This window comes from Dendrobates tinctorius, unplaced genomic scaffold, assembly GCF_039654945.1.
Source record: "Dendrobates tinctorius isolate UK_male_01 unplaced genomic scaffold, ASM3965494v1 ptg000229l, whole genome shotgun sequence".
Classification (NCBI taxonomy): Eukaryota; Metazoa; Chordata; class Amphibia; order Anura; family Dendrobatidae; genus Dendrobates; species Dendrobates tinctorius.
The window spans coordinates 219,625-796,340 of NW_027361896.1; the positions used below are offsets into that span (position 1 = coordinate 219,625).

At 46.7% G+C, this 576,716-nt stretch overlaps 3 protein-coding genes and 1 long non-coding RNA gene across 10 annotated transcripts; 3 read left to right on the forward strand and 1 right to left on the reverse strand.

Annotated features, from left to right (window-relative positions):
- Positions 1-153,472: 153,472 nt before the first annotated feature.
- On the reverse strand, positions 153,473-402,090 carry ATPSCKMT (ATP synthase c subunit lysine N-methyltransferase). 3 transcript variants are annotated; one of them, XM_073555713.1, is made up of 5 exons: positions 401,954-402,084; positions 357,776-358,071; positions 330,711-330,848; positions 246,829-246,879; positions 153,473-154,414 (listed from the first exon to the last, which is right to left on the reverse strand). In XM_073555713.1, exons 2-5 carry the CDS (start codon positions 358,031-358,033, stop codon positions 154,205-154,207), a joined length of 657 nt encoding a protein of 218 aa, XP_073411814.1. In that variant the 5' UTR covers positions 358,034-358,071; positions 401,954-402,084; the 3' UTR covers positions 153,473-154,204. The 3 variants fall into 3 exon arrangements, with proteins under 3 accessions (XP_073411814.1, XP_073411815.1, XP_073411813.1); XM_073555714.1 differs by lacking the exon at positions 246,829-246,879; XM_073555712.1 differs by lacking the exons at positions 153,473-154,414; positions 246,829-246,879 and adding an exon at positions 265,980-268,107 and having other exon boundaries at positions 401,954-402,090.
- Positions 402,091-402,095: 5 nt separating this feature from the next.
- LOC141059636 (uncharacterized) lies at positions 402,096-408,730 on the forward strand. The gene is made up of 2 exons (XR_012222573.1): positions 402,096-402,206; positions 407,591-408,730. It is a non-coding gene; the product is annotated as an uncharacterized lncRNA (long non-coding RNA).
- Positions 408,731-416,116: 7,386 nt separating this feature from the next.
- On the forward strand, positions 416,117-441,082 carry LOC141059637 (uncharacterized). Its single transcript, XM_073555715.1, has 3 exons — positions 416,117-418,336; positions 439,860-439,944; positions 440,164-441,082. The coding sequence occupies exon 1, from the start codon at positions 416,930-416,932 to the stop codon at positions 418,028-418,030; it is 1,101 nt and encodes a 366-aa protein (XP_073411816.1). The 5' UTR covers positions 416,117-416,929; the 3' UTR covers positions 418,031-418,336; positions 439,860-439,944; positions 440,164-441,082.
- A 66,934-nt stretch (positions 441,083-508,016) lies between these two features.
- Positions 508,017-514,601, forward strand: LOC141059638 (uncharacterized). Of its 5 annotated transcripts, XM_073555720.1 has the most exons (6): positions 508,017-508,988; positions 511,764-512,241; positions 512,314-512,395; positions 512,474-513,048; positions 513,137-513,299; positions 513,420-514,601. In XM_073555720.1, exons 4-6 carry the CDS (start codon positions 512,934-512,936, stop codon positions 514,402-514,404), a joined length of 1,263 nt encoding a protein of 420 aa, XP_073411821.1. In that variant the 5' UTR covers positions 508,017-508,988; positions 511,764-512,241; positions 512,314-512,395; positions 512,474-512,933; the 3' UTR covers positions 514,405-514,601. The 5 variants fall into 5 exon arrangements, with proteins under 5 accessions (XP_073411821.1, XP_073411820.1, XP_073411818.1 ...); XM_073555719.1 differs by having other exon boundaries at positions 511,764-512,395; XM_073555717.1 differs by having other exon boundaries at positions 512,314-513,048.
- The last annotated feature ends 62,115 nt before the right edge of the window (positions 514,602-576,716 follow it).

Sequence of the window (576,716 nt, forward strand, 5' to 3'; positions counted from 1 at the left end):
TGAGATGGCTGAATAACTCCCAGTTGTTTCATCTCCTCCAGTTCGTTCTTTATCATGCCTTGAACAGCCTCTGGAACCCGGTAGGCAGCCTGCTGGATGGGGCGTTGTCTGGGGGTTTCCACATGGTGGCTGGTGAGAGTAGTCTTCCCCGGCTTTGAGGAGAAAGCAGTAGCCCTCGGCCTTAGTACGGCGACAATATCGTCCTTTTGTATATCCGATAAATGGGACCCCAGGGGCACTTGCTCCAGTGATCCCTCCCGCTTGGGCAACCTGGAGGAGATCTGGGAGATACTCGTCATCGGCGGTATCACTAGGGGGGTGGCAGACAGCTAGAACAGGTAGTCTTTCAGCATGTTAATGTGGACGGTTTTCTGTCGTCGACCACTAGAGCCAGGGCAATAACATAGTTAGTGTCATTAATTTTCTTGACAACCTGATAAGGGCCTTCCCACACTGCTTGAAGCTTGTTGGCAGGGGAAGCAGTAATCATGAGCACTTGCTGTCTTTCCATAAATTCCCGGTTCCTGGCATTACAGTCATACCAGGTTTTTTTCTGGACATGGCCATTCGCTGATGTTCTTTAGCGAAGGTAGCTAGCTGGGCGAGACGGTCTCTGAGCTCTAGAACATAGGGAACGATGGGCATTCCGGTATCTGAGATGTCTCCCTCCAAATGTTCTTTCAGAAGAGTGAGAGGCCCACGGACCTTCTGGCTAAACAGCAGTTCAAAGGGAGAGAACCCTGTGGACTCTTGGGGAACCTCCCGATAGGCGAAGAAGAGATGTGGCAGGTACTTTTCCCAGTCTTTTTCAACGTCAACAAAAGCCCTCAGCATATTTTTTAGGGTTCCATTAAAGCGTTCACATAGTCCGTTGGTCTGCGGGTGGTATGGGGTGGTGCGAATGGCTTGAACACCACAGGTATGCCATAGGGACTGGACCAGATCTGACATGAACTGAGTGCGTTGATCCGACAATATTTCACTAGGAAACCCTACCCGGGTAAAGATGGTAACAAGGGCCTCGGCTATCTTTACTGCTGTAATACTGGACAGGGCCACAGCTTCAGGATACCTAGTGGCATAGTCCACCACGGTCAGGATATATTTTTTCCCTGACCTGCTGGGGTGGGCCAGAGGACCTATGATGTCGACGGCTACACGTTGAAATGGTTCCTCAATTATGGGCAGGGATTGCAGGGGTACCTTATGTCGAGCTCCTGGATGCCGCATTCGCTGGCACACATCGCAGGTGCGGCAATAATGGGCTACCGACTGCGAGACGCCCGGCCAGTAAAAACTTTGGGTGAGTCTCTTTTCAGTCCTTTTTCTCCCTTGATGCCCAGCCAAGGGGATGTCATGGGCCAGTTGAAGTAGCTGTGCCCTGTACTTCTGAGGGACAATGAGTTGCCCGCTCGTTGCGTCAGGGTTGCCCTGGTCACTGCCCTTTGTTACACGATAATACAGTCCATTTTCTCAAGTGAAGCCATCCCCATTATCTCCCATGTGCCCAGTTTCTGCCTTTCGCCTAAGGGCTGCTAAGGTAGTGTCACCCTCTATTTCTCTCCTAAACTCCTCTCTGTCCCAAGACTCTCCCAATGTAGTAGCAGCGAAAGTATTGCTTACCGACTGTGATGCGGTTCGTGGTGGTTGCTCCCCGGTGGGGTCCGGATGATGTAGTGCTTGAAGGGCCTGTAGTCGGGTGACTGCTCCCATAATTTGGCACTGTAACTCCCCAATGTCGTTACCAAGGAGGATATCTGCAGGAAGTCCTTCAATAACTCCAATCCAACACAGTTTTTCACCACAACCATAATCAAAACGCACAGAAGCTCGCTGTATATATTTGCGGGCACCCCCCGCCAGGACAATGGGAATTCCCAGACCCTGGTAAATTGCCTCGGGTCGAACCACACGGGGGTCAGCGATAGTCAAGAATGCCCCCGTGTCTCTAAATCCTGACACTTTGTATCCATCAATAAAGACATCCTGCAGGTGGCGTTGCCGTTGCTCTGAGTAGCTAAAGGACAGAGGCCGGAGTCCGTACACTCCAGGAGAAGTATCTATGGTGCCGTGGTCAGTGGTCCACTCTGGTGGGGGTGGTGGTAGCTCTTCCTCAGGTGTGGTGGAATGTACAAGATGCACTGGACGAGGTGGGGCTGCGTGGGGCTCCCTCCGAATCCTGGAGGGACAGCCAGACTGCAAATGTCCAGGTTGCACACACCCATAACACCTCCTCTCTGTGATACCCCCAGGTCATGGTCGGAACTGTTGGGGCCTAGGATTGTGAGGCGTGATTGTCATCAGCTTGCGACTAGGTGGAAGGGAAGATAATTGGAGGGGGACGGGGCGCGGGAGCAGGCCGTGGTTCATTGTCCAGAAGCCGCCTCCATTGCGGCCGGATAGTAAGGGCTTCATCGGCCAGGGCTGCAGCTCTATCCACGGTACACGGCGTGCGCTCCCGGACCCATTCCCGTACCTCTGCAGGGCACTTGGCAAGAAATTGTTCTATAAGGAACGCCTGTATAACATCTTCCACAGTAAAGGCGTTTTCTGCTTCCAGCCATCTCCGACATGCCTCGGACATCTTATGTGCATACATCCTAAACGATCCCCCCGTGGTGCATGGGAGGTCTCGGAACTTGGCCCTATATGAGTCAGGGGTGATAGCATGGTAATCCAGGATAGTCCGCTTTACAATGTTATAATCCCGGTTCCACAGTGCATCAATAGTTCGGTAAGCCTCCGCCATGCTTCCGTTCAGGAGCCCCACTAACAAACGCATCCAGCTAAAGTGGGGCACCTCCATCACAGCACACTGCTGCTCAAAGTCTTTGAAGAACCCCTCCACATCTCCAGAAGCCTCATCAAATGGCTTAAACTCTGTCCGGGTGATCTGTACAGGCTCCAGGATTGTTGGGGTTACACTCCACATTGCGTTACTACCTTTTTCAAGCTCCATTGCTTCCTGTCTCCGCTGTGCCCGGTGGGCAGCCTCCTCCTTGTACTCCTGAGAGATGCCGGGCCCAGAACCGCCATCTCTTCTCCATACCACACCAACCACTGGCTTTTCGGGATGGGGATCCCTGTCTCCAGTCCTCGTCCTTCAGACATCTGGGAGGAGGTGGCCGGTCTAGCGCCCACCAGTAGATCGATTAAGGCATCTTTAGTCAGTCCCTGGTAGTTCAGGCCCAGGTCTCTGGCTCTCTCCTGTAAACTGCATACAGTCCAATTTCTGTACTCACTCTGTGGGTGGTTCTCCATTGGGTGACGCTCTGTTGATCCCACCACTGCCACCAGTTGTCACAGGGTCCTTCTCTGGTATCACACAACAGAGCAAGCGAAGAGTGAACAATCCCAAGACCTTTATTCAGGCAAAAATACAAAAAGGTCCATATTCAGTCCACCACACAAAGGATAAGATAGTCCAGAATAAGAATGCAGTCCAGTATCAGGATAAAATATCCAGGGAAACGAGATTCCAAAACTCTAGCACCAAAGGATAAAATGGGTCCTTCTCTCTCTGAAGTGCTGTCTGTACACGATCCTCTCCAAGCAGGAACTGTCTTGTCCAGTTGCTGTTCTTCCCCCCACCCCCTTCCTTGTCCAGGGGTAGTCAAACAAGTTGGGGCTGGTTTCCAGGCCTCCCAGAGGAGAACAAAGGGCCTTAGGGATTAATGCACTACAGGGGGTCATCAAGAGCCAGATACAGTGAGGCTGTAGACTTACAATGTAATAAGAAAAACACTATGAAAATGACTGAAATAGAAAAATAGGAATATACAAAAAATGATATCCACGTAGCCTATCACACCATCACACCTTTCTAGGAGTTTCTTTGCTGATTCTCCTATTGTGACCAAACCTGCTACCATCCTAGGTGAGGGGGTAGTTCTTTCTGCCATCTCATCCGATTTGAGACGTGCCCTGGAAGAATTTCAGGAGGACAAACCTGAGCGTTGTCCTATGGGAAAATTGTATGTTCCTGACCAGTGGAGGAAGAAAGTGATGTCTGAAGTTCATTGCTCCGTGTTGGCTGGTCATCCAGGTATTTTTGGTACCAGAGATTTGGTGAGTCGGTCTTTTTGGTGGCCCGCCTTATCTCGTGATGTCAGGAATTTTGTGCAGTCTTGTGGGACTTGTTCCCGGTCTAAACCCTGTTCTCGTTCTAGTGGGTTGTTGATGCCCTTGCCGGTGCCCAAGAGGCCATGGACCCATATCTCAATGGATTTTATATCTGATCTTCCTGTCTCTCAGAGAATGACTGTTATCTGGGTGATTTGTGAAAGATTTTCTAAGATGGTCCATCTTGTACCACTCCCAAAGCTGCCATCTTCCTCAGAGTTGGTGCCCTTGTTTTTACAACAGGTGGTTTGGTTGCATGGGATTCCTGAGAACATTGTGTCGGACAGAGGAGTCCAGTTTGTTTCCAGATTTTTGAAAGCTTTTTGTTCCAAGCTGGGAATTCAGTTATCCTTCTCCTCTGCGTTTCACCCACAGACCAATGGGCAGACTGAGAGAACAAACCAGACTTTGGAGTCCTATTTGAGATGTTTTATATCTGCTGATCAGGATGATTGGGTCTCATTTTTGCCCTTGGCCGAATTCGCCCTAACTAATAGAGCTAGTTCTGCCACATTGATGTCGCCCTTTTTCTGTAACTTTAGGTTTCATCCTCGATTTTCTTCAGAGCAAGTGGAATCTTCAGCCTGCCCAGGTGTTGACACTGTGGTAGAGAGAATGCAGCAGATTTGGGATCAAGTGGTGGATAAGTTGTCCCTCTCTCAAGAAAAAGCCCAGCAGTTTTCCAACCGGCATAGGACCATTGGTCTCCGGTTTAAAGTGGGTGATATGGTTTGGTTGTCGTAAAAAAAAATATCTCTATGAAGGTTGCGTCTCCAAAGTTCAAGCCAAGATTTATTGGACCTTATAGGATTTTGGAGATTCTTAACCCGGTTTCTTTTCGATTGGCTCTTCCAGTTACGTTTAAGATCCATAACGTGTTTCATAAGTCTCTGTTGAAGAGGTTTGTTGAGCCAGTGGTTCCTATGGCGGCACCTCCTGATCCTGTGTTGGTTGAAGGTAATGTGGAATATGAGGTAGAGAAAATACTGGATTCTCGTCTGGCTAGACGGAGACTCCAGTATTTGGTCAAGTGGAAGGGTTATGGCCAGGAGGACAATTCTTGGGTCTCTGCCTCTGACATTCATGCCAATAGATTGGTTCGTGCTTTTCACCGGGCCCATCTTGATCGGCCTGGTTGCATGGAAGAGGGTTCGGTGACCCCCTCCTCAAGGGGGGGTACTGTTGTGAACTCATTTTCTGGTTTACGTCTGGCTTCTGGTGAGGGTGGTGGAGCTGGCTGTGTTGACAGAGGAGTCATGAGTTCTCCATTCGGGCTCCCTCTAGTGGTGACAGTAGGTAATGAAGCTGATCTAAATGGCAGAGACCTGCCACCTGAGGAGGAGGACTGTGAGTGGACATCAGGAGTCTCTGACTGAATTTGTTGATTTACATGCTTTTGCATATTTCCCATAAGGGATGGGGGCATTGCTCTAGATCACTGCGTTGAGAAACATGTGATGGTGTCTCCGCAGTGTTGGATGTTGATCTCCATGAGGTCACTCATCCTTATGTTCATATCTGACTGAATTTAAGACAGCCGACTCCCTAATTTTGTGCTGGTGATTTTTTCCTGCCCTGAGGTTCTGGTTTCCAGTTCTGTTCCTGCCTTCTCAAGCTAAGTGTGCTTTGCTATTTTTTCACATGAGATTTGGTCTGGGTTACTCAGTTTTTGTGGTCAGCCAGCCCCTGCTGGGGCTGTGCTGAATTTCCATTCTTATGTCTCTGTTTATGCCAGTTTGCTTTTCTCCCTGATCAGATTGGTCTCTTTTAGCTCTGTCTTCAGAATATACCAGAGTGCTGATATAGGGAATTGAAGTCTAGCGACTTCAGGGTTTTTGTTATCAGAAAGTGTTGGACTTTTTTTGGCAGGGTTTTGTGCGTGATTGCAGACAGCATCTTTCCTTTCCTGTCCTTTCTAGTTGGTGTGGGCCCCATCATTTGCTCAGCCTATTTTTCTATCTGTGTTTGTGTTTTCATCTTGTCTCACCAACAAAACATGTTTGGGGGGTGTCTATTGCTTTGTGGTCTGCTCTGGGTCAGTTTAGATTTCCCCTTTTCTTGCTTTAGGCTTATTTAGTTCTCCAGCTGTGACGAGGCATCTAGGATCATCGTAGGTATGCTTCACGGCTACTGCTAGTTGTGTGGATAGGATCAGGGGTCTGCAATTTGCTTAGTTACCAACCTCTCTGGTTTTCTGTGGCTTAGCTTGTTTTGTTTTTCCTCCTCGGTGACTCAATCATAACATTTGGGCTCCATATTCTCCTGTTACCCTTAAAATAAAAAAATTAGATCTGAAATAAATTTTTGTGAAATAAGTTAAATGTTAATTTTTTCTACATTGCAAAAATTCCTGTGAAGCACCTGAAGGGATAATAAACTTCTTGAATGTGGTTTTGAGCACCTTGAAGGGGTGCAGTAATTAGAATGGTCTCACTTTTGGGTATTTTCTATCATATAGACCCTTCAAAGTGACTTCAAATGTGATGTCGTCCCTAAAAAAATGTGTTGTAAAAATGAGTGTAAGGGTTCTGGGGAGAGAACCGAAAATGGACCCTCTGGGTCGTGGCTCCAGAGACCCGAGGGCGAGCGGACCAGGTGAAGACCACCCCCTATGCAGGGAGTATTAGGGGCAGGCCCAAGGGAGATAGAACCACAATGGCCAGAGCCAAAGGGGCGACTTAGGGCAACACAGGACAGATAAGGAGAAAGGCTGAGGTGAGGACAGAGTGTAGATATGAGCCAGTAGGTACCAAGAACAGAGGACTACGGGAGGCAGGACGGACCGGGAGGACCTGGGGCTGGCAGGGGCTTGATGCTGAAAGAGATTAAGGACACAATGAGAATGATGTACACAGGGCTGACAGACAAGGCAGGGATGCCGGGCAGAGATGTCGGGTTGACAGGCAAGGCTGAGGCACAGGGCAGACTGACAATGGCAGAGACACAGGGCTGACAGACACAGCAGAGACAAGGGGGCCCGAGGACGAGAAATGACGCTAAGAAAAGGATGCCAGCGCCATGGCGTAAGACAAACAGGCATCTTACCTGTAGAGTCACCAAGCAGAAATACCCGGTGGGCGCGGCCATGATGGGGTGGGACCACCGGGTCACAACCTCCCAGGAAGCCCAGCGGTGGGGGAAGCGTGAGCGCACATGCGCGAACCGCCGATGTTCCGCGACCCTGAGAAGACAGACAGGGAGCAGCGTGGGACCATGTCGGGGACGTGCCAGGGGGCGGAGACGGATGAGTAAGGGCCTGTGGCCTTAACAGTACCCCCTCCCTTACTCCCCCTTTTTAAGGCTAGAAAGGTACCTCCTCATGATACGAGGAGAATTGATGTTCTCCCGGGGCTCCCACGATCTCTCCTCAGGACCGAATCCTTTCCAATCAATCAGGAAAAAGGTCCTCCCCCTAACTGTCTTCCTAGCCAAAATATCTTTTACATCAAAGATATCATCAGAAGTGCTTGGTTGGGGACCGTGGGAAGGAGATGAGTGAAAGCGATTAAACACCGCGGGTTTGAGGAGAGACATGGAAAGCATTGGGGATCCGCAGCAAGGCAGGCAATTTCAATTTATAGGCCACGTCATTGATGCGACTTAAGATCTCAAAGGGACCAATGTAGTGTGGACCTAGCTTATGAGAGGGGATCTTAAGTCTGATATAACATGAGGATAGCCAGACCTTATCGCCCGGAAGATATGGAGGGGCATCTAGACGTTTCTTGTTGGCGTACCTCTTCATCCTGCTGCTAGCTTTCTCAAGAGTCTCTTTAGTCTCCTCCCAAATATTGGAGAATTCCAAGGACAGGGAATCCGCTGCCGGTACACCCGAAGCGGGGGAAACGGGAAGAGGGATGCTGCCCAAAAACCACAAAAAGGGAGACTTAGAAGAGGACTCACTGGGGTGATTGTTGTAGGTGAACTCTGCCCAAGGGAGAAGAGAGGCCCAATCAATCATTTTGGTGAGCATTGGAGAAATGCCGAAGGTAGGAAGTTAGAACCTGATTGATTCGCTCCACTTGACCGTTGGACTGCGGATGATAGGCAGAGCAGAAATCCAGGGATACCTTTATTAGTCCTAAGAGGGCTCTCCAAAAACTGGAGGTGATTGGACTCCACGGTCTGACACGATATGCTGCGGGAAGCCGTGAAGTCGGAAAACATGGTGCAAGAAAATCTTCGCCAACTCAGGAGCAGAAGGCAGACCTGGCAATGGAATGAAGTGGGCCATCTTGGATAACCGATTCAGGACCACCAAGATAATGGTACAGTTTGAGGAAAGAGGTAAATCCATGACAAAGTCCATAGCAATATGGCTCCAAGGAACTGATGGCACAGGCAGCGGATGCAGGAGTCCAGAAGGTAGCTGCCTGGGGACCTTGCTTCTGGCACAGGAAGAGCAAGAGGCAGTGAATTCCAAGATGTCTTGGTGAAGCGATGGCCACCAATAATGGCGGGAGGTAAGTGAGAGTCTTCTTGGCTCCGGCATGTCCAGCAATCTTGGAGCAATATTATTATTATTTATTGTTATAGCGCCATTTATTCCATGGCGCTTTACATGTAAGGAGGGGAATACATAATAAAAACAAGTACAATAATGTTAAACAATACAAGTCATAACTGGTACAGGAGGAGAGAGGACCCTGCCCGCGAAGGCTCACAATCTACAAAGGATGGGTGAGAATACAGTAGGCGAGGCTAGAGCTGGTCATGCAGCGGTTTGGTCGATCGGTGGTTACTGCAGGTTATAGGCTTGTCGGAAGAGGTGGGTCTTCAGGCTCTTTTTGAAGGTTTCGATGGTAGGAGAGAGTCTGATATGTTGTGGTAGAGAGTTCCAGAGTAGGGGTGATGCGCGAGAGAAATCTTGTATGCGATTGTGGGAAGAGGAGATAAGAGGGGAGTAGAGAAGGAGATCTTGTGAGGATCAGAGGTTGCGTGCAGGAAAGTACCGGGAGACGAGGTCACAGATGTATGGAGGAGACAGGTTGTGGATTGCTTTGTATGTCATGGTTAGGGTTTTGTACTGGAGTCTCTGGGCAATGGGGAGCCAGTGAAGGGATTGACAGAGGGGAGAAGCTGGGGAATAGCGGGGGGACAGGTGGATTAGTCGGGCAACAGAGTTTAGAATAGATTGGAGGGGTGCGAGAGTGTTCGAGGGTAGGCCACAGAGCAGGAGGTTGCAGTAGTCAAGGCGAGAGATGATGAGGGCATGGACTAGGGTTTTTGCAGATTTTTGGTTGAGGAATGAGCGGATTCGTGAAATACTTTTGAGTTGAAATGGGCAGGAAGTGGAAAGGGCTTGGATATGTGGTTTGAAGGAGAGATCAGCGTCAAGGATTACCCCGAGGCAGCGAGCTTGTGGGACTGGGGAGAGTGGGCAGTCATTTACTGTAATGGATAGGTTCGTTGGGGGGGTCACGTGAGATGGGGGAAAGATGATGAATTCTGTTTTGTCCATGTTAAGTTTCAGAAATCTAGCGGAGGATGAAATAGTGGACAGACATTGAGGGATTCTGGTTAGTAGGGAGGTGATATCTGGTCCAGAGATGTAGATCTGTGTGTCATCAGCATAGAGATGATACTGAAAGCGATGAGATTCTATGAGCTGTCCCAGGCCAAAGGTGTAAATGGAGAAGAGCAGGGGTCCTAGGACTGAACCTTGTGGGACTCCGACAGATAGGGGGCGAGGTGAGGAGGTGGTGTGTGAGTGGGAGACGCTGAATGTCCGGTCTGTTAGGTATGATGAGATCCAGGATAGGGCCAAGTCTGTGATGCCAAGGGATGAGAGGGTCTGTAATAATAGGGAATGGTCCACTGTGTCAAAGGCAGCCGACAGGTCCAGGAGGAGGAGGACAGAGTAGTGTCGCTTGCTCTTGGCAGTTAAAAGGTAATTGGTGACCTTAGTAAGGGCAGTTTCAGCGGAGTGGTGTGACCGGAAGCCAGATTGTAAGTGGTCGAAGGGGGAGCAAGAAGAGAGATGGGAGGACAGTTCAAGGTAGACATGTTGTTTCAGTAGCTTGGAGGCATAGGGGAGAAGTGATATAGGGCGATAGCTAGATACAGAGGATGGGTCAAGAGAGGGCTTTTTGAGGATAGGTGTGATGGAGGCATGTTTAAAGCTTGGGAAAACACCAGTTGTTAGTGATAGGTTGAAGAGATGGGTTAGGGTTGGGATGAAGACTATGGTGAGGTTTGGGATGAAGTGGGAAGGGATAGGGTCAAGTGCACAGGTGGTGAGATGTGATCTTGAGAGTAGAGTGGAGAGTCGATCTTCTGTAATGGTGGAGAAGTTGGTTTTGGAGGTGGAGGGCTGGGAAGTCGGGAGGAGGGGCTCTGGGGGTTGTTGACCAAAACTATCTCTGATGTTATCAATCTTCTGCTTGAAAAATGAGGCAAAGTCTTCAGCTGAGATGAGTGGGGAGGGAGGAGGTGCTGGGGGACGGAGGAGAGAATTGAAGGTGTTGAATAACTGTTTAGGGTTGTGATACAGGGAGGATATGAGAGATGAGAAGTAGGTTTGTTTAGCTGTGGCGAGTGTGGTCTTGAAAGTAGTGAGGGACTGTTTGAATGCGATGAAGTGCTCGTTGGAGTGGGATCTTTTCCATCTGCGCTCAGCAGCCCTGGAAGCTCGCCTCAGTTCTTTGGTCAGGCTGGTGTGCCAGGGCTGTCTGTTGATTTTGCGGGCTTTGGTATGTGTAAGTGGGGCAGCAGATTCCAAAGCTACAGCTATTGTGGTGTTATATAGAGCAGCAGCGTCATCCGCATTGTGTAAGGAACTTATATCTGTGAGAGGGAGGAGGGATTCAGAGAATGAGTGTAGGTCAAGGTGTTTAAGATTTCTGCGAGGGTGTGAAAGTTTGTGGGGTGGGGATTGTAGACATGGAGTGGAGAGGGAAGAGAATGTGAGAAGATTGTGGTCAGAGAGAGGAAGAGGTGAGTTAGAGAGGTTAGATAGGGAGCAGAGGCGGGTGAAGATGAGGTCCAGTGTGTGGCCATCTTTGTGGGTGGCTGTAGAAGACCATTGCGTGAGGCCGAAGGAGGAAGTGAGAGATAGAAGTTTAGTGGAAGCTGAGAGGGAAGTGTCAATGGGGATGTTGAAGTCGCCCATGATGATAGTAGGGATGTCCGCGGAAAGGAAATGAAGTAGCCAGGTGGTGAAGTGGTCAAAGATGGTGGTGGATGGCCCTGGGGGGTGGTAGATGACAGCCAGTTGGAGGTTGGAGGGGGAGTAGATGCGCACAGAGTGCACCTCAAAGGAAGGGCGGGTTACAGAGGGTGGCAGTGGGATTGGGGTGAAGGAGCAGGTATCTGACAGGAGAAAACCAACTCCTCCGCCATGTTTGCTGCTGGGGCGGGGGTGTGTGAGAAAGGTGGAAGCCACCATATGAAAGTGCAGCAGGAGAGTGTGTCAGAAGGGGTGAGCCAGGTTTCGGTGATGGCGAGGAAGGAAAGTTTGGTAGTAAAAGATCATGGATGCAGGAAAGCTTGTTGCAGACAGAGCGAGCGTTCCACAGAGCTCCTGTTAGTGGGACTGGGGAAGCGGGGGCTGGGTGAATGGGTATAAGGTTGGAGTGGTTACGGAAGGTTGTGATAGAGCGTGGATGGGAGGTAGAAATGACTGTGGGAATGTGGTGAGGAGGACCAGGATTTGGAGAGATATCACCAGCAGTGAGGAGCAGAGAAAGTGTTAGCAGGTGGGAGCAGGAGAGGGCATGAGGGGGCTGTCGGTGTTTGGAGACAGAGGATTGTATGTTAAGGAACAGTTTTGAGGAGGAGGTGAGGTGGATGGGGAGGACTGAAGAGATAAACAGTTCCTTACTAGGAGTAGGGATTAGGGGAATTAGCAGAAAGTGAAGGATTATAGGGGTGAAAGTGAAAACAAACAGAAACATTGTTTACAGTGACTGTGTACAGTTACCTTCAGTTCCCTTCTGGTTCAATTCTGGTTTTAATTCTATCATTTATCTTCACACTTCTAGGACACACTTATAGGAATCACACTGCACACTGAAGTCTATGCAGAGTTGAGCTATGCAATATATGTACAACTAAGTGCATTCAGGTCCCCAGTATCCCCAATGCAAGACTCTCATCCTGTCACAGTCCAACACAAAGGTTTTGCCAGGTGGTGGGGTGACTAAGCTTAGAGGAGCCACAGTGATGATCTTAGCTGGGTCGATGATATGTGCTGGGCTCTCTGCTACGTCCACTGGCTAGAACGACCTTGATAGGGCATCAGCCTTGATGTTCTTATTACCAGGTCGAAAGTGGAGTTCAAAGTCAAAGCGTGCAAAGAACAAGGACCACCTGGCTTGCCGAGGGTTGAGCCTTTGGGCAGACTGAACGTGGGCCAAATTCTTGTGGTCAGTAAATATGATGAAAGGAACACCACTCCTCTAAAGCTAGTTTTATAGCTAGTAGTTCTTTGTCCCCAATGGAATAATTGCATTCGGAAGAGGAGAACGCTTTAGAGAAGAATCTGTAGGTGACCATCCGACCAGAGGTGGATTTTTTCAAAAGGACTGCTCCTTCTCTAACAGATGATGCGTCAACCTCGAGGATAAATGGCCTATTGGCGTCTGGACGGTGGAGCACAGGAGCTGTAGCAAATTCTTGTTTCAGAGTCAGAAACGCGTTCTCAGCCTCCGAAGACCAGTGATTGGGGTTGACCCCGTTGCGAACAAGGGCAGAAATTGGTTTGTTCAAGGAGGAGAATTTAGGGATAAATTGCCTATAATAGTTGGCAAAGCCAAGAAAGCGCTGAATTGCTTTTACCCCAAGGGTACATGGCCAGTTGAGGACAGCGGAAACTTTTTCGGGATCCATCTTCAGGCCGGATCTTGAGACAATATAACCAAGGAAAGGCAAATAGGACTGCTCAAAGACGAACTTCTCCAACTTAGCAAAAAGTTGATTCTCCCTTAGACGTTATAAAACTTGACGACCATCTTGTCGGTGGGCGGATAGATCCGGGGAAAAGACGAGGATGTCGTCTAGGTAGACCACGACACAGGAGTAGAGGAGATCCTGAAAAATATAATTCACAAATTCCTGGAATACCGCAGGAGCGTTGCAGAGGCCAAATGGCATAACTAAATACTCACAGTGACCGTCACGTGTGTTGAATGCGGTCTTCCACTCATCCCCAGGGTGAATTCCGACCAGATTATAGGCTCCTCGGAGGTCAATATTTCAACAATGTGTCCAAATATACAAAAAATGGCACTTCGAGATAAGATACAAAACACTATGGTGGCAACAAATTAATGAGCTCACCATTAAAGAAGCGAACCAAAAAATTGGATTAAAAATTATCATTTATTACAAAATCATGTTATAATACCAACAAGACCACATATCCATTATAGTAAAAAATACCCCAATATAGGAGACTACAGCATAACTTGAACACAATATTCTACAGGCAATAGATACAGATACCCCAAGGGCACGTCTCCCTATCAGCATAAAGATCATATATTCATATATCATGTAATAAATGTAATTAGTGCCCTGAAGGCATCCATCCAAGATTTATTGATCCATTTTGCTTACAAGCTAGACTGCCCTAAAAGGATCCGCATTCAATGTAGAACAACACATTTTATCCTCCCTTTATTTTGGGCTTAATTGAATGTAGCATAAAACATCATACCTTTTATCATGTAAAAAATCCCCAGTGAAAAGAAGGCCTATTTATATCTCATAATATGCGGCCCATACATAGCATATAAATTACATCCACAATGGAAAACCTAAAACTAGTGAATTTGTCTCATTAATCACTGCGCTTCCTCATACATAACATAAATGATGCGCCCATTATAACTATAACCCCTACAAAGAGAAGCCCAAAAGAGGATATATTGATTATACCTGATGGTGTGTTTTTACGATCCTGTCGCTGTCCCCTGTGCCCCGACGCACGTTTCACCCTGCTGCTTCTTCTGGGGGCGCCCCCCTCTCCTCTTTTGGGCTTCTCTTTGTAGGGGTTATAGTTATCATGGGCGCATCATTTATGCTATGTACAAGGAAGCGCAGTGATTAATGAGACAAATTCACCAGTTTTAGGTTTTCCATGGTGGATGTAATTTATATGCTATGTATGGGCCGCATATTATGGGATACAAATAGGCCTTCTTTTCACTGGGGGTTTTTTACATGATAAAAGGTATGACGTTTTATGCTACATTCAATGAAGCCCAAAATAAAGGGAGGATAAAATGTGTTGCTCTACATTGAATGCGGATCCTTTTAGGGCAGTCTAGCTTGTAAGCAAAATGGATCAATAAATCTTGGATGGATGCCTTCAGGGCACTAATTACATTTATTACATGATATATGAATATATGATCTTTATGCTGATAGGGAGACGTGCCCTTGGGGTATCTGTATCTATTGCCTGTGGAATATTGTGTTCAAGTTATGCTGTAGTCTCCTATATTGGGGTATTTTTTACTATAATGGATATGTGGTCTTGTTGTTATTATAACATGATTTTGTAACAAATGATAATTTTTAATCCAATTTTTTGGTTCGCTTCTTTAATGGTGAGCTCATTAATTTGTTGCCACCATAGTGTTTTGTATCTTATCTCGAAGTGCCATTTTTTGTATATTTGGACACATTGTTGAAATATTGTATCTTTGTTGTTTTACAACAGATTGTCCACGTTATGGATTTGAGAGCCAGGGAGAGTGCCTGGCGTTCTAAGGCCACAGACATTTTTTCTAGGAATACCGCTATTGTTTCGCAGGATACCTCTCTTGAAACTAAAGATTTAATGCATAAGTATAGGAATGCTATGCAGAAAAAAACAAAACTATGGTGGAATAGATCCTCACTTGAAAATTATTTGGATAAAAAAATAATTCCAAGAGGTCTGAGAGTACAACTTTATCCGACATATGAATTGGGAGAACAGGATCTGGTTAAAAAATGGATGTCAGCAGCATCTAGATGCTCATTTGAATTTATACAGATCCTGATTGAAAATAATACCATGTCTTTATCTTCTATTGACAAAGAATTGGAAAGTCTATCCAAATTGCTAAGTAAGGATATATGCGGTGAGCAATTCTCTAAATGGTTAAAAGATCTGGAATCAGATATTGCGAAGTTAGAAGATAAAGTAAGTCAGGAAAAACGTAAAAAATATCAAAGAGACGTTGAGGACTATGATTCGGATAAAATTTATCGTTGGCAATTAAATGGACAGAAGAATAAAAATCGGAATAGGACACAATCGGATGTATCTAATACATCCGAATTGGAAAGCACTGCTTCCGCTAGTGACGTGGACAATTCTCGGGATTCCTTTTTTAGAAATAATGATAATAAAAAAAAGAGGAAATTTCCTGAGATGTTTCAGAAAGCACAAAGAGGCTCGTATTCGAGAAATCGATATCAGGTAATTAATCTCTCAAATCATGTATTGACATCAGCCCAACAATCAATTTACAGCGTGGCTTGACCTTTTTCCCCTCTAATAATTTAGACACGTTCACATCGATAAAAGATGTTCACCTCTTCTCAAGGAATTTGATTCTCAAAAAACTCCATGCAGTGAGGGATAAAGGGCATTTAACCTCTACACAAGTTTAGGAGGAAGCACTGGATGCTTTAATTTCATTGGAGGAGGAAAATAACAGGACACCAGGGGGTAAGTATGGTCCCTAAAGATATGTTTATCAAATGTAAAACTTTTCCTTCTCTTGGCCTTTGTCCGGCGATTGACATTTTTACTAAATTAGTCTTGCATGATATTATGGAACTATCTCGTCAACATGGTGGTTCCTCTAATATCTCTAAAAAAGAAAAGATGGCTCTTCAAGAATTAAAATCTTGGGATGATGTTGTTTTCAAGCCGGCGGATAAGGGGGAACCTCGTTATTTGGCCGGTTTACCAATATGAAAGGCAAGCCAATAAATTGTTGAATTATGAAAAATGTTATCGTAAATTACAGTTTAATCCACTATCATCTTTTCAAACTCTTCTAGTGGATTTTATGGACAAAGCTTTTTTGCAAGGATTGATTTAAAAAAAATTGTTGGATCGGATCAAAAGTCATCAACCGAAGCTTCCTACATTCTACTTGATTCCAAAAATTCATAAAAACTCATTGGATCCACCGGGTCGCCCTATCGTCTCAGGTAACGATGGTCCTTGTGAGCTCATAAGTGACATAGTGGATTACTTTTTAAAACCTTTGGTTAAAGATTTATCTTTATATATTAGGGACACGTCGGCACTCCAGAGATTGGACCAGCTGCATTTTGATGAACACACTCTTATTGTAACTGCAGACGTGGAGTCTCTATTCTATCCATCATCAAGATGGTTTGAAGGAGGTTTGGTTCTTTTTAAATTCTAGTACTTTGGATGGCTCTTTGGTTGAGTTGATTTTGACTCTTTTGGAATTTCTTCTAACGCATAATGTTTTCATTTTTAACAATAAAATATTCCTCCAGTTACAAGGTACAGAGATGGGGCCTCTTGTGCCCCCTCGTATGCCAACCTGTTTCTGGGGGCCTGGGAGAGGGGTGTCTTCCATGATGACCTCATCCAGGAAATGGACCATGTCCATAACTGGATGAGGTATATCGACGACATCCTTTTTTTCTGGGATGGACCTATACAGGGTCTCCATAACTTGATGGGTCATCTCAATGCTAATAATCAAAATATAAAACTCACTTTCAAACATGGTAGAGAAATGGATTTCTTGGATATTAAGATGGTCATTGGAGCTGATGGTTTTTTGACTACTGATACGTTCCGAAAGGCAACAGCTACTACAGTAATTCTTTGTTGTCTGCTGATTCCTTTCACCCCATTTCTACCATCCGGGGTATTCCTGTGGGACAGTTCTTACGGGCAAAAAGAATTTGTTCTAATAAAGAGAACTTTGAGGAACAAGCAGTGTATCTTTCAAGAAGATTCATGGAAAGGGGTTATAGCAAAAAGATGATAAAGAGGGGCTATTTTAGAGCTTCTAAAGCCCCTCGTGATAAATTGCTTTATGGTCCTTCATGTCCAAAGAAGTTATTGAATCAGGATCAAGTTCGATTTATTTCTACGTACAGTAACAAGTGGAACGAACTTAAAGCTATCATATATAAGCATTGGAATGTTTTGCTGGTTGATCCAACTTTGAATCAAGTCTTACCTAATCAACCTTCTTTTGTAGCCAGAAGAACATCAAATTTGAAAGACATGCAGGTTCATAGTCATTTTGAACCTATTAAGAAGGGGTCTGGCCTTGGAACGCCTGTTTTTTTCCCATGTGGTCTCTGCAAAGGGTGTCTGAATCACATCAAATCTACTACTTTTTCAAATTTTGATGGGTCACGACAATTTGTAATACGAAAACATCTTAGCTGTAATTCTCAAGGTGTTATCTACCACGCTAAATGCCCCTGTGGAAAAATATACATCGGATTGACTACCCGAGAACTAAAGGTAAGAACCCGCGAGCATGTCCGTGATATAGAAAAGGCTAAAAATAGCGAGGATACCACTTCTTTGAAACCTCTACCCAGACATTTTAAAATGTTTCATAATTGTAACGCAAGAGGCCTAATGATCAAGGCCATTGATCAAATTTGTCTGGGTTCCAGAGGGGGTGATCTGGGTAGAGTTCTGGCTCAGGTTGAGGATAGGTGGATTTTTCGGTTGGGGACCCTTAGTCCCAAGGGTTTAAATGAAACATTGGGCTTTTCAGCTTTTTATAGTTATGCATATCTTGAGAGGTATTTTTTATGGGTTAGGATATAATTCTGATATTTTGTTTAGTAATGTATGTTTTATTTTTATTTTTATTTAGTGTCTATCATTCAGTCAGTCTTTGGGTTTTAGGATGCCCCCACAATTTCCCGTCTTGGATTCGGAGGTCACATAGTTTTTATGTCTTCACGCAGAAGGACGTCTCTTCAATCAAATATATAGAGGATTCAACAGGAAGAGTTGAAATGAAGATTTTGACATAAAAAAATATATCTTTATATTTTTTTGTTTTTATTTTTAATATTATGATTTATATTAATGTAGTATACACTTTGTTTGCACTTGTCACTTCTATATAAAAGATGTGCTCTCTATATAGTAATATCTTGGATGGCTTGATATTTTATAAACATATAGTGCACTTTAATTGCACTGGTCACTTTAATGTCATGGTTTTTAATGGCACAATTTAAGGGCTATGTATGATCCAATTAAGAGTCACGCATTGAAATCTATTTTTGTATAGGTTCAAGTAATCACATTTGAATATATTTTTATTTTGATAGGTAGCGCGCATGTGCATTTCTGCCAATGCTTCCTGGTGCTCCCCTCAGGCGGTCAAAGAGCTCGGGGATAAGTGGCAATGGGTATTTTTTCTTTACCGTAATGTTGTTCAGGCCTCTGTAGTCGATACATGGATGAAGGGAGCCATCCTTCTTCTTTACAAAGAAAAAGCCAGCGCCAGCAGGAGAAGATTTTCGAATGAAGCCTCTGTCCCAGATTTTCCTGAACATACTATGACATGGCTTGAGTCTCCGCAGGCGAGAGTGGATAGATCCTTCCTCTCGGAGGAATGGCTTCAGGGACGAGGTCGATAGGGCAGTCGTAAGGTCAGTGCGGAGAAAGGTCTTTCTTGTCAAAGTCATCCGAGAAGGAACTGTAGACGGAGGGCAACCCGGAGGGAATAGAGAGGGATTGGGGGCCACCTACAGGACACCCCGGCAGCAGACACCGTGCACGGCAGGACTCCCCCAGTGCAAAATAATACCATTATGCCAGTCCAAGGTGGGCTCATGAGTCCGCAACCAAGGAAGGCTGACAAGGACCGGATAAGAGATGCCAGCTAAAGCATAAAATGCAATTCTCTCCTTGTACAGGGACCCACCTGGAGCTCCACCTCCTGCATGACCTGAGTAACGGTCTCCAGCAAGGGTTTGCCATCCACGGATGAGAGGATCTGGGGATTTTCCAAGGTTCTCACAGGGACTAAAAATTTAACGACCTCCTGGAGCCTAATAAAATTTCCCGCTGCACCTGAATCTACATAGGCTGCCACTGAAAAATGTTTACCACCAACATGCAGCAAGATGGACAGAGTGAGGGGTAGAGAGGTATCACATGCACCTAGGGAGGCCTCTCTTACCTGACCTAGGCGGAAGAGTTTTCTGGACGTTCCGGATAGACTCGGAGCAGATGGGAGGTACTCCCGCAGTGGTGTGTCTCTCCATACGACGTTGCTCGAATAGTTTAAGCCGATCCACTTGCATGGGCTCAGGCGCAGAGGCTGAAGTGGACGTCCCGGCTGGGTGGTCTTCAAGTGGACGGGGAAGAACGAGGAAGCCTTCTCTCATGGGCACGCTCCTGGAAACGAAGGTCAATATGAGTAGCCAGAGAAATTAGATCTTCCAAGGCAGTGGGGTTGTCGCGACCTGCTAACTCATCCTTTATTCGCCCCAAAAGACCTCGCCAGAAGGCTCCCACCAGTGCCTCATTATTCCAGCCCATATCAAAGGACAGGGTATGAAATTGGATGGCGTACTGGCCTACTGTTAGGGACCCCTGGTGGAGGTTAAACAGAGACTCATTGGTAGAGGCTAGATGACCCGACTCATCAAATACTCAACGAAATGTCTCCAGGAAGGTTGACAGCTGGGAGACCACAGGGTCATCACGCTCCCAGAGGGGGTTAACCCATGCCAAAGCATCCCCCTCCAGGTGGGAAACCATGAAGGCCACCTTGGCCCGATCGGTAAGGTATTGCAAAGGCAGGAGCTCAAAGTGGAGGCGGCACTGGTTCAGGAAACCCCGACACAGTCACCATTGTACAGAGGTGGTTTTGCCAAACGGGGAGGAGGGTGAGGAGCCAAAGCTGCGGCGGGAGTGGAGGCAGCCAACTGCAAGGAGAGCAATCGGTCATCCACCAAGGCCATATAACTAGGAATATGGGCCTGGGTGTCTCGCTGCTGAGCCAGCTCCTGTTGCAGGCCGGCCAGCTGAGAGGCATTCCCCGGATCAGAGGTCTGGAGCGCGGAGAGTTGAGAGTCCATAGATTTCATGAAAGACATGATATGCGTTTGATTCTCCCGCAAGTAGACAAGCTCCTTCTGGGCAGCTGAGGCTCCAGCGGGGTCCATGGCCTGTTTGTACTGTAAGGGTTCTGGGGAGAGACCCAAAAGTGGACCCTCTGGGTCATGGCTCCAGAGCCCCCAAAGGCGAGAGGACAAGGTGAGGACCACCCCCTATACAGGGAGTTTTATGGGCAGGCCCAAGAGAGATGGAACCACAATGGCCGGAGCCAAAGGGGCAACTTAGGGCAACACAGGAGAGATAAGGAGAAAGGCTGAGGTGAGGACGGAGTGTAGATATGAGCCAGTAGGTACCAAGAACAGAGGACTACGGGAGGCAGGACGGACCGGGAGGACCTGGGACTGGCAGGGGCTTGATACTGAAAGAAAGGAAGGATACAAAGAGAATGATGAACACAGGACTGGCAGGTACGGCAGGGTCACAGGGCTGACAGACAAGGCAGAGATGCTGGGCAGACAGACACGGCAGAGATGTCAGGTAGACAGGCAAGGCTAAGACAGAGGGCAGACTGGCAATGGCAGAGACACAAGACTGACAGACACGGCAGAGATGCTGGGCAGACAGGCAAGGCTGAGGCACAGGGCAGACTGGCAATGGTAGGGCTGACAGACGTGGCAGAGACAAGGGGGCCTGAGGACGAGGAATAATATAGAAAACTTGGCACTCAACTTCTAGAATATTTTTTGGCTTTTTAATGCAGCCAGAAAATAATAGACGTTTCGGCCTCACCGGCCTTCATCAGTAACAGACTGCAGTATAGTAGTTAATCACATTCAGTGTGATAATAGAAGTGACACCATAGTCACTTTAAATGTGCCTGGTCATGCACTAGGCGCTGGGCATGGAGCCTGAATGAAATAGTACCTGGGTGGGTGGGGGTGCCGGCGTGCAGACATCAGTGACACAGTATCCATTGTTGGTCAGTTGACCTCCCAGGAAGCCCAGCGGCGGGGGAAGCGCAGGCGCGCATGTGCGAACCGCCGACGCGCCGCGACCATGACAAGACAGACGGGGAGTGGTGTGGGACCATGTCAGGGACGCGCCAGGGCAGAGACAGACAGGTAAGGGCCAGCGGCCGTAACAGTGAGAAATCGCTGTTTAACTTTTAACCCTTATAACTTTCTTTGGTTCCAATATTGTGCTGATGTAAAGTAAACATGTAGGAAATGTTACTTATTAAGTATTTTTTGTGACATATCTCTGTGATTTAAGGGCATGCAAATTCAAAGTTGGAAAATTATGAAATTTTCAAAACTTTTGCCAAATTTCCATTTTTTCACAAATAAGTGCAAGTAATATCAAATAACTCTTACCATTATCATGAAGTACAACATGTCACGAGAAAACAGTATCAGAATCACCTGGATCCATGGAAGCGTTCCAGAGTTATTACTTCATAAAGGCTGGGTTCATACTGCGTTAAGGCAGTCCGTTAAATGGATTGCATTACACCACGGCATAATGCGGTGTAACGCAATCCGTTAATGCTGCCACTAACCCCATTATCGGGCACATAGCCAATGTATGCCATAATCGGCATGCACTAGCGATGTGCCGTCATTCAGTGATGGACCCTCGGACGCGGGCTTCAGTGTCCAAGGGTCCGTCACCGCTAGCGCAGATGAAGCATATGCGCTAGCGGTATAGCATAACGCGATCTCGTTATGCTATAGCATTAACCCAGCCTGTCAACGCTATGCGTTGAACGGGCTGCTTTAACGCATTACGAACCTAGCCAAAGGGACAGTGGTCAGAATTGTAAAAATTGGTCTGGTCATTAACATGCAAACCACCCTTTGGGGTAAAGGGGTTAAATATTGTGCCTGTGTAAAAGGGAGAGATTCGTTGGATGCAGAGAAGGGGTTAACAGGATTTACTGAACAGGTAATTAAACAAGGAATACTCCACGCAGGGAGGCAAGACTAGCAACGTCAATGATGGGAATGGCATACAAACACAATGCTCGAGAGAAAGATATAAAAAACCCAAGGTAGCTTATTACTTGCAGTTCTTGCAGGGGAAAGGCTGGAAAATCTCCCGACGGTGTCGCAAATCGTGGACGAAGTCTCTGGCTCTGTTATTGAGTTATGAGAAGCACTGTCTCCCATGGTGCTGATGGATCTGGTCCTGCTTGGCTTAAGTGCGCTGGAATGTAGAAACAGTCCCTTGTGTAGATTCCTCAGGGATGGCGCCAAACAAGAACCATGGGCATGCTTACAGACCCTGGCAACGGGTGTTCCTATGGAGTAGTCTCTAGGAATAGAGCAACTCGGGTTATCTGCAACTGCAGGTGGGGAAAAGCTGTCCAAGAAGGCCAGGTCAGGAGTCAGCTCAGTCGTGACACAGTCAACTGTAGAGTAAGTACATTGGGGGATGAATGGCATGGGGTTAGCAGTGGGAGCAGCGGAGGAGTCAACCTTCTCTTATCGCTTTCCTGCCAAGTCTCCCCCGTTCCCGTGCCCAGTCCTTTTTATACTCCCCGCACCCCCTACTGTCCAGCATGAAGGTCCTTACCTCCCAGAAGAACCCTCCCCCAGCAACAGTGGTGAAAGTCATGATAGTTCCAGCCTCAAAGGGCACCGGGAACCGCTGACATCTTCTTACACTCCCCCTCTCTTTTCACTCGCCATTCCATGGGCAAGGCATCCTGAGCATCATTAGAGAGCTGTTTGGCTGTTCCAGCGGTTTGCCGCCAGATAAACTGATCCTGATTGTAGCGATTAGGGGGTTGTCCAGCCGTTGTGCATTCAAAGCTACGTAGATTGCAAGGAATAGTGGAGTATTCTAGTGGAGGCAAAGTTGGATCTGCACCTGCCGTGACATTTTCTCCCGGGGTCCCAGGGCCCTGACCAACAGACGTATTTTCAGGTGACTGCTAGAGAATTTCTTCCTCTTCATCTTCCATGACCACGGGAGGCACCTCTTCGAGAACCTCTGGGGTTTCTTCCCATTGCATGGGGCCCTCGGAAAGGCATGGCCGGAGCATATTTCTGTGGACCACTCTAGTGGAACCATTCGTTTCTCCTTCTGGATAGATCTTGTACACGGGCCCTTCCTTCTGTACCGACCTAACTTTTCACTCTATATGGCCTACTCTCCCACCGATTTCCCAGTTAGTCACCATGTGGACGTTTCTCCCACACCAACACTCGATTACCAACCTGAAGATATGTCCCTCAAAGAGGAAACCTCTCAGCGTGCTCCAGCTCCAAGAGTCGTGTCTGAACCAGATGATATAAGGTCTGTAAATGGTGGCGATGTTCTCGGACCCAGGTAGACACCCCCATCCGTGGGTAATCCTCTCCTGGATCCAGCTCCAATTCTGTGACTTCTTTCCCCATTCGGCCGAACAGCAAGGAGTAAGGTGTGTAACCAGTGGTTCGATGTACTCAATTGTTGTAGATCCACATGAGTTGAGAGACATACTCTCACCACCCAGCCTTCCTATCGCATTCCAAGGTCCTTAACATCTGAATTAGAGTACAGTTAAACCGCTCACAGGCACAGTTTCCCTGAGGATGGTACGGTGTGGGGTGTGATCTGTCGAACTGATAGATCCGCAGTAACTCATACATTACTCTTCCCAATATACAAGCTCTTGATCCGAGTGGATCTGCTGCGGGCATCCATGTACTTGAATGAAATGTTTACAGATGGCGTATGCAACAGACTCAGCCGTCTGGTCCCAGGTGGGCGTCACCACCGCAAACTTCATGAAATAGTCTACCATCAATAGACAATGGTCGTATCCTTGGTGGACCGGCCTGATGGTCAAATAGTCGATGGTCTACAGTTCCATGTGGGCTGAGGTCACTATCGTCTGAGTAGGAGCTCTTTGTTCTGGGGATTTGGCCAACTCACAGGCCCGACAAAGTCTACAAGCCTCCTCGACCACTGCTCTTAGCTGTGGGTGGTAAACAAACAACTGTAGCCACTGGAAAGTTTTTCCAGCCTCTAGTTTAATGGGCGGTGCAGCCGGGGCCCGGCCCGTTGTGGACATTCCCTAGCCATATGTCCTATTTCTTCACAGTTATAACAAGTGAAGGACCTCTGTCGATGGAACCTTCGGGCCTCGCTACGGACATTCGCTTCGCCTTGGCTTTCAGCGTCGCACTGGCAGGCATCAACTTTCTCTTTCACCTGGATCAGTTCCCCTTGAGTATTTAACAGTTCTTTTCTCATCTCTTCTACCCATTGGGGTTGAGCAACTGACTGCACTGCCGCTTCATGGGTCGCTTCCAGGATATGGAGCACTTTTTCAAATGTATCATGGTCTCGGGGGTACGCAGCATCACGGATTCTCAAACCTCCCCATCCAAAGCCTTAATGGCCACCTCGGCCTCGAGTGCGGGGGGTCATAGGGTACATCCTCATGATACCCCTCATACGTTCCTTCCAACTCCACAACATAATATTGGACCCCGTAAATTTTGGCAAGTTACTCAGCATGGCCCCCAGCGACATACTGGTTTGGGGCCCAGCTGCCTGTTCTACCACCTCCGAGCTATTAGACTGCATCCTGCTGACAAAGCCAAAAGCATAAAAGGGAGAGATTCGTTGGATGCAGTGAAGAGCCGGAGGCAGAGAAGTGGTTAACAGGATTTACTGAACAGGTAATTAAACAAGGAATATTCCACCCAGGGAGGCAAGACTAGCAGCGTCAATGACGGGAATGGCACACAAACACAATGCTCGAGAGAAAGATATAAAAAAAAACTATGGTAACTTATCGTTTGCAGTTCTTGCAGGGGAAAAGCTGGAAAATCTCCCGACGATGTCGCAAATCGTGGACAAAGTATCTGGCACTGTTACGGAGGTACGAGAAGCAATGTCTCCCGATGGTGCTGATGGATCTGATCTTGCTTGGCTTGAGTGCACTGGAACGGAGAAACAGTCCTTTGTGTAGATTCCTCAGGGATGGCGCCGAACAAGAACCCTGGGCAGGCTCACAGACCACGGCAACGGGCAGTCCTATGGAGTAGTCTCTAGGAACGGAGCAAGTCAGATTATCTGCAGCTGCAGGTGGGAAAGAGCTGTCCAAGAAGGCATTGTCAGGAGTCAGCTCAGTCGTGACACAGTCACGACTCAGTACACCGGGGGAATAATGGTGTGGGGTTAGCAGGAGCAGCGGAGAGGCAGTCAACCTCCTCCTGTCGCTTTCCCGCCAAGTCTCCCCCGTTCCTGCGCACAGTCCTTTTTATACAGCCCCTAGTTGTTAAATAAAGAACTTGTAACTATTCATACTGTCATGAACTTGAAACTAGCCTTAGTGACTGGAGACCACAATCTCAATTTATCACAGTTATCAGTATTTGAATATTTATGTCTCTACATCCAATTAGATCCTATATCCATATTGTAACAAAATACTTCCCCAATACCTGATTTTTCAGCTACTGCTTCTAGTACAACATCTATGGTTTCTTTATTGGGTCTCCCCTCAGTACTCACCATGTCACCATGTCAACCATACTCATTTTTTTAAGCCCTTACCTTCAAATTTGTTAAAAGACCAAGGGAAGAAATACTTAACCTTATTAAAACTGCGCTTCAGGCCCCCATACACATTATAGTACATAAACGAAATTAATAAAAAGTATGGTACAGTTATGTATCCCAAAGAACTATCAGAACCTATAAATGTGACACAGTTATTCATGTTAAAAATAATTAATATTATTATTAAAGCATAAACACAAACAATAATAAAAATGTTTAAGGGAAAGGAAAATCACAAAAGATAAAATACAAGAAGGGGATGAGGACATGTAGTATAAATGCAAAATTATAGAATGGAAAGTACAAAATGAGTTTATACTAAATGAATTGCTACAAAAATTTTGTAATGAAGATATTATAGCATATCCTATTTCTGACAAATAAAGTAACATGCTATAATCAGCAGATGAATACATCAGTATAATTAAGTAACCATGATATTATATCATTAAAAGCAAGTGGTGTATGAACAATTCCTATTATAGCATATCTTGTACCTAAGACGTAAAGTAACATGTGCTATAGTCAGTAGATAAATTCATCAGCAAAATTAAGTAGCCATGATACTATATAAGGAAAACAAAATAATATAAGTTAAGTGGCATGTGCAATAAAAGTTGATAAAGGTCTCAAATAGTCATATAAGTGTGCATGGCAAATTAATGTAGAAAAGAATAGGACAAGCAGAGCAAATGGTATCCAAGATGTCAGTAAGTAATTGTAAGTACAAAAGTGACCACATCAATGTGCCCAATGTGCGTTTTGCCTGCAGCTTTGAAAAGGGAACAAAGACGAAGTAATTTATGGAGTAGTTAAGCCATGATGGACCAAAGATTCATAAAAAGAAATGATATGTACCAGCATGCATAAAGGGAGGGGAGCTGACTTCACATCCGCTTGGGGCAGCGCGGTTTAACGGAGTGGGTCAGCCAAGAAGGTGACTGTCCGAGTGTATTCCACACTGGAAAGAATTGGTTATAATTCCCTTCATGGAGCTACTGTCAATGTGGCTTCTGCGTGGGATGGCCTAATATTGAATCTATAACATTATCCCCACTTCTTGTATTTCTCAGTCACCACCCCCTTCCATGGATTGGTAGGCTGCGAGTGGTTGTTCCATCAGCATTTTTGCACCTGTGCTACTGCCATCTTAACTTTATTTGTCTGTTGCAGCCTGAGAGTGCCTTTGTCTGGAGGCCTGGGCAGGTAAACATCACTGCCTTCTTTCTGCTGTTTTTCAAATTTTTGGAGGATTTTTATTCATCTTTTCGTTGCTTTGTTGTTTAGTGATAGGAAGGAGCTGATTGTCAGAGTGTATTCCACACTGGAAAAGATTTGTTCTAATTCCATTCATGGGGCTACTGTCAATGTGGCTCCTGCGTGGGATGGCCTAATATCAAATCTATAACTTTATTACCTACTTCTTGACTTTCTCAGTCACTTATGACAGCATGACAAGAGAGGGGACCCTCCTTCAAGGACAGGTTTCCTGTCATTTATGGGGAACCTTGTTTGGATGGTGGCAAGAAGAATATGAGGCAGATTATTCCCAGACCAGGGAGGGTTGGTTCCTGGCAGGGCACATCTCTCCTGCAGCCAGGGACCTGGAAACACCACAGTGGATCATCATCCAGGGGGGCCACTTCTGATGAGTGGGTGTGAGCGATGGCACAAAAACCCTGTGGTTTCCCAGTGGCCTCGCGTCCCGGTTTGCATGCCGGTGACACTTGAATCGCAGTGCACTTGCAGGGGCGAGACCAGAAGCTGCAGGGAATGCACAGGCCAGCTGATCCCTATTCCAGTATAAGCGTTGACCGCCACCCTGGCTGGGCTCCTGTGCTGTGCCCCACCATAGAAACACAGCAGCTGCAAGAGCCATGAGCAGACATACCGACCGTTCAACTGGGGGCCCCTGCATGGCAGCCAATGCATACCTTCCAACCGTTGTGGGCAGGAGCTTATTTTTCCCACATTGCACTGAGCCACATGCCCCCCCATGCACCGGCCCCATCCTCGCCCTCCCAGAGAGACCCACCGGCCACCGCAGCACCTCACTGATAAATCCCAGCAAAGTCGCTGGGCTGTTTTGTGCCCACAGGACCTGAGATGAGGTCATAGGAGGGGAGGAGTCAGGGGTCACATGATCAGGGGCCTCGGTGTATGCAGGACTCTGCTGTGCAGATATCGTGCTGGATGGGGGAAGTTTATGTGGGGTCAGGAGGTGTTTATAGGGTGGATGTAGCAGAACTGCGGGTGTTCGAGATGTGCGAAGCGGAGCCGCATGTGTACAAGGTGGACGGAGCAGAGCTGTGTGAGTACGAGGTGTGCGGAGCGGAGCTGCGCGTGTATGAGGTGTATGGAGGAGAGCCGCACGTGTACGAGGTGTATGGAGCAGAGCCACACATGTACGAGGTGTACGGAGCAGAGCCACGTGTGTGTGAAATGAACGGAGCGGAACCGCGTGTGTACGAGGTGTACGCAGCTGAGCCGGGTGTGTACGAGGTGTGTGGAGCCACCTGTGTACGACGTGTATGGAGCGGAGCCACGTGTGTACAGAGCGGAGCTGCGTGTGTATGAGGTGTAGAGAGCGAAGCCGTGTGTGTATGAGGCATACAAAGTGGAACCGTGTGTGTATTAGGTGGCCGGAGCCATGCATGTACAAGGTGTATGGTGGTGAGCATTCATACCTCCTAACCGTCCTGAATCCAGTGTGACAGTCCCGAATTTGAGAGAGAGTCTGCCCCACTGCCCTGGCCGGGAGCTTACTTTGCCCACAAACACAGGAGTACACAGGGGAGCCCCAAGGAGCACTTTAAAATTCGCACATAACGTTCCACCAGAAGTGATGTGCTGGAAGCTGACTGGAAATTAGGTAATTTTGCGAGGAGATTGTGACGGAACCATGGAGGAACTTCAGAGAATGCTTTAGATCCATCACCATGTCCTCCTCTGACAGTGCAGATAGCTGGATTGCCTTGGACTCGGGGATGTCGGATCATGATATGTCCTGCAGCGGGAGGCTCAGGTGGGCACTACAATGGGAGCCGGGCTGCTATAGTATCTTTATAGAATCTTTCTTTCTCTCTCTGCTTCTTTCTCTCTTTCTGTTTTCTTTCTCTCTGTGTTCTTTCTTTCTCTCTCTAATCTTTCTTTTTTACTTTCTCTCTCTCTGTTCTTTCTCTCTCTTCTTTCGCTCTGTTCTTTCTTTTCCCTCTTCCTTTCTCTCTCTCTGTTCTTTCGCTCTGCTCTTTCTTTCTCTCTCCCTCTGTTCTTTCTTTTCCTTCTTTCTTTTTTTCTCTCTGTTCTTTTTTCTGTCCCCTCTTTCTTTCTCTCTGTTCTTTCTTTCTGTCTATGTTTCCTTCTTTCCTTCTTTCTCTCTATCTCTCTTCTTTCTTTCTTTCTTTCTTTCTTTGTTTCACTGTTCTTTCTTTCTTTCCCCTCTTTCTTTCTTTCTCTCTCTCTTTCTTTCTCTCTTTCTTTCTTTCTCTCTCTGTTTCTTTCTTTCTCTCTATCTCTCTGTTCTACCTTTCTTTCTCTCTGTTCTTTCTTTCCACTCTTTCTTTTTCCCTCCCACTCTGTTCTTTCTTTCTCCTCTTTCTTTTTTTCTCTCTCTCTGTTCTTTTTTTCTGTCAACTTTCTTTCTCTCTCTGTGTGTTTCTTTCTTTCTCTCTATAGCTCTGTTCTTTTTTTCTTTCCCCTTTCTTTCTTTCCCCTCTTTCTTTCTCTTTCTTTCTCTCTCTGTTCTTTCTTTCTTCCCCTCTTTCTTTCTTTCTCTCTCTGTTCTTTCTTTCCCCTCTTTATTTCTCTCTACCTCTCTGTTCTTTCTTTCTTTCTCTGTTTCTTTCTTTCACTCTGTTCTTTCTCCTCATTCTTTCTCTCTCTTTCTCTCTCTGTTCTTTTTCTTTCTCTCTCTCCATTTTCTTTTTTCTCTCTCTGTTCTTTCTTTTCGTCAGTACCAGTCAGTTTGCTCACATTACCAGCCACTGTGCCCATAATGCCAGCCACTGTGCCCTCAGTACCAGTCAGTGTGATCAGCAGTGCTAAATGGGTGTGGTTGGGGGCGTGGACATGGGTGTGACTAGTTGTGGAATGGGTGTGGTCGGGGTGAGGGGGCGCCAGAACTTCCTGTCTCTGACACAGAGAGCAGTGCCACTGGATGATGTCATCATTCAGTGGCCAGCTAGCTGCTGTGCCAGAGTGAGAAAGCGTGGGTGCCGGTGATGCTGCAGACAGGTGAGAGATGCTGTATGTTTGTGTATATATGTATTTGTGTGTATGTATATGTGTGTAGGTGGAGAAGGCAATGATGGGGTGAGGGGGAGAAGGTCATGATGGGGTGATGGGGAGAAGGCCATGATGGGGTGATGGGTAGAAGGCCATGATGGGGAGAAGGCCATGATGGGGATGATGGGGAGAAGGCCATGATGGGGTGATGGGGAGAAGGCCATGATGGGGTGGTAGGGGAGAAGGCAATGATGGAGGTCTTGGAAAGGGCAATAATGGGGGTGGTGGAGGAGGAGGAAATGGTGGTGGAATGCGCAATGATAGGAGTGGTGGGGGAGAAAGCAAAGATAGTGGTGGGGAGAAGAAAATGATGGAGGTGGTGAAGAGGGCAATGATGGGGTGGGGGAGAGGACAATAATGGGATGCGGGGGGGATGACAATGAGGGGTGTGGGGGATTGGAATGGGAGGAAGGGGGACTTATAAATGGCCTTAGGAACAGGGGGAGGTGGTGGAAGACATTATCGCTTATTATGTCTAACATAGTCCCTTAGTATATAGTGTACTCACTTATTATGTCTAACACAGTCCCTTAGCATATAGTGTACTCACTATGTCTAACACAGTCCCTTAGTATAGAGTGTACTCACTTACTATGTCTAACACAGTCCCTTAGTATATAGTATACGTACTTATTATGTATAACACAGTCCCTTAGCATACAGTGTTCTCACTAATTCTGTATAACACCATTCTTAGTTACATAGTTTCCTCTTCTATTATGTATAACACCGTCTCTTATTACGTACCATCCTCTCTAGTTCTATATGGTGCAGTCCCTTATTATATAACTTCCTCTGCTGTTCCTCTTCCTCTGCTGCTTATTATATAACTTCCTCTGTCCACAGTGCCCTCTTTTATTACATAGTCCCCTTTCTTTTTAGATATAAAATGACTGCTGATCGAGGAGCCGGTGACCAGACTACCAGTCCATCAGCTCCTCCATTAGAAAGGAAGCTTTCCCACGCTCCATCAGCGATAATATATACATTATACAGGTAATGTTGTGGGACACATGCCTGTGTAATGCCGGGACGGCACACCGGGACAAATATTCCCGCATGTTCGTGGCCACGGGGTGATCCTCGACTCTCCCCTTTCTCTTTCAAATTATATATCAAAGCCTTGCCTCTTCCTGTCCAGTACAACTCAAAAACATTTCCTGGATCTGTACATTACAAGAAACTTAAAAAATGTTTGTACACGCCCTCATGATCTCCCGCTTCGAGTATTGCAACCTTATACTCTGTTCCCTCCTATCTAGCACTGTTGCACCACTCAGATCTATCCAAAACTCTGCTGCCAGAGTAATCCACCTTTCCCTCCATTATTCCACAGCCTCTCCTCTCTGCCAAGCCCTTCACTGTTTTCCTATTGCCCAGAGGCTACAGTTCAAAGCCGTAAATGTGACATAAAAAGCCTTCCCCAAACTGTCCCCTCCATACATCTGTGACATGGACTGGGTCATGACTTTTTCTACGCAAACACAGTGTGCCGTCAGCAAGATGTACTGTCCCTGCCCACAATCACTTATCCACGTGTCTGTGGTTAGGTGCACTTTCCCTGTACCTGCATTGTTGAGCGTTGTTGATATCACGGATAATGTTGTGGGACACATGCTTGCTTGTCTAATATCGTGACGGCAGACTGGGAGAAATAGCGCCGGGTAGGGACCGAGTACCTTGTTGCGGTCACCACCATAAGGTTGCGGAAAGTGTCTGTTTCCCAAGAGCCTAGAATGCAACATTTCCAGCGCAAGCAGAGCACAAATTTGTAAATTTAGTACTGTGGCCTGTGGGCCGTTGGCTGTGTCTTTCCACTTACGGTCCAATGACTAGGGTATGGACAACTGAAGGATGCGCTGGGACAAGGACGTGGACGTGCTTGATTATGGCGCTATTTGACTGGTCAACAACAGGTGCAGGCCAGGAGGAATCTTCACATGCACTGTGAACAGGCGATTACCTTGCACGTAGAACAGCAGAAGAAGCAGTGGTATCACAAGCAGACACTGTTCATGGAGCCTGGTGTTCAACCAACAAATTCTGGTGGTAATGCTGGTAGTTTTACTACCCCTGCAGATCCGGCCATGGCCGGTGGTGCAAATGTTCTTTTTGGGGTTATCGGCAGAGTCTTTAAAAAGCAAGAAGACTGGTAGGGAGACATTCATTGTCTCCCTCTACCACGCCACCTCCTCACCTCGACACCTGTCTTTCATTGCTCCCCAAGGCTCTGTTCTAGGACCCTTACTTTTCTCCATCGACACCTTCGGCCTGGGCCAGCTGATGTAATGGCACAGTTTGCAATATCATAACTACGCCGATGATCATTGTATGCTGTATCATTGATCTCATACCTCCCATAGCCACTGCTGTTAATCATCATGTACTTTCCCATTCCTGTCATCACCATGCCCCTTTTGAAAATCACTTCATCCAACCATTCGTCCGCCATATTTTTACTAAAAACCTGCACCTTCACAGCAGCAACTGCACCTAAAAAAAACACTATGTTGATATCTACCCCAGGGGCAAATGTTTGCCAGCTTATACAGTTTGTATATGGGTATTCCAAGTCTAGGAGACCCGCTCCTTTACATTGGGCATAGTTTTTAATCAGGCTTTCCTCCACGTCTCATCATCCGCCGCCACTAGATCACCAGCGTTAACGTGTTCCGTGCTGCTACAGCCAAGGTCGACTTCAGAACAAGGGTGGGTGTTTTTGCTGGGCGTAAACTACTTGTTGTGAAAACGGTTGAGGTGCACCCTACAGGGGAAATGTTTGCCAGCCCACACACTAAGTGTATGGGCATTCCAAGTGTAGGAGACCCGCTCCTAGAAATAGGACCTATTTTTTAATCAGGCCTTCCTCCAAGTCTCAACATCTACCGCCACTAGATCAAAAGGGTTTACGTGTTCCGTGCAGCTACAGCCAGTGTCGAATTTGTAACAAGGGTGGGTGTTTAGGCTGTGCGTCATATACTTGTTCTGCCAAAGGTTGAGGTGTACCCCACAGGGGAAATGTTTGCATTCCAAGTGTAGGAGACCCGCTCCTAGAAATAGGGCCTCTTTTTTAATCAGACCTTCCTCCAAGTTTCAACATCTACCGTCACCAGATCAAAAGGGTTTACATATTCCGTGCAGCTACAGCCAGTGTCGAATTTGTAATAAGGGTGGGTGGTTAGGCTGTGCGTCAAATACTTGTTCTGCCAAAGGTTGAGGTGTACCCCACAGGGGAAATGTTTGCCAGCCCATACACTAAGTGTATGGGCATTCCAAGTATAGGAGACCCACTCCTTTAAATTGGGCATAGTTTTAAATCAGGCCTTCCTCCACGTCTCATCATCCGCCACCACTAGATCACCAGCGTTGTGTTCCATGCTGCTACAGCCAAGGTCAACTTCAGAACAAGGGTGGGTGTTTTTGCTGGGCGTAAACTACTTGTTGTGAAAACGGTTGAGGTGCACCCTACAGGGGAAATGTTTGCCAGCCCATACACTAAGTGTATGGGCATTCCAAGTGTAGGAGACCCGCTCCTAGAAATAGGACCTATTTTTTAATCAGGCCTTCCTCCAAGTCTCATCATCTACCGCCACTAGATCAAAAGGGTTTATGTGTTCCGTGCAGCTACAGCCAGTGTCGAATTTGTAACAAGGGTGGGTGTTTAGGCTGTGCGTCATATACTTGTTCTGCCAAAGGTTGAGGTGTACCCCACAGGGGAAATGTTTGCATTCCAAGTGTAGGAGACCCGCTCCTAGAAATAGGGCCTCTTTTTTAATCAGGCCTTCCTCCAAGTTTCAACATCTACCGCCACTAGATCAAAAGTGTTTACATATTCCGTGCAGCTACAGCCAGTGTCGAATTTGTAATAAGGGTGGGTGGTTAGGCTGTGCGTCAAATACTTGTTCTGCCAAAGGTTGAGGTGTACCCCACAGGGGAAATGTTTGCCAGCCCATACACTAAGTGTATGGGCATTCCAATTGTAGGAGACCCACTCCTTTAAATTGGGCATAGTTTTAAATCAGGCCTTCTTCCACGTCTCATCATCCGCCACCACTAGATCACCAACGTTGTGTTCCATGCTGCTACAGCCAGGGTCGAATTCCGAACAAGGGTGGGTGCTTTTGCTGGGCATCATATACTTCTTCTGCCAAAGGTTGAGGTGTACCCCACAGGGGAGATGTTTGCCAGCCCATACACTAAGTGTATGGGCATTCCAAGTTTAGGAGACCCACTCCTTTAAATTGGGAATAGTTTTAAATCAGGCCTTCCTCCACGTCTCATCATCCACTGCCACTAGATCAAAAGGGTTTACGTGTTCTGTGCAGCTACAGCCAGTGTAGAATTTGTAACAAGGGTGGGTGTTTAGGCTGTGCGTCAAATACTTGTTCTGCCAAAGGTTGAGGTGTACCCCACAGGGGAAATGTTTGCCAGTCCATACACTAAGTGTATGGGTATTCCAAGTGTAGGAGACCCACTCCTTTAAATTGGGCATAGTTTTAAATCAGGCCTTCTTCCACGTCTCATCATCCGCCACCACTAGATCACCAATGTTGTGTTCCATGCTGCTACAGCCAGGGTCGAATTCCGAACAAGGGTGGGTGCTTTTGCTGGGCATCAAATACTTCTTCTGCCAAAGGTTGAGGTGTACCCCACAGGGGAGATGTTTGCCAGCCCATACACTAAGTGTATGGGCATTCCAAGTTTAGGAGACCCACTCCTTTAAATTGGGAATAGTTTTAAATCAGGCCTTCCTCCACGTCTCATCATCCACTGCCACTAGATCAAAAGGGTTTACGTGTTCTGTGCAGCTACAGCCAGTGTAGAATTTGTAACAAGGGTGGGTGTTTAGGCTGTGCGTCAAATACTTGTTCTGCCAAAGGTTGAGGTGTACCCCACAGGGGAAATGTTTGCCAGTCCATACACTAAGTGTATGGGTATTCCAAGTGTAGGAGACCCACTCCTTTAAATTGGGCATAGTTTTAAATCAGGCCTTCTTCCACGTCTCATCATTCGCGGCCACTAGATCTCCAGTGTTAACGTGTTCTGTGCTGCTACAGCCAGGGTCGAATTCCGAACAAGGGTGGGTGGTTATGCTGGGCGTCAAATACTTGTTCTGCCAAAGGTTGAGGTGTACCCCACAGGGGAAATGTGTGCCAGCCCATACACTAAGTATATGGGCATTCCAAGTGTAGGAGACATGTTCCTTTTTAATGGGACATTTTTTGTTAATAGGCCCCCCTCATGTTTCTTCCAAGGGGGATTGGGGTGCATATGAGTTGGCAGCAGGGCAGGCCCTGCAGCCTATGCATAAGAAAACAGACTGGGAGTACAAAATGAATAATTTGAAGTGGATTTTCCTGTGCTCATCCAGTATGTGGTTTCAAAGGCATATTGGAGTGCAGATAACTTGGCAGCAGGGCAGGCCTTGCAGACAATGTATAAGAAAATAGTTTGGGATTAGGAAATGAATAATGTGAGGTGGATTCTCTGGTGAACATCCAGTACGTGGCTTGAAAAGCTTATTGGGGTGCATGTAACTTTGGGGCAGGCTGTTAGGAGTGGTGGAACGCACTAAATAAAATTATAAATAAAGTGGGATCACCGCTCGGGGTCCACGTGCGGTAGATGGTAAGACCGCTGCTAGGTGGTGGCAGAAGGTATCTGGCGGTAGAGTGCACAGGGTTCAGACTTCACCCAGATGCACTTAACAAGCTCTGTTGCACTCACAGAGCTGCAAGCATGCACAAGCTCTGTTGCACACACAGAGCTGCAAGCATACACAAGCTCTGTTGCACACACAGAGCTGCAAGCATACACAAGCTCTGTTGCACACACAGAGCTGCAAGCATACACAAGCTCTGTTACACTCACAGAGCTGCAAGCATATACACATGTGCAATAACGCTGAGTCTGTTTAAATGTCACAGGAGCTCAGCGACACAGACGCGGTATCTAGTCACAGGAGTGGCCCTAGCTGACGGCACCAACTCCGTCTAGACCTACCATGGACGTCTGGAAAATAGGGTGTTGCACGTGTGAACGCACCTAGTGCTGCAACTGCAGCGCGGCGATAACTAAGCCGCTGAAGAAACGCCGCTGTCAAGCAGGCGCAAGCTGACGCTAGCTGCTGATCGCTGGAGCAAAGGCACGCTGGCGCTAGTACTGGCTCTAACTCAAACTCTCACACATTCGTAATAACCAAGGAATGGGGGTTTCAAATGAGTCATTCACCAGTCCATGCATCCATCAACAAACATACAGCAGCAAGTATGACTATACTAGCGCATGGCGGAACAGCCATGCGCGCTTTTTATAGCGTACGGGACCTGCCGGAAATCTCCAGAACTCCAATAGGAGCCAATAGGATTCAGAGCAGGACCTGAGCACCTGACTCCCGAACTCCAATAGGAGCTCGTCCTGTGAACATGCTCAGAAGCTGGCACAAAGGACTTAGCCTCTGGAGATAAATGTGAGGACCTGGGTTTCTTCATAGGTATGGCAGAACTCAGATTCCTAACATTACCCCCCTCCTAAGGCCCCCCCTCCCTGAGCTTTCCGACCCACAAGCCTGTGCCCCACAGTGGCATAGGTCTTAGACTCGTCCGAAGGCGAGGCTGGTGTCCTGGTAGGTGGCACGATAACCCGGGACACGTGGAAGGCATCGGTGGAGGCAAGATCACCAGGTCTCAGAAGGGACACCTGGGAGATGGCAGGAGCGGGAGTGACAGTGGGACGCCGCCGTGTGTCGACGGTCGTCACCACACTCTGCCTAGGAAGGCTATGCCGAGCACATGTGGTGTATGCCTGAATGTACCTCTTAACGTCCCGAGCCCTGTGTGGCCACCGATACGCACCAGCCAACAGCTTCGTGGTTTGCATATATCCACGATGGTTGTGCGCATTGGACGTGTGTGCCCACACGAGAATCTTAGGCCGGAGATGAGGAGGGACAAAGGTCTTGTCGTCCGGCACGGAATCTGAGCATTGCGGGGAGCTGTCTTCCTGGGAAGCAGCGTGTAAACGGTGACAACCGCAAACAGACTCCTGAGCCGAAGGTGTATTAAACGTGGCACGAGACACCTCCACGGGCTCTGGGGGTAGAACCTCTGGTTCAGGCAATTCCAGAGGCAGAAAAAATTCGGGAGCCGGAGTACCTCTCCGTTTAGAGTTGGCACGCTCCAAACCTCGCTCAGAAAAACGGAGGTCAATGCGTGAGGTGATCGATATTAACTCCTCCAGGCTAGTAGGGATCTCTCTTGTAGAGAAAGCATCCTTGACATGCTCCGCTAATCCCCTCCAAAATACAGGGATGAGGGCCCTATCAGACCACTCCAGCTCGGACACCAGTGTCCGAAAACGTACGGCATACTGGCTCACCGAGAGGGATCCCTGAATGAGTGCGAGTAGTTGTAGAGAGGTGTCGTGCGTGACCCGAGGACCGAGGAACACCTGCTTGATAGCCATAAGCATGTGAGCTGCGGTCCGAATATCGGGATCGCCACGCTCCCACAAAGGCGTAGCCCGATCCAGAGCTTTACCCGACAGTAGGGATATAATAAATGCCACCTTGGCCTGTTCCGAAGGGAATTGCTCAGCCAGCAGCTCCAGATGGATTGAGCACTGGCTGATAAAACCCCTGCAGAAGGTGCCATCGCCGGAAAATTTATCGGGCAACGGGAGGCGGGTAACTGTCGGCGCAAGGGTGGACACGGACAGACGCGCTACCGCATCGGTTAAAGCCTGGACAGCAACATCAGTGACTTGAGCAGCAGAGAGAGACTTCTCAAGAGCGGCCACCCGGTCGCCAAGCTGCTTAATGCACTGCAGGAGCTGCTGCTGCTCTGCCATCACTAGCCAGACCCTGGCGCTAGTATAATGTTAGGAGTGGTGGAACGCACTAAATAAAATTATAAATAAAGTGCGTTCACCGCTCGGGGTCCACCGTGCGGTAGATGGTAAGACCGCTGCTAGGTGGTGGCAGAAGGTACAGGTGGTAGAGTGCACAGGGTTCAGACTTCACCCAGATGCACTGAACAAGCTCTTTTGCACTCACAGAGCTGCAAGCATGCACAAGCTCTGTTGCACACACAGAGCTGCAAGCATACACAAGCTCTGTTGCACACACAGAGCTGCAAGCATACACAAGCTCTGTTGCACACACAGAGCTGCAAGCATATACACATGTGCAATAACGCTGAGTCTGTTTAAATGTCACAGGAGCTCAGCGACACAGACGCGGTATCTGGTCACAGGAGTGGCCCTAGCTGACGGCACCAACTCCGTCTAGACCTACCGTGGATGTCTGGAAAATAGGGCGTTGCACGTGTGAACGCACCTAGTGCTGCAACTGCAGCACGGCGATAACTAAGCCGCTGAAGAAACGCCGTTGTCAAGCAGATGCAAGCTGACGCTAGCTGCTGAGCGCTGGAGCAAAGGCACGCTGGCGCTAGTACGGGCTCTAACTCAAACTCTCACACATTCGTAATAACCAAGGAATGGGGGTTTCAAATGAGTCATTCACCAGTCCATGCATCCATCAACAAACATACAGCAGCAAGTATGACTATAATTGCGCATGGCGGAAAAGTCATGCGCGCTTTTTATAGCGTACGAGAACTGCCGGAAATCTCCAGAACTCCAATAGGAGCCAATAGGATTCAGAGCAGGACCTGAGCACCTGACTCCCGAACTCCAATAGGAGCTCGTCCTGTGAGCATGCTCAGAAGCTGGCACAAAGGACTTAGCCTCTGGAGATAAATGTGAGGACCTGGGTTTCTGCATAGCTATGGCAGAACTCAGATTCCTAACACAGGCCAGGAAAGATGTATATCTTTGTAACGTGTTAGCCAGTAGATAGAAAAATATTCAGGATTGAGAGTCCTCAGTAGTTGATACCTTTTAATGGCTAACTGAAAAGATGGTAACACATTGCAAGCTTTCGAGACTACTCAGGTCTCTTCATCAGGCTAGACTAATACAAAATCTGAAGTCACATATTTATGCACAATACAGCCTAGAAAAAATGCAATAGATAAGACAAGTGACGTGAAGCAGAACTATCAATATGGGAGAGGGAGAAACATAAATATAAACATTGGACCAGTTCATAGATAAGGAGTCCGGATGTTTTATGGTCCTCTGATTGGGGTCTAGTTCTGTGTTGTGATGCCCCCACAAGGTTTTAAAAGGAAATTCCTTAGTTGATGTAAAAAGACATAAATCCATGCGACACATTCATTCCAGCACTGAGAGTGTCCAAAGTTTGTCATAAATTTGTACTCCCAAACTCGTCTCTCTCTCTGAGAATTGAAGTTACCTTTCAATACCAGTAATTTCATATCCACGTTGCTGTGATCAGGGATACAGAAATGTTTTGCCACAGGTAGATCCATTCTTTTTTCTCTTATTGTGTGACGATGAGCATTCATCCTTGTTCTAAGCTTTTGCCCTGTCTCCCCCACATACAGACCCCCAGTTGGACATTTAGTACAAATAATTAAGTACACCACATTAGATGTAATGCAGGTGAAAGTAGCTGGGATCTTGTAGTCCTGATGTGAGTTGGGGATCTTTATCTTGTCCGTGGTCATTATAAATGGACAGGTTTTACATTTTTTCTGGTTGCAAGGAAAGGTTCCTATAGCTGTTGGAGTGGACAGGGAGCTTCTGACAATGATGCTTCTTAAATTTGGGGGCTGCCTAAAACACAGCAGTGGGGGGTCTGGAAAAATGGATTTTAATCGGGCATCTTTTTGTAGTAAAGGTTGTAATTTCCGTGCAGCTCCCCTGCACGGAAATTACAACCTTTGCTACAAAAAGATGCCCGATTAAAATCCATTTTTCCAGACCCCCCACTGCTGTGTTTTAGGCAGCCCCCAAATTTAAGAAGCAAATCAGGGTTACCATCCAAGAACAATTGAAAACCAAATTACAAGAGCCACCAGATTGTCAAGGAATCACCTGCTACATTACAAAGCTAAAGAAGAAAATAACCGAGTGCCTCTAGTAGTCACCTACAACCCAAATCTGGAGGTGCTAAGGGGAGCTGCACGGAAATTACAACCTTTACTACAAAAAGATGCCCGATTAAAATCCATTTTTCCAGACCCCCCACTGCTGTGTTTTAGACAGCCCCCAAATTTAAGAAGCATCATTGTCAGAAGCTCCCTGTCCTCTCCAACAGCTACAGGAACCTTTCCTTGCAACCAGAAAAAATGTAAAACCTGTCCATTTATAATGACCATGGACAAGATAAAGATCCCCAACTCACATCAGGACTACAAGATCCCAGGTACTTTCACCTGCATCACATCTAATGTGGTGTACTTAATTATTTGTACTAAATGTCCAACTGGGGGTCTGTATGTGGGGGAGACAGGGCAAAAGCTTAGAACAAGGATGAATGCTCATCGTCACACAATAAGAGAAAAAAGAATGGATCTACCTGTGGCAAAACATTTCTGTATCCCTGATCACAGCAACGTGGATATGAAATTACTGGTTTTGAAAGGTAACTTCAATTCTCAGAGAGAGAGACGAGTTTGGGAGTACAAATTTATGACAAACTTTGATACAGGAAAGATGTATATCTTTGTACCGTGTTAGCCAGTAGATAGAAAAATATTCAGGATTGAGAGTCCTCAGTAGTTGATACCTTTTAATGGCTAACTGAAAAGATGGTAACACATTGCAAGCTTTCGAGACTACTCAGGTCTCTTCATCAGGCTAGACTAATACAAAATCTGAAGTCACATATTTCTGCACAATACAGCCTAGAAAAAATGCAATAGATAAGACAAGTGACGTGAAGCAGAACTATCAATATGGGAGAGGGAGAAACATAAATATAAACATTGGACCAGTTCATAGATAAGGAGTCCGGATGTTTTATGGTCCTCTGATTGGGGTCTAGTTCTGTGTTGTGATGCCCCCACACGGTTTTAAAAGGAAATTCCTTAATTGATGTAAAAAGACATAAATCCATGCGACACATTCATTCCAGCACTGAGAGTGTCAAAGGTCGTCATAAATTTGTACTCCCAAACTCGTCTCTCTCTCTGAGAATTGAAGTTACCTTTCAATACCAGCAATTTCATATCCACGCTGCTGTGATCAGGGATACAGAAATGTTTTGCCACAGGTAGATCCATTCTTTTTTCTCTTATTGTGTGACGATGAGCATTCATCCTTGTTCTAAGCTTTTGCCCTGTCTCCCCCACATACAGACCCCCAGTTGGACATTTAGTACAAATAATTAAGTACACCACATTAGATGTAATGCAGCTGAAAGTACCTGCAATCTTGTAGTCCTGATGTGAGTTGGGGATCTTTATCTTGTCCGTGGTCATTACAAATGGACAGGTTTTACATTTTTTCTGGTTGCAAGGAAAGGTTCCTGCAGCTGTTGGAGAGGACAGGGAGCTTCTGACAATGATGCTTCTTAAATTTGGGGGCTGCCTAAAACACAGCAGTGGGGGGTCTGGAAAAATGGATTTCAATCGGGTATCTTTTTGTAGTAAAGGTTGTAATTTCCGTGCAGCTCCCCTTAGCACCTCCAGATTTGGGTTGTAGGTGACTACTAGAGGCACTCGGTTATTTTCTTCTTTAGCTTTGTAATTTAGCAGGTGATTCCTTGACAATCTGGTGGCTCTTGTAATTTGGTTTTCAATTGTTCTTGGATGGTAACCCTGATTCAAAAAGGTCTTTTTTTTGGTCGCCTCAAAAAGACCTTTTTGAATCAGGGTTACCATCCAAGAACAATTGAAAACCAAATTACAAGAGCCACCAGATTGTCAAGGAATCACCTGCTAAATTACAAAGCTAAAGAAGAAAATAACCGAGTGCCTCTAGTAGTCACCTACAACCCAAATCTGGAGGTGCTAAGGGGAGCTGCACGGAAATTACAACCTTTACTACAAAAAGATGCCCGATTGAAATCCATTTTTCCAGACCCCCCACTGCTGTGTTTTAGGCAGCCCCCAAATTTAAGAAGCATCATTGTCAGAAGCTCCCTGTCCTCTCCAACAGCTGCAGGAACCTTTCCTTGCAACCAGAAAAAATGTAAAACCTGTCCATTTGTAATGACCACGGACAAGATAAAGATCCCCAACTCACATCAGGACTACAAGATTGCAGGTACTTTCAGCTGCATTACATCTAATGTGGTGTACTTAATTATTTGTACTAAATGTCCAACTGGGGGTCTGTATGTGGGGGAGACAGGGCAAAAGCTTAGAACAAGGATGAATGCTCATCGTCACACAATAAGAGAAAAAAGAATGGATCTACCTGTGGCAAAACATTTCTGTATCCCTGATCACAGCAGCGTGGATATGAAATTGCTGGTATTGAAAGGTAACTTCAATTCTCAGAGAGAGAGACGAGTTTGGGAGTACAAATTTATGACGACCTTTGACACTCTCAGTGCTGGAATGAATGTGTCGCATGGATTTATGTCTTTTTACATCAATTAAGGAATTTCCTTTTAAAACCGTGTGGGGGCATCACAACACAGAACTAGACCCCAATCAGAGGACCATAAAACATCCGGACTCCTTATCTATGAACTGGTCCAATGTTTATATTTATGTTTCTCCCTCTCCCATATTGATAGTTCTGCTTCACGTCACTTGTCTTATCTATTGCATTTTTTCTAGGCTGTATTGTGCAGAAATATGTGACTTCAGATTTTGTATTAGTCTAGCCTGATGAAGAGACCTGAGTAGTCTCGAAAGCTTGCAATGTGTTACCATCTTTTCAGTTAGCCATTAAAAGGTATCAACTACTGAGGACTCTCAATCCTGAATATTTGACAAACTTTGGACACTCTCAGTGCTGGAATGAATGTGTCGCATGGATTTATGTCTTTTTACATCAACTAAGGAATTTCCTTTTAAAACCTTGTGGGGGCATCACAACACAGAACTAGACCCCAATCAGAGGACCATAAAACATCCGGACTCCTTATCTATGAACTGGTCCAATGTTTATATTTATGTTTCTCCCTCTCCCATATTGATAGTTCTGCTTCACGTCACTTGTCTTATCTATTGCATTTTTTCTAGGCTGTATTGTGCATAAATATGTGACTTCAGATTTTGTATTAGTCTAGCCTGATGAAGAGACCTGAGTAGTCTCGAAAGCTTGCAATGTGTTACCATCTTTTCAGTTAGCCATTAAAAGGTATCAACTACTGAGGACTCTCAATCCTGAATATTTTTCTTAACACAGGCCAAGCATTCAATGCAACATTTTTTCAGGAAGCCCTCCTGTACCTCTCGTGAAAGGGGTATTGTGGTGCATCGTAATTCTTGGCAGCCCATCCTCTCACTGCATAGGCAATAACAGTTTAGGAGACCCACTGAATAATAATGGCCCTTTAACCCCTTTCGGACATATGACGTACTATCCCGTCCATGTGCCCGTCCATGATCGCAGTGTACCGGGGGTTTAGAGAAGCATCGGCAGGGAGGGGGCTTCCTCCGTGCTTCCCTGAGCCTCCTTCCCCCTGCAGGTCCCCGGATCCAATATGCAGGGAGGTGGCTTCCTCAGTGCCTGCAGAGAGCAGGCACAAGGAAACCTGCTGCAGCTCCTGTCAGATCGCTGACACATGACAGTGATGTCCCCCTCTGGGACAATGTAATAAAGTAAAAAAAAAAGTGTGAAAATAATTTCTAAAAAATCGCTAAATAAATTTAAAAAAAAAGTATTCCCTAATAAATTCATTTTTTGGATATAAAAAACAATAAAAGTACACAAATTTAGTATCGCTGCTCCCATAACGACCTGCCCTATAAAACTGTCCCACTAGTTAACCCCTTTAGTAAACCCCTTAAAAAATATAAAAACAAAGCAAAAAACAATGATTTATCATCATACTGCCAAACAAAAAGTGCAATAACGCACGATCAAAAAGACGGATAGAAATAATCATGGTACTGCTGAAAACATCATCTTGTCTCGCAAAAAACGAGCTGCCATACAGCATCATCAGTGAAAAAATAAAAAAGCTATAGCTCGCAGAATAAAGTGTTGCAAAAATAATTATTTTTTATATAAAATTGTTTTCATTGCATAAAAAGCAATAACCGCAATGTCCAAAACCTAATAAGAAGGGCACTTCACACAATTATATGACACAAATCCCATGAAAAAATGACATGGAACAAAGAAGAGATCCCAATAATAAAAAATCATTTTATTCAAAAATTATATTAAAATGACAAAAGCATAATGCCATATAGGGCACGCCATGAACACTCAAAAAATCATCAGGAGGAGGAAATAATACATAACCCAGACTAGAACATGTGTGAACCAATCACATGACAATACATGTCAATTATCCAGATTTCTTTCTATAAAAGACCATAAGTAATGTCCAAAATAGATAATATTCAAAAAATTATTATTATCCCTACCCAATAAGTGAGAAAAGTCTCTCTGTTAACTCAAGGCATGAATACTGTAAGACCGTGTGTGAATGACACAGTCATCATGTGAGGCAATACCTAATCAAGAAAGCGCCACAGTGCACGGGAAAATGATATATAATTACCTCTGTAGGAGAGTGTAAACCAGAGTCCCCTCACCCCGACGCGCGGGGGGAAAAAGCAGGCGGCGAAACGCGCGTCGGGGTGAGGGGACGCTGGTTTACACTCTCCTACAGAGGTAATTATATATCATTTTCTCCGTGCACTGTGGCGCTTTCTTGATTAGGTATTGCCTCACATGGTGACTGTGTCATTCACACACGGTCTTACAGTATTCATGCCTTGAGTTCACTGAGAGACTTCTCTCACTTATTGGGGAGGGATAATAATAATTTTTTGAATATTATCTATTTTGGACATTACTTATGGTCTTTTATAGAATGAAATCTGGATAATTGACATGTATTGTCATGTGATTGGTTCACACATGTTCTAGTCTGGGTTATGTATTATTTCCTCCTCCTGATGATTTTTTCAGTGTTCATGGCGTCCCCTATATGGCATTATGCTTTTGTCATTTTAATATAATTTTTGAATAAAATGATTTTTTATTATTGGGATCTCTTCTTTGTTCCATGTCATTTTTTCATGGGATTTATTGCATAAAAAGCGCCAAAACATAAAAAAGACATAAATGAGGTATCACTGTAATTATACTGACCCGAAGAATAAAATAGCTTTATCAATTTTACCACACGCGGAACGGTGTAAACGCACCCCCCAAAAGAAATTCATGAAATGCTGGTTTTTGTTCATTCTGCGTCCCAAAAATCGGAATAAAAAGCGATCAAAAAATGTCACATGCCCAAAAATGGTACCAATAAAAACATCAACTCGTCCTGCAAAAAATAAGACCTCACATGACTCGGTGGGTCAAAATATGGAAAAAATTATAGCTCTCAAAATGTGGTGATGCAAAAACTATTTTTACAATAAAAAGCTGCCAAACATAAAAACCCGCGATAAATAGTAAATCAAACCCCCCTTTATCACCCCCTAAGTTAGGGAAAAATAATAACATTTTAAAAAATATATTTATTTCCATTTTCCCATTAGGCTTAGGGCCCTATAGGGTTAGAGCTAGGGTTAGGGTTAGGGCTAGGGTAAGGCTGTGTGCACACAATGCAGATTCTGCTGTGGATTTTTTCGCTCAGATTTGGCTAAATTGCGGATTTAGTGCGGATTGGCCTGCGGTTTTCCCCTGCGTTTTGACACCTGGTAATGGAGCAGGTGTCAAACGGCTGCGGAAAGAAGTGACATGCTGCAGATTTAAAAACAAAGCAAATCCGTGTGGACAAATCTGCAACATGTGCACTGCGTTTTTGTCACAATCCATGTTTGGATCTGTGGCAGATCTGGGCTCACATATAACCTTAATGTTAGTTTTTCCCCGGTGGCCACCGGTATTATTTCAACCTTAGTGGCTGCTAATGGGTTTTTGCCCCCCGGTGGCCGCTGGGGTTATTACAACCTTGGTTGCTGCTAATGGGTTGCCCCGCTGGCCGCTGGGGTTACTACATGTGTAAATTAGCCAGCAGGTGTTAACCCTCCCCTCCTTCCTATAAAAGGGTGTCAGGTGCTCTGGATAACTGTTGGTGATACTGGTCATTTCCTAACCAACCTTGGAGGAGAGAGGAGCTATTGGGAGCAGTGCTTTGCAGCTCATCCAGAGCTTTGGTGTTTCAGCTGTTCAGTTGGAAGCTGTATCCGGGTGCCGTACTCTGTTGCCTCAGGAGCATTCACAACAGAGAAAGCTAAGTTATTTGTTTTCCCCTGTTCATTATTTTCCTCATTGTTATATTAGTACAGTGGTGGGACCAGTGTCCGCACTAGCCAGTTCCCTAGTAAGGGATAGGTGCAGGGCTAGTGAGGGACTAGGTATCCTGGTCGGCGACAGGTGAAGAGCATGTATAGGGAACGTTAGGAGTGTTCAGGGACACATCCTCAGGAGAGTGCAGAAGGTGTCCACGTCCCCGTTCCCTATTGTAGGGCCCACCGTTGTAACTGTGTCCTCGGTGTTCCCTTGTTTGTCTTGTCGTTCTAGTTACCGACCTGCTGGTCGCGTCACACAGGACAAGTCACTATGTGAAAGTTTTTCATTGAATATAAAGGTACTGTACAACGCAGCAGAAACTGCTGTGCATCCGCAGGGCCGAATCTGATGCGGATCCGCAGCAGAATCCGCAATGTGTGCACACAACCTTAGGGTTAGGGCTAGGGTTAGGGCTGAGATTGGGGTAAGGGTTGTGTTGGGGTTATGGTTGAAGTTAGAATTGGGGGGTTTCCACTGTTTGGGCACATCACGGGCTCTCCAAACGCAACATGGCGCCTGATCTCAATTCCAGCCAATTCTGCTTTCAAAAAGTTAAATGGTGCTCCTTCCCTTCCAAGCTCTGCCATGCGCCCAAACAGTGGTTTACCCCACATATGGGGTATCAGTCTACTCAGGACAAATTGCACAACAAATTTTGGGGTCAAATTTCTCCTGTTACCCTTGGGAAAATAAAATATTGGGGGCAAAAATATAATTTTTGTTGAAAAAATATGATTTTTTATTTTTATGGCTCTTACGTTATAAACTTCTGTGAAGCACTTGGGGGTTTTTAGTGCTTACCACACATGTAGATAAGTTCCTTGGGGTGTCTAGTTTCCAAAATGGGGTCACTTGTGGGGGGTTTAGGCCATCAGGGGCTCTCCAAAGGCAACATGACACCCGCACACCATTCCATCAAAGTCTGCATTCCAAAACGTCACTACTTCCCTTCCGAGCCTCGACGTGTGCCCATACAGTAGTTTTCTCCCACATATGGGATATTAGCGTACTCAGGACAAATTGCACAACAACTTTTGGGGTCCAATTTCTCCTGTTACCCTTGGTAAAATGAAAAAATTGTGGACTAAAAGATCATGTTTGTGGAAAAGATATGATTTTTTATTTTCACGCTCGAGCATTATAAACTTCTGTGAAGCACTTGAGGGTTCAAAGTGCTCACCACACATCTAGATAAGTTCCTTGGGTTGTCTAATGATCAGAATTGTAAAAATTGGCCCGGTCATTAACGTGCAAACCACCCTTGGGGGTAAAGGAGTTAAGAAGATTAATGCCGCCTGATGCCCCTGCAAAAATGGGCTCTGTGACTTTAAGAGTCCCTCCTTCATAAATGAAACAACATGTGTCTGCTTATGTATCACACACCACATGGCCTGCTAGGGTTGTTAAATGTTACAATAACATTTCCCAGGGAATGAATTTGTATTAGTTGAAAGGAATGTTAAAATTGAAAACCGCTTCAAAAACGCTGCATCTGTACACAGCCCAAGTGGGGGAGGAACATTTTGGTCTGGGGTTAATTATTTTGCATTATATGCAAGTCATTAACCTGGAAAGGATGTACCTTAACATATTTCCCAGTAAAATCCGTTTTGGTTTAGTTTTGGTATGTTTTTTGGTGCACCGGTAAAAATGGCATGAAACTATGAAAAAATTGTTTAAGGCTGTGTGCCCACGATGCGATTTTTAAGCGTTTTTGCCTCAATTTTTGGCACGAAAACGCTGCGAAAACATTTAAAAATCGTGTACAGAACGCCCCCCATGCATTCCTATGGCATTCCGCACATGCTGTGCTAATGCTGCGCTTTTTTCCGTGGTGGAATCGCATTGCGGAAAAAATCGCAGTATGATCATTCTTTTGTGCGGAATCGCAAAGAATTGCCGCGATTCCGCACCCATAGGAATGCATGAGAATCGCTTACTTCCCGCATGTGGCTATGCCCACCATGCGGGAAGTTAAGCGTCTCATGTGCGGTTGGTACCCACGGTGTGGAGGAGAGGAGACTGTCCTCCAGGCCCTGGGTGCCATACCCCTGTAAAAAAAAAAGAATGAAAAATAAAAAAATCGGGGTATATTTACCTTCCGACGTCCCGCGCTGCATTCCCGGCCTAAGCGTTCCCAGTAATGCCTTGCGGCAAGGTCCTGTGATGATGTAGTCTCGCGTGACTCTAGCGGTCTTGCGAGATCGCTATAGTAACGCGAGACCAACGTCATCACAGGTCTCGCAAGGCATTACTGGGAACGCTGAGGCCCGGGATGGCAGCGCGGGACGTCGGAAGGTAAATATACCCCGATTTTTTTAATTTTTTTAATCATTTTTAACATTTTATCTTTTACTATTGAGGCCGCATAGGCGGCCTCAATAGTAAAAAGCTGGTCACACTTGTCAAACACTATGTTTGACGAGTGTGACCAACCTGTCAATCACTTTCCAAGCGATGCTTCAAATCGCTTGGAAAGTGCTTGAGAAAATCGCGGCAAAATTGCAAACAGAATCGCGGTGAAATCGCGCGGAAAAAAACGCACGATTTCTGGGAAGGAGTCCGGTTTTCAGTGTACATTTTAACACGCAACGTGGGCACATAGCCTTAAGCTGTGAACTAAAAGTCAGGAATGCTTTCAGGGGCGATCCCCATGATATCCCCGTGTCAATTGATCAGTGTTTCCATCATTTTCAGACGTTTGTAGACCTTTAAAGGGCCCCCGGGTGGGTCACGGCAAAAATGCTCGGGTCTCCCATAGACTTGCATTGGGCTTGTTGTTTTGTCCGAGTACCCAAGTATTCCAATTTGTTTGACCCAAGGAACGAGCAGCCGAGCATTTTATTGCTTGCCCATCACTACTCACCAACTGGTGATCAATAAAGTTTACATTTTTTCACCAAATTTGAATGTGGCCTAATTTTCGTTGTTTTCTTCTGTTAGTTTTGTGTCTCTTTACAGATTGTAGATTGGAATAATTTGTGGATGCCTCCTGTGCTGCTGTGTATGGAAGACATCAAATTTCAGCAATTTATTCAAATATGTGGTTTTTATTTTACGCATTTCAAAGTGTCAAGCACTTCATCAGGAAATGACCACATACTGTACGTGGAGGCATCCACAACTTATTCCTATCTTCATGCTTTTTGGATTTATGACTCGTGGATCCACAGCAGCTGTACAAAGGATTTAAAAATTGTCATGATCAAGGTTGGATTATGACAGATTTTGCTCAAGTAACCTTTTTTTTCCTTTAAGCTGTTTGCTTAAGGTTAATTTTGCCCCCCGGTGGCCATTAGGGTCATTGCACTGTAGTTGTTTCAATTCTAGTTTTGCCCCCGGTGGCCAATAGGGTCATTACACTATGGTGTCTTTAGTTCTAGTTTGGCCCCCGGTGGCAGCTAGCATTATTACACGTGAATCACTAGCAGGTGTGATTGCCCTGGCTCCTAACTATAAAGGAGTGTCAGGTGGTTGCAATCACTGTTGGTGATATTGGTCATTTCCAACCATCCTTGCAGCTCAGTCAGAGTCTTGTTGTGGAAGGAGCTAAAGAGAGGAGCTCCTTGCAGCTCTGACAAAGCCCTGGTGAAGTAGCAGCTATTCAGGAGGAAAGCTGTATTCTGGTGTTGTACTCGGTTGCTGGGAGCAATAGCAACAGAGCAAAGCTAAGTGGTGTTTTTCCGTTTGTGACTTTCCTTGTGTGTGTATTAGTGCAGTGGTGGGATTAGTTTCTGCACCATCCAATACACTAGAAAGGGATATGTGCAGGGCGAGCTAGGGATTTGAGGTATCCTGCTCGTCGCCAGGTACGGAACCTGCCTAGGAATCATCAGGAGTGTAGGGACACTGACTCAGGGGAGTGCAGGAGATCTCCATGTCCCCGTTCCCTATTGCAGGGCCCTCCATTGTAACGGTTTCCTGTGTTTCCCTTAACTCTGTTTAAATTTGCCCTGCTGAAGGCGGTGTATCCAGGGTCATGGGTGTGATAGAAATTCGCCTTGCTGGAGGCGGTGTATCCAGTCACACGTGACATTACAAAAATGCTTTTTAAATCATAAATCAGGCTAGTACAATCTGATTAAGAACTATAACTGTATGTTAGAAAAGACCCTATTTTGCACATATTTCTCCCTAGTATATTATATTTACAGATTGGTCATTGCATATTAGTCTGGTAAATATATGCACAGTTATGATGTCATATTATGACATATTTCATTTACAATATGTATATTCAAGGTAAGCATGTACATATACTCATTTTATCTTGCATTTGAACCTCCTAACACTGAGTACTTAAAGTGAACCTGTCAGCAGGATTTTGGTAAGTAAACTACAGGCACTGTCATGTTGCCACTGTTACCCTGATTAAAAAGATACCCGGGATGAAGAAATCTTTCTTGTCATTCTTGTGTAATCAGTGTTAGAAGTTTGCAACTAATTGTATGCTTGTGCTCTTGGGTGGGACTGTAAGCAGAGTCTTATTTTCCTGCTCTAAACCAGAGAGATAAAGGAAAGACCTGCCCACAGGCTGCCCCGAAGCACGAGCATGTTCCTCATCATAGAGATAGACTAATTGTGCTTCGGGGTGGCCTGTGGGCAGGTCTTTCCTTTTTTTCTCTGACTTAAAGCAGGAAGATAAGACTTTGCCTAAAGTCCGGACTCAGAGCATGAGCATATTTGTTGCAAATTTCTAACACTGATTACACATGAACGACATGAAGGATTTCTTTACTCCAGGTATCATTTTAATCAATTTGAGATTTCTTGGAACAATGCCGCTTTAAGAGGGTTGTTCCGCAGAGGCCTGTCCAATAGTTTGCAGGATGCACTGCCATTGCATCCTCACCTGGATACCCTGGAGGACGCAATGACTCAGGCTGTCCATATGGACTGGAGGCTCCATGCCAGAGGGGTGATACAGCAGGACACCCCTTTATACTCCAGCTCAGGGGACACCCCTTCAACTACAGAACTCATGGTGGTGGGAGCCATCTCAGTCAAAGAGAGAGAGAGGTGACGCTGCAGAGGAAAGCAACTGTGCTTTCACTGTTGAGCCTCAGGACACTGGAAAAAGAACTGTCCTTCTTGTACCACCTCATCTAAGAGTTGATATCACGGATAATGTTGTGGGACACATGCTTGCTTGTCTAATATCGTGACGGCAGACTGGGAGAAATAGCGCCGGGTAGGGACCGAGTACCTTGTTGCGGTCACCACCATAAGGTTGCGGAAAGTGTCTGTTTTCCAAGAGCCTAGAATGCAACATTTCCAGCGCAAGCAGAGCACAAATTTGTAAATTTAGTACTGTGGCCTGTGGGCCGTTGGCTGTGTCTTTCCACTTACGGTCCAATGACTAGGGTATGGACAACTGAAGGATGCGCTGGGACAAGGACGTGGACGTGCTTGATTATGGCGCTATTTGACTGGTCAACAACAGGTGCAGGCCAGGAGGAATCTTCACATGCACTGTGAACAGGCGATTACCTTGCACGTAGAACAGCAGAAGAAGCAGTGGTATCACAAGCAGACACTGTTCATGGAGCCTGGTGTTCAACCAACAAATTCTGGTGGTAATGCTGGTAGTTTTACTACCCCTGCAGATCCGGCCATGGCCGGTGGTGCAAATGTTCTTTTTGGGGTTATCGGCAGAGTCTTTATAAAACAAGAAGACTGGTAGGGGGACATTCATTGTCTCCCTCTACCACGCCACCTCCTCACCTCGACACCTGTCTTTCATTGCTCCCCAAGGCTCTGTTCTAGGACCCTTACTTTTCTCCATCGACACCTTCGGCCTGGGCCAGCTGATGTAATGGCACAGTTTGCAATATCATAACTACGCCGATGATCATTGTATGCTGTATCATTGATCTCATACCTCCCATAGCCACTGCTGTTAATCATCATGTACTTTCCCATTCCTGTCATCACCATGCCCCTTTTGAAAATCACTTCATCCAACCATTCGTCCGCCATATTTTTACTAAAAACCTGCACCTTCACAGCAGCAACTGCACCTAAAAAAAACACTATGTTGATATCTACCCCAGGGGCAAATGTTTGCCAGCTTATACAGTTTGTATATGGGTATTCCAAGTCTAGGAGACCCGCTCCTTTACATTGGGCATAGTTTTTAATCAGGCTTTCCTCCACGTCTCATCATCCGCCGCCACTAGATCACCAGCGTTAACGTGTTCCGTGCTGCTACAGCCAAGGTCGACTTCAGAACAAGGGTGGGTGTTTTTGCTGGGCATAAACTACTTGTTGTGAAAACGGTTGAGGTGCACCCTACAGGGGAAATGTTTGCCAGCCCACACACTAAGTGTATGGGCATTCCAAGTGTAGGAGACCCGCTCCTAGAAATAGGACCTATTTTTTAATCAGGCCTTCCTCCAAGTCTCAACATCTACCGCCACTAGATCAAAAGGGTTTAAGTGTTCCGTGCAGCTACAGCCAGTGTCGAATTTGTAACAAGGGTGGGTGTTTAGGCTGTGCGTCATATACTTGTTCTGCCAAAGGTTGAGGTGTACCCCACAGGGGAAATGTTTGCATTCCAAGTGTAGGAGACCCGCTCCTAGAAATAGGGCCTCTTTTTTAATCAGGCCTTCCTCCAAGTTTCAACATCTACCGTCACTAGATCAAAAGGGTTTACATATTCCGTGCAGCTACAGCCAGTGTCGAATTTGTAATAAGGGTGGGTGGTTAGGCTGTGCGTCAAATACTTGTTCTGCCAAAGGTTGAGGTGTACCCCACAGGGGAAATGTTTGCCAGCCCATACACTAAGTGTATGGGCATTCCAAGTATAGGAGACCCACTCCTTTAAATTGGGCATAGTTTTAAATCAGGCCTTCCTCCACGTCTCATCATCCGCCACCACTAGATCACCAGCGTTGTGTTCCATGCTGCTACAGCCAAGGTCAACTTCAGAACAAGGGTGGGTGTTTTTGCTGGGCGTAAACTACTTGTTGTGAAAACGGTTGAGGTGCACCCTACAGGGGAAATGTTTGCCAGCCCATACACTAAGTGTATGGGCATTCCAAGTGTAGGAGACCCGCTCCTAGAAATAGGACCTATTTTTTAATCAGGCCTTCCTCCAAGTCTCATCATCTACCACCACTAGATCAAAAGGGTTTATGTGTTCCGTGCAGCTACAGCCAGTGTCGAATTTGTAACAAGGGTGGGTGTTTAGGCTGTGCGTCATATACTTGTTCTGCCAAAGGTTGAGGTGTACCCCACAGGGGAAATGTTTGCAATCCAAGTGTAGGGGACCCGCTCCTAGAAATAGGGCCTCTTTTTTAATCAGGCCTTCCTCCATGTTTCAACATCTACCGCCACTAGATCAAAAGTGTTTACATATTCCGTGCAGCTACAGCCAGTGTCGAATTTGTAATAAGGGTGGGTGGTTAGGCTGTGCGTCAAATACTTGTTCTGCCAAAGGTTGAGGTGTACCCCACAGGGGAAATGTTTGCCAGCCCATACACTAAGTGTATGGGCATTCCAATTGTAGGAGACCCACTCCTTTAAATTGGGCATAGTTTTAAATCAGGCCTTCTTCCACGTCTCATCATCCGCCACCACTAGATCACCAACGTTGTGTTCCATGCTGCTACAGCCAGGGTCGAATTCCGAACAAGGGTGGGTGCTTTTGCTGGGCATCAAATACTTCTTCTGCCAAAGGTTGAGGTGTACCCCACAGGGGAGATGTTTGCCAGCTTAGGAGACCCACTCCTTTAAATTGGGAATAGTTTTAAATCAGGCCTTCCTCCACGTCTCATCATCCACTGCCACTAGATCAAAAGGGTTTACGTGTTCTGTGCAGCTACAGCCAGTGTAGAATTTGTAACAAGGGTAGGTGTTTAGGCTGTGCGTCAAATACTTGTTCTGCCAAAGGTTGAGGTGTACCCCACAGGGGAAATGTTTGCCAGTCCATACACTAAGTGTATGGGTATTCCAAGTGTAGGAGACCCACTCCTTTAAATTGGGCATAGTTTTAAATCAGGTTTAAATCAGTTTAGGAGACCCACTCCTTTAAATTGGGAATAGTTTTAAATCAGGCCTTCCTCCACGTCTCATCATCCACTGCCACTAGATCAAAAGGGTTTACGTGTTCTGTGCAGCTACAGCCAGTGTAGAATTTGTAACAAGGGTGGGTGTTTAGGCTGTGCGTCAAATACTTGTTCTGCCAAAGGTTGAGGTGTACCCCACAGGGGAAATGTTTGCCAGTCCATACACTAAGTGTATGGGTATTCCAAGTGTAGGAGACCCACTCCTTTAAATTGGGCATAGTTTTAAATCAGGCCTTCTTCCACGTCTCATCATCCGCCACCACTAGATCACCAACGTTGTGTTCCATGCTGCTACAGCCATGGTCGAATTCCGAACAAGGGTGGGTGCTTTTGCTGGGCATCAAATACTTCTTCTGCCAAAGGTTAAGGTGTACCCCACAGGGGAGATGTTTGCCAGCCCATACACTAAGTGTATGGGCATTCCAAGTTTAGGAGACCCACTCCTTTAAATTGGGAATAGTTTTAAATCAGGCCTTCCTCCACGTCTCATCATCCACTGCCACTAGATCAAAAGGGTTTACGTGTTCTGTGCAGCTACAGCCAGTGTAGAATTTGTAACAAGGGTGGGTGTTTAGGCTGTGCGTCAAATACTTGTTCTGCCAAAGGTTGAGGTGTACCCCACAGGGGAAATGTTTGCCAGTCCATACACTAAGTGTATGGGTATTCCAAGTGTAGGAGACCCACTCCTTTAAATTGGGCATAGTTTTAAATCAGGCCTTCTTCCACGTCTCATCATTCGCGGCCACTAGATCTCCAGTGTTAACGTGTTCTGTGCTGCTACAGCCAGGGTCGAATTCCGAACAAGGGTGGGTGGTTATGCTGGGCGTCAAATACTTGTTCTGCCAAAGGTTGAGGTGTACCCCACAGGGGAAATGTGTGCCAGCCCATACACTAAGTATATGGGCATTCCAAGTGTAGGAGACATGTTCCTTTTTAATGGGACATTTTTTGTTAATAGGCCCCCCTCATGTTTCTTCCAAGGGGGATTGGGGTGCATATGAGTTGGCAGCAGGGCAGGCCCTGCGGTCTATGCATAAGAAAACAGACTGGGAGTACAAAATGAATAATTTGAAGTGGATTTTCCTGTGCTCATCCAGTATGTGGTTTCAAAGGCATATTGGAGTGCAGATAACTTGGCAGCAGGGCAGGCCTTGCAGACAATGCATAAGAAAATAGTTTGGGATTAGGAAATGAATAATGTGAGGTGGATTCTCTGGTGAACATCCAGTACGTGGCTTGAAAAGCTTATTGGGGTGCATGTAACTTTGGGGCAGGCTGTTAGGAGTGGTGGAACGCACTAAATAAAATTATAAATAAAGTGGGTTCACCGCTCGGGGTCCACGTGCGGTAGATGGTAAGACCGCTGCTAGGTGGTGGCAGAAGGTATCTGGCGGTAGAGTGCACAGGGTTCAGACTTCACCCAGATGCACTTAACAAGCTCTGTTGCACTCACAGAGCTGCAAGCATGCACAAGCTCTGTTGCACACACAGAGCTGCAAGCATACATAAGCTCTGTTGCACACACAGAGCTGCAAGCATACACAAGCTCTGTTGCACACACAGAGCTGCAAGCATACACAAGCTCTGTTACACTCACAGAGCTGCAAGCATATACACATGTGCAATAACGCTGAGTCTGTTTAAATGTCACAGGAGCTCAGCGACACAGACGCGGTATCTAGTCACAGGAGTGGCCCTAGCTGACGGCACCAACTCCGTCTAGACCTACCATGGACGTCTGGAAAATAGGGTGTTGCACGTGTGAACGCACCTAGTGCTGCAACTGCAGCGCGGCGATAACTAAGCCGCTGAAGAAACGCCGCTGTCAAGCAGGCGCAAGCTGACGCTAGCTGCTGATCGCTGGAGCAAAGGCACGCTGGCGCTAGTACTGGCTCTAACTCAAACTCTCACACATTCGTAATAACCAAGGAATGGGGGTTTCAAATGAGTCATTCACCAGTCCATGCATCCATCAACAAACATACAGCAGCAAGTATGACTATACTAGCGCATGGCGGAACAGCCATGCGCGCTTTTTATAGCGTACGGGACCTGCCGGAAATCTCCAGAACTCCAATAGGAGCCAATAGGATTCAGAGCAGGACCTGAGCACCTGACTCCCGAACTCCAATAGGAGCTCGTCCTGTGAACATGCTCAGAAGCTGGCACAAAGGACTTAGCCTCTGGAGATAAATGTGAGGACCTGGGTTTCTTCATAGGTATGGCAGAACTCAGATTCCTAACATTACCCCCCTCCTAAGGCCCCCCCTCCCTGAGCCTTCCGACCCACAAGCATGTGCCCCACAGTGGCATAGGTCTTAGACTCGTCCGAAGGCGAGGCTGGTGTCCTGGTAGGTGGCACGATAACCCGGGACACGTGGAAGGCATCGGTGGAGGCAAGATCACCAGGTCTCAGAAGGGACACCTGGGAGATGGCAGGAGCGGGAGTGACAGTGGGACGCCGCCGTGTGTCGACGGTCGTCACCACACTCTGCCTAGGAAGGCTATGCCGAGCACATGTGGTGTATGCCTGAATGTACCTCTTAACGTCCCGAGCCCTGTGTGGCCACCGATACGCACCAGCCAACAGCTTCGTGGTTTGCATATATCCACGATGGTTGTGCGCATTGGACGCGTGTGCCCACGCGAGAATCTTAGGCCGGAGATGAGGAGGGACAAAGGTCTTGTCGTCCGGCACGGAATCTGAGCATTGCGGGGAGCTGTCTTCCTGGGAAGCAGCGTGTAAACGGTGACAACCGCAAACAGACTCCTGAGCCGAAGGTGTATTAAACGTGGCACGAGACACCTCCATGGGCTCTAGGGGTAGAACCTCTGGTTCAGGCAATTCCAGAGGCAGAAAAAATTCGGGAGCCGGAGTACCTCTCCGTTTAGAGTTGGCACGCTCCAAACCTCGCTCAGAAAAACGGAGGTCAATGCGTGAGGTGATCGATATTAACTCCTCCAGGCTAGTAGGGATCTCTCTTGTAGAGAAAGCATCCTTGACATGCTCCGCTAATCCCCTCCAAAATACAGGGATGAGGGCCCTATCAGACCACTCCAGCTCGGACACCAGTGTCCGAAAACGTACGGCATACTGGCTCACCGAGAGGGATCCCTGAATGAGTGCGAGTAGTTGTAGAGAGGTGTCGTGCGTGACCCGAGGACCGAGGAACACCTGCTTGATAGCCATAAGCATGTGAGCTGCGGTCCGAATATCGGGATCGCCACGCTCCCACAAAGGCGTAGCCCGATCCAGAGCTTTACCCGACAGTAGGGATATAATAAATGCCACCTTGGCCTGTTCCGAAGGGAATTGCTCAGCCAGCAGCTCCAGATGGATTGAGCACTGGCTGATAAAACCCCTGCAGAAGGTGCCATCGCCGGAAAATGTATCGGGCAACGGGAGGCGGGTAACTGTCGGCGCAAGGGTGGACACGGACAGACGCGCTACCGCATCGGTTAAAGCCTGGACAGCAACATCAGTGACTTGAGCAGCAGAGAGAGACTTCTCAAGAGCGGCCACCCGGTCGCCAAGCTGCTTAATGCACTGCAGGAGCTGCTGCTGCTCTGCCATCACTAGCCAGACCCTGGCGCTAGTATAATGTTAGGAGTGGTGGAACGCACTAAATAAAATTATAAATAAAGTTCGTTCACCGCTCGGGGTCCACCGTGCGGTAGATGGTAAGACCGCTGCTAGGTGGTGGCAGAAGGTACAGGTGGTAGAGTGCACAGGGTTCAGACTTCACCCAGATGCACTGAACAAGCTCTTTTGCACTCACAGAGCTGCAAGCATGCACAAGCTCTGTTGCACACACAGAGCTGCAAGCATACACAAGCTCTGTTGCACACACAGAGCTGCAAGCATACACAAGCTCTGTTGCACACACAGAGCTGCAAGCATATACACATGTGCAATAACGCTGAGTCTGTTTAAATGTCACAGGAGCTCAGCGACACAGACGCGGTATCTGGTCACAGGAGTGGCCCTAGCTGACGGCACCAACTCCGTCTAGACCTACCGTGGATGTCTGGAAAATAGGGCGTTGCACGTGTGAACGCACCTAGTGCTGCAACTGCAGCACGGCGATAACTAAGCCGCTGAAGAAACGCCGTTGTCAAGCAGATGCAAGCTGACGCTAGCTGCTGAGCGCTGGAGCAAAGGCACGCTGGCGCTAGTACGGGCTCTAACTCAAACTCTCACACATTCGTAATAACCAAGGAATGGGGGTTTCAAATGAGTCATTCACCAGTCCATGCATCCATCAACAAACATACAGCAGCAAGTATGACTATAATTGCGCATGGCGGAAAAGTCATGCGCGCTTTTTATAGCGTACGAGAACTGCCGGAAATCTCCAGAACTCCAATAGGAGCCAATAGGATTCAGAGCAGGACCTGAGCACCTGACTCCCGAACTCCAATAGGAGCTCGTCCTGTGAGCATGCTCAGAAGCTGGCACAAAGGACTTAGCCTCTGGAGATAAATGTGAGGACCTGGGTTTCTGCATAGGTATGGCAGAACTCAGATTCCTAACACAGGCCAGGAAAGATGTATATCTTTGTAACGTGTTAGCCAGTAGATAGAAAAATATTCAGGATTGAGAGTCCTCAGTAGTTGATACCTTTTAATGGCTAACTGAAAAGATGGTAACACATTGCAAGCTTTCGAGACTACTCAGGTCTCTTCATCAGGCTAGACTAATACAAAATCTGAAGTCACATATTTATGCACAATACAGCCTAGAAAAAATGCAATAGATAAGACAAGTGACGTGAAGCAGAGCTATCAATATGGGAGAGGGAGAAACATAAATATAAACATTGGACCAGTTCATAGATAAGGAGTCCGGATGTTTTATGGTCCTCTGATTGGGGTCTAGTTCTGTGTTGTGATGCCCCCACGAGGTTTTAAAAGGAAATTCCTTAGTTGATGTAAAAAGACATAAATCCATGCGACACATTCATTCCAGCACTGAGAGTGTCCAAAGTTTGTCATAAATTTGTACTCCCAAACTCGTCTCTCTCTCTGATAATTGAAGTTACCTTTCAATACCAGTAATTTCATATCCACGTTGCTGTGATCAGGGATACAGAAATGTTTTGCCACAGGTAGATCCATTCTTTTTTCTCTTATTGTGTGACGATGAGAATTCATCCTTGTTCTAAGCTTTTGCCCTGTCTCCCCCACATACAGACCCCCAGTTGGACATTTAGTACAAATAATTAAGTACACCACATTAGATGTAATGCAGGTGAAAGTAGCTGGGATCTTGTAGTCCTGATGTGAGTTGGGGATCTTTATCTTGTCCGTGGTCATTATAAATGGACAGGTTTTACATTTTTTCTGGTTGCAAGGAAAGGTTCCTGTAGCTGTTGGAGTGGACAGGGAGCTTCTGACATTGATGCTTCTTAAATTTGGGGGCTGCCTAAAACACAGCAGTGGGGGGTCTGGAAAAATGGATTTTAATCGGGCATCTTTTTGTAGTAAAGGTTGTAATTTCCGTGCAGCTCCCCTGCACGGAAATTACAACCTTTGCTACAAAAAGATGCCCGATTAAAATCCATTTTTCCAGACCCCCCACTGCTGTGTTTTAGGCAGCCCCCAAATTTAAGAAGCAAATCAGGGTTACCATCCAAGAACAATTGAAAACCAAATTACAAGAGCCACCAGATTGTCAAGGAATCACCTGCTACATTACAAAGCTAAAGAAGAAAATAACCGAGTGCCTCTAGTAGTCACCTACAACCCAAATCTGGAGGTGCTAAGGGGAGCTGCACGGAAATTACAACCTTTACTACAAAAAGATGCCCGATTAAAATCCATTTTTCCAGACCCCCCACTGCTGTGTTTTAGACAGCCCCCAAATTTAAGAAGCATCATTGTCAGAAGCTCCCTGTCCTCTCCAACAGCTACAGGAACCTTTCCTTGCAACCAGAAAAAATGTAAAACCTGTCCATTTATAATGACCATGGACAAGATAAAGATCCCCAACTCACATCAGGGCTACAAGATCCCAGGTACTTTCACCTGCATCACATCTAATGTGGTGTACTTAATTATTTGTACTAAATGTCCAACTGGGGGTCTGTATGTGGGGGAGACAGGGCAAAAGCTTAGAACAAGGATGAATGCTCATCGTCACACAATAAGAGAAAAAAGAATGGATCTACCTGTGGCAAAACATTTCTGTATCCCTGATCACAGCAACGTGGATATGAAATTACTGGTATTGAAAGGTAACTTCAATTCTCAGAGAGAGAGACGAGTTTGGGAGTACAAATTTATGACAAACTTTGGACACTCTCAGTGCTGGAATGAATGTGTCGCATGGATTTATGTCTTTTTACATCAACTAAGGAATTTCCTTTTAAAACCTTGTGGGGGCATCACAACACAGAACTAGACCCCAATCAGAGGACCATAAAACATCCGGACTCCTTATCTATGAACTGGTCCAATGTTTATATTTATGTTTCTCCCTCTCCCATATTGATAGTTCTGCTTCACGTCACTTGTCTTATCTATTGCATTTTTTCTAGGCTGTATTGTGCATAAATATGTGACTTCAGATTTTGTATTAGTCTAGCCTGATGAAGAGACCTGAGTAGTCTCGAAAGCTTGCAATGTGTTACCATCTTTTCAGTTAGCCATTAAAAGGTATCAACTACTGAGGACTCTCAATCCTGAATATTTTTCTTAACACAGGCCAAGCATTCAATGCAACATTTTTTCAGGAAGCCCTCCTGTACCTCTCGTGAAAGGGGTATTGTGGTGCATCGTAATTCTTGGCAGCCCATCCTCTCACTGCATAGGCAATAACAGTTTAGGAGACCCACTGAATAATAATGGCCCTTTAACCCCTTTCGGACATATGACGTACTATCCCGTCCATGTGCCCGTCCATGATCGCAGTGTACCGGGGGTTTAGAGAAGCATCGGCAGGGAGGGGGCTTCCTCCGTGCTTCCCTGAGCCTCCTTCCCCCTGCAGGTCCCCGGATCCAATATGCAGGGAGGTGGCTTCCTCAGTGCCTGCAGAGAGCAGGCACAAGGAAACCTGCTGCAGCGCCTGTCAGATCGCTGACACATGACAGTGATGTCCCCCTCTGGGACAATGTAATAAAGTAAAAAAAAAAGTGTGAAAATAATTTCTAAAAAATCGCTAAATAAATTTAAAAAAAAAGTATTCCCTAATAAATTCATTTTTTGGATATAAAAAACAATAAAAGTACACAAATTTAGTATCGCTGCTCCCGTAACGACCTGCCCTATAAAACTGTCCCACTAGTTAACCCCTTTAGCGAACCCCTTAAAAAATATAAAAACAAAGCAAAAAACAATGATTTATCATCATACCGCCAAACAAAAAGTGCAATAACGCACGATCAAAAAGACGGATAGAAATAATCATGGTACTGCTGAAAACATCATCTTGTCTCGCAAAAAACGAGCTGCCATACAGCATCATCAGTGAAAAAATAAAAAAGCTATAGCTCGCAGAATAAAGTGTTGCAAAAATAATTATTTTTTATATAAAATTGTTTTCATTGCATAAAAAGCAATAACCGCAATGTCCAAAACCTAATAAGAAGGGCACTTCACACAATTATATGACACAAATCCCATGAAAAAATGACATGGAACAAAGAAGAGATCCCAATAATAAAAAATCATTTTATTCAAAAATTATATTAAAATGACAAAAGCATAATGCCATATAGGGCACGCCATGAACACTCAAAAAATCATCAGGAGGAGGAAATAATACATAACCCAGACTAGAACATGTGTGAACCAATCACATGACAATACATGTCAATTATCCAGATTTCTTTCTATAAAAGACCATAAGTAATGTCCAAAATAGATAATATTCAAAAAATTATTATTATCCCTCCCCAATAAGTGAGAAAAGTCTCTCTGTTAACTCAAGGCATGAATACTGTAAGACCGTGTGTGAATGACACAGTCATCATGTGAGGCAATACCTAATCAAGAAAGCGCCACAGTGCACGGGAAAATGATATATAATTACCTCTGTAGGAGAGTGTAAACCAGAGTCCCCTCACCCCGACGCGCGGGGGGAAAAAGCAGGCGGCGAAACGCGCGTCGGGGTGAGGGGACGCTGGTTTACACTCTCCTACAGAGGTAATTATATATCATTTTCTCCGTGCACTGTGGCGCTTTCTTGATTAGGTATTGCCTCACATGGTGACTGTGTCATTCACACACGGTCTTACAGTATTCATGCCTTGAGTTCACTGAGAGACTTCTCTCACTTATTGGGGAGGGATAATAATAATTTTTTGAATATTATCTATTTTGGACATTACTTATGGTCTTTTATAGAATGAAATCTGGATAATTGACATGTATTGTCATGTGATTGGTTCACACATGTTCTAGTCTGGGTTATGTATTATTTCCTCCTCCTGATGATTTTTTGAGTGTTCATGGCGTCCCCTATATGGCATTATGCTTTTGTCATTTTAATATAATTTTTGAATAAAATGATTTTTTATTATTGGGATCTCTTCTTTGTTCCATGTCATTTTTTCATGGGATTTATTGCATAAAAAGCGCCAAAACATAAAAAAGACATAAATGAGGTATCACTGTAATTATACTGACCCGAAGAATAAAATAGCTTTATCAATTTTACCACACGCGGAACGGTGTAAACGCACCCCCCAAAAGAAATTCATGAAATGCTGGTTTTTGTTCATTCTGCGTCCCAAAAATCGGAATAAAAAGCGATCAAAAAATGTCACATGCCCAAAAATGGTACCAATAAAAACATCAACTCGTCCTGCAAAAAATAAGACCTCACATGACTCAGTGGGTCAAAATATGGAAAAAAATATAGCTCTCAAAATGTGGTGATGCAAAAACTATTTTTACAATAAAAAGCTGCCAAACATAAAAACCCGCGATAAATAGTAAATCAAACCCCCCTTTATCACCCCCTAAGTTAGGGAAAAATAATAACATTTTAAAAAATATATTTATTTCCATTTTCCCATTAGGCTTAGGGCCCTATAGGGTTAGAGCTAGGGTTAGGGTTAGGGCTAGGGTAAGGCTGTGTGCACACAATGCAGATTCTGCTGTGGATTTTTTCGCTCAGATTTGGCTAAATTGCGGATTTAGTGCGGATTGGCCTGCGGTTTTCCCCTGCGTTTTGACACCTGGTAATGGAGCAGGTGTCAAACGGCTGCGGAAAGAAGTGACATGCTGCAGATTTAAAAACAAAGCAAATCCGTGTGGAAAAATCTGCAACATGTGCACTGCGTTTTTGTCACAATCCATGTTTGGATCTGTGGCAGATCTGGGCTCACATATAACCTTAATGTTAGTTTTTCCCCGGTGGCCACCGGTATTATTTCAACCTTAGTGGCTGCTAATGGGTTTTTGCCCCCCGGTGGCCGCTGGGGTTATTACAACCTTGGTTGCTGCTAATGGGTTGCCCCGCTGGCCGCTGGGGTTACTACATGTGTAAATTAGCCAGCAGGTGTTAACCCTCCCCTCCTTCCTATAAAAGGGTGTCAGGTGCTCTGGATCACTGTTGGTGATACTGGTCATTTCCTAACCAACCTTGGAGGAGAGAGGAGCTATTGGGAGCAGTGCTTTGCAGCTCATCCAGAGCTTTGGTGTTTCAGCTGTTCAGTTGGAAGCTGTATCCGGGTGCCGTACTCTGTTGCCTCAGGAGCATTCACAACAGAGAAAGCTAAGTTATTTGTTTTCCCCTGTTCATTATTTTCCTCATTGTTATATTAGTACAGTGGTGGGACCAGTGTCCGCACTAGCCAGTTCCCTAGTAAGGGATAGGTGCAGGGCTAGTGAGGGACTAGGTATCCTGGTCGGCGACAGGTGAAGAGCATGTATAGGGAACGTTAAGAGTGTTCAGGGACACATCCTCAGGAGAGTGCAGAAGGTGTCCACGTCCCCGTTCCCTATTGTAGGGCCCACCGTTGTAACTGTGTCCTCGGTGTTCCCTTGTTTGTCTTGTCGTTCTAGTTACCGACCTGCTGGTCGCGTCACACAGGACAAGTCACTATGTGAAAGTTTTTCATTGAATATAAAGGTACTGTACAACGCAGCAGAAACTGCTGTGCATCCGCAGGGCCAAATCTGATGCGGATCCGCAGCAGAATCCGCAATGTGTGCACACATCCTTAGGGTTAGGGCTAGGGTTAGGGCTGAGATTGGGGTAAGGGTTGTGTTGGGGTTATGGTTGAAGTTAGAATTGGGGGGTTTCCACTGTTTGGGCACATCATGGGCTCTCCAAACGCAACATGGCGCCTGATCTCAATTCCAGCCAATTCTGCTTTCAAAAAGTTAAATGGTGCTCCTTCCCTTCCAAGCTCTGCCATGCGCCCAAACAGTGGTTTACCCCACATATGGGGTATCAGTCTACTCAGGACAAATTGCACAACAAATTTTGGGGTCAAATTTCTCCTGTTACCCTTGGGAAAATAAAATATTGGGGGCAAAAATATAATTTTTGTTGAAAAAATATGATTTTTTATTTTTATGGCTCTTACGTTATAAACTTCTGTGAAGCACTTGGGGGTTTTTAGTGCTTACCACACATGTAGATAAGTTCCTTGGGGTGTCTAGTTTCCAAAATGGGGTCACTTGTGGGGGGTTTAGGCCATCAGGGGCTCTCCAAAGGCAACATGACACCCGCACACCATTCCATCAAAGTCTGCATTCCAAAACGTCACTACTTCCCTTCCGAGCCTCGACGTGTGCCCATACAGTAGTTTTCTCCCACATATGGGATCATAGAATCATAGAATCATAGAATCATAGAATCGTAGAGTTGGAAGGGACCTCCTGGGCCATCTGGTCCAACCCCCTGCTCAAAGCAGGATTCGCTAAATCATCCCAGTCAGATGTCTGTCCAGCCTCTGTTTGAAGACTTCCATTGAAGGAGAACTCACCACTTCTCGTGGCAGCCTGTTCCACTCATTGATCACTCTAACTGTCAAAAAGTTTTTTCTAATATCTAATCTGTGTCTCCTCCCATTCAGTTTCATCCCATTGCTTCTAGTCTTTCCTTGTGCAAATGAGAATAAAGTTGATCCTTCTACAATGTGACAGCCCTTTAGATATTTGTAGACAGCTATTAAGTCTCCTCTCAGTCTTCTCTTTTGCAAACTAAACATTCCCAAATCCTGCAACCTTTCCTCATAAGACAGGGTTTGCAGACCGGTCACCATTCTGGTCGCTCTTTTCTGAACTTGCTCCAGTTTGTTGATGTCTTTTTTAAAATGTGGTGCCCAAAACTGGACACAATATTCCAGATGAGGTCTGACCAAAGAGGAGTAGAGGGAAATAATGACTTCACGTGATCTAGACTGTATGCTTCTGTTAATACATCCTAGAATTGCATTTGCCTTTTTTGCTGCTGCATCACACTGTTGACTCATATTCAGTCTGTGATCTATTAGTATACCCAAGTCTTTTTCACATGTGCTGTCACTTAGCCCTATTCCTCCCATTCTATATATGCTTTTTCCATTTTTATTGCCCAGATGTAGTACTTTGCATTTCTCCCTGTTAAAAACCATTCTGTTTGTTGCTGCCCACTTCTCCAGTTTATTTAAATCTTTTTGAATCCTCTCTCTCTCTTCTCTAGTATTAGCTATCCCTCCTAGCTTTGTGTCATCAGCAAATTTAATCAGTTTACCCTCAATTCCTTCATCTAAATCGTTGATAAAGATGTTGAACAATACAGGGCCCAGGACAGAGCCCTGTGGTACCCCACTTGAGACATTCTTCCAACTGGATGTGCAGCCATTTACGACCACTCTTTGGGTCCGATCACTAAGCCAGTTATGAATCCACCTAACAGTTGCCTTGTCCATTCCATACTTAATCATTTTTTCAATAAGGATTGTATGAGAGACTTTGTCAAATGCTTTGCTGAAGTCAAGATATACTATATCTACAGCATTTCCTTGATCCACCCAATCAGTGATACCGTCATAGAAGGAAATTAAGTTAGTCTGACATGACTTATTAGTTACAAACCCATGCTGACTCTGTTTAATCACTTCATTCTTATCCAGGTATTGACATACATGTTGTTTAATAATTTGTTCAAAGATCTTTCCTGGTATAGAAGTCAGACTCACCGGCCTATAGTTACCTGGGTCCACCTTCTTCCCCTTTTTGAAGATAGGAACAACATTTGCTCTTCTCCAGTCTTCTGGCACTTCTCCTGTTCTCCAAGAATTTTCAAAGATTATAGAGAGGGGTTCAAAAATTTCTTCTGCTATCTCCTTCAGTACTCTGGGGTGTAATTCATCTGGACCTGGAGACTTGAATTCATTTAGGCTAGCTAAGTGTTTCCTCACTATCTTTCTGTTTATAGATATCCTGGATTCTTCTATTCCCTTAATAGGACAGTGAATAACAGTTGATGTTACATTTCCTTTCTGAGAGAAAACAGATGCAAAATAGGAATTTAAAAGTTCAGCCTTCTCAACATCCTGTCTTACCATTTCATCATTTTCATCCTGTAAAAATCCTATAGCATCTTTGACTTTTCTTTTACTTTTGACATATCCCCAAAATCCTTTATTATTGCTTTTGACATCTCTTGCAAGCCTCAATTCATTTTCAGCTTTAGATAATCTGATTTGTGCCCTGCAAGTTCTGCAGACAGCATTATATTCTTCTTTAGATATGCCTCCCTCTTTCCATTTTATAAACATTTTTTTCTTCCTTTTTAGCATGTGCTTAAGTTCTGTGTTCATCCATCCTGGTTTCCTTAACTGCTTCCTATTCTTCCCTCTTTTCGGAATTGTTAACAACTGTGCTTTGAGAATTTCATTTTTCAAGATTTCCCATCCTTCCTGGACATTTTTGTCTTTAAGGATATCCAGCCATTGGATTCCTCCAATTCTCTTTCTGAATCCCTTAAAATCTGCCTTTCTGAAATCTAACCTTGACGTCTGAGTCTTCACAGGTCTTCCGCCTCTAGTTATCCAAAATTCTAAAATAGCATGGTCGCTACCTCCTAGGGTCCCAGCCACTTTTACCTCCTCAACCATTTCCTCCCTGTTTATAAGGATTAGATCCAAGGTAGCAGTTCCCCTTGTTTTCTCCCTTACCTTTTGGAAGATAAAGTTGTCAGCAAGAGAGGATAAGAATTTCCTTGACCTGTTAGTTTTGCCTGAGAGAGATTCCCAACATATTAGCGTACTCAGGACAAATTGCACAACAACTTTTGGGGTCCAATTTCTCCTGTTACCCTTGGTAAAATGAAAAAATTGTGGACTAAAAGATCATGTTTGTGGAAAAGATATGATTTTTTATTTTCACGCTCGAGCATTATAAACTTCTGTGAAGCACTTGAGGGTTCAAAGTGCTCACCACACATCTAGATAAGTTCCTTGGGTTGTCTAATGATCAGAATTGTAAAAATTGGCCCGGTCATTAACGTGCAAACCACCCTTGGGGGTAAAGGAGTTAAGAAGATTAATGCCGCCTGATGCCCCTGCAAAAATGGGCTCTGTGACTTTAAGAGTCCCTCCTTCATAAATGAAACAACATGTGTCTGCTTATGTATCACACACCACATGGCCTGCTAGGGTTGTTAAATGTTACAATAACATTTCCCAGGGAATGAATTTGTATTAGTTGAAAGGAATGTTAAAATTGAAAACCGCTTCAAAAACGCTGCATCTGTACACAGCCCAAGTGGGGGAGGAACATTTTGGTCTGGGGTTAATTATTTTGCATTATATGCAAGTCATTAACATGGAAAGGATGTACCTTAACATATTTCCCAGTAAAATCCGTTTTGGTTTAGTTTTGGTATGTTTTTTGGTGCACCGGTAAAAATGGCATGAAACTATGAAAAAATTGTTTAAGGCTGTGTGCCCACGATGCGATTTTTAAGCGTTTTTGCCTCAATTTTTGGCACGAAAACGCTGCGAAAACATTTAAAAATCGTGTACAGAACGCCCCCCATGCATTCCTATGGCATTCCGCACATGCTGTGCTAATGCTGCGCTTTTTTCCGTGGCGGAATCGCATCGCGGAAAAAATCGCAGCATGATCATTCTTTTGTGCGGAATCGCAAAGAATTGCCGCGATTCCGCACCCATAGGAATGCATGAGAATCGCTTACTTCCCGCATGTGGCTATGCCCACCATGCGGGAAGTTAAGCGTCTCATGTGCGGTTGGTACCCACGGTGTGGAGGAGAGGAGACTGTCCTCCAGGCCCTGGGTGCCATACCCCTGTAAAAAAAAAAAGAATGAAAAATAAAAAAATCGGGGTATATTTACCTTCCGACGTCCCGCGCTGCATTCCCGGCCTAAGCGTTCCCAGTAATGCCTTGCGGCAAGGTCGTGTGATGATGTAGTCTCGCGTGACTCTAGCGGTCTTGCGAGATCGCTATAGTAACGCGAGACCAACGTCATCACAGGTCTCGCAAGGCATTACTGGGAACGCTGAGGCCCGGGATGGCAGCGCGGGACGTCGGAAGGTAAATATACCCCGATTTTTTTAATTTTTTTAATCATTTTTAACATTTTATCTTTTACTATTGAGGCCGCATAGGCGGCCTCAATAGTAAAAAGCTGGTCACACTTGTCAAACACTATGTTTGACGAGTGTGACCAACCTGTCAATCACTTTCCAAGCGATGCTTCAAATCGCTTGGAAAGTGCTTGAGAAAATCGCGGCAAAATTGCAAACAGAATCGCGGTGAAATCGCGCGGAAAAAAACGCACGATTTCTGGGAAGGAGTCCGGTTTTCAGTGTACATTTTAACACGCAACGTGGGCACATAGCCTTAAGCTGTGAACTAAAAGTCAGGAATGCTTTCAGGGGCGATCCCCATGATATCCCCGTGTCAATTGATCAGTGTTTCCATCATTTTCAGACGTTTGTAGACCTTTAAAGGGCCCCCGGGTGGGTCACGGCAAAAATGCTCGGGTCTCCCATAGACTTGCATTGGGCTTGTTGTTTTGTCCGAGTACCCAAGTATTCCAATTTGTTTGACCCAAGGAACGAGCAGCCGAGCATTTTATTGCTTGCCCATCACTACTCACCAACTGGTGATCAATAAAGTTTACATTTTTTCACCAAATTTGAATGTGGCCTAATTTTCGTTGTTTTCTTCTGTTAGTTTTGTGTCTCTTTACAGATTGTAGATTGGAATAATTTGTGGATGCCTCCTGTGCTGCTGTGTATGGAAGACATCAAATTTCAGCAATTTATTCAAATATGTGGTTTTTATTTTACGCATTTCAAAGTGTCAAGCACTTCATCAGGAAATGACCACATACTGTACGTGGAGGCATCCACAACTTATTCCTATCTTCATGCTTTTTGGATTTATGACTCGTGGATCCACAGCAGCTGTACAAAGGATTTAAAAATTGTCATGATCAAGGTTGGATTATGACAGATTTTGCTCAAGTAACCTTTTTTTTTTCCTTTAAGCTGTTTGCTTAAGGTTAATTTTGCCCCCCGGTGGCCATTAGGGTCATTGCACTGTAGTTGTTTCAATTCTAGTTTTGCCCCCGGTGGCCAATAGGGTCATTACACTATGGTGTCTTTAGTTCTAGTTTGGCCCCCGGTGGCAGCTAGCATTATTACACGTGAATCACTAGCAGGTGTGATTGCCCTGGCTCCTAACTATAAAGGAGTGTCAGGTGGTTGCAATCACTGTTGGTGATATTGTTCATTTCCAACCATCTTTGCAGCTCAGTCAGAGTCTTGTTGTGGAAGGAGCTAAAGAGAGGAGCTCCTTGCAGCTCTGACAAAGCCCTGGTGAAGTAGCAGCTATTCAGGAGGAAAGCTGTATTCTGGTGTTGTACTCGGTTGCTGGGAGCAATAGCAACAGAGCAAAGCTAAGTGGTGTTTTTCCGTTTGTGACTTTCCTTGTGTGTGTATTAGTGCAGTGGTGGGATTAGTTTCTGCACCATCCAATACACTAGAAAGGGATATGTGCAGGGCGAGCTAGGGATTTGAGGTATCCTGCTCGTCGCCAGGTACGGAACCTGCCTAGGAATCATCAGGAGTGTAGGGACACTGACTCAGGGGAGTGCAGGAGATCTCCATGTCCCCGTTCCCTATTGCAGGGCCCTCCATTGTAACGGTTTCCTGTGTTTCCCTTAACTCTGTTTAAATTTGCCCTGCTGAAGGCGGTGTATCCAGGGTCATGGGTGTGATAGAAATTCGCCTTGCTGGAGGCGGTGTATCCAGTCACACGTGACATCACAAAAATGCTTTTTAAATCATAAATCAGGCTAGTACAATCTGATTAAGAACTATAACTGTATGTTAGAAAAGACCCTATTTTGCACATATTTCTCCCTAGTATATTATATTTACAGATTGGTCATTGCATATTAGTCTGGTAAATATATGCACAGTTATGATGTCATATTATGACATATTTCATTTACAATATGTATATTCAAGGTAAGCATGTACATATACTCATTTTATCTTGCATTTGAACCTCCTAACACTGAGTACTTAAAGTGAACCTGTCAGCAGGATTTTGGTAAGTAAACTACAGGCACTGTCATGTTGCCACTGTTACCCTGATTAAAAAGATACCCGGGATGAAGAAATCTTTCTTGTCATTCTTGTGTAATCAGTGTTAGAAGTTTGCAACTAATTGTATGCTTGTGCTCTTGGGTGGGACTGTAAGCAGAGTCTTATTTTCCTGCTCTAAACCAGAGAGATAAAGGAAAGACCTGCCCACAGGCTGCCCCGAAGCACGAGCATGTTCCTCATCATAGAGATAGACTAATTGTGCTTCGGGGTGGCCTGTGGGCAGGTCTTTCCTTTTTTTCTCTGACTTAAAGCAGGAAGATAAGACTTTGCCTAAAGTCCGGACTCAGAGCATGAGCATATTTGTTGCAAATTTCTAACACTGATTACACATGAACGACATGAAGGATTTCTTTACTCCAGGTATCATTTTAATCAATTTGAGATTTCTTGGAACAATGCCGCTTTAAGAGGGTTGTTCCGCAGAGGCCTGTCCAATAGTTTGCAGGATGCACTGCCATTGCATCCTCACCTGGATACCCTGGAGGACGCAATGACTCAGGCTGTCCATATGGACTGTAGGCTCCATGCCAGAGGGGTGATACAGCAGGACACCCCTTTATACTCCAGCTCAGGGGACACCCCTTCAACTACAGAACTCATGGTGGTGGGAGCCATCTCAGTCAAAGAGAGAGAGAGGTGACGCTGCAGAGGAAAGCAACTGTGCTTTCACTGTTGAGCCTCAGGACACTGGAAAAAGAACTGTCCTTCTTGTACCACCTCATCTAAGAGTTGATATCACGGATAATGTTGTGGGACACATGCTTGCTTGTCTAATATCGTGACGGCAGACTGGGAGAAATAGCGCCGGGTAGGGACCGAGTACCTTGTTGCGGTCACCACCATAAGGTTGCGGAAAGTGTCTGTTTTCCAAGAGCCTAGAATGCAACATTTCCAGCGCAAGCAGAGCACAAATTTGTAAATTTAGTACTGTGGCCTGTGGGCCGTTGGCTGTGTCTTTCCACTTACGGTCCAATGACTAGGGTATGGACAACTGAAGGATGCGCTGGGACAAGGACGTGGACGTGCTTGATTATGGCGCTATTTGACTGGTCAACAACAGGTGCAGGCCAGGAGGAATCTTCACATGCACTGTGAACAGGCGATTACCTTGCACGTAGAACAGCAGAAGAAGCAGTGGTATCACAAGCAGAGACTGTTCATGGAGCCTGGTGTTCAACCAACAAATTCTGGTGGTAATGCTGGTAGTTTTACTACCCCTGCAGATCCGGCCATGGCCGGTGGTGCAAATGTTCTTTTTGGGGTTATCGGCAGAGTCTTTAAAAAACAAGAAGACTGGTAGGGGGACATTCATTGTCTCCCTCTACCACGCCACCTCCTCACCTCGACACCTGTCTTTCATTGCTCCCCAAGGCTCTGTTCTAGGACCCTTACTTTTCTCCATCGACACCTTCGGCCTGGGCCAGCTGATGTAATGGCACAGTTTGCAATATCATAACTACGCCGATGATCATTGTATGCTGTATCATTGAAAGATAGTGAGGAAACACTTAGCTAACCTAAATGAATTCAAGTCTCCAGGTCCAGATGAATTACACCCCAGAGTACTGAAGGAGATAGCAGAAGAAATTTTTGAACCCCTCTCCATAATCTTTGAAAATTCTTGGAGAACAGGAGAAGTGCCAGAAGACTGGAGAAGAGCAAATGTTGTTCCTATCTTCAAAAAGGGGAAGAAGGTGGACCCAGGCAACTATAGGCCGGTGAGTCTGACTTCTATACCAGGAAAGATCTTTGAACAAATTATTAAACAACATGTATGTCAATACCTGGATAAGAATGAAGTGATTAAACAGATACCTTCTATGACGGTATCACTGATTGGGTGGATCAAGGAAATGCTGTAGATATAGTATATCTTGACTTCAGCAAAGCATTTGACAAAGTCTCTCATACAATCCTTATTGAAAAAATGACTAAGTATGGAATGGACAAGGCAACTGTTAGGTGGATTCATAACTGGCTTAGTGATCGGACCCAAAGAGTGATCGTAAATGGCTGCACATCCAGTTGGAAGAATGTCTCAAGTGGGGTACCACAGGGCTCTGTCCTGGGCCCTGTATTGTTCAACATCTTTATCAACGATTTAGATGAAGGAATTGAGGGTAAACTGATTAAATTTGCTGATGACACAAAGCTAGGAGGGATAGCTAATACTAGAGAAGAGAGAGAGAGGATTCAAAAAGATTTAAATAAACTGGAGAAGTGGGCAGCAACTAACAGAATGGTTTTTAACAGGGAGAAATGCAAAGTACTACATCTGGGCAATAAAAATGAAAAAAGCATATATAGAATGGGAGGAATAGGGCTAAGTGACAGCACATGTGAAAAAGACTTGGGTATACTAATAGATCACAGACTGAATATGAGTCAACAGTGTGATGCAGCAGCAAAAAAGGCAAATGCAATTCTAGGATGTATTAACAGAAGCATACAGTCTAGATCGCGTGAAGTCATTATTTCCCTCTACTCCTCTTTGGTCAGACCTCATCTGGAATATTGTGTCCAGTTTTGGGCACCACATTTTAAAAAAGACATCAACAAACTGGAGCAAGTTCAGAAAAGAGCGACCAGAATGGTGACCGGTCTGCAAACCCTGTCTTATGAGGAAAGGTTGCAGGATTTGGGAATGTTTAGTTTGCAAAAGAGAAGACTGAGAGGAGACTTAATAGCTGTCTACAAATATCTAAAGGGCTGTCACATTGTAGAAGGATCAACTTTATTCTCATTTGCACAAGGAAAGACTAGAAGCAATGGGATGAAACTGAATGGGAAGAGACACAGATTAGATATTAGAAAAAACTTTTTGACAGTTAGAGTGATCAATGAGTGGAACAGGCTGCCACGAGAAGTGGTGAGTTCTCCTTCAATGGAAGTCTTCAAACAGAGGCTGGACAGACATCTGACTGGGATGATTTAGCGAATCCTGCTTTGAGCAGGGGGTTGGACCAGATGGCCCAGGAGGTCCCTTCCAACTCTACGATTCTATGATTCTATGATTCTATGATTCTATGATCTCATACCTCCCATAGCCACTGCTGTTAATCATCATGTACTTTCCCATTCCTGTCATCACCATGCCCCTTTTGAAAATCACTTCATCCAACCATTCGTCCGCCATATTTTTACTAAAAACCTGCACCTTCACAGCAGCAACTGCACCTAAAAAAAACACTATGTTGATATCTACCCCAGGGGCAAATGTTTGCCAGCTTATACAGTTTGTATATGGGTATTCCAAGTCTAGGAGACCCGCTCCTTTACATTGGGCATAGTTTTTAATCAGGCTTTCCTCCACGTCTCATCATCCGCCGCCACTAGATCACCAGCGTTAACGTGTTCCGTGCTGCTACAGCCAAGGTCGACTTCAGAACAAGGGTGGGTGTTTTTGCTGGGCGTAAACTACTTGTTGTGAAAACGGTTGAGGTGCACCCTACAGGGGAAATGTTTGCCAGCCCACACACTAAGTGTATGGGCATTCCAAGTGTAGGAGACCCGCTCCTAGAAATAGGACCTATTTTTTAATCAGGCCTTCCTCCAAGTCTCAACATCTACCGCCACTAGATCAAAAGGGTTTAAGTGTTCCGTGCAGCTACAGCCAGTGTCGAATTTGTAACAAGGGTGGGTGTTTAGGCTGTGCGTCATATACTTGTTCTGCCAAAGGTTGAGGTGTACCCCACAGGGGAAATGTTTGCATTCCAAGTGTAGGAGACCCGCTCCTAGAAATAGGGCCTCTTTTTTAATCAGGCCTTCCTCCAAGTTTCAACATCTACCGTCACTAGATCAAAAGGGTTTACATATTCCGTGCAGCTACAGCCAGTGTCGAATTTGTAATAAGGGTGGGTGGTTAGGCTGTGCGTCAAATACTTGTTCTGCCAAAGGTTGAGGTGTACCCCACAGGGGAAATGTTTGCCAGCCCATACACTAAGTGTATGGGCATTCCAAGTATAGGAGACCCACTCCTTTAAATTGGGCATAGTTTTAAATCAGGCCTTCCTCCACGTCTCATCATCCGCCACCACTAGATCACCAGCGTTGTGTTCCATGCTGCTACAGCCAAGGTCAACTTCAGAACAAGGGTGGGTGTTTTTGCTGGGCGTAAACTACTTGTTGTGAAAACGGTTGAGGTGCACCCTACAGGGGAAATGTTTGCCAGCCCATACACTAAGTGTATGGGCATTCCAAGTGTAGGAGACCCGCTCCTAGAAATAGGACCTATTTTTTAATCAGGCCTTCCTCCAAGTCTCATCATCTACCGCCACTAGATCAAAAGGGTTTATGTGTTCCGTGCAGCTACAGCCAGTGTCGAATTTGTAACAAGGGTGGGTGTTTAGGCTGTGCGTCATATACTTGTTCTGCCAAAGGTTGAGGTGTACCCCACAGGGGAAATGTTTGCATTCCAAGTGTAGGAGACCCGCTCCTAGAAATAGGGCCTCTTTTTTAATCAGGCCTTCCTCCAAGTTTCAACATCTACCGCCACTAGATCAAAAGTGTTTACATATTCCGTGCAGCTACAGCCAGTGTCGAATTTGTAATAAGGGTGGGTGGTTAGGCTGTGCGTCAAATACTTGTTCTGCCAAAGGTTGAGGTGTACCCCACAGGGGAAATGTTTGCCAGCCCATACACTAAGTGTATGGGCATTCCAATTGTAGGAGACCCACTCCTTTAAATTGGGCATAGTTTTAAATCAGGCCTTCTTCCACGTCTCATCATCCGCCACCACTAGATCACCAACGTTGTGTTCCATGCTGCTACAGCCAGGGTCGAATTCCGAACAAGGGTGGGTGCTTTTGCTGGGCATCAAATACTTCTTCTGCCAAAGGTTGAGGTGTACCCCACAGGGGAGATGTTTGCCAGCTTAGGAGACCCACTCCTTTAAATTGGGAATAGTTTTAAATCAGGCCTTCCTCCACGTCTCATCATCCACTGCCACTAGATCAAAAGGGTTTACGTGTTCTGTGCAGCTACAGCCAGTGTAGAATTTGTAACAAGGGTGGGTGTTTAGGCTGTGCGTCAAATACTTGTTCTGCCAAAGGTTGAGGTGTACCCCACAGGGGAAATGTTTGCCAGTCCATACACTAAGTGTATGGGTATTCCAAGTGTAGGAGACCCACTCCTTTAAATTGGGCATAGTTTTAAATCAGGCCTTCTTCCACGTCTCATCATCCGCCACCACTAGATCACCAACGTTGTGTTCCATGCTGCTACAGCCAGGGTCGAATTCCGAACAAGGGTGGGTGCTTTTGCTGGGCATCAAATACTTCTTCTGCCAAAGGTTGAGGTGTACCCCACAGGGGAGATGTTTGCCAGCCCATACACTAAGTGTATGGGCATTCCAAGTTTAGGAGACCCACTCCTTTAAATTGGGAATAGTTTTAAATCAGGCCTTCCTCCACGTCTCATCATCCACTGCCACTAGATCAAAAGGGTTTACGTGTTCTGTGCAGCTACAGCCAGTGTAGAATTTGTAACAAGGGTGGGTGTTTAGGCTGTGCGTCAAATACTTGTTCTGCCAAAGGTTGAGGTGTACCCCACAGGGGAAATGTTTGCCAGTCCATACACTAAGTGTATGGGTATTCCAAGTGTAGGAGACCCACTCCTTTAAATTGGGCATAGTTTTAAATCAGGCCTTCTTCCACGTCTCATCATTCGCGGCCACTAGATCTCCAGTGTTAACGTGTTCTGTGCTGCTATAGCCAGGGTCGAATTCCGAACAAGGGTGGGTGGTTATGCTGGGCGTCAAATACTTGTTCTGCCAAAGGTTGAGGTGTACCCCACAGGGGAAATGTGTGCCAGCCCATACACTAAGTATATGGGCATTCCAAGTGTAGGAGACATGTTCCTTTTTAATGGGACATTTTTTGTTAATAGGCCCCCCTCATGTTTCTTCCAAGGGGGATTGGGGTGCATATGAGTTGGCAGCAGGGCAGGCCCTGCAGTCTATGCATAAGAAAACAGACTGGGAGTACAAAATGAATAATTTGAAGTGGATTTTCCTGTGCTCATCCAGTATGTGGTTTCAAAGGCATATTGGAGTGCAGATAACTTGGCAGCAGGGCAGGCCTTGCAGACAATGCATAAGAAAATAGTTTGGGATTAGGAAATGAATAATGTGAGGTGGATTCTCTGGTGAACATCCAGTACGTGGCTTGAAAAGCTTATTGGGGTGCATGTAACTTTGGGGCAGGCTGTTAGGAGTGGTGGAACGCACTAAATAAAATTATAAATAAAGTGGGTTCACCGCTCGGGGTCCACGTGCGGTAGATGGTAAGACCGCTGCTAGGTGGTGGCAGAAGGTATCTGGCGGTAGAGTGCACAGGGTTCAGACTTCACCCAGATGCACTTAACAAGCTCTGTTGCACTCACAGAGCTGCAAGCATGCACAAGCTCTGTTGCACACACAGAGCTGCAAGCATACACAAGCTCTGTTGCACACACAGAGCTGCAAGCATACACAAGCTCTGTTGCACACACAGAGCTGCAAGCATACACAAGCTCTGTTACACTCACAGAGCTGCAAGCATATACACATGTGCAATAACGCTGAGTCTGTTTAAATGTCACAGGAGCTCAGCGACACAGACGCGGTATCTAGTCACAGGAGTGGCCCTAGCTGACGGCACCAACTCCGTCTAGACCTACCATGGACGTCTGGAAAATAGGGTGTTGCACGTGTGAACGCACCTAGTGCTGCAACTGCAGCGCGGCGATAACTAAGCCGCTGAAGAAACGCCGCTGTCAAGCAGGCGCAAGCTGACGCTAGCTGCTGAGCGCTGGAGCAAAGGCACGCTGGCGCTAGTACGGGCTCTAACTCAAACTCTCACACATTCGTAATAACCAAGGAATGGGGGTTTCAAATGAGTCATTCACCAGTCCATGCATCCATCAACAAACATACAGCAGCAAGTATGACTATACTAGCGCATGGCGGAACAGCCATGCGCGCTTTTTATAGCGTACGGGACCTGCCGGAAATCTCCAGAACTCCAATAGGAGCCAATAGGATTCAGAGCAGGACCTGAGCACCTGACTCCCGAACTCCAATAGGAGCTCGTCCTGTGAACATGCTCAGAAGCTGGCACAAAGGACTTAGCCTCTGGAGATAAATGTGAGGACCTGGGTTTCTTCATAGGTATGGCAGAACTCAGATTCCTAACATTACCCCCCTCCTAAGGCCCCCCCTCCCTGAGCCTTCCGACCCACAAGCCTGTGCCCCACAGTGGCATAGGTCTTAGACTCGTCCGAAGGCGAGGCTGGTGTCCTGGTAGGTGGCACGATAACCCGGGACACGTGGAAGGCATCGGTGGAGGCAAGATCACCAGGTCTCAGAAGGGACACCTAGGAGATGGCAGGAGCGGGAGTGACAGTGGGACGCCGCCGTGTGTCGACGGTCGTCACCACACTCTGCCTAGGAAGGCTATGCCGAGCACATGTGGTGTATGCCTGAATGTACCTCTTAAAGTCCCGAGCCCCGTGTGGCCACCGATACGCACCAGCCAACAGCTTCGTGGTTTGCATATATCCACGATGGTTGTGCGCATTGGACGCATGTGCCCACGCGAGAATCTTAGGCCGGAGATGAGGAGGGACAAAGGTCTTGTCGTCCGGCACGGAATCTGAGCATTGCGGGGCGCTGTCTTCCTGGGAAGCAGCGTGTAAACGGTGACAACCGCAAACAGACTCCTGAGCCGAAGGTGTATTAAACGTGGCACGAGACACCTCCATGGGCTCTGGGGGTAGAACCTCTGGTTCAGGCAATTCCAGAGGCAGAAAAAATTCGGGAGCCGGAGTACCTCTCCGTTTAGAGTTGGCACACTCCAAACCTCGCTCAGAAAAACGGAGGTCAATGCGTGAGGTGATCGATATTAACTCCTCCAGGCTAGTAGGGATCTCTCTTGTAGAGAAAGCATCCTTGACATGCTCCGCTAATCCCCTCCAAAATACAGGGATGAGGGCCCTATCAGACCACTCCAGCTCGGACACCAGTGTCCGAAAACGTACGGCATACTGGCTCACCAAGAGGGATCCCTGAATGAGTGCGAGTAGTTGTAGAGAGGTGTCGTGCGTGACCCGAGGACCGAGGAACACCTGCTTGATAGCCATAAGCATGTGAGCTGCGGTCCGAATATCGGGATCGCCACGCTCCCACAAAGGCGTAGCCCGATCCAGAGCTTTACCCGACAGTAGGTATATAATAAATGCCACCTTGGCCTGTTCCGAAGGGAATTGCTCAGCCAGCAGCTCCAGATGGATTGAGCACTGGCTGATAAAACCCCTGCAGAAGGTGCCATCGCCGGAAAATTTATCGGGCAACGGGAGGCGGGTAACTGTCGGCGCAAGGGTGGACACGGACAGACGCGCTACCGCATCGGTTAAAGCCTGGACAGCAACATCAGTGACTTGAGCAGCAGAGAGAGACTTCTCAAGAGCGGCCACCCGGTCGCCAAGCTGCTTAATGCACTGCAGGAGCTGCTGCTGCTCTGCCATCACTAGCCAGACCCTGGCGCTAGTATAATGTTAGGAGTGGTGGAACGCACTAAATAAAATTATAAATAAAGTGCGTTCACCGCTCGGGGTCCACCGTGCGGTAGATGGTAAGACCGCTGCTAGGTGGTGGCAGAAGGTATCTGGTGGTAGAGTGCACAGGGTTCAGACTTCACCCAGATGCACTGAACAAGCTCTTTTGCACTCACAGAGCTGCAAGCATGCACAAGCTCTGTTGCACACACAGAGCTGCAAGCATACACAAGCTCTGTTGCACACACAGAGCTGCAAGCATACACAAGCTCTGTTGCACACACAGAGCTGCAAGCATATACACATGTGCAATAACGCTGAGTCTGTTTAAATGTCACAGGAGCTCAGCGACACAGACGCGGTATCTGGTCACAGGAGTGGCCCTAGCTGACGGCACCAACTCCGTCTAGACCTACCGTGGATGTCTGGAAAATAGGGCGTTGCACGTGTGAACGCACCTAGTGCTGCAACTGCAGCGCAGCGATAACTAAGCCGCTGAAGAAACGCCGTTGTCAAGCAGATGCAAGCTGACGCTAGCTGCTGAGCGCTGGAGCAAAGGCACGCTGGCGCTAGTACGGGCTCTAACTCAAACTCTCACACATTCGTAATAACCAAGGAATGGGGGTTTCAAATGAGTCATTCACCAGTCCATGCATCCATCAACAAACATACAGCAGCAAGTATGACTATAATTGCGCATGGCGGAAAAGTCATGCGCGCTTTTTATAGCGTACGGGACCTGCCGGAAATCTCCAGAACTCCAATAGGAGCCAATAGGATTCAGAGCAGGACCTGAGCACCTGACTCCCGAACTCCAATAGGAGCTCGTCCTGTGAGCATGCTCAGAAGCTGGCACAAAGGACTAAGGCTACTTTCACACATCAGGTTTTCGGCGTCAGGCGCGATCCGGCGTCGTGCCAGAACGCCGGATCCGGCAAATGTTTAGTAAAACCGGATGTGACGGATCCGGTTTTCTGCCGGATCCGTCTTTTTCTTGACAGACAAAACCGGATCCGTCTCATCCGGTTCATCCGTTTTTCTATCCGTTTTTCGACGGATTACGCCGGATCCGGTTTTTAAAATTGACCCTTGTGGCCTTCCGAACGGAATTGGCTACTGGAAAACTATATATAGCATGTTCCTACAGCCCTTCTTTGACAGGTTGTAGAGGAGAAAGTGCAGGTTGGAGAGAAGAGCAAGTTTACTGGCGAAGATGGATGTTGTCATTGGAAATATTTTGAAGAATTTGGCGGATTTTACAGCGGAGGCAAATCGTTTGAGGGTGATTGTTCTGGAGAAGGAGAGAGCGAGACAGCAGCGCATCAGGCATCGTAGACGACGTTTGTGGATCCACCCCATCACAGCCAAGAGAATGACGCGTGGGGTCTATTCTACACTATGCAAGGACCTTCGACGAAACCCGGATAAATTTTTTGGATATGTTAGGATGAAAATGGAGAATTTTGATTACTTGGTGGAGCGCATTGCACACCTCATAAGAAAAGCGGACACCTATTGCCGCTTCTCCGTTTCACCCGCAGAGCGTCTGATGGTGACTTTAAGGTAAGCCACATTTATTGGATATGATCGCATCAGAGCACACTTTCACTGCAATCTTGTTGGTGGTAATTTGTATCTCCAAGTGTTAGGTCAGTTTTGGTATGTAATGCTGTGATTTAAAACTAATTTATTGTTTGTTAATTCCCCACAGATTTCTTTCAACTGGAGAATCCCTTTCGTCACTGCATTTCCAGTACAGACTCGGGATTTCCACCATATCTGGAATTGTGAAGTACACATGCCGTGCACTGTGGGACTCCTTAGCTGAAGAGTTTTTACCAGAGCCCACAACAGAGAGGTGGATTGAAATTGCAGACAAGTTTCAACAGATATGTCAGTTTCCAAACTGCTTGGGCGCTGTGGACGGGAAACATATCCGCATTGTAAAGCCAGCTGGATCTGGATCGGAATATTTCAATTACAAGAAATATTTTTCAATTGTCCTCATGGCCATCGCTGACGCGGAATACAAATTTATTGCGATTGATATTGGGGCCTATGGCCGCTCCAATGACTCTCAAGTTTTCAAACTGTCTGCCATGGGGCGTAAACTGTATGGAAACACCTTCCAGTTCCCACCACCTAGACCGCTGCCGCAAACATATGGTCCACCTATGACATTTGTCTGTGTATCTAAAAGTTTTTAGCGATGTTGTCCAAAAGAAATTCAAAGAGATTACTAAAATCTCTTGCGGTCAAAAACACAATTTAACTAACAATTTAACTAAGGATGAAAAAACTGCTTTAAAATCTCTCAAAACGAATACTGATATTGTGATCCGTTCAGCTGACAAAGGGGGTGGGATTGTCATCCAGAACAGAGAAGATTATTGCAAAGAAGCATGTAATATATTGTCTGATGAAAAATATTATAGAAGAGTTTCTTTTGATACCTTAACAAAATCTAAAGTAATCTATGATAAATTAATTTTGGAGGGCAAGGATAACAATATTCTCGATAAAAATGAATTTAAATTTCTGAATATTATGAACCCACGAATTCCGTTTTTCTACCATTTACCGAAGATACATAAAAGTCTAGTCAACCCCCCAGGAAGACCTATTATTTCCGGTATTAATTCACTAACCAGTAATTTATCACACTTCATTGACAGAATAATGGTCTCAAATGTCCCTTTATTAAAAAGTTTTATTAAAGATTCCACACAATTAATCCAGTACCTACAACAAATTGAATGGAAACCCCACTATATATTTGTAACTATGGATGTATCTGCTTTATACTCAAATATCCCACACAATTTAGGTCTGGCCTGTTTTAACAAGATTTTACTGCAAGATAATAGATTAAGTAAGGAACAAAAGAAGTTTCTGTTAAAAGGCATGGATTTTATATTAAATAATAATTACTTCACCTTTAATGGAATTCTGTACCACCAGTGCCTTGGGACTGCAATGGGCTCAAAAGTAGCACCAACTTACGCTAATATTTTTATGGGGGTGTTTGAAGACTTTTATATTTTTAAATCCAAATGGCATAATAATTGCATTTTATATAAGAGATTTATAGACGATTTGTTTTTTATATGGGATAACACTGAGAATAACATTGGTGATTTTATTTGTGATATTAATAACAATATTTGGGGTCTCACTTTTTCCACTGTCTATGATGAGAACTCTATTAATTTTTTAGACATAAGTATTTATATTGAGAATAATAGTATTTTAACCAAAACGTTTTTTAAAAATGTTGATACAAATAGTTACATCCCGTTCAGTAGTGGTCATTTTAAAAATTGGTTAAGGAATATTCCCCAAAATCAATACAGAAGAATAAGGAAAAATTGTACTGATATAAAAGTATTCAAGGATCAAGCAGAAATATTACATAGTAGGTTTTCTGAGAAAAAATATCCGGATAATTTACTTAAAAATGCTTTTAATAAATGTATTAATTTATCCCAAGAAACCCTCATTAATGGAATCAAGACAGTTAAACCTGAAAACAATACATTTATGACTAATTTTATTACTCAATTTTGTTCTGACCATATTGAAATTAGGAGGATTTTAAGGAGCAACTGGCATATTTTACTAAATGACCCTATTTTACAGAAATTTCTTCCAGATAACCCTGGTGTCACGTTTAGAAGGGCACCCACTATTAAAAGTATAGTGGCCCCGAGTCGGTTAAAAAATGTTTCTAAAAATATTAATAATGGACCTCTTTGTATATCCAAATCTCCCTTCAAAGGCATTTATAAATGCGGCAAGAAAAACTGTCTGTGTTGTTCTTGTATTACACATAGAGATAAATGTTTTAAATCTACCAGCACTAATGAGGTTTTTCCTATCAAAGATTTCCTTAATTGCGCCACTGATTTTGTAATATATTTAATTGAATGTGAGTGCGGCAAGCAGTATGTGGGTAGAACAGTTCAACCATTACATCTAAGAATAAACTCTCACAGACATAATATTAAGAGGGGTTTTCTAAAACATGGTCTTTCTAAACATTGTACGATTGTACATAATAAAAATCCTAATGTGCTAAAAATTAGCCCTATCGAACATATCCCGGACAATGTGCCCGACAGGATAGGATTACTGAATAGAAAGGAGATTTTTTGGATCTATAGGCTGAACACTTTAAGACCAAATGGGTTAAACGAAATAACTGAGGTTTTTCTGTAAAGACTTTTCAAACTGTTATTTTTTATTCTGAATGATTATTTGGGGTTTATCTACATTTTATTAATGTCTGTTTCTATTCACTTTGTATCATGCTTGCGTTTTTGTCAGTGCGACTTTCTGTTAAATCCATCTGACTGATTTATTTCTGTTAGCGCGATCCTCTGCCGATGTTATTTGACTAATCTATCTTTTTGTCAGTGTGATTTCCTGCTGAAGGTTATAATTTGAATGTTTTTTTCAGCCCTATTGTTCTAAAAGAAACTTTTCTTCTCTGATGAATTTATACCGTCTTGCGGTCTGGACAGGTTTTCCTCCGGTCTCTCCCCCTCCTGGGTGCGATCCGTCTTCTCTGGGTGCTTCCCTCCCTCGTGAACTGTCCTCCTTTTCTGTGAGCCATTGAGTTTTCACAGATGTCTTGGCAAATCTTTCTTTATAAATCCCTATCATCTAGTACTTTTAAACATGTCCTATTTCTTTTACTTGCACCTCATATCACTGTTTTTTATCAATCCTTCACTTTTTTTATTCAAAAATTTTTTTTATCTCGAATAATTTTTATTATGACAACATTTTTACATAAAACATTTTTATTATATTGAATAAAAGAATCGTTTTAATATATATATATATATGTAAATTCATTATCCATTATTTTCTTCTTTTCTTCTTTTTCTCTTTCGTCTGCCTATTTGGGATGATGGTTTGAGCTGTGATTTACTGCTCCCTTCCCCCCCTTTTTTATAGTTCTAGCACAGGTCTATCCTTTTATATATTCATTTCAAATTTTCTCATTCTTTTTATGACCTGCAAATAAATATTTTAAGAGAATTTATTAAAGTGGAAACAATACAGTTTTAAACATTTTTTGTACATTTTTTTGTTACTGATGACCTTTGACATTCTTTCCCTGTAACATGTGACCTTTGGTGCCAATATTTGAAATTTGTATGTATAAAACTGGGAGCCACTCTGTCTGTTTGTACATGTCATCCCCTGAGGAAGAAGTTTGAGACTTCGAAACGCGTTGGGAAAATAAAAGTATACAAGTACACAATCTGGAAAGGAGTCGTTTTGTCTAGCAGCGCACGTTTAAATCCGAAAATTGTTTCTTTGATATCTGATGATCTATGGTCACGGCGGGGCCATTTGGATGTGCAGCAGCTTTGACCTCTATTCCTTTATGCCTCTAACTCTCCTGCTATTGGTGAGTATAATAGCTTGAACTGTATCTCTTTTACCTGGGTAAGACCCTATTGCGCTCTTTCTCTTTTAGTTTTAACCACTTACAATCCTCTGACGGTGCCTGGAAAACATCGTCGGTGTTTGAGAATATTTGAGCAGCAGAGGGTCCGTTACTCTGTACAAGGATGGAATACTTTCTCAACAGACTCTCGTCAAGGGAACGTCTTATACTCCAAACCATCGGAAACATTGGTTTCCCTGCATGTGATGAAGAAATCAGTAACCCTTTCAGTGAGGATGAAACAAAGACATTCCGAAAAACTTTTTATGGTTTTAAAGAAGCTATCAAGGAGGAACTCCATTACAGCTTGGATGCTCGTTTTTTATCTATTTATCTGGAAGAGAACATTTGTCCTCGTGGACTGAGGTTAGTTTTTGACTCACCCTTTATGAATGATCTGGATTTTACACAGGACTGGGATAAGAATTTAAACAATTGCATGCATAAAATGATTTTATTACTATACAAGAAAAGGTCAAAACTAGCAGAGCTAGCAGCAATTAAAGTAATGAACCTTTCAAAAGACCTTGTTCCTTTTCAGAAACATCCTGAATATAAGAAGATTAATTCTAATGTCATAACGCATGTCATGCAAGTTGAACACGAAACCATTTTAAAAAAATCAAAAAAGTTACAGAGAGATAGAGAGGACTATAGAAATAAGAATAAAAAAACTGAAAATATATCTAGTACAAATAACAATAACATCACGACTACTGAGATTCTGAATAAGACAGCTGCTGGGAAAATATCTGAGAGAACTAATGATAATTTGGAACAAATCTCTGTACCCCCTGAATTATTATTAAAAAAACCCTCTTTGCCGAATTTTAAAGGCCAAATAACTGAAAATAAAGATAATATTTTTTCAAAACCTCCAGTACTTATAAGCACTAAAACTACTGCACCATTAATCGAAGCCCTAAAACACTTGGAAAGTATTAAAAAACAAATGAAACACTTTAATGATAAAAATTTAATTGACACTATTAATCCGATTGTCAATCAAGATAAAATCATCACACCCACCCCGGTGGAAGTTTCTTCACCTGCACTTATTGAATTCCCTGATTGCACTCCTAATTCACTTCTTGACCTTTCTATATGTGAAGACACTAGTTTATCCAAGGAGAATGTGGTCCCTGAGGATAGTATTCCTATTACACTTAGTGATAACACGGTTTTAATTGATAATTCCAACACAAATAACACTGCTACGGTCCCTTTTTTACCACAAATATTGAAAAATTCACAGATAGAAAATTATTTTCCACCAAGAACTGGAAAAAGAAAAGGCTTTATAGAGGATGCCGAGGGGGCAGAAAAAAAGAAAGGGAAAAGACATCCAAATTAATGGACAAAAACAAAAATAATTCCTTTATTACTGGGAGTAATATTTTCAATTTATCTTCATATGTTCTCACTACTGATGAAACCAAAATCCTTTCAAAAGGATTAAATTTCTGCCCTACCTATAAAACAAACGATTTTGACCTCTTTTTAGATCTTCAGCTATTCATCAGGAAACTTACATTAAAAAGGCATTTTTTAATAAGAGAAATGAATAAAAACATAAATTATTGTACACAAACAAACGAAGGAACCAGTGATAAATCTGAATTTCATTTGGATGTTCCAATTAAATCTAAATTTTATCCAGTTGAAGATAGGGGTCAGTATCTAAAAGTTTTTAGCGATGTTGTCCAAAAGAAATTCAAAGAGATTACTAAAATCTCTTGCGGTCAAAAACACAATTTAACTAACAATTTAACTAAGGATGAAAAAACTGCTTTAAAATCTCTCAAAACGCATACTGATATTGTGATCCGTTCAGCTGACAAAGGGGGTGGGATTGTCATCCAGAACAGAGAAGATTATTGCAAAGAAGCATGTAATATATTGTCTGATGAAAAATATTATAGAAGAGTTTCTTTTGATACCTTAACAAAATCTAAAGTAATCTATGATAAATTAATTTTGGAGGGCAAGGATAACAATATTCTCGATAAAAATGAATTTAAATTTCTGAATATTATGAACCCACGAATTCCGTTTTTCTACCATTTACCGAAGATACATAAAAGTCTAGTCAACCCCCCAGGAAGACCTATTATTTCCGGTATTAATTCACTAACCAGTAATTTATCACACTTCATTGACAGAATAATGGTCTCAAATGTCCCTTTATTAAAAAGTTTTATTAAAGATTCCACACAATTAATCCAGTACCTACAACAAATTGAATGGAAACCCCACTATATATTTGTAACTATGGATGTATCTGCTTTATACTCAAATATCCCACACAATTTAGGTCTGGCCTGTTTTAACAAGATTTTACTGCAAGATAATAGATTAAGTAAGGAACAAAAGAAGTTTCTGTTAAAAGGCATGGATTTTATATTAAATAATAATTACTTCACCTTTAATGGAATTCTGTACCACCAGTGCCTTGGGACTGCAATGGGCTCAAAAGTAGCACCAACTTACGCTAATATTTTTATGGGGGTGTTTGAAGACTTTTATATTTTTAAATCCAAATGGCATAATAATTGCATTTTATATAAGAGATTTATAGACGATTTGTTTTTTATATGGGATAACACTGAGAATAACATTGGTGATTTTATTTGTGATATTAATAACAATATTTGGGGTCTCACTTTTTCCACTGTCTATGATGAGAACTCTATTAATTTTTTAGACATAAGTATTTATATTGAGAATAATAGTATTTTAACCAAAACGTTTTTTAAAAATGTTGATACAAATAGTTACATCCCGTTCAGTAGTGGTCATTTTAAAAATTGGTTAAGGAATATTCCCCAAAATCAATACAGAAGAATAAGGAAAAATTGTACTGATATAAAAGTATTCAAGGATCAAGCAGAAATATTACATAGTAGGTTTTCTGAGAAAAAATATCCGGATAATTTACTTAAAAATGCTTTTAATAAATGTATTAATTTATCCCAAGAAACCCTCATTAATGGAATCAAGACAGTTAAACCTGAAAACAATAAATTTATGACTAATTTTATTACTCAATTTTGTTCTGACCATATTGAAATTAGGAGGATTTTAAGGAGCAACTGGCATATTTTACTAAATGACCCTATTTTACAGAAATTTCTTCCAGATAACCCTGGTGTCACGTTTAGAAGGGCACCCACTATTAAAAGTATAGTGGCCCCGAGTCGGTTAAAAAATGTTTCTAAAAATATTAATAATGGACCTCTTTGTATATCCAAATCTCCCTTCAAAGGCATTTATAAATGCGGCAAGAAAAACTGTCTGTGTTGTTCTTGTATTACACATAGAGATAAATGTTTTAAATCTACCAGCACTAATGAGGTTTTTCCTATCAAAGATTTCCTTAATTGCGCCACTGATTTTGTAATATATTTAATTGAATGTGAGTGCGGCAAGCAGTATGTGGGTAGAACAGTTCAACCATTACATCTAAGAATAAACTCTCACAGACATAATATTAAGAGGGGTTTTCTAAAACATGGTCTTTCTAAACATTGTACGATTGTACATAATAAAAATCCTATCGAACATATCCCGGACAATGTGCCCGACAGGATAGGATTACTGAATAGAAAGGAGATTTTTTGGATCTATAGGCTGAACACTTTAAGACCAAATGGGTTAAACGAAATAACTGAGGTTTTTCTGTAAAGACTTTTCAAACTGTTATTTTTTATTCTGAATGATTATTTGGGGTTTATCTACATTTTATTAATGTCTGTTTCTATTCACTTTGTATCATGCTTGCGTTTTTGTCAGTGCGACTTTCTGTTAAATCCATCTGACTGATTTATTTCTGTTAGCAGGATCCTCTGCCGATGTTATTTGACTAATCTATCTTTTTGTCAGTGTGATTTCCTGCTGAAGGTTATAATTTGAATGTTTTTTTCAGCCCTATTGTTCTAAAAGAAACTTTTCTTCTCTGATGAATTTATACCGTCTTGCGGTCTGGACAGGTTTTCCTCCGGTCTCTCCCCCTCCTGGGTGCGATCCGTCTTCTCTGGGTGCTTCCCTCCCTCGTGAACTGTCCTCCTTTTCTGTGAGCCATTGAGTTTTCACAGATGTCTTGGCAAATCTTTCTTTATAAATCCCTATCATCTAGTACTTTTAAACATGTCCTATTTCTTTTACTTGCACCTCATATCACTGTTTTTTATCAATCCTTCACTTTTTTTATTCAAAAAAATTTTTTATCTCGAATAATTTTTATTATGACAACATTTTTACATAAAACATTTTTATTATATTGAATAAAAGAATCGTTTTAATATATATATATATGTAAATTCATTATCCATTATTTTCTTCTTTTCTTCTTTTTCTTTTTCTCTTTCGTCTGCCTATTTGGGATGATGGTTTGAGCTGTGATTTACTGCTCCCTTCCCCCCCTTTTTTATAGTTCTAGCACAGGTCTATCCTTTTATATATTCATTTCAAATTTTCTCATTCTTCTTTTTATGACCTGCAAATAAATATTTTAAGAGAATTTATTAAAGTGGAAACAATACAGTTTTAAACATTTTTTGTACATTTTTTTGTTACTGATGACCTTTGACATTCTTTCCCTGTAACATGTGACCTTTGGCGCCAATATTTGAAATTTGTATGTATAAAACTGGGAGCCACTCTGTCTGTTTGTACATGTCATCCCCTGAGGAAGAAGTTTGAGACTTCGAAACGCGTTGGGAAAATAAAAGTATACAAGTACACAATCTGGAAAGGAGTCGTTTTGTCTAGCAGCGCACGTTTAAATCCGAAAATTGTTTCTTTGATATCTGATGATCTATGGTCACGGCGGGGCCATTTGGATGTGCAGCAGCTTTGACCTCTATTCCTTTATGCCTCTAACTCTCCTGCTATTGGTGAGTATAATAGCTTGAACTGTATCTCTTTTACCTGGGTAAGACCCTATTGCGCTCTTTCTCTTTTAGTTTTAACCACTTACAATCCTCTGACGGTGCCTGGAAAACATCGTCGGTGTTTGAGAATATTTGAGCAGCAGAGGGTCCGTTACTCTGTACAAGGATGGAATACTTTCTCAACAGACTCTCGTCAAGGGAACGTCTTATACTCCAAACCATCGGAAACATTGGTTTCCCTGCATGTGATGAAGAAATCAGTAACCCTTTCAGTGAGGATGAAACAAAGACATTCCGAAAAACTTTTTATGGTTTTAAAGAAGCTATCAAGGAGGAACTCCATTACAGCTTGGATGCTCGTTTTTTATCTATTTATCTGGAAGAGAACATTTGTCCTCGTGGACTGAGGTTAGTTTTTGACTCACCCTTTATGAATGATCTGGATTTTACACAGGACTGGGATAAGAATTTAAACAATTGCATGCATAAAATGATTTTATTACTATACAAGAAAAGGTCAAAACTAGCAGAGCTAGCAGCAATTAAAGTAATGAACCTTTCAAAAGACCTTGTTCCTTTTCAGAAACATCCTGAATATAAGAAGATTAATTCTAATGTCATAACGCATGTCATGCAAGTTGAACACGAAACCATTTTAAAAAAATCAAAAAAGTTACAGAGAGATAGAGAGGACTATAGAAATAAGAATAAAAAAACTGAAAATATATCTAGTACAAATAACAATAACATCACGACTACTGAGATTCTGAATAAGACAGCTGCTGGGAAAATATCTGAGAGAACTAATGATAATTTGGAACAAATCTCTGTACCCCCTGAATTATTATTAAAAAAACCCTCTTTGCCGAATTTTAAAGGCCAAATAACTGAAAATAAAGATAATATTTTTTCAAAACCTCCAGTACTTATAAGCACTAAAACTACTGCACCATTAATCGAAGCCCTAAAACACTTGGAAAGTATTAAAAAACAAATGAAACACTTTAATGATAAAAATTTAATTGACACTATTAATCCGATTGTCAATCAAGATAAAATCATCACACCCACCCCGGTGGAAGTTTCTTCACCTGCACTTATTGAATTCCCTGATTGCACTCCTAATTCACTTCTTGACCTTTCTATATGTGAAGACACTAGTTTATCCAAGGAGAATGTGGTCCCTGAGGATAGTATTCCTATTACACTTAGTGATAACACGGTTTTAATTGATAATTCCAACACAAATAACACTGCTACGGTCCCTTTTTTACCACAAATATTGAAAAATTCACAGATAGAAAATTATTTTCCACCAAGAACTGGAAAAAGAAAAGGCTTTATAGAGGATGCCGAGGGGGCAGAAAAAAAGAAAGGGAAAAGACATCCAAATTAATGGACAAAAACAAAAATAATTCCTTTATTACTGGGAGTAATATTTTCAATTTATCTTCATATGTTCTCACTACTGATGAAACCAAAATCCTTTCAAAAGGATTAAATTTCTGCCCTACCTATAAAACAAACGATTTTGACCTCTTTTTAGATCTTCAGCTATTCATCAGGAAACTTACATTAAAAAGGCATTTTTTAATAAGAGAAATGAATAAAAACATAAATTATTGTACACAAACAAACGAAGGAACCAGTGATAAATCTGAATTTCATTTGGATGTTCCAATTAAATCTAAATTTTATCCAGTTGAAGATAGGGGTCAGTATCTAAAAGTTTTTAGCGATGTTGTCCAAAAGAAATTCAAAGAGATTACTAAAATCTCTTGCGGTCAAAAACACAATTTAACTAACAATTTAACTAAGGATGAAAAAACTGCTTTAAAATCTCTCAAAACGAATACTGATATTGTGATCCGTTCAGCTGACAAAGGGGGTGGGATTGTCATCCAGAACAGAGAAGATTATTGCAAAGAAGCATGTAATATATTGTCTGATGAAAAATATTATAGAAGAGTTTCTTTTGATACCTTAACAAAATCTAAAGTAATCTATGATAAATTAATTTTGGAGGGCAAGGATAACAATATTCTCGATAAAAATGAATTTAAATTTCTGAATATTATGAACCCACGAATTCCGTTTTTCTACCATTTACCGAAGATACATAAAAGTCTAGTCAACCCCCCAGGAAGACCTATTATTTCCGGTATTAATTCACTAACCAGTAATTTATCACACTTCATTGACAGAATAATGGTCTCAAATGTCCCTTTATTAAAAAGTTTTATTAAAGATTCCACACAATTAATCCAGTACCTACAACAAATTGAATGGAAACCCCACTATATATTTGTAACTATGGATGTATCTGCTTTATACTCAAATATCCCACACAATTTAGGTCTGGCCTGTTTTAACAAGATTTTACTGCAAGATAATAGATTAAGTAAGGAACAAAAGAAGTTTCTGTTAAAAGGCATGGATTTTATATTAAATAATAATTACTTCACCTTTAATGGAATTCTGTACCACCAGTGCCTTGGGACTGCAATGGGCTCAAAAGTAGCACCAACTTACGCTAATATTTTTATGGGGGTGTTTGAAGACTTTTATATTTTTAAATCCAAATGGCATAATAATTGCATTTTATATAAGAGATTTATAGACGATTTGTTTTTTATATGGGATAACACTGAGAATAACATTGGTGATTTTATTTGTGATATTAATAACAATATTTGGGGTCTCACTTTTTCCACTGTCTATGATGAGAACTCTATTAATTTTTTAGACATAAGTATTTATATTGAGAATAATAGTATTTTAACCAAAACGTTTTTTAAAAATGTTGATACAAATAGTTACATCCCGTTCAGTAGTGGTCATTTTAAAAATTGGTTAAGGAATATTCCCCAAAATCAATACAGAAGAATAAGGAAAAATTGTACTGATATAAAAGTATTCAAGGATCAAGCAGAAATATTACATAGTAGGTTTTCTGAGAAAAAATATCCGGATAATTTACTTAAAAATGCTTTTAATAAATGTATTAATTTATCCCAAGAAACCCTCATTAATGGAATCAAGACAGTTAAACCTGAAAACAATACATTTATGACTAATTTTATTACTCAATTTTGTTCTGACCATATTGAAATTAGGAGGATTTTAAGGAGCAACTGGCATATTTTACTAAATGACCCTATTTTACAGAAATTTCTTCCAGATAACCCTGGTGTCACGTTTAGAAGGGCACCCACTATTAAAAGTATAGTGGCCCCGAGTCGGTTAAAAAATGTTTCTAAAAATATTAATAATGGACCTCTTTGTATATCCAAATCTCCCTTCAAAGGCATTTATAAATGCGGCAAGAAAAACTGTCTGTGTTGTTCTTGTATTACACATAGAGATAAATGTTTTAAATCTACCAGCACTAATGAGGTTTTTCCTATCAAAGATTTCCTTAATTGCGCCACTGATTTTGTAATATATTTAATTGAATGTGAGTGCGGCAAGCAGTATGTGGGTAGAACAGTTCAACCATTACATCTAAGAATAAACTCTCACAGACATAATATTAAGAGGGGTTTTCTAAAACATGGTCTTTCTAAACATTGTACGATTGTACATAATAAAAATCCTATCGAACATATCCCGGACAATGTGCCCGACAGGATAGGATTACTGAATAGAAAGGAGATTTTTTGGATCTATAGGCTGAACACTTTAAGACCAAATGGGTTAAACGAAATAACTGAGGTTTTTCTGTAAAGACTTTTCAAACTGTTATTTTTTATTCTGAATGATTATTTGGGGTTTATCTACATTTTATTAATGTCTGTTTCTATTCACTTTGTATCATGCTTGCGTTTTTGTCAGTGCGACTTTCTGTTAAATCCATCTGACTGATTTATTTCTGTTAGCGCGATCCTCTGCCGATGTTATTTGACTAATCTATCTTTTTGTCAGTGTGATTTCCTGCTGAAGGTTATAATTTGAATGTTTTTTTCAGCCCTATTGTTCTAAAAGAAACTTTTCTTCTCTGATGAATTTATACCGTCTTGCGGTCTGGACAGGTTTTCCTCCGGTCTCTCCCCCTCCTGGGTGCGATCCGTCTTCTCTGGGTGCTTCCCTCCCTCGTGAACTGTCCTCCTTTTCTGTGAGCCATTGAGTTTTCACAGATGTCTTGGCAAATCTTTCTTTATAAATCCCTATCATCTAGTACTTTTAAACATGTCCTATTTCTTTTACTTGCACCTCATATCACTGTTTTTTATCAATCCTTCACTTTTTTTATTCAAAAAAATTTTTTATCTCGAATAATTTTTATTATGACAACATTTTTACATAAAACATTTTTATTATATTGAATAAAAGAATCGTTTTAATATATATATATATGTAAATTCATTATCCATTATTTTCTTCTTTTCTTCTTTTTCTTTTTCTCTTTCTTCTGCCTATTTGGGATGATGGTTTGAGCTGTGATTTACTGCTCCCTTCCCCCCCTTTTTTATAGTTCTAGCACAGGTCTATCCTTTTATATATTCATTTCAAATTTTCTCATTCTTCTTTTTATGACCTGCAAATAAATATTTTAAGAGAATTTATTAAAGTGGAAACAATACAGTTTTAAACATTTTTTGTACATTTTTTTGTTACTGATGACCTTTGACATTCTTTCCCTGTAACATGTGACCTTTGGCGCCAATATTTGAAATTTGTATGTATAAAACTGGGAGCCACTCTGTCTGTTTGTACATGTCATCCCCTGAGGAAGAAGTTTGAGACTTCGAAACGCGTTGGGAAAATAAAAGTATACAAGTACACAATCTGGAAAGGAGTCGTTTTGTCTAGCAGCGCACGTTTAAATCCGAAAATTGTTTCTTTGATATCTGATGATCTATGGTCACGGCGGGGCCATTTGGATGTGCAGCAGCTTTGACCTCTATTCCTTTATGCCTCTAACTCTCCTGCTATTGGTGAGTATAATAGCTTGAACTGTATCTCTTTTACCTGGGTAAGACCCTATTGCGCTCTTTCTCTTTTAGTTTTAACCACTTACAATCCTCTGACGGTGCCTGGAAAACATCGTCGGTGTTTGAGAATATTTGAGCAGCAGAGGGTCCGTTACTCTGTACAAGGATGGAATACTTTCTCAACAGACTCTCGTCAAGGGAACGTCTTATACTCCAAACCATCGGAAACATTGGTTTCCCTGCATGTGATGAAGAAATCAGTAACCCTTTCAGTGAGGATGAAACAAAGACATTCCGAAAAACTTTTTATGGTTTTAAAGAAGCTATCAAGGAGGAACTCCATTACAGCTTGGATGCTTGTTTTTTATCTATTTATCTGGAAGAGAACATTTGTCCTCGTGGACTGAGGTTAGTTTTTGACTCACCCTTTATGAATGATCTGGATTTTACACAGGACTGGGATAAGAATTTAAACAATTGCATGCATAAAATGATTTTATTACTATACAAGAAAAGGTCAAAACTAGCAGAGCTAGCAGCAATTAAAGTAATGAACCTTTCAAAAGACCTTGTTCCTTTTCAGAAACATCCTGAATATAAGAAGATTAATTCTAATGTCATAACGCATGTCATGCAAGTTGAACACGAAACCATTTTAAAAAAATCAAAAAAGTTACAGAGAGATAGAGAGGACTATAGAAATAAGAATAAAAAAACTGAAAATATATCTAGTACAAATAACAATAACATCACGACTACTGAGATTCTGAATAAGACAGCTGCTGGGAAAATATCTGAGAGAACTAATGATAATTTGGAACAAATCTCTGTACCCCCTGAATTATTATTAAAAAAACCCTCTTTGCCGAATTTTAAAGGCCAAATAACTGAAAATAAAGATAATATTTTTTCAAAACCTCCAGTACTTATAAGCACTAAAACTACTGCACCATTAATCGAAGCCCTAAAACACTTGGAAAGTATTAAAAAACAAATGAAACACTTTAATGATAAAAATTTAATTGACACTATTAATCCGATTGTCAATCAAGATAAAATCATCACACCCACCCCGGTGGAAGTTTCTTCACCTGCACTTATTGAATTCCCTGATTGCACTCCTAATTCACTTCTTGACCTTTCTATATGTGAAGACACTAGTTTATCCAAGGAGAATGTGGTCCCTGAGGATAGTATTCCTATTACACTTAGTGATAACACGGTTTTAATTGATAATTCCAACACAAATAACACTGCTACGGTCCCTTTTTTACCACAAATATTGAAAAATTCACAGATAGAAAATTATTTTCCACCAAGAACTGGAAAAAGAAAAGGCTTTATAGAGGATGCCGAGGGGGCAGAAAAAAAGAAAGGGAAAAGACATCCAAATTAATGGACAAAAACAAAAATAATTCCTTTATTACTGGGAGTAATATTTTCAATTTATCTTCATATGTTCTCACTACTGATGAAACCAAAATCCTTTCAAAAGGATTAAATTTCTGCCCTACCTATAAAACAAACGATTTTGACCTCTTTTTAGATCTTCAGCTATTCATCAGGAAACTTACATTAAAAAGGCATTTTTTAATAAGAGAAATGAATAAAAACATAAATTATTGTACACAAACAAACGAAGGAACCAGTGATAAATCTGAATTTCATTTGGATGTTCCAATTAAATCTAAATTTTATCCAGTTGAAGATAGGGGTCAGTATCTAAAAGTTTTTAGCGATGTTGTCCAAAAGAAATTCAAAGAGATTACTAAAATCTCTTGCGGTCAAAAACACAATTTAACTAACAATTTAACTAAGGATGAAAAAACTGCTTTAAAATCTCTCAAAACGCATACTGATATTGTGATCCGTTCAGCTGACAAAGGGGGTGGGATTGTCATCCAGAACAGAGAAGATTATTGCAAAGAAGCATGTAATATATTGTCTGATGAAAAATATTATAGAAGAGTTTCTTTTGATACCTTAACAAAATCTAAAGTAATCTATGATAAATTAATTTTGGAGGGCAAGGATAACAATATTCTCGATAAAAATGAATTTAAATTTCTGAATATTATGAACCCACGAATTCCGTTTTTCTACCATTTACCGAAGATACATAAAAGTCTAGTCAACCCCCCAGGAAGACCTATTATTTCCGGTATTAATTCACTAACCAGTAATTTATCACACTTCATTGACAGAATAATGGTCTCAAATGTCCCTTTATTGAAAAGTTTTATTAAAGATTCCACACAATTAATCCAGTACCTACAACAAATTGAATGGAAACCCCACTATATATTTGTAACTATGGATGTATCTGCTTTATACTCAAATATCCCACACAATTTAGGTCTGGCCTGTTTTAACAAGATTTTACTGCAAGATAATAGATTAAGTAAGGAACAAAAGAAGTTTCTGTTAAAAGGCATGGATTTTATATTAAATAATAATTACTTCACCTTTAATGGAATTCTGTACCACCAGTGCCTTGGGACTGCAATGGGCTCAAAAGTAGCACCAACTTACGCTAATATTTTTATGGGGGTGTTTGAAGACTTTTATATTTTTAAATCCAAATGGCATAATAATTGCATTTTATATAAGAGATTTATAGACGATTTGTTTTTTATATGGGATAACACTGAGAATAACATTGGTGATTTTATTTGTGATATTAATAACAATATTTGGGGTCTCACTTTTTCCACTGTCTATGATGAGAACTCTATTAATTTTTTAGACATAAGTATTTATATTGAGAATAATAGTATTTTAACCAAAACGTTTTTTAAAAATGTTGATACAAATAGTTACATCCCGTTCAGTAGTGGTCATTTTAAAAATTGGTTAAGGAATATTCCCCAAAATCAATACAGAAGAATAAGGAAAAATTGTACTGATATAAAAGTATTCAAGGATCAAGCAGAAATATTACATAGTAGGTTTTCTGAGAAAAAATATCCGGATAATTTACTTAAAAATGCTTTTAATAAATGTATTAATCTATCCCAAGAAACCCTCATTAATGGAATCAAGACAGTTAAACCTGAAAACAATAAATTTATGACTAATTTTATTACTCAATTTTGTTCTGACCATATTGAAATTAGGAGGATTTTAAGGAGCAACTGGCATATTTTACTAAATGACCCTATTTTACAGAAATTTCTTCCAGATAACCCTGGTGTCACGTTTAGAAGGGCACCCACTATTAAAAGTATAGTGGCCCCGAGTCGGTTAAAAAATGTTTCTAAAAATATTAATAATGGACCTCTTTGTATATCCAAATCTCCCTTCAAAGGCATTTATAAATGCGGCAAGAAAAACTGTCTGTGTTGTTCTTGTATTACACATAGAGATAAATGTTTTAAATCTACCAGCACTAATGAGGTTTTTCCTATCAAAGATTTCCTTAATTGCGCCACTGATTTTGTAATATATTTAATTGAATGTGAGTGCGGCAAGCAGTATGTGGGTAGAACAGTTCAACCATTACATCTAAGAATAAACTCTCACAGACATAATATTAAGAGGGGTTTTCTAAAACATGGTCTTTCTAAACATTGTACGATTGTACATAATAAAAATCCTATCGAACATATCCCGGACAATGTGCCCGACAGGATAGGATTACTGAATAGAAAGGAGATTTTTTGGATCTATAGGCTGAACACTTTAAGACCAAATGGGTTAAACGAAATAACTGAGGTTTTTCTGTAAAGACTTTTCAAACTGTTATTTTTTATTCTGAATGATTATTTGGGGTTTATCTACATTTTATTAATGTCTGTTTCTATTCACTTTGTATCATGCTTGCGTTTTTGTCAGTGCGACTTTCTGTTAAATCCATCTGACTGATTTATTTCTGTTAGCGCGATCCTCTGCCGATGTTATTTGACTAATCTATCTTTTTGTCAGTGTGATTTCCTGCTGAAGGTTATAATTTGAATGTTTTTTTCAGCCCTATTGTTCTAAAAGAAACTTTTCTTCTCTGATGAATTTATACCGTCTTGCGGTCTGGACAGGTTTTCCTCCGGTCTCTCCCCCTCCTGGGTGCGATCCGTCTTCTCTGGGTGCTTCCCTCCCTCGTGAACTGTCCTCCTTTTCTGTGAGCCATTGAGTTTTCACAGATGTCTTGGCAAATCTTTCTTTATAAATCCCTATCATCTAGTACTTTTAAACATGTCCTATTTCTTTTACTTGCACCTCATATCACTGTTTTTTATCAATCCTTCACTTTTTTTATTCAAAAAAATTTTTTATCTCGAATAATTTTTATTATGACAACATTTTTACATAAAACATTTTTATTATATTGAATAAAAGAATCGTTTTAATATATATATATATGTAAATTCATTATCCATTATTTTCTTCTTTTCTTCTTTTTCTTTTTCTCTTTCGTCTGCCTATTTGGGATGATGGTTTGAGCTGTGATTTACTGCTCCCTTCCCCCCCTTTTTTATAGTTCTAGCACAGGTCTATCCTTTTATATATTCATTTCAAATTTTCTCATTCTTCTTTTTATGACCTGCAAATAAATATTTTAAGAGAATTTATTAAAGTGGAAACAATACAGTTTTAAACATTTTTTTGTACATTTTTTTGTTACTGATGACCTTTGACATTCTTTCCCTGTAACATGTGACCTTTGGCGCCAATATTTGAAATTTGTATGTATAAAACTGGGAGCCACTCTGTCTGTTTGTACATGTCATCCCCTGAGGAAGAAGTTTGAGACTTCGAAACGCGTTGGGAAAATAAAAGTATACAAGTACACAATCTGGAAAGGAGTCGTTTTGTCTAGCAGCGCACGTTTAAATCCGAAAATTGTTTCTTTGATATCTGATGATCTATGGTCACGGCGGGGCCATTTGGATGTGCAGCAGCTTTGACCTCTATTCCTTTATGCCTCTAACTCTCCTGCTATTGGTGAGTATAATAGCTTGAACTGTATCTCTTTTACCTGGGTAAGACCCTATTGCGCTCTTTCTCTTTTAGTTTTAACCACTTACAATCCTCTGACGGTGCCTGGAAAACATCGTCGGTGTTTGAGAATATTTGAGCAGCAGAGGGTCCGTTACTCTGTACAAGGATGGAATACTTTCTCAACAGACTCTCGTCAAGGGAACGTCTTATACTCCAAACCATCGGAAACATTGGTTTCCCTGCATGTGATGAAGAAATCAGTAACCCTTTCAGTGAGGATGAAACAAAGACATTCCGAAAAACTTTTTATGGTTTTAAAGAAGCTATCAAGGAGGAACTCCATTACAGCTTGGATGCTCGTTTTTTATCTATTTATCTGGAAGAGAACATTTGTCCTCGTGGACTGAGGTTAGTTTTTGACTCACCCTTTATGAATGATCTGGATTTTACACAGGACTGGGATAAGAATTTAAACAATTGCATGCATAAAATGATTTTATTACTATACAAGAAAAGGTCAAAACTAGCAGAGCTAGCAGCAATTAAAGTAATGAACCTTTCAAAAGACCTTGTTCCTTTTCAGAAACATCCTGAATATAAGAAGATTAATTCTAATGTCATAACGCATGTCATGCAAGTTGAACACGAAACCATTTTAAAAAAATCAAAAAAGTTACAGAGAGATAGAGAGGACTATAGAAATAAGAATAAAAAAACTGAAAATATATCTAGTACAAATAACAATAACATCACGACTACTGAGATTCTGAATAAGACAGCTGCTGGGAAAATATCTGAGAGAACTAATGATAATTTGGAACAAATCTCTGTACCCCCTGAATTATTATTAAAAAAACCCTCTTTGCCGAATTTTAAAGGCCAAATAACTGAAAATAAAGATAATATTTTTTCAAAACCTCCAGTACTTATAAGCACTAAAACTACTGCACCATTAATCGAAGCCCTAAAACACTTGGAAAGTATTAAAAAACAAATGAAACACTTTAATGATAAAAATTTAATTGACACTATTAATCCGATTGTCAATCAAGATAAAATCATCACACCCACCCCGGTGGAAGTTTCTTCACCTGCACTTATTGAATTCCCTGATTGCACTCCTAATTCACTTCTTGACCTTTCTATATGTGAAGACACTAGTTTATCCAAGGAGAATGTGGTCCCTGAGGATAGTATTCCTATTACACTTAGTGATAACACGGTTTTAATTGATAATTCCAACACAAATAACACTGCTACGGTCCCTTTTTTACCACAAATATTGAAAAATTCACAGATAGAAAATTATTTTCCACCAAGAACTGGAAAAAGAAAAGGCTTTATAGAGGATGCCGAGGGGGCAGAAAAAAAGAAAGGGAAAAGACATCCAAATTAATGGACAAAAACAAAAATAATTCCTTTATTACTGGGAGTAATATTTTCAATTTATCTTCATATGTTCTCACTACTGATGAAACCAAAATCCTTTCAAAAGGATTAAATTTCTGCCCTACCTATAAAACAAACGATTTTGACCTCTTTTTAGATCTTCAGCTATTCATCAGGAAACTTACATTAAAAAGGCATTTTTTAATAAGAGAAATGAATAAAAACATAAATTATTGTACACAAACAAACGAAGGAACCAGTGATAAATCTGAATTTCATTTGGATGTTCCAATTAAATCTAAATTTTATCCAGTTGAAGATAGGGGTCAGTATCTAAAAGTTTTTAGCGATGTTGTCCAAAAGAAATTCAAAGAGATTACTAAAATCTCTTGCGGTCAAAAACACAATTTAACTAACAATTTAACTAAGGATGAAAAAACTGCTTTAAAATCTCTCAAAACGAATACTGATATTGTGATCCGTTCAGCTGACAAAGGGGGTGGGATTGTCATCCAGAACAGAGAAGATTATTGCAAAGAAGCATGTAATATATTGTCTGATGAAAAATATTATAGAAGAGTTTCTTTTGATACCTTAACAAAATCTAAAGTAATCTATGATAAATTAATTTTGGAGGGCAAGGATAACAATATTCTCGATAAAAATGAATTTAAATTTCTGAATATTATGAACCCACGAATTCCGTTTTTCTACCATTTACCGAAGATACATAAAAGTCTAGTCAACCCCCCAGGAAGACCTATTATTTCCGGTATTAATTCACTAACCAGTAATTTATCACACTTCATTGACAGAATAATGGTCTCAAATGTCCCTTTATTAAAAAGTTTTATTAAAGATTCCACACAATTAATCCAGTACCTACAACAAATTGAATGGAAACCCCACTATATATTTGTAACTATGGATGTATCTGCTTTATACTCAAATATCCCACACAATTTAGGTCTGGCCTGTTTTAACAAGATTTTACTGCAAGATAATAGATTAAGTAAGGAACAAAAGAAGTTTCTGTTAAAAGGCATGGATTTTATATTAAATAATAATTACTTCACCTTTAATGGAATTCTGTACCACCAGTGCCTTGGGACTGCAATGGGCTCAAAAGTAGCACCAACTTACGCTAATATTTTTATGGGGGTGTTTGAAGACTTTTATATTTTTAAATCCAAATGGCATAATAATTGCATTTTATATAAGAGATTTATAGACGATTTGTTTTTTATATGGGATAACACTGAGAATAACATTGGTGATTTTATTTGTGATATTAATAACAATATTTGGGGTCTCACTTTTTCCACTGTCTATGATGAGAACTCTATTAATTTTTTAGACATAAGTATTTATATTGAGAATAATAGTATTTTAACCAAAACGTTTTTTAAAAATGTTGATACAAATAGTTACATCCCGTTCAGTAGTGGTCATTTTAAAAATTGGTTAAGGAATATTCCCCAAAATCAATGCAGAAGAATAAGGAAAAATTGTACTGATATAAAAGTATTCAAGGATCAAGCAGAAATATTACATAGTAGGTTTTCTGAGAAAAAATATCCGGATAATTTACTTAAAAATGCTTTTAATAAATGTATTAATTTATCCCAAGAAACCCTCATTAATGGAATCAAGACAGTTAAACCTGAAAACAATAAATTTATGACTAATTTTATTACTCAATTTTGTTCTGACCATATTGAAATTAGGAGGATTTTAAGGAGCAACTGGCATATTTTACTAAATGACCCTATTTTACAGAAATTTCTTCCAGATAACCCTGGTGTCACGTTTAGAAGGGCACCCACTATTAAAAGTATAGTGGCCCCGAGTCGGTTAAAAAATGTTTCTAAAAATATTAATAATGGACCTCTTTGTATATCCAAATCTCCCTTCAAAGGCATTTATAAATGCGGCAAGAAAAACTGTCTGTGTTGTTCTTGTATTACACATAGAGATAAATGTTTTAAATCTACCAGCACTAATGAGGTTTTTCCTATCAAAGATTTCCTTAATTGCGCCACTGATTTTGTAATATATTTAATTGAATGTGAGTGCGGCAAGCAGTATGTGGGTAGAACAGTTCAACCATTACATCTAAGAATAAACTCTCACAGACATAATATTAAGAGGGGTTTTCTAAAACATGGTCTTTCTAAACATTGTACGATTGTACATAATAAAAATCCTATCGAACATATCCCGGACAATGTGCCCGACAGGATAGGATTACTGAATAGAAAGGAGATTTTTTGGATCTATAGGCTGAACACTTTAAGACCAAATGGGTTAAACGAAATAACTGAGGTTTTTCTGTAAAGACTTTTCAAACTGTTATTTTTTATTCTGAATGATTATTTGGGGTTTATCTACATTTTATTAATGTCTGTTTCTATTCACTTTGTATCATGCTTGCGTTTTTGTCAGTGCGACTTTCTGTTAAATCCATCTGACTGATTTATTTCTGTTAGCGCGATCCTCTGCCGATGTTATTTGACTAATCTATCTTTTTGTCAGTGTGATTTCCTGCTGAAGGTTATAATTTGAATGTTTTTTTCAGCCCTATTGTTCTAAAAGAAACTTTTCTTCTCTGATGAATTTATACCGTCTTGCGGTCTGGACAGGTTTTCCTCCGGTCTCTCCCCCTCCTGGGTGCGATCCGTCTTCTCTGGGTGCTTCCCTCCCTCGTGAACTGTCCTCCTTTTCTGTGAGCCATTGAGTTTTCACAGATGTCTTGGCAAATCTTTCTTTATAAATCCCTATCATCTAGTACTTTTAAACATGTCCTATTTCTTTTACTTGCACCTCATATCACTGTTTTTTATCAATCCTTCACTTTTTTTATTCAAAAAATTTTTTTATCTCGAATAATTTTTATTATGACAACATTTTTACATAAAACATTTTTATTATATTGAATAAAAGAATCGTTTTAATATATATATATATGTAAATTCATTATCCATTATTTTCTTCTTTTCTTCTTTTTCTCTTTCGTCTGCCTATTTGGGATGATGGTTTGAGCTGTGATTTACTGCTCCCTTCCCCCCCTTTTTTATAGTTCTAGCACAGGTCTATCCTTTTATATATTCATTTCAAATTTTCTCATTCTTCTTTTTATGACCTGCAAATAAATATTTTAAGAGAATTTATTAAAGTGGAAACAATACAGTTTTAAACATTTTTTGTACATTTTTTTGTTACTGATGACCTTTGACATTCTTTCCCTGTAACATGTGACCTTTGGCGCCAATATTTGAAATTTGTATGTATAAAACTGGGAGCCACTCTGTCTGTTTGTACATGTCATCCCCTGAGGAAGAAGTTTGAGACTTCGAAACGCGTTGGGAAAATAAAAGTATACAAGTACACAATCTGGAAAGGAGTCGTTTTGTCTAGCAGCGCACGTTTAAATCCGAAAATTGTTTCTTTGATATCTGATGATCTATGGTCACGGCGGGGCCATTTGGATGTGCAGCAGCTTTGACCTCTATTCCTTTATGCCTCTAACTCTCCTGCTATTGGTGAGTATAATAGCTTGAACTGTATCTCTTTTACCTGGGTAAGACCCTATTGCGCTCTTTCTCTTTTAGTTTTAACCACTTACAATCCTCTGACGGTGCCTGGAAAACATCGTCGGTGTTTGAGAATATTTGAGCAGCAGAGGGTCCGTTACTCTGTACAAGGATGGAATACTTTCTCAACAGACTCTCGTCAAGGGAACGTCTTATACTCCAAACCATCGGAAACATTGGTTTCCCTGCATGTGATGAAGAAATCAGTAACCCTTTCAGTGAGGATGAAACAAAGACATTCCGAAAAACTTTTTATGGTTTTAAAGAAGCTATCAAGGAGGAACTCCATTACAGCTTGGATGCTCGTTTTTTATCTATTTATCTGGAAGAGAACATTTGTCCTCGTGGACTGAGGTTAGTTTTTGACTCACCCTTTATGAATGATCTGGATTTTACACAGGACTGGGATAAGAATTTAAACAATTGCATGCATAAAATGATTTTATTACTATACAAGAAAAGGTCAAAACTAGCAGAGCTAGCAGCAATTAAAGTAATGAACCTTTCAAAAGACCTTGTTCCTTTTCAGAAACATCCTGAATATAAGAAGATTAATTCTAATGTCATAACGCATGTCATGCAAGTTGAACACGAAACCATTTTAAAAAAATCAAAAAAGTTACAGAGAGATAGAGAGGACTATAGAAATAAGAATAAAAAAACTGAAAATATATCTAGTACAAATAACAATAACATCACGACTACTGAGATTCTGAATAAGACAGCTGCTGGGAAAATATCTGAGAGAACTAATGATAATTTGGAACAAATCTCTGTACCCCCTGAATTATTATTAAAAAAACCCTCTTTGCCGAATTTTAAAGGCCAAATAACTGAAAATAAAGATAATATTTTTTCAAAACCTCCAGTACTTATAAGCACTAAAACTACTGCACCATTAATCGAAGCCCTAAAACACTTGGAAAGTATTAAAAAACAAATGAAACACTTTAATGATAAAAATTTAATTGACACTATTAATCCGATTGTCAATCAAGATAAAATCATCACACCCACCCCGGTGGAAGTTTCTTCACCTGCACTTATTGAATTCCCTGATTGCACTCCTAATTCACTTCTTGACCTTTCTATATGTGAAGACACTAGTTTATCCAAGGAGAATGTGGTCCCTGAGGATAGTATTCCTATTACACTTAGTGATAACACGGTTTTAATTGATAATTCCAACACAAATAACACTGCTACGGTCCCTTTTTTACCACAAATATTGAAAAATTCACAGATAGAAAATTATTTTCCACCAAGAACTGGAAAAAGAAAAGGCTTTATAGAGGATGCCGAGGGGGCAGAAAAAAAGAAAGGGAAAAGACATCCAAATTAATGGACAAAAACAAAAATAATTCCTTTATTACTGGGAGTAATATTTTCAATTTATCTTCATATGTTCTCACTACTGATGAAACCAAAATCCTTTCAAAAGGATTAAATTTCTGCCCTACCTATAAAACAAACGATTTTGACCTCTTTTTAGATCTTCAGCTATTCATCAGGAAACTTACATTAAAAAGGCATTTTTTAATAAGAGAAATGAATAAAAACATAAATTATTGTACACAAACAAACGAAGGAACCAGTGATAAATCTGAATTTCATTTGGATGTTCCAATTAAATCTAAATTTTATCCAGTTGAAGATAGGGGTCAGTATCTAAAAGTTTTTAGCGATGTTGTCCAAAAGAAATTCAAAGAGATTACTAAAATCTCTTGCGGTCAAAAACACAATTTAACTAACAATTTAACTAAGGATGAAAAAACTGCTTTAAAATCTCTCAAAACGAATACTGATATTGTGATCCGTTCAGCTGACAAAGGGGGTGGGATTGTCATCCAGAACAGAGAAGATTATTGCAAAGAAGCATGTAATATATTGTCTGATGAAAAATATTATAGAAGAGTTTCTTTTGATACCTTAACAAAATCTAAAGTAATCTATGATAAATTAATTTTGGAGGGCAAGGATAACAATATTCTCGATAAAAATGAATTTAAATTTCTGAATATTATGAACCCACGAATTCCGTTTTTCTACCATTTACCGAAGATACATAAAAGTCTAGTAAACCCCCCAGGAAGACCTATTATTTCCGGTATTAATTCACTAACCAGTAATTTATCACACTTCATTGACAGAATAATGGTCTCAAATGTCCCTTTATTAAAAAGTTTTATTAAAGATTCCACACAATTAATCCAGTACCTACAACAAATTGAATGGAAACCCCACTATATATTTGTAACTATGGATGTATCTGCTTTATACTCAAATATCCCACACAATTTAGGTCTGGCCTGTTTTAACAAGATTTTACTGCAAGATAATAGATTAAGTAAGGAACAAAAGAAGTTTCTGTTAAAAGGCATGGATTTTATATTAAATAATAATTACTTCACCTTTAATGGAATTCTGTACCACCAGTGCCTTGGGACTGCAATGGGCTCAAAAGTAGCACCAACTTACGCTAATATTTTTATGGGGGTGTTTGAAGACTTTTATATTTTTAAATCCAAATGGCATAATAATTGCATTTTATATAAGAGATTTATAGACGATTTGTTTTTTATATGGGATAACACTGAGAATAACATTGGTGATTTTATTTGTGATATTAATAACAATATTTGGGGTCTCACTTTTTCCACTGTCTATGATGAGAACTCTATTAATTTTTTAGACATAAGTATTTATATTGAGAATAATAGTATTTTAACCAAAACGTTTTTTAAAAATGTTGATACAAATAGTTACATCCCGTTCAGTAGTGGTCATTTTAAAAATTGGTTAAGGAATATTCCCCAAAATCAATACAGAAGAATAAGGAAAAATTGTACTGATATAAAAGTATTCAAGGATCAAGCAGAAATATTACATAGTAGGTTTTCTGAGAAAAAATATCCGGATAATTTACTTAAAAATGCTTTTAATAAATGTATTAATTTATCCCAAGAAACCCTCATTAATGGAATCAAGACAGTTAAACCTGAAAACAATAAATTTATGACTAATTTTATTACTCAATTTTGTTCTGACCATATTGAAATTAGGAGGATTTTAAGGAGCAACTGGCATATTTTACTAAATGACCCTATTTTACAGAAATTTCTTCCAGATAACCCTGGTGTCACGTTTAGAAGGGCACCCACTATTAAAAGTATAGTGGCCCCGAGTCGGTTAAAAAATGTTTCTAAAAATATTAATAATGGACCTCTTTGTATATCCAAATCTCCCTTCAAAGGCATTTATAAATGCGGCAAGAAAAACTGTCTGTGTTGTTCTTGTATTACACATAGAGATAAATGTTTTAAATCTACCAGCACTAATGAGGTTTTTCCTATCAAAGATTTCCTTAATTGCGCCACTGATTTTGTAATATATTTAATTGAATGTGAGTGCGGCAAGCAGTATGTGGGTAGAACAGTTCAACCATTACATCTAAGAATAAACTCTCACAGACATAATATTAAGAGGGGTTTTCTAAAACATGGTCTTTCTAAACATTGTACGATTGTACATAATAAAAATCCTATCGAACATATCCCGGACAATGTGCCCGACAGGATAGGATTACTGAATAGAAAGGAGATTTTTTGGATCTATAGGCTGAACACTTTAAGACCAAATGGGTTAAACGAAATAACTGAGGTTTTTCTGTAAAGACTTTTCAAACTGTTATTTTTTATTCTGAATGATTATTTGGGGTTTATCTACATTTTATTAATGTCTGTTTCTATTCACTTTGTATCATGCTTGCGTTTTTGTCAGTGCGACTTTCTGTTAAATCCATCTGACTGATTTATTTCTGTTAGCGCGATCCTCTGCCGATGTTATTTGACTAATCTATCTTTTTGTCAGTGTGATTTCCTGCTGAAGGTTATAATTTGAATGTTTTTTTCAGCCCTATTGTTCTAAAAGAAACTTTTCTTCTCTGATGAATTTATACCGTCTTGCGGTCTGGACAGGTTTTCCTCCGGTCTCTCCCCCTCCTGGGTGCGATCCGTCTTCTCTGGGTGCTTCCCTCCCTCGTGAACTGTCCTCCTTTTCTGTGAGCCATTGAGTTTTCACAGATGTCTTGGCAAATCTTTCTTTATAAATCCCTATCATCTAGTACTTTTAAACATGTCCTATTTCTTTTACTTGCACCTCATATCACTGTTTTTTATCAATCCTTCACTTTTTTTATTCAAAAAATTTTTTTATCTCGAATAATTTTTATTATGACAACATTTTTACATAAAACATTTTTATTATATTGAATAAAAGAATCGTTTTAATATATATATATATGTAAATTCATTATCCATTATTTTCTTCTTTTCTTCTTTTTCTCTTTCGTCTGCCTATTTGGGATGATGGTTTGAGCTGTGATTTACTGCTCCCTTCCCCCCCTTTTTTATAGTTCTAGCACAGGTCTATCCTTTTATATATTCATTTCAAATTTTCTCATTCTTCTTTTTATGACCTGCAAATAAATATTTTAAGAGAATTTATTAAAGTGGAAACAATACAGTTTTAAACATTTTTTGTACATTTTTTTGTTACTGATGACCTTTGACATTCTTTCCCTGTAACATGTGACCTTTGGCGCCAATATTTGAAATTTGTATGTATAAAACTGGGAGCCACTCTGTCTGTTTGTACATGTCATCCCCTGAGGAAGAAGTTTGAGACTTCGAAACGCGTTGGGAAAATAAAAGTATACAAGTACACAATCTGGAAAGGAGTCGTTTTGTCTAGCAGCGCACGTTTAAATCCGAAAATTGTTTCTTTGATATCTGATGATCTATGGTCACGGCGGGGCCATTTGGATGTGCAGCAGCTTTGACCTCTATTCCTTTATGCCTCTAACTCTCCTGCTATTGGTGAGTATAATAGCTTGAACTGTATCTCTTTTACCTGGGTAAGACCCTATTGCGCTCTTTCTCTTTTAGTTTTAACCACTTACAATCCTCTGACGGTGCCTGGAAAACATCGTCGGTGTTTGAGAATATTTGAGCAGCAGAGGGTCCGTTACTCTGTACAAGGATGGAATACTTTCTCAACAGACTCTCGTCAAGGGAACGTCTTATACTCCAAACCATCGGAAACATTGGTTTCCCTGCATGTGATGAAGAAATCAGTAACCCTTTCAGTGAGGATGAAACAAAGACATTCCGAAAAACTTTTTATGGTTTTAAAGAAGCTATCAAGGAGGAACTCCATTACAGCTTGGATGCTCGTTTTTTATCTATTTATCTGGAAGAGAACATTTGTCCTCGTGGACTGAGGTTAGTTTTTGACTCACCCTTTATGAATGATCTGGATTTTACACAGGACTGGGATAAGAATTTAAACAATTGCATGCATAAAATGATTTTATTACTATACAAGAAAAGGTCAAAACTAGCAGAGCTAGCAGCAATTAAAGTAATGAACCTTTCAAAAGACCTTGTTCCTTTTCAGAAACATCCTGAATATAAGATTAATTCTAATGTCATAACGCATGTCATGCAAGTTGAACACGAAACCATTTTAAAAAAATCAAAAAAGTTACAGAGAGATAGAGAGGACTATAGAAATAAGAATAAAAAAACTGAAAATATATCTAGTACAAATAACAATAACATCACGACTACTGAGATTCTGAATAAGACAGCTGCTGGGAAAATATCTGAGAGAACTAATGATAATTTGGAACAAATCTCTGTACCCCCTGAATTATTATTAAAAAAACCCTCTTTGCCGAATTTTAAAGGCCAAATAACTGAAAATAAAGATAATATTTTTTCAAAACCTCCAGTACTTATAAGCACTAAAACTACTGCACCATTAATCGAAGCCCTAAAACACTTGGAAAGTATTAAAAAACAAATGAAACACTTTAATGATAAAAATTTAATTGACACTATTAATCCGATTGTCAATCAAGATAAAATCATCACACCCACCCCGGTGGAAGTTTCTTCACCTGCACTTATTGAATTCCCTGATTGCACTCCTAATTCACTTCTTGACCTTTCTATATGTGAAGACACTAGTTTATCCAAGGAGAATGTGGTCCCTGAGGATAGTATTCCTATTACACTTAGTGATAACACGGTTTTAATTGATAATTCCAACACAAATAACACTGCTACGGTCCCTTTTTTACCACAAATATTGAAAAATTCACAGATAGAAAATTATTTTCCACCAAGAACTGGAAAAAGAAAAGGCTTTATAGAGGATGCCGAGGGGGCAGAAAAAAAGAAAGGGAAAAGACATCCAAATTAATGGACAAAAACAAAAATAATTCCTTTATTACTGGGAGTAATATTTTCAATTTATCTTCATATGTTCTCACTACTGATGAAACCAAAATCCTTTCAAAAGGATTAAATTTCTGCCCTACCTATAAAACAAACGATTTTGACCTCTTTTTAGATCTTCAGCTATTCATCAGGAAACTTACATTAAAAAGGCATTTTTTAATAAGAGAAATGAATAAAAACATAAATTATTGTACACAAACAAACGAAGGAACCAGTGATAAATCTGAATTTCATTTGGATGTTCCAATTAAATCTAAATTTTATCCAGTTGAAGATAGGGGTCAGTATCTAAAAGTTTTTAGCGATGTTGTCCAAAAGAAATTCAAAGAGATTACTAAAATCTCTTGCGGTCAAAAACACAATTTAACTAACAATTTAACTAAGGATGAAAAAACTGCTTTAAAATCTCTCAAAACGAATACTGATATTGTGATCCGTTCAGCTGACAAAGGGGGTGGGATTGTCATCCAGAACAGAGAAGATTATTGCAAAGAAGCATGTAATATATTGTCTGATGAAAAATATTATAGAAGAGTTTCTTTTGATACCTTAACAAAATCTAAAGTAATCTATGATAAATTAATTTTGGAGGGCAAGGATAACAATATTCTCGATAAAAATGAATTTAAATTTCTGAATATTATGAACCCACGAATTCCGTTTTTCTACCATTTACCGAAGATACATAAAAGTCTAGTAAACCCCCCAGGAAGACCTATTATTTCCGGTATTAATTCACTAACCAGTAATTTATCACACTTCATTGACAGAATAATGGTCTCAAATGTCCCTTTATTAAAAAGTTTTATTAAAGATTCCACACAATTAATCCAGTACCTACAACAAATTGAATGGAAACCCCACTATATATTTGTAACTATGGATGTATCTGCTTTATACTCAAATATCCCACACAATTTAGGTCTGGCCTGTTTTAACAAGATTTTACTGCAAGATAATAGATTAAGTAAGGAACAAAAGAAGTTTCTGTTAAAAGGCATGGATTTTATATTAAATAATAATTACTTCACCTTTAATGGAATTCTGTACCACCAGTGCCTTGGGACTGCAATGGGCTCAAAAGTAGCACCAACTTACGCTAATATTTTTATGGGGGTGTTTGAAGACTTTTATATTTTTAAATCCAAATGGCATAATAATTGCATTTTATATAAGAGATTTATAGACGATTTGTTTTTTATATGGGATAACACTGAGAATAACATTGGTGATTTTATTTGTGATATTAATAACAATATTTGGGGTCTCACTTTTTCCACTGTCTATGATGAGAACTCTATTAATTTTTTAGACATAAGTATTTATATTGAGAATAATAGTATTTTAACCAAAACGTTTTTTAAAAATGTTGATACAAATAGTTACATCCCGTTCAGTAGTGGTCATTTTAAAAATTGGTTAAGGAATATTCCCCAAAATCAATACAGAAGAATAAGGAAAAATTGTACTGATATAAAAGTATTCAAGGATCAAGCAGAAATATTACATAGTAGGTTTTCTGAGAAAAAATATCCGGATAATTTACTTAAAAATGCTTTTAATAAATGTATTAATTTATCCCAAGAAACCCTCATTAATGGAATCAAGACAGTTAAACCTGAAAACAATAAATTTATGACTAATTTTATTACTCAATTTTGTTCTGACCATATTGAAATTAGGAGGATTTTAAGGAGCAACTGGCATATTTTACTAAATGACCCTATTTTACAGAAATTTCTTCCAGATAACCCTGGTGTCACGTTTAGAAGGGCACCCACTATTAAAAGTATAGTGGCCCCGAGTCGGTTAAAAAATGTTTCTAAAAATATTAATAATGGACCTCTTTGTATATCCAAATCTCCCTTCAAAGGCATTTATAAATGCGGCAAGAAAAACTGTCTGTGTTGTTCTTGTATTACACATAGAGATAAATGTTTTAAATCTACCAGCACTAATGAGGTTTTTCCTATCAAAGATTTCCTTAATTGCGCCACTGATTTTGTAATATATTTAATTGAATGTGAGTGCGGCAAGCAGTATGTGGGTAGAACAGTTCAACCATTACATCTAAGAATAAACTCTCACAGACATAATATTAAGAGGGGTTTTCTAAAACATGGTCTTTCTAAACATTGTACGATTGTACATAATAAAAATCCTATCGAACATATCCCGGACAATGTGCCCGACAGGATAGGATTACTGAATAGAAAGGAGATTTTTTGGATCTATAGGCTGAACACTTTAAGACCAAATGGGTTAAACGAAATAACTGAGGTTTTTCTGTAAAGACTTTTCAAACTGTTATTTTTTATTCTGAATGATTATTTGGGGTTTATCTACATTTTATTAATGTCTGTTTCTATTCACTTTGTATCATGCTTGCGTTTTTGTCAGTGCGACTTTCTGTTAAATCCATCTGACTGATTTATTTCTGTTAGCGCGATCCTCTGCCGATGTTATTTGACTAATCTATCTTTTTGTCAGTGTGATTTCCTGCTGAAGGTTATAATTTGAATGTTTTTTTCAGCCCTATTGTTCTAAAAGAAACTTTTCTTCTCTGATGAATTTATACCGTCTTGCGGTCTGGACAGGTTTTCCTCCGGTCTCTCCCCCTCCTGGGTGCGATCCGTCTTCTCTTTATAAATCCCTATCATCTAGTACTTTTAAACATGTCCTATTTCTTTTACTTGCACCTCATATCACTGTTTTTTATCAATCCTTCACTTTTTTTATTCAAAAAATTTTTTTATCTCGAATAATTTTTATTATGACAACATTTTTACATAAAACATTTTTATTATATTGAATAAAAGAATCGTTTTAATATATATATATGTAAATTCATTATCCATTATTTTCTTCTTTTCTTCTTTTTCTCTTTCGTCTGCCTATTTGGGATGATGGTTTGAGCTGTGATTTACTGCTCCCTTCCCCCCCTTTTTTATAGTTCTAGCACAGGTCTATCCTTTTATATATTCATTTCAAATTTTCTCATTCTTCTTTTTATGACCTGCAAATAAATATTTTAAGAGAATTTATTAAAGTGGAAACAATACAGTTTTAAACATTTTTTGTACATTTTTTTGTTACTGATGACCTTTGACATTCTTTCCCTGTAACATGTGACCTTTGGCGCCAATATTTGAAATTTGTATGTATAAAACTGGGAGCCACTCTGTCTGTTTGTACATGTCATCCCCTGAGGAAGAAGTTTGAGACTTCGAAACGCGTTGGGAAAATAAAAGTATACAAGTACACAATCTGGAAAGGAGTCGTTTTGTCTAGCAGCGCACGTTTAAATCCGAAAATTGTTTCTTTGATATCTGATGATCTATGGTCACGGCGGGGCCATTTGGATGTGCAGCAGCTTTGACCTCTATTCCTTTATGCCTCTAACTCTCCTGCTATTGGTGAGTATAATAGCTTGAACTGTATCTCTTTTACCTGGGTAAGACCCTATTGCGCTCTTTCTCTTTTAGTTTTAACCACTTACAATCCTCTGACGGTGCCTGGAAAACATCGTCGGTGTTTGAGAATATTTGAGCAGCAGAGGGTCCGTTACTCTGTACAAGGATGGAATACTTTCTCAACAGACTCTCGTCAAGGGAACGTCTTATACTCCAAACCATCGGAAACATTGGTTTCCCTGCATGTGATGAAGAAATCAGTAACCCTTTCAGTGAGGATGAAACAAAGACATTCCGAAAAACTTTTTATGGTTTTAAAGAAGCTATCAAGGAGGAACTCCATTACAGCTTGGATGCTCGTTTTTTATCTATTTATCTGGAAGAGAACATTTGTCCTCGTGGACTGAGGTTAGTTTTTGACTCACCCTTTATGAATGATCTGGATTTTACACAGGACTGGGATAAGAATTTAAACAATTGCATGCATAAAATGATTTTATTACTATACAAGAAAAGGTCAAAACTAGCAGAGCTAGCAGCAATTAAAGTAATGAACCTTTCAAAAGACCTTGTTCCTTTTCAGAAACATCCTGAATATAAGAAGATTAATTCTAATGTCATAACGCATGTCATGCAAGTTGAACACGAAACCATTTTAAAAAAATCAAAAAAGTTACAGAGAGATAGAGAGGACTATAGAAATAAGAATAAAAAAACTGAAAATATATCTAGTACAAATAACAATAACATCACGACTACTGAGATTCTGAATAAGACAGCTGCTGGGAAAATATCTGAGAGAACTAATGATAATTTGGAACAAATCTCTGTACCCCCTGAATTATTATTAAAAAAACCCTCTTTGCCGAATTTTAAAGGCCAAATAACTGAAAATAAAGATAATATTTTTTCAAAACCTCCAGTACTTATAAGCACTAAAACTACTGCACCATTAATCGAAGCCCTAAAACACTTGGAAAGTATTAAAAAACAAATGAAACACTTTAATGATAAAAATTTAATTGACACTATTAATCCGATTGTCAATCAAGATAAAATCATCACACCCACCCCGGTGGAAGTTTCTTCACCTGCACTTATTGAATTCCCTGATTGCACTCCTAATTCACTTCTTGACCTTTCTATATGTGAAGACACTAGTTTATCCAAGGAGAATGTGGTCCCTGAGGATAGTATTCCTATTACACTTAGTGATAACACGGTTTTAATTGATAATTCCAACACAAATAACACTGCTACGGTCCCTTTTTTACCACAAATATTGAAAAATTCACAGATAGAAAATTATTTTCCACCAAGAACTGGAAAAAGAAAAGGCTTTATAGAGGATGCCGAGGGGGCAGAAAAAAAGAAAGGGAAAAGACATCCAAATTAATGGACAAAAACAAAAATAATTCCTTTATTACTGGGAGTAATATTTTCAATTTATCTTCATATGTTCTCACTACTGATGAAACCAAAATCCTTTCAAAAGGATTAAATTTCTGCCCTACCTATAAAACAAACGATTTTGACCTCTTTTTAGATCTTCAGCTATTCATCAGGAAACTTACATTAAAAAGGCATTTTTTAATAAGAGAAATGAATAAAAACATAAATTATTGTACACAAACAAACGAAGGAACCAGTGATAAATCTGAATTTCATTTGGATGTTCCAATTAAATCTAAATTTTATCCAGTTGAAGATAGGGGTCAGTATCTAAAAGTTTTTAGCGATGTTGTCCAAAAGAAATTCAAAGAGATTACTAAAATCTCTTGCGGTCAAAAACACAATTTAACTAACAATTTAACTAAGGATGAAAAAACTGCTTTAAAATCTCTCAAAACGAATACTGATATTGTGATCCGTTCAGCTGACAAAGGGGGTGGGATTGTCATCCAGAACAGAGAAGATTATTGCAAAGAAGCATGTAATATATTGTCTGATGAAAAATATTATAGAAGAGTTTCTTTTGATACCTTAACAAAATCTAAAGTAATCTATGATAAATTAATTTTGGAGGGCAAGGATAACAATATTCTCGATAAAAATGAATTTAAATTTCTGAATATTATGAACCCACGAATTCCGTTTTTCTACCATTTACCGAAGATACATAAAAGTCTAGTAAACCCCCCAGGAAGACCTATTATTTCCGGTATTAATTCACTAACCAGTAATTTATCACACTTCATTGACAGAATAATGGTCTCAAATGTCCCTTTATTAAAAAGTTTTATTAAAGATTCCACACAATTAATCCAGTACCTACAACAAATTGAATGGAAACCCCACTATATATTTGTAACTATGGATGTATCTGCTTTATACTCAAATATCCCACACAATTTAGGTCTGGCCTGTTTTAACAAGATTTTACTGCAAGATAATAGATTAAGTAAGGAACAAAAGAAGTTTCTGTTAAAAGGCATGGATTTTATATTAAATAATAATTACTTCACCTTTAATGGAATTCTGTACCACCAGTGCCTTGGGACTGCAATGGGCTCAAAAGTAGCACCAACTTACGCTAATATTTTTATGGGGGTGTTTGAAGACTTTTATATTTTTAAATCCAAATGGCATAATAATTGCATTTTATATAAGAGATTTATAGACGATTTGTTTTTTATATGGGATAACACTGAGAATAACATTGGTGATTTTATTTGTGATATTAATAACAATATTTGGGGTCTCACTTTTTCCACTGTCTATGATGAGAACTCTATTAATTTTTTAGACATAAGTATTTATATTGAGAATAATAGTATTTTAACCAAAACGTTTTTTAAAAATGTTGATACAAATAGTTACATCCCGTTCAGTAGTGGTCATTTTAAAAATTGGTTAAGGAATATTCCCCAAAATCAATACAGAAGAATAAGGAAAAATTGTACTGATATAAAAGTATTCAAGGATCAAGCAGAAATATTACATAGTAGGTTTTCTGAGAAAAAATATCCGGATAATTTACTTAAAAATGCTTTTAATAAATGTATTAATTTATCCCAAGAAACCCTCATTAATGGAATCAAGACAGTTAAACCTGAAAACAATAAATTTATGACTAATTTTATTACTCAATTTTGTTCTGACCATATTGAAATTAGGAGGATTTTAAGGAGCAACTGGCATATTTTACTAAATGACCCTATTTTACAGAAATTTCTTCCAGATAACCCTGGTGTCACGTTTAGAAGGGCACCCACTATTAAAAGTATAGTGGCCCCGAGTCGGTTAAAAAATGTTTCTAAAAATATTAATAATGGACCTCTTTGTATATCCAAATCTCCCTTCAAAGGCATTTATAAATGCGGCAAGAAAAACTGTCTGTGTTGTTCTTGTATTACACATAGAGATAAATGTTTTAAATCTACCAGCACTAATGAGGTTTTTCCTATCAAAGATTTCCTTAATTGCGCCACTGATTTTGTAATATATTTAATTGAATGTGAGTGCGGCAAGCAGTATGTGGGTAGAACAGTTCAACCATTACATCTAAGAATAAACTCTCATAGACATAATATTAAGAGGGGTTTTCTAAAACATGGTCTTTCTAAACATTGTACGATTGTACATAATAAAAATCCTATCGAACATATCCCGGACAATGTGCCCGACAGGATAGGATTACTGAATAGAAAGGAGATTTTTTGGATCTATAGGCTGAACACTTTAAGACCAAATGGGTTAAACGAAATAACTGAGGTTTTTCTGTAAAGACTTTTCAAACTGTTATTTTTTATTCTGAATGATTATTTGGGGTTTATCTACATTTTATTAATGTCTGTTTCTATTCACTTTGTATCATGCTTGCGTTTTTGTCAGTGCGACTTTCTGTTAAATCCATCTGACTGATTTATTTCTGTTAGCAGGATCCTCTGCCGATGTTATTTGACTAATCTATCTTTTTGTCAGTGTGATTTCCTGCTGAAGGTTATAATTTGAATGTTTTTTTCAGCCCTATTGTTCTAAAAGAAACTTTTCTTCTCTGATGAATTTATACCGTCTTGCGGTCTGGACAGGTTTTCCTCCGGTCTCTCCCCCTCCTGGGTGCGATCCGTCTTCTCTGGGTGCTTCCCTCCCTCGTGAACTGTCCTCCTTTTCTGTGAGCCATTGAGTTTTCACAGATGTCTTGGCAAATCTTTCTTTATAAATCCCTATCATCTAGTACTTTTAAACATGTCCTATTTCTTTTACTTGCACCTCATATCACTGTTTTTTATCAATCCTTCACTTTTTTTATTCAAAAAATTTTTTTATCTCGAATAATTTTTATTATGACAACATTTTTACATAAAACATTTTTATTATATTGAATAAAAGAATCGTTTTAATATATATATATATGTAAATTCATTATCCATTATTTTCTTCTTTTCTTCTTTTTCTTTTTCTCTTTCGTCTGCCTATTTGAGATGATGGTTTGAGCTGTGATTTACTGCTCCCTTCCCCCCCTTTTTTATAGTTCTAGCACAGGTCTATCCTTTTATATATTCATTTCAAATTTTCTCATTCTTCTTTTTATGACCTGCAAATAAATATTTTAAGAGAATTTATTAAAGTGGAAACAATACAGTTTTAAACATTTTTTGTACATTTTTTTGTTACTGATGACCTTTGACATTCTTTCCCTGTAACATGTGACCTTTGGCGCCAATATTTGAAATTTGTATGTATAAAACTGGGAGCCACTCTGTCTGTTTGTACATGTCATCCCCTGAGGAAGAAGTTTGAGACTTCGAAACGCGTTGGGAAAATAAAAGTATACAAGTACACAATCTGGAAAGGAGTCGTTTTGTCTAGCAGCGCACGTTTAAATCCGAAAATTGTTTCTTTGATATCTGATGATCTATGGTCACGGCGGGGCCATTTGGATGTGCAGCAGCTTTGACCTCTATTCCTTTATGCCTCTAACTCTCCTGCTATTGGTGAGTATAATAGCTTGAACTGTATCTCTTTTACCTGGGTAAGACCCTATTGCGCTCTTTCTCTTTTAGTTTTAACCATTTGTCTGTGTAGGGGATGAAGCCTTCCAGCTGTCAGAACACCTTTTGAAACCGTACTCTAGCAGAGGATTGACAAGACCAAAACGCATTTTTAATTACCGCCTCACAAGAGCAAGAAGAATGGTTGAATGTACCTTTGGTATTCTGACAGCCAAATGGCGGGTCCTATTGACTGCGATCAACCTCAAGACAGAAACTGTGGACGAGGTGATCAAAGCGTGCGTGGTACTCCACAATTTTGTTATATGCAAGGAACCCATTTCCATTGAGGACACCTCTGAAGAAACCACCTTGCAAGATTACCATGACATTACCACTAGAAGTTCTGTGACGGTTTCAGTAATGAGGGACAATTTTGCACTATACTTTATGTCACCTCAAGGCAGAGTACACTGGCAGGATGACAGAGTGTGAAAGATTTGTGCCCTAACCAAACTTGTGTACCTTCTGTACCAACAGTATATACCTTTGCCAACCAAAGTTGGCTATCTTGTCATGGTCTCTATTTTTAGCTTTAGGCCACAGGTGTGTACCTGGTTGTGTTTTATGCAAAGTATTTCACCTTTTAACAAAAGTTGTGTACATTGTTCGGAAATCACCAACAATAAACACAACTTTTTAGGTGAAATACTTTGCTTCAAACACAACCAGGAACACAACTGTGGCAAAAAGCTAAAATTTACCCACAGTTATATACCTAGTTTTGAATACCATTTCACCTTTTAAATACCCTGTATTTAACCTTTTTCGCCGCAGAAAGAAATGACAGACAACCAGTGTAAAATAATTTAACTTTTATTGAAAAATGTTTTTTTTAGTAAATTTTTTTAAAATTTTAATAAACATGTTTAATAAAAATTTGAAACTATAAAACTTAAACCATAAAACTGGTCATTTTTATTTAAATACACACATTATAATTCTGTGTAGTGTGTGGTGGAAATACTGCTGTAGGGGCTGCGGGACACTTCGACACTGGGAGTGTGGAGAGAGGACTGGGATCGTTGTGGGGAAGGAACAGTTAGAGGTGAAGGTGTGGAAAAAACTACTGAATGGGTGGACATGTGGGAAGCAGAAGAGGTGGTGGGTGGTGGAGTGGAGGGTTGGGCAGGGACTGTAGGAGCAGATGATGTTGATGGCAAGTTGTATGGGGAAGGAGTTTGGTACGGGGCAGGTTGCTGGAAGTGGGGAGATGTCTGGTACGGGGCAGGTTGCTGGAAGTGGGGAGATGTCTGGTACGGGGCAGGTTGCTGGAAGTGGGGAGATGTCTGGAACGGGGCAGGTTGCTGGAAGTGGGGAGATGTCTGGTACGGGGCAGGTTGCTGGAAGTGGGGAGATGTCTGGTACTGGGGAGGTTGCTGGTACTGGGGAGTTTGCAGGTACTGTGGAGGTTGCTGGTACTGGTGAGGTTGCTGGTGCTGGGGAGGTTGCTGGTGCTGGGGAGGTGGCTGGTGCTGGGGAGGTGGATGGTGCTGGGGAGGTGGATGGTGCTGGGGAGGTGGATGGTGCTGGGGAGGTGGATGGTATGTAATAGGAGGGGGAGGATGGAAAGTGGCTGGAGGGGGTGTAGATGTAATAGGAGGGGGAGGATGGAAAGTGGCTGGAGGGGGTGTAGATGTAATAGGAGGGGGAGGATGGAAAGTGGCTGGAGGGGGTGTAGATGTAATAGGAGGGGGAGGATGGAAAGTGTCTGGAGGGGGTGCAGGTGGAGGAACTACTGTGGTGGGAGGAGGAGGAGGTTGGGAGGTAACTTGCTGGAGAGCAGCGTGGCATGAATGCATTACATGCATCTGCTGGGCAGGAGAGAGCGTTTCCATGCGCTCCACAACAGACCTGAAAAAGGTGTGGTTTGGCGAAGATCTTGCTTCTGAATGCATGGTTTGCAGAAGTGTCTTCACCTCCAGAATGCTGGAGTTGATCTGCTGATAGCCTGCGGAGATTTGCTCTGACAAGACTTTTAGACAGTTCTGGAAAGATGCATTCAGATGCAAGAACTCTGGCGCATAAGTCTTTTCCTGACCCCTCTGCCGCTGCCGCCCAGTACCCGCAGGTGTACTAGAGGCGGCAGGGGCAGAAGGGTGGGGTAAAGGGAAAGCGATCTCCTCACCAGCAGCTTCATGTAATGTAGGCGGCCACGATGCTCCTGTGCTGGTGGATGGGACAGATGGGTCGAATGTGTGGGAAGGCTGGGAAGGTGCAGATGTACCGGGGCGGTCGAAGTGTCCCTCGGTGCCGGTCTCCTCAGGGATCGCCTCAGAAGGGTCCAATCGTGCCGGCTCCCGAGTGCTGCTCACCGTGCTGTGGAATAAAGAGAAAAAAAACAATTAAAATACTGACATGGTATGGCCCTGGCTGAAAAAAAAATTTACATCTAACATTTTTTTTCACATGTGGTGTGTAATATTTACCTTCTGGTGACCATTGTTTCCCGGAGGAACGACAGGGCTTCTGCGTACTTGTACTTGCTCCTGCGTCCTCCAGATCCACTCGGGGCCCGCATCTCTTTATTGAACTCCTTCTTGAAACGATCTCTCACAGACCGCCACCGATTCACAATTCTGTTCCCTGAAACGAGAAAGGAGTGGTTAGTATACAACATCAGTGTTTCCCAAACTCCAGTCCTCATGGTCCCCAGGGGTCATGTTTTCAGGATTTCCATAGTAAATAGAAATCCTGAACACATGATCCGTGGGGACCACGAGGACTGGAGTTCGGGAAACACTGGTTTAAATCAAGCAACCGGTACTGTATATACTTACGCTCTGTAATCTGGGCCCGAACATCGAGGTCCTCCCAGCGGCCCACAAGGAGCGAACAGATTTCCTCCCAGAGTCGTCGGGTAATGATCAGGTCAGCGTGGCGGTGGTCAGCCATATTCCAGAGCGGCTCCCTTTCTCTGACGAGATCGATGAGGCGGTCCACATCAATCCCTCCATCCTCAACGTCAGAGTCGGGAGCACGCTGTGAAGGCTGTTAAAGAAAAAGACAAAAATAACATAATTAGCCTCCACAAAAGAAATGAAATAAAAAGTGCAAAAAAACAAAGCAAAAATATTTATACTTACACGCTGGTGACCGCCGCGTTGCTGTCGCCGACGACCCTGGGAGGCACTGCGAGCACCTCTTGGCCAAGCACCAGATTGGGAAGACTAGAGAAGAAAACAAAAAAAGTTATGTTTTGGATGTAGGCATTTGTTTGCTGTGTGTGGTCTGCAGAACATTGTTTTCTATGTGTTGTGTGTAGTGTGATGTTGTGTTTCTGCGTTTGATGCAAAAAACTTACGAATTGTGAGCCCACTCCAGGTGTCTGTCCACCCCTTCCTTCTTCTTCTGGGAGCTCCTCTTCATCTTGTGATTCCTGTTTTGAAATAAAAGGCCATGAATAGACATATATTACAGAGAAGATGGATTTTGGAAATAAAAACTTACCGTCAAACGCTGACGATGCGAGGGAGGGCTCCCAGAAGATGATGTGCTGTCTTCCTGGTGGCCACACTCCATGCCTGTGGGTGGTGTTCCAGCTGCTGCCATTGCTGCTGCTGCTGCTGCATCTATTGGGCGGCTGTTGAATAAAGAGAAACAAAGGGCCAATGAATATCTTGATATTCAATAGCCCTAGTTTGGAGGAATGGGTGATTTGATAATTACCGTCTCTCATCTGCTGCTGGACTCCCCTCCCGTTGTTCAGCATGCTGCTCCAATTGGGGTGGTGCTGATGGTGCTGCTGCAGATGTCTCCTGCCTTCTCCTGCGCCTGGTTGCTGTCTTGGGTGGCATGTTGGGTGTGGCTGTGGGTCCCACTGTCTTGCTTTTATATATGTCTTGTGGGCAGAGCTACTGAGCATGCTCAGACCAAAAAACCGGATCCGGCCGCCGGATCAGACTTTCGCCGGATCCGGCGCATTGCGGCGCTCATAGGCTTTCATTGTGTGAAAAAGCCGGACACGCCGAATCTGGCGTGTCCGGCTTTTTCGCCGGAGACAAAAAACGTTACAGTAGACGTTTTTTCCAGACGCCGGATCGCGACACATTGCGACACATTGCCGGATCCGGCGAAAACCGGATGAAACTCATGGCCATCCGGCGCGATCCGGCGCAAATGCAAGTCAATGGGGGGGAAACCGGATCCGGCATTGCATTTCGCCGGATCCGGTTTCTGTCAAAAGCGCCGGATCGCGCCTGACGGCGAAAACCTGATGTGTGAAAGAGGCCTTAGCCTCTGGAGATAAATGTGAGGACCTGGGTTTCTGCATAGGTATGGCAGAACTCAGATTCCTAACACAGGCCAGGAAAGATGTATATCTTTGTAACGTGTTAGCCAGTAGATAGAAAAATATTCAGGATTGAGAGTCCTCAGTAGTTGATACCTTTTAATGGCTAACTGAAAAGATGGTAACACATTGCAAGCTTTCGAGACTACTCAGGTCTCTTCATCAGGCTAGACTAATACAAAATCTGAAGTCACATATTTATGCACAATACAGCCTAGAAAAAATGCAATAGATAAGATAAGTGACGTGAAGCAGAGCTATCAATATGGGAGAGGGAGAAACATAAATATAAACATTGGACCAGTTCATAGATAAGGAGTCCGGATGTTTTATGGTCCTCTGATTGGGGTCTAGTTCTGTGTTGTGATGCCCCCACGAGGTTTTAAAAGGAAATTCCTTAGTTGATGTAAAAAGACATAAATCCATGCGACACATTCATTCCAGCACTGAGAGTGTCCAAAGTTTGTCATAAATTTGTACTCCCAAACTCGTCTCTCTCTCTGAGAATTGAAGTTACCTTTCAATACCAGTAATTTCATATCCACGTTGCTGTGATCAGGGATACAGAAATGTTTTGCCACAGGTAGATCCATTCTTTTTTCTCTTATTGTGTGACGATGAGCATTCATCCTTGTTCTAAGCTTTTGCCCTGTCTCCCCCACATACAGACCCCCAGTTGGACATTTAGTACAAATAATTAAGTACACCACATTAGATGTAATGCAGGTGAAAGTAGCTGGGATCTTGTAGTCCTGATGTGAGTTGGGGATCTTTATCTTGTCCGTGGTCATTATAAATGGACAGGTTTTACATTTTTTCTGGTTGCAAGGAAAGGTTCCTGTAGCTGTTGGAGTGGACAGGGAGCTTCTGACAATGATGCTTCTTAAATTTGGGGGCTGCCTAAAACACAGCAGTGGGGGGCCTGGAAAAATGGATTTTAATCGGGCATCTTTTTGTAGTAAAGGTTGTAATTTCCGTGCAGCTCCCCTGCACGGAAATTACAACCTTTGCTACAAAAAGATGCCCGATTAAAATCCATTTTTCCAGACCCCCCACTGCTGTGTTTTAGGCAGCCCCCAAATTTAAGAAGCAAATCAGGGTTACCATCCAAGAACAATTGAAAACCAAATTACAAGAGCCACCAGATTGTCAAGGAATCACCTGCTACATTACAAAGCTAAAGAAGAAAATAACCGAGTGCCTCTAGTAGTCACCTACAACCCAAATCTGGAGGTGCTAAGGGGAGCTGCACGGAAATTACAACCTTTACTACAAAAAGATGCCCGATTAAAATCCATTTTTCCAGACCCCCCACTGCTGTGTTTTAGACAGCCCCCAAATTTAAGAAGCATCATTGTCAGAAGCTCCCTGTCCTCTCCAACAGCTACAGGAACCTTTCCTTGCAACCAGAAAAAATGTAAAACCTGTCCATTTATAATGACCATGGACAAGATAAAGATCCCCAACTCACATCAGGACTACAAGATCCCAGGTACTTTCACCTGCATCACATCTAATGTGGTGTACTTAATTATTTGTACTAAATGTCCAACTGGGGGTCTGTATGTGGGGGAGACAGGGCAAAAGCTTAGAACAAGGATGAATGCTCATCGTCACACAATAAGAGAAAAAAGAATGGATCTACCTGTGGCAAAACATTTCTGTATCCCTGATCACAGCAACGTGGATATGAAATTACTGGTATTGAAAGGTAACTTCAATTCTCAGAGAGAGAGACGAGTTTGGGAGTACAAATTTATGACAAACTTTGGACACTCTCAGTGCTGGAATGAATGTGTCGCATGGATTTATGTCTTTTTACATCAACTAAGGAATTTCCTTTTAAAACCTTGTGGGGGCATCACAACACAGAACTAGACCCCAATCAGAGGACCATAAAACATCCGGACTCCTTATCTATGAACTGGTCCAATGTTTATATTTATGTTTCTCCCTCTCCCATATTGATAGTTCTGCTTCACGTCACTTGTCTTATCTATTGCATTTTTTCTAGGCTGTATTGTGCATAAATATGTGACTTCAGATTTTGTATTAGTCTAGCCTGATGAAGAGACCTGAGTAGTCTCGAAAGCTTGCAATGTGTTACCATCTTTTCAGTTAGCCATTAAAAGGTATCAACTACTGAGGACTCTCAATCCTGAATATTTTTCTTAACACAGGCCAAGCATTCAATGCAACATTTTTTCAGGAAGCCCTCCTGTACCTCTCGTGAAAGGGGTATTGTGGTGCATCGTAATTCTTGGCAGCCCATCCTCTCACTGCATAGGCAATAACAGTTTAGGAGACCCACTGAATAATAATGGCCCTTTAACCCCTTTCGGACATATGACGTACTATCCCGTCCATGTGCCCGTCCATGATCGCAGTGTACCGGGGGTTTAGAGAAGCATCGGCAGGGAGGGGGCTTCCTCCGTGCTTCCCTGAGCCTCCTTCCCCCTGCAGGTCCCCGGATCCAATATGCAGGGAGGTGGCTTCCTCAGTGCCTGCAGAGAGCAGGCACAAGGAAACCTGCTGCAGCGCCTGTCAGATCGCTGACACATGACAGTGATGTCCCCCTCTGGGACAATGTAATAAAGTAAAAAAAAAAGTGTGAAAATAATTTCTAAAAAATCGCTAAATAAATTAAAAAAAAAAAGTATTCCCTAATAAATTCATTTTTTGGATATAAAAAACAATAAAAGTACACAAATTTAGTATCGCTGCTCCCGTAACGACCTGCCCTATAAAACTGTCCCACTAGTTAACCCCTTTAGCGAACCCCTTAAAAAATATAAAAACAAAGCAAAAAACAATGATTTATCATCATACCGCCAAACAAAAAGTGCAATAACGCACGATCAAAAAGACGGATAGAAATAATCATGGTACTGCTGAAAACATCATCTTGTCTCGCAAAAAACGAGCTGCCATACAGCATCATCAGTGAAAAAATAAAAAAGCTATAGCTCGCAGAATAAAGTGTTGCAAAAATAATTATTTTTTATATAAAATTGTTTTCATTGCATAAAAAGCAATAACCGCAATGTCCAAAACCTAATAAGAAGGGCACTTCACACAATTATATGACACAAATCCCATGAAAAAATGACATGGAACAAAGAAGAGATCCCAATAATAAAAAATCATTTTATTCAAAAATTATATTAAAATGACAAAAGCATAATGCCATATAGGGGACGCCATGAACACTCAAAAAATCGTCAGGAGGAGGAAATAATACATAACCCAGACTAGAACATGTGTGAACCAATCACATGACAATACATGTCAATTATCCAGATTTCTTTCTATAAAAGACCATAAGTAATGTCCAAAATAGATAATATTCAAAAAATTATTATTATCCCTCCCCAATAAGTGAGAAAAGTCTCTCTGTTAACTCAAGGCATGAATACTGTAAGACCGTGTGTGAATGACACAGTCATCATGTGAGGCAATACCTAATCAAGAAAGCGCCACAGTGCACGGGAAAATGATATATAATTACCTCTGTAGGAGAGGGTAAACCAGAGTCCCCTCACCCTGACGCGCGGGGGGAAAAAGCAGGCGGCGAAACGCGCGTCGGGGTGAGGGGACGCTGGTTTACACTCTCCTACAGAGGTAATTATATATCATTTTCTCCGTGCACTGTGGCGCTTTCTTGATTAGGTATTGCCTCACATGGTGACTGTGTCATTCACACACGGTCTTACAGTATTCATGCCTTGAGTTCACTGAGAGACTTCTCTCACTTATTGGGGAGGGATAATAATAATTTTTTGAATATTATCTATTTTGGACATTACTTATGGTCTTTTATAGAATGAAATCTGGATAATTGACATGTATTGTCATGTGATTGGTTCACACATGTTCTAGTCTGGGTTATGTATTATTTCCTCCTCCTGATGATTTTTTGAGTGTTCATGGCGTCCCCTATATGGCATTATGCTTTTGTCATTTTAATATAATTTTTGAATAAAATGATTTTTTATTATTGGGATCTCTTCTTTGTTCCATGTCATTTTTTCATGGGATTTATTGCATAAAAAGCGCCAAAACATAAAAAAGACATAAATGAGGTATCACTGTAATTATACTGACCCGAAGAATAAAATAGTTTTATCAATTTTACCACACGCGGAACGGTGTAAACGCACCCCCCAAAAGAAATTCATGAAATGCTGGTTTTTGTTCATTCTGCGTCCCAAAAATCGGAATAAAAAGCGATCAAAAAATGTCACATGCCCAAAAATGGTACCAATAAAAACATCAACTCGTCCTGCAAAAAATAAGACCTCACATGACTCGGTGGGTCAAAATATGGAAAAAATTATAGCTCTCAAAATGTGGTGATGCAAAAACTATTTTTACAATAAAAAGCTGCCAAACATAAAAACCCGCGATAAATAGTAAATCAAACCCCCCTTTATCACCCCCTAAGTTAGGGAAAAATAATAACATTTTAAAAAATATATTTATTTCCATTTTCCCATTAGGCTTAGGGCCCTATAGGGTTAGAGCTAGGGTTAGGGTTAGGGCTAGGGTAAGGCTGTGTGTACACAATGCAGATTCTGCTGTGGATTTTTTCGCTCAGATTTGGCTAAATTGCGGATTTAGTGCGGATTAGCCTGCGGTTTTCCCCTGCGTTTTGACACCTGGTAATGGAGCAGGTGTCAAACGGCTGCGGAAAGAAGTGACATGCTGCAGATTTAAAAACAAAGCAAATCCGTGTGGAAAAATCTGCAACATGTGCACTGCGTTTTTGTCACAATCCATGTTTGGATCTGTGGCAGATCTGGGCTCACATATAACCTTAATGTTAGTTTTTCCCCGGTGGCCACCGGTATTATTTCAACCTTAGTGGCTGCTAATGGGTTTTTGCCCCCCGGTGGCCGCTGGGGTTATTACAACCTTGGTTGCTGCTAATAGGTTGCCCCGCTGGCCGCTGGGGTTACTACATGTGTAAATTAGCCAGCAGGTGTTAACCCTCCCCTCCTTCCTATAAAAGGGTGTCAGGTGCTCTGGATCACTGTTGGTGATACTGGTCATTTCCTAACCAACCTTGGAGGAGAGAGGATCTATTGGGAGCAGTGCTTTGCAGCTCATCCAGAGCTTTGGTGTTTCAGCTGTTCAGTTGGAAGCTGTATCCGGGTGCCGTACTCTGTTGCCTCAGGAGCATTCACAACAGAGAAAGCTAAGTTATTTGTTTTCCCCTGTTCATTATTTTCCTCATTGTTATATTAGTACAGTGGTGGGACCAGTGTCCGCACTAGCCAGTTCCCTAGTAAGGGATAGGTGCAGGGCTAGTGAGGGACTAGGTATCCTGGTCGGCGACAGGTGAAGAGCATGTATAGGGAACGTTAGGAGTGTTCAGGGACACATCCTCAGGAGAGTGCAGAAGGTGTCCACGTCCCCGTTCCCTATTGTAGGGCCCACCGTTGTAACTGTGTCCTCGGTGTTCCCTTGTTTGTCTTGTCGTTCTAGTTACCGACCTGCTGGTCGCGTCACACAGGACAAGTCACTATGTGAAAGTTTTTCATTGAATATAAAGGTACTGTACAACGCAGCAGAAACTGCTGTGCATCCGCAGGGCCAAATCTGATGCGGATCCGCAGCAGAATCCGCAATGTGTGCACACATCCTTAGGGTTAGGGCTAGGGTTAGGGCTGAGATTGGGGTAAGGGTTGTGTTGGGGTTATGGTTGAAGTTAGAATTGGGGGGTTTCCACTGTTTGGGCACATCACGGGCTCTCCAAACGCAACATGGCGCCTGATCTCAATTCCAGCCAATTCTGCTTTCAAAAAGTTAAATGGTGCTCCTTCCCTTCCAAGCTCTGCCATGCGCCCAAACAGTGGTTTACCCCACATATGGGGTATCAGTCTACTCAGGACAAATTGCACAACAAATTTTGGGGTCAAATTTCTCCTGTTACCCTTGGGAAAATAAAATATTGGGGGCAAAAATATAATTTTTGTTGAAAAAATATGATTTTTTATTTTTATGGCTCTTACGTTATAAACTTCTGTGAAGCACTTGGGGGTTTTTAGTGCTTACCACACATGTAGATAAGTTCCTTGGGGTGTCTAGTTTCCAAAATGGGGTCACTTGTGGGGGGTTTAGGCCATCAGGGGCTCTCCAAAGGCAACATGACACCCGCACACCATTCCATCAAAGTCTGCATTCCAAAACGTCACTACTTCCCTTCCGAGCCTCGACGTGTGCCCATACAGTAGTTTTCTCCCACATATGGGATATTAGCGTACTCAGGACAAATTGCACAACAACTTTTGGGGTCCAATTTCTCCTGTTACCCTTGGTAAAATGAAAAAATTGGGGACTAAAAGATCATGTTTGTGGAAAAGATATGATTTTTTATTTTCACGCTCGAGCATTATAAACTTCTGTGAAGCACTTGAGGGTTCAAAGTGCTCACCACACATCTAGATAAGTTCCTTGGGTTGTCTAATGATCAGAATTGTAAAAATTGGCCCGGTCATTAACGTGCAAACCACCCTTGGGGGTAAAGGAGTTAAGAAGATTAATGCCGCCTGATGCCCCTGCAAAAATGGGCTCTGTGACTTTAAGAGTCCCTCCTTCATAAATGAAACAACATGTGTCTGCTTATGTATCACACACCACATGGCCTGCTAGGGTTGTTAAATGTTACAATAACATTTCCCAGGGAATGAATTTGTATTAGTTGAAAGGAATGTTAAAATTGAAAACCGCTTCAAAAACGCTGCATCTGTACACAGCCCAAGTGGGGGAGGAACATTTTGGTCTGGGGTTAATTATTTTGCATTATATGCAAGTCATTAACATGGAAAGGATGTACCTTAACATATTTCCCAGTAAAATCCGTTTTGGTTTAGTTTTGGTATGTTTTTTGGTGCACCGGTAAAAATGGCATGAAACTATGAAAAAATTGTTTAAGGCTGTGTGCCCACGATGCGATTTTTAAGCGTTTTTGCCTCAATTTTTGGCACGAAAACGCTGCGAAAACATTTAAAAATCGTGTACAGAACGCCCCCCATGCATTCCTATGGCATTCCGCACATGCTGTGCTAATGCTGCGCTTTTTTCCGTGGCGGAATCGCATCGCGGAAAAAATCGCAGCATGATCATTCTTTTGTGCGGAATCGCAAAGAATTGCCGCGATTCCGCACCCATAGGAATGCATGAGAATCGCTTACTTCCCGCATGTGGCTATGCCCACCATGCGGGAAGTTAAGCGTCTCATGTGCGGTTGGTACCCACGGTGTGGAGGAGAGGAGACTGTCCTCCAGGCCCTGGGTGCCATACCCCTGTAAAAAAAAAAAGAATGAAAAATAAAAAAATCGGGGTATATTTACCTTCCGACGTCCCGCGCTGCATTCCCGGCCTAAGCGTTCCCAGTAATGCCTTGCGGCAAGGTCCTGTGATGATGTAGTCTCGCGTGACTCTAGCGGTCTTGCGAGATCGCTATAGTAACGCGAGACCAACGTCATCACAGGTCTCGCAAGGCATTACTGGGAACGCTGAGGCCCGGGATGGCAGCGCGGGACGTCGGAAGGTAAATATACCCCGATTTTTTTATTTTTTTTATCATTTTTAACATTTTATCTTTTACTATTGAGGCCGCATAGGCGGCCTCAATAGTAAAAAGCTGGTCACACTTGTCAAACACTATGTTTGACGAGTGTGACCAACCTGTCAATCACTTTCCAAGCGATGCTTCAAATCGCTTGGAAAGTGCTTGAGAAAATCGCGGCAAAATTGCAAACAGAATCGCGGTGAAATCGCGCGGAAAAAAACGCACGATTTCTGGGAAGGAGTCCGGTTTTCAGTGTACATTTTAACACGCAACGTGGGCACATAGCCTTAAGCTGTGAACTAAAAGTCAGGAATGCTTTCAGGGGCGATCCCCATGATATCCCCGTGTCAATTGATCAGTGTTTCCATCATTTTCAGACGTTTGTAGACCTTTAAAGGGCCCCCGGGTGGGTCACGGCAAAAATGCTCGGGTCTCCCATAGACTTGCATTGGGCTTGTTGTTTTGTCCGAGTACCCAAGTATTCCTATTTGTTTGACCCAAGGAACGAGCAGCCGAGCATTTTATTGCTTGCCCATCACTACTCACCAACTGGTGATCAATAAAGTTTACATTTTTTCACCAAATTTGAATGTGGCCTAATTTTCGTTGTTTTCTTCTGTTAGTTTTGTGTCTCTTTACAGATTGTAGATTGGAATAATTTGTGGATGCCTCCTGTGCTGCTGTGTATGGAAGACATCAAATTTCAGCAATTTATTCAAATATGTGGTTTTTATTTTACGCATTTCAAAGTGTCAAGCACTTCATCAGGAAATGACCGCATACTGTACGTGGAGGCATCCACAACTTATTCCTATCTTCATGCTTTTTGGATTTATGACTCGTGGATCCACAGCAGCTGTACAAAGGATTTAAAAATTGTCATGATCAAGGTTGGATTATGACAGATTTTGCTCAAGTAACCTTTTTTTTTCCTTTAAGCTGTTTGCTTAAGGTTAATTTTGCCCCCCGGTGGCCATTAGGGTCATTGCACTGTAGTTGTTTCAATTCTAGTTTTGCCCCCGGTGGCCAATAGGGTCATTACACTATGGTGTCTTTAGTTCTAGTTTGGCCCCCGGTGGCAGCTAGCATTATTACACGTGAATCACTAGCAGGTGTGATTGCCCTGGCTCCTAACTATAAAGGAGTGTCAGGTGGTTGCAATCACTGTTGGTGATATTGGTCATTTCCAACCATCCTTGCAGCTCAGTCAGAGTCTTGTTGTGGAAGGAGCTAAAGAGAGGAGCTCCTTGCAGCTCTGACAAAGCCCTGGTGAAGTAGCAGCTATTCAGGAGGAAAGCTGTATTCTGGTGTTGTACTCGGTTGCTGGGAGCAATAGCAACAGAGCAAAGCTAAGTGGTGTTTTTCCGTTTGTGACTTTCCTTGTGTGTGTATTAGTGCAGTGGTGGGATTAGTTTCTGCACCATCCAATACACTAGAAAGGGATATGTGCAGGGCGAGCTAGGGATTTGAGGTATCCTGCTCGTCGCCAGGTACGGAACCTGCCTAGGAATCATCAGGAGTGTAGGGACACTGACTCAGGGGAGTGCAGGAGATCTCCATGTCCCCGTTCCCTATTGCAGGGCCCTCCATTGTAACGGTTTCCTGTGTTTCCCTTAACTCTGTTTAAATTTGCCCTGCTGAAGGCGGTGTATCCAGGGTCATGGGTGTGATAGAAATTCGCCTTGCTGGAGGCGGTGTATCCAGTCACACGTGACATCACAAAAATGCTTTTTAAATCATAAATCAGGCTAGTACAATCTGATTAAGAACTATAACTGTATGTTAGAAAAGACCCTATTTTGCACATATTTCTCCCTAGTATATTATATTTACAGATTGGTCATTGCATATTAGTCTGGTAAATATATGCACAGTTATGATGTCATATTATGACATATTTCATTTACAATATGTATATTCAAGGTAAGCATGTACATATACTCATTTTATCTTGCATTTGAACCTCCTAACACTGAGTACTTAAAGTGAACCTGTCAGCAGGATTTTGGTAAGTAAACTACAGGCACTGTCATGTTGCCACTGTTACCCTGATTAAAAAGATACCCGGGATGAAGAAATCTTTCTTGTCATTCTTGTGTAATCAGTGTTAGAAGTTTGCAACTAATTGTATGCTTGTGCTCTTGGGTGGGACTGTAAGCAGAGTCTTATTTTCCTGCTCTAAACCAGAGAGATAAAGGAAAGACCTGCCCACAGGCTGCCCCGAAGCACGAGCATATTCCTCATCATAGAGATAGACTAATTGTGCTTCGGGGTGGCCTGTGGGCAGGTCTTTCCTTTTTTTCTCTGACTTAAAGCAGGAAGATAAGACTATGCCTAAAGTCCGGACTCAGAGCATGAGCATATTTGTTGCAAATTTCTAACACTGATTACACATGAACGACATGAAGGATTTCTTTACTCCAGGTATCATTTTAATCAATTTGAGATTTCTTGGAACAATGCCGCTTTAAGAGGGTTGTTCCGCAGAGGCCTGTCCAATAGTTTGCAGGATGCACTGCCATTGCATCCTCACCTGGATACCCTGGAGGACGCAATGACTCAGGCTGTCCATATGGACTGTAGGCTCCATGCCAGAGGGGTGATACAGCAGGACACCCCTTTATACTCCAGCTCAGGGGACACCCCTTCAACTACAGAACTCATGGTGGTGGGAGCCATCTCAGTCAAAGAGAGAGAGAGGTGACGCTGCAGAGGAAAGCAACTGTGCTTTCACTGTTGAGCCTCAGGACACTGGAAAAAGAACTGTCCTTCTTGTACCACCTCATCTAAGATGTCGGGAAATGCCTAAGTCTGGGTAACAATCGAGGAGTTTGACCAGACTCCCAGGTACAAATTTCCTCATTTGCTAAAGTCCTTCTCCAGGTGGAGTTGGAGGTTTTTGGTAGCCCCTTTTTGACTACCGCTTTTGTTGACTGTGGATCTACCATTAGTTTAATTGACTCATGCTGTGACTCTTTATAAGATAGGGATAGTTAAGCTTAAGTCCCCAGTCAAGGTGGTGGCCATTGACTCCTCTCCTCTCACCCGAGAGGGAATCTGTTTTGTGTCTGAGGTTTTCTCAGTAAGAGTGGGCTCTGCTCATGTGGAAAACAAGCTGTTTTGTCTTGAATAATTTGCCTGCAAGTCTGGTTTTAGGTATGCCCTGGCTTCAACGCCATAACCCTGTTATTGATTGGGTAACTGGGGAAATTGTCCAATGGGGGTCCAATTGTACCAGTCTGTGTTGCAATTCTTTGCATTTTCCACCCCTTTAAAATCTATCTGTGCTGTCTGTCGGTCTGGAGGCTATTCTGGAGTACCTAAAAGACTTTGAATACGTGTTCTCCAAAAGCGAGGCTTAGGCGTTACCACCACATAGACCTTTTGATTGTGCCATTGACTTAGTTCCTGGCGCTAAACTGCCCAAGGCTTGTTTGTTTAATTTGTCGGGTCCTGAGCTCCAAGCCATGAAGGAGTATATTGCAGAGAGTCTCCGCAAAGGGCATATTCGCGCTTCTGTCTCACCTGTATCCGCTGGGATTTTCTTCGTTAAGAAAAAAGATGGTGGTTTGGGGCTGTGCCTCGACTTTTGGGAACTCAACAAGATTACCGTGAGAAACATGTATCCACTCCTCCTCATCCCAGATCTGTGTAACCAATTTTCTGGGGCCAAATGGTTTCCTAAGCTTGATATACGGGGGGCCTATAATCTGATAAGAATAAAAAAGAAAAAATGCCAGCTTACCCGGTTGGTTCAAAAGATAAGCTGCTATACTGTATAGACTCTCAGCAATGGATAAATGACAGGAGCTCTTGCCAACAATAAATGTGAAAAGGAGATGAATCCAGCGAGCCAAGTTTGAAGTACATAAAAAATCTTTTTCTTTATTTCAAACGTAGATTAAAAATATTTATCCATAGCAACATATTATAAATATAGGCAGAGATAGGAAAAATTACTGCTGTAAAGCGCACGGCAAGACGCGTTTCGGCTAAACCTTTATCATTGCCATAATACACATTGCTATTTTTCTGGGATATAAGAAGGAAAAGATTCTAAGGTAGGTGGTGCTATAGTTAATTAAGCGTTAATAGATCACACTTGTGGGCATCCACCTATAAGATTACTATTTAAAAACAAGTGTTAACCTTTTTTCTAAAAGCCTGGTGTGGACAGGGCGTTATATAGATGACTTAGTCATTATATGGAAAGGAACACAGGAGGAAGCCTCCAGTTTTATAAACAGCATTAATGTGAATGATTTCAATTTAGCCTTTACACATTTTTGGAATAAAAATTCAGTGAATTTTCTAGATGTCACATTAACAGCAGGTCTAGATGAAAATGAAAAGAAAAAAAATCTTTATTAGCCCCTACCGCAAAAGCACTGCCAAAAATACATTACTGACAGCTGATTCTTGCCATCCTCAACATGTGATAAAAAATATCCCCACAGGAGAGCTCATAAGGTATAAATGAAATTCGACTGATCCAAAAACATATAAAAATGCACAGGAATTAGTTAATATGAGACTAAAAAATAGAGGATATCCAAATTGGATGTTACAGAGAGCAACCAAAATAGTCAAGGATATTGATAGAAAGGATTTAATAATTAATAAAAAAGCAACAAAAAAAATCACAATTTCCAAATAATAAAAAAAAAATTTTCTCTACTCCATATAGTCTTCAGTATAACAACATAGTTTCCATCAAAAAGAAATATATTCCAGTGTTAAGCCAGGATCCAAAACTAAAACAAATTATTGCAGAAAACCAAATTATTTATGTAGCAAAAAAAGCACCTACTTTGCAGGATAAACTATCGCCCAGTTTGTATTTGAATTCCTCGCTGGAAACCAGTGACACCTGGCTGAATTTAAAGGGGTTTTTTAAATGTGGACTTCTGAGCTGGACCTCCCTCTGCTCCCTCTGCTGGTTACTTGGAATAGTGGAGCTGGCCAGGTTGATGGAAGTTTGCCATCTGACGACGATAATTGGGAATCTGGAATTACTGGCTGGGAGCATATACTTGAGTAGGCTTCCCTTGGTGGTTGCTGGTGATTTCCTCCTTGTGCATTTGGAGTTCTTTTGTCTCCTGCCTGATCTGCATGGTTCAGTTAAGTGATTCTTTTGCTAATCCTTTGCATCTAATCTGGTTGTGCTTTCTTTTGCTTTCTGCTTTGTTGCTAGGGTTCAGCGTACTCCCTGCTGGGGGCAGCGCTGGGCCCTGCTCATGTGTTAAAGCTTGTGTCAGTTTTTTCAGTCCCCTGTTATGTTAGTATCTTTTGCTTTGCTTCCAGTTCATACCAGAGTGCTGATCTAGCGGGGGTGAGGTCGTGTGGCCTCAGGTTTTTGCATATCAGATGTGTTGCTTTTTAGGGTTTTGTGCGTGATTGCAGACAGTATCTTTTCTGTCCTGTCCTGTCTAGACAACTTGGATCCCACCGTTTGCTCAGTCTTTTCTCTGCCTGTGTTTGTGTCTCATCTTGTCTCACCGGCAATATATGTTTGGGGGCTGTAGTATATATGTAGTATGCATGTTGCATGTAGTATATATGTATGTTGCATGCATGTAGTATATATGTGGTATATATGTAGTATGCATGTTGCATGCATGTAGTATGTATGTTGTATGTATGTTGCATGCATGTAGTATATATGTAGTATGCATGTTGCATGCATGTAGTATATATGTTGCATGCATGTGGTATATATGTAGTATGCATGTAGTATATATGTAGTATGTATGTTGCATGCATGTAGTATATATGTAGTATGTATGTTGCATGTAGTATATATGTTGTATATATGTATGTTGCATGCATGTGGTATATATGTAGTATGCATGTAGTATATATGTGGTATATATGTAGTTTGCATGTTGCATGCATGTGGTATATATGTAGTATGTATGTATGTTGCATGCATGTAGTATGCATGTTGCATGTAGTATATATGTATGTTGCATGCATGTAGTATGTATGTTGCATGTAGTATATATGTAGTATATATGTATGTTGCATGCATGTAGTATGTATGTAGCATGTATGTAGTATGTATGTAGCATGTAGTATGTATGTAGTATGTATTTTTTTTTTTTTTACATTCAACACATAGGCCGGATGATGGGACTACTACTGTCCCATCATTGGCTAATGTGTCAATCACCGTCATGGTAGCAGGCATCGCCCGATGGGACTTGTAGTCCCATCGGACGATCCTGCACAGACCCCCGCAGCCTGCTCAGACCCCCGGACAGTCGGTATAGACCACCGGCAGGCCGGCACAGCCCCCCAGCAGGCCGGTACAGACCCCCGCAGCCTGCACAGACCCCCGGACAGTCGGTACAGACCACCGGCAGGCCAGCACAGCCCCCCGGCAGGCCGGTACAGACCCCCGCAGCCTGCACAGACCCCCGGACAGTCGGTACAGACCACCGGCAGGCCGGTACAGACCCCCGGGCAGTCAGCACAGACCCCCGGACAGTCGGCACAGCCGATATGTGGTATATATGTAGTATGCATGTTGCATGCATGTAGTATATATGTGGTATATATGTAGTATGCATGTTGCATGCATGTAGTATATATGTGGTATATATGTAGTATGCATGTTGCATGCATGTAGTATATATGTAGTATGCATGTTGCATGCATGTGGTATATATGCAGTATGTATGTATGTTGCATGCATGTAGTATATATGTTGCATGTATGTAGCATGTATGTAGTATGTATGTAGCATGTAGTATGTATGTAGAATGTATTTTTTTTTCTTACATTCAACACATAGGCCGGATGATGGGACTACTACTGTCCCATCATTGGCTAATGTGTCAATCACCGTCATGGTAGCAGTCATCGCCCGATGGGACTTGTAGTCCCATCGAACGATGCCTGCACAGACCCCCGCAGCCTGCACAGACCCCCGGACAGTCGGCACAGCCCCCCGGCAGGCCAGTACAGACCCCCAGCAGTCCGCACAGACCCCCGGGCAGTCCGCACAGACCCCCGGACAGTTGGAACAGCCCCCCGGCAGGCCGACACAGCCCCCCGGCAGGCCGGTACAGACCCCCGGCAGTCCGCTCAGACCCCCGGACAGTCGGTACAGACCACCGGCAGGCCGGCACAGCCCCCGGCAGGCCGGTACAGACCCCCGCAGCCTGCACAGACCCCCGGACAGTCGGTACAGACCACCGGCAGGGCCGGTACAGACCCCCGGCAGTCCGCTCAGACCCCCGGACAGTCGGTATAGACCACCGGCAGGCTGGCACAGCCCCCCGGCAGGCCGGTACAGACCCCCGCAGCCTGCACAGACCCCCGCACAGTCGGTACAGACCACCGGCAGGCCAGCACAGCCCCCCGGCAGGCCGGTACAGACCCCCGCAGTCCGCTCAGACCCCCGGACAGTCGGTACAGACCACCGGCAGGCCGGCACAGCCCCCCGGCAGGCCGGTACAGACCCCCGCAGCCTGCACAGACCCCCGGACAGTCGGTACAGACCACCGGCAGGCCGGCACAGCCCCCCGGCAGGCCGGTACAGACCCCCGGGCAGTCGGCACAGACCCCCGGACAGTCGGCACAGCCCCCCGGTATATGTGGTATATATGTAGTATGCATGTTGCATGCATGTAGTATATATGTGGTATATATGTAGTATGCATGTTGCATGCATGTAGTATATATGTGGTATATATGTAGTATGCATGTTGCATGCATGGGGTATATATGCAGTATGTATGCATGTAGTATATATGTTGCATGTATGTAGCATGTATGTAGTATGTATTTTTTTTTTTGTACATTCAACACATTAGCCGGATGATGGGACTACTACTGTCCCATCATTGGCTAATGTGTCAATCACCGTCATGGTAGCAGGCATCGCCCAATGGGACTTGTAGTCCCATCGGACGATCCTGCACAGACCCCCGCAGTCTGCTCAGACCCCCGGACAGTTGGCACAGACCACCGGCAGGCCGGCACAGCCCCCGGCAGGCCGGTACAGACCCCTGGCAGACCGCACAGACCCCCGGGCAGTCGGTAAAGACCACCGGCAGGCCGGCACAGCCCCCCAGCAGTCCGCACAGACCCCCGGGCAGTCGGTACAGACCACCGGCAGGCCGGCACAGCCCCCCGCAGCCTGCACAGACACCCGGACAGTTGGTACAGACCACCGGCAGGCCGGCACGGACCACCGGCAGTCCGCACAGACCCCCGGGCAGTCGGCACAGACCCCCGGAAGGTCCGTACACCCCCCCGAGAGGCTGTACAAGGACAGAAGAGGGTTTTTATTATTCCGATACCGGAAGTCCCATAGACTTGAATGGGACTTCCGGTATCGGAATCGGCGATACCCGATACTTTTTTCGTATCGGGCCAATACCATCCGATCCGATATTTTAGGGTATCGGATGGTATCGCTCAACACTAGTCCTGTCCTGTCTAGACAGCTTGGGCCCCACCGTTTGCTCAGTCTTTTCTCTGCCTGTGTTTGTGTCTCATCTTGTCTCACTGACAATATATGTTTGGGGGCTGTCTATTCCTTTGGGGATCTGCTCCGGGAAAGTTTAGATTTCACCTTTCTGGTTTTAGGTTTAGTTAGTTCTCCGGCTGTGCCGAGGAGTCTAGGGCATTGTAGGAATGCTCCATGGCCACTGCTAGTTGTCTTGATAAGATCAGGGGTCTGCAATCTGCTTAGTTACCAACCTCTCTGGTTTTCTGGTGGCTTAGCCAATTCCTGCCATCTGCCTCGGTGACCCATTCATAACACCAAGCTCTGGCTCCCAGTAATAAACTTGCAGGTAAATTATTTGTCCTGGAACAATTCCATCGTAGGCCATGTGCACACGTTGCAGATTCTGCTGCGGATCCACAGCGTTTCAGGCTCTGCGGGTCGGCAGCAGATTTAGCTGCATTGTACAGTACCATTGTTTTCAATGGTAAACTGAAAAATGCTGTGCACATGCTGCGGATTTTTCCACGCGGATTTGCTGGGGGTTCAAATCCGCAGCATGTCAATTCTTTGTGCGGAATCCACAGCGGTTTCACACCTTCTCCATTGTTGAGGTGTGAAACTGCAGACTAATCCGCAGGTAAACCACAGGTCTTTTGACCTGAGAATGTACCTGCGGATTTTTCCAAATCTGCGAGGAAAAATCTGCAGCACCTAAAACTATGTGTGCACATAGCTTTAGACTCCTGCGGGAGTTTCAATAGTCTGTGTTGAGGGCTCATCCTGGTATTTCGGCCACCTGGGAGGCAGTTCCAAGGATTTTCTGGTGGCCCTCTTTGGTTGCAGATGTAAAAAGGTTTGTGTCTGCATGTGGAGTTTGTGCCCTTTCTAGTAATTTAGTAATTGCTGGCCGGCCATGGAATTGGTGCCTTTGCCAGTTCCAGATAGACCATTGACACATTTGTCCATGGACTTTATCACTAATCTCCCTCCTTCCAGGCGTAACTCCTTGGTGTGGGTGGTGGTGGATAGATTTTCCAAACAGGCTCATTTTGTACCTCTGCCCACTTTACCATCTGCTGAAACCTTGGCCAGGTTGTTTGTGCAGCATGTGGTTCAGCTGCATGGTGTGCCTATGAATGTGGTATCGGACAGAGGTGTGCTGTTTGTGGCCAAGTTTTGGAAGACTTATTGTAAAAAGTTGGGAATTACACTGTCTTTTTCCTCTGCTTACCATCCGGAGTCTAATGGGCAGACTGAACATACTAATCAGTCCCTGTAGCGAATTCTCAGATGTTTGGCTTCTTCCAGACAGGATGACTGGTGTGATGCATTGCCCGTGGCAGAATTTACTTTCAACGGTCATGTGAGTCAGTCCATGGGAATGTCTCCCTTCCTGGTCAACTATGGGTCTAACCCGAATTTTTGGGGAGTTTTCTCGCATGGACTCAGGTTGTCCGGGGGCGGAGGGTATGGTGCAACGCTTAAAGATCCTGTGGGGGAGGTTCATTTGCGGACAAGGGAAGGTGATCGGGTCCTGCGTTCCTAGTGGGCAAGAGGGTGTGGTTATCCACCCGCAATATTAAGCTCAAGGCCAAACTGGGTCCTACGTTCATTGGCTCGTATAAAATTGTGCAGGTCATCAATCCGGTGGCCTACAGATTACAGCTTTACGCCTCCTTCAAAATATCCAATGTTTTTCACAGGTCTCTTTTGAAACCATTGGTAGTGGTCGAGGAGGACTCCTCGTCCATCACCCCTCCTATGTTGGTGGAGGGCCATCTAGAGTATGAGGTGGGGCGCATCGTTGATTCTCATTGGGTCTGCCAAAATCTGCAGTATTTGTTGCACTGGGAGGGGTATGGTCCGGAGGATCGGTCTTGGGTCTCTGCCAGTTCAGTGCATGCCGATCGGTTGGTTCAAGCTCTTCATGCCAGGCACCCTGAGAAGCCTGGGGGACCAGTGCCCCCCCCAGTTAAGAGGGGGTACTGTCATGGTTGTGGACACGGTTCCCTTTCCTGTCCTCTCAGGGTTAGTTTTGCATGGCCTCCTTTTGGTTTGGGGAGGGCTATATTTACCCACCTCCATCTGGGAATCCTTGTCAGTGATGCATTCATTCTTGACTGAGTGTCTGATCCCTGGTGTGCTTGCATACTGTCTCTTCCCTTTGCCTTTTAGTGTATGACCCAGTCTGTTTTCTCATCTGTGCATTTACCTTGTGACTCTGTCCTTGTTATCCGTTTCTGGCTCTGACTTTTGGCTTGTTACTCTTACTTCCCGTCTGCCTGCCCCGTTTGTACTGCGCCATTATCTCCGACTCCTGACCTTTTGCTACATCCTGACCACTCTTTACGTCTCACACTTTGGTACTACATCAACCTCCCGGCTTGACGTCTGCACTTTCTGACTACTCTCCGGCATAACCGGCCACCGTCGCTACTCGGCTTCTGGCTCTGCCTCTGGTCACTCCCCCGGTGGTCACGTGTTTCAGGTCCTGCACGCTGGCAGGTAAGCTTGCCGCAGCTCTCCGTACACACTCTCGGTCTGCTTGGAACACGTGCGCAGACTCCTGCTACAAGTCTGCAGCAGGGTTCCTTATAAAGACAACATAGTACAAAAGTGGCAAAATATAATAAAAGATGACTCACTAGTTAGTAATGGACAAAAAAACTAACATGCAGGGATGAGGGAACTGTGAAAGTTCTGGTACCGAACCTCAACTTTATACCAGAGTTTGGGTACCGGAACTGTACCCAAACTTGAACCAGAAAATCATTGAAAACACTGGGTATTCGAACATTTGAGCTGGAAAATTCTCTCCCCCAGAACTCCGAAAATAGCAACGGACTTCCGGAAGAAGTCAGTGTTTGGCGATTATCACCAGACATTGACTATCTGGTACAAACCCAAACCTATAACTTGGGGTTTTCTCATCTCTACTCACAAGCCATTAAGTGTGGGGTCAGCATATGGGTGTGACGAGTACTATGGTCAGAAGTACAATTACTGTATAAAGTGCTATGAAATTGTTATAATTTATCATTGAAAATAGGAACCCAAGTCTCTGTAATGATAGTTTGTCACATAGTATCACTGCAGCAACGTAACAATATCTGAATTACTGAATTACTCTTCTGACATTATAGTTTGTTACAATGTGTCAGTGTACACTACTGTTCAAAAGTTTGGAGTCACCCAGACAATTTTGTGTTTTCCATATAAACTCATACTTTTATTAAACAAATGAGTTGCCAAATGAATTTAAAATCTAGTCCTCACATTGACAAGGTTTAAAAAATTTTTTTTATTTGAAATAATTTTCTCCTTCAAACTTTGCTTTCGTCAAAGAATGCTCCTTTTGCAGCAATAACAGCATTGCAGACGTTTGACATTCTAGCAGTTAATTTGCTGAGGTAATCTGGAGAAATTTCACCCCATGCTTCCAGAAGTCTCTCCCACAAGTTGGTGTGGCTTGATGAGCACTTTTTGTGTACCATACGGTCAAGCTGCTCCCACAACAGCTCCATGGGGTTGAGATCTGGTGACTGCGCTGACCACTCCATTACAGATAGAATACCAGGCTGCCTGCTTCTTCTCTAAATAGTTCTTGCATAATTTGGAGGTGTGCTTTGGGTCATTGCCCTGTTGTAGGTTGAAATTGGGTCCAATCAAGCGCTGTCTACTGGGTATGGCATGGCGTTGCAAAATGGAGTGATAGCCTTCCTTATTCAAAATCACTTTTACATTGTACAAATCTCCCACTTTACCAGCACCAAAGCAACCCCAGACCATCACATTACCTCCACCATGCTTGACAAATGGCGTCAGGCTCTCTTCCAGCATCTTTTCAGTTCTGCGTCTCACAAATGTTGTTCTGTGTGATCCAAACACCTCAAACTTGGATTCGTCTGTCCATAACACTTTTTACCAATATTCCTCTGTCCAATGTCTGTGTTCTTTTGCCCATATTAATCTTTTCCTTTTATCAGCCAGTCTCAGATAAGGCTTTTTCTTTGCCACTCTGCCCTGAAGGCCAGCATCCCGGAGTCGCCTCTTCACTGTAGACGTTGACACTGATGTTTTGCATGTTGCGTGTACTATTTAATGAAGCTGCTAGTTGAGGACCTGTGAGGCATCAATTTCTCAAACTACAGACTCTAATGTACTTGATATGTTGCTCAGTTGTGCAGCGAGACCTCCCACTTCTCTTTCTACTCTGGTTAGAGCCTGTTTGTGCTCTCCTCTGAAGGGAGTAGTACACATCGTTGTAGGAAATCTTCAGTTTCTTGGAAATTTCATGCCTTCATTTCTAAGAACAAGAATAGACTGTCAAGTTTCACATGAAAGTTCTTTTTTTTGGCCAATTTGAGAGTTTAATGGAACCAACAAATGTAATGCTCCAGATTCTCAACTAGCTCAAAGGAAGGTCAGGTTTATAGCTTCTCTAATCAGCCAAACTGTTTTCAACTGTGCTAACATACTTGCACAAGGGTTTTCAAGTGTATTCTAACCATCCACTAGCCTTCTTACACAGTTAGCAAACACAAAGTACCATAAGAACACTGGAGTGGTGGTTGTTGGAAATGGGCCTCTATACACCTATGAAGATATTGCATTAAAACCAGACGTTTGCAGCTAGAATAGTCATTAACCACATTAACAATATATAGACTGTACTTCTGAATAATTTAATGTTAGCTTCATTGGAAAAAAAAGTACTTTTCTTTAAAAAATAAGGAAATCTCGAAGTGACCCTAAACCTTTGAATGGTAGCGCAGGTACTAAACAAAACAGCCCAAATATCTGTTTTGAGATATTTGTTACAGTGTATCAGTATCGGAAATAAACACATCAGCTCCAAAAACTGTAATTTCTTTAGAGTTCATTACAATGTATCAGTGCAGGTAAGGAACAAAGCAATAGCCAAAATTTCCTCTCCTTAGTAAGAAAAACAACAGCAGTCCAAAAATGTGTCCTGTCCTGATAGATCGCTATAATGAGTCAGTGGAGGAATAGAACAAATCAACAGCTCAATTCTCTCTCCTATTATAAAAGTTTGTTACAGTACACAAGTGCAGGTAAGGAACAAAGCAACCCCAAATGTCTGCAGTCCTGATGGTTTGTTGCAATGTATCAGTGAATGTGGAGAACAAATCAGCAGCCCAAATCTTTCACTTGTTCTAATACTTTTTACAATGTATCAGCGTACATAATAAACAAAGGCCCAAATGTATTGTTTTGTTGCAATGTATCAGTGTAATAAATACTAAACCTTTGAAGTCTCCATAGCTACCAATTCTTCTGTTTACATGAGCTGCGCACACACTATATTCATAGACTGTATAACATACTTTCATGCTCTATCCTGCATGCACCTGCCATTATTTGGAATTATGCACAGGTAAAATGTGGTGCAGAGAGAACTTCATTGTGCCTTTTTGGCTTTATATACTCCTATGCTTCAATTTTAGGCTTTACCTATCACTAGCTTTTGTTACCTATAATCTGATAGCTCATGACAAAGCCGCTGTGTGAAACGATACGTATATACCAAAAATTCCTATTAATTATGGAATAAACTATTAATCCAACAACTCCAGAACATAGTACAACCAAAAAACTTTTTTTAAAGTTATTTCTAGCACAAAAAGTCCAAGAGTATTTTAGAGATAAAAATTAGATTTTTTATTACATCAATTAAGTAAAATACACAGTAAGACAGAGCAACTCTCTAAGCAGGCAAGTAACACAGGGGTTAAATCATATCATAATAGCTCAGAACACATTACAAAAATTAAATACCAGCAGGTAATAACACTTATATACCATCGACCCACACATAAAACACGCCATGTGACAAGAAAATTCTAACCATTAGTGGCATACAATTTATCAATACTAGCTGTTAAGCTGAATAGGCTCTTGCATATATTACGTATAGGTAACACAGTCCTAAAGTGCTTCTAGTGCATACCAGACATAAAGGCCTGCAAGTAAACTGTGACTAATACTTACATCTAGGGCGGCACGGTGGCTCAGTGGTTGGTGCTGCAGCCTTGCAGCGCTGGGGTCCTGGGTTCGAATCCCACCAAGGACAACATCTGCAAGGAGTTTGTGTCGGTTTCTTCCGGGTACTCCGGTTTTAAGACATACTAATAGGGAATTTAGATTGTGAGCCCCATCGGGGACAGTGATGATAATGTGTGCAAACTGTAAAGAAAAAAATAAAGTAAATAATAATGTCCCCCTGGCCTGCCGCATCAATGTGTGTTTCACTGCTTCTATGTCAGGAGGCGTGGCATAAATCAGCTCCGGTGTTTGTATTTATAAAGACCGGCGTCCAATGTAGATCGCCACTAACAACATGTAACGGCACATGCGCGAACTCAGGCCTGTCATCAAACAGGGCCCGTGCTAAGCAGCCAGAGTCGCTTCCAATGCCCTGACAAGGCCAGTTCCGGGCATGCGCACTAGACCTTAATGCAGAGTAGCACGAAAAGATGATATAGCGATAATTAAAAACAGCTGAGGATTTTACAAAAAATGGACACTAAGGGTATGTGCACACGCTGCGTTTCTGCAGTGGTTTTGGCCGCTGCAGACCCGCAGCAGTTTTAGCTGCGGTGTACAGTACCATTCAAATGAATGGTAACAAAAAAACGCTGTGTAGACGTTGCGGAAAAATCAGAGCGGATTTGCAGCGGTTTTGAAACCGCAGAAAGAATTGACATGTCACTTCTTTCTGCGGAATCCGCAGCGGTTTCCTATCTCCACCATTGTGGAGATGGTGAATCCGCAGGACCAAACCGCAGGCAAAACCGCAGAACCGGTTTATCTGCGGTTTTTGCAAAATCCGTGCGGATTAATCCGCAGCAGATTCCGCAGCGTCTGCACACACCCTAATACTATTAGCTAAAATAGTGGAAAAATAAAAAGAAAAAAATATTTTTATATATTATATAGAAACCGGAAACATTAGCTTCCCACAATACTACAAGTGCACAATTTTATATTTTATAATAAAGTCGAGACTATTAAATTTTAAATAATTTAACTGATATACAGTACATAAACATTATTAATTAACAATACAAAATTGTATATTATCAATTGTGCATGATAATTGTACTTGATACAATTGGTACATGATAAATGTACATGATAATTTCTCTGTGTAAAATTTTTAATAATTATTATTAAAAACAGTGACTCATCAGTGCATAAATTATATTTTTTTTAGTGAACACAAATATATGTGAAAAAATTCCATGCACTACACTTCATGCGTGACCTAAACTAACATCTATGCAATTAGGTCCATTCTTTATCATAAAGTTTGACATTTAGAAGACATCCAATCAAATTGGCCCTCCTTCCATCTTCTCAGTGAATATAGGCCCAAGGGATAATCTTCACCAGGATCATCAGTGCACATTTATCACTGCAGCAAAAATAGTACACTATAATATAAAAATTAAAATATTAGTAATAATATAAAAACATCAAAGTTAAAGATACCCAATATTTCTAAAAAAAAGACCCATGGCTTTCATTCAAACCCTCTGGAATCATAGAATTAAGCCTATAAATCCACCGGCTTTCCATTTGCGACAGTCTTTTAAAAAGATTCCCTCCCCTCATCCCCAACGATACCTGATCTGTAGCCATTATCCGGAGACCACTTGTTTCAGAGTTGTGAAATCTTATGAAATGTCGAGGAAGGGTCTTCAATTGCTCTTCCTCCTCGGCTTCTTTAGATCTCTCAATATCCTGGACATGTTCGCTTATTCTTATTCGCAATTCTCTCGTGGTCATTCCAATATACATTTTATTACAAGGGCATGTGGCCAAATAGATTATCCCTTTTGAGGAGCAAGTCAAACACTGTCTGAAAGAATATGTTCGAGTCTGGTCTGCATTTTGAAATTCCTTTCCTCTAATAGTATTGGCACAAGCCTTGCATTTTCTGCACGGAAAAAAACCTTGAGCATCACCCAAAAAACCTTTTTGTTCTTTTCTTGTAGTAAAATGACTGCGGACCAGCAGATCTGACAAATTCCTTGACCTCTTGGCTGTTATACAAGGCCTACTTGATAAAGTCTTGTTAAGAATTGGGTCAGCCAACAGTACATTCCAATGATTATGAATGACTAGATTAAGGCCCGATGCTATCGCATCGGGAGGATAGTGACACACCTCTTGCCATGTTAACCCTCAACACATACACCTCCTCAACACACACTCCTCTCACCTTTCACCATCTCCACTCACTCTTTCACTCCACATACGACCCTTTCTCTCACTCCGTCTCTCATACTCACGCCGTCATCGCCGCTGCTCCACAATCCCCGACATCTTCCGCCGGATCCATCCTGGATCCAGACGTCGTCCACGCCGGCGACATGTTCTTGCGGCGACGCCATCTTGAGTATCGTGAAATCCCGCGATACTCAAGATGGCGTCGCTGCAAGAACATGTCGCCGGCGTGGACGACGTCCCACATTTCAGTTTTTGAATTTCCACAAAAACTTAAAATAATCAATAAATTTCAAGAATATTTAGAATTGAGAGTCCTGAATGGTTGATACCTTTTAATGGCTAACTGAAAAGATGGTAACAAGTTGCAAGCTTTCGAGACTACGCAGGTCTCTTCATCAGGCTAGACTAATACAAAATCTGAAGGATAACATATTTATACAAAAGACAGCACAGAAATAATCTAATAGCTAAGACAAGTGATGTGAAGTGGAAGTCATTATGGGGGAGTGATAAGCATAAATATTGGAACAGTTCATAGATAAGCAGTGTGAAGGTTTTATTGCCCTCTGATTGCTCTGTCTGGTTCTGTGTTGTGATGACCCCAGAAGGTCTAAAGAGCAAATTCCTTAATTGATGTAAGAAGACATAAATCCATGCTACACATTCATTCCTGCACTGAATGTTTGGAGAGTTTTCATAAATTTGTACTCTAAGATTCTTCTTTCTCTCTGAGACTTGAAGTTACCTTTTAATACAAGTAATTTAATGTCCATCATGCTATGGCCAGGGATACAAAAATGTTTTGCCACATGTAGATCTATTGTTAAGCGTCAGATTCCGGACACTGCACAGCGGGAATCCAGAGCCAGACATCCAGCAGTCTCCCATTCTCCTCCGACCGCTCCGGGTGCTGCTCAGCAATCACGGCGAGCCAGGCGTGCTACTCAGACTTGCTCTGACATCCTGGATGTTGCTGCCACCTCTGGTGCAGCAATGGTAGTGCATCCTGTTCTGCAGGGAACCGCTCCAAAGGCCAAGTCCTCATGCCGTGCTACTGGGCATGCCCGCAAGGTGACCTCTCACTGGAGAGCAGGGGTCACATGCTCAGGTCCTGCGTCGGATTTGACTGGTCCTTTCCAGGGTACTGGAAGGTCCCGGAAGCGCATGGCTATAAAAAGCCCGCATGGCGGCTCGGCCATGCGCTACTGTAGCATATTATGCTGTGTGTGTATGGTGATGGATGCATGGACTGGTGACTGACTTATTATGAAACCCCTTCCCTTGGATAATACGATTGGTGACTGTGTGTTGGGTTAGTCAGCTCCAGGTTGTGGCAAGCTACATGCCATTGTGCGATCCACGCCTACACTAGCGTCCGTCGGTGCCCGGTTCTCGGCGGCAACGCTTGCGGCTTTAGCTGCCGCTGCGCTGCAATACCAGCAGCTATTGGTGTTCGCGACTGCGACGCCACACGCCGGCTCCTGTGACGATAACAGGGCTAGCGCCTTTGCATATATTTTTGCCAAGCGACTCTGTCTGAACAGAGCCGCTTCTAGCGTTCGGGTGATGTTAAACCGTGCGCACTACGGCACCTTCTGGTGCATCTGCCATTGTCCAGCAGCGGTCTAGTCACCTACCGCACGGTGGACCCCGGGCGGCGAACGCACCTCCTATTATTTATATTTGGTGCGTTCCGCCGTCCCTAACATCCATTCTTTTTTCTCTTATTGTGTGACGATGAGAATTCATCCTTGTTCTCAGTTTTTGCCCTGTCTCACCCACATACAGACCCCCAATTGGACATTTAGTACAAATAATGAAGTACACCACATTAGATGTGATGCAGCTGAAAGTACCTGGGATCTTGTAGTCCTGATGTGAGTTGGGGATCTTTATCTTGTCCGTGGTCATTATAAATGGACAGGTTTTACATTTTTTCTGGTTGCAAGGAAAGGTTCCTGCAGCTGTTGGAGAGGACAAGGAGCTTCTGACAATTATGCTTCTTAAATTTGGGGGCTGCCTAAAACACAGCAGTGGGGGGGTCTGGAATTATGGATTGTAATCGGGCATCTTTTTGTAGTAAAGGTTGTAATTTCCGTGCAGCTCATCTTAGCACCTCCAGATTTGGATTGTAGGTGACCACTAGAGGCACCCGGTTATTTTCTTGTTTAGCTTTGTAATGTAGCAGGTGATTCCTTGACATTCTGGTGGCTCCATCCACTGTTGCGCCTCCTCTGCGAAGCTCCGCCTTCATCGGCATGCGGCCTGTGTACCCTATCTTTAGCATTGGGTACGAAGGCTGTGCCTATGTATGCGGATGCCTTCGCACCAAAATGCAACACAAGTCTTGATGGAGGCGGAGCTTCAAGGAGGAGGCACGGCAGTGGGCGGAGCTTCACTGAGGAAGTCCGCAGCTCCTCCATTCGCTAGTGTGAAACTAGTCTATGGTATTTCAAAGTGATAGCCATACTGTCCCTGACAAAAGATAATTGGATATTGCAGTGCATCATAGGACCTGTGAGTTTCTGTCACATGTTGCAAACCATTGTTCCTTTTCTGAAGCACAATGTCAAGGCTGTGAAACTCATTACCCACAATCAAAATAGCTATCTCATCAAATGTGGGGGCATTGAAACGCCGCTGATGCTCACCTTGTGGTGTTTTGTCAGCTCTGATTTTACAACTCTGTAATAATCACTTGGCATGCATTCAAGTGCAGTTTTGAAAAGTTGAACATATGAATTAAGTGAAGGAACTGCTGTAAGTTAGTGACAATATCAAGGTAAGTGTTTGGAATTAAAGAGCATCTCTGCTGAGCTTCTGCTTCTACATTTCCCATGAAGTAGAGTTGAAGAAATTGAGGTTCTTGTCCTTGTAATGGAAGCAGTGAGCCAATTGAGTGGTAAATCTGTCCTTGAACCTTGAACGTGGGCATAAATCTAGTTGAAAAAAACCTCTTTTTGCACCGAATGATGTCATTTGGAAGCAGGAGTTGTACTTTCTGATGCTGTCCAAGAAATGGTTTGATATTGCTGTGGTGGCTGTCATCAGAGACTTCAGGGGATCTGGTGGTGAGAGGAGAGGAAGCAGTTTTACTTTGCCATTTGCACAGCATAAACCTGGCGGTTCATCTTTCCACTTTAGGGCATTGCAGTACATGCAGACCACATCCATTTTTCCTATGTTAACTATTGTATTATCTAGAAAGTTGATGTCTGAGTGGTAGCAAAAGGCAGAGTATTTCAAATTTCCAAATTTTTCCTGTGTCCCGGTGGAAGCAGTTGCAATTCTCATGTCTGTAAGTCTTGCATCTCTCTGCAGAGACGTTTCAGTGGCCCTTGAGGAAGCAGCTTTTGTTCTCATGTCTGCAGGTCTTGCTTCTCTCTGCTTAGATGTTTCTGTGGCCCACGAGGAAGCAGCTCTTGTTCTCTTGTCTGCAAGTCTTGCTTCTCTCTGCTGAGACATTTCATTGGCCGTTGATCTCGTCTGCAAATCTTGCTTCTCTCTGCTGAGACATTTCAGTGGCCCCTGAGGAAGCAGCTCTTGCCTCCATTTCTGTACTCCTTTCTGTAAGTCTTGGCTCACTTTCTTCTTTCTGTAAGTCTTGCTCATTGAGGCGTAATACAGCTTTTCTTTTAGAGAAAGATTTCAACTTTGTGGGAGTGTAATATCATTTAGTTATAAATTTTAAAGAAGGACTAATTTCGAGTGGCATTAGTTGTAGCTGGGTAAATAAGTTTAAAGCGAACCAGGCTTTGTGAGGTTGGTGCTGTTAAGGCCCCGTGACACAATCGCAATCTCGCTAGCGAGATCGCTGCTGAGTCACAAGTTTTGTGACACAACATCGATCTCTGTGTGTGACAGCGATCAGCGACTGGCCCCCCTGCCGGTATCGCTGATCGCTGTAGGAAACCGCTGGACTTTTCTTTTGTCGCTGGTCTCCCGCTGGCCAGCACGCATCGCTGCGTGTGACAGGTGGGAGACCAGCGATCTGCTGGTAACTAACGTACACATCGGGTATCCAAGGGACGTGCGTCCCTTAGATACCCGATGTGTACATTAGTTACCAGCGCGCTGATGCAGGGAGCTGGTAACTAACGTACACATCGGGTATCTAAGGAACGCACGTCACTTGGATACCCGATGTGTACGTTAGTTACCAGCTCCCTGCATCGGCGCGCTGGTAACTAACGAAAACAGCGATGCCGCGCGCTCGGCGTTGCTGTGCTGATCGCTGGTGAAGCTGACAGTTCACCAGCGATCACATAGCGATTCACCAGTGATCCTGACACATTGATATCGTTGTCAGGATCGCTGGTGAGTCGCTATGTGTGACTCCAGCCTTACACCGATTAAAATGATACTTGGGTTGGCGAAATCTGTCTTATGTTTTTCTTTTTTTATCTGTGTTTGGATTTTTAAATTAATGAGATGCTTCATGCCAGATAAAGAGAAGTTCCTGATTCTGGGCTCCCCCTGCAGTCTGTGTCAGAGGGTGGTCTGTGTCGGCACGGTAATAAATTGTGTTATTTCCAGCTTTACAGAAAGACGATACCACTGAGTAGCAAAGTGTGAAAATTGGTTATTGCTGCCATTACCCCTAAACTTTGTTCCATCTTGAGACGTGCTCAAAAAGGGGCAATTGTGGATCAAGCCACTCGGTGGGGCAGCACCTATTTAATGATTTAGTGATTGCTTGAGCTGAAACCCTGTCTTGTAGACATGAGCAACCCTTAGGTAACACTAAATTAAGGTCAATGGACACAGATGGCTGAATTTTAAAGTATTGATTCATGACTGATTTACAGTGACAAAAAAATTAGAAGCTGAGGATTTAACTCCTGGCATTTTCATAAAGGAGTGAAAGACCTTGCGGTTTTGCTGGTCTCTAAGAAAAGGTTTAATCGCAAATAGCATTGCTGCTTCAATGAAATGGAGACACTCCTATTAGAAAATAAAATTCCTCTGACAGCTGTTTATGTGGACCCAAGTCATCGTATATTGCTGGATGATCAATAGCTTACTAAAGGAAAAGAAGTTCTGTCTGAAGTAGCAGGTAGAATGAATGGGCTACAGGACTACCAAGAGTAGGAGGACTTGGCTTTTGCCAGTGCAACTGTTTCCATATCTTCAACCTCATCAGATGAGGTTAACTTTGAAAAGTATTGGGACGACCTGGTGCAGGCAAAGCGTTGACACAGCAAATGGCCCATATTTCAGCAAAATTTTTCACTTGCTCTCAAAGATGTAGAAGAGATCAACTGTTCATGAAAACTGACTGTGCATGAGGCAATTCCTTTACACCCTGAAATTGTGAGAGATGTTGCCCATGTGGCTACTGCTTTGCCACCAACGCAAGTTAGTGTAGAGAGGTTGTTCTCCAGCCTTAAAATAATTAGGTCAGATTTGAGGTCATCTATGGAGGAGGATCTGAGAGAGGAGATACCATTTCTTAGAACAAATTCATAGACTGCACAAATGTTATTCAGTACTTTATTTTTGTTGAAAATGTTTTTTTCCATTTACTGCACAGTGTATTGCATATTTACAGTTTATTAAGTTTGTTCTAAAGTTCTATTCCAATAATTATATTTTATGTTCTATCTAAACAGCTTGATTATTGTATCATAATAGTGATTAATAGCCTGTTACCATTTTACTACAGTGAATGTATCACTTAAACATGACATGTATGAGGGAGTCAGGAATTGGAGTCAGAGTCGAGGTTTGGATAACCTACTCCACACAGCCCTGCTAACCACAAAACTGGGCATTTAAAGGGGTTATCCCTCAAAAAAAGTTATCACCAATTCATGAATAGGCGATAACTTATTTATCGGTGGGAGTTTAATCCCACCAATCAGCAATATGATAATGATTCCCCCTTAGAATGGAGTGAAAATAGGCATGTTTAACTGCCTCTCTATTCATTTTCTATAGGATAAAGCTGAGCACAGAGCTCAAAAGTCCCATAGATAAAGCATGGAGTCTGGGTACTCAATTTTAACAAGGGTAGTAGGGCCCCATTCCACCATTCAATATGTTCCAACAATCTGACCTCCACTGATCTATAACTTATCACTTAGCCTGTTGCCGACATCTCAGCAACATGTAAAGATATTGCTGTATTTGTCTTTGAAAAAGCCTGAGCATACAAATAGTTTAAGGTGTGACATCTTACTGACAGTTTCACTTTAATACAATAACGTGTTTATTTGTTCAGTTCACCCATGGTTTTTAATTTGCGCTCCGATCCTGTAATACTGCTTTCATTCAATATCTTCATGTCATAAGCCCATACTGTGTCTATTCCATGTCCTGAAATGTGGTCTGGAATCCAATTTGGAAAAGGAAAACGGCAAGCAATAACTCTTGAAGTAAGAGAGAGCTCAATTTGAAGTTTTTTTTCTAGCAGTGGCATCTAAAAAATAAAAATATAATTAAAAAATAAATATATAGTAAGCTAAATGTTAATGCATTTACAGTGAATCTAATATTTTTTGTATCAAGACTGTAAATTTTCCAAATATATTTAAAAGGGCTGTGCAGTCTTAACCTACAAGTCTGCAGTCACTCTGTGAATCCTTACATTTCACTCACTGCGCACTGTGACGATTCTCCGGTAGTGGGAGCCGGCGTTCATGTGTCTGAATGTATGAAATATGCATACTCAAACCCAATATCCTACTAGATGGGCGCGGCCTCACTCTATACATGTATTTAGATGGAATATGGCTCCTGGCACCTCCGCATTATGGGAGAATTCAGAAGTCTGCAGTCACATAGAGTAACTGCAGACTTGTAGGTTAAGGTTTTACTACCCCTTTAAGATTTTGGTGTTCTGCTGAACAGTTCTAAAGAAACTTCCTCAAGCTCAATGTGGACAAATCTGAACTAATTATCTTTCCTCCATCTCACATACCTTCCCTACATGATCTATTTATCACAATAAATGAATTCACACTTTCCCCTGTCCCAGTGATCCGCTACCTTGGAGTAACCCTTGACTCTGCCCTGTACTTCAAACTGCACATCCAAGCTCTGGCCACCTCCTGTGGCCTCCAGCTCAAAACTATTTCCACAATCCGTCTTTTCCTCAACCCTCACTCTACCAAAATGCTTGTGCATGCCCTTATCTCCTGCCTCGACTACTGCAACATCCTCCTCTGTGGCCTACCTTCTAACACTCTCGCACCCCTCCAGCCCCTCAACTCTGCTGCCTGACTAATTAATCTCTCTCCTCTCTACACTCCTGATTCCCCTCTTTGCAAATCCCTTCACTGGCTCCCAATTTCCCAGCATATCCAGTTTAAACTACTAACACTGACCTACAAAGCCATCCATAACCTTTCTTCTCCGTATATTTCTGAACTAATCTCTCAATATCATCGCTCATGTAATCTCCAGTCCTCCCAAGATCTCCTTTTCTCCTCCATGCTTATTTGCTCCTCACCCAATCGCCTCCAAGATTTCTTCTGAATATCCCCCATTCTCTGGAATTCTGAGCCCCAACACGTCCAGTTAACCACTACATTTGGATCCTTCAGACAGAACCTGAAGACCCATCTCTTCAAAAAAGCTTACAACCTGTAATGATGACCCGGCCACCTCAACACCATCGGAACTATTGCAACCCCCGACCTACTGTCTCCTTCCCCATAATCCTGTGGAATGTAAGCCCGTAAGGGCAGGGTTCTCCTCCCTCTGTACCAGTCTGTCATTGTTAGTTTGTTTACTGTGATATTTGTATTTTGTTGTAATCCCATCTCATGTACAGCACCATGGAATTAATGGTGCTATATAAACAAATTAATAATAATAATTAGCCTTTTGCAAAATTGTGAAAACAATTGAAAGAGTAGGTTGGCCTTGTTTAAGTTTTCTTTCTTACATTTATGTCAACAAAAATGTACAGCACTAAAAACATTTTAAATTCTAGAACATTTCAATGACAAAAATTAGAAATCAGGTCAGTGGGATCAGACTAAAGACCGGGATCAGTAAAGACTTGCATACCCCATAAAAAAAAAACAAACATCTTCAGCAAATTTTTTTAGAACTATGCATTGTGCTATTCCTCCTAGAAATGTGTGAATAAATTGACAAACAAGTTTTGCCATTTGGAGGGGTGGCCCGTCAGTGCTAGATGAATAGGGATAAATCTCTTTGTCAGGGGGAAATTAACCCCTATTTGTCAATATACTCAAATATTCATGAGGAAGAAATTAGAAATGACAAAAGAAGAATTTTAAGTTACAATGCTTCAGCACGTATACATTTTTTTTTTTCAATTTCAAGACTTTTATTGAAGGAATTTTAACAAAGTACGGTAAACATATACCCTTTAACAATCAAAACTGTAGTCACAAACACAGAATGAGACCAGTCCGATCAAATTCTATACTATATGAAAGTGTGAGAGGCCTCTAAACCAAGTCCAAGCAGAACTTAAGGGGTTAAGGTCCTAAGAAAATAGTAGGACTGAGAAGAACAGAAGGGACATGTCAGGAAAGAATAAATGGACCTGAAAAAAGAAAGAATGAAAAGAGGAATAGGACAAAAGATGGACAAAGAACAAAAACTAAAAGCTGTCATATCAAACTTCGTAAAGATTAACCCCTTTACCATCCCAAGGTGGTTTGCATATTAATGATTAGGTCAATTTTTACAATTCTCTTGAACGCTTTAATGGATCCCACTGATTCTGAGATTGTTTTTGTGACATGTTGTACTTCATGATAGTGGTAAAATTTCATTGATATGACTTGCGCTTATTTGTGAAAAAAAATTGAAATCTGCTGAAAATTTGCAACATTTTGCAATTCTTATGTCCTTAAATCAGATAGATATGTTACACAAAGTCATTAACATAATTTCCCACATTTCTGATTCACATCAGCACGATTTTTAAGCAACATTTTATATTCGTAAGGAAGTTATAAGGGTTAAAATTTGACCAACAATTTCTCATTTTTTCAACAAAATTTACTCAACCATATTTTTTTAAGGGACCACATCACATTTGATTTGACTTTGAAGGGCATATATGACAAAAAATACCCAAAAGTGACATCATTCTAAAAACTGCACCCCTCAAGGTGCTTAAAACTAGAGTTGATCAAATATGTTCAGAAATAGTCGCTGAATCTGAATTTGCCATTCTTGTGCCATATTGGTACCCTATTTGTGCCAAATTTAAGTTTAATGATCGTTTCCGAACATATTCATTCATTAATTTATACTCCCATTGATGTTCAGCGAATATTGCAAATACAATATTCGCTGCTGATCGTAATTCGAAAGAAATTTTGAAAAATTTGCTCAACTCTACTCAAAACCACATTTAAGAAGTTTGTTACCCCCTTAACCCCCGGAGCTTTTTTCAGTTTTGCGTCTTCATTTTTCGCTCACTTCCTTCCCAGAGCCATAACTTTTTTATTTTTCCGTTAATATGGCCATGTGAGGGCTTATTTTTTGCGGGACAAATTGTACTTTTGTAAGACACCATTGGTTTTACCATGTCGTGTACTAGAAAATGGGAAAAAGATTACAAGTGTGTTGAAATTGCAAAAAAAAGTGCAATCCCACACTTGTTTTTTTAAAACACTAAATGCTAAACCTGACCTTCCATTATGATTTTCCAGGTCATAACGAGTTCATAGATAAAATAAGAACCTTGGCATGTTTGGTGTCTAAGCGTTGAACAAAAATTCCAAACCTTGCTAAAAAAAAAAAAAAGTGTCATTTCCCTATACTTGTAGCAAAACTCCATTTTTCGTGATCTCAGGTTGGGTGAGGGTTTATTTTTGTGTGCCAGGCTGAGGTTTTTAATAATACCATTTTGGTGCAGATACAATCTTTTGATCGCCCTTTATTGCATTTTAATGCAATGTTGCGGCGACCAAAAAAAACGTAATTCTGGCATTTTGACTTTTTTTCTCACTATGCCGTTCAGCGATCAGGTTAATCCTTTTTTTATTGATCAGGTGATTCTGAACGTGGCGATACCAAATATGTGCATGCTTGATTTTATTTTTATTGTTTTATTTTGAATGGGGCGAAGTGGGGGCGATTTGAACTTTTATATTTTTTACATTTTTAAACACTTTTTTTTTTTACTTTTGGCATGTTTCAATAGTCTCCATTGGAGACAAGAAGCTGCCATAGCCCAATCGGCTCTACTACACAGAAGCAATGGTCAGATCACCTCTATGTAGTAGAATTGCTGATTTACTATGAGCGCCGACCACTGGGTGGCGCTCACAGCAATTTGACACTGACAACCATAGAGGTCTCCAGGACGCGGGGTTACCAATGTATTTCCAGTGCGATTGACGGAAGTGCCATTTAAATACTGCTGTCAGCGTTTGACAGCGGCATATAACTAGTTAATAGCCGCGTGTGGATCGTGATTTCACCCGTGTCTATTGCGGGCACATGTCAGCTGTTCAAAACTGCTGACATGTCCAGGAAAGATATGGGCTCACCGCTGTAGCCCACATCAAAGGGAGGGAGGTCGACATTGGCACACTATTACGTCCAATGTCGGAAAGGGGTTAACACTAGAGTTGAGCGACTTTTGTTTTTTTAGGGTTGAGTTTCGTTTCGTGAAACCCGACTTTTCCAAAAGTCGGGTCGAGCAAGATCGGCCGATTATAGGGAAAAGTCGGGGTCTTCCCGAAACACGAAACCCAGTAAGTCAATGGGGAATAAAAGTCGGCAGTGAGAGGAGGACAGGAAACACACCTACAGTGCCCATTTGAATGCCAAAAGCATCAATTCTTCTTACTTAAGCTTGTCAACCTTAATTAACTTCATAATACAAGTTACGCATTGAAAAATGGGGGTTATTTGGCTAAAGTTGCGGGGGGGTAGGGCTGGCTCCAGGTTTTGATGTGCCCTGGGCGAAAGAGCGCCCCTTTAACACATACCACAACTCATCATGCTCCGATACGGCAGAGAAATAGCGGTATAGTACAATGAAAAATACTTCACTTTTTACATCTCATGACGAGGCCCATGTATTTCTCCATACAGAATCATTGGTCCCATATAATGTTTGAAACAGTATATGATGAGCTCCACATAATGCTACAGTATATGTTGGTCCCCATGGATGAAGCTCCACTGTGTTATGGGCCCAAATAATGCTCCAAACATAATGGGCCCCATTTCTAATGCTCTAGTGTATAATGGGCCCTGTAAATGCTGCTCCAGTGTCTGATGTCCACCTTTGGAATGTTTCAGTGTATGGTGGGCCCCATCTATCATTCTCCAGAGTATAGTGCTCCCCAAAAATTGCTGTCCCAACATTGAAAACAATCAAATAAGTCTCCTCGCTAGGGAATCCCTGTACTTGTCTGGACTCCTCGTCGTCCCCATCTTCCATCTCACTGCACAGTATTTCAACTTTGCAAGTGCTGTGATCCTGAGCAAGCGGGGGGGCCCACTTGTTGACGACGGCACTGGCACAGGGCCCCTGATAGTACGGTGGTGTGCCTGATGGCGGGTGGGCCGAACCTGCACTTTCATCTGCAACTTCCTCTTTGTCACCGTGTAAGATGGAACTGTATATGGGAAGGGTAACCTGAGTTTCATCAGGGTCAGATTCAGGCCGTGTAGCGTGCGAGGGGAATGTAGTGGTCTGGGTCAATGTACCAGCAGATTCATCGAGCAGTGGCTGGGCATCAGTGCACTTGTGTCGCCCCCAGGAGTACGGTCGCCACAGTGGCATTACCTTCCTCCTAGGGAGTGTGATGTCATGCTTGGGAGCAACGAACGATCTCTCTAGCAGGTTAACTGATTGGGCGGCGTTATTCCCACGAGTCATGACCCTCCAAACAGCGTTCATGAAGGCAAAGTGTTTGTTTTACGTGGGCAGTATGGTTGCAAAGCTGAACCTTAAAGGAATGTCCAGAAGGCACCACCAGGAGTGGAGTCTATGGTTAAATTCGACTCCACCTGGGAAACCTCAAACATGCCAGCTACAGAACAGATGCACACATTGCAAGCTTAATTCCGTTAACGAACGAGACTCCGTCATGCCCCGCGGTCCGAGTCCGGCTTACTAGAGGGACACGTGAGGCTCTGGCACATGAGATTGGCCAATAACTGGTGTGTCATGCCCTTACATGTCCGTGGCTGCATGTGCGCTACACTGAAAAGGCCAGCGTTTGTCGCTTACAGGTGCAGATAACCCGCTGAACAACGTTAGTGATGGGGATCACTGATTACAATTATTACCCGCGAACAATGATTTCCCAGCCAGTAAGTGCAGGTCAACCGCAGTTCCGGACATTCAGCTGATGCAAAAGGTGAAATAGGTCAAGTCCCAGGAAGAGGTGGACCAAAGCAAGCCATTTTTCTGTCACCCTATGTGTCATCAGGGGAAGGTGGGACAAAATCCTTTGGGTTGACAGACGGGTCCTTTTTTCTGTCAGGATTGATCCAGCTGCACTGAAGACTCTTTCCGATAGCACACTTGCAGCTGGGCAAGCGAGCTCCTGTAAGGCATATTGTGCCAATTCAGGCCAGGTGTCCAGTTTAGTGGCCCAATAGTCAAAGGGGAATGACCTGTGCGGGAGAACATCGATATGGGAGGAAAAGTAGTTTGTAACCATAGTTGACAACTGCTGTCTCCTGTCACTTTCCATCGATGCAGTATTACCAGTTGTGTGAGCGGTACTTGAAAAATCAGTCCACAACATTGTCATGAAACCCCTGTCTCCAACACCACTTCTGCTGTGTGCACCACAAACACCTCTGCCAAGCTGCCCCCGGCCCGTACGGCTCGTGTGAGAACCATCACCACTGCTGTGTGCTGGGAATGCCTCAAGCAACCGATTTACCAGAATTGCTTGTTTATTAGAAAAATATTAGGTCAAGGTTGTCCTGTGGCATGATGTTTTGTAATTTGCCTTTATAGCGTGGATCCAGGATGCTGGCCAACCAGTAGTCGTCATCGTTCATCATTTTGGCAATGCGGGGGTCCCTTTTTAGGATCTGCAAGGCATAATCTGACATGTGGGCCAATGTTCCCGGTGTCAATGATGCACTGCGAGTGCTGGTTGGAGGAGCACTTTCTGGCAAATCCACATCCCTCCAGTCACGCACAAACCCTGTACCAGACCTTGCCACGCCAACATTTTCACTTGCCCCACGAGATGCATCCTCCTCCCCTAAGTAATCATCCCCATCATCCTCCTCCTCCTCTTCTTCCTCCACCTCGTCCAGGAGAGGTCCCTGAACAGACAATGGCTGAATGTCATCAAGGATTCCCTCCTCCTCTTCCTCCTCATCAACATTGGCTGCAGAAGCCTGCTCCTTAAGGTGCGTCAAAGTTTGCATGAGCAGACGCATAAGTGGGATGCTCATGCTTAGGATGGCGTCGTCTGCGCTTACCAGCCGTGTGCATTCCTCAAAACACTGAAGGACTTTACAGAGGTCTTTCAGCTTCGACCACTGCACACCTGTCAACTCCATGTCTGCTCTCAAAGTGCCTGGCCGTGTATCCTCCCACAAATGCATTATGGCCTGCCTCTGCTCGCACAGCCGCTCCACCATGTGCAGGGTGGAGTTCCACCTTGTTGCAATGTCGATAATGAGGCGGTGGTTGGGAAGGTGGAGCAATCACTGCAGCTTCTGCATACGAACGGAGTGTACAGGCGACCGGCGGATGTGCGCGCACAGTCTTCGCACCTTCTGGAGCAGGGCTGTTAACTCCGGATAATTTTTGAGGAAACACTGCACCACCAGGTTCAAGGTGTGAGTCAAGCAAGGTATATGGCTGAGTTTTGAAAGGGCTATGGCTGCCACAAAATTACGGCCGTTATCACTAACTACATTGCCTGCCTCAAGATGTACACTGCCCAGCCATGACTCAGTTTGTCGCTTCAAGTACTCGGCCAGCACCTCGGCGGTGTGTCTGTCGCCCAAACACATCATCTGCAACACAGCCTGCTGACGCTTTCCACTAGCTGCTCGATAGGGGGACACCTCGTGTGCAACAGTGGCAGCTGCAGATGGAGTGCTCGTACGACTGCGCTCTGTGGACGAGATTTCGCTTCTGGAGGAGGAGGAGGAGGGTCGAACGCCTACAGCCAACTGTTTCCTATACCGTGGGCTAGGCAGCACTGTCCCACCACCGCTGTCCCCTGTGGACCCTGCATCCACCACATTATCCCAGTGCGCAGTGATGGACACATAACGGCCCTGGCCATGCCGACTGGACCATGCATCAGTTGTGAGGTGCACCTTTCCGCTCACTGACTGCTTGAGTGCATGGACAATGCGGTCTTTCACATGATGGTGGAGGGCTGGGATGGCTTTGCGAGAGAAGAAGTGGCGACTGGGTAGGTCATAGCGTGGTACTGCATAGGCCATGAGTTCGCGGAAAGCTGCGCTTTCCACCAGCCGAAAGGGCATCATCTCAAACGAGATTAGTTTGGCAATGTGGGTGTTCAAACCCAGTGTACGCGGATGAGAGACTGAGTACTTTCTTGACCTACTCATAGTGTCTGGGAGGGTGAGCTGGACTTGAGAGCTGCATATGGTGGAAGTAGCGGTGGACAGGGCGGACTGAGAGAGGGTTGATGATGGTGATGAAGTTGTTGTTCTTTCTGATGGCCTAGAATCAGTCTTTCGTTGATATAACAGTGGGATTCCCTGACTGCTGTGGCCTTGCAACGACACCTCAACATTTGCTGCTGTGCTAACCGGTGGGCTTACAGTGGGGGAAACAATGTAGCGTTGCTGACTACCTTCGTCGTGATCAGTTGCACATGTGGCACTTGAGGTTTGGTGTTGTGTCCACGCTTGCAAGTGCATGGTGTTTAAATGTCTAAGCATGCAACTGGAATTCAAATTTTTCAGATTTTTCCCTCGGCTAAAGGTCTTTGCGCACTTCTTACAGATAACCTTGGCCTGATCATGAGGATTTTTGTTCAAAAAAGTGCCACACTGCACTCTTCCTACTTTGGCAGACATTTTGCGGCCTAGCACGCTGTGATCTTTTGACCCTCTGGACAAGCTGTCCAGCAACTCTTTTGATTTTTGGAACCTGTCTTTGGAGTGCTCCGGGCCTGCCAGATAACAGCTGTTGCGATGTCGATGTCTGCTGTGGATGCTCCTCATCTGAGCTATTGGAAGCAGCACCCTCTTCCCCCAATGGATGCCAATCTGGGTCAACAACTGGGTCATCCATCACCTCCTCTTCAATGTCATGTGCACCTTCCTCTGTGTCACCGTGTATGGTGGTATAGTGTGCGGGAAGGGGCACCTGAGTCTCATCAGGGTCAGAATCTGGCTCTGTACACTGCGAGGACAATGTAGTGCTCTGAGTGAATGTACCAGCAGAATCATCCATCAGCGGCTGTGCATCAGTGCACTGCACTCCATGTCAGATTCATCTTGGCCTGGGTAATTCACCATTTCACTTGATAATCCAGGCATGGTATGTGAAAACAGCTCCATGGAGTAATCAGTAGTATGGCCTGCGTCATCCTTCAATCTTGGTTGGGGTGAAGGACACAAGGAAAGGTGTGGTTCATGAACATGAGCCTCCAATGACGACTCAGTGCTTTTACTTTTTACAACTGAAGAAGAGGAGGCGATAGAGCTGGAGGCTGAGTCAGCAATGTAAGACAAAACTTTTTCCTGATGCTCTGGCTTTAAAAGCGGTTTGCCAACTCCTAGAAAACTAAGCCTTCGAAGCCTTATGGAGCCAGACGATGACGCAGGCTCAACACCTCCTGCATTCGGTCCTATTTTGCTCTTGCCACTACCATCAGATCCACCACCAACACCATCATTACCAGCTGCCAACCCCCGCCCAATTCCACGGCCTCTTCCACCAGCCTTCCTCATTTTTGGTAGAAATGTAGACAAAATCCAACAAACTATATAGTAATGTAAAACAAGGTACAAGGTGTCTATAGGGCAGGGGAGATTTTGAATTTCTTCAGACACTTGTGGACACTGGACACTTTTGGATTGTGTGAGGCCCACTGAATATCTGAGCGCTATGTCACAGGCTCGATGGCACAGCTGTGACCAAAGTGACTAGAGGATAACGGAGATTTTGAATTTCTGCAGACACTTGTGGACACTGGACACTTTTGGATTGTGTGAGGCCCACTGAATATCTGAGCACTATGTCACAGGCTCGATGGCACAGCTGTGACCAAAGTGACTAGAGGATAAGGGAGATTTTGAATTTCTGCAGACACTTGTGGACACTGGACACTTTTGGATTGTGTGAGGCTCACTGAATATCTGAGCGCTATGTCACAGGCTCGATGGCACAGCTGTGACAAAAGTGACTAGAGGATAAGGGAGATTTTGAATTTCTGCAGACACTTGTGGACACTGAACACTTTTGGATTGTGTGAGGCCCACTGAATATCTGAGCGCTATGTCACAGGCTCGATGGCACAGCTGTGACCAAAGTGACTAGAGGATAAGGGAGATTTTGAATTTCTGCAGACACTTGTGGACACTGGACACTTTTGGATTGTGTGAGGCCCACTGAATATCTGAGCGCTATGTCACAGGCTCGATGGCACAGCTGTGACCAAAGTGACTAGAGGATAACGGAGATTTTGAATTTCTGCAGACACTTGTGGACACTGGACACTTTTGGATTGTGTGAGCCCACTGAATATCTGAGCGCTATGTCACAGGCTCGATGGCACAGCTGTGACCAAAGTGACTAGAGGATAATGGAGATTTTGAATTTCTGCAGACACTTGTGGACACTGGACACTTTTGGATTGTGTGAGCCCACTGAATATCTGAGCACTATGTCACAGGCTCGATGGCACAGCTGTGACCAAAGTGACTAGAGGATAACGGAGATTTTGAATTTCTGCAGACACTTGTGGACACTGGACACTTTTGGATTGTGTGAGCCCACTGAATATCTGAGCGCTATGTCACAGGCTCGATGGCACAGCTGTGACCAAAGTGACTAGAGGATAAGGGAGATTTTGAATTTCTGCAGACACTTGTGGACACTGGACACTTTTGGATTGTGTGAGGCCCACTGAATATCTGAGCGCTATGTCACAGGCTCGATGGCACAGCTGTGACAAAAGTGACTAGAGGATAAGGGAGATTTTGAATTTCTGCAGACACTTGTAGACACTGGACACTTTTGGATTGTGTGAGCCCACTGAATATCTGAGTGCTATGTCACAGGCTCGATGGCACAGCTGTGACCAAAGTGACTAGAGGATAAGGGAGATTTTGAATTTCTGCAGACACTTGTGGACACTGGACACTTTTGGATTGTGTGAGCCCACTGAATATCTGAGCGCTATGTCACAGGCTCGATGGCACAGCTGTGACCAAAGTGACTAGAGGATAAGGGAGATTTTGAATTTCTGTAGACACTTGTGGACACTGGACACTTTTGGATTGTGTGAGGCCCACTGAATATCTGAGCGCTATGTCACAGGCTCGATGGCACAGCTGTGACCAAAGTGACTAGAGGATAACGGAGATTTTGAATTTCTGCAGACACTTGTGGACACTGGACACTTTTGGATTGTGTGAGCCCACTGAATATCTGAGCGCTATGTCACAGGCTCGATGGCACAGCTGTGACCAAAGTGACTAGAGGATAACGGAGATTTTGAATTTCTGCAGACACTTGTGGACACTGGACACTTTTGGATTGTGTGAGGCCCACTGAATATCTGAGCGCTATGTCACAGGCTCGATGGCACAGCTGTGACCAAAGTGACTAGAGGATAACGGAGATTTTGAATTTCTGCAGACACTTGTGGACACTGGACACTTTTGGATTGTGTGAGCCAACTGAATATCTGAGCGCTATGTCACAGGCTCGATGGCACAGCTGTGACCAAAGTGACTAGAGGATAAGGGAGATTTTTAATTTCTGCAGACACTTGTGGACACTGGACACTTTTGGATTGTGTGAGCCCACTAAATATCTGAGCGCTATGTCACAGGCTCGATGGCACAGCTGTGACCAAAGTGACTAGAGGATAAGGGAGATTTTGAATTTCCGCAGACACTTGTGGACACTGGACACTTTTGGATTGTGTGAGGCCCACTGAATATCTGAGCGCTATGTCACAGGCTCGATGGCACAGCTGTGACCAAAGTGACTAGAGGATAACGGAGATTTTGAATTTCTGCAGACACTTGTGGCCACTGGACACTTTTGGATTGTGTGAGCCCACTGAATATCTGAGCGCTATGTCACAGGCTCGATGGCACAGCTGTGACCAAAGTGACTAGAGGATAAGGGAGATTTTGAATTTCTGCATACACTTGTGGACACTGGACACTTTTGGATTGTGTGAGGCCCACTGAATATCACAGCGCTATGTCACAGGCAGAAATTGGCTAGTGTATCACAAACTACAAGGTGTATGTAGAATTGGGCAGAATAGGAATCTCCCTGGAGTGCAGGTCTGTAAGAACGGAACATGTCCTCGACTTATTCTCACAGAGTGACACAGATAGCTTCACTGTGGCTGTGATAACAGCTGTTACACGGTACTGTGTGAGGAGCGTACACCGCTGTATGGTGTGAAAAAATGCACGCTCAGTACCTCAGCAGGACAAAAAAAAAAATTGGGATTGCTTTTAAAAAAGCAGTTTGCAGCTCAGTACCTCAGCAGGACAAAAAAAAAAAATTGGGATTGCTTTTAAAAAAGCAGTTTGCAGAGCAGTGGGTAAACAGCAATGCAGCTGTCAGGAAGCCTTAGAAGGCAGCCCAACAACCAACACCACTGATACACCACAATATAGCCTCCCTTTGCACTGCACACACAGTGACTGGTGTGTTGTACAGGCACAATCGCTAGCAGCAGAAGCAGTTTTTTTTTCTTCTTCCCTGCCTAACGCTCTCCCTACAGAATCAGCAGCAACCTCTCCCTATGCTAAGATCGGCAGAAGTAAGATGGCGGTCAGCGTGCATGCCCTTTTATACCCCCTGTGACGCCCACCAAAGCAAGCCAATCACTTGCATGCCCTTCTGAAAGATGGTGGTGACCCGTGCCTATGTCATCACTTTGCCCACAGTGTCCGTAGATCCTGATTGGCTGAAAAAGAGCGCAAAACATACTTTTGAAATGCGACTTTGGCACGTAAGTCGCCGACCTCGTGGCCGACCTCATCCTAGGGTCGGGTTTCGTTTCATGAAACCCGACTTTGCCAAAAGTCGGCGACTTTTGAAATTTTTCGACCCGTTTCGCTCAACTCTAGTTAACACTTCATGTGCTTCACAGGAATTTTTGGAATGTGGAACAAAAAAACCAAACATTTACATTTCTTTCACAAAAATTTTCCTTTAGACCTAATTTTTTTTACTTTTGCAAGGTTAACAGGAGAAAATAGACCTATATTTTGTTGTACAATTTCTCCTGAGCAATAACCCAAATCTGGGGATAATCCACTGTTTGGGCGCATGGCAAGGCTTGGAAGGGAATAAGCGCCATATGACTTTTTGAATGCAAAATTTGCTGGAACAATTAGAGAACACCATGTCATGTTGAGAGAGACCCTAATATATTTAATTTTGCATCTTCATAAGGGTAACATGATAAATTACACAATAAGTTGTATGCCGATATCCCATATGAGGAAGAAAATTACTGTTTGTGCGCATGGCAAGGCTTGGAAGGGAAGGAGCGTCATTTGACTTTTTGAATGTAATATTTGCTGGAAACAATAGATGACGCCATGTCCTGTTTGAAGAGCCCCTGAGGTGCTTAAAAAGTAGAAACCCCCCACAAGTGACATCATTTTGGAAACTAAACTCAAGAAATGCATTTAATATGTGTGGTGTGCACCTTCAACACCCAGGTGCTTTACAGAAGTTTATAACGGTGAGCAGTGATAATAAAACCATAAAAAAGTTCCTCAAAAATATTTTTTCGCTACAATTTTTTTTATTTTCACAAGGGTAACAGGAGAAATTGCACCATACAATTTGTTGTGCAATTTCTCTTCAGTACGCTGATAGCCCAAATGTGGGGGAAAACTACTCTTGAGATACAGTGCAAAACTCAGAAGGGAAGAAGTGCCATAATTGAGTTCACATTTTGCTGGAATTGCTTGAGGGTGCCATTTCACATTGGCAGAGCCCCTGAGGTGCCAGAATAACAAACACCCCATATGTGAACTCATTTTACAAACTACACCCCCCAATGAATTCATCTAGGAGAGCAGTGATCGTATTAAAACCACATGTGCCTCACAGAATTTTATACCATTGCATGGTGAAGAAAGAATACATTACATTTTTACCACTAAAATGTTGTTTTAGACCCAAGTTTTTAATATTTCTAAGGGCTGCTAGGAAAATTTTTTACAACAAACTGAGGTCCATTTTTTCCTGAGTGTGACAACACCCGACATGTAAATCAGTAAATACTTTTCAAGCACAGTGCAAAACTCAGAAGGGAAGGCATGCCATATCAACAAATTTATCTAGGGGTGCAGTGATCATATTTACACCACAGATGTGTCACAGAATTTTTTCCATTGTGCAGTGAAGAAAAAAAATTACATTTTTACCACCAAAATTATGTTTTACCTCCAGATTTTACATTTTCACAAAAATAAGTGGGTAAAATGGCACGATAATTTGTCACACAATTTCTACTGAATGTGGCAATATCCCATATGTGACTGTGCAGTGCTGCTTAGCCTTAAGGCGAGACTCAGGAGGGACAGACCACTATTTGCCTCCTGGAGCACAGATTTTCATGGAATAGTTTGCAGACTCCATATACTGAGCCCCCAAGTTCTAGAAAAGCAAAATCCCCACTCAAGTGACCCATTTTTGGAAATTATATCCCTTTGAGAATTTATCTACAGGTGTCGTGACTATTTTGACTCCATGGGTGTTTTCCAGAAACAAACAGCAGTGGATGTTGCTGAGTGAAAATTGCAAACTGCTGTTGTAGTGAACTACATTGTAGTGACCAGTACCTTTTGCCCAGCTCATGCTTCTGGAGAAAAGCACCCGTAAATTAGGCGGTCTCTCATCGCTACAGAAATGTCAAACATCTGGACGCTATATGTGGTTTAGACACACTGGGGATCAGAAGGGAGGGGGCATTTGGATTTTAAAACAAAGAATTTGCTGAATTTCTTTTGGAGGGTGAAGAGTCATTTCGCTTTTCCAGAGCCTTTCTGCTGCCTGTAACATGGAAGTCCCTATATTTGTGTTAACAGATGATGGACCTTAGTTGGGGGGACTTGCTTTTTGGTGAATTTACGTAATGTTTGGGATCACATTTAACCTGTGCTCTACGCTAGGTACTTAAATTGGGGTTTCGAACTAAATATCTGAATGACGTGATTCAAATGAAACCTCTGAAGGATTCATTCACTATAATGAGGCAGCAGAGTTACTCCAGGCTCAGTCTGGCCTCTGTTCAGCAGTGTCCTTTTCAGAAGTGCACAAAACTGTGGCCGACTGCACTTTTATGCAAGCTTAAAAAGACAGACATAGCTGAATCATAGGCCAGTCATTGATCACCATGCCTCCATCTGCCTCATTATAGGAAATCTTTTGCCGGGGATTCCGTATGAATAACGTATTTCAGAAATTTGCATGGAAACCTTAGTGTCAGTGCTCAGCGTAGAGCGCAGGATAGATGTCCACCGAGCCTTACTGCAATCTTTGGGAGGCAGAATGAACAAATCAACAGCAGGTGAAGAATTGGTTTTATTTTTTACGACATTCCTTGTGCGGTATAAGTGATTAGACCAGTTTATTCTTTGGGTTGGTGTGATTACAGCGATACCAGATTTAGATTTTTTTATGTTTGGCTGCTGTTACATACACTAAGGCTAGTTTCACACTAGCGCTTTTGAGCGCAGCGACGGCCTGCGCACGGCCGCCGCTAAGCCCCGCCCCCTGCCACGCCTCCACCGGTAGCTCCGCCTACCGGCGCATGACGCTGCATGCGCCCTGCGTCCCCTATCTTTATCACTGGGGGAGCAGGCCGTGCGCAGTATGCGTTTGGCGGCGCATGCGCCTTTTTGATGGTGCGCCGGCGCAACCAAACTGCAGCATACTGCGCACGGCATGCGCCACAAGTGATAAAGATAGGGGACGCAGGGCGCATGCAGCCTCATGCGCCGGTAGGCAGAGCTACCGGTGGAGGCGCGGCAGGGGGCGGGGCTTAGCGGCGGCCGTGCGCAGGCCGTCGCTGCGCTCAAAAGCGCTAGTGTGAAACTAGTCTTAAAGAAGCTTTTTTTCAAAAAGTAGTTTTTGCATCCCCATATTTAGACAGCTATCATTTTTACATATTTCTGCTGACAGAGTCTTGTTTGGGCTTGTTTTTTGAAGGACAAGTTGTTGTTTTTATTGGTACCATTTTCCAGCACATGACATTTTTCATCACTTTCTTTTCCAATTTTTGGGAGGCAGAATGAGCAAAAACGAGCAATTCAGGAATTTTTTTTGGTTAATGTCGTTTCACGTTTGGTAAAATTGATAAGGCAGCTTTATTCTTTGGGTCAGTACAATTATGACGATACCACATTTATATAGTTTTTTTCTGTTTTGGTGCTTTTGCAGAATAAAAACTATTTTGGAGAAAAAATAATTATTTTTGCATTGCTGTATTCTGAGAGCTATAACTTGTTTTATTTTTCTGCTGCTGGAGCAGAAAATATTGCCTCAAATTTTCTCATCTCTGTGGGTGTGTGGTAGTTCGTATTGGTGTAAATCTCCTCCAGTGTGAAGTCCTTCTGCTACCGGAGCTTTTCTTTTTGCGGGACAGGATGATGTTATCAGCTGTACCAAGTTTATTTATGTTCGTCTTTGTGATCGCGTTTTATTTCATTTTTTGTTCAGTCGTATGATGATAAAGCATTGTTTTTTGCCTTACTTTTTCTACGGTGTTAACTAAAAGGGTTAACTATTGGGACAAGTTTATAGGTCAGGTCATTCTAGACATAGCAATACCAAATATGTGTACTTTTATTTTTTAGATACATTTTTTCTTGAAAAAATTTTTTATTTATGGGTATAATATATATTTTTTTATATTTCTACAATTTTACAATTTTTTTTAAACTTTATTACTTTGTCCCACAATGGGACTTTCATTTTTTGCAGGCTCATCACTTGTGTAGCATAGGGATGCAGGAGCTGCACTGACAGGCAAACTTGCTTCAACATGCTCTGAGCATGTTCAAGCAACTTTGCTAGCTCTGGTGACCCAGATGTCATCATGACAACATCGGGTCACCATAGCATCGATCGGGACCCCATAATTATGTCACAGGGTTTCCGATCCAAGGGAAGGGGCCTTTTTGCTAAACCTGCACCTAAAATGCTGCGATCGAGTTCAATCGCAGAATTTAGCGGGTTAAAGTGCTGTTTCTCGCACAGAGTGCTGGGTGTCAGCTGTCAGAATCAACTGACACTCGGCACAGATCAGGCATCTAAAAGGGGAAGTTATATTTCAAGGATTGAGTCATCTGAGAGGGCAGCGATATGTTGAGGGCTTTGGATTTGTCTGCATTTATTTTAAAATTTGACCACTTCTCAAACCTGCCCAGCTCTGCCATCAAAAAATGGAGAAATATATGGAGATTAGAAAAATATAAAAAAAAGTTTGTCGGCAAATGCAAAGCATTTATATTCATGGTCTTTAACCCCTTCAACCTGAAGCCTGGCTTCATCTTCCTGACCAGGCCAATTTTTACAATTCTGACCACTGTCACTTTATGAGGTCATAACTCTCCAACTCTCCAATGGATCCCGCTGATTCTGAGAATGTTTTCTCATTACATATTGTACTTTATGATAGTGGTAAAATGTATTCTATATGACTTGTGTATATTTGTTTAAAAAAAACAGAAAGCTGGCAAAAATTTAGAAAATTTCGCAATTTTCAAACTTTTAATTTTTATACCCTTAAATCAGAGAGTCATCACACAAAATCTCTCTCTCTCTATATATATAATCGTCTTATGGTGTCTGTCTGTAACCGAAATCCCACTGCGCTGACTGGTTGCGGCCGCCAGGCCGCGACCAATCAGCGACAGACGCAGCTGTTTGTAACGGTAAGCTGCGCCTGCCGCTGATTGGTTGCAGCCAGGCCGCGACCAATCAGCGGCAGGCACAGTCGGGCGCAGCACTCAATCGGGCGTAGCGCATCTGTAAAAAATAGAATTAAAATAAAAAAATGTAATACTTGCCTTCCGACGGCATCTGATCTCCGTTCCACGTGTCCCCGGCCTTGCGTTTCCAGTAATGACTTACGCCTTAGACCAGAGATGACGTCACACTTGCGAGAGCGCAACGTCATCAGCGGTGTTTTGCGCAAAGCATTACTGAGACCGTGAGGCCAGGCGCGTGGACTGGAGATCACGGGCCGTCGGAAGGTGAGTATGTAACTCTGTCTGGCCTCTGTTCAGCTTTGTCCTTTTCAGAATTGCACAAAACTGTGGCCACCGAGGGATCCATTCACTAATGAGGCAGCAAATTTACTTTGGACTCCATCTGTTCAGCGGTGTCCTTTACAGATATGCACAAAACTTTGGCACTTTTATGCCATCCTAAAAAGATGGACACCGCCGGATCACAGGTCCTAATGGTGTCCACAGTGTCTCCATCTGCCTCATTATAGGGAATCTTCAGCCAGAGGTTCTGTCTGAATCACGTATTTCATAGATTTACACAGAAACCTCTGTGTAAGCGCTCAGCACAGAACGCAGGATAAATGTGCACCGAGCCTTACTGTGATCTTTGGGAGGCAGAATGAAAGAATCAACAGCATGTGAAGAATTGGTTTTATTTATTTTTTAAGACGTTCCTCATGCGGTATAAGTGATTAGGCGACATCATTCTTTGGGTCAGTGTGATTGCAGCGATACCAGATTTATATTGGGTTTTTATGTTTGACATCTGTCACACACTAAAAGACGCTTTTTACTACGAAAACTAGTCTTTGCATCACCATATTTTGAGAGCTATAATTTTTTCACAGACGACAGAGTCATGTTATGGCTTGCTTTTTTGTGAGACGAGCTGACATTTTATTGGTACTATTTCAGGCACATGACATTTTTTGATCGCTTTCTATTCCGATTTTCGAGGGACAGAATGAACAAAAACCAGCAATTCAGGAATTGCTTTTTGTTTTTTTTATACCGTTCTGTGTGTGGTAAAATTGGTATGACAGCTTTATTCTTCAGATTAGTACGATTACAGAGATACCTTAGTTATATTGTTTTTTTATGTATTGTCGCTTTTACAAAATAAAAACTATTTTATAGAAAAAATTATTTTTGCATTGCTTTATTCTGAACGCTATAACTTTTTATTTTTCTGCTAATGGCGCTGTATGGTGGCTTGTTTTTTTGCAGGACAAGATAACGTTTTCAGCGGTACTATTTTTATTTACATTCATCTTTTTCATTGCATTTTATTGCACTTTTTGTTCGGCGGTATGATGACAAAGCACTGTTTTTTGCCTCGTTTTTTATTTAATTATTTTATGTTGTTCCCTAAAGGAGCTAACTAGTGGGACAGTTTTAGAGTGGGTCGTTACGGGCACGACGCTAACAAAGATGTGTACTTTTATTGTTTTTTTATTTAAATAAATAAATGTATTTATTGGCAAAAAAAAAATTTCTTTATTTTGGAATTTAACCCCTTACCTACAATGGACGTAAATTTCCGTCCATGTGACCCTGGACCTAATTTCCATGGATGGAATATTACATCATAGCGATCAGCGGCACCCACGTGGTGGCGGCGCCCACGTGGTGAGCGCCGCTGATCGTGCCGGGTGTCAGCTGATTATCACAGCTGACACCCGGCACAATGGAGCGCCACCGACACGTTAACCCCTTGCACACCGAGATCAAACACGATCGCGGTGTACCGGGGGTTAAAGGGAAGCATCGGAAGGGAGGGGGCTCCCTCCGTGCTTCCCTGAGCCCCCCACAGCAGTGCAATGTGCAGCGCTGCTGCAAGGGGCTCTTTCCCTGCAGGCCCCCGAATACAAGATAGCGACGGGGACCTTCGGGGGCCTGCAGGGAGCTGGCTTCCTCAGTGCCTGCAAAGCGCAGGCATGAGGAAAGCCTGTGCAGTGCCTGTGACAGATCACTGATCTGTCACAGTGATCTGTGATGTGACAGATCAGCGATCTGTCACAGGACAGTGATGTCCCACCTGGGACAATGTTATAAAGTTAAAAAAAAGTGTAAAAATAATTTTAAAAAAATCGCTAAATAAATTAAAAAAAAAAAAATATTCCCAAATAAATTCATTTTTTGGAAATAAAAAAAACCAAAACAATAAAAGTACACATATTTGGTATCGCCGCGTCCGTAACGACCCTCCCTATAAAACTGTTCCATTACTTAACCCCTTTAGCGAACCCCTTAAAAAATAAAAAACGAAGCAAAAAATAATGATTTATCGTCATACCACCGAACAAAAAGTGCAATAACGAGCAATCAAAAAGATGCATATAAATATCCATGGTACCGCTGAAAACATCATCTTGTCCCGCAAAAAACGAGCCACCATACAGCAACATCAGCATAAAAAATAAAAAAGTTATAGCTCGCAGAATAAAGCAATGCAAAAATAATTATGTTTTATATAAAATTGTTTTCATTGCATAAAAGCGCCAAAGCATAAAAAACGACCTAAATGAGGTATCGCTGTAACCGTACTGACCCAAAGAATAAAAGCGCTTTATCAATTTTACCGCACGCGGAACGGTGTAAACGCACCCCCCAAAAGAAATTCATGAAACGCTGGTTTTTGTTCATTCTGCGTCCCAAAAATCGGAATAAAAAGCGATCAAAAGATGTCACGTGCCCGAACATGGCACCATTAAAAATGTCAACTCGTCCCGCAAAAAATAAGACCTCACATGACTCGGTGGGTCAAAATATGGAAAAATTATAGCTCTCAATATGTGGTGATGCAAAAACTATTTTTACAATAAAAAGCGTCTTTTAGCGGGCGACAACTGCCAAACATAAAAACCGCCATAAATAGTAAATGAACCCCCCGTTATCACCCCCTTAGTTAGGGAAAAATAATAAAATTAAAAGAAAATGTATTTATTTCCATTTTCCCATTAGGGTTAGGACTAGAGTTAGGGCTGAGATTAGGGGTAGGGGTGTGTTGGGGTTAGGGTTGGAGTTATGATTGGGGGGGTTCCACTGTTTGGGCACATCAGGTGCTCTCCAAATGCAACATGGCGTCTGATCTCAATTCCAGCCAATTCTGCGTTGAAAAAGTCAAATGGTGCTCCTTCCCTTTCAAGCTCTGCCATGCGCCCAAACAGTGGTTTACCCCCACATATGGGGCATTAGCCTACTCAGGACAAATTGCAAAACAACTTTTGTGGTCCAATTTCTCCTGTTACCCTTAGGAAAATAAAAAATTGGGGGCAAAAATATCATTTTTGTGGAAAAAAAAGATTTTCTTATTTTCACGCCCGGGCGTTATAGACTTCTGTGAAGCACTTGGGGGTTCAAAGTGCTCACCACACATCTAGATAAGTTCCGTGGGGGGTCTAGTTTCCAAAATGGGGTCACTTGTGGGGAGTTTCAATAGTTTAGGTACATTAGGGGCTCTCCAAACGCACATGACACCCGCAGACCATTCCATCAAAGTCTGCATTCCAAAACGTCACTACTTCCCTTCCGAGCCCCGACATATTCCCATACAGTAGTTTTCTCCCACATATGGGGTATCAGCGTACTCAGGACAAATTGGACAACAACTTTTGGGGTCCAATTTCTCCTGTTACCCTTGGGAAAATAAAAAAATGGGGACTAAAAGATCATGTTTGTTGAAAAAATACGAATTTTTTATTTTCACACCCGGTCGTTATAAACTTCTGTGAAGCACTGGGGGGGTTCAAAGTGCTCACCACACATCTAGATAAGTTCCTTAGGGGGTCTAGTTTCCAAAATGGGGTCACTTGTGGGGGGTTTCCACTGTTTAGGTACATCAGGGGCTCTCCAAAAGCAACATGACACCCGCAGACCATTCCATCAAAGTCTGCATTCCAAAACGTCACTACTTCCCTTCCGAGCCCTGACGTGTGCCCATACAGTAGTTTTCTCCCACATATGGGGTATCAGAGTACTCAGGAGAAATTGGACAACTTTTGGGGTCCAATTTCTCCTGGTACCCTTGGGAAAATAAAAAAATTGGAGACTAAAAGATCAAAAATTGGGGGCAAAAATATCATTTTTGTGGAAAAAATACGATTTTTTTATTTTCACGCCCGGGCGTTATAAACTTCTGTGAAGCACTGGGGAGTTCAAAGTGCTCACCACACAGCTAGATAAGTTCCTTGGGGGGTCTAGTTTCCAAAATGGTGTCATTTGTTGGGGGTTTCCACTGTTTTGGTACATCAAGGGTTTTCCAATCGCGACATGGTGTCCGAACTCAATTCCAACCAAAAAAGTCAAATGGCGCTGCTTCCCTTCTGAGCTCTGCCATGCGCCCAAATAGTCGTTTACACCCACATATGGAGTATTAGCGAATTCAGGACAAATTGTAGAATAACTTTTAGGGTCCTGTTACCCTTGGGAAAATAAAAATTGGGGGTGAAAAGATCATTTTTGTGGAAAAAATATGATTTTTTAATTGTACCGCTGTACATTATAAACTTCTGTGAAACCCTTATGGGTTCAAAGTTCTCACCACACACCTAGATAAGTTCCTTGGGGAGTCTAGTTTCCAAAATGGGGTCATTTGTGGGGGGTTTCCACTGTTTAGGTACATCAGGGGCTCTCCAAACGTTACAAGGCATCCGATCTGAATTCCAGCCAATTTTGCAGTGAAAAAGTCAAACGGCGCTCCTTCCCTTCTGAGCTCTGCCATGCGCCGAAACAGTGGTTCCCCCCCACATATCAGGTAACAGTGTACTCAGGACAAACTGCACAATAACTTTTGGAGTCCAATTTCTGTTACCCTTGGTAAAATAAAAAAAAGTGAACCTGATGTATTTTTTTTGTGAAAAAAAGTTAAATGTTCATTTTTTTTTAAATATTCAAAAAAATTCCTGTGATGCACCTGAAGGGTTAATAAACTTCTTGAATGTGGTTTTGAGCACCTTAAGGGGTGCAGTTTTTAGAATGGTGTCACTTTTGGGTATTTTCTATCATATAGACCCCTCAAAATGGCTTCAAATGTGATGTGGTCCGTAAAAATAAAATGGTGTTGCAAAAATGAGAAATCGCTGGTCAACTTTTAACCCTTATAACTTCCTAACAAAAAAAAATTTTGGTTCCAAAATTGTGCTGATGTAAAGTAAACATGTGGAAAATGTTATTTATTAAGTTTTTTTTTGTGTGCCATATCTCTGTGATTTAAGGGCATAAAAATTCAAAGTTGGAAAATTGCGAAATTTTAAAAATTTTCGCCAAATTTCCGTTTTTTTCACAAATAAACGCAAGTTATTTGAATGAAATTTTACCACTAACATGAAGTACAATATGTCACGAGAAAACAATGGATCACCGGGATCCATAGAAGCGTTTCAGAGTTATTACCTCATAAAGGGACAGTGGTCAGAATTGTAAAAATTGGCCCGGGAGTTAACCACCCTTGGTAGTGAAGGGGTTAAAAAAAATTATATTACACATTTTTAAAAATAAATTTTTTTACATTGTCCCAGGATGGTACATCACTACATAATGTCAGATCGCTGATCTGACACTTTGCACTGCATAGTATCAGGCCGGAAAGGAGGAATGCCGGCACCTGCTCTCAGCAGGCACTCAGAAGCCACCTCCCTGCAGGACCCTGAAGGACCCCGCAGCCATCTTGGTGCCGGGGGCTTCATGGAGACCATCAGATCCATGCGATCGTATCGCATTGACCTGATGGAAGCGTGCAGGGAGCCCCCTCCCTGCGCAATGCTTCTCTATGCCACTGTCACTACTGACAGCGGCATCAGAGGGGTTAAATGCCCACGATCAGTGCTAGGGCATGTGAACTTTTGATCAGGGTCATTTGGATGTTTTGAGTTGTCACTATGATTAAAAAGAGAAAACCCAGTAAATGAATAATAAATGGCTACACCCAACCACTAATGAGTGGAGAAAAAGCCTTGGTGATATTTTTATTTATTTATATAGCACCATTGATTCCATGGTGCTGTACATAAGAATCATTCATGTTCTCGGAAAAAAGGCCAAGAAAGCAAAAATTCTGCCAGGGTATGTAAACCTTTGAGCACAAATGTATATGAAAGTTCCAGTAGGGTAAAAAGGGGGATTTTAAGTTATTACGAACCTCTTCAGGCAATTTTTTGAATGGGGAAGAGGAAATATCAGATGCAGTAAGGTTCAGGTTTGGTTACTGAAGGTTGTAAAGCAAATAATAGAATTCAAAACACATTTGCAATTTTAGTTTCAGTTTGACGGGTCTATATGACTGAAAATACCCAAAAGTGACACCATTCTAAAAACTGCATCCCCCAAGCTGATCAAAACCACATCCAAGAAGTTTATTAACCCTTCAGGTGTTTCACAGCAGCAGAAGCAACATGGAAGGAAAAAATGAACATTTAAATTTTTAGTCACAAAAATGATCTTTTAGCAACAATTTTTTTATTTTCCCAAGGGTAAAAGGAGAAAGTGGACCCCAAAAGTTGTTGTCCAATTTGTCCTGAGTACGCTGAAACCCTATATTTGGAGGGAACCACTGTTTGGGTGCACGGCAGGACTTGGAAGGGAAGGAGCGCCATTTGACCTTTTGAATGGAAAATTAGCTCCAATCGTTAGCAGACACCATGTCGTGTTTGGAGAGCCCCTGTGTGCCTAGACTTTGAAGCTCCATCACAAATGACCACATATTGGAAACTAGACCCCCTAAGGAACTTATCTAGATGCATAGTGAGCACTTTGAACCCTCAGTTGCTTCACAAATTGATCTGTAAAAATGAAAAAGTACTTTTTTCACAAAAATTTTATTTTAGCCTCAATTTTTTCATTTTCACATGGGCAACAGGATAAAATGGATCCTAAAATTTGTTGGGAAATTTCTACTGAGTACACTGATACCTTATATGCAGTCATAAACCACTGTTTGGGCGCACGGCAGGGCTCGGAAGGGAAAGAGTGCCATTTGACTTTTTGAATGAAAAATTAGCTCCAATCGTTAGCGGACGCCATGTCGCGTATGGAGAGCCCCTGTGTGCCTAAACATTGGAGCGTCCCCACAAGTGACCCCAATTTGGAAACTAGACCCTCCAAGGAACTTATCTAGATGTGTAGTGTGCACTTTGAACCCCCAAGTGCTTCATAGAAGTTTATAACGCAGAGCCGTGAAAATAAAAAATCATTTTTTTCTCAAAAAATTATTTTTTTGCCAACAATTGTTTATTTTCACAAGGGTAACAGAAGAAATTGAACCCCAAAAGTTGTTGTCCAGTTTGTCCTGAGTATTATGGTAGCCCATATGTGGGGGGGAACCACTGTTTGGGCACACGTCGGGGCTCGGAAGGGAAGAAGTGACGTTTTGAAATGCCAACTTGATAGAATGGTCTGCGGGCGTCATGTTACGTTTACAGAGCCCCTGATGTGCCTAAACAGTATAACCCCCGCACAAGTGACCCCATTTTAGAAACTAGACCCCCCAAGGAGCTTATCTAGATGTGTGGTGAGCACTTTGAACCCCCAAGTGCTTCACAGAAGTTTATAACGCAGAGCCCCCAATTTTTTATTTTCCCAAGGGTAACAGGAGAAATTAGACCCCCAAAGTTGTTGTGCAATTTTTCCTGAGTAAGCTAATACCCAATATGTGAGGATAAACCCCTGTTTGGGCACACGTCGGGGCTCGGAAGGGTGGGAGCACCGTTTCACTTTTTGAACGCAAAATTGGCTGGAATCAATGGTGGTGCCATGTCGCGCTTGGAGACCCCCTGATGTGCCTAAATAGTGGAAGCCCCTCAATTCTAACTCAACCCTAACCCCAACACATCCCTAACCACAACCCTAACCCCAACACAGCCCTAATCCCAACCCTAACCACAAGCCTAACCCTAATTCCAACCCCAACACACCCCTAACCCTAATCTTAACCCTAATTCCATCCCTAACCCTAATACCAACTCTAACTCTAATTCTAACCCTAACCCTAATGGAGAAATAAAAATAAATATATTTTCTTTATTTTATTATATCTCCCTACCTATGGGGGTGATAAAGGGGGGGGTGTATTTACTTTTTTTATTTATCACAGTGATCAAAATGTACCTGGAAGGAATGAATGAATCTGCCGCCTGGCAAATTCGGAGGGCACACTGCTCATGCGCCCACCATTTTGGAAGATGGCGGCTCCCATGAAGAATCCGGGAGTGACACAGGAGGTTCCAGGTGGGGAGAGGAACGGAAGGTGGGGGGAGCGGAGAGGGAGCAGATGATGACGGCGGCGACAGATCGCCGCCGTCAGTCGGTGGCAGATCGCCCCCGTCAGTCAGTGGGGGGATCAGATCTCGGTCTTCTGCCATGAACGATGATATTGCAGCATCGACCATGGCTGGATTGTAATATTTCACCAAATTTCATTGGTGAAATATTACAACTGCTCTCATTGGCTGTTTCAGTTTCAACAGCCATTCAGAGCGATCGTAGCCACGGGGAACAAAGCCACCCTCCGGGGTAAAGTACAAAGTCCCCTGTACCTGCGGGTGGGGTGACCTTTCATTGACCCCGGTCACCCGACCCGCAGGGGGGCTATCAATTCATGACACAGCATATGATATGCGTCATTGGTCGGATTGGCACCGACTTTCATGACGCATACGCTGTGTCAATGGTCGGGAAGGGGTTAATGGATGAGATTTGGTTTTGTGCTATTTGAGCTCGGCCCTGCCAACATTCTCCCAGGCTTACTTCCATATTCATAAAATTTCCTACGTCCTTTCTGTAGAAAGCGGTCATAGCAGCTCTCCAATATGCATTTGACTTCCAATGCATATTGACTTCGGGACCTTCTGTAGAGCCTCTTTAAAAGCCTGGGATTTTTCCTTTTTAATTCTTGTGCCATGCTTAATGAGCACCCCTCTCAGGACACATTTTAACGTTTTCCACTTGATAGGCGGGGAAGTGTCGTTGGAAAAATGATCTATTATAAAGTTGTCTATGTTTAAATGGATGTCCACTTTGCAGGAGCAGGATGGGTCCGGGAGTGTTATGAAAGAGTCACCGTAGGAGGCAAAAACAGAAATACAAGCTAAGTCCCGAAAACCAGAGAAGTTGGCAACTATCAGATTGCAGACCCCTGAACCTATCAACACAACTAGCAGTAGCCGTGGAGGGGTTCCTACGATGCCCTAGACCCCTCGATCACAGCCGGAGAATTAAATAGGCCTAAAGAAAGAAAGGGGAAATCTAAACTGCCCCAGAGCAGACCCCAAAGCAATAGGCAGCCCCCAACAAATAATGACGGTGAAGCAAGATGAAAACACTAACACAGACAGAAAGACAGACTGAGCAAAGACGGGGCCCAAAACTACCTAGATGGGAAAGGACAGGAAGGCTGCTGTCTGCAATCTGCCAAAATCCTATCAAAGACATAAGCCAACAAGCTGATATGAAAAAGGCCCTGAAGCAGCTAGGCTTCAAAAACTAAATCAGCACTCAGGTATTTTCAGAAGACAGAGCTAAAGGAATTCAGCACACCCCAGCAGGGAATGGCAGAAATCCAGAAAAACAAAGCAAAACAAAGTCAAAGCACCAATGCAAAAAGCCGAGCAGCAAACTTAGCTTTAGAGGAGCAGGAATTCAGACTGGTCTCCAAGGATCCCACAGAGAAATCACCCGCAGGGCAGAAGGGGGTCGGCAGCCTTATATCCAGTCAGTAACTCCACTCAGCCAGTCATCATCATCAGCCTCAGGTGTTTGATAATCAGGCTCACTACCTTTCTTTACCAGAAGAGGGAGTTCCTCGGGCCTCAGTAGTGAAGGGGAAAATGAACTAACAACAGTACCTCCCCCTTGAGGAGGGGTCACCGAACCCTCAACTACGCCACCAGGGCAATCAGGGTGAGCCCGATGAAAGGCACGCACCAATCTTTTGGCATGAATATCAGAGGCAGAGACCCAGGAATTATCCTCCTGACCATAAGCCTTCCACTTAACCAAATACTGGAGTCTCCGTCTAGCCAGACGGGAATCCAGTACTTTCTCTACCTCATATTCCATGTTACCTTCATCCAATACAGGACCCCGGAACAACAGGTTCAACAAACCTCTTCAACAAAGATTTATGGAACACATTATGGATTTTAAATGTGACAGGAAGAGCCAAACGAAAAGAGACCGGATTAATAATCTCCACAATCTTGTAAGGTCCAATAAATCTAGGCTTAAACTTAGGAGAAGCCACCTTCATAGCAATATTTTTTGATGATAACCACACCATATCACCAACCTTAAACTGGGGACCAATGGTCCTATGTCGGTTGGAAAACCGCTGGGCCTTTTCCTGGGAGAGAGATAACTTATCCACCACTTGGTCCCAGATCTGGTGCATTCTCTCCACCACAGTGTCAACACCTGGGCAGGCAGAGGGCTCCACCTGCCCTGAAGAAAATCGAGGATGAAACCCAAAGTTACAAAAAAAAGGTGACATCAAAGTGGCAGAACTAGCTCTATTATTTAAAGCAAATTCGGCCAAGGGCAAAAATGAAACCCAATCATCCTGATCAGCAGAAATAAAACATCTCAAATATGACTCCAAGGTCTGGTTTGTTCTCTCTGTCTGCCCATTGGTCTGAGGGTGAAAAGAAGAGGAGAAGGACAACTGAATTCCCAGCCTGGAACAGAAAGTTCTCCAAAATCTAGATACAAACTGGACTCCTCTGTCAGATACAATGTTCTCAGGAATCACGTGCAAACGAACCACCTGTTGTAAAAACAGGGGCACCAACTCAGAGGAAGACGGCAACTTAGAAAGTGGTACAAGATGAACCATCTTAGAGAACCTATCACAAATCACCCAAATAACAGTCGTCCTTTGAGAGACAGGCATATCAGAGATGAAATCCATTGAAATATGGGTCCATGGCCTCTTGGGGACAGGCAAAGGCATCAACAACCCACTAGAGCGAGAACACGATTTAGACCGGGAGCATGTCCCACAGGACTGCACAAAATTCCTGACATCACGAGACAAGGAGGGCCACCAAAAAAACCGACTCACCAGATCTCTGGTATCAAAAATACCTGGATGACCAGCCAAAGCAGAGCAATGAACTTCAGACATCACTCTCTTCTTCCACTGGTCAGGAACATACAACTTTCTACTGGGACAACGCTCAGGTTTGTCCTCCTGGAACTCTTGCAGAGCAAGTCTCAAATCGGGCGAGATGGCAGAAAGAACTATCCCTTCGCCTAAGATGGTAGCAGGCTTGGTCACCACAGGAGAATCAGCAAAGAAGCTCCTAGAGAGGGCGTCTGCCTTGACATTCTTCGTTCCAGGAAGAAAAGAAACCAAAAAATCAAAACGTGTAAAAAACAAGGCCCACCTAGCCTGTCTAGGGTTCAAGCGCTTAGCCGACTCTAGGTAAATCAAATTCTTGTGGTCAGTGAGGACCACGACTTGATGCTTAGCTCCCTCCAACCAATGTCTCCACTCCTCAAATGCCCATTTCATGGCCAACAGTTCCCTATTCCCCACATCATAGTTACGTTCAGATGGAGAGAACTTTCGGGAAAAGAAAGCACAGGGATTCATTTTAGATGTTACAGGATCCTTTTGGGACAAAACAGCTCCTGCACCAATCTCAGAAGCATCCACCTCTACCTGGAATGGAAGTGAGACATCAGGTTGCCGCAAAACCGGGGCGGAGGTGAATCTTCGCTTCAGCTCCTGAAAGGAAGAAACAGCCTCCGGAGACTAATTTAAGACATCAGCACCCTTCTTAGTCAAATCAGTCAATGGCTTGGCAATACTAGAAAATTTTGCTATAAATTTCCGATAAAAATTAGCAAAACCCAAAAACTTCTGGAGGGCCTTCAAAGAAGTGGGCTGAACCCAATCGTAAATGGCCTGTACCTTGGCCGGGTCCATTTCAATAGTTGACGGGGACAAAATAAATCCCAAAAAAGAAATCCTCTGTACTCCAAAAAGGCATTTAGATCCTTTGACATACAGGGAATTCTCCCTCAAGATCCGGAACACAGTCTGAATATGTTCCACATGAGAATCCCAATCCTTGGAGAAGATCAAAATATCATCCAGATAGATAATCAAAAATTTATCGACAAAATCTCGGAAAATATCGTTCATGAAGCACTGGAAGACAGAAGGGGCATTAGTGAGCCCAAAAGGCATCACCAGGTACTCAAAATGTCCCTCCGGAGTATTAAACGCCGTCTTCCATTCATCCCCATGCTTAATGCGAATAAGATTATACGCCCCCCTGAGGTCAAGCTTGCTAAACCAGCAAGCACCTTTAACTCTGGAGAATAGATCAGAAATCAGGGGTAACGGATACTGATATTTAACAGTAATTTTGTTGAGGGCACGATAATCAATACAAGGTCTTAATGATCCATCCTTTTTGGCTACAAAAAAAAACCCGGCACCTAAGGGTGACGAGGATGGTCTAATATGACCCTTCTCCAACGCCTCCTTAATATAGGATCGCATAGCCTCGTGCTCGGGTACAGATAAATTGAAGAGCCGACCCTTGGGAAATTTACACCCCGGGCTCAGTTCAATTGCACAGTCATAACTCCTATGAGGAGGCAGAGACGCAGACTCATTCTCACTAAATACATCATAAAAGTCCGCCAAATAATCAGGAACATCATGCGACTGAGTAGAGGTGGAAAACACCGGAGCCTCACTAAAGGCACACCGACAACCCCAACTCACCACAGACACAGATTTCCAATCCAAAACTGGATTATGAATTTGTAACCAGGGAAACCCCAGAACAATAGTATCATGCAGATTGTGCAACACCAAAAATCTGCAATTTTCTTGATGGTCTGGGGCGACCCGCATTACCACCTGGGTCCAAAACTGAGGTTTATTTTTAGCCAAAGGAGTAGCATCAATCCCCCTCAAAGGGATAGGCGTCTGTAGAGGTGTCATCGGAAATCCACAACGTTTAGCAAAATCCAAGTCCATTAGGTTTAGGGCTGCTCCCGAATCCACAAAAGCCTTGGCGGAAAATGTGGACAGGGAGCAGATCAGAGTAATAGCCAGAAGAAACTTAGGTTGAACACCCCCAACAGAAAACGTGTGTGCAAAGCGTTTCTCTCGTTTAGGACAGACAGAAATAATATGCGAGGCATCTCCACAGAAAAAACACAACTTATTACGCCTTCTGAACTCCTGACGCTGCTCTCTGGAAAAAACTCTATCACATTGCATAGGTTCAGACATTTGTTCAACAGGTGGCAACACCTCTCGTGCAGCTTTGCGTTCGCGCAAACGCCGATCAACCTGAATGGCTAATGACATAGAATCGTCAAGACCAGAGGGAACAGGAAATCCCACCATAGTATCTTTTACGGCTTCTGACAACCCCTTCCGAAAGAGAGCAGCCAAGGCATTATCATTCCAGGTAGTAAGTACTGCCCACTTTCGGAATTTTTGACAGTACAATTCTGCAGAATCACGACCCTGGTTCAATGCCAGCAGGGTCTTTTCAGCATGATCAATGGCATTAGGTTCGTCATACAACAACCCCAAGGCCTGAAAAAATGCGTTCACATTAGTCAGAATAGGATCATCTGGTTTCAAAGAAAACGCCCAATCCTGGGGATCGCCACGCAGCAAAGAGATGACAATTTTAACCTGCTGCGTGGAGCTCCCTGACGAGTTAGGCTTCAAGGCAAAAAATAATTTACAATTATTTTTGAAATTCAAAAATTTAGACCGATCCCCAAAAAATACATCAGGTGTAGGAATCTTTGGTTCAGCAGCATGTGAATGAGCAAGGTAGGCGGAAATTCCCCACACTTCCGCAGCGAGCTGCTCCACACGATCAGACAATTGCTTTATCTCCATTGAGAGAAAAAAAAATTCCCCCTACGGCCTCAGAGATATAGAGGAAAAAATATACACACTTTTTTTTTTTTTTTACAATTCTTTCCTGCTATTGAGTACCCTAGGATCTGCGGTATGGCGGGTGATTCTGTTATGAATGAGTCACCGTAGGAGGCAAAAACAGAAATACAAGCTAAGTCCCGAAAACCAGAGAAGTTGGCAACTATCAGATTGCAGACCCCTGAACCTATCAACACAACTAGCAGTAGCCGTGGGGGGTTCCTACGATGCCCTAGACCCCTCGATCACAGCCGGAGAATTAAATAGGCCTAAAGAAGGAAAGGGGAAATCTAAACTGCCCCAGAGCAGACCCCAAAGCAATAGGCAGCCCCCAACAAATAATGACGGTGAAGCAAGATGAAAACACTAACACAGACAGAAAGACAGACTGAGCAAAGAAGGGGCCCAAAACTACCTAGATAGGAAAGGACAGGAAGGCTGCTGTCTGCAATCTGCCAAAACCCTATCAAAGACATAAGCCAACAAGCTGATATGAAAAAGGCCCTGAAGCAGCTAGGCTTCAAAAACTAAATCAGCACTCAGGTATTTTCAGAAGACAGAGCTAAAGGAATTCAGCACACCCCAGCAGGGAATGGCAGAAATCCAGAAAAACAAAACAAAACAAAGTCAAAGCACCAATGCAAAAAGCCGAGCAGCAAACTTAGCTTTAGAGGAGCAGGAATTCAGACTGGTCTCCAAGGATCCCACAGAGAAATCATAGAATCATAGAATCGTAGAGTTGGAAGGGACCTCCTGGGCCATCTGGTCCAACCCCCTGCTCAAAGCAGGATTCGCTAAATCATCCCAGTTAGATGTCTGTCCAGCCTCTGTTTGAAGACTTCCATTGAAGGAGAACTCACCACTTCTCGTGGCAGCCTGTTCCACTCATTGATCACTCTAACTGTCAAAAAGTTTTTTCTAATATCTAATCTGTGTCTCCTCCCATTCAGCTTCATCCCATTGCTTCTAGTCTTTCCTTGTGCAAATGAGAATAAAGTTGATCCTTCTACAATGTGACAGCCCTTTAGATATTTGTAGACAGCTATTAAGTCTCCTCTCAGTCTTCTCTTTTGCAAACTAAACATTCCCAAATCCTGCAACCTTTCCTCATAAGACAGGGTTTGCAGACCGTTCACCATTCTGGTCGCTCTTTTCTGAACTTGCTCCAGTTTGTTGATGTCTTTTTTAAAATGTGGTGCCCAAAACTGGACACAATATTCCAGATGAGGTCTGACCAAAGAGGAGTAGAGGGAAATAATTACTTCACGTGATCTAGACTGTATGCTTCTGTTAATACATCCTAGAATTGCATTTGCCTTTTTTACTGCTGCATCACACTGTTGACTCATATTCAGTCTGTGATCTATTAGTATACCCAAGTCTTTTTCACATGTGCTGTCACTTAGCCCTATTCCTCCCATTCTATATATGCTTTTTTCATTTTTATTGCCCAGATGTAGTACTTTGCATTTCTCCCTGTTAAAAACCATTCTGTTAGTTGCTGCCCACTTCTCCAGTTTATTTAAATCTTTTTGAATCCTCTCTCTCTCTTCTCTAGTATTAGCTATCCCTCCTAGCTTTGTGTCATCAGCAAATTTAATCAGTTTACCCTCAATTCCTTCATCTAAATCGTTGATAAAGATGTTGAACAATACAGGGCCCAGGACAGAGCCCTGTGGTACCCCACTTGAGACATTCTTCCAACTGGATGTGCAGCCATTTACGACCACTCTTTGGGTCCGATCACTAAGCCAGTTATGAATCCACCTAACAGTTGCCTTGTCCATTCCATACTTAGTCATTTTTTCAATAAGGAAAAAATATGACTGATATGTATGAGATACTTTGTCAAATGCTTTGCTGAAGTCAAGATATACTATATCTACAGCATTTCCTTGATCCACCCAATCAGTAATACCGTCATAGAAGGAAATTAAATTAGTCTGACATGACTTATTAGTTACAAACCCATGCTGACTCTGCTTAATCACTTCATTCTTATCCAGGTATTGACATACATGTTTAATAATTTGTTCAAAGATCTTTCCTGGTATAGAAGTCAGACTCACCGGCCTATAGTTGCCTGGGTCCACCTTCTTCCCCTTTTTGAAGATAGGAACAACATTTGCTCTTCTCCAGTCTTCTGGCACTTCTGTTCTCCAAGAATTTTCAAAGATTATGGAGAGGGGTTCCAAAATTTCTTCTGCTATCTCCTTCAGTACTCTGGGGTGTAATTCATCTGGACCTGGAGACTTGAATTCATTTAGGTTAGCTAAGTGTTTCCTCACTATCTTTCTGTTTAGATATCCTGGATTCTTCTATTCCCTTAATAGGACAGTGAATAACAGTTGATGTTACATTTCCTTTCTGAGAGAAAACAGATGCAAAATAGGAATTTAAAAGTTCAGCCTTCTCAACATCCTGTCTTACCATTTCATCATTTTCATCCTGTAAAAATCCTATAGCATCTTTGACTTTTCTTTTACTTTTGACATATCCCCAAAATCCTTTATTATTGCTTTTGACATCTCTTGCAAGCCTCAATTCATTTTCAGCTTTAGTTAATCTGATTTGTGCCCTGCAGGTTCTGCAGACAGCATTATATTCTTCTTTAGATATGCCTCCTTCTTTCCATTTTATAAACATTTTTTTCTTCCTTTTTTGCATGTGCTTAAGTTCTGTGTTCATCCATCCTGGTTTCCTTAAATGCTTCCTATTCTTCCCTCTTTTCGGAATTGCTAACAACTGTTTTTTGAGAATTTCATTTTTCAAGATTTCCCATCCTTCCTGGACATTTTTGTCTTTAAGGATATCCAGCCATTGGATCCCTCCAATTCTCTTTCTGAATCCCTTAAAATCTGCCTTTCTGAAATCTAACCTTGACGTCTGAGTCTTCACAGGTCTTCCGCCTCTAGTTATCCAAAATTCTAAAATAGCATGGTCGCTACCTCCTAGGGTCCCAGCCACTTTTACCTCCTCAACCATTTCCTCCCTGTTTATAAGGATTAGATCCAAGGTAGCAGTTCCCCTTGTTTTCTCCTTTACCTTTTGGAAGATAAAGTTGTCAGCAAGAGAGGATAAGAATTTCCTTGACCTGTTAGTTTTGCCTGAGAGAGATTCCCAACAAATGTCTGGATAGTTGAAATCTCCCATGACAACTATGTCATATATTTTGGAGAACTTGGCCATTTGATGCATAAAGAGTTCATCCATATCTTCAGCTTGCACAGGCGGCCTGTAGTAAATGCCTACAATGGTGTCCTTTCCATTGTTCTGTCCTTGTATTCTTACCCAAACAGTTTCCACAGAACTCCCAGTCTCTGAAGCTTCAATCTCTGTGCAGATATAAGCATTTCTAACATACAATGCGACACCCCCTCCTCGTTTATCAAGTCTGTTTCTTGCAAATAAGTTGTATCCTTCTAGTCTTGTATTCCAATCATGTGTATTGTCCCACCAAGTTTCAGTGATTCCAATGACATCATATTTCTTTTCCTGTGTTAGTAGTTTCAATTCTCCTTGTTTGTTGCCCATGCTTTGTGCATTAGTATAGAAACATTTTAGTTTGTGATTGGTTTCTCTTTCTCCAATATTTTTATTAATTAGATTCTTTTGTCTTTGTTCTTCCTTTCCACTTCTAATAGCAGAGTTCTCAATAGCATTTGTCAGGTGTATGGCTTTTTCTGGTCTTTTGCTTCCCTTCCCATGTTGTTCTAGTTTAAAGCTCTCCTTACAACTGTAGCAAGGCGACTTCCAAATACCTGCTTTCCAGTCTTCGTAAGGTGCACCCCATCTCTAGCAAGTAGTCCATCGTATAAGTAGTTAACTCCGTGATCCAGAAATCCAAATCGTTGCTGACGGCACCATCGACGTAGCCAGTTGTTCACCTGCAGAATCTTATTCACCCGCAGGGCAGAAGGGCGTCGGCAGCCTTATATCTAGTCAGTAACTCCACTCAGCCAGTCATCATCATCAGCCTCAGGTGTTTGATAATCAGGCTCACTACCTCTCTTTACCAGAAGAGGGAGTTCCTCGGGCCTCAGTAGTGAAGGGGAAAATGAACTCACAACACGGGAGTAATGATTCATTCAATCGTCAGGACCACATGATCTTAGTAGGACATGAGGAGATTTTTAGTGAGCAATATGATGGTCAATATGATGGTCAGATCAGAGATTGCTTCCTATGCTGGTAGAAACCAACCATGGTAGCGCACTGTGTTGCAACTGAATGTAATCTATACAACTGCACGAATCGTGTGGTGTTGAGTAAAAACTATAGTCTCTATCAGAAGGATTATGCATCCTCCAGTGTCAAATAACTGCAACTGACAGGCTTTTTTGGCATGTTTAATAGCTGCATAAGAGATGTGAGATTTGTCTTTGGAATTGGCCAGGGTTGGGTCTAAATTAATATTAAGATCACCACATAGGACCAGAGAAACTTTTACTAGTGGAATGAAATTAATAATTGTTAAGATTTGGCCCTCTATGGATAAGGAGAAAATTATAAACCTGGTATCTGAGTTGATAGAGCAATCAACTATTTGGTGGGTGAGGGATCTATGGATCACAATTGCAACCCCCTTTGAACATGAGGAGGGATTATTGGAAAAATGTCAGTTTCTGTAGTGTTTGTTTTTAATCGTAGGTGTATTGTTAGATTTTAAGCGTGCTTCTTGGAAGCAAATTATGTATATCTTATGTCTGTGGCAGTGATGCAGGATATGGGCTCGCATTTCCGAGATGTTTAGTCCCTTCACATTGAAGGAAGCGATGTTTAGGTTGCAAAACTTTAGGCTCCCAACCTATTGGGGGAAAAAAGAGTGGAAGTCATGGTAGAGGAATGGCTCCAACAATTAATATGCAATAAGGAATAACACCAACAACCAATACATAAAAATATAGATTAACATTGCACAAACCCAAACCAAAGAGAACATAGAACAAAAAGTTTCTGGAAGCAAGTCACATAATAAAGCTGTGTGGGCAGGTCGAACACCATCATAAATGCATGAATATTAAAATGCATCTAAGATCTGTAAGGATTGTATTCACTCAGGTGCAACAGGAAGATGACAGGAGGCATGTTCCTTTCAAAACCCTTATGGGTTTATTTGCTTCATAAACCCGGAAGCACCAGCAAAAAGGAAAAACAGCTTTTAGAGCAGGCAAAAACAAAGCCTAATTGTCCATAGCACAGACATCTAGCTCTATCAAGAGCTATGTGAGAGTTCCTGCTCTCCCAAGACACCAGCAGCTACTAACTCACATGGCCAGGTCACATGACCCTGACCTCAGAGGTCCTGGCAGGATTCTGCTCCCTCAGGCGTGTTGGCACACAGGCTAGGGTAATGTCCAGCCCATCTGGAGGCTCATTCACAGGAGGACTTCTCCCTCTCTGTACACAGACCATGGAGGTCTCCACACCTCCAGCCACAGACCATGTGCTAAACAACAGCCTCTATTACATAAGATGCACAGAGGAGGTATATGGGTAGCCAGACCCGCCCATCTCTCATAACTACCTGTAACCAGGTGCATTAAACTACATCTTAGTGCTCACGTGCACTAAAGCAAAATAATCTGGGTTGCATCGCAGGGAGCAGCCATCTCTGCGACACATACCTCCCATCGATTATACAGCCATTAGCCTCCTTACAAAACAGAAATCTGGGCACTTGCAGTATAAGATCTCTCAAATTAGGATCAGTCAGTCTCACTGAGAAGGGGTGAGACCCTCAGTGCCAAAGCAGCAGTTGGAGAAGTTGCAGGTGTCATTCTTCTCCCCAGGCCCACTGCACCAAGAGACAAGGTGGGCTAGGCAGGAAGGCATATAAGGCATAGGTCAAGTGCCTGCCAAAATGCTGGAAGGTCCTCCGAGGAACGTAGGGTATGGGTTCAAGATCCCCTCAGCACGTTCAGAAAGAAAGGGAAACCTCAGCAGAAATTAATTCCTTTGGATTTCGGTGAATGCAAAACAGGTTTAAGGGCAGCTCGTTGTGCTAGATAGAGTATGACGAGAGAGGTCCTGCAGGATGCGAATAGGTATGTTGTTATATTTAATTGAATGTTTTTTTTCTTGCCACCTGGATAGTTTGTTGTTTGAGCGAATAGATATTAATTCAGCTAATTCTATCCCCAGGGTGAGTCATCAGGGTCCACAAGGTTGTAGAGCTCTGTGAGATCTATCAAGATTAATTACATGTCCTGGAGGTCGGCCTGGAAGATTTTTTGAAGACAGACATAAAAACAGATTGAATGTTGTAAGGAGAGATGGATTCTGGAAGCCCTCGGACGCGTGTAGATTATTGCGTCTATTTCTATTTTCCAGGTCATCTACATATTGTTGGAGCAAAAAGTGCTAGTCAGAGTGCAATTGAACTGTTTCCTGTAGAGTTTGAATGGGAGAAGCATCACCAGCTTGAGATTGTGCTAGGGTATCGATTCTAGATGATACAGAGGACAGTTTAGAACAAAAGAAGGAAACTTCTTGTTTGCATTCTGAAACCACTTGGTTCGTAAGCGCTAATATGTAATTTCTCGTTAGTATAGACTGTAAAAGTGCACGGAGACCAGTCAGAGAAGCCAGTCTACTGTTTCAATCAGTGGTGTGAGACACGGGACTACAGTTGAGAAGTCAATGAGGCTGTTGAATTTGGAAAAAGTGGCTTTGTGGTTTGCAATGAATGATATTTCTGTCTCCTGTAGGTGAAATCAATGTAGTTGCGGATTTCGCTGTAGGCTGAGAAATAGGTGAGCCTGGGTTAGGCTGTGAGTGGTCACTGTGGTAAGATTCTGGAGAAGGTGGATCCATTAGAGGAATGGAAGAGACATCCCAAGAAGAATCTGAAGACCAGGTTGGGGAGATAATGCGATCTGGAGGTGCTGCTATGAGAGATTGGCATTGTGGATCGCCCCAAGTTGGTAAGACTGAACTAGGTCCATGTTTTTGCCCTGTCAGGGTCATATCTTGTGGTTAGCCTTCTCCAAATAAATGGGAGGCAGAGCCCTTTAAGGCAGTGTGAATGTGGTAATAGCGTATCTGATGGACCCGAGTTGTTAGGCAGGACTTGACTAGCAAATAAGGGCCCCATATGGTGCCTAATTGGGGTAGATGATGCCTCTGTACCTTGGAACATCATTGGGCAGTGACAGTTCCATACTTACACAGCAGTGGCCATTTTGTGATTTTCTTTCTGGAGAGACACGTGCAGCATCTCGTTCAGAGGTGTGGAACATCTCCTCCGAGAATGCAGGGAGCAGATCAGATCACCCCACCAGCTGTGAAGATACAGAGAAACTCCTGTGTGTCCAACTGTATGGCATAGGGGAGAGCGGACATCTTGTGGCATGCTCCAGCAGCAGCACAGGAGGGTCCCGAGGGCCAGGTGAGACATATGAGGTCAGGCAGGTTGCTTCTAGTCCGGCGTCTGTCGGCAGGTGCGGTGGATGGTGAACAGGTTCGCCCAGGAGGGCAGGAGGGGAAGCGCCATCACCTGGTCCCTCATGTCCCCGATGCACTTGGTCCCTGAAGGCTCAGAAAACCTTCAACATCACCAAAGGGGGGGGAGTTCATGATGACGAACGTGCCCATGTCTTTTTGCCTACTGGTGCCCATCTTGATAGGTTGGTAGACTGTTTTTTCAGCTATATAGCAGCGAAGCTGAGCAGTGTGCGCCTTCACACAGCCATGGCTAGCCATGTTCCCCAGCATCGTATAAATTTCATGTAAGGTAGTTTTTAAGAAAGCAGCCATCTGAGACATAGTGAAGTTTTGTTACTTTACTGTCAGGACTCAAACCCAGCAGCTGTTGTGCACCAGGTGGCAGCTCTTCAGCTCACTGGACAGTTACGTGCTAACCTAGACACTTGTACCTGTGTAGTTTCTGATTGGATCCACCCTGATTGAGCACCCTATTTAAAACTGGCATAGCACTCCCTGCCTTGTGAGATTATCGAGCTACCAGCCTCTAAGTCAAGCTGTCTTTCACCTGCTCCTTCATTCTAAGATTACATTGCTGCACCTGTGTACCGACTCCTAGGCTATCCCTGACTATGCTACATGCTTCTCTTTTAAACTACATTAATGCTCCTGTATACTGACTTCTTGGCCATCTCTAACTACACTACCTGCTGGTGCCGCCCCTAGTGGTTGCAATACCACTGCTCCAACCCAGGTCAGTCCATAACACTAAGGCTATGTGCACACGTTGCAGATTTAGATGCGGATCCGCAGCGTTTTTGGCCGCACGGACTTGCATCATATCCGCAGTGTAGTACACAGCCAATGTAAACCTATGTGAATTGGAGATTTGTTGTGCACATGCTGTGGAAAAATCCATGCAAAAGTGCAGCGTTTTTTTTTCGCAGCATGTCAATTCTTTTTGCAGATCTGCAGCGTTTCTGCACCCATTGACTTCCATTGAGTCAGGCACATCTGCAGCAAAACCGCAGATGTAAAAAAGATCTGCGGATTTGCTGCGGATGTGGGTGCTAGAAACGCTGCCGATCGGGATGAGGAAAGTGTGTGGCAGGAGTGGGGGCGGAGACTGTGCGTGTGTGTTCAGGCAGGGTCTGCGTCTGTGTGTGGGGTTCTGCGCGGCTGTGTGTGGGTCTGCGGGGCTGTGTGTGTGCACGTGTCTGCTGTGCAGCCATTGTCTGATGGGACTACTGCATTGGCGATGATGGGAAAGTAGTTCCATCAGACAATGCATGTCAAGTGTAAAAAAAACACACACAACATACATTATGTTACGGAGTGTGTTTCGGATGGCAAAAAACAAGGAGAGCAACACGGAGTGGACCCTCTGGGTCACGGCCCCAGAGCCCCTGCGGACGAGCTGGACCAGGTGGAGCCACCCCCTATACAGGGAGTGTTAGGGGCAGGCCCACAAGGGATGGAACCGTGACAGCCGGAGCCAAAGGGATGACTGGGTGAGCACCAGAGGAACTAGGGTGGAGAGTCAGCGGAGCAGCGGCACGGAAGGTCAGTTGTAGGAGCCAGAAGGACGCAGAGACTTGGAGGGTTCGAAGCAGGTAGTGGCTGGAGGCTGCAAGAGAGAGAGCGGGTAAGAGAGGGCACGGACAAGGAGTTCACAGGGGCGCAAGTACACCGGGAAGGAGGCAGGGAAACGGAACAGCCAGAGGGCCAAACCCAGAGAGAGAACAGCAAAAGAAACCTAACTGAGCGGGGCTAGGAGGTGAAGAGTAGCTGGGCCTGAGAGCGTAACAAAGCGCTGGCCAAAAGGGCAGCAGCCCGGGAACGATACACAGGCGTCTTACCTGGGGAGACGCCTGCCAGAAATAGGCGATGGGCGCCGCCATGTTGGGGGCGGAGCCACCGCGTCACATGACGCCGTCAGAGCTCCAGCCAGAGGAGCGTGGGAGTGACGTCGGGGAGGCCGGAGGTCAGCAGCGGGGACGCGCCGGGGAGCGGGTGCGCGCCGGGAGGTGCGCACAGGACCCTGCAGGTGAGTATCAGCGGCGGCCGTGACAGTACCCCTCCCTCTACTCCCTCCTCTCCTAAGGTTGTCGAGAAATCGTTTCATGATCCGAGGAGCATTAATGTTTTCTCGAGGTTCCCAGGACCTCTCCTCAGGGCCGAAACCCCTCCAATCGACCAAAAACAACGTTCGACCTCTAACAGTCTTAGTGGCGAGTATATCTTTAACCTCAAAGGTATTATCAGAAGTGCTGGGTTGGAAATTTTGCGAAGCGGTTGAGTGGTAGTGATTAAATACCGCAGGCTTGAGGAGGGATACATGAAAAACATTGGGAATTCTTAGCGAGGCAGGCAATTTTAATTTGTAGGCCACGTCATTGACGCGCCTTAGAATCTCAAAAGGACCGATGAAACGTGGAACCAATTTATAGGACGGAACCTTTAGTCTGATATGCCGTGAGGAAAGCCAGACCTTCTCCCCAGGGGAGTACGGAGGAGCATATAAACGTCTCTTATCGGCGTAATTCTTCATTTTGCGACTGGCTCTCTCAAGGGCCTCCCCGGTGTCCCTCCAAATATGGGAGAAATCTATCGACACAGCATCCGCCGCCGGTACACCCGAGGTGGGGGAAACGGGAAGGGGAATGCCGGGATGTAGACCAAAAACCACAAAAAAGTGGGACTTGGTAGAGGCTTCACTGGGGTGATTATTGTACGCGAATTCAGCCCAAGGAAGAAGAGAAACCCAGTCATCCTGGTGCGCGTTAGAAAAATGACTCGTGCTCCTCTCAGGCGATCGAAGAGTTCAGGAATTAATGGAAGCGGGTACTTGTTTTTTACCGTGATGCGGTTAAGGCCCCGGTAATCAATACACGGACGAAGAGTCCCGTCTTTCTTCTTCACAAAAAAGAAGCCTGCACCAGCAGGCGAGGACGATTTTCGAATGAAGCCTTTGGCTAGGTTCTCTTGAATGTACTCTGACATAGCCTGCGTCTCAGCTAAAGAGAGAGGAAAAATTCTGCCGCGGGGAGGAGTGGCACCAGGAATGAGCTCAATAGGGCAGTCATACGGTCGGTGAGGTGGAAGAACTTCAGCCTCCTTCTTGTCGAAGACATCCGCGTAGACCCGATATGCGGGCGGCAAACTAGCGGGACCAGGGAGGAGACGGGGAACACCTACGGGATGCACCGGCTGCAGACACCGAGACCGACAAGAGTCCCCCCAGCACAAAACATTGCCGTTACGCCAATCCAAAGTGGGTTCATGGAGTCGCAACCAGGGAAGACCGAGGAGAATAGGATGAGAGATACCGGCTAAAACAAAAAACGAGATTTTCTCCTTGTGCAAGGCGCCAATCTGAAGCTCGACCTCATGCGTAACTGACTTGACGGTCTCTTGCAAGGGATTACCGTCTACGGATGCAAGGACTTGGGGATTCTCGAGGGCCTTCACAGGAACCGAAAATTTGGAAACTACATCGAGTCTAATAAAAATAAAATTCCCAGCGGCGCCAGAGTCCACGTAGGCTGCCAAGGAGACCCGCTTGCCACCCACATGCAATAGGACAGATAGGGAAAGGGGTTGAGAGGAATCATGCACACCTAGGGAGTCCTCTATTACCTGACCTAGGCAGAGAAGTTTTCCGGATGATCCGGGCAGGCACGGAGCAAATGAGACCCGCTACCGCAATAGAAACCTAAGCCGTGAGAACTTCTCTCCTTGCGTCGTTGTTTGGAGAGTTGCAAGCGATCTACTTGCATAGGCTCGGGTCCAGACGCGGAGGGAAAAGCTCTAGACCGAGGGCTGGGTGGTCTGCGAGGAGATGGCAGCGGGCGCGCGAGTCTTCTTTCACGAGCTCGTTCCTGGAACCGCAGATCGATTCGGGTTGCCAACGAGATTAGATCCTCAAGAACCGTGGGAATGTCGCGGCCTGCCAACTCGTCCTTTATCCGACCCGAAAGCCCCCCTCCAAAAAGCTCCTACCAAAGCCTCATTGTTCCAACCCAAATCGGACGAGAGTCCAGAATTGGATGGCATACTGCCCCACGGTTAGGGACCCCTGACATAAACTGAACAGAGATTCGGTGGTGGAGGCGAGACGACCTGGCTCGTCGAATACATGACGAAAAGTGTCCAAAAAATTTGACAAATGAGTAACCAGGGGGTCATCACGCTCCCAGAGGGGGTTTACCCATGCCAAAGCGTCCCTCTCGAGGTGGGAGATTATGAAGGCCACTCTAGAGCGATCCGTGGGGTATGCTTGAGGCTGCAACTCGAAATGGAGGCGACACTGGTTCAGGAAACCTCGGCATAGTTTTGCGTCACCGTTATAACGGGGTGGTTTGGCCAACCGTGGAAGGGGGTGAGGACCAGTAACTGGAGGAGCAGCCGCGGCTGCCTGGAGCGCAAGTAAGCGGCCATCAACTGAAGCCATGTAGCTGAGGATGTGACTTTGTGCGTCCCGCTGGGCCGCATAACCAGGATCGGAGGTTTGGAGAGCGGAGAGACACGCGTCCATCGATTTCATGAAGGACATTATGCGCATTTGGTTCTCGCGTAAAAAAAGTAACTCCTTCTGAGTAGCCGTGACTCCAGCGGGGTCCTTGGCCTGTGTATCTGTTACGGAGTGTGTTTCAGATGGCAAAAAACAAGGAGGGCAACACGGAGTGGACCCTCTGAGTCACGGCCCCAGAGCCCCTGCGGACGAGCTGGACCAGGTGGAGCCACCCCCTATACAGGGAGTGTTAGGGGCAGGCCCACAAGGGATGGAACCGTGACAGCCGGAGGCAAAGGGACGACTGGGTGAGCACCAGAGGAACTAGGGTGGAGAGTCAGCGGAGCAGCGGCACGGAAGGTCAGTGGTAGGAGCCAGAAGGACGCAGAGACTTGGAGGGTTCGAAGCAGGTAGTGGCTGGAGGCTGCAAGAGAGCGAGCGGGTAAGAGAGGGCACGGACAAGGAGTTCACAGGGGCGCAAGTACACCGGGAAGGAGGCAGGGAAATGGAACAGCCAGAGGGGAGGCCGGAGGTCAGCAGCGGGGAGACGCCGGGGGGGTGCGCGCCGGGAGGTGCGCACAGGACCCTGCAGGTGAGTATCAGCAGCAGCCGTGACACATTACATATACACATAAATTACAGACAGTACATACAACATAACAGTGTACATACTCACCATATACATCTAATTCCCCGAAGCCCTCGATCTCCTAATAACAATAAAAATAATAAACCAACCTATACTTACCTTTCCGCCATAGTCCAGATAATAACGAGTGTCCCACGACGATCTCCCGTATAGAACACTGACATAGGGTGATGTCAGTGCTCTACAGGGGCTCCCGTGATGAACTGACAGGCGGAGGTAATCCTCCGCTGTGTATCCCTCAGCTACCGGGAAAGAGGTCCTGTAACCCTAACCCTAATTCTCACGCAGCATTGCTGTAAAGTGAGAGCTTGAACTCAGGTAACCTCAGTGATACACTGCAGGAGCCATTATATCCTGTCAGTGTGTCACTGGAGGCCCTGTAGAGAGGTCACATCTCCTGATTTTGTTTATTTTCCTTTTTTATTTAGGAGATCGAGGGCATCGCATGGATTAGGTGTACAATAAAATGGGAACACTGTGTAGTGTTTTATTTCATTAAATGACTTTCTGGCTTGGTGTGTGTGTTTATTTAACCCTTATCAACTACAGGATTAGTAATGGATAGATGTCTTATTGACACCTCTTCATTACTAACCGGTCTTTATGTCACCTTACAATACAGAGGTGACATAACCCCTTATTACCCCATAGCCACCACTACAGGGAAGAGAGAAGCTAAGTGGCGGAACTGGCGCATCTGTAAGATGTGCCATTTCTGGGGTGGCTGGGGGCAGATGTTTGAAGCCGGGGGGACAATAATCATGGTCCCTTCCTAGGCTATGAATATCTGTTCCCAGTCATCGGCTTTCCCTCTCTGGCGCAGAAAATTGTGTGTGAGCCCACGCTATTTTTTTCCGTTTTTTTTTTTTCAAAATTAACATATTGTTCATTAATAAGCATCGTCCTTGCTATTATATATCTATAGATACCGTATATACTCGCATATTAGCTGAGATTTTCAGCCCATTTTTATGGGCTGAAGGTTCCTCCCCCTCTCGGCTTATACGTGAGTCATATACCGGGGGTCGGCCGGGGAGAGGGAGCGGGTGTCATACTCATCCCCCCTGTTGCGGTCTCTGCAGCCCCCCTGCTTGTTCCATGCTCTCGGCGCCCCTGCTCTTCCTGCTTTCAGCGGTCACCTGGTACCGCTCATTAAAGTCATGAATATGCGCATAAACATGACTTTAATGAGCGGTACCACGTGACCGCTGAAAGCAGGAAGAGCATCGATGCTGAGAACATGGAACAAGCACGGGGGCTGCAGAGACCTGCGCCAGGAGGGAGTATGACTGGGGGAGTCATATTCACCAGTCCCTGTTCCACTGCTGCGCATTGCTCTGCTGTCGTGCGTCCTCTGACAGTGACATTCAGGTCAGAGGGCGCGATGACGAAGTTAGTACGCGCCCTCTGACTGAACAATCACTGCAGAGCCAGCAACGCTGATGAGCAGCGGCAGCGATGGAGGTGAGTATATAGTTTTTTTTGTTTTTTCTTTTTTATTGAGGCAGCGGCAGCAGGAGCAAAATGATTGGATTACCTTATGCTACCTGTGCAATATGAGAATGTATTGTGGCCACTCACTGTGCAGCATTATAAGGGGCCACCAATCACTGCAGCATTATAAGGGGCCACTCACTGTGCAGCATTTTAAGGGGCCACCATTCACTGTGCAGCATTATAAGGGGCCACTAACCACTGTGCAGCATTACAAGGGGCCACCATTCACTGTGCAGCATTATAAGGGGCCACCAATCACTGTGCAGCATTATAAGGGGCCACTAATCACTGTGTAGCATTACAAGGGGCCACCATTCACTGTGCAGCATTATAAGGGGCCACCATTCACTGTGCAGCATTATAAGGGGCCACCAATCACTGTGCAGCATTATATGGGGCCACCATTCACTGTGCAGCATTATAAGGGGCCACCATTCACTGTGCAGCATTATAAGGGGCCAGCACAAATATAAAGATATGGGCTAAAAAGCCCTAGCCAGCTCACCAACCAAACAGCCGGAGCACGAACCTCGTCTGGACTTCAGCGAAGCATTGATTGAAGAAAAAAAAAGGGATCGTTCCAGCTACTAAAAAACTTGCTTTATTGAAGAAAATTTAAAATAACAGCGTGTCAACTTTCTCCTCTCCAGCAAAAGGATGTGCTGGGGGGCACTAGAAACAGCTATGCGTTTCAATCCACTATGGATCTTTTTCACAGCTGTAGATTGATGGAGTAACACAAATCTTATACACATCTGGAACCAATAGCAGATACACTTACAGTCACATGATTAGACACTAAGATCCTTTGCACTTTTTTCAGAGAAAATGGAGATTTGCGTTTATGCTGACAATAAAATAATTATTTCACATTAATAACAAATACAAAAAAAAGCAAAAACCATAGAAATAACCAATTAGTAATGGTACATGATTTCAGTTCTCTTATTTAGACCATAAGGATATCTGGACCCCAAGCAAAAAATCCAAAAAGCCTCCCTTGTGAGAAGGCGTCTTTTTACATCTCCTCCACGTTTCAAATTTTTAATGCATTCAATTCCCACTACAGACATTGCATCCAAATTACCATTATGGTGCATTAAAAAATGTCTTGAAGCCATAGAAATATTGCGTGTGTTTAAATTATTATTCTCTACATCCCTAATATGCTCCAAAATCCGAGTTTTTAGTTTCCTTGTTGTGCATCCTATATAGAACAAATTGCATATTTCACAGTGTATTTTATAAACTACGTTTTCTGTATTGCAGTTAATAAATTGTTTTATGTTGTAAGTTTGAACATTATTGATGTCACTACATTTTTTAACCCTTTGTGTGTATCTGCACATTTTGCATTTATTCTGACCACATCTGTAAAAACCTGTAGTTTTTAACCAATTACCAGTGGATTGCACTGATGAGAAAAAACCTGGAGAAACGATGTCCCTAATTGTAGGAGCACGCCTAGCTATGAAATTGGTGCCAGTTTGTAATATTTTATGTTGAATCTATTTTTATTGAAAAAGAATTTAACATATAACATACAGGACAAAAAGTACAAGATGCAAGTTTATACGCGGATATACACCAAGCCCTACTGGATCACAGCAACAGTGGTTCGTGTTCAACAACAGTTTGCCCATAACCTGTATTGCAAATACCAAAGAGAGAGAGGAATCAGAAAGAGAAAGAAAACTCACAAGAGGCATAGATAGAAAGAGAAAGGGGAGAGAGGCAGAGGGAAAAAAAAAAAAGGGGGGGGGAACAGGGGGATGGGTTTCAGACCTCCGAGCCGGCCTCTAAGAAGCGTTTTCCATCAGTCGGAGTAGTCCAGGCGTCTCCCTGAACACGATCCAGGGCTGCCATGTTCGAATCAAATGGGAATTATCTCCCTCCAATTCAGCCATCAACTCCTCCATACGAAAGATGTCTATAAACTCTGATAACCACTCTGCTATAGTTGGCTTTGTCGTCGTACGCCAGTGGCGTGGGATCACCATCCTTGCTGCAGTAATACAAAACCGGAGAAGGCTCTTCTTTTGTTTGGATATGGAACCCGGGAGAATTGACAAAATGGCAATTTGTGGGGAGGGAAGGACACATTTTCCAGAGATCTCCTGGTAGGCCCGAAACACCCCTTCCCAGAAGGGTCGTACAGCATGGCATTGCCACCATATATGGTATAGCGTGCCCCTCTCCATTGTACAGCGCCAGCATATATCATCCACTGTCGGGAAGATGGACTTCAATCTAACGGGAGACAGATACCACCTAGTCAGTATCTTATAATTTTTCTCCTGAGCGCCCCCGGCCGGAGACATTTTATGTGTAAAAAGAAAGGCTTCGTCAAGGTCTTCCGTCGAAAATTTGCAACCCATCTCCTCCTCCCATGCGCGGATGTAACTTGGAACCCCTTCCGAGTCCCCTGAATGAAGTTCCTTATATAAAAAGGAAATCAGGTGTGAGGGAGGGTCCTGCATTTGTAAGAGAGCTTCCAGCCGCGTCATGGGAGGACGAGAGGTACGGTCGACCAAACGTCCCCGTATAAAAGATCCCAACTGGTTATATTCCAACCAGGAGAGCGACCTATTGGGGAACTTTTCCCGTAAGGCATCCCATGTCGGAAATTTTCCGTCTACTAGTATCTGTCCCAGTCGTAAGTCAGAACTACTATGCCAACCCAAAAATCGGTCTCTGTGACATCCTGGAGGAAAGTCCGGATTACCAAATATCGGTGACAGTGGGTTCAAATTGCTGATCAGTTTCGTTTTATATTTAACACGATTCCAGGTCTGTAGAACCTCTCGAGTCAAGAAGCCTGTAGGTCCCTTATAGTCATTTGCGACCTGTTCAGTACGTCTGATCCACGGGAGATGACGCAGTGGGACGCCGAAAGACGTCTGTTCCAATTGAACCATTGTTTAGAACGGTGGCCGAACTGCCAGGCAAACAGACGTGCAAGTAGGGAAGCTCTATGATAGAGTTCCAGGTCAGGGAGGCCCGCTCCACCTCTGGATTTCGGGGCGGTTAGAATAGAATATTTAAGACGAGGTTTAGATGTCTGCCAGGTAAATCGGATTAACGCAGATCTAATGGTCTGAAAGAATGTCCTCGGCGGCACAATCGGGACCGCCTGAAATAGGTACAAGAACCTAGGAAGAATGTCCATTTTAAATGAATTCATCCTGCCAAACCACGAGATGTTCTTCCGTCCGTATTCCCTCAACCGTTTCAGAGTCGATTCCAACAAAGGCACATAATTTAATTTATATAAGTCAGTCGTGTCAGTAGGGATTTGAATGCCTAAATATTGAATGGCCCCAGTCTTCTACCGGAAGGGGAAATTTCCCATAAGTCTTGTAAGTTCTGTCTGTCCTAGGGATATGTTAAGGGCCTCTGTTTTCTGAAAGTTAATCTTAAAATTACTGACCGCTCCGTATTTTTGGAACTCTTCCATCAATGATGGGAGAGTAATATGTGGCTGGGATATATACAGTAAGAGGTCGTCCGCATAAAGAGAGACCTTATAATGAATATTGTCTACCCATAGACCGTGTACACTAGGGTTCTTCCTGATCGCCACCGCCAAGTGCTCCATAACTATCGCGTATAAAAGGGGCGACAAAGGGCACCCTTGCCTGGTCCCGTTTTCAATGGTCATAGCGTCCGAAATTGCTCCATTTACCTTGACCCTAGCCGATGGGACAGAGTATAGGGCTGCAACCCTATGCAGGAAGCGGTTTCCCAGGCCCATATGTCGTAGGGCCGAGAACATGAAGCCCCACTGCACACGGTCAAAGGCTTTCTCCGCATCCATCGACAGTACGACCAACAGTTTACATTTTGATTTAGCATAGGCAGTCAGGTTGAGGGTCTTACTTATGCCATCTCTTGCCTCCCTTCCCCGCACAAACCCCACCTGATCTGAATGTATTACCGAGGGCAAGAGAGGAGCCAGTCGATTCGCCAGAATTTTGGCGTATAGTTTTACGTCAACATTGATGAGAGATATTGGGCGGTAATTTGTTACTAATTTAGGGTCCCTCCCCGGCTTCGGCAACACCGTAATAAAAGCCTCTAAAGACTGTGGGGTGAACGGGGACTCAGCTGTGATAGAGTTAAACACCCACGTCATAATAGGGCTAAGTTGTTCTTGAAACATCTTATAAAAATGAGGGGAAAACCCATCCGGTCCCGGGCTTTTACCAGCCGGAGTATTTTGGATGACTTCAACAATCTCCTCTGTCGTAAAGTCCGAGTCCAACGGGATAGTTAACTCTGTGGCCAGTGTGGGAAGGGCGGTGTCGTGAATATAAGATTCTATGCGTGGTTGAGGATCCAAGGGTGACTGAGGGGGACAATCTCCACCGATATTATATAATGCATGATAGTAACGCCTCATTATGTCCAAAATTTCTGTCGGGTTTGACGTCGTTCGACCCCCTTTTTGCTGGAGAGATGAGATGTATGTAGTCTGGTTACGTGGATGCAAGAACCTGGCCAGCAGACGTCCTCATTTGTTAGCTTGACCGTATAATATACTTTTAAAGCGGTTTCTGTGCTGTCGGTATTTTTCACTCAGTAGGGACTTCAGATCGTCTCTGTATTTAATCAGGTCAGTCAGCGTTTCCGTATCCTTGTCCGTCTTATGCTTCGTCTCTAACGTCAATATCCTTTCTGTCAAGTCTATAATCTCTTTACTTTTTATTCGTTTCAAGCGAGATCCATGCTTAATGAGAACCCCTCTAAGAACGCATTTAAGGGCCTCCCATTTAACAGGGGTGGCAGTAGTATCATGTGCATGGTCTTGTAGAAAGTCTGCTATGGCAGACTTGATGTCGGCCACGCAAGTATTATCTTTTAAAAGATTGTCGTTCAATCTCCACGTCCACTGCCGCAGCCCTGAGTCAGGAGGACTAATGTCCAGAAACACTGGAGCATGATCCGACCATAGAAAACTCCCGATAGAAGGTCTCGGGTTCCAGGCCAATGCACAGTGACTAAGGAGAAAGAAATCAATCCTACCATATGAGTTATGCGGTGTAGAAAAAACGCATAGTCTCTTTCATTGGGATTACAAAGTCTCCAGACGTCAGTGAGTCGTAAATCCTGGAGGTCCCTTTTCAATGAGGACAGCTGCCGATATGATAAGACTTCGCTGCCGTGGAGTCTAGAGTCGGGTTAAGAGTCATGTTAAAGTCACCTCCCAATATGACCACCCCCTCAGCAAACTCAGCCACGATCTTCAAGAAAGATCTAGCAGCTCGTATTTGGTCTCGGCCGGGGGCGTACCAACCCGCTATAGTATATGTGGTTGAGAAAATTTGAAGTTTCAAAAGCACGTATCTGCCCTCCGCATCAACCAAAGTGTCCAATATGGTATGGTGGAGAGATTTATGGAGCGCTATAGATACCCCACGGGATCGTGAATCGGGGTTAGCACTATGGAACCAGGTTGTGTAGTATCGGTCGTGAATATTAGGGATATGTCCAACTTTAAAATGTGTCTCTTGTAAGATTACTATATTTACTCTTTTCTTGTGCATACCATATAAAATATGTGACCGCTTCTGCGGGGTGTTAAAGCCTCTAGTATTCAAAGAGCCCAGTGTTATCTTTTGTGCAGTGGTCTTACCCGACATTGTAGTATCTGCAGCGTGAGGTCGAGGATGCAAGTTACGGCTACCAAGATGGATCGGCTTCGGAGTCTTACGCCCGCTGTTGACGAGGGAGGGAAAGCTAGTAAAGGGAGTGGGTATTAACAAAGAAAGGAGATGAAAAGTTAGAGAAAGAAAAAAGAAAAAAAAAAGAGAAAAAGGACGAAGATATAGGAAATTTTAACTATACGAGTGTAAGTAAGCACACTCCAGTAAAACCTGTTGGAGGTAAACTATAACAGCTGCGTGCCTCAATGGCAAAACAGCGCCTCCAGGGGTTAAGTGTACAGCAAAAAGAGGAGTTGGAGACACCATCTCCCCCGGTTCCCAACCCCATAATGATCTAACCATCGTATTCCCTTTATAACGAGGATTAAACAGATAGAGAATATACATACAGTTGTGGCCAAAAGTATTGACACCCCTGCAATTTTGTCAGATAATACTCAGTTTCTTCCTGAAAATGATTGCAAGCACAAATTTTTGGTATTATTATCTTCATTTAATTTGTCTTAAATGAAAAAACACAAAAGAGAATGAAGCAAAAAGCAAAACATTGATCATTTCACACAAAACTCCAAAAATGGGCCAGACAAATGTATTGGCATCCTCAGCCTAATACTTGGTTGCACAACCTTTAGCCAAAATAACTGCGACCAACAGCTTCCGGTAACATCAATGAGTTTCTTACAATGCTCTGCTGGAATTTTAGACCATTCTTCTTTGGCAAACTGCTCCAGGTCCCTGATATTAGAAGGGTGCCTTCTCCAAAATGCCATTTTTAGATCTCTCCACAGGTGTTCTATGGGATTCAGGTCTGGACTCATTGCTGGCCACCTTAGAAGTCTCCAGTGCTTTCTCTCAAACCATTTTCTAGTGCTTTTTGAAGTGTGTTTTGGGTCATTGTCCTGCTGGAAGACCCATGACCTCTGAGGGAGACCCAGCTTTCTCACACTGGGCCCTACATTATGCTGCAAAATTTGTTGGTAGTATTCAGACTTCATAATGCCATGCACACAGTCAAGCAGTCCAGTGCCAGAGGTAGCAAAGCAACCCCAAAACTTAAGGGAGCCTCCGCCATGTTTGACTGTAGGGACCGTGTTTTTTTCTTTGAATGCCTCTTTTTTTCTCCTGTAAACTCTATGTTGATGCCTTTGCCCAAAAAACTCTACTTTTGTCTCATCTGACCAGAGAACATTCTTCCAAAACGTTTTAGGCTTTTTCAGGTAAGTTTTGGCAAACTCCAGCCTGGCTTTTCTATGTCTCGGGGTTAGAAGTGGGGTCTTCCTGGGTCTCCTACCATACAGTCCCTTTTCATTCAGACGCCGACGGATAGTACGGGTTGACACTGTTGTACCCTCGGACTGCAGGGCAGCTTGAACTTGTTTGGATGTTAGTCGAGGTTCTTTATCCAACATCCGCACAATCTTGCATTGAAATCTCTTGGCAATTTTTCTTTTCTGTCCACATCTAGGGAGGTTAGCCACAGTGCCATGGGCTTTAAACTTCTTGATGACACTGCGCATGGTAGACACAGGAATATTCAGGTCTTTGGAGATGGACTTGTAGCCTTGAGATTGCTCATGCTTCCTCACAATTTGGTTTCTCAAGTCCTCAGACAGTTATTTGGTCTTCTTTCTTTTCTCCATGCTCAATGTGGTACACACAAGGACACAGGACAGAGGATGAGCCAACTTTAATCCATGTCAACTGGCTGCAAGTGTGATTTAGTTATTGCCAACACCTGTTAGGTGCCACAGGTAAGTTACAGGTGCTGTTAATTACACAAATTAGAGAAGCATCACATGATTTTTCGAACAGTGCCAATACTTTTGTCCACCCTGTTTTTTATGTTAGGTGTGGAATTATATCCAATTTGGCTTTAGGACAATTTTTTTTGTGTTTTTTCATTGAAGACAAATTAAATGAAGATAATAATAACAAAGAATTTGTGTTTGCAATCATTTTCAGGAAGAAACTGAGTATTATCTGACAGAATTGCAGGGGTGTCAATACTTTTGGCCACAACTGTATATTATCTAATTATAGGCTGGTGAAGCATGCCCCAATTCTTAACCATTTTCAATGTCAACAACACTGATAGTATTATGGATACTTCGCTTATTAAACTCAAAACCAATATAACCTTTTAGACTGTAAGTTAACCCTCAAAACATGACACCACAGGACCACCCGCAGTTCAGGACAAGGCATGCTAACCAGCCTCGTCGTCTACCGGATGCATATGCCCTGGACCATTGGGCCGGCCCCTGCGACGGCGTTGCTGCTGAAGATTCTGGCCTCTTTGGAGACCCTCAAGACTATAGTATGATGGCAGGGTTGGCCAGTCAGGTATATCCACTTTTGTTAGATCCAAGGCAGCCGAGAATGCCGAAACTCCGCCAGGATGGCTCAAACAATGCACTCTACCTCCCTTTCGAACCCAAAGACAGAATGGAAATCCCCAAGTATAGGGAAGGCCGCTTCGTTGTAGTTCGTCCAAGAGGGGGCGGAGAGCCCTGCGTCTCTGTAGTGTCCATCTGGACAGATTTGCAAAGAGCTGTATACGATATCCCGAGTGGTTTATGGATTTTACTCGCCTGGCTGCTCCCATGACCGCATCTTTAAGTTGGTACTTGTGAACCCGACATATCACATCTCTTGGTGGGTCTTGCTCGCCGGGACGCGGGCCCAGGGACCTGTGGGCACGATCCAGTTCCAATGGAGCGTCCTGAGGCCTATCTAGTACCGAGTTAAAAATGTCTCTCAAAGTGGTGGTCAACTCCTGGGGGGGTATAGATTCGGGCAGTCCTCTTACTCTAATATTATTTCTGCGCCCCCTATTCTCGGTATCATCCAGGATTTCTGCTAGAGTTTGCAGCTGTCTTGCTTGTACGGCTGTGGCGGTTTCCTGAGCCTCCATTCTTTCGGTCAGAGAGGCTATAAACTGGTCATGAGATTCCACTTTCTCACCACATTGTTGAATATCATCTCTTAGTACGGAAAGTTCAGCCTTGTAGGAGCATTCCAAACGAGCAATATACTGCTCCATATCCTGCTTCGTCGGGATATCTTTTATCTTGTTGTATAACAGACTGAAATCAGCTCCCATGGGTGCTGCGGAGTACCCTGTCGAGAAAGAGGGCGATGTCCTGTGTTGCGGTGCTAGGGGTGCGTCCGGTCGGTGAGCTGTGTTATATTGCGGATCTGATACTGCAGTGTCCGTCATCATGGGGTCCGCCGCTCCTATTGCTGCAGAGGCAACTGCAGTGGCTATATCGGCATCTTGGGGGACACTGCCGCCTCTCTGTGATGTGGGGGGTTCTGTATTCATCCCCCCGGGGTTCCCGTCTGACCCACCGACCTGTGGCTGCGCGGGTCCGACCGCGTGGCTCCCCTGTGAGTGACAGGCCTCCCGAGCCCCAGTGGATTTATGTGGAGCGACTCACCGACCACGGGGCCCCCGTGGGTACGCCACCGTTTCTCCCAGGGGGTCCCCCACGGCCTGCCGTCTCTCCGGATATCTCTCTCCCTGCCTGCATCTTACTTCCTGGTGGCAGCGGGGCCTGCTGCGCTCCGGTCTCCACTCCTGTCATGGCGCCCGCGGCCTTCCCTTTTCCCGCTCCTATAAGGTAGCGGGAGATGCCTCTGGGAGTGCTGTCGGGTGCTGAGGGGCCCGCGGACGTGTTCCCCCTGATCCTCCTAGCCGTCATCGGTAGATGGGGTGAATATATTGGGCTCTGTTTGGGTCGGTCACCGGTGTGGGAGTGGGAGCTCTCTCACATGCATCCTCACTCCTCGCTCGCCATGCCACCCAGTTTGTAATATTTTAACCAAAGTTTCGTCCTCATATAAAATTGGTAAACACTTATAAAAAATGTCCCTGATTTTATTAAATTGAAGACTATATTCCAGGCTAACAAACATTTTTTTATTTATATCCCCTCTCACTTTATTTCTATTATTTGGTTCAAAAAAACTAATTCTATCCCTATTGTCTGTTCTTTTTTTTAGCTCTTTCTAGCATCCAATTTGGATAGCCGCGTTTTTTTAATTTTTTTATGCAAATCCTCGAATTCTTTATTTTTATCCTGTTCATCTGTGCAGTTTCTCTTTAATCTAATGTGTTCTCCAACGGGGATCGATTTAATAACATGTCTGGGATGTCCACTGTGGGCATGCAATATTGTATTACCTTGAATAGGTTTACAGTAAGTGCTGGATTTAAGAATTTGTCCCACGTTTCCCTGCAATTCCAAATCCAAAAATGCCATTTTAGTTTTTTCAATTTTGTGGGTGAATTTTATATTAAAATTATTAGAATTGATGTAATCCATAAATACTGGTATGGTAGATACATCGCCCTCCCAAATAATTAGGGTATCATCGGTGTATCTACTATACCAGTTAATATCACCCACAAAAGGATTATCCACAGAATACAGAAACTCCTTTTCCCAGTATGCCATAGTCAGATTGGCTAAAGAAGGAGAATATTTTGCTCCCATTGGAACTCCAGATCTCTGTAAATAAATAGTTCCATCAAAAGCAAAAAAAATTGTGTTGCAAAAGAAAAAAAACGACTTGTAGCAAAAAATTAATAGGCCGACATGCTGGTATTTTAAATTTTCTTCAATAAAGCAAGTTTTTTAGTAGCTGGAACAATCCATTTTTTTTTCTTCAATTATAAGGGGCCACCATTCACTGTGCAGCATTATAAGGGGCCACCAATCACTGTGCAGCATTATATGGGGCATATGTTATGGGGCCACCATTATTCACTGTGCAGCATTATTTGAGGCATATTTTTGTATGGAGCATCTTATGGAACCAATCATGAACTTTATGGAGCATTATATGGGCCCATCTATCTATCCATATATCTATCTATATCTATATCCAAATATATATCTCCATAGATATATCTATAGATACAGTTGTGGCCAAAAGTATTGACATCCCTGCAATTCTGTCAGATAATACTCAGTTTCTTCCTGAAAATGATTTGAAACACAAATTCTTTGTTATTATTATCTTCATTTAATTTGTCTTCAATGAAAAAAAAAAAAAGAATTGTCCTAAAGCCAAACTGGATATAATTCCACACCAAACATAAAAAAGAGGGTGGACAAAAGTATTGGCACTGTTCGAAAAATCATGTGATGCTTCTCTAATTTGTGTAATTAACAGCACCTGTAACTTACCTGTGGCACCTAACAGGTGTTGGCAATAACTAAATCACACTTGCAGCCAGTTGACATGGATTAAAGTTGACTCAACCTCTGTCCTGTGTCCTTGTTTGTACCACATTGAGCATGGAGAAAAGAAAGAAGACCAAAGAACTGTCTGAGGACTTGAGAAACCAAATTGTGAGGAAGCATGAGCAATCTCAAGACTACAAGTCCATCTCCAAAGACCTGAATGTTCCTGTGTCTACCGTGCGCAATGTCATCAAGAAGTTTAAAGCCCATGGCACTGTGGCTAACCTCCCTAAATGTGGACGGAAAAGAAAAATTGACAAGAGATTTCAATGCAAGATTGTGCTGATGTTGGATAAAGAACCTCGACAAACATCCAAACAAGTTCAAGCTGCCCTGCAGTCCGAGGGTACAACAGTGTCAACCCGTACTATCCGTTGGCGTCTGAATGAAAAGGGACTGTATGGTAGGAGACCCAGGAAGACCCCACTTCTTACCCCGAGACATAAAAAAGCCAGGCTGGAGTTTGCCAAAACTTACCTGAAAAAGCCTAAAACGTTTTGGAAGAATGTTCTCTGGTCAGATGAGACAAAAGTAGAGCTTTTTGGGTAAAGGCATCAACATAGAGTTTACAAGAGAAAAAAAAAGGCATTCAAAGAAAAAAACACGGTCCCTACAGTCAAACATGGCGGAGGTTCCCTGATGTTTTGGGGTTGCTTTGCTGCCTCTGGCACTGGACTGCTTGACCGTGTGCATGGCATTATGAAGTCTGAAGACTACCAACAAATTTTGCAGCATAATGTAGGGCCCAGTGTGAGAAAGCTGGGTCTCCCTCAGAGGTCATGGGTCTTCCAGCAGGACAATGACCCAAAACACACTTCAAAAAGCTCTAGAAAATGGTTTAAGACAAAGCACTGGAGACTTCTAAGGTGGCCAGCAATGAGTCCAGACCTGAATCCCATAGAACACCTGTGGAGGGACCTAAAAATGGCAGTTTGGAGAAGGCACCCATCAAATATCAGGGATCTGGAGCAGTTTGCCAAAGAAGAATGGTCTAAAATTCCAGCAGAGCATTGTAAGAAACACACTGATGGTTACCGGAAGCGGTTGGTCGCAGTTATTTTGGCTAAAGGTTGTGCAAGCAAATATTAGGCTGAGGGTGCCAATACTTTTGTCTGGCCCATTTTTGGAGTTTTGTGTGAAATGATCAATGTTTTGCTTTTTGCTTCATTCTCTTTTGTGTTTTTTTCATTTAAGACAAATTAAATGAAGATAATAATACCAAAGAATTTGTGTTTGCAATCATTTTCAGGAAGAAACCGAGTATTGTCTGACAGAATTGCAGGGGTGTCAATACTTTCGGCCACAACTGTATATGGATAGATATATCTATGTATCCATAGATCTACCTATCTATATATAGATCATAGAATCATAGAATCATAGAATCGTAGAGTTGGAAGGGACCTCCTGGGCCATCTGGTCCAACCCCCTGCTCAAAGCAGGATTCGCTAAATCATCACAGTCAGATGTCTGTCCAGCCTCTGTTTGAAGACTTCCATTGAAGGAGAACTCACCACTTCTCGTGGCAGCTTGTTCCACTCATTGATCACTCTAACTGTCAAAAAGTTTTTTCTAATATCTAATCTGTGTCTCCTCCCATTCAGTTTCATCCCATTGCTTCTAGTCTTTCCTTGTGCAAATGAGAATAAAGTTGATCCTTCTACAATGTGACAGCCCTTTAGATATTTGTAGACAGCTATTAAGTCTCCTCTCAGTCTTCCCTTTTGCAAACTAAACAATCCCAAATCCTGCAACCTTTCCTCATAAGACAGGGTTTGCAGACCGGTCACCATTCTGGTTGCTCTTTTCTGAACTTGCTCCAGTTTGTTGATGTCTTTTTTAAAATGTGGTGCCCAAAACTGGACACAATATTCCAGATGAGGTCTGACCAAAGAGGAGTAGAGGGAAATAATGACTTCACGTGATCTAGACTGTATGCTTCTGTTAATACATCCTAGAATTGCATTTGCCTTTTTTGAAGCTGCATCACACTGTTGACTCATATTCAGTTTGTAATCTATTAGTATACCCAAGTCTTTTTCACATGTGCTGTTGCTTAGGCCTATTCCTCCCATTCTGTATATGCTTTTTTCATTTTTATTGCCCAGATGTAGTACTTTGCATTTTTCCCTGTTAAAAACCATTCTGTTAGTTGCTGCCCACTTCTCCAGTTTATTTATATCTTTTTGAATCCTCTCTCTCTCTTCTCTAGTGTTAGCTATCCCTCCTAGCTTTGTGTCATCAGCAAATTTAATCAGTTTACCCTCAATTCCTTCATCTAAATCGTTGATAAAGATGTTGAACAATACAGGGCCCAGAACAGAGCCCTGTGGTACCCCACTTGAGACATTCTTCCAACTGTATGTGCAGCCATTTACGGCCACTCTCTGGGTTTGATCACTAAGCCAGTTATGAATCCACCTAACAGTTGCCTTGTCCATTCCATACTTAGTCATTTTTTCAATAAGGATTGTATGAGATACTTTGTCAAATGCTTTGCTGAAGTCAAGATATACTATATCTACAGCATTTCCTTGATCCACCCAATCAGTGATTCCGTCATAGAAGGAAATTAATTTAGTCTGACATGACTTATTAGTTACAAACCCATGCTGACTCTGTTTAATCACTTCATTCTTATCCAGGTACTGACATACATGTTGTTTAATAATTTGTTCAAAGATCTTTCCTGGTATAGAAGTCATACTCACTGGCCTATAGTTGCCTGGGTCCACCTTCTTCCCCTTTTTGAAGATAGGAACAACATTTGCTCTTCTCCAGTCTTCTGGGACTTCTCCTGTTCTTCAAGAATTTTCAAAGATTATGGAGAGGGGTTCAAAAATTTCTTCTGCTATCTCCTTCAGTACTCTGGGGTGTAATTCATCTGGACCTGGAGACTTGAATTCATTTAGGTTAGCTAAGTGTTTCCTCACTATCTTCCTGTTTATAGATATCCTGGATTCTTCTATTCCCTTAATAGGACAGTGAAGAACAGTTGGTGTTACATTTCCTTTCTGAGAGAAAACAGATGCAAAATAGGAATTTAAAAGTTCGGCCTTCTCAACATCCTGTCTTACCATATCTTCATTTTCATCCTGTAAAAATCCTATAGCATCTTTGACTTTTCTTTTACTTTTGACATAGCCCCAAAATCCTTTATTATTGCTTTTGACATCTCTTGCAAGCCTCAATTCATTGTCAGCTTTAGCTAATCTGATTTGTGCCCTGCAGGTTCTGCAGACAGCATTATATTCTTCTTTAGATATGCCTCCCTCTTTCCATTTTATAAACATTTTTTTCTTCCTTTTTAGCATGTGCTTAAGTTCTGTGTTCATCCATCCTGGCTTCTTTAAATTCTTCCTATTCTTCCCTCTTTTTGGAATTGTTAACAATTGTGCTTTGAGAATTTAATTTTTCAAGATTTCCCATCCTTCCTGGACATTTTTGTCTTTAAGGATATCCAGCCATTTGATCCCTCCAATTCTCTTTCTGAATCCCTTAAAATCTGCCTTTCTGAAATCTAACCTTGACGTCTGAGTCTTCACAGGTCTTCCTCCTGTAGTTATCCAAAATTCTAAAATAGCATGGTCGCTACCTCCTAGGGTCCCAGCCACTTTTACCTCCTCAACCATTTCCTCCCTGTTTATAAGGATTAGATCCAAGGTAGCAGTTCCCCTTGTTTTCTCCCCTACCTTTTGGAAGATAAAGTTGTCAGCAAGAGAGGATAAGAATTTCCTTGACCTGTTAGTTTTGCCTGAGAGAGATTCCCAACAAATGTCAGGATAGTTGAAATCTCCCATGACAACTATGTCATATTTTTTGGAGAACTTGGCCATTTGATGCATAAAGAGTTCATCCATATCTTCAGCTTGCACAGGCGGCCTGTAGTAAATGCCTACAATGGTGTCCTTTCCATTGTTCTGTCCTTGTATTCTTACCCAAACAGTTTCCACAGAACTCCCAGTCTCTGAAGCTTCAATCTCTGTGCAGATATACGTGTTTCTAACATACAAAGCGACACCTCCTCCTCGTTTATCAAGTCTGTTTCTTGCAAATAAGTTGTATCCTTCTAGTCTTGTATTCCAATCATGTGTATCGTCCCACCAAGTTTCAGTGATTCCAATGACATCATATTTCTTTTCCTGTGTTAGTAGTTCCAATTCTCCTTGTTTGTTGCCCATGCTTTGTGCATTAGTATAGAAACATTTTAGTTTGTGATTTGTTTCTCTTTCTCCAATATTTTTATTAATTAGATTCTTTTGTCTTTGTTCTTCCTTTCCACTTCTAATAGCAGAGTTCTCAATAGCATTTGTCAGGTGTATGGCTTTTTCTGGTCTTTTGCTTCCCTTCCCATGTTGTTCTAGTTTAAAGCTCTCCTTACAAGTGTAGCAAGACGACTTCCAAATACATGTTTTCCAGTCTTCGTTAGGTGCACCCCATCTCTAGCAAGTAGTCCATCGTAAAGGTAATTCACTCCGTGATCCAGAAATCCAAATCGTTGCTGACAGCACCATCGACGTAGCCAGTTGTTCACCTGCAGAATCTTATTCCACCTCCTTGTTCCATGGCCATCCACGGGGAGGATGGAAGAGAAGACCACCTGCGCTCCCAGTTCTTTCACTTTCTTACCTAATTCTTCAAAGTCTCTGCAGATGGTTTCCAGGTCGTTTCTTGTGGTGTCATTTGTCCCCACATGTAGTAGCAGGAATGGGTAGTCATCTGTAGGTCTGAAGACTCCTGATATCCTGTCAGACACATCTTTAATTTTTGCACCTGGAAGACAGCACATTTCTCTTGAAGTTATATCCGGTCTGCAGATAGGGGCCTCTGTTTCTCTCAACAGGGAATCCCCCATGACCACCACTCTCCGTTTCTTCTTCACAACGTTTTTCTTTCTCCATCCAGGAGGACTCTGAGGGCGTACAAGGTTGCTGTTTGTGGGCAAAGTCTTATCCTGATGTATTTCTTCATCGTTTTCCTGCGTGAGAGCCTGGTACTGGTTCCTGAGAAGTATGGGTGCTGACTGCCTCCCGATCCTCCTGCTTCTCTGGGTCACATGTCTCCATTCCTCTGTTTCTTCAGGTGCACTTCGAATTTCTTCTCTTTCTGTAACATGAAGAGATAATTCTGCTCTGTCTAAGAACTCTTCACCTTCCTTAATGATCTTCAGCGTAGCTAACCTCTCTTCGAGACTTTGCAACTTTTCCTCCAACAGAGACACAAGCTTGCATTTGTGGCATGTGAAGTTTGGCTTTTCCACTGGTAAGTCTGTGAACATGTAGCAAGAAATGCAGCTCACCAAATGGCTCCTGGCCTCTTCCATATTGAGATTTCTTAAAAACGATGAAAGATGAGCCAAAATTCGCGGAGACTCTTCACTTATCCCAGAAGGCACTGGGAATATGCAAATGATCTCCTCAAGACTCTTCCCCTGGTTTTCCGATTTCCTCTTTTCAGCTGCAACGGCCAAAACCCAGTGATCGTTGAGCTCGCGGAGACTCTTCACTTATCCCAGAAGGCACTGGGAATATGCAAATGATCTCCTCAAGACTCTTCCCCTGATCTATCTATCTATAGATCTATTTATCTGTGTGTAATGGAGTATGCAAAATAAGAGGTTGGACAAAGAAATGACAACATACCTCTTTTTTGTTAAATAACATATCTTTATTTAGCTTACACAAACACAGACAAATCTGCAGGAAAAAACGCATGAAAATCCGCACAAAAAACGCATCAAAACCGCGGCAAAAGCGCATGAAAAACGTGAAGATTTTTACTTGCGTTTTCTGCCAAGAGATGTAGATTCTGTGCAGAAAATTCTGCAGGCAAATCTGCAACATGTGCACATACCCTAACAGAATATCCAAACAGATGGTAAAAATTGTTTTTATCTGACAATATATCAGAAACGGTTGACCTACCTGCCACTCTAATTGTCATTTTACACTGTAAGATTATCTTGAATCAATACAATGGGAATCCTGGGAATGCTTGCTTCTCAATATCCTTGTATTTACAGATCAGCGAACAAACAAGCCAAATGCTAATTTTTTCGGTGAAATTGTCATGGTTTGTCTGGTGTAGGAAGGTCGGTGTGTCAGGGGTTAATGTTTACAGCCACCCTTTGGCTTTTGCTAGCCTTTTTATAGCCTCCTTTGGGCTCATTCCCTGTTAGTTATACTCCTGCCCTCAGCTGAGTTAGTTGACCCCTTGTGTGCATGTGCCTTGTGCTTGTTATTTTGCTTGGTTTTTGACTCTTGCATTGCCCCTTGACTACCCGCTTTGTTTCACCCCTCTGGTACTGCATTATATCTCTGGTTCTGAACTCGGCATTCTCGCTGACTTCGTTCCTGTCTGTTCCTTATGTTACCTGTGCCATCCTCTGGTTGTGACTCTCGTTTGACTATCTCTTCTCCTTCTTCTCCCAGCAGTGCGTAGCTCTCTGGGACTCCGGGGTTTGGCTCCACCCCTGGACACTCCCCCGGCAGTCACGTTTAAGGTCCTGTATGTTTGAAGTACTTCTCTTTGCCACGACCACACCACTCCTCCGGAATCCCAGATTGCTTGCCCAGTGTTCTGTCACTCCAGCTCTGGACACCAGCACAGACCCTTCTGCAAGTACCGTGCAGGGTGCATTATAGAAATGATGCTTTGGCTTTCATAAAAGATCATTGTTCTTAACAGTGAACAATTCTCTGCAAACAGGACCTGGTGTCATGAAAAATAGCAGCCCTTCCACACTGAACGATCCATTACTGATCATTTAGTCTCACAAGTAAACAACCATCTATCAGCAAAATATTAGCTATGAAGTAGTGACATGACTAAAGTCCAATCGGAACTGATGCAAAATCTGGACCTGCCCAGCCCCCCCCTTCCCCACATGTTGGCCACATGTATGGGCCCTTCTAGTGTAAGGACATATGTGTTGCCCCGAACGGTCTCTGTGCCACAATGCATTTCAGCTGAATGCGCATCCTTGGACGCACAGTCAACTCATATGCACTGGTGGGTTCCTCTCCTGCATGGGCCTGGTTGGAAGCTCTGACACTCCGATTGCTACGCCCCTGCTTTTCAGCAGGTACTTGCTGCCAGACAGAAAATGTAAATGTATCTTGAGACATTGACAAAACAATGAGGAGGCCTGGTCACTTCTGCTGAAAGTTAACAGGGCAGATGTTCAGTGATACACTACTTCAATAGTTGTAGCTGGCTTAGGCACATGTACAAAAATAATGAATGAACAGATAAATGGTGCTGCTTTGTCATTGCTGGGGTCTCTACCAAAAAAGGAAAGTTTTTTTGATACCTTGAGAATATTTTTTAAAATTTTTCATGGATATTGGCATTAATATTTAGTTTATAAGTATGTTTAAAAACTTGTTGCCAGGTATGTAAAGATATTTGTTTAGATCAATTGATTCTCTTCCTAGAGTCATCAAACTAATTTCCCTACACATCTTCGCAGTAGCCAAATTACTTATTGGAGCTAAATGGAAAGTAGTGAACACACCTACTATTAACCCCTTCATGACCAGAGGTATTTTCATTTTTGGGTTTTAGTTTTTTGTACCCCTACTTCCCAGAGCTATAACTTTTTTATTTTTTGGTCAATATGGCCACATGAGAACTTGTTTTTTGCAGGACAAGTTGAGCTTTTGATCGACACTTTTGGCTTTAACATATCACGTACTGGAAACCAGGAAAAAAGTGCAATTCCACAATTGTTTTTGTTTTGCTTTTTTACTATGTTCAGTAAATGCTAAAACTGACCTGCCATGATGATTCTCCAGGTCATTTAGAGTTCATAGACACCAAATATGTATAGATTCTTTTTTTATCTAAGTGGTGAAAAAAATGCAAAGTTTGTTAAAAAAAAGAAAAGAAAATTGCACCATTTTCCAATACCCATAGCGACTTCATTTTTCGTGATCTCTGGTTGGGTTAGGGTTTATTTTTTGAGTCCTGAGCTGATGTTTTTAAAGATACCATTGTGGTGCAGATATGATCTTTTGATCACCCGTTATTTCATTTTAACAAAAAAATACTTAATTCAGGTGTTTTGACTTGTTATGCGGTTTAGTGGTTGGGTCAATTTTTTTTTTATGGTGATAGATCGGGCGATTCTGAACACGGTGATACCAAATATGTGTATGTTTGTTTCTTTATTTTATTTTGAATGGGGCAAAAGGGGGATGATTTTAACTTTTATATTTTTGGCATGCTTCAATAGTCACCCGATCACCTCTGCTACATACAGGCGATGATCAGATCTCGTCTGTATGTAGCAGAATTGCTGACTTGCTATGAGCGCCAAACCCCGGGCGACGCTTATAGCAATCTGGCAATGACAACCATGGAGGTCTGCTGGAGACCTCTGGTTGTCGGCGACTCATAATCATGTGACAGTCGCTAATGGGCGGGATTTCCTTGAAGTCAAGTGGTCGGTGGAATTTATCTTATGCCACAAATGCAGACACGTTTTTACAGTGTAATCCTTCATTGTTAAAGTGTACCTGTCAGCAGGATTGTGCACAGTAACCTACAGTGTCAGGTTGGCGCCTTTGTACTGATTAATATGATACCTTGGTTGGTTAAATCCATCTTGTCCTTGTTTAATCTTTATTTTTAGTTTTGAGTTAATGATATGTCCTTGCTCCAGGGAGGGCCTATGGGAGGGGGAGGGGTCTTCATGTGGTGCTCTGACTAGGTATTCATTAGTATGGTTTCTGACAGGTCACTGATCCCTCAGTGACCTGCCCCATAGTTTGCATAATGAGTATTATATACAGTATATATATTTACAAAGAAAAATCCCATTCTGCAGGCAGGAGCTGACGGCGCTGCACCATGATCGCATTCATAATGTGCATATAATTATTCTTTTTGATGGTATCTATAAATTCCTACAAAAAAAAAAATGTTTGAAAATGTCGCCGGATGAGCCTGCACAGTAGCAGCCATCGGCGATCTGATAGCTTATTTGTTAATATATTGGGTATTACATGTCCTGGTTTGCTTCTCGATATTGACTAAGGGCACATTTCAATATACTGACAAATATTAGTTTATCTATATATTTGTGGGTTACCTTCATTTCATTGTGCATGCGCAATAAGGTTATTCCTGCTCAGTTGAAGCTTAATACAATAATGCGCTTCCGCAAACTGACATCGGTATGCATGCTGATTCTCAGTATGCTGGACATCATGCATCCTTGTCTGCCTCTCGATCTCTACCAATGGGATGCATTCAACACACCGGTAAAAGCTTGGGTTCATTAGTTTATCTTTTAAATAATGTTTGCATATGTTTTCAAATAATCTTTATTAAATTTTTCTCAGGGATTGAGGAAGGAAGGGATGGAAGGGACAAAATGCAGGGAAGAGACTTAAAGGAAATAATTAGAGAACCCATATTACACAATTTCAAGTAGTAATACAGAAAAGAACATCTAGTCAGATTTGATAAATATTTTACAGGAAGAGAAAAAGAGAAAAAAAATAAATTGAAATTAAAATTTAGTAACCTAAAAATGTAACAATTACATGAATAAATATTACATATTTAACCAGCCTTTCCTAGCAACTGGGAGAATATCTCAGAACCCAGTCATCCCAAATATGAGTCTTCTAAAAACTTCAAAATCCACTTATGCCACTTGTTATATTTATTAAGAAAGTTATTAATAGCAAACTTGTGTTCCAAATGGCTGTGTTGGCGTAAACTATCTAGAATGTCCAAAAATTTCGGTACCTCTAACTTCTTCCACCAAGAAGTCAACAATTTCTTAGTTACCAGAAAAATATGTATAATAACTTGTTTTATGGAAGGGTCAAAACTTTCGAGATTAAATGAAAGCAATGTCATCTGGGGGGTAATTTTGATATTACTTTCCCACAGTTTTAATATGTTGTATAACCTCCTTCCACAGATTCCTTATTTTAGGACAACTCCAAAATATATGGAGTAGGTTTCCAGGTAAACCACAACTCCTCCAGCAGAGAGGAGAATTATCCTTACTGATGTGCGCTAATTGCTTTGGTACATAGTACCATCTCAGCAGAATTTTGTGGAAGAACTCTTGTAAAGACATAGATATGTTTGAGTTGTAGGAGTGTCTGATAGCATGCTCCCATTCATCCTCCGAAAGGGAGATATTGAAATCAGACTCCCAACGTTTGATATAGGTATTCTTTGTCAACTCTGTATTCTTTGTTGAAATAGTTATAAATACTTCTAAGACTCCACAAAGTTTTATGCTGAGGATTACCAAAAAGTAACGAAATAATGTTTAAATTAGCTGCCCTGCCATGTATTAGTTTTTAAATGTTCTCTTTCAAAATAGTATAAGAAATAAACTCCGATGAAGACAGATTAAACCTATTTTTAAATTCAGTAAATTAAACAAAATCCTCCCCATTATATATATCACCAACTTTCTTTATTTTGGCATCCAACCAGCATTTAGGTAATGAGAATTTAAAAATTGTAGCTAATAATGAAAGAGGAAAGCTCTTAATATGTGTTATTCTGTCATATTTCTTTGTGGGTTTCGTAAGAACGTTCCACGCTAAAATAACAGGATTGAAGATTGGATGAGAATGATCCCTTAAAGAAAAATTAAGAAGGTATTTTAAGAAAAGATCTTGCAAAGAGTTGTTTTTATTATGGGCCAACTCCAAATAGATCCATGCTGGAATAACATCCTCCCTTAACCAATGTTGACTATGTCTAATAAGCGTAGCCTGATAATAGGCCCAAACATTAGGGAGTCCAAGGCCCCAATTGCATCTTCTTTTAAAAAGAATATCGGTAGAGATTCTTGCCCTTTTTCCTTCCCAAATAAAAGATTTTATAATATTTTGGATTTTAATAATAAAAGAAACATGAATGTATAGGGGAAGTGTTCTAAATAAGTACAGAATTTTCGGTAGTATGAAAGATTTAACCCCCAAAATCTTACCCATTAAAGATAGATCAATAAGTCTAAACCTAGAGGTGTCTGAAGAGATTGTTTTAAGGAGTTTATTAACATTAGTCCAAATTAGTGATGTTATATTGTTCGTAATAGTAATCCCCAGGTATTCAATTTCATTATCCTCCCAAAGAAAACGCGTTTGGCTCTTTAATTTTTCTATCGTCTGACAATCTAAGTTAAAATGGAGAATCTTTGATTTATGATGATTGATTTTAAAGTAGGAAACTTTTTGAAACGAGTCAAGTTCTAGTAGAATAGCCGGAATAGAATTGATGGGATCTGAAATTGTCATGAAGACATCATCCGCAAACATTCCTATTTTAAAGTTCCTCTGAGGTGTTTGAAACCAAGTGATTAAATTATTTCGTCTTATACTCTCCGCCAAAGGTTCTATTGCTAAGGCAAATAACAGAGGTGATAAGGGACATCCCTGTCTTGTACCGTTATTGATAGAGAATGACCTAGATAGTTATTAGTATAGACTTTAGCATTAGGCTCCGCGTATAAGCCAATAACCGAGGAAACAAATTCATCATCAAATCCGAACTTAGACATGGCAATTTTAAGATAGGATTAACTGGATCTATCAAAAGCCTTTTCCGCGTCGATTGTCAGAAATATAGAAGGGGAATCGGGGGATTTTATCAAATTTAAAGTATTAATTATTCTGTGTGTCCTGTCTGGAGCTTGTCGACCTGAAATAAAGCAAATCTGATCATCTTTAATCAGAGTTGGAAGGATCCTTTTTAAATGCTCCGCAAGAATTTTAGAATATATTTTTATATCTCCGTTTATAAGAGATATAGGTCTGTAACTCTCTACCTTTTCCAAATCCCCCTTATCCTTGGGTATTAGTATAATGGATGCCTCTAGCATTTCTCGGGGGAAGGAACCATGGGATGAAGCAAGATCGAACACTTTTTTCAAGAATGGGGAAATAATAATATTTGAAAAGGCTTTGTAATACTCATTTGTAAATCCATCTGGTCCTGGAGCTTTCTGGGATTTTAAACTACTGATTGTAGTCATTATTTCCATTTCTGTGAAGGGTTGTTTTAAAAGCTCCAACTACAGAGGGCTTATCTGGGGGAGATTCAATTTTGAGAAGAAGGACTCTATCCTATTCTCAGTAGGGATAGAGGTTGTTGGATCTTGACCAAGATTATATAAATTAGAGAAAAAATCCGCAAAGGCATTGGTGATATCTTGTGGGTGAATTTTAATGTCACCTGAAGCAGATTTAATTTTTATTATCCTTTTATTAACCCGATCTTGATTCAATTTGTTCATCATATAGCGTGTTGGCTTGTTAACTGCAGAATATACTTTAAATTTTGAAGATCTAATTACAGCATCATATTCAGCTAAAATTTCCCTTTTTAACTCTTGACGCAGATTCATAATTTCTAGCTGGACTTGATGTGAAGGACTCGGTAAGTTATTTTGAATATTTTCTTTTAGTTTAATTTGACTTTGTAGTGTGGTGATCTTTTCCCTATATTTCTTTTTAAGTCTAGCTGATAATTGAATAAGGCAGCCTCTAACAACCGCTTTATGAGCATTCCAGAGTGTGAATGGACTCATCTCCTCTGTACTATTTTCATTAAAATAATTTTTAATTGACTCCTCTATCTTCACCCTGCACTCCGGTATTTTGAAAAGAGTATAATTAGCTCTCCATAAAAAGGTATTCACTATTGGGGCCCCTAAAACAAACTGCACCAAAATTGGTGAATGATCCGAGATGGTTCCTAATATCTTTAAATTTCGATAGAGTGAAAACATCTGTTAGAAACAAGTCTATTCTGGATGAGGAATCATGTACATCAGAGAAATATGTATATTTGCGAGATGTATTCAAGCAGCGAAAAACATCAAAATATTCATTTTGTATAATCCAATTATTAAGGGAGGGATAATTATGACCAGCGCTTGAAGAAGAGTCTAAATTATTGTCTGGGACCATATTAAAGTCTCCGGCCATAATTATATCCCCTTTCTTTATCGCATTAATCTTTTTGACTATTTTATTAAAGAACGGAATTTGTCTCTTGTTTGCGGCATAGATATTAACAATATTACAAAGTTTATGATTTATATAGCATACAAGAATATGGAATCTGCCTTGAGTGTCTTTGAATTCTTCTACAAATTGAAAAGGGAGATCATTATTAATGATAGTAATTACACTAATGTTTACATATGTCACCCGGTACAGACTTCTTCTGACGAAGCTATCTTGAACAGCGATATGAGTGGGGTCTTCCCACACACCCCTGCTACATGTGGATCGATTGCCCACTTGGTTTGTTGGTGGCTCCTCTTTCTTTGAGCTACTTAGGTAGCCATGACTAGATTTACATCCTTCTTCATGAGCTTTCCACTTTTATCAGAGCATTTGGTGTGTTCAGATTATCTTGTGGTTTCATTTAAACACTGGAATATTTTGTCTCTGTTTTTATATCCATATCATGCAATTCTTGAATTATTATTAGGCTTTCCATTAAGTGACTATACAGGTTTAGCCTTATAGGATTGTGCATTAAGATTAGCCGTTAGTATTTTTTTAGGAGGAGGATATTAATGATTATTGCTGTATTATTATAATTATTTAATGTTTATGGAGCTCTGTATAATTATTGTCCCATGTAGTTTTCAATAGGGGTGGTTTTGGATCATTATGCCATACCTTGGTTTTAGATGTTAACATTTGTTGTCTGTTCTGGGTTTTCAATAAACATTTTTTTTGTATATATTGAATTGTATTAGGTGTGCACGCCATTTTTTGTTTGGTCTTTTCTCTCCTTATTCTTGTGGACTACTGCAGTGCTCTATTAGGCTAGGTTCACATTTGCGGTTGAGTCCGCAACGTATTGAGTAAATTGGAGAATTGGGCTGAAAAATGGCAAATGAGGTTTAACACAGATAAGCGTAAGGTTATGCACATGGGAAGGAGAAACAGATGCTACAGTTACTTACTACATGGGAAACTGCTGGGGAAATCAGACATGGAAAAAGACTTAGGCATCTTAGTCAATAAGAAGCTAAATTGGAGTGCCCAGTGTCAGGCAGCTGCCACCAAAGCAAATAGGGTCATGGGATGCATTAGAAGAGGTCTGGGGACAAGAGATGAAGACATAATTCTCCCTCTATACAAATCACTCGTCAGACCACACTTGGAGTATTGTGTGCAATTTTGGACGCCGGAGAGCAAGAAAGACATTACTAAACTTGAAAGGGTTCAAAGGCGGGCTACTAAAATGATAAATGGAGTTGGTTCACTACAATACCCAGAAAGGTTATCATAATTAGGTCTATTTACTCTAGAAAAGAGAAGACTTAGGGGAGACCTAATATATATATGTACAAGTATATCAGAGGGCAATACAGAGATCTCTCCAATGAACTGTTTGCACCAAGGACTGTGACAAGAACAAGGGGGCATTCTCTTCATTTGGAGGAAAGACAATTTCTGCACCAGCATAGAAGAGGGTTCTTCACGGTAAGAGCAGTGAGGCTCTGGAATTCTCTTCTTGAGGAAGTGGTGATGGCCAACTCACTGAATGAATTTAAGAAGGGAATGGATGCTTTTATTGTGAGTAACAGTATAGAAGGTTACGAATAACATATTATAGGTAGATGATTGACCCAGCTTAGGGGAAGGAATTTTTTTCCCTATGGAGAAAATTGGTTTCTACTCTGTGGGTTTTTTGCCTTCCCCAGGATCAACAATGCAGAACAGCTGCACTAAAAATAGGCTGAACTAGATGGACATAAGGTCTTCCTTCAGCCTTCAAAACTATGTTACTATGTTCAAACTATGTTATTGTCGGCAACAACAAACACATGCAAAAATGCATGCTAACGCAGCGTTTATCCGCATCAGCTTACGCATAACATCAAAAATACGCTGCATTTGTATGCGTTTTTGCATGCGTTTGCATTTTTTATGCGCATGCGTTCAATAGGGAAAACATTTTCCAGAATTTCCTTGACACAAGCCATGCCCAATGGGCATGTCTCATGAGATTTCTATATATAGACCCTTGTACAGATGAAATCCTCAGAATTTGCTCCTGTGTCAGAATGGATCTTCACATAGAGCGTTTCTATCGGAATCTGGATTTGGATATCAACTTGTTTCTTGCCTTTGCTTGTGAGCAAGAACGGAAAAGACAAAGACGGAGAAGACTGCATCAGCGTTTTTGGCAACACCCCATTGTTGAAGTTCAGGATAGCCGTGGAGCCTGCCACACCTTATTCGGTTAGCTCAGTGAAAACCTGGATGAATATATTGAGTACACGAGGATGTCTCAAGAAAGCTTCTGGGATTTGCTGGTTCTTGTACAAGGAGCCCTCAGCAGGCGGGACACCCAGCTCCGTAGAGCGATTCCTGCTGTGGAACGTCTGCTAGTGACACTAAGGTACGTAATATTTAAAAATAAACGCCTGTCATAAATATTATTGTTCTGAATATTTTTTTTCCTTTCTCTGTTCGGCAGATTCTTGGCTACCGGAGAGAGCCTATCATAACTCCATTTCCAGTTCCGGATTGGCATTTTCACCCTTTCTGGGATTGTTGCAGACACCTGCCAGGCTTTGTGGGACATTCTGCGTGAGGAATTTATCCCCCTTCCCACCATGGAAATCTGGCAGGAAACTGCAGAAAATTTCTTGTAAATTTGTAATTTCCCCAACTGTTTGGGAGCAGTGGATGGAAAACATATTCATATTATCAAACCAGCTCTAAGTGAATCCGACTACATCTCTATATATAAAACTGAATGTAGGTATGTATGTATGTGTGTGTGTATCACCAACCAATCATGAAGCATCTTTCATTTTACCAGAGCTGTTCAAAAGAACCTGAGCTGTGATTGGTTGCTATGAGCAACAGTTTTCCTTGCAACCAATCACTAAGCATCTCTCATTTCACCAGAGCTGGTTAAAAGAAGCTGAGCTGTGATTGGTTGCTATGAGCAAGTTTTCCCACTTGACAACACCTCAGCAGACACTGACATGGTGGGAGAAATATAGCATCCCAGGGAATATAAGCTCCCAGCCATTGTCTGACCCCCAGAAAGGAGCACAGAGCACATGACAGAAATGAATCCCCCCCTCCCGTGCCCATATACACATCACACATCCTCCATCCCATAGGCACATCTTCTCTCTTAAAGGGATCTCCGGTATGGAAGTCAGGGCAAATCCATCCAGCGCTTTGGTTTTGACCCCAGGCCTCTCTTAAAGGGATCCCCGGTATGGAAGTTAGGGCCGTTCCACTCAGCTCTGTGGTTCTGACCCCAGGGTCTCTTAAAGGGATCATTGGTTTGCAAGTTAGGGCAAATCAACTCAGCATTTTGGTACTGACCCCAGACCTTTCTTAAAGGGATCTCCGGTATGGAAGGCAGGGCAAATTCATCCAGTGCTTTGGTTCTGACCCCATGCCTCTCTTAAAGGAATCCCCGGTATGGAAGTCAGGGAAATTGCCTTCACATGCTCTGGTACTGACCCCAGGCTCTCTTAAAGGAATCTCCTGTACGGAAGTTAGGGTAAATCCCTCAGTGCTTTGAGTCTGACCCCAGGGTTCTATTAAAGGGATCATTGGTATGCAAGTCAGGGCAAATGCATCCAGCGCTCTGGGTCTATTCCCAGGCTTTCTTAAAGGGATCCCGGGTATGGAAGTTAGGGCAAATCCACTCAGCACTCTGGTTCTGACACAAGGTCCCTCTTAAAAGGATCCCTGGTATGGAAGTGAGGGCAAATCCACTCTGCACTTTGGTACTGAACCCTTGCCTCTCTTAAAGGGATCCCCGGTATCAAAGTCAGAGCAATTGCCTTCAAATGCTCTGGTACTGACCCCAGGCTCTCTTAAAGGGATCTCCTGTATGGAATTTAGGGCAAATCCCTCAGCGCTCTGATTCTGACCCCAGGGTTCTATTAAAGGGTTCATTGGTATGCAAGTCAGGGCAAATCCACTCAGCGCTCTGGTTCTGATCCCCGGCTTTCTTAAAGGGATCTTCGGTATGGAAGTTAGGATAAATCCCTCAGCGCTCTGATTCTCACCCCAGGCTTCTATAAAAGGGATCTTTGGTACAGAAGTCAGGGCAACTCCACTCGGCACTCTGGCTCTGACGCCAGGCCTCTCTTAAAGGGATCCCCAGTAAGGAAGTTAGGAACGTTCCACTCAGCACTCTGGTTCTGACGGGATAATGTGGGATATTAGGGGTAGTGTTGTGAGTTCATTTTCCCCTTCGTCACTGAGGTCTGGTGAACTCCCTATTCTGGTAAAGGAAGGTAATGAGCCTGATTATCAGGCACCTGAGCCTAATGAGGATGACTGGCTGAGTGGAGTCACGAACTGGATATAAGGCTGCCGACGCCCTTCTGCCCTGCGGGTGATTTCTCTGTGGACTTCTAGGACACCAGTCTGATTCCTGCTCCTCTAAAGCTAAGTTTTTTGCTTTGCCTGTTGGCATTTGTGTTTGTTTTCCTTGCTTTTCTGGATTCTGCCATTCCCTGCTGGGGTGAGCTGAATCTCCTTTTGCCTGTTGCTCTGATTTCAGAATATTCCTGAGTACTGACATAGCTTTTTTGAAGCCTAGCGTCTTCAGGGCCTTTTTCACTGTCAGTCTGTTGGCTCTTATTTTCATAGGGCTTTTCACGGATTGCAGACAGCAGCCTTCTTGTCCTTTTCTATCTAGTTAGCTTGGGCCCCTCTTTGCTCAGTCTATCTTTCTGTCTGTGTTAGTGTTTTCATCTTGCTTCACCGTCATTATATGTTGGGGGCTGCCTATTGCTTTGGGGTCTGCTCTGGGGCAGTTTAAATTTCCTCTTTCTTTCTTTAGGCCTATGTAATTCTCCGGCTGTGATCGAGGGGTCTAGGGCATCGTAGGAACCCCCCACGGCTACTGCTAGTTGTGTTGATTGGTTCAGGGGTCTGCAATCCGATAGCTGCAAACGTCTCTGGTTTTCTGGACTTAGATAGCATTTCTGTTTTTGCCTCCTACGGTGACTCAATCATAACAGAATCACCCGCAATACCGCAGATCCTAGGGTACTCAATAGCAGGAAAGAATTGTGTTTAAAAAAAAAAAAAAAGTGTGTGTATATTCTTTCCTCTATATCTCTGAGGCCGTAGGGGGAATTTTTTATTTTTTTTTCTCTCAACGGAGATAAAGCAATTGTCTGATCGTGTGGAGCAGCTCGCTGCGGAAGTGCGGGGAATTTCCGCCTACCTTGCTCGTTCGCATGCTGTTGAACCAAAGACACCTGATGTATTTTTTGGGGATCGATCTAAATTTTTGAGTTTCAAAAATAATTATAAATTATTTTTTGCCTTGAAGCCTAACTCGTCAGGGAGCTCCGCGCAGCAGGTTAAAATTGTCATCTCTTTGCTGCGTGGCGATCCCCAGGATTGGGCGTTTTCTTTGAAACCAGATGATCCTATTCTGACTAATGTGAATGCATTCTTTCAAGCTTTGGGGTTGTTGTATGACGAACCTAATGCTATTGATCAGGCTGAAAAGACCCTGTTGGCATTAAACCAGGGTCGAGATTCTGCAGAGTTGCACTGTCAAAAGTTCCGAAAGTGGGCGGTCCTTACTACCTGGAATGATAATGCCTTGGCTGCTCTCTTTCTGAAGGGTTTGTCAGAAGCAGTAAAAGATACTATGGTGGGATTTCCTGTTCCCTCTGGTCTGGACGATTCTATGTCATTAGCCATTCAGGTTGATCGGCGTTTACGTGAACGCAGGATTGCACGAGAGGTGTTGCCACCGGTTGAACAGACGTCTGAACCTATGCAATGTGATAGAGTTTTGTCTAAGGCGCAACGTCAGGAGTTCAGAAGGCGTAATAAGCTGTGTTTTTTCTGTGGAGATGCCTCGCATATTATTTCTGTTTGTCCTAAACGAGAGAAACGCTTTGCACACAGGTTTTCTGTTGGTGGTGTTCAACCTAAGTTTCTTCTGGCAATTACTCTGATCTGCTCCCTGTCCACATTTTCCGCCAAGGCTTTTGTGGATTCGGGAACAGCGCTAAACCTAATGGACTTGGATTTTGCTAAACGTTGTGGATTTCCGATGACACCTCTGCAGACGCCTATCCCTTTGAGGGGGATTGATGCTACTCCTTTGGCTAAAAATAAACCTCAGTTTTGGACCCAGGTGGTCATGCGGGTTGCCCCAGACCATCAAGAAAATTGCAGATTTTTGGTGTTGCATGGTCTGCATGATGCCATTGTTCTGGGGTTTCCCTGGTTGCAAATTCATAATCCAGTTTTGGATTGGAAATCTGTGTCTGTGGTGAGTTGGGGTTGTCGGTGTGCCTTTAGTGAGGCTCCGTTTTTTCCACCTCTCCTCAGTCGCATGATGTTCCTGACTATTTGGCGGACTTTTATGATGTATTTAGTGAGAATGAGTCTGCGTCCTTGCCTCCTCATAGGAGTTATGACTGTGCAATTGAACTAAGCCCGGGGTGTAAATTTCCTAAGGGTCGGCTCTTCAATTTATCTGTACCCGAGCACGAGGCTATGCGGTCCTATATTAAGGAGGCGTTGGAGAAGGGTCATATTAGACCATCCTCTTCACCCTTAGGTGCCGGTTTTTTTTTGTGGCCAAAAAGGATGGTTCTTTAAGGTCTTGTATGGATTATCGTGCCCTCAATAAAATTACTATTAAATATCAGTATCCGTTACCCCGATTTCGGATCTATTCTCTAGAGTTAGAGGTGCTTGCTGGTTTACCAAGCTTGACCTCAGGGGGGCGTATAATCTTATCCGCATTAAGCAGGGGGATGAATGGAAGACGGCGTTTAATACTCCGGAGGGACATTTTGAGTACCTGGTGATGCCTTTTGGGCTCACTAATGCCCCTTCTGTCTTCCAGTGCTTCATGAATGATATTTTCCGAGACTATGTCGATAAATTTTTGATTATCTATCTGGATGATATTTTGATCTTCTCCAAGGATTGGGATTCTCATCTGGAACATATTCGGACTGTGTTCTGGATCTTGAGGGAGAATTCCCTGTATGTCAAAGGATCGAAATGCCTTTTTGGAGTACAGAGGATTTCATTTTTGGGATTTATTTTGTCTCCGTCAACTATTGAAATGGACCCGGCCAAGGTACAGGCCATTTATGATTGGGTTCAGCCCACTTCTTTGAAGGCCCTCCAGAAGTTTTTGGGTTTTGCTAATTTTTATCGGCAATTTATAGCAAAATTTTCTAGTATTGCCAAGCCATTGACTGATCTGACTAAGAAGGGTGCTGATGTGTTGAATTGGTCTCCGGAGGCTGTTGCTTCCTTTCAGGAGCTGAAGCGAAGATTTACCTCCGCCCCGGTTTTGCGGCAACCTGATGTCTCACTCCCGTTCCAGGTAGAGGTGGATGCTTCTGAGATTGGTGCAGGAGCTGTTTTGTCCCAAAAGGATCCTGTAACATCTAAAATGAATCCCTGTGCTTTCTTTTCCCGAAAGTTCTCTCCATCTGAACGTAACTATGATGTGGGGAATCGGGAACTGTTGGCCATGAAATGGGCATTTGAGGAGTGGAGACAGTGGTTGGAGGGAGCTAAACATCAAGTTGTGGTCCTCACTGACCACAAGAATTTGATTTACCTAGAGTCGGCTAAACGCTTGAACCCTAGACAGGCTAGGTGGGCCTTGTTTTTTTACACGTTTTGATTTTGTGGTCTCTTTTGTTCCTGGAACTAAGAATGTCAAGGCAGACGCCCTCTCTAGGAGTTTCTTTCCCGATTCTCCTGTGGTGACCAAGCCTGCTACCATCTTAGGCGAAGGGGTAGTTCTTTCTGCCATCTCGCCCGATTTGAGACTTGCTCTGCAAGAGTTCCAGGAGGACAAACCTGAGCGTTGTCCCAGTGGAAAGTTGTATGTTCCTGACCAGTGGAAGAAGAGAGTGATGTCTGAAGTTCATTGCTCTGCATTGGCTGGTCATCCAGGTATTTTTGGTACCAGAGATCTGGTGAGTCGCTCTTTTTGGTGGCCCACCTTGTCTCATGATGTCAGGAATTTTGTGCAGTCCTGTGGGACTTGCTCCTTGTCTAAATCTCTAGTGGGTTGTTGATGCCTTTGCCGGTCCCCAGGAGGCCATGGACCCATATTTCAATGGATTTCATCTCTGATATGCCGGTCTCTCAAAGAATGACTGTTATTTGGGTGATTTGTGATAGGTTCTCTAAGATGGTTCATCTTGTACCACTCCCTAAGTTGCCATCTTCCTCTGAGTTGGTGCCCCTGTTTTTGCAACAGGTGGTTCGCTTACACGGGATTCCTGAGAACATTGTATCTGACAGAGGAGTTCAGTTTGTGTCTAGATTTTGGAGGACTTTCTGTTCCAAGCTGGGAATTCAGTTGTCCTTCTCCTCTGCTTTTCACCCTCAGACCAATGGGCAGACAGAGAGAACAAATCAGACCTTGGAGTCGTATTTGAGATGTTTTATTTCCGCTGATCAGGATGATTGGGTTTCATTTTTGCCCTTGGCCGAATTTGCTTTAAATAATAGAGCTAGTTCTGCCACTTTGATGTCACCTTTTTTTTGTAACTTTGGGTTTCATCCTCGATTTTCTTCAGGGCAGGTGGAGCCTTCTGCCTGCCCAGGTGTTGACACTGTGGTGGAGAGAATGCACCAGATCTGGGACCAAGTGGTGGATAAGTTATCTCTCTCCCAGGAAAAGGCCCAACGGTTTTCCAATCGACATAGGACCATTGGTCCCCAGTTTAAGATTGGTGATATGGTGTGGTTATCATCAAAAAATATTGCTATGAAGGTGGCTTCTCCTAAGTTTAAGCCTAGATTTATTGGACCTTACAAGATTTTGGAGATTATTAATCCGGTCTCTTTTCGTTTGGCTCTTCCTGTCACATTTAAAATCCATAATGTGTTTCATAAGTCCTTGTTGAAGAGGTTTGTTGAACCAGTTGTTCCTGGGGTGGCACCTCCAGACCCTGTATTGGTTGAAGGTAACATGGAATATGAGGTAGAGAAAATACTGGATTCCCGTTTGGCTAGACGGAGACTCCAGTATTTGGTTAAGTGGAAGGGTTATGGTCAGGAGGATAATTCCTGGGTCTCTGCCTCTGATATTCATGCCAAAAGATTGGTGCGTGCCTTTCATCGGGCTCACCCTGATCACCCTGGTGGCGTGGTTGAGGGTTTGGTGACCCCTCCTCAAGGGGGAGGTACTGTTGTGAGTTCATTTTCCCCTTCATCACTGAGGTCTGGTGAACTCCCTATTCTGGTAAAGGAAGGTAATGAGCCTGATTATCAGGCACCTGAGCCTAATGAGGATGACTGGCTGAGTGGAGTCACGGACTGGATATAAGGCTGCCGAAGCCCTTCTGCCCTGCGGGTGATTTCTCTGTGGACTTCTAGGACACCAGTCTGATTCCTGCTCCTCTAAAGCTAAGTTTTTTGCTTTGCCTGTTAGCATTTGTGTTTGTTTTTGTTTTCCTTGCTTTTCTGGATACTGCCATTCTCTGCTGGGGTGAGCTGAATCTCCTTTTGCCTGTTGCTGTCTTCAGAATATTCCTGAGTACTGACATAGCTTTTTTGAAGCCTAGCGTCTTCAGGGCCTTTTTCACTGTCAGTCTGTTGGCTCTTATTTTCATAGGGTTTTTCACGGATTGCAGACAGCAGCCTTCCTGTCCTTTTCTATCTAGTTAGCTTGGGCCCCTCTTTGCTCAGTCTATCTTTCTGTCTGTGTTAGTGTTTACATCTTGCTTCACCGTCATTATATGTTGGGGGCTGCCTATTGCTTTGGGGTCTGCTCTGGGGCAGTTTAAATTTCCCCTTTCTTTCTTTAAGCCTATGTAATTCTCCAGCTGTGATCGAGGGGTCTAGGGCATCGTAGGAACCCCCCACGGCTACTGCTAGTTGTGTTGATAGGTTCAGGGGTCTGCAATCCGATAGCTGCCAACTTCTCTGGTTTTCTGGACTTAGCTAGCATTTCTGTTTTTGCCTCCTACGGTGACTCAATCATAACAGGGTAGTATATATAGATATAATCATTATAATTTGTTATAACTAACTGTAGTTAGTTACTATGCCCGGGCAGCGCTGGGCTCTTCAGCTAGTTAATTATAAAAAATATTTTTCCATAGTGCTCATTGCCATTGCAGCTGTGGACTGTAGGTTTGTCGCCATGGACATTGATTCTTCTGGCCATTGCAATGACTCCCAGACATTTAAAAACTCAAACATGGGTCAACGTTGTATGGGAATAATTTTAATTTCCCCCTGCCACAACCTCTTCCCAACACTGAAGGCCCGCCAATGTCATATGTTGTGGTTGGGGATGATGCCTTTCAGATGTGTGGAAACCTAGGGAAACCATACTCCAGTCGGGACTTGAACCACACAAAAAGGATTTTTAATTACCGACTGAACAGGGCACGAAGAACTGTTGAGTGTGCCTTTGGTATGCTTGTCTCAAAATGGCGCATTTTAGGAACAGCAATTAATCTCAACTCTGAGACAGTCGATGAGATGGTCAAGGCGTGTGTGGTTCTCCACAACTACATAATGGCTAAAGAGCGACCAAACGTTGAACTTGATGAACCTGTTTGTAACCCGTTGCTAGATTACCATCATCACCCTCTGAGGACAAGGGAAGTTGCCCAAATGAGAGATACATTTGCGGTCTAATTTGTGTTTCTGATATTGGACGTGTGGCATGGCAAGATGAAATGATTTAGCAAAATGTTCTTGTAATTTTATATAATGTTATGGACCTGGAATGTTAAAATGTACCTTTAATGTTTGCTGACAATAAAACAACTCTAGTGAAACACCTGTCCACTCCCTGTCTCATGCAGATTGGGTTATGTCACCCATACTTTATACTACAACGGTTCTCTCTGTCAGTGCTATGGTAGGTGACTTCTCATTAGCTCCTTCGTCTCCTTCAGTCTGAATTTATCTATAGTCCAATAAGTTAATGAATACTGAAGAGATGATGGAGCTCATCCACCTCATATCTTTACTCACCTGCCTATGTGTTAGAACCAGTGCACTCAGGATGCAGAAAACCCAGCATCCTGAGTGCACTAGTGCTGACACCTAGGCAGGTGAGCATTGCTGACCCCTGACCCTTTGTGCTGTATTAATTTTTTTTGAGGATTTTCAGTCCTCTTTGTGTTTTTGCCACCTCATAGCTCCATGAAAGACACCAGATGCAAAGCTGCAGTATAAATCAAAGAAAGAAAAGAATGAGCAGATTGTGTGTCATGGAGTTATGAGGTGGCAAAAAAACACTGTGTGTAGACAGCACGGTGTGTGTTGCCGGTGATGAAAGAGACAAAGAACAAGCAGTGATAAGGGAAAAACAACACAATTTTATTTAAAAAAAAAAAAAAATACTGGTGTGGAGATGGGAGGATTGGCTTGGTGTGGACCATGAAGGGTTCCAGGGGAAGGGCCAATGAAATGTGTGGGGTCTGGGAGGTCAAGGATGGAAGTAGACATATTAGGAGTGGAAGCATGGGACGGGAGAGACATTGGAAGGGAGAGACAAATTGGACAAGACAGACACAGAGAGGTGAGGGTGGAGGTAGTACGATAGTTCTTTTTTCACGTCTCGTTTCCCATCTTTTCTTATTGCATTTTCCATGGGTTGGTTGCTGGCTTCTTCGTCACCTTGGGAGGGTGGGAGTGGTGGGTTCCGTAACCGGCATGGTGGTGGCGGTGGACGGGCGTGTAGTTTCCACAACCGGCATGGTGGTATCGGTGGACAGGTGTGTAGTTTCCACAACCGGCATGGAGATGTCGGTGGATGGCCGTGCAGGAGCAGGACTCGGCATGGTGGTGGACGGCCGTGCAGGAGCAGGACTTGACATGGTGGTGGTGGTGGATGGCTGTGCAGGACTCGGCGTAGTGGTGGAGTGGGTTTTAGCAGCACCCGGCATGGTGCTAGCACTGTAGCGGTGTGCGGCAGGACTGGGCATGGTGGTGGTCTGATCCTACTGCTATCTTTGCGGACAAATGTAAAAATATCATTGATGAAGGTTTTTTGCAAGGTTTTTTACTAAATCTCAAGCTGATTATTTGTTCATAGAAAATCCAATTATTCCAATATTACATGGTTTACCTAAGATGCATAAAAACATTTTCCCTCCACCTATGCGTCCCATAGTTTCTGGAATTGGTTTTTTAAACGAACATCTTGGTGAGTGGCTTGACACAGCTTTACAACCTTTGGTCCAAAAGGGTACTGGGCTATTTGAAGGACTCGAGAGATGACCTGTCTATGTTTCAAAATGTTAAATGGAATTCTTGTTGGATTTGGCTTACATGTGATGTCATTTCACTGTATACTTGTATCCCACACAAAATAGCCATTATGGCAGTTCGGTTTCTTCTTGATAATTTCAGTACTTATTCTGACTCATTGAAAAACTACACATCACATCTAATGTGGTGTACTTAATTATTTGTACTAAATGTCCAACTGGGGGTCTGTATGTGGGGGAGACTGGGCAAAAACTGAGAACAAGGATGAATTCTCATCGCCACACAATAAGAGAAAAAAGAATGGATCTACCTGTGGCAAAACATTTTTGTATCCCTGGTCATATCATGATGGACATTAAATTACTTGAATTAAAAGGTAACTTCAAGTCTCAGAGAGAGAGAAGAATCTCCGAGTACAAATTTATGAAAACTTTCGACACATTCAGTGCAGGTATTAAAGTGTCGCATGGATTTATGTCTTTTTACATCAATTAAGGAATTTGCTCCTCAGACCTTCTGAGGTCATCACAACACAGAACCAGACCGGCAATCAGAGGGCAATAAAACCTTCTCACTGCTTATCTATGAACTGCTCCAATATTTATGCTTTTCGCTCTCACATAATGACTATTCCGCTTCACATCACTTGTCTTATCTATTGAGTTATTTATGTGCTGTCTTGTGTATAACCCCTTAACGACCGCCGATACGCCTTTTAATGGCGGTAATTAAGGGTACATAAACCACAGCGCTGTTAATTCACGGCGCTGTGGAGAAAGTGAATAGCGCCCCCCAGTGTCAGATTTTCTCCGGGGTCTCGGATGCCGGGGGTAGCCGAGACCCCAGAGAACATGAATCGGTCGGTTTTTACCAACCCCGCTTTTGCGATCGCCGTTATTAACCCTATAACGGCGACCGCAAAAAAAAAAGCCGCAATTTTACATTTAATTTCTCTTTCCTCTGATGTGATCGCACATCAGAGGAGAGAAAGAGAGGGTGCCCGATCCCCCCCGGTACCTCTCCGTGGTCCTCTGTCCCCTCCTGGTGGTCCTGTGTCCCGCCGACGTCCTCCGGTGGGCGCTGCCATCTTGGATCCGGGGAAAATGGTGGGCGCATGCGCAGTGCGCCCGTCGGGAATCTGCCGGCTCCGGCTGGCAGATTCCATTCATTCATTTTGATCACGATGATAAACTATCATCATGATCAAAATAAACAAAATAGTACATAACCCCCCCGTTTATCACCCCCTTAGTTAGGCCAACATGACGAAATAAAGAAAATATTTTTTTTTTCAGTTTTCCATTAGGGATAGGGTTAGGGTTGGGCTAGGGTTAGGGTTGGGCTAGGGTTAGGGCTAGGGTTAGAATTAGGGTTAGGGCGAACTAGGATTAGAATTAGGATTAGGGATTAGAGTTGGGATTAAGGTTAGGGTTGGGATTAGGGTTAGGGGTGTGTTGGGGTTAGGGATGGAGCAAGAATTGAGGGGTTTCCACTATTTACCAACTTTGGGGGTCTAAAAATTGGGTCTAAAAAAATCACTTTTGTGTAAATAAAAAACTTTATTTTCACGGCTCTGCGTTTATAAACTTCTGTGAAGCGCTTGGGGGTTCAAAGTGCTCACCACACATCTAGATAAGTTCCTTAGGGGGTCTAATTTCCAAAATGGGGTCACTTGTGGGGGGTTTCCACTGTTTAGGCCCATCAGGGGCTCTGCAAACGCACATTGACGCCCACAGACCATTCCATCAAAGTCTGCATTCCAAAATGGCACTCCTTCCCTTCCAAGTTCTCCCATGCACCCAAACAGTGGTTCCCCCCACATATGGGGTATCAGCGTACTCAGGACAAATCGCACAATAACTGTGGGGGTATGATTTCTCCTGTTACCCTTGTAAAAATAAAAATTTGGGGGCGAAAAGATCATTTTTGTGGAAAAAAAATGGATTTCTTATTTTCACGGCTCTACGTTATAAACTTCTGTGAAGCACTTGAAGGTTCAAAGTGCTCACCACACATCTAGATAAGTTTCTTGGGGGGTCTAGTTTCCAAAATGGGGTCACTTGTTGGAGGTTTCCACTGTTTAGGCACATTAAGGGCTCTCCGAACGAAACATGGCATTCGATCTCAATTCCAGCCAATTCTGCGTTGAAAAAGTCAAACGGTGCTCCATCCCTTGCGAGCTCTGCCGTGTGCTGAAAAAGTGGTTTACCCCCGTATTCAGGAGAAATTGTACAACAAATTTTGTGGTTGATTCTCTCTTTTAACACTCGTGAAAATAAAAAAAATTGGCTCTGAAGTAAATTTTTTGCAAAAAAAAGTTAAATATTAATTTTTTCCTTCCACATTGCTTTAGTTCCTGTGAAGCACTTAAAGGGTTAATAAACTTCTTGAATGTGGTTTTGAGCAACTTGAGGGGTCTAGTTTTTAGAATGGTGCCACTTTTGGGTATTTTCTGTCATGTACACCCCTCAAAATGACTTTAAATATGATGTGGTCCCTAAAAAAAAATGGTTTTGTAAATTTTGTTGTAAAAATGAGAAATTGCTGGTTAACTTTTAACCCTTATAACTTCCTAAGAAAAGAAAATTTTGCTTCCAAAATTGTGGTGATGTAAAGCAGACATGTGGGAAATGTTATTTATTAAGAAATTTTTGTGACACATCTCTCTGATTTAAGGGCATAAAAATTTAAAGTTTTAAAATTGCAAAATTTTCAAAATTTTCGCCATATTTCCGTTTTTTTCATAAATAAACACAAGACTTATCGAAGAAATTTTACCACTAACATGAAGTACAATATGTCATGAAAAAACAGTCTCAGAATCAGCGGGATCCATTAAAGCGTTCCAGAGTTATAACCTCATAAAGGGACAGTGGTCAGAATTGTAAAAATTGGCCTGGTCATTAAGCTGCAAACTGGCTCTGTCGCTAAGGGGTTAAATATGTGATCCTTCAGATTTTGTATTAGTCTAGCCTGATGAAGAGACCTGCGTAGTCTCGAAAGCTTGCAATTTGTTACCATCTTTTCAGTTAGCCATTAAAAGGTATCAACCACTGAGGACTCTCAGTTCTAATTATTCTTCTGAAAAACTACATTATCACTGTTTTGTTGGTTCTGCTAACTCATAACTATTTTCTTTTTAACAGAAAATTTTATCTCCAGAATAGTGGTGTTTCTATGGGGGCCAAGTTCTCTCCATCGGTGGCAAATTTGGTAATGTCTTGGTGGGAACATTTATATATTTTTAATGTGAATAATCCTTTTTTTGCCTCCATACAATGGTATTCCAGATATATCAATGACCTTTTGATTATTTGGAGTGATGATGTCACCAAGATTGTTTCATTTTTTGATTACATTAATAACAATCCACTAAATCTTAAATTCACTATTTTTTTTATAACAAATCCATCAATTTTTTGGATCTTCATTTATCTGGTATTCCAAACCATGACATTATTAGTTGCACATACCGTAAGCCAACCACAGGCAATACCATTTTGCAAGCACAGAGTTTCCATCCCTTTCATACAATCAAGTCGATCCCTTTGGGAGAGACTTTAAGAGCTAAGCGCAATTGCAGCAGTGTTCTTTCTTTTCAGTCAGAGAACAATTGTAGCAGAAAAAGTTTAACTAAAAGGAAATACCCTAATTGGACAATTAATCGAGCTTTTGCATTGCAGATATGAGATCTAGAAAAAATTTAATAAATCCTACTATTTGTACATCTAATAATAATGCTACCAATATTGATCTCACTTTGAAACAACCAGTTTTGACTCTCACGTACAGTTCTAATTTTAGAGCCATCTCTCAAATTGTACATCACAATTTGAACATTTTAAGAGATGATGTGACAATGGATGTCATCTTGAAAAATGGTATAAAAATAGTAGCCAGACGTGCACCCACCTTGGGAAACCGTCTGTCTCCGAGTTTTTATAATTCTCAAAAAAATAAAAATTTGAATTCTTCTCATTGGTTGTCCACCACAGGTTTTTAAAAGTGTGGGCATTTCCCTTGTAAAACCTGTGTGCATTCTAAAAAAACTCTAACTTTCTCGGACAGCAAAAATGAAAAAATTTACAAAATAAAACAATGTTTGAATTGCAACTCTGATCATATAATTTATATCATGGAATGCATTGAATGCAAATTATTATATGTGGGATATACTACCCGTAAATTAAAAAATAGAATCAGAGAACATTTTTATGATATAGTGAAATCCGACCACTCGCAATATTTCTAATTTGTCTAACCATTTTGTTACTATTCACAATAGACAAGCATCGATTTTCAAGTTTTTTGCGATAGAGCAAATTACTGCGGATCCAAGAGGTAGAAACAGAGAGAGAAAACTCAGAGATAAGGAAGCTTTTTGGATCTACAGGTTAAATACACATGTTCCACTGGGTCTAAACCTTAAAAGAGAATTAATGCTGCATTACTAATGTTATGCATATGTGCATTTTGCATTTGTGTGTTTTTTTGATAATTGTTAATTCGTCAGTCCAGTTTTATTTTATTTGATTTGTAATTGTTATTTCACTTGTGATTTTAGTCTGTTCCAAACACCTGTTGTATATTTTGTATAACTAGCCTTCTTACCTGCTCTCTATCAACTGAGTCTAAGAACACGTGGGTGTTCGAAACGCGTTCAGTTGCAAACAGGCACTCTTTTTCACTGATACATCCGGCAATAGCATGCTCCACGGCCTTTTTGTACCAAATAATAGTTTTTTATTCATGAAATCAAATAAAGGAAATTGATTTTATACTTTGGAGCAGGACTGTGGAGTCGGAGTCGGTGCTCATTTTGGTGGAGTCGGAGTTGGAGTCGGTATAAAATGGACCGACTCCGACTCCTAAAATATATAATAAATTGGGTACAGTAGTTCAATGCAGAATATGCTGAATATTTTTTCATAGGAATTTGGGAAAGTTATGAAATGTCCTATAAATGACTGTTCTATTCCTGATCTAAGGCTACATTCACACACAGCGTTTTTCCTGCGTTTTTTGAGGATACGTTTTTCAGTTGCAAAAGCAGATCAGCTTTTTAAAAAACCGCATCACCTGAAAGGTTTTTGAGCTCATAGATAATGTTATCAATAGCAAAAGCAGATTAGAAATCTGCTCTATCTATATATCCATATCTGTCTATCCATATCATATCTGTACCAAAAAGAATGAAAGCCGGATAGCACACAGACTAACACTCCTTTTTTTTAGCAGCAGTCAGGTACACCTCATAGATGCCCAAAAGGACGCCCTGGACAGGCATTGCTCTGCCAAGAGGGTGCAAAGCAGTAATCAAAGCAAAAGGTGGCTACTTTGAAGAATCTGGAATTAATTCCACATGTGTTAATTCATTGTTTTGATGCCTTCAGAATGAATCTACAATTTTCATAGTCATGAAAATAAAGAAAACTCTTTGAATGAGAAGGTGTGTCCAAACTTTGGTCTGTACCGTATACATGTACATGTATACAGTGTATTACATATTTACAATTTATTACAGTTTTTGTGTTCTAAAGTTGTATTCCAATAAATAGATATTATGTTCTATCTAAACATCTTGATTATTGGATCATAGAAATGATTAAATGTCTGATGTTCACATTGTACTACAATAAATTTTTCACTTAAATATAAGCAATATATGTGGGAGTCAGAGTCGTGGAGTCGGAGTTGGAGTCGGTGTAAGGAAAATTGAGGAGTCGGAGTCGCAGGTTTGGCTTACCGACTCCACAGCCCTGCTTTGGAGCTGGATTCTTTCTTTTCTTCAATGCATTTGCAAGACGTCTGGCAGAGACGTGAATCCGTGCTTAAACTCTGTGGAATTTGGAACGTGTTCCATGGAGAGGGTAAGCTGAATTATTTCTTGCTCTCTATGGTGGTGGCTGTACAGTGGTATGCAGCAGAACTCGGTATTGAGGTAAAACGTGTTAGTGGTGGCACCGATGGAAATACCACCTGTGGCTGCTGGAAGTACCGAGTCTGTTGCACAGACTGAACGTAGGCAGCAGTGCAGGCCTGCATCATGCTCAGCTGGAAATCAGGCGTAAGGTGTTCCGACATACCCCGCTCGATCGCAGTAAAAAAAATGGTGTGCTGGTCTCGGGAGGTCGGCTTGCAGACGGTCAAGGCGTTGGATGACAACCTGGAAAAGTGTGTCAATATGGTTCAAATCACTTTCCAGTCCATCTCCCACCGCCTTCAGGCTACTCTGGAAGACCAAGCTCAAGTGAATAAACTCAGGCATGAGTGTCCTGTCCGAGGCCTTCTGCCACTGGCGGGAAGAACCGAAAAACAAAAAAAAGGCAGAGGCCAGGGACAGGGGAACACCGGATGGACCAGCTGCCTGTTCTCCAGCCTGTAACGCTGGCCCACTTGCTTCATCGCTGGTGGATGGCTGGGACTGCTCCGAGCCTGTGCGAACAGCCTCGGAGCAGTCCCTCATCAATGAGGGACCGCTCCAGAGGATGATCCAGGTTCGAGCGTGCTGCTCCAGGTTCTGTGAAAAGAAAAAAAAAACATTACTACCAAAAAATAACAATTGTACAAGTGCCAAATCCTGTGGGAAAAAAAATTCAGATTAGGGAAAACAGCACAATGGAATACAACACAAAAATACTTACGCTCTCTGAGCAAGGACAGGCCTCAGGAAAGCCAGCATCCGGTGATATTTATATTTCCGTATCATTGCTGCAGCACCACTGCAAACTTGGATCTCCTGTCTCAGGTCCTTATTGAAGCGATTCTTCATCGAACGCCAACGGGTTCGGACATTGTTCACTGTGAAGGGGGAAAAAAATTGTTAAACAATGCACTTTAGGCCAGGATCACACAACCGTGTGTGATGTGAGAAACTTGCAGGAGTTTATCACATCCCGGCTTTACAGGTTCACTGCCACATCAGACCACATTGCAATACTTATGAAATTCCTTTCTGACTTGTATAATGAGAAAACCAGGAAGGCACCACTAAACAGAAAATGAGGATTCACCTGAAGTGAGTATAAACAAGAACTGTAAAATTAGTAGAGAAAGCTACTGACCAAAAGACGCAGGGATCACTACACACAATACAAGTTTTATTGGTAACAGATGGACACAAAACCATATAAAAACATTTAAAAGTCATAAAATGACACATGCAAAGCACAAAGGCTCATAATAGAGCCAACAAGACTCACCCCTATATGTGAGAGCAAAGTAAATTGACAAAAGGGTAAAAACACATGTGCAGTGACTATACAATCATGCCTGGAAAGATATTGAGAGGCTAAGAACTCACATGGGGGAGCTTGTGGAGTGCCCGACACGTGTCGCCACCGCAAGCCCCTGACGAAGCCACCTTGCGGTGGCGACACGCGTCGGGCACTCCACAAGCTCCCTCATGTGAGTGGTATTGATAGGGACTATTGCAGGCAGGATTTAATCTTTGTAATTTCAGCCCTTTTGGGCCATTATATGGCTGATATGCATTCCATTGGTGTTTGTATCTTTTTTGTACTTATTATTTGCACCATGACTTTTAAATGTTTTATATGGTTTTGTGTCCATCTGTTACCAATAAAACTTGTATTGTGTGTAGTGATCCCTGAGTCTTTTGGTCAGTAGCTTTCTCTACTAATTTTACAGTCCTTTCTGACTTGTGGCGTTGTCCCAGTCATCCATCATCGCTCGGCCCACCTTCATTCCACAGCCGCCAAATCACCACGTTGTCTGAGTGCTGCTACTCCCGGATGTCCCATAACGCAACTCGCGTCTCCACTAATGTGATCAGGAGGTCGTTGTCCAGGTAGTCCTCCTCCCATTGTGGAACCTAGAAATTAAAGAAAGACATTAATGTTGGAAATAGAAAACAATTAAAAAAAGAGAAAAAACAGTCAAGAAAAAAAAAAAATTACACGCTGTCATGCCACCGGCCGGAACTTGGGCCTGAGTCTGCTTCTCCTGCTCCTCTGCACCTGTTGAAGTGTTCTGTAAAACAAAATACATGATTTTTCCACATGTATAGTGACAGTGAATACTTACCAATCACTAGAGCAAATGTACTCACTTCAGACTCCTGTCCTGTGCTCTGGACTTGAGGCCATGGTGATATGGTGATGAATGCTGCAAGAAAGACAGAAATGAGTACAGACTGCAGAGAGAAAAAACAGACAGACAGACATTAGCTTGTATACTCACATTTTGGTAAATTCAGAGTCTTCACAGATATCTTCCACAGTCTGGAGAGTACTGGACTTCCAGTGCCCACACCCTCTTTTTGTACATCCTTGTGTGGCGGGTGGCTAAAACCAGTTCCTGGACATGTTTACTCAGAATACATGCGTACACAAACGCAAGCAAACGCATGTGCTTGCATACGCATGCATTCCCATAGACTAATGCGTTGTTTAGACACACTCTTTCCGCAAGCGTCCGCATGCATATGGCTGAGGCAATTTGACGCCTCCAAAATTGAAACATGTTATGTTAGCCGAGCCCCGCCGCACACCCCGAAACGACAAATGCGTAAGCAAACGCGGGCGAACGCATGCAAACGCATGTACCTGCGTCCACAATGTAAAAGACTTAGGGCAGCACGGTGGCTCAGTGGTTAGCACTGCAGCCTTGCAGCGCTGGGGTCCTGGGTTCGAATCCCACCAAGGACAACATCTGCAAGGAGTTTGTATGTTCTCCCCGTGTTTGCGTGGGTTTCCTCCGGGTACTCCGGTTTCCTCCCACACTCTAAAGACATACTGATAGGGAATTTAGATTGTGAGCCTCATCGGGGACAGTGATGAAAATGTGTGCAAAACTGTAAAGCGCTGCGGAATATGTTAGCGCTATATAAAAATAAAGATTATTATTATTATTATTATTATTAAAAGATAGGAAAACACGACGCATGCGAATGAACGCATCAAACACTGCAGACACAACCGCAAATGTGAAACCGGCCTTAATTGGCCTCCCCGTTACTTGACTTTCCCCTCTCCAGTCCATACTTAATGCAGCAGCCAGGGTCATCCATCTAGCTAATCACTCTTCGCCAGTCCTTACACTGGCTGCCCAATCATTATAGGATCCAATTCAAAGTACTTGTTCTCACCCACAAAGCTCTCCACAGTGCAGCACCCCCCTACATCTCCCTCATTTCTGTCTATCGGCTTAACTGACCGCTGCGTTCTACAAACGACTTTCAACTAACCTCTGCGCTAATCAGTACCTCCCACTCCCAAGACTTCTCCCGCGCTGCGCCAATCCTCTGGAGTGTTGTACTCAAAGAAATTAGGACTATCCACAAGTTGCATAGTTTTAGGCGCTCCCTCAAAACGCATTTGTTCAGAGCAGCCTATCACGTTCACTAATCAAAGTCATTTTATGTGTAAGTGTGCGTGTGTAGCACATTCACTATCTCCATCTATCCCTCACTCCCTCAAGATGGCTGCACCATCACTGTAAATACACCATTGTAAATACACCTGTACTTTGTATCCCCCCCCTCATTGTAGATTGTAAGCTCTCATGAGCAGGGTCGTCTGATTTTGCTTTAATTATTGTATTTTGAGGCTATGTGCCCACGTATGTAGAAAATTTCTGCATGAAAACCGGACTCCTTCCCAGAAAACGCGTGATTTTTCCAAGCGTTTTTATGCGTTTTTTTCCGTGTGTTCTTAGTCTCATAGAAAATAGCTAAAAACGCTGACTTTTCCGCAAAATTAATGAGCATGCTGCGTTTTTTACCGCGATGCGTTTTTTTCATGGGAAAAAAATGCATCAATATGCACAAAAAGTGCAAAATGCATTAAAATGAATAGGATGCTTCTTTTAAGCGATTTTTTAGCGTTTTTGCAGGTAAAAACACTTAAAAATGCTTACGTGGGCACACAGCCTTAACATTGATACTTATGACTTGTGTTTTGGAACTGATAAACTGTAAAGCGCTGCGGAATATGTTGGAGCTATATAAAGATTATTATTTCTCTAATTTGCAATACACTAAATATTGACTCTGATTACTACGCTTAGGTGGTGCCAGTAACCTCCAGCTATATGTATAAGTTTCTTCCTATTGTTGCCTTTTTGGTCTAATGGATGACAAATTGGTACAATGCTAATTTCATTTTAGAAAATTTCCTCACCTTCAGATGCACATTATCACATACATAAAAATTATTATTATATCTGCCAGTCAGACTGCCATATCAGTTTTTTCTAGATACAGCTGCTTATAATGTCGGAAAGGAGTGTCCACTACTCAGACAAACCTTTGATAAATTCTATATTCCCCCTTGTCTATAATAAAAATAGCAGATACCTCCTGCACCAGCCCCTTTCCAGCGATGTTGGTGCCAATGACCGTGGGACATTATGACACATGAGCACTAGGTGTAGTTCTAGGTCTAATGTATTCATAAATCTATAAAATGAGGAAAGGATCTCAAACTTTTAAGCAGCACTGTAGATAGACAATGAGAAGTGTACGATTTTCTTTTTAGTGTACAAAACCAAATTTAATTAAAAGTAGATTACGGTACTTACCATGTGTGGTACACCAAATATGACAACATTTGTGTACTGTGAAAAAGTGACCTATAAAATGATTTAATCATAAAATTAGTATGTAGATTTAATATCACACCCCATTCACATCATTCCATTGCTGCTTGACAATCAAAGATATTTACTTCACTTGTGATTATTGTGGGCAGATTTGGCCTAGAAATAAAATCTTGGGTTGTTATGTTGGAGGGTTTACCTCGCCACTACTCACTTATGGGGATTATGATTTATATGATCATCTCAATATACAAGTGCTGTGTTCCTGACTTAACTTAACCCCTTCACACCCTGAGCCTGTTTTCATCTTCATGACAGGGCCAAATTTTATAATTCTGACCAGTGTCACTTAATATGACTCTGGAACGCTTCAACGGATTCCATTGATTTAGAGAATGCTTTCTTGTGACATATTGTAATTCATGTTAGTGGTAAAATTTCTTCGATTTGACTTGCGTTTATTTGCAAAAAAAAAGACAAATTTTGAAAATTTTTGCAATTTTCAAACTGTTATTTTTTATGCCCTTAACCCCTTCACCCCCAAGGGTGGTTTGCACGTTCATGACCGGGCCAATTTTTACAATTCTGACCACTGTACCTTTATGAGGTCATAACTCTGGAACGCTTCCATGGATCCCGGTGATTCTGACATTGTTTTCTCGTGACATATTGTACTTCATGTTAGTCGTAAAATTTAATTCAAATAACTTGCGTTTATTTGTGAGAAAAATGGAAATTTGGCGAAAATTTTGAAAATATCGCAATTTTCCAACTTTGAATTTTTATGCCCTTAAATCACAGAGATATGACACCCAAAAAACTTGATAACTAACATTTCCCACATGTTCACTTTACATCAGCACAATTTTGTAACCAAAATTTTTTTTTGTTAGGAAGTTATAAGGGTTAAAAGTTGACCAGCGATTTCTCATTTTTACAACACCATTTTATTTTTACGGACCACATCACATTTGAAGCCACTTTGAGGGGTCTATATGATAGAAAATACCCAAAAGTGACACCATTCTAAAAACTGCACCCCTTAAGGTGCTCAAAACCACACTCAAGAAGATAATTAACCCTTTAGGTGCGTCACAGGAATTTTTTTGAATATTTAAAAAAAAATGAACATCTAACTTTTTTTCACAAAAAAAGTACTTCAGGTTCAATTTTTTTTATTTTACCAAGGGTAACAGGAGAAATTGGACTGCAAAAGTTATTGTGCAATTTGTCCTGATATGTGGGGGGGAATGACTGTTTCGGCGCATGGCAGAGCTCAGAATGGAAGGAGCGCCGTTTGACTTTTTCAATGCAAAATTGTCTGAAATTCAGATCGGACGCCATGTCACGTTTGGAGAGTCCCTGATGTACCTAAACAGTGGAAACCCCCCTACAAGTGACCCCATTTTGGAAACTAGACCCCCCAAGGAACTTATCTAGATATGTGGTGAGAACTTTGAACCCACAAGGGCTTTACAGAAGTTTATAACGTACAGCGGTACAATTAAAAAATCATATTTTTTCCACAAAAATTATCTTTTCACAACAATTTTTATTTTCCCAAGGGTAACAGGACCCTAAAAGTTATTGTGCAATTTGTCCTGAGTACGCTGATACCCCACATGTGGGGGTAAACCACTATTTGGGCGCATGGCAGAGCTCGGAAGGGAAGCAGCGCCATTTGACGTTTTTGGCTGGAATTGAGATCAGACATCATGTCGCGATTGGAAAACCCCTGATGTACCAAAACAGTGGAAACCCCCCGCAAATGACACCATTTTGGAAACTAGACCCCCTAAGGAACCTATCTAGAATGTGTGGTGAGAACTTTGAACCCCCAAGGGCTTCACAGAAGTTTATAACATAAAGCCGTACAATTAAAAAATCATATTTTTTTCCACAAAAATGATCGTTTCACCCTCAATTCTTATTTTTCCAAGGGTAACAGGACCCTAAAAGTTATTGTGCAATTTGTCCTGAGTAGGCTGATACCCCACATGTGGGGGTAAACCACTATTTGGGCGCATGGCAGAGCTCGGAAGGGAAGCAGCGCCATTTGACGTTTTTGGCTGGAATTGAGATCGGACACCATGTCGCGATTGGAAAACCCCTGATGTACCTAAACAGTGGAAACCCCCCACAAATGACTCCATTTTGTAAACTAGACCCCCCAAGGAACTTATCTAGATGTGTGGTGAGCACTTTGAACCCCCTAGTGCTTCACAGAAGTTTATAACGCCCGGGCGTGAAAAAAAATCGTATTTTTTCCACAAACATGATTTTTAGTCACCATTTTTTTATTTTCCCAAGGGTACCAGGAGAAAGTGGACCCCAAAAGTTGTTGTCCAATTTGTCCTGAGTATGCTGATCCCCCATATGTGGGAGAAAACTACTGTATGGGCACACGTCGGGGCTCGGAAGGGAAGTAGTGACGTTTTGGAATGCAGACTTTGATGGAATGGTCTGCGGGTGTCATGTTGCCTTTGGAGAGCCCCTAATGTACCTAAACAGTGGAAACTCCCCACAAATGACCCCATTTTGAAAACTAGACCCCCTAAGGAACTTATCTAGATGTGAGGTGAGCACTTTGAACCCCCCAAGGGCTTCACAGAAGTTTATAATGCCCGGGCATGAAAATAAAAAAATCGTATTTTTTCCACAAACATGATCAATTAGTCCCCAATTTTTTTATTTTCCCAAGAGTAACAGGAGAAATTGAACCCCAAAAGTTGTTGTCCAATTTGTCCTGAGTACGCTGACGCCCCATATGTGGGAGAAAACTACTGTATGGACACACGTCGGGGCTCGGAAGGGAAGTAGTGACGTTTTGGAATGCAGACTTTGATGGAATGGTCTGCGGGTGTCATGTTGCCTTTGGAGAGCCCCTAATGTACCTAAACAGTGGAAACGCCCCACAAATGACCCCATTTTGAAAACTAGACCCCCTAAGGAACTTATCTAGATGTGTGGTGAGCACTTTGAACCCCCAAGGACTTCACAGAAGTTTACAATGCCCGGGCATGAAAATAAAAAAATCGTATTTTTTCCACAAACATGATCAATTAGTCCCCAATTTTTTCATTTTCCCAAGGGAACAGGAGAAATTGGACCCCAAAAGTTGTTGTCCAATTTGTCATGAGTACGCTGACACCCCATATGTGGGAGAAAACTACTGTATGGACACACGTCGGGGCTCGGAAGGGAAGCAGTGACGTTTTGGAATGCAGACTTTGATGGAATGGTCTGCGGGTGTCATGTGCGTTTGGAGAGCCCCTGATGTACCTAAACTATTGAAACTCCCCACAAGTGACCCCATTTTGGACACTAGACCCCCCACGGAACTTATCTAGATGTGTGGTGAGCACTTTGAACCCCCAAGTGCTTCACAGAAGTTTATAACGCTCGGACGTGAAAATAAAAAAATCATTTTTTTCCACAAAAATGATATTTTTGCCCCCAATTTTTTATTTTCCCAAGAGTAACAGGAGAAATTGGACCCCAAAAATTGTTTTGCAATTTGTCCTGAGTAGGCTGATACCCTACATGTGCGGGTAAAACATTGTTTGGGCGCATGGCAGATCTTGGAAGGGAAGGAGCACCATTTGACTTTTTCAACTCAGAATTGGCTGGAATTGAAATCAGACGCCATGTTGCATTTGGAGAGCCCCTGATGTGCCCAAATAGTGGAAACCCCCAATTTTAACTCCAACCTGAATCCCAACACACCCCTAACCCTAATCTCAGCCCTAACCCTACCCTAACCCTAACCGTAATGGAAAAATGGAAATAAATACTTTTTTTAATTTTATTATTTTTCCCTAACTAAGGGGGTGATAACGGGGGGTTTGATTTACTATTTATGGCGGTTTTTATGTTTGGCGGCTGTCGCACGCTAAAAGACGCTTTTTATTGTAAAAATAGTTTTTGCATCACCACATATTGAGAGCTATAATTTTTCCGTATTTTGACCCACCGAGTTATGTGAGGTCTTATTTTTTGTGGGACGAGTTGACGTTTTTATTGGTACCATTTTCGGGCACGTGACATTTTTTGATCGTTTTTTATTCCGATTTCTGGGACGCAGAATGAACAAAAAACCAGCGTTTCATGAATTTCTTTTGGGGGGGTGCGTTTACACCGTTCCGCGTGCGGTAAAATTGATAAAGCGGTTTTATTCTTCGGGTCAGTACGGTTACAGCGATACCTCATTTAGGTCGTTTTTTTATGTTTTGTCGGTTTTATGCAATGAAAACTATTTTATATAAAAAATAATTATTTTTGCATCGCTTTATTCTGCGAGCTATAACTTTTATTTTTTCGCTGATGATGCAGTGTGGCAGCTCGTTTTTTGCGGGACAAGATGACGTTTTCAGCGGTACCATGGATATTTATATGCGTCTTTTTGATCGCGCGTTATTACACTTTTTGTTTGGCGGTATGATAATAAATCATTTTTTGCTTCGTTTTTTATTTTTATTTTTTAAGGGGTTCGCTAAAGGGGTTAACTAATGGGACAGTTTTATAGGGCGGGTCGTTACGGACACGGCGATACCTAATATGTGTACTTTTATTGTTTTTTTTTTTATTTTCAAAAAATGGATTTATTTGGGGGAATATTTTTTTTTTTTGTAATTTATTTGGCGATTTTTTTAAAATTATTTTAACACTTTTTTTTAATTTTTTTTTACTTTATTAAATAGTCCCAGGTGGGACATCACTGTTCTGTGACAGATCGCTGATCTGTCACATCACAGATCACTGTGACAGATCAGCGATCTGTTACAGGCAGTGCACAAGGCTTCCTCATGCCTGCGCTTTGCAGGCACTGAGGAAGCCAGCTTCCTGCAAGCCCCCGAAGGCCCCCGTCGCCATCTTGGATTCGGGGGCCTGCAGGAAAGGAGCCCCCGGCAGCAGCGCTGCACATTGCGCTGCCGTGGGGGGCTCAGGGAAGCACGGAGGGAGCCCCCTCCCTGCCGATGCTTCCCTTTAACCCCCGGTACACCGCGATCATGTTTGATCGCGGTGTGTAAGGGGTTAAAGTGTCGGGTGTCAGCTGTGATAATCAGCTGACACCCGGCCGCGATCAGTGGCGCTCATCACGTGGGCGCCGCTGATCGCGGTAGACGTACTATCCCGTCCATGGGCATAGGGGCCCTGGTCCCATGGACGGGATAGTACGTCTGATGTCAGGAAGGGGTTAAGATACCATACAAAATACTTAAAAAACATTTCCCACACGTCTACTTTACATCTGCACCACTTTTAACCTTATTTTTTTTTTGTTATGAAGTTATAAGGGTCAAAATTTGACCAGTTATTTCTCATTTTTCCAACAAAATTTACAAAGCCATTTTTTTTTAGGGAAAACACATTTGAAGTGACTTGGAGGGGCCTCTATGACAGGAAATACTCAAAAGTGACACCATTCTAAATACTTCACCCCTTAAGGTGCTCAAAACCACATTCAAGAAGTTTATTAACCCTGTACGTGCTTCACAGGAACTGAATGTGGAATGTGGAATTAAAAAATTAACATTTAACTTTTTTTTTACAAAAAAATTACTTTAGAACCATTTTTTTTATTTTTACAAGTGTTAAAAGAGAAAATGAACTACAAAATTTGTTGTGCAATTTCTCCTGAATACGCTGATACCCCATATGTAGGGGTAAACCACTGTTTGGGCACATGCAGAGCTCGGAAGGGAAGGAGCGCCGTTTGACTTTTTTAACTCAGAATTTGCTGGAATTGAGATCGGATGCCATGCCGTGTATGGAGAACCCCTGATGCCCCTAAGGAACTTTTCAAGTTGTGTGGTGAGTAGTGATGAGCGAATATACTCTTTGCTCAGGTTTCCCAGAGCGTACTCGGGTGATCTCAGAGTATTTGGAAGTGCTTGGAGGTTTAGTTTCTGTTGCCGCAGCTGCATGATTTGCAGCTACTTGACAGCCTGAATACATGTGGGAATTCCCTAACAAACAGGCTTTCCTCACATGTATTCAGGCTGTCATGTAGCCGCAAATCATGCAGCTGCAGAGACAAACTAAATCTCTGAGCACTTCCAAATACTTGTAAACCACCCGAGCAAGCTCGGGGAAACCAGAGCAACGAGTATACATTCTCATCACTAGTGGTGAGCACTTTGAATCCCAAAGTGCTTCACAGAAGTTTAGAACCTAGATCCGTAAAAGTAAAAAAAATCATTTTTTTCCACAAAAAATGATCTTTTCACCCCCAATTTTTTATTTTACCAAGGGTAGAAAGAGGAATTGGACCCGAAAAGTTGTTGAGCAATTTGTCCCGAGTATGCTGATACCCCATATGTAGGGGTAAACCTCTGGTTACATGGGTGCATGGCAGAACTCGGAAGGGAAGGAGCGCCGTTTGACTTTTAATCTCAAAATTGTGAGAGCGGATGCCATGTCGGGTTTGGACATGTGCCTAAACAGCAGAAACCCCCTAAAACTGACCCCATTTTGGAAACTACACCCCTCAAAGATTTTATACAGGGGTATATTGAGCAATTTGAACCCACAGGTACGACACAGAATTTGATAACATTAGGTCGTCATATTCACAAAAATCTTGTTTTAGACCTGAATTTATCATTTTTGTCAGAGATTACACCAAAAAGTGGACCCCACAATTTGTTACCCACTTTCTTATGAGCATGGCGATATCCCATATGTAGTCAAAAAGTTCTGTTTGGACAAACTGCAGTGCTCAGACAGGAAGGGGGACAATGGGACAAATTTGTCTTTATTTGAAAATCCTTTCAGGAATTATTACTCACAGAGGGAGGCATGCTCCTAAAAATACAATGGTTGATTATAAAATTTGTTCTTGCTAACAGTTGTCCCGCATTTGCATATATTGTAGCAGGAATAAACTGTACTGGAATGAAGGGCAAAATGTGGAGGAAAATGCAGCCAACTCAGTAGCAAAACTGAGTTTGTGCCAAAGATGAAATAACACCAGCAGGGCTAGAATGGCAGACACTTTCAGAGACTGGTCATACAACGTCCTTTTAGCTCCATCAATCCCTATATGAGAGACTATGTGCCAATAGACGTGGTGCACCAAAAAAAGCTCCCACCCGCCAAGGTCAGAACCGCTATATGCACAAAACAACCAATCCCCTACAGAATCTGTAAAGCATTGTCTGGTACCCGGGGCTTGGCAAGAACCATACAGTAAAGCCCATAGTGTATAAGTACGGAACTTCCTCATTTTTAGAAATCCTCCAATAAAATAATCATGCCTGTATCACCAACATAAATATAAGTAACATAAATGGAAAACAAAAGTTGTGTAGCAAGACAGTTGCAAAAACAGTCAAAGTTAGATAAATGGTCAAAAAAGTCCTAGAATTAAATTTTCAGATGACCTGACTTTTCAAGAACATTTGTGGGGTCCATGCTCTGGGGTGCACAGAAGTGGGTACGTGGATGAGTATTTGTTGGAATAGTAGTTTGATATGGGATTGATCAAGTCCTGGAATTATTTGTGAAATGGGGTAAAATGGGATCTACTAATGAAAATATTCTCTATTACTTGTTACAAACTACTCTACTGGGGTCACTAAGCAGAAAATAAAAATTGGAAAAAAAAAAAACCTAATAACTGTAAGAGGTGTGGTAGGTCTCAAAACAGGGGGAGATACAAAGATACAAAGAAGATACAAAGGCCTGGCTGGGATGGGCATGTGGGGCAATAGTACTGGGAATCACTCCGTTTGCCATGCTTCCTGCAAACCCGGCATCGTTTTTGAGGATACCTTTGGGTGGGAGTGACAGGGACTGGGTGAGGAAAATGGCACTCTGCAAGTCTCTGTGAATCCTCACTCGAAGGCTTCCCCCGATGCCACTGACTCAAACATGAGGCCCTCAATTTTTTTCTGAAATTGGAGGAATGTAAGGGGTCATTGGGATTTTTTTTATCCAGGACAAAGCTGTTGTATGTGAGTTTGGATAATGTAGATTGCCACCTTTTTGTACCAGGCCCTGATCTTCCGCTTGACCAGGTATGGTTGCAGAACCTGGTCTGATAAGTCAACGCCACCCATAAATTTATTATTGTCTGTGACGCAGACCGGTTTTTCCTTGTCCCTGGTGGCACCCTTCTCTCTGACCATCACAGTAGTGTCGGCATGCAGTGTGGTTAGCATGTAGACGTCCTTCATGTCATTCCACTTCATTGCAAGAAGTTGGTCACTTGCGAGTAAGAATGATGCCCCCTTCTCCAAACATCTGGACACCAACTGTGACGGAAAACCCCATTGGTTTTTCATGACTGTCCCACAGGCCTCTGTATTTGCAGCGTGGAGGGATTTATATAGGGGGACGCTTGTGTAATAGTTGTCCATATACACATGGTACCCTTGATTTAGAAAGGGTGTCATTAGCTCCCAGACAATTTTGCCTGGGATGCCAATTGTCTGGGGGCAGTTTGGGAGGGTTTATTTGGCGGTCCCTACCTTCAAAAATTAGGAAGGTGGAAGTGTACCCTGATGAGCTCTCACAAGTTTTGTATAATTTGATTCCGTATTTGGCACGCTTGGAGGGGATAAATTGGTGGAATGACAGACAGCCCTTGTAGCTCATCAAGGACTCGTTGACTGCCACATTTTTCTCTGGGGTATAGGAATTTAAAAATTAAGTTTGTAGGAGGGAAATTAGGGGTCTCAATTTATTTAGCCGATCATAGTTGGGGTCAGTTCTTGGGGGGGGGCTAAGGAATTTTCACTGAAGTGGAGGAATCTCGTCAAGGCTTCGTAACAAACTCGAGACATGACGGCTGCAAAAACAGGGGTGGTGTGGATAGCTTTTGTTGCCCAGTAAGAGCGGAGTGTGTTTTTTTTTGCTAAACCCATATTCAGGGTAAGGCCTAAAAAAATTTTTCATTTCGGTGACATTTATGGGGATCCAGGAACGGGAATGAAAGGCAGTGGGTTTTTGGGAAATGTATTGTCGGGCATATAGGTTTACTTGGTGGACGATAAATTCTAGGACTTTGGGGCTAATAAAAATGCACCCGCCATTTTCTTTCTGCCGGAGGAAGGAGGGGGACCGGGGGAACACTGAACAGGTACATAAGGTAACTTGGGGGGCATCGGAGGACCCGGGGACCCTATTTCTCTCCTCTCTGATGTCTGATCACATCAGAGGAGAGAAAGTAAATGTAAAATCGCGTTTTGTTATTTTTTTGCAGTTGCCATTATACTATTAATAACGGCGATCGCAACCTCGGGGTCAGTAAACACGGACCCAAATCATGTTCTCTGGGGTCTCGGTTACCCCCAGCAGCCGAGACCGCTGAGAAAATCTGAGTCTGGGGGGCGCCATTTACTTTTTCCACAGCTAACGGCACTGTGATTTAACCCCTTAATGACCGCCGATTCGCCTTTTAACGGCAGTAGTTAAGGGTACTTAAGCCCCAAGGGTGGTTTGCACGTTCATGACCGGGCCAATTTTTACAATTCTGACCACTGTCCCTTTATGAGGTTATAACTCTGAAACGCTTCCATGGACCCGGTGTTTTCTCGTGACATATTGTACTTCATGTTAGTGGTAAAATTTCATTCATATAACTTGCGTTTATTTGTGAAAAAAATGGAAATTTGGCAAAAATTTCGCAATTTTCCAAATTTGAATTTTTATGTCCTTAAATCACAGAGATACGGCACACAAAAAACTTAATAAATAACATTTCCCACATGTTTACTTTACATCAGCACAATTTTGGAACCAAAATTTTTTTTGTTAGGAAGTTATAAGGGTTAAAAATTGACCAGCGATTTCTCATTTTTGCAACACCATTTTATTTTTACGGACCACATCACATTTGAAGCCACTTTAAGGGGTCTATATGATAGAAAATACCCAAAAGTGACACCATTCTAAAAACTGCACCCCTTAAGGTGCTCAAAACCACATTCAAGAAGTTTATTAACCCTTTAGGTGCATCACAGGAATTTTTTGAATATTTAAAAAAAATGAACATTTAACTTTTTTCACAAAAAAAATACTTCAGGTTCAATTTTTTTTATTTTACCAAGGGTAACAGGAGAAATTGGACTGCAAAAGTTATTGTGCAATTTGTCCTGAGTACGCTGATACCTGATATGTGGGGGGAACCACTGTTTCGGTGCATGGCAGACCTCAGAAGGGAAGGAGCGCCGTTTGACTTTTTCAATGCAAAATTGGCTGGAATTCAGATCAGATGCCATGTCGCGTTTGGAGAGCCCCTGATGTACCTGAACAGTGGAAACCCCCCACAAGTGACCCCATTTTGGAAACTAGACCCCCCAAGGAACTTATCTAGATATGTGGTGAGAACTTTGAACCCACAAGGGCTTCACAGAAGTTTATAACGTACAGCGGTACAATTAAAAAATCATATTATTTCCACAAAAATGATCTTTTCATCCCCAATTTTTATTTTTCCAAGGGTAACAGGACCCTAAAAGCTATTGTACAATTTTTCCTGAGTACGCTGATACCCCATATGTGGGTGTAAATGACTATTTGGGCGCATGGCAGAGCTCGGAAGGGAAGCAGCCCCATTTGACGTTTTTGGCTGGAATTGAGACCGGACATCATGTCGCAATTGGAAAACCCCTGATGTACCAAAACAGTGGAAACCCCCCATAAATGACACTATTTTGGAAACTAGACCCCCCCAAGGAACTTATCTAGATGTGTGGTGAGAACTTTGAACCCCCAAGGGCTTCACAGAAGTTTATAACATACAGCGGTACAATTAAAAAAATCATATTTTTTCCACAAAAATGATCTTTTCACCCTCAATTCTTATTTTTCCAAGGGTAACAGGTATTGTGCAATTTGTCCTGAGTGCGCTGATACCCCACATGTGGGGGTAAACCACTATTTGGGCGCATGGCAGAGCTCGGAAGGGAAGCAGCGCCAATTTACGTTTTTGGCTGGAATTGAGATCGGACACCATGTCGCGTTTGGAAAGCCCCTGATGTACCAAAACAGTAGAAACCCCCCACAAATGACACCATTTTGGAAACTAGACCCCCCAAGGACCTTATCTAGATGTGTGGTGAGCACTTTGAACCCCCCACTGCTTCACAGAAGTTTATAACGCCCGGGCGTGAAAATAAAAAAATCGTATTTTTTCCACAAACATGATCTTTTAGTCACCAATTTTTTTATTTTCCCAAGGGTACAAGGAGAAATTGGACCCCAAAAGTTGTTGTCCAATTTGTCCTGAGTACGCTGATACCTCATATGTGGGAGAAAACTACTGTATGGGCACAGGTCGGGGCTCGGAAGGGAAGTAGTGACGTTTTGGAATGCAGACTTTGATGGAATGGTCTGCGGGTGTCATGTTGCTTTTGGAGAGCCCCTGATGTACCTATACAGTGGAAACCCCCCCAAGTGACCCCATTTTGGAAACTAGACCCCCTAAGGAACTTATCTAGATGTGTGGTGAGCACTTTGAACCCCCAAGTGCTTCACAGAAGATTATAACGACCGGGCGTGAAAATAAAAATATCGTATTTTTTCAACAAACATCATATTTTAGTCCCCATTTTTTTTATTTTCCCAAGGGTAACAGGAGAAATTGGACCCCAAAAGTTGTTGTCCAATTTGTACTGAGTACGCTGACACCCCATATGTGGGAGAAAACTACTGTATGGGCACACGTCGGGGCTCGGAAGGGAAGTAGTGACGTTTTGGAATGCAGACTTTGATGGATTGGTCTGCGGGAGTCATGTGCGTTTGGAGAGTCCCTGATGTACCTAAACTATTGAAACTCCCCACAAGTGACCCCATTGTGGAAACTAGACCCCCCACAGAACTTATCTAGATGTGTGGTGAGCACTTTGAACCTCCAAGTGCTTCACAGAAGTTTATAACGCCTGGGCGTGAAAATAAAAAAATCATTTTTTTTCCAGAAAAATGATATTTTTGCCCCCAATTTATTTTCCTAAGGGTAACAGGAGAAATTGGACCCCAAAAGTTGTTTTGCAATTTGTCCTGAGTAGGCTGATACCCTATATGTGGGGGTAAAACACTGTTTGGGCGCATGGCAGAGCTTGGAAGGGAAGGAGCACCATTTGACTTTTTCATCGCAGAATTGGCTGGAATTGAGATCAGACGCCATGTTGCATTTGGAGAGCACCTGATGTGCCCAACAGTGGAAACCTCCCAATTATAACTCCAACCCTAACCCCAACACACCCCTAACCCTAATCTCAGCCCTAACCCTAGCCCTAACCCTAATGGGAAAATGGAAATAAATACATTTTTTTTATTTTATTATTTTTCCCTAACTAAGGGGGTGATAACGGGGGGGGGGTTTGATTTACTATTTATGGCGGTTTTTATGTTTGGCAGCTGTCACACGCTAAAAGACGCTTTTTATTGTAAAAATAGTTTTTGCATCACTACATATTGAGAGCTATAATTTTTCCGTATTTTGACCCATCGAGTCATGTGAGGTCTTATTCTTTGCGGGACGAGTTGACGTTTTTATTGGTACCATTTTCGGGCACGTGATATTTTTTGATCGCTTTTTATTCCGATTTTTGGGAAGCAGAATGAACAAAAACCAGCGTTTCATGAATTTCTTTTGGGGGGGTGCGTTTACAATGTTCCGCGTGCGGTAAAATTGATAAAGCGGTTTTATTCTTCGGGTCAGTACGGTTACAGCAATACCTCATTTAGGTCTTTTTTTATGTTTTGTCGGTTTTATGTAATGAAAACAATTTTATATAAAAAATAATTATTTTGCATCGCTTTATTCTGCGAGCTATAACTTTTTTATTTTTTTGCGGATGACGCTGTGTGGCGGCTCGTTTTTGGCAGGACAAGCTGACGTTTTCAGCGGTACCATGGATATTTATATGCGTCTTTTTGATCGCGCGTTATTGCACTTTTTGTTCGGTGGTATGATAATCATTATTTTTTGCTTCGTTTTTTATTTTTATTTTTTAAGGGGTTCGCTAAAGGGGTTAACTAATGGAACAGTTTTATAGGGCGGGTCGTTACGGACACGGCGATACCAAATATGTGTACTTTTATTGTTTGTTTTTTTTGTTTTCAAAAAATGAATTTATTGGGGAATATTTTTTTTTTATACTAATTTATTTAGCGATTTTTTTAAAATTATTTTTACACTTTTTTTTTTACTTTAATACATTGTCCCAGGTGGGACATCACTGTCCTGTGACAGATCATCACAGATCACTGTGAGAGATCAGCGATCTGTCACAGGCACTGCTGCAGACTTCCTCATGCTTGCGCTTTGTAGGCAGTGAGGAGGTCAGCTCCCTACAGGCCCCCGAAGGTCCCCGTCACTATCTTGGATCCGGGGGCCTGTAGGGAAAGAGCCCCCCGCAGCAGCGCTGCACATTGCGCTGCTGTGGGGGGGATCAGGGAAGCACGGAGGGAGCCACCTCCCTGCCGATGCTTCCCTTTAACCCCCGGTACACCGCGATCGTGTTTGATCGCGGTGTACAAGGGGTTAACATGTCGGGGGCGGTTCGTGACCGCCCCTGACACATTGTGCAGGGTGTCAGCTGTGATAATCAGCTGACACCCGGCCGCGATCAGCGGCGCTCACGTAAGCGCCGCTGATCGCTATGATGTACTATCCCGTCCCTGGGAATTAAGTCCCAGGGCACATGGACGGGATAGTACGTCTGATGGCAGAAAGGGGTTAAACCACAGCTCTGCTGTGGAAAAAGTGTATAGCGATCTGGGTCGGTTTTTTACCAACCACGCTTTTGCGATCGGTGTTATTAACCGTATAACGGCGATAGCAAAAAAAAAAACCATGATTTTGCTTTCACTTTCCCTCTCCTCTGATGTGATTGCACATGAGGAGAGAGAAATAGGGTCTCCGATCCCCCCGGTACCTCCCGGTGGTCCTCCTGCCTCCTCTGGTGGGCAACGCCATCTTGGTCAAGGAAGAAAATGGCAGGCGCATGCGCAGTGCGCCCGCCGAATCTGCCGCACGGCAGATTCCATTCAGTCATTCAATGTACATTTTGATCACTGTGATAAACCGTATCACAGTGATCAAAATAAAAAAAATAGTAAATAACCCGCCCTTTATCACCCCCATAGTTAGGGAAATATAATGAAATAAAGAAAATATATTTATTTTCATATTTCCATTAGGGTTGGGATTAGGGTTGGGATTAGGGTTAGGGATTAGGATGGGGATTAGGATTGGAGTTGGGATTAGGGTTAGAGCTAGAATTGAGGGGTTTCCACTATTTAGGCACATCAGGGGGTCTCCAAACGTGACATGGAGCCTTGATTGATTCCAGCCAATTTTGCGTTCGAAAAGTCAAATAGTGCTCCCTCCCTTCCGAGCCCAGACGTGTGCCCAAACAGTGGTTTACTCCAACATATAGGGCATCAGTGTACTCAGGACAAATTGCACACCAACTTTGAGGATCTAATACCTCCTGTTACCCTTGCAAAAATAAAAAAATTGGGGGCTAAAAATTCATTTTTGAGGAAAAAATGATTTTTTATTTTCACGGCTCTGCGTTATAAACTACTGTGAAGCACTTGGGGCTTCAAAGTGCTCACAGCACATCTAGATAAGCTCCTTCGGTGGTCTAGTTTCCAAAATGGGTTCACTTGTGGGGGGTTTCTACTATTTAGGCACATCAGGGGCTCTGCAAACGCAACATGACGCCCGCAGAACATTCCATCAAAGTCTTCATTACAAAATGGCGCTCGTTCCCTTCCGAGCTAAACCATGAGCCCAAACAGTGGATTATGCCCACATATAGGGTATGGGCGTACTCAGGACAAATTGCACAACAACTTTGGGGGTCTAATTTCTCCTGTTACCCTTGTAAAAATAAAAATTTGGGGGCGAAAAGATCATTTTTGAGGGAAAAAATGATTTTTTATTTTCACGGCTCTACATTATAAACTTCTGTGAAGCACTTGGAGGTTTTCAAAGTGCTCACCACACATCTAGATAAGTTCCTTAAGGGGTCTAGTTTCCAAAATGGGGTCATTTGTTGGGGGTTTCCACTGTTTAGGCACATCAGGGGCTCTCCAAACGCAACATGGCGTCCGATCTCAATTCCAGCCAATTTTGCGTTGAAAAAGTCAAATGGTGCTCCTTCCCTTGCGAGCTCTGCTGTGCACCCAAAAAGTGCTTTACCCCCACATATTGGGTATCGGCGCATTCAGGAAAAGTTGCACAACAAATTTTGTGGTTTATTTTCTCTTAACACCTGTGAAAATAAAAAAATTGATTCTGAAGTAAATTTTTTGCAAAAAAAAAAAAAGTTAAATGTTAATTTTTTCCGTCCACATTGATTCAGTTCCTGTGAAGGGTTAATTAACTTCTTGAATGTTGTTTTGAGCACCTTGAGGGGTCCAATTTTTAGAATGGTGTCACTTTTGGGTATTTTTTGTCATGTACACCCCTCAAAATGACTTTAAATATGATGTGGTCCCTAAAAAAAATGGTTTTGTAAATTTTGTTGGAAAAATGAGAAAACGCTAGTCAACCTTTAACCCTTATAACTTCCTAACGAAAAAAAAATTTTGTTTCCAAAATTGTGCTGATGTAAAGTAGACAAGTGGAAAATGTTATTTATTAAGAAATTTGTGTGACATATCTCTCTGATTTAAGGGCATAAAAATTTAAAGTTTGAAAATTGCTAAATTTTTGCCACATTTCCATTTTTTTTCAGAAACACAAGTCATATAGAAGAAATGTTACCACTAACATGAAGTAAAATTTCACGAAAAAACAATCTCAGAATCAGCAGGATATGTTAGAATTGTAAAAATTGGCCTGGTCATTAAGCTGCAAAATGGCTGTAACTAAGGGGGTTAAGTACCCTTAGCGACAGTCGTCAAAAGGCTTATCGGCGGTCATTAAGGGGTTAAATTTGACCATTTTCTGTCAGAAAAAAACAAACAAAATTTATTGCTTGGAAATTCGGAGGCATGTTGTCAGACGTTTATAGACTAAAAGAACACTTTAAATTTTACTCAAATATACCTATAAAGAGAAAAATCAGGCAAACGGAACATTTTGCAGTGGTCTCTTAATCTTTGCCAGAGCTGTGTGTGTATGTATATATGTGTGTGTGTGTATATATACACAGATACATGTGTATATCTATATATTACATAGTCTCCTTTATTGTGTTTATTACTGTCCCCTATTATATTATTATATAGTGCCCTCTCTTGCCATGTACAGCACCGTCCTTTACATATTGGATTATATAGAGCCCTGTTTTTTATTACATACTGTCTTGTCTTGTTAGCTGTATAATGCAATGATGGCTGATGGAGCATGGGAAAGCTTCTTTACTAATGGAGAAGCTGATGGACTGGTAGTCTGGTGACCGGCTCCTCCATCTGCAGTCATTTTATAACTAGCAAAAGAGAGAAGGGACTATGTAATAAAAGAGGGCACTGCGAATAATAAAAATAACAAGAGTACACTATGTAAGAGACAGCACTGTACATAACAGCAGAGGAAGCTACAGTTGTGGCCACAAGTATTGACACCCCTGCAATTCTGTCAGATAATACTCAGTTTCTTCCTGAAAATGATTGCAAACACAAATTCTTTGGTATTATTATCTTCATTTAATTTGTCTTAAATGAAAAGACACAAAAAAAATTGTCCTAAAGCCAAATTGGATATAATTCCACACCAAGCATAAAAAAGAGGGTGGACAAAAGTATTGGCACTGTTCGAAAAATCATGTGATGCTTCGCTAATTTGTGTAATTAACAGCACCTGTAACTTACCTGTGGCACCTAACAGGTGTTGGCAATAACAAAATCACACTTGCAGCCAGTTGACATGGATTAAAGTTGACTCAACCTCTGTCCTGTGTCCTTGTGTGTACCACATTAAGCATGGAGAAAAGAAAGAAGACCAAAGAACTGTCTGAGGACTTGAGAAACCAAATTGTGAGGAAGCATGAGCAATCTCAAGGCTCCAAGTCCATCTCCAAAGACCTGAATGTTCCTGTTTCTACCATGCACAGTGTCATCAAGAAGTTTAAAGCCCATGGCACTGTGGCTAACCTCCCTAGATGTGGACAGAAAAGAAAAATTGACAAGAGATTTCAACGCAAGATTGTGCGGATGTTGGATAAAGAACCTCGACTAACATCCAAACAAGTTCAAGCTGCCCTGCAGTCCGAGGGTACAACAGTGTCAACCCGTACTATCCGTCGGTGTCTGAATGAAAAGGGACTGTATGGTAGGAGACCCAGGAAGACCCCACTTCTTACCCCGAGACATAAAAAAGCCAGGCTGGAGTTTGCCAAAACTTACCTGAAAAAGCCTAAAACGTTTTGGAAGAATGTTCTCTGGTCAGATGAGACAAAAGTAGAGCTTTTGGGCAAAGGCATCAACATAGAGTTTACAGGAGAAAAAAGAGGCATTCAAAGAAAAGAACACGGTACCTACAGTCAAACATGGTGGAGGTTCCCTGATGTTTTGGGGTTGCTTTTCTGCCTCTGGCACTGGACTGCTTGACCGTGTGCATGGAATTATGAAGTCTGAAGACTACCAACAAATTTTGCAGCATAATGTAGGGCCCAGTGTGAGAAAGCTGGGTCTCCCTCAGAGGTCATGAGTCTTCCAGCAGGACAATGACCCAAACACACTTCAAAAAGCACTAGAAAATGGTTTGAGAGAAAGCACTGGAGACTTCTAAGGTGGCCAGCAATGAGTCCAGACCTGAATCCCATAGAACACCTATGGAGAGATCTAAAAATGGCAGTTTGGAGAAGGCACCCTTCAAATATCAGGGACCTGGAGCAGTTTGCCAAAGAAGAATGGTCTAAATTCCAGCAGAGCATTGTAAGAAACTCATTGATGGTTACTGGAAGCGGTTGGTCCCAGTTATTTTGGCTAAAGGTTGTGCAGCCAAGTATTAGGCTGAGGGTGCCAATACTTTTGTCTGGCCCATTTTTGGAGTTTTGTGTGAAATGATCAATGTTTTGCTTTTTGCTTCATTCTCTTTTGTGTTTTTTCATTTAAGACAAATTAAATGAAGATAATAATACCAAAGAATTTGTGTTTGCAATCATTTTCAGGAAGAAACGGAGTATTATCTGACAGAATTGCAGGGGTGTCAATACTTTTGGCCACAACTGTATATAAGGGACTTGTATGACTAGAGAGGATGGTACGTAATAAGGGACAGTGTTGTACATAAAAAGGAGGAAACTATGTAACTAAGGATGGTGTTATACAGAAGTAAAATGAAAAAAAGTGGCCAGCCAGTAATTCTTGGGAGGAACACCTTGTACATCTTTCTCAGGTGTTGCAAAGGCTTAACACTGCAGGTCTTACTGCTAAGCCAGGGAAGTGTCAGGTAGCCATGCATGAAGTACAATACCTCGGACACCGGGTAGGGGGAGGCCAGCTAAAACCTGTGCCAGAGAAGGTATACGCCATTACAACTTGGCCCACCCCATGAACCAAGAAGCAGGTACTGTCTTTCCTGGGTACGGCTGGCTACTATAGGAGGTTTGTACCAAATTACAGTGCTCTGGCCAAGCCGTTAACTGATCTGACCAGGAGGAAGCTTCCCCAGATTATTTCCTTCATCAGTTATCATAAAAACACAGTACAAATCCAAATAGGATAAAATTCAGTTACACTTATATATAGCAGCAACCTTTTATCCCAGTCTCAGAAACTTGATTTAGGGTGTGGACCAAGTTCAGGAACACACCCGCTGCTTGATCCAACCTTGACAACAAAGATGCAAGAAGAAGAAGAAAAAAAAAAAAAGGCAACGTTCAAACTCTCTCTATATCATTCAATCCATTTGGATATAATGTTCTCAGACGATATATCCAAAATGTTTCTTTCCGGTTTAAAAGAGCATTCCTATTTGCAACACCAGAGGGTATCTTTTCCACCGGAGTTACTTTTGTTAAAAATTTTGTTATGTTTAATTAGCAGATGCCTTGAGAGACTGTTTTAAAAAGCCGTTTTTTGCTCTATTTCTGTGACCATTAATGTGGGACCGCAGTGTCTGCACAGTGCGTCCCACATATTGCAAACCGCAACTGCATGTGATGACATATACAACAAAATCACTGCTACAGGTGAGTCTTTGTGAAATCTCTTTTTTTTTTTATCAATTAGTGTTTATTAAAGATTTTCAAAACAATACAGTGCCATCAAACAGTAATAACAGTAACAGTAACAGAGGTTAACTAAAAATGACCAGAAATAAGTAAGGAAAAGAAAAAGAAGTAGGGGAGAGAAGCGGGAGGAGGGGGTAGGAACGGTAAGGGGAATAGGGGGAAGAGGAAAGGAGTATAGGCATTCACAAGGCACTGTCTAGCAGTTCAGTTATAGACAAGGGTTCCTGGCAAACTATGGCAAAATGAGAATATTATGTCAATGATGCTTACTTATTCCCACTCAAGTAAACGGTCAAACAAGGTGGAGCGGGTTAATAGAGGAATGACCACTATGTAACCAGGGGTGCCAAATATTCTGTCTTTTGGTTTTGGCAGTCATGGAGAGAGCCAAGGCGAGTTCATATTGGCAGTGGACATTAAGTTTATCAATTAATTCACTAATATTGGGAGAATTAGTGTCTTTCCATCTTGAGGCGACTAATAACCTGGCAGCTATTAGAATATGTGATAGTGTACCTCGAAGTATGTGTGGAATTTCCTCCAGGCCAATGTGAAGAATGGCCTGCCTAGGTGACAGATTCAGCTGGATCCCCAAGACCTGTGCAATTAAAAGGTCCATATCTCTCCACCAGGGCCGAAGAATTGGACACGACCACCAGGCGTGTTCCAGAGTTCCCCTGTGACCGCAACCCCTCCAACATTTGTCCGACCCGGCAGGGTCATAGTGAGCCACCTGAACCGGATATTGATACCATCTAAGGTGTACTTTTTTTAATTGTTCGAGATGATTGACGCAGGCAGATACCCGTAACACCTCACCCAGCCCCCCCTCCCAGTCTATCGGGTCAGATAGGAAGTTCAAATCCTGTTCCCACTTGATCATATATGGCAGTTTAACATCTTCTGCTGGGTCGTTTAAGGCTTTATATAATATTGAAATTCCCTTCGGGCCAGAGTCAGGCAACAAGAAATAACCATTAACCCTGTTATTTAAATGTGAGTTGAGAAAAGGCGAGTTTGGGGAATTATGAAGTAGATGACGTATTTGCAAGTATTGATAGAAATATTTTCGGATATTCGGGAAGTTAGAGGCCAAGTGGTCAAAGGGGACAAGGCCAGTGGCACCCAATATCTGCCCTAATGTTACGATTCCAGCATCAACCCAAGGCTGGAGATTAAGAAATGGGATGTGTGTCTCAAGGGCTTTTAGGGATAGGGAATCATGAGATAATTTAATCAGGGAAGGGACCAGTGCCCTCCAGTAGTGGAGCGCGGTTTTCATGGTTGGTAAGGTAGGGGAATAATCAGTGATTGCAATTGATTCAGCCTCAAGAATTGTGCGGGTAGATCTAGTTTTGGCATAGTAGTTCTCTATTTGGAGCCATCTATGGTCTTTGTCCGCCTGCCACCAATCTCTGAGTCCAGTTAGTATGGCCGCTCTATGGTACAGCAGGAGGTTCGGCATTCCCAGCCCTCCCCGTTTGAACGGATAGTACATCAAGGTCCTAGAGATTCTAGATTTTTTGTGTGACCAAATAAAATTGTATGACATAGTTTGTAATTTCTAAATCAAACGTTTGGGGATTTTTAATGGGATACACCTAAGGAGATACAGTATTTTAGGCAGGATCATCATTTTGAAAACATTAATCCTTGCAATCCAGGACGTCATAACCATGTGAAAATGGTCAAGTTGTGACTTAACCTGTGTGATCAACTTAGAGAAATTCTTCTCGACAATCTGTTCAGAACCCGTCAATATAACTCCCAAGTACGGGATACCCTCTGTCATCCATGTAAATGGAAATTCTGCTTCCATTTTTGACTTGGCCGCGCATGGAACCGCCACCGGAAACAACAAGGACTTCGTGGGATTCAACCTGTAATATGACACATTACTTAATTCCCCGAGTTCCAAGATAATAGCTGTCAAGGATGTCTCCAAGTTGACACAGGACAGGACAACATCATCAGCATATAGGCCAATTCTGTGCTCCATCTGTCCAACCCTGATTCCGGTGATATTAATAGTTCTTATGCGCTCAGCAAGCGGCTCCATGCACAGTGCAAAGATAATAGGAGAGAGTGGGCAACCTTGACGAGTGCCATTCGTGATCTGAAACGAACCAGATAAAAAACCGGATGTCAAGACCCTGGAACAAGGAGTCGTGTACATAGCACAGATTGCTGAGAATATGGGGCCTGACAGTCCAAACTTCTCCAATACTGCCCGAAGGTACCCCCAGTGCACCCTGTCAAAAGCCTTCTCAGCATCAAGTGACAGGAATGCACTGGGCAGGCCAGACAGCTCGGCTATTTTAATCAGATTCAGCATGCGCCGCACCCCATCTTTCGTCTCACGTCCAGCCACAAAACCCACTTGGTCCGGCGAAATTATAGTTGGAATGATAAGCTTTAGTCTGGACGCTATAATTTTAGTGAATATTTTGACATCCGAATTGAGCAGAGCAATGGGTCTAAAGTCACTAGGGCGTGTGAGGGGTTTCCCAGGCTTGGGTATGGTAGATATGGTAGCCTCCAAACAAGGAGCCGTAACAGTACCCGAGTCTCTCCACACCGAGAATAATCTCTGCAAATATGGAGTCAACAGCAGATGAAAGGATTTATAATAATCATTCGTCAACCCGTCTGGACCTGGGGCCTTATGAGATTTAGTTTGTTTAATCGTCGAGTTAATTTCTAAATCAGTGAAGGGAGAATTAAGGTAGTTTAGCTGCTCAGATGTGATACGGGGTAATTTTATAGAGTCTAGATATTTATAGATAGATTGGTGATCCGGTTGGGGGGTAAAAGGGTCATCTTTTAAATTATACAAGCAGGTATAATATTCTGCAAAGGCCTGGACTATGTCCTGAGGGTTTCTGAGGGCCTTCCCATTTCTATCTAAGATATGGTCCACTCTTGATTTAGCTTCCCTCTTGCGTACTCTGCGTGCCAGGAGTGCACCCGCCCTATCACCTGCAGCATATAGATTAGTCTTGAATTTCTTCATGTTATGTGCATATCTAGCCAAGAGATTTTCTCTCAATTTAAACCTAGTTTGATAGATCTCCTCAGAGATGGAAGGCGTGGGAGCAGACTTGTTAATAGTGTTTAAATATTGCAGGCGGGAGAGTAATACCTCTCTGCCACTCTCCCTCCTCCGTTTCAGGTAGGAAGCTTGTTGGAGGAGCACACCTCTAATCACTACTTTATGTGCCGACCATAAGGTCTCATCAGAAACCTCTCCATTATCATTTATCTGAAAGTAATGTTCCAACTCCGAGGAGATTCTACCCAACACCTCCCTATTCAGCAGCAATGCGTCGTTTAATCGCCACCTAAAGGCTGTGTTAGCTTGGTGTGCCAAAGTAAGACTCAGAGTGATGGGAGCGTGATCAGACCATGTTATTAAGCCTATAGTTGCGGATCTACATCTGGACAGAGTTGCACTGTCTGTTAGAAAATAATCAATACGAGAGTATGTGGAATGCCTGGAAGAGTAAAAGGTATAATCCCTCTCAGATGCATGTGAATATCTCCAATAATCATGCAAGTGGAATTCGCCTGTGAGGAGAGTCAAGTCCCCTCTAGGTCGTCTGCTACCAGAAGAGCAATCAAGGTCCACATGCATGGGGAGATTGAAGTCACCACATATTATATTACTACCCTTCACATTCGTAGAGACTTCATGAAGGGTTGTTCTCAGGAATTTATGTTGTCCCTCATTGGGAGCGTAAAGATTTGTCAACGTGTGTAATTCACCATTCAGTAGGCACGTAATAGTTAAGCATCTACCCGTGGGGTCATTATTTTGCGCTATCAATTTAAAAGCGATTGTATTTTTCACCATGGTGCACACACCAGCCTTTTTGGTTGGGCCAATAGCAAATAGAATGTGCGGGAAGAGGGGATGACGAAGCCTGAAATTATCCTCAGCCAACAAATGGGTTTCCTGCAAGCAGATAATATCTGCTTTTGACCGCTTCACCTCCCTCCACATCATAGATCTCTTCTCAGGGGAGTTTAAACCCCTGACATTCAAAGAAAGAATTTGTAAACTCATGGTACCATTATACTAAATGAAATCTCAAAGACCTCACCAGTACTATTACATTTGATAGTTTTAGCCCCGTGATCTAGGATCCCACATGTACATTTTTTAGAGGTGCATTTCCTTGAGAAACACCACAAAAAATTTGATCAGTACTTTTTTTTTTAATATTTTTTCCTTTTGAATCCAACTGTTTTTTTAATTTACTGGGGGCCACCAAATTTTTCAAAGTTTTCCCCCTTCTATATGTAATCCCTGGTTTATCAGGGAGATGTTTTCCCAAAACAGGGTCACGCTTCAAGATATACCAATATTTTGAAAGCACAGTTCCTATGACTTTATTTCCCCTATTGAATGTTGTCACAAAATTCAATTTCCAGCGATCATCACTTTTTTCTTTACCAATGGTCAAATTATCCCCCTTCCTATTTTTTCCTTTTAACCGCTTCCCGAACGCCCACAGTAGATAAACGCTGGCGCTTGATGGGCTTTGTGCAGCGCCGACGTTTATCTACTGTCGGCGGTTTTGTGCCCCCCGGGACCCCCACATACCTTATAACGTGGGGATCCCGGTGCACAATGCATGCTGGGACCCCCAACGTCATCGAGACCTGATTGGTTCAGGTCCTGATGACGTCAGCATCACAGCAGCCAATGAGAGCGCTCGCTGGGAAAGCTGCTTGTTTCCCGGCGTTCTCACTCATTGTAATGCGACTTCTCCTCTGATCTCACACTGACAGATGATCAGAGGTGAAGCATTACTGTTAAGGTCGGCGGAACGCACCAAATATAAATAATAGTAGGTGCATTCACCGCCCGGGGTCCACCGTGCAGTAGGTGACAAGACCGCTGCTGAACAATGGCAGATGCACCTGATAGGTGCGGGACTGCGCTCGGGTTAACGTCACCCGAACGCTAAGGCAAAGGCACAGGCCCTGTTAGCGTCACAGAGGCCTGCGTGGGGCGTCGCAGCCGCGAACACCAATAGTTGATGTTGCTACAGCGCAGCGGCAGAGAAAAGCCGCAAGCGTCGGCGCCGAGGACCGGGCACCGACGGACGCTAGTGTAGGTGTGGAGCAAGTGGCGTGTAGCTTGCCACAACCCTGGAGCTGACTATTCACACTCGGTCACCACTCGTATTATCAGAGGGTAGGGGTTTCATAATGAGTCAGACACCAGTCCATACATCCATCACCATACACACACAGAATAATATGCTACACTAGCGCATGGCCGAGCCGCCATGCGGGCTTTTTATAGCCATGCGCTTCCGGGACCTTCCAGTACTTTGGGAAGGACCAATCAGATCCGACATAGGACCTGCACATGTGACCCCTGCTCTCCACTGAGAGAAGTTGCAGGCATGCCCAGTAGCACGGCACGAGGACTTAGCCTCTGGAGCAGTTCCCTGCAAAGCAGGTTGCGCTACCATTGCTGCACCAGAGGTGGCAGCAACATCCAGGCTCACAGAACGAGTCTGAGGGAAATGCCTGGCTCGCCATGATTGCTGAGCAGGAGTCTGAGCGGTTGGAGGAGAATGAGAGACCGCAGGATGTCTGGCTCTGGATTTCCGCTGTGCAGTGCCAGGAATCCGACGCCTAACATTACCCCCCCTCCTAGGGCCCCCCCCTCTGAGCCTCACTGCGCTCAAAGGCCGCGATCAGGAGTGGTGCATGAATGTTTTCCACGGGCTCCCAGGTCCAAGCCTCGGGACCATGACCCTTCTAGTCCACCAAATAAAATTTTTTGCCACGGACAAACCTGCGCCCCACGATGGCGTTAACCTCAAACTCATCAGACGATAAGTCTGATGACCCGGCAGATGACTCAGAAAACCGGACCATGTGAACTGGTTTGAGGAGGGACACGAGGGACACATGGAACACGTCCGAAATGGCCAAATGTGGAGGAAGAGCCAGGCGGTAGACCACCGAGCTAAGTCGCTCGAGGACCTTGAATGGTCCAATGTATCGCGGTGCGAACTTGGGAGACTCGACCCGCAGTTTAATGTTTCGGGTGGAGAGCCATACCATGTCGCCAGGGGAGAAGCTTGGGCGGGCCGCCGATGCGTGTCGGCGGACGCCCTCATCCTTTCTTTAGATGCCCGGATAGCATCCTGAGTGCGATCCCAAATGTCCCGGGCCTCCACTGCCCAGTCTGCCACCCTGGAGTCGGTGGAGGACACTGGCATCGGGACAGGGACGCGTGGATGTTGACCATAGTTTAGGAGAAAGGGCGTCTGACCAGTGGAATCAGCCACCGCATTGTTTAGGGCAAATTCAGCCCAAGGTAGCAAGGATGCCCAGTCATCCTGCCTGGCAGAGACAAAATGCCGTAAATAGGTGACCAAGGTCTGATTGGCTCTCTCGACCAAGCCATTCATCTCGGGATGGTAAGCGGAGGATAGATTTAGCTCGATGCTGAGTAAACTGCAGAGCTCCCTCCAAAACCGAGACGCAAACTGGGGACCGCGGTCACTCACAATTTTGTCCGGCATGCCATGTAAACGGAATATGTGCTTAATGAACAATGTGGCCAGACCTCGAGCGGAAGGCAGGCGTGCGAGTGGCACCAGATGCACCATTTTAGAAAAATGGTCGGTGACCACCCAGATGACCGTACTGCCACCAGACTTGGGCAGGCAAACTATGAAATCCATGCCAACCATCTCCCAAGGTCTATCCGCCACTGGCAGGGGAAACAGCCCCGCCGGCCTCTGTCTAGAGGGTCTGTTCCGAGCACACGACACACATGCTTGCACGTATTCCTTGACATCTCGAGCCATATGTGGCCACCAATATGACCTTGCCAGGAGTTCGGCAGTCCGTTTATTACCAAAATGGCCACCCACCCTGGAGGCATGTGCCCAGGCGAGGACCTCCGGCCGTAGCTGAGGAGGCACCAAGGTCTTGCCTGGTGGTACCGACTCGAGAGCAACTGGGGCCACGGTCGTAAAACTCTCCGGCGGGAGAATTAACCGAGGCTCAGCTTCTCCTTCTTCCGCTGAGACCACTGAACGTGAGAGAGCATCCGCACGGACGTTCTTCTCTCCAGAGAGGTAGTGGAGGGTGAAGCGGAATCGGGAAAAGAAGAGCGACCACCTGGCCTGACGGGAATTCAGGCGTTGGGCCGTCTGTAGATAGACCAGGTTTTTATGGTCCGTATATACCTGAAAGGGAAACCGGGCTCCCTCCAGGAGATGTCTCCACTCAGAAAAAGCCAACTTCATGGCTAGCAGCTCCCTGTCGCCGATGGAGTAATTTTTCTCCGCCGGAGAGAAGGTCTTGGAATAGAAGAAGCAGGGATGCTTCCGACCTTGAGCATCCTTTTGATAAAGGACTGCTCCTGCACCGACGGAAGAAGCGTCTACCTCAAGGATAAACGGCTTATCCACATCGGGACGATGTAATATGGGAGCGCCAGCAAAATGTGATTTTATAGCCGAGAAGGCCTTGGAGACATGTTCTGACCAAGCATTGGGGTTAGCTCCCTTCTTGGTGAGAGCAACCAAAGGAGCCACCAGTGTGGAAAAGTGTGGTATGAACTGGCAGTAGTAATTCACGAACCCCAAAAAGCGCTGCACCGCTTTGAGGGAATGGGGTTCCTGCCAGTCCATTACCGCTTGTAGTTTGGCAGGATCCATGGCCAGCCCCTGGGCCGAGATGATATAGCCCAGGAACGGCAAGGACTCCTGCTCAAACTGGCACTTCTCCAGCTTGGCAAATAGCGATTTCGCCCGCAGACGGTCGAAGACCCTGCAGACGTCTCTCCGGTGGGTGGTCAAATCTGGCGAAAAGATGAGTATGTCATCCAGATAGACCACCACCGAGGTAGAAAGCATGTCGCGGAAGACGTCGTTGACAAAGTCTTGGAAGACAGCTGGCGCATTACAAAGGCCAAAGGGCATAACCAGGTATTCGTAATGGCCATCCCTGGTATTAAAAGCTGTCTTCCATTCGTCTCCTTCGCGAATGTGGATCAGGTTGTATGCACCCCGCAGATCTAATTTAGTAAAGATCCGGGCCCCCCCGCAACCTGTCAAATAACTCCGAGATCAACGGTAGGGGGTATTTGTTTTTAACCGTGATAGCATTGAGACCTCGGTAGTCAATGCAGGGGCGTAACTCTCCGTTCTTCTTCTGTACGAAGAAGAACCCTGCACCAGCCGGTGACACAGATTTTCTGATGAAACCCCTAGCCAGGTTCTCCCGGATATATTGGGACATAGCCTCTGTCTCAGGGAGTGATAAGGGGTAAACACAGCCCCGGGGAGGCTCTGTGCCTGGCAGGAGATCAATCGGGCAATCATAGGAACGGTGCGGCGGGAGCGTCTCCGCAGACTTCTTAGAGAAGACGTCCGCGTACTGGTGGTAGGGTTTGGGGAGCGCGGAGAGATCCGCAGGCACTTCAGTGGAAGCCACCTGAACGCTGCCCCTCAGGCACCTTCCCTCACAGTCCTTGCCCCAGCCCAGTATCTTCCCCGAAGCACAGTCAATATGAGGGGAGTGGCAACGAAGCCAGGGAACTCCGAGGAGCACCTGATCGATACCATTGGGAATAATAAGCAGGGACAGAGTCTCCTGATGTGAGGGTGAAATAGAGAGTCCGAGTGGGGCTGTCTGATGGGTCACCTGAGACAGTAACGGTGCCCCATTTACCACCCTAATGGTCAGAGGTTGGGAGAGTAACACCAGAGGGATAGCGTGTCTCTGGGCAAAAGTCGAGGACATAAAGTTCCCCTCGGCCCCGGAATCCAGGGTGACCTCTGCCTCCCAGGTGGAGAACCCACTATCTAACGTACCCCGGAACACCGGTTTGGGTGAAAAGGGTCCCACCTTGGATTGACCACCACCTACGGCCACTGAACGTGGTCGTCTTTTCGGCCGCTGAGGGCATGTGCCAGCCGAGTGGCCAAACTGTCGGCACTGATAACAGCGCACAGAGCTTCACATCGGACGTGACTTAGTGCTGGTGCGAGACACCTCCATAGGCTCAGAGGAAGGGAGCTCCTGTGCGGGATATATCAGCGGCTCGGTAAAGGTGGGAGCCAAATTAACCCTACGTCTGGATTGCGCTCGTTTCAACCCGCGCTCCGTGAAGCGGAGATCAATGCGGGTGGAAACGGCGATCAACTCCTCCAGACTTGTGGGAATTTCCCTAGTAGCTAGAGCATCTTTTACGTGCTCAGCCAGGCCTCTCCAAAACACCGGGACCAACACTTTGTCCGGCCACTCTAACTCGGAAGCCAGTGTCCGAAACTGGATAGCATGATGGCTAACCGAAAGTGACCCTTGTGTTAAGGATAACAGTTGGAGAGTCGTATCGTGTGTGACCCGTGGTCCCAAGAAGACTTGCTTCAGAGCCGCGAGGAACTGAGCAGCTCCCTGTACCACGGGATCATCACGTTCCCACAATGGCGTGGCCCACTGTAATGCCCGGCCAGACAACAGGGAGACAATAAATCCCACCTTAGCCCGCTCTGTAGGAAACCGTGCAGCCAGCAACTCCAGCTGAATGGAGCACTGACTAACGAATCCCCTACAGGAGGCACTATCACCCGAAAACTTATCGGGGAGCGGGAGGCGAGACATTGTCGGCAAGGGCAAAAGTGTGGGCGCACGTGAGACAGCCTCAGCGACTGTCTGAGCAGCAGCTAGCGCAGAATTCGCAGCTGAGTTGGTGCTCTCAATAGCCGCCAACCTGCTCTCCAGCTGCCGAATGTAGCGCTGCAGCTGCTGCACGTCTGCCATTGCCAGCCAGACCCTGGCGCTAGTGTAATGTTAAGGTCGGCGGAACGCACCAAATATAAATAATAGTAGGTGCGTTCGCCGCCCGGGGTCCACCGTGCGGTAGGTGACAAGACCGCTGCTGAACAATGGCAGATGCACCTGATAGGTGCGGGACTGCGCTCGGGTTAACGTCACCCGAACGCTAAGGCAAAGGCACAAGCCCTGTTAGCGTCACAGAGGCCTGCGTGGGGCGTCGCAGCCGCGAACACCAATAGTTGCTGTTGCTACAGCGCAACGGCAGAGAAAAGACGCAAGCGTCGGCGCCGAGGACCGGGCACCGACGGACGCTAGTGTAGGTGTGGAGCAAGTGGCGTGTAGCTTGCCACAACCCTGGAGCTGACTATTCACACTCGGTCACCACTCGTAATATCAGAGGGTAGGGGTTTCATAATGAGTCAGACACCAGTCCATACATCCATCACCATACACACACAGAATAATATGCTACACTAGCGCATGGCCGAGCCGCCATGCGGGCTTTTTATAGCCATGCGCTTCCGGGACCTTCCAGTACTTTGGGAAGGACCAATCAGATCCGACATAGGACCTGCACATGTGACCCCTGCTCTCCACTGAGAGAAGTTGCGGGCATGCCCAGTAGCACGGCACGAGGACTTAGCCTCTGGAGCAGTTCCCTGCAGAGCAGGTTGCGCTACCATTGCTGCACCAGAGGTGGCAGCAACATCCAGGCTCACAGAACGAGTCTGAGGGAAATGCCTGGCTCGCCGTGATTGCTGAGCAGGAGTCTGAGCGGTCGGAGAATGAGAGACCGCAGGATGTCTGGCTCTGGATTCCCGCTGTGCAGTGCCAGGAATCCGACGCCTAACAATTACTGTGTGACACAGTAACGCTGCTTCTCCTCTGATCATCTGTTAGTGAGATCAGAGGAGAAGTCGCGTTACTATGTGCCAGGCAGCGATCTTGTCACATAGTAACGCTGCTTCTCCTCTGATCATCTGTCAGTGTGAGATCAGAGAAGTGGTGTTACTATGAGTCAGATCGCAGGGCAGCGATCTTGTCACAAAAAGAAAAAAAAAGTAAAGAAAAAAAAAAGCAGGCACGCAGGTTAGGGCTAGGGATAGGCTTAGCGCTAGGGCTTGGATTAGGGTTATGGGTGTGTTGGTGTAAGGTTTGTTGTTAGGGTTAGGGATGTGTTGGGGGTTTCCACTGTTTAGGTACATCAGGGGCTCTGTAAATGCAACATGACGCCCGCAGACCATTCCATCAAAGTCTGCATTTCAGAACGTCACTACTTCCCTTCCGAGCCCCGACGTGTGCCCAAACAGTAGTTTTCTCCCACATATGGGGTACCAGCGTACTCAGGACAAATTGGACAACAACTCTTAGGGTCCAATTTCTCCTGTTACCCTTGTGAAAATAAAAATTGGGGGCTAAAAGATCATTTTTGTGGAAAAAAGATTTTTTTATTTTCACGGCTCTACATTATAAACTTTAGTGAAACACTTGGGGTTCAAAGTGCTCACCACACATCTAGATAACTTCCTTGGGGGGTCTAGTTTTCAAAATGGGGTCATTTGTGGGGGGTTTCCACTGTTTAGGTACATCAGGGGCTCTGCAAGCGCGACATGACACCCGCAGACCATTCCATCAAAGTCTGCATTCCAGAACGTCACTACTTCCCTTCCGAGCCCCACCGTGTACCCAAACAGTAGTTTTCTTCCACATATGGGGTATCAGCGTACTCAGGACAAATTGGACAGCAACTTTTGGGGTCCAATTTCTCCTGTTACCCTTGTGAAAATAAAAAATTGGGGGCTAAAAGATCATTTTGTGGAAAAAAAATGATTTTTTTATTTTCATGGCTCTACGTTATAAACTTCTGTGAAGCACTTGGCGGTTCAAAGTGTTCATGACACATCTAGATAAGTTCTTTAAGGGGTCTAGTTTCCAAAATGGGGTCACTTGTGGGGGGTTTCCACTGTTTAGGTACATCAGGGGCTCTCCAAATGCGACATGGCATCCGATCTCAATTCCTGCCAATTCTGCATTGAAAAAGTGAAACGGCACTCCTTCCGTTCTGAGCTCTGCCGTGTGCTCAAACAGTGGTTTAGCCCCACATACGGGGTATCGGCGTATTTAGGAGAAATTACACAAAAAATTTGTGAAAATAAAAAAAAAATGGTTCTGAAGTAAAATGTTTGTGAAAAAAAGTTAAATGTTTATTTTTTCCTTCCACATTAAATCATTCATGTGAAGCACCTGAAGGGTCAATAAACTTCTTGAATGTGGTTTTGAGTACATTGAGAGGTACAGTTTTTAGAATGGTGTCACTTTTGGGTGTTTTCTGTCATATTGACCCCCCAAACTCACTTCAAATGTGAGGTGGTCCCCAAAAAAATGGTGTTGTAAATTTTGTTGTAAAAATGAGAAATCCGCTGGTCAACTTTTAACCCTTATAACTTCCTAAAAAAAAAAATTATGCTTCCAAAATTGTGCAGATGTAAACTAGACATGTTATTTATTAACTATTTTGTGCGATATCTCTCTCTGATTTAAGGGAATAAAAATTAAAAGTTTGAAAATTGCAAAATTTTCTAAATTTTTGCCAAATTTTGATTTTTTTAACAAATAAGCGCAGTTCATATCTAAGAAATTTTACCACCATCATGAAGTACAATATGTCACGAGAAAACAATGTCAGAATCAGCAGGATCCGTTGAAGCGTTCTAGAGTTATGACCTCATAAAGTGACACTGGTCAGAATTGAAAAAATTGGCCCGGTCACGAAGGCAAAAACAGGCTCAGGTGCGAAGGGGTTAAACATTCCTCCTGTGTTTTTACTTTGCTATCCCTATTTATCAAATTTTTTGGGTATCTTTTTTCCTTAAATTTTCTTTTTAGAATTTTAGACTGAGCTACATAATCAGATTCTCGCGTACAATTCTTTCTTATACAGAATTGGCTGTGGGGTATATTAACCTTCCTGTTATGAATGGGTCACCGAGGAGGAGAGCGCAATAGGCTATGCCACCAGAACACCAGAGAGGTTGGTTGCTCAGCGGATTGCAGACCCCTGATCTTAACAACACAACTAGCAGTAGCCGTGGAGTGTACCTACGTTGCCCTAGATGCCTCGTCACAGCCGGAGGACTAACTAAGCCTAAAGACAGAAAGGTGAAATCTAAACTGCCCCGGAGCAGATCACCAGAGGAATAGACAGCCTCCAAACATATATTGTCGGTGAGACAAGATGAAGCACAAACACAGACAGAAAATACACTGTATTCCAAATTATTATGCAAAAAATATTTCCTCATATTTTCTCTAAATTACCTATTATATGAATTGCAGTCATTGTTATTTTCCAGTCATCTAATATTCTAGTATAATTGCAATGTTTTTGAAAAACTGCCTATGAAAACAGTATATTTTTAAAAATAAGAAACACTCAAAATGCATGTTCCAAATTATTAAGCACAGCAGAGTTTTCAACCTTTTTATTTTTATTTTGAACAAAAAAAATGGTCAATTGTGAAATTATAAGCATTATCAGCTTATTACAAAATGAAATCAAACAGTTTTCAAGTCAAAACTTTATTCTAGGTGATGTTACATTTGCACATAGGACCCCTTGTTTGAAAGAAGCTTCTGAACTCTCTCGTCCATTGAATTTGTCAGTTTTTGGATGGTTTGTGCTTCAATTGTTTTGCATGTGGACAGAATACGCTCCCAGAGCTGTTGCTTAGATGTGACCTGCCTCCCGCCATCATAGACACTCCTTTTGATGATGCTCCAGAGGTTCTCAATGGGGTTGAGGTCAGGGGAAGATGGTGGCCACACCATAAGTTTGTCCTCTTTTATGCCCATAGCAGCCAGAGATGCAGATGTGTTATTTGCAGCATGAGACGGTGCATTATCATGCATGAAAATGATGCTGCGGAAAGCACGGTTCTTCCTCTTGAACCTTGGCAGGAAGTGCTGTTTTAGAAACTCCACATAGATTATGGAGTTCATCTTTACCCCTTCAGGGATCCTAAAGGGGCCGACAATTTCTCTCCCCATGATTCCAGCCCAAAACATTACTCCACCTCCTCCTTGTTGGCGCCTTAGCCGTGTTTTCATGGGGTGTCCATCAACCAGCCATCCTCCACTCCATCCATCTGGACCATCGAGCGTTGCAGGGCACTCATCAGTGAACAAAACAGTTTGGAAGTCAGTCTTCATGTATCGTTTGGCCCACTGGAGCCATTTCTGCTTGTGTGCAGTGGATAGAGGTGGTCGACAGGATGGCTTACGCACAGCTGCAAACCTCTGAAGGACCCTGCATCTTTTTGTTGGGGGACGTTGGAGGCACCAGCAGCTTCAAAAACTTGTCTGCTGCAATGACAAGGCTTTTTTGCAGCTGCTCTTTTAACCTGACGCAATTGCCTGTTGGAAAGAGTCCTCAATTTTTCCTTATCAGAACGCACACGTGTGTGCTGGGAATCGGCTACATACTTCTTGATTGTGCGATGATCACGATGAAGTGTCTTGGCAATGTTGATTGTAGTCATGCCTTGACCTAAATACTCCACAATTTGTTGCTTCTCAGCAGCCGACACATCCTTTTTCTTTCCCATTTTGGCAAAAAATGGAGGCTGCTTAATAATGTGGAACTGCCTTCCTAAGTAGTCTTGCCTTTATTTGGACACACCTGCCAAACTAATTTGCACAGGTATCTGCAATTGCTTTCAGTGATATAAAGATCCCTGACACACATCACCATCAATGAGTTTAAATGACAAACAAAAAAATTCTAACCTTATCACTCCTAAACTCTTTTTGCATAATAATTTGGAACACAGTTTAGACTGAGCAAATGATGGGGCCCACACTGACTAGATAGGACAGGACAGGAAAGGCACTGTCTGCAATCATGCAAAAACCCTAATAATTCCAACACGACTGATGTACAAAAATACTGAGGTTTGAACAACCTCGCCCCCACTTTTTCAGCACTCAGGTCTGAACTGGCGGCTAGCAACAGGCTAATACATCAGATGACTGAGCAAACAAACACAAGATACAAAATTACAGGGCAGGAACCAGCAGCCCCAGGGGGAGCAAGCTGACCCCTGACAGCAAGGCAAAAACAGATGCAAAGGGTTTAGCAAATGACACCTAGCTAAAAAAAAATGCAGGATCAGGCAGCAGACAGAAATCCTCAGTAAGCAAACTAACCTGATCAGCTTCTATGAGGATGTAAGCTCTCAAATGGACCAAGGAGAATCATTGGATGTCAGTTATCTTGACTTCTCTAAAGCATTTGACACTGTCCCACATAAAAGATTGGTAAGGCGAGAAAGCTTGGGCTAGGGGAAAATGTGTGTAGATGGGTCGGTAGCTGGCTTAGTGATAGAAAACAAAGTGGCTATTAATGGAGCATACTCAGATTGGGCCAGGATTACTAGTGGGGTACCACAGGGTTCTGTATTGGGCCCCCTACTATTTAATATATTTATTAATGATCTAGTGGATGGCTTACACAGTAAAATATCAGTATTTGCAGATGATACAAAACTATGTAAGGTAGTTAACACAAAGGAGGACAGTTTGCAACTACAGACAGATTTGAGTAAATTGGAGAATTGGGCTGAAAAATGGCAAATGAGGTTTAACACAGATAAGTGTAAGGTTATGCACATGGGAAGGAGAAACAGATGCTATAATTACTTACTAAATGGGAAACTGCTGGGGAAATCAGACATGGAAAAAGACTTAGTCAATAAGAAGCTAAATTGGAGTGCCCAGTGTCAGGCAGCTGCCACCAAAGCAAATAGGGTCACGGGATGCATTAGAAGAGGTCTGGGGATGCGAGATGAAAACATAATTCTCCCTCTGTACAAATCACTCGTCAGACCACACTTGGAGTATTGTGTGCAATTTTGGACGCCGGTGCTCAAGAAAGACATTACTGAACTTGAAAGGGTTCAAAGGCGGGCTACTAAAATGATAAATAGAGTTGGTTCACTACAATACCCAGAAAGGTTATCAAAATTAGGTCTATTTACTCTAGAAAAGAGAAGACTTAGGGGAGACCTAATATATATGTACAAGTATATCAGAGGGCAATACAGAGATCTCTCCAATGAACTGTTTGTACCAAGGACTGTGACAAGAACAAGGGGGCATTCTCTTCATTTGGAGGAAAGACAATTTCTGCACCAGCATAGAAGAGGGTTCTTCACGGTAAGAGCAGTGAGGCTCTGGAATTCTCTTCCTGAGGAAGTGGTGATGGCCAACTCACTGAATGAATTTAAGAAAGGAATGGATGCTTTTCATGTGAGTAACAGTATAGAAGGTTACGAATAACAGAATATTATAGGTAGATGGTTGACCTAGCTTAGGGGGAATTTTTTTCCCTATGGAGAAAATTGGCTTCTACTCTGTGGGTTTTTTGCCTTCCCCAGGATCAACAATGCAGAACAGCTGCACTAAAAATAGGCTGAACTAGATGGACATAAGGTCTTCCTTCAGCCTTCAAAACTATGTTACTATGAGTATCGCTGGCAGTCACTGAGAGAAGTCTGCTCACTTATGTAGTCCCAGTCACTACCACAACTCCTCCAATTATCTTCTGCAGCTGTTGGGTTAACATCATGTTGACCACCACCACTACCAGCAGTATCCACCAGAGGGAGCCTTGCCTCAAAAGACGGATCAAGAGAGCTCACAACACCTTTCACTTCTTGTAATGTACACTGTTGAAATCTAAAAAGCCATTTGAATCCACCTTTTTAAAATGGGTTTTTGTAATAATTTTTTTCCCACTATGGCTGAACTCCAGATCAAGAAACACCATTTTTTCTTTATTAATTTGTGATGTAAAGGTAATCCCCCAGGTGTTATTATTGAGCTCCTTTATTAACTGTGCCGCTTCCTCCTCTGTCCCCTTCCATATAATATTCAGATCATCAATTAAGCGCTTATAAAGCCGCGTTGTATCTCATCTTTTTTAATCTATCAAATAAGAAAAATATGAAATATCATCTTTGGATGTGAGTCCTGGGAAGCACTGCCATTCATGGGCTGGATGTGCCTTTCTTGATTTACTCATCCTGTGTGAGCCTGAATCCTGGCTCTTTCACTTGGATTCACCCGAGGCAAGCTGCAAGCGCTGTCTATTGAGAAGTATCCCAGAAGAAAGGATTTTTGAGGATACACAATCTAAAGCCATATTAGTCTTCTATCAGGCGAGTGCATAAAATTGTGCACCCTTTAAAGACTACAATATTGTGTTTACGCACTTTGGTCGCCGCGATTTGTCTGTTCTTCTCTCCCAAACAGGGTTTTTTTTCCAGATTATTTCCTGGACTCCCCAGTGTGAGGTATCATTTTCTGCCCTAAAGTCAGCATTGGTTAGCTCACCTGTCCTTCAGGCCCCAGATTTCACTCGCAGGTTTGTAGTGCAGACAGACGCCAGCACCTATGGGCAAGGTGCGGTTCTCAGCCAGGTGAATGAGTAAGGTGAGGAGCACCCAATTCTCTACCTAAGCAGGAAACTTCAACCCAGAGAAGTGGCTTATGCCACCATTGAAAAGGAAAGTTTGGCAATTGTGTTAGCTCTGCAGAAACTGCAACCATACCTCTATGTGTGCAAATTCACTGTGATAACAGATCATAACCCATTGATTTGGCTCAAAGTAGTTGGGGACAACAGGAAATTGCTTAGATGGAGCCTGATATCACAGAAATATGATTTCACAATTCAACATAAGAAATGAGTCGATCATGGCAATGTTGATGGCCTGTCTCGCCAAGGTGGGGCGGAACCAGATACATGCTCGGGGAGCTGACCTGTAAGTCAACCCCCATGCATTTTCATAAGGAGGGAGGTGTAGCGAAATATTATATATATGACCAGCAGTAAATTAACATTAACATCTGTCCTTAGACTGCAGCTCTCCACACAGGTCATGACCTCATGTTATCCTGAGAAGTCAGTCTCCTGTCTCCAGTCTCACCAGGGGGGCTTTACTGAGAACCACAAAGTGGTAACATTTCACACCTTCCAGCTCTTTTGATGGAGAGACGTAAATTGCAGCCTGACACTATCTACTTATGAGAAACATCACACAAATAGTGTTCAAAGAAAATTAATGTATTCATTGGTAAAATAGCCATGGTCCAGTCACAAACCAAGGATTAGAATATTAACACGAGAGGCTGATCTAGAAATTCGATCTCTAAGTTAATCTATAAATTAGGCCTGTACACATAGAAACCTGTTCACAGTGAGGGGTAGTCTTGCTGTTGTGCTCCATTTCATATCCCTCCCTCCCTCAGGGACAGAATACCAGACTGCAAAGTTCGATATTTCTGCAAGTTTTCTCCCTTTTATTTTATCACTGTTTTTGCATATTTGTATGTCACTTTTTATTTCCCTTTTTATATCCTTTTTATTGTAAGCATTGTACCTTTTATATTAAAGCTTAAAACTTTAATAAGTCTGTACCTTGTTGCGCTAAAGAATCCATAGCCTTAGAGTGTGTGCTCCTGGTGATTGGCACATAGTAGTAGTATTTCCGGGACTCATCGCCCGTGTGTTCTGTGAGTGGCGGCAGCGTGTATGAGCGGATTGTGTGGTCTGTGTCGGGGTGTGATTTATGCTCCCACTGCAGCATAGAAGAGGTTGAATGCTGGACCGAGTGAGAGGAGATAGATTAACCCTTGCAGGGGCAACCTCAAGTCACATCCTGATAAGCGGGTACGTGACAAATTGGTGCCAGCGGTGGGATATACGAAAATATCCTCCCTGGTAATAAGTGAGTACACTATATACTAAGAGACTGTGATCTACATAATAAGTACACTATATAATAAGGGACTGTGCTATACGTAAAAAGTGACTACACTATATACTGAGGGATGGTATTATACATAATAAGCGAGCACACTATATACTAAGGGACTGTGCTATACATAAGTTGAGTACACTATATACTAAAGGACTGTGTTAAACATAAGCGATAATGTCTTCCTCCACTTCCCCATTCCTAAATCCATTATAAATCCCCTTTCCTCCGATCCCAATCCCCCACACCCCTCACTATCCTCTTCACCACCCCCATCATTGCCCATTCCACCACCTCCATCATTTACTCCTCCCCCACCTCCCCCATTATTGTCCTTTCCACCACCTCCATCATTGCCCTCTTCACCACCTCCATCATTGCCCATTTCACCACCTCCATCATTTCCTCCTCCCCCACCATCCCCATCACTGTCCTTTCCACTACCTCCATTATTACCTTCTCCCCACCACCATCATTGCCCTTTCCATCACACCATCATTATCCTTTCTGTTATGATTTGGTCACCAAGGAGGAGAGCAAGACCAAGCTAAGCCACAGAAAACCAGAGAGGATGGTAACTAAGCGGATTGCAGACCTCTGATCCTATCCACACAACTAGCAGTAGCCGTGGAGCGTACCTACGATGATCCTAGACCCCTCAACACAGCCGGAGAACTAAATAAGCCTAAAGCAAGAAAGGGGAAATCTAAACTGACCCAGAGCAGACCCCGAAGGAATAGATAGCCCCCAAACATATATTGTCGGTGAGACAAGATGAAAACACAAACGCAGGTAGGAAAATAGACTGAGCAAACGATGGGGCCCACACTAACTAGATAGGACAGGAAAGGAAAGACACTGTCAGCAATCATGCAACAAACCCTGCAAAAAATATCCAACACGTCTGATAGAAAAATACTGATGTCACTCGACTTCGCCCACTATATCAGCACTCTGGTATATTCTGAAAGCAGAGCAAAAAGAGGCCAATCTAATAAGGGACAAAAACAAACAGTAACATAAGAATGGAAATTCAGCACAGCCCCAGCCGGAGCTGGCTGACCAAACAAAACTGAAATAGACAAAACCAGATCAAATGTAAACAATAGCAAAAGAACACTTAGGGACTGAGCTGGAAACCAAGACCTCAGGAGGCAGGAAAAAAATCACCAGCAAGGATAGAGGGAGTCGGCTGTCTTAAATCCAGTCAGAAACTCCAGATGTCCAATCGTCCTCCTCATTATCAGGTGGCAGGCCTCTGTTAATTAGATCAGCTCCATTACCTCCAGTAACCACCAGAGGGAGCCCGGAAAGAGAACTCGCGACCTCTCTGTCAATATAACCAGCTCCACTACCTTCACTAGTAACCGGAGGTAGGCCAGAAAGCGAATTCACAACACCTTTCCATCACCTCCATCATTGCTTTCTCTCCCACCACCCCCATCATTGCCCTCTCCCCCCATCGTTGCCCTCTCCTCCATCCACACAGACACACACAGCACCATTCACCTCTCTGCATGTTCCTCCACAGCACTACGACTGCACGCACACACACACCCACCATTCATCTCCACACACACACCACCTCTCTGCACGTTCTCCCACAGCATCTCCGTCGCCAGCAGCTTCCTCTCTCTGGCACAGCCACGGTGCTGAATGATGATGTCATCCAGCCACCCCGCTGACTTCTGTGTGAGTGAGACAGGAAGCGTGGGCAGGAAGCAGGATGGATTAGAAAAGGGTATATCTGCACAGAGATATCCACCATTAAATTGCCTTGAAACGTCCATAAGAAATGAAATCATGATCAAGGATATTTATGGACTTCCGGTATCTACGTGCCAACCATAAAGTGAAAGGTGATAATATACGTGGTACGTAAATTGTATCTCCCCTGAATTTAGTCAATATAAGGAGAGGTAATGCGCTTGGTATAGCGATCTCAGTCTCTTTTTTATGGCGCTGATCCCTCTAGTCCATATGACTTGCGGTGTGTCCGCTGTAGTAAGGGCTGCCAGGAAACGCGCAGTGTGCCCACTTTAATGGAGGATATCTCCTTAACATTGTTTTCTTTACCTCACTTCGCACCTGAGATTCATCTTCAAGATACTATTTTGACAAGCTGCATATTCCTTGACATAGTTTAACCTTCTTTTCTTGAAGAATATATTACTCTTATGCATTGTAAGATTTGAAATTTTCTCTAATTGTGATACTCAATAATATAGATTTATTTCTATTTCTGTATATATATTCCTTCAGAGAAGTTCTGATGAAGATCCATTATCGGATTGAAAACGTTCAACACATACAGTCATGGCCAAAAGTTTTGAGAATGACACAAATATTAATTTTTACAAAGTCTACTGCTTCATTTCTTCTAATGGCAATTTGCATATACTCCAGAATGTTATAAAGAGTGATCAGCTTAATAGCAATTACTTGCAAAGTCAATATTTGCCTAGAAAATGAACTTTATCCCCAAAACACATTTCAACATCATTGCAGCCCTGCCTTAAAAGGACCAGCTAACATCGTTTCAGTGATTGCTCCATTAACACAGGTGTGGGTGTTGATGAGGACAGGGCTGGAGATCAATCTGTCATGATTAAGTAAGAATGACACCACTGGACACTTTAAAAGGAGGCTGGTGCTTGGCATCATTGTTTCTCTTCTGTTAGCCATGGTTATCTCTAAAGAAACACGTGCAGTCATCATTGCACTGCACAAAAATGGCCTAACAGGGAAGAGTATCGCAGCTAGAAAGATTGCACCTCAGTCAACAATCTATCGCATCATCAAGAACTTCAAGGAGAGAGGTTCCCTTGTTGCCAAAAAGGCTCCAGGGCGCCCAAGAAAGACCAGCAAGCGCCAGGACCGTCTCTTAAAAGTGTTTCAGCTGCGGGATCGGGCTACCAGCAGTGCAGAGCTTGCTCAGGAATGGCAGCAGGCAGGTGTGAGTGCATCTGCACGCACTGTGAGGCGGAGACTCTTGGAGCAAGGCCTGGTCTCAAGGAGGGCAGCAAAGAAGCCACTTCTCTCCAGGAAAAACATCATGGACAGACTGATATTCTGCAAGAGGTACAGGGAGTGGACTGCTGAGGACTGGGGTAAAGTCATTTTCTCTGATGAATCCCCTTTTCGATTGTTTGGGACATCTGGAAAACGGCTTATTCGGAGAAGACCAGGTGAGCGCTACCACCAGTCTTGTCTCATGCCAACTGTCAAGCATTCTGAAACCATTCATGTGTGGGGTTGCTTCTCAGCCAAGGGAATGGGCTCTCTCTCAGTCTTGCCTAAAAACTCAGCCATGAATAAAGAATGGTACCAGAATGTCCTCCAAGAGCAACTTCTCCCAACCGTCCAAGAGCAGTTTGGCGATCAACAATGCCTTTTTCAACATGATGGAGCACCTTGCCATAAAGCAAAGGTGATAACTAAATGGCTCAGGGAACAAAACATAGAGATTTTGGGACCATGGCCTGGAAACTCCCCAGATCTTAATCCCATTGAGAACTTGTGGTCAATCATCAAGAGATGGGTGGACAAACAAAAACCTTCAAATTCAGACAAAATAAAAGCATTGATTTTTCAAGAATGGACTGCTATCAGTCAGGATTTGATCCAGAAGTTGATTGAGAGCATGCCAGGGAGAATTGCTGAGGTCCTGAAGAAGAAGGGTCAACACTGCAAATATTGACTTGCTGCATTAACTCATTCTAACTGTCAATATAACCTTTTGCTACTCATAATATGATTGCAATTATATTTCTGTATGTGATAAAAACATCTGACAAACACACATAAAAACCAGAGGCCAGCAGATCATGTGAAAATATAATATTTGTGTCATTCTCAAAACTTTTGGCCATGACTGTATAATCTGGATGCAAATAAAACTAAAGATTTACTCTACCTACTGAGTGCCAAGTTCTTTTATATTACAATTGTGAAGTTGAACGAAATGTATTGATTATTTAAAATTTTTGTGGAAATTCAAAAACTCAAAAGTGGGGCATGCAATATTATTTGGCCCCTTTACTTTCAGTGCAGCAAACTCACTCCAGAAGTTCATTGTGGATCTCTGAAAGATCCAATGTTGTCCTAAATGACTAATGATGATAAATGTAATCCACCTTTGTGTAATCAAGTCTCTGTATAAAAGCACCTGCTCTGTGATAGTCTCAGGGTTCTGTTTGATGCACAGAGAGCATCATGAAGACCAAGGAACACAACAGGCAGGTCCGTGATACTGTTGTGGAGAAGTTTAAAGCCGGATTTGGATACAAAATAATTTCCAAAACTTTAAACATCCCAAGGTGCACTGTGCAAGCGATCATATTGAAATGGAAGGAGTATCATACCACCCGGTCATCCCTCTAAACTTTCATCTCAAACAAGGAGAAGACTGACCAGAGATGCAGCTAAGAGGACCATGATCACTCTGGATGAACTGCAGACATCTACAGCTGAGGTGGGACAGTCTGTCCATAGGACAGCAATCAGTCATACACTGCACAAATCTGGCCTTTATGGAAGAGTGGCAAGAAGAAAGCCATTTCTCAAAGAGATCCATAAAAAGTGTAGTTTAAAGTTTGCAACAATTCACCTGGGAGACACACCAAACATGTGGAAGAAGGTGCTCTGGTCAGATGAAACCAAAATCGAACTTTTTGGCAACAATGCCAAACGATATGTTTGGCGTAAAGGCAACACAGCTCATCACCCTCAACACACCATCCCCACTGTCAAACATGTTGGTGGCAGCATCATGGTTTGGGGCTGCTTTTCTTCAGCAGGGACAGGAAAGATGGTTAAAATTGATGGGAAGATGGATGGAGCCAAATACAGGACCATTCTTGAAGAAAGCCTGTTGGAGTCTGCAAAAGACCTGAGACTGGGACGGAGATTTGTCTTCCAACAAGACAATGATCCCAAACATAAAGCAAAATCTACAATGGAATGGTTCACAAATAAACATATTCAGGTGTTACAATGGCCAAGTCAAAGTCCAAACCTGAATCCAATCAAGAATGTGTGGAAAGAGCTGAAAACTGCTGTTCACAAACGATCTCCAGCAAACCTCACTGAGCTCGAGCTGTTTGCCAAGGAAGAAGGGGCAAGAATTTCAGTCTCTCGATGTACAAAACTGATAGAGACATACTCCAAGTGACTTGCAGCTGTAATCGCAGCAAAAAGTGGCGCAACAAAGTATTAAGTTAAAGGGGCTGAATAATATTGCACGCCCCACTTTTCAGTTTTTGAATTTCCACAAAAATTTAAAATAACCAATAAATTTCGTTCAACTTAACAACTGTTTTCCACTTGTTGTTGATTCTTCACCAAAAATTTACATTTGGTATCTTTATGTTTGAAGCATGATATGTGGGAAAAGGTAGAAAAGTTCCAGGGGGCCGAATACTTTCGCAAGGCACTGTACAGTCATGGCCAAAAATTTAGAGAATGACACAAATATTAATTTTTACAAAGTCTACTGCTTCATTTTTTCTAATGGCAATTTGCATATACTCCAGAATGTTATAAAGAGTGATCAGCTTAACAGCAATTACTTGCAAAGTCAATATTTGCCTAGAAAATGAACTTTATCCCCAAAACACATTTCAACATCATTGCAGCCCTGCCTTAAAAGGACCAGCTAACATCGTTTCAGTGATTGCTCCATTAACACAGGTGTGGGTGTTGATGAGGACAGGGCTGGAGATCAATCTGTCATGATTAAGTAAGAATGACACCACTGGACACTTTAAAAGGAGGCTGGTGCTTGGCATCATTGTTTCTCTTCTGTTAGCCATGGTTATCTCTAAAGAAACACGTGCAGTCATCATTGCACTGCACAAAAATGGCCTAACAGGGAAGAGTATCGCAGCTAGAAAGATTGCACCTCAGTCAACAATCTATCGCATCATCAAGAACTTCAAGGAGAGAGGTTCCCTTGTTGCCAAAAAGGCTCCAGGGTGCCCAAGAAAGACCAGCAAGCGCCAGGACCGTCTCTTAAAAGTGTTTCAGCTGCGGGATCGGGCTACCAGCAGTGCAGAGCTTGCTCAGGAATGGCAGCAGGCAGGTGTGAGTGCATCTGCACGCACTGTGAGGCGGAGACTCTTGGAGCAAGGCCTGGTCTCAAGGAGGGCAGCAAAGAAGCCACTTCTCTCCAGGAAAAACATCACGGTCAGACTGATATTCTGCAAGAGGTACAGGGAGTGGACTGCTGAGAACTGGGGTAAAGTCATTTTCTCTGATGAATCCCCTTTTCGATTGTTTGGGACATCTGGAAAACGGCTTATTCGGAGAAGACCAGGTGAGCGCTACCACCAGTCTTGTCTCATGCCAACTGTCAAGCATTCTGAAACCATTCATGTGTGGGGTTGCTTCTCAGCCAAGGGAATGGGCTCTCTCTCAGTCTTGCCTAAAAACACAGCCATGAATAAAGAATGGTACCAGAATGTCCTCCAAGAGCAACTTCTCCCAACCGTCCAAGAGCAGTTTGGCGATCAACAATGCCTTTTTCAACATGATGGAGCACCTTGCCATAAAGCAAAGGTGATAACTAAATGGCTCAGGGAACAAAACATAGAGATTTTGGGACCATGGCCTGGAAACTCCCCAGATCTTAATCCCATTGAGAACTTGTGGTCAATCATCAAGAGATGGGTGGACAAACAAAAACCTTCAAATTCAGACAAAATAAAAGCATTGATTTTTCAAGAATGGACTGCTATCAGTCAGGATTTGATCCAGAAGTTGATTGAGAGCATGCCAGGGAGAATTGCTGAGGTCCTGAAGAAGAAGGGTCAACACTGCAAATATTGACTTGCTGCATTAACTCATTCTAACTGTCAATATAACCTTTTGCTACTCATAATATGATTGCAATTATATTTCTGTATGTGATAAAAACATCTGACAAACACACATAAAAACCAGAGGCCAGCAGATCATGTGAAAATATAATATTTGTGTCATTCTCAAAACTTTTGGCCATGACTGTATAATCTGGATGCAAATAAAACTAAAGATTTACTCTACCTACTGAGTGCCAAGTTCTTTTATATTACAATTGTGAAGTTGAACGAAATGTATTGATTATTTAAAATTTTTGTGGAAATTCAAAAACTCAAAAGTGGGGCATGCAATATTATTTGGCCCCTTTACTTTCAGTGCAGCAAACTCACTCCAGAAGTTCATTGTGGATCTCTGAAAGATCCAATGTTGTCCTAAATGACTAATGATGATAAATGTAATCCACCTTTGTGTAATCAAGTCTCTGTATAAAAGCACCTGCTCTGTGATAGTCTCAGGGTTCTGTTTGATGCACAGAGAGCATCATGAAGACCAAGGAACACAACAGGCAGGTCCGTGATACTGTTGTGGAGAAGTTTAAAGCCGGATTTGGATACAAAATAATTTCCAAAACTTTAAACATCCCAAGGTGCACTGTGCAAGCGATCATATTGAAATGGAAGGAGTATCATACCACCCGGTCATCCCTCTAAACTTTCATCTCAAACAAGGAGAAGACTGACCAGAGATGCAGCTAAGAGGACCATGATCACTCTGGATGAACTGCAGACATCTACAGCTGAGGTGGGACAGTCTGTCCATAGGACAGCAATCAGTCATACACTGCACAAATCTGGCCTTTATGGAAGAGTGGCAAGAAGAAAGCCATTTCTCAAAGAGATCCATAAAAAGTGTAGTTTAAAGTTTGCAACAATTCACCTGGGAGACACACCAAATATGTGGAAGAAGGTGCTCTGGTCAAATGAAACCAAAATCGAACTTTTTGGCAACAATGCCAAACGATATGTTTGGCGTAAAGGCAACACAGCTCATCACCCTCAACACACCATCCCCACTGTCAAACATGTTGGTGGCAGCATCATGGTTTGGGGCTGCTTTTCTTCAGCAGGGACAGGAAAGATGGTTAAAATTGATGGGAAGATGGATGGAGCCAAATACAGGACCATTCTTGAAGAAAGCCTGTTGGAGTCTGCAAAAGACCTGAGACTGGGACGGAGATTTGTCTTCCAACAAGACAATGATCCCAAACATAAAGCAAAATCTACAATGGAATGGTTCACAAATAAACATATCCAGGTGTTACAATGGCCAAGTCAAAGTCCAAACCTGAATCCAATCAAGAATGTGTGGAAAGAGCTGAAAACTGCTGTTCACAAACGATCTCCAGCAAACCTCACTGAGCTCGAGCTGTTTGCCAAGGAAGAAGGGGCAAGAATTTCAGTCTCTCGATGTACAAAACTGATAGAGACATACCCCAAGTGACTTGCAGCTGTAATCGCAGCAAAAAGTGGCGCAACAAAGTATTAAGTTAAAGGGGCTGAATAATATTGCACACCCCACTTTTCATTTTTTGAATTTCCACAAAAATTTAAAATAACCAATAAATTTCGTTCAACTTCACAACTGTTTTCCACTTGTTGTTGATTCTTCACCAAAAATTTACATTTGGTATCTTTATGTTTGAAGCATGATATGTGGGAAAAGGTAGAAAAGTTCCAGGGGGCCGAATACTTTCGCAAGGCACTGTACAGTCATGGCCAAGTTTAGAGAATGACACAAATATTAATTTTTACAAAGTCTACTGCTTCATTTTTTCTAATGGCAATTTGCATATACTCCAGAATGTTATAAAGAGTGATCAGCTTAACAGCAATTACTTGCAAAGTCAATATTTGCCTAGAAAATGAACTTTATCCCCCAAAACACATTTCAACATCATTGCAGCCCTGCCTTAAAAGGACCAGCTAACATCGTTTCAGTGATTGCTCCATTAACACAGGTGTGGGTGTTGATGAGGACAGGGCTGGAGATCAATCTGTCATGATTAAGTAAGAATGACACCACTGGACACTTTAAAAGGAGGCTGGTGCTTGGCATCATTGTTTCTCTTCTGTTAACCATGGTTATGTCTAAAAAAACACGTGCAGTTATCATTACACTGCACAAAAATGGCCTAACAGGGAAGAGTATCGCAGCTAGAAAGATTGCACCTCAGTCAACAATCTATCGCATCATCAAGAACTTCAAGGAGAGAGGTTCCCTTGTTGCCAAAAAGGCCAGAAAGACCAGCAAGCGCCAGGACCGTCTCTTAAAAGTGTTTCAGTTGCGGGATTGGGCTACCAGCAGTGCAGAGCTTGCTCAGGAATGGCAGCAGGCAGGTGTGAGTGCATCTGCACGCACTGTGAGGCGGAGACTGTTGGAGCAAGGCCTGGTCTCAAGGAGGGCAGCAAAGAAGCCACTTCTCTCCAGAAAAAACATCATGGACAGACTGATATTCTGCAAGAGGTACAGGGAGTGGACTGCTGAGGACTGGGGTAAAGTCATTTTTCTCTGATGAATCCCCTTTTCGATTGTTTGGGACATCTGGAAAACGGGTTATTCGGAGAAGACCAGGTGAGCGCTACCACAAGTCTTGTCTCATGCCAACTGTCAAGCATCCTGAAACCATTCATGTGTGGGGTGGCTTCTCAGCCAAGGGAATGGGCTCTCTCTCAGTCTTGCCTAAAAACACAGCCATGAATAAAGAATGGTACCAGAATGTCCTCCAAGAGCAACTTCTCCCAACCGTCCAAGAGCAGTTTGGCGATCAACAATGCCTTTTTCAACATGATGGAGCACCTTGCCATAGAGCAAAGGTGATAACTAAATGGCTCAGGGAACAAAACATAGAGATTTTGGGACCATGGCCTGGAAACTTCCCAGATCTTAATCCCATTGAGAACTTGTGGTCAATCATCAAGAGACGGGTGGACAAACAAAAACCTTCAAATTCAGACAAAATAAAAGCATTGATTTTGCAAGAATGGACTGCTATCAGCCAGGATTTGATCCAGAAGTTGACTGAGAGCATGCCAGGGAGAATTACTGAGGTCCTGAAGAAGAAGGGTCAACACTGCAAATATTGACTTGCTGCATTAACTCATTCTAACTGTCAATATAACCTTTTGTTACTCATAATATGATTGCAATTATATTTCTGTATGTGATAAAAACATCTGATAAAAACCAGAGGGCAGCAGATCATGTGAAAATATAATATTTGTGTCATTCTCTAAACTTTTGGCCATGACTGTACATAAGACAATATATGAAAAAACTGAATAAAATATTATATTAGAATATATTAAAAAAGGGGTATAGTTAAATGACTTTTTCAATAATAAGATTTAACCCCTCAGGTGCTAAAGTGCCGAGTTTAAAAATTCAGTAGCTTTTTCTTCTTATTAAAGCCGCATAACGGTCAGGGGTCTCTGCTGGTATTTGGTCAATTATACTGAGTTTTTTAAGATCTTAAGTCTTTGTTATGTGCTACAAGGAAATGTTTTGACAGACTATGCATTAGATATCCATTACGGATATTCTGGCGGTGTTTGTTCATCCTCGCATGCATAGTCTGTATTGTTCTCCCAACATATTGCAGCCCGCAACGGCATTCAATCAGGTATACAACATAACAGGACTGACAGTTCACACGGCAATTGATAGTGAAAAACTTGAACCCATGGTGTGTGACCGAAAAACTAATGTTCCGTTATTAATGGACATACAGCATAAACATTTGGCTGTTTTACATGAAAAGCATCCCGGATTGAGAAGTGTACAGGGATGAGAAGTTAGGGATCTACAGGTTGTGTTGCTGGGGGCAACAAGGTTGCAAAGGGTACGATTGATAAAACTGGATCTGCTCTTAAGATGAACCAATATTTTTTCAAAAGGTTGCGTACCACCCCATGCGATTTATTAAAAGTGGAGATAAAACTCCATTTAGTAAAAACAGGGGAATTATCAAGCCTACTTTTCCTATTTTTAATACGCTCAATGCAATCTTTTTGTGTAAGAGCTCTTGCTTTTGTAAATGCATCAGAGACCAATTGTTTGGGATACCCTTTGGTATTTTTTGTATTATTATTATTATTTATAAAGCACCACTGGCTCCATGGTGCTGTACATGAGAAGGGGTTACATACAAATTACAGATATCACGCAACGCTTAGAAACCCGATGTTTAGCTTGGTTACCAGCTCCCTGCACCAGGGCGCTGGTATCTTAACGTTCACTGCGGGTAACTAAGCGATGTGCGTCGCTTGTTACCCGCGTGTCGCTGTCCTGATCGCTGCCGAGATCTGCCTGTTTGGCAGCTCACCAGCGATCATGTAGCGACACACCAGCGATCCTGACAAGGTCATATCGTTGTCGGGATCGCTGGTAAGTCGCTATGTGTGATGGGGCCCTTACAGTAAACAAACTAACAATCATAGATTGATATAGAGGGGAGAGAGGACCCTGCCCTTTCGGGCTTACATGCTACAGGATGGTGGGGAAGGAGACAGTAGGTTGGTTGGGGAGTTGCAGCAGCTCCAGTGATGGTGAGGCGATAGCTCCAGTAGTGGTGAGGAGGCAGCGGGGATCATTGCAGGCTGTAGGCTTTCCTGAATAGGTGGGTTTTCAGGTTCTGTCTGAAGGATCCAAGTGTGGTTGATAGCCAGACGTGTTGGGGCAGGGAATTCCAGAGGATGGGACTATTTGTGAGAAGTCATGGAGGCGGTTGGGTGAGGAGCGAATAAGTGTGGAGGAGAGAAGGAGGTCTTGGGAGGACCGGAGATTACGTGAGGGAAGGTATCAGGAGATTAGTTCAGAGATGTATGGAGAAGACAGGTTGTAGGTCAGTATTAGTAATTTGAATTGGATACGCTGAGGGAATGGGAGCCAGTGAAGAGATTTGAAGAGGGGAGAAGCGGAGGAGTAGCGAGGAGAGAGATGAATTAGTCAGGCGGCAGAGTTGAAGATGGACTGGAGAGGTGCAAGGGTGTTAGCAGGGAGGCCACAGAAAAGAATGTTGCAATAGTCGAGGCGGGAGATGATGAGAGCATGCACAAGTAGTTTAGTAGATTGAGGGTTGAGGAAGGGATGGATTCTGGAAATATTTTTGAGCTGGAGGTGACAGGAGGTGGAGAGAGCTTGGATGTGCGGTTTGAAGAACAGGGCAGAGTCAAGGGTTACTCCGAAGCAGCGGACCTCCAGTACGGGGGAAAGCGTGTTGTCATTAATTGTGATAGAAAGGTCGGGTAAGGAAGATCTGTGAGATGGGGGAAAGATGATTAGTTCAGATTTGTCCACATTGAGCTTGAGGAAGTGAGAGGAGGAGGATATGGCTGATAGACACTCCGGGATTCTGGGCAGCAGAGAGGTGACGTCTGGGCCAGAGAGGTAGATCTGAGTGTCGTCAGCATAAAGGTGGTACTGGAATCCATGGGACTTTATGAGTTGACCCAGGCCAAGGGTATAAATTGAGCAGAGTAGAACAGAGCCTTGGGGGACTCCAACAGAGAAAGGGTGGGATGAGGAGGTAGTGTGTGAGTGGGAGACGCTGAATGTGCGGTTTGAAAGGTATGAGGAGATCCAGGATAGGACAGACGCGTCAGAGGTTAGCTTGGGAGCTGTGCTGTCACAGGAAGTGAATGGGGAGGAGCATCACATCTTGTATCTGAGCCGTAAGCTCTCTTCATGGGAGAGATACTATGCCATTGTCTAAAAGGAGTGCTTGGCCATAAAATGGGCCGTAGATATCCTGAGGTGCTACCTGCTAGGCCGTAGATTTACGCTGGTATCTGACCATGCCCCTCTGAGGTGGTTGAGGAAAAAGAAGGGTAAAAATGCTCAGGTGACTAGATGGTTCATAGGCCTCCATGATTTCACTTTTCACATTAAGCATAGGCCAGGAAAGTTGCACAGGAACGCAGATGCTCTGTCCAGACTCCCCTGCTTAGTGAATGAAGGTGCCAAAACCCCCGGCTTTGGGCAGGGGGAGGATATGTGACAAAGTCACTGGTAAGCTATTAGAGGGAAGATGTGTGTTAGGTGTCGGATTTCTTCCCCTGCCTAGGAGGAATCCCAAGCCTTGCCTTCTGTGGTCTCCCATTCATTCCCGGCAGCAGAGGAGGCTGCTCAGTAAAGATGTCGATCCCGGCGTCTGGCTCAGCCTGGTATTGTCGGTTTGGTTGCTGCTGCCACCCCTGGTTCAGCTTTAGCAATCCACAATAGCCAGCAACGAGCAGTTCCTGGGACTAAGTCCTTCTTTCAGTCTACTGAGAATGCCCGTGGGATGTCCTCTCATTGGAGGTCGGAGGTCACATGCCCAGGTCATGTTGCTGCTCCGATTGGTCCACTAGGAAGGTCCCGGAAGGCTGCAACTATAAAAGGTTCACATGGCCGCCCGGCCAAGCGCTAATATAAGAAAAGGATTATAGACCATGTGGAGTGAGTGTTTTATGCACTTATGAATGTCTCTGGTGAATAACTTATTAAGAAACTCCTATCCTTGGTACGCATGTGTTGTGTAGCCTTGCCTGTTAGCGCCCAGGCTGAGGTGCAGGTAGAAGTCTGAGACTGGCATCAGCGCCAAGTGGTGGCTTGTCTGTACGCCACGGTGCACTTGGTCGGCACTCCACGGTCGCCAGCGTCAATTAGTGGCATCCGCAGGTGCGACGCCGCACGCTTAGTTGGTCTAGAGGGACTCTGACCCAGCGTCCTTGGGGCAGAGTTCTGTGACCATATACTGAGCACTCACCTTGCTGAGCTCTGTGAGCTTTAACAGGCTCCGGCATTTATGTTCCGCGGTAGTGCGGCTCTGTGAAGTAGCAGAGTACGCCTCTGTAGACACTGGGTGACGTTAACCCGCGTGTGTTCCTCTCTTATACCGCCATATAGCGTCCGCCATTACCGAGCAGCAGTTTACCACCTCTGCACAGGTGGACCCCGGGCTGCGAATGCACCTTATCACCATCTTTTATTATATGGTGCGTTCCGCCAGCCCTAACATTGTGTCACTGCGCTTAATGGCATCAGTGATATGAAACCAGAGTATGTTCCTCCAGCACACTAAGTGTTATGAGGATTAAAGTTGCATAATGGACTGGTTTCATGTGGACCTTCATAGAGTGAGTGGGAGGAGGTCTACTTTATCTCCACCTGCCAGGACCTGTGTGATATCATGATCATGTGGTCAGTCACATGATGGAAAGAGTCACAGAGTCTGGGGTTTAAATAAATGGGCTCTACAGGCAGTCTGGGTTTAGCAAGACTGGAGAGAGGAGTCTCTAGTGGTTTGTTGCCTTGTGTGGAAGAAATACTGAACCTGTATTTATCCAGAGCGGGGTGCCACCTGCATAAGTACAGTCATATGTAAAAGTTTGGGCACCCCTATTAATGTTAACCTTTTTTCTTTATAACAATTTTGGTTTTTGCAACAGCTATTTCAGTTTCATATATCTAATAACTGATGGACTCAGTTATATTTCTGGATTCAAATGAGGTTTATTGTACTAACAGAAAATGTGCAATCTGCATTTAAACAAAATTTGACCGGTGCAAAAGTATGGGCACCCTTATCATTTTCTTGATTTGAACACTCCTAACTACTTTTTACTGACTTCCTGAAGCACTAAATTGGTTTTGTAACCTCATTGAGCTTTGTACTTCATAGCCAGGTGTATCAAATCATGAGAAAAGGTATTTAAAGTGGCCACTTGCAAGTAGTTCTCCTATTTGATTCTCCTATGAAGAGTGGCATCATGGGCTCCTCAAAACAACTCTCAAATGATCTGAAAACAAAGATTATTCAACATAGCTTTTCAGGGGAAGGATACAAAAAGTTGTCTCAGAGATTTAACCTGTCAGTTTCCACTGTGAGGAACATAGTAAGGAAATGGAAGAACACAGGTACAGTTCTTGTTAAGCCCAGAAGTGGCAGGCCAAGAAAAATATCAGAAAGGCAGAGAAAAAGAATGGTGAGAACAGTCAAGGACAATCCACAGACCACCTCCAAAGACCTGCAGCATCATCTTGCTGCAGATGGTGTCACTGTGCATCGGTCAACAATACAGCGCACTTTGCACAAGGAGAAGCTGTATGGGAGAGTGATGCGAAAGAAGCCGTTTCTGCAAGCACGCCACAAACAGAGTCGCCTGAGGTATGCAAAAGCACATTTGGACAAGCCAGTTACATTTTGGAAGAAGGTCCTGTGGACTGATGAAACAAAGATTGAGTTGTTTGGTCATACAAAAAGGCGTTATGCATGCGCTGTATTGTTGACCGATGCACAGTGACACCATCTGCAGCAAGATGATGCTGCAGGTCTTTGGAGGTGGTCTGTGGATTGTCCTTGACTGTTCTCACCATTCTTCTTCTCTGCCTTTCTGATATTTTTCTTGGCCTGCGTCTTCTGGACTTAACAAGAACTGTACCTGTGTTCTTCCATTTCCTAACTATGTTCCTCACAGTGGAAACTGACAGGTTAAATCACTGAGACAACTTTTTGTATCCTTCCCCTGAAAAGCTATGTTGAATAATCTTTGTTTTCAGATCATTTGAGAGTTGATTTGAGGAGCCCATGATGCCACTCTTTATAGGAGAATCAAATAGGAGAACTACTTGCAAGTGGCCACCTTAAATACCTTTTCTCATGATTTGATATACCTGGCTATGAAGTTCAAAGCTCAATGAGGTTACAAAACCAATTTAGTGCTTCAGGAAGTCAGTAAAAAGTAGTTAGGAGTGTTCAAATCAAGAAAATGATAAGGGTGCCCATACTTTTGCACCGGTCAAATTTTGTTTAAATGAAGATTGCACATTTTCTGTTAGTACAATAAACCTCATTTGAATCCAGAAATATAACTGAGTCCATCAGTTATTAGATATATGAAACTGAAATAGCTGTTGCAAAAACCAAAATTGTTATAAAGAAAAAAGGTTAACATTAATAGGGGTGCCCAAACTTTTACATATGACTGTATGGACTGTGTTGCAGCATTTTATTTTCTTTGTTGTTTTCCTTTTTAAGCCTGAAGGACTGTGTATAGTTTTCCCCTCATGTAATTTTTTTTTTTTTTTTTTAATCTTTTCTAATGGGACCATGCATACCAGGATGGGGGCGGGGGCCAATCTTACCAGAATAAAGATGGGGCTATGCATACCAGGACTAGGATGGGGCTAATCATACCAGGTCAAGGATGGGGCCATGCATACTAGGACGACATGGGAACCCTGCATACCAGGACAAGGATGGGGCCGTGCATACCAGGATAGGGATAGTAATAGTTTTTAAGATTGAAGGAAGTCTTAAGTCCATCTAGTTCAACCCATAGCCTAATATGTTGATCCAGAGGAAGGCAAAAAAAAAAAACATGCGGCAAACACTAAGCTCCACATTGGGGAAAAAATTCCTTCCTGACTCCACATACAGCAATCAGACTAGTTCCCTGGATCAACGCCCTATCAAGGAATCTAGTATATATAACCTGTAATATACTTTGAGAAAGCCATCCATGCCCTTCTTTAATTTTAGTAACGAATCACTCATTACAAAATCTTACGGCAGAGAGTTCCATAGTTTCACTGCTCTTACAGTAAAGAATCCGGTCTGTGATTATGATTAAATCTTCTTTCCTCCAGACGTAGAGGATGCCCCCTTGTCCCTGTCTCAGGTCTAAGAGTGAAAAGATCATTAGAAAAGTCTCTGTACTTTTAAAATTATAATAAGATCACCCCTAAGCCTTCATTTTTCCAAACTAAATAACCCCAAAAGTGTAATATCTTGTCTTGGTATTGCAGACCCCCCAGTGCTCTAATAACCTTGGTCGCTCTTCTCTGCACCTGCTCTAGTTCAGCTATGTCTTTCTTATACACCAGAGACCAGAACTGTACACAGTATTCTAAGTGTGGTCACACTAGTGACTTGTACAGAGGTAAAATTATGTTCTCCTCATGAGCATCTATGCCTCTTTTAATGCATCCCATTATTTTATTTACCTTTTTTAGCAGCTGCCTGACACTGGCCACTAAATGTGAGTTTATCGTCCACCAAAACACCCAGGTCTTTTTCAGTGACAGTTTTGCCCAGTGTTTTACAATTAAGCACATAATTATACATCTTATTTCCTCTGCCCAAGTGCATGACCTTACATTTATCCCCATTAAAGCTCATTTGCCATTTATCAGCCCAAGATTTTAGTTTACATAAATATTCCTGTAATATTAAATTGTCCTCCTCTGTATTGAATACCCAGCAGAGTTTAGTGTCATCTGCAAATATTGAAATTCTACTCTCTATGCCCCCTACAAGGTCATTAATAAATATGTTAAAAAGAAGTGGGACCAACACGACCCCTGTGGTACCCCACTGCTAACCGCGACCTAGTTCCAGTGTGCTCCATTAATAACCACCCTTTGTTTCCTATCCCTGAGCCACATAATTTATCCTACCCCCATTGTTCTCATTTGATGTATCAACCTTTTGCGTGGCACCGTATCAAAAGCTTTTGAAAAGTCCATGTACACCACGTCCTTTGCATTCCCTTGTTCCAGTCCAGAACTTACCTCTTCACAGAAGCTTATCAGATTAGTTTGACAGGAACGGTCCGTCGTAAACCCATGTTGATATTAGGTCATGAGGTTATTCTTCTTCCGATACTTCAGTATAGCATCTCTTAGAAAACCCTCCAGGATTTTACCCACAGTAGAGGTTAAGATTACTGGCCAATAATTTCAAAGTTCAGTTTGTCCCCTTTTTGAATAATGGCTTCACATTTGCTATACGCCAGTCCTGTAGTACAGACCCTGTTATTATTGAATCTTTAAAGATTAAAAATAACGGTCTATCTATGACTGTACTTAATTCCTGCAGTACTCGAAGATGTATCCCATCCGTGCCCGGGGATTTGTCAACTTTTGTGATTTTTAGACGCTGCGGTACTTCCTGCTGGGTAAAGCAGGTGACATTTAATGGGGAATTTTTGTTATCACTGATCATGTTGTCTGTCATGGGATTTTCTTGTGTTGAAAAAAAGTCATTTAGCATATTGGCTTTTTCCTCATCCACCATTTCACCCACACTATTTTTAAGGGGGCCAACACCATCATTTTTTAGTTTCTTACTATTTATGTAGTTAAAGAATATTTTGGGATTATTTTTACTTTCTCTGGCAATGAGTCTATGTCTCAATGGTTGATGCCTTGATTTGCTTTTTACAGAACTAATTAAATTTTCTGCATTTATTTAATGCCTCATCACTACCTACTTGCTTTAATTCTCTAAATGCTATCTTTTTGTCACTTATTTCTAGCATGCTTATTCCCATAGGATATATACTGTGCAGAGGTCCTATTCAGGATACTAATAAACGTCTCCCATTCTTTTTGTGTTCTTTTATTTCTCAAGATATTGTCCCAGTTTATTGCATTAAGATCATCTCAACTGTTGGAAATTTGCCTTCCTGAAGTTTAGTGTCCTTGTAACCCCTCTTCTACACATCTTATTAAAGGATACATAAAAATTGAAGTCCCCCATAATAATGACTTCTCCTTGAGTTGCTGCTTCATATATTTGCTTTATGAGGATATTCTCCGCTGCTTCCATTATTTTTGGAGACTTATAACAAACCCCTATCAGTAATTTTATTATTTTTTCCCCTTCCCCTTATCTCCACCCACAGGGACTTTACATTTTCATTAGATTCACATAAATTATCACGCAGGATAGGTTTTAAAGGATGATTTTACATATAAACACATACCCCTCCTCCTTTGTTTGTACGGTCATTTCTGAACATACTATAGCCCTGTAAACTAACAGCCCAGTTGTTAGGAGCCAGGATTCTCCCTCTGCACAGGAGGAATCCCAAGCTATGTCTTCTCCTGCGGTCTCCAATTCTGTCTCCGCCGCAGCGGATCCTGCTCATCAGAGATGTCGGTCTCAACGTATTGCTCAGACCCGTGCTGTGCGATTGATTGCTATAGCTGAACCTGGAGAGGCAGCAGCAATCAACTGCAAAAGCAGAGAGTAATCGTTCCTGATACCAAGTCCGGGTTTTGTCCTACTGAGCATGCTCGTGGTGGCAACCTCTCATTGGTCATCGGCAGTCAGCTGCTCAGGTCCTCAAGCGAACCCGGATTGGTCCACTAGCAAGGTCCTGGTAGACGGGGATCTATAAAAGGATCTCACAGCCGCACGGCCATGTGCTAGTATAGACCATGTGGTGTGTGTTGTATGCACGTATGATTGTCTCTGGTGACTGACTCATTATGAAACCCCTACCCTTGGTATGCATGTGTTAATCAGCCCTGCCAGTTAGTGCCTAGGCTGATAGAGTAGGTAGGAGGCAGAGTCAGTGCCTAGCATCAGCGCCAAATAGTGGCATCGCTTGTTGCGACGTCGTGCACTTTGTGAGTCCAGTCAGACTCTAATCCCGCGTTCTTGGGGTTGAGCCTAGAGACCTCACTCGCACCATATCAGCTGAGCCCTGTGACATTTAACAGGTAACAGCGTTCTATTATGAAGTTGCTGCTCTTTGATAGGCTTCGAGGAGCAAGGATATTTACTAAGCTGGTGTCATGCCCGCTATGTCTGTTATGCCGCATGACCCCTGGAGCAGTGGGCACGCGCACCGAACTATCATGTCCGTTATGTCTTATGCTGCAAGATCCCTGGAGCAGTGTGCACATGTACCTCATGACTGTTGTGCTGCGTCACTCCTGGAGCAGTGTGCATGCGCACCTCACCTCATGGCTGCATGCCGTTGCTTTGTGCGCGCCCGTCTCTGCTCTGCCTGCTGTGATCGCCACTATGGTCCAGCAGTATCTGATCCAGCAATCCTCCCTATGGTCCTGGAGTCCCTGATCATGTGACCCTCTCTATGTCCAGCAGTATCTGATCCAGCAATCCTCTCAATGATCCTGGAGGATCAGAACTGGAAGTCCTCTCCTGGTCCAGACCCGGAAGTGCAGGTGCTAATGCCCTATATCAGACCGCCCCTTCCTATGGTCGGGGCCTGGGTATCGTGTTGCTTCCCTGCATGGCTGCTTGGTCTGCTCGGTCGCTCCATGTATTGTGCCCCTGCACTCTGCCCTATAGTGCATCTCTGCACACGCTCTGTACTTGTATTCTGCCTCTTGTATCATGCCATGTCTTGTGTTGTCTCTCGCTCCGTGTTTTGCCTTCTTATGCTTTTACTTGTAGTACTTCTTCTGTTCTCTGCCTTTGCCTGTTTCGCCATGTCTGGCCTTCGCTATTCTGAGCCTTGTAGTACTTCCACGTTCTCTGTCTCTGCCTGGTTTTCCTTTCTATGGTTTCCTATGGTGCTCTCCTGCACATTCCATGTCTAGTCTCAAGGTTCTGCCTTGACCTGGCTCTGGGTTTCGGCCTACGCTCCGCTGCTAGACTCTGTCCTATGGTGCTCTCTAGCACATTTCATGGCTAGTCTCAAGGTTCTCCCTTGACCCAGCTCTAGACTTCGGCCTACGCTCTGCTGCTAGCCCTTTACTCTCTCTGACCCTGCTCTGTACTTCTGCCTACATTCCGCTCCTTGTTCTGTACCTTGCCTAGCTTTGCCTTGTTCCTTGCCTTGCCTCTTCACGTGCCCTTTGCACATGCCTGGCCTTCCCTCGCCCGCCTGTTTGTGCCTCAGCCGTGCACGCTATACGTGCCCGCCTGTCTGTGCCACAGCCATGCTCGTTGGCCAGTGACTAAGCTGTGTCCGCCTGTTGTACTTCAGCCGTGCTCGCCTCAGTCTTGCCCGCTGGTCTGAGTCTCAGCCCGACCAGCTAGCCAATGCCCCAGCCATGCTCTGTGCTTCCTTGCACCCACGCTGCCCCGCACTGTGCATTGTGTGCTTCTCTAATAGCACGCGCAGGCCCTAGCCTGCCTCTTGGCATACCTCCCCGTGCTTCTGTAAAAGTATGCGCATGTTTTGCCATGTACCCTGTCGTGCCCTCTAGCACGCACAGGCCCTAGCCTATACCCTGTCGTACCCTCTTGCACGCACAGGCCCTAGCTTGTACTCTGTCGCGCCCTCTTGCACGCACAGGTTTTAGCCTGAACCCTGGCGTGTCTCCTAGCACGCGCAGGCCACTGACTTGAACCTTACCCTGGCATGCCCCTCTGCATGCGCAGGACTATACCTTGTACCCTGACCCTGGCGTGTCCCTCGGAAAGCGCAGGACCTTGCCTTGGATCTTGAACCCTGGCGTGTCTCTACACACGCACCATGTCTTGTACTTTGAACTATGGTGTGTCCCCTACACACGCACTGTGTTTTGTACTTTGATCCTGGCGTGTCCCCTACACACGCACCTTGCCCTGGACCCTTGTGTGCCCCTAGCACGCACCCTGCCTGGAACCTTGCCTTGGATCTAGGTGTGTTCCCTAACACGCGCCATGTCTGGAGATCTGTCGTGCCTCCTTGCCTGAACCCTGGTTTGCCAGCCGGATGCCCGGAACCTGCCGATCACTGTCAGAGACTGTAAGCCTTATGACTGCGGCCTGATGTCCGGAGCTGATGTCCGCAGCCTGATGCCCTGATCCTGTCGATCATTGCTAGCTGTCCGGAATCCGATACCATCGAGCCTTGATTGTACTTAGGCGTGCTATCTAGCACGTACCATGCCCTGGACCTTGCCGTGCCACGCACGCACCTTGCTGTGTTTTCTCTGTTATCACGTCTTACACCTGATGTTACCCTGAGTTTGCCTTAAGGAAGATACCTTGAATTCACGTCTTGTCTTGTTTCCTGCACGTCCTTTGTCGTAAAGACACTCGTACTTAGTGTCTACCTGAGCCGTCCGTCTGGTTCCAGCAGTCGTGGTGGCTCACCCCCTTGGTCTTGCCCCTGACACTCACTGTATAGGGGGTGGTTCCTCACAAGGTCAGCTCACCCTAGGTGGGTGGGTGCCATGACCCAGAGGGTCCACTCAAAAGAAAACGACTCAGCGTAAGCTGACTCCGTCACAGCTGGATCTGCGGGCACATATAATCTGATACACAATCGCGAAGGGGATGAGTGGAAGACCACGTTTAATACAAGGGACGGTCACTATGAATATCTGGCGATGCCGTTCGGCCTTTGTAACGCCCCGCCATCTTCCAAGACTTTGTTAATGACATCTTTCGGGACATGTTGTCCACCTCGGTTGTTATATATCTGGACGATATTCTCATCTATTCGCCAGATATAGATACCCACTGGAAAGATGTCAGCAAAGTTTTTGACCTATTGCGCACCAACTCCCTTTATGCTAAGTTAGAGAACTGTGTGTTTGAGCAGGAGTCCTTGTCTTTCCTTGGCTATATCATCTCAGCCAAGGGCTTGGCTATGGATTCAGCCAAACTGGCATCTGTGATGAGCTGGCAAGAGCCTCATACCCTTAAAGCGGTGCAGCGCTTCATTGGGTTATTATCGCCAGTTCATTCTCCACTTCTCTACCTTGTTAGCTCCTTTGGTTGCTCTCACCAAAAAAGGAGTCAATCCTAAGGTGTGGTCAGAAGAAGTCTCTAAGGGTTTTACATCTGTGAAGTCACACTTTGCCAGGGCTCCTGTGTTACATCGCCCCGATGTAGATAAACCGTTCATTTTGGAGGAGGTGGACGCCCCGTCCATCGGTGCAGGAGCAGTCCTCTACCAAAAGGATGCTCAAGGTCGGAAACATGTTTTTTTTACTCTAAGACCTTCACACCGGCGGAGAGGAACTATTCCATCGAGGATAGCGAGTTACTGGCCATGAAGTTGGCTTTTTCCAAGTGGAGACATCTCCTGGAAGTGGCTTGGCACCCTTTCCAGGTGTACACTGACCACAAAAACCTACTATATTTACAAATGGCGCAGCGCCTGAATTCTCGCCCTGCCAGATGTTCCTTATTCTTCTGATTTAATTTCACCCTTCATTTCCTCTCCGGGGAGAAGAATCTACATGCCGTGCTCTCTCCCATTCCGTTGTCTCATCTGAGGAGGAAGATGAGTCTTGGCTTATTGTCCTATCGGAGAGTCTTGAGAACTGTCGCTCCAGTTTCCCTCGAGTCTGTGCCCTCGGACAAGACTCTGGTGCCACCTAACTTGCGGCCGGAGGTTCTCTCTTGGGCCAACTCGTCCAGGGTGGGTAGACACTTTGGGGTCGAAAGGACATCTGAGCTCCTGCCGAGGTCTTACTGGTGGCTGGGAATGAAGTGTGACGTAAGGGTCTATGCTCAGGCATGTGTCTGCTGTGCCAGAAATTGGCCTTCTCAGCAGATTGTATCCGCTGCCGGTGGCAGATAGACCCTGGGAGATGGTCGGGATGGACTTCATTGTGGGTTTGCCTAAGTCCCGCAATAATACGGTCATTTGAGTTGTCACCGACCATTTCTCCAAGATGACGCACTTAGTTCCCCTCCCGCGTGTACCATTGGCACGGGCCTTGTCTGTGCTTTTCATTAAGCACATCTTCTGCTTACACAGCATGCCAGACAAGATAGTTAGTGACCGGGGTCCTCAGTTCATTTCTCGGTTCTGGAGAGAGCTTTGTCGGCTGCTCAGCACTGAGCTCAATCTCTCTTCAGAATACCATCCACAGACGAACGGATTGGTGGAGAGGGCCAATCAGACTCTGGTCACGTACTTGTGGCATTTTATCTCGTCCAGGCAGGATGACTTGGCATCCTTATTACCTTGGGCAGAGTTCGCCCTTAATAATGTAGTTGCTGAATCTACTGGGCAGACACCTTTCCTCAATTATGGTAAGCATCAGCGCATTCCTGAGCCCATGCCCATTTAGTCTACCGACTCCAGAGTGGTGGACTGGGCTGTGGAAGCGCGTGACATTTGGGACTGCACTCAGGAGGCCATTCAGGTGTCTAAGGAGAGAGTGACGGTCTCCGCTGACACACATCGTTGCCCTTCTCCTGGCTTCGCCCCTGGCGACTTAATGTGGCTCTTGTCCCATAATATCAGGCTGCGTGTTGAGTCCACTAAACTAGCTCCTTGCTACTTAGGTCTTTTCAAGGTTCTTGAGCAGGTGAATACTGTGGTCTATCGCCTGTACCTTCCACCGCAACTTGGTATCACGGACACCTTTCACGTCTCCCTCCTGAAACTCATTTAAATGTTTCTGTTTTCTGAGTCATCTACAGAGACGTCAGATGCATCTTCGGATGATTTTGAGGTGAACGCGGTTGTTGGTTCCAAGGTGGTACACAGCAAAAATTTTTATCTGGTTGACTGGAAGGGTCATGGTCTGGAAGATAGGACTTGGGAGCCGCTTGAGCACATTTGTGCGCCTCAGCTTACTGCAACATTTGAGCGTAGCGAAGCTCGCCGGGGGGGCCCTAGGATGGGGGATAATGTTAGGCCCCAGGATTATCCCTCTGCACAGGAGGAATCCCAATCCATGTCTTCTCCTGCGGTCTCCCATTCTGTTTCGGCCGCAGCGGAGCCTGCTCTGCAGAGATGTCGGTCTCAACGTATTGCTCAGACCCGTGCTGTGCGATTGATTGCTGCTACCTCTCCAGGTTCAGCTATAGCAATCAACTGCAATCAGCAGCAAGCAGTCGTTCCTGATACTAAGTCCGGGTTTCGCCCTACTGAGCATGCAAGTGAGGTGGCAACCTCTCATTGGTCATTGGCGATCAGCTGCTCAGGTCCTCAAGCGTGCCCGGATTGGTCCACTAGCAAGGTCCTGGCAGACTGGGATCTATAAAAGGATCTCACAGCAGCACGGCCGTGCGCTAGTATAGACCATGTGGTGTGTGTTGTATGCAGGTATGATTGTCTCTGGTGACTGACTCATTATGAAACCCCTACCCTTGGTATGCATGTGTTGCTCAGCCCTGCCAGTTAGTGCCTAGGCTGACAGTGCAGGTAGGAGGCAGTCAGTGCCTAGTGTCAGCGCCAAGTAGTGGCATCGCTTGTGCGACACTGTGTGCTTTGTAAGTCCGGTCAGACTCTAATTCACGCGGTCTTGGGGTTGAGCCTAGAGACCTCAATCGTGCCATATCAGCTGAGCCCTGTGACATTTAACAGGGAACAGCGTTCTATTACATAGTTGCTGCGGCTCTGTGAAGTAACAGAGTTCGCCACAGTTCACACCGGGTGACATCTAACCCGCATGTTTTCGGCGTTCAACAGCCTTCTTGTTCCGCTATTGCTTGGCAGCGGGTTCCATATTTGCATTGTGGACCACGGGTTGCGAACGCACCTTATTATTATATTTTATTTGGTGCGTTCCGCCAACCCTAAAAAGTCATGGCTCTTGTCCAGCCATGTCTCAGATATCCCCACCATGCCATAATTATGTTCCAACAAAATTAATTCTAATTCCTCTATTTTGTTGATGAGTTTTCTGGCATTAGTATACATGCACTTTATGTATCTCTCTGTACCTCTATTTTTTCTTTCCTGCATACCAGGATAGGGATGAGGAGCCATGCATACTAGGACAAGATGGGGACCCTGCATACTAGGATAGGGTTGGGGCCATACATACTAGGACGAGATGGTGACCCTGCTTACCAGGATAGGGATGAGGGCGATCATTTCTGCCAGGATAAGGAGGAGGGGGACCATTCCTACCAGGATAGGAATGAGGGGGCTATGCTTACCAGGCCAGAGATAAGGAGGCCTTGCACACCAGGATAGGGATGAGGGGGCCGTGCATACCAGGATAGGGATGGATGCATACTAGGACGACATGGGAACCCAGCATAACAGGACAAGATTGGGGCCCTGCATACCAGGATAGGGATGAGGAGCCCTGCATACTAGTATGAGATGGGGACCCTGCATATCAGAATAGGGATGAGGAACCATGCATACTAGGACAAGATGGGGACTCTGCATACCAGGATATGGATGAGGGCAATCATTCCTGCCAGGATAAGCAGGAGCGGGACCATTCCTACCAGGATAGGGATGAGAGGGCTATGCCTACCAGGCTCGAGATAAGGGGGCCATGCATACCAGGCTAGGGATGAGGAGGCATGCATACCAGGATGGGAATGAAGGGACCTTGGACACCAGGATAGGGATGAGGAGCCATGCATACTAAGACGAGATGGGGACTCCGCATACCAATTTAAGGATGGGCCCTGCATACCAAGATAGGGATGGGGCCATGCATACTAGGACGACATGGGGACCCTGCATTCCAGGATAGGGATGGGGTCCTGCATACCAGGATAGAGATGAGGAGTGATGCATACTAGGACAAGATGGTGACCCTGCATACCAGGATAGGGATGAGGGGGCCATGCATACCAGGATAGGGATGGATGAATACTAGGACGACATGGGAACCCTGAATAACAGGACAAGGTTGGGGCCCTGCATACCAGGATAGGGATGAGGAGCCCTGCATACTAGGATGAGATGGGAACCCTGCATACCAGAATAGGGATGAGGAGCAATGCATACTAGGATGAGATGGGGACTCTGCATACCAGGATAGGGATGATGGCAATCATTCCTGCCAGGATAAGCAGGAGGGGGACCTGTTTTGAGTTCATTTTTCCCTTCACCATTGAGGTCTGATGAACTCCCTCCTCTGGTGAAGGAAGGTAGAGAGGCTGATTACCAAACACCTGGGCAGCTAGATGATGACTGGGTGGCTGGAATTGAGGACTGGATATAAGGCAGCCGACGCCCTTCTGCCTTGCTGGTGATCCTGCTGGATTCTTGGAGACCAGTCTGATTCCTGCATCTCAAAGCTAAGTTTTTCTGCTCTGCTTTGTACTCTTCAGTTTTGTTTTTGTTTTGCCTTGTTTTTTGGGAGTTCTGCCAACCCCGGACGGGGGTGAGCTGAATTTCATTTTTGTCTCTGATCTGTTGATCTTTTGCTCTGTCTTCAGAATATACCTGAGTGCTGATATAGTCTTTTGAAGCCTAGCGACTTCAGGGCCTGTTTTTCCTATCAGTCGGTTGGCTCATTTTGGATAGGGTTTTTGCGGATGGTAGACAGCAGCTTTCCTATCCTGTCCTATTTAGTTAGCTTGGGCCCCATCATTTGCTCAACCTATCTTTCTATCTGTGTTAGTGTTTTCATCTTGCTTCACCGTCATTATATGTTGGGGGCTGCCTATTGCTTTGGGGTCTGCTCTGGGGCAGTTGTTTTTTTTCCCCTTTCTGTCTTTAGGCTATGTAGTTCTCCGGCTGTGATCGAGGGGTCTAGGGCACCGTAGGAACCCCCCACGGCTACTGCTAGTTGTTGTGGATAGGTTCAGGGGTCTGCAATCCGATAGCTGCCAACCTCTCTGGTTTTTCTGGTCTTAGCTAGTATTTTGTTTTTTCCTCCTTCGGTGACTCATCATGACAGAATCACCAGCCATACCGCAGATCCTAGGGTACTCAATAGCAGGAGAGAATTGTAAAAAAAAAAAAAAAAAAGTGTCAGAATTTTTTTTTTTGTGTGCAGATTTTTTCCTCTATATCTCTGAGGCCGTAGGGGGAATTTTTCTCTCAATGGAGATGATGCAATTGTCTGATCGTGTGGAGCAGCTCGCTGCTGAAGTGCAGGGAATTTCCGCCTATCTAGCTCATTCACATGCTGCTGAACCAAAGATTCCTACTCCTGATGTGTTTTTTGTGGATCGGTCTAAATTCTTGAATTTCAAGAATAATTGTAAATTATTTTTTGCCTTGAAGCCTAACTCGTCGGGGAACTCCGCGCAGCAGGTTAAGATTGTCATCTCTTTGCTGCGCGGTGATCCCCAGGATTGGGCGTTTTCTTTGAAACCTGATGATCCTATTCTGAATAATGTGAACACATTTTTTCAAGCCTTGGGGTTGTTGTATGATGAACCTAATGCTATTGATCAGGCTGAAAAGACCCTGTTGGCATTAAGCCAGGGTCAGGATTCGGCAGAGTTGTACTGTCAAAACTTCCGAAAGTGGGCGGTCCTTACTACCTGGAATGATGGAGCCTTGGCAGCCCTCTTTCGGAAGGGTTTGTCAGAAACTGTAAAAGATACTATGGTGGGATTTCCTGTTCCCTCTGGTCTTGACGATTCTATGTCATTAGCCATTCAGGTGGATCGGCGTTTACGTGAACGCAAAACTACACAAGAGATGTTGCCACTTGTTGAACAAATGTCTGAACCTATGCAATGTGATAGAGTTTTGTCTAGGGCGCAACGTCAGGAGTTCAGAAGGCGTAATAAGCTGTGTTTTTTTTGTGGAGATGCCTCGCATATTATTTCTGTCTGCCCTAAACGAGAGAAACGTTGTGCACACACGTTTTCTGTGGGTGGTGTTCAACCTAAGTTTCTTCTGGCAATTGCTCTGATCTGCTCCCCGTCCACATTTTCCGCCAAGGCTTTTGTGGATTCGGGAACAGCTCTGAACCTGATGGACTTGGATTTTGCTAAACGTTGTGGATTTCCTATGACACCTCTGCAGACGCCTATCCCTTTGAGGGGTATTGATGCTACTCCTTTGGTGAAGAATAAATCTCAGTTTTGGACCCAGGTGGTAATGCGGGTCGCCCCAGACCATCAAGAAAATTGCAGATTTTTGGTGTTGCATAATTTGCATGATACCATTGTTCTGGGGTTTCCCTGGTTGCAAATCCATAATCCAGTTCTGGATTGGAAATCTTTGTCTGTGGTGAGTTGGGGTTGTCGGTGTGCCCTTAGTGATGCTCCTGTTTTCTCCAACTCTCCCCAGTCGCATGATGTTCCTGACTATTTGGCTGACTTTTATGATGTATTTAGTGAGAATGAGTCTGCGTCTTTGCCTCCTCATAGGAGTTATGACTGTGCAATTGAGCTGAACCCGGGGTGTAAATTCCCCAAGGGTCGGCTTTTCAATTTATCTGTACCCGAGCACGAGGCTATGCGATCCTATATTAAGGAGTCATTGGAGAAGGGTCATATTAGACCATCCTCGTCACCCTTAGGTGCTGGGTTTTTTTCGTGGCTAAAAAGGATGGTTCATTAAGGCCTTGTATTGACTATCGTGCCCGCAACAAAATTACTGTTAAATATCAGTATCCGTTACCCCTGATTTCTGATCTATTCTCCAGAGTAAAAGGTGCTTGCTGGTTTACCAAGCTTGACCTCAGGGGGGCGTATAATCTTATTCGCATTAAGCATGGGGATGAATGGAAGACGGCGTTTAATACTCCGGAGGGACATTTTGAGTACCTGGTGATGCCTTTTTGGCTCACTAATGCCCCTTCTGTCTTCCAGTGCTTCATGAACGATATATTCCGAGACTTTGTGGATAAATTTTTGATTATCTATCTGGATGATATTTTGATCTTCTCCAAGAATTGGGACTCTCATGTGGAACATGTTCGGACTGTGTTCCGGATTTTGAGGGAGAATTCTCTGTATGTCAAGGGGTCGAAATGCCTTTTTGGGGTACAGAGGATTTCATTTTTGGGATTTATTTTGTCTCCGTCAACTATTGAAATGGACCCGGCCAAGGTACAGGCCATTTATGATTGGGTTCAGCCCACTTCTTTGAAGGCCCTCCAGAAGTTTTTGGGTTTTGCTAATTTTTATCGGAAATTTATAGCTAATTTTTCTGGTATTGCCAAGCCATTGACGGATTTGACTAGGAAGGGTGCTGATGTGCTGAATTGGTCTCCGGAGGCTGTTGCTTCCTTTCAGGAGCTGAAGCGAAGATTCACTTCTGCTCCGGTTTTGCGGCAACCTGATGTCTCACTCCCGTTTCAAGTGGAGGTGGACGCTTCTGAGATTGGTGCAGGAGCGGTGTTGTCCCAAAAAGATCCTGTGACATCTAAAATGAATCCTTGTGCTTTCTTTTCCCGGAAGTTCTCCCCATCCGAACGTAACTATGATGTGGGGAATCGGGAACTGTTGGCCATGAAATGGGCATTTGAGGAGTGGAGACATTGGTTGGAGGGAGCCAAACACCAAGTCGTGGTCCTTACTGACCACAAGAATTTGATTTACCTGGAGTCGGCCAAGCGCTTGAATCCTAGACAGGCTAGGTGGGCCTTGTTTTTCACACGTTTTGATTCTGTGGTCTCTTTTCTTCCGGGCACTAAGAATGTCAAGGCAGACGCCCTCTATAGGAGTTTCCTTGCTGATTCTCCTGTTGTGACTAAGCCTGATACCATCTTAGGCGAGGGGGTAGTTCTTTCTGCCATCTCGTCCGATTTGAGACGTGCTCTGGAAGAGTTTCAGGAGGACAAACCTGAGCGTTGTCCCAGTGGAAAGTTGTATGTTCCTGACCAGTGGAGGAAGAGAGTGATGTCTGAAGTTCATTGCTCTGCATTGGCTGGTCATCCAGGTATTTTTGGTACTAGAGATCTGGTGAGTCGGTCTTTTTGGTGGCCCGCCTTGTCTCATGATGTCAGGAATTTTGTGCAGTCCTGTGGGACTTGCTCCCAGTCTAAACCTTGTTCTCAGTCTAGTGGCTTGTTGATGCCTTTGCCGGTGCCCAGGAGGCCATGGACCCATATTTCAATGGATTTTATCTCTGATATGCCTGTCTCTCAGAGAATGACTGTTATTTGGGTGATTTGTGATAGATTCTCTAAGATGGTCCATCTTGTACCACTCCCTAAGTTGCCATCTTCCTCTGAGTTGGTGCCCTTGTTTTTGCAACAGGTGGTTCGCTTGCACGGGATTCCTGAGAACATTGTATCTGACAGAGGAGTTTAGTTTGTGTCTAGATTTTGGAGGACTTTCTGTTCCAAGCTGGGAATTCAGTTGTCCTTCTCCTATGCGTTTCACCCTCAGACCAATGGGCAGACGGAGAGAACAAACCAGACTTTGGAGTCGTATTTGAGATGTTTTATTTCTGCCGATCAGGATGATTGGGTTTCATTTTTGCCCTTGGACGAATTTACTTTAAATAATAGAGCTAGTTCTGCCACTTTGATGTCACCTTTTTTTGTAACTTTGGGTTTCACCCTCGATTTTCTTCAGGGCAGGTAGAGCCTTCTGCCTGCCCAGGTGTTGTGTTAAATATTAATAATCCGTTAATTTCTTATAAGACTCAGTTCTGTACATTGCTTTAGCTTACACGACATAGGCTATTTTTAAGCTTGGCTCATGGTAGAAAGACAGCTCCATATATGTAGAGACCACGTGCTTTAGTAGACGTATATAATTCATGGCTAACTGTAGAGGTCGCTCTTCTTCCCTCACCATCATGAGAGACAGACACGAAGATGTCATCTGTTCTGGGCCATGACATGACATAACAGCTGGTATGTTACTTTACTACGAAGAAGCCGAACTGAGAGACAGACGCCATTTGCCATGTGAGATCCCGGAGAGAAAGAAGAATACACGTTGCTTTGCTATGAACTGATGGACAATCTCTCACCTATTTTTATTCACCTGTTTTTCTGTAATAACCTTTCTTTGATGGAAGAATCCAAATAAACCACTATATTTTTATCTGGTAACTAGTCCTGAGTATTTTACAGGATAAGCATTATTTTACATTGGAGAGCCAGCCAGATCTGAATTTTTGTACTTTTTTGCGGATTTCCCTCAACTTGCCCACAAGGGGGATTGGACTTTGCTAACGTCAAATCATATGTGCAAGTTATCGGGAATTCCACTACTTACAAGAATCACACAGAACCTAGAAGTAAGAATTGCCAGATAGATTGAGAAGTACTACAAGTGCCAAAGTGCCAGACGTGCTGAAGCCAAGACGTGTGAAGACAAGAGCCCAGCGTTGTCCATCAAAGGAACAAGCTGAGACATTTCAAGGTAAGATAAAATGGATGTCATTAATTGTCTTGCTAAGCAGAGTAAATTGAAATTTAAGTCTGTAGACAATTCTAATTCAGAAGTTTTATGGTTGAGTTTATATGCCGAGTGTGAACTCGAGAATCAAAGGTTAGATTCTAAGTTTTTCAATAGAGAAAGAGAGAGATTAAAAAATATTCTACAGATGGTAGATATATTTCATAGATCTGTGTCAGAGAAATCCAAAAATGATTGTTGTGATGTTCTCGAGATTGGCTGTAAAGTTAGGGAGATTGACTGTAATCAAGTGTCTGTAGCGGCCATTGAAGGTGACCTTGCAGACGTGGAACAAGATGGAGAAGTAGGAGGAGACTTCAGAACTGACGTAGAGGACGTACAAGGGAAAGACGTACCACTAAAAATAGACGACTCACAGGCCCAAATCCGAAGAAAAGTAAGGAAAAGTTTGCTAGGGATATGCAGAATAATTCCCGCATATGACAACAAAATGCATGTTTGTAGAAACTCTGAGGTTTTTGAAAGTTGTGTTGATAAATTTGATTTATCGAACGAGGAGAAGAATCAGTTGTTCAAAATGTGGATCCCTGTAACCTTTTCCAGGAGGTTATCTTTAAAGTTATCTGGTGAAACACATGAGAATTTAACTGATAAAGACAGATTAAAAATTCTGATTTTTTGTTCATCAAATGAAAATCATCCAGATATTGATATTCTTCAAAAATTAAGGATTGGTCGGAAGGAATGTATTTTTACGTTCATGTCCATATATGAACGTTTGTATAGAATGCTGAGTGAGAATGTCAAAACACCGTCCCTCATAAGGAGTTTTGTAAGCAAATTTTGGTTTCTAAATCCTGCATCTCGTGTTATTGCGTCACAAAAAGATTCTTTATTTGAATGTGCGCAATCCCTTGATTTTGCCAGAAAACACGAGAATCGTGAGAGGAAAGTAAATTGTGCTAATTTTGTAAAGACAGGCAGAGTAAAATCTTATCAGAAGCCTGTATTAGCAAAACCTTCTAAAATGAGTTTTCCCCAAAATCAAATATATGAAGAACAAAGGAGATCACATGTTTGTTTTAAGCCATATGGAATGATGCAAAATATCACTGAAAAGACACAGATTGAATTAAGAAAAATGATGAGTTTTGATCTTCTTTCTGTAACCAAGATGGCCGAATGTGACAGACAGAAACAGGTGGTGAGTGACATCATGGCCTGTAAACTGAATACTCTGCTCCAAGAATCTATCAGCTTTAAAATGGCAAGAACCTTTCAGGATATTTTTTGCAGAGAAATAAGTATGGGTTTAGGAATTGGCTAGAAAAAGTAATTATATATATATATTTTGTGTAACAGTGTTATACAATTAGTGAGTTATATGTAATTATTTTATAGAGTATAATCCTGTAGTTTTATAGTTTGTGGATATATACATATTCATACAGTATATATAGAGTGTTTGCAGAAGTAGAAATAGTAGAACTGTATTATTTAATGAAAATTAAAATCTACATCAGTAATAATATTTAGAATATGAATATGATATTAACCTTCTCTTTTATGTTTCCTTTAGAATTTTCATTTCAAAGCAGGACATAATGCGGGAAAAATTCTCTTCCAAGGATTTATGCCTTTATTTACACAGGAAGTTGCAATAATTGCATGATTTTATATATCTAACCCTTAAAAGGAAATAACTAACTGCATTTTAAAATATGTTCTGTGTGTGTGCTTTTCTGCTGCATGGCTTGAATGACAACCACAGCAGGTGAAATTTGAACCTTGTTCTAATAATACAAGTATACCAGTATACTAGGTCCCTGTTCTTTAGGAAAAGAATTTTTAAAGGGGTCTCAGCTTTTGCAAAGCAATGGAATTTTTTTCCAGGCCTAAATGTCAAGTATAGCTATACATATATTTATGTCATGTGTATTTGGGGAATATTCAAAGAAATATTAAGAGACTAAATTGAAATAGTTTACAATGCATTGATAATTAGGATAATTTGGGTTAAAATACGTGTATTCATCACACCTTCGTATGTGAGGTATTTGGTTTAAACTTAAATATGTGACACAGTCTGAGTGACAGTGACTGAGTGTATGAGCAGCTGCTGAGCGAGTAATGTGATACGTTTGTATGAGGCCTCAGGATTCTGAATGAGAAAAAAAAAAAACCCCAAAGCTTTTATCTTTAGGAGAAATATGCAGATCAGATAAATTATTAGAATATTAGGATATATAATGAAATATTATCTATACAACATATATTTCTGTATTTCTATAGTAATTATTTCTTGATTTAGTTAATTGTGGATAAGTGCAAAGTGCAATCGCACATCAAAATGGTTTATGCAAATTAATTTTTCCAAAGGATAATTTTATGATATTCAAATTAATTTTAATGGTTACACATCTTCAGACAAATAATGGTATAAGCAAGTATAATATTTACACAATTTATAAATTAATTCTTTTTAATTTTGGTTTTGATAAATGAATTATTTCATAGAACAATATTTTTTGGTATTAAGGGGGAAAATATGTTTTTGATCCTGACTACATCATCACATTTGATTAATACCCTCTTCTTCACACATTTTAATAGGAAAAAATATTAATAAGGTACAATGGTATAAGTATTGGGTATAATAACAAGTATTATAAAGAGTCATTTCTTTACTCTAAGAGGAATTACATGCAAAGTTGCATAATTTGAATATTTTGGTAACACAAGTTTATGACAATTATGAAATAATCCAGATCATGGAAATATTAAGGGTATATGTTACTGAAGACATAACTACTCTGCATCAACATAAAGGCCTTGTTTTTATTTTTATTTTTATTCTTATTTTTCATTATTTTTAATTCTTTCACCAATATTTAGTAAAGTAATATCTACTGAGAATATTGCTTCATTAAATATAGCAATTATATGGTTCTATTACTAAGGAAATGTTTCACTTCTGAGTTATATGCAACAATTCTTTTATTCATTCATTCGCTCACTCATATATTCTTATTTTGGTTCATGGCTTTACATTCCTACATATTATTAGTATAATAAATATATTCCTTATTAATAAAGATGATAACACTGGTTACATAAAACACAGTGACACCTATGGGTTGAAAAAGGTAATTACACCTATGACATAAAAAAATGTTCTATCACATGAAAAATATGGATAATAATGTATTATCACTTATTATTGGTTTATTATTTCAAATATTGAAATCCATATATGGTACAAATTCTGATAATAATTATATGGATATTACTGATTGCTATGGTACGCTGTGATATTATAGGATAGGAAAATTACCAGATTTGGTATAGACTAGGGAATGAAGACTTCAAGCAAGATACTGAAATTATGTTAATAAAGACTTTTCACATTTCTAAACTTCATTGATTCTTATCAGTTGCAAGAAGAAGAATGCCGCGATCCAGAAGTCCCAGAAGGTAACAAAACTACGATTACTGAGTAATAGACTGTGTTAATTACAAATGCAGTATCCACCACTGACAGTCACAAGTGCAGAATCCACCACTGATGGTCAGGGTTAAAGTGTCTAACCTGACAACCAGAGGACAATGATCCTATGATGCTGAGATGAACTGTGTTATCACGTTCTTATCAAGTTCCAGAGGTTTTCAATCACCTGAAAAGCTTCGATGAAAGCTGGTGAACAATGAAGGTAATTAACCCTGACATATGTCCTGTGCATTAGGACAAGGACTGGTTATGGTGCTATGTTTAGCAAGGAAGAGTCATTTTAACCCTTGCTTTGCTGACCAAAGACGTCACACCTGTTCAAAGACCAGTGCCGATGGAGGATTCCAGAATATCCAAGGCGAGCCAATGTAAGCCCAGGTTTTTAAAGATGACACTGCACAGATATTAATGCTGCATTTCATCTATAGACTTTGTTTCTTATCAACATTTGAATTTATGAACTTTGATTTGATACACAACACAATTTCTACAACATCTATATGCTAGAGAAAAACTGTGGTTTTAAAAGAACCAAGAAGAAGACAGAAGACATCAAAATGAAGACCAGATGACATCAGATGATGATGACTGGACCTGAGATGCTTCAATTTAGACTTAGGGAAGTATAATTATACATATTTTATATGAATATTGTTCACGGCTTACCATAACATGAATTCACATCAATTATGTCATTGAGTACTTATAACGGTAATCTGATATTATTATTATTATTATTATTATTATTATTATTATTAAATTATTTTGTCAAAGAAGAAGAAAAGAAGAAAGAAGATCTTGTTATATTTTGAGGGTTCCAATTAATGTCTGTCTCCCTCAAAAGGGGGAATTGTTAAATATTAATAATCCGTTAATTTCTTATAAGACTCAGTTCTGTACATTGCTTTAGCTTACACGACATAGGCTATTTCTAAGCTTGGCTCATGGTAGAAAGACAGCTCCATATATGTAGAGACCACGTGCTTTAGGAGACGTATATAATTCATGGCTAACTGTAGAGGTCGCTCTTCTTCCCTCACCATCATGAGAGACAGACACGAAGATGTCATCTGTTCTGGGCCATGACATGACATAACAGCTGGTATGTTACTTTACTACGAAGAAGCCGAACTGAGAGACAGACGCCATTTGCCATGTGAGATCCCGGAGAGAAAGAAGAATACACGTTGCTTTGCTATGAACTGATGGACAATCTCTCACCTATTTTTATTCACCTGTTTTTCTGTAATAACCTTTCTTTGATGGAAGAATCCAAATAAACCACTATATTTTTATCTGGTAACTAGTCCTGAGTATTTTACAGGATAAGCATTATTTTACATGTTGACACTGTGGTGGAGAGAATGCACCAAATCTGGGACCAAGTATTGGATAAGTTGTCTCTCTCCCAGGAAAAGGCCCAGCGGTTTTCCAACCGGCGTAGGACCGTTGGTCCCCAGTTTAAGGTGGGTGATATGGTTTGGTTGTCATCAAAAAATATCGCTATGAAGGTGGCTTCTCCTAAGTTTAAGCCTAGATTTATTGGACCTTACAAGATTATGGAGATTATTAATCCGGTCTCTTTTCGGTTGGCTCTTCCTGTCACATTTAGAATTCATAATGTGTTTCATAAGTCCTTGTTGAAGAGGTTTGTTGAACCAGTAGTTCCTGTGGTGGCACCTCCTGACCCTATATTGGTTGAAGGTAACATGGAATATGAGGTAGAGAAGATACTGGATTCCCGTCTGGCTAGACAGAGACTCCAGTATTTGGTTGGGTTATGGTCAGGAGGATAATTCCTGGGTCTCTGCCTCTGATATTCATGCCAAAAGATTGGTTCGTGCCTTTCATCGGGCTCACCCGGGTCTCCCTGGTGGCATGGATGAGAGTTCGGTGACCCCTCCTCAAGGGGGAGGTACTGTTGTGAGTTCATTTTTCCCTTCACCATTGAGGTCTGATTAACTCCCTCCTCTGGTGAAGGAAGGTAGTGAGGCTGATTACCAAACACCAGGGCAGCTAGATGATGACTGGGTGGCTGGAATTGAGGACTGGATATAAGGCAGCCGATGCCCTTCTGCCTTGCTGGTGATCCTGCTGGATTCTTGGAGACCAGTCTGATTCCTGCGTCTCAAAGCAAAGTTTTTCTGCTCTGCTTTGTACTTTTCAGTTTTGATTTTGTTTTGCCTTGTTTTTTGGGAGTTCTGCCATCCCCAGCCGGGGGTGAGCTGAATTTCATTTTTGTCTCTGTCTGTTGATCTTTTGCTCTGTCTTCAGAATATACCTGAGTGCTGATATAGTCTTTTGAAGCCTAGCGACTTCAGGGCCTGTTTTTCCTATCAGTCGGTTGGCTCATTTTGGATAGGGTTTTTGCGGATGGCAGACAGCAGCTTTCCTATCCTGTCCTATTTAGTTAGCTTGGGCCCCATCATTTGCTCAACCTATCTTTCTATATGTGTTAGTGTTTTCATCTTGCTTCACTGTCATTATATGTTGGGGGCTGCCTATTGCTTTGGGGTCTGCTCTGGGGCAGTTTAGTTTTTCCCCTGTCTTTAGGCTATGTAGTTCTCCGGCTGTGATCGAGGGGTCTAGGGCACCGTAGGAACCCCCCACGGCTACTGCTAGTTGTTGTGGATAGGTTCAGGGGTCTGCAATCCGATAGCTGCCAACCTCTCTGGTTTTTCTGGACTCAGCTAGTATTTTGTTTTTTTCTCCTTCGGTGACTCATCATAACAGGGACCATTCCTACCAGGATAGGGATGAGGGGGCTATGCCTACCAGGCTAGAGATAAGGGGGCCATGCATACCAGGCTAGGGATGAGGAGGCATGCATACCAGGATGGGAATGAAGGGGCCTTGCACACCAGGATAGGGATGAGGAGCCATGCATACTAAAACGAGATGGGAACTCCGCATACCAATTTAAGGATGGGGCCCTGCATACCAAGATAGGGATGGGGCCATGCATTCTATGACGGAATCATTGATTGGGTGGATCAAGGAAATGCTGTAGATATAGTATATCTTGACTTCAGCAAAGCATTTGACAAAGTATCTCATACAATTCTTATTGAAAAAATGACTAAATATGGAATGGACAAGGCAACTGTTAGGTGGATTCATAACTGGCTTAGTGATCGGACCCAAAGAGTGGTCGTAAATGGCTGCACATCCAGTTGGAAGAATGTCTCAAGTGGGGTACCACAGGGCTCTGTCCTGGGCCCTGTATTGTTCAACATCTTTATCAACGATTTAGATGAAGGAATTGAGGGTAAATTGATTAAATTTGCTGATGACACAAAGCTACGAGGGAGGGCTAATACTAGAGGAGAGAGAGAGGATTCAAAAAGATATAAATAAACTGGAGCAGTGGGCAGCAACTAACAGAATGGTTTTTAACAGGGAAAAATGCGAAGTACTACATCTGGGCAATAAAAATGAAAAAAGCATAGACAGAATGGGAGGAATAGGGCTAAGCAACAGCACATTTGAAAAAGACTTGGGTATACTAATAGATCACAGACTGAATACGAGTCAACAGTGTGATGCAGCAGAAAAAAAGGCAAATGCAATTCTAGGATGTATTAACAGAAGCATACAGTCTAGATCACGTGAAGTCATTATTTCCCTCTACTCCTCTTTGGTCAGACCTCATCTGGAATATTGTGTCCAGTTTTGGGCACCACATTTTAAAAAAGACATCAACAAACAGGAGCAAGTTCAGAAAAGAGCGACCAGAATGGTGACCGGTCTGCAAACCCTGTCTTATGAGGAAAGGTTGCAGGATTTGGGAATGTTTAGTTTGCAAAAGAGAAGACTGATAGGAGACTTAATAGCTGTCTACAAATATCTAAAGGGCTGTCACAAAAACTTTTTGACAGTTAGAGTGATCAATGAGTGGAACAGGCTGCCACGAGAAGTGGTGAGTTCTCCTTCAATGGAAGTCTTCAAACAGAGGCTGGACAGACATCTGACTGGGATGATTTAGCGAATCCTGCTTTGAGCAGGGGGTTGGACCAGATGGCCCAGGAGGTCCCTTTCAGCTCTACGATTCTATGATTCTACTAGGACGGCATGGGGACCCTGCATTCCAGGATAGGGATGGGGTTCTGTATACAAGGATAGAGATGAGGACTGATGCATACTAGGACAAGATGGTGACCCTGCATACCAGGATAGGGATGAGGGCGATCAATCCTGCCAAGATAAGGATGAGGGGGCTATGCCTACCAGGCTAGAGATAAGGGGGCCATGCATACCAAGCTGTGGATGAGGGGGCCATGCATACCAGGATAAGGATGAGGAGGGCATATGTATCATGATGTGGATGAGGAGACCATATTTACCAGGATAGGGGATATTAAGTACAGAATTGACCACATTTTTTTCTTCCTAATTTCCTTCTCTAAAACCTATGTGTGTCTTGTGGTCCGGTGTGTCTGTCTAAAAAATAGAATTAGTCTTACCGGTAATTCGGTTTCTAGAAACCTTCCACGACAGCAGTATCGGAGGATGTCTCCCCGCCCTAATGGGGGACAGGAAATGCACAAGAGGTTAAATAACCCTCCCCTTCCTACTACTTCCAGTGTTTTTTCTGTACACACTAGCATGTATAGTTACCACCAAAGTGTAGGAATCATCCAGTAGAATATCAGATAGGGCGGGAAATTAGTGCTGTCGTGGAAGGTTCCTAGAAACCGAATTACCGGTAAGACTAATTCTATTTTCTCTAGTCACCTTCCACGACAGCAGTATCGGAGGAATACCAACAACTAATTTCTTAGGGAGGGATTGTTAACAGCCTGCAGAACACGTCTGCCAAACGTTAAATCCCTGTTGAAATTTAGTCTATAATGTCTGGTGAATGTATGGACAGACGACCAGGTGGCGGCTCTGCATATCTGCTCCGAAGATGTGTTCCCTCTTTCTGCCCACGATGTTGCTACTGAACAAGTAGAGTGGGCTCTCAATGATGTAGGAGGGGGAACGTTCTGTGACGAGTAGGCGAGGTTGATCGCTTGCTTGATCCAATTAGCGATTGTATTTTTTGCCGCCTTTTTGCCTTTATTTCGACCTGAAAACTGAATGAATAAATTTTGGTCAATCCTCCAACTCTCCATCTGCTGTAGGTAGAAGAGAACTACTCTGCGGACATCGAGGGTGTGGATCACTTCTTTCGTGTTGGAGGGGTTTGGACAGAAGGAAGGCAATACAATGTCCTGGAACCTGTGAAAGTTCGAGACTACCTTAGGCATAAAAGAGGGATCTAATCTCAGGATGATGCTATCCTCCATGATAGTTAAATATGGCTCCTGTATTCCCCTATGCATCTTGCGGTAGTAATTGCTACTAGGAACACAGCTTTTAGCGTTAAGTTTTTCAGAGTTGTGGAAGACAGTGGTTCAAATGGTTCACTGGTCAGGCCCCTGAGAACTAGGTTCAAGTCCCAGGGGGATCTGGCTACAGAGTCTGGGACGGATCCTAGACGCTGAGGTCATGAATCGTTTGACCCATCGATGGCTTGCCAGGTCCTGGTCGTAGAATGAGCTAAGGGCTAAAACTTGCACCTTAAAAGTGCTAGGTGTGAGTCCCAGATCCAGCCCGTCCTGAAGGAATTCTAAGATTCGTGCAATATTAGGATGGAAGGGATTTGGAAAATTTGGGGAGCACCAAGATGAGAACTTCTTCCAGACCTTACCATAAATGGCGTTAGTCACTGGTTTCCTACTCTTTTGTAGGGTTTGAATTACTTTTTCAGATAGGCCTCTAGCCTTTAGGATTCTGGCTTCAGTAACCATGCCGCCAGGTTCATTTTGTGCGGGTCTGGGTGCAGTAGAGGGCCTTGGCGAAGAAGATTGGCTCTCTGGGGCAGAAGTATTGGACCTTCCTGAGCCATGTTTCGTAGGGCTCCGTACCAGCTTCTCCCTGGCCAAAAGGGAGCCATCAAGATTGTAGTGACTTGTTCTGCCCGTATCTTCTGTAGTGTTCTCGCTATCATGGGAACCGGAGGGAAGGTGTAGGCTAGATTGAAGTGCCAAGGATGGGAGAAGGTATCTATTTTCCACGCTCCGTTGGTGGGGCTGAGGGAGAAAAATGTTTCCACCTTCGTATTTTGACCACTGGCAAAGAGGTCCACCTCGGGATGTCCCCATCTTGAGACCAGAGACAAAAAGACTGTTTGATCTAGGCTCCATTCCCCGGGATGAACATCCCTCCTGCTGAGGAAGTCTGCATCCACGTTGTCCGACGCACTTAGATGCACTGCCGATATGAACAGTAGATGTTTCTCTGCTCAAGAAAAGATTCTTGCAGCCACCAATTTTAGGTTGGAAAATGTTGTGCCTCCTTGGTGACGGATGTAGGACACTGTAGTCATATTGTCTGAGCAGACACGTATATGATGATTTTGGACAAGGGTTGATGCTGCCTTCAGCGCTTCCTCTACCGCTCTCAGTTCTCTCACATTTGAGGAGCTGGTTCTGACATCTGGGGGCCATACCCCCTGGAAGTGTGATTTCTCCACTATAGTACCCCAGCCTCTCTGACTGGCATCTGTGGTGATGATTTTCAGGGGAAGCTGATCCCAGCTGACCCCCTGCTGGAGATTCAGGTGGTTCAGCCACCATCTGAGAGACGCATTTACATAACCGGGAAGAGGGGTTCTCCTGGTCAGTATATTCCGGTGTTTCCTTGAACACCGGAGTACATAGGACTGAAGGACCCGAGTATGGGCTTGGGCCCAGGAGACGGCTTGGATACATGCTGTAAGCGAACCTAACATGGACATTGCGTTTTTCAGGGTTGGTGCTCTCTGGGCTCTGAACTTGGAGAGTCTCTGAACCAGGTCGAGTTGTCGCTCCCTGGGTAGAAAAGATGTTCGCTTTCCCGAGTCCAGGAGTATCCCCAAGAACTTTTTCCTTGTTGAGGGATGAAGGTCTGATTTCTCCAGGTTGGGGATCCAACCCAAGGATTGTAAAATTTCTAGAGATTTCCCTACATCCTGGTTCAGGCGAGATATGGATGGAGCTATTATTAGAAGGTGGTCTAGGTATGGGACAATGCAGATCCCTTTGCTGGCGAATGAAGATCATTGCCTCTGACATCACCTTGGTAAATACACGAGGGGCTGATGACACTCCAAACGGTAGGACGTTGAATTGGTAGTGGTTGACCTGGGACCCCTGAGATACAGCAAACCTGAGGAATCTCCTGTGGTCTGGATGAATCGGGACGTGGTAGTAAGCGTCCCTCAGGTCTATTGTAGCCATCACCCAATCCTGTCCTATGAGAGGGATTGCAGTATTGACCGACTCCATCTTGAATCGCCTGTACTTCACCACTTGGTTTAAGGGCTTTAAGTTTATAATAACCCTGTGTTTCCCTGAGGGTTTTACGACTACGAAGAGGCGAGAGTATTGGCCTCTGCCTACCTCCTGATGTGGGACTGGGGAGATCGCTCTTGCTTGCAGAAGTGTTTTTATGTCTGACAGCAAAGATCTCTGGAGGTGCGCCTGTAGAGAGGTTATTCTCAGGCACTGAGGGGGTGGACTCTCGAATTCCAATCTCAGTCTGTCGCGAATCGTGCGGAGAACCCATTGGTTTGAGGTTATGGACTGCCATTGATCTATGAAATTTGAGAGTCGGCCCCCAACCGTAATACTGTCATTGTTTGTCCGTAGGGTTTTGCTGTTGCTGGGGGGCCAGAATATTTCTGCCCTTACCTCCTTTTGGATAACTCCACCAGCCCATTTTGCCCTTCCCTTTAAAATCTCTCTGGGAGGGCTGGTCAAGGGGGGAGGGGTGAAAAAATCGTTTCCTAGGTTTCCTTTGTTCTGGAAGCAACTTCTTATCCGTGGCTTTCTCCAGGATATCATCCAGAGCTGGGCCTAACACATAATTCCCCTGGAAGGGAATCGCACAGAGTTTTGTTTTTGACGTAAAGTCCCCTCCCCAAGACTTCAGCCACAGTGTTCTTCTGGCTGAGTTGGAGAGGTCAGCCGACTTTGCTACTACTCATATGGATTCCGCGGAAGCATCAGCTAGGAACCCTGTTGCTTTTTGTAATAGTGGAAGAGAGTCAAGGATTTCTTCCCTTGAGGTTCCCTGAGTGAGGTGGTCTTCCAGTGTACGCAGAAAGCAGAATAGGGACCTGGCAACACATGTAGAGGCTATATTGGCCTTTAGCAGGGTTGTGGATGCATCCCAGGATTTCCTGAGCAGGCTCTCTGCTCTCCGATCCATGAACTGAGATGAATCTTCGAATGGGAGAGCCGTTCTCTTAGTCACACTGGACACCTGCACATCCACTTTAGGGACTTCCTATAGGGAGCAATCTCCCTCTAAAGGCCCCGTCACACTAAGCGACTCACCAGCGATCCCGACACCGATATGAAGGTGTCAGGATCGCTGGTAAGTCGCTATGTGATTGCTGGTGAGCTGTCACACAGACAGCTTCACCAGCAATCAGCACAGCGATGCCGAGCGCCCGGCATCGCTGGCTATCGCTGTAGAAAATAGTATCAAAATAAAAAATATAGTTATTCTCACCTTCCGACGTCCCGTTTAGCCATCCTGCCTCTCTTTACGCTCCGGTCCCAGTGAGCCTTTGCACGAATGACCGCGAGATGTCACGGTCTCGCGGGATAACAAAGTCTCGCGGTCATTCGTGCAAAGGATCACTGGGACCGGAGCGTGGAGAGAGGCAGGATGGCTGAACGGGACATCGGAAGGTGAGAATAACTATATTTTTTATTTTTTTTTATTATTTTTTTACACCTGATCACTGGTCTCCCGCTGTCACACACAGCGATGCATGCTGGCCAGCGGGAGACCAGCGACAAAAGAAATGTCCAGAGGTTTCTTGCAGCGATCAGCGATACCGGCAGGGGGGCCGCTCGCTGATCGCTGTCACACACAGCGATCTCGCTGGTGAGATCGCTGTTACGTCACAAAAGTTGTGACTCAGCAGCGATCTCGCTACCGAGATTGCTTAGTGAGACGGGGCCTTAAGGGAAACCGATTCCTCAGGTCTGAGAGAACACTAAGTACTTTCTCAGGGAGGACCCATTCCTGCAAAACCAGGTTTTGGATGTTTTCGTGAATGGGAAACCCCTTTTGGTCTTTGGGCTTTAGTCCCCCAAACATTTCATCCTGAATAGAGCATTCCACTTCTGCCTCCTCCAATCCCATGGTGCCCCTTACCATACTAACTAAATCTCCCATGTCCTCAGACAAGTAGTATTTTTTGTTAACGGGTTTGGGGCGGAAGTGGAACTAGAGGTATCAATTTCGCCCGAGTCCGATTCCACAGGGGCCGCTTTCCTTTTCCTAGCAGGAGGGGGCTGTGGTGTCGGGGTCAGGGCAACTGTCATGTTTGATGAGGGCTTTTATACTGTCCAGTAGGGAGGGCTGCTCTGCACGTATTACGTCATCCGTACAGGGCTGACATAGTTTCCTCCTATGTGTCGAGGTAAGTTTGGTACCACACACACTTGCGGCTTGGTTTCTTTACGGGGTCAGGGGCCTTGTCTCCCTAAAATAGAGAGAGAAGGCATGCTAAGTCACCTCAGAGACCACCCGGACAGAATAAAGGGGGACCCACCCCGCTACTTACAGTAGGAGGGTGAACGCTGGGCTCCGCAGAAGCAGATCGAGAGGGCTTATCACCGTCCATGGTCAGTCTGTCACAGTCACCAGTGCAGAAATGGCCTTACCTGGATGCCCTCTGACCAGGGTTTTAATAGCCGAGGTCCATCAGCGTGTTCTGTGCTCCTCCTCCCCTGGTCCACAGGTGGTGGCAATCTAGATCACCCCTCCTTGCGGCTGATTCTGCAGCTGTCCGCGGTCGTCCCATCCTGGGGTCGCTGGCTCCGCCCCCTTAGTCCCGGTTCGCCTTGGTGGCCGATCGGTGTGGGGATGGGGGGGCCATAGATTAGCTTGGGCCCGAGACGCCGCCAGCCCCTATCGGTGGCCGCCATATTGGCAGCTTAAGCGTTCCACCCGGAACGCTGGGATGATGAACTGGAAGTTTGGCGCCGCGTCACTTCCGATGCGTGTGTGCGCCCGCCGCTGTGGGGAGGATGCCGGGGAGCTCACCGAGGACCCCGGCCGCACGTCGCCGCCGTGCTTTACCCCTCTGGGGGGGCACAGGAGAGGCGGGTGGGGGTCCCGAGTCACGCCGCAGCGGAGACGGGAGCGGCCTGCCAGATGGAGGAGAGCGGAGCCCCTGACCGTCGGCCGCCTGGCTTCCAGGTATTTCGAAAAGTGCCTCCGGTCGCCGGCCACGGCACCACTATCCGGACCCTCTTCATGCCCCATAGGGGACAGGAAAAACACTGGAGGTAGTAGGAAGGGGAGGGTTATTTGACCTCTTGTGCATTTCCTGTCTCCCATTAGGGCGGGGAGACATCCTCCGATACTGCTGTCGTGGAAGGTGACTAGAGAAAATACGGTAATTCTAATGTGCCAGTCTATGGCTCTAATTCATAAAATTGTTGTTAGAATTTTGGCATAAAACTAAAATGTGTGTCCTAAATAAGAGTTCATTCTCTCACGATTGAGCGCTGAATGATTTTGCTTGAAGTAAAAATTCTGCACTGCCCCCTTGAACTCAAGTAGATGAAACTGACTTAAATAGCCAATAATTACACACTATTTTTTTGCTCTCTTTTGTGTCATAGACTTGAATAGAATGGCTGGGCAAATGCGCAGCCTGTAACTCAATTCTCACCAGCTGCAATCCTGTAGCTAGAGAAGAACCAGATAAGATTTGTGAGGGACCCAGTGGTGGACCCTACACCAATCCACCACTGATCATCGATTCAGCTGATATTTTATAACTTTAGAGGGGTATTGCAGACTAAAATTTCACAATCAAAAAAAATATTGGGAACAGATTTATATAGTCTCAAACACATGTTCCCTAGATACTCACAGATGCACATTTTATATTTCAGCTAATGGAAAGGATAGGATCTATTAATTGTGGATTTCATTTGTAAGAGAAGTTAAGATATTCTAACAATAGAAAAGTGAAAAAAATTAATTACCTTCCATAAATCAGATATGTGAAATTTTGTATTTTGATGTACACCTTCTTTCCATGCTCTATATCTTGAATACCACACAAGCCAAGGATTTAACTCATAGCCCACAGCTTGGAAACCTTTTTTTGCAGCAGCTATTACCTTAAGAAATAGAATTTCAGACTTGTAAGTTATGATTTATCTATTTACCCTGTAAAAAAGTAAGACTATAACCCACGCTCACACAGTGACCTTTTCAGATTTGAATTTCTAATGCAAATATGCCTAAAAATCACTTCACTGAAAATATACTGTTTGTACACAAGTATAATTCGAGAATTTCAGCACTTTTTTATGCTGAAAAAGCCCCCCCTCGGCTTATACTTGGGAGAGAGGGAGCAGCAGCGGCAGAGCAGTGGATCACAGGAGGCAAGAAACAGCTGTTGCAAATAACTACTGTGCCCGCTGTTAAAGAGAAATTAATATTCACTGCGCTCACAGTGAATATTCATTGCTCTTTAATAGCGGGCACAGTAGTCGCAGCCGCCGGCTTCTTGTAGCGGCCGGGCGATCATGTGTTACCACTACTTAAGGGAATGAATGTTCACTGCTCTCCACTCCCTTGGGCATGGAGAGCAGTGAATATTAATTTCCTTTAGTATAGGGCACACGTGATCGCCCGGTCGCTGCAGCAAGCCCACTGGTTGAGTTTTACTGTGCCGGCTATTAAAGATCAATGAATATTCACTACTTTTCATGCACATAATCTCGGAGTGGAAAGCAGCGAGAATTCCAGCAGCTGTCCTCTGCTTGTAAGAGGTCACTGCCATGTGCTGCTTACAAGTATAAATTAGCTGCTGGCATTGGAACAAGACGCTCCTTGTGAGTGCAGGGAAGAGTACATAGGAAGGTTTAATTTTTTATGTTTTTTTGATGAGGGCCATGCATAACAGTATAGGGATGAGGGGGCCATGCATACCAGGATAGTGATGAGGGGGTCATGCATACAAGGATAGGGATGAAGAGGCCATGCATACCAGGATAGGGATGAAGGGGTTATGCATACAAGGATGAGAATGAGGAGGCCATGCATACCAGGATAGGGATGAGGAGACCATACCTACCAGGCTTTCACCCAAGTAAATAATTTTACCATTACAAAAACTGGGAAAACTTAAGTGCCTCAGCTTATATTCGGGACGGCTTATAATATAGTATGTACGGTAATTAGTAAACAGATTTCTCACTTCACTGTCAAATATTGTTAGGGTAAGTGTTATGAATGAGTCACCGTAGGAGGCAAAAACAGAAATACTAGCTAAGTCCAGAAAACCAGAGAAGTTGGAAGCTATTGGATTGCAGACCCCTGAACCTAACAACAACTAGCAGTAGCCGTGGGGGGTTCTTACGGTGCCCTAGACCCCTCGATCACAGCCGGAGAACTACATAGCCTAAAGACAGAAAGGGAAATCTAAACTGCCCCAGAGCAGACCCCAAAGTAATAGGCAGCCCCCAACAAATAATGACGGTGAAGCAAGATGAAAAAACACTCACACAGATAGAAAGATAGGCTGAGCAAATGATGGGGCCCAAGCTAACTACATAGGACAGAATAGAAAAGCTGCTGTCTGCAATCTGCCAAAACCCTCTCAAAACAAGAGCCAACAGACTGATAGGGAAAAAAGCCCCGAAGACGCTAGGCTTCAAAAAGACTATATCAGTACTCAGGTATTTTCTGAAGGCAGAGCAAAAAGGAATTCAGCTCACCCAGCAGGGGAAGGCAGAAATCCAGAAAAACAAGGCAAAACAAAACCAAAACACAAATGGAAAAAGCAGTGCAGAAAACTTAGCTTTTGAGGAGCAGGAATCAGACTGGTCTCCTAGAATCCCTCAGAGAAATCACCCGCAAGGCAGAAGGGCGTCGGCTGCCTTATATCCAGTCAGCAATTCCAGTCACCCAGTCATCATCATTCTGCTCAGGTGCTTTGTAATCAGCCTCACTACCTTCCTTCACCAGAAGAGGGAGTTCATCAGACCTCAATGGTGAAGGGGAAAATGAACTCACAACACTTTCCTCTCCTTTCTAGTTAGTTTGGGCCCCATCGTTTGCTCAGCCTATTTTCCTGCCTGTGTTTGTGTTTTCATCTTGTTTCACCGTCAATACATGTGTGGGGGCTGTCTATTCCTTTGGGGTCTGCTCTGGGGCAGTTAGTTCTCCCCTTTTCTTGCTTTAGGTTTACTTAGTCCTCCGGCCGTGACGAGGCGTCTAGGTTCATCGTAGGTACGCTCCACGGCTGCTGCTAGTTGTGTAGTTAGGATCAGGGATCTGCAATCTGCATAGTTACCAACCTCTCTGGTTTTTCTGGGCTTAGCACGTTTAGGTTTTTTCCTCCTTGGTGACCCACTCATAACAATTCCCCATATAATGCTGCATAAAAGGTTAATGATGGCCCCATAAGATGCTCCATAGAATAATATGCCCCATATGCTGCTCCATAAAGGTTGATGGCCCAAGATGCTCCATAGATATATATGCCCCATATGCTGCTGCGATAAAAAAAATAAGCAAATAAAAGACACTCACCTCTCATTGTTGGGGGCCAGGTGCTGGTGTCCTGAGCCGGCGGAGACACCGGCATGCTATGTGGGCCAGGTGCCGCCGCTGGCTCAGGGCCCCGGCACCTGCGATATTCACCTGTCCCCGTTCCACCGCCGCGCACTGCTCTGTCTTCCGAGTCTCTGCAGTGACTGTTCAGGCAGAGGGCGTGCACTAAGCACGTCATCGCGCCCTCTGACCTGAGCGTCAGAGCCAGAGGACGCGGAAGACAGCACAGCGTGGCAGTTGAACGGGGACAGGCGAATATCACATGGCTCCTCCGTCCTCCCCATCATACTCACCCCCCTCCTGGAGCAGTCTCTGCACTTCTTGCTTCGCCGATGGTCTCCGGCACCGGCAGCTCCTTCCAGTGTTCACGTGGTACAGCTCATTAAAGTAATGAATATGCGCTCCACGCCTATGGGAGTGGAGTTGTGTACATATTCATAACTTTAATGAGCAGTACCACATGACCGCTGAACACAGGAAGAGCTGTGGCACCGAAGATCATCTGAGAAGCAGGAAAGTGAACAGACCGCGCCAGGAGGGGGTATGATCTGACAGCCGCCAGCTCCTGTGCTCCCCCTCCCCCACCTAACCTCTGGTACATTGACTCAAGTATAAGCCGAGAGGGGCACTTTCAGCCAAAAAAATGGGCCAAAACTCTCGGCTTATACTCAAGTATATACGGTAATTCTAGAGTTTCAATTTTTTTTTCTCATTACGCTTTTCACTGATCGGGTTAATTAATTCATGTTTTGATAGATCTGACTTACAGTGGGATATTGAAGTATTTGATGAACTGCAGATTTTTAAGTTTTACCTACAAAGAATGGGGAGATCTGTAATTTTAATACCTCAACTGTGAGAGACAGAATCTTAAAAAAAATCCAGAAAATCACATTGTATGATTTTTACATGAATAATTTGCACTTTATTGCATGAAATAAGTATTTGATACAATAGAAAAACAGAACTTAATATTTGGTCAATTACATGACTTTATCCTATGCCTCCTTTGGTTCATCCAGATGGTCATTGGGGAACTTTAAACGGGCCTGGACATGTGCTGGCGTGAGCAGGTGGACTTTGTATGCCCTGCAGGATTTTAAATTCACGGTGGAGTAGTATGTTACTAACGATAATGTTTGAGACTGCAGTCCCAGCTGGCTTCAGGTAAAGATGATTCTTTTTCACTGTGGAGGAGTTAAAGAATGCTATAGCGGACATGGCCTCTGGGAAGGCCCCTGGGCCGGACGGATTCCCTATTGAATTGTATAGGAAATACCGAGACATATTAGCGCCACTTCTGATCAAGGTGTTTCGGGGAATATGGGAGGGGGAATCTATGCCTGAATTCTTTTACGAGGCCAATATCAAAGTGCTTAGGAAGGAGGGGAAGGACCCTTTGGAATGTGGATCCTATCGTCCCATATCGTTAGTTAATGTGGACTATAAAATCTTTACTAAAATTCTCGCCACCAGATTAAATTCGATTATACTGAACCTTATACATCCTGACCACACAGGCTTTATGCCTGGTAAGAGTACTTTAATTAATAATAGACGGGTCCAGTCAATAGTCCAATATAGTTCTCTAATGCCAGACAACAAATGGGCACTGGCGTCGTTAGATGCCGCCAAGGCTTATGACTCTCTTGAGTGGCCTTTCCTCTCCGCATGCCTACAGAAGTATGGCTTTGGTGATAAGTTTATAAAATGGGTTAAACTATTGTATATGAAACCTAAAGCCCGTATTATTGTGAATAATTCCATATCTGAGTCCTTTTCATTACATAGGGGAACCCGTCAGGGGGCAGTGCCCCCTTTTCCCGGCCCTCTTCGCCCTTGCGATTGAGGTACTGGCAATACGCATAAGGCCTTCCCCTGGCATTAAAGGTAAAAATATAGCAGGTCGGGTAGATACTATAGGTTTATACGCAGATGATATGGTGATATTTATGGACGAGGCGGAGGAAACTTTGCCTCAAGTGATTGCCGCCATAGATTCAGTAAATATTCGGGATTATATATAAATTGGGAAAAATCTACCTTGTTACCCCTGTCCCATGCCCCAATATCCTGACTACAGGCTCTCTCCTCATTGTCTGTTGTATCTAGCTTTGAATACCTGGGGGTTTATGTATCCCATAACAGCACGCTCGACTTACAACTCAATATCTGCCCACTGTTGGAACAGGTCAAAGTTAAATTTGCAACCTGGAGCAAATTACTGCCTGTGGCCGGACGCATCAACCTGATTAAAATGGTATTACTTCCTAAACTTAGCTATTCCCTTCAGCACAGTGCCGTAATGGTACCCAAGTCCTTTTTTGTGAATTTTAATTCCCAGGTCACCTCTTTTATATGGGGGAAAACCAGACCTAAACTTAAGTTGTCCACTCTGCAGAGGCCTAAAATGGGAGGTGGGGCGGCGCTACCAGATTTCTTTTTATATTATTTGGCTGGACAGGCTAAAGCCTTAAGTAAATGGATGCTGGGTAATTATCTCCCTAATTCTGAAAGTCATTTGCTTCACGCTGCAAGAACTGATTGCCCACTGGGTTTCCTGGAGTTGGAGGGGCACGATTGCTCCGTCTGGCACGATTAGTATGGAGGCAAATTAAGAAAGTGATTGGATATAGGGACATTATAGCTGAAATGCCCCTATGGAAAAATGCCTATTTTTCGGTATTACTAAGTCACCCATCCACTGATTTTTGTACTCAACATAATGTCTCCTTGATAGGAGACTTGTATGATCATGGGACCTTAATGTCTTTTGAGCAGATACAGGCTAAACATAATGTCCCGAGATCTCAATTTTTCCGCTATTTACAACTAAGATCTGCTCTTCAGTCGCACATAAGGAGTACAGGTGGGGGTCATGCCATTTCGTCCCTACCTCTGATAGGAATCCTTAACTCACAGGGTCCCCAGGGCCTTATCTCCTCTTTATACACGTATATGCTGTCGGTGGGAGCGGAATCTGCCATAAGTTCTGCTAAAGGGAAGTGGGAACAACTCATCCCTAATACGCAGGGAGAGGAGTGGGAAGAGATCCTGGAGTCTCCGATCGGAGTATCACCATCTGCTAATAATAGAATGATACAGTTGTATATAATAAACCAATCATATTTGACTCCGATACGACTTTTTAGGATGGGTCGATTCCAATCATCAGAATGCTTGCGATGTCACTCACCAGATGCAGACTTTATTCACATGATATGGCAATGTCCCACTTCCCTACAGTACTGGAAGACAGGGCTGTGGAGTCGGTAAGCCACAGTTGCGACTCCGACTCCTGGATTTTATCAGGCTCCGACTCCGGCTCCAACTCCTTCATAAATGGCCAATTCATAACAACAAATTTACTGTGGTAAAATATTAAACATCGTGCTTATTCAGTTTCTCACCATCATATAAGTAATCAGACCACTTAGAGCAAAAACTACATTTATTAGAATACAATTAGAATATAGCAAATAACTTTTATAAACTTTTATAAACTGTAAGTAAATATGCAATAAACACTTTTATGCAGTTAATAAGAAGAAATCTATAAATTTGTCCTCAGAAAAAGTATTGCCTCTGTCAGATCCTCCTTCATGGATGCCCTCAAATCTGATCTAATTATTTTGAGAGCAGAGAACAACCTCTCTACACTAACTTGTGTTGGTGGCAAAGCAGTAACCACTCGGGCAACATCTCTGACAATGTCAGGATACAGAGGAATCGCTTGTTGCACTGTTATTTTTGATGAACGGTCAAATTTCTCAATTTCTTTTAGTGCACATGAATAATTCTGCTGAAATGTACTGGCTGTGTTCCTTGATGGGGATGACTCTTCTTCTATGCGGGAACGCTTTGCACGGTCCTTGTGATCCAAATATTTTTCGAAATTAAATTCTTCATCAGTTGATGATGAGGGTGAAGATGTGGCAGGACGACCAAATTCTTCTTGTTCCTCCTGACTGTTCTGCAACCCTTTCATCCTTACTGCTATTTCAAACAGAGCTTCTTTTCCTTTACTTAGCTGTTGATCATCTAGAAGAATCCGATGCATTGGGTCTACATAAACAGCTGCCAAAAGAATGTTATTTTGTAATAGTAGCTCCTCTCTCCGTTTCATTGATGTAGCAATGCCACTTGCAATTAACCCTCCTCTTTGGGACAGGCGAAACATCAGGTTCTTCCACTCCTTTAAGAAAATACCTGGAGTTAAGTCCTCTGCTTGTAATTTTTTAGTCACTGTAAATGGGTGCTCTAGCAATTTTTCCAGCTCAGTCACCTGATTCCACTGACTTTCATTTAGCGTCAGTTGAGGGTTAGCCATGTCTACAAGAAAGGTTTTCAGTTCAACCAAGCGCTGAATCATTAAGTAAGTACTGCCCCATCGTGTGGCTTGATCAATAATTGCCCCTTTTCCAGCACGTCTCTTCAAAATTGAGTCAACTTTAGGGGTTCTGGAAACAGTAGCCAATTTTCTCACCTTGCCAATCAGTGCAGCAGTATGTCCTTCTTGCAGACTGTCTCTTATAGCCAGCTGTAGCGTATGCACAACACAGCGCATGAGATGAATGAAAGAACATATTGACACAGTTTCAACAAGATCATCTAAACTATCATGTTGCTGTTCATCTGAAGCAACTTCAGTTTGCTCCTCAGTTACAATACTGTGTTCCTCTATTTCAAACATTTCTGTGTCTGTGGACCCAGAATGTTCTTCTAGCTGCTGGTCACCATCATTACTCTCATTCATTAGCTTAATAGTACTTATCATATTTGAAGCATTGTCAGTTACGACAGAAAGAACTTGCTCTTTTTTAAGTTCATAGTCTTGCAGAACCTTTTCCACCAAGACCTGGAGAAACTCACTGGTGTGATGAGCTTTGGTGTCTTTTACTGCCAATGTCTTGGTAACTATTTCATTTTTGTCACAAACAAATCGGACATTGATGGCAAAATAGTTCACTCTGTGACGTGTGCAGGCATCCATTTTAAGAAACAGAAAGCGTCCCTTGAGAGTTTTTTTAACTTCCTTTTGTTTAAAAGCTTCTTCGATTACTAATTTTCTAATACTCTCTCTCTCCAGAGAAACACCAAGCTTGCGGGCCATTTCCCCATTCAGACACATAAAAGCTGGTCGTGAAAATAATGAAATAGGCACACTATCCTTTACAACAAGCTCTATTATGTTTTTTAAATGTATCTACTGTCATTGTCACAGTAACTTTGTCACTGACAAAATATCTTGCAACTGATGGCTGCAAAGTTCTCTGCTCCTTTGTTTGGCTGGAAGAGCTGGGCACTGGTTCATTGGTTTGGATGCAGTCTTTCTCATCCACTGCTTTCAGTACTTCTGGATGAAAGCGCTGTAAATGTCTCTTTAGATTAGAAGCTCTGGTAGGAGCATTTTTATCTTTGCCTGAATATGCACTCATCTTGGCTTCACAGCATTTGTTTTCGTCTGGATCATTTGTCATACACTGACAGACATAATGTTTTCTATCTTGAGTGATGGTGAAATGTTCAAATCCAACTGATTTAATGTGATGCTTCTTTGACATTCTCAGGTTTTTAATTCTACATTCACAATCCAAATGACAATTGTTTTTCCTAAAAACAATTGTACAAAATTATTGTCAGGTCGTACAACTGATATAGTGGTCAGTAATACTGTTATTATTCCTCATGTACTCACAGTTAACTGATGCAAAGTTTGTTGAAAGGATAATACTTCTTACAGTCTTCCTCTTCTGAGTAGCAGGCAGCTGTGAGATGCTTGGAAGACGCACACCTAGTATGATCTAGTCTAGAGGAGGAGCTTTACTACTAAGAATTTGCAACACATTTTCACTTTCAGTTTCATACATTGTAAGTAGGGGGGTTGGGGCAGCATGAGGTTAACCAAGTATAAGATTAGATAAGGGCAGTGGAGAACAGTGACACACAAGAAGTAAGAAATGTCTCTACCTCCAGCAGAACTGCTTATCACTGTTGTTCATAGTTTGATAGAACATATATATTTGAGTAACATTTATAAAATTCATATGAAAGTTCAATTATGAAATATTAATACATTTTTTTAAAGCTGGAGTCGGTACATTTCTACCGACTCCGACTCCAACCAAAACTAACTCCGACTCCGACTCCACGACTCCGACTCCACAGCCCTGCTGGAAGAGGTGACGCTATTCATGTCATCACTGGTGCAAGCTCCTGTCCCTCTTGAACCACTGGTCTGCTTTTTTGGGGTATGGGAGGAGGAGATTTGGAGTCAACATGTTGGGATCTTTCTACGTGAGACACTGTTTATGGCACGGAAAGTACTGGCATTACGGTGGATGGGTAATTCATGTCCTTCTCTTAGAACTTGGATTGACTTGGTAAACACAATTGTCCCGTACGAGCGCACATTATATCAGAACAGGGGATGCCTGGGTAAATTTGAAAAAATCTGGGAGAAGTGGAATTCTTCTCATCTCACTTTGTAGAATGGAGACATTGCATGTGAGACAATATAGTGCAAGACAGTAGGCTGCGAATTAGTAGATAGTTGACGTAGTTGTAGTTTAGTTTAGGAACTCATAATTAATCAATCTACGTTATCTGAAAGATATAATAAAGGCCTGTGAGATATGATTGATGTACATGCTTATAATGTATAGCCTGTTGTTCCTCGTATATGCTTGTGGGATTATGCATAGATTACTCGTATATTAATAAGAGTGTTTAATTTTTGTTTAGTATTTAATAAAAAGACGGTAGTGTGTATGCTCTGTACAATGTCCACAACCACAAGCAAATATGTATGTTGTACATTACATCCTTTTCTTGTTTTGAAGTTTAATAAACGAATTTAAAAAAAAAGATGATTCTTTTCTCAGAATCATCTTTACCTCAGAAGGCGAAATCTGGCTTTTCTTCCATTTTCTAATAATTGTGCCAACAGTTTTTGCCATCTCATCAAACTATGTGCCTATTGTCCTGTGGCCCATTCCAGCCTTGTGCAGGTCTAAAATTGTGTCCCTGGCGTCCTTAGACAGCTTTGGTCTTGACCATGGTGGAGTTGTTGGTGTGTGATTGTGTGTGTGGACAGGTGTATTTTATACACGTAACAACTTCAAATAGGTGCAATTAATAAAGGTAAGGAGGGCAGAGTAGGGGGGCTTCTTAACCCCTTCACCCCCAAGGGTGGTTTGCATGTTCATGACCGGGCCAATTTTTACAATTCTGACCACTGTCCCTTTATGAGATAATAACTCTGGAACGCTTCCATGGATCCTGGTGATTGTTTTCTCGTGACATATTGTACTTCATGTTAGTGGTAAAATTTCATTCAAACAACTTGCGTTTATTTGTGAAAAAAAACGGAAATTTGGCGAAAATTTTGAAAATTTCGCAATTTTCCAACTTTGAATTTTTATGCCCTTAAATCACAGAGATACGGCAAACAAAAAACTTAATAAGTAACATTTCCCACATGTTTACTTTACATCAGCACAATTTTAGAACCAAAATTTTTTTTGTTAGGAAGTTATAAGGGTTAAAATTTGACCAGCGATTTCTCATTTTTGCAACACCATTTTATTTTTATGGACCACATCACATTTGAAGCCACTTTGAGGGGTCTATATGATAGAAAATACCAAAGGTGACACCATTCTAAAAACTGCACCCCTCAAGGTGCTCAAAACCACATTCAAGAAGTTTATTAACCCTTCAGGTGCGTCACAGGAATTTTTTGAATATTTAAAAAAAAAAAAAATGAACATTTAACTTTTTTTCACAAAAAAAATACTTCAGGTTCAATTTTTTTTATTTTACTAAGGGTAACAGGAGAAATTGGACTGCAAAAGTTATTGTGCAATTTGTCCTGAGTACGCTGATACCTGATATGTGGGGGGAACATCGGCGCATGGCAGAGCTCAGAAGGGAAGGAGCGCCGTTTGACTTTTTCAATGCAAAATTGGCTGGAATTCAGATCGGACACCATGTCACGTTTGGAGAGCCCCTGATGTACCTAAACAGAGGAAACCCCCCTCAAGTGACCCCATTTTGGATACTAGACCCCACAAGAAACTTATCTAGTTATGTAGTGAGAACTTTGAACTTTATAACGTACAGCGGTAGAATTAAAAATCATATTTTTTTCCAAAAAAAGGTTTTTTCACCCCCAATTTTTATTTTCCCAAGTGTAACAGGACCCCAAAAGTTATTGGGCTATTTGTCCTGAGTACGCCGATACCCCATATGTGGGTGTAAATGACTATTTGGGCGCATAGCAGAGCTCAGAAGGGAAGCAGCGCCATTTGACTTTTTTGGCTGGAATTGAGATCGGACACCATGTCGCGTTTGGAAAGCCCCTGATGTATCAAAACAGTGAAAACCCCCCACAAATGACACCATTTTGGAAACTAGACCCCCCAAGGAACTTATCTAGATGTGTGGTGAGCACTTTGAACCCCCCAGTGCTTCACAGAAGTTTATAACGCCTGGGCGTGAAAATAAAAAAATCGTAAAAATTTCAACAAACATGATCTTTTAGTCACCAATTTTTTTATTTTCCCAAGGGTACCAGGAGAAATTGGACCCCAAAAGTTGTTGTCCAATTTGCCCTGAGTACGCTGATATCCAATATGTGGGAGAAAACTACTGTATGGGCACACGTCGGGGCTCGGAAGGGAAGTAGTGACGTTTTGGAATGCAGACTTTGATGGAATACTCTGCGGGTGTCATGTTGCCTTTGGAGAGCCCTTAATGTACAGTACCTAAACAGTGGAAACCCCCCACAAATGACACCATTTTGGAAACTAGACCCCCTAAGGAACTTATCTAGATGTGTGGTGAGCACTTTGAACCCCCAAGGGCTTCACAGAAGTTTATAATGCCCGGGCATGAAAATAAAAAAATCGTATTTTTTCCTCAAACATGATCATTTAGTCCCCAATTTTTTTATTTTCCCAAGGGTATCAGGAGAAAATGGACCCCAAAAGTTGTTGTCCAATTTGTCCTGAGTACGCCGATACCTCATGTGTAGGAGAAAACTACTGTATGGGCACATGTCGGGGCTCGGAAGGGAAGTAGTGACATTTTGGAATGCAGACTTTGATGGAATGGCCTGCGGGTGTCATGTGCGTTTGGAGAGCCCCTGATGTACCTAAACTATTGAAACTCCCCACAAGTGACCCCATTTTGGAAACTAGACCCCCAAGGAACTTATCTAGATGTGTGGTGAGCACTTTGAACCCCCAAGTGCTTCACAGAAGTTTATAACGCCCGAGCGTGAAAATAAAAAAAATCATTTTTTTCCACAAAATATATGATATTTTTGCCCCCAATTTTTTATTTTCCTACGGGTAACAGAAGAAATTGGACCCCAAAAGTTGTTTTGCAATTTGTCCTGAGTAGGCTGATACCCTATATGTGGGGGTAAAACACTGTTTGGGTGCATGGCAGAGCTTAGAAGGGAAGGAGCACCATTTGACTTTTTCAACGCAGAATTGGCTGGAATTGAGATCAGACGCCATGTTGCATTTGGAGAGCACCTGATGTGCCCAAACAGTGGAAACCCCCCAATTATAACTCCAAACCTAACCCCAACACACCCCTAACCCTAATCTCAGCCCTAACTCTAGCCCTAACCCTAGCTCTAACCCTAATGGGAAAATGGAAATAAATACATTTTCTTTTAATTTTATTATTTTTCCCTAACTAAGGGGTTGGTAACGGGGGGTTTGATTTACTATTTATGGCGGTTTTTATGTTTGGCAGCTGTCACACGCTAAAAGACGCTTTTTATTGTAAAAATAATTTTTGCATCACCACATATTGAGAGCTATAATTTTTCCAAATTTTCACCCACAGAGTCATGTGAGGTCTTATTTTTTGCGGGACGAGTTGACGTTTTTATTGTTATCATTTTCGGGCACGTGACATCTTTTGATCGCTTTTTATTCCGATTTTTGGGACGCAGAATGAACAAAAACCAGCGTTTCATGAATTTCTTTTGGGGGGTGCGTTTACACCGTTCCGCGTGCGGTGACATTGATAAGACTGTTTTATTCTTCGGGTTGGTACGGTTACAGTGATACCTCATTTAGGTCGTTTTATGTTTTGGTGCTTTTATGCAATGAAAACAATTTTATGTAAAAAATAATTATTTTTGCATCGCTTTATTCTGCAAGCTATAACTTTTTAATTTTTTTGCTGATGATGCTGTATGGCAGCTCGTTTTTTGTGGGACGAAATGACGTTTTCAGCGGTACCATGGATATTTATATGCGTCTTTTTGATCACGCGTTATTGCACTTTTTGTTCGGCGGTATGATAATAAATCATTATTTTTTTGCTTAGTTTTTTATTTTTATTTTTTAAGGAGTTCGCTAAAGGGGTTAACTAATGGGACAGTTTTATAGGGCGGGTCGTTACGGATGCAGCGATACCAAATATGTGTACTTTTATTGTTTTTTTTAATTTATTTCCAAAAAATGAATTAGGGAATATATTTTTTTTTTATTTAGCGATTTTTAAAAAAATTATTTTTACACTTTTTTTTTGTTTTTTAACTTTATTACATTGTCTCAGGGGGGACATAACTGTCATATGACAGATCGCTGATCTGTCACATCACAGATCACTGTGACAGATCAGCGATCTGTCACAGGCACTGCACTTGGCTTCCTCGTGCCTGCGCTTTGCAGGCACTGAGGAAACCAGCTCCCTGCAGGCCCCCGAAGGTCCCCGTCGCCATCTTGGATTCGGGGACCTACAGGGATGGAGCCCCCCGCAGTAGCGCTGCACATTGCGCTGCTGTGGGGGGCTCAGGGAAGCACGGAGGGAGCCCCCTCCCTGCCGATGCTTCCCTTTAACCCCCGGTACACCGCGATCGTGTTTGATCGCGGTGTGCGAGGGGTTAACTTGTCGGGGGTGGTCCGTGACCGCCCCTGACACATTGTGCCGGGTGTCAGCTGTGATAATCAGCTGACACCTGGCCGCGATCAGCGGCGCTCAGCAAGTGAGCGCCGCTGATCGCACTAGACGTACTATCCTGTCCATGGGCATAGGGGCCCGGGTCCCATGGACGGGATAGTACGTCTGATGTCAGAAAGGGGTTAAAGAAAAACAGGTCTGTAAGCCAGAATTCTTGCTCGTTGGTAGGTGATCAAATGCATATTTCATGCAATAAAATGCAATTTAAAAATCATACAATGTGTTTTTTATTTTTAGATTCTGTCTCTCACAGTTGAAGTGTACCTATGATTACCTACTAAATTACAGAACTCTCCATTCTTTGTAGGTGGGAAAACTTGCAAAACTGTATACGAATGCAGCAATACCAAATGTGTGTTATTTATTTTTTTAATGGAGATTTGAACTTTCATTCTTTTTCATAATTTTACAAATATTTTCTTTCTCCGTCTACTATATTAGTACTCTTATGGGATCTGCGTCTTTAATCATCCAATCATTTGTACTATACACAGCAGTGCTTCAGTACTACAGTACTGCTGAGTATAGCGAAAAATCAATGCCTCCTATGCACTCCAGCTGCAGGCTGGATTTCAAAGGAGTATCAGCAAATCCACGGCATTCATGGCAACTCTTCGGTGTCCTGCGATAACGTCACAAGCTCGCCTATGGGAAAGTGTAATGACTTGCCCTTCTGCTGGCATGCATTTTTTTGCCGCTGTCAGAGATTGCCAGCACCATTTAACATGTTAATAGCTCAGGGAGGAGCTGTGCTCCACCTGCGGTTGTTAGAGACCAATGAGGGCAGAATAACTCAGCCAATACCTGTCAGGAAAAATGCAGGTTAGGCTTGGGAACCAGCATGAAAGTCAGGGAGCCATCATATGATGTACTAATACAACCCCTGGCAAAAATTATGGAATCACAGTCCTTGGAGGATATTTATTAAGTTACTTAATTTTGTAGAAAAAAAAGCAGATTGCAGACATGGCCCAAAACTAAAGTCATTTCAAATGCCAACTTTCTGGCTTTAAGAAACAGCAAAAGAAATCAAGAACAAAAAATGTGGTAGTCAGTAATGGCTACTTTTTTAAACCGAGCATAGGGAAAAAATTATGGAATCACTCAATTCTGAGGAAAAAATTATGGAATCATGAAAAACAAACCAACAAAAAAACACTCCAACACATCACTAGTATTTGGTTGCATCACCTCTGGCTTTTATAATAGCTTGCAGTCTCTGAGGCATGGACTTAATGAGTGTCAAACAGTACTCTTCATCAATCTGGCTCCAACTTTCTCTGATTGCTGTTGACAGATCAGCTTTGCAGGTTGGAGCCTTGTCATGGACCATTTTCTTCAACTTCCACCAGAGATTTTCAATTGTATTGAGATCCGGACTATTTGCAGGCCATACAAAACTACAAAAAGTTAAACCGTACCCAATAAGCATCTAAGTCTTTTTAAGACAGATTCAAAAAGGCGCACATCAAAAAAAGGGAGTCCATCCTGGAACACGTTCCATAGCAATACATGAAAAGACAGTGACTCAGACAATGGTGAAAGACAAGCCTTACATTTTATTCTGCCTCCTGTGGCGACGTTTCGGTCTGAAGACCTTTTTCAAGCACAGTAAAGAGTGTTTTAACCACCATTATATAGAACAAATACCACCCAGCAATTAACAAAGCACCAATAGAATACAGGCACAATAGTAAATACAATCCCATCAAAGTCAAAAACCAAACATATAATTAAAAACAATCCCACTGAGCATCCATTGCATTACTAGCTAATCTAACATCAAATCGCTAGCTCTGATTGGTATTATACATATAACGTAGAGCAAACCTGCACAGATAACTTCCTGATGGTAAAATGCAAATAAAAATCCTCCCACCAATCAATACACAGCATTCCCACTGGTCATGGTTACAGCCACTCCCACGGATGTGGTCACACAACCCCCAAACCAATCATAGCTAAGCACTATGACTCATGTTTCAGCGTCTCACTGATCCACAGCACTGCGCATATCTCAGTCTCCTGCAGCATTGCACAAGTCCAGGTGTCGCACATTGTTCCTGTATCATGTTGCTTCACATCACTGCACATGTCACAACGTCCAACATCAGTTGATCTCGTGTTATTATGCCTTTCTCCATTGCGCATGCCACTGCATTCCGTTCCAGCTGTCTCAGATCCTCCAATATGATTGGTCAGGCGGAAACATCCATCACAATAATATATGCGTCCAATCATTAATATATATATATTTGCTCAACACAAGATAGAAAACTCGCGTATATTGTGGGAGGTAACGGTATCCAATAACACAACCTCATATATCAGGAGAATACCTAGAGGAATATAAATATACACACATTTCGCTCTACCAATGGCACCATATAGACAAAGTCTCTTAAAAGTACAGTACCAGATAATAATACATCTCACATGATCCCATATAGACAAGATTCCAGGCAAAAATAAGGAACCAAAGATTCCAAATAACATTTACCAATTTGAAAAATTTTTACAAACGGTCCCCACGATCTCAGAAACCCCCAGTCCATATATAACCCACAAAAATATAAATATTCTACCAGAAAAAATGTCCATATAGAACCAATCATATTGTATACATACCAACAAAAATACAATTTAAATATAAATGCAGTCTAGGAAGAAATATTATGGAGACACATATATATACCAAAATACCCACAAATATGGATGAAAAATGCACCCGGGCAATCCCACCAAATAGTTAATCCCGCAAAAGGCACAAAGGAGGAAGAAAAAGACTGGGTTTTTCAATGTATCCATGCTGACCACACAAGGACAGAAATATTCTTCATAGCTTTATTGTGCCGACGCGTTTCAGGGCATATCTGCCACTTCCTCAGGGCCAAAGAATTACAGAATCTGATTACAGCAGTGGTTTTATACAAAACCTTCATGACATCACAATTACATGCAAAAAGACATCACTTCCTGTGGAAACACCCCCTCCAATGTCAAAATGTCATACACCAGTCACAATAACTGTATATCAAGATCTAACCTCTGATAAAACACATTAAACATCTAAAAAATCAATCTTTAATTTGAAAAAGTGTATGAAACCTATATTCACTACATATTAAAATTTTATAAAAATAGAGTTGACTAGAATCAAACCCACAGATTTCAGGCAAGCCAGAACACTTAAGGCCTCCCATTACCATCATACTATCTCTCCACTTGTTAGGATAGTTGTGGTTTTATATAAGCCATACATGACATAAGACCTACATGACATCACTAACAGACAAAACATCACTTCCTGTGAAAACTCCCCCTCCAATGTTAAAATGTCAAACCTATATAAATATAACCTCTGATAAAACACATTGAACATCTAAACTATCAATCTTTCATTTAAAAATGTATGAAACCTATAATAAATATATATATATATTGAATTAGTATTAAAATTTTATAAAGGTAGAATGACTGGACTCAAACCCACAGGTTTTAGGCAAGCAGGAACTCTGTAGGCTTCCCATTACCATTATGCTACCTCTCCACTTGCAAGGAATGGTTATGTAAACCGTCCGGTGCTAGGGACAAAAAAACATGAGACAGCTTATCAAAAAAGATCTACCAACTCATTGAGGCCTTTAGGATGAATGGTATCTAGTTTATATATCCAATACAGTTCTCTCTTATTTAGACACTGTATTCTGTTTGGGGTATCTGCTGGTATATGATCTATGGGTGTAACTCACAGAGAGGCTTTATTCCCGTGTTTTTCAAAACAATGTCGAGACAAGCCATGTTTCAGATATCCTTTAGAGATATTGTGTCTATGTGAGTTCATCCTTAGATGTAGAGGCTGTGTAGTGCGTCCCACATATTGTTTCCCACAGCAACAATCAATTAGATAAATCACTAAACTGGACTGACATATCTTAAAATTAATGTCATATACTCTATCATTATCACTATTTGAGTAAAAAGTATTTACATTATCACTGATCCATAAACAACACAAGCATTTTTTGTTTTTACATTTAAAGGAACCTCTTATGTGCTTCCTTAATTTCATCCCACAAAAGGGGCATTTATAAATACATGGACCACCCTAGTTGCACTCATCCATATCATACATTTAAGCACATAAACATCAGTCCAAAGTAGACCAGACAGCATTTACAAATACAGTCATATTCAAACTTAACTGAACTGGAATTGTTTTGTAAACAGGAATGGTCACAAATACCTTCATTCAGGATCCAGGGACTCATTAATAGCTACAGGAAGCGACTAGAGGCTGTTATTGTTGCAAAAGGAGGATCTACGAAATATTAATGTCACTTTTATGTTGAGGTGCCCATACTTTTGCACCGGTCAAATTTTGTTTAAATGCAGATTGCACATTTTCTGTTAGTACAATAAACCTCATTTGAATCCAGAAATATAACTGAGTCCATCAGTTATTAGATAAATGAAACTGAAATAGCTGTTGCAAAAACCAAAATTGTTATAAAGAAAAAAGGTTAACATTAATAGGGGTGCCCAAACTTTAACATATGACTGTATTACTATATAAATATGCACAATATGCTACCCCCACAACCAATGTCCCATTCTCTACAAAAACTCAATAGAGCTCAGATAGAAAACCAAGGTAAGTATACAAAAAGAGGTTAAAAACAATATACTGATAAGGTACCACAATCATCATCTCAGAAACCCACATTCCCCTACAGCAAACAACTCTGATTATATTCGATATTCATTCATGCCCTTTGGTTTAAGGGTATCCAGCTCAAAAATCCACATCAATTCCTTCTTTTTCAGGAGGGTAATCTAATCCCCACCCCGTCTCAACACAGGCACATCATCAATAACCCTGTCTTAGTTGATTAACAGAGTGACCTATATCACGAAAATGCCTCGGTACAGTGAGTTCTGTCAGCCCAGTCCTGATCGTGCTCTTATGCTTACTTATTCTTGACTTTACCTCCAAAGTGGTCTCTCCCACATAGAAGAGGCCACATGGGCAACTCAGGACATAAACAACAAAACTGATAGTACAGGTATACCATTTCCGGATCTCATACTTCTTCCCTGTTTGAGGATGATAAAAATAGGCCCCTTTTATCATATTGTTGCAGCAAGCACACCCAAGACAAGGGAAATTGCCAAGACTTGGGCGGCTCAAGGTGGTTTGAAAATCTTTTTTAGAACTGCCTATATCAGACATTACTAATTCATCCTTCAGATTCTTATTCCTTCTGTAGGAAAAAAGTGGTGATAGTTGAACTTCCTCAACATTAGTATGTACCATACGAAGCATTGACCAATGTTTCAGTATAATCCCCGAAATCCTTTTACTCATACCATTAAACGTTGTCACAAATTGTATCCTTTTTCTAGATGTAGTAGTTGTTTTGGGTACCAAAAGATCATCTCTACATTTCCCCAAAGCCAATCTTTTGAATTTATCAAGATCAGCCTTAGGGTAACCCCTTAAAAGGAATTTCTGACACATCTACTCTAGTCTATCGTCAATCAAGGCCTCACAAGAAACAACCCTCCTCACTCTCAAGAGCTGACTCCATGGTAGAGTCTCCACCATTCTTCTTGGATGTTCACTAGAAAAATGCAGCAAATTGTTTCTGTCTGTGGCCTTAATAAACAAATCTGTATGCAAGGTCCCATCCTCCTTGTAAACAGAAGTATGCAAGAATTGCATTTTTTCCCCCACTAGCGCTCAACACCGCACAGCGATGCGTGGACAGACACTTATAGAATGCTGTGCCCTGTTAGAAGTCACAGGGTGCAGCTGAACGTTGCTTTCCGCACTATGTGTGTACAGCGCAGCTCTGGCGGACACCACTAATCAGCCTAAGCTCAGGCCTGGAAAGCGCATAGGACATGCACGGCGCTGCTCTGACGGATGCTGCAGTACCTGTCCCATAGTCCCATGCCCATATACTCATCATACATATTATCCATCCCATAGTCCCATGCCCATATACCCATCATACATATTCGCCATCCCATAGTCGAGTGCCCATATACCCATCACACATCCTTCATCTCATAGTCCAATGCCCATATACCCATCATAGATATCCTCCATCCCATAGTCCCGTGCCCATATACCCATCATACATATCCTCCATCCCATAGTCCCGTGCCCATATACCCGTCATACATATCCTCCATCCCATAGTCCCGTGCCCATATACCCGTCATATATATCCTCCATCCCATAGTCAACCATTATGACGACATAATGAGCGGCGGGGCTTGCAACCTATGATGACATCAGCGTCACCATGGCAACCATTATGACATCATAATGAGGGGCGGGGCTTGATACACACACACTTTTTCCCCATTATGTAGATAGGGGCAAAATTGTTTGGTGAATTGAAACGCGCGGGGTTAAAATTTCGCCTCACAACATAGCTTAGGACACTCTCGGGGTCCAGACGTGTGACTGTGCCTCCTATAGGAGGATATATTGCTAGTGTTGGAGCTCAGTTCAAATAGGACCGTGAGGAAGGCACATAGTGCTGAAACATGTTGTCCCTTGCTGGAATGCTACAAATTGATTGGAATTCCTCATACTTTTTATGATATAATGGATTAATAAAGAAGTTTTTATAAATCTGGTGAACTTTCATCCTTTTGCTGGATCCCAATTTCCTTATATTTGTATTTGTTGGGGCATACTCCCTGCCTGGATCCGTGCAAAGTATAGGGTGAACACCGATTACTGCATCAAGAGGAACTCCTTTATGGTGAGCTGGCTATATGTTTTTCACATTGTTTGAATATATGTGTGGTAATGATTGGGCGCATATATTATTGTGATGGATGTTTCCGCCTGACCAATCATATTGGAGGATCTGAGACAGCTGGAACGGAATGCAGTGACATGCGCAATGGAGAAAGGCATAATAACACGAGATCAACTGATGTTGGACGTTGTGACATGTGCAGTGATGTGAAGCAACATGATACAGGAATAATGTGCGACGCCTGGACTTGTGCAATGCTGCAGGAGACTGAGACATGCACAGTGCTGTGGATCAGTGAGACGCTGAAACATGAATCATAGTGCTTAGCTATGATTGTTTTGGGGGTTGAGTGACCACATCCATGGGAGTGGTTTGCTCTACGTTATACAGTATGTATAATGCCAATCAGAGCTATCGAATTGATGTTAGATTAGCTAGTAATGCAATGGATGCTCAGTGGGATTGTTTTTAATTATATGCTTGGTTTTTTACTTTGATGGGATTATATTTACTATTGTGCCTGTATTCTATTGGTGCTTTGTTAATTGGTGGGTGGTATTTGTTCTATATAATGGTGGTTAAAAAACTTTGTACTGTGCTTGAAAAAGGTCTTCAGACCGAAACGTCGCCACAGGAGGCAGAAAAAAAGGTAAGGCTTGTCTTTCAACATTGTCTGAGGCGCTGTCTTTTTATCTATTGCTATTTGCAGGCCATGACATTGACCTTATGTGTCTTTTTTCAAGGAATGTTTTCACAGCTTTTGTTCTATGGCAGGATGCATTATGTTGAAAAATGATTTCATCATCCCCAAACATCCTTTCAATTGATGGGATAAGAAAAGAGTCCAAAATATCAACATAGACTTGTGGATTTATTGAAGATGTAATGACAGCTATCTCCCCAGTGTCTTTACCTGACATGCAGCCCCATATCATCAATGATTGTGGAAATTTGCATTTTCTCTTCAGGCAGTCATCTCTATAAATCTCATTGGAACGGCACCAAACAAAAGTTCCAGCATCATCCCCTTGCCCAAAGCAGATTCGCGATTCATCACTGAATATGACTTTCATCCAGTCATCCACAGTCCACGATTGCTTTTCCATAGCCCATTGTAGCCTTGTCTTCTTCTGTTTAGGTGTTAATGATGGCTTTCGTTTAGCTTTTCTGTATGTAAATCCCATTTCCTTTAGGTGGTTTCTTACAGTTAGGTCACAGACGTTGACTCCAGTTACCTCCCATTCGTTCCTCATTTGTTTTGTTGTGCATTTCATGTTTTGGAGACATATTGCTTTAAGTTTCCGGTCTTGACGCTTTGATGTCTTCCTTGGTCTACCAGTATGTTTGCCTTTAACAACCTTCCCATGTTGTTTGTATTTGGTCTAGATTTTAGACACAGCTGACTGTAAACAACCTACATCTTTTGCAACATTGCGTGATGATTTACCCTCTTTTAAGAGTTTGATAATCCTCTCCTTTTTTTCAATTGACATCTCTCGTGTTGAAGCCATGATTCATGTCAGTCCACTTGGTGCAACAGCTCTCCAAGGTGTGCTCACTCCTTTTTAGATGCAGACTAACGAGCCGATCTAATCTGATGCAGGTGTTAGTTTTGGGAATGAAAATTTACAGGGTGATTCCATAATTTTTTTCCTCAGAATTGAGTGCTTCCATAATTTTATCCCTATGCTTGGTTTAAAAAAGTAACCATTACTGACTACCACATTTTTTGTTCTTGATTTCTTTTAGTGTTTCTTAAAGCCAGAAAGTTGCCAATTAAATTGAATTTAGTTTTGTGCCATGTCTGTGATCTGCTTTTTTTCTGCAAAATTAAACAACTGAATGAACATCCTCCAAGGTCAGTAATTCCATAATTTTTGCCAGGGGTTGTACATTATATGTCAGTAATAGGATATTTTATTTCTATTATTGCAGTTTTTTACTATCAGCTTTATTCCTCTTATTATTATAGGCAACAAAGAACAATGATAGGGTTAATACCATGTTATATTGGGAATTGTTGCCAAATTATCTAACATTCTATTGCAGGTATATATTTTGCGCTACTTATTAATAAGAATTATTAGCAGCAATAGAAAACCCTATTATATAGCACTCTTTTATTTAACCCCTTTCTGCCATCTGACGTACTATCCCGTCAACGGGACCCGGGCCCCTATGCCCATGGACGGGATAGTACGTCATGAGGTGAGCACCGCTAATCGCGGCCGGGTGTCAGCTGACTATCAAGCTGACACCCGGCACTATGTGTCAGGGGCGGTCACGCACTGCCCCTGACACGTTAACCCCTGGCACACTGCGATCAAACACGATCGCAGTGTATCAGGGGTTTAGGGAAGCATCGGCACGGAGGGGCTCCCTTCGTGCTTCCCTGAGCCCCCCGGAGCAGCGCGATGTGCTGCGCTGCTCCAGGGTCCTCCTTCCCTGAAGGTCCCCGGATCCAATATGGCGGCGGGGACCTTCGGGGGCCTGCAGGGAGCCTACTTCCTCACTGCCTGCAGAGCGCAGGCATGAGGAAGCCTGTGCAGTGCCTGTGTCAGATCGATGATCTGTCACAGCGATCTGTGATGTGTCAGATCAGCGATCTCACACATGACAGTAAATGCAAAGTCCAGAAATAGAAGGCGAGCACCATCACAATAGTCCACACATCCGAACTATCAAACGTGTATAAAAGAGACGCAGCCGGCAGTACAACTGTTTTAACCTTAGGTGCACATTCATGGAAAATGAGCTAATCCACATAGCAAAAAATTGAAGAAAAGAACGGCACTCACCGGGTAGTGTAGTCAAGGCTTTATTGTAAAAGCATATCAGCGGGAGAACGGGTGCAAAAAGGAAATAGCAACGACGATCGTTTAACGCTTCAAAGACGGTTCCACAGGTTACAAGTGCCTGTGGAAGCGCCTTTGCTGCGCAAAACGATCGTGGTTGCCATTTCCTTTTTGTACCCGTTCTCCCGCTGATATGCTTTTACAATAAAGCCTTGACTACACTACCCGGTGAGTGCCGTTCTTTTCTACAATTTTTTTTCACACATGACAGTGATGTCCCCCCTGGGACAGTATAATAAAGTTAAAAAAAAAGTGTAAAAATAATTTATAAAAAAATCGCTAAATAAATAAAAAATAAAAAAATTCCCTAATAAATTCATTTTTTGGAAATAATAAAAAAAACAATAAAAGTACACATATTTAGTATCGCCGCGTCCGTAACGACCCGCCCTATAAAACTGTCCCATTAGTTAACCCCTTTAGCGAACCACTTAAAAAATAAAAATAACAAAGCAAAAAATAAAGCTTTATTATCATACCGCCGAACAAAAAGTGCAATAACACGCGATCAAAAAGACGGATATAAATAACCATGGTACCGCTGAAAACATCATCTTGTCCCGCAAAAAACGAGCTGCCACATAGCGTCATCAGCGAAAAAAATTAAAAAGTTATAGCTCGCAGAATAAAGCGATGCAAAAATAATTATTTTTTATATAAAATTGTTTTCACTGCATAAAAGGCCAAAACTTAAAAAAAGACAAATGATGTATCGCTGTAATCGTACTGACCCGAAGAATAAAACTGCCTTATCAATTTTAGCGCACGCGGAACGGTGTAAACGCACCCCCCAAAAGAAATTCTTGAAATGCTGGTTTTTGTTCGTTCTGCGTCCCAAAAATCGGAATAAAAAGTGATCAAAAAATGTCACGTGCCCGAAAATGGTACCAATAAAAACGTCAAGTCGTCTCGCAAAAAATAAGATCTCACATGACTCGGTGGGTCACAATATGGAAAAATTATAGCTCTCAAAATGTGGCGTTGCAAAAACTATTTTTACAATAAAAAGCGTCTTTTAGCATATGACAGCTGCCAAACATAAAAACCCGCTATAAATAGTAAAGCAAACCCCCTTTATCACCCCATTAGGCTGGTTTCACACTTGCGTTTTTTTTGCGCTGCTTTTTAGCGCAAAAAAACGCATGCGTTATTTCCCCTATACTTTAACATGGGTGTGCATATGTCGTTTGTATGCTCATGCGTTTTTTTGCAGTGTGCGCTCAGGCGCACAAAATGCATCCTGTTACATTTTTTATGAGTCCGACTTGCCCCAAAAAAACGCATGCACACGCAATGCGTTTTTTTACAGCAAAACACCCAATAAAGTCTATGGGTGCGCATACCTGTGCATTGTAATGCGCAGGTATGCGCAAAAAAACGCATGCGGTTTTTTTAAAAAATGCACCAAAACCGCAAAAAAACGCACACAAACGCATGATGCGCAAAAAACGTGCAGGAAAAAAACGCAAGTGTGAAAGTAGCCTTAGTTAGGGAAAAATAATAAAATTAAAAAAATGTATTTATTTCCATTTTCCCATTAGGGCTAAGATTAGGGCTGGGATTAGGGTTAGGGGTGTGTTGGGGTTAGGGTTGGAGTTAGAATTGGGGGTTTCCACTGTTTGGGCACATCAGGTACTCTCCAAATGCAACATTGGCATCTGATCTCAATTCCAGCCATTTCTGCGCTGAAAAAGTCAAATGGTGCTCCTTCCCTTCCAAGCTCTGCCATGCGCCCAAACAGTGTTTTACCCCCACATATGAGGTATCAGCCTACTCAGGACAAATTGCAAAACAACTTTTGGGGTCCAATTTCTCCTGTTACCCTTAGGAAAATAAAAAATTGGGGGCAAAAATATAATTTTTGTGGAAAAAAATAATATGATTTTTTATTTTCACGCCCGGGCGTTATAAACTTCTGTGAAGCACTTGGGGGTTCAAAGTGCTCACCACACATCTAGATAAGTTCCGTAGGGGGTCTAGTTTCCAAAATAGGGTCAGTTGTGGAGGGTTTCCACTGTTTAGGTACATCAGTGGCTATCCAAAGGCAACATGACACCCGCAGACCATTCCATCAAAGTCTGCATTCCAAAACGTCACTACTTCCCTTCCGAGCCCCGACGTGTGCCCATACAGTAGTCTTCTCCCAAATATTAGGTATCAGCGTACTCAGGACAAATTGGACAACAACTTTTGGGGCCTAATTTCTCCTGTTACCCTTGGGAAAATAAAAAAATTGGAGACTAAAATATCATGTTTGTGGAAAAAATATGATTTTTTTTATTTTTACGCCCGGGCGTTATAAACTTCTGTGAAACATTGGGGGGGTTCAAAGTGCTCACCACACATCTAGATAAGTTCCTTAGGGGGTCTAGTTTCCAAAATGGGGTCACTTGTGGAGGGTTTCCACTATTTAGGTACATCAGGGGCTCTCCAAAGGTAACATGACACCAGCAGACCATTCCATCAAAGTCTGCATTGCAAAACGTCACTACTTCCCTTCCGAGCCCTGACGTGTGCCCATACAGTAGTTTTCTCCCACATATGGGGTATCAGCATACTCAGGACAAATTGGACAACAACTTTTGGGGTCCATTTTCTCCTGTTACCCTTGGGAAAACAAAAAAAATTGGGGACTAAAAGATCATGTTTGTGGAAAAAATATGATTTTTTTATTTTCACGCCCAGGCATTATAAACTTCTGTGAAGTCCTTGGGAGTTCAAAGTTCTCACCACACATCTAGTTAAGTTCCTTGGGGGGTCTAGTTTCCAAAATGGTGTCATTTGTGGGGGGGGGTTCCACTGTTTTGGCACATTAGGGGCTTTCCAAACGCGACATGGTGTCCGATCTCAATTCCAGCCAAAAAAGTCAAATGGCGCTGCTTCCCTTCCGAGCTCTGCCATGCGCCCAAATAGTCATTTACACCCACATATAGGGTATCAGCCTACTCAGGACAAATTGCACAATAACTCTTAGGGTCCTGTTACCCTTGGGAAAATAAAAATTGGGGGTGAAAAGATCATTTTTGTGGAAAAAATATGATTTTTTAATTGTACGGCTGTACGTTATAAACTTCCGTGAAGCCCTTGTGGGTTCAAAGTTCTCACCCCATAGATAAGTTCCTTGGGGGTCAAGTTTCCAAAATGGGGTCACTTGTGGGGGGTTTCCACTGTTTAGGTACATCAGGGGCTCTCCAAACGTGACATGGCGTCCGATCTGAATTCCAGCCAATTTTGCACTGAAAAGGTCAAACGGCGCTCCTTCCCTTCTGAGCTCTGCCATGCGCCGAAACAGTGGTTCGCTGGTCAGCTTTTAACCCTTATAACTTCCAAAATTGTGGTGATGTAAAGTAAACATATGTGAAATGTTATTTATTAAGTTTTTTGTGTGCCATATCTCTGCGTTTTAAGGGCCTAAAAATTCAAAGTTGGAAGATTGCGAAATTTTCAAAATTTTCGCCAAATTTCCATTTTTTTTTCACAAATAAACGCAAGTTATTTGAATGAAATTTTACCACTAATATGAAGTACAATATGTCACGAGAAAACAATGTCAGCATCAGTGGGATCCACGGAAGCGTTTCAGAGTTATTACCTCATAAAGGGACAGTGGTCGGAATTGTAAAAATTGGCCCGGTCATGAACGTGCAAACCACCCTTGGGGGTAAAGGGGTTAAACATGTAAACAAACACTAAGGACAAGCACTGACAGACCATAAACCTGAAATAGCAGAATTAAGCTTTTCACCAAAAATGTCATTCAAGGAGGAGCACCTGCCCCCCAAGCAACCAGGAAGTAAGGAGTTTGCATAGCTCTGACTCCCTCAAGAGAAAAATTGAGAATACTCCTTTAATACTTACAATACGTCCATCACCACTACCGATGTCAACGAAAGTTCCACTTCTAAACATAAGCATTTTGAATATATTTTCCATCTGAATTTCTGTTGCAGGCACAAAAGGAAGACAAATTTTTCTTAGAGCTGGAGACACAAATGGAGTAGCAACCGCATATAAAGCCAACAGTGTGCCTCCCACAACACCTGTTGCAACTAGTCCCCATCTTTTGTTTTTTTCAGTTCCACTGTTATAGTTCAAAGAAGGCTCTTCTTCTGCCATGTTCTCATTTCACATTAAACTGAAAATTGCTAGAAAATCTGTAAGGTAATACAAAAATACAAATATGCATTAATGACAGACTTGAATCTATCCCAAAAGTGTCCATTTTTAAGTATAAAAAATTAAATTGCTTAAAAAAAAATGTGTACAAAAGGAATTAATTAATGTAAACCAAGTACATTACCAATTAATACATATGGCATTCAGACTGGTAAGAGAGCAGCCCACTGCTAGATGACCCAATCTATTAGCTTCAGCGTGAATAAGATTAATAATATCAGAAAATGAGAACACTTTATACTCGCCCCTCAGAGAAGCACTGTTCCTACTATGTCAGCGCAGTGTTTTCCAGTAGGTAAATGACATTATGTTAACTGCAGTCTTTACTATGCTATATGAAGACATACTGAAGGGCTGCAGCCAATCAGCAAACTTCGATGGGCTGCAGTGGTCACATGACATAATGCCACCTGACTCACCAAGAGAGACAATGTGTCACGCTGGATGAGGGAGCAACTAGGTGCACAACAACGGGAAGAGGTTGGGAAGCCCAAACACTAAGAAAAGGGGAAGAGGATGCCACTAGGCAGATGTGACAACACCGTGACAACACCCTGACTCCCCTAACATCCTTAAATAGTTTCCGCACCTATCGCCTAGCAGGAGCCTAATCCCTGACTGCCCCTAGCGATAGGACCTGGATAGGAGAAAGACGAGGTGAGTGCTAGTCAGCCCCCACTACAACTAAAGACAAAATGGTTAAACAAACGGGAGAATGCACTTAGCTTGCAAAGACCCAAGAGCTTTCACGCCAACAAACCTAAAACTCCAAGAAGACACTAGTCGACTACTAGCACTTCCAACCGGGACAGTGGAAAATAGAGCTATCACCAGCGCCTTACTGAAGAGTCCAAACGAACTTAAACATCCACCAAGAGTGTGTCAATCAGCAGAAGAATGAGGATGTCAACACTAGGTCCTATGGGAGAAGGATACCACTCCACAACAGAGAGGCAAAGATCAAGAAAGTGCTTGCAGAGCCAAACGCAATGGCCTTCTACAGCTGGATCCAGAATGACTGGATGTCACACCAGTGATAGTACCTCCCTCCCCTTCTACTAGTGGCCTCTTTTCACTCAGCACCCGGTTTCTCAGGATAAGAGGTATGGAATGAACAAACTAGCCTAGGGGCATTCACCTCTGATGCTGAAACCCACATCCTGTCTTCTGGACCATAACACCTTCAGTGCACCAAGTACCGCAGGGAACGACGCTGAAGACAAGAATCAACAATCCTCAAAATCTGGAACTCAAAATTACCATCAACAATGATTGGGGTTGGTGGCAGGGGAGAGGACTCAAGAGATTCAATATATTTGTTGAGCGAGGCGTGTGGAACACATTGTGGATTTTAAGAGCCTGAGGTAACTCAAGGCAAAAAGCTGCAGGGTTAATGACGGTGGTTATTTTATAGGGGCCAATAAACCTAGTAAAACAAGGGAATAAGCCAGCACTGCCTGTGGTCAGAACGCAATACATAAAGTGCATATGCACATATTGATTTCTAACTTACTTCAAACATGAGACATTTAGAAAATAATTGAGGCCCTCCTCCATGTTTCTTCCAAGGGGGGAAATGGGGTTATTGGGGTGCATATGACTTGGTAGCAGGGCAGGCCTTGCAGTTAATGCATAAGAAAACAGAATGAGAGTACAAAATGAATAATGTGAAGTGGATTTTCCTGTACTCATCCAGTACCTGGCTTCAAAGGCATATTGGGGTGCATATACCGTATTTTTCGCTTTATAAGACGCACCCCCAAATTTGGTGAAGAAAAAGAGAAAAAAATGTTTTTTTATGTTACATGGAGGTGTGTCTTATAATGCCAGTGTCCATCTTTCAAATCATATACCGTATATGTCCCTCAACCTGGTATCTATATAACCCCCATCCTGACACATTGCCCCCTTGTGCTGGCACATAGCCCCCGCATCCCATCCCATATATGGCCCCCCCGGTCCCTATATGCCCACCTGCTGGCACTCACATGGCCCCCCTCTCTCTATATGCCCCCCTGCTGGCACGCACATGGCCCCACTCTCTCTCTATATGCCTCCCTGCTGGTACGCACAGGACCCCTGCATCCATATATTCCCCCCAGCTGGCACACATTGTCCCCCCATCCCTATATTCCCCCCTGCTGGCACACATTGTCCCCCCGTCCATATATTCCCCCCTGCTGGCACAATGTCCCCCCCATCCCTATATTCCCCCCTGCTGTCATACATGGCCCCCGTCCCTATATTTCCCCCCTGCTGGCAAGCACATGATAAAATAATAAACAGTTAACTCACCTTCCAATGATGTCTCCTGCTCCCAGCTCCCTCCGTGGCTTTCCTGTGTCTGCTGACATCCTCCTCCTGCAGTGCGCACGCAGCTGCTGCTTATTCAGGCAGCTTATTGTAGCTACAGGACCTTCCATGATGTGACCAATAGGACCTGCGGTCACGTGACTCGCAGTGCACACTGGGAGTCACGTGACAGCAGGTCCTATTGGTCACATCATGGAAGGTCCTGAAGCGATAAACTGCCTGAATGAGCAGCTGCTGCCGCGCGCCCTGGGAGCAGGAGCGATCATCGGTAGGTGACTATAGTGATGGGGCGGGGGGGGGATTACAGGCACATGAAATATGCACCGCTCCCCTGTCTACCAACTCCTCGCTGCTTCAGCACCAGGTGATGGACAGCGGGTGCAGTGAATATTACATGAGCCTAATGAGCGGGAGCACAGGACCTCCCACTGTCTCTGCAGCCCGCAGCCAGCCCACCCCAGCCCCCTGACACCACGCCAGAGCCGCCCCCCACTCTATAGCACAGAAGCACACAGATTCGCATTATAAGACGCACCCCCCACTTTCCCCCAAAATTTGGGGGAACAAAAGTGCGTCTTATAATCCGAAAAATACGGTAACTTTGGGGCAAGCCAGGCCTTGCATTCAATGCAACATTGTTTCAGGAAGCCCTCCTGTACCTCTCATGAAAGGGGTATTGTGGTGCATTGTAATTCTTGGCAGCCCATCCACTCACTGCATAGGCAATAACAGTTTAGGAGACCCACTGTTTAATAATGGCCCTTTAAGAAGATTGATGCTGCCTGATGACCCTGTAAAAATAGGATCTGTGACTTTAAGGCTATGTGCACACGTATGTAGAAAATTTCTGCATAAAAACCGGACTCCTTCCCAGAAAATGCACGTTTTTTTTCCGCGCGTCCCCAGACACATAGAAAATAGCTAGAAATGCGGAATTTTCCGCAAAATTAATGAGCATGCTGTGTTTTTTTTACCGCAAAGCGTTTTTTTCGCGGAAAAAAACGCATCAATATGCACAAAAGGTACAAAATGCATTAAAATGAATGGGAAGCTTTTAAGCGTTTTTGAACGGATTTTTTGGTAAATCCACGGGAAAAACAGGAAAAATAAACGTTGTGTGTGAACACAGCCTAAGAGTCCCTCCTTCATAAATGAAACAAGATGTGTCTGCCTATGTGTAACACACCACATGGCCAGCTAAGGTTGTTAAATGTTACAATGACATTTCCCTGTGAATACATTTGTATTAGTTGAACAACACACACATATACACACACACATATATATATATATATATATACACATATTATATATATATATATATATATATATATATATATATATATATAGTACAGACCAAAAGTTTGGACACACCTCATTCACGGAGATCTCTTTATTTTCATGACTATGAAAATTAAAGGTTCACTCTGAAGACATCAAAGCTATGAATTAACACATGTGGAATTACATAATTAACAAAAAAGTGTGAAACAACTGAAAATATGTCTTATATTCTAGGTTCTTCAAAGTAGCCACCTTTTTGCTTTGATTACTGCTTTGCACACTCTTGGCATTCTCTTGATGAGCTTCAAGAGATAGTCACCGGAAATGGTCTTCCAACAGTCTTGAAGGAGTTCCCAGAGAGGCTTAGCACTTGTTGGCCCTTTTGCCTTCACTCTGCGGTCCAGCTCGATTGGGTTCAGGTCTGGTGACTGTGGAGGCCAGGTCATCTGGCGTAGCACCCCATCACTCTCCTTCTTGGTCAAATAGCCCTTACACAGCCTGGAGGTGTGTTTGGGGGTCATTGTTCTGTTGAAAAATAAATGATGGTCCAACTAAACGCAAACCGGATGGAACAGCATGCCTGTTATGAATGGGTCACCGAGGAGGAGAGAAGGTCCAGGCTAAGCCACAGAAAACCAGAGAGGTTGGTACCTAAGCGGATTGTAGACCCCTGATCCTATCCACACAAATAGCAGTAGCCGTGGAGCGTACCTACGATGATCCTAGATGCCTCGGCACAGCCAGAGAGCTAACTAAGCCTAAAGCAAGAAAGGGGAAATCTAAACTGCCCCAGAGAAGACCCCAAAGGAATAGATAGCCCCCAAACATATATTGTCGGTGAGTCAAGATGAAAACACAAACACAGGCAGGAAAATAGACTGAGCAAATGATGGGGCCCACACTGACTAGACAGGACAGGAAAGGAAAGACACTGTCTGCAGTCACGCAAAAAACCCTGCAAAAAGTCCAACACGTCTGATGCAAAAAACACTGGTCACACGACTTCGCCCCCCACTATATCAGCACTCTGGTATATTCTGAAAGCAGAGCAAAAAGAGACCAATCTAATAAGGGATAAAGCAAACTGGCACAAGCAGTAACATATGGGCGGTGATTCAGCACAGCCCCAGCCGGAGCTGGCTGACCCGCACCAAGAAGAGATATACAAAACCAGATCAAATGGAAACAGAATAGCAAATAAACCACTTAGCTGAACATGCAGGGACAGAGCTGGAGAAATCAGACCTCAGGAGGAACAGGAAGCAAATCACCAGCAGGGATAGAGTGAGTCGGCTGTCTTAAATCCCAATCTGAAACCCCAGATCTCCAATCGTAATCATCATTATCACGTGGCAAGCCTCTGTCAATCAGATCAGCTCCATTACCTCCAGTAACCAAGAGAGGGAGCCCAGAAAGAGAATTCGCTACCCCTCTGTCAATCTGACCAGCTCCACTACCTTCAGTAATAAGAGGGAGGCCAGAAAGCGAATTCACAACACATGCCGCTGCAAGATGCTGTGGTAGCCATGCTGGTTAAGTATGCCTTCAATTTTGAATAAATCCCCAACAGTGTCACCAGCAAAGCACCTCCACACCATCACACCTCCTCCATGCTTCACGGTGGGAACCAGGCATGTAGAATCCATCCGTTCACCTTTTCTGCGTCACACAAAGACATGGTGGTTGGAACCAAAGATCTCAAATTTGGACTCATCAGATCAAAGCACAGATTTCCACTGGTCTAATGTCCATTCCTTGTGTTCTTTAGCCCAAACAAGTCTCTTCTGCTTGTTGCCTGTCCTTAGCAGTGGTTTCCTAGAAGCTATTTTACCATGAAGGCCTGCTGCACAAAGTCTCCTCTTAACAGTTGTTGTAGAGATGTGTCTGCTGCTAGAACTCTGTGTGGCATTGACCTGGTCTCTAATCTGAGCTACTGTTAACTTGCGATTTCTGAGGCTGGTGACTCGGATGAACTTATCCTCCGCAGCAGAGGTGACTCTTGGTCTTCCTTTCCTGGGGCGGACCTCATGTGAGCCAGTTTCTTTGTAGCGCTTGATGGTTTTTGCCTCTGCACTTGGGGACACTTTCACAGTTTTCCCAATTTTTCGGACTGACTGACCTTCATTTCTTAAAGTAATGATGACCACTCGTTTTTCTTTACTTAGAATTTGTATTATGGCAAGAAAAAACAGCTAACAGTCTATTCAGTAGGACTATCAGCTGTGTATCCACCAGACTTCTGCACAACACAACTGATGGTCCCAACCCCATTTATAAGGCAAGAAATCTCACTTATTAAACTTGACAGGGCACACCTGTGAAGTGAAAACCATTTCCGGTGGCTACCTTTTGAAGCTCATCAAGAGAATGCCAAGAGTGTGTAAAAAGGTGGCTACTTTGAAGAACCTAGAATATAAGACATATTTTCAGTTGTTTCACACTTTTTTGTTAATTATATAATTCCACATGTGTTAATTCATAGTTTTGATGCCTTCAGAGTGAATCTACAATTTTCATAGTCATAAAAATAAAGAAAACTCTTTGAATGAGGTGTGTCCAAACTTTTGGTCTGTACTGTATATATTTATTATACACATAGCAAAATGAATACACGTGCATTTATCCAAACAATTATAGTGGAACAGCAAATTAGATTGTCAATACAATTTTAGTTTCCTAAGTCCATGTATTGCTGTATAGACAATAAACCAATTATCAAGTGAACGGAACATTATTTAACTTTATGCCCATCTTGTTACGGGCTGGCGGAACCCACCAAATAATAAAGAAGGTATAAGGTGCGTTCGCAGCCCGGGGTCCACCGTGCAGAGATGGTAACTGCTGCTCGTTAATGGCGGATGTTAAATGGCGGTACAATAGAGGAACACATGGGGTTAACTCCACCTAGTGTGTACAGAGGCGGACTCTGTTACCTCACAGAACCGCCCGACTGCCAAACACAAGTGCCTGTTTATGCTCACAGAGCTCGGCAATGTGAGCACTGGTGTATGGACACAGAACTCTACCCCTGAGACACTGGGTTATAGTCCCTGTAGTCACACTAGTGCTCGGCACCACAACTGTGGTGCTAGGAAGAACCTAAATTAATAAATAAAGCACACTATGTGCGAACTGCACCGCTCTGGCGGACGCTACTAACCACCCGGACAAGGAAGGAAAGCGACAGACTTGCGCACGGCGTCGCACTGACGGATGCAGTCGCTAAATGCGATACTGAAGGTGCCCAGAGCTGGACGGCACCATATGGCGCCGAGTGAGGTGCTGAGATGTGGAAGTACCGTGGCGCAGACCAAGCCACTAGTAGGCGCTGACTAACTCTATAGCCCTATAACATGTGTATCCAAGGGAGGGGAGTTTAAATGAGTCAGTCACCAGTTTCATGCATCCATCATCACTCACACAAAATACAATTAGAGTCTATACTAGCACATGGCCGAGCGGCCATGCAAAACTTTTATAGCAGCGTCCTTCCGGGACCTTCCTGATGGTCCAATCCGAGCTGGAGAAGGACCTGAGCATATGACTTCCGATCTCCAATGAGAGCTTGTCACACGGGCATGCTCAGTGGACCGAAAGGAGTACTTGGTCCCTGGAATAGCTCGCTGCTGACCAGCATGCGTTGCTATAGCTAGACCAGAGGGGGCAGCAGCAACCAAACCCACAGTGCTAGTCTGAGCAGAGCGCCGGGATCGACGAGTCTGTTGAGCAGCCTCTTCTGTGGCTGGAGAGGAATGGGAGACCGCCAAAGGCAAGGCTCGGGATTCCTGCTGTGCAGCGACAGGTATCCAACGCCTAACAAATATGGCAACATAGTCCTCCAAAACAACACTACATGCCTAATTAAACTACTACTAACACTGCTAAGCATAGTTATATAATGTTAATAGCCATGTGATGCCATAGAATGATTCAATGTATTTTAATCATAATGTCACGGTGGTACTGGACCACTACGCGTCAGTATAGTAAGATGAGAAGAGTTCCACCTGTCTCAAATCTTGTCAAATTTACCCAAGCAACCCATGTTCTGATAAAATGTTCGCTCATATGATATAACTACATTTATCAATTCAATCCAGGCTCTAAGAGAGGGATGTACACCACCCATCCAACGTATTGCTAACACCTTTCTAGCTAGAAAAAGTCTCGCGCAAGAAAATCATAACATCATCATCACCACTACGAACCAAAAGATTAATGGGCTAAGGGGGACCGGGGTCTATACTAAGTCAATAACGATGTTACCTCGCTCCAGTATGAAAAGATAATAGGACAACTCCATATTACAGTTGTGGCCAAAAGTATTGACACCCCTGCAATTCTGTTAGATAATACTCAGTTTCTTCCTGAAAATGCTTGCAATCACAAATTCTTTGGTATTATTATCTTCATTTAATTTGTCTTAAATGAAAAAACACAAAAGAGAATGAAGCAAAAAGCAAAACATTGATCATTTCACACAAAACTCCAAAAATGGGCCAGACAAAAGTATTGGCACCCTCAGCCTAATACTTGGTTGCACAACCTTTAGCCAAAATAACTGCGACCAACCGCTTCCGGTAACCATCAATGAGTTTCTTACAATGCTCTGCTGGAATTTCAGACCATTCTTCTTTGGCAAACTGCTCCAGGTCCCTGATATTTGAAGGGTGCCTTCTCCAAACTGCCATTTTTAGATCTCTCCATAGGTGTTCTATGGGATTCAGGTCTGGAATCATTGCTGGCCACCTTAGAAGTCTCCAGTGCTTTCTCTCAAACCATTTTCTAGTGCTTTTTGAAGTGTGTTTTGGGTCATTGTCCTGCTGGAAGACCCATGACCTCTGAGGGAGACCCAGCTTTCTCACACTGGGCCCTACATTATGCTGCAAAATTTGTTGGTAGTCTTCAGACTTCATAATGCCATGCATACGGTCAAGCAATCCAGTGCCAGAGGCAGCAAAGCAACCCCAAAACATCAGGGAACCTCCGCCATGTTTGACTGTAAGGGACCGTGTTCTTTTCTTTGAATGCCTCTTTTTTTTCTCCTGTAAACTCTATGATGATGCCTTTGCCCAAAAAGCTCTACTTTTGTCTCATCTGACCAGAGAACATTCTTCCAAAACATTTTAGGCTTTTTCAGGTAAGTTTTGGCAAACTCCAGCCTGGCTTTTTTATGTCTCGGGGTAAGAAGTGGGGTCTTCCTGGGTCTCCTACCATACAGTCCCTTTTCATTCAGACGCCGACGGATAGTACGGGTTGACACTGTTGTGCCCTCGGACTGCAGGGCAGCTTGAACTTGTTTGGATGTTAGTCGAGGTTCTTTATCCAACATCCGCACAATCTTGCGTTGAAATCTCTTGTCAATTTTTCTTTTCCGTCCACATCTAGGGAGGTTAGCCACAGTGCCATGGGCTTTAAACTTCTTGATGACACTGCATACGGTAGACACAGGAACATTCAGGTCTTTGGAGATGGACTTGTAGCCTTGAGATTGCTCATGCTTCCTCACAATTTGGTTCCTCAAGTCCTCAGACAGTTCTTTGGTCTTCTTTCTTTTCTCCATGCTCAATGTGGTACACACAAGGACACAGGTTGAGTCAACTTTAATCCATGTCAACTGGCTGCAAGTGTGATTCAGTTATTGCCAACACCTGTTAGGTGCCACAGGTAAGTTACAGGTGCTGTTAATTACACAAATTAGACAAGCATCACATGATTTTTCGAACAGTGCCAATACTTTTGTCCACCCTCTTTTTATGTTTGGTGTGGAATTATATCCAATTTGGCATTAGGACAATTCTTTTTGTGTTTTTTCATTTAAGACAAATTAAATGAAGATAATAATAACAAAGAATTTGTGTTTGCAATAATTTTCAGGAAGAAACTGAGTATTATCTGACAAAATTGCAGGGGTGTCAATACTTTTGGCCACAACTGTATGTGGGCAAAATCTGCTTCCAAAGAATGACATCTCAAACATTCTGAAGATTGGAATCGACCCATTTTTAAGAGTCGTAACGGAGATAAATACGATTGGTGTATCATATACAATTGAGTCATTCTATTGTTGATTGATGGGGATACTTTAATTGGAGATTCAAGAACTTCCTCCCAATCCTCATCCTGAGCATCAGGAATTAGACCCTCCCACCTCCTTCTAATTGCCACTATTGCAGAGCCAGTTCCCACAGACAGCATATACGTGTACAGAGCAGAAATGAGACCCTGGGGTCCTTGTGACTTAAGGATTCCTATTAAAGGGAAGGACAAGATAGCTTGGGTCCCACCCATACAGCGCAATTGTGACTGGAAAGCTGATCTAAGCTGAAGGTAGCGGAAAAATTGAGATCTCGGAATATTATTTTTAGATTGAATTTGTTCGAAGGACATCAGGACGCCACGTTCATATAAATCTCTGACCAAGGAAACTTTGTGTAAAATCCAGAATTCAGAGGCCGGGTGGTTCAACAACACCAGGAAATAAGCATTATTCCTTAGTGGCATTTCAGCTATAATATCCCGAAAACGGACTACCCTTTTAAATGCTTGAAAAAGACCACTTGGTGGTTGAAACGTTGCATTTTATCATGGCTGAATAAATTTATATATTTCTCACCTGGATTGGATGCTGCTCTTCTTCATTTTATTGGAATTCCTGTGGTCCTGTTGGGTCTCTGGACGGTGAGCGTGCATCCCTTTGATCCTGCAAGTGCTGTCTGCCATTTTTTCTTTTTATGTACCCTTTTAACTGGTCTCCAAACTGACCTCGCTAATCGAAGTAAAGGTAATAATCAAGGGACACCAAGTTTATCTGTTTCTAGAAAACCCATCGGGCAGTCAATGTGTGCAGCGTGGGCCAAATGACTTTTGGAGTTAAGGGCCTTTTACACCGATTTTGTGACGCAACAGCCTTATCGCTAGCGATCTCGCTACATGTGACACTTACCTCCGACCGGCCCCCCCACTGGACATCGCTGATCGCGCGAGAACGTATTGAGCCGTTTTCTTCTTGCTGGAGTCACGCTGACGCCGACAAGCGACGCATGGACGCAGGTGGAAGACGTCATCATCGCCGTCTGACAAGTAAGTAACGACCGCCGAGCATCACTGCGTCGCTGGTGAGATCTGCCTGTTTGGAAGCTCACTAGCGACCATTTAGCGATGCACCAGCGATCCTGAGCGGGTCATATTGTTGTCGGGATCACTGGTGCATCGCTAAATGTAACGGGACCTATAGACAAGTGACTATCAGGCATCAATCTACCCTTAATCTACCCGGCCAGATAGTATAAATAGAAATCAGGCAGTGCCGCCCCACCCATCTGTTTGGGACTCTGTAAAGTAGATAATTTAAAGGGGTTGTCCGGGCTTTTCACATAATTTCAGAGCATATCTGGGCTGCAGAATTATGACAATAAGTAATTTACTTTATGTCACCAATTTGCACTGTTTTCTAGATATTCTGAACAAAACGTCCAAGGGGGGGGTTGTGTTATGGCATTGAAATGAGAACTGGTCGTTTCTTCCTACTCTACTAAAAACATGCCCTCTATAGCAACAACCCCACCCTCCATAGCAACAGGCCCTCCCCATCCACATGAAGCCTAGCCCTCCTCACACAGTAACAAATCCTCCCCCTCAGCTCCATCCCCCCCTGCCGATCCATTCCCCCCCCACGCCGGTCCGGCCTCACCCGGTCTAAACATTGCCGGTGAAAGCTGCAGCCGGGAATGAGCGGGTCATGTGACAGGCGGGCTGAAGTGACGTGCACAGAGCCTGTCACATGACCCGCTCCTTCCCTGCTGCAGCTTTCACCGGCAATGTGAAGACCGGGTGAGATGGACCGGCGTGGTGGGGGGGAATGGAGCGGCGGGGGGGGGGAAATGGAGCAGCAGGGAGGGGGGGAATGGAGCGGCGGGGAGGATTTGTTACTGCGTGAGGAGGGCTTCTTTATGTGGACGGGGAGGGCCTGTAGCTATGGAGGGTGGGGTTGTTGCTATAGACAGCATGTTTTTAGTAGAGTAGGAGGAAACGACCAGTTCTCATTTCAATGCCATAACACCCCCCCCTTGGACGTTCTGTTCAGAATATCTAGAAAACCGTGCAAACTGGTGACACAAAGTAAATTACTTATTGTCATAATTCTGCAGCCCAGATATGCAGAGATTATGTGAAAAGCCCTGACAACCCCTTTAAGCTTGGGTCTAGTCTTCATCATATAGAAGTCGTGATTAGAGAATTTAAATTCTTAAAGAAGGATTTAGGGATCAGCACCGCACTATGCTGAAGGGAATATCTAAGTTTAAGAAGTAAAATCATCTTAATTAGATTTATAAGGCCGGCGACAGATAACGGAAGTTTACTATGTCATGTCCACCATCTCTGTCATGTCCGCCATGTCTGTCATGTCCGCCATGTCTGTCATGCCGCAAGATGCCTCGAGCAGTGTGCACGCGCACCTTACCTCATGGCTGCACGCTGTTGCTGATTAACCATCCGTCTGTTTGACTCTGCAATCCGCTGTACTCCTGGATACCCCTGATCATGCGACCTTTCCTATGCTCCAGCCCTGCTTTGATTCTGCAATCCGCTGTATTCCTGGAAACCCCTGATCATGTGACCTTTCCTATGTTCCAGCCCTGCTTTGATTCTGCAATCCGCTGTATTCCTAGAAACCCCTGATCATGTGACCTTCTCTATGGTCCTACCGAGGCTGTTCTAGCGATGCTTTCTATGATCCTAGAGGATTTGAACCCAAAGTCCCCCCCTGGTCCTGACCCGGAAGTACTGGTGCTATGGTGCTATATCAGACCGCCCCTCCCTATGGTCAGGGCCTGAGTATCGTGTTGCTTCCCTGCATGGCTGCTTAGTCTGCTGGGTCGCTCCTGTATTCTGTGCCCCTGCACTTTGCTCTGTCGTGTGTCTCTGCACACGCTCTGTGCTTGTACTCCATCTCTTGTCCCGTGCCTTGTCTTATGTTTGTCCGTTGTGCCATGTTTCGTCCTTGTCCTGCTTGGACTTCTTGTCCTTCTGGTGTTCTCTGCCTTGCCTGCTTCTGCCATGTCTTGTCTTCGCTATGCTCTGCCTTGTGTTCCTTCCTATATTCTCTGTCTTTGCTTGTTCTTCCTCGCTCTCTCCTATGGTGCTCTGTGGTGCCTCCTGGCACACGCACCATTCCTCCTCTCTTACCTTTTGTGCTCTCTTGCACATTTCCATGTCTAGTCCCAAGGCTCTGCCTTGGCCCGGCTCTGGGCTTCGGCCTACACTTCCGCTGCTAGACTCTGTCCTCTGGTGCTCTCTAGCACACTTCCTGGCTAGTCCCAAGGCTCTACCTTTGCCCAGCTCTGGGCTTCGGCCTACGCTCCGCTGCTAGCCCTGTTCCTGCTCTGACCTGTCTCCGTGTTTCTGCCTATGTTCCGCTCCGTGTTCCGTATCCTGCCTAGCTCTGCCTTGTTTCTTGTCTTGCTTTCCTTTGTTGCTTCGTGTGCCTTTTGCATGCGCCTGGCCTTCCTAGCCTCCTGCTTGTGCCTCAGCCGTGCCCGCCCTAGCCGTTCCCGCCTGCTTGTGCCTCAGCCGTGCTCGTCGGTCAGTGACAGCTGTGTCGCCTGCTATTTCTCAGCCGGGTTCGCTGGAGTCTTGCCCGCCTGTCAGTGTTGCAGACCGATCAGCTAGCCAGTGCCCCAGCCGTGCTCTTGTGCTTCCTTGGACTTTACTCTGTTTCTGCACTGTGCTCTACGTGCTCTCTATAGCACGCGCACGTCCTCGCCTGCCCCTTGGCATACCTCCCCGTGCTTCTGTAAAAGAATGCGCAGGTTTTGCCATGTACCCTGTCGTGCCCTCTAGCACGCACAGGTCCTAGTCTGTACCTTTCCTTGAACCCTGACCCTGGCGTGCCTCTCTGCATGCTCAGGACTCTGCTCTGAACCTGCCCCTGGCATGCCCCTCGGCAGGCGCAGGCCTCCGTCCTTAAACCTGACACTGGCGTGTTCCTCTGCACGCGCAGGACTCTGGTCTGAACCTGACCCTGGCATGCCCCTCGGCATGCGCAGCCCTCCGTCCTTGAACCTGATCCTGGCGTGTCTCCTAGCACGCACCCTGCCTTGTCTACTGGCTTGCCTGCCGGATTCCCGAAACCTGCCGACCGCTGCCAGAGGACCGGAACCAAATGACTGCGGCCTGTTGTCCGGAGCTGATTTCCGCAGCCTGATGCCTGGATCCTGTCGGTCGTTGCCAGTAGTCCAGAGTCCGATGTGGTATGAATGGGTCACCGAGGAGAAAAAGGCAAAACAAGCTAAGTCACAGAAAACCAGAGAAGTTGGTAACTATGCAGATTGCAGATCCCTGATCCTACCACACATCTAGCAGCAGCCGTGGAGCGTACCTACGATGTTCCTAGACGCTTCGTCACAGCCAGAGGACTAAATAAGCCTGAAGCATGAAAAGGGGAAACTAACTGCCCCAGAGCAGACCCCAAAGGAATAGATAGCCCCCACACATGTATTGACGGTGAAACAAGATGAAGGCACAAACACAGGCAGGAAAATAGGCTGAGCAAACGATGGGGCCCAAACTAACTAGAGAGGAAAGGAAAGGAAAGGAAAGACACTGTCTGCAACCTGCAAAAAACCCTACAAAAATAATGTACAACACTTCTGATAGCAAAATTAACCCTGAAGTCACTAGATTTCTCCCACTATATCAGCACTCTGAAATATTCTGAGACAGATCAAAAAGAGACCAAACTAGTAAGGGACAAAAAGCAAATTGACAAAATACTGATAAATAAGAATGGAAATTCAGCACAGCCCCCAGCAGGGGCTGGCTGACCACACAAAAAAACTGAATAGACCAACAAAATCAAGTGTGAACATTAGCAGAAAAACTTAGCTTTAGATGACTGGAACAGAGCTGAAAACCAAGAGCTGACAAGCCAGAGGAATCACCAGCAACTGAATAGGGCGTCGGCTGTCCTAAATCGAATCTGAGAGTCCTGAGGTCCAATCGTCATCCTCATTCTCAGGTGGCAGATCTCCACCGATCAAATCAGCCTCACGACTTCCAGTTACCACCAGAGGGAGTCTGGAAGAACTCACAACTGGTGAACCAGAGAATGAACTCAACACCGATGCCATCGCACCCTGCCTTGGACCCTGGCATGTCTTCTAGCACGCACTCTGCCTTGGACCCTGGCAAGTCTCACAGCACGCACCTTGTCTTCGACTCTGGCGTGTCCTAGCACGCATCCTTTCTAGGAACTCTGGTGTGTCTTCTAGCACGCACCCTGCCTTGGACCCTGGCGTGTCTCACAGCACGCACCTTGTCTTGAACTCTGGCATGTCCTAGCATACTGTTAGGCATCAGATTTGTCGCTGCACAGCGAGAATCCCGGGCCTTACTTACAGCAGCCTCCCATTCCTCTCCAGCCGCAGAGGACGTTGCTCAGCAAACTCGTCGGTCCAGGTGCTCTGCCCAGACCAGCTCCGTGGGTTTGCTTGCTGCTGCCACCTCTGGCACATCTATGGCAATACATGCTGCTCAGCAGTGAGATTCTCCAGGGACTAAGTCCCCATGTCAGGCCACTGAGCATGCCCGTGGAGTAATCTCCCATTGGAGATCGAAGGTCACGTGCTCAGGTGCTGCTCGTGTTCGGATTGGCCCATCCGAGAAGCCAGGAAGGTCCCGGACGCTTGCGGCTAAAAAAGGTTCGCATGGCCACTCGGCCATGCGCTAGGATAGACTGTATTTACAGACTATGTGGAGTGAGGTATGCACGTATTAATGTCTCTGGTGAATGACTCATTAAGAAACCCCTACCCTTGGTATGCATGTGTTGTGCAGCCAAGCCTGCTAGCACCCAGGCTTAGGTGTAGGTAAGACAGAGGTTGAGTCAGGCATCAGTCCTCACCAGGGACTCGGCATGCCTCAGTGCACGTGCTCCACTTCATAACCAGCGTCTATAGCGGCGCTCGCAGCAGCGACGCCGTGCGCTCAGTGGGCCTAGAAAGACTATAACCCCATGTCCTTGGGGTAGAGTTCTGTGGCCGTACACTGTGCGCTCTTTTGGCCGGGTTCTGTGAGCTAAACAGGCTGCGGCATCTACGTTCAGCGGTTGTACGACTCTGTGCATTAACAGAGTTCACACCTGTTCACATTGGGTGACATAACCCACGTGTGACTGTTTTTACGCCGCTCTATTCTTCCGCTATTACCTAGCAGCAGTGTACCACCTCTGCACGGTGGACCCCGTGCTGCGAACGCACCTACTATTATTTTATAATTTGGTGCATTCCGCCAGCCCTAACATTATCCTAGCGCCAGGGTCTGGCTAGTAATGGCGGACGAACAGCGACTGCTGCAGTACATCCGGCAGCTGCAGGGCAGGTTGGCGGCTCTCGAGCGTCCAGCCTCAGCTGCGGATGTTACTGCGGTCGCTGTTTAGGCAGCCACAGAGGCTGTCTCCCGTGTGACCACTGCCATCCCTGCCCCAACTTTGTCCCGCCTCCCACTGCACGAGAAGTTCTCGGGTGATAGTGCCTCTTGTAGTGGTTTCGTGAGCCAGTGCTCGATACAGCTGGAGCTGCTGGCAGCACGATTCCCCTCCGAGCGGGCCAAAGTGGGATTTATTATTTCCCTCTTGTTGGGTAGGGCTTTGGAGTGTTGGAGTGAGCCACACTGCTGTGGGAGCGTGGTGATCATGTGGTGCAGAGTGCCTCTCAGTTCCTGGACACTCTGAAGCATGTCTTCCTGGGACCGCGAGTCACCCATGACACCACGATCCGGCTGCTGGCATTGTCACAGGGTTCATCCATGGTCAGCCACTTTGCCATCCAGTTCCGGACGATGGCCTCGGAGTTAGAGTGGCCATATAAGGTCCTCATTCCGGCATTCTGGAGAGGTTTGGCTGGCCATGTGAAGGTCGCTCTGGCCACTAGGGAGATTCCTGCTACACTGGAGGAGCTTATCACCGTCTCCACCCGTATAGACCTTCGCTTTGCCGAGCGAAGGTTGGAGCGGACCCAGTGTAGGCAGAGGTTTAAGGTTGGCACCCAGTTTTGCTAAACCTCTGGAATCTCCCGATCGGGCGCCGGGGCATCAGGGGGCTTCCCCCCAGGGATCCAGGCCCCGGCCCGCTCGAGCCCCTGTGATCTGTCATGGTTGCCGGCAGTCCGGTCACTTTGCCAACCAGTGCCCACAGCGGCTGGGAAGATGCTCGCCGCTAGTGGCCGTAGGAGGCGGCTCACTAGAATCCGCGGCGTTTTCCTCCAAGTTGTCCTTTAAAGGGACACTTGGGTTTGGTTCTTCCACTCTGGCAGTGGAGGTTTGCGTGGATTCCGGGGCAGAGGGCAATTTTATGTCAGCCTTCACTCAACAGCACGCTATACCCCTGGTTATGATGTCTACACCAGTCACCATCAGAGTGGTGAACGGTGCCACTCTACCCTCACAGATAACCCACCAGACCACCCCTTGTTACTCTCAGTGGCTCCATCTCATCAGGAGACTATATCCCTCCTCGTCATGCCCGAGGGTATTGACCAGGTACTTCTAGGGGTCCCCTCAGGGAGGATTATTGGGTGGAGTAAATCATGTGAGGGTAGATGTCTGAGGGAGTGCGTTCAGGTTGCCTCCACCGAGGTTCCCGCAGATCTCTCCTCGCTCCCCAAACACTATCGACAGTATGCGGACGTATTCTCCAAAAAGGCGGCGGAGACCCTTCCACCGCATCGCCCCTATGACTGTCCTATTGACCTCTTGCCTGGTGTTGAGCCTCCCCGGGGTCGAGTCTATCCCCTATCTCTCCCGGAGACAGAGGCCATGTCTCAATACATCAGGGAGAATCTGGCAAGAGGATTCATTAGGAAGTCAGTGTCACCAGCGGGGCGGGATTCTTCTTCGTCCAGAAGAAGAGTGGGGAACTACGTCCTTGCATTGATTACAGGGGTCTTAACGCCATCACTGTTAAGAATAAGTATCCTCTGCCCCTGATATCAGAGCTGTTTGATAGGCTACGGGGAGAGAGGGTGATTTCCAAACTTGATCTGTGGGGGCTTACAACCTGATTCGCATCCGTGATGCGGACGAATGGAAGACGGTATTTAACACCAGGGATGGGCACTATGAATACCTGGTGATGTCCTTCGGCCTCTGTAATGCCCCAGCCATCTTCCAAGACTTTGTGAACGATATCTTCCGGGATATGCTTACCACCTCGGTTGTAGTCTATCTGGATGATATTCTCATCTACTCACCAGATATTGACTCCCACCGGAGAGATGTTTACAAAGTTTTCGATTGCCTGCGGGCAAACTCCCTCTATGCCAAGTTGGAGAAGTGTGTGTTTGAGCAGGAGTCCTTGCCTTTCCTGGGCTATATCATCTCCGCCCGGGGATTGGCCATGGATCCTGCCAAGCTACAGGCGGTGATGGATTGGCAGGAACATCATTCTCTCAAAGCGGTGCAGCGCTTTATGGGGTTCATAAATTACTATCGCCAATTCATCCCCCATTTCTCGACTTTGGTAGCACCCTTGGTAGCCCTCACCAAGAAGGGTGCAAATCCCAAGTTGTGGTTGGAACCGGTCTCCAAGGCCTTCTCCTCCATTAAGTCCCATTTCGCTAGCGCTCCCATTCTACATCGCCCCAATGTAGATAAGCCCTTCATTCTGGAGGTGGATGCGTCTTCCGTCGGTGCTAGAGCGGTCCTGTTCCAGAAGGACTCGCAAGGTCGGAAGCACCCATGCTTCTTCTTCTCCAAGACCTTCACACCGGCGGAGAGGAATTATTCCATCAGGGACAGGGAGTTGCTAGCAATGAAGTTGGCCTTTTCACAATGGAGACACCTCCTGGAGGGTGCGCGCCACCCTTTTCAGGTGTTCACCGACCACAAGAATTTGGTCTATTTACAAACAGCCCAGCGGCTGAATTCTCGCCAGGCCAGATGGTCCTTGTTCTTCTCCCGTTTCCACTTCACCCTGCATTTTCTCTCCAGGGAGAAGAACGTCCGGGCCGATGCTCTCTCCCGCTCCGTGGTGTCATCGGAGGAGGAGGAGTCTCGGCTGATAGTCCCGTCTGAGAGCCTGAGGACCGTGGCTCCGATCGCCCTCGAGTCTGTACCTCCGGGCAATACTTTTGTCCCTGCCCATCTGCGACTGGAGGTCCTCTCTTGGGCTCATTCGCCCAGGCTGGGTGGACATTTTGGGACCAAACGGACCTCTGAGCTTCTGGCAAGGTCGTACTGGTGGCCGCATATGGCCCGTGACGTCAGGGACTATATACGGGCATGCGTCTATTGCGCACAGAATCGGACCTCTCGGCAGCGGTCCGCTGGGTTACTCTACCCTCTGCCGGTTGCTGACAGGCCTTGGTAGATGGTCGGTATGGACTTTGTGGTGCCCAAGTCCAGTGGCAGCACCGTCATTTGGGTGGTCACCGATCATTTCTCCAAGATGGTGCATCTGGTACCACTCTCTCGGCTACCTTTGGCACGGGGCCTGGCAGCGTTGTTTATTAAACATGTTTCCTGCCTTGCACTGCATGCCGGATAAGATTGTCAGCGACCGGGATACTCAGTTTGCGTCTCGGTTCTGGAGAGAGCTGTTCTCTGCTCAGCATAGAGCTAAATCTCTCCTCGGCCTATCATCCCGAGACGAACGGGTTGGTTGAGAGAGCCAACCAGACCCTGGTGACATATCTGCGATATTTTGTCTTGGCCAGGCAGGATGATTGGGCACCCTTGCTGCCGTGGGCGGAGTTCGCCTTGAATAACGCTGTGGCCGACTCCACCGGTCAGACCCCATTCCTCTTAAATTACGGCCAGCATCCGTGCGTCCCCGTGCCCATGTGGTCCACCGACTCTAGAGTGGCAGACTGGGCGGTGGAGGCACGTGACATTTGGGATCGCATGCAGGATGCTATCCGGGCCTCCCCTTGGAGGCCCGGATAGAGAATGAGGTCCTCCGCTGACACTCGTCGGTGCCCGGCTCTGACCTTCGCTCCTGGCGACTTAGTGTGGCTCTCCGCTCGAAACATCAGGCTGCGGGTGGAATCCGTTAAGTTTGCACCACTCTATATTGGCCCTTTCAAGGTCCTCGAGCAGATCAACCCTGTGGTCTACCGCCCGACTCTTCCACCACACTTGGCTATCTCGTACACATTTCATGTGTCTCTCCTTAAGCCGGTGCACATGTCCCGGTTTTCTGAGCCATCTGCCGGGACATCAGACCTGTCGTCAGACGAGTTTGAGGTCAATGCCATCGTGGGATGCAAGATGATGCGGGGCAAAAAGTTTTACTTGGTGGATTGGAAGGGTCATGGTCCAGAGGCTCGGACCTGGGATCCGGTGGAGAACATCCACGCTCCTCTTCTCATTGCGGAATTTGAGCGGAGTGAGGCTCAGAGAGGGGGCCCCTAGGAGGGGGAGTAATGTTAGGCGTCGGATTTCTGTCGCTGCACAGCGAGAATCCCGAGCCTTACTTCCAGCGGTCTCCCATTCCTCTCCAGCCGCAGAGGAGGTTGCTCAGCCTACTCGTCGGTCCAGGCGCTCTGCCCCGACCAGCTCCATGGGTTTGCTTGCTGCTGCCACCTCTGGCACATCTATGGCAATACATGCTGATCAGCAGCGAGATTCTCCAGGGACTAAGTCCCCATGTCAGGCCACTGAGCATGCCCGTGGAGTGATCTCCCATTGGAGATCGAAGGTCACGTGCTCAGGTCCTGCTCGTGTTCGGATTGGCACATCGGAGAAGTCAGGAAGGTCCCGGACGCTCGCGGCTATAAAAGGTTTGCATGGCCGCTTGGCCATGCGCTAGGATAGACTGTATTTACAGACTATGTGGAGTGAGTGAGGTATGCACGTATTAATGTCTTTGGTGAAAGACTCATTAAGAAACCCCTACCCTTGGTACGCATGTGTTGTGCAGCCTAGCCTGCTAGCGCCCAGGCTTAGGTGTAGGTAGGACAGAGGTTGAGTCAGGCATCAGTCCTCACCAGGGACTCGGCACGCCTCAGTGCACGTGCTCCACTTCATAACCAGCGTATATAGCGGCGCTCGTGGCAGCGACGCCGCGAGCTCATTGGGCCTAGAAGGACTCTATCCCCGTGTCCTTGGGGTAGAGTTCTGTGGCTGTACACTGTGCGCTCTTTTGGCCGGGCTCTGTGAGCTAAACAGGCTCGCACCTGTTCACATTGGGTGACGTAACCCACGTGTGACTGTTTTTACGCCGCTCTATTCTTCCGCCATTACCTAGCAGCAGTTTACCACCCTGCACGGTGGACCCCGGGCTGCGAACGCACCTACTATTATTTTATAATTTGGTGCGTTCCGCCAGCCCTAACACACGCATCCTTTCTAGGAACTCTGGTGTGACCCCTAACACGTTCCCTGCCCTGCACTCTGGTATGTTTTCTAGCACGTGTTATGTCTGGAACATTTGGCGTGCCCTTGCACGCACCTTGCCGTGTTTCACTGTTTGTGCTCTGCACCTGATTTCCTGTGTATGCCTAGCACCTGATTAAAGTGTGAATACATGTTTGTTGAAGAAACCCTGTGACTTCGCTTTATGTCTCGTATCCTGTTCGTCCTGTTGCCAGACACCCAATAGTGTCTCCCTGAGCCGGCCGTCTGGTCCAGCTGTCGTGGTGGCTCACCCCCTTGGTCCTGCCCCTGACACTCAGTGTACAGGGTGTGGGTTCTCACTAGGTACGCTCACCCTAGGTGGGTGGGTGCCACGGTCCAGAGGGTCCACTCTAAGAAGAAAAACCACTCAGCGTCAGCTGACGCTCGCCACATACTTCAAGATGCAAAATTAAGCTTGACTAAATCCAATAGCGGAAGGATGTTGAGTTGTATATCAAGTTCACTATTTTTTGGTATATTAATCCCTAAATATTTGAAATGGGACACTATAGGCAACGAAGACAAGGCAGCAAGGTGGGTCCCTGAGCTGCAAGAAATAGGTAACAAGGTGGATTTTCCCCAGTTAATATATAATCCTGAATATTTATTGAATTTATCAATGGTGGTGATTACATATGGTAGCGTCTCTTCTGTTTTAGCCATGAATATCACCATGTCATCGGCATATAAGCCGATAGTATCTAGACAATCCGCTATGATGATGCCCTTAATATTTGGAGAGGACCTTAAGTGTATTGCTAATGCCTCAATCGCAAGGGTGAAAAGGGCCGGGGAAAGGGGGCAACCCTGTCGCATCCCTCTAAACAGAGAAAATGGTACGGATACAGAATTTTTTATAATTATACGAGCCTTGGGTTTTGCATATATAGCGCTGATCCACCTCTGGAATTTATTACCAAAACCGTACTTCCGTAGACATGCAAATAAAAAGGGTCATTCAAGGGAGTTAAAAGCCTTTGCAGCGTCAAACGACGCCAAAGCCCAGTTATTGTCTGGTATCAAAGAACTATACTGAACCACCGCCTGGACCCGTCTGATAGTAATAGAAGTGCTCTTACCAGGCATAAAACCAGTCTGGTCAGGGGGTATAAGGCCCAATATTACCGAGTTCACTCTGTTGGCCAGATCTTTAGTAAAAATTTTATAATCTACATTTACAAATGATATAGGGTGGTATGATCCACACTCAAGGGGGTCTTCCCCCTCTTTCTTAAGTACAATAATATTAGCTTCATAAAAGGAGTCAGGCATACATTGCCCTCCCCCCAAATCCCCTGAAACACTTTTAAAAGAAGTGGCGCTAATACATCCCTATATTTTGTGTACAGCTCAACAGGGAACCCATCCGGTCCAGGAGCCTTCCCAGAGACCATATCCTTCACAGCATCCTTTATTTCTTCTATAGTAAAATCAGCGTCCAAAAGAGCCCGCTGAGTAGTCTAGTATGGGGAATTCTGTCTGATAAATAATTCAGACACTCTAGAACAGGGGTCCCCAACCGCCGGTCCGCGGCCCAGCACCGGGCCGTTGCAGTGCCCTTGCCGGTCCGCAGACACAAAGGGAGCCGGGGGGCGGTGCAGCAGCTGATACTCACCCTGCATCCCGCGGCGGCTTCATCCCGCGGCGGCTTCATCCTGCGCTGAGCGGTCACGTGCTACCGCTCATTTAAGGTCATGAATATGGATGCCACTCATCTCCCATAGGCGTGGCGTCCATATTCATGGACCTTAATGAGCGGTAGCATGTGACCGCTCCGCACAGGAAGAAGCTGAAGCGCCGCGAGATGCAGGGACGTGCAGCGACGGGAAGGAAGTTCAGCGACGTGAGGGTAAGTATGATGGGGAGGATGGGGGAGCCGAGCGGAGCCATAAGGGAGGGAGAATGGGAGCGGAGCCATATATACAGAGGAGGGAGAGTGGGAGCAGAGCCATATATACAGGGGAGGGAGAGTGGGAGCGGAGCCATATACACAGGGGAGGGAGAATGGGAGCGGAGCCATATATACAAGGGAGGGAGAGTGGGAGCGGAGCCATATATACAAGGGAGGGAGAGTGGGAGCGGAGCCATAAATACAAGGGAGGGAGAGTGGGAGCGGAGCCATAAATACAAGGGAGGGAGAGTGGGAGCGGAGCCATATATACTAGGGAGGGAGAATGGGAGCGGAGCCATATATACTAGGGAGGGAGAATGGGAGCGGAGCCATATATACTAGGGAGGGAGAATGGGAGCGGAGCCATATACACAGGGGAGGGAGAGTGGGAGCGGAGCCATATATACAGGGGAGGGAGAGTGGGAGCGGAGCCATATATACAAGGGAGGGAGAGTGGGAGCGGAGCCTTATATACAGGGGAGGGAGAGTGGGAGTGGAGCCATATACACAAGGGAGGGAGAGTGGGAGCGGAGCCATATATACTAGGGAGGGAGAATGGGAGCGGAGCCATATACACAGGGGAGGGAGAGTGGGAGCGGAGCCATATACACAGGGGAGAGTGGGAGCGGAGCCATATATACAAGGGAGGGAGAGTGGGAGCGGAGCCATATATACAGGGGAGGGAGAGTGGGAGTGGAGCCATATACACAAGGGAGGGAGAGTGGGAGCGGAGCCATATATACTAGGGAGGGAGAATGGGAGCGGAGCCATATACACAGGGGAGGGAGAGTGGGAGCGGAGCCATATACACAGGGGAGGGAGAGTGGGAGCGGAGCCATATATACAAGGGAGGGAGAGTGGGAGCGGAGCCTTATATACAGGGGAGGGAGAGTGGGAGTGGAGCCATATACACAAGGGAGGGAGAGTGGGAGCGGAGCCATATATACAAGGGAGGGAGAGTGGGAGCAGAGCCATATATACAAGGGAGGGAGAGTGGAAGCCGAGCCATATATACAAGGGAGGGAGAGTGGGAGCAGAGCCATATATACAAGGGAGGGAGAGTGGGAGCGGAGCCATATATACAAGGGAGGGAGAGTGGGAGCGGAGCCATATATACAAGGGAGGGAGAGTGGGAGTGGAGCCATATATACAAGGGAGGGAGAGTGGGAGCGGAGCCATATATACAAGGGAGGGAGAGTGGGAGTGGAGCCATATATACAAGGGAGGCCGGGAGAGTGGGAGCGGAGCCATATATACAGGATGGGACAGGGGAGCCATGTATACAGGATAGAAGAGTGGGAGCAGAGCCATGTATACAGGATGGGAGCGGAGCCATGTATACAGGATGGGAGAGTGGGAGCAGAGCCATGTATACAGGATGGGACAGGGGAGCCATGCATACAACAGGGGGAGCCACACAGAGCTGGACGGGGGGGACCACACATACATTTTCTGATGATTAGAAAATAATCAGCATGTACAGTACTCCAGTACAATTGTTCTTAAGTGCTCAATGCTCCATTTCCTTGTAGGTTCCAATCATCATTAGCAGTGACGGTCATCAGTAGAAGTAGCCCAGTGCTCCCACTGAAACAGAGAAACAAGCCAGGTGCTCCCACTCATTCAAAACCTATGGTGAGTTGAGTCACATTAAAAATGTTATAATTAAATGATAAATATGCACTGCTAAACTACAACCGCGTCCATAGCCCCGCCCCCTTATGACCAAAGCCCCGCCCCTGTCACACCTCCATCCCCGCCCTGCCGGGCCATGGAAGAATGGTCTTGGTTCAAGCCGGTCCCTGGTGCAAAAAAGGTTGGGGACCACTGCTCTAGAACATCATGACCACTCCCTGAAGTAAACAATGTTTTATAATAGTCTTAGGAGCAGTGGAGTATATCCTCAGTTGAGGTCGCTATCGAGTTATCTGATTTCTGAATTTGAAGTATAGCATTAGATGTACTGTGCTGAAGCACCAAAAAGGCCAAAAATTTACTTGCATGGTTCCCTAGCTCAAAGTAGGACTGACAGGTAAAAAAAAAAAGTTTACGTTTAGATTTGGTGTCCATATATTTGGAATATAACCTATGGGAAGTAAACCATGCAACTCTATTCTCACTAAAAATACCACAAGGAGGCTATCAATAATAAGGCTCATCCATTAGAGCAATAATCAAACTAAAAAAGAAATGGAATCAAGAGCAATAAATAAAATATAAGATTTTTTATTATACTCAATAAATATGTAGAAAATTAGTATGGAAAAATACAATATAAGGGAATCAGCGACATCCAATTACCACACATAGATTAGATTAGAATCCTGGTACAAATAATGTTTTCTAGGTAAAGGCAAAAAAATATAATCAACTCCCTCTTAATTATCTCTCAAATGCAGCAGCACACAGTACCTTCAATAAAGTGCATAGTGCATAAAAAACGGTCACCGACAAAAATTATTACTTATTATATGATATATAATATATACAGTGGGGAAAAAAAGTATTTAGTCAGTCAGCAATAGTGCAAGTTCCACCACTTAAAAAGATGAGAGGCGTCTGTAATTTACATCAAAGGTAGACCTCAACTATGGGAGACAAACTGAGAAAAAAAAATCCAGAAAATCACATTGTCTGTTTTTTTTTCATTTTATTTGCATATTATGGTGGAAAATAAGTATTTGGTCAGAAACAAGCAATCAAGATTTCTGGCTCTCACAGACCTGTAACTTCTTCTTTAAGAGTCTCCTCTTTCCTCCACTCATTACCTGTAGTAATGGCACCTGTTTAAACTTGTTATCAGTATAAAAAGACACCTGTGCACACCCTCAAACAGTCTGACTCCAAACTCCACTATGGTGAAGACCAAAGAGCTGTCAAAGGACACCAGAAACAAAATTGTAGCCCTGCACCAGGCTGGGAAGACTGAATCTGCAATAGCCAACCAGCTTGGAGTGAAGAAATCAACTGTGGGAGCAATAATTAGAAAATGGAAGACATACAAGACCACTGATAATCTCCCTCGATCTGGTGCTCCACGCAAAATCCCACCCCGTGGGGTCAGAATGATCACAAGAACGGTGAGCAAAAATCCCAGAACCACGCGGGGGGACCTAGTGAATGAACTGCAGAGAGCTGGGACCAATGTAACAAGGCCTACCATAAGTAACACACTACGCCACCATGGACTCAGATCCTGCAGTGCCAGACGTGTCCCACTGCTTAAGCCTGTACATGTCCGGGCCCGTCTGAAGTTTGCTAGAGAGCATTTGGATGATCCAGAGGAGTTTTGGGAGAATGTCCTATGGTCTGATGAAACCAAACTGGAACTGTTTGGTAGAAACACAACTTGTCGTGTTTGGAGGAAAAAGAATACTGAGTTGCATCCATCAAACACCATACTTACTGTAAAGCATGGTGGTGGAAACATCATGCTTTGGGGCTGTTTCTCTGCAAAGGGGCCAGGACGACTGATCCGGGTACATGAAAGAATGAATGGGGCCATGTATCGTGAGATTTTGAGTGCAAACCTCCTTCCATCAGCAAGGGCATTGAAGATGAAACGTGGCTGGGTCTTTCAACATGACAATGATCCAAAGCACACCGCCAGGGCAACGAAGGAGTGGCTTCGTAAGAAGCATTTCAAGGTCCTGGAGTGGCCTAGCCAGTCTCCAGATCTCAACCCTATAGAAAACCTTTGGAGGGAGTTGAAAGTCCGTGTTGCCAAGCGAAAAGCCAAAAACATCACTGCTCTAGAGGAGATCTGCATGGAGGAATGGGCCAACATACCAACAACAGTGTGTGGCAACCTTGTGAAGACTTACAGAAAACGTTTGACCTCTGTCATTGCCAACAAAGGATATATCACAAAGTATTGAGATGAAATTTTGTTTCTGACCAAATACTTATTTTCCACCATAATATGCAAATAAAATGAAAAAAAAAACAGACAATGTGATTTTCTGGATTTTTTTTTCTCAGTTTGTCTCCCATAGTTGAGGTCTACCTATGATGTAAATTACAGACGCCTCTCATCTTTTTAAGTGGTGGAACTTGCACTATTGCTGACTGACTAAATACTTTTTTTCCCCACTGTAAATATGTAATCCTCAAATAGGAGTCTGAAGACCGCAGATAAAAAAAAAACCACTGTCAGACGACATAAAGGGAGCATAGGATGTTAGAGGGAAACAGCCAATGATGTATAAATGCCTGAAAATCAATATTGTATGAATAAACAAGTACCAACCTATCTATAGTGTAAACTGCAGGACCCCTACGCACGTTTCGCTTCTTGCTTCTTCGGGGGGGCGTGATGTCTGAGTCTCATCAGCTGGTTTTTATACTCTGGCAGACGGAAATCTATCAGGGCAGCGGGAATGCGGCGCTTCTGATCAAACAGCGGTGAGTCAGAGACAATGGGCCCAGCGTCTGACGTCACAGACACTCCTCCACTAGCAGGATGTCACTGCTAGGTGGCAGTAAAGCCTGTGACGCCGTGAAAGACGCGTGACCATGGCGACGAGTCAGCACCTTAAACAGGAAGCGCTCCCCACATCACATGACAATCCGGCAAAAATAAAGCAGTGCAATTATCATGATTATCTAGTGGTATCTAGCGACTAATATGAATAGTTGGTAATCAAAACAGGTGGAGGAAACCTGAGAAGGTTAGCCGCACATAAAAAGAAACTTTTTCATGATAATCCGCTACATAATACAATAACTGGTTGAAAAAGAAAAACAATTGTATTGAGGAATACATAAAAAATCTTTAGAGGGAGCATAGACTCCAATATATAAAAAAAAGGAAATAATAGGCCCATATAATAAAAATATATAAGAAAAACAGGCCATCATGACAAGGACATTGCAAAAATAATAAAGTGCTATATATAACATATGAAAAAGCGCTCTCTCCACAGGGAGCCATATATAGCTACAGTCATATGTTAAAGTTTGGGCACCCCTATTAATGTTAACCTTTTTTCTTTATAACAATTTTGTTTTTTGCAACAGCTATTTCAGTTTCATACATCTAATAACTGATGGACTCAGTTATATTTCTGGATTCAAATGAGGTTTATTGTACTAACAGAAAATGTGCAATCTGCATTTAAACAAAATTTGACCGGTGCAAAAGTATGGGCACCTCAGCATAAACGTGACATTAATATTTCGTAGATCCTCCTTTTGCAAAAATAACAGCCTCTAGTCGCTTCCTGTAGCTATTAATGAGTTCCTGGATCCAGGATGAAGGTATTTGTGACCATTCCTGTTTACAAAACAATTCCAGTTCAGTTAAGTTTGATGGTCGCTGAGCATGGACAGCCCGCTTCAAATCATCCCACAGATGTTCAATGATATTCAGGTCTGGGGACTGGGATGGCCATTCCAGAACATTGTAATTGTTCCTCTGCATGAATGCCTGAGTAGATTTGGAGCGGTGTTTTGGATCATTGTCTTGCTGAAATATCCATCCCCTGCGTAACTTCAACTTCGTCACTGATTCTTGCACATTATTGTCAAGAATCTGCTGATACTGAGTTGAATCCATGCGACCCTGAACTTTAACAAGATTCCCGGTGCCGGCATTGGCCACACAGCCCAAAAGCATGATGGAACCTCCACCAAATTTTACTGTGGGTAGTAAGTGTTTTTCTTGGAATGCTGTGTTTTTTAGCCTCCATGCATAACGCCTTTTTGTATGACCAAACAACTCAATCTTTGTTTCATCAGTCCACAGGACCTTCTTCCAAAATGTAACTGGCTTGTCCAAATGTGCTTTTGCATGCCTCAGGCGACTCTGTTTGTGGCGTGCTTGCAGAAACCGCTTCTTTCGCATCACTCTCCCATACAGCTTCTCCTTGTGCAAAGTGCGCTGTATTGTTGACCGATGCACAGTGATACTATCTGCTGCATGATGATGCTGCAGGTCTTTGGAGGTGGTCTGTGGATTGTCCTTGACTGTTCTCACCATTCTTCTTCTCTGCCTTTCTGATATTTTACTTGGCCTGCCACTTCTGGGCTTAACAAGAACTGTAACTGTGTTCTTCCATTTCCTTACTATGTTCCTCACAGTGGAAACTGACAGGTTAAATCTCTGAGACAACTTTTTGTATCCTTTCCCTGAAAAGCTATGTTGAATAATCTTTGGTTTCAGATCATTTGAGAGTTGTTTTGAGGAGCCCATGATGCCACTCTTCATAGGAGAATCAAATAGGAGAACTACTTGCAAGTGGCCACCTTAAATACCTTCTCATGATTTGATACACCTGGCTATGAAGTTCAAAGCTCAATGAGGTTACAAAACCAATTTAGTGCTTCAGGAAGTCAGTAAAAAGTAGTTAGGAGTGTTCAAATCAAGAAAATGATAAGGGTGCCCATACTTTTGCATGGGTCAAATTTTGTTTAAATGCAGATTGCACATTTTCTGTTAGTATAATAAACCTCATTTGAATCCAGAAATATAACTGAGTCCATCAGTTATTAGATAAATGAAACTGAAATAGCTGTTGCAAAAACCAAAATTGTTAAGAAAAAAGGTTAACATTAATAGGGGTGCGCAAACTTTAACATATGACTGTACATATCCTCCATCCCATAGTCCCATGCCCATATACCCATCATACATATTCTCAATCCCATAGTCCCATGCCCATATACCCATCATACATATTCTCCATCCCATAGACCCATGCCCATATACCCATCATAGATATTCGCCATCCCATAGTCGAGTGCCCATATACCCGTCATGCGTCATGCATATCCTCCATCCCATAGTCGAGTGTCCATATACCCATCATACATCCTTCATCTCATAGTCCCATGCCCATATACCCATCATACATATCCTCCATCCCATAGTCCCGTGCCCATACACCCATCATATATATGCGCCATCCCATAGTCCCGTGCCCATATACCCGTCATACATATCCTCCATCCCATAGTCCCGTGCCCATATACCCATCATACACATCCTCCATCCCATAGTCCCGTGCCCATATACATACCCGCCATCCCATAGTCCCGTGCCCATATACCCATCATACATATTCTCCATCCCATAGTCCCATGCCTATATACCCATCATACATATCCTCCATCCCATAGTCCCGTGCCCATACACCCATCATATATATGCGCCATCCCATAGTCCCGTGCCCATATACCCGTCATACATATCCTCCATCCCATAGTCCCGTGCCCATATACCCATCATACATATCCTCCATCCCATAGTCCCGTGCCCATATACCCATCATACATATCCTCCATCCCATAGTCCCGTGCCCATATACATACCCGCCATCCCATAGTCCCGTGCCCATATACCCATCAAACATATCCTCCATCCCATAGTCAAGTGCCCATATACCCATCACACATCCTCCATCCCATAGTCCCGTGCCCATATACATATCCGCCATCCCATAGTCCCGTGCCCATATACCCGTCATACATATCCTCCATCCCATAGTCCAGTGCCCATATACCTATCACACATCAACCATTATGATATCAAATTGAGCGGCGGCGGGGCTTGCAACCAATGATGACATCAGCGTCGCCATGGCAACCATTGTGACATCATAATGAGGGGCGGGGCTTGATACGCACACACTTTCCCCAGTATGCAAATAGGGGCATTATGACGTCATAATGAGGGGCGGGGTTTGACGCGCGCACTTTTTTCCCCAGTATGTAGACAGGGGCAAAATTGTTTGGTGAATTGGAACGCGTGGGGTTAAAATTTCGCCTGACAACATAGCTTAGGACGCTCTCGGGGTCCAGACGTGCGACTGTGCCAAATTTTGTGGCTGAAGCTGCGATGGTGCAGATGCCTATCCTGGACATACACACACACATACACATACATACATACACACACACTTTGAGCTTTATATATTAGATATCATATAATAAGTAATAATTTTTGTCGGTGACCGTTTTTTATGCACTTTATTGAAGGTACTGTGTGCTGCTGCATTTGAGAGATAATTAAGAGGGGGTTGATTATATTTTTTTGCCTTTACCTAGAAAACATTATTTGTACCAGGATTCTAATCTAATCTATGTGTGGTAATTGGATGTCGCTGATTCCCTTATTTTGTATTTTTCCATACTAATATTCAACATACTGTATCTTATTTTATTGAGTATAATAAAATATCTTATATTTATAGTGGTTTGAAAAAAACACTATATTGTAATCCGAACGCTGCTAACTTATTCTTCTTCTACTTAGAGGTGTGCTAAGTATTTTTCGTGTCGATTGGATTTGTAGTTTTTGCGCAATTTGCGTTTGAAATTTTTTTTTCCCGTCATTGGAATGCACTGTCTCCAATGCTTTTCAATGGGAAATGGCAAAACGTGCCCTGAGGCGATTGAAATGGCAGTTAAGCTCATTGATATGCGCAGGCACACCCAGTTACTATGCCAACGCCTACGAACGTCACATGACGCCCCAAGGACAGAGCTTCTGCCACATAATATCAGCTCTTAAAGCGAAACCCACAGCACAAATGCAAATCTAGCTTCATCGCATGACACATGCCCCTGAGAGAGAATGTCCGCCAAAGTTGATTTAGAAGAAGCCCAGTGAGCCAAACTAGCTCTTAAAGGGCCGACGCGCCAAAGTGATTGTTAAAGGGCCGGCGCACCGAAATGAGTCTTAAAGGGCCGACACGCCAAATCGAAAGCTGAGTGACCCCAGGCTCCAAATCGGAGGCTGAGCCACCCCGGACTCCAAACCGGAGGCTGAGCCACCCCGGACTCCAAACCGGAGGCTGAGCCACCCCGGACTCCAAACCGGAGGCTGAGCCACCCCGGACTCCAAACCGGAGGCTGAGCCACCCCGGCCTCCAAACCGGAGGCTGAGCCACCCCGGCCTCCAATTCGGAGGCTGAGCCACCCCGGCCTCCAAATCGGAGGCTGAGCCACCCCGGCCTCCAAATCGGAGGCTGAGCCACCCCGGCCTCCAAATCGGAGGCTGAGCCACCCCGGCCTCCAAATCGGAGGCTGAGCCACTACGGCCTCCAAATCGGAGGCTGAGTCACTCCGGCCTCCAAATCGGAGGCTGAGCCAAACCGTCCTCCAAATCGGAAGCTGATCGACCCTGGGGTCCAAATCGGAGGCTGAGCCACCCCGGCCTCCAAATCGGAGGCTCAACGACCCCGGCCTCCAAATCGGAGGCTCAACGACCCTGGCCTCCAAATCGGAGGCTCATCGACCCCGGCCTCCAAATCGGAGGCTCATCGACCCCGGCCTCCAAATCGGAGGCTCTTTGACCTCGGCCTCCAAATCGGAAGCTCATCGACCCCGGCCTCCAAATCGGAGGCTGAGCGACCCCAGCCTCCAAATCTTACCCAGAGTGACCCCACCCACCAAATCAAACCCAGAGAGGCCCTGCCCACCAAACCGGACCCTGAGGGGCCCCGCCCACCAAATTGGACCCCCGTGGGGCCCCGCCCACTAAATCGGACCCAGAGTGGCCCCGCCCACCAAATCGGACCCCGAGAGGTCCCGCCCACCAAATTGGACCCAGAGTGGTCCCGCCCACCAAATCGGACCCAGAGTGGTCCCGCCCACCAAATCATACCCTAAGGGGGCGCTCAACAAAACGGACCCAGAGTGGCACCACCCACCAAATCGGACCCAGAGTGGCCCCACCCACAAAATCGGATCCAGAGTGGCCCCACCCACAAAATTGGACCCTGAGGGGCCCCGGCCACAAAATCGGACCCTGAGGGGCCACACCCACAAAATCGGAGCCTGAGGGATCCCCGCCAACAATTCAAGCCCTGAGGAGCCCAGGCCAAGGAATCAGATCCTGAGGCGCCCCACCCACCAAATCAGACCCTGAGGCCAAAGTGGCCCCTGAGAGGCACTCACAGTTAAAATGGATCCTGAGTTGAAAGTCTTGCAGAGGCAGCAGGCAAGTCTCTCTGAAAGGGGCAGCCCGGGCACCATTTCAAACCACTATCTGTACTTCCTTCAGGAAATACACATCTAGTTTATTTATTGCTCTTCTCTATTCTCACTAGTCTGATTAAATATATAAGCTGCTTCTGAATCCTTCAGACTGTTTGAAAGCAATGTTAAAGTTGAAAAACGCTTCAAAAACACTGCATCTCAATACAGCCCAAGTGGTGGAGGAACATTTTGGTCTGGGGTTAATTATTTTGCCTTATATACAAGTCATTAACCTGGAAAGGATGTACCTTAACATATTTCCCAGCAAGATCCATTTTGGTATGCTTTTGGTGCATCGGTAAAAAGGGCATGAAGCTCTGACATTGTTTACAGCTGTGACCTAAGAGTCAGGAATGCTTCCAGGAGCGATCCCCATGATGTGTCATTTGAGCAGTGTTGCCATTATTTTCAGACGTTTTTAGACCTTAAAAGGACCCCCAGGGGGATCGCGGTAAAAAGTGCTCAGGTCTCCCATACACTTACATTGGGCTCGTTGTTCTGTCCAAGTACCCGAGTGTTCCAATTTGCTCAACCCAGGCAACCAAGCATTTTAGCACTCTCTCATCACTACCAACAAACTAAGCGAGAATCAATGATCTTTGCTATCTGAAATTGTAAATTTCCATCCACAATGACTGGAGATGACGGTAACGGTGATATTTTTTGAGATCGATGAAACACATTATGGATTGGTGGGCGGTAAAGCAAGGTGGAATGTTACAAGAATTACATGGGGCAAGGACGTAAGGGATATGTGAATATTAGTGCACACTCACAAAATTCATTAGTGATGAGCAAGTATACTCGTTGCTGGGGTTTTCCCGAGCATGCTCGGGTGTCCTCCGAATATTTTGGCATGCTCAGAGATTTAGTTTTGGTCGTCTCAGCTGCATGATTTGTGATTGCTAGAAAGCTTGAATACATGTGTGGAATGCCTGTTTGTTAGGGAATTCCCACATGTATTCAGGCTGTCTACAAGTCACAAATCATGCAGACAAAACTACGAAAACTAAATATCCGAGCATGCCAAAATACTCGGAGGAAACCCAAGCAACAAGTATACCTGCTCATCACTAGTCATTATGTATAAAAGAATGATTTTATTTGACATCTAACACCAGACAAAATACATCTAAATACAATTAAAAATACAACAAAAGGTTCCCCAGTCCATGGTGTCTGACAGTGCATAAATGCATATTAAGCAAAAGTATGTCAGGCAAAATAATTGTGTGGCACAGTATAGTCAGAAATTATTGTACCTCTGCAAACACCACTGATAGAAACATATGTCCATGGAATGGATGACGATAATTAGTCTTGCAGCATAGATAAAGTGAATTAGCCTATATAGAGATTATATCTAGAGAGATAAAATAAAGATAATGCTCCTCTATCAAGAGCAGCCGAGACTGCGTCTGGACAACAGATAAAATGTATGCTCAACCAAGTATCAGGATAAATATAGAAGATGTCAATAATCAACAGAAAAGGGGCATAAACCTGGAGATATGCCCCACGGGGCTAACAATAATCTACCTGCACTAGCTATTGAGCCCGTTCTACACCCGGGTGGGGAGCATTTTTATTAGTATATGGTTTCCCATCCTGCATGGTACCCCTCATCCCTATTCTGGTATGTATGGTCCCCTAACCCTACCCAATCCTGGTATGCATGGCACCCCATTCCTCATCCTGGTATGCATGGTTCCCTCACCCCCCAATCCTGGTATGCAAGGTACCCTCTAATCCCTATCCTGGTATGCATGGTACACCCTCATCTCTATCCTGGTATGTATGGTTCCTTCACCACCCAATCCTGGTATGCATGGTCCCATCACCCCCCAATCCTCGTATGCATGGTCCCCTCACCCCCCAATCCTGGTATGCATGGTCCCCTCACCCCCCTTATCCTGGTATGCATGGTCCCCTCACCCCCCCTTATCCTGATATACATGGTCCTCTCACCACCCTATCCTGGTATGCATAGCCCTTTCACCCACCTATCCTGGCATGCATGGTCCTCTCACCCCCCTATCCTGGTATGCATGCCACCCCTCACCCCACTATCCTGATATGCATAGTCCTCTCACCCCCTTATCCTGGTAGGCATGGTCCTCTCACCCCCCTATCCTGGTATGCATGGTCCTCTCACCTCCATATCCTGGTATGCATGGTCCCCTCACCCCCCTTATCCTGGTATGCATGGTCCCCTCACCCCCCCTTATCCTGATATACATGGTCCTCTCACCACCCTATCCTGGTATGCATAGCCCTTTCACCCACCTATCCTGGCATGCATGGTCCTCTCACCCCCCTATCGTGGTATGCATGGTCTCCTCATCCCCCTTATCCTGGTATGCATGGTCATCTCAGCCACTTATCCTGGTATACATGGTCCCCTCACCCCCTTTATCCAGGTATGCATGGTCCTCTCACCCCCCTTATCCTGGTATGCATGGTCCTCTCACTCCCCTTATCCTGGTATACATGTCCCCTCACCCCCTTTATCCAGGTATGCATGGTCCTCTCACCCCACTATCCTGGTATGCATGGACCTCTCACCGCCCTATCCTGGTATGCATGCTACCCCTCACCCCCCTATCCTGATATGCATGGTACCCCTCACCCCCCTATCCAGATATGCATGGTCTTCTCACCCTCCTATCCTGGTATGCATGCCACCCCTCACCCCACTATCCTGATATGCATAGTCCTCTCACCCCCTTATCCTGGTAGGCATGGTCCTCTCACCTCCATATCCTGGTATGCATGGTCCCCTCACCCCCCTATCCTGGTATGCATGGTCACCTCACCCCCCTATCCTGGTATTCATGCAACCCTTCACCCCTCTATCCTGATATGCATGGTCCCCTCACCCCCTATCCTGGTATGCACGGTACCCCCTCATCCCTATCCTGGTATGCATGGTCCTCTCATCCCCCTATCCTGGTATGCATGGTCCTCTCACCCCCCCCCCATCCAGGTATGCATGGTCCTCTCACCCTCCCATCCAGATATGCATGGTCCCCTCACCCCCCTCTCCTGGTATGCATGGTCCCCTCACCCCCCTCTCCTGGTATGCATGGTCCTATCACCCCCCATCTTGGTATGCATGGTCCTCTCACCCCCCCTATCCTGGTATGCATGGTCCTCTCACCCCCCCTATCCTGGTATGCATGCTACCCTTCACCCCCTTACCCTGGTATGCATGGTTCCCTCAACCCCCTTTCCTGGTATGCATGGTCCCTTCACCCCCCTTTCCTGGTATGCATGGTCCCTTCACTCCCAATCCTAGTATGCATGGTCCCCTCACCCCCCTATCCTGGTATGCATGGTCCCCTCACCCCCAATCTTAGTATGCATGGTCCCCTCACCCCCAAATCCTAGCATGCATGGTCCCCTCACCCCCTATCCTGATATGTATGGTCCCCCTCACCTCTATTAAACTGCACACATACAAAAAAAAAAAAACATTTATACTCACCTTTCTTTCCTGTGCTCCAGCGCTGTCCCATACTGCCGGAGGGAGGAGTGTGGGGGAGGATTGTGGCGTCGGAGTACGCGCATGCCCATACCGTGCTGCCCGGTGCCATATTGCTGAAGACACACTGCAAATGTGTCTTCAGTAAAATGGCACAGGATAGCGCTATGCGCATGCGTGATTCTGATGCGCGCTCCTGCCGCGGTCTATGGCGAGAAGAGAAGCGCCGCGGCAATGGCTTCCTGGTCAGGTAAGAGCCAGAGATCGCAGTATACATTCAGTGTCTACCGCGATCTCCGGCACCATACACACTCCCTGTACCGCTGGATGCCTTCTTCTGTCTGGAGCCAGACTGCGCAGGCGTGTCGCGCTTGCGCAGTCTATAAAGGCTTCGGGCAGAGTGACGCTTCCAGTGTTATATTATAGACTAGCTATTGAACCCGTTCTATGCCCGAGTGGCGAACATTTTTATTGGTATATGGACTCCCATCCTGGTATGTGCTGCCCCCTCCTTATCCTGGTATCCATGGCACCCCTCATCCCTATCCTGGTATGCATGATACCCCTCATCTCTAACCTGCTATGCATAAACATGAAAAACACAAGCCGCGGAGACACCATCACATGTTTCTCAACGCAAGCAATGACTAGCCAGGAAACCACCTATGCCAAAACATGGTATCCATCCACAGACAGCTGTTTCTTTTTTTAAACCATTCAGGTTAGTTATAAATAACTCAATATAAGCTCATCAACTTAAACGTCGTTGTTTCAACTCTCATCATCATGGTTCATATTTATTTTAGTATAACAAACCAAGGGTACACACACAGACATCCTAAACATCAATAAACATCACTAAAATTCACTGATATTTGATCAGGTGCTGCCATTTTTTAAATTTCCAGACACCCTCTGCATCAGAACCACCACCGCCTTCGCTGTCTAATTTATAAATCAAGTATAATCTAGAAAGGATCAGCCCGACACACTTATTCACAGATACATGCTTCTCTTTGAAAATTCCTAAATTCCTCACATCCCACAAACTCTGCATCACACAAGTCATAATTAACCATAGGATTCTATTTTTCACACGACCACATGCACCAATTCCAAACATTGCAACACGCCAGTCAATAAAACTCACACCCGCTAACTCCTTACACAACCCACCTACACAATTCCACACACTGCACGCGTAATCACAGTCCCACATAGTATGCCACACAGTCTCACATCCACCACATCCTTCCCTCGGGCACACATCCGTTCTGGTCAGACCTCGTCTCTTCTGAACCTGTTGCACAGGCAAAACATTGTGCAAGGACATCCATACAATATCCCTTTGTCTATTAGCCATCCCGTGCGTTTCCAAACTCTTCCATGCAACCGAAACTTCATTCCCTCTCAACTCCACAATATTACATTCCACATCATTCTTACGTATTATTTTCATCACATTCTTCGCCATTCTAAAATCATTCATCGGTACACTCAACAAATCATGCTTCCTCACAAACTTCTCAATCACCTCATACCAGACCGAACACTTGAACGCAACAGGCACTCTAGCATCCCTCTTTCTCCAACATAAGCCATGTAACATCCAACCAGCAGAATAACTTGCCATATACGCTCCCTTATTTCCTTTATTCAGCAAAATAACAACAGTTTTGATATACTGAAGCCCAAGAAAAATCTCAATGTTTGGAAAGGCCATGCCACCATGGTGACACGCCTTGAAAAGACTTTCCCTCTTAAGTTTCTCTATTTTACTGCTCCAGAAAAAAGTAAAAACTAACTTTTCCACTCTTTTTATTTTCCTACATGATGGTGGAAAAACTGTTGCAATAAAAAGCAAAATCGGAAGAATCACCGCTTTTATGACCAAAATCTTACCACTCAAGGTCAAGTCTCTCAGTCGCCAAAAATTTAACTTGCGCTCTATGCGCAATCCACACTCCTCCCAGCTCTCCTTACCTTCCAAGTCCTTATTAAATAATACTCCCAGCACTTTGATAGCACCCTCCTCACACTTTACCCCTCCATTTTATCCCGGTCATCCCCAAAACATTTAAAACTACATTTATTCCAATTCACTCTAAAGCCAGATGCACCACAGAAAAACTCCAGAAGCAACTTAACCCTACTCATAGATGCAACACTTTCACTCACAGCCACAACATCATCCATATATCAAAGAACTTTCACATGATTCCACCACTCCCAGGTACCAACAAACCTCACATCATTTTATCACGTCTCACCAAGCACAACAAAGGTTCAATCACACATACAAACAAGACAGGGGACATGGGACACCCCTGCCTTACACCAGACTTGATATTCACTTTCTCACTCAACCACCCATTAACAAGAAACTCACTTGACACACAATCATACAAAGACATTATCCCATTCACAAATTTTTGAGGAAATCCCATTCTATCCAGAACTTTAAACAAAAACACATACGAGACCCTATCAAACGCTTTCTCAAAATCAATTGACATAACCATACACTTCCGTTTCCTTCCCATGCAGTCTCCAATCAAACCCCTTAATAACAATAAGTTATCACTCATACTTCTTCCTGGCACAGCACACACTTGATCCTCATCCACAACACTACCAATCACCTCACGCATACGATTCGCCAACAATTTGCTATAGATTTTGTAATCTGCGTTCAGCAATGTTATAGGTCTCCAATTCTCTAAACACTTTCTCTCACCTTTCTTATGCACAAGCACAACCACCCCCTCTTTCATTGATTCACACAACTTACCACTCTCCCACATATACTTACATATTTCAGTCAAATCAGCACCCAGAAAATCCCACGCCTTCACATAGAATTCTACCGGCAATCCGTCTTTACCTGGAGTCTTATTCTTTTTATCACTCTTCATCACATTTTCTACTTCTTCCATAATTACGTCCTCATTCAAAATATCACATTCTCCACTATCCATCTTGTTCTCTAACCCATTCAGCACTTCTGAAACAAGACCAGAATCAATCCATTTTTTATCATATAACTTGCTATAGAACCTATTCACCTCCTTTATCACATTGTCACCTAACATACACAAACCATTCCTATCCAGGATTTTATCCATATCAGCCTTTCTCCCATTCATTTTCTAACAAAAGAACCTCGTGCACTTTTCATCTTTCTCAAGATGTTCTATTTTGGTGCGATAGATGATTTCTTTCCCTTTTTTATCCATAACACTCTTTAATTCACTCTTTGTCTCAGCCAGCAGATCAGACACATCCATACCACTTCTCCACACTTCCTTAACCAGTCTAAGCGCCTGTTTAAATCATTAAATCTACTCCAATAAATAGCAGCTTTTTTATAGCCCCACTTTTTGAAGAATTTTTTGCAGCACACCTTAACCCAGTCCCACCATTCCAGTACACACGCAAAATCCCTCTTACATACTCTCCACTCTTTATACTTTATTTTTAATTCATTCATCATATCCTCATCTTCTAACAATCTTACATTCAGCTTCCAAACCCCACCCCCATACACACGGTCATCAATCGCACTAAACACACCTCTCAAACACTCATGATCAGAAAAAGGTACAGCATTTTGTTCAAAATTCATACACAACATATTTTTGGAAAACAACATTTTATCTATCCTGGATGCAATACCACCCCTATCAGCATGGTACGTTGGCGGTGGTGGGATGCCAAATTTCAGAGCGGCAGCATCTAGAAGGGAAAAATCAGAAATAAGATTGGATAACTTTTTACCAGTTATGTCACAATTCCCTTCTGTGGTGCAATTAAAGTCTCCAACTAAAACTGTAGGCATTTTGCCCGGAAGAAACAAACTTAATTTTTCCAAAAGAGCCAGACGCTCCTTTTTCCTGTCGTGTCCTGATGGACAGTACACATTAATAATTCTAGCCCGCCACCCCCTATAGCTAACATGTGCAATTATACATCTACCCACCTCTACCACCGTGTAGCTATCTAAACTAATCTCCCTGTTACCCATTAATATCCCTACACCATCATTCCTATTAACACATGAGCCAGACCATACATGCTATCCGTAAGGCCAGTCCTTATCGCTTGGAGCGTCCACAATCCCACATTCCTGAAGACAAAAGATGTGAGCATTCATCTGTTTAATATAATCTAGAACGATTGCCCTCCTGAATTTGGATCTAATTTGCCTGACATTCAGGTTTGCAATGCCCCAACCAGCTTGGGGAGCCATAACATGACTGTGTTATTTACATGACGACAAACACGCCACTTCCTCTTCAGCCGTTTTCGTCTTCCATCTGGAACTGCAACTCCTTGAATCTGTTTACGTCTGCGGGAATGCCTAAAAAAGCATTGGTGTCAGGAGAGAAGACATTCTGAGGGTAACTACGTTCACTCACCGGACTTAAACCAACTTCGCCGGGGTCTGCCCAATCCGTTCTGGGCTTCTTACAGGAATTTCCAGGCTCCTCATCCTCAGAGGACCTCGCAAGAGTGAAGTCACCTTGATCTCCACAACTGGCCAACTCCTCCTCAGTAGCAAACCAAGATACACTCGGGGTATTGCCAAGAGTACTCTCCAACTCCCCCTCCCCACAGACATCAGACTGAAGAGGGAGCTCACATTCAACATCAGTAGCTTCCAAAACTGCCACCTCTGGGCTGGGAGACTCCGTTTGGGGCAGGGCCTCCTCATGTGCATCCATGATTTCAGGTTCCTCAATAAGTTCCGGGTCTGAAACCTGTGGAATGTCAACAACAGCAGCAGGGGGTGCAGCTACCCCACCTGAGACCTCAGCGTAAGACCTAGGACTGATCCTGGCCTTACAGTCCCGATACTTATGGCCCTCCTCACCACAAGCATTACACATAACAGGATTTGTGCAGTCTTTTGCCATATGGCCAGAAGCATTGCAATTCCTGCAAGTTGGCATCTCCTTGCAACTATCCTGGGTATGCCCAAAATTTTTACACCTCCTGCAATACATCGGGGCATCTGGAAAGAACAAAAAAACAGTATTTTTCCCAATTGAAAAATTAAGAGGGGGGTAATGGATGCCTCCCGGGCCTTGGGGATCCATCCCAAATCTCACAAAAAATTTGTACTTCCCAGTCCAGAGCCCTTCTCCATTCAGGACCCTGTGGGAGTACTGAACATAAATGCAATGTCTTTTCAAAAATAAAGCAATGTCCTCCAGGGAAACAAAAGGGTTGTGCATGAAAACTACAAGTGGGATATCTCCCTTAGAGTACAGCACAGTAAAGGTAAGACCTTCCAGCAAAGGATTTGCCACTCCATTTTTCAGGGCAGTAAACAAATTCTGGCAAGCCGCCATAGAAGATAGCACCAGTACATACCTGCCTTCTCTCCTGCAGGCATATTATATTGGACTTCCGAATCTTCAGGATGTCATAAAACACCATGTTGACCAAATATCCCAGGGAAAAATGCAACTTCTTATCTTCAGAGATGTCAATCCTGAATCCATTTTTGACCCGGCTATCACCGGTCCCAGAGAATTGAAGTCGGACTCCCATCGTCCACAGCTCCAAGGATTTCCTCCCCGAAACCGCCTGGCTATCTCCCAAAAGCAGCGACCGGCTTAAGCCACCGAAGTGGCGATGCCGGAAGGCCAAGAGACAGCACTCAAGGTATTCAGGAAACTCCGCACCTCATCAGTGTGGAGTAGGAAACTGGCTAGTTGGAGCAATGCCTAGTAAAAGACTGTGAAAAATGAGGATGAATGAACTTATGGAGATCAACATCCAACACTGCGGAGACACCATCACATGTTTCTCAACACAGTGATTCTAGAGCAATGCCCCCATCCCTTATGGGAAATATGTAAAAACATGCAAAACACAAGCCGTGGAGACACCATCACATGTTTGTCAACGCAAGCAATGACTAACCAGGTCTTTCCCCGGGAAGGAACAACCACGGGAAGTGCAGGAATGCATGGTCCCCTCACCCCCCAATCCTGGTATGCATGGTCCCCTCACCCCCCTATCCTGATATGCATGGTCCCCTCACCCCTCCAATCCTGGTATGAACGGTCCCCCCTCATCCCTATCGTAGAATGTATGGTACCCCCTCACCCCCCAATCCTGCTATGCATGGTTCCCTCATCCCCAATCCTGGTATACATGGCACCCCTTACCTCCCAATTCTGGTATGCTGGTCCCCTCATCCCCCAATCCTGGTATGCATGGTCCCCCCTCATCCCTATCATAGGATGTATGGTACCCCCTCACCCCCCTATCCCGGTATGCATGCTACCCCTCACCCCCTATCCTGGTAAGCATGGTCCCCTCACCCTCTATCCTGATATGCATGGTCCCCTCACCCCCCCTATCCTGATATACATGGTCCCCTCACCCCTATTAAACTGCACACATACAAAAAAAAACCAGCTATACTCACCTTTCTTTCCTGTGCTCCAGCGCTGTCCTGTTGTGTCAGAGGCAGGGGGAGGAGTGTGGTGTAGGAGTACGCGCATGACCATACCGCGCTGTCCGGCGCCATATTGCTGAAGACACACTGCAAACGTGTCTTCAGTAAATTGGCGCCAGATAGCGCTATGCGCATGCGCGATTCTACTGCCTCGGTCTATGGTGAGAAGAGAAGCGCCACGGCGGCAACGCTCCTCCCAGTCAGGTATGTAAGTATGGCGCCAGAGATTGCGGTTTGCATTCAGTGTCTACCGTGGTCTCTGGCACCATACACACTCACTGTACCGCTGGATGCCTTCTTCTGTCTGCAGCCAGACTGCGCAGGCGTGTTGCGCTTAGGCTAGTTTCACATTTGCGTGTCAGGGCGCAGCGACGGCCTGCGCACGGCCGCCGCTAAGCCCCGCCCCCTGCCGTGCCTCCTCCGGTAGCTCCGCCTACCGGCACATGACGATGCATGCGTCCTTCGTTCCCTATCTTTGTCACTGGGGACGCAGGCCGTGCGCAGTATGCGTTTGGCGGCGCATGCGTCCTTTTGACGGTGCGCCAAACAACACCAAACGCAACCTGTTGCAATTTCGTTGCGCTCGGCGCACCGTCAAAAGGACGCATGCGCTGCCAAACGCATACTGCACACGGCTTGCATCCCCAGTGATAAAGATAGGGGACGCAGGACGCATGCAGCGTCATGCGCCGGTAGACGGAGCTACCGGAGGTGCGGCAGGGGGCGGGGCTTAGCAGCGGCCGTGCGCAGGCCGTCGCTGCGCCCTGACACGCAAATGTGAAACTAGCTACACAGTCGGACAGAGTGACGCTTACAGCGTTACATTGTACATGAGCATGGTGTACAGGCGAAGCAAGGATTTGCCACAGAACTGCAGAATTAGGCTGAGGTGGGGAACAGTGATGAAGCAAGAGCCCCACAGATAGTCTGGGGAAAACCCCCCACGTATATCGCTATGTCTAGCGCAGCTTCGCTAGGGGAAGTGGTCCGTGCATAGATGCCCGATATAAATAGCCAATGAATCGTGTGAAGACCACTCACCGGTGTTCGCAGCCGCAGCTGTGTGTAGACCGGAAGCTAGAGAGAGAGGTCACGTGGGTGTCAGAAGCCCAGCAATAGAGACAGGCAATCCTCACTACATGAAAGGAAGTCATTGCTCGGTAAAGGCTAGACTGTATGGGCTCCTTCCAGGTGTGACATCAGTTCTGGGGGCGTGGTCTGAGAAGCCTGAAGTTTCCATTACACGTTTGTCTCGGCCGTCTGGTACCTGCGTCTGTGAGCAGCAAGGAGCGAGGTCAGCGTCAAACACCAGGTCTTAGATTTTTGGTTGATGAGGGCTGATACTTGGTGCTATCTAGTGGGATTTGGGGGCTTAATGTTTGGGTCGTCTGGGAGCTGTTGGCAGGCCCGGATTGGCAATATAACCAACCGGGCATTTTCCCGCTGGGCCGCTGTCATGTGGGCCGCAGGAGCCGCCCGATCATCTGGCCGCTTGCCAGCTGCTGCGGCCACTGTTGCTCCTGCCGCCGGCCCTCTGTGGGCACGGTGATAGTTTCCAAGTTCCTCCCGCACTGCAGGGAGATAAGCCACCACGCCTCCCCCCACGCACCCCATCCTCGCCGTAGCATGAGACACCCCCCCCCCCCGGGGGGTTAATGCATGCTTGTGGGGTCTGTTTGGGGCAGGGGGCTTGGGATATATAATGCACACTTGTGGGGTCTGTTTGGGGCAGGGGGCTTGGGATATATAATGCACACTTGTGGGGTCTGGTTGTACTTTGGCGGGTTCTAATGCATGCTTGTGGGGTCTGGTTGGGGGGTGGGGGGTTAACGCATGCTTGTGCGGTCTGGTTGTACTTTGGGGGGGTTCTAATATATGCTTGTGGGGTCTGTTTGGGGCAGGGGGGTGGGGGTTAATGCACGCTTACGGGTCTGGTTGTGCTTCGGGGGGTACTAATGCATGCTTGTGGGGTCTGGTTGGGGGTGGGGGGTTAATGCATGCTTACGGGTCTGGTGGGGTCCGGGGAGGGTTAATGCATGCTTGTGGGGTCTGGCTGTACTTTTGGGGGGGGGTTCTAATGCATGCTTGTGGAGTATGTTTGGGGCAGGGGGTTAATCCACGCTTACGGGTCTGGTGGGGTCCGGGGGGGTTCTAATGCATGCTTGTGGAGTATGTTTGGGGCAGGGGGTTAATCCACGCTTACGGGTCTGGTGGGGTCCGGGGGGGTTAATGCATGCTTCTGGGGTCTGGTTGGGGGTGGTGGGGTTAATGCACGCTTGTGGGGTCTGGTTGTACTTCGGGGGGTACTAATGCATGCTTCTGGGGTCTGTTTGGGGGTTAATGCACGCTTGTGCGGTCTGTTTGTGCCAGGGGGGTGGGGGTTAATGCACGCTTGTGGGGGTCTGGTTGTACTTGGGGGGGGGGGGGGGTTACTAATGCATTTTTGTGGGGTCTGGTTGGGGGTGGGGGTTAATGCACGCTTGTGGGGTCTGGTTGGGTCCTGGGGGGGTTAATGCACGTCTGAGGGGTCTGGTTGGGTCTCCGGGGGGGTGTTAATGCACGCTCATGGGGTCTGGCTGGGTACAGGGTGTTAGTGCACGCTTGTGGTGTCTGGTAGTCCCGGGAGAGGGGGGGTTGATGATGCACGCTTGTGGCGTCTGGCAGTCCCGGGAGAGGGGGGGTTGATGATGCACGCTTGTGGCGTCTGGCAGTCCCGGGAGAGGGGGGGTTGATGATGCACGCTTGTGGCGTCTGGCAGTCCCGGGAGAGGGGGGGTTGATGATGCACGCTTGTGGCGTCTGGCAGTCCCGGGAGAGGGGGGGTTGATGATGCACGCTTGTGGCGTCTGGCAGTCCCGGGAGAGGGGGGGTTGATGATGCACGCTTGGGGCGTCTGGCAGTGCCGGGAGAGGGGGGGTTGATGATGCACGCTTGGGGCGTCTGGCAGTGCCGGGAGAGGGGGGGTTGATGATGCACGCTTGGGGCGTCTGGCAGTCCCGGGAGAGGGGGGGTTGATGATGCACGCTTGGGGCGTCTGGCAGTCCCGGGAGAGGGGGGTTGATGATGCACGCTTGGGGCGTCTGGTTGGGGGTTAATGCACGCTTGTGGGCTCTGGTTGTACTTCGGGGGGTACTAATGCATGCTTGTGGGGTCTGCTTGGGCTCCCAGGAGGGTTAATGCACGCTTGCCGTGTTTGGTTGGGTCCCGGGGGGGTTAATGCACGCTTGCCGTGTTTGGTTGGGTCCCGGGGGGGGTTAATGCACGCTTGCCGTGTTTGGTTGGGTCCCGGGGGGAGGTTAATGCACACGCAGGGTTGGGTAGTCCTGGGGGGGGGTTAATGCACGATTGTGTGTTCTGTTTCGGTCCCGGGGGGTTAATGCACGTTTGTGAGGTCTGGTTGGGCTCCCGGGGGATTAATGCAAGCTTATGGGTTCTGGTTGGATCTCAGGGGTGGTTAATGTACGCTTGTGGGTTCTGGTAGAGGTTTCCGGCGGGATTAATGCATGCTTGTGGGGTCTGGGTGTGCTCCTTACTGTGGGGGGGATTAGTGCACGTTTTTGTTGTTTAGTTGGGCTCCAGGGGGGGTTAATGCATGCTTGTGGGGTCTAGTTGGGCCCTGGGGGGTTAATGCACGTTTGCGGGGTCTGAGTGGACCCTGCATTAACCCACCCCAGAAGCCCACCAGATCCCACAAGCGCGGAGGGTTTAATTCACACTTGTGTGTCTGGTTGGGCTCACGGGGAGGGGGTTAATGCATGCGTTTGTGGTCTGATGGGCTCCTTGGGGGTCTAATGCAGGGCCCAACCAGACCTCTCAAGCGTGCATTAACCCTTCCCCGGGGCCCTACCAGACCCCACAAGCATGCGTTAATCGACCCCCAGAAGCCCAACCAGACCCCACGAGCGTGCATTATCCCCAGTAGGCCCCCCCGGGAACAAATGCACGCTTGTGGCGTCTGTTAACTCCTCCTGGTCTGGTTGGGATCTTGGGACGGGGGGGATTTAATGCGCAATTGTGGTGTCTTGGGGACTTGATGCTAGGGCAACGGGGCCTGTCTGCATCTGTTGTGACTTGAAAGGGGAGGATTGATTTTGGGGTAGGCGCTCGACTGGTAGGGCTTTTTGTTTGGGGAAGAGGTGCCATCTGGTGGGGGTTTATACTTTCGGGGGATGGACATCCGACGGGGGTTTATGATGGGAAAGCTGTACAACCGATGGGACTTATGCTGGGAGGGGGTGGACGTCCGATGAGGTTTATGCTGGGGAAGGGTTCTGGGGTGGACGTCCGATGAGGTTTTATGCGGGGGGTGAATGTCCAATGATGGTTTTATGCTGGGAATGGCATCCAATAGGGGCTTAAGGGGGGTGGACGTCCGATAGGGGCTTAGGCTTAAGGGGGGTGGACGTTGTAAGAGAATGGTCAGTCATAATATACTGAGCGGCCATGTTGTCTCTAGCAGCCATTTTGTTGAAAGTTAGAGAAGATTCAACTTCTACAAAAGAACTAATAAATGGAGGATGGAAAATGAGATCATGTCTCCTAGCAACCTCAGCCGATGTGCGTAGAGGAAGATTGGATCAATCAATAGGGTCACAGGTTACCAAATATATGGTCAGTATGCTTATACGTGATAGTGTGGTAGCGAAGAGTAGAGTAGTTAAAATGTCAGGATGTAAGAATTTAGGGACCTAGACTGGAGACAATGATAAGATTTTAGGACAGTAGCCATAGATACCAATGACTTATGGGTTTTAGTGTTGCTTGAAGAAATGTTAATTAATATCTTCGTATTATGTCATTATATTCTCTTTTCTAAACCACGTTTCTGTAGATTACCATGAAAACGCCTTAGAATTATAATGTTAACGCCCTCTGCGGCAAAATGCAGCTTTCTTTGTTCTGATAATGTATAAGAAGCCCCTGTTACTGTCGATCGGGGCCATTCCATCGCCATCATGCCACTGTGCCTCACCATGGCCAGGGCACAGAGCCTTATCGCCAGACTTCCTAGCGAATCTCTGCCTGTCTGTATTCCTGTTTTTGCCCGCATATTCCAGCTCCTCTGTTATTCTGTATCTGTCTTGCTGTGTATCTCCGAATAAACCTTCAACCTCAGCTTGATAAGAGATCGTCTGTGGAACTTCTTCCCGACTCTTCCAGCTCTCAGTAGGACTTTTTCTTACAACGTCCGCTGAGGGTTTATGCTGGGGGGGTAGACGTCCGATGGGGGTTTATGCCGGGGTGGACGTCCGATGGGGGTTCGTTCTGGGGGGTGGACGTCTGATAGGGCTTTATGCTTGGGGGCGTGTGGACGTCGGATGGGGGCTTATGCTTGGGGGCGTGTGGACGTCGGGTGGGGGCTTGTGCGCTTGGGGGGCGTGTGGACGTCAGAATGGGGGCTTGTGCGCTTGGGGGGCGTGTGGACGTCAGATGGGGGCTTGTGCGCTTGGGGGGCGTGTGGACGTCAGATGGGGGCTTGTGCGCTTGGGGGGCGTGTGGACGTCAGATGGGGGCTTGTGCGCTTGGGGGGGCGTGTGGACGTCAGATGGGGGCTTGTGCGCTTGGGGGGCGTGTGGACGTCCGATGGGGGCTTGTGCGCTTGGGGGGCGTGTGGACGTCCGATGGGGGCTTGTGCGCTTGGGGGGCGTGTGGACGTCCGATGGGGGCTTGTGCGCTTGGGGGGCGTGTGGACGTCCGATGGGGGCTTGTGCGCTTGGGGGGCGTGTGGACGTCCGATGGGGGCTTGTGCGCTTGGGGGGCGTGTGGACGTCCGATGGGGGCTTGTGCGCTTGGGGGGCGTGTGGACGTCCGATGGGGGCTTGTGCGCTTGGGGGGCGTGTGGACGTCCGATGGGGGCTTGTGCGCTTGGGGGGCGTGTGGACGTCCGATGGGGGCTTGTGCGCTTGGGGGGCGTGTGGACGTCCGATGGGGGCTTGTGCGCTTGGGGGGCGTGTGGACGTCCGATGGGGGCTTGTGCGCTTGGGGGGCGTGTGGACGTCCGATGGGGGCTTGTGCGCTTGGGGGGCGTGTGGACGTCCGATGGGGGCTTGTGCGCTTGGGGGGCGTGTGGACGTCCGATGGGGGCTTGTGCGCTTGGGGGGCGTGTGGACGTCCGATGGGGGCTTGTGCGCTTGGGGGGCGTGTGGACGTCCGATGGGGGCTTGTGCGCTTGGGGGGCGTGTGGACGTCCGATGGGGGCTTGTGCGCTTGGGGGGCGTGTGGACGTCCGATGGGGGCTTGTGCGCTTGGGGGCTTGGCGTGTGGACGTCCGATGGGGGCTTGTGGGCTTGGGGGCGTGTGGACGTCCGATGGGGGCTTGTGGGCTTGGGGGCGTGTGGACGTCCGATGGGGGCCTGTGGAAGGGGGCATTTGGGCTTTGATGGGTTTATCCTGTGGGGTCCACTGATTAGTGTGAGGTGGAGGTTTATGATTGGACGGGGGGGGGTTACCCTGTGTGGCCCTCTGGTTGGTGTGCGGGGTGGTTAATGCTTCATTGGGGCACACAAAAAGCTATGTTTGTATGCTGCTTATGCTAGGAGGGAACACTACTAACTGGCATGAAGCTAATCCGTTTTCGCTTAGTGTCAATAGGAGGCAGACATGGGTCCGGACCACCCAGGCTGGTTTCTGCCTTAGGTCTTGATTTTTTTTTTATTAATGATTTCCCTTTTTCTTTCAGATATGGCTTTTAAGGGCGACAGAGTGGAGTTATCACTCTGATCTCCCACCTAGAATTGTCACTACCATATCATCTGTGGTCTACGAGGCAGGGCCCTAACACATCAAGAGTGTTTGCGGTTTTCCGGCGGACAGTCCTTGCTACTAATCCCCTACCCTCTCGCCCCCCCAGAGCCAGATAGAGTAGGGAGGGAAAACAAATCCGTTACCTGCCAGCCGCCAGAAAGTCTGTGTAAAGGTTAGGATTTGAAATCTTCAGGACAGGTATATCCTACCAGGCAGTGAGGGGGCTCCATTAAAAAAATGAAGGTGCAAGACAAATATGTCCTAGTTTTCCCCTGAGCAATATGGACATCTCCTGGGGAAACCTTCCTATTCATGCGGCCTCCACGTTTGACAGAGGCTCCTGCGACCCTACTCTTAAAAATCCAGGCTCTCGTCTAGCCTCTGGTGGCCGGGCCACACCACCTGCGCCCTGAACAATCATGAACGCCAACTTTCTAGTGCTTCCTGCCCTCTACCTATCAGGGTAAGAGTACTTTTCTTCTGCAACAGAAGACTAAACTCCTGCTTCCCAAGAGGTGCACAGTCCAATTGTGGTTTCGGAAATGTTCAGTCCAAAAAAAGCAACCAACAGGACAACTCTCCTACCCGCCAGGAAAAGAAACCTTCCTTCAGGCCCAACCCCCTCCTGGCGTCCATAAACCCATCAGCGCTGGTCTACTACGCCTGGATCTAGCAGACTCCCTTCGGCATGACGGGGCGTTCCCACCTTGGATGTCTCTCAGGGTTGGCTGCCGTCTCCTTCACTATTCAAGGCTGGTATTATGATATCTGGTCCTAGACACCGGAAGCAGGCCATGGGGGGGGGGGGGCCGAGCCACAGACCCTACCATCAGTCCTGCCCGCATGCACCAACAGCATATTACAGTTGTACAATACATAGAAATGCATTGCATGAAACAAGGCAAATTTTTCAATGCAAAAAAATGCACTTTTATAAAATTAAAGGTTTCTATATATGTAAGAATGTTATTTAGCCAATGTTTCTGTAAGTAAAAGTCTGAGATTTCTGTGGGAAATCTTAATTTGTTCCTCTTAAACTGGTTCTGAATGTAAATAAAACATTGCTTTAAGTCTCCATTTTGTAATTTAGCCTTTTATTTCATGCATGGACAAGCCCATGATGCATCTGTGTAACACATGGAAGGTACTGTAATAACTGGGTTAGGCTAGTCTCACACCAACATATCTACACGCAGTGCACGGCGCCCCCTCCGGTCATCTACTATCGCACATCGCTGCATGCCATCTGCGCACCCTATCTTGAGCATAGGGTGCGCAGACTGCGCTAGTAGGATTTTGCGTGCGCTGCGCTCTTTTGACGGTGCGCCGAGCGCCCCAAAATGCAACCTGGTGCGCTCGGCGCACCGTCAAAAGGGCGCAGCGCATGCAAAATCCTACTAGCACACAGTGCGCACCCTATGCTAAAGGTAGGGTGCGCAGATCGCATGCAGTGATGTGCGATAGTAGATGACCGAAGGAGGCGGGGCTTAGTGGCGCCGTGCACTGCATGTAGATACGCTAGTGTGAAACTAGCCTTAGACAGGTAAACCACTTTTGAGACAGTAAAGATAACTTGTACAAGCTGCATAGATGTAAGCCTGCCTAAAGGGAACATGTCACCAGGATTCCCCATAAAAAACGATACAATCTGGTGTGCATGGAGTGTGTAAGCGCACGTTCACACTGGCCACTGAACGGAAAAAAACACAAACATGACTGAATACCCTGCAGTTAGTGGCATAGTGCATGAAAATATAGGGGAATTAGTTAACATGTTCTTTATTAAAAAAAAAAAAAAAGCCAAAGCCATCCCACCACTTCACGGTGACGTAATTGGGACAGTCCTAACTAATAAAAACCTTACCGCTTTGTCCTGTGACTTGCTTGTGGATAAGGACTGAGAAGGATTAGGCCCAAATAGTGGACACACAGGAATGGGAAACCACATCAATATATAAAGGTTTTTAATATTAGTTATCACTGTCCCAATTAGGGTCACTGTGAAGTGGTAGGATGGCTTCTGCATTTTTTTTTTTTTAAATCGAGCGTGTTAACCAAGTACCTTATATTTTCATGCATTATTGCTGTTTACTACAGGGTATTCAAGCATTGTTTATGCCCCCCCCCGTATAAAGTGCTACCACTACCTGTATGTTGCCATATACAGCATTCTAGAATGCTGTGTATATAGTACGACCACTACCTGTATACCCTCTATATACAGCATTTTATAAAGCACGTCCACTATCTGAATGCCCTTATATATACACAACATTCTAGAATGCCAATCTGCATAACTTTGTTTTTGTTTTTTTTTCTTATTAGATTTGCCCTTGGGGCAGCCCCATCCAATGGGCTTCGCTAGTCTTAATCCGGTGCCTCCTTCTATCCTTCTTTGAGTCGACGACGCGTCCTAAGTCCATCCACACAGTGTCTTCCATCACGCTCCGGTGCAGACTTCTCTTTGTACTTTGCTTTGTGATCGGCAGAGACGTGTTCCTGCACCGAAGCGTCATGGGGGAGGTTGTGTGGATGATGTAGGATGCATCATCCATGGGAAGGAGGACTACTGGAAGAAGAACAGTGACAAACATAATACCAGACTGCCCCGTAGGTGAGTATAAGATGTTGTTCACATTTGCCTCAGACCACATGTGAGGACGTTTCGAGACCGTGCCTCAGACCACACGTGAGGACGTTTCGAGACCGTGCCTCAGACCACACGTGAGGACGTTTCGAGACCGTGCCTCAGACCACACGTGAGGACGTTTCGAGACCGTGCCTCAGACCACACGTGAGGACGTTTCGAGACCGTGCCTCAGACCACACGTGAGGACGTTTCGAGACCGTGCCTCAGACCACACGTGAGGACGTTTCGAGACCGTGCCTCAGACCACACGTGAGGACGTTTCGAGACCGTGCCTCAGACCACACGTGAGGACGTTTCGAGACCGTGCCTCAGACCACACGTGAGGACGTTTCGAGACCGTGCCTCAGACCACACGTGAGGACGTTTCGAGACCGTGCCTCAGACCACACGTGAGGACGTTTCGAGACCGTGCCTCAGACCACACGTGAGGACGTTTCGAGACCGTGCCTCAGACCACACGTGAGGACGTTTCGAGACCGTGCCTCAGACCACACGTGAGGACGTTTCGAGACCGTGCCTCAGACCACACGTGAGGACGTTTCGAGACCGTGCCTCAGACCACACGTGAGGACGTTTCGAGACCGTGCCTCAGACCACACGTGAGGCCGTTTCGAGACCGTGCCTCAGACATGCCAGACATCAGGCCACATGGGAGAACATTCCTTCGCTGTGCCTGCCATGCCTCAAAGGCACAGAAAGCAGAGTAGAAAGTTGGTCATTGTATTTTAACCCCTTCATGACCAAGCCTATTTTGACCTTAATGACCAGGCCATTTTTTGCAATTATGACCAGTGTCCCTTTATGAGGTAATAACTCTGGAATACTTCCAACAGATCCTAGCGATTCTGAGATTATTTTTTCGTGACATTGGGCTTCATATTAGTGGTAAATTTAGGTCGATAATTTTTGCGTTTATTTGTGATAAAATCAGAAATTTGGCGAAAATTTTGCACATTTTGAATTTTTATTCTGTTAAACTAGAGACTTATGTGACACAAAATAGTTACAAAATAACATTTCCCACATGTCTACTTTACATCAGCACAATTTTGGAAACAAAGTTTTTTTTTTTGTTAGGAAGTTAAAAGGGTTAAAAGTTGAACAGTGATTTCTCATTTTTATAACAAAATTTACAAAAAAAAAAAATTTTTTTAGGGACCACCTCACATTTGAAGTCACTTTGAGGGGTCTATATGGCAGAAAACACCCAAAAGTGACACCATTCTAAAAACTGCACCCCTCAAGCTACTCAAAACTACATTCAGGAAGATTAGTAACCCTTCAGGTGCTTCACAAGAACTAAACCAACGTGGAAGGAAAAAATGGACATTTTAATTTTTCCAACAAAAATTTTCTTTTAGCATCAATTTTTTTTTATTTTCACATGGGCAACAGGATAAAATGGATCCTAAAATTTGTTGGGCAATATCTCTTGAGTACATGGATACCTTTTTGGGTGCACAGCAGGGCTCAGAAGGGAAGGAGCGCCATTTGACTTTTTGAATGGAAAATATGCTGGAATATTTAGCGGTTGCCATGTCGTGTTTGGAGAGCCCCTGTGTGCCTAAACATTGGAGCTCCCCCACAACTGACCCCATTTTGGAAACTAGACCCCCCAAGGAACTTATCTAGATGCATAGTGACCACTTTGAACCCCCAGGTGCTTCCAAAATTGATCCTTAAAAAAAAAAAATACTTTTTTAAACAAAAATTTTCCTTTAACCTCAGTTTTTTCATTTTCACATGGGCAACAGGATAAAATGGATCCTAAAATTTGTTGGGCAATTTCTCCTGAGTGCACGGATACCTCATATGTGGTCATAAACCACTGTTTCGGTGCATAGAAGGGAAGGAGCGCCATTTGACTTTTTGAATGGAAAATTAGCTCCAATCGTTATTAGACGCCATGTCAGGTAACACCATTTTGGAAACTAGACCCCTTAAAGAACGTATCTAGATGTCTAGTGAGCACTTTGAAACCCCAAGTGCTTTACAACAGTTTATAACAGCAGTGAAAATAAAAAATCTTTTTTTCCTCAAAAATGATTTTTTAGCACGCTATTTTTTATTTTCCTAAGGGTAATAGGAGAAATTAGCCCCCCAAAGTTGTTGTGCAATTTGTCCTGAGTACGCTGATACCTCATATGTTGGGGTAAACCACTGTTTGGGCACACGTCGGGGCCTGGAAGGGGGTGAGCACCGTTTGACTTTTGGAACGCAAAATTGGCTGGAATCAATGGTGGCACCATGACGTGTTTGGAGACCCCCTGTGATGTGCCTAAACAGTGGAAACCACTCAATTCTAACTCCAACCCTAATCCCAATACACCCCTAACCCCAACACACCCCTAATCCCAACCCTAACCACAAGCCTAACCCCAACACACCCCTAACCCTAATTCCAACCCTAACTCTAATTTCAACCCTATTTCCAACCCTAACCCTAATGGAAAAATAAAAATATGTTCTTTATTTCATTATATGTGGCTACCTATTGGGGTGATAAAGGGGGGGTTTATTTACTTTTTATTTTACTTTGATCGCTGTTAAAGTTTATCACAGTGATCAAAATGAATGAATGAAATCTGCAGCCGCAGATTCAGGTGGGCGCACTGCGCATGCGCCCGCCATTTTCTAAGATGGCGGTGCCCATGATCTGGGACCACGGGACACCGGGAGCAGCACTCGGAAAGGTACCAGGGGGTGGGAGGGGAGGTGATCGGAAGGCGGGGGGAGCAGATGATGACAGCGGCAGCCGATCGCCGCTGTCATTCAGCGGCAGGGGGCAGATCAACCCCGCTAACCGTGTGGGGGGGTCAGATTGGTGTCTTCAGCCATGTTCGATGCTACTGCAGCATCGGCCATGGCTGGTTTGTAATCATCAAATTTCATTGATGAAATATTACTATCGCTCTGATTGGCTGTTTCACTTTTAACAGCCAATCAGAGCGATCGTAGCCACGTGGGGGCGAAGCCACCCCCCCCCCGGTGAAGTACAAAGCCCCCTGTATCTGCGGGTCAGGTGACCTTTCATTGACCCCGGGCACCCGACCCGCAGGGGGACTTTAAATCCATGACACAGCATATGCGTCATTGGTCGGATTGGCACCGACTTTCATGACGCATACGCTGCCACTGGTCGGGAAGGGGTTAAGTCATTACTTGTAGGTGGTCATTACTGTATATACAGGAGATCTTCATATAAAGATCTGTGTGGCCCGGTAGTGTACAGTGATGTGAAATACTTTTTGCCCACAACTCCTGGTTTTTTTACTCTCTTGCATGTTTGTCACACTTAAATGTTTCAGAGTAACAAACAAATTAAAATATTTGACAGCACAAGTAAACAAAATTCAATTTGTAAATGAAGGTCTTTATTATTTATTGGGAAGAAAATACAGGGCCCTGTGTGAAAGTTATTGCCCCCTACTTTTTTTTTTTAACTGTGGTTTGTCACATCTTCGAAAAGCAAAGTTCAGTTTCCGTAGCCCTACCCAGGCCTGATTACTGCCACACCTATCCTCAATCAAAAAATCACTTAAATAGGACCTGCCTGACAAAGTGAAGTAGACAAAAAGATCCTCAAAAAGTAGACATCATGCTGTGATCCGAAGAAATGCATGAACAAATGAGATGGAAAGTAATTCAGATCTATCAGTCTGGAGAAGGTTATAAAGCCATTTCTAAAGCTTTGATATTCCAGCGAACCACCGTGAGACCCATTATCCACAAATGGAGAAAACATGGTACAGTGGTGAAACTTCCCAGGAGTGGTCTGGTCATTAAAGTTAAATACTGGGGGGATGAAAAGGTTATTGAAATTGGCATTTTTTAAAGTTTATTTTATATGAAAAAAATATTTTCTTCAACTGTACAATATAGGAACATAGAGATACATAGTACATAGCAATGCATCTCTGTACTTATATCCTCTGCTTCTGAACTCACAACCTGCAGTACAGGTTGCCTGTAAAGTCTATATCTACAATAATACATACCTGACAGAAGCCCATACAGTCTATCTACAATAATATATACCTGACAGGAGCCCATACATTCTATATCTACAATAATATATACCTGACAGGAGCCCGTACAGTCTATATCTACAATAATATATACCTGACAGCAGCCCGTACAGTCTATATCTACAGTAATATATACCTGACAGGAGCCCATACAGTCTATATCTACAATAATATATACCTGACAGGAGCCCGTACAGTCTGTATCTACAATAATATATACCTGACAGGAGCCCGTACAGTCTGTATCTACAATAATATATACCTGACAGGAGCCCGTACAGTCTATATCTACAATAATATATACCTGACAGGAGCCCGTACAGTCTATATCTACAATAATATATACCTGACAGGAGCCCGTACAGTCCATATCTACAGTAATATATACCTGACAGGAGCCCATACAGTCTATATCTACAATAATATATACCTGACAGGAGCCCGTACAGTCTGTATCTACAATAATATATACCTGACAGGAGCCCGTACAGTCTATATCTACAATAATATATACCTGACAGGAGCCCATACAGTCTGTATCTACAATAATATATACCTGACAGGAGCCATACAGTCCGTATCTACAGTAATATATACCTGACAGGAGCCCGTACAGTCTGTATCTACAATAATATATACCTGACAGGAGCCCGTACAGTCTATATCTACAATAATATATACCTGACAGGAGCCCGTACAGTCTATATCTACAATAATATATACCTGACAGGAGCCCGTACAGTCTATATCTACAATAATATATACCTGACAGGAGCCTGTACAGTCTATATCTACAGTAATATATACCTGGAAGGAGCCCATACAGTCTAGCATCTTCAGTAGTGAGCCAGCTAGACTGTATGGGCTGCAGTTAGGACCTGGAAGGAGCCTATATATTCGGCTGGCTTTAATAAATTTATACCTTGAAGGAGCACATACATTCTAGTGTCATGTATAGGCTGCAATCAGGGCCAGGCAGCAGCCCATAATGTCTGCTATCTTCAAGAAAATATACCTGGAAGGAGCCCATACAGTCTAGCATCTTCAGTAGTGAACCTGCTAGACTGTATGGGCTGCAGTTAGGACCTGGAAGGAGCCTATATATTCGGCTGGCTTTAATAATTTATACCTTGAAGGAGCACATACATTCTAGGGTCATGTATGGGCTGCAGTCAGGGCCAGGCAGCAGCCCATAATGTCTGCTATCTTCAAGAAAATATACCTGGAAGGAGCCCATACAGTCTAGCATCTTCAGTAGTGAACCGGCTAGACTGTATGGGCTGCAGTTAGGACCTGGAAGGAGCCTATATATTCGGCTGGCTTTAATAATTTATACCTTGAAGGAGCACATACATTCTAGGGTCATGTATGGGCTGCAGTCAGGGCCAAGCAGCAGCCCATAATGTCTGCTATCTTCAAGAAAATATACCTGGAAGAAGCCCATACAGTCTAGCATCTTCAGTAGTGAACCGGCTAGACTGTATGGGCTGCAGTTAGGACCTGGAAGGAGCCTATATATTCGGCTGGCTTTAATAATTTATACCTTGAAGGAGCACATACATTCTAGTGTCATGTATGGGCTGCAGTCAGGGCCAGGCAGCAGCCCATAATGTCTGCTATCTTCAAGAAAATATACCTGGAAGGAGCCCATACAGTCTAGCATCTTCACCAGTGAGCCGGCTAGACTGTATGGGCTGCAGTCAGGACCTGGAAGGAGCCCATACAGTCTAGCATCTTCAGTAGTGAGCCGGCTAGACTGTATGGGCTGCAGTCAGGACCTGGAAGGAGCCCATACAGTCTAGCATCTTCACCAGTGAGTCGGCTAGACTGTATGGGCTGCAATCTGGCACCTGGAAGTAGCCCATACAGTCTAGCATCTTCACCAGTGAGCCGGCTAGACTGTATAGGCTGCAGTCAGGCACCTGGAAGGAGCCCATACAGTCTAGCATGTTCAGTAGTGAGCCGGCTAGACTGTATGGGCTGCAGTCAGGACCTGGAAGGAGCCCATACACAGTCTAGCATCTTCACCAGTGAGTCGGCTAGACTGTATGGGCTGCAATCAGGCACCTGGAAGTAGCCCATACAGTCTAGCATCTTCACCAGTGAGCCGGCTAGACTGTATAGGCTGCAGTCAGGCACCTGGAAGGAGCCCATACAGTCTAGCATGTTCAGTAGTGAACCGGCTAGACTGTATGGGCTGCAGTCAGGACCTGGAAGGAGCCCATACAGTCTAGCATCTTCAGTAGTGAGCCGGCTAGACTGTATGGGCTCCAGTCAGGACCTGGAAGGAGCCCATACAGTCTAGCATCTTCACCAGTGAGCCGGCTAGACTGTATGGGCTGCAGTTAGGACCTGGAAGGAGCCCATACAGTCTAGGCTCAACCCTCACAGTGTCGCTTGCCTTCTCTGTTTGCAGGACCTGTGATGAGGTCACAGGAGGGGAGGAGTCAAGGGGTCACACGATCAGGAGCCTTTGTCCAGACCCCTGATCATGTGACCCCTGACTCCGCCCCTTCTGTGACCTCATCACAGGTCCTGTGCGCACAGCCTTGCCTCTTGGTGTCTGCAAGACTCTGCTGTGCTGTTGGCTGTTGTCATGGTGCTGGATGAGATTAGTATGTGTGGGGTCAGGAGGGGTTTACAGGGTAGATGTAGCAGAGCTGTATGTGTATGGGGTGTACTGAGTGGAGCCATGTGTGTACGAGGTGTATGGAGCGGAGCCGTGTGTGTACGAGGTGTACGGAGCGGAGCCGCGTGTACGAGGTGTACGGAGCAGAGCCGTGTGCGTATGAGGTGTATGGAACAGAGCCGCTTGTACGAGGTGTACAGAGCAGAGCCATGTGCGTATGAGGTGTACGGAACAGAGCCGCGTGCACGAGGTGTACGGAGCGGAGCCGCGTGCACGAGGTGTACGGAGCGGAGCCGCGTGCACGGGGTGTACGGAGCGGAGCCGCGTGCACGAGGTGTACGGAGCGGAGCCGCGTGCACGAGGTGTACGGAGCGGAGCCGCGAGCACGAGGTGTACGGAGCGGAGCCGTGTGTGTACGAGGTGTACGGAGCGGAGCCGTGTGTGTACGAGGTGTACGGAGCGGAGCCGTGTGTGTACGAGGTGTACGGAGCGGAGCCGTGTGTGTACGAGGTGTACGGAGCGGAGCCGTGTGTGTACGAGGTGTACGGAGCGGAGCCGTGTGTGTACGAGGTGTACGGAGCGGAGCCGTGTGTGTACGAGGTGTACGGAGCGGAGCCGTGTGTGTACGAGGTGTACGGAGCGGAGCCGCGTGCACGAGGTGTGTACGAGGTGTACGGAGCGGAGCCGTGTGCACGAGGTGTACGGAGCGGAGCCGTGTGCACGAGGTGTACGGAGCGGAGCCGCGTGCGTACGAGGTGTACGGAGCGGAGCCGCGTGAGTGCGAGGTGTACGGAGCGGAGCCGCGTGAGTGCGAGGTGTACGGAGCGGAGCCGCGTGAGTGCGAGGTGTACGGAGCGGAGCCGCGTGAGTGCGAGGCGTACGGAGCGGAGCCACGTGAGTACGAGGCGTACGGAGCGGAGCCGCGTGAGTACGAGGCGTACGGAGCGGAGCCGCGTGTGTACGAGGCGTACGGAGCGGAGCCGCGTGTGTACGAGGCGTACGGAGCGGAGCCGCGTGAGTACGAGGGGTGCGGAGCCGCGTGAGTACGAGGGGTGCGGAGCCGCGTGAGTACGAGGGGTGCGGAGCGGAGCCGCGTGAGTACGAGGCGTACAAAGTGGGCTTTTCCCACGGACACAGGAGTACACGGCGGAGCCCCGAGGAGCAGTTTAAAACACACACGTGTTGTTCCACCTGAAGTGATGTGCTGGAAGCTGACCGGAAATGAGATAATTTCTTGAGATTGTAACAGAACCAGGAATGCTTCAGATCCATCACCGTGTCCTCCTCCAACAGCGCAGACAGCAGGATCGCCTTGGAATCGGGGATGCCGGCCATGTGAGCGGATCATGATATGTCCTGCATCGGGAGGCTCAGGTGGGCACTACAATGGGAGCTGGGCTGCTATAGTATCTTTATAGAATCTTTCTCTTTTTCTTTCTTTCTCTGTTCTTTCTCATTCTCTGTTCTGTCGTTCCCTCATTTTCTTTCTCTCTCTCTCTCTCTCTCTCTCTGTTCTTTCTTTCTCTCTAATCTTTCTTCTTTTTCTCTCTCTCTGTTCTTTCTTTCCCCTCTTTCTTTCTTTTTCTTTCCTCTCTTTCTTTCTTTCTGTTCTTTCTTTTCTTTACTTCTTTCTCTCTCTATTCTTTCTCTGTCTCTCTCTGTTCTTTCTTTCCCCTCTTTCTTTCTCTCTCTGTTCTTTCACTGTCTCTCTCTGTTCTTTCTCTCTTTTTTCCCCTCTTTCTTTTTCTCTTTTTTCTCTCTCTCTCTCTGTTTTCTCTCTTCCTTAGTGCCAGTCAGTGTGCCCATAATGCCAGCCACTGTGCCCTCAGTACAAGTCAGTGTGATCAGCAGTGCTAAATGGGTGCGATTAGGCGTGGACATGGGTGTGACTAGTTGCGGAATGGGTGTGGCCGGGCGTGGCCTAAAATTTGCAGCGGCGCGCGCAGTCTTTGTCCCTCTTACCCTTCCTCAAAAGTTGGGAGGTATGATAGGGGCAGCTATGACCAGGGGGTCTGGTTGCCCAATGGATAGCAGTTCTGCCAGGAATTCTGTCACCGTGTGTACAAAAGGGGACAGAGCTTTGGGAGGAGTACTGTACCTAAAAGCAATAAATAGGACTGAGCTGAAATACTGGGCACAGCTGTGACTACATGTTATATAGTTGTGTTAATCTCCTCTCACTGCTTGTAACCTACAACTGTACAAAAATATTATATAGTCACCATGTGACTAGTGGGCCTGTGTAACTTCAAATGCCCGGGGGCTGAATTTTAGTCCCAGTCCGGCCCTGGCTGTTGGGCTCCCGGAGGGAGGGGGGATTAATGCACGCTTGTGGGGTCTGTTTGAGTTGGGGGGTTAATGCTCGCTTGTTCTCTGTTTGGCGTTGGGGGGTTGTGTTGACACTTGTGGGGTCTGCTTGTACTTCCAGGGAGGTTAATGCTCGATTACGGGGTTTGTTTGGGGTCGGGGGGGTAAATGCACGTTTACGGGGTCTGTTTGGGGTCGGGGGGGTAAATGCACGTTTACGGGGTCTGTTTGGGGTCGGGGGGGGTAAATGCACGTTTAGGGGGTCGGGGGGTTAATGCATGTTTACGGGGTCTGTTTGGGGTCGGGGGGTTAATGCACGTTTACGGGGTCTGTTTGGGGTCGGGGGGTTAATGCACGCTTGCGGGGTCTGTTTGGGGTGGGGGGGATTAATGCACGCTTGCGGGGTCTGTTTGGGGTGGGGGGTTAATGCACGCTTGCGGGGTCTGTTTGGGGTGGGGGGGTTAATGCACGCTTGCGGGGTCTGTTTGGGGTGGGGGGGTTAATGCACGCTTGCGGGGTCTGTTTGGGGTGGGGGGGTTAATGCACGCTTGCGGGGTCTGTTTGGGGTGGGGGGTTAATGCACGCTTGCGGGGTCTGTTTGGGGTGGGGGGGGTTAATGCACGCTTGCGGGGTCTGTTTGGGGTGGGGGGGTTAATGCACGCTTGCGGGGTCTGTTTGGGGTGGGGGGGTTAATGCACGCTTGCGGGGTCTGTTTGGGGTGGGGGGTTAATGCACGCTTGCGGGGTCTGTTTGGGGTGGGGGGGGTTAATGCACGCTTGCGGGGTCTGTTTGGGGTGGGGGGGTTAATGCACGCTTGCGGGGTCTGTTTGGGGTGGGGGGGTTAATGCACGCTTGCGGGGTCTGTTTGGGGTGGGGGGGTTAATGCACGCTTGCGGGGTCTGTTTGGGGTGGGGGGGTTAATGCACGCTTGCAGGGTCTGTTTGGGGTCGGGGGGTTAATGGACGCTTGCGGGGTCTGTTTGGGGTCGGGGGGGTAATGCACGCTTACGGGGTCGGGGGGTTAATGCACGTTTACGGGGTCTGTTTGGGGTCGGGGGGTTAATGCACGCTTGCGGGGTCTGTTTGGGGTGGGGGGGATTAATGCACGCTTGCGGGGTCTGTTTGGGGTGGGGGGGTTAATGCACGATTGCGGGGTCTGTTTGGGGTGGGGGGTTAATGCACGCTTGCGGGGTCTGTTTGGGGTGGGGGGGTTAATGCACGCTTGCGGGGTCTGTTTGGGGTGGGGGGGTTAATGCACGCTTGCGGGGTCTGTTTGGGGTGGGGGGGTTAATGCACGCTTGCGGGGTCTGTTTGGGGTCGGGGGGTTAATGCACGCTTGCGGAGTCTGTTTGGGGTCGGGGGGTAATGCACGCTTACGGGGTCGGGGGGGTTAATGCACGCTTGCGGGGTCTGTTTGGGGTCGGGGGGTAAATGCGCGTTTACAGGGTCTGGTTGGGGTCGGAAGGGCTTAATGCACGCTTATGGGGTCTGCTTGGGCTCCCAGGGGGGTTAATGCACGATTGCGGGGTCTGTTTGCGGTGAGGGGGGGTTAATGCACACTTACGGGGTCTGCTTGGGGGGTTAATGCACGCTTACGGGGTCTGGTTGGGGTCAGGGGGGTTAATGCACACTTGTGGGGTCTGCTTGGGCTCCCAGTAAGGATAATGCACGCTTACGGGGTCTGGTTGGGGGAGGGTTAATGCACGCTTAATATTATTACTGCTAGAGGTGTGCCCAATGCTATTGCATCGGGGGGGGGGGGGAGTGTGTGAGTACATGTGTGTGTGTCTCGCAGCTGCCTGCCCACCCACCTCCGTGCAGTCACAGCCGGCAGGAGAGAGGGTGGTTTGCGGCCTGTGCTGGAGATGTGAGTACGTGTGTGTGTATGTACAGTACAGACCAAAAGTTTGGACACACCTTCTCATTCAAAGAGTTTTCTTTATTTTCATGACTTTGAAAATTGTAGATTCACTCTGAAGGCATCAAAACTATGAATTAACACGTGGAATTTTATAATTAACACAAAAAAGTGTGACACAACTGAAAATATGTCTTATATTCTAGGTTCTTCAAAGTAGCCACCTTTTGCTTTGATTACTGCTTTGCACTCTCTTGGCATTCTCTTGATGAGCTTCAAGAGGTAGTCACCGGAAATGGTCTTCCAACAGTCTTGAAGGAGTTCCCAGAGATGTTTAGCACTTGTGGGCCCTTTTGCCATCACTCTGCGGTCCAGCTCACCCCAAACCATCTCGATTGGGTTCAGGTTTGGTGACTGTGGAGAGATGTCTATCAGGAAGCCTTCCCCTGTATTGCGCATGACCGCTATGACACCCGGGGAGGTGTCTTCTTTCCAGCCTGGAGCGCAGAGATGTCCATCAGAAAGCTCCTCCTGGTGAGTCAGCGCATGACCAATAGGACGTCAGCTGAGGTATATGCCGTCCAGCGTGGAGCGCATAACGCGCACTCATTTACACGCTGGCAGGCTCTAACAGGAAGCCTCTTCTGCGCATGTCCATGGATGCATCAGAAAATGCTCCTAAAATCAATTTGTGAGCATAAAAATTGTTTTTCCAGGTCACCACCTGACAGCACACTGGAGGACGTCCTTCTCATCCGCAGTGGGACAGGAAACCACGAGAGTTCAAAAGGATCCTTCCCCTACCATCCCTCAGTGTTTTTCCTGTCCCACTGCGGATAGGAACGACGAGAGGAATATCCGACCGTTCCATGCAGATGGTCAGGATCGGGGGGCCCAGCCTTTTCCCTTCCTACCTGAAGAGATCTGCAGCTGACACCCGACAGAGGGTCCCTCAGCTATTCCGGTGTAGCGCTGCTCCCGGATGCAGAGTCGTTTCCTCCTGACGGGGGCTCTCGACTCTGGACGCCACCACCGCCAGACCGCCTCTGGGAGCCGACTAAGCCCACAAGCGGCTCACCGACACCTGCCGTGCCCGGAGTCAGAGGCATACAGCAGGCGCGCGACATAGAGGAGAAGAAGGCCGAGGGCGCCGCAGCAGTCACCCCCATCCAGAAGCTCAGGCCGGGGTGCGCATGACGAACTGGCGCGTTACATCCAGCAGGAACGCGTTTCGCAGGCCTGGGGTCGCGTCATCAGCGGGGACGCATCACTTCCGGTCGCGTCATCAGCGGGGACGCGTCACTTCCGGTCGCGTCGCCACAAAGCCCGCTGTCAGTGACCGCCCGGTACCACAAACCGCAGCTGTATAGGCCCACCAGGGAAGTGGGCAGGCGTCCGTAGGAACGGAACATCAGCGCAAACAAGGTGGTACGCAGGCTCTGCTCCGGGGAGCCAGGGAGGAGACCCATCACCACTTACAGGTCTGTGTCTCCACAGTGGCCAACAGACAGCGGCGATCTCCACCATTACCAATGGAGGACCAGAAGACAGAGACGGGAGCAGAGAGCCAGGGTCACGTGAGTAACCTCTGAAGAGGTCACTGCAGAGCCCATAATAATAGACCCCACAGAACCTGTATTTTATATGTTCTAGGGGGGAGCTTCCATCTCTGAGAGGACCCTAAGCGGAAGGATAAGAAGTGTCTGGTTTGCTCTAAGAAGCTAAAGGACACGTGGCAAAAGACCCTCTGTGGCGCTTGTGCAAAGCGTATAGTAGGGGAGGAGCAGGATACTTTCATGTCTAACATGAGAGCGATAATCAGGGTGGAAGTACAGCCCTCGGTATCCGGTCTAGCCACTTCCCAGACCTCGCAGGCAAATCCCCACTTATCCAGGAAGAGACAGAGGGAATCGGATATGTCGTCTGAAGACATTCTGTCCGAGTCAGACGCAGAGGAGGAGCAGATCAGAGAGCACCCGGAAAGGGGAAGGAAATATCTGTTTTCGTCTAGGGATACAGACGAACTATTATGGGCGGTACGGCAAACTATGCAGATCGAGGAACCCCCTCCTTCCCTCTCAATTCAGGACGAAATGTTTGGAGGGTTGCGCTCCCAGACTTCAATGGTCTTCTCAGTAAATGCCCACATACGGGCAATGATACTGGAGGAATGGGAGGAGGCAGAAAAAAGGTTAACTATCCCCAGAGACTTTAGGTTACATCTGCCGTTTGACCCGGAAGAGGTCAAAGTCTGGGAGGAGGTCCCCAAGATAGACATCCCTGTAGCAAAGGTGTCAAAGAAGACTGCAATTCCGTTCGAGGATTCCTCAAGCTTGAAGGAACCCTTAGATCGGAAGGCAGATGGGCTCTTAAAAAGGGCCTAGGAAAGCTCAGCAGCGGTCATAAAAACGAATATAGCTGCAACGTCAGTAGCACGCTCCATGCATCTATGGATAGATGACCTGGAGGAGCATCTGTCAGATAGATCTCTGAGGGAAACCATTCTGAAGTCCCTCCCTTTACTTAAGTTAGCTACTGGGTTTTTGGCCGACGCCTCGGCAGAATCGGTTAGGTTCACGGCCAGGAGCCAGGCCTTGTCCAACACAGCCAGAAGGGCTATCTGGCTTAAAAGTTGGGGGGGTGACATGCAATCAAAAAATAAACTGTGCTCAGTTCCCTTCTCGGGGGGCAGGGTCTTCGGGCCCGTGCTCGATGACATCCTGGAAAAAGCATCAGATGAAAAGGGGTTCCCTGAAGAGAAGCGTAAGAGATATCTGCCCTTTCGTAGACCCCGTTACAACCAGAGAACTGACTACAGGGGGAAGGGCAAGTCGGGTCGATGGAGCTACCCCAAAGGGGGCGAGGGTAGAAATAGGAACAGAGATAACATCTTTTCCGGCCCTGGGTCCAGCTCCCGAAAAAAATGACGCCACCAGAGTAGGGGGGCGATTGCTCAAGTTTGCGGGAGAGTGGCAGAAAATTACCTCCAGCCCCTGGGTACTACAGGTCATTTCTCAGGGGTACAAGATAGAACTCAACTCCCTGCCCCCGAACTGGTTTTTAGTCACCAATTCGCGTCTCAGTTCCGCTTCCCCCATGTGGTTGGACATTCAGGATCTCCTACTCATGGGAGCGATTGCTCCGGTTCCCACCCAGGAAGAAAGCAGACGACACTACTCAGGCCTCTTCGCAATAAAAAAAAAACCCTCGGGGGAAAACAGAACCATAATAAACCTCAAACCCCTAAACAAATGGGTAACATACAGACGCTTCAAAATGGAATCAATAAGATCTACGATTCCACTCCTGGGGAAGGGAGCAGTAATGTGCACGCTAGATCTAAAAACGCGTATTATCATGTCCCTATCCACCCGGATTACCAAAAGTACCTCAGATTCGCGGTCGAAAGGGACGGCACGATTTACCATTATCCATTTCGCTGCCTACCCTTCGGCCTTGCGTCAGCCCCGAGAGTCTTCACAAAAATAATGATAGAGGTAATGGCCTACTTAAGGGACCGGAACATCTTGGTGGTCCGGTATCTAAACGACTTCCTAATTATAGCCGATTCGGCAGCCCAGCTCAGAGCCGACTGTCAGTCTTTGATCTCCACGCTGCAGAGTTTATAATGGATCGTAAATTGGTTGAAGTCAGATCTTGTACCCAAGCCCAAAATAAAATTCCTGGGGGTCATGCTAGACTCTGAAAGAAGAATGTCTTATCTATCAACCGAAAAGCAGACCATGATGCCAAAGAAGATCCGGCAATTCTCAAAGAATCGGGTATCGATCAAGGACGCCATGAGAGTCCTGGGGCTGATGACGTCATGCATTTCCTGTGTCAGATGGAGTCAGTTCCACTCCCGCGACCTGCAACGCACAGTCCTAGCGTCCTGGGACAGAAGGCAGAGTTCACTGGACAGCAAGATACTGTTGACCCCCCCCCCCGAGCCAGAAGATCGCTATTGTGGTGGACCATTCCGAGAAACCTAAAGAGGGGGGGCTCATGGGTTCAGTCTCCAGAGGTTGTAGTAACAACGGATGCGAGTCTATTCGGCTGGGGCGGACATGTCGCAGGGAGGTACTACCAGGGGCGATGGAGTTCGGAGGACAGCAACAGGTCCTCCAACGTCAGACAATTGCATGCAGTCAAGAAAGTACTGCTCGTCGCCGGGTCTCACGTGAAGAACAGACACGTAAAAATTATGTCAGACAATACCACAACAGTGGCCTTTCTCTGTCACCAGGGCGGACCAAGACACCCAGCACTTCAGGGCTTAGCGGATCAGATTTTCAGATGGGCAGAAAAGGAGGTCCTCTCAATCTCAGCTGTGCATTTGGAGGGCTCCCGGAACCAGATCGCAGACTTCCTCAGCAGGAAAAGGATAACTGCGACAGGCTGGGAGCTCAACGACGAAGTGTTCAGCAGCCTGTGCGATCGTTGGGGACAACCGACAATAGACCTGTTCGCGGACAAATGGAATACAAAGCTCAGGACCTTCTACTCCCTGAACCCCCTGGGAGATCTGGCGGGAATAGATGCTCTATCACAATCCTGGAGCAGCGGTCTGTTGTACGCCTTCCCGCACCTAGCCCTCGTTTCACGGGTCCTCAGAAAAATCTGCGAGGACAGAGCCAGGGTCATACTGGTGGTTCCCAACTGGCCAAGAAGAAGTTGGTTTCCCCTACTCAGGAAATTGGCGGATGAGGAACCCATTCTCCTGCCAAGAAGAGAAGACCTCCTCCATCAGGGCCCGGTCCTACATCAAAGACCAGAGGCTTTCCAGTTGTCAGCCTGGATCCTGAACGGCAGGTCCTAAGAGCAAGAGGTCTATCGGACGAAGTTATTTCCACCTTACAAGCCAGCAGGAAACCCGTGACAGCGGCGATATATAACAAGATCTGGAAAAAGTTCTGCAGCTTTTGTGGAGAGGCGACAGTCGGAACTGACCAGCCCAACATCCCGAAGATACTTGATTTCTTGCAGGAAGGGTTCAGATAGGGCCTTAGGCCCAGCACTCTGAGAGTGCAGATAGCAGCCTTGAGCGTGTTCTATGACACAGCTCTATCATCACACCCATGGGTAGCACGGTTCTCGAGAGCGGTGAAAAGGCTTAAACCCCTAATTAGGAAGAGCATACCACCCTGGGACCTTAACCTAGTCCTCAATACGCTATGCAAACAACCATATCAGCTAGGGGCTGAGATAAATATCGGTAATCTCTCCCTCTCCCTCTCCCTCAAAACAGCCTTTCTAGTGGCAGTCACCTCAGCCAAAAGGTTAGAACTGCAGGCCTTATCAACCCAAGACCCCTATTTACAGGTGTTTAGTCTTAAGACTCGACCCGGCTTTCCTGCCCAAAGTTATCTCAAACTCTAACATGAACCAGGAAGTAGTACTCCCTTCCTTTTTCCTGTCTCCCAAGAATAGCAGGGAAAGAACCTACCATAATTTGGACGTAAGGGAAACTGTACTCGGGTACCTGGACGCAACCAGACCCTGGAGGCAGGATAGCAACCTCTTCGTCCAATACAGAGGCCCCAACAAGGGGAAGAAGGCGTCAAAATCAACAATAGCAAGGTGGATTAGATCCACTATTAGCATAGCATACAGATCACAGGGTCAGATTCCCCCAGGGAACCTTAGAGCCCACTCAACCAGGGCCATGGCTGCTTCATGGGCAGAAAGGGGGGGGAGCCTCGGCAGAACAGATCTGCAGGGCAGCGTCTTGGACCAGTCTTAGTACTTTCTCCAAGCACTATAAACTAGACATAGCATCCACACAGCTTACTTTTGGGAGAAACGTACTCCATGCAGTAGTCCCACCCTAGGACCAATATACTTTGGTACTACTCCAGTGTGCTGTCAGGTGGTGACCTGGAAAACGGTAATTAGACCTACTGGTAATTGTGTTTCCAGGAATCCATCCTGACAGCACTGTTAGGTCCCTCCCGATAATACTTTCCATACAACTGTGATGTAACATGTGTATGAAGAATGTTGGTGTAAATAAAGACTGTTTGCATCCATCCAGATGTGTTACTTTGTGAGATCACTGAGGGATGGTAGGGGGAGGATCCTTTTGAACTCTCGTGGTTTCCTGTCCCACTGCGGATGAGAAAGACGTCCACCAGTGTTCTGTCAGGATGGATTCCTGGAAACACAATTACCGGTAGGTCTAATTACCGTTTTCTTCACATGCTATATAGACGCACCTAGGGGAATGGGGCGCGTGGCATATTGGGGAGTGAATTTTAACTAAGGAATGTCTGAAATATAATAACACCCGGTTAAGTTTGGGTTAACCCCTTCACCCCCAAGGGTGGTTTGCACGTTCATGACCGGGCCAATTTTTACAATTCTGACCTTTATGAGGTCATAACTCTGGAACGCTTCCATGGATCCTGGTGATTCTGACATTGTTTTCTCGTGACATATTGTACTTCATGTTAGTGGTAAAATTTCATTCAAATAACTTGCGTTTATTTGTGAGAAAAACGGAAATTTGGCGAAAATTTTGAAAATTTCGCCATTTTCCAACTTTGAATTTTTATGCCCTTAAATCACAGAGATACACCACACAAAAAACTTGATAACTAACATTTCCCACATGTTTACTTTACATCAGCACAATTTTGGAACCAACATTTTTTTTTGTTAGAAAGTTATAAGGGTTAAAAGTTGACCAGCGATTTCTCATTTTTACAACACCATTTTATTTTTAGGACCACATCACATTTGAGGTCACTTTGAGGGGTCTATATGATAGAAAATACCCAAAAGTGACACCATTCTAAAAACTGCACCCCTTAAGGTGCTCAAAACCACATTCAAGAAGTTTATTAACCCTTTAGGTGCGTCACAGGAATTTTTTTGAATATTTAAAAAAAAATGAACAACTAACTTTTTTTCACAAAAAAAATACTTCAGGTTCAATTTTTTTTATTTTACCAAGGGTAACAGGAGAAATTGGACTGCAAAAGTTATTGTGCAATTTGTCCTGAGTACGCTGATACCTGATATGTGGGGGGAACGACTGTTTCGGCGCATGGCAGAGCTCAGAATGGAAGCAGCGCCGTTTGACTTTTTCAATGCAAAATTGGCTGGAATTCAGATCGGACGCCATGTCACGTTTGGAGAGTTCCTGATGTACCTAAACAGTGGAAACCCCCTACAAGTGACCCCATTTTGGAAACTAGACCCCCCCAAGGAACTTATCTAGATATGTGGTGAGAACTTTGAACCCACAAGGGCTTTACAGAAGTTTATAACGTACAGCGGTACAATTAAAAAATCATATTTTTTCCACAAAAATGATCTTTTCACCCCAATTTTTATTTTCCCAAGGGTAACAGGACCCTAAAAGTTATTGTGCAATTTGTCCTTAGTACGCTGATACCCCACATGTGGGGGTAAACCACTATTTGGGCGCATGGTAGAGCTCGGAAGGGAAGCAGCGCCATTTGACGTTTTTGGCTGGAATTGAGATCGGACATCATGTCGCGATTGGAAAACCCCTGATGTACCAAAACAGTGGAAACCCCCCACAAATGACACCATTTTGGAAACGAGACCCCCTAAGGAACTTATCTAGATGTGTGGTGAGCACTTTGAACCCCCCAGTGCTTCACAGAAGTTTATAACGCCCGGGCGTAAAAATAAAAAATTCGTATTTTTTCCACAAACATGATCTTTTAGTCACCATTTTTTTATTTTCCCAAGGGTACCAGGAGAAATTGGACCCCAAAAGTTGTTGTCCAATTTGTCCTGAGTATGCTGATACCCCATATGTGGGAGAAAACTACTGTATGGACACACGTCAGGGCTCGGAAGGGAAGTAGTGACGTTTTGGAATGCAGACTTTGATGGAATGGTCTGCGGGTGTCATGTTGCCTTTGGAGAGCCCCTAATGTACCTAAACAGTGGAAACCCCCACAAATGACCCCATTTTGGAAACGAGACCCCCTAAGGAACTTATCTAGATGTGTGGTGAGCACTTTGAACCCCCAAGGGCTTCACAGAAGTTTATATTGCCCGGGCATGAAAATAAAAAAAATCGTATTTTTTCCACAAACATGATCAATTAGTCCCCAATTTTTTCATTTTCCCAAGGGTAACAGGAGAAATTGGACCCCAAAAGTTGTTGGCCAATTTGTCATGAGTACGCTGACATCCCATATGTGGGAGAAAACTACTGTATGGACACACGTCGGGGCTCGGAAGGGAAGCAGTGACATTTTGGAATGCAGACTTGTCTTGGAATGGTCTGTGGGTGTCATGTGCATTTGGAGAGCCCCTGATGTACCTAAACTATTGAAACTCCCCACAAGTGACCCCGTTTTCGACACTAGGCCCCCCACGGAACTTATCTAGATGTGTGGTGAGCACTTTGAACCCCCAAGTGCTTCACAGAAGTTTATAACGCTCGGGCGTGAAAATAAAAAAATCATTTTTTTCCACAAAAATTATATTTTTGCCCCCAATTTTTTATTTACCTAAGGGTAACAGGAGAAATTGGACCCCAAAAATTGCTTTGCAATTTGACCTGAGTAGGCTGATACCCTACATGTGGGGGTAAAACACTGTTTGGGCGCATGGCAGAGCTTGGAAGGGAAGGAGCACCATTTGACTTTTTCAACTCAGAATTGGCTGGAATTGAGATCAGACGCCATGTTGCATTTGGAGAGCCCCTGATGTGCCCAAACAGTGGAAACTCCCAATTCTAACTCCAACCCGAACCCCAACACCCCCCTAACCCTAATCTCAGCCCTAACCCTACCCTAGCCCTAACCCTAGCCCTAACCCTAATGGAAAAATGGAAATAAATACATTTTTTAAATTTTATTATTTTTCCCTAACTAAGGGGGTGATAACGGGGGGTTTGATTTGCTATTTATGGCGGTTTTTATGTTTGGCGGCTGTCGCACGCTAAAAGACGCTTTTTATTGTAAAAATAGTTTTTGCATCACCACATATTGAGAGCTCTAATTTTTCCGTATTTTGACCCACCGAGTCATGTGAGGTCTTATTTTTTGCGGGACAAGTTGACGTTTTTATTGGTACCATTTTCGGGCACGTGACATTTTTTGATCGCTTTTTATTCCGATTTTTGGGACGCACAATGAACAAAAACCAGCGTTTCATGAATTTCTTTTGGGGGAGTGCGTTTACACCGTTCCGCGTGCGATAAAATTGATAAAGCGCTTTTATTCTTCGGGTCAGTACGGTTACAGCGATGCCTCATTTAGGTCGTTTTTTTATGTTTTGGCGCTTTTATGCAATGAAAACTATTTTATATAAGAAATAATTATTTTTGCATCGCTTTATTCTGCGAGCTATAACTTTTTTATTTTTTTGCGAATGATGCTGTGTCGTGGCTCGTTTTTTGCGGGACAAGATGATGTTTTCAGCGGTACCATGGATATTTATATGCGTCTTTTTGATCGCGCGTTATTACACTTTTTGTTTGGCGATATGATAAATCATTTTTTGCTTCGTTTTTTATTTTTTAAGGGGTTCGCTAAAGGGGTTAACTAATGGGACAGTTTTATAGGGTGGGTCGTTAGGGACGCGGCGATACCTAATATGTGTACTTTTATTTCTAAAAAATTGATTTATTTGGGGGAATATTTTTTTTTTTTTTCTAATTGGCAATTGGTTCATCTGTGCTACTGAGCAATTTATTAGCCATTAACAACTTTTCATTGTCTGTAATGGTGGGATCAAAAAACAATAATCCCACCAACTCTGCATTCAAATACCACAAATGGTTCGAAAATTTGGTCAGGGCTATTTCTGCAATGTTGTTGTCACATTCGTTATAGTCTAACAGACTATGCAAAATACCTAAATCTTAAAATACCTCAATTTGGATTTTTTCAAACTTTGAGCGACGAGCGGCACGGGTTAACGTCGTTTGATCGAGCTCAAATTTTGGCTATCTCAATATCTGGAAAGGGGAATCGTTTTGTGGGTTCCGACATCGATTTTTTGCGGTCACCCTAGTGTAGAGTACAGCACACATACTCACCAACCTGATGTACACTAGGCCACACACACCAACCTGATGTACACTACACCACACATACCAACCTGACACACTACATCAGGTAGTGGCGCAAAATTTTCAGGGACGGGGGTCCAGGAGGGAGCACTAGTGCTAGGTTGGGCGTGACTAGCACTAGGTTGGGGGAAACTCACATTTGACTGTGGGACTTCCTCCAAGTTACCCGACTCTTCCTCTAAGGCCTCCGACTCTTCCTCCCTGGGCTCCGGACGATTTCTCGTCCTGCGACATCTTGGTGGTGGCAAGTCTATGTCGCTGGAAGAGGAAGAGTGGGAGGTATAGAGAAAGGTGGGGTCCTCCTCACTATCAGTTTCGGAGGCAATAATTTCATATGCCTCCTCAACTGAGTAGACCCTTTGTGACTGGGATGAGCGGGACATTGTGTGTGTGTGGTGTGTGCGTGTGTAAAACTTTATTATAGTGTGTATGTGCGAGTGTTTGGTGAAAAACTTTCTACTGCAGGACGGGGCTGTCAGGTGCGGGCTGTCAGGCGCGAGCGAGGGCTGACAGGCGCAAGCGGGGCAGGAAGGGGCTGAGAAGATGCAGCTATTTTACTTAGTCCCTGTATGAGACTTCAATTTTCATTTGTCAGATCACTGGTCTCTTACAATGCAATACACATGCACTGCATTTGCAAGAGGACCTGTCAGTGCTGCAGAGGGAGATCCTTGTTAGACTCAGCTGCAGGCTGAGCCTAACAAGCCACTGTAGCTTGCCAGAGCCAGAGGACTTCATGTGACCTCCGGCTGACAGGCAACGCTGATCTGACTGGGGGGGGGGGGCGGCTGAAAGGTAAAAATAGCAGGGGTCTCCTCCTGCTATCTTCTAAATGCCACGATTGCGGCATCTAGAAGATAGCAAAGGGTTAACACCATTAGAAGCTGATCTAATCAGGTCCCGATGTCACCTGTCAGAGCAATGGCTCTGCACAGGAATTGCAACCTCCTGGGGGTCCTGAGAGCTGTGAGACCACCCACCGTAGACAAACGTCGGCGCTGCACAAAGCCCAGCTAGCGCCGACGTTTAACTACTGTGGGCGGTCGGGAAGCGGTTAAAGCCTCCTGATGAACCACAAAGACAGAGAAACGCGTTGAGGCTGGAGCTAAGTAGGGGCTTTGTGCCCCGTTATATATACTTATATTTGTTTTTATCTGGAACTATTATGCATAAATCTAGCTGTTCCTGATGATTAATATGTGAACCTTGCTTTTTGGTTTCCTGATATGCAGTCAGGTCTTTTTGTCCCAGTGGGGAGATTTTAATAATTGTAATTGTTGTGACCCTGTTTTTTGTGTGCTACTTGTATAAAATGCACACTGTCTAATGGCTGATATGTGATTATAAGGCATTGTACTGTATTGTGAGACAAGGAGCATTGTCTTTGACTGTTGTATATTAGGGTTACATAATCTGTCTATTCTTATTTAAAGGGAATTGGTCACCCCTTTTTTGAGCTGTGCTTATTCAACTGCTCTCCCCCTCCCTGTCTTGCTCTACGTATTTCTTCTTGTGTAGAGCAAGACGGGGGGGCGGCAGGTGAATAAGCCCCGCCCAGCGGACCGGACTGTGGCAGTTTACATACATCTGAACCGATATAAAAAAGGTGCATGAAAGGTGCAGGGTCAGGGGGAAGCAGAAGTACTAAGAGAATCCTTATGTGACACACAATTGAATGATATCTTTATATGATATCTCAAAAAAGGGGTGACAGATTCCCTTTAAGTTCTATCCTTCATCCCTTTACTATGCCCATTATTTTCACACCTATAGATCATCAGGGGCTAATAGGGTCAGTCTGGGATAGCCGCCGTGGAGTGGGGGCACCAAATAACCGTATCTCTTTAGGGTGCCAACCTCCACTGTCAGGAAACGATAGTAGGCTATCGTAGGGATTTTGGACAGGTTATTTTTGGCTTGTGTTATTTGTTACACTGGGTTGGTGAATTTTTAGCCAATATCTATTAAAATTGATATTTTAATGGGAATATATGTTTGCACTTACTGGTGACTGTGGAGGCCAGGTAATCTGGTGTAGCACCCCATCACTCTCCTTCTTGGTCAAATAGCCCTTACACAGCCTGGTGGTGTGTTTGGGATCATTGTCCTGTTGAAAAATAAATGATGGTCCAAATAAACGCAAACCGGATGGAATAGCATGGCGCTGCAAGATGCTGTGGTAGCCATGCTGTTTCAGTATGCCTTCAATTTTGAATAAATCCCCAACAGTGTCACCAGCAAAGCACCCCCACACCATCACACCTACTCCTCCATGCTTCATGGTGGGAACCAGGCATGTAGAGTCCATCCGTTCACCTTTTCTGCGTCGCACAAAGACACAGTGGTTGGAACCAAAGATCTCAAATTTGGACTCGTCAGACCAAAGCACAGATTTCCACTGGTCTAATGTCCATTCCTTGTGTTCTTTAGCCCAAACAAGTCTCTTCTGCTTGTTGCCTGTCCTTAGCAGTGGTTTCCTAGCAGCTATTTTACTATGAAGGCCTGCTGCACAAAGTCTCCTTTTAACAGTTGTTGTAGAGATGTGTCTGCTGCTAGAACTCTGTGTGGCATCGAACTGGTCTCTAATCTGAGCTGCTGTTAACCTGCGATTTCTGAGACTGGTGACTCGGATGAACTTATCCTCTGCAACAGAGGTGACTCTTGGTCTTCCTTTCCTGGGGCGGTCCTCATGTGAGCCAGTTTCTTTGTAGCGCTTGATGGTTTTTGCCACTGCACTTGGGGACAGTTTCAAAGTTTTCCCAATTTTTCGGACTGACTGACCTTCATTTCTTAAAGTAATGATGGCCACTCGTTTTTCTTTACTTAGCTGCTTTTTTCTTGCCATAATGCAAATTCTAACAGTCTATTCAGTAGGACTATCAGCTGTGTATCCACCAGACTTCTGCACAACACAACTGATGGTCCCAACCCCATTTATAAGGCAAGAAATCCCACTTATTAAACCTGACAGGGCACACCTGTGAAGTGAAAACCATTTCTGGTGACTACCTCTTGAAGCTCATCAAGAGAATGCCAAGAGTGTGCAAAGCAGAAATCAAAGCAAAAGGTGGCTACTTTGAAGAACCTAGAATATAAGACATATTTTCAGTTGTTTCACACTTTTTTGTTAATAATATAATTCCACATGTGTTAATTCAAAGTTTTGATGCCTTCAGAATGAATCTACAATTTTCATAGTCATGAAAATAAAGAAAACTCTTTAAATGAGAAGGTGTGTCCAAACTTTTGGTCTGTACTGTGTGTGTGTGTGTGTGTGTGTGTGTCTGTGTGTGTGTACATGGTGGGCAGGCAGCGGCGAGTCCGGCGGCGGGTCAAGCAGCAGCCAGCCGGCACCCCATCTCTAGCACAGGCTGCAAGCAGCAGTCTTTCCTGCCGACTGTGACTGAGGTGGGCAGGCAGCGGCAGGGAGGGGGGCCCCTTTGGTGTCCCGCTGGTGGTACTGTAGAAGGGCCTGGTATCACCAGCGGGTGCCATATTGGAATACCCATCACTCGGGTATTCCAATATGGCGGTTGGCGTACTTCCGGTGCAATGGATTGTGGGATTCGGGGACATCCAGATGGAAGTGGATTACAATTTAAGGCAAATCTAATATATAAAGCTCAAGGTGTGTATGTCCGGGATAGGCATCCACACTGTCGCAGCTACAGCCTCAAACTTTGGTACAGTCACACGTCTGGACCCCGAGAGCGTCCTAAGCTATGTTGTGAGGTGAAATTTTAACCCCTCGCATTCCAGTTCACCAAACAATTTTGCCCCTATCTACATACTCGGGGGGGGGGGGGAGTGTGTGCGTGTCAAGCCCTGCCCCTCATTATGTCATAATGCCCCTATTTGCATAATGGGGAAGCAGTGTGTGCGTATCAAGCCCCGCCCCTCATTATGATGTCACAATGGTTGCCATGGCGACGCTGATGTCATCATAGGTTGCAAGCCCCGCCGCCGCTCATTATGATGTCATAATGGTTGACTATGGGATGGAGGATGTGTAATGGGTATATGGGCACTCGACTATGGGATGGCGAATATGTATGATGGGCATATGGGCACGGGTCTATGGGATGGAGGATATGTATGATGGGTATATGGGCACGGGACTATGGGATGGAGGATATGTATGATGGGTATATGGGCACGGGACTATGGGATGGCGGATATGTATGATGGGTATATGGGCACGGGACTATGGGATGGCGGATATGTATATGGGCACTGGACTATGGGATGGAGGATATGTATGGCGATATGGGCACGGGACTATGAGATGGCGGATATGTATGATGGGTATATGGGCATGGGACTATGAGATGAAGGATGTGTGATGGGTATATGGGCATGGGACTATGGGATGGCGGATATATGATGGGTATATGGGCATGGGACTATGGGATGGCGGATATGTGATGCGGATATGTATGATGGGTATATGGGCACGGGACTATGAGATGGCGAATATGTATGATGGGTATATGGGCATGGGACTATGGGATGGAGGATGTGTGATGGGTATATGGGCACTCGACTATGGGATGGAGGATATGTATGATGGGTATATGGGCACTGGACTATGGGATGGTGGATTTGTATGACGGGTATATGGGCACGGGACTATGAGATGGAGGATGTGTGATGGGTATATGGGCACGGGAGTATGGGATGGAGGATATGTATGATGGTTATATGGGCATGTGACTATGCGATGAAGGATGTGTGATGGGTATATGGGCACTCGACTATGGGATGGCGGATATGTATGATGGGTATATGGGCACGGGCCTATGGGATGGAGGATGTGTGGGTATATGGGCACGGGCCTATGGGATGGAGGATGTGTGGGTATATGGGCACGGAACTATGGGATGGCGGATATGTATATGGGCACAGGACTATGGGATGGAGGATGTGTGATGGGTATATGGGCACTCGACTATGGGATGGCGGATATGTATATAGGCACGGGACTATGAGATGAAGGATGTGTGATGGGTATATGGGCACTCGACTATGGGATGGCGGATATGTATGATGGGTATATGGGCACGGGACTATGGGATGGAGGATATGTATGATGAGTATATGGGCATGGGACTATGGGATGGAGGATATGTATGATGGGTATATGGGCATGGGACTGAGATGAAGGATGTGTGATGGGTATATGGGCACTCGACTATGGGATGGCGAATATGTATGATGGGTATATGGGCATGGGACTATGGGATTGAGAATATATATGATGGGACTATGGGATGGAGGATATGTATGATGGGTATATGGGCATGGGACTGAGATGGATGTGTGATGGGTATATGGGCACTCGACTATGGGATGGCGAATATGTATGATGGGTATATGGGCATGGGACTATGGGATGGAGAATATGTATGATGGGTATATGGGCATGGGACTATGGGATCGAGAATATGTATGATGGGTATATGGGCATGGGACTATGGGATCGTGGATATGTATGATGGGTATATGGGCACGGGACTATGGGATGGAGGATAATTATAATTTGCTATAACTAACCACAGTTAGTTACTATGCCCGGGCAGTGCCGGGCTCTTCAGCTAGTGTGTGTGTGTGTGTATATATATATATATATATATATATATATATATATATATATACAAATTTTTTTTTATTTATATAGCACCATTGGTTCCATGGTGCTGTACATGAGAAGGGGTTACATACAAATTACAGATATCACTTACGGTTACCAAACTAACAATCACAGACAAATATAGAGGGGAGAGAGGACCCTGCCCTTTCGGGCTTACATTCTACAGGATGGTGGGGAAGGATACAGTTGGTTGGGGGGTTGCAGCAGCTCCAGTGATGGTGAGGCGGTAGCTCCAGTAGTGAGGAGGCAGCGGGGATCATTGCAGGCTGTAATCTTTCCTGAAGAGATGGATTTTCAGGATCCGAATGTGGTTGATAGTTGGATGTGTTGGGATTAGGGCATGTACAAGCATTTTAGTAGAATGAGGGTTGAGGAAGGGACGGATTCTGGAAATATTTTTGAGCAGGAGGTTGGAGAGAGCTTGAATGTTCGGTTTGAAGGACAGGGCAGAGTCAAGGGTTACTCCGAGGCAGCAGACCTCTGGTACTGGGGAAACCGTGATGTCGTCAATTGTTATACATAGGTCGGGTAAGGAAGATCTGTGAGGTAGGGGAAAGATGATCAGTTCAGATTTGTCCACATTGAGTTTAAGGAAGCGAGAGAAGGAGGATATGGCTGATGGACGCTTCGGGATTCTGGACAGCAGAGAGGTGACATCTGGGCCAGAGCGGTAGATCTGATTATCATCGGCATAAAGGTGGTACTGGAATCCATGGGACTTTGAGTTGCCCCAAGCCAAGTGTATAGATTAAGAGTAGGGGTCCTAGAACAGAGCCTTGGGGAACTCCAACAGAGACAGGGAGGGATGAGGAGATAGTGTGGGAGACGCTGAATGTGCGGTTGGAAAGGTATGAGGAGATCCAGAATAGGGCAAGGTATTTGATGCCAAAGGAGAGGATCTGTAGGAGGCAGTGGTCAACTGTGTCAAAAGCAGAGGACAGGTCTAGAAGGAGGAGTATAGAGTATTTTCTGTTGGCTTTGGCTGTAAGTAGGTCGTTGGTAATTTTGGTTAGGGCTGTCTCAGTGGAATGATGGGGACAGAAACTAGATTGTCAAAGAGCAAGATGAAAGAGGTGGGAGGAAAGTTCAGCGTAGATGTGCTTCTCCAGGAGTTTAGAAACGAATGGGAGCAGCGCTGTTGGGTCGAGGGTTGGCTTTTTTAAGGATAGGTGTGATTGTGGCATGTTTGAAAGCAGAAGGGAAGGTACCAGAAGTTAGTGATAGGTTGAAGAGGTAGGGATGGGATAAGAGTGGTGGTGATGTTGGGGAGGAGGTGGGATGGGATAGGGTCAAGTGCACAAGTGGTGAGGTGTGATTTAGAGAGAAGATGAGCAAGCTCCCCTTCAGTGATGTTAGATAGGGAGGTTATGGGGTTTGGGCTTTGGTCTGGCATGCAAAGGGATTGTGGTGGTTGAGCAATAAATACTTGCCATGTTTGGTCTATCTTGTTTTTGAAGTGTGCGGCAAAGTCCTCTGAAGAGATTAGGGAAGTCGGAGGTGGTAGTGGTGGGCAGAGGGAGTTAAAAGTATTGAACAACTGTTTGGGGTTGTGGGATAAGGAAGATAAAATGGATGTAAAGTAGGCCTATTTAGCAGAGGTGAGGGCAGATTTGAATGTGAGTGTTTAAGTGCAGTGAAGTAGTCATGCAAATGCGTTTTCTTCCAGCACCGTTCTGCAATTCTGGGTGCTTGACAAAGCTTTTTAGTGATGTTATTGTGCTAGGGTTGTCTATTGATTCGTCGCACTCTGTTATGCATAACAGGGGCGACCGAGTCGATGGCTGATGCAAGAGTGGCATTGTAGAAACTAGTGTCAGTGTCGTGGAGCTTACAGGGTCTTTTTGGTGTCTGGGGGGGTTAATGCCTGCTTACGGGGTCTGGTTGAGGTCGGGGGGGATTAATGCACGCTTGTGGAGTCTGGATGGACCCTATATCAACCCACCCCAGGAGCCAACCAGACCCCCCCCAAGTGTGCATTAACCCCCCCAGAAGCCCACCAGACCCCACAAGCACGAGGGTTTAATGCACGCTTGTGTGGCTGGTTGGGCTCACGGGGAGGGGGTTAATGCATGCTTTTGTGGTCTAGTGGGCTCCTTGGGGGTCTACTGCAGAGCCCAACCAGACCTCACAAGCGTGCATTAACCCTCCCCCGGGGACCCACAAGGCTCACGGGACGGGGGGGGGATTTAATGCACAATTGTGGTGTCTGAGTGTCTTGGGGACTTGATGCTTGGGCAACGGGGCCTATGCTTGGGGCGGGCCTGTCTGCATCTGTTGTGACTTGAAAGGGGGGATTGATTTTGGGGTAGGCGCTTGACTGGTAGGGCTTTTTGTTTGGGGAAGAGGGGCCATCTGGTGGAGGTTTATGCTTGGGGGGGGGGGGGGTTACCGATGGGGGTTAGACGACCGACGGGGGTTTATGCTGGGAGGGGGTGGACGTCCCATGGGCTTTTATGCTTAAGGGGGGAGGACGTCCGATGGGGTTTATGCTGGGGGTGGGGTCAGGGGTGGTCGTCCGATGAGGGTTTATGCTGGGGAGGGGTGGATGCCCAATGAGATTTTATGCGGGGGGTGGATGTCCAATGAGGGTTTTATGCTGGGAGTTGAGTCCGATATGTGCTTATGCTTAAGGTGGTGGGCGTCCGATGGGGTTTATGCTTAAAGCTAGTTTCACACTTTGCGTTTTTCTGCGCTGTGTTTGGTGCGCACATCAAACGCGTGACAAACGCATACAAACGCTTGTATTGACAACATGGATCTGCGCTGGAAGACTTTTTACTTCAACTTTGATCTGGACATCAGCATGGCTCAGGCTTATGCAGTTGCTTGCCATCAACAAAGGGAGAGAGAGAGAGAGAGACAGCGAAGACGGCAGCGGCGGCGTTTGTGGATACATCCGATTGTTGAACTCCGGGAGAGCCGTGGAGCGTACCACACCCTCTACAGCGAGCTCCAGGCAAACCCAGATAAATTTACTGATTACACACGGATGTCCTAACAAAGCTTCATGTATTTGCTAGGTCGTGTCCAAGATGCCATCCGGAGACAGGACACACATCTCCATTGTGCAATTCCTCCTGAGGAACGGCTCCTGGTCACCTTACGGTACGCAGTATTGAAAAAACAATGCCTGCCTAATTTTATTCTCTCAGATGTACTATGAATTATTGTTCTTCCATGTACTTAACCAAAGACTGCAGCATTATTTTTATGCCATGTAGTAAAGAAAAGGCTGCATATTTGTTTATGCCTTTTATTTTTTGGTGGTGTAAAAATTCCAGATACACAAATATTATTAATTTTTGCTGTTTCTCTGTTTCCCAGATTCCTAGCTACTGGAGAGGACCCTCTCTTCACTGCACTTCCATTGCCGGCTTGGAATCTCCACCTTGTCTGGAATAGTTGCGGACACCTGCCGGGCTTTGTGGGGCGTTCTTTGTCCTGAATTTCTGCCCCTCCCCACCGTGGAAAAGTGGATTGAAAATGCAGAAAGATTCTGGACAGTCTGCAATTTCCCCAACTGTTTGGGTGCGGTGGATGGGTAACACATCCAGATTATAAAACCAAAAAGAACTGAATCAGAGTACTATAATTACAAAAAGTACTTCTCTACAGTGCTCATGGCCATTTCTGATGCAGACTGTAAGTTTGTTGCAGTGGACATTGGTGCATTTGGGCATGGGAATTACTCCCAGGCTTTTAAGATCTTGGACATGGGCCGGAGGTTGTATGGCAACCAGTTCAATTTCCCCATGCCATATCCTCTTCCCAACACCAAAGGTCCTCCCCAGCCCTTTGTAATGGTTGGGGATGAGGCATTCCAGATGTGCCAAAACTTCCTCAAACCCTACTCCAGCCGGGACTTGGACCACAACAAAAGAATTTTTAATTACAGACTGACCAGGGCCCGAAGAACTGTAGAGTGTGCTTTTGGTATACTTGTCTCTAGATGGCGCATTTTAACCACAGCCATTAATCTGAAACTGGAAACAGAGGATGAGGTGGTGAAGGTCTGTGTGGTTCTACACAATTTTATGAGCCAACAACCAATGAGAAACACTCACTATATAGCATTTATGGATATTCATGAAAGACAATAGAAACCTTCTCAGCTTATGAATAAACCAAATTACAGTCCAAATTATAAAGACTTAAAAAGTTTTTATTAATTACACAATAAAAGAAAAACCAGACAAATAGGACATAATACAATACCATAAAATGTCATAATGTAAGAAGGTAGTTACATAGTGAACACATATGCCATGAGTAAATATGGTGATCATAAAATTTCCATCCGCAAAAAAGTGCATATAGTGAGCAGACACTGAGTCTGAAAACTCAAATAATGTGCATAGGAGATGTAATAAGATCATAAATACCCGTGATCAATGGCTCAATGCGTCTCCAGCTCCCTCCAACGTACGTTTCGCCTACCGTGGCTTTCTCAAGGAGTGAGGTAATGGTGCAAAAGGGGAAGTATTTGTGTAACCCAAACCAATAGAAACTCTTGGTTCCCATATACAAGTAATCAAAAGAATAAATAGAAATAATAGTGATGAAATCTTTTTGATTTCTGATATATGCGATTAGGTTGGGAGATATTATATTGAATACGGGGTTTCATCACTATTATTTCTATTTATTCTTTTGATTACTTGTATATGGGAACCAAGAGTTTCTATTGGTTTGGGTTACACATAAATACTTCCCCTTTTGCACCATTACCTCACTCCTTGAGAAAGCCACGGTAGGTGAAACGTACGTTGGAGGGAGCTGGAGACGCATTGAGCCATTGATCACGGGTATTTATGATCTTATTACATCTCCTATGCACATTATTTGAGTTTTCAGACTCAGTGTCTGCTCACTATATGCACTTTTTTGCGGATGGAATTTTTATGATCACCATATTTACTCATGGCTTATGTGTTCACTATGTAACTACCTTCTTACATTATGACATTTTATGGTATTGTATTATGTCCTGTTTGTCTGGTTTTTCTTTTATTGTGTAATTAATAAAAACTTTTTAGGTCTTTATAATTTGGACTGTAATTTGGTTTATTCATAAGCTGAGAAGGTTTCTACAATTTTGTTATGGTTAGAGATCACCCGAACTTTGAACTAGATGATGCCGCTCCTAACCCCTTGCCAGAATTTATTCAGCACCCTCTCAGGTCATCCATTGAAGTTGGCCAAATGAGGGACCAATTTGTGGCCTACTTCAACTAAGATCTAGGATGGGTGGCCTGGTAAGACCAAATGGTGTAACAAAGTTTACTTTTGTGTTTATGTTAATAAAAAAAAAAATTGTTGATACCTGTACCGAGTGCACTCGGTCTTTTTACACTTCAATATAATAAACTGGCCAGTTGTACGATTGAATTCATGATGATGTTTTTTGTGCATCCTTCATTTACACTTTGAGTTCGGTGTGATGTGACGGTGGAGATAATACAACTGTTTGTCACCTGTCATGATGTTACAATTATTCATTTTGGAATACAGGAGCATAATTAACTATTTATGGCACCTAAAAACACTGACTATCCATATTAGTTGTATTAGCATCACTGTGGCCAGTTTAGAACTCAAGACTGTATACATAATAAAGATGATACAACTTCTACAATACCCAGGCCTGGTGTCATGCTGAAGTGAGGACGGCAAAACTAAAGCATCCACACTTCAGACGCTTATCTCACATTGTTGGGAGAATACACATACGAGGTTAACTGCAGCAGCGCTACAGTCTGAGTTATACATATGCAGATTGAAGCGACGCTGCTGGTTACAACTCATGTGTATTCACCTGCCCAGGTGTGATCGCTATGAGACAAGGCCAGGGTATTGTACATATGGCGGGTATTTTCCACATCATCTACTCAGTTTATCCACACACACACTGAATAGAGGAAGAGGTTAATTACAATGTCTATAATAACCTTGGATTGTATCAAAAAAGTTAAATGATGTATGATGTTAAAACACACCATAGTGAAGTTACTGTTTTGGATACAAACCAAGGTAACAATAGATAGGCCTTGCACTCAACACCATCCTCTATTCAGTCTGTGTTTTATTACCTGACTGAAGAGACTGATGTGGAAAATACAAGTCATCTAGATTTCTGGTTTTGACTACACATATCTCCAAGATTGGCACGCGTAAACGTGTCATTAATGGAGCTATGTGTTGACAAAAAAGAAAAATGTACGGCGCAGTTTGTGTTGGCGGCGAGAGACACATTAAACCAAACTTTTTTTGAACAATAAAAATTGCACATTTATTTTTTAAAACTAAAGTTATTTCTCACCCATGACAGCACCACAGAGAGAGGAGGTCCGCCCATCAAGGACAGGAACCTACAGATAAAAAGGCGGCACCTCTCCTCCACCCCCAGTTGGGTTCCTGTCCTTGACGGGTGACCCGTGGAACCAGCAGCGGCAGCAGCTTACCCGGTAGAAGAGGAGTCCAGGGCCGTCCGGTTTGCAGTCCTGGCAGCGGGGAAGCCGCCACCGCTGTAGCTGAGGGGCTGTACAGGGTGAGCGGGCGGGAAAGGACCGAGCCGCCGCTCCGGAAAGGAGAATGGGGCTGGGGGACGCCGATATATGCGCGGGCAGCGCCGTGGTACAGAGGTGTACCAAGATGGCGTTGCCCCGGAAATGGGATGACTTCCGGGTCCCCGCGGTCGGCGCATGCGCATTGCGTGCTCCCCGGGGCACAGCGGTGCAGGCTGGGAGAAGGCGGTGACGTCACGGCCGGGAAATTCAAAAGGAGAACACTGGAGCTGCTCCATGCTGGAAGCGTCCTGTGAGCATGGAGGACAGCGACCAGCACGAGGAGCAGCCAATGCAGCAGCCTAAACAGCAGCAGCACAGGCAACACCATCGCCGGGAAAAGGATGGGCGCGAAGGCCGGTCCAGTAGCCACTCCACGCAGGGGAGCAAATCGACTGCGAGGAGCAAGTCACCTTCCATGGATCAACCGGTACCTGCAACCACGCATACGGGGTAAGTGATGTACGTGAATGTTCCCCACTGTAGTAGACTTCTTTCCATTATTAGGGAAACAAGAAAGAACGGGGAATGCCCCACCTGTAACAACCCGCTACCAGCTTCCTGGGATAAAAAAAACTCTGCGACTCCTGCATACAGGAAGTTCTCTGTGATGAAACCCCGGATTACGCCTCAGATCAAAGAGTGGTAATCCGATCGGAGTTTCAGAGCGCCTTTTCATCCCTAAAACAAAAAGGGAGGGGGAAAAAGAGGGACACAGTAGTAGGCTCCCAGTCAAAAGTCTCGTCAGGGGAAGTTACCTCCCATACTTCGGACACCGACTTGTCATCCTCAGATGAGGAAACAGAGGGTCGTCATTGTTTTCCCCTGGATGAGGTGGACACGTTAGTAAAGGCAGTAAGGTCTACCATGGGGGTAGCAGACCCTCAGCCTGATAGATCAGTCCAGGACATAATGTTCAGGGGACTGGGCCAAAAGAGACGCAGAGTATTTCCATTAAATGAGAATGTACAGGGCCTGATAAAAAAAGAATGGGAGAGACCAGATAGGAAGAACTCCACGGTTCCCTCCCTTAAAAGAAAATACCCATTTGACGAGGAGGCGTCCACATCCTCGGACAAAGCCCCGAAGCTAGACGTGGCGGTCGCAAAGGCCTTAAGGAAATTTGCACTCCCCTTTGAGGATATGGGTACTCTGAAGGACCCTTTAGACAAAAAAGCTGATACCTTCCTCAAGGGCACTTGGGAATCAGCAGGAGGAAATCTTAGGCCAGCAATAGCGGCAACTTGTACCTTCAGAGCCCTCATGGTATGGGTGGACCGACTAGAGAGGCAGCTAAGGGAAGGTACACCCAGAGAGAAAATCCTGGAATCCATGCCAGTCATAAGAGGAGCAGCGGCCTTCTTAGCCGACTCATCAGCTGACTCAGTAAGGTTGTCATCCAAAGCGGCAGCCCTGTCAAACACAGCCCGTAGAACGCTGTGGCTTAAATGCTGGCCAGGAGACTTACAAACTAAGATAAAGCTATGCGCCATCCCTTGTGAAGGGAAATTCCTATTCGGGGAAACGCTGGATGACATCCTCCAAAAGGCAGGGGATAAAAAGGGATTCCCAAATCTAGGCCCTATGGGCTTTAAAAGGTCCTTTCGAAACAAAAAGTTTTTTCAGAGGAGACCCCCGAGAGAACAAAAATTTGGACGACAGAAGAAGGGACAGGGGGTGGTTCTTCGGTAACTCGTCCCGAGACAAAAAACCCTCCAAGTGACTGTTTGCCCAGGGTGGGAGGGAGTCTAAGCTTTTTTTTCTCCCAGCCTGGAGGAGAATATCGAACAACCCCTGGTTATTAAATCTGATAGGGTCAGGGCTGAGGATAGACTTCCTCTCCCACCTCAAAAATATGTGGTGACCCCGCTAAGATCATCAATAAAGGTACAAGAAGCCCTCGAAAAAGAGGTCCTAAGCCTATTGAACAAAAGAGTCCTCAAGGAGGTTCCCCCGCGGGAGAGAGGCAGAGGGTTCTACTCGCCTCTCTTTTTAGTAACCAAACTGGATGGTACCTTCCAGACAATAATAAATCTAAAGAGGCTGAACGATTACATCAAAGACGAAAAATTCAAAATGGAGTCGATCCAGTCAACCATCAAAATTCTCTCTCCACATTGCTTCATGGTAGTATTAGACCTCAGCGATGCCTACTATCACGTTCCCATCCACAAAGACTCCCCAGAATACCTCAGACTTGCGGTCTCCATAGGAGGTGAAATAAGGGAGTTTCAGTACAGGGACCTGCCATTTGGGATTTCGGTAGCCCCGCGTATCTTCACGAAACTAGTGGCAGAGATGATGGCTCACTTAAGAGAACAAGATGTTTTAATAGTCCCATATCTGGACGACTTTTTAATAGCGAGCGTCTCGGCCCAAAGATGCAGGGAACAGAGGGACAGAGTGATGGACACTCTCTAAAAAAAAAACCTCGGCTGGCTCCTAAACCTGAAAAAATCAAGGCTGGAGCCCAGAAAAGTCCAGGAGTTCCTAGGCCTGACTCTGGACTCAAACACCCAGGAGTGTTACCTGCCAGACCACAAAAAGGAGAGGATCGCTCAGATGGTAGCAAGAGCGACACAGAACCCTTCCATGATGCTAAGGAAAGCAATGTCACTATTAGGGTCCCTCTCCTCTTGCCTGCCGGCGGTCCAGTGGGCGCAGCAACATACGAGAGATCTCCAATGGGATGTTTTAGCCAACCAGTCAGCTTTAAGAGGTCACTTGGAAGGTTATGTCACACTAGACTCCAAAACTATTCGTTCCCTAGCTTGGTGGGGAAACAAAAACAACCTGTCCAAGGGGATTCACTGGGTGATAAAAGTCACACACATAATCCCCACGGATGCTAGTCCCAAGGGATGGGGAGCACATATGAGCAACAGGGTGGCTCAGGGGAATGGGGAGGTCAGGAACTAGAAGCCTCCTCAAACCAAAAGGAACTGTTGGCAGTAGGCTACGCCCTAACACACTTTCTACCGATATTAAAGGGACATCATGTCCGCATATTTTCGGACAATCGAGTGACTGTGGCTTACATAAATCATATAGGGGGGAACCAGGTCCCGAACACTAATGAATACATCCTCCGAAATATTCACCCTAGCCGAGAAAAACCTACTATCCCTCTCTGCACTACACATACGGGGAGCAGAAAACCAGACAGCAGACTTTCTAAGTCGCACCCAGCTACATCAAGGGGAGTGGGTTCTAAAACAGTCCATTTTTCGGAAAATCGTAAAAATGTTGGGAACCCCGGACATGGATCTGTTTGCCGACCACAAGAACAGAAAAGTGGTAGCATTTTGTTCCCTAGACCCCAGGGGGAATCCCCAGACCCTGGATGCGTTTATGCTTCCATGGACACAGGACCTAATGTATGCCTTTCCACCGCCCATTCTCATTCCGGCAGTCATAAGGAAAGTCCGAGAAGACAGGGCACGAATGATACTAATAGCCCCGTTTTGGCCAAAAAGAACTTGGTTTTCCTGGCTGAGGATTCTGTCAATAACCAACCCCTCGGTTCTACCAGATCTCCCCGACCTTCTGTCCCAAGGTCCCGTGTTACACCCTCAGGCAGTGAACCTCCATTTAACAGCATGGAATTTGAAAGGGCACTGCTGAGGGGGAGGGGGTTCTCAGAAAACCTGGTTTCCACGCTACAAAAGAGTAGGAAGCAAATTACAACCAGAGCCTATGGTAGAACTTGGAGGAAATTTCTATCCAGCTCCGGGGTAAGGGTTCAGGATGGAGTACAAATTGACAAAATTCTCGAATTCCTGCAAAAAGGGTTAGAGCAGGGGCTGGCAACTAATGCATTGAAGGTACAGATAGCGGCTCTAGGTGCCCTTTATAACCAGGATGTGGCAGGCAACCCTTGGGTGGCACGGTTTATGAGGGCTGCAGCCAGGTCTAGACCAATAACCACCAAGAAAATACCATCATTCTATCTAAACCTAGTGTTGTCTGCACTAACAGGGACTCATTTGAGCCCATCCAGTCAGCACCCCTAAAAACCCTATCATTAAAGACTATTCTTTTAGTAGCCCTAACATCCGCTCGCAGAGTGAGCGATATTCAAGCTTTGTCAGCAATACCCCCGTTCACTAAAATCCTAGACGATAGTCATATTAAAACCTGACCCAGCATACCTACCTAAGGTGTCAACACACTTCCATAGGTCCCAAGAAGTGGTCCTTCCTTCTGCCCAAACCCTAGTAATAGGGGAGAGGAGAAATTTCACACCCTGGATGTAAAGAGGTGCCTACTTCAGTACTTAGAGGCCACCAAGGGATGTAGGAAGGAAGGGTCTCTCATTGTGTGTTTCCAGGGACCTCGGAAGGGACTCAAGGCATCCAAGAGTACCCTAGCAAGGTGGATACGGGATGCGATTGCCCTGGCGTATTCATCCAGTTGGAATCCAGTAGGGTTTAAAAGCTCACTCTACAAGGGCAATGGCGACCTCATGGGCAGAAAGATCAGAGGTATCAATAGAGCAGATCTGTAAGGCGGCCACCTGGTCAACACCTTCTACCTTTTTCAGGCACTATCGCTTAGATCTAGCATCTACGTCTGACCTGATCTTTGGGAGAAGGGTCCTTCAGGCGGTGGTCCCTCCCTAAGTTACAAATCTCTGAAATTCTCTCCGTGGTGCTGTCATGGGTGAGAGAAAATAGCTTAGTTTCTCACCGATAACGGTGTTTCTCGGAATCCATGACAGCACCCACTTATTTCCCCCCCCCCTTCACGTGTTAATGTGTGCAAAGTGTTTTTGTTAGACACGGTGCATCTCCATAATATGCAATATTATAATGTTATGTATATACTTTTGTTGTTAACTAACCGGGAGACCCTCTGATGCTCTGTAACCAACTGGGGGTGGAGGAGAGGTGCTGCCTTTTTATCTGTAGGTTCCTGTCCTTGATGGGCGGACCCCCTCTCACCGTGGTGCTGTCTTGGGTTCCGAGAAACGCCATTATCGGTGGGTAACTAAGCTATTTTCTTTTGAAGGACGTTTGGGGGAAGAGTGGGATACTTTGGGGGTGTGGAGAGATGAGGAACGGCTGGAAATTGAGGAAGGGGTTCTAGGTGAAGGGGCTACTAAAGTACTGGGGGAAGGGAGATCAGGCATGGAATTGGAGGCTGGATGAGAAATGGAAGGAGAGGGGGGACTGACTAACAAAGTCTTTTGTTTCTTCTTCTTTGGGGCAGGAGTCACCTTCCTGTGCAGACTACCACCTTGTGACCGCCTTACAGTTGTTGACAGCCTCGAGATGTTGGACTGTGTCTGTGAAGAATAAAATATGGAATGTGGGTCTCCCCTGGTCTGCTTGGTGGAGGCGCTGGCGGTGCTCCTTGCAGGAGAACTTGTGGTGTCGGTGCTAATTGAAGGTGAAGTGTGTGCGGAGCTTCTGGTGGGAGAGTAGGTGGCGGTGCTCCTATCAGGCGAAGCGGTGGCGGTGCTCCTGTGATGAGGAGTGGTGGTGGTGCTCCGTGTAGGCGAAGCGGTGGCAGTACTCCTCTGAAGAGGGGTGGTGGCGGTGCAACGTTGAGGAGAAGAGGTGGCGGTGCTCCTCTGATGAGTGGTGGAGGTGCTCCTGGAATGACGAGGAGTTGTGGCTGTGCTCCCATGCTGATGATGCAAAGTGGCGGTGCTCCGTTCTGGAGATGATGTAGTATCTGCGGTCCGAACAGGAGAAGAGGTGGCGGTGGCCCAAGCAGATTTTGCGCTGGAGGTGCGCCAAGATGTGGAAACGGTGGCAGTACTGGCGCTCCAGACATGAGCAGCGCTTGACATGGTGGTGGCGGGGGTGGAGTGTCCAGCAGCACTCGGCATCGGTGTGGTGTCCGGCTTGGATAGGAATGCAGGTGGCCGTGCTGTGGTGAAGCGAGTCAATGGTGGCACAGGTGGGAATGACACCATGGACTACTGCACGTACTGATTCTGCTGCATAGCCTGCAAGAAAGCAGTGTTGCAGGCGTGTAGCACACTCAGCTGTTGCTCAGGACCAAGGTGATCCGCCATGCCCCGTTCAATTTTACTAAAGAAATGGTGCGCTGGTCTATTGAGGTCGGCCTCCAGCCATTCAAAGCGCTGGTTGGAAGAGTGTATGAGGTGTTCCAAGTGGTTAAAACTACGTTCCATTAGTGAAAAACCACTTTCCACTCTTTCAGCCAGCGTCTTGAGGCTGGCATGAAAGGATGCGATCAAGTGCATAAACTCGGGCATGACTTTCCTGTCCGACGCCCTCTGCCCGCATAACCAGTGGCAGAGACCTGGGACAGAGGAACCCCTGATTGACCAGCTTCCTGGTCACCAGCTGTCTCTGTTGCTGACCTGCAACTTGCTTCCTGGCTGTCGGATGGCTGGGACGGGTCCGAGGTCGATCGATGAAGAACCGCTCCAGGGACAGGTTGCAGGGTGCTGCTCCAGGTGCTGTTGCAACAAAAGTTAAAAATTAGTATCATGCATTTACAAGAAGGATCATCTGTGGAAGATAGAATCACCGATTATGTTCAATGAAAACCCCCCCCAAAAAAAGGAAATTATACTTACGCTCTGGTGGCAAGGATCTGTGGTAGGAATTCCAAAGCACGATGATATCGGTATTTGGTTCTTCTCCTTGCCGGTGAGCCACTGCGAACCTGTCCCTCAGCACGAACATCAGTGTTGAAGCTGTCCTTCATCGAGCGCCAACGTGTGCGGACTTTGTTCACTGTTGAAAAAATAATAAAATAAACATTATACAATGCACAGCTGGCAACATCTTGTATAATCACGCACACCTGATTTCCCTTGTCAAACAGTCAATGCGGCATAAAAAAAAAAAATCAATGCACAAAGCATTGACTGTTGAACCCGAGGACACTTGTGTGTTCACTGCAAGAATATATCTTGCAGGAAACACACAAGTATCATCAGGTGCAAGAGATACAGCATGAACAATACAACATTACAATTCACAATGCATTGACTGTTGACCCTGAGGACACTTGTGTGTTCACTGCAAGAATATATATTGCAGGAAACACATAAGTATCATCAGGTGCAAGAGACAAAGCATGAAGAATACGGCTAAGTGCACACATACCGGAACTCTCGTGGAAATTACCGCGAGAATTCCGGAATTCCAGTCCGCGGGAAAATCGCATTTTAAATTCCCGCGATTGTCCCGCGGAAAAACTAGCATTTTGCAAGCGGAATTAGCTTGCAAAATGCTAGCGTTTTCCAAGCGATCTGTAGCATCACTTGGAGAACTGATTGACAGGTTGGTCACACTCGTCAAACATAGTGTTTGACAAGTGTGACCAACTTTTTACTACTGAGGCCGCCTATGCAGCATCAGTAGTAAAAGATAGAATGTAAAAAAAAAAAAAAAAAATGTTATTCTTACCCTCCGACGTCCCGCGCAGCCGTTCCCAGTAATCCTTTGTGAAAATGCCCGCGATGACGTCCGTTCTCGCGGGATCGCGATGTCTCGCGGTAATTCGCGATGACCGCGAGACTTCGCGATCCAGCGAGAACGGACGCCATCGCGGGCATTTTCGCAAAGGACTACTGGGAACGAAAGCGTGAAGAGAGGCGGGAAGGCTGCGCGGGACGTCGGAGGGTGAGAATAACAATATTTTTTATTTTTAAATTCTATTTTTTACAGGGATATGGTACCCAAAGCCCGGAGGACAGTCTCCTCTCCTCCGGACCGTGGGTACCATCCGCAAATGTTCTGCTTACTTTCCGCATGGTGTGCACAGCCACATGCGGGAAGTAAGCGGAACAATGCATTCCTATGGGTGCGGGATCGCCGCGATTCCGCAAATTGAGCATGCTGCGGTTTTTACCGCGAAGCGATTCCGCCGCGGCAAAAACCGCAGCATTAGCACAGCATTGCGGAATCCCATAGGAATGCATGGGATGCTTATTTTTCGCGTTTTCGCGGCAAAATCGCGCGGTTAAAACCGCCGTGGAAATGCGAAAAAAACGCCACGTGTGAACTCAGCCTACAGCATTAAAAATCACAATGAGGACACTTGTGTGTTTACTGCAAGAATATATCTTGCAGTAAACAGGGCTGTGGAGTCGGTAAGCCAAACCTGCGACTCCGACTCCTCAATTTCCCTTACACCGACTCCACGACTCCGACTCCCACATATATTGCTTATATTTAAGTGAAAAATTTATTGTAGTACAATGTGAACATCCGACATTTAATCATTTCTATGATCCAATAATCAAGATATTTAGATAGAACATAATATCTATTTATTGGATTACAACTTTAGAACACACAAAACTGTAATAAATTGTAAATATGTAATACACTATGTAATATCAATTACATATATACAGTACAGACCAAAAGTTTGGACACACCTTCTCATTCAAAGAGTTTTCTTTATTTTCATGACTAAGAAAAGTGTAGATTCACTCTGAAGGCATCAGAACTATGAATTAACACATGTGGAGTTATATAATTAACAAAAAAGTGTGAAACAACTGAAAATATGTCATATTCTAGGTTCTTCAAAGTAGCCACCTTTTGCTTTGATTACTGCTTTGCACACTCTTGGCATTCTCTTGATGAGCTTCAAGAGGTAATCACCGGAAATATATATATATATATATATATATATATATATACACTATGACTTGTCGCAGCTAAGACAAAGCTTAGATCCTCAGGCTACATTCACACCATACTTTTCCACAGAATTTCATACTGCACACCTCAGCTGCTTCAGAACCTCATACTGCACACCCTTGCACTTGAAAATAAAGCCTGCACCTTAAGAAGGTGCGGTGATGAATGCAGTCTGTTTATTCAAACTATTCAATTGATGTTGATGTGTTACTGAAGACGAGCATTGCCTGTCCTGGGCGTCCTATTAGCAGCTATGAGGTGTACCTGACTGGTGCTAAAAAGAAAAGGAGTGTTAGTCTGTGTGCTATCCGGCTTTCATTCTTTTTGGTACAGATTTGATATGGATAGACAGATATGGATAAATGGATATATAGAGCAGATTTCTAATCTGCTTTTGCTATTGAAAACATCTATGAGCTCAAAAACCTTTCAGGTGATGCGGTTTTTTAAAATGCTGATCTGGAATAGAACAGCCATTTATAGGACATTTTCATAACTTTCCCAAATTCCCATGAAAAAATATTCAGCACATTCTGCATTGAACTACTGTACCCAATTTATTATATTTTTTTGGAGTCGGTTCATTCTATACCGACTCCGACTCCACCAAAATGAGCTCCGACTCCACAACTCCGACTCCACAGCCCTGGCAGTAAACACACAAGTATCATCAGGTGGCAGAGATACAGCATGAACAATACAACATTACAATTCACAATGCATTCAATGTTGATCCTGAGGACACTTATGGTCCCTGATAGAATCTATCTATCAGGAAACAAAACAGTATCCTCAGGACAAAGACTCAATGCGGCATCACACAACAGGGAAATACTTACTAAAACCACCTTCTTTAAAGTTGCAGGGCGCTGTCCCAGCCCTCCATCAACGCAGCGGCCACCTCATTCCAGAGCTGCCGGGTCACCACAATGTCCTTGTACTGCTGGTCACGGCTGTCCCACAACAGGACACACTCGTGGACAAGGATGATCAGTTGCTCGTTGTCAATGTACAGGTCTTCATCACGTTGTGGAACCTAGAATCATAGAATCATAGAATCATAGAATCGTAGAGTTGGAAGGGACCTCCTGGGCCATCTGGTCCAACCCCCTGCTCAAAGCAGGATTTGCTAAATCATCCCAGTCAGATGTCTGTCCAGCCTCTGTTTGAAGACTTCCATTGAAGGAGAACTCACCACTTCTCGTGGCAGCCTGTTCCACTCATTGATCACTCTAACTGTCAAAAAGTTTTTTCTAATATCTAATCTGTGTCTCCTCCCATTCAGTTTCATCCCATTGCTTCTAGTCTTTCCTTGTGCAAATGAGAATAAAGTTGATCCTTCTACAATGTGACAGCCCTTTAGATATTTGTAGACAGCAATTAAGTCTCCTCTCAGTCTTCTCTTTTGCAAACTAAACATTCCCAAATCCTGCAACCTTTCCTCATAAGACAGGGTTTGCAGACCGGTCACCATTCTGGTCGCTCTTTTCTGAACTTGCTCCAGTTTGTTGATGTCTTTTTTAAAATGTGGTGCCCAAAACTGGACACAATATTCCAGAAATACATTAGAATCGTGGAAATTGTGGAGAATGGTATAGAAAAAAAAATAGAACATGAAAAACAGGACATAAAAACAGGAATAGAAAACAGAATTTAAAATAAAAGGTAACTTTAAATAATGGATACTTACATTGCGTCTCCTCCCTGCCTGGACTTGTGTACGCTGCTCCGGCTCACTTGGTTGGTCCGATGCTGAGGTCTATAAAAAAGAACAGACATATTTACCCATTTCTAGAGGCCGGTATACTTACACAAAGACAGCAAAATACTCACCTCACGCTCTGCTTCTTCCAATTCTTATGTAAACTACGAAAAAAAAAACGAATCAAACAAGTGTCCAATAATAAAAATAATTATTTTATTCACATAATTAAAACATATACAAAAAGTGGTGAGAACACAAATACCAAATTGGAAAGAGCACATGAAGATATATTTTATGTAAATTTTACCAATAAAATTAAAAATAAAACAATTTACAACCTTGTGCAAAATATATAATCACCTCAGACATAATTTTAGACAAAGTGCCAGTGACAAGTATCCAAAGGTCTCCAAAGTTGGGACTACTATGTGATGTTTAGATAACATATATCATCATAGGGTTTTTAGGTAATCTAAATTGCAGAAATGTTTATGCCAAAAAATAGCATATACCAAAAAACTTTTTTAACTAGATGTGGATTTCCTGAAGGAAGTACAGATAGTGGTTTGAAATGGTGCCTGGGCTGCCCCTTTAAGAGAGACTTGCCTGCTGCCCCTGCAAGACTTTCAACTCAGGATCCGTTTTAACTGTGAGTGCCTCTCAGGGGCCACTTTGGCCTCAGGGTCTGATTTGGTGGGTGGGGCCCCTCAGGATCTGATTCCTTGGCCTGGGCTCCTCAGGGCTTGAATTGTTGGCCGGGATCCCTCAGGGTCTGATTTTGTGGGTGTGGCCCCTCAGGGTCCGATTTTGTGGGTGTGGCCCCTCAGGGTCCGATTTTGTGGGTGTGGCCCCTCAGGGTCCGATTTTGTGGGTGGGGCCCCTCAGGGTCCGATTTTGTGGGTGGGGGCCCTCAGGGTCCGATTTTGTGAGTGGGGCCCCTCAGGTTCTGATTTTGTGGCCGGGGCCCCTCAGGGTCTGATTTTGTGGCTGGATCCCCTCAGGGTCCGATTTTGTGAGTGGGGCCCCTCAGGGTCCAACTTTGTGGCCGGGGCCCCTCAGGGTCCAATTTTGTGGGTGGGGCCCTTTAGGGTCCGATTTTGTGGTTGGGGCCCCTCAGGGTCCGATTTGGCGAGCGGGTCCCCTTAGGGTCCGATTTGGTGGGCGGGGCCCCTCAGGGTCCAATTTGGTGGGCGGGGCCCCTCAGGGTCCAATATGGTGGGCGGGGCCCCTCAGGGTCCAATTTGGTGGGCGGGGCCCCTCAGGGTCCGATATTCTGGCCGGGGCCCCTCAGGGTCCGATTTTCTGGCCGGGGCCCCTCAGGGTCCGATTTTCTGGCCGGGGCCCCTCAGGGTCCGATTTTGTGGGTGGGGCCCCTCAGGGTCCGATTTTGTGGGTGGGGCCCCTCAGGGTCCGATTTTGTGGGCGGAGCCCTTCTGGCTCCAATTTGGTGGGTTGGACCACTCTGGGTCTGATTTGGTGGGCGGGACCACTCTGGGTCAAATTTGGTGGGCGGGGCCTCTCAGGGTCTGATTTCGTGGGTGGGGCCCCTTGGGATCTGATTCGGTGGCTCCTCAGTGCTTGAAATGGTGGACAGGATCCCTCAGGGTCAGATTTTGTGATCGGGGCCTCTGGGTCCGATTTTGTGGGTGGGGCCCCTCAGGGTCCGGTTTGGTGGGCAGGGCCTCTCTGGGTCCGATTTGGTGGGTGGGGCCACTCTGGGTAAGATTTGGAGGCTGGGTTCGCTCAGCCTCCGACTTGGAGGCCGTGGTCGATGAGCCTCCGACTTGGAGGCCGGGGTCGATGAGCCTCTGACTTGGAGGCCGGGGTCGATGAGCCTCCGACTTGGAGGCCGGGGTCGATGAGCCTCCGACTTGGAGGCCGGGGTCGATGAGCCCCCGACTTGGAGGCCGGGGTCGATGAGCCCCCGACTTGGAGGCCGGGGTCGATGAGCCCCCGATTTGGAGGCCGGGTGGCTCAGATTTCGATTTGGCATGCCGGCCCTTTAAGAGCTAGTTTGGCTCACTGGGCTTCTAAATCAACTTTGGCGGACATTCTCTCTCTCAGGCATGCATCATGTGATGAAGCTATATTTGCATTAGTGCTGTGGGTTTCGCTTTAAGAGCTGATATTATGTGGCAGAAGCTCTGTCCTGGGGGTAAAGTGAAGTTCATAGGCGTTGGCATAGTAACTGGGTGTGCCTGCGCATATCAATGAGCTTAACTGCCATTTCAATCGCCTCAGGGCACATTTTGCCATTTCCCATTCAAATGCATTGAGACTGCTTTCCAATGACGGGAAAAAAAATTTTCAAACTCAAATTGCGCAAAAACTACAAATCCGATCGACACGAAAAATGCTTAGTACACCTCTCATGGACGCTGGCTTCGAAACGACACCTCATCGGAGTCTGTGCGTGTAGCGGATTGGGCCGTATTAATTGCGGAAATCAACTTAATAATAATAACTAGATGTGTATTTCCTGAAGGAAGTACAGATAGTGGTTTGAAATGGTGCCCGGGCTACCCCTTTAAGAGAGACTTGCCTGCTGCCCCTGCAAGACTTTCAACTCAGGATCCGTTTTAACTGTGGGTGCCTCTCAGGGGCCACTTTGGCCTCAGGGTCCGATTTTGTGGGTGGGGCCTCTCAGGGTCCGATTTTGTGGCCGGGGCACCTCAGGGTCCATTTTGGTGGGTGGGGCCCCTCAGGGTCCGATTTGGTGGCCGGGGCCCCTCAGGGGCTGATTTGGTGGGTGGGGCCCTTCAGGGTCCGATTTTGTGGTTGGGGCCCCTCAGGGTCCGTTTTGGTGGTTGGGGCCCCTCAGGGTCCGATTTTGTGGGTGGGGCCCCTCGGTCTGATTTTGTGGGTGGGGCCCCTCAGGGTCCGATTTTGTGGTTGGGGCCCTTCAGAATCTGATTTGGTGGGCGGGGCCCCTCAGGGTCCGTTTTTTTTGGGCGGGGCCACTCAGGGTCCGATTTAATGGGCGGGGCCTCTCATGGTCCGATTTTGTGGGTGGGGCCCCTCAGGGTCAGATTTGGTGAGCGGGGACCCTCAGGGTCAGATTTGGTGAGCAGGGCCCCTCAGGGTCCGATTTGGTGAGAGAGGCCCCTCAGGGTCTGATTTGGTGAGCGGGATCTGTGAGTCCGATTGGGTGGGTGGGGTCCCTCGGGGTCCGATTTGGTGGGCGGGGCCCCTCGGGGTCCGATTTGGTGGGCGGGGGTGCACTTTGGCGCACATTCTCTCTCAGGGGCATGCGTCAGGTGATGAAGCAAGATTTGCATTTGTGCTGTGGGTTTCGCTTTAAGAGCTGATATTGTGTGGCAGAAGCTCTGTCCTAGGGGCGTCGTGAAGTTCGTAGGCATTGGCATAGTAACTGGGTGTGCCTGCGCATATCAATGAGCTTTACTGCCATTTGAATTGCCTCAGGGCATGTTTTAAGTTGCCCATTGAAAAGCATTGAGACACGCATTCCAATGACGGGAAAAAAAAATTTCAAACGCAAATTGCGCAAAAACTACAAATCCGATCGACACGAAAAATTCTTAGCACACCTCTCGTGGACGCTGGCTTCGAAACAACACCTCAACGGAGTCTGTGCGTGTAGCGGTTCGGGCCGCATTAATTGCGGAAATCAACTGAATAAAAAGAAAAAGTTAGCAGCGTTCGGATTACAACATTAATACTAGATGTGTATTTCCTGAAGGAAGTACAGATAGTGGTTTGAAATGGTGCCTGGGCTGCCCCTTTAAGAGAGACTTGGCTGCTGCCCCTGCAAGACTTTCAACTCAGGATCCGTTTTAGATGTGGGTGCCTCTCAGGGGCCACTTTGGCCTCAGGGTCTGATTTGGTGGGTGGGGCCCTTCAGGATCCGATTCGGTAGCCTGGGCTCCTCAGGATTTGAACTAGTGGCCGGGATTCCTGAGGGTCCAATTTTGTGGGTGGGCCCCTCAGGGTCTGATTTTGTGGGTGTGGCCTCTCAGGGTCTGATTTTGTGGGTGTGGCCTCTCGGGGTCCGATTTTGTTGGTGTGGCCCCTCAGGGTCCGATTTTGTGGGTGGGGCCCCTCAGGGTCCGATTTTATGGGTGGGGCCCCTCAGGGTCCGATTTTGTGGCTGGGGCCCCTCAGGGTCCGATTTTGTGGATGGGCCGCTCAGGGTCTGATTTTGTGGGTGGGGCCCCTCAGGGTCCGATTTTGTGGTTGGGGCCCCTCAGGGTCTGATTTTGTGGCCGGGTCTACTCAGGTTCCATTTTGTGGGTGGGGCCACTCTGGGTCCGAGTTGGTGGGCGGGGCCACTCAGGGTCTGATTTGGTGGGCGGGGCCCCTCGGGGTTTGATTTGGTGGGCGGGGCTCCTCAGGGTCCAATTTGGTGGGCGTGGCCTCTCTCGGTCCGATTTAGTGGGCAGTGCCCCTCAGGGTCCGATTTGGTGGGCGGGGCCCCTCAGTGTCCGATTTGGTGGGCTGTGCCACTCTGGGTCCGTTTTTGGTGGGCGGGGCCACTCTGGGTCCGATTTGGAGGCCGAGGAGGCTCAGCCTCCGATTTGGAGCCTGGGGTCACTCAGCTTTCGATTTGGCGCGTCGGCCCTTTAAGACTCATTTCGGTGCGGCGGCCCTTTAAGAATCACTTTGGCGCTTCGGCCCTTTAAGAGCCAGTTTGGCTCACTGGGCTTCTAAATACACTTTGGCGCACATTCTCTCTCAGGGGCATGTGTCATGTGATGAAGCTAGATTTGCATTTGTGCTGTGGGTTTTGCTTTAAGAGCTGATATTATGTGGCAGAAGCTCTGTTCTGGAGATGTCATTTGACGTTCGTAGGCGTTGGCATAGTAACTGGTTCTGCCTGCGCATATCAATGAGCTCAACTGCCATTTCAATCGCCTCAGGGCACGTTTTGCCATTTCCCCATTCAAATGCATTGAGACAATTCATTCCAATGACGGGAAAAAAAATTTTATAATGCAAATTGCGCAAAAACTACAAATCTGATTGACACGAAAAATACTTAGCACACCTCTCATGGACGCTGGCTTCGAAACAACACCTCAACGGAGTCTGTGCGTGTAGCGGTTCGGGCTGTATTAATTGCGGAAATCAACTTAATAATAATAAGAAGAATAAGTCCGATTTGGTGGGACGGGGCCCCTCAGGGTCCGATTTGGTGGGACGGGGCCCCTCGGGGTCCGATTTGGTGGGACGGGGCCCCTCGGGGTCCGATTTGGTGGCACAGGGCCCCTCGGGGTCCGATTTGGTGGGACGGGGCCCCTCAGGGTCCGATTTGTTGGGACGGGGACACCGAGTCTGATTTGGTGGGTGGGGCCCCTCAGGGTCCGATTTGGTGGGCTGTGCCACTCTGGGTCCGTTTTGGTGGGCGGGGCCACTCTGGGTCCGTTTTGGTGGGCGGGGCCACTCTGGGTCCGTTTTGGTGGGCGGGGCCACTCTGGGTCTGATTTTTTTAGCGGGGCCACGCTGGGTCCGATTTGGTGGGCAGGGCCCTTCAGGGTCCGATTTGGAGGCCAGGGTGGATCAGCCTCCGATTTGGAGCCTGAGGTCACTCAGCTTTCGATTTGGCGCGCCGGCCCTTTAAGACTCATTTCGGTGCGCCGGCCCTTTAAGAATCACTTTGGCGCGTCGGCCCTTTAAGAGCCAGTTTGGCTTCTAAATCCACTTTGGCGCACATTCTCTCTCAATGGCATGCGTCATGTGTAGTGTTGAGCATTCCGATACTGCAAATATCGGGTATCGGCCGATATTCGCTGTATCGGAATTCTGATACCGAGTACCGATATTTTTTCAATATCGGAATCGGAAGTTCCCATAATGCAAAAAGCCACTGCTGTGGCTCTGATTGGCTGCCGAAATGACGTCATCATGATGCGCGGTCTGTGCGCATCATGATGCGCCGTCAGTTCGGGCCTTCCGGGGGGGGGGTCTATGCTGACTGCCCGGGGTTCTGTACCAGCCTGCTGGGGGTCTGTGCCGACTGCCCGGCGGTCTGTCCCATTGGGCGATGCCTGCTACCATGACGGTGATTGACACATTAGCCAATGATGGGACAGTAGTAGTCCCATCATCCGGCCTATGTGTTGAATGTAAGAAAAAAAAAAAACATACTGCATACATACTACATGCTACATACATACTACATACATGCTACATACATGCAACATATATACTACATGCATGCAACATACATACATATTGCATATATACCACATGCATGCAACATGCCTACTACATATATACCACATATATACTACATGCATGCAACATGCATACTACATATATACCGGGGGTCTGTGCCGACTGCCCGGGGGTCTGTGCCGACTGCCCGGGGGTCTGTGCCGACTGCCCGGGGGTCTGTGCCGACTGCCCAGGCGTCTGTACCGACTGTCCGGGGGGTCTGTGCAGGCTGCGGGGGTCTGTACCGGCCTGCCGGGGGGCTGTGCCGGCCTGCCGGTGGTCTGTACCGACTGTCAGGGGGTCTGAGCGGACTGTCAGGGGTCTGTACCGGCCTGCCGGGGAGCTGTGCCGGCCTGCCGGTGGTCTGAGCGGACTGCCGGGGGTCTGTACCGGCCTGCCGGTGGTCTGTACCGACTGTCCGGGGGGTCTGTGCAGGCTGCGGGGGTCTGTACCGGCCTGCCGGGGGGCTGTGCCGGCCTGCCGGTGGTCTGTACCGACTGTCAGGGGGTCTGAGCGGACTGTCAGGGGTCTGTACCGGCCTGCCGGGGAGCTGTTCCGGCCTGCCGGTGGTCTGAGCGGACTGCCGGGGGTCTGTACCGGCCTGCCGGTGGTCTGTACCGACTGTCCGGGGGTCTGAGCGGACTGCCGGGGGTCTGTACCGGCCTGCCGGTCGTCTGTACCGACTGTCCGGGGGTCTGAGCGGCCTGCCAGGGGTCTGTACCGGCCTGCCGGGGGGCTGTGCCGACTGTCCGGGGGTCTGTGCAGGCTGCGGGGGGGGGCTGTGCAGGATCGTCCGATGGGACTACAAGTCCCATCAGGCGATGCCTGCTACCATGACGGTGATTGACACATTAGCCAATGATGGGACAGTAGTAGTCCCATCATCCGGCCTATGTGTTGAATGTAAAAAAAAACCAAAAAAACATGCTACATACATGCTACATACATGCTACATACATGCAACATACATACATACTGCATATATACCACATGCATGCAACATGCATACTACATATATACCACATATATACTACATGCATGCAACATGCATACTACATATATACCACATATATACTACATGCATGCAACATGCATACTACATATATACCACATATATACTACATGCATGCAACATGCATACTACATATATACCACACATACCGGGGGGCTGTGCCGACTGTCCGGTGGTCTGTACTGACTGTCCGAGGGTCTGAGCGGCCTGCCGGGGGTCTGTACCGGCCTGCCGGGGGGGCTGTGCCGGCCTGCCGGTGGTCTGTACTGACTGTCCGAGGGTCTGAGCGGCCTGCCGGGGGGCTGTACCGGCCTGCCGGGGGGCTGTGCCGAATGTCCGGGGGTCTGTGCCGGCCTGTCGGGGGGCTGTGCTGGCCTGCCAGGGGGCTGTGCCGACTGTCCGGGGGTCTGTGCAGGCATCGTCCGATGGGACTACAAGTCCCATCGGGCGATGCCTGCTACCATGACGGTGATTGACACATTAGCCAATGATGGTACAGTAGTAGTCCCATCATCCGGCCTATGTGTTGAATGTAAGGAAAAAAAAAAATACATACTACATGCTACATACATACTACATACATGCTGCATACATGCAACATATATGCTACATGCATGCAACATACATACTGCATATATACCACATGCATGCAACATGCATACTACATATATACCACATATATACTACATGCATGCAACATGCATACTACATATATACCACATATACCCGGGGGGCTGTGCCGACTGTCCGTGGGTCTGTGCCGACTGCCCGGAGGTCTGTACAGGCCTGCCGGGGGGCTGTGCCGGCCTGCTGGTGGTCTTTACAGACTGTCCGGGGGTCTGTGCAGGCTGCGGGGGTCTGTACCGGCCTGCCGGGGGGCTGTGCCGGCCTGCCGGTGGTCTGTTCCGACTGTCCGGGGGTCTGTACCGGCCTACCGGGGGGCTGTGCCGGCCTGCCGGTGATCTGTACCGACTGTCCGGGGGTCTGAGCGGCCTGCCGGGGGTCTGTACCGGCCTGCCGGGGGTCTGTACCGGCCTGCCGGGGGGCTGTGCTGGCCTGCCGGGGGGCTGTGCCGACTGCCCGGGGGTCTGTACCGGCCTTCCGGGGGGCTGTGCCGGCCTGCCGGTGGTCTGTGCCGACCGCCCGGGGGTCTGTACCGGCCTGCCGTGGGTCTGTACCGGCCTGCCGGGGGTCTGTGCAGACTGTCCGGGGGTCTGTGCCGACTGTCCGGGGGTCTGTGCCGACTGTCCGGGGGTCTGTACAGAATCGTCCGATGGGGCTACATATATGCCGACACAGGCAGAGCTACAAGCCCAGGGAGGAAAGACTGTGCCAACTCTGTGACCAGGAGGCCCTGGACGATGAGACCCACTTCCTGCTACACTGCTCCAAGTACTCAGCAGTGAGGGACACACACTTCAGGAGACTCTCACATCTCTTCCCGGATTTCACCACCATGAAGGAGGAAGAGAAAACATACATCCTGCTGGGGGAAGAAGAGATAGCAGTGGAGATAGCAGCGCAATATGTGAGCGAATGCCATAGACTGCGAGAAAGAGAACTATGATATGCCATGGACTTCTATGGCACCCACCCTGGATATGCCCCAATCCCCCATCCACCTTCCCTATGCCATGGACTTCTATAGCCCCATCCTGGATCTGCCCCATCCACCTTTCCTACAGCCCCTTCCCAACATCCCTACAGTCCCTATCCCTATTCCCTTCTGTACACCTGCTTTGGCAAAACTAATGTGTATTTAGTCCTGCCAATAAAGCTTCTTTGAATCTTGAATCTTTGAATCTATACCACATGCATGCAACATGCATACTACATATATACCACATACACTCACTGGCCACTTTATTAGGTACACCATGCTAGTAAGGGGTGGGACCCCCTTTTGCCTTCAGAACTGCCTCAATTCTTCGTGGCAGAGATTCAACAAGGTGCTGGAAGCATTCCTCAGAGATTTTGGACCATATTGACATGATGGCATCACACAGTTGGCGCAGATTTGTCGGCTGCACATCCCTGATGCGAATCTCCCGTTCCACCACATCCCAAAGATGCTCTATTGGATTGAGATCTGGTGACTGAGGAGGCCATTTGAGTACAGTGAACTCATTGTCATGTTCAAGAAACCAATCTGAGATGATTCGAGCTTTATGACATGGCGCATTATCCTGCTGAAAGTAGCCATCAGATGTTGGGTACATTGTGGTCATAAAGGGATGGACATGGTCAGCAACAATACTCAGGTAGGCTGTGGCGTTGCAACGATGCTCAATTGGTACCAAGGGGCCCAAAGAGTGCCCAGAAAAAATTCCCCACACCATGACACCACCACCACCAGCCTGAACCGTTGATACAAGGCAGGATGGATCCATGCTTTCATGTTGTTTACGCCAAATTCTGACCCTACCATCCGAATGTCGCAGCAGAAATCGAGACTCATCAGACCAGGCAACGTTTTTCCAATCTTCTACTGTCCAATTTCGATGAGCTTGTGCAAATTGTAGCCTCAGTTTCCTGTTCTTAGCTGAGAGGAGTGGTACCCAGTGTGGTCTTCTGCTGCTGTAGCCCATCTGCCTCAAAGTTCGACGCACTGTGCGTTCAGAGATGCTCTTCTGCCTACCTTGGTTGTAACGGGTGGCAATTTGAGTCACTGTTGCCTTTCTATCAGCTCGAACCAGTCTGCCCATTCTCCTCTGACCTCTGGCATCAACATGGCATTTCCGGCCACAGAACTGCCGCTCACTGGATTTTTTTTCTTTTTCGGACCATTCTCTGTAAACCCTAGAGATGGTTGTGCGTGAAAATCCCAGTAGATCAGCAGTTTCTGAAATTCTCAGACCAGCCCTTCTGGCACCAACAATCATGCCACGTTCAAAGGCACTCAAATCACCTTTCTTCCCCATACTGATGCTCGGTTTGAACTGCAGGAGATTGTCTTGACCATGTCTACATGCCTAAATGCACTGAGTTGCCGCCATGTGATTGGCTGATTAGAAATTAAGTCTTAACACACAGTTGGACAGGTGTACCTAATAAAGTGGCCAGTGAGTGTATATACTACATGCATGCAACATACATATATACTACATATATACTACATGCAACATAAATACTACATATATACTACATGCATGCAACATACATATATACTACATGCATGCAACATGCATATATACTACATGCATGCAACATGCATACTACATATATACCATATATATACTACATGCATGCAACATACATACAACATATATACTACATGCATGCAACATGCATACTACATATATACCACATATATACTACATGCATGCAACATGCATACTACATATATTCTACATGCATGCAACATGCATACTACATATATACCACATATATACTACATGCATGCAACATACATACATACAACATATATACTACATGCATGCAACATGCATACTACATATATACCACATGCATGCAACAGGCATACTATATATACCACATATATACTACATGCATACAACATGCATACTACATATATACCACATATATACTACATGCATACTACATATATACTACATGCATGCAACATGCATACTACATATATACCACATGCATGCAACAGGCATACTATATATACCACATATATACTACATGCATACTACATATATACCACATATATACTACATGCATGCAACATACATACAACATATATACTACATATATACTACATGCATGCAACATATATATAATACATATATACTACATGCAACATACATACTACATATATACCACATGCATGCAACATGCATACTACATATATACTACATGCATGCAACAGGCCGGCACAGCCCCCCAGAAGGCCGGCACAGCCCCCGGAAGGCCGGCACAGCCCCCCGGGCAGTCGGCACAGCCCCCCGGCAGGCCGGCACAGACCCCCGGCAGGCCGCTCAGACCCCCGGACAGTCGGTATAGACCACCGGCAGGCCGGCACAGACCCCCCAGCAGGCCGGTACAGACCCCCGCAGCCTGCACAGTCGGTACAGCCCCCCGGCAGGCCAGCACAGCCCCCCGGCAGGCCGGTACAGACCCCCGGCAGTCCGCTCAAACCCCCGGACAGTCGGTACAGACCACCGGCAGGCCGGTACAGACCCCCGGCAGTCCGCTCAGACCACCGGACATTCGGTACAGACCACCGGCAGGCCGGCACAGCCCCCCGGCAGGCCGGCGCAGACCCCCGCAGCCTGCAAAGACCCCCGGACAGCCGGTACACACCACTGGCAGGCTGACACAGCCCCCCGGCAGGCCGGTACAGACCCCCGGGCAGTCGGCACAGACCCCCGGTATATGTGGTATATATGTAGTATGCATGTTGCATGCATGTAGTATATATGTGGTATATACACTCACTGGCCACTTTATTAGGTACACCATGCTAGTAACGGGTTGGACCCCCTTTTGCCTTCAGAACTGCCTCAATTCTTCGTGGCAGAGATTCAACAAGGTGCTGGAAGCATTCCTCAGAGATTTTGGACCATATTGACATGATGGCATCACACAGTTGGCGCAGATTTGTCGGCTGCACATCCCTGATGCGAATCTCCCGTTCCACCACATCCCAAAGATGCTCTATTGGATTGAGATCTGGTGACTGAGGAGGCCATTTGAGTACAGTGAACTCATTGTCATGTTCAAGAAACCAATCTGAGATGAATCGAGCTTTATGACATGGCGCATTATCCTGCTGAAAGTAGCCATCAGATGCCTGTTTTTAGCTGAGAGGAGTGGTACCCAGTGTGGTCTTCTGCTGCTGTAGCCCATCTGCCTCAAAGTTCGACGCACTGTGCGTTCAGAGATGCTCTTCTGCCTACCTTGGTTGTAACGGGTGGCAATTTGAGTCACTGTTGCCTTTCTATCAGCTCGAACCAGTATGCCCATTCTCCTCTGACCTCTGGCATCAACAAGGCATTTCCGGCCACAGAACTGCCGCTCACTGGATTTTTTTTCTTTTTCGGACCATTCTCTGTAAACCCTAGAGATGGTTGTGCGTGAAAATCCCAGTAGATCAGCAGTTTCTGAAATACTCAGACCAGCCCTTCTGGCACCAACAATCATGCCACGTTCAAAGGCACTCAAATCACCTTTCTTCCCCATACTGATGCTCGGTTTGAACTGCAGGAGATTGTCTTGACCATGTCTACATGCCTAAATGCACTGAGTTGCCGCCATGTGATTGGCTGATTAGAAATTAAGTCTTAACACACAGTTGGACAGGTGTACCTAATAAAGTGGCCAGTGAGTGTATGTAGTATGCATGTTGCATGCATGTAGTATCTATGTGGTATATATGTAGTATGTATGTTGCATGCATGCAGTATATATGTTGCATGTATGTAGTATGTATGTAGCATGTAGTATGTATGTAGTATGTATTTTTTTTTTGTACATTCAACACATTAGCCGGATGATGGGACTACTACTGTCCCATCATTGGCTAATGTGTCAATCACCGTCATGGTACAGGCATCGCCCGATGGGACTTGTAGTCCCATCGGACGATGCCTGCACAGACCCCCGCAGCCTGCACAGACCCCTGGACAGTCGGCACAGCCCCCCGGTACGCCGGCACAGCCCCCCGGCAGGCCGGTACAGACCCCCGGCAGTCCGCTCAGACCCCCGGACAGTCGGTACAGACCACCGGCAGGCCGGCACAGCCCCCCGGCAGGCCGGTACAGACCCCCGCAGCCTGCACAGACCCCTGGACAGTCGGCACAGCCCCCCGGCAGGCCGGCACAACCCCCCCGGCAGTCCGCTCAGACCCCCGGACAGTCGGTACAGCCCCCCGGCAGGCCGGCACAGCCCCCCGGCAGGCGGGTACAGACCCCTGGGCAGTCGGCACAGACCCCCGGACAGTCGGCACAGACCCCCAGACAGTCGGCACAGCCCCCCGGTATATGTGGTATATATGTAGTATGCATGTTGCATGCATGTAGTATATATGTGGTATATATGTAGTATGCATGTTGCATGCATGTGGTATATATGCAGTATGTATGTTGCATGTATGTAGCATGTATGTAGTATGTATGTAGCATGTAGTATGTATTTTTTTTTTTTTGTACATTCAACACATTAGCCGGATGATGGGACTACTACTGTCCCATCATTGGCTAATGTGTCAATCACCGCCATGGTAGCAGGCATCGCCCGATGGGACTTGTAGTCCCATCGGACGATCCTGCACAGCCCCCCGCAGCCTGCACAGACACCCGGACAGTCGGTACAGACCAACGGCAGGCCGGCACAGACCCCCGGCAGTTCGCACAGACCCCCGGGCAGTCGGTACAGACCACCGGCAGGCCGGCACAGCCCCCCGCAGCCTGCACAGACACCCGGGCAGTCGGCACAGACCACCGGCAGGCCAGCACAGATCCCCGGGTAGTCGGCACAGACCCCCGGAAGGTCCGTACACCCCCCGAGAGGCTGTACAAGGACAGAAAAGGGTTTTTCTTATTCCGATACCGGAAGTCCCATAGACTTGAATGGGACTTTCGGAATCGGCGATACCCGATACTTTTTTCGTATCGGGCCGATACCATCCGATATTTTAGGGTGTCGGATGGTATCGCTCAACACTAGTCATGTGATGAAGCTAGATTTGCATTTATGCTGTTGGTTTCGCTTTAAGAGCTGAAATTATCTGCCGGAAACGCAGTCCTAGAGAGGTCATGTGAAGTTCGTAGGCGTTGGCATAGTAACTGGGTGAGCCTGCGCATATCAATGAGCTTAACTGCCACCTCACGACTGTCCCATGTTTTCCCTATGGCAACATTTTCCCATTAAAATGCATTGAGGAAAATGTTTTTTCAAACGCAAATTGCGCAAAAACTCCAAATCCGATCTACATGAAAAATACTTAGCACACCACTCGTGGACGCTGGCTTCAAAACGAGGCCTCAACGGAGTCTGTGCGTGTAGCAGTTTGGGCCGCATTAATTGCGGAAATCAACTGAATAGTAATAATAATACTAGATGTGTATTTCCTGAAGGAAGTACAGATAGTGGTTTGAAATGGTGCCCGGGCTGCCCCTTTAAGAGAGACTTGCCTGCTGCCCCTGCAAGACTTTCAACTCAGGATCCGTTTTAACTGTGGGTGCCTCTCAGGGGCATCTTTGGCCTCATGGTCCGATTTTGTGGGTGGAGCCCCTCAGGGCCCGATATTGTGGGTGGGGCCCCTCAGGGTCCGATTTGGTAGGTGGGGCCCCTCAAGGTCCGATTTGGTGGCCGGGGCCCATCAGGGGCTGATTTGGTGGGCGGGGCCACTCTGGGTCCGATTTGGTGGGTGTGGCCCCTAAGGGTCCGATTTGGTGAGCGGGGCCCCTCAGGGTCCGATTTGGTGAGCGGGGCCCCTCAGGGTCCGATTTAGTGGGCGGGGTCACTCTGGGTCCAATTTGGTGGGTGGGGCCCCTCAGGGTCCAATTTGGTGGGCGGGGCCCCTCAGGGTCCAATTTGGTGGGCGGGGCCACTCTGGGTCTGATTTGGTGGGCGGGGCAAGTCTGGTGTCATGTGACGCTCGTAGGCGTTGGCATAGTAACTGGGTGTGCCTGCGCATATCAATGAGCTTTACTGCCATTTCAATCGCCTCAGGGCACGTTTTAAGCTTCCCATTGAAAAGCATTGGAGACAGTGCATTCCAATGACGGGAAAAAAAATTTTCAAACGCAAATTGCGCAAAAACTACAAATCCGATCGACACGAAAAATACTTAGCACACCTCTCATGGACGCTGGCTTCGAAACGACACCTCAACGGAGTCTGTGCGTGTAGTGGTTCGGGCCGCATTAATTGCGGAAATCAACTGGAAAATAATAATAAGAAGAAGAATAAGTTAGCAGCGTTCGGATTACAATATAGTGGATTTTTCAAACCACTATAACTAGATGTGTATTTCCTGAAGGAAGTACAGATAGTGGTTTGAAATGCTGCCCGGGCTGCCCCTTTAAGAGAGACTTGCCTGCTGCACCTGCAAGACTTTCAACTCAGGATCCGTTTTTACTGTGGGTGCCTCTCAGGGGCCACTTTGGCCTCAGGGTCCAATTTTGTGGGTGGGGCCCCTCAGGGTCCGATTTTGTGGCCGGGGCACCACAGGGTCCGATTTGGTTGGTGGGGCCCCTCAGGGTCCGAATTGGTGGCCGGGTCCCCTCAGGGGCTGATTTGGTGGGTGGGGCCCCTCAGGGTCCAATCTCGTGGCCGGGGCCCCTCAGAATCCGATTTTGTGGGTGGGGCCCCTCAGGGTCCGATTTTGTGGCAGGGGCCCCTCAGGGTCCGATTTGGTGGGTGGGGCCCCTCAGGGTCCGATTTGGTGGGTGGGGACGTCAGGGTCCGATTTGGTGGGTGGGGCCCCTCAGGGTCCGATTTGGTGAGCGGGGCCCCTCAGGGTCCGATTTGGTGGGCGGGATCTATCAGAGTCCGATTTGGTGGGCGGGGCCCCTCAGGGTCCAATTTGGTTGGCGGGGACCCTCGGGGTCCGATTTGGTGGGCGGGATCTCTCGGGGTCCGATTTGGTGGGTGGGGCCCCTCGGGGTCCGATTTGGTGGGCGGGGGCCCCTCTGGGTCTGATTTGGTGGGCGGGGCCCCTCTGGGTCCAATCTCGTGGCCGGGGCCCCTCAGAATCCGATTTTGTGGGTGGGGCCCCTCAGGGTCCGATTTTGTGGCAGGGGCCCCTCAGAGATGGTTGTGCGTGAAAATCCCAGTAGATCAGCAGTTTCTGAAATTCTCAGACCAGCCCTTCTGGCACCAACAATCATGCCACGTTCAAAGGCACTCAAATCACCTTTCTTCCCCATACTGATGCTCGGTTTGAACTGCAGGAGATTGTCTTGACCATGTCTACATGCCTAAATGCACTGAGTTGCCGCCATGTGATTGGCTGATTAGAAATTAAGTCTTAACACACAGTTGGACAGGTGTACCTAATAAAGTGGCCAGTGAGTGTATATACTACATGCATGCAACATACATATATACTACATATATACTACATGCAACATAAATACTACATATATACTACATGCATGCAACATACATATATACTACATGCATGCAACATGCATATATACTACATGCATGCAACATGCATACTACATATATACCATATATATACTACATGCATGCAACATACATACAACATATATACTACATGCATGCAACATGCATACTACATATATACCACATATATACTACATGCACGCAACATGCATACTACATATATTCTACATGCATGCAACATGCATACTACATATATACCACATATATACTACATGCATGCAACATACATACATACAACATATATACTACATGCATGCAACATGCATACTACATATATACCACATGCATGCAACAGGCATACTATATATACCACATATATACTACATGCATACAACATGCATACTACATATATACCACATATATACTACATGCATACTACATATATACTACATGCATGCAACATGCATACTACATATATACCACATGCATGCAACAGGCATACTATATATACCACATATATACTACATGCATACTACATATATACCACATATATACTACATGCATGCAACATACATACAACATATATACTACATATATACTACATGCATGCAACATATATATAATACATATATACTACATGCAACATACATACTACATATATACCACATGCATGCAACATGCATACTACATATATACTACATGCATGCAACAGGCCGGCACAGCCCCCCAGAAGGCCGGCACAGCCCCCGGAAGGCCGGCACAGCCCCCCGGGCAGTCGGCACAGCCCCCCGGCAGGCCGGCACAGACCCCCGGCAGGCCGCTCAGACCCCCGGACAGTCGGTATAGACCACCGGCAGGCCGGCACAGACCCCCCAGCAGGCCGGTACAGACCCCCGCAGCCTGCACAGTCGGTACAGCCCCCCGGCAGGCCAGCACAGCCCCCCGGCAGGCCGGTACAGACCCCCGGCAGTCCGCTCAAACCCCCGGACAGTCGGTACAGACCACCGGCAGGCCGGTACAGACCCCCGGCAGTCCGCTCAGACCACCGGACATTCGGTACAGACCACCGGCAGGCCGGCACAGCCCCCCGGCAGGCCGGCGCAGACCCCCGCAGCCTGCAAAGACCCCCGGACAGTCGGTACACACCACTGGCAGGCTGACACAGCCCCCCGGCAGGCCGGTACAGACCCCCGGGCAGTCGGCACAGACCCCCGGTATATGTGGTATATATGTAGTATGCATGTTGCATGCATGTAGTATATATGTGGTATATACACTCACTGGCCACTTTATTAGGTACACCATGCTAGTAACGGGTTGGACCCCCTTTTGCCTTCAGAACTGCCTCAATTCTTCGTGGCAGAGATTCAACAAGGTGCTGGAAGCATTCCTCAGAGATTTTGGACCATATTGACATGATGGCATCACACAGTTGGCGCAGATTTGTCGGCTGCACATCCCTGATGCGAATCTCCCGTTCCACCACATCCCAAAGATGCTCTATTGGATTGAGATCTGGTGACTGAGGAGGCCATTTGAGTACAGTGAACTCATTGTCATGTTCAAGAAACCAATCTGAGATGAATCGAGCTTTATGACATGGCGCATTATCCTGCTGAAAGTAGCCATCAGATGCCTGTTTTTAGCTGAGAGGAGTGGTACCCAGTGTGGTCTTCTGCTGCTGTAGCCCATCTGCCTCAAAGTTCGACGCACTGTGCGTTCAGAGATGCTCTTCTGCCTACCTTGGTTGTAACGGGTGGCAATTTGAGTCACTGTTGCCTTTCTATCAGCTCGAACCAGTATGCCCATTCTCCTCTGACCTCTGGCATCAACAAGGCATTTCCGGCCACAGAACTGCCGCTCACTGGATTTTTTTTCTTTTTCGGACCATTCTCTGTAAACCCTAGAGATGGTTGTGCGTGAAAATCCCAGTAGATCAGCAGTTTCTGAAATACTCAGACCAGCCCTTCTGGCACCAACAATCATGCCACGTTCAAAGGCACTCAAATCACCTTTCTTCCCCATACTGATGCTCGGTTTGAACTGCAGGAGATTGTCTTGACCATGTCTACATGCCTAAATGCACTGAGTTGCCGCCATGTGATTGGCTGATTAGAAATTAAGTCTTAACACACAGTTGGACAGGTGTACCTAATAAAGTGGCCAGTGAGTGTATGTAGTATGCATGTTGCATGCATGTAGTATCTATGTGGTATATATGTAGTATGTATGTTGCATGCATGCAGTATATATGTTGCATGTATGTAGTATGTATGTAGCATGTAGTATGTATGTAGTATGTATTTTTTTTTGTACATTCAACACATTAGCCGGATGATGGGACTACTACTGTCCCATCATTGGCTAATGTGTCAATCACCGTCATGGTACAGGCATCGCCCGATGGGACTTGTAGTCCCATCGGACGATGCCTGCACAGACCCCCGCAGCCTGCACAGACCCCTGGACAGTCGGCACAGCCCCCCGGTACGCCGGCACAGCCCCCCGGCAGGCCGGTACAGACCCCCGGCAGTCCGCTCAGACCCCCGGACAGTCGGTACAGACCACCGGCAGGCCGGCACAGCCCCCCGGCAGGCCGGTACAGACCCCCGCAGCCTGCACAGACCCCTGGACAGTCGGCACAGCCCCCCGGCAGGCCGGCACAACCCCCCCGGCAGTCCGCTCAGACCCCCGGACAGTCGGTACAGCCCCCCGGCAGGCCGGCACAGCCCCCCGGCAGGCGGGTACAGACCCCTGGGCAGTCGGCACAGACCCCCGGACAGTCGGCACAGACCCCCAGACAGTCGGCACAGCCCCCCGGTATATGTGGTATATATGTAGTATGCATGTTGCATGCATGTAGTATATATGTGGTATATATGTAGTATGCATGTTGCATGCATGTGGTATATATGCAGTATGTATGTTGCATGTATGTAGCATGTATGTAGTATGTATGTAGCATGTAGTATGTATTTTTTTTTTTTTGTACATTCAACACATTAGCCGGATGATGGGACTACTACTGTCCCATCATTGGCTAATGTGTCAATCACCGCCATGGTAGCAGGCATCGCCCGATGGGACTTGTAGTCCCATCGGACGATCCTGCACAGCCCCCCGCAGCCTGCACAGACACCCGGACAGTCGGTACAGACCAACGGCAGGCCGGCACAGACCCCCGGCAGTTCGCACAGACCCCCGGGCAGTCGGTACAGACCACCGGCAGGCCGGCACAGCCCCCCGCAGCCTGCACAGACACCCGGGCAGTCGGCACAGACCACCGGCAGGCCAGCACAGATCCCCGGGTAGTCGGCACAGACCCCCGGAAGGTCCGTACACCCCCCGAGAGGCTGTACAAGGACAGAAAAGGGTTTTTCTTATTCCGATACCGGAAGTCCCATAGACTTGAATGGGACTTTCGGAATCGGCGATACCCGATACTTTTTTCGTATCGGGCCGATACCATCCGATATTTTAGGGTGTCGGATGGTATCGCTCAACACTAGTCATGTGATGAAGCTAGATTTGCATTTATGCTGTTGGTTTCGCTTTAAGAGCTGAAATTATCTGCCGGAAACGCAGTCCTAGAGAGGTCATGTGAAGTTCGTAGGCGTTGGCATAGTAACTGGGTGAGCCTGCGCATATCAATGAGCTTAACTGCCACCTCACGACTGTCCCATGTTTTCCCTATGGCAACATTTTCCCATTAAAATGCATTGAGGAAAATGTTTTTTCAAACGCAAATTGCGCAAAAACTCCAAATCCGATCTACATGAAAAATACTTAGCACACCACTCGTGGACGCTGGCTTCAAAACGAGGCCTCAACGGAGTCTGTGCGTGTAGCAGTTTGGGCCGCATTAATTGCGGAAATCAACTGAATAGTAATAATAATACTAGATGTGTATTTCCTGAAGGAAGTACAGATAGTGGTTTGAAATGGTGCCCGGGCTGCCCCTTTAAGAGAGACTTGCCTGCTGCCCCTGCAAGACTTTCAACTCAGGATCCGTTTTAACTGTGGGTGCCTCTCAGGGGCATCTTTGGCCTCATGGTCCGATTTTGTGGGTGGAGCCCCTCAGGGCCCGATATTGTGGGTGGGGCCCCTCAGGGTCCGATTTGGTAGGTGGGGCCCCTCAAGGTCCGATTTGGTGGCCGGGGCCCATCAGGGGCTGATTTGGTGGGCGGGGCCACTCTGGGTCCGATTTGGTGGGTGTGGCCCCTAAGGGTCCGATTTGGTGAGCGGGGCCCCTCAGGGTCCGATTTGGTGAGCGGGGCCCCTCAGGGTCCGATTTAGTGGGCGGGGTCACTCTGGGTCCAATTTGGTGGGTGGGGCCCCTCAGGGTCCAATTTGGTGGGCGGGGCCCCTCAGGGTCCAATTTGGTGGGCGGGGCCACTCTGGGTCTGATTTGGTGGGCGGGGCAAGTCTGGTGTCATGTGACGCTCGTAGGCGTTGGCATAGTAACTGGGTGTGCCTGCGCATATCAATGAGCTTTACTGCCATTTCAATCGCCTCAGGGCACGTTTTAAGCTTCCCATTGAAAAGCATTGGAGACAGTGCATTCCAATGACGGGAAAAAAAATTTTCAAACGCAAATTGCGCAAAAACTACAAATCCGATCGACACGAAAAATACTTAGCACACCTCTCATGGACGCTGGCTTCGAAACGACACCTCAACGGAGTCTGTGCGTGTAGTGGTTCGGGCCGCATTAATTGCGGAAATCAACTGGAAAATAATAATAAGAAGAAGAATAAGTTAGCAGCGTTCGGATTACAATATAGTGGATTTTTCAAACCACTATAACTAGATGTGTATTTCCTGAAGGAAGTACAGATAGTGGTTTGAAATGCTGCCCGGGCTGCCCCTTTAAGAGAGACTTGCCTGCTGCACCTGCAAGACTTTCAACTCAGGATCCGTTTTTACTGTGGGTGCCTCTCAGGGGCCACTTTGGCCTCAGGGTCCAATTTTGTGGGTGGGGCCCCTCAGGGTCCGATTTTGTGGCCGGGGCACCACAGGGTCCGATTTGGTTGGTGGGGCCCCTCAGGGTCCGAATTGGTGGCCGGGTCCCCTCAGGGGCTGATTTGGTGGGTGGGGCCCCTCAGGGTCCAATCTCGTGGCCGGGGCCCCTCAGAATCCGATTTTGTGGGTGGGGCCCCTCAGGGTCCGATTTTGTGGCAGGGGCCCCTCAGGGTCCGATTTGGTGGGTGGGGCCCCTCAGGGTCCGATTTGGTGGGTGGGGACGTCAGGGTCCGATTTGGTGGGTGGGGCCCCTCAGGGTCCGATTTGGTGAGCGGGGCCCCTCAGGGTCCGATTTGGTGGGCGGGATCTATCAGAGTCCGATTTGGTGGGCGGGGCCCCTCAGGGTCCAATTTGGTTGGCGGGGACCCTCGGGGTCCGATTTGGTGGGCGGGATCTCTCGGGGTCCGATTTGGTGGGTGGGGCCCCTCGGGGTCCGATTTGGTGGGCGGGGGCCCCTCTGGGTCTGATTTGGTGGGCGGGGCCCCTCTGGGTCCAATCTCGTGGCCGGGGCCCCTCAGAATCCGATTTTGTGGGTGGGGCCCCTCAGGGTCCGATTTTGTGGCAGGGGCCCCTCAGGGTCTGATTTGGTGGGTGGGGCCCCTCAGGGTCCGATTTGGTGGGTGGGGACGTCAGGGTCCGATTTGGTGGGTGGGGCCCCTCAGGGTCCGATTTGGTGAGCGGGGCCCCTCAGGGTCCGATTTGGTGGGCGGGATCTATCAGAGTCCGATTTGGTGGGCGGGGCCCCTCAGGGTCCAATTTGGTTGGCGGGGACCCTCGGGGTCCGATTTGGTGGGCGGGATCCCTCGGGGTCCGATTTGGTGGGTGGGGCCCCTCGGGGTCCGATTTGGTGGGCGGGGCCCCTCGGGGTCGATTTGGTGGGCGGGGGCCCCTCTGGGTCTGATTTGGTGGGCGGGGCCCCTCTGGGTTCGATTTTGTGGCCGGGGTCTCTCAGGGTCCGATTTTGTGGTTGGGGCCCCTCAGGGTCCGATTTTGTGGACGGGGCCCCTCAGGTTCCGATTTGGTTGGCAGGGCCCCTCAGGGTCCGATTTGGTGGGCGGGGCCTCTCAGGGTCCGATTTTGAGGGCGGGGCCCCCCAGGGTCCGATTTTGTGGGCGGGCTCCTCAGGGTCCAATTTTGTGGGTGGGTCCCCTCAGGGTCCAATTTTGTGGGTGGGGCCCCTCAGGGTCCGATTTTGTGGCTGGGTCCCCTCAGGGTTCAATTTTGTGGTTGGGGCCCATCAGGATACAATTTTGTGACCGGGGCCCTCAGGGTCTGATTTTGTGGGTGGGGCCCCTCAGGGTCCGATATTGTGGTTGGGGCCCCTCAGGATCCGATTTTGTGGGTGGGGCCCCTCAGGATCCGATTTTGTGGTTGGGGCCCCTCAGGGTTCAATTTTGTAGGCGGGGCCCCTCAGGGCCTGATATTGTGGCCGGGGCCCCTCAGGGTCCGATTTTGTGGCCGGGGCCCCTCAGGGTCTGATTTTGTGGTTGGGGCTCCTCAGGGTCTAATTTTGTGGGTGGGGCCCCTCAGGGTCCGATTTTGTGAGTGGGGACCCTCAGGGTCCGATGTTGTGGCCGGGTCCCCTCAGGGTCTGATTTTGTGGCCGGATCCCCTCAGGGTCCGATTTTGTGGGTGGGGCCCCTCAGGGTCCGATTTTGTGGGTGGGGCCCCTCAGGGTCCGATTTTGTGGCCGGGGCCCCTCAGGGTCCGATTTTGTGGGTGGGGCCCCTCAGGGTCCGATTTGGTGAGCGGGGCCCCTCAGGGTCTGATTTGGTGGGTGGGATCTATCAGAGTCCGGTTTGGTGGGCGGGGCCCCTCAGGGTCCAATTTGGTGGGCGGGATCCCTCGGGGTCCGATTTGGTGAGCGGGGACCCTCGGGGTCCGATTTGGTGGGCGGGGACCCTCGGGATCCGATTTGGTGGGTGGGGCCCCTCGGGGTCCGATTTGGTGGGCGGGGCCCCTCGGGGTCCAATTTGGTGGGCGGGGACCCTCGGGATCAGATTTGGTGGGTGGGGCCCCTCGGGGTCCAATTTGGTGGGTGGGGCCACTCTGGGTCTGATTTGGTGGGCGGGGCCACTCTGGGTCCAATTTGGATGCCAGGGTGGCTCAGCCTCCTTTTTGTAGGCCGGGTCTATCAGCCTCCGATTTGGAGCCTGGGGTCACTCAGCTTTCGATTTGGCACGCCGGCCCTTTAAGACTCATTTTGGTGGGCCAGCTCTTTAAGAATCACTTTGGCGCGTCTCCCCTTTAAGAGCCAGGGTGGCTCAATGGGCTTCTAAATCCACTTTGGCGCACATTCTCTCTCAGGGGCATACATCATGTGATGAAGCTAGATTTGCATTTGTGCTGTGGGTTTTGCTTTAAGAGCTGATATTATGTGGCAGAAGCTCTGTCTTGGAGAGGTCATGTGACGTTCGTAGGCGTTGGCATAGTAACTGGGTCTGCCTGCGCATATCAATGAGCTTAACTGCCATTTCAATCGCCTCAGGGCATGTTTTGTCTATAGCAAAATTTCCCCATTCAAATGCATTGAGACAGTGCATTCCAATGACGGGAAAAAAAATTTTCAAACGCAAATTGCGCAAAAACTACAAATCCGATCGACACGAAAAATACTTAGCACACCTCTCATGGACGCTGGCTTCGAAACGACACCTCAACGGAGTCTGTGCGTGTAGTGGTTCGGGCCGCATTAATTGCGGAAATCAACTGGAAAATAATAAGAAGAAGAACTAGATGTGTATTTCCTGAAGGAAGTACAGATAGTGGTTTGAAATGCTGCCCAGGCTGCCCCTTTAAGAGAGACTTGCCTGCTGCACCTGCAAGACTTTCAACTCAGGAACCGTTTTAACTGTGGGTGCCTCTCAGGGGCCACTTTGGCCATAGGGTCCGATTTTGTGGGTGGGGCCCTCAGGGCCCGATTTTGTGGGTGGGGCACCTCAGGGTCCGATTTGGTGGGTGGGGCCCCTCAGGGTCCGATTTGGTGGGTGGGGCCCCTAAGGGTCCGATTTTGTGGCCGGGGACCCTCAGGGTCTGATTTGGTGGTTGGGGCCCCTCAGGGTCCAATCTTGTGGACGGGGCCCCTCAGGGTCCGATTTTGTGGGTGGGGCCCCTCAGGGTCCGATTTTGTGGCCGGGGCCCCTCAGGGTCCGATTTGGTGGGTGGGGCCCCGCAGGGTCCGATTTGGTGAGCGGGGCCCCTCAGGGTCTGATTTGGTGGGCGGGATCTATCAGAGTCAGGTTTGGTGGGCGGGGCCCCTCAGGGTCCAATTTGGTGGGCGGGGACCCTCGGGGTCCGATTTGGTGGGCGGGATCCCTCGGGGTCCGATTTGGTGGGCGGGGCCCCTCAGGGTCCGATTTGGTGGGCGGGGACCCTCGGGATCCGATTTGGTGGGTGGGGCCCCTCGGGGTCCGATTTGGTGGGCGGGGCCCCTCGGGGTCCGATTTGGTGGGCGGGGACCCTCAGGATCCGATTTGGTGGGTGGGGCCCCTCGCGGTCCAATTTGGTGGGTGGGGCCACTCTGGGTCTGATTTGGTGGGCGGGGCCACTCTGGGTCCAATTTGGATGCCAGGGTGGCTCAGCCTCCTTTTTGTAGGCCGGGTCTATCAGCCTCCGATTTGGAGCCTGGGGTCACTCAGCTTTCGATTTGGCACGCCGGCCCTTTAAGACTCATTTTGGTGGGCCAGCTCTTTAAGAATCACTTTGGCGCGTCGCCCCTTTAAGAGCCAGGGTGGCTCAATGGGCTTCTAAATCCACTTTGGCGCACATTCTCTCTCAGGGGCATACATCATGTGATGAAGCTAGATTTGCATTTGTGCTGTGGGTTTTGCTTTAAGAGCTGATATTATGTGGCAGAAGCTCTGTCTTGGAGAGGTCATATGACGTTCGTAGGCGTTGGCATAGTAACTGGGTCTGCCTGTGCATATCAATCGCCTCAGGGCATGTTTTGTCTATAGCAAAATTTCCCCATTCAAATGCATTGAGACAGTGCATTCCAATGACGGGAAAAAAAATTTTCAAACGCAAATTGCGCAAAAACTACAAATCCGATCGACACGAAAAATACTTAGCACACCTCTCATGGACGCTGGCTTCAAAACGACACCTCAACGGAGTCTGTGCGTGTAGCGGTTCGGGCCGCATTAATTGCGGAAATCAACTGGAAAATAATAATAATAAGAACTAGATGTGTATTTCCTGAAGGAAGTACAGATAGTGGTTTGAAATGCTGCCCAGGCTGCCCCTTTAAGAGAGACTTGCCTGCTGCACCTACAAGACTTTCAACTCAGGATCCGTTTTAACTGTGGGTGCCTCTCAGGGGCCACTTTGGCCTCAGGGTCCGATTTTGTGGGTGGGGCCCTCAGGGCCCGATTTTGTGGGTGGGGCACCTCAGGGTCCGATTTGGTGGGTGGGGCCCCTCAGGGTCCGATTTGGTGGGTGGGGCCCCTAAGGGTCCGATTTTGTGGCCGGGGGCCCTCAGGGTCTGATTTGGTGGTTGGGGCCCTCAGGGTCCAATCTTGTGGACGGGGCCCCTCAGGGTCTGATTTTGTGGGTGGGGCCCCTCAGGGTCCGATTTTGTGGCCGGGGCCCCTCGGGGTCCGATTTGGTGGGTGGGGCCACCCAGGGTCCGATTTGGTGAGCGGGGCCCCTCAGGGTCCAATTTGGTGGGCGGGGACCCTCGGGGTCCGATTTGGTGGGCGGGATCCCTCGGGGTCCGATTTGGTGGGTGGGGCCCCTCGGGGTCCGATTTGGTGGGCGGGGACCCTCAGGATCCGATTTGGTGGGTGGGGCCCCTCGGGGTCCGATTTGGTGAGCGGGCCACTCTAGGTCTGATTTGGTAGGCGGGGCCCCTCAGAGTTCAATTTGGTCAGCGGGGCCCCTCAGGGTCTGATTTTGTGGTTGGGGCCTTTCAGAATCCGATTTAGTGGGCGGGGCCCCTCAGGGTCCGATTTGGTGGGCGGGGCCCCTCAGGGTCCGATTTTGTGGCCGGGTCCCCTCAGGGTCTGGATTTGTGTGTGGGGCCCCTCAGGGTCCGATTTTGTGGGTGGGGCCCCTCAGAGTCTGATTTTGTGGCTGGGGCCCCTCAGGGTCCGATTTTGAGGGTGGGGCCCCTCAGGGTCTAATTTGGTGGGCGGGGCCCCTCAGGGTCTGATTTTGTGGGTTGGGCCCCTCAGGGTCCGATTTTGTGGCCGGGGCCCCTCAGGGTCCGATTTTGTGGCCGGGGCCCCTCAGGGTCCAATTTTGTGGCCGGTGCCTCACAGGGTCCGATTTTGTGGTTGGGGCCCCTCAGGGTCCGATTTTGCGGCCGGAGCCTCTCAGGGTCCGACTTTGTGGTTGGGGCCCCTCAGGATCTGATTTTGTGGCCGGAGTCCCTCAGGGTCCGATTTTGTGGCCGGGGCCCCTGAGGGTACAATTTTGTGGGTGGGGCCCCTGAGGGTCCGATTTTGTGGGTGGGGCCCCTCAGGATCCGATTTTGTGGGTGGGGCCCCTCAGGATCAGAATTTGTGGTTGGGGTCCCTCAGGGTCCGATTTTGTGGCCGGGGACCCTCAGGGTCCGATTTTGTGGCCGGGGCCCGTCAGGGTCCGATTTTGTGCCCGGGGCCCGTTAGGGTCTGATTTTGTGGTTGAGGCCCGTCAGGGTCCTATTTTGTGGGTAGGGCCCCTCAGGGTCCGATTTTGTGAGTGGGGCCACTCAGGGTCCGATGTTGTGGCCGGAACCCCTCAGGGTCCGATTTTGTGGGTGGGGCCCCTCAGAGTCCAATTTTGTGGCCGGGGCCACTCAGGGTCCAATTTTGTGGGTGGGGCCCATTAGGGTCCGATTTTGTGGGTGGGGCCCCTCAGGGTACAATTTGGTGGGCGGGGCCACTCTGGGTCTGATTTGGTGGGCGGGGCTACTCTGGGTCCGATTTTGTGGCTGGGGCCCCTCATGGTCTGATTTTGTGGCTGTGGCCCCTCAGGGTCTGATTTTGAGGGTGGGGCCCCTCAGGGTCTAATTTGGTGGGCGGGGCCTCTCAGGGTCCGATTTTGTGGGTGGGGCCCCTCAGGGTCCGATTTTGTGGGTGGGGCCCCTCAGGGTCCGATTTTGTGGCTGGGGCCCCTCAGGGTCTGATTTTGTGGGTGGGGCCCATCAGGGTCCGATTCTGTGGGTGGGGCCCCTCAGGGTCCGATTTTGTGACCGGGGACCCTCAGGGTCTGATTTTGTGGGTGGGGCCCCTCAGGGTCCGATTTTGTGGCTGGGGTCCCTCAGGGTCTGATTTTGTGGGTGGGGCCCCTCAGGGTCCGATTTTGTGGCTGTGGCCCCTTAGGGTCTGATTTTGTGACTGAGGCCCCTCTGGGTTCAATTTTGTGGCCGGGGTCTCTCAGGGTCCGATTTTGTGGGTGGGGCCCCTCAGCGACCGATTTTGTGGGTGGGGCCCCTCAGGGTCCGATTTTGTGGGTGGGGCCCCTCAGGGTCCGATTTTGTGACCGGGGCCCCTCAGGGTCCGATTTTGTGGCCGGGGCCCCTCAGGGTCCGATTTTATGGCCGGCACCCCTCAGGTTCCAATTTTGTGTGGGGGCCCCTCAGGGTCCGATTTTGTGGCAGGGGCCCCTCAGGGTCCGATTTTGTGGCCGGGGCCCCTCAGGGTCCGATTTTGTGGCCGGGGCCCCTCAGGGTCCGATTTGGTGGGTGGGGCCCCTCAGGGTCCGATTTGGTGGCCGGGGCCCCTAAGGGCCCGATTTTGTGGCCGGGGCCCCTCAGGGTGCGATTTGGTGGGTGGGTCCCCTCAGGGTCCGATTTGGTGGCCGGGGCCCCTCAGGGTCCGATTTTGTGGCCGGGGCCCCTCAGGGTCCGATTTGGTGGGTGGGGCCCCTCAGGGTCCGATTTTAAGGCCGGGGTGGCTCAGCCTCCGATTTGGAGCCTGGGGTCACTCAGCTTTCGATTTGGCACGTCGGCCCTTTAAGATTCATTTCTGTGCGGCGGCCCTTTAAGAATAACTTTGGCGCTTCGGCCCTTTAAGAGCCAGTTTGGCTCACTGGGCTTCTAAATACACTTTGGCGCACATTCTCTTTCAGGGGCATGTGTCATGTGATGAAGCTAGATTTGCATTTGTGCTGTGGGTTTCGCTTTAAGAGCTGATATTATGTGGCAGAAGCTCTGTTCTGGAGATGTCATGTGACGATCGTAGGCGTTGGCATAGTAACTGGTTCTGCCTGCGCATATCAATGAGCTCAACTGCCATTTCAATCGCCTCAGGGCACGTTTTGCCATTTCCCCATTCAAATGCATTGAGACAATTCATTCCAATGACGGGGAAAAAAAATTTTCTAACGCAAATTGCGCAAAAACTACAAATCCGATCGACACTAAAAATACTTAGCACACCTCTCATGGACGCTGGCTTCGAAACGACACCTCAACGGATTCTGTGCGTGTAGCGGTTCGGGCTGTATTAATTGCGGAAATCAACTTAATAATAATAATAAGAAAAACTAGATGTGTATTTCCTGAAGGAAGTACAGATAGTGCTTTGAAATGGTGCTCGGGCTGCCCCTTTAAGAGAGACTTGCCTGCTGCCCCTGCAAGACTTTCAACTCAGGATCCGTTTTAACTGTGGGTGCCGCTCAGGGGCCACTTTGGCCTCAGGGTCTGATTTGGTGGGTGGGGCCCTCAGGATCCGATTCGGTGGCCTGGGCTCCTCAGGGCTTGAATGGCTGGCCGGGATCCCTCAGGGTCCGATTTTGTGGGTGGGGCCCCTCAGGGTCTGATTTTGTGGGTGGGGCCCCTCAGGGTCCGATTTTGTGGGTGGGGCCCCTCAGGGTCCGATTTTGTGACCGGGGCCCCTCAGGGTCCGATTTTGTGGCCGGGGCCCCTCAGGGTCCGATTTTATGGCCGGGGCCCCTCAGGTTCCAATTTTGTGTGGGGGCCCCTCAGGGTCCGATTTTGTGGCAGGGGCCCCTCAGGGTCCGATTTTGTGGCCGGGGCCCCTCAGGGTCTGATTTTGTGGCCGGGGCCCCTCAGGGTCCGATTTTGTGGCCGGGGCCCCTCAGGGTCCGATTTTATGGCCGGGGCCCCTCAGGTTCCAATTTTGTGGGGGCCCCTCAGGGTCCGATTTTGTGGCAGGGGCCCCTCAGGGTCCGATTTTGTGGCCGGGGCCCCTCAGGGTCCGATTTTGTGGCGGGGCCCCTCAGGGTCCGATTTTGTGGCCGGGGCACCTCAGGGTCCGATTTTGTGGCCGGGGCCCCTCAGTGTCCGATTTTGTGGCCGGGGCCCCTCAGGGTCCGATTTGGTGGGTGGGGCCACTCTGGGTCCGATTTGGTGGGCGGGGCCACTCTGGGTCCGATTTGGAGGCCAGGGTCGCTCAGCCACCGATTTGTAGGCCATGGTCGATCAGCCTCCGATTTGGAGCTTGGGGTCACTCAGCTTTCGAATAGGTGCGCCGTCCCTTTAAGACTCATTTTGGTGCGTCGGCCCTTTAAGAATCACGTAGGCGCGTCGGCCGTTTAAGTGCAAGTTTGGCGCACTGGGCTTTTAAATCCACTTTGGCGCATATTCTCTCTCAGGGGCATGCGTCATGTGATGAAGCTAGATTTTCATTTGTGCTGTGGGTTTCGCTTTAAGAGCTGATATTATGTGGCAGAAACTCTTTCCTTTAGAGGTCATGTGACGTTCGTAGGCATTTGCATAGTAACTGGGTGTGCCTGCGCTTATCAATGAGCTCAACTGCCATTTAAATCGCCTCAGGGCATGTTTTGACTGTGGCAACATTTTCCCATTGAAAAGCATTGGAGAAAATGTTTTTTCAAATGCAAATTGCGCAAAAACTACAAATCCGATTGACACGAAAATTACTTAGCACATCTCTCGTGCATGCTGGCTGCGAAACGATACCTCAACGGAGTCTGTGCGAGTAGCGGTTTGGGCCTCATTAATTGCAGAAATCAACTGAATAACTTGTGATTGGCGCATTATAATTGTAATACTAGATGTGTATTTCCTGAAGGAAGTACAGATAGTGGTTTGAAATGGTGCCCAGGCTGCCCCTTAAAGAGAGACTTGCCTGATGCCCCTGCAAGACTTTCAACTCAGGATCCGTTTTAACTGTGGGTGCCTCTCAGGGGCCACTTTGGCCCCAGGGTCCGATTTTGTGGCTGGGGCCCCTCAAGGCCCGATTTTGTGGGTGGGGCCCCTCAGGGTCCGATTTTGTGGCCGGGGCCCCTCAGGGTCCGATTTGGTGGGTGGGGCCCCTCAGGGTCCGATTTGGTGGCCGGGGCCCCTCAGGGTCCGATTTTGTGGCCGGGGCCCCTCAGGGTCCGATTTGGTGGGTGGGGCCCCTCAGGGTCCGATTTTGTGGCCGGGGCCCCTCAGGGTCCGATTTTGTGGCCGGAACCACTCAGGGTCCGATTTGGTGGGTGGGGCCCCTCAGGGTCCGATTTGGTGGGTGGAGCTCCTCAGGGTCCGATTTGGTGGGCGGGGCCACTCTTAGTCCGATTTAGTGGGTGGGGCCCCACAGGGTCCGATTTTGTGACTGGGGCCCCTCTGGGTTCAATTTTGTGGCCGGGGTCTCTCAGGGTCCGATTTTGTGGCCAGGGCCCCTCAGGGTCCGATTTTGTGGTTGGGGCCCCTCAGGGTCCGATTTTGTGGTTGGGGCCCCTCAGGGTCCGGTTTTGTGGCCGGGGCCCTTGAGGGTCTGATTTTGTGGTTGGGGCCCTTCAGGGTCTGATTTTGTGGCCGGCGCCCCTCAGCGTCTGATTTTGTGGCCGGGGTCTCTCAGGGTCCAATTTTGTGGTTGAAGCCCCTCAGGGTCCGATTTTGTGGCCGGGGCCCCTCAGGGTCCGGTTTGGTGGGCGGGGCCCTTCAGGGTCCGATTTTGTGGGCGGGGCCCCTCAGAGTTCGATTTTGTGGGCGAGGCCCCTCAGGGTCCGATTTCGTGGGCGGGGCCCCTCAGGGTCGGATTTCGTGGGCGGGGCCCCTCATGGTTCGATTTTGTGGCCGGGGCCCCTCAGGGTCCGATTTTGTGGGTGGAGCCCCTCAGGGTCCGATTTTGTGGGTTGGGGCTCAGGGTCCGATTTTGTGACTGGGGTCGCTCTGGGTTCGATTTTGTGGCCGGGGTCTCTCAGGGTCCGATTTTGTGGTCGGGGCCCCTCAGGGTCCGAGTTAGTGTTTGGGGCCCCTCAGGATCCGATTTTGTGGTTGGGGCACCTCAGGGTCCGATTTTGTAGCCAGGGCCCCTCAGGGTCTGATTTAGAGGTTGGGGCCCCTCAGGGTCTGATTTGGTGGGAGGGGCCCCACATGGTCCGATTTGGTGGGCGGGGCCCCTCAGGGTCCGATTTCTTGGGGCGGGGCCCCTCAGGGTCCGATTTGGTGAGTGGGGCCCCTCAGGGTCCGATTTGGTGGGCGGGGCCCCTCAGGGTCTGATTTGGTGAGCACAGCCCCTCAGAGGTCGATTTGGTGGGCGGGGTCTCTCAGGGTCCGATTTTGTGGTTGGGGCCCCTCAGGGTCCGATTTTGTGGCCGGGGTCTCTCAGGGTCCGATTTTGTGGGCGGGGCCCCTCAGGGTCCGATTTGATGGGCGGGGCCCCTCAGGGTCCGATTTGGTGGGCGGGGCCACTTTGGGTCTGATTTGATTGACGGGGCCCTTCAGGGTCCGATTTGGTGGGCGGGGTCACTCTGGGTCTGATTTGGTGGGCGGGGCTTCTCAGGGTCTGATTTGGTGGGCGGGGCTCCTCAGGGTCCGATTTGGTGGACGGGGCCCTTCAGGGTCCGATTTGGTGGGCGGGGCCACTCGGAGTCTGATTTGGTGGACGGGGCCCTTCAGGGTCCGATTTGGTGGGCGGGGCCACTCAGAGTCTGATTTGGTGGGCCGGGCCCCTCAGGATCCGATTTGGTGGGCTGTGCTACTCTGGGTCTCATTTTTTGAGCGGGGCCACACTGGGTCCGATTTTGAGGCCAGGGTGGCTCAGCCTCCTATTTGGAGGCCGGGGTGGTTCAGCCTACGATTTGGAGGCCGGGGTGGCTCAGCCTCCGATTTGGAGGCCGGGGTCACTCAGCTTTCGATTTGGTGCGCCGGCCCTTTAAGACTCATTTCGGTGCGCTGGCCCTTTAAGAATCACTGTGGCACGTCGGCCCTTTAAGAGCCAGGGTGGCTCACTGTGCTTCTAAATCCACTTTGTCGCACATTCTATCTCAGGGGCATGTGTTATGTGATGAAGCTAGATTTGCATTTGTGCTGTGGGTTTCACTTTAAGAGCTGATATTATGTGGCAGAAGCTCTGTCCTTGGGATGTCATGTGACGTTCGTAGGCGTTGGCATAGTAACTGGGTCTGCCTGTGCATATCAATGAGCTCAACTGCCATTTCAATTGCCTCAGGGCACGTTTTGCCATTACCCATTGAAAAGCAGTGCATTCCAATGACGGGAAAAAAATTTTCAAACGCAAATTGCGCAAAAACTACAAATCCGATCGACGAAAAATACTTAGCACACCTCTCGTGGACGTTGGCTTCGAAACAACACCTTAACGGCGTCTGTCCGTGTAGCGGTTCGGGCTGTATTAATTGCGGAAATCAACTTAATAATAATAATAATAATAACTAGATGTGTATTTCCTGAAGGAAGTACAGATAGTGGTTTGAAATGGTGCCCGGGCTGCCCCTTTAAGAGAGACTTGCCTACTGCCCCTGCAAGACTTTCAACTCAGGATCTGTTTTAACTGTGGGTGCCTCTCAGGGGCCACTTTGGCCTCAGTGTCTGATTTTGTGGGTGGGGCAGCTCAGGGGCCGATTTTGTGGGTGGGGCCTCTCTGGGTCCGATTTTGTGGCCGGGGCCCCTCAGGGTCCGATTTGGTGGTTGGGGCCCCTCAGGGTCCGATTTTGTGGACGGGGCCCATCAGGGTCCGATTTTGTGGCCGGAACACCTCAGGGCCCGATTTTGTGGGTGGGGCCTCTCAGGGTCCGATTTTGTGGCCGGGGCCCCTCAGGGTCCGATTTGGTGAGTGGGGCCCCTCAGGGTCCGATTTGGTGGCCGGGGCCCCTCAGGGTTTGATTTGGTGGGTGGGGCCCCTCAGGGTCCGATTTTGTGGCCGGGGCCCCTCAGGGTCCGATTGGGTGGGTGGGGTCCCTCGGGGTCCGATTTGGTGGGCGGGGCCCCTCGGGGTCCGATTTGGTGGGCGGGGGTGCACTTTGGCGCACATTCTCTCTCAGGGGCATGCGTCAGGTGATGAAGCAAGATTTGCATTTGTGCTGTGGGTTTCGCTTTAAGAGCTGATATTGTGTGGCAGAAGCTCTGTCCTAGGGGCGTCGTGAAGTTCGTAGGCATTGGCATAGTAACTGGGTGTGCCTGCGCATATCAATGAGCTTTACTGCCATTTGAATTGCCTCAGGTCTTTTTTTAAGTTGCCCTTTGAAAAGCATTGAGACACGCATTCCAATGACGGGAAAAAAAATTTCAAACGCAAATTGCGCAAAAACTACAAATCCGATCGACACGAAAAATTCTTAGCACACCTCTCGTGGACGCTGGCTTCGAAACAACACCTCAACGGAGTCTGTGCGTGTAGCGGTTCGGGCCGCATTAATTGCGGAAATCAACTGAATAAAAAGAAAAAGTTAGCAGCGTTCGGATTACAACATTAATACTAGATGTGTATTTCCTGAAGGAAGTACAGATAGTGGTTTGAAATGTTGCCTGGGCTGCCCCTTTAAGAGAGACTTGGCTGCTGCCCCTGCAAGACTTTCAACTCAGGATCTGTTTTAGATGTGGGTGCCTCTCAGGGGCCACTTTGGCCTCAGGGTCTGATTTGGTGGGTGGGGCCCTTCAGGATCCGATTCGGTAGCCTGGGTTCCTCAGGATTTGAACTAGTGGCCGGGATTCCTGAGGGTCCAATTTTGTGGGTGGGCCCCTCAGGGTCTGATTTTGTGGGTGTGGCCTCTCAGGGTCTGATTTTGTGGGTGTGGCCTCTCGGGGTCCGATTTTGTTGGTGTGGCCCCTCAGGGTCCGATTTTGTGGGTGGCTCCCCTCAGGGTCCGATTTTATGGGTGGGGCCCCTCAGGGTCCGATTTTGTGGCTGGGGCCCCTCAGGGTCCGATTTTGTGGATGGGCCGCTCAGGGTCTGATTTTGTGGGTGGGGCCCCTCAGGGTCCGATTTTGTGGTTGGGGCCCCTCAGGGTCTGATTTTGTGGCCGGGTCTACTCAGGTTCCATTTTGTGGGTGGGGCCACTCTGGGTCCGAGTTGGTGGGCGGGGCCACTCAGGGTCTGATTTGGTGGGCGGGGCCCCTCGGGGTTTGATTTGGTGGGCGGGGCTCCTCAGGGTCCAATTTGGTGGGCGTGGCCTCTCTCGGTCCGATTTAGTGGGCAGTGCCCCTCAGGGTCCGATTTGGTGGGCGGGGCCCCTCAGTGTCCGATTTGGTGGGCTGTGCCACTCTGGGTCCGTTTTTGGTGGGCGGGGCCACTCTGGGTCCGATTTGGAGGCCGAGGAGGCTCAGCCTCCGATTTGGAGCCTGGGGTCACTCAGCTTTCGATTTGGCGCGTCGGCCCTTTAAGACTCATTTCGGTGCGGCGGCCCTTTAAGAATCACTTTGGCGCTTCGGCCCTTTAAGAGCCAGTTTGGCTCACTGGGCTTCTAAATACACTTTGGCGCACATTCTCTCTCAGGGGCATGTGTCATGTGATGAAGCTAGATTTGCATTTGTGCTGTGGGTTTTGCTTTAAGAGCTGATATTATGTGGCAGAAGCTCTGTTCTGGAGATGTCATTTGACGTTCGTAGGCGTTGGCATAGTAACTGGTTCTGCCTGCGCATATCAATGAGCTCAACTGCCATTTCAATCGCCTCAGGGCACGTTTTGCCATTTCCCCATTCAAATGCATTGAGACAATTCATTCCAATGACGGGGAAAAAAAATTTTATAATGCAAATTGCGCAAAAACTACAAATCTGATTGACACGAAAAATACTTAGCACACCTCTCATGGACGCTGGCTTCGAAACAACACCTCAACGGAGTCTGTGCGTGTAGCGGTTCGGGCTGTATTAATTGCGGAAATCAACTTAATAATAATAATAAGAAGAAGAATAAGTCCGATTTGGTGGGACGGGGCCCCTCAGGGTCCGATTTGGTGGGACGGGGCCCCTCAGGGTCCGATTTGGTGGGACGGGGCCCCACGGGGTCCGATTTGGTGGGACAGGGCCCCTCGGGGTCCGATTTGGTGGGACGGGGCCCCTCAGGGTCCGATTTGTTGGGACGGGGACACCGAGTCTGATTTGGTGGGTGGGGCCCCTCAGGGTCCGATTTGGTGGGCTGTGCCACTCTGGGTCCGTTTTGGTGGGCGGGGCCACTCTGGGTCCGTTTTGGTGGGCGGGGCCACTCTGGGTCCGTTTTGGTGGGCGGGGCCACTCTGGGTCTGATTTTTTTAGCGGGGCCACGCTGGGTCCGATTTGGTGGGCAGGGCCCTTCAGGGTCCGATTTGGAGGCCAGGGTGGATCAGCCTCCGATTTGGAGCCTGAGGTCACTCAGCTTTCGATTTGGCGCGCCGGCCCTTTAAGACTCATTTCGGTGCGCCGGCCCTTTAAGAATCACTTTGGCGCGTCGGCCCTTTAAGAGCCAGTTTGGCTTCTAAATCCACTTTGGCGCACATTCTCTCTCAATGGCATGCGTCATGTGTAGTGTTGAGCATTCCGATACTGCAAATATCGGGTATCGGCCGATATTCGCTGTATCGGAATTCTGATACCGAGTACCAATATTTTTTCAATATCGGAATCGGAAGTTCCCATAATGCAAAGAGCCACTGCTGTGGCTCTGATTGGCTGCCGAAATGACGTCATCATGATGCGCGGTCTGTGCGCATCATGATGCGCCGTCAGTTCGGGCCTTCCGGGGGGGGTCTATGCTGACTGCCCGGGGTTCTGTACCAGCCTGCTGGGGGTCTGTGCCGACTGCCCGGCGGTCTGTCCCATTGGGCGATGCCTGCTACCATGACGGTGATTGACACATTAGCCAATGATGGGACAGTAGTAGTCCCATCATCCGGCCTATGTGTTGAATGTAAGAAAAAAAAAAAAACATACTGCATACATACTACATGCTACATACATACTACATACATGCTACATACATGCAACATATATACTACATGCATGCAACATACATACATATTGCATATATACCACATGCATGCAACATGCCTACTACATATATACCACATATATACTACATGCATGCAACATGCATACTACATATATACCGGGGGTCTGTGCCGACTGCCCGGGGGTCTGTGCCGACTGCCCGGGGGTCTGTGCCGACTGCCCAGGCGTCTGTACCGACTGTCCGGGGGGTCTGTGCAGGCTGCGGGGGTCTGTACCGGCCTGCCGGGGGGCTGTGCCGGCCTGCCGGTGGTCTGTACCGACTGTCAGGGGGTCTGAGCGGACTGTCAGGGGTCTGTACCGGCCTGCCGGGGAGCTGTGCCGGCCTGCCGGTGGTCTGAGCGGACTGCCGGGGGTCTGTACCGGCCTGCCGGTGGTCTGTACCGACTGTCCGGGGGGTCTGTGCAGGCTGCGGGGGTCTGTACCGGCCTGCCGGGGGGCTGTGCCGGCCTGCCGGTGGTCTGTACCGACTGTCAGGGGGTCTGAGCGGACTGTCAGGGGTCTGTACCGGCCTGCCGGGGAGCTGTTCCGGCCTGCCGGTGGTCTGAGCGGACTGCCGGGGGTCTGTACCGGCCTGCCGGTGGTCTGTACCGACTGTCCGGGGGTCTGAGCGGACTGCCGGGGGTCTGTACCGGCCTGCCGGTCGTCTGTACCGACTGTCCGGGGGTCTGAGCGGCCTGCCAGGGGTCTGTACCGGCCTGCCGGGGGGCTGTGCCGACTGTCCGGGGGTCTGTGCAGGCTGCGGGGGGTGGCTGTGCAGGATCGTCCGATGGGACTACAAGTCCCATCAGGCGATGCCTGCTACCATGACGGTGATTGACACATTAGCCAATGATGGGACAGTAGTAGTCCCATCATCCGGCCTATGTGTTGAATGTAAAAAAAACCCAAAAAACATGCTACATACATGCTACATACATGCTACATACATGCAACATACATGCAACATACATACATACTGCATATATACCACATGCATGCAACATGCATACTACATATATACCACATATATACTACATGCATGCAACATGCATACTACATATATACCACATATATACTACATGCATGCAACATGCATACTACATATATACCACATATATACTACATGCATGCAACATGCATACTACATATATACCACACATACCGGGGGGCTGTGCCGACTGTCCGGTGGTCTGTACTGACTGTCCGAGGGTCTGAGCGGCCTGCCGGGGGTCTGTACCGGCCTGCCGGGGGGCTGTGCCGGCCTGCCGGTGGTCTGTACTGACTGTCCGAGGGTCTGAGCTGCCTGCCGGGGGGCTGTACCGGCCTGCCGGGGGGCTGTGCCGGCCTGCCGGGGGGCTGTGCCGAATGTCCGGGGGTCTGTGCCGGCCTGTCGGGGGGCTGTGCTGGCCTGCCAGGGGGCTGTGCCGACTGTCCGGGGGTCTGTGCAGGCATCGTCCGATGGGACTACAAGTCCCATCGGGCGATGCCTGCTACCATGACGGTGATTGACACATTAGCCAATGATGGTACAGTAGTAGTCCCATCATCCGGCCTATGTGTTGAATGTAAGGAAAAAAAAAAATACATACTACATGCTACATACATACTACATACATGCTGCATACATGCAACATATATGCTACATGCATGCAACATACATACTGCATATATACCACATGCATGCAACATGCATACTACATATATACCACATATATACTACATGCATGCAACATGCATACTACATATATACCACATATACCCGGGGGGCTGTGCCGACTGTCCGTGGGTCTGTGCCGACTGCCCGGAGGTCTGTACAGGCCTGCCGGGGGGCTGTGCCGGCCTGCTGGTGGTCTTTACAGACTGTCCGGGGGTCTGTGCAGGCTGCGGGGGTCTGTACCGGCCTGCCGGGGGGCTGTGCCGGCCTGCCGGTGGTCTGTTCCGACTGTCCGGGGGTCTGTACCGGCCTACCGGGGGGCTGTGCCGGCCTGCCGGTGATCTGTACCGACTGTCCGGGGGTCTGAGCGGCCTGCCGGGGGTCTGTACCGGCCTGCCGGGGGTCTGTACCGGCCTGCCGGGGGGCTGTGCTGGCCTGCCGGGGGGCTGTGCCGACTGCCCGGGGGTCTGTACCGGCCTTCCGGGGGGCTGTGCCGGCCTGCCGGTGGTCTGTGCCGACCGCCCGGGGGTCTGTACCGGCCTGCCGTGGGTCTGTACCGGCCTGCCGGGGGTCTGTGCCGACTGTCCGGGGGTCTGTGCCGACTGTCCGGGGGTCTGTACAGAATCGTCCGATGGGGCTACATATATGCCGACACAGGCAGAGCTACAAGCCCAGGGAGGAAAGACTGTGCCAACACTGTGACCAGGAGGCCCTGGAGGATGAGACCCACTTCCTGCTACACTGCTCCAAGTACTCAGCAGTGAGGGACACACACTTCAGGAGACTCTCACATCTCTTCCCGGATTTCACCACCATGAAGGAGGAAGAGAAAACATACATCCTGCTGGGGGAAGAAGAGATAGCAGTGGAGATAGCAGCGCAATATGTGAGCGAATGCCATAGACTGCGAGAAAGAGAACTATGATATGCCATGGACTTCTATGGCACCCACCCTGGATATGCCCCAATCCCCCATCCACCTTCCCTATGCCATGGACTTCTATAGCCCCATCCTGGATCTGCCCCATCCACCTTTCCTACAGCCCCTTCCCTACAGCCCCTTCCCAACATCCCTACAGTCCCTATCCCTATTCCCTTCTGTACACCTGCTTTGGCAAAACTAATGTGTATTTAGTCCTGCCAATAAAGCTTCTTTGAATCTTGAATCTTTGAATCTATACCACATGCATGCAACATGCATACTACATATATACCACATATATACTACATGCATGCAACATACATATATACTACATATATACTACATGCAACATAAATACTACATATATACTACATGCATGCAACATACATATATACTACATGCATGCAACATGCATATATACTACATGCATGCAACATGCATACTACATATATACCATATATATACTACATGCATGCAACATACATACAACATATATACTACATGCATGCAACATGCATACTACATATATACCACATATATACTACATGCACGCAACATGCATACTACATACAGTATATACTACATGCATGCAACATGCATACTACATATATACCACATATATACTACATGCATGCAACATACATACATACAACATATATACTACATGCATGCAACATGCATACTACATATATACCACATGCATGCAACAGGCATACTATATATACCACATATATACTACATGCATACAACATGCATACTACATATATACCACATATATACTACATGCATACTACATATATACTACATGCATGCAACATGCATACTACATATATACCACATGCATGCAACAGGCATACTATATATACCACATATATACTACATGCATACTACATATATACCACATATATACTACATGCATGCAACATACATACAACATATATACTACATATATACTACATGCATGCAACATATATATAATACATATATACTACATGCAACATACATACTACATATATACCACATGCATGCAACATGCATACTACATATATACTACATGCATGCAACAGGCCGGCACAGCCCCCCAGAAGGCCGGCACAGCCCCCGGAAGGCCGGCACAGCCCCCCGGGCAGTCGGCACAGCCCCCCGGCAGGCCGGCACAGACCCCCGGCAGGCCGCTCAGACCCCCGGACAGTCGGTATAGACCACCGGCAGGCCGGCACAGACCCCCCAGCAGGCCGGTACAGACCCCCGCAGCCTGCACAGTCGGTACAGCCCCCCGGCAGGCCAGCACAGCCCCCCGGCAGGCCGGTACAGACCCCCGGCAGTCCGCTCAGACCCCCGGACAGTCGGTACAGACCACCGGCAGGCCGGTACAGACCCCCGGCAGTCCGCTCAGACCACCGGACATTCGGTACAGACCACCGGCAGGCCGGCACAGCCCCCCGGCAGGCCGGCGCAGACCCCCGCAGCCTGCAAAGACCCCCGGACAGTCGGTACACACCACTGGCAGGCTGACACAGCCCCCCGGCAGGCCGGTACAGACCCCCGGGCAGTCGGCACAGACCCCCGGTATATGTGGTATATATGTAGTATGCATGTTGCATGCATGTAGTATATACACTCACTGGCCACTTTATTAGGTACACCTGTCCAACTGTGTGTTAAGACTTAATTTCTAATCTGCCAATCACATGGCGGCAACTCAGTGCATTTAGGCATGTAGACATGGTCAAGACAATCTCCTGCAGTTCAAACCGAGCATCAGTATGGGGAAGAAAGGTGATTTGAGTGCCTTTGAACGTGGCATGATTGTTGGTGCCAGAAGGGCTGGTCTGAGTATTTCAGAAACTGCTGATCTACTGGGATTTTCACGCACAACCATCTCTAGGGTTTACAGAGAATGGTCCGAAAAAGAAAAAAAATCCAGTGAGCGGCAGTTCTGTGGCCGGAAATGCCTTGTTGATGCCAGAGGTCAGAGGAGAATGGGCAGACTGGTTCGAGCTGATAGAAAGGCAACAGTGACTCAAATTGCCACCCGTTACAACCAAGGTAGGCAGAAGAGCATCTCTGAACGCACAGTGCGTCGAACTTTGAGGCAGATGGGCTACAGCAGCAGAAGACCACACCGGGTACCACTCCTCTCAGCTAAGAACAGGAAACTGAGGCTACAATTTGCACAAGCTCATCGAAATTGGACAGTAGAAGATTGGAAAAACGTTGCCTGGTCTGATGAGTCTCGATTTCTGCTGCGACATTCGGATGGTTGGGTCAGAATTTGGCGTAAACAACATGAAAGCATGGATCCATCCTGCCTTGTATCAACGGTTCAGGCTGGTGGTGGTGGTGTCATGGTGTGGGGAATTTTTTCTGGGCACTCTTTGGGCCCCTTGGTACCAATTGAGCATCGTTGCAACGCCACAGCCTACCTGAGTATTGTTGCTGACCATGTCCATCCCTTTATGACCACAATGTACCCAACATCTGATGGCTACTTTCAGCAGGATAATGCGCCATGTCATAAAGCTCGAATCATCTCAGATTGGTTTCTTGAACATGACAATGAGTTCACTGTACTCAAATGGCCTCCTCAGTCACCAGATCTCAATCCAATAGAGCATCTTTGGGATGTGGTGGAACGGGAGATTCGCATCAGGGATGTGCAGCCGACAAATCTGCGCCAACTGTGTGATGCCATCATGTCAATATGGTCCAAATTCTCTGAGGAATGCTTCCAGCACCTTGTTGAATCTCTGCCACGAAGAATTGAGGCAGTTCTGAAGGCAAAAGGGGGTCCAACCCGTTACTAGCATGGTGTACCTAATAAAGTGGCCAGTGAGTGTATGTGGTATATACACTCACTGGCCACTTTATTAGGTACACCATGCTAGTAACGGGTTGGACCCCCTTTTGCCTTCAGAACTGCCTCAATTCTTCGTGGCAGAGATTCAACAAGGTGCTGGAAGCATTCCTCAGAGATTTTGGACCATATTGACATGATGGCATCACACAGTTGGCGCAGATTTGTCGGCTGCACATCCCTGATGCGAATCTCCCGTTCCACCACATCCCAAAGATGCTCTATTGGATTGAGATCTGGTGACTGAGGAGGCCATTTGAGTACAGTGAACTCATTGTCATGTTCAAGAAACGAATCTGAGATGAATCGAGCTTTATGACATGGCGCATTATCCTGCTGAAAGTAGCCATCAGATGCCTGTTTTTAGCTGAGAGGAGTGGTACCCAGTGTGGTCTTCTGCTGCTGTAGCCCATCTGCCTCAAAGTTCGACGCACTGTGCGTTCAGAGATGCTCTTCTGCCTACCTTGGTTGTAACGGGTGGCAATTTGAGTCACTGTTGCCTTTCTATCAGCTCGAACCAGTATGCCCATTCTCCTCTGACCTCTGGCATCAACAAGGCATTTCCTGCCACAGAACTGCCGCTCACTGGATTTTTTTTCTTTTTCGGACCATTCTCTGTAAACCCTAGAGATGGTTGTGCGTGAAAATCCCAGTAGATCAGCAGTTTCTGAAATACTCAGACCAGCCCTTCTGGCACCAACAATCATGCCACGTTCAAAGGCACTCAAATCACCTTTCTTCCCCATACTGATGCTCGGTTTGAACTGCAGGAGATTGTCTTGACCATGTCTACATGCCTAAATGCACTGAGTTGCCGCCATGTGATTGGCTGATTAGAAATTAAGTCTTAACACACAGTTGGACAGGTGTACCTAATAAAGTGGCCAGTGAGTGTATGTAGTATGCATGTTGCATGCATGTAGTATCTATGTGGTATATATGTAGTATGTATGTTGCATGCATGCAGTATATATGTTGCATGTATGTAGTATGTATGTAGCATGTAGTATGTATGTAGTATGTATTTTTTTTTTGTACATTCAACACATTAGCCGGATGATGGGACTACTACTGTCCCATCATTGGCTAATGTGTCAATCACCGTCATGGTACAGGCATCGCCCGATGGGACTTGTAGTCCCATCGGACGATGCCTGCACAGACCCCCGCAGCCTGCACAGACCCCTGGACAGTCGGCACAGCCCCCCGGTACGCCGGCACAGCCCCCCGGCAGGCCGGTACAGACCCCCGGCAGTCCGCTCAGACCCCCGGACAGTCGGTACAGACCACCGGCAGGCCGGCACAGCCCCCCGGCAGGCCGGTACAGACCCCCGCAGCCTGCACAGACCCCTGGACAGTCGGCACAGCCCCCCGGCAGGCCGGCACAACCCCCCGGCAGTCCGCTCAGACCCCCGGACAGTCGGTACAGCCCCCCGGCAGGCCGGCACAGCCCCCCGGCAGGCGGGTACAGACCCCTGGGCAGTCGGCACAGACCCCCGGACAGTCGGCACAGACCCCCAGACAGTCGGCACAGCCCCCCGGTATATGTGGTATATATGTAGTATGCATGTTGCATGCATGTAGTATATATGTGGTATATATGTAGTATGCATGTTGCATGCATGTGGTATATATGCAGTATGTATGTTGCATGTATGTAGCATGTATGTAGTATGTATGTAGCATGTAGTATGTATTTTTTTTTTTTTGTACATTCAACACATTAGCCGGATGATGGGACTACTACTGTCCCATCATTGGCTAATGTGTCAATCACCGCCATGGTAGCAGGCATCGCCCGATGGGACTTGTAGTCCCATCGGACGATCCTGCACAGCCCCCCGCAGCCTGCACAGACACCCGGACAGTCGGTACAGACCAACGGCAGGCCGGCACAGACCCCCGGCAGTTCGCACAGACCCCCGGGCAGTCGGTACAGACCACCGGCAGGCCGGCACAGCCCCCCGCAGCCTGCACAGACACCCGGGCAGTCGGCACAGACCACCGGCAGGCCAGCACAGATCCCCGGGTAGTCGGCACAGACCCCCGGAAGGTCCGTACACCCCCCGAGAGGCTGTACAAGGACAGAAAAGGGTTTTTCTTATTCCGATACCGGAAGTCCCATAGACTTGAATGGGACTTTCGGAATCGGCGATACCCGATACTTTTTTCGTATCGGGCCGATACCATCCGATATTTTAGGGTGTCGGATGGTATCGCTCAACACTAGTCATGTGATGAAGCTAGATTTGCATTTATGCTGTTGGTTTCGCTTTAAGAGCTGAAATTATCTGCCGGAAACGCAGTCCTAGAGAGGTCATGTGAAGTTCGTAGGCGTTGGCATAGTAACTGGGTGAGCCTGCGCATATCAATGAGCTTAACTGCCACCTCACGACTGTCCCATGTTTTCCCTATGGCAACATTTTCCCATTAAAATGCATTGAGGAAAATGTTTTTTCAAACGCAAATTGCGCAAAAACTCCAAATCCGATCTACATGAAAAATACTTAGCACACCACTCGTGGACGCTGGCTTCAAAACGAGGCCTCAACGGAGTCTGTGCGTGTAGCAGTTTGGGCCGCATTAATTGCGGAAATCAACTGAATAGTAATAATAATACTAGATGTGTATTTCCTGAAGGAAGTACAGATAGTGGTTTGAAATGGTGCCCGGGCTGCCCCTTTAAGAGAGACTTGCCTGCTGCCCCTGCAAGACTTTCAACTCAGGATCCGTTTTAACTGTGGGTGCCTCTCAGGGGCATCTTTGGCCTCATGGTCCGATTTTGTGGGTGGAGCCCCTCAGGGCCCGATATTGTGGGTGGGGCCCCTCAGGGTCCGATTTGGTAGGTGGGGCCCCTCAAGGTCCGATTTGGTGGCCGGGGCCCATCAGGGGCTGATTTGGTGGGCGGGGCCACTCTGGGTCCGATTTGGTGGGTGTGGCCCCTAAGGGTCCGATTTGGTGAGCGGGGCCCCTCAGGGTCCGATTTGGTGAGCGGGGCCCCTCAGGGTCCGATTTAGTGGGCGGGGTCACTCTGGGTCCAATTTGGTGGGTGGGGCCCCTCAGGGTCCAATTTGGTGGGCGGGGCCCCTCAGGGTCCAATTTGGTGGGCGGGGCCACTCTGGGTCTGATTTGGTGGGCGGGGCAATTCTGGGTCCAATTTGGATGCCAGGGTGGCTCAGCCTCCTTTTTGTAGGCCAGGGTCTATCAGCCTCCGATTTGGAGCCTTGGGTCACTCAGCTTTCGATTTGGCGCGCTGGCCCTTTAAGACTCAATTTGGTGCACCGGCTCTTTAAGAACCACTTTGGCCCCTCAGGGTCCGATTTTGTGGCCGGGGCCCCTCAGGGTCCGATTTGGTGGGTGGGGCCCCTCAGCGTCTGATTTTGTGCTCTTTAAGAATCACTTTGGCGCGTCGGCCCTTTAAGAGCCAGGGTGGCTCACTGGGCTTCTAAATCCACTTTGGCGCACATTCTCTCTCAGGGGCATGCATCATGTGATGAAGCTAGATTTGCATTTGTGCTGTGGGTTTCACTTTAAGAGCTGATATTATGTGGCAGAAGCTCTCTCCTGGAGGTGTCATGTGACGCTCGTAGGCGTTGGCATAGTAACTGGGTGTGCCTGCGCATATCAATGAGCTTTACTGCCATTTCAATCGCCTCAGGGCACGTTTTAAGCTTCCCATTGAAAAGCATTGGAGACAGTGCATTCCAATGACGGGAAAAAAAATTTTCAAACGCAAATTGCGCAAAAACTACAAATCCGATCGACACGAAAAATACTTAGCACACCTCTCATGGACGCTGGCTTCGAAACGACACCTCAACGGAGTCTGTGCGTGTAGTGGTTCGGGCCGCATTAATTGCGGAAATCAACTGGAAAATAATAATAAGAAGAAGAATAAGTTAGCAGCGTTCGGATTACAATATAGTGGATTTTTCAAACCACTATAACTAGATGTGTATTTCCTGAAGGAAGTACAGATAGTGGTTTGAAATGCTGCCCGGGCTGCCCCTTTAAGAGAGACTTGCCTGCTGCACCTGCAAGACTTTCAACTCAGGATCCGTTTTTACTGTGGGTGCCTCTCAGGGGCCACTTTGGCCTCAGGGTCCAATTTTGTGGGTGGGGCCCCTCAGGGTCCGATTTTGTGGCCGGGGCACCACAGGGTCCGATTTGGTTGGTGGGGCCCCTCAGGGTCCGAATTGGTGGCCGGGTCCCCTCAGGGGCTGATTTGGTGGGTGGGGCCCCTCAGGGTCCAATCTCGTGGCCGGGGCCCCTCAGAATCCGATTTTGTGGGTGGGGCCCCTCAGGGTCCGATTTTGTGGCAGGGGCCCCTCAGGGTCCGATTTGGTGGGTGGGGCCCCTCAGGGTCCGATTTGGTGGGTGGGGACGTCAGGGTCCGATTTGGTGGGTGGGGCCCCTCAGGGTCCGATTTGGTGAGCGGGGCCCCTCAGGGTCCGATTTGGTGGGCGGGATCTATCAGAGTCCGATTTGGTGGGCGGGGCCCCTCAGGGTCCAATTTGGTTGGCGGGGACCCTCGGGGTCCGATTTGGTGGGCGGGATCTCTCGGGGTCCGATTTGGTGGGTGGGGCCCCTCGGGGTCCGATTTGGTGGGCGGGTCCCCTCGGGGTCGATTTGGTGGGCGGGGGCCCCTATGGGTCTGATTTGGTGGGCGGGGCCCCTCTGGGTCCAATCTCGTGGCCGGGGCCCCTCAGAATCCGATTTTGTGGGTGGGGCCCCTCAGGGTCCGATTTTGTGGCAGGGGCCCCTCAGGGTCTGATTTGGTGGGTGGGGCCCCTCAGGGTCCGATTTGGTGGGTGGGGACGTCAGGGTCCGATTTGGTGGGTGGGGCCCCTCAGGGTCCGATTTGGTGAGCGGGGCCCCTCAGGGTCCGATTTGGTGGGCGGGATCTATCAGAGTCCGATTTGGTGGGCGGGGCCCCTCAGGGTCCAATTTGGTTGGCGGGGACCCTCGGGGTCCGATTTGGTGGGCGGGATCCCTCGGGGTCCGATTTGGTGGGTGGGGCCCCTCGGGGTCCGATTTGGTGGGCGGGGCCCCTCGGGGTCGATTTGGTGGGCGGGGGCCCCTCTGGGTCTGATTTGGTGGGCGGGGCCCCTCTGGGTTCGATTTTGTGGCCGGGGTCTCTCAGGGTCCGATTTTGTGGTTGGGGCCCCTCAGGGTCCGATTTTGTGGACGGGGCCCCTCAGGTTCCGATTTGGTTGGCAGGGCCCCTCAGGGTCCGATTTGGTGGGCGGGGCCTCTCAGGGTCCGATTTTGAGGGCGGGGCCCCCCAGGGTCCGATTTTGTGGGCGGGCTCCTCAGGGTCCAATTTTGTGGGTGGGTCCCCTCAGGGTCCAATTTTGTGGGTGGGGCCCCTCAGGGTCCGATTTTGTGGCTGGGTCCCCTCAGGGTTCAATTTTGTGGTTGGGGCCCATCAGGATACAATTTTGTGACCGGGGCCCTCAGGGTCTGATTTTGTGGGTGGGGCCCCTCAGGGTCCGATATTGTGGTTGGGGCCCCTCAGGATCCGATTTTGTGGGTGGGGCCCCTCAGGATCCGATTTTGTGGTTGGGGCCCCTCAGGGTTCAATTTTGTAGGCGGGGCCCCTCAGGGTCTGATATTGTGGCCGGGGCCCCTCAGGGTCCGATTTTGTGGCCGGGGCCCCTCAGGGTCTGATTTTGTGGTTGGGGCTCCTCAGGGTCTAATTTTGTGGGTGGGGCCCCTCAGGGTCCGATTTTGTGAGTGGGGACCCTCAGGGTCCGATGTTGTGGCCGGGTCCCCTCAGGGTCCGATTTTGTGGCCGGATCCCCTCAGGGTCCGATTTTGTGGGTGGGGCCCCTCAGGGTCCGATTTTGTGGGTGGGGCCCCTCAGGGTCCGATTTTGTGGCCGGGGCCCCTCAGGGTCCGATTTTGTGGGTGGGGCCCCTCAGGGTCCGATTTGGTGAGCGGGGCCCCTCAGGGTCTGATTTGGTGGGTGGGATCTATCAGAGTCCGGTTTGGTGGGCGGGGCCCCTCAGGGTCCAATTTGGTGGGCGGGATCCCTCGGGGTCCGATTTGGTGGGCAGGGACCCTCGGGGTCCGATTTGGTGGGCGGGGACCCTCGGGATCCGATTTGGTGGGTGGGGCCCCTCGGGGTCCGATTTGGTGGGCGGGGCCCCTCGGGGTCCAATTTGGTGGGCGGGGACCCTCGGGATCAGATTTGGTGGGTGGGGCCCCTCGGGGTCCAATTTGGTGGGTGGGGCCACTCTGGGTCTGATTTGGTGGGCGGGGCCACTCTGGGTCCAATTTGGATGCCAGGGTGGCTCAGCCTCCTTTTTGTAGGCCGGGTCTATCAGCCTCCGATTTGGAGCCTGGGGTCACTCAGCTTTCGATTTGGCACGCCGGCCCTTTAAGACTCATTTTGGTGGGCCAGCTCTTTAAGAATCACTTTGGCGCGTCTCCCCTTTAAGAGCCAGGGTGGCTCAATGGGCTTCTAAATCCACTTTGGCGCACATTCTCTCTCAGGGGCATACATCATGTGATGAAGCTAGATTTGCATTTGTGCTGTGGGTTTTGCTTTAAGAGCTGATATTATGTGGCAGAAGCTCTGTCTTGGAGAGGTCATGTGACGTTCGTAGGCGTTGGCATAGTAACTGGGTCTGCCTGCGCATATCAATGAGCTTAACTGCCATTTCAATCGCCTCAGGGCATGTTTTGTCTATAGCAAAATTTCCCCATTCAAATGCATTGAGACAGTGCATTCCAATGACGGGAAAAAAAATTTTCAAACGCAAATTGCGCAAAAACTACAAATCCGATCGACACGAAAAATACTTAGCACACCTCTCATGGACGCTGGCTTCGAAACGACACCTCAACGGAGTCTGTGCGTGTAGTGGTTCGGGCCGCATTAATTGCGGAAATCAACTGGAAAATAATAATAAGAAGAACTAGATGTGTATTTCCTGAAGGAAGTACAGATAGTGGTTTGAAATGCTGCCCAGGCTGCCCCTTTAAGAGAGACTTGCCTGCTGCACCTGCAAGACTTTCAACTCAGGAACCGTTTTAACTGTGGGTGCCTCTCAGGGGCCACTTTGGCCATAGGGTCCGATTTTGTGGGTGGGGACCTCAGGGCCCGATTTTGTGGGTGGGGCACCTCAGGGTCCGATTTGGTGGGTGGGGCCCCTCAGGGTCCGATTTGGTGGGTGGGGCCCCTAAGGGTCCGATTTTGTGGCCGGGGACCCTCAGGGTCTGATTTGGTGGTTGGGGCCCCTCAGGGTCCAATCTTGTGGACGGGGCCCCTCAGGGTCCGATTTTGTGGGTGGGGCCCCTCAGGGTCCGATTTTGTGACGGGGCCCCTCAGGGTCCGATTTGGTGGGTGGGGCCCCGCAGGGTCCGATTTGGTGAGCGGGGCCCCTCAGGGTCTGATTTGGTGGGCGGGATCTATCAGAGTCAGGTTTGGTGGGCGGGGCCCCTCAGGGTCCAATTTGGTGGGCGGGGACCCTCGGGGTCCGATTTGGTGGGCGGGATCCCTCGGGGTCCGATTTGGTGGGCGGGGCCCCTCAGGGTCCGATTTGGTGGGCGGGGACCCTCGGGATCCGATTTGGTGGGTGGGGCCCCTCGGGGTCCGATTTGGTGGGCGGGGCCCCTCGGGGTCCGATTTGGTGGGCGGGGACCCTCAGGATCCGATTTGGTGGGTGGGGCCCCTCGCGGTCCAATTTGGTGGGTGGGGCCACTCTGGGTCTGATTTGGTGGGCGGGGCCACTCTGGGTCCAATTTGGATGCCAGGGTGGCTCAGCCTCCTTTTTGTAGGCCGGGTCTATCAGCCTCCGATTTGGAGCCTGGGGTCACTCAGCTTTCGATTTGGCACGCCGGCCCTTTAAGACTCATTTTGGTGGGCCAGCTCTTTAAGAATCACTTTGGCGCGTCGCCCCTTTAAGAGCCAGGGTGGCTCAATGGGCTTCTAAATCCACTTTGGCGCACATTCTCTCTCAGGGGCATACATCATGTGATGAAGCTAGATTTGCATTTGTGCTGTGGGTTTTGCTTTAAGAGCTGATATTATGTGGCAGAAGCTCTGTCTTGGAGAGGTCATATGACGTTCGTAGGCGTTGGCATAGTAACTGGGTCTGCCTGTGCATATCAATGAGCTTAACTGCCATTTCAATCGCCTCAGGGCATGTTTTGTCTATAGCAAAATTTCCCCATTCAAATGCATTGAGACAGTGCATTCCAATGACGGGAAAAAAAATTTTCAAACGCAAATTGCGCAAAAACTACAAATCCGATCGACACGAAAAATACTTAGCACACCTCTCATGGACGCTGGCTTCGAAACGACACCTCAACGGAGTCTGTGCGTGTAGCGGTTCGGGCCGCATTAATTGCGGAAATCAACTGGAAAATAATAATAATAAGAACTAGATGTGTATTTCCTGAAGGAAGTACAGATAGTGGTTTGAAATGCTGCCCAGGCTGCCCCTTTAAGAGAGACTTGCCTGCTGCACCTACAAGACTTTCAACTCAGGATCCGTTTTAACTGTGGGTGCCTCTCAGGGGCCACTTTGGCCTCAGGGTCCGATTTTGTGGGTGGGGCCCTCAGGGCCCGATTTTGTGGGTGGGGCACCTCAGGGTCCGATTTGGTGGGTGGGGCCCCTCAGGGTCCGATTTGGTGGGTGGGGCCCCTAAGGGTCCGATTTTGTGGCCGGGGCCCCTCAGGGTCTGATTTGGTGGTTGGGGCCCTCAGGGTCCAATCTTGTGGACGGGGCCCCTCAGGGTCTGATTTTGTGGGTGGGGCCCCTCAGGGTCCGATTTTGTGGCCGGGGCCCCTCGGGGTCCGATTTGGTGGGTGGGGCCACCCAGGGTCCGATTTGGTGAGCGGGGCCCCTCAGGGTCCAATTTGGTGGGCGGGGACCCTCGGGGTCCGATTTGGTGGGCGGGATCCCTCGGGGTCCGATTTGGTGGGCGGGGCCCCTCGAGGTCCGATTTGGTGGGCGGGGACCCTCAGGATCCGATTTGGTGGGTGGGGCCCCTCGGGGTCCGATTTGGTGAGCGGGCCACTCTAGGTCTGATTTGGTAGGCGGGCCACTCTGGGTCCGATTTGGTGGGCGGGGCCCCTCAGAGTTCAATTTGGTCAGCGGGGCCCCTCAGGGTCTGATTTTGTGGTTGGGGCCTTTCAGAATCCGATTTAGTGGGCGGGGCCTCTCAGGGTCCGATTTGGTGGGCGGGGCCCCTCAGGGTCCGATTTTGTGGCCGGGTCCCCTCAGGGTCTGGATTTGTGGGTGGGGCCCCTCAGGGTCCGATTTTGTGGGTGGGGCCCCTCAGAGTCTGATTTTGTGGCTGGGGCCCCTCAGGGTCCGATTTTGAGGGTGGGGCCCCTCAGGGTCTAATTTGGTGGGCGGGGCCCCTCAGGGTCTGATTTTGTGGGTTGGGCCCCTCAGGGTCCGATTTTGTGGCCGGGGCCCCTCAGGGTCCGATTTTGTGGCCGGGGCCCCTCAGGGTCCAATTTTGTGGCCGGTGCCTCACAGGGTCCGATTTTGTGGTTGGGGCCCCTCAGGGTCCGATTTTGCGGCCGGAGCCTCTCAGGGTCCGACTTTGTGGTTGGGGCCCCTCAGGATCTGATTTTGTGGCCGGAGTCCCTCAGGGTCCGATTTTGTGGCCGGGGCCCCTGAGGGTACAATTTTGTGGGTGGGGCCCCTGAGGGTCCGATTTTGTGGGTGGGGCCCCTCAGGATCTGATTTTGTGGGTGGGGCCCCTCAGGATCAGAATTTGTGGTTGGGGTCCCTCAGGGTCCGATTTTGTGGCCGGGGACCCTCAGGGTCCGATTTTGTGGCCGGGGCCCGTCAGGGTCCGATTTTGTGCCCGGGGCCCGTCAGGGTCTGATTTTGTGGTTGAGGCCCGTCAGGGTCCTATTTTGTGGGTAGGGCCCCTCAGGGTCCGATTTTGTGAGTGGGGCCACTCAGGGTCCGATGTTGTGGCCGGAACCCCTCAGGGTCCGATTTTGTGGGTGGGGCCCCTCAGAGTCCAATTTTGTGGCCGGGGCCACTCAGGGTCCAATTTTGTGGGTTGGGCCCATTAGGGTCCGATTTTGTGGGTGGGGCCCCTCAGGGTACAATTTGGTGGGCGGGGCCACTCTGGGTCTGATTTGGTGGGCGGGGCTACTCTGGGTCCGATTTTGTGGCTGGGGCCCCTCATGGTCTGATTTTGTGGCTGTGGCCCCTCAGGGTCTGATTTTGAGGGTGGGGCCCCTCAGGGTCTAATTTGGTGGGCGGGGCCTCTCAGGGTCCGATTTTGTGGGTGGGGCCCCTCAGGGTCCGATTTTGTGGGTGGGGCCTCTCAGGGTCCGATTTTGTGGCTGGGGCCCCTCAGGGTCTGATTTTGTGGGTGGGGCCCATCAGGGTCCGATTCTGTGGGTGGGGCCCCTCAGGGTCCGATTTTGTGACCGGGGACCCTCAGGGTCTGATTTTGTGGGTGGGGCCCCTCAGGGTCCGATTTTGTGGCTGGGGTCCCTCAGGGTCTGATTTTGTGGGTGGGGCCCCTCAGGGTCCGATTTTGTGGCTGTGGCCCCTTAGGGTCTGATTTTGTGACTGAGGCCCCTCTGGGTTCAATTTTGTGGCCGGGGTCTCTCAGGGTCCGATTTTGTGGGTGGGGCCCCTCAGCGACCGATTTTGTGGGTGGGGCCCCTCAGGGTCCGATTTTGTGGGTGGGGCCCCTCAGGGTCCGATTTTGTGACCGGGGCCCCTCAGGGTCCGATTTTGTGGCCGGGGCCCCTCAGGGTCCGATTTTATGGCCGGCACCCCTCAGGTTCCAATTTTGTGTGGGGGCCCCTCAGGGTCCGATTTTGTGGCAGGGGCCCCTCAGGGTCCGATTTTGTGGCCGGGGCCCCTCAGGGTCCGATTTTGTGGCCGGGGCCCCTCAGGGTCCGATTTGGTGGGTGGGGCCCCTCAGGGTCCGATTTGGTGGCCGGGGCCCCTCAGGGCCCGATTTTGTGGCCGGGGCCCCTCAGGGTCCGATTTGGTGGGTGGGGCCCCTCAGGGTCCGATTTGGTGGCCGGGGCCCCTCAGGGTCCGATTTTGTGGCCGGGGCCCCTCAGGGTCCGATTTGGTGGGTGGGGCCCCTCAGGGTCCGATTTTAAGGCCGGGGTGGCTCAGCCTCCGATTTGGAGCCTGGGGTCACTCAGCTTTCGATTTGGCACGTCGGCCCTTTAAGATTCATTTCTGTGCGGCGGCCCTTTAAGAATAACTTTGGCGCTTCGGCCCTTTAAGAGCCAGTTTGGCTCACTGGGCTTCTAAATACACTTTGGCGCACATTCTCTCTCAGGGGCATGTGTCATGTGATGAAGCTAGATTTGCATTTGTGCTGTGGGTTTCGCTTTAAGAGCTGATATTATGTGGCAGAAGCTCTGTTCTGGAGATGTCATGTGACGATCGTAGGCGTTGGCATAGTAACTGGTTCTGCCTGCGCATATCAATGAGCTCAACTGCCATTTCAATCGCCTCAGGGCACGTTTTGCCATTTCCCCATTCAAATGCATTGAGACAATTCATTCCAATGACGGGGAAAAAAAATTTTCTAACGCAAATTGCGCAAAAACTACAAATCCGATCGACACTAAAAATACTTAGCACACCTCTCATGGACGCTGGCTTCGAAACGACACCTCAACGGATTCTGTGCGTGTAGCGGTTCGGGCTGTATTAATTGCGGAAATCAACTTAATAATAATAATAAGAAAAACTAGATGTGTATTTCCTGAAGGAAGTACAGATAGTGCTTTGAAATGGTGCTCGGGCTGCCCCTTTAAGAGAGACTTGCCTGCTGCCCCTGCAAGACTTTCAACTCAGGATCCATTTTAACTGTGGGTGCCGCTCAGGGGCCACTTTGGCCTCAGGGTCTGATTTGGTGGGTGGGGCCCTCAGGATCCGATTCGGTGGCCTGGGCTCCTCAGGGCTTGAATGGCTGGCCGGGATCCCTCAGGGTCCGATTTTGTGGGTGGGGCCCCTCAGGGTCTGATTTTGTGGGTGGGGCCCCTCAGGGTCCGATTTTGTGACCGGGGCCCCTCAGGGTCCGATTTTGTGGGTGGGGCCCCTCAGGGTCCGATTTTATGGCCGGGGCCCCTCAGGTTCCAATTTTGTGTGGGGGCCCCTCAGGGTCCGATTTTGTGGCCGGGGCCCCTCAGGGTCCGATTTTGTGGCCGGGGCCCCTCAGGGTCTGATTTTGTGGCCGGGGCCCCTCAGGGTCCGATTTTGTGGCCGGGGCCCCTCAGGGTCCGATTTTATGGCCGGGGCCCCTCAGGTTCCAATTTTGTGGGGGCCCCTCAGGGTCCGATTTTGTGGCAGGGGCCCCTCAGGGTCCGATTTTGTGGCCGGGGCCCCTCAGGGTCCGATTTTGTGGCGGGGCCCCTCAGGGTCCGATTTTGTGGCCGGGGCACCTCAGGGTCCGATTTTGTGGCCGGGGCCCCTCAGTGTCCGATTTTGTGGCCGGGGCCCCTCAGGGTCCGATTTGGTGGGTGGGGCCACTCTGGGTCCGATTTGGTGGGCGGGGCCACTCTGGGTCCGATTTGGAGGCCAGGGTCGCTCAGCCACCGATTTGTAGGCCATGGTCGATCAGCCTCCGATTTGGAGCTTGGGGTCACTCAGCTTTCGAATAGGTGCGCCGTCCCTTTAAGACTCATTTTGGTGCGTCGGCCCTTTAAGAATCACGTAGGCGCGTCGGCCGTTTAAGTGCAAGTTTGGCGCACTGGGCTTTTAAATCCACTTTGGCTCATATTCTCTCTCAGGGGCATGCGTCATGTGATGAAGCTAGATTTTCATTTGTGCTGTGGGTTTCGCTTTAAGAGCTGATATTATGTGGCAGAAACTCTGTCCTTTAGGCCTCTTTCACACTTCAGTTTTTTGCCATCAGTCACAATCCGCCAAAATTTGAAATTGGCGGATCCGCTTTTTCTTGTTGCGGATCCGCCAATTTCCCCATTGGGATACATTAGTGGCGGATTTTGACGGATGGTCGTCCGTTGCGTCCGATATTCGGCGGATCCGCAAAATTCTTTGCGGATTCTGTCTGAGGGGGACGGAGAATGTAACGTTTTTTTTCGCCGTCAAAATGGCGGATGACGGCGGATCCGCCGTCATCAGCCATGCGGTAGAATGGGGCCCTATGGGCGGCGGATCCGCCGAGATCCGCCATTTTGCGGAATCCGCCGGCAGGATCCGCAAAATCGCACTGCGCATGCCCAGAAAAAAAGATACTTTTCCAGACAGTCCCAAAACTATATAAGATGGGCTAATTGGGCCCAGACATGCAGTAGCAGCCAGACAGCAAGCCAGCCAGACCACCACCAAGCCTGCAAGACAGCCACCAAGCCTGCAAGACAGCCACCAAGCCTGCAAGACAGCCACCAAGCCTGCCAGACCACCCAGCCTGCCAGACACCCACCAAGCCTGCAGCCACAGCTATCAAGAGGCCTGCCAGTACCAGCTTTAGTGTGAGTATACCTATGACATTTCTGTGTATGGCCTGCAAGTGTGTAGCGTGTGTGTGTGTGTGTGTGTGTGTGTGTGTGGTCTGTGAGTGTTGCATGTCTATTTTTTTTTTTTTATATTTTTTTTTTTCTGTTGCTTGTGTACTGCATTTTATTTTCATACAACTGTAATTATATTGTATTTTTTATGCTGTGATTGCTGCGATTGAGTGGTGTATGGTATGTGGTGTAATTGGGCCCAGACAATCCGGCACCAGCAACACTGAATACTCCTAGCAAGATATCCGACTCCAGCCTGCCTGACAGAAGATTCAACTAGAGCTATAAAACCTGTCTGCCCATCTGCAAGTCTACCACCTGCAAGACCCCTGGAGCGTGTGTGTGTATGTGTGTGGCCTGTGTGTGCATTTTTTTTTTTTTTTTTTTCGTTCCATTTTTTTTTTTTTTTTTCTGTTGCATGTGTACTGCTTTTTATTTTCATACAACTGTAATTATATTGTATTTTTTATGCTGTGATTGCTGCGATTGAGTGGTGTATTGTATGTGGTGTAATTGGGCCCAGACAATCCGGCACCAGCAACACTGAATACTCCAAGCAAGATATCCGACTCCAGCCTGCCTGACAGAAGATTCAACTAGAGCTATAAAACCTGTCTACCACCTGCAAGACCCCTGTGGCGTGTGTGTGTGTATGTGTGTGGCCTGTGTGTGCATTTTTTTTTTTTTTTTTCGTTCCATTTTTTTTTTTTTTTTTTCTGTTGCATGTGTACTGCTTTTTATTTTCATACAACTGTAATTATATTGTATTTTTTATGCTGTGATTGCTGCGATTGAGTGGTGTATTGTATGTGGTGTAATTGGGCCCAGACAATCCGGCACCAGCAACATTGAATACTCCAAGCAAGATATCAGACTCCAGCCTGCCTGACAGAAGATTCAACTAGAGCTATAAAACCTGTCTGCACAGCTGCAAGTCTACCACCTGCAAGACCCCTGGAGTGTGTGTGTGTGTGTGTGTGTGTGTGTGTGTGTGTGTGTGTGTGTGTGTGTTGCATTTTTTTTTTTTTTTTCTGTTGCATGTGTACTGCATGTTATTTTCATACAACTTTAATATTGTATTTCTTGCTGTGATTGTGTGGTGTAAAGGCTGGTTTCATATTTGCACTTTATAGCGCAGGGATAACCTGCACACGTCCACCACTAATCCCCGTCCCATCTGGTCATCACTGCCTACTAGCACACATGGACGCTTGCGATCTGCACACCCTATCTTTAGTATGGGGTGCGCAGATTGCAAGCATTCATGTGCGCTAGTAGGCGGGGATTAGTGGCGGACGTGTGCAGGAAATAGCTGCGCTATAAAGTGCAAATGTGAAACCGGCCTAAATGGTATTGTATGTGGTGTTATTGGGCACAGACATCTACATCAAACACCAACCTGACTGTATCAGTCAGGCTGGTGTTTTAATGTAGATGTCTGTGCCCAATAACACCACATACAATACCATTTAGGCCGGTTTCACATTTGCACTTTATAGCGCAGCTATTTCCTGCACACGTCCGCCACTAATCCCCGCCTACTAGCGCACATGAATGCTTGCGATCTGCGCACCCTATCTTTATCATAGGGTGCGTAGATGGTGCGCTGGCAGGATTTTACCATGTGCTGCGCACTTTTGAAGGTGTGCCCTTGCGCGCCAAACGCAGCATGTTGCATTTTGGCGCGCACGGCACACCTTCAAAAGTGCGCAGCACACTGTAAAATCCTGCCAGCGCACCATCTGTGCACCCTATGATAAAGATAGGGTGCGCAGATCGCAAGCATTCATGTGCAGTAGTAGGTGGGGATTTGTGGCGGACGTGTGCAGGCCATCGCTGCGCTATAAAGTGCAAATGTGAAACCGGCCTAAATGGTATTGTATGTGGTTTGTGCCCAGACATCTGGCAACAGCCACACTGAAGAAACCGAACCAGACATCAAACACCAGCCTGACTGATAGAATTTCAAACTCCGCTGCAAATCTTCCACCTGCAAGACACCTGGAGTGTGTAGCCTGGCTGTGTGTTATGCGTGTTTGCGTTTTTTTATTTTTCATGTATTGTGGTATTTAAAATAAAGAGCAGAGTAGCTCCTATTTTTTGGAAAAAAAAAAAATAATAAAAAAAAAAAAAAAAATAAATTGTTTTGAAAAAATCTACTTTGTATCATTTTAAAAAAGGTAAAATTAAGTTACCATAAAGGTAATTGAAGTGTTCTGGTATACAAGTGTGGTTAAAAGTGAGATTGCAACATACCATGAAAAAATGGGTATACACAACTGAGTTTCAGGGAATTCAAAACCATGCAAACACAGTGGGTATACACAGAAATTAAACACCTTCAATCACTGGTTACATACTCTGTTGAGAGTTTCAGGGAATGCAAACACTGGTATACACACCAATTACACACTACACGCCTTCAATCACTGGTTACACGGTGAGACCTTTAATCACTGGTTACACTCTCGGTGAGAGTTTCAGGGAATGCAAACTGGTATACACAGCAATTACACACCTTCAATTACTGGTTACACTCAGTTACAAAACACAAAGAAAGTAGGTTTACACAAAATATTAGACACCTTCAATCACTGGTTACACTCTGAGATAAGGGAATGTAGACATGCAAACACTTAAAATTGCGTATAATTAGTTTCAGGGAATTACACATACAAAATGTGGTTTTTTTTTTTTTTTTTGTTTTTTTTTTAAAACTTTCATATCATTTTCTTTCAGTTCACACAATGAAGCGCCACCATACCGGCAGACACGGCCAGCCCAACCGTAGCAGAGATTCAGACCGCAGCAGGGATCAACGCAGCAGACATGACCGGTCAGACCGCAGCAGAAACAACCCTGACCGCAGCAGAGAGGAACAGCCACACCGCGGCGTACAGGCAACCATTAGTTTCCCTGTAAGTATAAAGACCTGAAAGCTTATTATGATCCTTTGTATAGTAGCTTAACAAGTCTCTTTATACTTGCAGATCACTTCAAGCACTACCAGCAGGGTAGCAGCAGAGAGAGCCAGCCAGGCTGCAGCAGAGAGGCCCAGCCAGACCGCAACAGAGACTGCCAGCCAGGCTGCAGCAGAGAGGCCCAGCCAGACCGCAACAGAGACTGCCAGCCAGGCTGCAGCAGAGAGGCCCAGCCAGACCGCAACAGAGACTGCCAGCCAGGCCGAAGCAGATACTGCCAGCCAAACATTTTCCCTGTAAGTATAAAAGCCTGAAAGCTTATTATGATACTTTGTATAGTAGCTTAACAAGTGTGTTTATACTTGCAGATCAGTTCAGGAAGCAACACAGCTGCCCCAAGCCGTAATGTCTTCTCCTGAAAGCTCCCCCTCACATCATCAGCGAGCTGAGGTAAAAAAAATTTTGTTTATTTTTTATTTAAAATAATTTTTTTGTGGTTAAAAACACTATCCTATTATGTTTTAACAGGAAGCTGATTCAGAGGAGCTTCCAGGAGGAGACGTGCAGGGTGGAGAGACACACGGAGGGGGTGCGCAGATTGTAAGTTTAGCACATACACAGATACATAATGCTACACCCAACACAAACATTCATCACAGTGCACACCATAATTGCATCCATCCAAACATTTTTTTTTTTTTTTCCCACAGTCTTCAGAATCCGGTGCCCGCACTAGAGTGACTCCCAGGACATCCCAGGGTCGTCAAGGTGATGCCTCTGGTGGTCGGCAAACGGTAAGTAACCCTATTTTGATAATTGTTTAAATGAACATCATGTGTTTGAATATAATGTAATTTTTTGCTTTTTGTTTTGTTTTTTATCTTCACAGGTTTCACAGCGTGCTCCCCGCAGACATCAGGAGGAGGGTGTCATTATTGATAGTGATGACCTCATCCATGAGGTGGAAATCCGGGAGCCGCTGTGGAACATGGCAAACCGTCTTCATGCCGACCAACCAACCACACGACGGCTCTGGGATGAAGTCTGTTCTTCAGTTATTGACAACTGGGAGGAACTCAATGCGAGGGCCAGGGATTTTGTGCGTAAGTATTACAACTTCAGTAACTTTATATTTCCAGCATGTGAAGTGTTGAATACTAAACCTTTTTTTTTTTTTTTTTTGCTTCACAGGTGACAGGGTTATCACACGGTGGCGGTCGCTCCGGGATCGCTTCAAGAGGGACTACAACAAAGAGATTCAGACCCCGAGTGGATCGTCGGGAGGACGCCGGGGACCCCAGTACAAAAACTACCAAGCCCTGGCGTTCCTGCGATCTACAATGGCGTGCAGAAGGTAAATATTCCCCAAACAATTCCTGTAGTAGAAATGTTTAACCAATTTTTTTTTCAGCAGACTTAAATTAAATATCAATATTTTTAATATACATTTTTTTCTTCTTTTTTTTTTTTTTAGCACCATCTGCAGCACTCGGGAGTCTGCATCACAGTTGCGTCCCTCTGGAGTGATCCCTAGTGAGACCGCCCCCGGTGACCACATCGAGGTATCCGACCCCTCTGTACCTACCCTCTTGTCTGATCCCTCTATCCCCTCCACCAGCACTGGAGCAGCAGGGCAGACTTCATCACATGAAGCTGCTGGTGACGACTTGTTCCCTGTTCCCCACCCCTCAGACACTGCCGCAACATCTCGACCAACTTTTGGTTCTGGCCGGCAGCGTCTGAGGAGTCAGGAAAGGATGACCTTGTCTGACTGTTTGAGTCTAAACTCAACTGTTCAACACGGTTTCCACACTTATGGACAACGGTTATCTTCTGGGTTGACCATGATCAATCAAAGTATCATGGAACTCAGAAGATACATGGAACAGATGAGTTTAGAATCAAACCAGACACCGAGACATACCTTTTTTCATTCTGTTGTCCGGCAAATGGAAGGTTTAAGTACTCACCAGCAGATGCGTGTGATGCAAGCCTGTCAGAATGCTCTAGTGGAAGTGCTTGCTGAAGCATCTCTTCCTCCCCCTGTCTATCCTTCCACAGTCCATCCTCCCCCTGTCTATCCTTCCACAGTCCATCCTCCCCCTGTCTATCCTTCCACAGTCCATCCTCCCCCCGTCCATCCTTCCACCACCATCAATCACACAGCCGTCCCTCCTCCTACCACTCCCTCTCCTTTCTCTAGTTCCCCATTCCATTCTTCCCAGTACCTACCTTCCCCATTGCATTATACCCCAATGCCCTCGCCATACCCACCCCCACATACACCTTCAATGTACCCACAAACCTCGTCTGTCCATCCACTCCCGTCCCAACCACATGTGTTAAACCCCCCTTCCACTTCTGGTCCTCACCAACTCCCTCCCCAGTCCCCTACCCCCCTCGATGTGGTCAACCCCCCCTCCAATACTATCTCCACCCAACAGTATCATAGTTTGTAATTTTTCTGTTGTAATATACCAAAAAAAAATTAAAAAAGTAATATACCAAAAAAAATTAAAAAGTAATATTATACCAAAAAAAAGTTAACAAAAAGGTAATACCAAAAAAAGTTACAAAAAAAGTTAAGAAAAAAAATTAAAAAAAAAAAATACAGTTAATACAAATTGTCAGAAATAAACTGTTTTTTTTCAAAAAACTTTATTGTGATGTTTATTTTTTGCTTCTTTATTCAAATTACACCAGTGGTGTAAAAGGTAAACACAACACTTGTTAACACAACACACAACCCTGGGTAATATTTCACAGTACACCGGTGGTGTACAAGGTACAAAAAAACACTTGGTAGCACAACATTTGATAACCAACACTTGTGAACATTTCAAAGTGTAAAACGCTTGGTACACAACACTTGGTAACTTTACGCTTGGTAACTTTACGCTTGGTACACAACACTTGGATAACTTTACGCTTGGTACCCAACAATTGTTAACACTGCAAAGTGTAAAATTAACCAAATCACATGGTAAAACACAATGCTTGTGCAAAGCAAACACTTGGTAAAATTTCAGATAAAAAAAAAAAAAAAAAAAATTACTCACAATTGGTAAGAAGAAAATTATATCATGTGATATTGCCAGTCCACTTGTCCCTCTGGTGTAACAAAATAATCTGCAAAGGTATCCCTAATTCTTGCCACTGAACCAGTACTCCGAAAAGTTTGCTGCTCATAATCCCACAAGGTGGTTTCATACACATTGTCATCGATGGAAACTGGTTCCTTTGAAAGGACGAAATTGTGCAGGATTACACAGGCCTTTACCACCTCATCCACAGTCTCTGTTTTCATTTTCATTGCCGTTAACAGGACTCTCCATTTTGCAGTTAAAATTCCAAACGCGCACTCCACCACTCTGCGCGCTCTGGTTAACCGATAGTTATAGATTCTTTTCTGGTGTGTTAATCCACGACTACCATATGGCTTCAGTAGGTGTTTTGAAAGTTGAAAAGCATCGTCGCCAACGCACACAAAAGGCATTGGTGGGCCTGTTGTTCCAGGGAGTGGTCTTGGAGGTGGGAAGTTAAAATTGTCTCCATACAAGCGACGGCCCATGGTGGAACTCTTGAATACCTGTGAGTCGTTAGAACGACCGTATGCACCAATGTCCACGGCAATGAATTTGCAGTTTGCATCCGAAATGGCCATTAGCACAATGGAAAAGTATTTTTTATAGTTGTAAAACTGTGAACCAGATCCCATGGGTTTCACAATCCTGATATGCTTGCCATCCACGGCACCGATGCAGTTTGGAAACTGGCAGATATCTTGAAACTTCTCTGCAATCTCCAGCCACCTCTCCTGTGTTGGCTCTGGGATGTATTCCTCCTGTAGAGAATCCCATAATGCCCGGCAGGTCTGTTGTACAATTCCAGCAATAGTGGAAATCCCAATCCGGAACTGGAAATGGAGGGAGGTGAAGGATTCTCCAGTTGCCAGGAATCTTAAAAAAAGGGAAAAAAAGTAAAATTAATACAAACTACAAGCCATAACATAACAATAAAAGCCTGCAGAATCTGAAACATTTTAAAAGGTAGATAACTTACCGAAGGGTCACCATCAAACGCTCCGCCGGTGATATAGAAAACCGCATTTGTGTGTCCCTTCTCCGGATTTGTTCTCCAACACGATCCACCAATATCTCAAAGAATTCCATCCGCATGCGCACGTAGTTGAAGAACTTGTCCGGATTCTCCCTCAATTCCAGGTACAGTGTGGAAAAAACGCCACGGGTGAACCTCTGCGCATTAATGGGATGAATCCACTGGCGCCGTCTCCTCATACGCAGGATTCGCAGTCTTCTTTTCTCCCTCTCGATAGCAATAATTGCCAACCGATTCAAGTGAAGATCCAATTCCACACAGAAGCTGTCAATACTCGCAATAACTCCTTCCAGACTCGCACTAACTCCTTCCATCGCTGCCACTAGCTCTAAAACCTTTCAAAGAAATTGTATCACAACACCCTAGATATATTTCTCCCTAGTTTCCAGCATCCAATCACATTTGAGAGCATTTTCCAAGAGCGAATCATATTTGGGAGCATCCCATTTTGGAGGAGTGGAAAAACGGATCCGCAAAAAACGGATCCAACGGATGACAAAAACGGATGCAAACTGATGGTACGGATCCGTTTTGTTGAGGATCCGCAGTAAAATCGGTATGGCGGATCCTCAACAAAACGGATCCGTTCCATCAGTTTGCATCCGTTTTGTTCCCATTTTTGCGGATCCGCCATTTTCAAATTTTTGGCGGATTGTGACTGATGGCAAAAAACTGAAGTGTGAAAGAGGCCTTAGAGGTCATGTGACGTTCGTAGGCGTTTGCATAGTAACTGGGTGTGCCTGCGCTTATCAATGAGCTCAACTGCCATTTAAATCGCCTCAGGGCATGTTTTGACTGTGGCAACATTTTCCCATTGAAAAGCATTGGAGAAAATGTTTTTTCAAATGCAAATTGCGCAAAAACTACAAATCCGATTGACACGAAAATTACTTAGCACATCTCTCGTGCATGCTGGCTGCGAAACGATACCTCAACGGAGTCTGTGCGAGTAGCGGTTTGGGCCTCATTAATTGCAGAAATCAACTGAATAACTTGTGATTGGCGCATTATAATTGTAATACTAGATGTGTATTTCCTGAAGGAAGTACAGATAGTGGTTTGAAATGGTGCCCAGGCTGCCCCTTAAAGAGAGACTTGCCTGATGCCCCTGCAAGACTTTCAACTCAGGATCCGTTTTAACTGTGGGTGCCTCTCAGGGGCCACTTTGGCCCCAGGGTCCGATTTTGTGGCTGGGGCCCCTCAAGGCCCGATTTTGTGGGTGGGGCCCCTCAGGGTCCGATTTTGTGGCCGGGGCCCCTCAGGGTCCGATTTGGTGGGTGGGGCCCCTCAGGGTCCGATTTGGTGGCCGGGGCCCCTCAGGGTCCGATTTGGTGAGCGGGGCCCCTCAGGGTCTGATTTGGTGGGCGAGATCTCTGAGTATGATTTGGTGGGTGGGGCCCCTCAGGGTCCGATTTGGCGGGCGGGGCCCCTCAGGGTCCAATTTGGTGGGCGGGGCCCCTCAGGGTCTGATTTGGTGGGCGGGGCCCCTCGGGTCCGATTTGGTGGGCGGGATCACTCAGGGTCCAATTTGGTGGGCGGGGCCCATCAGGGTCCGATTTGGTGGGCGGGGCCCATCAGGGTCCAATTTGGTGGGCGGGGCACCTCAGGGTCTGATTTGGTGGGCGGGGCCCATCAGGGTCCAATTTGGTGGGCGGGGCACCTCAGGGTCTGATTTGGTGGGCGGGGCCCATCAGGGTCCAATTTGGTGGGCGGGGGGGCATCTCAGGGTCCAATTTGGTGGGCGGGGCCCATCAGGGTCCAATTTGGTGGGCGGGGCCCATCAGGGTCCAATTTGGTGGGCGGGGCACCTCAGGGTCCGATTTGGTGGGCGGGGCCCCTCAGGGTCCGATTTGGTGGGCGGGGGGCACACTTTGGCGCACATTCTCTCTCAGGGGCATGCTTCATGTGATGAAGCTAGATTTGCATTTGTGCTGTGGGTTTCGCTTTAAGAGCTGATATTATGTGGTAGAACCTCTGTCCTGGGGGCGTCATGTGACGTTCACAGGCGTTGGCATAGTAACTGGGTGTGCCTGCGCATATCAATGAGCTTTACTGCCATTTCAATCGCCTCAGGGCACGTTTTAAGTTTCCCATTGAAAAGCATTGAGACAGTGCATTCCAATGACGGGAAAAAAAATTTTCAAACGCAAATTGCACAGAAACTACAAATTCGATCGACACGAAAAATACTTAGCACACCTCTAGTGGACACTGGCTTCGAAACGACACCTCAACGGAGTCTGTGCGTGTAGCGGTTCTGGACGCATTAATTGCGGAAATCAACTGAATAACTTGTGATTGGCGCATTATAATTGTAATACTAGATGTGTATTTCCTGAAGGAAGTACAGATAGTGGTTTGAGATGGTGCCCGGGCTGCCCCTTTAAGAGAGACTTGCCTGCTGCCCCTGCAACACTTTCAACTCAGGATACGATTTAACTGTGGGTGCCTCTCAGGGGCCATTTTGGCTTCAGGGTCTGATTTTGTGGGTGGGGCCCCTCAGGGCCTGATTTTGTGGGTGGGGCCCCTCAGGGTCCGATTTTGTGGCCGGGGCCACTCAGGGTCCGATTTGGTGGCCGGGGCCCCTCAGGGTCCGATTTGGTGGCCGGGGCCCCTCAGGGTCTGATTTGGTGGGTGGGGCCCCTCAAGGTCCGATTTTGTGGCTGGGGCCCCTCAGGGTCTGATTTTGTGGCCGGGCCACTCAGGATCCGATTTTTGTGGCCGGAACCCCTCAGGGTCCAATTTTGTGGGTGGGGCCCCTCAGGGTCCGATTTTGTGGCCGGGGCCCGTTAGGGTCCGATTTTGTGGGTGGGGCCTCTCAGGGTCCGATTTAGTGGGCAGGGCCCCTCAGGGTCCAATTTGGTGGGCAGGGCCCCTCAGGGTCCGATTTTGTGGATTGGGCCCCTCAGGGTCCGATTTTGTGGCCAGGGCCCTTCAGGGTCCGATTTTGTGGCCGGGGCCCCTCAGGGTCCGATTTTGTGTCAGGGGCCCCTCAGGGTCCGATTTTGTGGTTGGGTCCCCTCAGGGTCCGATTTTGTGGTTGGGGCCCCTCAGGGTCCGATTTTGTGGCCGCGGCCCCTCAGGGTCTGATTTTGTGGCCGCGGCCCCTCAGGGTCCGATTTTGTGGCAGGGGCCCCTCTGGGTCCGATTTGGTGGGTGGGGCCCCTCTGAGTCCAATTTGGTGGGCGGGACCACTCTGGGTCCAATTTGGTAGGCGGGACCTCTCAGGGTCCGATTTTGTGGTTGGGTCCCCTCAGGGTCCGATTTTGTGGTTGGGGCCCCTCAGGGTCCGATTTTGTGTCGGGGGCCTTATCGGGGTCCAATTTTGTGGCCGCGGCCCCTCAGGGTCTGATTTTGTTGGCGGAGCCCCTCTGGGTCCAATTTAGTGGGCGGGACCACTCTGGGTCCAATTTGGTGGGCGGAACCACTCTGGGTCCAATTTGGTGGGCGGGGCCTCAGGGTCCGATTTGGTGAGCGGGGCCCCACAGGGTCCGATTTGGTGGGTGGGGCCACTCTGGGTAAGATTTGGAGGCTGGGGTCGCTCAGCCTCCAATTTGGAGGCCGGGGTCATTGAGCTTCCGATTTGGAGGCCGAGGTCAAAGAGCCTCCGATTTGGAGGCCGAGGTCAAAGAGCCTCCGATTTGGAGGCCGGGGTCAATGAGCTTCCGATTTGGAGGCAGGGGTGGCTCAGCCTCCGATTTGGAGGCAGGGGTGGCTCAGCCTCCGATTTGGAGGCAGGGGTGGCTCAGCCTCCGATTTGGAGGCCGGGGTGGCTCAGCCTCCGATTTGGAGGCCGAGGTGGCTCAGCCTCCGATTTGGAGGCCGGGGTGGCTCAGCCTCCGATTTGGAGGCCGGGGTGGATCAGCCTCCGATTTGGAGGCCTGGGTCGATCAGCCTCCGATTTGGAGGCCAGGGTGGCTCAGCCTCCGATTTGGAGGCCGGGGTGGCTCAGCCTCCGATTTGGAGGCCGGGGTGGCTCAGCCTCCGATTTGGAGGCCGGGGTGGCTCAGCCTCCGATTTGGAGGCCGGGGTGGCTCAGCCTCCGATTTGGTGACCGGGGTGGATCAGCCTCCGATTTGGAGACCGGGGTGGATCAGCCTCCGATTTGGAGGCCGGGGTGGTTCAGCCTCCGAATTGGAGGCCGGGGTGGATCAGCCTCCGATTTGGAGGCCGGGGTCTATCAGCCTCCGATTTGGAGGCCAGGGTGGCTCAGCCTCCTATTTGGAGGCCGGGGTGGCTCAGCCTCCGATTTGGAGGACGGGGTCGATCAGCCTTCTATTTGGAGGCCGGGGTCGATCAGCCTCCGATTTGGAGGCCGGGGTCGATCAGCCTCCGATTTGGAAGCCGGGGTCGATCAGCCTCCGATTTGGAGGCCGGGGTGGCTCAGCCTCCGATTTGGAGGCCGGGGTCGCTCAGCCTCCGATTTGGAGGCCGGGGTGGCTCAGCCTCCGATTTGGAGGCCGGGGTGGCTCAGCCTCCGATTTGGAGGCCGGGGTGGCTCAGCCTCCGAATTGGAGGCCGGGGTGGCTCAGCCTCCAATTTGGAGGCCGGGGTGGATCAGCCTCTGATTTGGAGGCCGGGGTTGATTAGCCTCCGATTTGGAGGCCAGGGTGGCTCAGCCTCCTATTTGGAGGCCGGGGTGGCTCAGCCTCCGATTTGGAGGCCGGGGTCGATCAGCCTTCTATTTGGAGACCGGGGTCGATCAGCCTCCGATTTGGAGGCCGGGGTGGCTCAGCCTCCGATTTGGAGGCCAGGGTGGCTCAGCCTCCTATTTGGAGGCCGGGGTGGCTCAGCCTCCAATTTGGAGGCCGGGGTGGCTCAGCCTCCGATTTGGAGGCCTGGGTCGATCAGCCTCCGATTTGGAGGCCGGGGTGGCTCAGCCTCTGATTTGGAGGCCTGGGTCGATCAGCCTCCGATTTGGAGGCCGGGGTGGATCAGCCTCCGATTTGGAGGCCGGGGTGGCTCAGCCTCCGATTTGGAGGCCGGGGTGGCTCAGCCTCCGATTTGGAGGCCGGGGTGGCTCAGTCTCCGATTTGGTGTGTCGGCCCTTTAAGACTCATTTGGGTGCGCTGGCCCTTTAACAATCACTTTGGCGCGTTGGCCCTTTAAGAGCTAGTTTGGCTCACTGGGCTTCTTTTAAATCCACTTTGGCGCACACATTCTCTCTCAGGGGCATGTGTCATGTGATGAAGCTAGATTTGCATTTGTGCTGTGGGTTTCGCTTTAAGAGCTGATATTATGTGGCAGAGGCTCTGTGCTGGGGTTCAAGTGAAGTTCGTAGGCGTTGGCATAGTAACTGGGTCTGCCTGCGCATATCAATGAGCTCAACTGTCATTTCAATCGCCTCAGGGCACGTTTTGCCATTTCCTATTGAAAAGAATTGGAGACAGTGCATTCCAATGACGGGAAAAAAAATTTTCAAACGCAAATTGCGCAAAAACTACAAATCCGATCGACACGAAAAATACTTAGCACACCTCTCATGGACGCTGGCTTCGAAACGACACCTCAACGGAGTCTGTGCGTGTAGCGGTTCGGGCCGCATTAATTGCGGAAATCAACTTAATAATAATAATAATAAGAAGAATAAGTTAGCAGCGTTCGGATTACAATATAGTGGTTTTTTCAAACCACTATAATAATAATAATAAGAAGAATAAGTTAGCAGCGTTCGGATTACAATATAGTGGTTTTTTCAAACCACTATAACTAGATGTGTATTTCCTGAAGGAAGTACAGATAGTGGTTTGAAATAGTGCTCGGGCTGCCCCGGCAAGACTTTCAACTCAGGATCCGTTTTAACTGTGAGTGTCTCTCAGGGGCCACTTTGGCCTCAGGGTCTGATTTGGTGGGTGGGGCCCCTCAGGATCTGATTCCTTGGCATGGGCTCCTCAGGGCTTGAATTGTTGGCGGGGATCCCTGAGGCTCCGATTTTGTGGGTGTGGCCCCTCAGGGTCCGATTTTGTGGGTGTGGCCCCTCAGGGTCCGATTTTGTGGGTGGGGCCCCTCAGGGTCCGATTTTGTGAGTGGGGCCCCTCAGGGTTCGATTTTGTGGCTGGGGACCCTCAGGGTCCGATTTTGTGGGTGGGGCCCCTCAGGGTCCAATTTTGTGGGTGGGGCCCCTCAGGGTCCGATTTTGTGGGTGGGGCTACTCTGGGTCCGATTTGGTGGGTGGGGCCACTCTGGGTCCGATTTGGTGGGCGGGGCTACTCAGGGTCCGATTTGGTGGGCGGGTCCCCTTGGGGTCCGATTTGGAGCCCGGGGTGGCTCAGCCTCCGATTTGGAGGTCGGGGTTGCTCAGCCTCCGATTTGGAGGTCGGGGTTGCTCAGCCTCCGATTTGGAGGTCGGGGTGGCTCAGCCTCCGATTTGGAGGCCGGGGTCGATCAGCCTCCGCTTTGGAGGCTGGGGTGGCTCAGCCTCCGCTTTGGAGGTCGGGGTCGATCAGCCTCCGATTTGGAGGCCGGGTGGCTCAGCCTCCGATTTGGAGGCCGGGGTGGCTCAGCCTCCTATTTGGAGGCCGGGGTGGCTCAGCCTCCTATTTGGAGGCCGGGGTGGCTCAGCCTCCTATTTGGAGGCCGGGGTGGATCAGCCTCCGATTTGGAGGCCGGGGTCGATCAGCCTACGATTTGGAGGCCGGGGTGGATCAGCCTCCGATTTGGAGGCCGGGGTCGATCAGCCTCTGATTTGGAGGCCGGGGTGGCTCAGCCTCTGATTTGGAGGCCGGGGTGACTCAGCCTCCGATTTGGAGGCCGGGGTGACTCAGCCTCCGATTTGGAGGCAGGGGTCGATCAGCCTCTGATTTGGAGGCCGGAGTGGCTCAGCCTCCGATTTGGAGGCCGTGGTGGCTCAGCCTCTGATTTGGAGGCCAGGGTGGCTCAGACTCCGATTTTGATGCTGGGTTCAATCAGCCTCCGATTTGGAGCCTGGGGTCACTAAGCTTTCGATTTGGCGCGCCGGCCCTTTAAGAATCACTTTGGCACGTCGGCCCTTTAAGAGCCAGTTTGGCTCACTGGGCTTCTAAATCCACTTTGGTGCACATTTTCTCTCAGGGGCATGCGTCATGTGATGAAGCTGCCCCATGTCTTAATATGGCAAAATTTTCCCAGTGAAATGCATTGAGACAATGCATTCCAATGACAAGAAAAAAATGTTTCAAATGCAAATTGCTCAAAAGCTACAAATCCGATTGACACGAAAAATATTTACCACACCTCTAGTGGACGGTGGCTTCGAAACGACGCCTCAACGGCGTCTGTGCGTGTAGCGGTTCGGGCCGCATTAATTGCAGAAATCAACTGAATAAAGATAACAAAATTAACACTAGATGTGTATTTCCTGAAGGAAGTACAGATAGTGGTTTGAAATGGTGCCCGGGCTGCCCCTTTAAGAGAGACTTGCCTGCTGCCCCTGCAAGACTTTCAACTCAGGATCCGTTTTAACTGTGGGTGCCTCTCAGGGGCCACTTTGGCCTCAGGGTCCGATTTTGTGGGTGGGACCCCTCAGGGTCCGATTTTGTGGCCGGGGCACCTCAGGGTCCGATTTTGTGGGTGGGGCCCCTTAGGGTCCGATTTGGTGGACGGGGCCACTCAGGGTCCGATTTGGTGGGTGGGGCCCCTCAGGGTCCGATTTTGTGGTTGGGGCCTTTCAGAATCCGATTTAGTGGGCGGGGCCCCTCCGGGTCTGAATTGGTGGGCGGGGCCCCTCAGGGTCCGATTTGGTGGGCGGGGCCCCTCAGGGTCCAATTTGGTGGGTTGGGCCCCTCAGGGTCCGATTTTGTGGGTTGGACCCCTCACGGTCCGATTTTGTGGCCGGGGCCCCTCAGGGTCCGATTTTGTGGCCGGTGCCTCTCAGGGTCCGATTTTGTGGTAGGGGCCCCTCAGGGTCCGATTTTGTGTCCGGAGCCTCTCAGGGTCCGATTTTGTGGGTGGGGCCCCTCAGGGTCCGATTTTGTGGCCGGGGCACCTCAGGGTCCGATTTTGTGGGTGGGGCCCCTTAGGGTCCGATTTGGTGGACGGGGCCACTCAGGGTCCGATTTGGTGGGTGGGGCCCCTCAGAGTTCAATTTGGTCAGCGGGGCCCCTCAAGGTCCGATTTTGTGGGTGGGGCCCCTCAGGGTCCGATTTTGTGGTTGGGGCCTTTCAGAATCCGATTTAGTGGGCGGGGCCCCTCCGGGTCTGAATTGGTGGGCGGGGCCCCTCAGGGTCCGATTTGGTGGGCGGGGCCCCTCAGGGTCCGATTTGGTGGGTTGGGCCCCTCAGGGTCCGATTTTGTGGGTTGGACCCCTCAGGGTCCGATTTTGTGGTTGGGGCCCCTCAGGGTCCGATTTTGTGTCCGGAGCCTCTCAGGGTCCGATTTTGTGGTTGGGGCCCCTCAGGATCTGATTTTGTGGCCGGGGTCCCTCAGGGTCCGATTTTGTGGCCGGGGCCCCTCAGGGTCCAATTTTGTGGGTGGGGCCCCTCAGGGTCCATTTTTTGGCCGGGGCCCCTCAGGGTCCAATTTTGTGCGTGGGGCCCCTCAGGGTCCAATTTTGTGGCCGGGGCCCCTCAGGGTCCGATTTTGTGGCCGGGGCCCCTCAGGGTCCGATTTTGTGGTTGGGGCCCCTCAGGGTCCGATTTTGTGGTTGGGGCCCCTCAGGGTCCGATTTTGTGAGTGGGGCCCCTCAGGGTCCGATTTTGTGACCGGATCCCCTCAGGGTCCGATTTTGTGGGTGGGGCCCCTCAGGGTCCAATTTTGTGGGTGGGGCCCCTCAGGGTCCGATTTTGTGGTTGGGGCCCCTCAGGGTCCGATTTTGTGGTTGGGCCCCTCAGGATCCATATTTGTGGGTGGGGCCCCTCAGGGTCCGATATTGTGGGTGGGGCCCCTCAGGATCCGATTTTGTGGGTGGGGCCCCTCAGGATCTGATTTTGTGGTTGGAGCCCCTCAGGGTTCAATTTTGTAGGTGGGGCCCCTCAGGGTCCGATTTTGTGGCCGGGGCCCCTCAGGGTCCGATTTTGTGGCCGGGGCCCGTGAGGGTCCGATTTTGTGGCCGGGGCCCCTCAGGGTCTGATTTTGTGGTTGGGGCCCCTCAGGGTCCGATTTTGTGGTTGGGGCTCCTCAGGGTCCGATTTTGTGGTTGGGGCCCCTCAGGGTCCGATTTTGTGAGTGGGGCCCCTCAGGGTCCGATGTTGTGGCCGGGGCCCCTCAGGGTCTGATTTTGTGGCCGGATCCCCTCAGGGTCCGATTTTATGGTTGGGGCCCCTCAGGGTCCGATTTTGTGGCCGGGGCCCCTCAGGATCTGATTTTGTGGTTGGGGCCCCTCAGGGTTCAATTTTGTAGGCGGGGCCACTCAGGGTCCGATTTTGTGGCCGGGGCCCTTCAGGGTCCGATTTTGTGGCCGGGGTCCATGAGGGTCCGATTTTGTGGCCGGGGCCCCTCAGGGTCCGATTTTGTGGTTGGGGCCCCTCAGGGTCCGATTTCGTGGTTGGGGCCCCTCAGTGTCCGATTTTGTGAGTGGGGCCCCTCAGGGTCCGATGTTGTGGCCGTGGCCCCTCAGGGTCTGATTTTGTGGCCGGATCCCCTCAGGGTCCGATTTTGTGGCCGGGGCCCCTCAGGGTCCGATTTTGTGGCCGGGGCCCCTCAGGGTCCGATTTTGTGGGTGGGGCCCCTTTGGGTCCGATTTTGTGGGTGGGGCCCCTCAGGGTCCGATTTTGTGGCCGGGGCCCGTGAGGGTCCGATTTTGTGGCCGGGGCCCCTCAGGGTCCGATTTTGTGGCCGGGGCCCGTGAGGGTCCGATTTTGTGGCCGGGGCCCCTCAGGGTCCGATTTTGTGGTTGGGGCCCCTCAGGGTCCGATTTTGTGGTTGGGGCCCCTCAGGGTCCGATTTTGTGAGTGGGGCCCCTCAGGGTCCGATGTTGTGGCCGGGGCCCCTCAGGGTCTGATTTTGTGGCCGGATCCCCTCAGGGTCCGATTTTATGGTTGGGGCCCCTCAGGGTCCGATTTTGTGGCCGGGGCCCCTCAGGATCTGATTTTGTGGTTGGGGCCCCTCAGGGTTCAATTTTGTAGGCGGGGCCCCTCAGGGTCCGATTTTGTGGCCGGGGCCCTTCAGGGTCCGATTTTGTGGCCGGGGTCCATGAGGGTGCGATTTTGTGGCCGGGGCCCCTCAGGGTCCGATTTTGTGGTTGGGGCCCCTCAGGGTCCGATTTTGTGGTTGGGGCCCCTCAGGGTCCGATTTTGTGAGTGGGGCCCCTCAGGGTCCGATGTTGTGGCCGGGGCCCCTCAGGGTCTGATTTTGTGGCCGGATCCCCTCAGGGTCCGATTTTGTGGGTGGGGCCCCTCAGGGTCCGATTTTGTGGCCGGGGCCCCTCAGCGTCCGATTTTGTGGGTGGGGCCCCTTAGGGTCCGATTTTGTGGGTGGGGCCCCTCAGGGTCCAATTTGGTGGGCGGGGCCACTCTGGGTCTGATTTGGTCGGCGGGGCCACTCTTGGTCCGATTTGGTCTGCAGGGCCACTCTGGGTCCAATTTGGATGCCAGGGTGGCTCAGCCTCCTTTTTGTAGGCCAGGGTCTATCAGCCTCCGATTTGGAGCCCTGGGTCACTCAGCTTTCGATTTGGCGCGCCGGCCCTTTAAGACTCATTTTGGTGCGCCGGCTCTTTAAGAATCACTTTGGCGCGTCGGCCCTTTAAGAGCCAGGGTGGCTCACTGGGCTTCTAAATCCACTTTGGCGCACATTCTCTCTCAGGGGCATGCGTCATGTGATGAAGCTAGATTTGCATTTGTGCTGTGGGTTTCACTTTAAGAGCTGATATTATGTGGCAGAAGCTCTGTCCTTGGGATGTCATGTGACCTTCGTAGGCGTTGGCATAGTAACTGGGTCTGCCTGCGCATATCAATGAGCTCAACTGCCATTTCAATCGCCTCAGGGCACGTTTTGCCATTTCCCATTCAAATGCATAGAGACAGTGCATTCCAATGACGGGAAAAAAAATTTTCAAACGCAAATTGCGCAAAAACTACAAATCCGATCGACACGAAAAATACTTAGCACACCTCTCATGGACGCTGGCTTCGAAACGACACCTCAACGGAGTCTGTGCGTGTAGCGGTTCGGGCCGCATTAATTGCGGAAATCAACTTAATAATAATAATAAGAAGAAGAAGAAGAAGAAGAAGAAGTTAGCAGCGTTCGGATTACAATATAGTGGTTTTTTCAAACCACTATAACTAGATGTGTATTTCCTGAAGGAAGTACAGATAGTGGTTTGAAATCGTACCCGGCTGCCCCATTAAGAGAGACTTGCCTGCTGCCCCTGCAAGACTTTCAACTCAGGATCCGTTTTAACTGTGAGTGCCTCTCAGGGGCCAATTTGGCCTCAGGGTCTGATTTGGTGGGTGGGGCACCTCAGGATCTGATTCCTTGGCCTGGGCTCCTCAGGGCTTGAATTGTTGGCCGGGATCCCTCAGGCTCCCTATTTTGTGGGTGTGGCCCCTCAGGGTCCGATTTTGTGGGTGGGGCCCCTCAGGGTCAGATTTTGTGGGTGTGGCCCCTCAGGGTCTAATTTTGTGAGTGGGGCCCCTCAGGGTCTGATTTTGTGGGTGGGGCCCCTCAGGGTCCGATTTTTTGAGTGGGGCCCCTCAGGGTCCGATATTGTGGGTGGGGCCCCTCAGGGTCTGATTTGGTGGCCGGGGCCCCTCAGGGTCCAATTTTGTGGGTGGGGCACCTCAGGGTCCGATTTTGTGGCCGGGGCCCCTCAGGGTCCGATTTGGTGGGTGGGGCCCTTCAGGGTCCGATTTGGTGAGCGGGGCCCCTCAGGGTCTGATTTGGTGAGCGGGGCCCCTCAGGGTCTGATTTGGTGGGCGGGATCTATCAGAGTCCGATTTGGTGGGTGGGGCCCCTCAGGGTCCAATTTGGTGGGCGGGGACCCTCTGGGTCCGATTTGGTGGGTGGGATCCCTCGGGGTCCGATTTGGAGGGCGGGGCCCCTCGGGGTCCGATTTGGTGGGCGGGGACCCTCGGGGTCCGATTTGGTGGGTGGGGCCCCTCGGGGTCCGATTTGGTGAGCGGGGCCACTCTAGGTCTGATTTGGTAGGCGGGCCACTCAGGGTCGGATTTTGTGGCCGGGGCCCCTCAGGGTCCGATTTTGTGTTTGGGCCTTTCAGAATCCAATTTAGTGGGCGGGGCCCCTCAGGGTCCGATTTGGTGGGCGGGGCCCCTCAGGGTCCGATTTTGTGGCCGGGTCCCCTCAGGGTCTGGATTTGTGGGTGGGGCCCCTCAGGGTCCGATTTTGTGGGTGGGGCCCCTCAGGGTCTGATTTTGTGGCTGGGGCCCCTCAGGGTCCGATTTTGAGGGTGGGGCCCCTCAGGGTCTAATTTGGTGGGCGGGGCCCCTCAGGGTCTGATTTTGTGGGTTGGGCCCCTCAGGGTCTGATTTTGTGGCCGGGGCCCCTCAGGGTCCGATTTTTTGTCCGGGGCCCCTCAGGGTCCGATTTTGTGGCCGGTGCCTCTCAGGGTCCGATTTTGTGGTTGGGGCCCCTCAGGGTCCGATTTTCCGGCCGGAGCTTTTCAGGGTCCGATTTTGTGGTTGGGGCCCCTCAGGATATGATTTTGTGGCCGGGGTCCCTCAGGTTCCGATTTTGTGGCCGGGGCCCCTGAGGGTCCAATTTTGTGGGTGGGGCCCCTCAGGGTCCGATTTTGTGGGTGGGGCCACTCAGGATCCGATTTTGTGGTTGGGGCCCCTCAGGGTTCAATTTTGTAGGTGGGGTCCCTCAGGGTCCGATTTTGTGGCCGGGGCCCCTCAGGGTCCGATTTTGTGGCCGGGGCCCGTCAGGGTCCGATTTTGTGGTTGGGGCCCCTCAGGGTCCGATTTTGTGGGTAGGGCCCCTCAGGTCCGATTTTGTGAGTGGGGCCACTCAGGGTCCGATGTTGTGGCCGGATCCCCTCAGGGTCCGATTTTGTGGGTGGGGCCCCTCAGGGTCCAATTTTGTGGCCGGGGCCCCTCAGGGTACAATTTGGTGGGCTCTGGGTCTGATTTGGTGGGCGGGGCCACTCTGGGTCCGATTTGGTGGGCGGGGCCACTCTGGGTCCGATTTGGTGAGCTGGGCCCCTAAGGGTCTGATTTGGTGGGCGGGATCTATCAGAGTCCGATTTGGTGGGCGGGGCCCATCAGGGTCCAATTTGGTTGGCGGGATCCCTCGGGGTCCGATTTGGTGGGCGGGATCCCTCGGGGTCCGATTTGGTGGGCGGGGCCCCTCGGGGTCCGATTTGGTGGGCGGGGCCCCTCGGGGTCCGATTTGGTGGGAGGGGCCCCTCGGGGTCCGATTTGGTGGGTGGGGCCCCTCGGGGTCCGATTTGGTGAGCCGGGCCACTTTAGGTCTGATTTGGTGGGCGGGCCACTCTGGGTCCGATTTGGTGGGCGGGGTCCCTCAGAGTTCAATTTGGTCAGCGGGGACTCTCAGGGTCCGATTTTGTGGGTGGGGCCCCTCAGGGTCCGATTTTGTGGTTGGGGCCTTTCAGAATCCGATTTAGTGGGCGGGGCCCCTCAGGGTCCGATTTGGTGGGCGGGGCCCCTCAGGGTCACATTTGTTGGGTGGGGCCCCCAGGGTCCCATTTGGTGGGCGGGGCCCCTCAGGGTCCCATTTGGTGGGCGGGGCCCCTCAGGGTCCGATTTGGTGGGCGGGGCCACTCTGGGTCTGATTTGGTGGGCGGGGCCACTTTGGGTCCGATTTGGTGGACGGGGCCCTTCAGGGTCCAATTTGGTGGGCAGGACACTGAGTCTGATTTTGTGGGTTGGGCCCCTCAGGGTCCGATTTTGTGGCCGGGGCCCCTCAGGGTCCGATTTTGTAGCCTTTGCCTCTCAGGGTCCGATTTTGTGGTTGGGGCCCCTCAGGGTCCGATTTTTAGGGCCAGGGCCCCTCAGGGTCCGATTTTGCGGGTGGAGCCCCTCAGGGTCCGATTTTGCGGGTGGAGCCCCTCAGGGTCCGATTTTGCGGGTGGGGCCCCTCAGAGTCCGATTTTGCAGGTGGGGCCCCTTAGGGTCTGATTTTGCGGGTGGGGCCCCTCAGGGTCCAATTTTGTGGCCGGGGCCCCTTAGGGTCCGATTTTGCGGGTGAGGCCCCTCAGGGTCCGATTTTGTGGCCGGGGCCCCTCAGGGTCCGATTTTGTGGCCGGGGTACCTCAGGGTCCGATTTTGTGGCCGGGGCCCCTCAGGGTCCGATTTTGTGGCCGGGGCCCCTCAGGGACCGATTTTGAGGGTGGGGCCCCTCAGGGTCTAATTTGGTGGGCGGGGCCCCTCAGGGTCCGATTTTGTGGGTGGGGCCCCTCAGGGTCAGATTTTGTGGGTGGGGCCCCTTAGGGTCCGATTTTGTGATCGGGGCCCCTCATGGTCTGATTTTGTGGTTGGGGCCCCTCAGGGTCCGATTTTGTGGCCAGGGTCTCTCAGGGTCCGATTTTGTGGCTGGGGCCCCTCAGGGTCTGGATTTTGTGGGTGGGGCCCATCAGGGTCCGATTTTGTGGGTGGGGCCCCTCAGGGTCCGATTTTGTGGCTGGGGCCCCTCATGGTCTGATTTTGTGGCTGTGGCCCCTCAGGGTCTGATTTTGAGGGTGGGGCCCCTCAGGGTCTAATTTGGTGGGCGGGGCCCCTCAGGGTCCGATTTTGTGGGTGGGGCCCCTCAGGGTCCGATTTTGTGGGTGGGGCCCCTCAGGGTCCGAATTTGTGACTGGGGCCCCTCAGGGTCTGATTTTGTGGGTGGGTCCCATCAGTGTCCGATTCTGTTGGTGGGGCCCCTCAGGGTCCGATTTTGTGACTGGGGACCCTCAGGGTCTGATTTTGTGGGTGGGGCCCCTCAGGGTCCGATTTTGTGGCTGGGGTCCCTCAGGGTCTGATTTTGTGGGTGGGGCCCCTCAGGGTCTGATTTTGTGGCCGGGGCCCCTTAGGGTCTGATTTTGTGACTTAGGCCCCTCTGGGTTCGATTTTGTGGCCGGGGTCTCTCAGGGTCCGATTTTGTGGGTGGGGCCCCTCAGCGACCGATTTTGAGGGTGGGGCCCCTCAGGGTCTAATTTGGTGGGCGGGGCCCCTCAGGGTCCGATTTTGTGGGTGGGGTCCCTCATGGTCTGATTTTGTGGGTGGGGCCCCTCAGGTTTTGATTTTGTGGTTGGGGCCCCTCAGGTTCTGATTTTGTGGCTGGGGTCCCTCAGGGTCTGATTTTGTTGGTGGGGCCCCTCAGTGTCCGATTTTGTGACTGGGGCCCCTCAGGGTCTGATTTTGTGGCCGGGTCCCCTCAGGGTCTGGATTTGTGGGTGGGGCCCCTCAGGGTCCGATTTTGTGGGTGGGGCCCCTCAGAGTCCGATTTTGTGGCTGGGGCCCCTCAGGGTCTGATTTTGTGGCTGGGGCCCCTCAGGGTCTGATTTTGAGAGTGGGGCCCCTCAGGGTCTAATTTGGTGGGCGGGGCCCCTGAGGGTCTGATTTTGTGGGTGGGGCCCCTTAGGGTCCGATTTCGTGACCTGGGCCCCCTAGGGTCTGATTTTGTGACTGGGGCCCCTCTGGGTTCGATTTTGTGGCCGGGGTCTCTCAGGGTCCGATTTTGTGGGTGGGGCCCCTCAGGGTCTTATTTTGCGGCTGGGGCCCCTCAGGGTCTGGTTTTGTTGGTGGGGCCCCTCAGGGTCTGATTTTGTGGGTGGGGCCCCTCAGGGTCCGATTTTGTGACCGGGGCACCTCAGGGTCTGATTTTGTGGTTGGGGCCCCTGAGGGTCCTATTTTGTGACTGGGGCCCCTCTAGGTTCGATTTTGTGGCCGGGGTCTCTCAGGGTCCGATTTTGTGGTTGGGGCCCCTCAGGGTCTGATTTTGTGGCCGGGCCTACTCAGGGTCCGATTTTGTGGGTGGGGTCCCTTAGGGTCTGATTTTGTGGGTGGAGCCCCCTGGGTCCATTTTGGTGGGCGGGGCCACTCTGGGTCCGATTTAGTGGGCAGTGCCCCTCATGGTCCAATTTGGTGGGCGGGGCCCCTCATGGTCCGATTTGGTGGGCGGGGCCCCCTGGGTCCGATTTGGTGGGCGGGGCCCCCTGGGTCCGATTTGGTGGGCGGGGCCCTTCAGGGTCCGATTTGGTGGGCGGGGCCCTTCAGGGTCCGATTTGGTGGGCGGGGTCAATCTGGGTCCGATTTGGTGGGCGGGGCTCCTCAGGTTCCGATTTGGTGGGCGGGGCCCCTCAGGGTCCGATTTGGTGGGCGGGGCCCCTCTGGGTCCGATTTGGTGGGCGGGGCCACTTTGGGTCCGATTTGATGGGCGGGGCCCTTCAGGGTCCGATTTGGTGGGCGGGGTCACTCTGGGTCCAATTTGGTGGGCGGGGCTTCTCAGGGTCTGATTTGGTGGGCGGGGCTCCTCAGGGTCCGATTTGGTGGACGGGGCCCTTCAGGGTCCGATTTGGTGGGCGGGGCCACTCGGAGTCTGATTTGGTGGGCGGGGCCCCTCAGGATCCGATTTGGTGGGCTGTGCTATTCTGGGTCTGATTTTTTGAGCGGGGCCACACTGGGTCCGATTTGGAGGCCAGGGTGGCTCAGCCTCCGATTTGGAGGCCAGGGTGGTTCAGCCTACGATTTGGAGGCCGGGGTGGCTCAGCCTCCGATTTGGAGGCCGGGGTCACTCAGCTATCGATTTGGCGCGCCGGCCCTTTAAGATTCATTTCGGTGCGCTGGCCCTTTAAGAATCACTGTGGCACGTCGGCCCTTTAAGAGCCAGGGTGCCTCACTGGGCTTCTAAATCCACTTTGTCGCACATTCTATCTCAGGGGCATGTGTTATGTGATGAAGCTAGATTTGCATTTGTGCTGTGGGTTTCACTTTAACAGCTGATATTATGTGGCAGAAGCTCTGTCCTTGGGATGTCATGTGACGTTCGTAGGCGTTGGCATAGTAACTGGGTCTGCCTGCGCATATCAATGAGCTCAACTGCCATTTCAATCGCCTCAGGGCACGTTTTGCCATTACCCATTGAAAAGCATTGGAGACAGTGCATTCCAATGACGGGAAAAAAAAATTTCAAACGCAAATTGTGCAAAAACTACAAATCCGATCGACACGAAAAATACTTAGCACACCTCTCGTGGACGCTGGCTTCGAAACAACACCTTAATGGCGTCTGTTCGTGTAGCGGTTCGGGCTGTATTAATTGCGGAAATCAACTTAATAATAATAATAAGAAGAAGAATAAGTTAGCAGCGTTCGGATTACAATATAGTGGTTTTTTCAAACCACTATAACTAGATGTGTATTTCCTGAAGGAAGTACAGATAGTGGTTTGAAATGGTGCCTGGGCTCACCCTTAAGGCTGTGTGCACACGTAGCGATTTGTAAGCGTTTTTGCCGCGATTTTCGGCGCGAAAACGCTTAAAAATCGTGTACAGAATGCACCCCATGCATTCCTATGGCATTCCGCACATGCTGTGCTAATGCTGCGCTTTTTTCCGCGGCGGAATCGCATCGCGGAAAAAATCGCAGCATGCTCATTCTTTGTGCGGAATCGCAAAGAATTGCCGTGATTCCGCACCCATAGGAATGCATAAGAATCGCTGACTTCCCGCATGTGGCTATGCCCACCATGCGGGAAGTTAAGCGTCTCATGTGCGGTTGGTACCCACGGTGTGGAGGAGAGGAGACTGTCCTCCAGGCCCTGGGTACCATACCCCTGTAAAAAAAGAATAAAAAATAAAAAATCGGTGTATATTTACCTTCCGGCATCCCGCAATGCATTTACGGCCTAAGCGTTCCCAGTAATGCCTTGCGGCAAGGTCCTGTAATGACGTAGTCTCGCGTGACTCTAGCGGTCTCGCGAGATCGCTATAGCAACGCGAGACTACCTCATCACACGTCTCGCAAGGCATTACTGGGAACGCTGAGGCCCGGGAATGCATCGCGGGACGCCGGAAGGTAAATATACACCGATTTTTTATTTTTTTTAGCATTTTAACATCCTATCTTTTACTATTGATGCCGCATAGGCAGCCTCAATAGTAAAAACCTGGTCACACTTGTCAAACACTATGTTTGATGAGTGTGACCAACCTGTCAATCACTTTCCAAGCAATGCTTCAAATCGCTTGGAAAGTGCTTGAATATTGCACGTGAAAATCGCGGCAAAATCGCGATCATAATCGTGGTAAAATCGCGGTGAAATCGCACGGAAAAAAACGCGCGATTTCTGGGAAGGAGTCCGGTTTTTAGTAAGCGTTTTAAAACGCTACGTGTGCACATAGCCTTAAGAGAGACTTGCCTGCTGCCCCTGCAAGACTTTCAACTCAGGATCCATTTTATGTGTGGGTGCCTCTCAGGGGCCACTTTGGCCTCAGGGTCTGATTTGGTGGGTGGGGCTCCTCAGGATCCGATTCGGTGGTCTGGGCTCCTCAGGGTTTGAATTGGTGGCCGGGATCCCTCAGGGTCCATTTTTGTGGGTGTGACCCCTCAGGGTCCGATTTCGTGGGCGGGGCCCCTCAGGGTCCGATTTTTTGGCTGGGGCCCCTCAGGGTCCGATTTTGTGGCCGGGGCCCCTCAGGGTCCGATTTTGTGGTTGGGCCGCTCAGGGTCCGATTTTGTGGCCGGGGCCCCTCAGGTTCCGATATTGTGGCCGGGGCCCCTCAGGGTCCGATTTTGTGGGTAGGGCCCCTCAGGGTCCGATTTTGTGGCTGGGGCCCCTCAGGGTCCGATTTTGTGGCTGGGGCCCCTCAGGGTCCGATTTTGTGGCTGGGGCCCCTCAGGGTCTGATTTTGTGGCCGGGGCCCCTCAGGATCCGATTTTGAGGGTGGGGCCCCTCAGGGTCCGATTTTGTGGCCGGGGCCCCTCAGGTTCCGATTTTGTGGTTGGGGCCCCTCAGGGTCTGATTTTGTGGCCGGGTCTACTCAGGGTCCGATTTTGAGGGCGGGGCCCCTTAGGGTCCTATTTTGTGGTTGGGGGCCCTCAGGGTCCGATTTTGTGGGTTGGGCCCCTCAGAGTCCGATTTGGTTGGAGGGGCCCCTCAGGGTCCAATTTGGTGGGCGGGGCCTCTCAGGGTCTGATTTTGAGGGCGGGGCCCCTCAGGGTCCGATTTTGTGGGCGGGGGCCCTCAGGGTCCGATTTTGTGGGTGGGGCCCCTCAGAGTCCGATTTGGTTGGCGGGGCCTCTCAGGGTCCGATTTTGAGGGCGGGGCCCCTCAGGGTCCGATTTGGTGGGCAGAGCCCCTCTGGGTCCGATTTGGTGGGCGGTGCCCTTCAGGGTCCGATTTGGTGGGTGGGGCCACTCTGAGTCTGATTTGGTGGGCGGGGGCCCTCAGTGTCCGATTTGGTGGGCTGTGCCACTCTGGGTCCGTTTTTGGTGGGCGGGGCCACTCTAGGTCCGATTTGGAGGCCAGGGTGGCTCAGCCTCCGATTTTAAGGCTGGGGTGGCTCAGCCTCCGATTTGGAGCCTGGGGTCACTCAGCTTTCGATTTGGCGCTTCGGCCCTTTAAGAGCCAGTTTGGCTCACTGGGCTTCGAAATACACTTTGGCGCACATTCTCTCTCAGGGGCATGTGTCATGTGATGAAGCTAGATTTGCATTTGTGCTGTGGGTTTCGCTTTAAGAGCTGATATTATGTGGCAGAAGCTCTGTTCTGGAGATGTCATGTGATGTTCGTAGGCATTGGCATAGTAACTGGTTCTGCCTGCGAATATCAATGAGCTCAACTGTCATTTCAATCGCCTCAGGGCACGTTTTGCCATTTCCCCATTCAAATGCATTGAGACAATTCATTCCAATGACGGGAAAAAAAATTTTCTAATGCAAATTGCGCAAAAACTACAAATCTGATCGACACGAAAAATACTTAGCACACCTCTCATGGACGCTGGCTTCGAAACGACACCTCAACGGAGTCTGTGCGTGTAGCGGTTCGGGCCGCATTAATTGCAGAAATAAACTTAATAATAATAATAATAACTAGATGTGTATTTCCTGAAGGAAGTACAGATAGTGGTTTGAAATGGTGCCAGGGCTGCCCCTTTAAGAGAGACTTGCCTGCTACCCCTGCAAGACTTTCAACTCAGGATCCGTTTTAAGTGTGGGTGCCTCTCAGGGGCCACTTTGGCCTCAGGGTCTGATTTGGTGGGTGGGGCCCCTCAGGGTCCGATTTTGTGACCGGGGCCCCTCAGGGTCTGATTTTATGGTTGGGGCCCCTCAGGGTCCGATTTTGTGTCCGGGGTCTCTCAGGGTCCGATTTTGTGGCCGGGGCCCCTCAGGGTCTGGATTTGTGGGTGGGGCCCCTCAGGGTCTGATTTTGTGGGTGGGGCCCCTCAGGGTCCATTTTTGTGGCTGGGGCCCCTCAGGGTCTGATTTTGTGGCTGGGGCCCCTCAGGGTCCGATTTTGAGGGTGGGGCCCCTCAGCTTCTAATTTGGTGGGCGGGGCCCCTCAGGGTCCAATTTTGTGGGCGGGGCCCCTCAGGGTCCGATTTTGTGACCGAGGACCCTCAGGGTCCGATTTTGTGGTTGGGGCCCCTCAGGGTCCGATTTTGTGGCCGGGGTCTCTCAGGGTCCGATTTTGTGGCTGGGGTCCCTCAGGGTCTGATTTTGTGGGTGTGGCCCCTCAGGGTCCGATTTTGTGACCGGGGCCCCTTATGGTCTGATTTTGCGACTGGGGCCCCTCTGGGTTCGATTTTGTGGCCGGGGTCTCTCAGGGTCTGATTTTGTGGCTAGGGCCCCTCAGGGTCTGATTTTGTGGCTGGGGCCCCTCAGGGTCTGATTTTGTGGCTGGGGCCCCTCAGGGTCTGATTTTGTGGGTGGGGCCCCTCAGGGTCCGATTTTGTGACTGGGGAACTTCAGGGTCTGATTTTGTGGTTGGGGCCCCTCAGGGTCCGATTTTGTGGCTGGGGCCCCTCAGGGTCTGATTTTGTGGGTGGGGCCCCTCAGGGTCCAATTTTGTGACCGGGGACCCTCAGGGTCTGATTTTGTGGTTGGGGCCCCTCAGGGTCCGATTTTGTGGCCAGGGTCTCTCAGGGTCCGATTTTGTGGCCGGGGCCCCTCAGGGTCTGGATTTGTGGGTGGGGCCCCTCAGGGTCCGATTTTGTGACTGGGGCACCTCAGGGTCTGATTTTGTGGTTGGGGCCCCTCAGGGTCCGATTTTGTGGCTGGGGCCCCTCAGGGTCTGATTTTGTGGGTGGGGCCCCTCAGGGTCCGATTTTGTGACCGGGGACCCTCAGGGTCTGATTTTGTGGTTGGGGACCCTCAGGGTCCGATTTTGTGGCCAGGGTCTCTCAGGGTCTGATTTTGTGGCCGGGGCCCCTCAGGGTCTGGATTTGTGGGTGGGTCCCCTCAGGGTCCGATTTTGTGGGTGGGGCCCCTCAGGGTCCGATTTTGTGGGTGGGGCCCCTCAGGGTCCGATTTTGTGGCTGGGGTCCCCCAGGGTCTGATTTTGTGGGTGGGGCCCCTCAGGGTCCGATTTTGTGACCGGGGCACCTCAGGGTCTGATTTTGTGGTTAGGGCCCCTCAGGGTCCTATTTTGTGACTGGGGACCCTCTAGGTTCGATTTTGTGGCCGGGGTCTCTCAGGGTTCGATTTTGTGGTTGGGGCCCCTCAGGGTCTGATTTTGTGGCTGGGCCCACTCAGGGTCCGATTTTGTGGGTGGGGCCCTTTAGGGTCTGATTTTGTGGGTGGAGCCCCCTGGGTCCATTTTGGTGGGCGGGGCCACTCTGGGTCCTATTTAGTGGGCGGTGCCCCTCATTTTCCGATTTGGTGGGCGGGGCCCCTCTGGGTCCGATTTGGTGGGCGGGGCCCTTCAGGGTCTGATTTGGTGGGCGGGGTCACTCTGGGTCCGATTTGGTGGGCGGGGCCACTCTGGGTCCGATTTGGTGGGCGGGGCCACTCTGGGTCCGATTTGGTGGGCGGGGTCACTCAGGGTCCGATTTGGTGGGCGGGGCTCCTCAGGGTCCGATTTGGTGGGCGGGGCTCCTCAGGGTCCGATTTGGTGGACGGGGCCCTTCAGGGTCCGATTTGGTGGGCGGGGCTCCTCAGGGTCCGATTTGGTGGACGGGGCCCTTCAGGGTCCGATTTGGTGGGCGGGGCCACTCGGAGTCTGATTTGGTGGGCGGGGCCCCTCAGGATCCGATTTGGTGGGCTGTGCCACTCTGGGTCTGATTTTTTGAGCGGGGCCACACTGGGTCTGATTTGGAGGCCAGGGTGACTCCAAATAGGAGGCTGGGGTGGTTCAGCCTCCGATTTAGAGGCCGGGGTGGCTCAGCCTCCGCTTTGGAGGCCGGGGTCACTCAGCTTTCGATTTGGCGCGCCGGCCCTTTAAGGCTGTGTGCACACGCTGCGGATTATGTGCGGATTCATCCGTACGGATTTTGTAAAATCCGCAGGTGAAACCGCAGGTCAAAAGACCTGCGGTTTTACCTGCGGATTGCTCTGCGGTTTTGCCCTGCGGGTTTTCATCTCCTCAATGGAGGAGATGGCAAACCGCAGGGGAATCCTCAGAAAGAATTGACATGTCAATTCTTTCTGCGGATTGAAAACCGCAGATAATCCGCGCAGAAAATTCTGCACCGTCTGCACTGCGGTTTTTGATTCCCATAGGGAATCATGGTACTGTACACCGCAGCAAAAGCTGCTGCGGGTCCGCAGCGTCCAAAACCGCTGCGGAAACGCAGCAAAATCCGCAGCGTGTGCACACAGCCTAAGACTCATTTCGGTGCGCAGGCCCTTTAAGAATCACTTTGGCACGTCGGCCCTTTAAGAGCCAGGGTGGCTCACTGGGCTTCTAAATCCATTTGGCGCACATTCTCTCTCAGGGGCATGCGTCATGTGATGAAGCTAGATTTGCATTTGTGCTGTGGGTTTCGCTTTAAGAGCTGATATTATGTGGCAGAAGCTCTGTTCTTGGGGCGTCATGTGACGTTCGTAGGCATTGGCATAGTAACTGGGTGTGCCTGCGCATATCAATGAGCTTAACTGCTATTTCAATCGCCTCAGGGCACGTTTTGCCATTTCCCATTGAAAAGCATTGGAGACAGTGCACTCCAATGATGGGAAAAAAAAATTTCAAACGCAAATTGCACAAAAACTACAAATCCGATCGACACGAAAAATACTTAGCACACTTCTCGTGGACGCTGGCTTCGAAACGACACCTCAACGGCGTCTGTGCGTGTAACGGTTCGGGACGCATTAATTGCGGAAATCAACTGGAAAATAAGAAGAAGAAGAAGAAGAAGAAGAAGAAGAAGAAAAACTAGATGTGTATTTCCTGAAGGAAGTACAGATAGTGGTTTGAAATGGTGCCTGGGCTGCCCCTTTAAGAGAGACTTGGCTGCTGCCCCTGCAAGACTTTCAACTCAGGATCCGTTTTAAATGTGGGTGCCTCTCAGGGGCCACTTTGGCCTCAGGGTCTGATTTGGTGGGTGGGGCCCCTCAGGATCCGATTCGGTGGCCTGGGCTCCTCAGGATTTGAATTAGTGGCCGGGGCCCCTCTGCGTCTGATTTGGTGGTCGGGGCCCCTCTGCGTCCGATTTGGTGGGCGAGGCCCCTCTGCGTCCGATTTGGTGGGCGGGGCCCCTCTGCGTCCGATTTGGTGGGCGGGGCCCCTCTGCGTCCGATTTAGTGAGCGGGGCCCCTCAGGGTCCGATTTGGTGGGCGGGGGCCCTCAGTGTCCGATTTGGTGGGCTGTGCCACTCTGGGTCCGTTTTTGGTGGGCGGGGCCACTCTGGGTCCGATTTGGAAGCCAGGGTGGCTCAGCCTCCGATTTTAAGGCCGGGGTGGCTCAGCCTCCGATTTGGAGCCTGGGGTCACTCAGCTTTCGATTTGGCGCGTCGGCCCTTTAAGACTCATTTCGGTGCGGCGGCCCTTTAAGAATCACTTTGGCGCTTCGGCCCTTTAAGAGCCAGTTTGGCTCACTGGGCTTCTAAATACACTTTGGCGCACATTCTCTCTCAGGGGCATGTGTCATGTGATGATGCTAGATTTGCATTTGTGCTGTGGGTTTCGCTTTAAGAGCTGATATTATGTGGCAGAAGCTCTGTTCTGGAGATGTTATGTGACGTTCATAGGCGTTGGCATAGTAACTGGTTCTGCCTGCGCAAATCAATGAGCTCAACTGCCATTTCAATCGCCTCAGGGCACGTTTTGCCATTTCCCCATTCAAATGCATTGAGACAATTAATTCCAATGACGGGAAAAAAAAATTTCTAACGCAAATTGCGCAAAAACTACAAATCTGATCGACACGAAAAATACTTAGCACACCTCTCATGGACGCTGGCTTCGAAAAGACGCCTCAACGGAGTCTGTTCGTATAGCGGTTCGGGCTGTATTAATTGCGGAAATCAACTTAATAATAATAACTAGATGTGTATTTCCTGAAGGAAGTACAGATAGTGGTTTGAAATGCTGTCCAGGCTGCCCCTTTAAGAGAGACTTGCCTGCTGCACCTGCAAGACTTTCAACTCAGGATCGGTTTTAACTGTGGGTGCCTCTCAGGGGCCACTTTGGCCTCAGGGTCCGATTTTGTGGGTTGGGCCCTCAGGGCCCAATTTTGTGGGTGGGGCCCTCAGGGCCCGATTTTGTGGGTGGGGCACCTCAGGGTCCGATTTGGTGGGTGGGGATCCTCAGGGTCCGATTTGGTGGCCGGGTCCCCTCAGGGGCTGATTTGGTGGGTGGGGCCCCTCAGGGTCCAATCTTGTGGCCGGGGCCCCTCAGGGTCCGATTTTGTGGTTGGGGCCCCTCAGGGTCCAATCTTGTGGCCGGGGCCCCTCAGGGTCCGATTTAGTGGGTGGGGCCCCTCAGGGTCCGATTTGGTGAGTGGGGCCTCTCAGGGTCTGATTTGGTGAGCGGGGCCCCTCAGGGTCTGATTTGGTGGGCGCGATCTATCAGAGTCCGATTTGGTGGGCGGGGCCCCTCAGGGTCCAATTTGGTGTGCGGGGACCCTCGAGGTCCGATTTTGTGGTTGGGGCCCCTCAGGGTCCGATTTTGTGAGTGGGGTCACTCAGGGTCCGATGTTGTGGCCGGATCCCCTCAGGGTCCGATTTTGTGGGTGGGGCCCCTCAGGGTCCAATTTTGTGGCCGGGGCCCCTCAGGGTCCAATTTTGTGGGTGGGGCCCATTAGGGTCCGATTTTGTGGGTGGGGCCCCTCAGGGTACAATTTGGTGGGCGGGGCCACTCTAGGTCTGATTTGGTGGGCGGGGCCACTCTAGGTCTGATTTGGTGGGCGGGCCACTCTGGGTCCGATTTGGTGGGTGGGGCCCCTCAGAGTTCAATTTGGTCAGCGGGGACCCTCAGGGTCCGATTTAGTGGGCGGGGCCTCTCAGGGTCCAATTTGGTGGGCGGGGCCCCTCAGGGTCCAATTTGGTGGGCGGGGACCCTCAGGGTCCAATTTGGTGGGCGGGGCCCCTCAGGGTCCAATTTGGTGGGCGGGGCCCCTCAGGGTCCAATTTGGTGGGCGGGGCCACTCTGGATCTGATTTGGTGGGCGGGGCCACTTTGGGTCCGATTTGGTGGACGGGGCCCTTCAGGGTCCAATTTGGTGGGCGGGGCCCCTCAGGGTCCGATTTTGTGGGTTGGGCCCCTCAGGGTCCGATTTTGTGTACGGGGCCCCTCAGGGTCCGATTTTGTGGCCGGGTCCCCTCAGGGTCCGATTTTGTGGCCGGGGCCCCTCAGGGTCCGATTTTGAGGGTGGGGCCCCTCAGGGTTTAATTTGGTGGGCGGGGCCCCTCAGGGTCCGATTTTGCGGGTGGAGCCCCTCAGGGTCCGATTTTGCGGGTGGGGCCCCTCAGGGTCCGATTTTGCGGGTGGGGCCGCTCAGGGTCCGTTTTTGTGGGTGGGGCCCCTCAGGGTCCGAGTTTGTGGCCGGGGCCCCTCAGGGTCCGATTTTGCGGGTGGGGCCCCTCAGGGTCCGATTTTGTGGCCGGGGGCCCTCAGGGTCCGATTTGGTGGGTGGGGCCCCTCAGCGTCTGATTTTGTGCTCTTTAAGAATCACTTTGGCGCGTCGGCCCTTTAAGAGCCAGGGTGGCTCACTGGGCTTCTAAATCCACTTTGGCGCACATTCTCTCTCAGGGGCATGCATCATGTGATGAAGCTAGATTTGCATTTGTGCTGTGGGTTTCACTTTAAGAGCTGATATTATGTGGCAGAAGCTCTCTCCTGGAGGTGTCATGTGACGCTCGTAGGCGTTGGCATAGTAACTGGGTGTGCCTGCGCATATCAATGAGCTTTACTGCCATTTCAATCGCCTCAGGGCACGTTTTAAGCTTCCCATTGAAAAGCATTGGAGACAGTGCATTCCAATGACGGGAAAAAAAATTTTCAAACGCAAATTGCGCAAAAACTACAAATCCGATCGACACGAAAAATACTTAGCACACCTCTCATGGACGCTGGCTTCGAAACGACACCTCAACGGAGTCTGTGCGTGTAGTGGTTCGGGCCGCATTAATTGCGGAAATCAACTGGAAAATAATAAGAAGAAGAAGAATAAGTTAGCAGCGTTCGGATTACAATATAGTGGATTTTTCAAACCACTATAACTAGATGTGTATTTCCTGAAGGAAGTACAGATAGTGGTTTGAAATGCTGCCCGGGCTGCCCCTTTAAGAGAGACTTGCCTGCTGCACCTGCAAGACTTTCAACTCAGGATCCGTTTTTACTGTGGGTGCCTCTCAGGGGCCACTTTGGCCTCAGGGTCCAATTTTGTGGGTGGGGCCCCTCAGGGTCCGATTTTGTGGCCGGGGCACCACAGGGTCCGATTTGGTTGGTGGGGCCCCTCAGGGTCCGAATTGGTGGCCGGGTCCCCTCAGGGGCTGATTTGGTGGGTGGGGCCCCTCAGGGTCCAATCTCGTGGCCGGGGCCCCTCAGAATCCGATTTTGTGGGTGGGGCCCCTCAGGGTCCGATTTTGTGGCAGGGGCCCCTCAGGGTCCGATTTGGTGGGTGGGGCCCCTCAGGGTCCGATTTGGTGGGTGGGGACGTCAGGGTCCGATTTGGTGGGTGGGGCCCCTCAGGGTCCGATTTGGTGAGCGGGGCCCCTCAGGGTCCGATTTGGTGGGCGGGATCTATCAGAGTCCGATTTGGTGGGCGGGGCCCCTCAGGGTCCAATTTGGTTGGCGGGGACCCTCGGGGTCCGATTTGGTGGGCGGGATCTCTCGGGGTCCGATTTGGTGGGTGGGGCCCCTCGGGGTCCGATTTGGTGGGCGGGTCCCCTCGGGGTCGATTTGGTGGGCGGGGGCCCCTCTGGGTCTGATTTGGTGGGCGGGGCCCTTCTGGGTCCAATCTCGTGGCCGGGGCCCCTCAGAATCCGATTTTGTGGGTGGGGCCCCTCAGGGTCCGATTTTGTGGCAGGGGCCCCTCAGGGTCTGATTTGGTGGGTGGGGCCCCTCAGGGTCCGATTTGGTGGGTGGGGACGTCAGGGTCCGATTTGGTGGGTGGGGCCCCTCAGGGTCCGATTTGGTGAGCGGGGCCCCTCAGGGTCCGATTTGGTGGGCGGGATCTATCAGAGTCCGATTTGGTGGGCGGGGCCCCTCAGGGTCCAATTTGGTTGGCGGGGACCCTCGGGGTCCGATTTGGTGGGCGGGATCCCTCGGGGTCCGATTTGGTGGGTGGGGCCCCTCGGGGTCCGATTTGGTGGGCGGGGCCCCTCGGGGTCGATTTGGTGGGCGGGGGCCCCTCTGGGTCTGATTTGGTGGGCGGGGCCCCTCTGGGTTCGATTTTGTGGCCGGGGTCTCTCAGGGTCCGATTTTGTGGTTGGGGCCCCTCAGGGTCCGATTTTGTGGACGGGGCCCCTCAGGTTCCGATTTGGTTGGCAGGGCCCCTCAGGGTCCGATTTGGTGGGCGGGGCCTCTCAGGGTCCGATTTTGAGGGCGGGGCCCCCCAGGGTCCGATTTTGTGGGCGGGCTCCTCAGGGTCCAATTTTGTGGGTGGGTCCCCTCAGGGTCCAATTTTGTGGGTGGGGCCCCTCAGGGTCCGATTTTGTGGCTGGGTCCCCTCAGGGTTCAATTTTGTGGTTGGGGCCCATCAGGATACAATTTTGTGACCGGGGCCCTCAGGGTCTGATTTTGTGGGTGGGGCCCCTCAGGGTCCGATATTGTGGTTGGGGCCCCTCAGGATCCGATTTTGTGGGTGGGGCCCCTCAGGATCCGATTTTGTGGTTGGGGCCCCTCAGGGTTCAATTTTGTAGGTGGGGCCCCTCAGGGTCTGATATTGTGGCCGGGGCCCCTCAGGGTCCGATTTTGTGGCCGGGGCCCCTCAGGGTCTGATTTTGTGGTTGGGGCTCCTCAGGGTCTAATTTTGTGGGTGGGGCCCCTCAGGGTCCGATTTTGTGAGTGGGGACCCTCAGGGTCCGATGTTGTGGCCGGGTCCCCTCAGGGTCTGATTTTGTGGCCGGATCCCCTCAGGGTCCGATTTTGTGGGTGGGGCCCCTCAGGGTCCGATTTTGTGGGTGGGGCCCCTCAGGGTCCGATTTTGTGGCCGGGGCCCCTCAGGGTCCGATTTTGTGGGTGGGGCCCCTCAGGGTCCGATTTGGTGAGCGGGGCCCCTCAGGGTCTGATTTGGTGGGTGGGATCTATCAGAGTCCGGTTTGGTGGGCGGGGCCCCTCAGGGTCCAATTTGGTGGGCGGGATCCCTCGGGGTCCGATTTGGTGGGCGGGGACCCTCGGGGTCCGATTTGGTGGGCGGGGACCCTCGGGATCCGATTTGGTGGGTGGGGCCCCTCGGGGTCCGATTTGGTGGGCGGGGCCCCTCGGGGTCCAATTTGGTGGGCGGGGACCCTCGGGATCAGATTTGGTGGGTGGGGCCCCTCGGGGTCCAATTTGGTGGGTGGGGCCACTCTGGGTCTGATTTGGTGGGCGGGGCCACTCTGGGTCCAATTTGGATGCCAGGGTGGCTCAGCCTCCTTTTTGTAGGCCGGGTCTATCAGCCTCCGATTTGGAGCCTGGGGTCACTCAGCTTTCGATTTGGCACGCCGGCCCTTTAAGACTCATTTTGGTGGGCCAGCTCTTTAAGAATCACTTTGGCGCGTCTCCCCTTTAAGAGCCAGGGTGGCTCAATGGGCTTCTAAATCCACTTTGGCGCACATTCTCTCTCAGGGGCATACATCATGTGATGAAGCTAGATTTGCATTTGTGCTGTGGGTTTTGCTTTAAGAGCTGATATTATGTGGCAGAAGCTCTGTCTTGGAGAGGTCATGTGACGTTCGTAGGCGTTGGCATAGTAACTGGGTCTGCCTGCGCATATCAATGAGCTTAACTGCCATTTCAATCGCCTCAGGGCATGTTTTGTCTATAGCAAAATTTCCCCATTCAAATGCATTGAGACAGTGCATTCCAATGACGGGAAAAAAAATTTTCAAACGCAAATTGCGCAAAAACTACAAATCCGATCGACACGAAAAATACTTAGGACACCTCTCATGGACGCTGGCTTCGAAACGACACCTCAACGGAGTCTGTGCGTGTAGTGGTTCGGGCCGCATTAATTGCGGAAATCAACTGGAAAATAATAATAAGAAGAACTAGATGTGTATTTCCTGAAGGAAGTACAGATAGTGGTTTGAAATGTTGCCCAGGCTGCCCCTTTAAGAGAGACTTGCCTGCTGCACCTGCAAGACTTTCAACTCAGGAACCGTTTTAACTGTGGGTGCCTCTCAGGGGCCACTTTGGCCATAGGGTCCGATTCTGTGGGTGGGGCCCTCAGGGCCCGATTTTGTGGGTGGGGCACCTCAGGGTCCGATTTGGTGGGTGGGGCCCCTCAGGGTCCGATTTGGTGGGTGGGGCCCCTAAGGGTCCGATTTTGTGGCCGGGGACCCTCAGGGTCTGATTTGGTGGTTGGGGCCCCTCAGGGTCCAATCTTGTGGACGGGGCCCCTCAGGGTCCGATTTTGTGGGTGGGGCCCCTCAGGGTCCGATTTTGTGGCCGGGGCCCCTCAGGGTCCGATTTGGTGGGTGGGGCCCCGCAGGGTCCGATTTGGTGAGCGGGGCCCCTCAGGGTCTGATTTGGTGGGCGGGATCTATCAGAGTCAGGTTTGGTGGGCGGGGCCCCTCAGGGTCCAATTTGGTGGGCGGGGACCCTCGGGGTCCGATTTGGTGGGCGGGATCCCTCGGGGTCCGATTTGGTGGGCGGGGCCCCTCAGGGTCCGATTTGGTGGGCGGGGACCCTCGGGATCCGATTTGGTGGGTGGGGCCCCTCGGGGTCCGATTTGGTGGGCGGGGCCCCTCGGGGTCCGATTTGGTGGGCGGGGACCCTCAGGATCCGATTTGGTGGGTGGGGCCCCTCGCGGTCCAATTTGGTGGGTGGGGCCACTCTGGGTCTGATTTGGTGGGCGGGGCCACTCTGGGTCCAATTTGGATGCCAGGGTGGCTCAGCCTCCTTTTTGTAGGCCGGGTCTATCAGCCTCCGATTTGGAGCCTGGGGTCACTCAGCTTTCGATTTGGCACGCCGGCCCTTTAAGACTCATTTTGGTGGGCCAGCTCTTTAAGAATCACTTTGGCGCGTCGCCCCTTTAAGAGCCAGGGTGGCTCAATGGGCTTCTAAATCCACTTTGGCGCACATTCTCTCTCAGGGGCATACATCATGTGATGAAGCTAGATTTGCATTTGTGCTGTGGGTTTTGCTTTAAGAGCTGATATTATGTGGCAGAAGCTCTGTCTTGGAGAGGTCATATGACGTTCGTAGGCGTTGGCATAGTAACTGGGTCTGCCTGTGCATATCAATGAGCTTAACTGCCATTTCAATCGCCTCAGGGCATGTTTTGTCTATAGCAAAATTTCCCCATTCAAATGCATTGAGACAGTGCATTCCAATGACGGGAAAAAAAATTTTCAAACGCAAATTGCGCAAAAACTACAAATCCGATCGACATGAAAAATACTTAGCACACCTCTCATGGACGCTGGCTTCGAAACGACACCTCAACGGAGTCTGTGCGTGTAGCGGTTCGGGCCGCATTAATTGCGGAAATCAACTGGAAAATAATAATAATAAGAACTAGATGTGTATTTCCTGAAGGAAGTACAGATAGTGGTTTGAAATGCTGCCCAGGCTGCCCCTTTAAGAGAGACTTGCCTGCTGCACCTACAAGACTTTCAACTCAGGAACCGTTTTAACTGTGGGTGCCTCTCAGGGGCCACTTTGGCCTCAGGGTCCGATTTTGTGGGTGGGGCCCTCAGGGCCCGATTTTGTGGGTGGGGCACCTCAGGGTCCGATTTGGTGGGTGGGGCCCCTCAGGGTCCGATTTGGTGGGTGGGGCCCCTAAGGGTCCGATTTTGTGGCCGGGGCCCCTCAGGGTCTGATTTGGTGGTTGGGGCCCTCAGGGTCCAATCTTGTGGACGGGGCCCCTCAGGGTCTGATTTTGTGGGTGGGGCCCCTCAGGGTCCGATTTTGTGGCCGGGGCCCCTCGGGGTCCGATTTGGTGGGTGGGGCCACCCAGGGTCCGATTTGGTGAGCGGGGCCCCTCAGGGTCCAATTTGGTGGGCGGGGACCCTCGGGGTCCGATTTGGTGGGCGGGATCCCTCGGGGTCCGATTTGGTGGGCGGGGCCCCTCGGGGTCCGATTTGGTGGGCGGGGACCCTCAGGATCCGATTTGGTGGGTGGGGCCCCTCGGGGTCTGATTTGGTGAGCTGGCCACTCTAGGTCTGATTTGGTAGGCGGGCCACTCTGGGTCCGATTTGGTGGGCGGGGCCCCTCAGAGTTCAATTTGGTCAGCGGGGCCCCTCAGGGTCCGATTTTGTGGCCGGGTCCCCTCAGGGTCTGGATTTGTGGGTGGGGCCTTTCAGAATCCAATTTAGTGGGCGGGGCCCCTCAGGGTCCGATTTGGTGGGCGGGGCCCCTCAGGGTCCGATTTTGTGGCCGGGTCCCCTCAGGGTCTGGATTTGTGGGTGGGGCCCCTCAGGGTCCGATTTTGTGGGTGGGGCCCCTCAGGGTCCGATTTTGTGGGTGGGGCCCCTCAGGATCCGATTTGGTGAGCGGGGCCCCTCAGGGTCCGATTTGGTGAGCGGGGCCCCTCAGCGTCCGATTTGGTGGGCGGGGCCCCTCAGAGTCCGATATGGTGGGCGGGGCCCCTCAGGGTCCAATTTGGTGGGCGGGGACCCTCGGGGTCCGATTCGGTGGGCGGGATCCCTCGGGGTCCAATTTGGTGGGCGGGGCCCCTCGGGGTCCGATTTGGTGGGCGGGGCCACTCTAGGTCGGATTTGGTAGGCGGGCCACTCTGGGTCCGATTTGGTGGGCGGGGCCCCTCAGAGTTCAATTTGGTCAGCGTGGCCCCTCAGGGTCCGATTTTGTGGTTGGGGCCTTTCAGAATCCGATTTAGTGGGCGGAGCCCCTCAGGGTCCTATTTGGTGGGCGGGGCCCCTCAGGGTCCGATTTTGTGGCCGGGTCCCCTCAGGGTCTGGATTTGTGGGTGGGGCCCCTCAGGGTCCGATTTTGTGGGTGGGGCCCCTCAGAGTCCGATTTTGTGGCTGGGGCTCCTCAGGGTCTGATTTTGAGGGTGGGGCCCCTCAGGGTCTAATTTGGTGGGCGGGGCCCCTCAGGGTCCGATTTTGTGGCCGGGGCCCCTCAGGGTCCGATTTTGTAGCCGATGCCTCTCAGGGTCCGATTTTGTGGTTGGGGCCCCTCAGGGTCCGATTTTGCGGCCGGAGTCTCTCAGGGTCCGATTTTGTGGTTGGGGCCCTGAGGGTACAATTTTGTGGGTGGAGCCCCCCAGGGTCCGATTTTGTGGTTGGGGCCCCTCAGGATCCGATTTTGTGGCCGGGGCCCCTCAGTGTCCGATTTTGTGGCCGGGGCCCCTCAGGGTCCGATTTTGTGGTTGGGGCCCCTCAGGGTCCGATTTTGTGAGTGGGGCCACTCAGGGTCCGATGTTGTGGCCGGATCCCCTCAGGGTCCGATTTTGTGGCCGGGGCCCCTCGGGGTCCAATTTTGTGGCCGGGGCCCCTCGGGGTCCAATTTTGTGGCCGGGGCCCCTCAGGGTCCGATTTTGTGGGTGGGGCCCCTTAGGGTCCGATTTTGTGGGTGGGGCCCCTCAGGGTACAATTAGGTGGGCGGGGCCACTCTGGGTCCAATTTGGTGGGCGGGCCACTCTGGGTCCGATTTGGTGGGCGGGGCCCCTCAGAGTTCAATTTGGTCAGCGGGGACCCTCAGGGTCCGATTTTGTGGGTGGGGCCCCTCAGGGTCCGATTTTGTGGTTGGGGCCTTTCAGAATCCGATTTAGTGGGCGGGGCCCCTCAGGGTCCCATTGGGTGGGCGGGGCCACTCTGGGTCTGATTTGGTGGGTGGGGCCACTCTGGGTCCGATTTGGTGGACGGGGCCCTTCAGGGTCCAATTTGGTGGGTGGGGACACTCAGTCTGATTTTGTGGGTTGGGGCACCTCAGGGTCCGATTTTGTGGCCGGGGCCCCTCATGGTCCGATTTTGTGTCCGGGGCCCCTCAGGGTCCGATTTTGTAGCCGGTGCCTCTCAGGGTCCGATTTTGTGGTTGGGGCCCCTCAGGGTCCGATTTTTGTTGCCGGGGCCCCTCAGGGTCCGATTTTGCGAGTGGGGCCCCTCAGGGTCCGATTTTGCGGGTGGGGCCCTTCAGGGTCTAATTTTGCGGGTGGGGCCCCTCAGGGTCCGATTTTGTGGCCGGGGCCCCTTAGGGTCCGATTTTGCAGGTGGGGCCCCTCAGGGTCCGATTTTGTGGCCGGGGCCCCTCAGGGTCCGATTTTGTGGGTGGGGCCCCTCAGGGTCCGATTTTGTGGCTGGGGCCCCTCAGGGTCTGATTTTGTGGCTGGGGTCCCTCAGGGTCTGATTTTGTGGGTTGGGCCCCTCAGGGTCCGATTTTGTGACCGGGGCCCCTCAAGGTCTGATTTTGTGGTTGGGGCCCCTCAGGGTCTGATTTTGTGGCCGGGGTCTCTCAGGGTCCGATTTTGTGGCTGGGGCCCCTCAGGGTCTGGATTTGTGGGTGGGGCCCATCAGGGTCCGATTTTGTGGGTGGGGCCACTCAGGGTCTGATTTTGTGGCTGGGGCCCCTCATGGTCTCATTTTGTGGCTGTGGCCCCTCAGGGTCTAATTTGGTGGGTGGGGCCCCTCAGGGTCCGATTTTGTGGGTGGGGCCCCTCAGGGTCCGATTTTGTGGCTGGAGCCCCTCAGGGTCCGATTCTGTGGGTGGGGCCCCTCAGGGTCCGGTTTTGTGACCGGGGACCCTCAGGGTCTGATTTTGTGACCGGGGACCCTCAGGATCCGATTTTGTGGCTGGGGTCCCTCAGGGTCTGATTTTGTGGGTGGGGCCCCTCAGGGTCTGATTTTGTGAATGAGGCCCCTCTGGGTTCGATTTTGTGGCCGGGGTCTCTCAGGGTCCGATTTTGTGGGTGGGGCCCCTCAGCGACCGATTTTGAGGGTGGGGCCCCTCAGGGTCTAATTTGGTGGGTGGGGTCCCTCATGGTCTGATTTTGTGGTTGGGGCCCCTCAGGTTCTGATTTTGTGGTTGGGGCCCCTCAGGTTCTGATTTTGTGGCTGGTTTTCCCTCAGGGTCTGATTTTGTGGGTGGGGCCCCTCAGGGTCCGATTTTGTGACTGGGGCCCCTCAGGGTCTGATTTTGTGGTTGGGGCCCCTCAGGGTCCGATTTTGTGGCCGGGGTCTCTCAGGGTCCGATTTTGTGGCCGGGTCCCCTCAGGGTCTGGATTTGTGGGTGGGGCCCCTCAGGGTCCGATTTTGTGGGTGGGGCCCCTCAGAGTCCGATTTTGTGGCTGGGGCCCCTCAGGGTCTGATTTTGTGGCTGGGGCCCCTCAGGGTCTGATTTTGAGGGTGGGGCCCCTCAGGGTCTGATTTGGTGGGCGGGGCCCCTCAGGGTCTGATTTTGTGGGTGGGGCCCCTCAGGGTCCGATTTCGTGACCTGGGCCCCTTAGGGTCTGATTTTTTGACTGGGGCCCCTCTGGGTTCGATTTTGTGGCCGGGGTCTCTCAGGGTCCGATTTTGTGTGTGGGGCCCCTCAGGGTCTTATTTTGCGGCTGGGGCCCCTCAGGGTCTGGTTTTGTGGGTGGGGCCCCTCAGGGTCTGATTTTGTGGGTGGGGCCCCTTAGGGTCCGATTTTGTGACCGGGGCACCTCATTGTCTGATTTTGTGGTTGGGGCCCCTGAGGGTCCTATTTTGTGACTGGGGCCCCTCTAGGTTCGATTTTGTGGCCGGGGTCTCTCAGGGTCCGATTTTGTGGTTGGGGCCCCTCTGGGTCCGATTTGGTGGGCGGGGCCCCTCATGTTCCGATTTGGTGGGCGGGGCCCCTCATGGTCCGATTTGGTGGGCGGGGCCGCTCTGGGTCCGATTTGGTGGGCGGGGCTCTTCAGGGTCCGATTTGGTGGGCGGGGCACCTCTGGGTCCGATTTGGTGGGCGGGGCCCTTCAGGGTCCGATTTGGTGGGTGGGGTCAATCTGGGTCCGATTTGGTGGGCGGGGCTCCTCGGGGTCCGATTTGGTGGGCGGGTTAAATCTGGGTCCGATTTGGTGGGCGGGGCTCCTCAGGTTCCGATTTGGTGGGCGGGGCCCCTCAGGGTCCGATTTGATGGGCAGGGCCCCTCAGGGTCCGATTTGGTGGGCGGGGCCACTTTGGGTCCGATTTGATGGGCGGGGCCCTTCAGGGTCCGATTTGGTGGGCGGGGTAACTCTGGGCCCGATTTGGTGGGCGGGGCTTCTCAGGGTCTGATTTGGTGGGCGGGGCACCTCAGGGTCCGATTTGGTGGACGGGGCCCTTAAGGGTCCGATTTGGTGGGCTGTGCTACTCTGGGTCTGATTTTTTGAGCGGGGCCACACTGGGTCCGATTTGGAGGCCGGGTGGTTCAGCCTACGATTTGGAGGCCGGGGTGGCTCAGCCTACGATTTGGAGGCTGGGGTCACTCAGCTTTCGATTCGGCGCGCCGACCCTTTAAGACTCATTTCGGTGCGCTGGCCCTTTAAGAATCACTGTGGCACGTCGGCCCTTTAAGAGCCAGGGTGGCTCACTGGGCTTCTAAATCCACTTTGTCGCACATTCTATCTCAGGGGCATGTGTCATGTGATGAAGCTAGATTTGCATTTGTGATGTGGGTTTCACTTTAAGAGCTGATATTATGTGGCAGAAGCTCTGTCCTTGGGATGTCATGTGACGTTCGTAGGCGTTGGCATAGTAACTGGGTCTGCCTGCGCATATCAATGAGCTCAACTGCCATTTCAATCGCCTCAGGGCACGTTTTGCCATTACCCATTGAAAAGCATTGGAGACAGTGCATTCCAATGACGGGAAAAAAAAATTTCAAACGCAAATTGCGCAAAAACTACAAATCCGATCGACACGAAAAATACTTAGCACACCTCTCGTGGATGCTGGCTTCGAAACAACACCTTAACGAAGGGTGCGTGTAGCGGTTCGGGCCGCATTAATTGCGGAAATCAACTTAATAATAATAATAAGAAGAATAAGTTAGCAGCGTTCGGATTACAATATAGTGGTTTTTTCAAACCACTATAATAAGAATAATAAGAATAATAAGTTAGCAGCATTCGGATTACAATATAGTGGTTTTTTCAAACCACTATAATAAGTTAGCAGCGTTCGGATTACAATATAGTGGTTTTTTCAAACCACTATAACTAGATGTGTATTTCCTGAAGGAAGTACAGATAGTGGTTTGAAATGGTGCCCGGGCTGCCCTTTTAAGAGAGACTTGCCTGCTGCCCCTGCAAGACTTTCAACTCAGGATCCGATTAACTGTGGGTGCCTCTCAGGGGCCACTTTGGCCTCAGGGTCCGATTTTGTGGGTGGGGCCCCTCAGGGTCCGATTTTGTGGGTGGGGCTCCTCAGGGTCCGATTTTGTGGCCGGGGCCCCTCAGGGTCCGATTTGGTGGGTGGGGCCCCTCAGGGTCCGATTTGGTGGCCGGGGCCCCTCAGGGTCCGATTTGGTGGCCGGGGCCCCTCAGGGTCTGATTTGCTGGGTGGGGCCCCTCAGGGTCCGATTTTGTGGCCGGCGTCCCTCAGTGTCCGATTTTGTGGGTGGAGCCCCTCAGGGTCCGATTTGGTGGCCGGGGCCCCTCAGTGTCCGATTTGGTGAGCAGGGCCCCTCAGGGTCCGATTTGGTGGGTGGAGCCCCTCAGGGTCCGATTTTGTGGCTGGGGCCCTTCAGGGTCCGATTTGGTGGGCTGGGCCCCTCCGGGTCCGATTTGGTCAGCGGGGCCCATCAGGGTCCGATTTGGTGGGCGGGGCCCATCAGGGTCCGATTTGGTGGGCGGGGCCCCTCAGAGTCCGCTTTGGTGAGCGGGGCCCCTCAGGGTCCGATTTTGTGGCTGGGGCCCCTCGGTCTGATTTGGTGGTTGGGGCCCCTCAGGGTCCAATCTTGTGGCCGGGGCCCCTCAGGGTCCGATTTTGTGGGTGGGGCCCCTCAGGGTCCGATTTTGTGGCCGGGGACCCTCAGGGTCCGATTTTGTGTCCGGGGCCCCTCGGGGTCCAATTTGGTGGGCGGGGCCACTCTCGGTCCGATTTAGTGTGCGGTGCCCCTTGGGGTCCGATTTGGTGGGCGGGGCCACTCTCGGTCCGATTTAGTGGGCGGTGCCCCTCATGGTCTGATTTGGTGGGCGGGGCCCCTCAGAGTCTGATTTAGTAGGCGGGGCCACTCTGGGTCTGATATGGTGTGCGGGGCCTTTAAGTGTCCGATTTGGTGGGCTGGGTCACTGGGTCCGATTTGGTGTGCGGGGCCCCTCAGGGTCCGATTTGGTGGGCTGTGCCATTCTGGGTCCTTTTTGGTGGGCGGGGCCACTCAGGGTCTGATTTTTTTAAGCGGGGCCACGCTGGGTCCGATTTGGAGGCCAGGGTGGCTCAGCTTCCGATTTGGAGGCCGGGGTGGCTCAGCCTCCGATTTGGAGCCTGGGGTCACTCAGCTTTCGATTTTGGCTCGCCGGCCCTTTAAGACTCATTTCGGTGCGCCGGCCCTTTGAGAATCACTTTGGCGCGTCGGCCCTTTAAGAGCCATTTTGGCTCACTGGGCTTCTAAATCCACTTTCGCGCACATTCTCTCTCAGGGGCATGCGTCATGTGATGAAGCTACATTTGCATTTGTGCTGTGGGTTTCGCTTTAAGAGCTGAAATTATCTGCTAGAAACTCTGTCCTGGAGAGGTCATGTGATGTTCGTAGGCATTGGCATAGTAACTGGGTGAGCCTGCGCATATCAATGAGCTTTACTGCCACCTCATGACTGTCCCATGTTTTCCCTATGGCAACATTTTCCCATTGAAATGCGTTGAGGAAAGTGTTTTTTCAAACGCAAATTGCGCAAAAACTACAAATCCGATCGACACGAAAAATACTTAGCACACCACTCGTGGATGCTGGCTTCGGAACGAGTCCTCAACGGAGTCTGTGCGTGTAGCGGTTCGGGTCGCATTAATTGCGGAAATCAACTGAATAGTAATAATAATACTAGATGTGTATTTCCTGAAGGAAGTACAGATAGTGGTTTGAAATGGTGCCCGGGCTGCCCCTTTAAGAGAGACTTGCCTGCTGCCCCTGCAAGACTTTCAACTCAGGATCCGTTTTAAGTGTGGGTGCCTCTCAGGAGCCACTTTGGCCTCAGGGTCCGATTTTGTGGGTGGGACCCCTCAGGGCCCGATTTTGTGGGTGGGGCCCCTCTGGGTCCGATTTTGTGGCCGGGGCACCTCAGGGTCCGATTTTGTGGGTGGTGCCCCTTAGGGTCCGATTTGGTGGACGGGGCCACTCAGGGTCCGATTTGGTGGGTGGGGCCACCCAGGGTCCAATTTGGTGGGTGGGGCCACTCAGGGTCCGATTTGGTGAGTGGGGCCCCTCAGAGTTCAATTTGGTCAGCGGGGCCCCTCAGGGTCCGATTTTGTTGGTGGGGCCCCTCAGGGTCCGATTTTGTGGTTGGGGCCACTCTGGGTCTGATTTGGTGGGCGGGGCCACTCTGGGTCCGATTTGGTGGGCGGGGCACTTCAGGGTCCAATTTGGTGGGTGGGGACACTGAATCTGATTTTGTGGGTTGGGCCCCTCAGGGTCCGATTTTGTGGCCGGGGCCCCTCAGGGTCCATTTTTGTGGGTGGGGCCCCTCAGGGTCCAATTTTGTGGGTGGGGCCCCTCAGGTTCCGATTTTGTGGTTGGGGCCCCTCAGGGTTCGATTTTGTGTTTGGGGCCCCTCAGGATCCAATTTTGTGACAGGGGCCCTCAGGGTCTGATTTTGTGGTTGGCGCCCCTCAGGATCCGATTTTGTGGGTGGGGCCCCTCAGGATCCGATTTTGTGGTTGAGGCCCCTCAGGGTTCAATTTTGTAGGCGGGGCCCCTCAGGGTCCGATTTTGTGGCCGGGGCCCGTGAGGGTCCGATTTTTTGGCCGGGGCCCGTGAGGGTCCGATTTTGTGGCCGGGGCCCCTCAGGGTCCGATTTTGTGGTTGGGGCCCCTCAGGGTCTGATTTTGTGGGTGGGGACCCTCAGGGTCCGATTTTGTGAGTGGGGTCCCTCAGGGTCCGATGTTGTGGCCGGGGCCCCTCAGGGTCTGATTTTGTGGCCGGATCCCCTCAGGGTCCGATTTTGTGGGTGGGGCCCCTCAGGGTCCGATTTTGTGGGTGGGGCCCTTCAGGGTCCGATTTTGTGGCCGGGGCCCCTCAGGGTCCGATTTTGCGGATGGGGCCCCTCAGGGTCCGATTTTGTGGCCGGGGCCCCTTAGGGTCCGATTTTGCGGGTGGGGCCCCTTAGGGTCCGATTTTTGGCCGGGGCCCCTCAGGGACCGATTTTGAGGGTGGGGCCCCTCAGGGTCTAATTTGGTGGGCGGGGCCCCTCAGGGTCCGATTTTGTGGCTGGGGCCCCTCAGGGTTCGATTTTGTGGCTGGGGCCCCTCAGGGTCTGATTTTGTGGCTGGGGTCCCTCAGGGTCTGATTTTGTGGGTGGGGCCCCTCAGGGTCCGATTTTGTGACCGGGGCCCCTCTGGGTCTGATTTTGTGGTTGGGGACCCTCAGGGTCCGATTTTGTGGCCGGAGTCTCTCAGGGTCCGATTTTGTGGCTGGGGCCCCTCAGGGTCTGGATTTGTGGGTGGGGCCCATCCGGGTCAGATTTTGTGGGTGGGGCCCCTCAGGGTCCGATTTTGTGGCTGGGGCCCCTCATGGTCTGATTTTGTGGCTGTGGCCACTCAGGGTTTGATTTTGAGGGTGGGGCCCCTCAGGGTCTAATTTTGAGGGTGGGGCCCCTCAGGGTCTAATTTGGTGGGCGGGGCCCCTCAGGGTCCGATTTTGTGGGTGGGGCCCCTCAGGGTCTGATTTTGTGGGTGGGGCCCCTCAGGGTCCGATTTTGTGGCTGGGGCCCCTCAGGGTCTGATTTTGTGGCTGGGGCCCATCAGGGTCCGATTTAGTGACTGGGGCCCCACAGGGTCTGATTTTGTGGGTGTGGCCCCTCAGGGTCCGATTTTGTGGCTGGGGTCCCTCAGGGTCTGATTTTGTGGGTGAGTCCCCTCAGGGTCCAATTTTGTGGCCGGGGCCCCTTAGGGTCTGATTTTGTGACTGAGGCCCCTCTGGGTTCGATTTTGTGGCCGGGGTCTCTCAGGGTCCGATTTTGTGGGTGGGGCCCCTCAGCGACTGATTTTGAGGGTGGGGCCCCTCAGGGTCTAATTTGGTGGGTGGGGCCCCTCAGGGTCCGATTTTGTGGGTGGGGTCCCTCATGGTCTGATTTTGTGGGTGGGGCCCCTCAGGTTCTGATTTTGTGGTTGGGGCCCCTCAGGTTCTGATTTTGTGGCTGGGGTCCCTCAGGGTCTGATTTTGTGGGTGGGACCCCTCAGGGTGCGATTTTGTGACTGGGGCCCCTCAGGGTCTGATTTTGTGGTTGGGGCCCCTCAGGGTCCGATTTTGTGGCCGGGTCCCCTCAGGGTCTGGATTTGTGGGTGGGGCCCCTCAGGGTCCGATTTTGTGGGTGGGGCCCCTCAGAGTCCGATTTTGTGGCTGGGGCCCCTCAGGGTCTGATTTTGTGGCTGGGGCCTCTCAGGGTCTGATTTTAAGGGTGGGGCCCCTCAGGGTCTGATTTTGTGGGTGGGGCCCCTCAGGGTCCGATTTTGTGGCTGGGGCCCCTCAGGGTCTGATTTTGTGGCTGGGGCCCATCAGGGTCCGATTTTGTGACTGGGGCCCCACAGGGTCTGATTTTGTGGGTGTGGCCCCTCAGGGTCCGATTTTGTGGCTGGGGTCCCTCAGGGTCTGATTTTGTGGGTGAGGCCCCTCAGGGTCCAATTTTGTGGCCGGGGCCCCTTAGGGTCTGATTTTGTGACTGAGGCCCCTCTGGGTTCGATTTTGTGGCCGGGGTCTCTCAGGGTCCGATTTTGTGGGTGGGGCCCCTCAGCAACCGATTTTGAGGGTGGGGCCCCTTAGGGTCTAATTTGGTGGGCGGGGCCCCTCATGGTCCGATTTTGTGGGTGGGGTCCCTCATGGTCTGATTTTGTGGTTGGGGCCCCTCAGGTTCTGATTTTGTGGTTGGGGCCCCTCAGGTTCTGATTTTGTGGCTGAGGTCCCTCAGGGTCTGATTTTGTGGGTGGGGCCCCTCAGGGTCCGATTTTGTGACTGGGGCCCCTCAGGGTCTGATTTTGTGGTTGGGGCCCCTCAGGGTCCGATTTTGTGGCCGGGGTCTCTCAGGGTCCGATTTTGTGGCCGGGTCCCCTCAGGGTCTGGATTTGTGGGTGGAGCCCCTCAGGGTCCGATTTTGTGGGTGGGGCCCCTCAGAGTCCGATTTTGTGGCTGGGGCCCCTCAGGGTCTGATTTTGTGGCTGGGGCCCCTCAGGGTCTGATTTTAAGGGTGGGGCCCCTCAGGGTCTAATTTGGTGGGCGGGGCCCCTCAGGGTCTGATTTTGTGGATGGGGCCCCTCAGGGTCGGATTTCGTGACCTGGGCCCCTTAGGGTCTGATTTTGTGACTGGGGCCCCTCTAGGTTCGATTTTGTGGCCGGGGTCTCTCAGGGTCCGATTTTGTGGTTGGGGCCCCTCAGGGTCTGATTTTGTGGCCGGGCCCACTCAGGGTCCGATTTTGTGGGTGGGGCCCCTTAGGGTCTGATTTTATGGGTTGAGCCCCCTGGGTCCATTTTGGTGGGCGGTGCCCCTCATGGTCCGATTTAGTGGGCAGTGCCCCTCATGGTCTGATTTGGTGGGCGGGGCCCATCATGGTCTGATTTGGTGGGTGGGGCCCCCTGGGACCGATTTGGTGGGCGGGGCCCCTCTGGGTCCGATTTGGTGGGCGGGGCCCTTCAGGGTCCGATTTGGTGGGCGGGGCACCTCTGGGTCCGATTTGGTGGGCGGGGCCCTTCAGGGTCTGATTTGGTGGGCGGGGTCAATCTGGGTCCGATTTGGTGGGCGGGGCTCCTCGGGGTCCGATTTGGTGGGCGGGGTCAATCTGGGTCCGATTTGGTGGGAGGGGCTCCTCAGGTTCCGATTTGGTGGGCGGGGCCCCTCAGGGTCCGATTTGATGGGCGGGCCCCTCTGGGTCCGATTTGGTAGGCGGGGCCACTCTGGGTCCGATTTGATCGGCGGGGCCCTTCAGGGTTCAATTTGGTGGGCGGGGTCACTCTGGGTCCGATTTGGTGGGCGGGGCTTCTCAGGGTCTGATTTGGTGGGCGGGGCTCCTCAGGGTCCGATTTGGTGGACGGGCCCTTCAGGGTCCGATTTGGTGGGCGGGGCCACTCGGAGTCTGATTTGGTGGGCGGGGCCCCTCAGGATCCGATTTGGTGGGCTGTGCTACTCTGGGTCTGATTTTTTGAGCGGGGCCACACTGGGTCCGATTTGGAGGCCAGGGTGGCACAACCTCCGATTTGGAGGCCGGGGTGGTTCAGCCTCCGATTTGGAGGCCGGGGTGGCTCAGCCTCCGATTTGGAGGCCGGGGTCACTCAGCTCTCGATTTGGCGCGCCGGCCCTTTAAGACTCATTTTGGTGCGCTGGCCCTTTAAGAATCACTGTGGCACGTCAGCCCTTTAAGAGCCAGGGTGGCTCACTGGGTTTCTAAATCCACTTTGTCGCACATTCTATCTCAGGGGCATGTGTCATGTGATGAAGCTAGATTAGCATTTGTGCTGTGGGTTTCACTTTAAGAGCTGATATTATGTGGCAGAATCTCTGTCCTTGGGATGTCATGTGACGTTCGCAGGCGTTGGCATAGTAACTGGGTCTGCCTGCGCATATCAATGAGCTCAACTGCCATTTCAATCGTCTCAGGGCACGTTTTGCCATTACCCATTGAAAAGCATTGGAGCCAGTGCATTCCAATGACGGGAAAAAAAATTTTCAAACGCAAATTGCGCAAAAACTACAAATCCGATCGACACGAAAAATACTTAGCACACCTCTCGTGGACGCTGGCTTCGAAACAACACCTCAACGGCGTCTGTGCGTGTAGCGGTTCGGGCTGTATTAATTGCGGAAATCAACTTAATAATAATAAGAAGAAGAATAAGTTAGCAGCGTTCGGATTACAATATAGTGGTTTTTTCAAACCACTATAACTAGATGTGTATTTCCTGAAGGAAGTACAGATAGTGGTTTGAAATGGTGCCCGGGCTGCCCCTTTAAGAGAGACTTGCCTGCTGCCCCTGCAAGACTTTCAACTCAGGATCCGTTTTAACTGTGAGTGCCTCTCAGAGGTCACTTTGGCCTCAGGGTCTGTTTTGGTGGGTGGGGCCCCTCAGGATCCGATTCCTTGGCCTGGGCTCCTCAGGGCTTGAATTGTTGGCGGGGATCTCTCAGGCTCCGATTTTGTGGGTGTGGCCCCTCAGGGTCCGATTTTGTGGGTGGGGCCCCTCAGGTTCCGATTTTGTGAGTGGGGCCCCTCAGGGTCCGATTTTGTGGCCGGGGCCCCTCAGGGTCTGATTTTGTGGCCGGATCCCCTCAGGGTCCGATTTTCTGGCCGTGGCACCTCAGGGTCCGATTATGTGGGTTGGGCCCCTCAGGGTCCGATTTTGTGGCCAGGGCCCCTCAGGGTCCGATTTTGTGGCCGGGGCCCCTCAGGGTCCGATTTTGTGGCCGGGGCCCCTCAGGGTCTGATTTTGTGGTTGGGACCAATCAGGGTCCGATTTTGTGGTTGGGGCCCCTCAGGGTCAGATTTGGTGGGTTGGGCCCCTTAGGGTCTGATTTTGTGGGCGGAGACCCTCTGGGTCCGATTTGGTCGGCGGGGCCACTCTGGGTCCGATTTGGTTGGCGGGACCACTCTGGGTCCGATTTAGTGGGCGGGGCCCCACAGGGTCCGATTTGGTGGGCGGGGCCCCTCAGGGTCCGGTTTGGTGGGCAGGGCCTCTCTGGGTCCGATTTGGTGGGCGGGGCCACTCGGTAAGATTTGGTGGGCGGGGCCACTCTGGGTAAGATTTGGAGGCCGGGGTCGATGAGCTTCCGATTTGGAGGCCGAGGTCAAAGAGCCTCCGATTTGGAGTCCGGGGTGGCTCAGCCTCCGATTTGGAGTCCGGGGTGGCTCAGCCTCCGATTTGGAGTCCGGGGTGGCTCAGCCTCCGATTTGGAGGCCGGGGTGGCTCAGCCTCCGATTTGGAGGCCGGGGTGGCTCAGCCTCCGATTTGGAGGCCGGGGTGGCTCAGCCTCCGATTTGGAGGCCGGGGTCGATCAGCCTCCGATTTGGAGGCTGGGGTGGCTCAGCCTCTGATTTGGAGGCCGGGTTGGCTCCGCCTCCGATTTGGAGGCCGGGGTGGCTCAGCCTCCCATTTGGAGGCCGGGGTCGATCAGCCTCCCATTTGGAGGCCGGGGTGGCTCAGCCTCCGATTTGGAGGCCGGGGTCGATCAGCCTCCGATTTGGAGGCCGGGGTGGCTCAGCCTCCGATTTGGAGGCCGGGGTGGCTCAGCCTCCCATTTGGAGGCCGGGGTGGCTCAGCCTCCCATTTGGAGGCCGGGGTGGCTCAGCCTCCCATTTGGAGGCCGGGGTGGCTCAGCCTCCCATTTGGAGGCCGGGGTCGATCAGCCTCCGATTTGGAGGCAGGGGTGGCTCAGCCTCCGATTTGGAGGCCGGGGTGGCTCAGCCTCCGATTTGGAGGCCGGGGTGGCTCAGCCTCCGATTTGGAGGCCGGGGTGGCTCAGCCTCCGATTTGGAGGCCGGGTGGCTCAGCCTCCGATTTGGAGGCCGGGGTGGCTCAGCCTCCGATTTGGAAGCCGGGGTCGCTCAGCATCCGATTTGAAGGCCGGGGTGGCTCAGCCTCCGATTTGGAGGCCGGGGTGGCTCAGCCTCCGATTTGGAGGCCGGGGTGGCTCAGCCTCCGATTTGGAGGCCGGGATCAATCAGCCTCCGATTTGAAGGCCGGGGTCAATCACCCTCCGATTTGGAGGCCGGGGTGGCTCAGCCTCCAATTTGGAGGCCGGTGTGGCTCAGCCTTCGATCTGGAGGCCGGGGTGGCTCAGCCTCCGATTTGGAGTCCGGGGTGGCTCAACCTCCAGTTTGGAGGCCGGTGTGGCTCAGCCTTCGATCTGGAGGCCGGGGTGGCTCAGCCTCCGATTTGGAGTCCGGGGTGGCTCAGCATCCGATTTGGAGGCCGGGGGGTCGATCAGCCTCCCATTTGGAGCCTGTGGTCACTCAGCTTTCGATTTGGCGTGTTGGCCCTTTAAGACTCATTTCGGTGCGCCGCCCCTTTAACAGTCACTTTTGCACTTCGGCCCTTTAAGAGCCAGTTTGGCTCACTGGGCTTCTAAATACACTTTGGCGCACATTCTTTCTCAGGGGCATGTGTCATGTGATGAAGCTAGATTTGCATTTGTGCTGTGGGTTTCGCTTTAAGAGCTGATATTATGTGGCAGAAGCTCTGTTCTGGAGATGTCATGTGACGTTCGTAGGCGTTGGCATAGTAACTGGTTCTGCCTGCGCATATCAATGAGCTCAACTGCCATTTCAATCGCCTCAGGGCACGTTTTGCCATTTCCCATTCAAATGCATTGGAGACAGTGCATTCCAATGACGGGAAAAAAAAATTTCGAACGCAAATTGCGCAAAAACTACAAATCTGATCGACACGAAAAATACTTAGCACACCTCTCATGGGCGCTGGCTTCGAAACGACACCTCAACTTAGTCTGTGCGTGTAGCGCTTCGGGCTGTATTAATTGCGGAAATCAACTTAATAATAATAATGAGAAGAAGAATAAGTTAGCAGCGTTCGGATTACAATATAGTGGTTTTTTCAAACCACTATAATAAGAAGAAGAATAAGTTAGCAGCGTTCGGATTACAATATAGTGGCTTTTTCAAACCACTATAACTAGATGTGTATTTCCTGAAGGAAGTACAGATAGTGGTTTGAAATGGTGCCCGGGCTGCCCCTTTAAGAGAGACTTGCCTGCTGCCTCTGCAAGACTTTCAACTCAGGATCCGTTTTAACTGTGAGTGCCTCTCAGGGGCCACTTTGGCCTCAAGGTCTGATTTGGTGGGTGGGGCACCTCAGGATCTGATTCCTTGGCCTGGGCTCCTCAGGGCTTGAATTGTTGGCGGGGATCCCTCAGGCTCAGATTTTGTGGGCGTGGCCCCTCAGGGTCCGATTTTGTGGGTGGGGCCCCTCAGGGTCCGATTTTGTGTCCGGGGCCCCTCAGGGTCCGATTTTGTGGTTGGGGCCTTTCAGAATTCGATTTGGTGGGCGGGACCCCTCAGGGTGCGATTTGGTGGCCGGGGCCCCTCAGGGTCCGATTTTGTGGGTGGGTCCCCTCAGGGTCCGATTTTTTGGGTGGGGCCCCTCAGGGTCCGACTTTGTGGCCAGAGCCCCTCAAGGTCCGATTTTGTGACCGTGACCCCTCAGGGTCCGATTTTGTGGCCTGGACCCCTCAGGGTCCGATTTTGTGGTTGGGCCCTCTCAGGGTCCGATTTGGTGGGCGGGGCCCCTCAGGGTCCGATTTGGTGGGCGGGGCCCTGCTGGGTCCGATTTGGTGGGCGGAGCCCCTCAGGGTCCGATTTGGTGGACGGAGCCCCTCAGGGTCCGATTTGGTGGGTGGGGCCACTCTGGGTCCGATTTGGAGGCCAGGGTTGCTCAGTCTCCGCTTTGTAGGCCAGGGTCGATCAGCCTCCGATTTGTAGGCCAGGGTCAATCAGCCTCTGATTTGGAGCCTGGGGTCACTCAGCTTTCGATTTGGCGCCCTTTTAAGACTCATTTTGGTGCGCCGGCCCTTTAAGAATCACTTAGGCGCGTTGGCCGTTTTAGAGCCACTTTGGCTCACTGGGCTTCTAAATCCACTTTGGCGCACATTCTCTCTCAGGGGCATGCGTCATGTGATGAAGCTAGATTTGCATTTGTGCTCTGGGTTTCGCTTTAAGAGCTGATATTATCTGCCAGAAACTCTGTCTTGGAGGGGTCATGAAAATTTTGTAGGCGTTGGCATAGTAACTGGGTGTGCCTACGCATATCAATGAGCTTAACTACTATTTGAATCGCGTCACGACTGCCCCATGTTTTTCCTATGGCAAAATTTTCCATTTGAAATGCATTGAGACAGTGCATTCCAATGACAGGAAAATGTTTTTTCAAGCGCAAATTGCGCAAAAACTATAAAACTGATCGACATGAAAAATACTTAGCACACCTCTTGTGAATGCTGGCTTCGAAACGACACCTCAGCGGAGTCTGTGCGTGTAGCGGTTCGGGCCGCATTAATTGCGGAAATCAACTGAATAACTTGTGATTGGCGCATTATAATTGTAATACTAGATGTGTATTTCCTGAAGGAAGTACAGATAGTGGTTTGAAATGCTGCCCAGGCTGCCCCTTTAAGAGGGCTGCACCTGCAAGACTTTCAACTCAGGATCCGTTTTAACTCTGGTTGCCTCTCAGGGGCCACTTTGGCCTCAGGGTCTGATTTTGTGGGTGGGGCCCTCAGGGCCCGATTTTGTGGGTGGGGCACCTCAGGGTCAGATTTGGTGGGTGGGGCCCCTCAGGGTCTGATTTGGTGGCCGGGTCCCCTCAGGGGCTGATTTGGTGGGTGGGGCCCCTAAGGGTCTGATTTTGTGGCTGGGGCCACTCAGGTTCTGATTTGGTGGTTGGGGCCCCTCAGGGTCCAATCTTGTGGCCGGGGCCCCTCAGGGTCCAATTGTGTGGGTGGGGCCCCTCAGGGTCTGATTTTGTGGACGGGGCCCCTCAGGGTCCGATTTGGTGGGTGGGGCCCCTCAGGGTCTGATTTGGTGAGCGGGGCCCCTCAGGGTCCGATTTGGTGAGCGGGGCCCCTCAGGGTCTGATTTGGTGGGCGGGATCTATCAGAGTCCGATTTGGTGGGCGGGGACCCTCGGGGTCCGATTTGGTGGGCGGGGCCCCTAGGGGTCCGATTTGGTGAGCAGGGCCACTCTAGGTCTGATTTGGTAGGCGGGCCACTCTGGGTCAGATTTGGTGGGCGGGGCCCCTCAGAGTTCAATTTGGTCAGCGGGGCCCCTCAGGGTCCGATTTTGTAGTTGGGGCCTTTCAGAATCCGATTTAGTGGGCGGGGCCCCTCAGGGTCCGATTTGGTGGGCGGGGCCCCTCAGGGTACGATTTTGTGGCCGGGTCCCCTCAGGGTCTGGATTTGTGGGTGGGGCCCCTCAGGGTCCGATTTTGTGGGTGGGGCCCCTCAGGGTCTGATTTTGTGGCTGGGGCCCCTCAGGGTCCGACTTTGTGGCCGGAGCCCCTCAGGGTCCGATTTTGTGGCCGGGGCCCGTCAGGGTCCGATTTTGTGGTTGGGGCCACTCAGGGTCCGATTTTGTGGGTAGGGCCCCTCAGGGTCTGATTTTGTGGCTGGGGCCCCTCAGGGTCCGACTTTGTGGCCGGAGCCCCTCAAGGTCCGATTTTGTGACCGGGACCCCTCAGGGTCCAATTTTGTGGCCTGGACCCCTCAGGGTCCGATTTTGTGGTTGGGGCCCCTCAGGGTCCGATTTTGTGGCCGGTGCCTCTCAGGGTCCGATTTTGTGGTTGGGGCCCCTCAGGGTCCGATTTTGCGGCCGGAACTTCTCAGGGTCCGATTTTGTGGTTGGGGCCCCTCAGGATCTGATTTTGTGGCCGGGGTCCATCAGGGTCCGATTTTGTGGCCGGGGGCCCTGAGGGTCCAATTTTATGGGTGGGGCCGCTCAGGGTCCGATTTTGTGGGTGGGGCCCCTCAGGATCCGATTTTGTGGTTGGGTCCCCTCAGGGTTCAATTTTGTAGGTTGGGTCCCTCAGGGTCCGATTTTGTGGCTGGGGCCCGTCAGGGTCCGATTTTGTGGCCGGGGCCCGTCAGGGTCCGATTTTGTGGTTGGGGCCACTCAGGGTCCGATTTTGTGGGTAGGGCCCCTCAGGGTCCGATTTTGTGAGTGGGGCCACTCAGGGTCCGATGTTGTGGCCGGATCCCCTCAGGGTCCGATTTTGTGGGTGGGGCCCCTCAGGGTCCAATTTTGTGTCCGGGGCCCCTCAGGGTCCAATTTTGTGGGTGGGGCCCCTCAGGGTACAATTTGGTGGGCGGGGCCACTCTGGGTCTGATTTGGTGGGCGGGGCCACTCTGGGTCCGATTTGGTATGCGGGGCCACTCTGGGTCCGATTTGGTGAGCTGGGCCCCTCAGGGTCTGATTTGGTGGGTGGGATCTATCAGAGTCCGATTTGGTGGGCAGGGCCCATCAGGGTCCAATTTGGTGGCGGGCACCTCGGGGTCCGATTTGGTGGGCGGGATCCCTCGGGGTCCGATTTGGTGAGCTGGGCCACTCTAGGTCTGATTTGGTGGCGGGCCACTCTGGGTCCGATTTGGTGGGCGGGGCCCCTCAGAGTTCAATTTGGTCAGCTGGGACCCTCAGGGTCCGATTTTGTGGGTGGGGCCCCTCAGGGTCTGATTTTGTGGTTGGGGCCTTTCAGAATCCGATTTAGTGGGCGGGGCCCCTCAGGGTCCGATTTGGTGGGTGGGGCCCCTCAGGGTCCAATTTGGAGGGCGGGGACCCTCAGGGTCCAATTTGGTGGGCGGGGCCCCTCAGGGTCCCATTTGGTGGGCGGGGACCCTCAGGGTCCGATTTGGTGGCGAGGCCACTCTGGGTCTGATTTGGTGGGCGGGGCCACTTTGGGTCTGATTTGGTGGACGGGGCCCTTCAGGGTCCAATTTGGTGGGCGGGGACACAGTCTGATTTTGTGGGTTGGGCCCCTCAGGGTCCGATTTTGTGGCCGGGGACCCTCAGGGTCCGATTTTGTAGCCGGTGCCTCTCAGAGTCCGATTTTGTGGTGGGGGCCCCTCAGGGTCCGATTTTTGGGGCCGGGGCCCCTCAGGGTCCGATTTTGCGGGTGGAGCTCCTCAGGGTCCGATTTTGCGGGTGGGGCCCCTCAGGGTCCAATTTTACGGGTGGGGCCCCTTAGGGTCCGATTTTGCGGGTGGGGCCCCTCAGGGTCCGATTTTGCGGGTGGGGCCCCTCAGGGTCCGATTTTGTGGCCGGGGCCCCTTAGGGTCCGATTTTGTGGCCGGGGCCCCTCAGGGTCCGATTTTGTGGCCGGGGCCCCTCAGGGTCCGATTTTGTGGCCGGGGCCCCTCAGGGACTGATTTTGAGGGTGGGGCCCCTCAGGGTCTAATTTGGTGGGCGGTGCCTCTCAGGGTCCGATTTTGTGGGTGGGGCCCCTCAGGGTCCGATTTTGTGGGTGGGGCCCCTCAGGGTCTGATTTTGTGGCTGGGGCCCCTCAGGGTCTGATTTTGTGGCTGGGGTCCCTCAGGGTCTGAGTTTGTGGGTGGGGCCCCTCTGGGTCCGATTTTGTGATTGGGGCCCCTCAGGGTCTGATTTTGTGGTTGGGGCCCCTCAGGTCCGATTTTGTGGCCGGGGTCTCTCAGTGTCCGATTTTGTGGCTGGGGCCCCTCAGGGTCTGGATTTGTGGGTGGGGCCCATCAGGGTCTGATTTTGTGGGTGGGGCCCCTCAGGGTCCGATTTTGTGGCTGGGGCCCCTCATGGTCTGATTTTGTGGCTGTGGCCCCTCAGGGTCTGATTTTGAGGGTGGGGCCCCTCAGGGTCTAATTTGGTGGGTGGGGCCCCTCAGGGTCCGATTTTGTGGGTGGGGCCCCTCAGGGTCCGATTTTGTGGGTGGGGCCCCTCTGGGTCCGATTTTGTGGCTGGGGCCCCTCAGGGTCTGATTTTGTGGGTGGGGCCCATCAGGGTCCGATTCTGTTGGTGGGGCCCCTCAGGGTCCGATTTTGTGACCGGGGACCCTCAGGGTCTGATTTTGTGGGTTGGCCCCCTCAAGGTCCGATTTTGTAGCTGGGGTCCCTCAGGGTCTGATTTTGTGGGTGGGGCCCCTCAGGGTCTGATTTTGTGGCCGGGGCCCCTTAGGGTCTGATTTTGTGACTGAGGCCCCTCTGGGTTCGATTTTGTGGCCGGGGTCTCTCAGGGTCCGATTTTGTGGGTGGGGCCCCTAAGCGACCGATTTTGTGGGTGGGGCCCCTCAGGGTCTAATTTGGTGGGCGGGGCCCCTCAGGGTCCGATTTTGTGGGTGGGGTCCCTCATGGTCTGATTTTGTGGGTGGGGCCCCTCAGGTTCTGATTTTGTGGTTGGGGCCCCTCAGGTTCTGATTTTGTGGCTGGGGTCCCTCAGGGTCTGATTTTGTGGGTGGGGCCCCTCAGGGTCCGATTTTGTGACTGGGGCCCCTCAGGGTCTGATTTTGTGGTTGGGGCCCCTCAGGGTCCAATTTTGTGGCCGGGGTCTCTCAGGGTCCGATTTTGTGGCCGGGTCCCCTCAGGGTCTGGATTTGTGGGTGGGGCCCCTCAGGGTCCGATTTTGTGGGTGGGGCCCCTCAGAGTCCGATTTTGTGGGTGGGGCCCCTTAGGGTCCGATTTTGTGGCCGTGGCCCCTCAGGGTCCAATTTTGTGGGTGGGGCCCTTCAGTGCCCGATTTTGTAGGTGGGGCTCCTCAGGTCCGATTTTGTGGTTGGGGCCCCTCAGGTTCCGATTTTGTGGGTGGGACCGCTCTTGGTCCGATTTGGTGGGTGGGGCCACTCTGGCTCCGTTTTGTTGAGCGGGGCCCCTCAGGGTCCGATTTGGTGGGCGGGGCTCCTCAGAGTCCAATTTGGTGGGCGTGGCCACTCTGGGTCTAATTTGGTGGGTGGGGCTCTTCAGGGTCCAATTTGGTGGGCGGTTCCCCTCGGTCCGATTTGGTGGGCTGTGCCACTCTGGGTCCATTTTGGTGGGCGGGGCCACTCGGTCTGATTTTTTTAGCGGGGCCACGCTGGGTCCGATTTGGAGGTCGGGTGGCTCAGCCTCCGATTTGGAGCCTTGGGTCACTCAGCTTTCAATTTGGAGCGCCGTCCCTTTAAGACTCATTTCGGTGCGCCGGCCCTTTAAGAATCACTTTGGCGCGTCTGCCATTTAAGAGCCAGTTTGGCTCACTGGGCTTCTTCTAAATCAACTTTGGCGCACATTCTCTCTCAGTGGCATGCGTCATGTGATGAAGCTAGATTTGCATTTATGCTGTTGGTTTCACTTTAAGAGCTGAAATTATCTGCCAGAAACGCTGTCCTAGAGAGGTCATGTGAAGTTCGTAGGCGTTGGCATAGTAACTGGGTGTGCCTGCACATATCAATGAGCTTAACTGCCACCTCACGACTGTCCCATGTTTTCCCTATGGCAACATATTCCCATTGAAATGCATTGAGGAAAATGTTTTTTCAAACGCAAATTGCGCAAAAACTCCAAATCCGATCGTCACGAAAAATACTTAGCACACCACTCATGGACGCTGGCTTCGAAACGAGGCCTCAATGGAGTCTGTGCGTGTAGCGGTTCTGGCCGCATTAATTGCGGAAATCAACTTAATAATAATAATAAGAACTAGATGTGTATTTCCTGAAGGAAGTACAGATAGTGGTTTGAAATGGTGCCCGGGCTGCCCCTTTAAGAGAGACTTGCCTGCTTCCCCTGCAAGACTTTCAACTCAGGATACGATTTAACTGTGGGTGCCTCTCAGGGGCCACTTTGGCTTCAGGGTCTGATTTTGTGGGTGGGGCCCCTCAGGGCCTGATTTTGTGGGTGGGGCCCCTCAGGGTCCGATTTTGTGGCCGGGGCCACTCAGGGTCCGATTTGGTGGCCGGGGCCCCTCAGGGTCCGATTTGGTGGCCGGGGCCCCTCAGGGTCTGATTTGGTGGGTGGGGCCCCTCAAGGTTCGATTTTGTGGCTGGGGCCCCTCAGGGTCTGATTTTGTGGCCAGGCCACTCAGGATCCGATTTTTGTGGCCGGAACCCCTCAGGGTCCAATTTTGTGGGTGGGGCCCCTCAGGGTCTGATTTTGTGGCTGGGGCCCGTCAGGGTCCGATTTTGTGGGTGGGGCCTCTCAGGGTCCGATTTGGTGGGCGGGGCCCCTCAGGATCCAATTTGGTGGGCAGGGCCCCTCAGGGTCCGATTTTGTGGATTGGGCCCCTCAGGGTCCGATTTTGTGGCCGGGGCCCCTCAGGGTCCAATTTTGTGGCCGGGGCCCCTCAGGGTACGATTTTGTGTCAGGGTCCGATTTTGTGGTTGGGTCCCCTCAGGGTCCGATTTTGTGGTTGGGGCCCCTCAGGGTCCGATTTTGTGGCCGCGGCCCCTCAGGGTCTGATTTTGTGGCCGCGGCCCCTCAGGGTCCGATTTTGTGGCAGGGGCCCCTCTGGGTCCGATTTTGTGGGTGGGGCCCCTCTGAGTCCAATTTGGTGGGCGGGACCACTCTGGGTCCAATTTGGTGGGCGGGACCTCTCAGGGTCCGATTTTGTGGTTGGGTCCCCTCAGGGTCCGATTTTGTGGATGGGGCCCCTCAGGGTCCGATTTTGTGTCCGGGGCCTATCAGGGTCCAATTTTGTGGCCGCGGCCCCTCAGGGTCTGATTTTGTGGCAGGGGCCCCTCTGGGTCTGATTTTGTGGGCGGAGCCCCTCTGGGTCCAATTTAGTGGGCGGGACCACTCTGGGTCCAATTTGGTGGGCGAAACCACTCTGGGTCCAATTTGGTGGGCGGGGCCTCAGGGTCCGATTTGGTGAGCGGGGCCCCACAGGGTCCGATTTGGTGGGTGGGGCCACTCTGGGTAAGATTTGGAGGCTGGGGTCGCTCAGCCTCCAATTTGGAGGCCGGGGTCGTTGAGCTTCCGATTTGGAGGCCGAGGTCAAAGAGCCTCCGATTTGGAGGCCGAGGTCAAAGAGCCTCCGATTTGGAGGCCGGGGTCGATGAGCTTCCGATTTGGAGGCCGGGGTGGCTCAGCCTCCGATTTGGAGGCCGGGGTGGCTCAGCCTCCGATTTGGAGGCCGGGGTGGCTCAGCCTCCGATTTGGAGGCCGGGGTGGCTCAGCCTCCGATTTGGAGGCCGAGGTGGCTCAGCCTCCGATTTGGAGGCCGGGGTGGCTCAGCCTCCGATTTGGAGGCCGGGGTGGCTCAGCCTCCGATTTGGAGGCCGGGGTGGCTCAGCCTCCGATTTGGAAGCCGGGGTGGCTCAGCCTCCGATTTGGAGGCCGGGGTGGCTCAGCCTCCAATTTGGAGGCCTGGGTCGATCAGCCTCCGATTTGGAGGCCGGGGTGGATCAGCCTCCGATTTGGAGGCCGGGGTGGATCAGCCTCCGATTTGGAGGCCGGGGTGGATCAGCCTCCGATTTGGAGGCCGGGGTGGCTCAGCGTCCGATTTGGAGGCCGGGGTGGCTCAGCCTCCGATTTGGAGGCCGGGGTGGCTCAGCCTCCGATTTGGAGGCCGGGGTGGCTCAGCCTCCGATTTGGAGGCCGGGGTGGCTCAGCCTCCGATTTGGAGGCCGGGGTGGCTCAGCCTCCGATTTGGAGGCCGGGGTGGATCAGCCTCCGATTTGGAGGCCGGTGTGGCTCAGCCTCCGATTTGGAGGCCGGGGTCGCTCAGCCCCCGATTTGGAGGCCAGGGTGGCTCAGCCTCCGATTTGGAGGCCGGGGTGGCTCAGCCTCCGATTTGGAGGCCGGGGTGGCTCAGCCTCCGATTTGGAGGCCGGGGTGGCTCAGCCCCCGATTTGGATGTCGGGGTCGATCAGCCTCCCATTTGGAGGCCGGGGTGGCTCAGCCTCCGATTTGGAGGCCGGCGTGGCTCAGCCTCCGATTTGGAGGCCGGGGTGGCTCAGCCTCCGATTTGGAGGCCGGGGTGGCTCAGCCTCCGATTTGGAGGCCGGGGTGGATCAGCCTCCGATTTGGAGGCCGGGGTGGATCACCCTCCGATTTGGTGACCTGGGTGGATCAGCCTCCGATTTGGAGACCGGGGTGGATCAGCCTCCGATTTGGAGACCGGGGTGGCTCAGCGTCCGATTTGGAGGCCAGGGTGGCTCAGCCTCCGATTTGGAGGCCGGGGTGGCTCAGCGTCCGATTTGGAGGCCTAGGTCGATCAGCCTCCGATTTGGAGGCCGGGGTGGATCAGCCTCCGATTTGGAGGCCGGGGTGGATCAGCCTCCGATTTGGAGGCCGGGGTGGATCAGCCTCCGATTTGGAAGCCGGGGTGGCTCAGCGTCCGATTTGGAGGCCGGGGTGGCTCAGCCTCCGATTTGGAGGCCGAGGTGGCTCAGCCTCCGATTTGGAGGCCGGGGTGGCTCAGCCTCCGATTTGGAGGCCGAGGTGACTCAGCCTCCGATTTGGAGGCCGGGGTGGCTCAGCCTCCGATTTGGAGGCCGGGGTGGCTCAGCCTCCGATTTGGAGGCCGGGGTGGCTCTGCCTCCGATTTGGAGGCCGGGGTGGATCAGCCTCCGATTTGGAGGCCGGTGTGGCTCAGCCTCCGAGTTGAAGGCCGGGGTCGCTCAGCCCCCGATTTGGAGGCCGGGGTGGCTCAGCCTCCGATTTGGAGGCCGGGGTGGCTTAGCCTCCGATTTGGAGGCCGGGGTGGCTCAGCCTCCGATTTGGAGGCTGGGGTGGCTCAGCCTCCGATTTGGAGGCCGGGGTGGCTCAGCCTCCGATTTGGAGGCCGGGGTGGCTCAGCCTCCGATTTGGAGCCGGGGTGGATCAGCCTCCGATTTGGAGGCCGGGGTGGATCAGCCTCCGATTTGGAGGCCGGGGTGGATCAGCCTCCGATTTGGTGACCGGGGTGGATCAGCCTCCGATTTGGAGACCGGGGTGGATCAGCCTCCGATTTGGAGGCCGGGGTGGCTCAGCGTCCGATTTGGAGGCCGGGGTGGCTCAGCGTCCGATTTGGAGGCTGGGGTGGCTCAGTCTCCGATTTGGTGTGTCGGCCCTTTAAGACTCATTTGGGTGCGCTGGCCCTTTAACAATCACTTTGGCGCGTTGGCCCTTTAAGAGCTAGTTTGGCTCACTGGGCTTCTTTTAAATCCACTTTGGCGCACACATTCTCTCTCAGGGGCATGTGTCATGTGATGAAGCTATATTTGCATTTGTGCTGTGGGTTTCGCTTTAAGAGCTGATATTATGTGGCAGAGGCTCTGTGCTGGGGTTCAGGTGAAGTTCGTAGGCGTTGGCATAGTAACTGGGTCTGCCTGCGCATATCAGTGAGCTCAACTGCCATTTCAATCGCCTCAGGGCATGTTTTGCCATTTCCTATTGAAAAGCATTGGAGACAGTGCATTCCAATGACTGGAAAAAAAAATTCAAACGCAAATTGCGCAAAAACTACAAATCCGATCGACACGAAAAATACTTAGCACACCTCTCATGGACGCTGGCTTCGAAACGACACCTCAACGGAGTCTGTGCGTGTAGCGGTTCGGGCCGCATTAATTGCGGAAATCAACTTAATAATAAGAAGAAGAAGAATAAGTTAGCAGCGTTCGGATTACAATATAGTGGTTTTTTCAAACCACTATAACTAGATGTGTATTTCCTGAAGAAAGTACAGATAGTGGTTTGAAATGGTGCCCGGGCTTCCCCTTTAAGAGAGACTTGCCTGCTGCCCCTGCAAGACTTTCAACTCAGGATCTGTTTTAACTGTATGTGCCTCTCAGGGGCCACTTTGGCCTCAGGGTCTGATTTGGTGAGTGGGGCCCCTCAGGATCTGATTCCTTGGTCTGGGCTCCTCAGGGCTTGAATTGTTGGCCGGGATCCCTCAGGCTCCTATTTTGTGGGTGTGGCCCCTCAGGGTCCGATTTTGTGAGTGTGGCCCCTCAGGATCTGATTTTGTGGGTGTGGCCCCTCAGGGTCCGATTTTGTGGGTGTGGCCCATCAGGGTCTGATTTTGTGGGTGTGTCCCCTCTGGGTCTGATTTTGTGGCCGGATCCCCTCAGTGTCCGATTTTGTGGGTGGGGCCCCCTCAGGGTCTGATTTTGTGGCCGGGGCTCCTCAGGGTCCGATTTTGTGGTTGGATCCCCTCAGGTTCCAATTTTCTGGGTGGGGCCACTCTTTGTCTGATTTGGTGACTGGGGCCCATCAGGGTCCGATTTTGTGACCGAGGCCCCTCAGGGTCCAATTTTGTGGCCGGGATCCCTCAGGGTCCGATTTGGTGGGTGGGGCCCCTCAGGGTCTGATTTGGTGGCCGGGGCCCCTCAGGGTCTGATTTGGTGGCCGGGGCCCCTCAGGGTCTGATTTGGTGGGTGGGGCCCCTCAGCGTCTAATTTGGTGGGGCCCCTCAGGGTCTGATTTTTTGGCCGGGGCCCCTCAGGGTCCGATTTTGTGGGTAGGGCCCCTTAGGGTCTGATTTTGTGGACGGAGCCCCTCTGAGTCCAATTTGGTGGGCGGGACCACTCTGGGTCCGTTTTGGTGGGCGGGACCACCCTGGGTCCAATTTGGTGGGCGGGGCCACTCGGGGGCTGATTTGGTGGGCGGGGTCACTTGGGGGCCAATTTGGTGGGCGGGGCCACTCGGGGGTCGATTTGGTGGGCGGGGCCACTCGGTGGTCGATTTGGTGGCCACTCGGGGGCCGATTTGGTGGGAGGGGCCACTCGGGGCCCGATATGGTGGGCGGGGCCACTCGGGGCCCGATATGGTGGGCGGGGCCACTTGGGGGCCGATTTGGTGGGTGGGGCCACTCGGGGGCCGATTAGGTGGGCGAGGCCACTCGGAGGGCCAATTTGGTTGGCGGGGCCACTCGGGGGCCGATTAGATGGGCGGGGCCACTTGGGGGCCGATTTGGTGGGCGGGGCCACTCGGGGGCCGATTTGGTGGGTGGGGCTACTCGGAGGGCCAATTTGGTTGGCGGGGCCACTCGAGGGCCGATTAGATGGGCGGGGCCACTTGGGGGCCGATTTGGTGGGCGGGGCCACTCTGGGGCCGATTTGGTGGGTGGGGCTACTCTGGGTCCGATTTGCTGAGCGGGGCCATGCTGGGTCCGATTTGGAGGTCATGGTCGATCAGCCTCCAATTTGGAGGCCGGGGTGGCTAAGCCTCCGATTTGAAGCCTGGGGTCACTCAGTTTTCGATTTGGCGCGCTGGCCCTTTAAGAATCACTTTGGCGCGTCGGCTGTTTTAGAGACAGGGTGGCTCACTGGGCTTCTAAATCCACTTTGGCGCACATTCTCTCTCAGGGGCATGCGTCAAGTGATGAGGCTAGATTTGCATTTGTGCTGTGGGTTTCGCTTTAAGAGCTGATATTATGTGCCAGAAGCTCTGGCCTGGGGGCGTCATGTGACGTTTGTAGGCGTTGGTATAGTAATTGGGTGTGCCTGCGCATATCAATGAGCTTTACTGCCATTTGAATTGCCTCAGGGCACATTTTAAGTTGCCCATTGAAAAGCATTGAGACATGCATTCCAATGACGGGGAAAAAAATTTTCAAATGCAAATTGCGCAAAAACTACAAATCCAATCGCCACGAAAAATACTTAGCACACCTCTCGTGGACGCTGGCTTCGAAACAACACCTCAATGGAGTCTGTGCGTGTAGCGTTCGGGCCACATTAATTGCGGAAATCAACTGAATAAAAAGAAAAAGTTAGCAGCGTTCGGATTACAACATTAATACTAGATGTGTATTTCCTGAAGGAAGTACAGATAGTGGTTTGAAATGGTGCCCGGGCTGCGACTTTAAGAGAGACTTGCCTGCTGCCCCTGCACGACTTTCAACTCAGTATCCGTTTTACCTGTGGGTGCCTCTCAGGGGCCACTTTGGCCTGTGGGGCCCCTCAGGGTCTGATTTGGTGGGTGGGGCCCCTCAGGATCCGATTCAGTGGACTGGGCTCCTCAGGGCTTGAATTGGTGGGCCGATTTGGTGGGCGAGGCCCCTCAGGGTCCGGTTTGGTGGGCACAGCCCCTCAGGGTCTGATTTGGTGGGTGGGACCCCTCTGGGTCCGATTTGGTGGGCGGGGCCCCTCAGAGTTCGATTTGGTGGGTGGGGCACCACAGGGTCCGATTTGCTGGGCGGGGCCCCACAGGGTCTGATTTGGTGGGAGGGGCCACTCTGGGTCCAATTTGGTGAGCGGGGACCCACAGGGTCCGATTTGGTGAGTGGGGCCCCACAGGGTCCAATTTCGTGGGCGGAGCTCCTCTGGTTCCGATTTGGTAGATGGGGCCTCTCAGGGTCCGATTTGGTGGGCGGGTCCCCTCAGGATCCGATTTGGTGGGTGGGGCTCTTCAGGGTATGATTTGGCAGGCGGGGCCCATGAGGGTCTGATTTGGTGGGTGGCGCCCCTCATGGCCTGATTTGGTGGGCGGGGCCACTCTGGGTCTGATTAGGTGGGTGGGGCCCCTTAGGGTCAGATTTGGTGGGTGGGACCCCTCAGGGTCTGATTTGGTGGGCGGGGCCACTCTGGGTCCAATTTGGTGGGCGGGGCCCTTCAGGGTACAATTTGGTAGGTGGGACCACTCTGAGTCTGATTTGGTGGGAGGGGCCCCTCAGGGTTCAATTTGGTGGGCGGGCCACTCTGGGTCCGATTTGGAGGGCGGGGCCACTACGGGTCTGATTTGGTGAGCGGGGCCCCTCAGGGTCCAATTTGGTGGGCGGGGCCTCTCTGGGTCTGATTTGGAGGGCGGGGCCACTCCGGGGCCAATTTGTTGGCCTGGGTGGCTCAGCCTCCGATTTGTAGGCCAGGGTCGATCAGCCTCCGATTTGGAGCCTGGGGTCACTCAGCATTCGATTTGGCGCGCCAGCCCTTTAAGGCTCATTTTGGTGCGCCGGCCCTTTAAGATTCACTTAGGCACGTCGGCTGTTTAAGAGCTAGTTTGGCGCACTGGACTTCTAAATTCACTTTGGCGTACATTCTCTCTCAGGGGCACGCGTCATGTGATGAAGCTAGATTTGCATTTGTGCTGTGGGTTTCGCTTTAAGAGCTGATATTATCGCCAGAAACTGTGTCCAGCTGGGGTCATGTGAAGTTCTTTGGCGCTGGCATAGTAACTGCGTCTGCCTGCGCATATCAATGAGCTAAACTGCCATTTGAATCACCTCAGGGCATGTTTTCTCTAAGGCAAAATTTCCCCATTGAAAAGCATTGAGACAATACATTCAAATGACAGGGAAAAAAAATTTCTAATGCAAATTGCGCAAAAACTACAAATCCAATCGACACGAAAATTACTTAGCACGCCTCTCATGGACGCTGGCTTCGAAACGACACCTCAACGGAGTTTGTGCGTGTAGCGGTTCGGGCCGCATTAATTGCGGAAATCAACTGAATAATAAGAATAAGTTAGCAGCGGTCGCATTACAACATTAATACTAGATGTGTATTTCCTGAAGGAAGTACAGATAGTGGTTTGAAATGGTGCCCGGGCTGCCCCTTTAAGAGAGACTTGCCTGCTGCCCCTGATAGACTTTGAACTCAAGATCCGTTTTAACTGTGGGTGCCTCTCAGGGGCCACTTTGGCCTCAGGGTCCGATTTTGTGGGTGGGGCCCCTCAGGGCCCGATTTTGTGGCCGGGGCCCCTCAGGGTCCGATTTTGTGGCCGGGGCACCTCAGGGTCCGATTTGGTGGGTGGGGCCCCTCAGAGTCTGATTTGGTGGCCGGG

Excerpts from the sequence above, each read along its gene's own strand:
- ATPSCKMT (XM_073555712.1), bottom strand. The coding sequence starts at position 358,033 with ATGGCAGAAGAAGAGCCTTCTTTGAACTATAACAGTGGAACTGAAAAA. Across the intron at positions 330,849-357,775 it reads GTAGTGGTGATGGACGTATT|GTAATAGCTGCTGCAAAAAA; the intron begins GTAAGTATTAAA and ends CTATTTCTTAAG. Across the intron at positions 268,108-330,710 it reads ACATATCTGATTTATGGAAG|ATCACGAATGGCACTCGTCA; the intron begins GTAATTAATTTT and ends GGTTCGTTTCAG.
- LOC141059637 (XM_073555715.1), top strand. The coding sequence starts at position 416,930 with ATGGTGCTGGATGAGATTAGTATGTGTGGGGTCAGGAGGGGTTTACAG.
- LOC141059638 (XM_073555716.1), top strand. The coding sequence starts at position 512,934 with ATGGCAAACCGTCTTCATGCCGACCAACCAACCACACGACGGCTCTGG. Across the intron at positions 513,049-513,136 it reads GAGGGCCAGGGATTTTGTGC|GTGACAGGGTTATCACACGG; the intron begins GTAAGTATTACA and ends TTTGCTTCACAG. Across the intron at positions 513,300-513,419 it reads TCTACAATGGCGTGCAGAAG|CACCATCTGCAGCACTCGGG; the intron begins GTAAATATTCCC and ends TTTTTTTTTTAG.